The 479,447-nt window shown below is 39.3% G+C and overlaps 8 protein-coding genes across 19 annotated transcripts; 7 read left to right on the top strand and 1 right to left on the bottom strand.

Moving 5' to 3' along the window:
• Positions 1–3,187: 3,187 nt before the first annotated feature.
• dbx1a (developing brain homeobox 1a) lies at positions 3,188–7,290 on the bottom strand. Its single transcript, XM_042341538.1, has 4 exons — positions 6,913–7,290; positions 6,284–6,385; positions 4,036–4,238; positions 3,188–3,581 (listed from the first exon to the last, which is right to left on the bottom strand). The coding sequence occupies exons 1-4, from the start codon at positions 7,283–7,285 to the stop codon at positions 3,240–3,242; spliced, it is 1,020 nt and encodes a 339-aa protein (XP_042197472.1). The 5' UTR covers positions 7,286–7,290; the 3' UTR covers positions 3,188–3,239.
• Positions 7,291–65,618: 58,328 nt separating this feature from the next.
• On the top strand, positions 65,619–72,524 carry htatip2 (HIV-1 Tat interactive protein 2). Of its 3 annotated transcripts, XM_007887696.2 has the most exons (7): positions 65,620–65,722; positions 65,876–65,943; positions 66,622–66,811; positions 67,649–67,756; positions 70,060–70,197; positions 70,705–70,766; positions 71,445–72,524. In XM_007887696.2, exons 3-7 carry the CDS (start codon positions 66,623–66,625, stop codon positions 71,662–71,664), a joined length of 717 nt encoding a protein of 238 aa, XP_007885887.2. In that variant the 5' UTR covers positions 65,620–65,722; positions 65,876–65,943; position 66,622; the 3' UTR covers positions 71,665–72,524. The 3 variants fall into 3 exon arrangements, with proteins under 3 accessions (XP_007885883.2, XP_007885887.2, XP_007885886.2); XM_007887692.2 differs by lacking the exon at positions 65,876–65,943 and having other exon boundaries at positions 65,619–65,875; XM_007887695.2 differs by lacking the exon at positions 65,876–65,943.
• Positions 72,525–74,207: 1,683 nt separating this feature from the next.
• Positions 74,208–109,908, top strand: prmt3 (protein arginine methyltransferase 3). Of its 2 annotated transcripts, none has more exons than XM_042341525.1 (16): positions 74,208–74,278; positions 76,167–76,293; positions 76,636–76,718; positions 76,886–76,935; positions 77,644–77,746; positions 78,969–79,146; positions 80,109–80,253; positions 82,199–82,264; positions 83,986–84,107; positions 85,296–85,395; positions 93,078–93,156; positions 95,793–95,980; positions 97,408–97,494; positions 102,018–102,068; positions 102,290–102,377; positions 109,729–109,908. In XM_042341525.1, the coding sequence occupies exons 1-16, from the start codon at positions 74,251–74,253 to the stop codon at positions 109,836–109,838; spliced, it is 1,605 nt and encodes a 534-aa protein (XP_042197459.1). In that variant the 5' UTR covers positions 74,208–74,250; the 3' UTR covers positions 109,839–109,908. The 2 variants fall into 2 exon arrangements, with proteins under 2 accessions (XP_042197459.1, XP_007885890.1); XM_007887699.1 differs by lacking the exon at positions 74,208–74,278 and adding an exon at positions 74,609–74,657.
• A 12,442-nt stretch (positions 109,909–122,350) lies between these two features.
• On the top strand, positions 122,351–144,585 carry slc6a5 (solute carrier family 6 member 5). The gene is made up of 16 exons (XM_007887691.2): positions 122,351–122,399; positions 123,478–123,999; positions 124,609–124,744; positions 131,927–132,058; positions 132,154–132,327; positions 133,048–133,192; positions 133,762–133,894; positions 134,011–134,145; positions 135,842–135,945; positions 136,064–136,188; positions 138,082–138,194; positions 139,301–139,432; positions 140,699–140,798; positions 142,317–142,417; positions 143,899–144,066; positions 144,184–144,585. The coding sequence occupies exons 1-16, from the start codon at positions 122,397–122,399 to the stop codon at positions 144,337–144,339; spliced, it is 2,379 nt and encodes a 792-aa protein (XP_007885882.2). The 5' UTR covers positions 122,351–122,396; the 3' UTR covers positions 144,340–144,585.
• A 2,980-nt stretch (positions 144,586–147,565) lies between these two features.
• On the top strand, positions 147,566–311,677 carry LOC103174998 (protein kinase C-binding protein NELL1). Of its 3 annotated transcripts, XM_042341380.1 has the most exons (20): positions 147,566–147,719; positions 149,464–149,592; positions 152,461–152,611; positions 156,627–156,797; positions 160,068–160,164; positions 163,349–163,421; positions 172,022–172,104; positions 175,387–175,515; positions 175,957–176,059; positions 182,510–182,583; positions 183,757–183,856; positions 188,471–188,599; positions 241,090–241,215; positions 250,854–250,976; positions 272,384–272,479; positions 295,260–295,400; positions 307,087–307,280; positions 307,871–308,047; positions 309,508–309,732; positions 311,400–311,677. In XM_042341380.1, the coding sequence occupies exons 1-20, from the start codon at positions 147,656–147,658 to the stop codon at positions 311,448–311,450; spliced, it is 2,436 nt and encodes an 811-aa protein (XP_042197314.1). In that variant the 5' UTR covers positions 147,566–147,655; the 3' UTR covers positions 311,451–311,677. The 3 variants fall into 3 exon arrangements, with proteins under 3 accessions (XP_042197314.1, XP_042197316.1, XP_042197315.1); XM_042341382.1 differs by lacking the exon at positions 152,461–152,611 and having other exon boundaries at positions 149,464–149,549; XM_042341381.1 differs by lacking the exon at positions 241,090–241,215.
• A 66,819-nt stretch (positions 311,678–378,496) lies between these two features.
• ano5a (anoctamin 5a) lies at positions 378,497–421,879 on the top strand. Of its 7 annotated transcripts, XM_042341317.1 has the most exons (23): positions 378,497–378,971; positions 391,468–391,506; positions 392,388–392,443; positions 395,235–395,288; positions 398,413–398,454; positions 407,225–407,338; positions 409,331–409,399; positions 409,987–410,271; positions 411,059–411,172; positions 412,222–412,337; positions 412,883–413,017; positions 413,853–413,955; positions 414,117–414,177; positions 414,416–414,567; positions 414,942–415,016; positions 415,245–415,467; positions 415,597–415,766; positions 416,297–416,394; positions 416,931–417,061; positions 417,568–417,773; positions 418,282–418,457; positions 419,211–419,316; positions 419,945–421,879. In XM_042341317.1, exons 1-23 carry the CDS (start codon positions 378,902–378,904, stop codon positions 420,167–420,169), a joined length of 2,820 nt encoding a protein of 939 aa, XP_042197251.1. In that variant the 5' UTR covers positions 378,497–378,901; the 3' UTR covers positions 420,170–421,879. The 7 variants fall into 7 exon arrangements, with proteins under 7 accessions (XP_042197251.1, XP_042197252.1, XP_042197254.1 ...); XM_042341318.1 differs by lacking the exon at positions 391,468–391,506; XM_042341320.1 differs by lacking the exon at positions 395,235–395,288.
• Positions 421,880–424,958: 3,079 nt separating this feature from the next.
• On the top strand, positions 424,959–435,636 carry LOC103174996 (transmembrane 7 superfamily member 3). Its single transcript, XM_007887682.2, has 12 exons — positions 424,959–425,138; positions 426,807–426,961; positions 428,363–428,510; positions 428,937–429,057; positions 429,487–429,658; positions 430,324–430,501; positions 430,948–431,040; positions 431,729–431,809; positions 432,378–432,530; positions 433,045–433,142; positions 434,209–434,374; positions 434,796–435,636. The coding sequence occupies exons 1-12, from the start codon at positions 425,015–425,017 to the stop codon at positions 434,963–434,965; spliced, it is 1,659 nt and encodes a 552-aa protein (XP_007885873.2). The 5' UTR covers positions 424,959–425,014; the 3' UTR covers positions 434,966–435,636.
• A 3,354-nt stretch (positions 435,637–438,990) lies between these two features.
• On the top strand, positions 438,991–459,221 carry slc17a6a (solute carrier family 17 member 6a). The gene is made up of 12 exons (XM_042341483.1): positions 438,991–439,214; positions 441,562–441,814; positions 442,386–442,504; positions 451,080–451,194; positions 451,589–451,676; positions 451,799–451,885; positions 452,489–452,631; positions 454,227–454,376; positions 454,740–454,872; positions 455,179–455,289; positions 456,291–456,418; positions 457,235–459,221. The coding sequence occupies exons 1-12, from the start codon at positions 439,129–439,131 to the stop codon at positions 457,574–457,576; spliced, it is 1,755 nt and encodes a 584-aa protein (XP_042197417.1). The 5' UTR covers positions 438,991–439,128; the 3' UTR covers positions 457,577–459,221.
• The last annotated feature ends 20,226 nt before the right edge of the window (positions 459,222–479,447 follow it).

The following is a 479,447-nucleotide window of genomic DNA, read 5'->3' as shown; positions in this document are numbered from 1 at the left end:
GGTGGGTGGGCGACACACCAATGCTGGCTCGAAGGGCCTGGAGATCTGTTAAAAANCAGACACTCAGAACCAGTGTCCTGAGTGGGAGGGCTACAGTAGCTCACCACCTCCTGCCTCTTAGGGCTTAGCACTGCACACAGACATAGAGACACAGAGAGAGACACATACAGAGAGAGACATACACACTCAGAGACACAAAGAGAGACGCACAGACTCTAAGAGACACAGAGAGACACACACACTCACAGACACAGAGACACACATTCTCAGAGAGAGAGTGAGACACAGCATTGGTGGGTCGCCCACCGCACCGCCCACCACCCCCCCACAGCGCACCCCCCACACACTCAGACACAAAGAGACATATAAACACATACAGAGGAGAGAAAGACACATCCACAATCACTCAGTGACGTTCATAAACACACACTCACAAACACATATATACAGAGGAGAGAGAGATACAGACGCACTCACACAGAGACACTCCCAAACAGACACATACCAGAGGAGAGAGACACCCACATAGACACTCACAAACAGAGAGAGATACACACACATAGACACTCACAAACAGAGAGAGATACACACACATAGAGATACACAGACAATTACAACAGCGAGGTCTCCAACTGGAGCAAAGCTGTCCAGCCCACAGTGACGATATGATGGACGGACTGATCAGCTTTGCCTTTCTGATAAACTAATTCAATGGAGATGAGCTGAATTGTGATCAGATTTTGTACAGAAATGAATTCTGTCGTACATGTCTCCTTCCACCAGATGTCAGTAAATTCACACAGAACACAATGAAAGGAGCAACTGCTTTGCTTTGCTCACACCCTTTGGGAATACTTCATGCTTCGGGAAGATAAAGTCATCCACCGGTGGCTGTAGTTCATTAACGGTGATTTCTTCAGTGGCCCCATTAAACCAAATGTCAGCCCCATAATAATAATACCTGCATTTGATATAGCGCCTTATCACATCTTCGAGACGTCGCAACACAATATACTGTAAAGTGAATTGTGTGTATATTTTGTTGGTGAAACAACTTATTTTACTGGTCCAATGTAACTGGTCCATCATCTTCCAGGCGCCATCAGAATTAGAAACACTCTTCAAACCATAACAGAGGGAATAGAGACCTGGAGTGTGTCCTTTGGGGATGATGAATAGGAATCCCAACATTTAAAACCATGTGTTGTCACAACACTGAAGTCCCATCACTAGGGGACAAATTCGAACCGCCTCACAGTAGTTGTGCTCTCTATGCCCACGAGAGGGCAAATAACTTCACAGACTCCCAATACTTTCGACCAAAAAACTAAAGGTACATTTTTTCTTTGGGCAAAGATTAATTGTCATTAGCCACATTATATTCCAGAGTTGAAAGAGAAATATTGGCGTGCACTGTGTGGTTACAGTTAGAATTGCATGTTTAAAGGGTACAGATGAAATGTCAAATAAGTGAAATGTTACTGCCTCAACACAGGGTTTTATAGTAAAACTATAATGTTTTCCCGCAAAGACGTTTCTGCTGTGTAGATGAGGAAAAAACAAACTCCCTCTAAATGTGCACCTGGTATTATCTGGCTCCAGATGTTGCTGTTACGTGTGCAGCGTTTAGACACAGATTAATAAGTTCACTGCAATGAAATACCCATAAGCAGCTCATTAATTCCTTGCAGTATTGCTTTGAAGGTTCTGGACAATAAACTTTGTTAAATGCCATCAGAAAGACAGTCAGAAATCTTCCTTACCTTCAATCCATTTGGACTACTTAGGTGAAGGGCCTTAATGAGATGCAGGTGATTGTGATTTTGAGTTGTCCTCCAGCTCAGCCCAGGAGAGATTTCAAATAATGTGCTTTTTTGATCCATAAAATCAATGTTCTTCCTCACCCACACGTGTCTGGATGAGGTGGTGAAGCTGTTTGGGGAGCCTGGGGCTTTGGTGGCTCAACACTGGTGCCAGATCTTGGCAAATGAGCCACAAAAATATAATTCGCTGCCTTGAAACTGTACCGAGTTGACCCAGTCTGGTATCAAGCCAGAATTTGGAGGTAATGATGTGTAATTCTCCTCTGTCACCTGTTGCAGGTTGCATCTAATTCACCTGCTGTTTGTAATGCTAAATGTTAAAAAAAAATGCTGTTTGTTTGCAAAAACTCATAAAAAATGAGGTATCTTTTTGACAAAACGCACATAGGACCACTTGCCTAACAGTGGAACCTTCATCCATTGAGGTCAGGTGTGGGATCAGGTCTCGGTATGATTCAAGATATTAAAAGAATATTAATTGTTATCTTTAGCCAGTGAGGTGTTGTTATGAATCTAGTGCTCGTGTGGCCACTTCTGCAACGACGATTTGTGGATTCCATCATTTCTCAAATATATGAAATAGCCCAAAACGTAAGTAGTAATAATAATAATAAGTCAATGCAATGTCAATGTGCAATAAGTATCAGCTACTTGATGGAGATCTGACTGGAGCCACTGTACTGCGAATTGCACAAAAGGGATATTCCACTTTTCGCAAAATTGTAACTACTTTTTTCTAAAAGTGTTGTTTATTGTTGGAGGAACTTTGTCCCCCCTCCCCCCCACCCAACCGGACCCCCCCAAAACCCCACCTTATCTTCTTGTAAATAAATTTTAAGAATTTATATCAATCTGATTTTATATCAATGTGGGTAAGTAATTTGTTTTATTTACTTACTCCCAGACGATCTCAGAAAAGTTTTCCGTCACAAACAAACGAAAAAAAATAAATCTCTTTGACAACAGTAATTTATAAGTTTCTTTTCAACGTATCTGATAATCTCTACTTATTTTTTTTATTATTTGGTATGGTACAAACCGTTTGATATAAACATTATCCACCTATACACCTCGTGGGACACAAAATAAAACATTTCTTTTTTTATATAAGTTATGACCTCAAAAGCCTACATTTTTTTTCAAGTTAAGTCATTAAAAAAACGTTTCCAAACATTGTTTTTCTTATTAAAATCTAAACTCTATGTATGTATAAATCGTTCATAATAATCTTAGTATAAAATATTCGTACAACTCACAGAATCTGTACAAAAATTCGGTAACAATAAAACCGACGCATCTCAAACAAATAAAAGTTAATTCTCTCTCTCTCTCTCTCTCTGTGTGTGTGTCTCTCTGTCTCTCTCCACTTGGCGGATATAAACAATGTCCAATCGGAAAAGTGAACCGAAGATTATATTATGAAACGGTTATTTCTTCATCTTCATCCTCCTCTTCGGAAAAGTAAGTGTGTTTGTCGCTGTGCTGGTGTGATGTCAGCCTGAGGTGCGAGTCCAGGCTGTCCATGTGCTTGTACTCTGGTGAGTGACAGATGGAAGACTTGGGGCTGTCTCTGCAACCTGTTTCCTCCTCGTCTCCTGAGTGCAATCTACAAGGTGACTTCTTCCCCACGTCGCTCAGGTCAGGGTGAGGGTTTAACTTGGTCGGGAGGGTCTGTTCCCTGCAGCCCCCAGCCGACAGGAGTTCTCTTTCTTTAGAATTTCTCCATTTCATCCTTCTGTTCTGAAACCAGATCTTCACCTGTTGGTTTAAAAAAACACACACACGCACACACACACACAGAGAAATGTGAGTAAAACCTCAATTAATTCGAATAAGAATAATCCTCGCATTTGACACAGCGCCTTATCACGTCTTCGAGACGTCTCCAAGCGCTTCATGGAATATACTGCATACATGTTGTGGGCCAAACACTGGAGATTTAACAGATACAGAACGCATCTTGGCTAACTTGTCAAGATTGCACACACAACAAAATCCCCCCCCCCCCCCCCCACCACCACCACCACTTCTTTCTATGAGGCAAACTATCCAATTACTAGAAATCACCTTCAAGCCATTTGGTGCATCCACCACTGCCACAAGGCACCACCCCCCCACCCCCCACCCCCAAAATTAATCATTTGCTCAGTAATAAGTTAACTGGTAAAGGTTTATTAATGTGTGTGTGTGTATATATTAAAAAAAAACTAACCTGTGAATCTTTGAGTCCCAGTTTGGCTGCCAACTTGCGTCTGTCTGGTTTGCTGATGTATTTTTGTTTCTGAAACATCTTCTCCAAAGCTTTGCGCTGCACATCTGAGAAAACAGCCCGACGGAGCATTCCTCTTCTGGGCTTTCCCCGGGCAGCCAGTGGCCAAGAGAAGGTCCCAGGGATGGGGACAACAGAGGAGGAAGCTGTGAGGGAAGAGGGAAATACAATTAATTAAACGGAACGGTAAAGATAGGGAAGATGCAGAATATTTCAGAATACTGTGTAGCCATATAGACTAAACCAAAGATTAGACAAAGGAGTTATTTACATTGATTAATAATAATAATAATAATAATTGCATTTGATATAGCGCCTTATCACGTTGTCTTAAAGTGCTTCACAGGACATATTGTAAAATGAATTGTGTGCTTTGCAGGTACGCAATACACAATACACGTTTCGATTCACTTTACAATTATGCCTGAAAATAAAAAAAGTTAAGCATTTATATATAATATAAAATATATAAAATGAGTTACTTTAACTTCAAGACTGCTACCTTTTAAAACAAAATTCACACTTTTAAGCTTGAATATAGTAATCATAAGCCCTTTCGCCGACCACTTTCTTTTTGTTGGAGAAAAAAGTTTGGAAATGATGAAGTTACTGACACGCGTTTTGTGTGAAACCAGTGAGGGGCGATTATTAAGGACATTTTCATTGGTATCAAATGGTTCTTCTGCAATAAAAAGGGAAAGACTTTCTCCTTCTCAAAGTGCTAATAGCAGACAGAAATTCTAATGAAGCGTGAATGGTAATTGTGTAGTAATGAACTAACAGAAAAAGACTGAGGACAGGCTGCTAAAGCCATATATTATTGGAACAAAAGAAATCTACACATTGGATCTTAGCAGAACTGTGTGCTCAGATCATTGTGCGAATGCTGATGGCTGGCTGCTTTTTCTCCTCTCCAAACGTTTTCGTCAAATGAACACGAAAAGCCATCTAAAAAGGCTCAAAACACTCTCCCAAGTTGTTTTTGTGCGATGAAAACAAGGCAGCAAAAGTCCCAATTGTCAGCAGTTCAGAGGAACCTTCATTTCATAACGTTAAGCCGTTCGAGACGTGTCAATTAAAAGGCTCAGGTTGGGCACGTTTTGATGAATTGCACGACTATTGAAACAGCAAAGGTTTTATCAGTAAAAAGAAACCTCGAATGTGCCACGAATCCAGTGGGTTTCAAGGATCAATATTTGTTTCTAAATATTTCCAGTGTGATGAATGAAATGAGCCATTTGAAGCAGAAGGGCTTCAAGTCAAAGCATATACTGCAGCACTAAATTAATGTACATTTTTTTGAAGGCAGGTTGTTGACACATCTAAGACGGAATGTTTGAGAATACGCACTTCTGTACCAAACTTTAATACGCGCGATAAAAGTGTGTCAGATAAGCTCTCGGGTGTTTAAAAAGAGGGGGTGGTGGGGGCGGGGGGGTGTATTGGTCACTTGCATTGATACCAAGTTTCCTTTAAGGCTCTATTTTATTAGCTGGTCCGTCGATCTGAACATAAATTAATTCAAGAGCATCGAGACCTTGTTTGCATTCAGATCGTAAAGGTTGACTGTGTGTGTGTGTGGGGGGGGGGGGGGGGGGGGGGAGGGGGGGGCAATGGGACTGAAACTTTGGGCAATTTGCTGATGGGAAGATTCCTGCATATATATATATATATATACCATATAATCAGGTACTGGCAAAGGACTGGGACTGGAGGAGAGGTGAGGTTGGATGGGTGGGTGGGTGGGTGGTGGGGTGGATGGGGGGGGGGAGGGAAGACTTGAGACTGCGTGTGGCTTCTCCCAACTGAACCAGCAATTGGTCATGGTCCTCAAGGCTTTTGTTAGGAGTCATTGGTGAGCTGCGGGGCTCTGTGGGAAAAGCGCAGCCGTGAAGGGAAGCCAACAGCCCCTCTGAGGGTGGACCCGCCTCGAACTTAGTGCGTGACAATTCCTGCTAATTTGCAGATCACGGAATCAGAGCAGAAATGTCAGCCGTCACTGCCTGTGCTAAATAGGGCATCAAATTACCGCGACTGATTCCGAACTGGTGTACTCCTAACAACCTCTGAACCTCAGTCTAACCCCCAAGATGAGCTGCGAAATATTGATTAAGTGCGCGTGAAACACGGGGGGATCGCGCCCCCTTCCTCCCCCGGGGGTTGGGTTGGGTTGGGGGGTGGGGGGTTGTACCTGGGAAATACGAGGAGCGAAGGAAGGGCTGGAAGGAGCCCTCAAAGTAAGGGAAGGAGAACGCCTTTGGGGAGAGTCCTTGGATCAAGTGATGGGATGTTTCTGCAAGAACAGCAAAAGAAAGGGAAACGTCAGATTCGGACAACAACCCCCACACACCCACACACACATTTTTTTTTTAAAAAAATGATGATTAATATAATTGGTAGTCAACGAGGAACACGGAGTTAAATTACAATTCGAATAAATAGCCGATTAATGTCATTACATGAAGCACTTTGGGGTTCGAGTCCACGCGAGTTATAGGATCACACAGTAGTGCCAATGTCGCAATAAATTGGACGGTACCGAAACTGCTTTGGTTATATATTCTCATCTGCTCTTGAGAGCTACAGTTTTATTATCCGGCGTTGTTTTTTTTTAAGAGAGATAACGGCAATGCAAAAGGTTAAAAGCTGAGGTCCCCGCACCAAAGTCAATCAGATGGTGGCATTTTGGTGCATCATCAACAAAAGTCAAGATTATTAGCCACGTTCCCCCCCCACCCCCCCTCCATCCCCTCCCCATTCCTCCCCTCCCCATTCCTCCTCCTGGAACTTTCTAAGCGTTGAAGAAAACCAGACACTCACCAGTTCTGGGTGTGGATGACAAAATCGCGTGGACACCGAACTTCAGGTAACTGGAATCGCTGTGGCCAGAGCCGGAGTTGTGTGGGGAACACATCCGACTGGTCACAGAGGCTGAGCTGCTGACTGAGTCGGTTGTCACCGAGCTGGGGAGGCTGGTGGAAACGGATACCGATGGAGACAGGGCGGCTGACACCGACCGGGGCAGGTAGCTTGTCGGTCGGCTGATCCTCAGCAGATCTTCCACCAGGAAGCTGGCCCCCATTGCATGGGAGGAGAAGGCTGACTGCAAGGACTGGGGCAAAGTCAGAGTCGGGGTGGGTCGCAAGAGGTTTGGGTACATGGCTGAAGGAGCGATCACACTTGGGAACATCATGTTTGCAGCGCTTTGGTGCGGGGGGAGAGAGGGGGGATGGGGGGTGGGTGGGGGGAGAATGCTCCAAATCTGTCCTGTTTGAGCAAAGAGTTCTTTTCTTTCCACCCTTCCTCTCAGTAAGATCCAACTAACAGCTCTGGCACTTTTCTACCATGGCTTCCTTCTGCCTGATGGGTTTTATAGTGGACAGTTTGGGTAAATCCTTTCAGATGTGACAGGTCTTACAATGAAGTTCAACAAAGTTCTCCACAGGACTTTCTTTTACTCCGGGTTTCTGGTCCTCGGATTGGACCATTAGAGCAATTTATGATTGGATTAGACTTCATAACCGAGCAATCACTATGGAGCTTCAACAAAGAAGGTGTAGCCATTAATTCTGAACACTGACCGCCTCTTTTGAATACATTGCTCCCAGGATTTGAGCGGGTTTTGTTTGAGTGCAATGCACACGGGCTAATTAAAAGACTATTTTACCAAGTTTCCAATGACGTTTTCCTCGTTTGAAAGGAATTATGAAAAGAAAGCACTAAATTTATTTGATACTCCCGCTGCGCGTACAAAACTGCTCAATAAATATTCATATCATACACTATAATCTCCCTTTGAAAGGTATCGCAGAGAGGGCAGAGTGAGACGTTTAAACTGCAGATTGTCCTTGACCAATGGATGTGAGTTTTGCGTGGGCAATTTTAAGAAAATGAGTTTGATTTATCTCGGGAAAAACTCTGATAAAAAGTGTGGTTAAATCTCCAAAGGAACCGCAAGTATGATTCACGATGCACGAACGCTATTTAGAACGGATTATTCTTTTACCCATCGGTAAACAATTTTAAGAACAACATGGGATTGCGCACAAAGAAAGTGTTTTTTTTTTGACCACAAAACACAGAGCATAAACTCTGAGAGGATACAATCCCCACAGACTGATTGTTTTGGGTAATAGGTTTTTTTTTTAAAAAAAAGTGCGGCTTAAAATCAATCCAATGATGGTTTAGTCGGAAAAGATACGGCGTAATACAAAAGGCTTTGGATAAAAAGGGCATTTGATTGCAAAGTGCTGATTTTTAACATATGGCACAGGGGGAAACAATGCTTAACGTGTCTTAAATGTTTAAAGATATTTGAATAAACAGTTGATTGGTTTTAAAAAGGGCAATGGGAGTCTTTCTAACCAGAGAACAAAAACAAGGGCTTTAAGGCGTGATCCCCAAATCGATTAAATTGGTCTTCCGCACGATAACAGATGTGTAGAATATTATATTCTGGGAGGAAAAAAAAAAGTGGCTTAATCTTTTCTTAATATCCCAGCGTTTGGCAATGAAAAAGTGGGCAACAGCCATGCATCTATTATCCTATTAAGCGCGGCCATGGCATCAACTAACTGTCACTATCAGCTGTTTTTTTATTTACTCAACACAATGCTTCAAAATCGTATTATCCGACTTTCAGCAGCTTTATTTCTGTAGAAAATGCGGAGTTTTTTTTGTTTGTTGCTGCTCAGTGTTCAGCCTCAGCTGTAGATTATCCTCCTGTGGGCTGACTGCCTTCATCCATAGATGAATCTAACGCCGTCGACCAACCTAAACGCTACTTAAAATCTCAGCCACGCAGCTCGGGTAAAGATCATAAAATGTTCTTTTAGTTTCAGAAAAAAATAAACCAAAAAAAAAAAACATCATGGAAGCAAATTAGTGCAACGCCTGTGAGCGTTACCGTATTACAGAGCGTTGTCACTGAAAGTGACTTAGCACAGGGGACTAAATGAAACTGTTATCAGATATTTGTTAGGCTATGTTTAATTCAATTCACCAGCGATGCATTGTGTAAAACTCACAAATTGTTATTGGAAATGTTTTTTTAATATATGTGTGTGTGTGTGTGTGTGTGTGGTGGAGGGGGAAATTTGGCTGCAATTCACATCATTGCAACATCCGAAACATCTTTTATTGAAAATAAACATGCACTATTTAGCCCTTCTTTAAATGTTAAAAGACGTAAACCACCTTTTTGTGGTATTCTCGCCGTTATATGGCATTGTCAGATGAAATGCAAAATGTATTGAACTTTAAACACTGAGCATTTCAGGCGAATGCATTTTTTTTTGTTTGGCAAAAATCGTCTCGGAGTTACAGTGTTTGAGAAACACTAACGGAGCTGATGACCAAACGAACACAGATAACGGCCATGTGATGTTTTATCATTGAAATGTAATACTGACCAACACAGCAGTCTTTCTAACTTGTATCCCAATAGTTTCACTTTAAATGTGTATTGGTTGACATAACTTGCACGTGCTGTACATATCGATCAATTCAGACACTCCTTAAGACGGAATTGCATCCTCACCCATCATTGAGTGAGGCTCAGCAGGTAAAACCTGCTTCACCCAATTATCAGGCTCTATATCAGCTGTCTGAGTAAACCCTTCTGTCAGAATATACCACCTCTGCTGTCAATTATTCGCCGATTAAAGGTTTTAAACCAGATAGGAGCTCCTCTGCACGGTCGCATATTCGATGGTTTTAATATTATTCCTGTCCAGTCAGAAAGATTTTAGTTTCTCCTTGAAGCCAATCAACATTGTTTTAATCTTACCCATTATATATGTTGATTTCTTTAACCTTCACTTGGATTAGTCGCGCCAATTGCGCAGTCCTGACACAGTTGGGGAGGGCAAACGCGATGGTCTGCAGATGCCTGGGCTAAAGAGATGAATTACTCAGGATCAATTTGTGAAGTTTTTTTTAAATAAAAAACACACGCACATAAACCTTTCAAAAGCTGGAGCTTGATTTACATAGGTTTAGAAAATAAACGACACCACAAAGCATTCGATGCCAAGGAAACGGAATATCTTGATCAAATGTTAGTCAGTTTCCCGAATCCCAAACAATTGTAAACCTAAATTGGGAGGGGGGGGGGAGAAAAGTGAGGAATTATGTGGTGAAATATGGGGAGCATTGGCATGCAGAAATCCAAAGATCCGAGAAAAATGTTGAATATGTATTTAAAACACACGATTAATTGAGTGTGGGAGCAATGGATACTATGGAGATGTCCTGATAATTTTGTTTACCAGTAGGTATTGGGGCTACTGGTCTGATTTACTCTGCATTATAAATAATAAATTGGAGAGTTTTGCTTGGGCATAGGCCGACTGCTGGCAGTTTCTTTGCACTAAATCAGGATAACGACATCGACTGGGAGGTTGGGTCAAACCCATGCTGAGGTACACGTGGATGTATTTCCTTTGGTAAGGGATCGGGCCACACTGTGACACAACGTTCAGATTCTGAACCACTCAGAAAAAAAAAGGGGGGGACTAAAACAAGCGTTCAAACAAAATAAAGCATAAGCAGCAATGAAATTTGACTGAGAGATTTATTTTCGACAGATTTTTTTTGAAGGTTTCCTTGGAAGTCTGCGCTCTTTGGTAAGATCTGTGACTAATGTTATTTGACCTATGTTCGTCCTTTTTGTGCGCTCTGCCATTCATTTGAGGATAGTTATCTCCATTTTTTTAAAAAAAAAGTCACCCAGCTTTTCTTTGTAAGCCTGAACAGGGTTAAAAAAAAAAAGAAGTTTAAGGAAGGAAAGTTTTTTTTTGCGCTCTCTCTCTCTCTCTCTCTCTCTCTCCCCCTCTCTCCTCACACTCTGCTTCAAAACTCCAGGCCAAGGGGACTTAATCCCCATGAAATTATCTGGCAGGCGTACGGTTCAGTCTGTAACACAGGCAGCACCTCTTTAAACACACATTAAATGTTTTTTTTTAAAAAAAGGCACATAATTCACCAAACGGAGTGAGTATTATCATTTAATAACAATACATCTATACCAAACCGTGACCGAACTGGGAAATGAACAAGTATATTAGAACTGGCGCTCTCTTGCATTTCGCAGGACGCGATGCAATACTCTCTGCCTCGTCCACTTTCGACCCAAACACGACTCAAAGACCGCAAGTGAGTATGGATCAAAGAGAGTGGAGATGTTTTGCTGGGAAGAGGGAATTTTTGCTATGATTCATACGTGGAATGTACCTATCCCTATGATGTAGGTTTAGTTCAGCAAACGAGTGATGTTTTAACTTTCACTTCCAGAAAGTGGTCGTGTATTATCACTCAAAAGGCCACCAGCAAGAATTTATCCCTTTAGCTTCTGATTCTGCACAGCGACCCTCCAGACCCTTTGAGTTTATCACTCCACTCGTTCATACTTTGGAGACTTGGGATTGGGTGGATCCTGGAGTGCGGACAGACATCAGAGCCAACAGCTTCTTAACTCAATCCTTAATTCCTCATTAATGTTGCACTCCTTTAGCAAACGTGAAAAAAAATGATTTATTGTAGGGGCGAAAATACACCTCAAGATTCAACCGTAATAAAGCTCACAGGTAATCAATCTAAAGCGACTAAGTGTAATCGAATTCAAATAAGGATACACCATTTAAGACATTGTCCTGAAGCTTTTTACAAAATGTGTTTCTTTTTTTGCAAATGATGTAAAACAATTATTCGACGCAATTATTAATATTGTCAAGTATTTTATAAAGTCGGTACTAAATAATAAACGTGAAAGAGTATTACAATGTTTTCCGATCTGCTTACCGACCCCCTAATGAGAACGTGTTTAATATTGCTAATTGAAATCAAACAGAGACCCTTATTCAGGATAGATAAAGAGGATCGATAACTGGAAACAGCAAAGCTCCTTTAAGAAATCCTTAAAGATCCCAAAGGGTGTCCATTCTCTTATTGTAAGTGACTCGGCGAAGCAATTATGTATTCAGTCAATGCACTTCATAGTAAAATTCAGTGAAGCGCTATAAGGCGTCTCAACAACATAGTAAGGCACGTTATCAAATGCAAGTATTAATATGAAGAAAAGGTGAATTCTGTACCACTGTACGTGTGTGTGAAAGCTATGGGTGAGCTCTATGGTCATAGTATCTGTGGTAATGGTGCCCAGCACAAATGGAGGGAATCATGTCCTTTCCTTTTAAACCAAAACGTATCCCGCAAGTAAGACATTTTTACCTTAATAATTAATCTCAACTGCATCCCTCTCCCAAGAACATTTTTTAAAAAAATCTCACTCCGGGCGAGAACAGATTCTCCCTCCACCCCCCCCCCCCCCCGTCCCAATCAGTTGTTTTACTTCCTCAAACATGTTCCGACTACTAAAACTTGTATTGGATACAAATAAATAATGTATAAAAAGGTAGACTAAATGTGTCATCAAGAGTTGTTAGGTGATAATTCTCCGGTACTTTCTACAGGCTCGAAGACTTGGTACCCAGGTTAGCCAGGCGGCTGCCTCTCCAGTGCGCTCTCGCCTGGATCCCTCTTTTGCGCAAAAACAGTTAACCACCTGTCAGACTCGGGCACAATAAATACAGCCAAAAGAGCTTTTCATGCATGTGTAATATATTTGTTCACCCATTCACTTAATGAAGCTGATAAATGTGATCCAAACAATCGTCAAGTTAATCTATTTAGTAAAATGTTTTAAGACTTTCAGGCTATGTTAAGAAGGCAGTGTTGTCCACATTTTCATTCAAATACGCCATCCCCGTGCGCGCTTTTCAGTGCCAAAGGACAACATTCTTGCGAATATAATTTATTATAAATGTGCTTTTAATGGGTTTAATTCACACGGCCAGCTGTTTTGCGCTATTTGGTAAGCAGAAAACAAACGTGGATGGATGGAGAGCTAGTTAAAATTAGTTTCGGTCACTGAGGCTAAGCCACATTTCCTGCAAACCATCTGCTTGATTGACACAATAGAAGGATTTTCAGGGGGAAAGAATAAAAGCTGAAAGTCCAACAGTTAGTATTTTCTTCATTTAATTGTGAAGGTAAAAGCCGTTAGGTGTCCTCGTTGCTACCTTTACATGGGATGCTCCTGTTAGCGGGGGAACTATTCAACAAGTTATTGATGAAAGTCCTAACCTGGGGGTTAAAAGTGCGCCACTCGTGAAAGTTTCCAACAGGTCATTTCTGTTTATTATCTGGAGGCTTAACATTCAGACCCAATCCGAGCTGCAGACAGTAGGTATCAATCCAAACCGACAAACAAACATAACTTTGGCCCACACTGTGAAATAGGAGGGGAACCTAACCCACAGTGTGGGACTTGGCGATGTGTTTGTGTCAGTGTCTCTGCAGTGAGATCTGACCAGAGCGATGCAAACTAAAGGCTGATCTCGACTCGAAGTCGCCATCAAAGTGAGTTCCTAAAATATAACCCGACCAATGGATTTACATTTGAATGCTGGAGGTGTTTTGAAAAGTCCATTCTTAAGACTGTAAAATAAGGGGTTGCGAAAGACCAACAATATTTACTGAACATCTTTGCTGAAGTGGGTGAAACTCTCAGAATATGCAATGACTCCCGAATCGCACCAGGGCTCTTAAACCCCTACATACGTATTGTTTTTAATGCGTGGCATTTCTTCAGCCACGTTAAGTATTCTCGAGACGAGGGATGGATGTAAGGCTGGTACTATAGTTTCCTTTTCGAGATGCAAAATTACCTTCACACCAGCTAATCGGCGAAGCTGAATACTTGGTCTCTCCCTAAGGGTTGCCTGTTGTATTTTTTTAATCAGCTGTTGCAAACGGCGTTATCAAGCCCTGCAATTGATTCCAGTGTTTCTAAGAAGGGACACCTGGGACGGATTTTCCACAATCCTTTCAGGTGCATTGAAATCCCCTGCTGGTGAGACGGGAGCTCCTTTCAACGTCAAAAGCGCAGAAAACACTCTCCTAATCAAAGACTGAACTTGCCATTGTAGGTTCAAATCTGTGGCAAGTATATTATTTTGGGGGGGCACACACGAGGAGGAGGAGGAGGAGGAAGGGTAACCTGTTTTCACAGTGTGGGATTCGGCGAAGGTGTCTGTGAGTGGCAAAATTTCAAGACTTATATAAAAAAAAACTAAACGAATTATATATATAAAAAGTGCTTATTGTTCCATGTGACGCAGCCGCTAGATTGCGACCCCCCCCCCTTCCCCCCCAAAAAAAAACCCACCCACCCACACACAGTCACAGAGTGCTACTTGGCAGTTCCCTGGATGCTCGCCTTGCTTTCTCGGAGGGAATAGAAGTAGGATTTGTTTAATAGAGCTGGACGGGTGTCAAGCCAGCAGCACACAGACAGGACTCCTTAAACCGTTGTGCTTTTGTGATCACTTTCAACAGAAGCTCATCATTTTCTCCACTCCTGAAATAAATGGCTAAAATCTCCACTAATCATTTTCTGCACCAGAGCTGTCAACGTTAACTCGCTCAGTTGCATTTACTTCTCCACCTCTCCCCACCCCATCACCATCACCACCCCCAACTCTCTCCACTATTCATTAACCCCACGTTTGATTTTTTTTTTCTGTGTGTCAAGTTCATAGCTTCCGAACGTGATTTTTTCCACAATTTGTCAAAGCACAGAATGCTTTGTTTTATTTACTTTTATGGTGCGTAATTGGAGGAGAAGTCGCACTGTACCTTTTTAGCACTTTCCACGTAATACATATTATTTCCCCCTAATTTCTCTGCCGTAAAGTGGGGGGGGGGGGGATTGGAGAAACCAATGTTGCTATAGGGACAATAATGCAGACTACGGTTAAGGAGCCTGAATAATTTCCGAAGTGGGGAGGGGAGCAGCACTTTTGTCTCTGTGGCGGTATGGGGAGTCTATTCTCTTCTCTTTAACTCAGAGTTCATGTCTCCGACCAGCTGCAAATGTTTTAGAGTGTGAGTGCGTGTGTTAATTCCCAAGCTTATATTGAGGAGCCCGAGTGTCCTGATCAAGGATTAACAGTCCAGCAAAGCCAACAAGGGAGGGGGGGGGGGGAGACTCCAGAATATATCATTGTAATCTAGAGCCACTACTATTGTAGTTTTTAATTGAACTTAAGCATCCTCAACTTGTCTCCCAATGCCTAGAATTTCCACGTGTGTGTCAACTCTTGTAGGTTTTGCTGCGAGGATGCACATGGTGGGGGATTGTGTTTTGATGTGCGAATCCTACTGGTAACGTTTTCTCGATTTTATTGGTGTGATTGGTGGGAAAATGTCCTAATGGATGTGAGGAGCTATCTTTTCGTTCGGTAAATGGATCGCATCGCAGAATGTTACAAGTTTGCGCGACAATTGAATGCGATGGATATCTATTTATTTCATGGTAGATGATCTGTGTATTGTATCAGTTGCTTCTAGAATTTCAAAGGGGACAAGTTGTATGCTTATTTCCTTAATATTTCCTTGGTAATTGGGAAGTTATATATACATAATAGTCTTCTCGTTTTGATGTGGGAAAAATGGCACAGGTGTAATACACAATCATCTGTGACAATGAGTTGTAACTAAGATGCAGATGTTCTGATTTATCTTCTTCTGTTCATTCACATTTTCTCTTACGGATGACAATGAGATCTCGAATTTGCGGAAATACGATATTGGACTGATAGTCAAGTAATGCAATACATATAAGGTTTTTGTTTAAGGCATTCCCTACAAGTAACCGGGGAGAGGGGGATGAGGGAATGACCTGGACAGAGGGAAAGTGTAAATCTTAAGTCTGTATAAAGTCCACGGGGATTGGAACAAGGAGTGTTCCTAGTTGCTGGGGACCAGAAGGCTATTTCAATGAGGAACATGAGATGATCGATAAATAAACTCAAGGGTCCTCATTTCAATTCTCCAAAATAAAAAATCCACAACTTTATCGTTTATAAAATCTAAATAGCAATGTACTTCTTGCCCGTTCGAATTAATGCTCCGGTTTAATTCTCCAGCAAATCTGGTTTGTGCGGAGGCACTATTTAAAACATCGTTAATTGTCTTAATTTAATTGAAATCCTATTTTAAGACGAATTGGAATAATTGCCATGTGCAATACCAATAAGTGTTCCTTTGCGCTGGACTTTCTATATACCGTTTATACGAAGGAAGTCTGCACTAAAGTAAAAATTCTCAGATGGCAGTTATTGCCTACGTTGTATTATATACCTGAGATAAATACTGCATTATTTAAGAAGAAATTAGATTAGTAAAATCTAGGTATGTGTGTTTTTTTTAAAAGAGAGAGAGAGAGAGAGAGAGAGAAATCACCCGTTAAATCATGCCTCCGGCATGTGTAATTAAACTGACACTAAACCATTTTCCAACTGTCCTTTTGTCAATTTTTGGTCAGTTTGGTCCATTCAAATCAGCCAACCACCATCCTCTGTGCTCAAGCTGTACTTCCCGGGAAACGTTTCCTTGGAATAACACTTGCTGAACTTTTTCCAACAAAAATCTAATAGCTGTAAAGTACTTTTATTTCATTTAAAATTTACAAAGAAAAGGCCAAGAGAGAAAGGAAGAGAAGGGGAGAAACGTGAGACACGTTCACAGCTCATCCACCAGAGTTTGGAAGAGAAAGTCAGGTTAACGTTCAGAGAAGCGACCGTCTACTTAATAATAATAATAATAATAACCACTTAACCATCATCTGATTCACACTCTTATCCCAGAGGTTGTCCTATCTCTTTCAAATGCTGACCACCTGGATTCCCATCGGTTCTGTCACATATTTACTTTGGGTTTCAGATATCTATCTGTGCATGTCCTGGTCATGAAGACGGTTTGACCTAATGTGTCCTTGTTTTGGTTGGTTGGTTGTTTGGTTATTAATATGCCTTCTTCCCCTTTCCCAAGCTTTGAAATGTACAGTAATCTTGAAGTTACAACGACGTTATTGCGATGTACCTCGGAATTTATGGTGGATTTCTTAAACGCCGTTTTGTGTTCGTGTTATATTTCAGTGCCAGTGTCTGTTAATAAGGCACTTTAATTCGTGAACAATGACGAGATCAAGCCTCGGTCAGGCTATCCTACCTCTCAATAGTCCCTGGGCTAGAAATTTGAAATACTATCACCACATTGAAAGGAAGACAAGTACGTGTATCTACTTGTGCAAACACCTGATTGGGTTTTTTACCTAAAGATTTATCACTGTTGTAAAATAAGGTGGAGACTCTAGTCCTAAACATAATAGACGTTTAGATTTTATTTATGTCACTTGCAAATAATAAATATTATATATCTATATATATATATATATATACACACACATACAAATAAGGCATCCTGCATGTCTCAATGTGTCTCAGGTCAACCAGTTGGATTTCTGTTTGGATACCAATCCCATATCTGATTTCCATGATGTCAGATTGCAATCAAAGGAAACACTTGCCAACCTGGCAGGAGATCAGGTAGTCAATTGGCTTCCGAATTGAGTTCCAGAAAGACCAGTCTTGAGTACCTGCAGGATGGGCTGTTTTACAAATTCTTTTGTCAATCCCAGAAATTAAAACCCATTATCATGTAAAATGATTGCTCTAAATCGCCCTGGTGGAGCAGCAAATGGTCTTAAAATCCGAGGAGAGTGCAACCACTGCATACCACATGGTATTGAAGGGAGATGATAATTTGGCAGATGTTGAGGCTGCGTTCATGTCTTTGTCACATAAACGCAACAGAAATGAAGCAAATTATCCTGTTTGCGGTTTGAAGATTGGCTGCATTCAAGAACTATTATGAAGTTAGCAACCTGACAGAGAGAGAAAGAGAAGGGGGGTAAGGTGATGTTATAAGTTGCAAGAGGTCGCTTTCAGTTACATGTTGCTGAACTCTATATAATCAATCTATTACTCTTTGAACTCGACCATAGACTTGCACAATGTAATGTAAGTTAACGTTACGCATGGCATCCCTTGTGCATTTCAGTCGAATTACATTTGTGACGACAAAACTTTTTTTAAAAAATGTGCCTAATATATTGGCAAAGCAGCTAACAGTTTTGATAATGTTTTTCACTGCAAGATTTGCACTTGACTGTAAAGTTTCCTATACTTTGCTTCTTGTTTTCTTCCCTCAATGTTATGTGATTTACACATAACTTTAAGATCATGTATCAGCTCTGGGAAAAGTACTGCTATGTGAAGGACTCTATATTTGAAAGTTGTAATAGCGGTGAAGCAACTGTTTTCTAAGCAAATGAACTCGTTATGAAGTGAAGAAAACCAAAGGCTTAGTTTTTAAAAAAAATGAAATGGCTCCCTCCCATCCACTCAAGATTAAGAATCTCCTTTTGCAAATGTCTCATACAATAACATTGTATGGCTAATTAATTGCTTTTCATTCTATTTTCTTATCTATGATAATCACAAGAAAAGGATGGAGCCAACACAAAGTTATGGAAATTTCCTTGCACAATATTATATTACTATCCATGCAGTATTACTCCATTCTGAGTACCTTGGCAATGTCAATATTACTCCATTCTACATGCTTTATTACTGTCAGTAATACTCCATTCTCGATTGACTGCATTCACACCACACTAAGTTATAGTGGTCAAGTGCCTTTGATCCAGCTATCTACATTTAAAAACAATTCATGGTTCATTACATATATGTATTGTCATTAAGTATTAGCAATGGTGCATTTAGAAATGAAAAATGGAAGATTTGTTGGGCTGTGAGTCTGAGTGTTTACTGCTGCAATAGCCTTAACAACCATTAACGTATTCTGATCCTGCTGTTGTTTTGCTGTTATTTAAAAGAAGCCAAAAGAAAGAATAACAATGGAACACAGTATCTGACACGAGTGGCAGTGATTGAGGAAGTCTGGGAACAACCATCATTATTTCACCGGCTCTATTCAGTTTTACAAATGAATTCATTTTTACAATCCCAATAACAATTTTACAAAGCAAATTTGTCAAAATTGTTTACTTATAAAAGAAAGCTGACTGTTTTATTGGCCTCAGTGGAAAGGTTTCAATAACCATATTTTGGGATTCATGTAATCAGCCAATTAGCACTTCAATAGCTGAGTTAAAAGGATTATAAAACACAGATTACCTAACTCTGCAGTGTGAAATACTGCCACATTTTGTATGCGTCCTGTTTCCAAACAACAGGGGCCAGTTTGCAAATTGAACAAGGTCAAAATGATTCAGAACTACGGAACAAATAATCTTTCTCTTAATTAGTTTAAGATTGGTCACGGGGCTTAATGCAAAACAATACAGTCAAACTTATATTCATCTCTGCTCATTTGATCTAAGTACACAGTCATGACTGCACAGATATGGTGAAGTTTACAAACGGCTTCCTTTGCACCTGGCAGATTGTTTTGCAGGGCTTTGTAAATGCTGGGTTCAAAATATGTCTGTCCAAACGACCGTCTGAGGTGTGAGAGCTGAAAGGAATCTGTGTGGCTGTCACTATTGGTTTAGGTTGAGATTGGTGGCACAACAAACTGAGGCCTCGTCTGGAATTGACCTTTTGGACGTACTAACCTGAAGCTTTGTTTTACTGATGGCATGAGGAGGCACAAAAGAAAAACAGATTTCAACAACCACCCCCCCCAAAAAAAAAAGCTGAGCTGCTTTTCCATCAATAAGGCCCTTTAAACCCTAACGCTTGTCTGTTTCTAAGGGAACACAATGCTGTATTTGGTAAGCCGTTTCGCAATTTAGATCCACAAACACAATATTTTGCTTTGTGTGGAGCAGATCCATCAGAGGGGGGGAAAAAAAAAGTGGCAAAGCATTCTTGTCAACTGGAGCCCATTGAGAGGGGATGATGGTTGAGCGTGGGTGTATGAGCTGGTGGCGTGGGCACTTGTTTATAAGGGAGGAGTTGTCACTTGTTAGTAGCTGTTCTGAATAAGGGGCTCCAGCGTCTGTTGACTGGGATGGCATTGATGTGATTTAGCTGCGTGGTCGAACTGAAAGTGAGCCCAGTATTTATGTCGGTTTACATTTCGTCAAAAGCCTATTATGGATGAGCCACCGCACAGGAGCCTCACATACCACCTTGTCCCGAAGCTGCATTCCACTCGAAAATTCTCCACCCAAACAACCCTTCCTATTTGCAGTGTGGTTATATTTTTAATAAGAAAAAGATTGGGGCTGACTTAAGTGCTTTTCCTTTTTTAAAAACACACACACGCACAATCACACACACAATGAAAGGCTTTGGAAGCATCAGGCTCAAAACAGTGATGGGAAGTTGCTCATACTCCATTTACTACAACAACAACAACAAGATTCCATTTATAGAGCGCTGTTCACGTCGGGAAGACGTCCCAAGGCGCTAAGGACCTACTAAGGGGGGAAAGCACAATTGTGCGATTGCCTCATAATTTTCTTCCATCAGCTTAGTCCTGCATCCATTGCAAGTTTCCTCAGTTTTATGGTGGCCCAAATCACAATGGATGGCATCTCTGCTGCTCAGCTGCCAAACCACTAGGAGGTGCTTCTGAGCACTGTTTATTTAAATAATTTGCCTGTCTCTTTAGATTTCTCCCTGTGCTGCTGACAATTTTCCCGGCTTAAACAAATGGGTAAGCACCTGTTCCTCAGCCTGTACAAAAGTCGGTCTGTGGCTGCCCACTAGGAGGTGTGAGAGTGTAGTATGGTCTAACTTGTCCTCCCATTTTTCCTCTCCTGTTAGCTGAACTGAGATTAGAACCTGTCGAGTGTAAAACTACACCAGAGAAAGGAGATGCCCCTTTGGTCTAATATTTAGTACATTTCATTTATAAGAAGAAAAGGAATACTTTTTTTTTTAGCAATCGACTCAATAAATAACAATCTTTGCATTTAATGTAACTCCTTATCATGTCGAAAGGTCTCAAAGCTTTGTTTTGTGTGTATTCGTAAGCTAAACATGTCAACCAATTTGCGCACAGCAATGTTCCACAAACAGCCATGACCATTTTTTAAATCAGGGCTATTGTTATGCATCACTCCTCCACCACTGCACTGGAGTGTCTGTCTGCCTATGACCTCAAAGTCCTGATGTGGGGATTGCACTCACAATGTTCTGACCAGGAGGTGAAAACTCTACTAACTTTGGCAGGCTGTCACTCCCAAAAAAAATCTGTTTATTCTCTATTCTAATGCAGCATGAGTAAACATCATATCAATTTGTTCCATCAAATGCACGTATTATTATTGTGATTTGGGAAAACAGAATTATACTCTCTATTCCAAATCCATTTTTCACAGAGATAAATTCAGGAGAAGGATGCTGCTCATGGAAAAAGAAGAAATTGTGCTTCATTGGTACAAATACTGGCTGGTTTTAAAAGTTATTAAACAACCAGGTTTCTGACTGGCTCTCTAATACAACTAAAATCCTCAGAGTGATCCAATGAACCATTCAAAGCTCAAGTTTGTAATAGCTGTGGTAAATTCAGAGGTGTATTATAGCTATTGCTATCCCCATCATTTTCAACCTGTAGTCAACTCTAGACTAAACCACTTCTTGGATCAAATCAACACTGAAAGGGTGGTTAATTGGAGGAGGTTCAACTGAAGTTCAGACTAAAACAGGTGGAGGATGATATTCCAGCTATTATATTCTACTTAAAGATAATGCTTAATTGAAGCTTCTTAGGTTGAATTGGGTGTCTCATGAACTCTATCACCTTCTACTTGCGGTAGATTTAATACAACAAATGCTATGGTTCATATCAGGTTATGTTTGTTATTGTTCCTAGGATTTAATCATTGTTTTGACAACGTTGATGTCAGATCCTCTTGAACCTATGTTTTCTTATCTCTTATTTTTTTCATGTTTAGGACAGTTAAGCAATTATCATGTATTTCTCAATCCTGTGGATAATGCAATCCTAAGACTAAAGCCAATGGTATCATTGTTTGTATCCTTCTAGATAGAGAAGCCTTGTTATTGGTTAAACCAATTGATCAGAGGTTTGTCTTACAGTGTCTTAGGTGTGTCTCCTTGGGCTGGTCAGGAATTGCTGAATTGCTTTCACAGAAAGAAGAGAAAACTATCTTCAGAATGTTATCTTATTCCTTTAGATTCCTTTAGATCTACATCAGTCTTAACTATTCACTTCAAAGACATCAGCAAACTAGAGGATTTTAGCAATGACGTTGGCTCAAGAATCATGAGCTCAAAGAGTCCATTTGTGACACAATGATAAGCAGTCTTTTATACTTGCAATGAAACATTGATCTGGTGCTGAGAGCTGTGTGGTTTACGTCAACGCATTTTAAGTAAATATCATGAAATTATTCCAAATAATTTTAAGAGTTCTGAAAACTAATACGTTTACTGTGATATATTTTATTGTCCCAGGCTTAGCAAGAGGAAGATAAAGAAGGATGTACTGGGGAAAGAGATCTGTGCAAGTGTGAAGCCTCTGAGAAATGATTATTTACAGCTCAGAGTCAAAACTGTTTTGAAACGTGACCATCCGATGGAATGCTAGTCTTGCTAACAATATCAGGTTGGTCACTCATAGTGAACGAGGCAGACTACTTTGGGGCAATGGCAGTTGAAAAAAGGAATAAAGTTCACAAAGAAGTAATTTCTATTCTTATGTTTCTATCCTATGTTTCCATTCCAGTAACTGAATAGCCAGCAGAGGTGTTTTTGTTGTTGTTGCGTGATGACGTATATGATGTAATTTGGTCTACAACAGAATACCATTATGAGCTCATTGTGCAAGAGGCTCAATCAGTACAGAGCATAAGAAAAATGTACGAGAGGGAATAGGAATCCACGCTGAGTTCAGAGAAGCAAGACAATATATTCCCGTATCATATTGAGGGAAAACATGTACAAATTACCGACAAAGTGTTTCATTAAAATGCAATGTTTGATGGGCAGAATGTGGGTGAGAAGACGTTCAATCTTTTTACTAGCTACCTAAACTGGAGTATTTCCTAATCCTCCTAATCTTCTGAAAAAGATGTTGGTGAGGAGCTTGTACATGGAGAGTGGAGGGGTAGCTAGTTTGTTTAGTTCTTGTTGATTTTTAGGACTAACCCATTAAGTCTATTGCTGAGATGACAATTGAGGTTTAGTCTTCTGATTGCTGTAAACAAAGGGTTGGCCCATCCTCCCCAATCACTGCACTCGCGCTGGGAAAGACACAGAGCAGGATCTGCAAGATTAGTACTGTATATGCATATTGTTCAGCAACTCTGCAAAACTGATGCAGTGACATATTTCATTGCTGAACCTCGGTTTCATGGGCAGTTCAGTTTGAGTTGTGGGTACTGTGTTGAATCCACTCCAGATTCTGCAAAAAGAAAAACAGGCGTACAGTTTAGCAGTTATCTTTGTTTCAAGCTCAATTCTGAAAGAATGAAAGAACTTACACTTTTATCGCATGAACACGCTTTGTAGCACCTCACATGTAATCGCTATCAAGTGTAGTAACTGTTTTTGTAGTTAAACACATCAGCGATTTGTTCCAGCAAACTCCCACAAGTTTGAGATGAATGGACAATTAATCTAGAGGCTAGTTGGACAGGACACTGGAAGAATTCCCCTTCTCTAACCCTAATTTGAATATTATTGTGGGACAATTACCCAAAGAACAACAGCAAATGGCATTTATATAATGCCTTTCCCGTCAGGAGGATGTGTCAAAGCACCTACACCAGACCCGAGGGTTGCATTCGGAAGGTGGGAGGGGGGAAGGAAAGATGACCAAAAGTGCAATCAAAGAGGAAGGTGTTGAGACAGATCTTGAAGGAGGCGAGGGAAAGGCCGAGGTAAAGAGACTCCAATGGAGGCAGGAGCCTCTAGTTAATATTTTGTCAAAAAAATGCTCCCCTCTCACAATACCATTTTCCTCAGGTACTGCACTGGAATGATACATATGTGCTCAAGAACTGTCATGAGGCTTGAACCCAGAAACTTCTGTCTCAGAATCGAGAGTGCTACCAACTGAGCCAAGATGACACAGAGTGAAGAAACCCAATGCAATTGGAAGAAGGCCATATTTATTTGGCAGAAAAGGTAACATATATTGCATTATATGACTAGTTTTAACAGTAAAACAGTAATTTTGCTTACCACACAGATTTAAAACTGCTAAGTTCAATGGGCTTGGTTTGGTTTCAGACTGAATTGGGGAGGACAGGTTTGCAGGGCTATGGGGAGAGAGTGGGGGAATGGGATTGATTTGGAAGCTCTTTTCAAAGAGCTGGCAAAGACACGATGGGCCAAATGGCCTCCTTCTGTGCTATACAATTCTACGATTCTATGAACGGGTTTCAGGCCAGTTTGCCTAACCTTTACATTGTTGGGTAGAGAATGGATTTGTTTACGCAGGTCGAATTTAGGTCAAGTCCAACATAAATACCAATACAGTTGTATATTTCAGTTGATCCAAACCATTTACAATACGTTTTATCAAATCTGCATTGCAAATGCCACAGTCGATGGAATCGTTTCCACTTGGTACATTCCTCTGGCACAGGTTGCTCACTCACTGTGTGCAAACAGAAATGGATTGTTGAATGTTTATGCCCTGTGGGAGGAAACTGAGTGGTATTAACAGCAATGTCAATGAGCTTCTAAGTACCCGTTTGTGTGGTGCTCACTCTAGATTCGCTCCTGAATCAAACCACCAGCAGGAGAGGTGGTTGGTAACTTTGGTAATGCTAATATGGAACCCTATCCTTTAGTGTTGGATTTGTTCCAGAGCAAAAGAAATCTCCATGCAAACTGGGTTAAAGATTTATGACCCTAATCCAAATGGAACTGGCTGCTGAGGGAGCCAAGTTGGTCTAAAGTGGAAGAATTGATAAACGCTGTTTAGGGAAATCGACTTGAATGGAACAGCTGTTGGAAAAGAGATGTAAAATAACCTCTAAACAAGTAGTCAGTGGAAAGCTTTGATCCATCCTTAATGCCAAGCCAACAGAAACCAGTTCTTTCACAGATAATACATGATGCAATACTCTTTTAGACAGATTGTTCACATTTTGTATGAAGGTCAATATGAATTAGTCAAAGGGCAAACACTGGAGTCTGTGCTTTCATGACATGTGAACTTTTGGCACTGCAAACATATCTTTCATTGTGGATACCAGTAAAAAGGACAAGAGGAGAAAATAAGCAGGAAGCAGGGGTTCTGGTACAATGTCAAAATGGAAATGGATAAAAAGCATACAGCAAACCAGAGGTTAAATTTGCAAATGAAAATTATGCTTTAAGTGGAGACTTCCCTACAAGGACTGTACTGTGCCAACTACATGCCTAAACTATGCTAACCTATTCACACACCTGTCACCACAAGTATTAAACCCAACATGCTTAGATTACCATTATGCTAATTTTTTAAAATAATATCTCAAATAATTAATATATATATATATATATTTAAAACATGCATTAAAAAAATCCACCTTTACTTTAATTGGGTTCAAATCAAACTATCCAATATTTTAACCTACTTGAAAAAATCGTACCTTGCCTCCAGCATTTTCATGCTAGAAAATAAATATTTTATTTAACGCACACACATTTGCCAAAAAAAATGCAGCTGCATGCTTAACTTTTAGCAGGATTCAACAATATATAGACATGTCGTACATAAGGCACATGCAAATTATTTTGACTGAGTGCTCACAGGGATACAGGGATAATTAAGTATAATTATTTACAGAGATGCTCCTTGTATGAACTGTGGATAATAATAACCCTTGCATTTGATAAGTTGCAATCCACCTAACAGTTGCTGTGAGTGATTGAGATATCATATGATAATAGCACAAGGTTCCCTTGATAACTCAATTGCGGAAGTCGTTCCCTAGAATTAAACCGACCTAAACAGACCCAGAAGTTACAGGTTCCTATCCCAGTTCTATGTTAGCTGATCTCGGTAAGGGCGTTACAAGTGGTCCCACTGGCTCAGGGAAAGGGAGTCAAAATCAGGCCAAGTTACTGCTCCTGATCACAATCTGCTCATTTTCTCTCAGGTTACATATGTGTGGATGTTGTGAGAATAAAATGACTTGGCAATGATGTCTCAACCCATGGCTGAGGCATCAATCTCTAAAGCTTGCACACGATGAGGAATAATCCTTGCGTTTGATTTAGCACCTTTGAAACATTTCAAAGTGCCTTAAAATAATTTCTATTAAATGCAGTGACACTGTATTTGTGAACATGGTGGCCAATTTGTCCACAGCAATGTCTCGCAAACAGTCAAGAGGTGAATGGCCAATTTAACTGGTGGATTTGTTGGCCAGGACAAATTTCCTTCTCTTTTCAAATTGTGTCATACGTTCTTTAACTTACACCTAAACAGGCAGACAGGACCTTAGTTTAATATCTTATCTGTGGATGGCACATCTGACAATGCAGGATGCCCTGTAGCTGCACTGGATCATCAACTTAGACAATGAGCGCAACGTCCTTGATACAGCCTTGAACCTAAAAATGACAGTGACAATTGAGCCAAGCTAACAATGGTTATTTTAACAAGATGCTAAGGAATGCCAGTGTCTGGGGTACCATTCCCCAGAAAGAGTCGGCGTCTTGAGGGGAGGAAAGGGAGAACGAACACAGCGTAGATGTGATCGCTAAAGTTTCTTTCTAAGCACATTACAATCTCAAATTGATCAATTGTAATTCTCACTGTGGAATGGTCTTGTTGAGGCACAACATGAAAGATACAAGTTTTCCTGCTTATGAGATGAAGCCGGCAGCTGCATTTGCTCTCACTGTGATGAAGCTTGCTCTGTAACCATGGCAACCCTTTTGAGTTGACAACCCCAAAACATTCAGGAGCTTCAACGGTCCCAAAAAAAATTAAATCCCCTGCGTTACATGGCTGACCCACAAAAATAACTATACAAACCGCAGAAAGTTGCATAAACATCAAACATAAACACCTTCAATAAAAGAGAACTTAGCAAACCTCTCACCAAGGTCAAGTCCTGACAACCAACACGCACACACTGAGCATCACTACATGCTCTTCGCTGACCAGATGATGACTGATCAGATCACGAACACACTGGCGAGGGCTGTTTCCTGGAGTGTTCTGGGTGCAGTTTTTCGAATGGCACTTTGCTGCACAATCAAAGAAAAAGACCATTGTTGCAGATGACATTGATAACTCTCCAACCTGCTGCAGAATTGTGTTTTCCTAGAATGGAACCCAATTTCAGTCTTTTGATCCATTCGGTGAGGATGGAGACATTTGCCACTTAAAGTGTACCAATTGATTTTGTACCTCTGGTTCCTTTTTGTGTAGTATTCTTTTTCCAAAATGATGCTTTTTTTAAACAAAAACTGGTGCCGATAAGTTTGTGCTTGTAGTTTCCTCTTGTTATTTTATTCAGCAAGCTACAAATATAATTTTCCACACACTTACTATATATAATGCAAATAATCTAGTTTCTTCAATATACTTTGGCCTGGTGTACCAAGACCAATGACATGTGCTTAGTAGTGGAAAAACCTGTGTTGGTATAATATAAGAGCACGTGCGTTATACAGTAATGGCCTAAGCATGTTTCAAATGGCACACAATAATCACCCCCATGACATAACACATTCGAATCCTCCCAACTGTTTACATCCCTAATCCCAATAAAATGGTTTTACTGATTTGTAAAAATCGTCAAAGATCAAAACAGCTGCCCCCAAATCCAGAATTCTAAGGGTTACTATTAACATGTTTGGTTTGAGATCAAACCAGTAATCTGCTTTCATCTTTTTTTTCTGCTCTCTCAGAAGCCACATCAGGGAGCAGCAGTTTGAGGTTTTTCTGCATGTGGCTGATTGACATTAAGTATTATATGGGCCAAGAAGCCTGCTGATTTTAGGGGGTGTGAAAAGCCATGTGTGCCCTTTGGTTTTCATGTTTTTGTTTGTCTAGGAATAATCACAAAAGTTAATCCCACTTTCTGATCGAGTTCAATGCTCTTCATATCTTGGTGAGGTTGGGAACAGCTTTGGTCAAGGTGGAATCCAGCTGCCTCTGTTTGTAACCATGGCAAAACTTGATTTTTTAAATGGAATATAAATATAAAAGGTCATTTATATTTAAACTTTCATCATAAAAAATTGCATTGTCAGAAGTGCCTGGCAGTTTAAGACCATGAGGGCCAAATGTTGACTTATCACCTTTGGTATGCTTCTACGGACTTGAATTGAAGTCGACATAAATAGAAATGCATTGCTGTTTTTTCTGCAACAATTTATCATAAGCATTTTATTGAATCCCTTTCCAAAGTTATTGTGGTAATTTGTTGATTAACAGCTTTACCTTAACTTTGGGGGACAGAATTACTGATGTGATTATGACTGATTGAAACACATTTGCAAATGACAGGAAGATGATTTGGTCATGTAACACTGTATGCTTAGCAATTCTGCAGTGATATTTCCCAAGATGTAACTGATCCCTTGCTGATTTTAAGACCTCATTCTCACAAAGGTGCAGGTATCAGGTACACAATGCTGGTGAAAATAAATGAAAAAACACTACAAAGGAAATTTGTACAATTGGCAGTTACCTTGTCTCATTGTTGAAGCATCTTTTGCCAACAATAATAATCCTTGCATTTTATATTGGTCCTTTCACGTCAGGGGAACATCTCAAAGATCCACAAGATTTACTGAAATATGTAGCACCTGTACGTTTTGTTGGCAAATGCTGCAGCCGATTTGCCCACAGTAATGTCACACAAACAGCCAAATGGGATATTGGCAGCCTCACCTTATTTGTGCTGCGATTATTTGCCAATGATGGTCAATAAAATCCCCTTCCAAAATGACGGAATCAATTTTGTTTTCCTTATCGTGCCAATGTTGTCAATTAAAACTGGCCAAAACAGCTCCAATTCAAATTCAGTAGGTGTTTGTCCCTCATTGGAGATAACTTGAGGTATTCATTTGCATTTCAATGGTCTATTAAAAGAAAAGTGTAACCTTAAAAAAATGACTTTTTACCAATTTAGTTGCCACCTGCAGTGTCTGAAAGAGTTTCCTGGGAGGACGTTTAGTACTGTTCCAGGAGACAAAGATAACCATGACATGTTCAGCAGGTGCTCATGGGTGAATACTCTATAATTAGTCCGAAAAGTGCTAGTAAATAAAATGACATTGTATTTCAAACTGTACCTCATGTACGGACGATGCTTTTTCCAAGATTTTTGTTTCTTTCGGAAGTGGGATAACTTTTCAAAATTGTTTCACTTAAATCATTTGCAAACAGAGAGTTATATAAGGTCGATTAAATAAAATAATCAAGTCATCTTCATTAACTAAGTGAACTTCAGGGGAGAGATTAAGGTAGCTCATTGTTCCCATTTATTTATCCTCTGAAGCCAATAAGATCTAATGTGTGGCGATTTCCAATGGGATTTCATACTAAGGAAACAGGAAGAACATCCCATTGACTTGTGGTTGATTCAAAGTTGACTGATCTATGTTCAGTGTGGAGATTCTGTCAATGATGCACTTCAAGAAGTCTACCTGGTTTCCTTATTGTGAAATCCTGTTAGAAAATGACGGATTTCGGACCCCGAACATTGAGTAATTGGAGGGTAGCAATGTTTATGAATATAATTGTGTGGATATAATAAATATGATTTCATTCATATTTGCTTTGCATTTCCAAAAGGATTTAAAAAAAGATAGATGCAGATTAAATTGAAGTTCAGAAAAGTAAAGCAACTCGCTTATTAAAATATGCTGAATAAGATTTTTTTTTAAAAATTACAAAGTGATCTCTTAAGATAATTAGGATAATTCACCAAGTAATCACTAGTAAATAAAAAGAACAATAGTGGAGAAGGTACAGCTATAACAAGGATTTAAGAAAAGATAGATGAGGTGAAAGGCTTCAGATCATCTTTTTAGACTTCATGAAGGGAACAGCCACATTGCTTTCTGTGGCATTTGCTCCCGCTCTCAATTGGTCAAGTCCGGGGGCAGAAAGGTCTCAAACATTCAGTCAAGACCTTTTGAACTCTGACCACTCTATAAAGATCTCCTTTGAAACAGGCAGTTCATTCACCAGTCCCTTAGACAGGACTGATACTAAATTAAGGCTGTAAAACCAAGTGGCCACTGTCTTTGTCCATCTCTCTCTGTTGTCTCACTATAAACAAGAGGCCCAGTGGCATCTTCCCCATTTCAAACAGCAATAAAATGGAGTGGAGACCAGATAAAATATCTGCTTGTTTTTCAAGTGAATTCAGCGGGTGCACTTTCTCTGTGTCAGAATCTAGGGAGGGAAAGCCTCCAAGGATGGCTTTGCACAAAACCCATCCATGAGTGAAGGGGGAGCTGAACACTTGGCCTCTCCAGCTGTCTGTCAGTGAATGGCTTTCCGAAGCACTGAATGGTCTCTGTCTTCCTGCATACAATGTAGGTGTTACTGCACTGGGAGAAAATAACAAAAAATACTCACTTGAAGGGTAGAGCTCAATCTTTTAAGTGTTTTTCATTTTCAGTCAGTCATGAAATCTTGCCTCCTTCAGATAAAGAGAGGAACTATATTGACAAAAAAAAGGGTTTTCTAGAATGGAGCTTTTAGACATTTAATGTGCTCTTTTGAGATTTTTTTTATTTCACATTTAATTCTGAGTAAAATGTGCATTTTATACTTTTTTTAAAAATATGTGAATCCCTGGCGAGTGGTTCACTTGAGTTTCACTTCCAGCGTTTGCAGCAAAGAACAGAGTGTATTGAATGGCCAAGACAATTTATCGTGCTGGCAGTTAGAGGCAAAGGACGTTGTGCTGCTTGTTACTGGAGTAATTAAGCAGATTAGGGCAAGGTTTGGAAAGTTTACACAGTGTTATAATATTCTGTAGGCGATTTTGATAGTTGGCTTTCAGATCCCATTTGCATAACTTACTTGTGGCTTGGGGGGCTAGTAGGTGGCTTTGGACAAAAGGGTTAGTTGCAGGGCCTTCTGTGGCAATAAACCCTTGCTGGGTCACAGTAAAATCTGAGCTTTATAGGACTGCAGCCACACAAAGGGTTTGTGGGGGGAAATTGTAAAAAGGAAGCCTTTTTTTTCTTTGGGCTGAATGCAATGTGCAGATTAAAAGTTTCATTTGAGATTTTGCTGTATTCATAATACCACGGCTCTGAATGGGCTCAAGTAAAAGCCCACAGTGGTAGTGTGCCCTTTTATTCTTTGGCACATTTTCAGACACAGGTTGTTTTGCACTTGAAAGAGGTGAATGGGGGAAACGTGGGATTTTGACAGCTGATATTGGCCTCCAAGCTCTTGATAGGGATTTTCTAATTAACCCTGAGGGCCCATCAGGTGGCCAGATTTCAGCGATTTTTGTCAAAGAGGCCAAGAGTTGGATTTTTTTCCCTCTCTGTTTCAATTGTTGCAAACTCCCAAATGAGAAAATAAGTGCAAAAGTATCGCACAACAGCAAAATGTGCATGAAAGCAGACATATATATACAATATATATAATTTGTAATCGTAACCTTAATATCTGTATAATCCAACTTTAACTTTTTTTTAAAATTATACTTACTATTTTGGTTTCCTGCAGCTCCTTCTAGCAGTTATTTTTTTATTCTACAGCACATTTTTCAAAGTAGACTTGCTGACGTTTTGTGCCTCATTGTATTGAGTCACATTTAGAACTCTTTTTAAACATGTTGGGGAAATAAGAATTGTTTCTGACAGGTGAGACTTTTAACGCAGAGTCTGCTTAAAAAAATAAATCGATACAACTGTGTTAGCAAAGACTCTGTGTTAATCATTGGAAACCGTTGCATGTAAATCCTGTTTTACAACATGTTGCTGGTGGCTGAGGACAGTGTTCGTGCAATCTCAACTCTTCTCATTGAATTTTTGCTGGGGTCACCCTGCTTTATTCATCTGACAGTCTCGCAATGAAGAATTTCACCTGTTGAAAACTGCCACCAGAATCCTTACAGATGCAGACTAAAAACCAATTTGTTTTTGTTTCCCCCTCTTTACTCCATGAACAGACTGTAATTTTATCAATTTTTCATGCCTTTAGTTTTCATGAATGCTTGACATTTCCACATCTAAGCATTGACAATAAGAAATTTCATGGCTGAGTGTTTCATGAATAATGCCAACTGGTTAAAGAAGGCGCCATAACAAGTCACATGAAATGTTAACTTTTACAGTATTTGTTGCACGAGAATTAAAATGGGAATTGGAGTTGTTTTATAAAAAGATCAGACCTCAACTCAACAAGTTATTTGAAAGGATTGTCCTTAAACCTTTGTGCATGATAAAATAAAAGAAATGTGTATGTTTTGTTTATCAGGGGACAGTTCCAAATCAAACCATTTGGGGGTGGGTGGAGGGGTTGTGAGTGGAGTTACTCTTCCTCCCTTTCCATATTATAACTTTTCAGCATTAGAGGGTGAGGAATTTCAAGCTTGTAGTTGTATGAAGCTGAACGTAGAAATAAAAATTTAGCAAGCAGTCTGTGTTAGCTTTTTGTTTAGCAAACACTAGAATGATGCTAAAGTATGTGCTAAAGTATTACAGAAAATTGCTGTGGAGCTTTAACATTTTGTCAATGAATATATATATGCATCCAAATTCATAAGACATTTATTGAAATCTTGGGCTAGGTTTTAACGTAACTCTGCACCTGTAACAAAGCTGGGGAAGCATCAAACACTCCCTCAATTCCCCTTTCAGCAACACTGAACCCCCAAATAAATAAGAGGACTGGGGAGTCCTTAATTCCTCATACAAAAGCACCCCAGAAACACTGCACTGTGTGAACCAATCTATATTGAGCGCTCTACACCCCACCAATCTTTTTGATTGAGCAACCCTCAATATGCTCAGACCTTCATTGGCACATGAGTGCAAATATCATGAGAGAAGAGCTGTAAGGTTAAAATTGACTGCATTCTTTAGTAAGATAAAAGATTGGAAGAATGGTGCCCATCTCCATTTACATTCACCAATATATACTGGTACTGGTTGGGTAGTGGGTTGGGAAGGTTAAAAATAATGCTCAGTAATATCAGTCTGGCTCTGTAGCATGCTTGCTTCTGAGCGGGTTCAAGCCTCACACGAGGATTTTGAGCTCATACACTCGGCTGATATTCCAATGCAGTGTTGGGAGAGTTCTGCATTGTGGGAGGTACCGTCTTTCAGATTAGATGTTCAGGTTAGAGTCAAAAGATCTCCTTTATGATTTGTGCTGGATAACCATGAATGATTCCTGCTTCTGATCCTTAATATAAATATTCAATAAACATGTTTATTTTCAATGTGTGATTATTCCCACCTCCTGATCGGAGGCTGAAGAAATCACATGAACACATCAGAACATGTTCTGCGTGAGTTTCTGTTACACAAAGTAAACCTCAGATTAATTTGAGCTGTTCTAAGACTAGGGTAAAAACTTAGCACCCAATACAGCATATTGTCTGCAACTATTAAATCATATCTAAAGCCCTGTTTAACAAACTCTTGTTCTTAAACACATAATGCATTTTAAATACACGAAAGTGCAATTTGCAGAATACGTTGTGGGTAGCTGTTTTCATTGGCGGTGACAGTATTGCTTAATCATTCCCTGCTTGCTTTTAATTAGAAGCATCTGTTTAACCATGTAATTCAAAGAAAGAAACCACAGTGTCTACATTGGAACATACATTATGGAAAACCATGGCACGGTCTTGTGTGAATGTTGGTTACTGCATAATTTTAGTGCTTTTCAAAATGCATTTAAGAATCTTAATGCAAACTCAGTTAAAGCTATTACATGAAACCTTTTGAATGTGATTTTAAAAAAGAAGTGAATTGTGTACTATCCTGCCTTTTTTGTCTGTGAATGTAAAACTTGCCATCTGTGCAGTGCAGGGAGCTGCTTCAGATTAATTTCTGAATCAACTTTACATAGATGAGCATTTAAACACAGCCCTGCTGAATCCAAAGGCCATGCATTATTAACTTGAAAATATTTACATTTCAATTCCAGGTTTCTATTTTGCTGCGCTTTCGAATACGGAAATTTTCAGTGACAGAAAGGTATTCTCGTTGATTGCTTGATGGATGATGGTTAGCCGAGATCAAGGATACTTTGGTTACATCACAATGAACCGAACATATCCAGTAAGGAAAGAGCTGTTTAAATAAATCAAAGATAAAGTAGACAAATTTTAAAACCGAATAGATAATTCTTAGCAACCCATATGAAACTTTTGTTCCTTTAGCTTCAAAAGCCTCACTTAATCTGCACTGTGCTTGCCGTGTGTGATGCGTGGAAAGATGTTGGTATTATTCACTCTTTCTGGAACAAATATGTTAAATGCATAATTAAAACAATAACTGGATAAACTTTAAAAGTCTGCAGAGAAATTAAATAGGAGGATTGAGTTAGGCAAAGGGGTTGCTGTATTGATACTGCTGTTGAATGGTTTTGGAAATGACAGATATACCCGAATATTCACCAACAAATAGAAAACCACTTCTTTAAATTTTCTTTTGATGTTCAGTAAATTAGTCAAGATGCACAGACTATAATCGTGGTTCTCTGGTATGCTCACTGGATTGTACATGCCGGGCCTGGAAGGAATTGATATGTATTTTTAATGACTTGCACTGAGTGCCGCAGTCAGCAAAGAGGCTTATCAATTCTATGAGGCAGGCATATCTGTTGTAATTATTTTTACACCAGTAGAGACGCATTTCATCTATACAGCACGCTTTTGTTTGCTGCTTTACATTTGGAAACAGATTTAGGTATTAAGTGTCTAATGTCTGGGCCAGGGAATCCTTTCCAGAATTTGTAATACTGACCAGAACAGACTGCATTACACTCTCCAAATGGTGCGGTTTTGCATTTGAATGTCCGAATTATCCTGGTTTCTTGGAGACAGGCACAACACCAACATCTTAAATCCTTGAAATATTGTCAGCTTCATTGAATGCTTGTGATCTAAGCATATGTGTAATTATTCTGTAATTCTCCCTCAAAATGTGATTTCTTGAGTTTGCCCAATGGATTTTCATCATTGTAACACAGAGGATTGTTTCTTTGTGACAGTTCTTTAAAAAGGTAACAAACGAGACTGTGTTCACCACGTACATATTGACAATTTACATATTGACAATTTTTCCCTCTTCTCCCTCTGAAAGTGCTGGATTTGTTTCGAGGGGACGCAGCACGGTCATGAAAGACAACTTAAGATAGGATGCATTGAACGGCACCCCTCACAAAATGGACCTAATGTCATGTATAATAGACTTCTAGCAAGTCATGTATAAGTAATTAGAATCTGCAGTTGTTGTGAGGCCTGTTATTGGCAACGGATGCATAGAACTGGCTGTTACAAAGAACTCAGTGTGGTCAAACAGAGCTAGTTCCAAGCCCAGGAGCGAGTTGACACGGCATTGGTATTAAGTCATTATTATCCCCGCAGTTTTCCAGATGAAATTATTACATCACCTCAGTTAAACTTGGAATCCCTCAGTAATTGTAATTCATAGATAATGAGCAAAGAGGGAACCGGTCAAGGATAGCATTGAGACAGTCATAGAAAATATGGATTTTTTTTAATAGTGATATGAAGGCTTTTGGTGTACTGCAAAGAAATATGGGAGAGAGACAGATTTTCCTTTCTTTTGTTATTGACCTTGACCCAAGGGTCCTTGGGCTTCAGTGAGAACTTAAGCAAGCTTAGATCAAGGAAGGATTTTAAAATTGAATTTATTCGGTTCAACAAAACCTCCATGAGAGGATTTACTCTCTACAAGCTGTTGCCAAGTTGGAACCTTCTTAACTCCTTCAAGACTGGTGATGTTGCGTGGACTTTATGGTTCTTCACTGAATCAAATTGTGGTGCTTGCATCCATTGCCTTGTTCCAATACAATGCTATTCTAAGTTGAGAATGTGCTGTTAAAACGTAGTACCCAACACTTTTGTAATGTACAGAGCATAAAGTACCAAAACAGTGTTTTTGACAAATGTGTGTTCAAATAACATTCCTCTCCTGGAAGGGTTAACAAAGAAGCAAAGCCTTCTCGATTTATAATGCATGGCTCTGCAAATGTATCAACTTCATATCCTAACAAACTCTTATTTTTGTAAGCAAACGTTGTCTAAAGTCCTGAGTGTGTTTCAAAAAAAATTGTCTTCACTCGTGAACCTCTCCACTATCAAGATCACCCATCACCTGTCTTTATATCGATAACATTTCTAATTCATACACGTCCACCGAAGCGCTCAGTCTGAAAACCCCAAATCAGCTGAATGTGCACCAGATGCAAATGAGCAATAGTCTTTAATCAGCAATGGGAATTTATTGTACGAAGGAACATCACTTCTGTACTGTACTGTACAAGGAGAGTTTCACATTGTGTTCTCTCTCTGGTCTGGAGTGTTTAGACTTTGCGTGCTCATAGCTATTGCTGTGTTCCATCATTCTCACTGTGGGCTATTTCAGACATTGTAAGCATTTTAATCAGCTGGGATTTCAACTCCATACATCTGGAATGTGATTCTGCAGAAATGTACCAAGATGTGCTTTTTCGAACTCTTATTGATGAGATTTTTAAAAGTTTTTAATGAAAAATATCCATTTATTTTCGACATATAAAGCTGTAAAATGAATCATTGGTGTAGTCAATTAACATTGAATGGATAATTACACAGAACCATGTGTGGTATTTCAGTATTCATAGTCTTTTTGTAAAATTCAAAATAAAAAACAGCACAGTTTTGATTTACTTTGCAATAAACATGTATGTATTACGGAGCCCATGGGACTTTTTGAAAGAATGCTGCAAGAAAAAAGTTAAGGCAGTAACTTGTTTTACAGATTCTTAAGTAATAATTTCAGTAGATTTATGGAAAATTAAAGAAACATTTCTCAATATTCCAAAATATGTATTGCATTTTTTCTGAACCTTAATACTCGTCATCAAATTTCTGGATTATTTTAACACAAATAATTGACTATTATCAGTAATGTGAAGTTTTCTACGTTAAGAATATGTTCACTTCAGTTACAATTCTGGTGTTTGAGAAGCCAACTCCTTCAGTTACTAGATACCCAACTGTTCAAAGCTTCATTAATTAGTGCCAATTATATTCACTTATTTAAGATAATGATTCCTAACGTGCTTTCAGTAATCCATTTGCCAGATTAGCTTGCTGGCTTCAGCATCAGAGCGAACAAATTAACTAGCTTCTTGCCAAGTGAACACTGAGCCAAAATACCTGATTGAGTAGTTAAATGAGAAGTGTGTCCGTCCGGGTAATTGCCACATAATATGTTATAAAGGGAGATATTTGTATACATTACCAGTGAGTCCTGAAGAGTTGTTGTGTCTGTCGTAAAGGCATCCTTGGCACAGTTACTCTACACAGAGTTCCCTTGTTTCTTGTTATGTCATAAATTAATTTTCCCACCTGACAGAAGCAGATCATTCAAAAAGGGGCTAATTTTGTAGCGATAATTGTTCTTTGCAGACATTTTATTTTTGTCCAGCTATAGTATATGATGTGAAACTGTGCTACTAAAATCTGAGTATTCAAATTCTGCAAATAAACAATCCAGAAGGACTTCCAGTACCAAGTAGGTGTCTGTCAGAACAAAATAGCTTTAGCCTACATAATGAGACAATTGGTGATAAAGAAGCTAGATTCCTGCTTGCATTAATTGCATTAACTCAGTCTTATTCCATGTGGTACGATGAATAAACTTGATTATGCTAGTACCTTGCTTCAGAGAATTCTCCCAAAACTATTTGACCTGATATAATATGCATAAGGTTAAGATGCAGTTATCTAAACCTACTGTATTGCTCAAACATTAACGATCCTGAATGCGTAACTTTTTTCATTGTGAAATGGATGTTGTTTACCATGTTCTTGATGTCCCATTAGTATGGGCTGAATTCTCAGTCACCACCTTTATATAACCTTTACAGTTAATAATACATTTGGTGAAAAAAAAAGAAAGGAGCAATATTTAGGTGAATATGTGGTCCTGACACCATTCATCCCATTATTGGTCCTTTGTGAATGTGCCGTTGCAAGTGTACATTTTAGGATTCAATTTGGCTTTGATGATAGATTTATTATCTATTAACACAGAAAAACATGGTGTTAAATCAGGAACTAATTAAAAGGAATAAAGCAGAATTATAGAAAATGTAATAAATGTGTAAAATGTTAAGTATTCAGCTCTTCTTATTGGTTTTTATTCCTAATATCTGGCCATTAATCCCCAGCTGCCTCCTTTTCTCTTCCCATTTGAAACTCAATCTGTTAATGAAGATTTCTTATGTTAACTGGAGAATAGAGATCAGCACATCTGACGGGGAATGCAATTAGTTCAGTGGTATTGGAGGCAGACGAGAAATGATTTTAAATTAAGTGTATTTACATTTCCAAAGCTAGAGTAATTCTCTCCGAATACAGGACTCCCTTGAGTGTTCTGTAACAAGGCGCTATGTGAATGGAAATTATGGTATTGTATATATTGTTTTCAGATGAGAGGTCACTTTTATTTTAGTAACATTTAACTTTTTTTTCACTTAGCTTGTGCTGCTGGGTGAAAGAGGAGCTCAAAGGAGATAATCGCTTTCATCTCCCCCCACCACCACTCCAAGCCACTCTGTTTTCACTTCTGTCATGTTGTCTGCATGTGCTCAGTTTAGTTTTGAGCATTTTTAACATGGGCGATATAACATGCAAGTTGCTGGATAGTTAGTTATCAGAAACCCATCTCGATTCATAACTTAAATGGTAAAACTATAGCTAGCCATTTTTGCCCATGTGATGGAGATGATGAAAGCAGGGATACAGCGTGTGACATTAACACCATTGTTAATTATCATATTGACCAAAAATGTGGTCAACAACAGTTGATGTTTATCAGTGGGCTGGGGGCTGGAGTTTTTGGGGGGGCTCGTGTGATAATTAGCACTGGTGATAATTCCCCTCCCCTCTTACATCCCAAATAGGAGCAGCGAGGTTTCAATTACTTTTTGTTGCATCATATTCACTGATCAACGTTGCCCTGATTGCTAGAAGCGACTAATGTTCGTGCAGAAGTTAGCATAATCCTGTGTAACATAAGCTAAAACACTCTAGGTTTCATTTATCACGGATAATGCCACACATAAGTTTCATATATAAGGGAAATTCCTTTAAAACACTTTTTTTTAATGACCTACCTAAAATAAAATAGAAATTGAAGGATTTAGAAGACTTCCAGTGTATTTTTTTTTCAACTTTAAAATTACATTTCTATTGTTGGAAATGTTTAATATTTTGAACAAACATAAGAACAAACGTTGGTTTGTCTGGGAATACCACCAACATTTGGGGTATTTTTTGATGTGTATTTTAAAAATAAATTGTGTCCGTCAGTCAAAAATAGTTAAGAACTGCTCTGAAGCAGAGCTGCTGTCATTGATGGGATTTTTTTTGTTTTTTACTTCAGAAAGGTTTAAATTGTTGACAGACTGCTATCTTTACACGAGTGTTAATGGAGAGTGGGTTTGGTTTGGGATGAATGAGGAAGCAGGCCAAAATGACTTTCAGATTAGCTGTAACAGATGGAGGGGTCACAGTTGAACAACTTTACACAGCAGCATAAAGACCATGTTCAAGTGGAGTTCATTGCCTGTAACAGATAGTGCCAATCAAATGTAGTTCAGTTCCTCAGTTAACAGTCAGCCAGGCCTCAGACATAGTGCCTTTCAAAGATTTTTTAAAAAGCATTGTCAGACAAAGTCTGAAGTCTATCTGGTCTCTGTCAAAGCATAAATTATACAAAGTGACTCCAGTGGGTGGGTGAACAGGGCGCAGTGTGACCATTTGCAGGTAAACTGTAGCCAGATATTCTTTCTGACTTTGTGTATAGAGTAGGGTTTTCAAGACTGGTGGAATATTTTAAGACCAAAATAAATGTCAGACCACCTTTTGTTTTTTTGAAAAAAGGCTCAGGGGGTAAAAATTAAAGAGAAGTTTGTTTGGTCAAAATTCATGGCTCCACATCCCTGGGCTTAATTTCCGGTGCATTTTTATAGTGTTTGCTTTCATTGGAACAATCTATGAAGAAAATTGTTATTCACTTAGGAAAGATAATTTAGTTTCTCGATACAGATCTTCTAAACTTTTGAATTCTTCCTCCATTCTCACCTAAATTATTAATAGAATAGTTAAATGGGTGTGTTTTTTCAGAAACTGGACTTGCCCTAATGATTTGATCAGGTATTCCCTGAGTGAAGTATTTTAATCAACAATCCAATTCAAAAAAATTATGTTTAACATCACATGAATTAAGACATTTAACCCAATTCTCCTTTATCTTATTTGTAGATGTTATAAATATATATATATATAAGAACATTTGATGCCAAAAGAGTGAATCCGCTGTTGGACAATGTTTATAAATAAACAAACAATCCTTGCATTTAATACAGCTCCTTATTATGTCATCAAAATGTCTCGAGGTTCTTCACATGATTTACTGCTAGGCGTAGCGACTGTGTATTCTTGGGCAAAACATCACTCTAACTTCAATTAAAATCGGAATCAAGCATCAATTGTTACTCCTATTCTCTCAGTGACACGCTGCGTGGTGGGAGACCATGTCCAAGCAGGTCCAAGCCCTGGTCTTTGCTGAGTTTTCTGATTTAATCCAGGGTGACAGTGGCATTGCTACAATTGGCCTCAACATTCCTGAGCCAGGAAAGTGGGGGTGGAAATCAACAGGAGTTCCATTTCCTTAATTGCTAGTGACCACTTTGTGTGTATGTGGATCCTGAACAAGAAGTGACTTTGCTGTGACTTTCCTTCTCCTCACTGTTGAATAGCTAACTGAGATTGCTGCCCAGGAGAGGTGAGGCTGTCATTGCTAGTGGATTTATATCTCTTCCTTCCTCCTATTTCTGCTGTTTTTCTTTGTTACTTGTTATGGACATAACAGGTAAGTATCATAGCTTGTTCAAACTAGATATTAGGCAAGTTCATAACTTGTTTAACCTTAACTTTTAGATGATCTTCTTTACATGTTATAGACATAACAGGTAAGGAACGGGTAAGGGGTGGGGGAAGAGGGAAGGAGCTTGGATCAGTCACTCCTCTCCTAGTATCTTATATTGAGATGTATTGGTAGCCTTGGTAGCAATTGATTTGCCAGTCTCAGCTATAGCTGATATGTGGAGAGTCTGGAAACAAAGAAAGATCTTGCGGGGGAAAAAAAAGTTTAATTTAAGACTTAAATTTGTGTACGATTATGAGGATGATTTGATATAATGAGAGGGAGGGGCTGCAATGAATGAATGTTGGAATAAATATTAATTTAACTTGATGAACATAAACACAAGGAACTCAAACTCTTAAATAATAAACTGATCAAGATGCGAACATAAAGAGCAACCTTTACAAAGCAAGAGACTAGCTGATGCCCGTACAAAGCAATTTACAGGTATTGTGAGCAAGGTACATAGCACTGCAAGGTACCCTTAGAATCATCTAATCCTGACCGACCCCTCAGAAAAGCCCTGCTGCTCTGTCACATTAGATTTTTATGCTGTGTAGTCTGGCCCTTTCATTTTAACCTCCCATATTAGGGAGAGTTTGCCCTATGGACCTATGTCCACTGAGGATCACAGTGAGACAGCGAGCAATTCATTTCAATCGTGACCCTTAACAGACACTCCAGGAGGGGACACAGGCATTCTGTTATTCATCAGTTTGGCTTTCAGGACTAATTTAGACAATCACGACGTGAGTCCTATGTATTAAACTGGACATTGTTTAATTTATAACTCGCTCGCCACGAAGAGGCAGAAACATCGGGTGCATTATTTTCATCGCAAAATGTGGGCAGATGTCAGTCGATTTTCTTACAAAGAGCACAGTCCATTTTAGTCACTGGTGGGATATGATAATAGTTACAAGATCAAACCACAAGAAAAATAGTATACGTATTTTAAGAAGAAAACTAACATTAACAAGGTTATTTTTTGTTATTGTATAATACTAAAGATCTAAAGAGTTTATTCAAAGCTTAATTAAAGTGATTGTTTAATTTGTGTTATCATTGGCTCGGATACATCAACAACCTCTGTACATAACAAATCATTTTGCAACCTTAAACAACTTGAAACAAACCTGATTCCTGATCCTGACAGAAATTGTACAACAGATTTATAACTTCTCATCAGATCACTCATAATCTGACATTATCATTGTTGCTGGTCTTAAACAACCAATCTGAACAAAAGTCACTGCAGTAAACTTATTGCATATTTGCAATGTTTTAGTCACTGGCTTTTAATACCATAAACTTTACAAGCGTTCTTGCCTTTGAATTTGTCCTGCTTTTTGAATTGCTGTCAGGGTTTCCTGAATCTAAATATTATAAAGACTTTAAGACTTTACTCTGCAGGGGTTTCAATTGCAGCAATTGAATGAAAACGTATTTAAATTGTTCGTGCACCGTTCCCTTCATTGTGTGTAAATAATATTACAGTATGAAGTGGTTTGTATTGCTAACAGTATCCAGAATTACCATAATTAGAAGTACTACAAGTTATAACTTGCTTTTGCAAGCACTGGTAGGTCGCTGTGCTGTTCCCCACTTCAGTCACAAGTTTATTTGAATTTATTTCAAACACTGGAATGAAAGCCATCAACTGAATTTCTCTACTGTATTAGCAAATAAATAGTACTTTCAGAAAAAAAAGTATAAAGCAGCATTTTTGGAAGTGTGATGCAAATCTGTACAATTCCTTAAATTTCCCATAAAATTAAAAGTTAGAGTTTTAATAATAATTAAAATAATTATAATAATTGTAAATATGCTCTAATAATTTCATCCACCAGATTCTTGCATGTGTTTCAAGAGCTCGTCTGGTTAACATTAATAAATTTGCCTTTTTTCTTTGGTTCCTACACAAAAGGTCATTAAAATATTTGGCTTATGCCACAACCAAGTCAGGATAAACTAGCACTGATGTGACTTCCTAATCCAGCAGCCATCTCGCTTTGTGACAATTTAGTATCTGTCAAAACTGATCAAGTTAATGAGGTGTGACTGGCAGGATTCTGGCAAATGGAGTCATATAAGATCCAAAATAAGAACGGTGCATTCATTTGAATGCAGCAAATTAAAGCCATCAGCCTTGTGTTGTGTGCTCTCTCATTGTTACACTCTGTAACCTCCACTACTGTTCATTTGTGCTTTTAAAGAATGCTATTTGTTGGCATATTTGCCTAGAAATTCACAGTCACAACACTGCACATTGAATCCTTGAAGCACTTTGAGATGTCTCAATGATGTGAGAAGGTGTTGCATGAGATGCAAGGATTATTGTACTATTGTATGTTTTCATATTGCGATAGGTTTTTATCGACCAAGTATTTTCTCTGGAAAAATATATCTTAGTGCACGGACAATGAAAAAAAATGATCACCTGATGTGATCCCAGATCAAACGTTTTAACTAAGTACTCTGTGTGGCTTAGTGCCTCACCATAAGGCTAACCCACTGAGCTATAGAGGGAGCATTTCTGCACATATCCATTTTGTCCGAGGTACAGTCTAAAACTGTGGATTTTCACACGAGCATTGCTGAGGGAAATGTTTCTTCCTCTGTGTGTGGAAGGAGGCAGCTTGCATAGTTGTCTGAAGAAAGCGACTGTCAGATCCAAACAGTACAAATCAGTGTAACAAGGGCAATGACCTGATATTTCTCCTGATCACAGGCAACTCTGTTTTTACAGAACTAGACGTAAACTACTAGCAGGTGTCATTCTGCTACCACTAGAGTTTGGATTGAATGAAAGCACTTAATCAAATTCAGTTGAGATGCAGTTCACTAATAAGGATTGTTGGGCATCTATCTACAGCCATGACATCCCCTTTACACAGTCGCACACTGTGTTGCCTACAAGGTGCAGCTCGAACTTACTTACCGACATGTGGGAAGCAACAGATTTTTGTTTGAGGAATGCATCCAATTTCTTGTCGGAGATGTGAACTCATTCTCAGCACCACAGAGGAAACATTTGCTCACAGTGATCAAGCTGTGAAAATTCGATTAAACCAAGAAGTGTAGTTTGTGAAGCAAGGCTAATGTTTAGCTTTGCTGTTCTTTTTGTTCCTTTTTATTTATGCTATGTAACTGCATGAGTTAGTCAATCATTATCTCATTAAGCACAGCCTTCCACTAAAGTTTACGAGTCGTGCTATACTGAAATGATGTATATTCGCACAAATGCTTTCTTCTAAGCAAACAAACAAACAGTTAGTCTTAGAGATTTAAGACATGTTATACTGGCCTTACTGGGCTAACAGCGAGGAAGTACTTGAAACAATATGCTGTATATTTTGTAAATCTAATTAGTTTTTAAAGATAACAAATATTGCAAATGAAGAACCAGTGAATTTAACCATTTGCAAATTAAAAGCAGTTCTATTCAAGTTGCTGAACTGCTAAAATTTGCTTGTGTTTGCTCTGATGCATCTGCACTCAGTTAAGACAAACTTTTGTATGATTTATGCTGAAATAGAGACATTTGAGTTAATTACAGCTGAGCTCTCGGACTCTTAGTCCATTCCCTAGAATGAACATTCAATATAATGCATCATAATATTATTATTATTCAGTGAACAGCATTGTGAGGCAAATTCAACTATCCAGACAACACACGAAGACGGGTTGAGCCCGAAGTATTCCTTTCAGCAAGCAGACAGTGCATACATTGTTTGTATGTACAAACTGCTTGTTTAAAGACGTGCTAAAGTAATGTACAAGTTTTTAACCTTTTTTTAGGAGCACAGCAGCGGGTCATAAAACAAATGAAACATTTTTCTCTTAGAATCCTTACTTTTTCTAAAGTTTCAGATATTTTTATGGGGTCTTCTCCCCCCCCCCACCCATCCAATTAATTTCCCAGCAGACGCGAAGGTTGGTACCGAAGCTCTAGTAGTTAGTGCGGATAGGGTTTTGAATGATTTAGATCTGATCTGTTCATATTCAGATGAGTTGAATCTGAAGCCCATTCAAAACAAGTGTGCTGATGTGGGTTTAAATTCAGCCCAGGCTGATGGGCCAAAACCTTCTGCTCTGAAAGTGTGTGGGATCCTTTGCTCGATGAGTTAAACACGCTCAGTCCAGATTGTTCTCTTGGTGGTAAACACCAGGTATTTCCCATTAACTTAGAATGAAGGAAAAGTCCACCCGTGGAAGCCCACAGTGGAAAAAGATCCATTCTGCAGAATCCCACATCACTTATTCCTTGATGAAATTCAACACAATATAAAGAAAATAAAACACTGATGTCCAAGTTGATGCATCTCAGGACACTGGGAGGCTGAGGTGAACAGCACTCACTAAATTGTCAGAGCGCTCCAATAATAGGCCTAGAGGTGGATGGACATTCAATCCATTTAACCACCAGGGATTTGAGCACTTTGGACGGAGAACCTCTTTAGCCAGGAGAGGACTGAACACCTCAGAGCAACAGCATAACAAGGCATCCCAAATTTCTTCGAGATCACCACCATATATGATATGATAGCAAAAATAAAGCCCTGTTGATTTTCTTAATCGTTTCGTTTAAAACCATTCCACATTCTGTCCCAATGAATTCTGCAGGGACTGAAAGAAAGATATAGGTGTCTCAAATGGAGAAATAATTGGCTTCAAAAAAATGTGAGATTCTCAGGATTTCATTCTTTACAAGCACGAAGCATTCAAGAAAATAGATAAGTGAATACATCCTGCTGGCATACAGGCACACCCAACTCCTAGGTATGGATTTGTACTGTGCTTTCTCCGTACACTTGAGTTAGACCGTAACAACAACAATTTACATAGGGAGGACGTCTCAAAACACTTCACAGAACTGACGGGGAGCTCGAGCTTCTGAGAGGGAGAGGTGATTGAATGAGCAGTCGAAAAGATAAATTAGGCTTTAAAGGTGGGGAGGGAGTGGTCGATGTGGAGAGACTCTGGGATGGAAACCGGGAGCAGAATGGTTGAAAGCTCGTCCATTGATGGTGGGATGGATTGGGTGTGGGATGTGAAGCAGGCTAGTATTTGCTGAGCAGAGGGAACGATTTGTGTGGTGACTGAGCTGACCAGAAGCCAGATGCATTCTTCAGGAGGAAGAGTAAATCAGAGGGCAACGTATATATCCGACTCAACTGTGACCAGGCATGGGATAGTCACCTGCCCATACTCTCTCTTGGACCAAGGACAAACATGTGCTGTATGCTAAGGAGTGGGGAAGAGAACAAATGATATTAAAAATGGAGAAAAAAAACAAGCCGTTCGACCAGTTGATCCAAAAGGCAGGGATCGGTTTTATTTTAGGAATTACTGCCAGTTCGGGAGAAAGCCATCTTTTACAGCATGGAAGCTGGACAATCTTAAAACTGCTTAATTTGAATTGAATAGAATTAGCTACTAATCTGAATTGAAACGCATCACCTATGTGATCCAGATTATTTGGATTAAGATCATTAAAAGCTTATTCGCTTCTGACAGCTGCCCTCGTTTCCTCCCAATCTGACTTGAGATCAACTGAACACTCCAGTTTGCCGTTGTGATGCAGGCCAAGTTGCTACCCCGTGTGAAGGGCACAATTGTTTTGTTTGCAGATCAGCAGCAGAGATTTGCGATTCATCAGTGGTGCCACATTAGTTACTCAGATTCGAGTTTAGGGTTTAAACTCTCCCACCTTTCAACCTTCGAAGTTTTGAGGCACTGAAAACGACTCCTCTTGTTGCCAATTGGATTCTGATTTTTCTGGTGATTTTTGACTTGAAATCAAGGCTTGGTGCATTGACATTGGTCAGATCGTTCTACACCTAGTGGCTAAATAAATCTGTGTGACACCTGCACGCTGTTCATTTTGGTTCCAGTAAGAATGACCCAAACTAAAAATGTAACCTATATGGACTTTTAAGTATTTCCCAACACGTTTTGTTGAACGATTCATCTGGGATGCATATGCATGGATGAGCTAATCATCAGTCACACTGTGCATATGTCAGCTGCTGCTGGGGGGGGTAGGTGGAGAGGAAGCCAGTGTAAATGCACGTCTTGTGTAAACAGAGAAGGCGAGTGAAGTGAAGTTAATTAATTTGAATCAGACGATCTGATCCATAATTTGACACCCTTTGTAAATAGGGCTGAGGAGCACGAGAAGTTTGAAGTGCCTTATAGGTTGGTACTGCCTTTTTTTGTAAGTGGCAAATTAGCATCTTTTACAATTCTTAAAAGCCCCATTATTTTCACCTGAAAGAAGCAAGCAGAGTGAGGAAGCCTTGGCACAAACAGTGCATTTTTTAAAAAAAAGATTCATGGTATGATCAAAAACTGCTGAAGCCGGGCCTTCCCTTCACCTGCTGGAAAAAGTACGTTCATCTGAGGATGGGTCTTTCGCTCTGGTTTTGTCTGTGTGTTGTAAGGAGGGGTGGGGTTGTCAGGCTCTGATTCAGAACAGGGATGCATTCAACAGCATCCTCTCGCCAGGCTGAGAGCTGTTCACATCCCCGTAAAATTCAGTGGGAGAAAAAGTTTATGGAAGCGAGTAGGAGTTTATTCACGAGTGTCTACTGCCTTTCAGAGTCATGACTGAGTGTCTATAAGGGGGCAATCAAGCATAGGGTGGGAATTATCTCTACTGGTTGCTTACCTGTGACAGCTCTTCAAGTGCAGCTAAGAGGCTCATTCACAGCAATAGAACAATAGCTGAAGGGGACAAACAATTCTGAGGAGTCTATCATTCTGTATGGTGTTATCTTTAGCACTGAATAAACCGGAGTTCCCCCTTTCTGCCTCATAGTCAGCAGCATTTTCAGAACCAATGGCACTTTCAACTTTCTTTCAGCACTTTTTAACAGGTTCACAAGGCCACGAAGTGCAGTATATAAAAAAAGGATAATAACATTAGTGGGCTGTGGGCAATGGACCAATGGAACTGAGCAGCAGGGCTTGTGAAGGGAAAAATAGGCTAAGCATTTTTGTTGAGAGAAAATCAAAAATGTTTATTGCATCCCAACAGAGAGGGTGAGAAAACTAAAACATATGAACAAGCTTCTTGTCTTAAAAGCCAGATTTTTTTTTGCTGAGCAATTAATTGATAAATCTGAAGTTAGAATGCTAAATGTACACAGAATTTCTTTTTACATACCCGCAATCTTTTTGGAGTCCTTGAAAATGGAACACATCAGATGTTGTGTATTTATTTTGAATCCCCTCTTTATCTGTTTTATTTTAATGTTTTTGTTAGATGAAATGTAAAATAAAACTTTTGTTAGTGCAAACTCTGGCTGAAAACCACCTGCTAACAAACCCTTTTTTTTTGCTGGCTGCTTCAGAATTGTCAGGAGCTGAAACATGGATGAAATGAAAACTCTTCGAGCCACTCTGTGGGTTTGTGAGTGTGACATTCGCCTGTAGAAGAAAGATTCTGCTGCATTCCTCTTACCATTAAGTACAGTGAGTTTGTAGAGGCATCATAATCTTTGAGATGTCTCAACAACGCGATATGGCGCTATATCAAATGCAAGGATTATTATTATAATTTTCCCATTATATAGATGCATATTCTCATTATAAATGTGCATTCTTATTATTTACTATATATTATATGTACCATTATATATATTTAAAACATATGTGAACAATCTCTTTATAGAACCATACATTCTGTCAGCCTTCCTGCACTCAGTGGTAAGAGGAATTTTTTACCATTTGTTACTTTAAATACTAGGAAAAGTACAAATATACTAATGACAAACTATTCAGTGTAAATAACATTGACTACGGAGGTACAATAAAATGGAATAACGTTGTTGCTAGATAGCCTATTTTCTGTGGGTAGCTTTTTTTAAAAAAAATGTATTTGCAAATTATCTATTGGTGCAACAGATTTATAAGGAGGAGTGGGGTGAGTTGAAGTTCTGATCTAAGCGGTATGAAGTTAAGTTTCTTTAATCATCCATGTATTTTCCATCTAAGGGAACGATGACACGACACAGAGAATACACTAACTAACCCATAGAAATGCTAACCAGTGATGTATACTTCAATAGTAATGCCCAGTGATTTAAAGGACAGTTTAAACAGTCCTTCCTCTCTCTCCCTCTCTCTCCCACTCTCTCTCTCGGCCACCAGAGTTTACCTCACAGATGCAGGACTCTGCCTGTGGGAAAGAGAAAAGCATGACTTATTTGAACATATGGTTTCTTAATTCAAGTTAAAATGTCTGAACCCTGTTGCATCTGGTGCCATTTTAGTTTGTTAAAAATGCCACACAAGGCTGTGACTAAAGGCAAAGAGACCGAGAAAAATACAGTTATTACACACTCAAGAGCAGTTTTGCGGCTCATTAAACAGTGGCCTCCGTGACTAATTCGGTTTTGTCATCAATGCTGGGTCATTATACCTTAATTTTTTTGCATAGTTATTCAGCCGTCACAGAGGAAAAATGAAGAAGAGGAATAACTCCCTGAATCAGTCAGGCTAAAACTTTAGGCAAAAGCCAGCACCCTAAACTGATGAAATGATCATTTCCTACAAAAGGACTACAGACCGTTAGTGGATTAAAGCAATGCTCCTTTTATACAGGAGCAAAGAGCTTATTGACCAGTAGAAGGCACAATTCTGGGTGGAAGATAATTAACTTTGAAGTCACTCATCCAAAGATAATGTTGTTCCTTGCTTATTGTTCGTTGTCTGGCCTTCTCAACCCTACTTTAACTCATCCTTGAAAAGCGCAGAGAAATGCGTCATAAAAACAGTCCTTGGCTCTGCCTCTTGCTTTTCGCCCCCTTAGGTCTTCAGTCCTGGTTAATTTTCCAAAAAAGACAGAAAATTGGGAACAACATGTAGAACTATAGCCCGAGCTCAGTGGTTCCTGTGTAACTTAATGGACCCATGGGGTGAGGGAAACACTGGTGTCAATCACAGCCACAGTCTCCACAAAGGCCAGTAATTGGCGTTGGTCCACCTTTCACTTCTATCCCACTGAGACTGTAGCCCAAGGCCCACTCTTTAGCTCCATCACTAACAAGTAAACAATTTATCAGGGGAAGAACTCCTGCAGGTTCCCCCATCATACGCTCCATTCAAGGCCACGCTACCCCCCTCCCCTGCCTGCACCACCACACACAAAATTTACGTATACCGTGCAATTTGTGGCAGACGCACCATGTAACAACAAATTTACAACAGGCAAACCATGAAAATGGCTGTGTCAATATAACGACAAACTGCAGCAACACAGCAGCTGACACAACCACAGGGAACCTATCAGCAGGTCATTATGTTAGCTGATATACCAACACAGCCATTACGGATACCTCAAACTGCGAAAAGTTTTTTTTAAATGACAAACTATATATTTTTTAAACCAGTTCCTCCTTTTTGTACTCCCTGAATGCACCTTTTATCCTGCAAGGGAACTCTGATCAATAGAAAATGGTTGTGTTACAAATTCGTCGAATGACATGATTTTTTTTTCGCTTGTTAACTGTGAAGTGCCCTTCTCTTTCTTTTTAAGCCATTTTAAAGCGTCAGAAACACATTTTTACAATACCCTTGCACTTTAGCAGAATCATAACCTTTTTCTCCTGCTGCTGTCAAGGGAAATCGTAGCTAAAAGAATCAGCTAACATAGTTTAACATAGTCTGGTCTCCAAATGTTGTCAAAATTTGTAAGTTGATTACTCTATAATTGAACTGTTGAACTGCGGAATATAATGAAAAGGTTTGTAATGTAGTTTTAGGGTGCTGTGTACTTTTATTTTTCCTTTTTTAACAAGACGACCTGACTTAATTTGTAACTGGGGAAAGGGGGATGAATATGATTTTGTGCGTTTCTTTTTTGTTCTCAAAGTGATTCGCTTTTTGTTTTTATTTTGCCAGCTTGAACATTTTGGCACCTTGCACTCGTTGCTGCACAATTAATTGCCTCTCAAATGACCAGCTTAGAACCACAACTTAGGGTGGATTTTTTTTTGCAGCTTCTGCTTTGTGTGAAGTGACAAAAGTATTCGCCCACAAATATACGGTCAATTCACATTACAGTCTATTCTGTGAAGCGCTTTGAGACGTCGAGAAGACGTGAAAAGCGCTATATCAAAGGCAATTATTATTATTATTCGCCCAATTATAAACAAAGTAGCAATTTGTGAATTTGGTTGTGACTGGCAGTGCTTGTGAGACAATATCAAGCATTTGAAACTCCAAACCCATCAATTGTCAAACAGATGAAATGCTGCGGGTTTTCCTTTCCAAACACCTTTTTTTGACTTACAATTTTTTGAGACTGAACGTAACAGACAGAAGCGGTCTAAATTTACTGAGCAATTCAGGATTTTATCCCTTTTTTTTCTTTTAAAAAAAAGAATGGCTATTGGAAGCTACAATTTTTAAAATGTGGTCGGCTGTGTGCGTTGAACACAAGATTGTATTGACTGTCTCGCATTAGAAAATAATTGCAAATGACAGTAGTAATAAAAAATATTCTTCTCCTGAAGAATAACTCCTGTTGTGTTTGGATCCAACGTTAGCAGCATTATGACCATGACCACGAGTCCAAATTTATTTGTATTTGAGGTTTAATTGTTAGTGTTGATGTGCTATGACGTCACAGCCAAGCCTAACCATGTTCCCATCCAATATCCATGTGTATACTTCTATCTTTGGCTAGGTATTGGGGAGCTGTGTGCTCCTGTGATAAGTCCTGGAAGTTTCGTCCACAAAATATACTGTCAATTCACTTTACAGCGCATTCTGTGAAGCACTTTGGGGACACGATAAGGCGGTATTATATCAAATGCAAGGATTATTATTATTATTATTAAGTCACTAACTTCAGTAAAGTAACAGAGAAAAGAGTGAAAACCCTAAAAGTCTTCATGACAAGAGCACATGATGAGACACATTGGGAAAATATAGAGAGACAATTTCCGCTGTTTGGTGAAATGCAAATTGTCACTGGAAAAATAAGGAAGAGTTCAGAAGAAGTTTATACAGAAGGTAGTTAGAATGTAGAATACCTTACCATAATTTGGTGTAGAGTCCAAAACAGCATTTCAAAGGGAATTAGATTATTAAAGGGTACAATATTATTAATATTATAAGGAAAGAGCCAGGAAATGAGATTCGGGCAGTGGAGGAGCTCTCACCAGTAACAGTATAGATCTGATAGTTTGAATGGCCCTCTTTTTTGCTGTAAACTTGCTTCAATTTGATAATTCAAATGTATCTATAGAATGTTTAAAACCCACAGAATGACTGTTAATGCAGACTATGCCTAGCCCAGTCAGAGGTAAATGAAGAACTGATGTTTTGAGCCAGTGATTTGCTTGGATGAAGAAGGCCCTTCGGCCAATTTGATCTCATCATTCTTGAGTGGAGACTGGTTGGGCTGAGTAGCCTGTTTCCGTGCTGTACGTTCTTTGCAAATATATTTGAATGCCCAACCGACCATTTTCCCATCACAGAATCGAACTGAACATAATTTATATTTTGCACCATGCTTATGCAGCAGCAAGAATGGGACTTGTAAAAAAAAACTGTGTATGAAGAATAGTTGAAACATTCGCGTGGCACTTCACAGGCTTTTTTGTGTGTCTGGCCCTGTGGTTTCTAATGGGGTCTGACACTAATAGGGTTAATGTAAAATATGCTATTCAGTGCGCGAAAAAAAAAGATATTTGCAATGGCTTTAATCTCATTTGTCAAGTTGAAGAAGTGACAGTCAAGAGTCAGTGATCTTTTTATAGATCTGCTGTGCACCAGAGAGTTTATGATCCAATCAATACTCTGGATAAGTTTAACTAACACTCATCATTATCTAAGGCAGCTTTGCGCCAGAAGGTAGTAGCATAAAAGAGATCAGAAAGAGTCACTGAGAGAATAGCAGCTTCATTAACAAGTGATTTATCATAATGAAAAGCTCTGTTTAACAGCCAACCCCCACCCCACACCCCCCTCCCCAACCCATCACAAAAAAAAATGAATGAATAGACTGCGGGCTGCAGGAAAGAATCATTCTGCAAACGGAATTTCTGCTACTTTGTGACCACAAAATGTAGAGTAAATTGGAACATAGATGAAAGGTCAGCTGCCTTAAAGTAGAACAGTTGTGAGGGAGGAGAGCAGTGGCAGGTTGGGACAGGATAGAGCAGTGGTGCCCCTTTCTGTCAGAGCCCTGCTTAGACACACCACCTGCTCCTCCATTCTTCCAGGACCAACTGGTCATGACAGTGCGAGCAGACAGACATTAACTTCAATACTCCTGACACATGGCAACAGACGGTGCCGGACGAGTTAAGAAAAGAGAAATTAAGTGGTCAATAATGAGGAAGGTCAAAAGGAGCTCTTTACCAGTAAATGATGGCAATAGAGCAGAAAATTCTATCAAAGCGGATGAATTGCGCTCTCCTGCCTTTGTGTGGAAAAACTGAAATGGAAACAAATTATTGCAACTACTACTACTACTATCTGTAGAATTTTACCCCCAAAAATGCCATGTGGTCATTTTAAACAGATTTAAATACGCAGAAGACATAAATAATTGCAACACTATTGCTGGTAGGAATGTTTTTACTTCAAGCTTGAGGCACAACATTTCTTCTGGCTGCATCTCGGCAAACACTTGCTCCTTATTTTGTAAGAGGTGGTTTTATTCCAGAAGATACTTGAGACAAAGTCTGTTGAAGTGCGATATAAAGCCAGGAGACTGGGAATCAACCAATGAAACCACTCGATACCGATAACAATATATTTTGTGTTTTATATAAGATGTATTTTATAAGCAAATTTCTCTATAATGGGAGCTCTTTGTTTTGTTGTCTGCTGTAGAAATATTATTACTGTTTGATGGAATCAATACTGGGTGAGGTCATTTTCGTATGCTAGTATCTTTTATTTGGGAATCCTATTCCAGTTACATGAACACAATATTCACACGTCTGCAGTTCAGTGCCCATTTCAAATGCAAACAACAACAAATTTGTATAGCGCATTTAACGCCGGGAGGACGTCTCAAGGTGCTATACAATTCTTGTCAAGACATTCTTGTCGTTCTTCAGTATTCACCCTGTTTGCGCACCCAAATTGCACCACATCAGGTGAGTGCTAACCCTGACAAACAGCTGGAAGTCCATTGCCCCTTCAGCTATCAGCATGAAACACAAACATTAGTGGAGCAACTTTATTAAGTTACTGCTGAGAACTAGAACATTACAAAGGTTTCTTTTTGGGTGGCATTAGGATAACTGTAGCCTCATACTAAACTGTGTTGTACTGCTCATAGTTCTTGTATTCCTTGCATTATAGCAGCCATGTTCAGAAGCAAATCCTGTGAAGCGCTTTGAGACATCCTTCCGATGTGATAAGCCGCTATATCAAATGCAAGGATTATTATTACTAAGTGCATAATACAAATAGAAAGGAATGGAAACAGGTGTAGAAAGGAAATTTAAGTCTGTTCCATTTAGGAAGTCAAACAAAGATTTGAGATAGAAAAGGTTGTAAAATGTTGCAGAACAGGTGTGAAAGGATTAAAAGATTAAGTTTAATGATAAGAGCTATTCAGATGCTGATGTATTCATGAGGATAATGACAAAATTCAAGGCTAGGCCAGGTGAAAAGATTGTTTACATTGTCAGGTTATTCGTGGTTAGATGTTGCAGTTGGTTCTCTCTTGTCCTGATTCCTATTAGTATAGTGGCTAGACTATAGTCTTTCTTCATTAACTGGTAGAGTACAGCAATCACGTTGAGTGAGTATATGTTGCTGGATTCGTCGTACATACAGGACATCCTCCTGATGTGAAAGATGCTATACAAATGTAATTTGGTATTATATTTTACATCTCCACTTCTGTCACCATTCTCGCTTTGAAAGCTAGAAAATAGTACCTCCAGAACACAGCTTTATAGGCTAAAAGCAGTGATATTTATTTAATTTATTTAACAGAATGCAACAACAATTACATACATGTAATTTTAGAACAAATCTAAACTATTATAGCTTGGAGAGTACACAAGAGTTATATTATAGAGTGCAAAAGACAAGTGACGTCGGTAAAAGCTGATAAGTGTTAGGTCAACACATTTTTACATTTTTTGCAGATACCATGAAGTTCTTTTGTTTCTATGACAGTGGCATGATGGTATGTTGACCCATTTTGCCATGGGTTTATAGGATATGGATTAATTCCCACTTTGTCCAAAAGGCTGAAATTCTAATGCCTCTTTGCCCATGCGTTCAGGAACAGATGTTAAATATAGGTGCGGCAGAGAATGGGAAGAAGATTGGCAGGATGTCTACACACCTCCTATCCCATATCAGGATGATAGAGAGGCAGATCTTGGCATCCTGAAGCATTTCAAGGTTGAATAATAATCATTGCATTTGATATAGCAACTTATCACTTCTTTGAGATGTTACAAAGCGCTTCTTATGCCGTAAAGTGAATTGGCTATATCTTGTGGGCGAAATGTTTGTATTGTGAATGGGGCAAGTATCTGCATGGAGAGCAGTAATGGCCAACCTTTGGTCTGCCAAATATTCGCACTAGTCTAGATAAGTCTTATGTTAAATCAATATTTTGTTTTCAGTACCTACTGAGTAACGATAATTATGGCTTGGACATCAAGCAAGAAATACTCAATCAAGAAAAAATGTACTTGGTTGGCCACTGCTGGTATCAAGGCATCATGAACAGATAAAAAGCTATCCATAGCTTTGCAAGGTAGGAAGCAAAACCAGAGTGAGTAAATATTTAGCCAAAGTGTCCCTGGGCTATAGAGGAGGGAAATCAGCCAGTGTTCCCATTCCTATTTATTATCTCGTGACTTGCTGGTAAATGTGTCTGTTGGGTGAAGCCCAGCACCTTTTGCTAGGCTGATGCATTAATCTTGTTCACTGGTGCAAGCCTGCCGGTACCTGTGGAAACGGAACCTTGGCTAATCACCGCAGAAAAAGAGAGACAATATATGAAATGTACAGCAAGATGAGAAATTTAGTGTTAATGTAACGAAGGAGGGTAAATGACAGTGCCCCATGAACTCTGTGTGACTATTTGCTCTGTCAGACTGTCGACTAGAAAAGGAAAGATGACGCAAATGTGATTCTGTATTAAGCGAGCTAAAAATCCAAGCGCAATGGAAGAGTGTCCTCGAGTCTACACCAATATTGTTCGCCATGCATTGGATTTCTACTTAGCTGCCCTATGCAGATATCCTTTAGTTTGAGCAAACTCTACAAATTTTAGCGAATAACCTCAACTTTAACACAAGTAGAGCACAAGTTTAAAGGTGTCACTGTATAGATTTGCAGTAATTCTTCTTGATGCAGAGATTTTAATCATTCTTCAGAATGTTTTGCTGTGTGATTTACAGACTTTGGCATAAATGTTTATGTTTCTGTTGCCATGAATGCAGAGGATGCATTAGTTTTCCAGTTAAGCATTTCACTGAGATAATAAAATGTTTAATGTACCTGATGAAAAGTAGAAATCCAATGCATGGTGTAATTATATTTCACGCCTGGTTTGAAGATGCTTATAACGGAAGGAGGACAGTTACCATGGAGTCTGACATTTATATCCTTCTCGCTTTGTCTGAAATGTGTGACCAACTTACAGCTGTTATACTGCAATGATTAGTTTCAGGAAGTTTGGTATAAATGTGGAAATGTAGTAGACCCGGGGACTTGGACCAGCTGTGCAAATAATAAAGGAAAAAGAGTTTCTAAGATTGGGGCAAAATTATTCAGCTTTACTCAATCCGATGCGATTTCTAAAGAATTATAAATCTTTCAATTTTCCTGAAAGTAGCTGGCGGTATTTTTGATGCCAGGCTTGTCGGCCTCAAGATAAAGAACTGGGGAAAAAGACTCCAGAGGTGTTTATGGTTTTCAATTATCTCTTGCTTTCTATCCCAGGATTGAGATAGGTCTGATTGAGTTGCCCTCGAGAAGCCCTTGAGACAGGACTGCATTTTTACCCACTGTCTTCCAGTGGGTAAGTAGTCTTCTGTCAGTACAATCTCCCATAGTTTGGTCAGTGTACAGAGGTGCTAAGGGCTGGCTCAGACAAAGCAGGCTTATTTTACAAAAGTAAGGAGCCAAATGGAAGCAAAATTGGAAATCCAGTGCCCAACTCCAGAGCAAACAGAAAAACTAATGGATCTGCTATTTCTCCTCCCATCCAATTACTGTGATCTAGTAGAGAGAATATGCTAGAAATGGTTCACACAAATTCTAATGTCCTTAATCCCTTCCATACATATAAACCTCACATTCACTCACATTACTTCATTACTGAGCCACCCAGGCAGCAGGAGTGAAGGAATGGACCCACCAGCTGCGGAACCTGTCTCCTTCAGGTTTAATCAGCTAATGAGGGATATGTAAATGAAAAGCTTATCGGATTACTGCTTGTCCAACAGCAGTCCACCCCACAATCATACAGCACTAATACAGGTGTCGGCAAACGGGCATTAGCCACCGACTAATTTAGTTCTATTCATGCTGTGATTGTGTACTCAGCTCTTCCATTTGTAGCAATGTTTTGCCCCAGCAGGAGACTAGTTTAGTGCTGTGGTGGGTCTCACATAGCCTCTTTACAGTAAGCACGTCCTGATATCCTGCCCCTCCCTCCCCCCCCGCCCCCACCCCGAGTCCATGACTGACCTGTCTCTTGAGTTAAGTAGTTCCCACAGAAATAACTAAAAATAAGGCACCTGTTGATTGAAATCTTGAAATGTGTAGGTCTGTTAATAATAATCCTTGCGTTTGATATAGTGCTTTATCACGTCATTGAGACGTCTCAAAACGCTTCACAGAATATGCTGTAAAGTGGATTGACTGTGGATCAATGGTGCCCAGATTCCATTGTCTTTCGTTTTTCCTGTACATTGGAAAAATCTGTAACTAGCTTTGATGATTTAAATGCAAGAGCAATGTTCAGAGCTCTGCTGTTTTTCTGCATCATTTGTGCAACCAGTATCATGCAATTATTGTGTTGTTTGCCACCGAAAGCCAGGAATGAAATTGACGTATGGTTCTAGGAAGCCTTCAGCAGAATTGCAGTGTAATTTCAGGTATTCGTTAAGCAAAGAATTGGCCAGGGGAAAATGTTCGTGGACATTAGGCGAGAACAGAATCAGGCTTAGCTGTGATGATACCCCATTGTTTATTAGCCTGATAACACACTCTGTCTCAGCGCACATATGAAGACGGTGTACTTGGTTAAGATATTGAGGGTTGTCAGCACTCAGAAAGATAGGTGTCAGCTGTGCTCAGGTGATGGTGCCTTTGTGTCTGAGTCAGAAGGTTGTGGGTTCAAATCCCACGTCAGGTTAGGCTGAATTTATTGCGAAAGGGATTAAGGGATATGGGGATAAGGCAGGGTCAGGTTATTAGCTGGAGTTAGATTAGAAGATCAGCCACGATTGAATGGCGGGGCAGGCTCGAATGGCCGAATGGCCTACTCCTGCTCCTACATGTTATGTTATGAACTTAAATACAGTGCTGAGGGAGCACTCCTTTATCAGAGGCTGCGTCCTTCAGCTGAGATGTTAAGACAAGGCCTGTTGAGGTGGATGTAAAATATCCTCTGGTACTATTCAAAAAGAGAAGGGAATTTCTCCTGGTGTCCTGGGCAACAATCTCCCAGATAAAATTGATCGTTCACTTAATTTCTGTTTGTGGGATATTGTGATGTGCAAATTGGCAGAAAACTCTACTTTCGGATGTGATAAGGGGCTATTCGGAAGCAAGGAACATTCTTATGGTTATTCTAACCCAAAAAGAATCAGGGGAAGAAAATTGGAGAGAAAAAAACCTTGAAGGAGCCTCGCATAGAGGTGTCTTAACAGAGTTTGGGGGAATGAAAAAGTGTCTCATGAAACTCGAATTTGTCTTCTATTGTGCCCTTCATTCTTGTGAACTAAAGAACGCAAGTAGCTAAACTGAATGGTACACACAGCATCTAGGAGGCTTAGGCCCAGTAAATGTTTCTGAGCGTATTGGATGGCGATTCAGACTATTCTCCTTTCAGTGGGCTTTTCGAGCAGAAGCTGTTGCTAAGTGTAGTGCTGACAGATAACAACAAACACATTTATGGGAACAAGTGAATAGCTTCCTGTCAAATCAAATCCGAACCTCTAAAATAAACCCCTTATGCCACAGTCCAGTTCAGAGGCAAAGTAAAAGTTAAAACTCTTGAGCCAAGTTCTTATTTGTTTGCTTTGACAAAAAACACCCAGGTTTGGATCAGCCTCACTTGGAGGTAATTTGAGAAAAAAAAGCTGGCAAGGATATTGAATGGGAGAAGATTGTTTAAAAATAGATATAGGCGATCGCTGATAATGAGGAGTTACCCTGTCTTTAATAGCCATGACTGCAAGCATTGGTTTGAGAGAGAAAGGCTGAAAGGGCTTTACAATAAGACCTAGCAGTGGAATATAAAGGTCAGAGGTTAATTGCAAACAAATTTGCCAAGCAGAGATGTAACTTATTTTTCAGGTCAGAAAGGGTATTTATTGAAGGATATTAGCAACACAAAGAAATAAGCACTCCTCCGATAGGAGAATACAAGCTTTTAAGTTGCAAGCAGTATTCCGAGTCATAAATAAATACCCATAGATTTGATTTCTTTGCACAAATGCAGTGTTAACTTCTGTTTTTCTCCTGAAGTTGGACTGTTTGCTATTCGATTGCCACCAAAGGGAATATTTACTGTTTCAATACTAACTACACCCACAAGGAATACAGATATTTATTGCATTTGGTATCTCTGCACTGAACTGAAGTCAGACAATAATGGAGAAGTAAGGAAGTGAGGGTAATTGATTTCCAAATAAGCATATGCTAAATAAAAGTCAGAAAATTTTCAAAATGAGTGTTGCGTGTTCTAAATCACTCCATTCGAATCATAAGTGAAGGTTTGCAACAGATATGACCAATCCAAATAATTTAAATACTGAGCTCACAGCACGGCCACTATCCGTCCTATCTATTTGGCCTTTGGCTTGTGCTTTGGGCTCCTCCAAGTCTCAATAGAGCTCAAGACATAATGGTCAACCATCAATAGGGCTTTGAGTTACAGTGGACTTGTCTAGTCTTACCTGATGTAACTCCTCAGTTCCTGCTTACCTTCCCCTCCACTCCCCAGATATAAGCACCTTGGGATCCCGATCTGAAAGATGCAAACTTAAATGTAAATTTGTGTACTTTCATTGACAAAACTCCTTTCATAAATCTTGGATAAGGTCAAATCCAGGATCCACTCAAGTGGAAACGTCTCAGCCTAAGTCTGCTGCTTAACCACCTGAGATACCCGGATCTATTCAACCTTGATGGGACGTTTCAATTGTTTCCTCATATCTTTTTGGAAAGCGCACACATCTCATGCAATTTTAATTCTGCTGTGCAAGAACAAGACACGGATATTGAGGAAGGCCTGTGCTTCACCCATCCACCTCTGTTTATTTTAAAGGAATATTGATGACAATGGTTACTCAATACTAGGATGAACTTGCCTTTCAAAGACATCTATTACTACACTAATGTTTTTTTGCCCATTGGATGAACTTATTTTTCTTGAACTGAAGAATTGTAGCCCATATTCAGAGATCAGGTGAGTGCTCAGTATCTAACACTGTCTGCATCAGGAACAGATTTGCCAAAGCTGCTTGAATTTAAAGCTTAGCATGTGTGTATTGCCCTTTTTCTTCTAGATCAGGCTTTCACCCCAGGCTTCCCCGATGATCCTTGTCCACTGTGGACATTCACTGACCACTGGGACTTGCCAGACCTCGTGGATTAAAGGACAATAAAAAAAACTGGTTGCCATAAGGTATGCTGAGATCAAACTGAATGCAATGAACATCTGCAAATGGACCCCATACGGTTTTCCTTGTCATCCCCAATTATCCTTCATTAGAAGGCATTGAAAAGGACAATATCCTTGTTATTATCCTTAGTTTTATATCCCCAAAAATTACGCTGCAGTCATTTCAAGCTGACAAAGAAAATGGCAGAAAAATCTGCTGCAATTTGAATTTATAAACGTGTTTCAGACAGATCTGTTACAGAAAAAAATGGTCCAAAAGTCCTTGTAACTGATCCTCCTGTTCTGAAGGTTGATTTTGCTATTAGATAGCAAACCTTTAGCAATGGTCACAATTTCTTCACTGGAGGCTAAGTTGGCGTATAACAGCTGCAAATTGTTAATGATCTCAGGGTGTTTACAATCTGATATTGATGTTTCGTCGCTCATTATTTCAGTGATGAGAATACTTCTGACACAGATATCTAAGGAGGTGATGTGAATTTTTCTCCAGAATTTTCATTTTCAGAGGCTTTTCACAGGTTGAATCTCAATCATGTTTGACATGTGTACGGTTCAGATGACAAATGAAGAGCTGCATTATCTTCCAGCCAAGGAAGAGTACAGGTGACTCTCCAATAGAAAAATCTCCTCTCCTCTTCATCATCAATAAATATTGACTCAGGACAGGATCTGGCTGTTCATTTGCTGCCCTCTGGTATCTCAACAATCCCAACAACAGTAAAATCTCAAGGAAACATCACTATTGAGTGTTTGGAAGAATTTGTATGTTAGTAAGGCAAACACTAACATGCGATTGTTGGCATATATATTGATAGATCAATATGGATAAATGTAGGTTGAATCATTTACTTTCTCTTTTGCTTCATACTTTCATGGTGGAATTGAAACATATACACAAGTGACTGTGATTTTTCCCAACCTTTGAATTGCAATGTAGAATAGCAACATTTTCATTAAGCATTGAATCACGTAATTTGTTTCACTCATCACATTCTCTGAATGAAGTCTAGGAACCTGCAGGATTTTTCTGATTTTGCCATTTTTTTAAAAAAAAGTCCTCAAATTAATTAATACATTTGTTAAGCAGTTTAATTTTACATTTTTTTAAAAAAAAGAAAGATCGAGGACTGTAAATTCACTAGGAACTCCTCCGATAAGAAGAACAACTGAAAAAGAAGTGAAGTGATCAATTGAAAGAAACGCCTTAAAATTTCATACCTAGTTGAAAAGCCCGCTGACCAAAACAGCACTCATATTTACGAAATCCTCTGCAATATAATAAATCCTTTGTCCTTTCCCTTTGAAGACAAAGAATCACGCTAATTAATCTAATCCCTGCTGTTTGAGTGAGAGGATCATCTGTACACAGACCACCTCGCAGCAGGATAGATTTGCATCAATCTGTCTCCCATCACCTAAAGCCAGTGAATGTGATCAGTAGCTTGCACTTACAGAACAATGTGAAGCAGATTGTTCTGTCAGCCCCCATTAATAACTGTCATTAGTATTCCAGCATGGAAGCACCAAGACCCTCCTAACTCCTCATCCAGGCTTCTACATTAAAGGTTACGTCCAGCTGGCGAAACTTGCAGCTCGAGCAGGTCGCAGTGGAGGTCATGTTCACAATTTAAAGTGTTGTGCTGAATACTTCAAGCAAAATATTTAATACAGAGATGCAGAAACCTTCTCTCGCACGAAACAAGCTGTGCATACTATTAAGTATATATGTCGCCTCTCAGCTTTCAGTCATGCAGGGCGAAACCTTGGGCAGGTTTCCTTACTCCACACGCCTAATAATAATCCCTCCAAAACCAAAAACAATAATAAATTGGTCATTTTCAATCTACGACTTTTGTGGGACATTGCTGTGCGCAATTGGCTGCCGCGTTCGCCCACAAATATACAATCAATTCGCTTTACAGTGTGTTCTGTGAAGCGCTTTGGGACGTCCTCCCGACGTGAAAAGCGCTATATCAAATGCAAGGATTATTATTATTATTATTATCATGTATATTTCCTATTAACTTTCTTGTAGCTGTAAAATTGCTCCAGTAAAATATTATACACATTCGGAGTACTATCGTTGTAGGATATGTGGACTGTGCTGTGTTTTTCCAAGGGAATTACCATTTGAAATCTGCTATCTGACTCGATGGTTGCTGTATAAACTCAAGTTGTTGTTGTTGTAAGAGATCAACAAAATATCATGCATTTGATACAGCACCTTATCATGTCATCTCAAAGCACTCAATAGGATTTTACTCCAAAGTACAGTGATTGTTTATTTGTAGGCAAATGCAACAGTCGAGTTATGCACGTCAGTGCCACAAATGGTGCACAAATAGTGATGAAATGAATTGTCAATTTTATCTGGGAGATTATCGATCAGGACACCAGGAGAAACATCCTTCACTTTTGAATTGTACCATAGGATCCCTAGCATCCAGCTGGTTTCACATCTCGTTCGAAGAACTGCACCTCAACAAGGTATTGCTCCCCCAGCACTCCATTGGTGTGTCAGCTGAGACTGCTATTAAATAAATGCTATCTTGCATGAAAGGAAACATTGATTACCTCTGTGTAAAAGGGAGCAAAATAGTGAAGAGGGCATAAAAGAACACAATAATTGGAATAGTTTTAAAAATGATATAGAATTTTACAGCATTTAAACATCACATAACACGATAAGTTCTTAAAAAAAAGCAATACAGTACATTGTCAAATCGGATCGATTGCATTAATTGTGCAATTTTGCATTCATGAACTGGAAGTTGTGATAAAGCAACTAATTTGGTACAGTATATGAGTATTACTTTTTAGATTACGGTCTGGAAACAATGGGGATGTGTCTGGGGAAGAATGCATTGAATATTCTGGAGTTTTTGATTGATTACTTTTGGGAATCTGGGAGTATCTATCCCAAATCTTTGCCACATGACAAGGAGTGGCTGGAGTCCATGATGGCATTGGTTTTGAGTGGTCTGTGGATGGAATTAGCCCAACGGCCCAAATTACCATTATTTTCTTGTTCTGCGCTTTCTTGTGCTTTAAATTCAATTGAAAGACTTTTGATGGCTGGAACCGTGACTGAATAGTAAAAATGACTAAATCTGTCCTCACTGTACCGCAGAGTTGAGGATAAGATACTCATTTTAAGTTTCAACATGCAGACAGTATTCTCAGCTTCATAGCACATCACATGCAGAATGCATCACTGCTTAAATTAAAGCGAAACCCAGTATTTTAAAGGAAAATAAGTGGTGACTTTGATGACTATAGTCAGGGGAATAGTTGGGAATAGCAGTGGGCAGCTGCCGGGTGTAATCTATTGCACTGTGAAATTCAAAATCTTATTTTAAACAGATGTCAAATTTGCTTCAGTCACAACCGAAGAAATAGATTTAACAGTATTGTGGTTAAAAGCATACAAGATGCTGATGAGAAAACTGAAACCTTGTCACATGTTTTCTTTAAAAATGATCTGTTTTCAAACGGTCTTGATTACATGATTTTTTGCAAGTAGAGACAACAGACATGGAAATCATAAGAGTTTAAATATACAGTGATTTATGTGGAAATAATTTATTTAGTTTGATATGGTGAAATATTCCCAAACAACTGTCTATTAATTGGCCAAAACAATAAATTGAATTATGAGTTAAAGTAACTTGCTTTGCACTACAAAAGTTTTATGAGTCAGGTTACTCAACAGAAACAGCAAGAACCCGATTAATATCTTGTTTCCTGGTTCAATAATTTAAAAACTGTCTTCATTTTTATGTAAGTTTTTTAAAAAAAATGTACACAATGAACAAACACACTTTGCTCAAACAGGTAATCCTGATATCTTCCACCCGCACTGCTTCATTGCACTTTTATTTGGTGTGGTTCTATATTGTACATCTATCTCGCTTTTCACAGGCCTGAGTTTGCAGTTTACTGATACGTCATCTTCTTACTTTGAAGAATTTACACTATGAGTGTGTTGTCTGTTCTGCCCTCTACCGGGTGAAAATAGCTAATGCAACAGCAGAAAACAGATCATTTTATGTTGAAGTTTGAACTGAATAGCATTACAAGGTTTGCATTCTGTTTGGAAAGTGACTAGTGGGTCTGTAAGGCAACAACTACTTTCATTTATATAGAGCCCTTTACACGGGATAATATAGGATTCAGACTTGCAACCTTCCAATCTGAATGGTTATTCCTGCACTGCATGTTTCGCCCACAAAAAACACAGTCAATCCATTTCACAATATATTCTGTTAAGCGCTTTGAGATGTCTGAACGATGCGCTAAGGCTCTATATCAAATGCAAGGATTATTATCATTATTATTTACCATCAACACCCTCGGGGAGTCAGGTATAAACCCATTTTTGCCCACAAAATATACCGTCAATTCACTTTACAGTGTATTCTGTGAAGTGCTTTGAGACATCTCAAAGACGTGATAAGGCCCCAGATCAAATGCAAGGATTATCATTGTTATGGTTTAGCGAAGTAAACCTTTCCAAACAGCGGTGGGTTGAAGTGACCGAATTATTATTTTTATCATGATGATTATTATTATTGCCTCTTTTCCCCCCCCACCCCCACATCATGCTGTACTTTCACTGGCTGTGCAGTCCTCTAAAGCAGAGGGCAGCAAAGAGTTGGCCACCACATCAGGAAGATGTGGTGCAAAGTGCTCATTCCACACAGACAGACCGCGTTTGGTGACAGAAAGGAGGAAGCGAAAAAAGGGTGAAAAGGTTTGAGAATCCCAGCTCCCTGAGCCGGAGTATGACAATTCTCGTGTGCAGTTGGTTTAATGCAGCAGCTTTATTGAGCCTGTTGGTGCTTTCAGCAGCCTATCTGCTCTATCAGCTGGAAAACCCAGATCCACAAACTCTTCCTTGTTTCAGGTACAAAGACTCCCAGTTCCGGACCAAGCCAAGTCAGGCAGATGTTTCAGGCAGAGCACAGGCTATAGGTGAAGCGATAAAAATCATTTGTTTAGATATATATAATATATAAATATAAATATATATATTATATATAGGATTTCCTATTTTGAATTCCTGACGTTTTGTTTGCTTGAAAATTCCAAGGTGAAAAAATGCAATGTCATTCTACTCTGTGAGTACCATTGGGGGAGAGACAGAGTACCATTGGGGGAGAGACAGTCTTTTTGAAAGGTGACTCTTTGGGGGAGTGGGGGCCGGGGGGGTAAGTTGAGTAAGTTGGAGTCACTGTAGTCGGCATCGGTGTCCCTTGGGGCATGGTAAGGGGGTGGTGGGGGTGGGGGGCGCGCGGGGGAGTGGTGGAGATTAACTGTCCTAGGTTTCCAACCCTGTGTTAGAGTGCATGACTGGAGAGAGAAGGCCTTGGATTGTAAAACGGGCCGTGCCACACCCTTGCACGGTTATTTCAGTAGGTTGCTGAGATCCACATTTGTATCTGGAGAGGTGGCTGGCAAGACCGTCTCCGCTGTGTGCCTGCCCGCAGCTGTTGACCTGCAGCTCAGCATGTGTTATATCTTCAGAAGCGGCAAGGGATTGTTTTCGGTGCTTCATTTTCCCCGGTCATTTACATCTGATTAAAAATGACAAAGATAATTGGAAGTGTACCATTCACTATTCACCGAGTTTATTGCTTTCTTTCGTTACAGAATGTCACACGATATGGATGCCCTCCGTCAAAGCTTTAAGATGCTAAATAAGTCTTGCTTTGTCCTTGGAGCGTCCGGGGAAACGGGGAAAGAGTTGCTCGAGGAGATTATTAAGAGCCAGCTCTTTTCCAAAATTGTCATCATCGGCCGTAGAACACTTACCTTCGAGGATGAAATGTATAAGAACGTGGTAAGTACACAGTCGTTCAAAGGAGTGTGCAGTCAAACCTGTTAAAGGAACCACCTGTTGTCAACAACTATTGTGGAACATTCCCGACTGATTTTCCACAATAAACCATCTCTATGCAGCAATCGCCTGTCTTAACGCAGCCAGTGGCCACTCTTTTGTAGCCATGTCAGCGTACAGACACGCTTTGCAGCGACCAGCAGTTGCTGAAAACAATTTTGACAGGACTGTATTAAGATAATTACCTTTGCAGTAAACATGACTTCACCAGACTTTAGACGATGCCAGGCATTAGCTGAGCAATGTTGGCATGTGTGCTAGAAGCTGGAGAAACCTTTGTTGTGTGTTTAATTGACTTGTGGCACATTGCCATCCAAGTGCTTCGAGTAATTGACTTCTCATTTGAAATATCAAAACAAATTTGATGCAATGGTAACAATTAAATTTTCGAGTGAACATTATCACAAATTTCTGTCTTATAATTCTATTTTCACACTCTTCCTCCCCCCCACCCCCACCCCCATGCCCTATTGTTATTTATGTTCACTGTTTCTAAAGCTGTTAATTTAGGCTTTTGTTTGGATATTTGTCAAATTTACTACCTCTGGGTGAACCAGTACCAAGTCTGTTTATAATGATAATCCTTATATTTGGTCCAGCGCCAATCACTTCCGGCTGGTGCTAAAGGAATCCAGGAATTGCATTTATTTATTTTTTGGTGTTACAAAATTAGACTGTCTTTACCTCCTCACGAGGCTAATAACCCTCTGTGTTTTTTGTGGCTTGAATTGGAACCAAAAGACAGCAGCAGAATTAATTTGTCTTCTTTTCATCCAACAGATCCAGGAAGTTGTAGATTTTGAGAAACTGGATGAACATGCATCTGCTTTCCAAGGTCATGACTTGGGATTCTGTTGCCTGGGGACGACCAGATCGAAGGCTGGTTCGGTAAGGAGAAGCACTTCGAAAACACGGGGATATCGGGATTCCCGAGGTATTGGGAAAATAAATCTGCTTTTGTTTTTGTCGCATTATCTGAGTCAACCACGTGAGCAGGTGTTGTTGGTTAGCGATCAGTCAAGGGAACCACCTTGACTGGTAATGGGTAATGGCATAGACCACATTCCTATCTGCTTGTTTAGGTCGATGTTAAAAATCCCATAGCGCTATTTGAAAATGGAAGGGAGTTTCTCCCTGTGTCCTGGCCAACAATCCTCTGAATAAAATTGGTTGTTCACCTCATGGCTGTTTGTGGGATATTGCAGTGCGCGAATTGGCGCTTGTGTTTGTCCACAAATGCACAGTGACTACACACTTGATAGTAAATCCTGTGAAGTGCTTTGAGACGTTTTGTTGATGTGATAAGGCACTATATAAAATGCAACGATTAATTTATGTTATTTTACATTCAAAACCCGATGAGTTTTTTTTCCTTGTCTTTTATGCAGCACAGAACGTGGCGGATTTTCCCAAGTTTAAAAATACTTAAGAACTAACTGAATGCTGCATGACATGAGCCTGAAAGTGGCCCTTGAAACATCCTGCCATTCAGGAAACACATCTCAATTTTTACGTACGAGTTATCCCCTTTATTGAAATTCTCCCCGATGAAGTTCAATGTTTTCAATCACCTAGGGAACCTAACGGTTGCTTTTTTTGAAAATGTTCAGGATTAACAGTCCATTGGCTGCTAATAAGACAATATTTTGCTTTGTTTGGGGCAAGTTCATAAAGAGCAGCAAGGCACCTTGTCAACTGGAACCTATTGAGAGGGGATGATGGTTGAGCGTGGGTGTTTGAGGTGGTGGCGTGGGCTCTTGTTTAGAAGGAAGGGCTTGTTCCTTGTTAGTAGCTGTTCTGAATAAGGGACGCCAGCGTCTGTTGGCTGGCTGGTATTGATGTGATTTAGCTGCGTAATCGGATTTAAAGTGAGCTCCAGAATTTATGTCAGTTTACATTTCGTCAAGTGACCATTGTGCATCCCTGTCAACTGACCTCTGTTTTAGGACGCTGACCAAGAACTAAGGGCAGAGAAATTGGGCTTCATTTTAATTCAGTTAAACTCCTACCAGCATAGCAGTTATTGAATAATTAACTTGTATTTAGCACTTTGAAGCTGTAAAGTTCTGTTATGTGTGTGGCTCCGTTTGTGTTCTTCAACATAAACTAGTGGGCGATGGGTGGGGTGGGGGAGGAGAGCTGAAATGAATTCAGCTGAAATCAATGTGGCATCAAACACCATTCAGTATTTCCATAGTGGCACAGAGTTTAAAATGTGTTTGAAAAATCAATGTGGGAGGTCACTTATTATTTTATTAGAACTTTTACTTTAAAATAAAATTTTAAAAATTGCAGAAGAATGGTTATAGGTCTAGTTGTTTAGCAGGTATTTTGTGGCAATGGTTTGAAAGATTTTTCTTATATGCCTCCGCTTTTTAAAAAAAAACATTTTCCCCTCATTCACTTAGCTTGAAACACTAATGCTTTGTGAGCAAATGGTTGGTGAGTGCAGATGGTGAATCTTATGTAAGTAACTTGTGAAATCTATGAAATATTAGTTTCCACATTTTTTGGATCTGTAGCAAATGTAGCAAAGCACATGATTTAAACTGAGTAATATTGGGAATAAGCTTTAATCCACACTCTGTGAGCATTAAAGTCAATATCTATAATTTTGAGAGTAGCGTTGACGTGTGGTTCAGAAATCTGTAACTTTGGTAAGGAAAGTGACTGGGAGATGGACCTGTTGCACATGTTAAGAGCTTCAAATCGGAAATGTACATGTTTTGCCCACAAAATATAGTCAATTCACTTCACAGTATATTCTGTGAAGCGCTTTACGACGTCTCGAAGATATAAGGCACTATATCAAATGCAAGAATTATTATTATTACATGCGTCTTCTGATACAGGCCCATTTGATTACTGTAGTTATCTAAAGAATCAGTTTGCAAATAAGAGTACGGATCAAGGTGGGGGGAATAGTGAATCCCGTGAGGAAAGTGGCCTGGAGGTGACCAGCCAGAACATGGGTGCTTTGGTTTTCAAAACTGCCTTTGACCAGATCACCGGAAGTAAGATCAGCAGCTGAAGTGAACTGTGACTCAAACACAAGGATGATTATTTTAACAGCGCTAAACTATTGCCCTTGTTTTCACATGAGTCACGGCTCTGCCTATGTTGCAATGTTCGATTTTGATCTCCTTTGTGCTGTGTGTGGGAATGACATCTTTGTTTACCTTGTTTTGCAGGAAGGTTTTGTTCGAGTGGATTATGATTACGTGTTAAAGTCAGCGAAGCTGGCAAAAGCTGGTGGATGCACTCACTTTACCTTGCAGTCCTCCAAAGGAGCAGATAAGAACAGTTCGGTACTGTACACAAGAATTAAGGTACACAAATCCGTGTTTATCAACAGAGTGGCCCCCTCTCAAAAAGTCCAAGTTGTCGTCGTCGTTGTTGAGTGACTTGCAACACGCTGTCTGTCCGACAGGACATTCCACAGCAATCAGCTGGTTAGCACTATATTGGCCACGTTCAAATTTTGTTTGCGTCAGGCCAATATCCTGCTCACTGGCACAACAATGCTACAAACCACAGGCTGGCCTTGGGCCCAGCATTCGTGACCGAGTCGGGGCCTCAGCCCACTGTACGTCTTTCATTATTGACACTGTGGAATTTTCCTGTACACGTCCAGCATTTAACAAAACGCTTTTCACGGTAACGTCATCTTCAGCGCAGCAATTTGAGAGAAAAGTTTCAATTCAGGTGGATTCGTAATTGTACGTGCTCTGAGATGCTACTCTGCGGGGAGGGCGCTAAATAAGTGCGAGTTGTTGTTGTTAATTTACTTTATATTTTTTAAAAAAAAATGTATTTGTGTTTATTGTTTTTACCAGGGTCAAATAGAAGCAGCTGTTGAGGAGTTGGGCTTTGATCGATACAGCATCTTTCGACCTGGGTACGTATGATTTTTCTGAGGTCTTATTGTATTTCTGTGGATGTGTTCGTTTTTACTGTGAATAAAAGGACAGGGTCGTTTGTCTTTTTTTTGGTAGACACTCATTCTCGCTACATTTGCCAAATAAATATGTAGGCTGCTGAACTCTGACCTTATGCGTGAATGAGTGTCAAAGCTATGTAAGGAATGTGTGGTCTTAACAAGTCCTTTCCGAAGCAGTGCGCAGTTCAACGGGCTGTCGTGTTTCGCCCACAAAATGCAGTCATTTCCACTTTACAGTATATCCTTTCAAGCACGTTTGAGACGTCTCAACGTGTTAAGGTGCTACAGATCAAATGCAAGGATTATTATTATTATTATTTTCGGCTAAAGGTCTAGCCGATTTGACCAACCTGAACCCACTCCTATTCCAAGAAGATTTTGGGGGGAGGCGGGGGGGGGGGTCGAATATGCAATGAGTGAAGTCGAGTGGGGTGCATGTTATTTGGGCTGTTGTCTGAAAGAAAATGATTGAGGGTTATAAAAAGCCAGCGGTGAAACAGGAAAAACAGGGTAACCAGGGTTGCTGCTTCTGATCAATATTCAGTGACTCCTGGTTGAACCTGTGTGTGTGTGTGTGCGTGTGTTATGTGTTTATGTATTTATGTATTTATGTATTTATGTATTTATTTAAAACAGAATACTGATGTGCGACAGACAAGAATCGCGGCCAATGGAATGGGCGGCAAGAAAAGTCCTCGGCCCCATATCTTACGTATTTCCTACTGCGATATCCATCCCCACCTCATTAGTAGGGAAGGCCATGGTGAACAATGTTGTGTTACCACTCGACAAAAAAGTGGAATTATTTGAGAATAAGGTTGTTCACACGCTTGGCAAACTTGGGGAACAAAAGTGAAGCGGCAAGTAGTTATTTTTTTGATAATTCTCCAAAGAGATTTATTCTTCATCTCTAACCACCCCCCACCCCCCCACACCAACAAAATCCTTGCAGGGAACTTGGTTCTATTTGACATATCGCAGATGAATTGGCTAAGATCAAGAACTCATTGTGTTTGAAATATCACCTTCGAGCCTGTACGCACAGTGCCTTAGTTCTGGTAACATTTTCTCATTTTTATAATATAGTGATAACTTTTTTCAAAAGTCATTGCGCATCTTCTCTTTTAATTAAGTTTTAAAAACACAACATTTCTTGCAATTATTTTGAGGAAAGTGAGGTATTTATGATTTCAAGTATACTGTACTTTCATAAAATAGATTAGGTATTAGGGGTACATACACGGTCACTACACTACACTTTAGGGTTAGGGTTAGATCTTAAATCTTGTTAAGATTTACTGGAGTAAAGATGGACGTGGAGACCTGTAGCTCAGTGATTAGAGCACTCACTTTGCAAGCGAGAGACCTGGGTTCAATTCCAGGCAGAGGGCGAAACCTTGGGCAAGTTTCCTTACTCCACACACCTAATAATAATCCCTCCAAAACAATAATAAATTGGTCATTTTCAATCCACGACTGTACATAGGCAATTGGCTGCCGAGTTTCACCCACAAATATACATTCGATTTACTTTACAGTGTATTCTGTGAAGCGCTTTGAGACTTCTCGAAGACGTGATAAGGCGCTATATCAACTGCAAGGATTATTATTAATGATTATTTAGCCCTTTTAGTCACGTCTCTGATATGAATGGGGCGCTATGTGATTTGCACCGTATCAAATGTTAAAAACAATAAATATTTACTTGCTGTGAAATGCAGAAGGGTAGTGACTAATTATTATCATGGATGCTCTAAAATGCTCCATCGTTAAGACACCGGTTGAATTTTTGTGTAACTGAATGATTCAGCAGTCATTCATTCATTTACATTTTTCAATATGCTGAAAATGCACATTCGCAGATGTCGCATTTCCAGTTTTAAATTGTTCAACGACGAGGGGAAAAATCAAACCGTTTGCCCCTCACCATCCTTTTGTGCTGTTTGATTGCGTGGACAGCACACTCTACTGTTCAATGGCAGAAGTACACAGAACACAACACGATATTCTTGCCTATCCCGCGGTGAAACTTTCTTCTTCGCTCTGAATCTGTGAGGTCGCTTTAGTTCTTGGGTCACTTTTACCTTCGGAGAGTTTCTGTTTGCCCAGTGTAGTGCTTTCAAACCCCCTGCTAAATCTCCGCCCGCACCGTCATTCGATCACTGCATCTCTACGTGTATTGCATTTTACGCGTGCGATCTTTAACTAGAATTTCGAAGTTTCGGTTATCTTGAAACGCCACGTATTTGAAGCTTAATGCGTCGTCACTGGCAAAGCTTTAACCCGAGAACTTATTGATTCTCTCTTGGACGGTGTTTGATGTCTGCTAAACAAATACGGTGTATTTTCTACACACAGCTTAAACATAAAGCCTACGCCCACTATAGGACCAAGCAATGTCCTAGTTTGGTAATATCATACCATTAACCCTTTTAGGCCCGTATCCTTCATATTCTGTGAAGCGCTTTGAGACGTCTCAATGATATAAATGCTGCGTCAAATGCAAGGATGATTATTATACCTGTCTACTTGCCCTCTTGAAACCCGCATGGGACTCTGCCTCGACCACCCTCCTTGGCAGGGCATCGGTTTAACACGAAGGCAGCGTTCACGGGGCAACTTAGATCGTCAACGAATGCATCGCTGGGTTAAACGTACCCGGGTGGAGAGGACAACGCTTTTTACCCTGAGATACAGCGTCTCGGAACTCTTACAGCAGCCAACGTGAACGTGGCCGGAACTTTCCGGAATTAGATAAGCAGAGATGGCTCCGCCCAGGGAAGAGCGTTCTCCATCCCCGACACGCCATCTCGAATTTCCACGCGGAGGTGGGAAAGTCTGGAATTCTCAGTTCGGTTTGGAGACTCTCAAGCAAAGGTGAGGGGTTTCTGCAGGTGTCAAGACACCCGGCTCCCCACCCGGCCCCCCCCCCACAAACCCCCCCCCCCCATCCCAAACCCCAAACCCTCCCCACAAACACCCCACAGCCGGCGATCTCAAGAACTCAACAAAAACTAACCGATACGTTGCGTAAAAAAAAACACAGATCCCTCCCGTGTAAGATCTACACAACACTGTGAAATTTACCCCCCCTCCCCCTTACCCTCTCCCCTCCCCCCCACTCTTACCCTCTCCCCTCCCCCCCACTCTTACCCTCTCCCCTCCCCCCCCACTCTTACCCTCTCCCCCCCACTCTTACCCCCTCCCCCCCCACTCTTACCCTCTAAACCCCCTTACCCTCCCCCCTCTTACCCTCCCCCCACTCTTACCCTCTCTCCTCCCCCCTCCCCCACTCTTACCCTCCCCCCTCCCCCACTCTTACCCTCTCCCCTCCCCCCATTCCACCCAATCACCTTTTCCTTCCTGTTTTCCCAGTCAAAACAAGCGCACGATGGCATTTCTCGGGGGGGGGGGATGGATGGAGCTGTGAGCGGGACAGGCAATGAACAGGCAATACAATAAGTCTGGTGGTGAGTGTGTGAGTGAGTGAGTGAGTGTGTGAGAGCTTTTGCAAAAGTAACACTGTGCATTTCGGGGCTTCCACTGGAAAAGGAGAATGTGCAGAAATATGTACCCGCAGCCGAATTACTAACCCCATAACCCCCCCCCGACCCCCCCCCATAGAGATAAAGAAAACCCCAAGTACTTCCTTCTGCAGTGAATTAAAAATCTGCAGTGACCTGGAAGTGGAAAGGATAGTGAGTGATTTCTCTCCCCCCCTCTCTCTCTCTCTCTCTCTCCCCCTTCCCCCCTCTCTCTCTCTCTCCCCCTTCCCCCCCTCTCTCTCTCCCCCCCCCCCCCCCGTGTGGCTGACAACAACTGGTCGCTGGAAGATGGCGGAAGAGAGAGGTAAACGCACGTGTGGTCGGAACCCACTGGTCAACGAAGCCCTTAAACGTGCGGCGGCGGCAGTGAGGAGGAGCCGGCGACATTGTATCCACAGAGACTCCCCGAGAGCAACAGTGTCGCCGCTCTCGGGGTTCACTGGTAACAATGTCGCCGCGCGGCCTCCGCGGCTCTCAGGGAAACACTGCATTTCGCTATGATTTGGATCATTTTTTTTACACTCACACACACCCACACCCCCCACACACACCCACACCCCCCACACACACACCCCCACACACCCCCACACACACCCACACACACCCCCCCACACACACCACACCCCCCCACACACACACACACCCACACCCCCCCCACACACACCCACACCCCCCACACACCCACACACACACACCCACACACCCCCCACACACACACCCACACCCCCCACACACACACACCCATACACCCCCCCCCCACACACACACACACCCCCACACACCCCCCCACACACACACACCCATACACCCCCCCCACACACACACACACCCACACACCCCACACACACACCACACACACCCCCCACACGCACACCCTCCCCCACACTCACCCACACACACCCATACACACACTTTCACACACACACCCACACACACAGTCAATTACACGGCCGTCTCTCTCAGTGAGTGAGTGTGTGTGTGAGTGTGTGTGTGTGTGAGAGTGAGTGCCTGTGTGTGAGTGAGAGTGAGTGTGTGTGTGTGAGAGTGAGTGCGTGTGTGTGTGTGTGTGTGTGAGTGAGTGTGAGTGTGTGCGTGTGTGAGTGAGTGTCCGGAGAGAGGCTGAGGTGCTGTCAGCTCAGCAGTCGTACCCTTTTGTTTAAAAAAAAGGTTGACGTGGTTCAGTTTGCAGTCACACATCAGCTATGGTGAGACGAGCTCTGTCTCTCCCCCACTCACCCACTCACTCTCTCCCGATAGAGCTTTAATTAAAATAAAGTGACTTTTAGATCCTTGGTGTAAATGTCCAGTCTAGGCGGTAAGGTGGAAGGAGCTACATTGCTTGCTTACAGCCCCCACCCCCCCTTATGCCCCACCTGTACCCCCTCATGATGCTCTCCTCACCAATGCACTGCTCACCAGTTTCGTATCTAACGGGGATAATCTTCGGCAAAAAAAAACCTTTGGTCGCTCAATCCGCAACTGTCCCTGGGCCACTGCTCTGGGCAATTGACTGCCGCGTTTCGCCCACAAAATACACTTTACAAATATATTCCACGAAGCTCTTTGAGACGTGATAAGGCGCTTACTGAATACATGTTATTCTTGACTGGGATCCGCTTATATTTCACCTTATGAAGCCAAAGGAAGTCTTTATTATGCCAGAACCATCTTTGGGGGGAGGGGGAAGCTGTGCACCTCACCTGCAATGAATCCGATAACGTGATGGGGAGAATTTCAGCAATTTCAGATGTTTTATGCTTTTCTTTACAAAAAATGTCCTGACTTCTCCCTTGTTTTTGTTTCTTGCCTTTAGACAGAGGGGACGTTGCTGAGGAAATGCCTGAACTGTTAGAGAGTGACGACGAGGTGTGGTGTGATTGGGAAGATGCTGAAAGTCAGACCCCTGGGGAGCCTCAGGTTCGGTGCTTGTTCTGTGAGAGGTACGTTAGCCTTTGTTGTTTCACAATTGTATCTTGTAACTCGCACAACATTTTATTCGTAGGAATAATTCACGTTGCTGCGTTGCAAATACTTTCTACTGACGGTCACTGCATTGTGGTCAGGAATGACGACTATTTCTCTGCCCTGGGCCACTGAGGAACAAATTGTCATGTGTTGACCACAGACAACTCAATTCACATCAGCTACGTTTGCCCTGACCAGGGATTTATCAGTGCTGCGGGTGGGTCTGTCTGGCTCTGTTCTGGTCCAGGTGTTGCATTTACCCACCGAGTTACTGGGGAAAATTATTTTTATTTTAAATCTTGTTTTTCTACATGCAGACTCTTTGCTTCAGCTCAAGATACTTTTTCTCACTGTGAAGCAGAGCATCAGTTTGATATCAAACAAGTCATCGAAAAGCACGGTAAGTTAGCCATTATTCATCAAGGCCCAGGAAGAAATGTTGGCTCATGTCAGTCGTGTATTCTGTGTTTGAAAGACCCATTTCTGAATGTAAGTGGGTGCAAGATGTGTAAACATCAATATAACAGAAACTAAAAAGAATGTAACAACTTTCTGTTTTCTTTTCAGGCCTTGATTTCTATGGGTACATCAAGCTTATTAATTTCATTAGAAACACGGTACGTTTCTGGTGTTTGTTTAGAGAAAATTGTCTGCTTTTTATTTTAACTCGTCTCGGATATTCTAACTATGTTTTCAACATTTCTTGAAATCCTTTGCAGGGCTGTTGTACAATCCAGGAAAAATACATCTTTGGAGGTCTTTATGCCTATAGGTTATCAAAGATCTATTATGACAACTTATACACATTGAAAAGCAAATTTGGCTTGTATCAATTGTTTCGTTTGCCTTGTCCATTTGAGAGTGTGTGTTCTTATAGTCTGATCTAATTTATGGCCAATAAAGTCCCTAAATAAAATGGGTCACTCTCTCCATGATTGTTTGTGGGATATTGCTGTGCGCAAGTAGCTGCCAGTGTGCCCACAAAATGTGCAGTCAACTGACTTTGTAGCATATCTTTTGAGGTGTCTTGATGACCCGGTAACGTGCTGTAACAAATGCAAAGATTATTATTATTTTTCGTTATTTTTATCCATCTTTAAATCCTGCCTAAAAACTTGCCTCCTCCATTGCACCTCTGATAACTTCTTCCAACCATCCTCTACCCTCTTCCCTTGCTCGGCATCCAACTCCGTCAGATGTCCTACGTGAAGGCCAGTCTATAAATGCAAATTCTTGTAGGGCAGTTTTGATATACTTAGAATTTATATTATAGTATTGTATTGGTCAATGCAGTAAAGAGAACAACAGTTTTATTTCTTATGCAGAATCCAGTCGCGGAATCTTTTAAATCCATTTCTGGTCGAGTCCCCTGGGATGAAGAAGAATATATGAAACCTACCTCTAAGGAGGATCCTTTACTCCAGTTTGGTATGCCAGATTTCTTCTCTTTTTATTTTTGTAGTGCAATGATATGGAGAATGATATTGTGGTCTACAGTTACTGAATCATTGGGTTTCAAAGAGGGATTCTCACCACCAGCCTACATAATATATTTGAAAGAATTGGCATAACTTTATTGGTGACAATTTGATGCACTGAGAGATCACAATATTATTAACATAAGATAAATTGAGGTATTTGTGGGAAATCACAATTTGAGTCTGGGCAGAATCACTATAACGCCTTCCTACAGTTTATCTTTTTTCTAAAACAAACCAATTTGGTTGACTTTTTGGATCCTTTGTTTGTCATCGCTTCCAATACAGTGTTTTGAAGGTGGTGCTGATTCAAGGGTATTTTCGACGCCATCACAAAGCCACCTTCAAGTTTATCATGGTTGAGTCTCAATCTGGTAGTCTATCCTGGAGACCAAAAGTATCATCTGCTCAGGAATGAGGAAAGCCATGTTGGTGCACCACAAATACTCGATCGAGTATTTGGGGTTTCAAGTGCATTGTGCAGACTTGTTGAGGAAGGTGTGAATCGCATTCTCACCTGTTGTACAAGTGCTTACACCTGCGGCTTGGAGCAATTCTGGACGGTTATGTCCCCTCACAGCCTCGTGTCATTTTGAGTACGAATGCACAGGGAATTGAGCTGAAGTACAGTATCTCAATTTCAAGTGCTTGAAAGCAGTAAGTGATTAAGTGTGAGGAAGTGCAGCAATATGTTTTTTAAAAAAATGAAGCAAAATAAATCTCAAAGCAATAGCTGGAACGTGATGGCTGTTGTGTAATTTATTCCGCACAGCCTCGCACCAATGTTATGGAATTTCTAGTTATTACAATTAAATAATCAAAGCAGCTAGCAGTGGCGGCACACATCTTTTCTCTGCATAATTCATGTTAAGCATTTTATGCTGATAACTGACAAAACTGTAATGGATTTTCAGTGCTGTCTTTTGGGAGCCCTCAAAAATGGAGCATTGTGTGTTTACATAAAATTACAGACAAATCTATGCAGAAATGGGTAGAAAAAAGAAGGGTTTTAATCATAATGACTTTTAAGAGTCACTGTTGGTTGCTATGTCTCCCTATTTCCCCCCAGACTATTTCATGTCCATGAGTGAGGTCCTTAGAACCTGTTATAGAGCATTAGCATGGACCCCTGGTTGTTGTTAGAGAGACTACATTTGTGTTTTTCTTTTCAGATGTAGATGAAATCTGCGAGTCGAAGTGTTCGGAGGAACAGCCCTCTTCGTCCGAGCGGATAGATGGAGAAAATCAAGTCGAGGAAGCTCTTCTTCAACGTTTACAAAAGGCTGAGAAGAGGGCAGAGGAATCTGAAGCGGAGTTTATTAGAGTAATGGAAGACTTCGAGAAAATGAGGTACGACGGCAACACAGTGACACAATGAATATGTTTTTCCGGCGGTAGAACGTTTCGCGTTAAGTGGAGAGGAAAAAAAGGTAGTTAGGTCTGGTCCCCTCAAAGCTTTGCTGGAGCTTAGAAAGGTTTTGTGTAGGTACCAGTTAGCAGTCCGATTTCCCACAGCATGGTGCGTGCTCCAGCAGCTTTGCTTTAGAATTAGCGCTTAATTCTGAATTATATAGTCTGTTAATATAGACTCCACTGTGGCTAGGTGTGCAGCAAGTATACAGCCACCACAGTGCAGTCCTTAACCCACAGAATATGAAGGTTCCCAGCTTTTATTGTGGCTGAATAATAATAATCCTTGCATTTGATATAGCGCCTCATCACATCTTTGAGACGTCTCAAAGCGCTTCACAGAATATACTGTAAAGCGAATCGACTGTAATATTTTGTGGGTGAAACGTGGCAGTCAGTTGCGCACAGCAGCGTCCCACGACTGAAGTGGGTAGCAATTGAGGATGCTTTTGAGCCAGGGAGGTAACATGAATTCAGCCTAGTGACGGGGTGCACGCGAGTACGTGTATGAAGTTAGCAGTGTGTTATAGTATTGGCCGTGGTGAACAAATTTAACAGAAAATTCTGATCTCCGTATTAAGCTTTGCTCGGAATATCCACCGTTGTTTTGGCAATGATACCTCGCTTTCATTTGTGGAGTGATTGGGATTGAGGGCTCAACAGCCTTTTCTTGGTAATCTTTTTTGCTATCTGCCGAGCCGAACTGGAAATTAGCCTGTAACTATAACCGGTGCTTTTATTTGTGTAGAACGATGTCTCAAGGCTGTTTGTACTGTAGTTTGAGCACCAGCAGAGGGAGTCAGAGGATGGCACTGTTTGTATTGGAAAATTCCATTGTTGCAGAATTCTTCCTTCACAGTTCGCTAAGCGTGCCTCAAGGGTGTGTTTTAAATTGATTACAGACAATATGTGCGGGATTTCGTGATAAATGCAGATGTCAGGACTGGTAAATCAACCACAAATGCTATTGCAGACCTGCAGGAGGAAGAGGACAATGTCTACTTCAGTTCCTATGGGCATTATGGTATACATGAGGAAATGCTAAAGGTGAGATTGCAGTACAGCACAACTCTCGGGTTTGTTTATCAAATAGAAACCGTGCACAGGACTCACCTATCTATTAGCCCCTAACATAAACACACCTCCGATGCTGCATTTTTAACCCTCTTGTGGCTGCAGTTTTTTTTTCCATTTTCCCAAATGCCTCATATGCATCTCCCTTTAGAATCGGCTCTCAAAACACGGCAGGAACTGTTTGGATCAGCTAAGAGCTTGTTGGTAATCAGCTAATCTCTTTTTTTAAATATTTTTATATATACACACACACACGCACACAAAGCTTTAAACTGTTCCGGCGATTGTTATCTCTGAATCTTTTTATCAATCTGCTTTCGTCAGGTAGTGGTTTCCTTTTAAAATTATTTTCCTCGTTTCCGATCATCTCGATGTTTCAGTGACCCAGACAGAATATTTCACCGACGCTCGACAAAGAGCTGCAATAAAAATGATAATGTTGTTGTTGCAATTTTAAAAAGGATCAAGTTCAGGGGATGGAAACATTCCTTTTTTTAAAAAAAATTCTTCCTCGATGTGTTTTTTTTCTGTTCGTCGTAAAGTGAAAAACAAACGACTGCAATGGAACACTGGTGGCTGAAATCACATCAAAGCAGTTGGAACATAATTGATTAAGTTCAGTCAGAGCCGAAGGGTGAGGACTGTTGCCTGCGCAAGTCTGATCACTTTCCAACCCAGTGCTTTGACGAGTGACACTGAGCCCTCTGTTTTGGATGTCTGAGCAGATTCAGCTGCCAAATGACACTCCGGTGGGACTGTTCTAAAAATTGCTGTGCATGTTCTATTCCTGAATTCGTTCCCCACCAACCTATTTGTAATTTACCTGTTAAATCCAATTTAATTTACTGAGTGAATGATCCATTTTATATTTAATTGCTAAATTTTATCCAGTTCTTCACACAGAACATTAGAAGGAGTAGGGTTTTTAAAACTTTGTCCCCCCCCACCCCACATCGTACAGTTTTACACACAAAAAAAACACACGGATGTGGGGGTTTTCAAAGTACAGTACCTAAAATTGCATCAAATAGTGCCTTCAAACGGATCAGGTAGTAGCTTGTGAAGAAAATGATTCGGATAACGATTTGACGTAACTGGATAGATGAAAGATTAAAGCTCCTAGGTGTCTTTTGTAGATATGGGTATGATTAAAATATTCTCATCAACAAGGCTGTGCGGTAAACTATTATGTCACCTTAATGAACTGAGTGGTAGGGCGTTAAGCAGAGATGGATGGGAATAGCTTGCACCTAAGAAGTCGGGAGTTCTTCAGTGGCACGCTGGCATCCTTCTTCAATTGAACACTTAAACTGGAACACTGACAGACATCATAATGGCTTTTTATTTCATGTTTTTATTGGGATGCGGAGGAAACCTGATATTCTATTAACCTTGTAAGGATTCCAGTGTACTTTGTGGTACCATTATACTATAAATCTAGGTAAATCAATGAAAGCATCTGATCATATTTTATTAGTTCCAGCTCTTTCTCCCTCCTATTTTCTCCTCTTGAGATGTTGCCTTTTTTGGGTTATAGGTTCCAGCCGCCCATTAATACTGAAATGGCCGTAATTCACATTGTGGCCTAGAGTGTTGATGGCAGCTTTTTCAATACTGTAGACCTCAGAGCTGCATCTGAACCATCCCTCGCCTCACGTTTGCCAATGTAGACTTTCCTGTAGAACAAACCAGAGACCTAGCATGGGAGTCTCACTCATAGCCAATGTGATCAACGGACAGGAGATCTAGGTCTTTCAGTCAGCAACAAACTTCACTTAAATGTTTTAAAATTTCTTTTAGGTTTAGAATAAGGAGAACATGAAGATTTATATGATTATTTTGGTGCAGATGCCATTGTTTGCGTTGTAGTTAAGAGTTACGAATGCAATTGATTCACTGTTTGGTTGTCACTTGGCAGGACAAAGTGCGAACTGAGAGCTACAGGGACTTCATGTTCCTCAACCCACATATTTTCAAGGACAAGGTAGGTGATAAGGAAACTGTAGTGCTTATTGCAGCCGCAAAGTTAGGATCCTCCAGAGGTAGATGATCGCTGGCAGTATATTTGTTGAGGAATTGATTTAAAAGTCCTTCAGTTTATTACGCATGAGTGGTTTTTCATTGAATGGAGACCGGAGTGCCCTAATAACACAAGTACAGATCATTCTTGTCGTTGTACATTACAGTATTCCATAACTGTTATGTGCTACATATAATCAGCCAACTGGGTGCAATGTTCCGAGCCGTGCGTTGTTTCAGAACCTGCAACAGACTCATTGAATTCTTCCACTGGGGATTTTAAGGGACGCAAAATATAATTTGCTTGAATTAAGTAATTGTCATGTTTGTAGATGTATCCCTGCAGTCCAGTTTCAAATTCTCCAGTTCCTGGATATTTTAAGGTTTTTTTCAGTTAATTTGGAAATAGTTCCAAAAGACAGTGTGTGGTGGCTGAAGTCTTGGCCTCTCATTTCAATCCAGATAAAGGCCTTTTTGAAATTCTGACCATCAAATACACCTCTCTCAGTATCCTCCAATTTAGAACAATTTATCAGAAGAAAACTCATGACGTATGTCCAAGCAGTGATAATTCTTTTTAACATACCAATATGTATGTGAAATTGATTATTCCTGTCTGCTGTTTGAGACTAAGGTAAAAATCAATAAATGTATTGCCAAACAATGTCTATGGCTGTTACACAGATGAGAATTGCTTTTAATTAAAGTCTGGTTGTTACGCTTCAGTGGAATGATGGTAAATGTGATCCTTGTCAACGTCTATTAGTTTTGTCAGTCGCCTCTTTAATAGCATCAGGGACCTCATAGGAAGTTTAGCAGAAATGTATGAAATTATATCACATTAAAAATACAAACTAACTGGAACATACTGCTAAACATGAGTTGAGTGATTCAATTCAGCAATTTCAAGTAGTTAAATCTAGCAATGTATTAATTTATCCATAATAAGCAATTAAAATTTAGTTTTAAGCAATGGAGATTGAAATGATGGAGTAATCGAACTTGTCACAAAGCCAGTTGGTAGAATTCTGTGCAGACAGCTGACGTGTGCGTGAAAAGAACCTAACGTGGAATTATATTGATTGAGGTATGAGCTGAGCGTTGTGTATACACAGTATTGAATAGAAAACAAGTTAGCTGAGTTTACATCAATGCAGTGTCACTACTACTTTGTATTGAGCAAAATTTCAGCAAGTTATTAAGGAATAGGAGGTCATTCTGCCCATCAAGATATTAAATGGTTGAGATTATCTGTTCAATTAATCATTTAGAATATGATTTCAGACCTTTTGGGGGGGTGGGGGGAAGAGGAACTGAGGAATGTAATACATGTTGTGCTCCAATACTGAAACTATATGCTAAACAAAAACAAATGGCCGTTTTAAAATACTGTATAACTTGGTTACAGTGTGTGCCCCAAAACACCAGGACATCATAGGAGCCCCAAATTAAAATATAATGCGGAATTGTGTCATCAAACTGGGGCCAACCTGGTCACTCGGGTGCAATATGAACCCATTTGGGCTTTCAATTGAATGAATTAATTGTTATTCAAATATTTAGATCAAACAATCAAGCAGATTCCAATGCAGAAATAGTGCATGATTCCTACTTTGAGGTAAAATGCTGTTCTATTAATTTGCTCTTCCATTGAAATTAAAGTCCTTATTTCTGAATCCTCGCCAGGTTGTTTTAGATGTTGGTTGTGGGACTGGGATCCTCTCCATGTTTGCAGCAAAAGCCGGAGCCAAGCAAGTGATTGGTGTTGACCAATCTGAGATCATTTACCAGACCATGGATATTGTAAGGTAAAGAGAATTTCACTCCCTGCCTCTGGATTTTACCGCTATTGTTTCAGGCTTTGTACTTTAAACGACTGTTATAATGAGATTATTCCGTCGTCTTGAAAGTCAAGCGAGAGACTGATTGTGGATGCTGGGAGAATGAGATAGCAGAAAAGGACAGTGATAAGGATCATGCATAGGAAATAAATTTTGCCAGCTTGAGTAATTATTCTGTCCAGTGTAACATTAGCTGTCATGATAATGGCATATTTAGGAAGATGGATATGGTGCACAGTGGCCCAAAGAATCGTTAAAACTTAAGAATAGGTTTGTTCATTGGATTTTATATTTGCAGCTAAAGATCCACAACAAACCTGCCTTCAGGGACAAATGTGCCATAAGCCCCCGGCAATGCCAATGCTCGTTTACTACTCGCTGCTATATTAATACAATTTGTGGCAAAGTCAGATTAATTGACACAGAGGATGTATTTGCAAATGTACTGAATTGTCAGGTTCAACAGAAGATCACATTTTTTCACAGGTTTAATGGTCGTTCATATAGATATAATAATGATGGTCCTTGCATTTTATATAGTGCCTTATCATGTCTTCGAGAAGGCTCAAGGCGCTTTACAGAATATACTATAAAGTGTAGTGACTGTATTTTGTGTGGTGACTGTATAAAACACGGTAGCTAATTGTGCACAGAAGTGTCCCACAAACAGTCGTGGATTGAGTGACCAAATTATTTTTTTTTTAGATTTTTTTTTGAATGGATTATTAACCCCCAGAAAAGCGATCTGCCAATTAACTAACAACCAGGTTCGTATTTACTGCTAGGTAAACAGAGAAGTGTGAAATAAGGAAACCTGCCCAAAAATATGTAGATGGCCTGCAAAACAGTCACTACACTCAGCAGTAAATCCTGTGATGCACTTTGAGATGTTTTAATTACATGATAAGGTGCAATATCATATGCAAGGGTTACGATTATTAAGATTATTTTCCTGTAGATTATAAACTTGCATTAATTTTTGTTGGCAGAGCAGATTTAGCAGTACTCACTGTTCAGTGACGTTGTTAAAGATTCAGCAATAATATAGACAGCAAACAGGTTTGCGTAGTCATTTGAGACTGGAAGGTGGTACTTTCTAGTAATTAGTTATAAGTTGTATCGGATCATGTAAATCATATTCTTTTGTGTTACTAGACAAAATGAGCTGGATGGTGCCATCACGCTGATCAAAGGAAGGATCGAGGATGTTGATCTTCCCGTTGATAAAGTGGACATCATTATTTCTGAGTGGATGGTGAGCTTTTTTTATCCACACTATGAAATTGTTATACCCCTGATTATTTAAATATCGTCGGAATATTTTTGAATATGCAGCAACCTTTTCAGTTGCATTCTTCCCTGCTTCCTGAGTCACATTGTGCTGCATCCGAAAGAGAAGTTGGTTGGTCAAATTTTCCGCTCGGCCTCTTTCACTTCCCGCTCTTCCTGTGGGTAAACGTTGACCTCTGGACGTGATGATCCGGCCAGGGTTAGGATTAGGAACGCTGTATGCGGTGAATGGCAAAAATGGCAAACTTACTCCATGGCGCACATTTTTGGGTAACTGCTTGATATTCCTTTCTGTTGTTTCATTATGTTTAACAGCCTGTTTCATAACGCCTTGTATGCATGCTTTCATCCTTTCTTTAATGTTTGCCTGCAATAATACAGTCGCCATACTTCACAGTAAATCCTGTTGTGCACTTTGAGATGTCCTTTTGTGAAAGACACTATATCAAATGCAAGGTTTATTATATAATGTTGCTGGTCTGTGCCACTTTAGCACAAGGACATTTGGTGGGAGGCTGTGGTTCATGTTTCTCTGACAGAGATTGGCTCTGCTCCCAATTTCCTTCATAATTCCAGATTTTGGACCCTCTTCCTATTTTGTGTCCTGAGGATGTGCAATATGAAGAAAATTAATTAACGTGAAGGGGAATCATCATGAAAAGAGGGGCCAGGGTTGGATGATAAACGGAGGAGGTTATTTATGTGGGCAATGAGCACAGTGGATTACAAAACAGGAACAGGCAGTCCCTGAATTAATTTGTTCATCCCAACAGAAAGTACATATTCTGTATGCAAATTATGGAAACAATTAATTTCTCGAGTTGGAGAATAGCCACGCAAAAAATGTAATATTAGCGATGCTCTAGATTGTTCAAGATGTTTAGAAGGTAGCAGATATTGTGCGGTTGATTTCAAAGGCATTGCAGTAAAAGGGTCTTTCCTTGGAGCGGAAAAATTATAGATTGGTAATGTAAAAAATAACCTTCCTCATGACATTAAAGCGAGCAACTCGGAAGCAAAATTGTAAGAAATTAAAATTCAGCTCTCATAATACTTAGCGGGACGAGTTGCAGAGAATAAAATTTAGAGAGATCATTGAGAATAATAAATCACCAATGTATATTTGATATAATAAGGGAACCGATGAGCGTTTTTGAGAGAGCTGTTTAAAAAACCAAAACTGTTCTACCTTTTCACAAGGGTAGCTTTGATTTATGGAGTTGTACTGTGTATGTACTGGCAATGTAAATGGAAAGACTGAACTTCAGTTTCGAAGTTATGTTATCACTGAAATACTGATGTCTTTTAACTTCAATCTGGTGTTTGTAGTGGTACTAGACAATCCACAATTAATGCAGTCAGCGAAGGACTCCACAATCTATTATCTTCCAGTAAATTTCAGCAGCTTCTCAATGTGAACTATTGATGTTGAGGCTAATAAACAGACAGTTCTTCCTCAGTCGTATAGCAGAGAGAATACTTCATTAGGTTTGAACAATTAATCATCTTGAAACTGGCCTTTTTCTTGAATGTGATTTCTAAACTTAGGAAAACAGCTTTGCATAAAAATGGATATACTGTATTTATAATGTCATAGCAAATTGATCCAATTGTTGTTTTAACATCCCTCTTGTTAACTCTTGGGAAATTATTGAGAAGGTGAAGGTTCAACAGATTGAAAATAGAAGTGGATTTTGAAATTGGGATTCTTTTACATAAACACTAACGCACAGGCTATACTTCAACATTCACAGTGTTTGCCTCTAGACTTGAGAGTTTAGCATAATTAATGGGAAGCAGTTTGGGAGATTTGGAAAAAAAATCCATCTGGAAATGCTAAATCGCTCAACTAGCTTCTGAAAGGTAGATGACAGGTTAACATTTGAGGTGAGAACTTCACCAGTACCATTCTGATGGAGTCATAGTTGCCACGTAAATCTGTTCATCACATCTTCTGGGAACTTAGTTACTACGACAACAACAAATTCCATTAGTACGTTACAATTACAAATTACATTACATTAGTATAATGCCTTTCACGTCGGGAAGACGTCCAAAGGTGCTGGACAGTCAGGGATTTAGAACTGGGGGTTGGGATTGGGAGAGGGGGAGGGAGGGTGGGGTAGGAGTGTGACTGAAGGCGCGGTCGACAAGGAGGTTCTTGAGGTAGACTTTGAAGGAGGCGAGGGTGGGAGCGAGGTGAAGGGACTGTGGGATGGAGTTCAAATATCTTGGTTTGATTTGTCAAACTTTGGTTTGACAATATTCCCTCTTTCCCCCCCTTAAGTGTTGAACTCTTGATGGGTTGCAGTTTCATGAGTACCTGTGGTCAAGTGAAGCATTTTTTTCTGTCTAAACTGAGACTGGACTGGAGGCTACGAGGAGAGATGAGCAAAGCAGTGGAACTAAAGTTTTAGTATAAGCAGGAACTGTATCTGATTTTTAATATATTTATTTGATATATTTTTAAATATTTTAATATTATTTAATATATTTTAAGATATAAATGTATACCCTTCTATATATATATGTATGTATGTTGAAGGCAACAGAGCATCTGCAGGGCAGATTGTCAGAACTAGAAGCAATTCTGGTTGTTATATCTACTGAATCACGACTTCTGTCACCTTGCCAATATACGTCCTTCCACCTTCAATAATAAGTTGCAGCCAATTATTTTCCTTCAGTTTTATGTCGCTTAACAATTTTGTTTGAAGGATATACATTTGCATAAAAGAGCAACTAAAATGAATCTTGTAATAGATCATGGTAAACATTCTGAAATTGCACTGATCATCACTTTTTGTTGCACAGTATATGATGAATTTGCCTTTTGTATCGAGAGAAATGCTTTCTCATTCAAATTTCTTCTCCTGACTAATCTAGTTTTAATTAAACAAATGCATGTGCCATGCTACATTACTCAAGTTTGTATTCATTTTAGCCTTTTCTGTAATTTTTTCTTGAATAAAAATACTTTGTTTTTGCTGAATAGCAAAAAATTTTGCTATTGCTGAAGAGCAAAAAAAAAAAGTCCCATGTGAAGTCACTTTAGGTAAATTTTTCTATTTGTTAATGTTATTGTTGAAGTGGGTTTTCACATAAGCAGAACCACAATCATTTCCTTCCCTTTAGCACATTGTAATGATGTTTTACAATAATTACAGCATGTAAAAATACTTTGAAAAGGAATTTATGGCGTTGAAATTCCATGTAGTACATTAGTAATGTGGGTGTCGTGAAATTGGAAAAAAAACTTGGCATTTAAAATTCCAAACCCTTTGTTAAAATAAAAGGTAACCCCCATAAAAACTGTTATTTACACCATGTTAAGCTGTTCAATAGTGATGTGCTTGCAGTGTTCCGTACTTTAGAACAATGTTTCCCACCAGTGCTTATATCTCTTGAGTGCCGTAAATATGCTTATAAGGTCACTTAAAGGTGCCAAATATGTCGGGTTATGGGGGAAAAAACATACAGTTGCCAATATCTGCTTTTATCTGAACAATTGTGCATTCTAAATGCATTAATTGGTCTGTCTGTATCTTTTGGCAAATATCCTCCTGGATAATGTTATTTATAACTGGGTTCAAGCTTGACCTTTTGTAGATTATGACTAATCCATGAGTTTTTACAAAAGAGAGTCATAATGACGAAGAAACAGTAAAAATAGGAAACTATTCATTTCTTCCTGTTTTGAAAAACAAGTCATCAAATGTAATATTTCTGGGTTTCTATTGTTCAGACTTCATCTTATTCCAGTTCAGGAATTCCGCATGAGCAATAATACAAAAAAAAAGCTTGGTGAAAACCATGATCTTTTATTTAAAGCCACCCATGGCTCATCCTACTGTGTCTGCAGAATTGCTTGCGCTGGCCTGATGACCTGTTAGCCCAGAATGTTTTGGAATTGCTTATTAACCTTCAGCGTTTCACTGTTAAATTGTCCATTCATTCTTCCTCCAGCCCATGTTACCAGTCCATATCCTGTACTCCTCCGCTTATCGGGATTGTCTTGTCAGGGCCCGGTCACTGTTCAGATATCTTGTACTTCTTTTGTCCTGTAAATGATCAGCACTGATGCATCACATTCTGCTCAGGTGAGGCTTCTGTGAAGGTCCTCAAAGCTAAGACCAGCGAGTGGCTTGTTAGACTCTTTCCCAACCCCCCCCTCCCCGCCCACAAACTCACACCTCGGTCAATATTATAATACTATTAAAATCAAGCCCTACTCTGATTCTGGGGTCAGTTCTTTGACTGATCGATGGAGCAAGAGGCAGTTGTTCGGTGGTGCACATTTTCTTCCAGAGGGCTTCAAAAGTTTGTTGAAGAAGTTAACTAGCATGAAATGTATTTGTGATTCTGGCAAGCAAGGGTCTAGAAATTGCCACCAAGGTGAATGCATTTTGTCTGCACCCTCTGTAAAACACAGGCTAATGCAGAGACTGCAGTCAGGGCAGTAACACATCAGCGTTTTAAATTATGTAAATCGGTCCGATAAGATGTGTTACTGCTGAGGTACTCGCTCCAGGATGTATTATTCATAATAGATTCACATAAAGATTTCTTATGTTTTTCTGTTGTCTGTGAGTCCATAATATATACTTGTATTTCAAGCCATTTGCTATACTTGTATTTCAAACCATTTGCTATCAGAATTTATTTAACTGAATGATAGGGGCAAATGTCACATTACCTTATGGAATCAGTCTGTTTGATCTGTGCATAGAATCTTGGTGATTCTGCCCTCGCTGGCAAATTTAGTCTTTTTCCTGCTTTTTCACTACTTGCCACAGTACCAAACCATGAATGCAAACTCGATAAAGAAGGGTTTATCCAACCGTCTTGAAACAAAAAATATGGCTTCCAGCTTATTCATTTGGGAGATTCAGTATTTCACCATAATTTATATTAACAAGTAGCTATCGTATTCAGGAATGCACTGTGTCCTAAAAAAATTAATCCTATATGTTTCTGGAGTAATTTGAATTATTGAGTATTTAACTTCTCTGCTGTATAATAATAATAATAATCCTTGCATTTGATATAGCACCTTATCACATTGTTGAGATATTGCAAAGCGCTTCACAGAATATACTGTAAAATGAATTGACTGTACACTTTGTGGCCAAACTATGGCATCCAAGAGCAGATGGTTGTTGGTTATTGTTGTGGTTGTTCTCTGCGGGTACAGCGTGAGTTGCAGAGAGTGCAGAAGCTGCCAAGTGGTTCGAAGAGTGTTTTATTTTTTTTAAAAAGACTCGTCCTCTCCAGTCCTGAGACAATATACTCGGGTGATTTTTTTTTGACAGATTTAGCGTATGACCTATGAAATGTTGAGCAAGTAATCAACACATTTATTACCGCTGACAAGTTTGCTCCAGTACATCAGCTTTCATCAGATTTCATCGCCTTGCTCATACATCAGGACTCAGAAGCCATGATGCTTTTTCAGCATGAGCTGAATTTCTTAATTTCAGATATTCTGATGCAGAGTTTAGGTTTTTACTTTCATTAGATCAGAATATGCTTTTTTTTTGTTTCTTTTTGCCTTTCACTGTTCTGTTTTAAACTTTAGCTAAAAACATTTCATGGTGTGTTAAATTCACTTTGAGAGCCATCCTAAAGCTTCAGTGCCCTATATTGATTCTTCTGCAGCTAGGACAGGAATAAATGTGTTTTTTTATCCTTCCTCAGGGCGAAAATTGCCCTGCTTTGTAATGTGGTCCATTTTGAAGGTATTTGTGTTTGCAGTAGTGGAGATAAATAACCAACAACATCCATTTTCTTAACATATACTCCTGATCTTCGCCCTTGAATTTCAATTGATGCTTGCTTTTAAGTCTGTTATCTTGGAGTAAAATCATGCGGAGAACGTGTTTTTGTATTGTACTGGGAAGAAGATTGCACGAATTCCAACGTTTAAAATGCGTAATAAGGGACGCATGCTACTTTGACGCAAGCTAGGTTTTTTTTCCCTAGGAAGGGAACAAAATGCTGATGCATAACTTGCTTAAAATTCCACAGCACACAATATAATAGAGATGTAACATTTCCCAAGGAAGATGAGTTGTGTCTTCTTTCAACTGGTATTTTGCTTTGATGAGAAATATGGAAATGAGATCTGTTCTGGACAATAAAGTTTCTGTCGTTCCCCCCCCCCACCCCTTTTCCCCTCCACCCACAATCTCACATTAAATTCTCTGTTAATGGTTTTAATCTGTCCCGACTATAAAATTAAAATGGGTTTTTCTCCAAGCGTAAAGCTGGAGTGTCTTATTCATTCTGTATTGCAAGATGGTGAATGAATCTCTTCACTAATTCTGAAGATGGTAATTCAAAGGAATGTAAATACGCCCAGTGCAAAGGGGAAAAGAAAAGCGTTGTGAGAGGAAACGAAAGAGCAAGGGGTGTAATTCTCCAGCCAGATGGCACCCCTACAGGTGAGGCAGTAGCCTGTGAAATTACATTCTAAATTACTCTGCAGATGAGTGCAACACACAAGTGCATAGAGCTGATTGTTCAGATATCAGTTATAAATTACACGATTCAGCACCAAGGACAGCGCTCACTCGCTGTCGTAAATTGAGTGTCGGGTCGAGGGGATTGGTTCGATCAGTGTGAGGAGCGTCAGCGTGGAAAAACGTCAGCTGAAGTGCAATAACCAGTTGGAAATATTGAACCGTTGCCAAAATTCCTAGGTAAAAAGAATGCTGACACCAAACTTGCGGTAGACCGTTAAAAACGCCAGCAAATTACGTGATACTATTACGTCAGAAAGCTTCCAGCTGAGTGCAGTTTGTAATCTCGATCTCCTCCTACGGACTTAAAGAACTGTAAGCTTGGACGCTGAGAACAACTCATATTTGTATTCTTGTCATCGTCCATCTGAGATATTAAACCAAGCTCCTGTCTGTCTGTCTGCCTGCTCAGATAGACGTTTAAGATTCCGTGCCATTCTTCGAAAAGGGCAGGGAGTTTCTCCCACTGACCTCACCAACAAACTCCCAAATAAAATTGGTTACTTCATGGCTGTTGTAGGATATTGTGTGCAAATTGGCGGCTGTGTTCGTCTACAAAATGCATGGTACGACACTTCACATTATATCCTGTAAAATGTTTTGAGATGCCCTCCTGATGTGAATGGTGCTGTATCAAATGCAAGGATTACTATTATTAAGATGCTTTACATTATATCCTGTAAAGTGTCTTTGAGATACAATGAGACACTTTGAAATCAATATGTGCGTCTTAATTCAGAACACCAAAAGCATTTATATAAAAGAGTGTTTATCGTGTGAGCAACAGTTTGATAACATCCTGTCGTGTTTAACAATAACACTGAGTGAAACTGCAGAAGCTGATATTCAGAACAGGAATTGCTTAACTTATTGTTCTCTTCCAGTATCCAGAATGATTTGTGGCTTGCCAGCCTTTTCTAGATTTTGTTTCCAAATATGTTGATCGGAATAGTTATGTGCAATAGATGTGAAAAGAATGCCTAATTTCACACTTCATTGTATTCATTTGTTGTGAATGCTTTCAGGTTCTGTGCGCTGACATGAATAGATGGATTTTAATTAGGATAAATTGCCGTCTCATCATTTTAAACGTCGTTTGTTAAGTCGTTTTATTTCTCACCAACAGGGTTATTTTTTGTTGTTTGAATCCATGCTGGACTCGGTCATATATGCACGGAACAAGTACCTGACAGAAGATGGCTCAGGTTTGTGTTTGGAGTGGGGAGGGAGCTGGGGGATGGAGAATCGCACGTTGCTGTAGTCAGTTCCTAGCAACCACATGTACACATCTCCAGTAATGTGCTATGCATCACTGAGAAAGTTCCCACCACAAATGAAATATGCCTCCATTACTGGTAGCTTGCAGGCATTCATTCACTTTATAGCTTTCAAGAAGAAGGGGCTATGAGGTGTCGTTATCAGGGATCTTGTAGGGTTACTTCTCTGTATCCTTTTGTTTTCCCTAAAGGCCTGTGAAGCTTACAGAGGCTAATTAATAGCGGTTATTTTTCTACTTATGGAATGCAAAAACTGCGTTGGATTTTGCCACTCAGAAACATAGAATAACAGATGGCTGGTTGTGAGTTCATAGGCAGTAATTCAGCCAAGCGTAAAATGCACGAACGTAGCTGGAATATTTTGTGCACGTCAGCAGAATCCTTTCATTGAATTACTGCTAGCTGATTGTAGCATTATAAAAATACCTTGATTTCCCTCTCCCCTCCATACTTAGCACGGAAGAATTGAAGAAAGGGTAACAAAGGTTATGGTGATGCATAACATAAAGATAAACCACGTCATGATGATGGCTTACCAATCAGTAAACTCCTAAATACATGTTTACAATGGGGGTGGCATTTGCTGGCAAGGAGTACATTGCAAGAGAAGCCAATAATGATGGACTTACTTTGCGGCGGAACAGCACTATTTTATAGAGCTACATCACGTAGGCAGCAGGAAGGATCAAGAACAACAAGGCACGGGGAGGATGGATATCTACACAACAGCCCCAACAACAACAACAAGATTGCATTTATAGAGTGCCTTTCACATCGGGAGGACGTCCCAAGTCGCTGGACAGTAGGGTCGGGACCTGAGCAGGGGGGAACTGGTCAGGGTGAGGGAAGGGAGGGAGCGAGGAGGGTGTAGAGAGTCGAGAGGGGAGGTGAAGGCACGATATATAACAGCCCCAAAGCATAAACATAACAAAAGATTGGCTTTGAAGCCTGGAATTCAAGTTTCTCAAAAATAGTTTTTTTTTTAGTTTTTTTTAATTATAAAAAAAGTTGAGCAATTTAAATTATAGTAATGTAAAGAATGATTTAAAAGAAACAGTCATTCAGTGTTGTGGGTATGGGTTAACTAAGTGTGACTTATTCGATTCAGATGCATTAGTGGTTAGGTAATTGACAAGCCACCTAATCTCAAGTCATTGTAAATTTATTTTGTTTCAGTAGTAGTTTTGGAGTGCAATAGTTGGATTTAAGGTAGTTAATGTTCCTAGATAGGTAATAATCTCATCTTAATAAACATGAACTGTATTTGCTTATTACTGATTACTGTAGAGTCCTGTAGCTCAGTGGTTAGAGCACTCGCCTCGCAAGCGAGAGACTTTGGTTCGATTCCCAGCAGGGAAAAACCTTGGGCAAGTTTCCTTACTCCACACGCCTGATAATAATCCCGCAAGAAAGAAACAATAATAAAATTGGTCATTTCCAATCCATGACTGTTTATCGGACACTGCTGTGCACAATTGACTGCTGCATTTCGCCCAGAAATATAGTCAATTCACTTTACAGTATATTCTGTGAAGCGCTTTGAGATGTCTAGAAGACATGAAAAGCGCTATATCAAATGCAAAGATTAATATTATCTTAAATATTCTTCTCTAAGGGCTTCAACCATTGCCAACTGAACTTGTTTTTCTTTTAAAATTCAACCTTGATTCAAAGCTACAACTTATAGACTACGTAGCTGTTCAGATAATACCAAGATTTACCTGCGGAAGGCATGCAGCAAATTTTAAAACCAAAAAAATTAGATTTATGATATGCCGATCGTAAGAATGATGTGAAGGCACATAATTATGAATTCTAGCTCGTTCCTCAGATTTAATGCTCTGGAATTTGTGAGCAATTTCAAGGATGTAAAGTATGTCCCATTTTTACCAACTGGGCACGTGAGCTATTGTGAAAGACAGAGTGGCTTGGGCAGTGAGTCGAGAAGGACACAGATGTCATTGCTATGAATCTTCATAAGCAGCCAAGAGGGTTTTACTCCCTGTCCAATCAGCGCTTTGTTAATTTCACCCATGTGCAGTAATAATTATTCAATTACTGCACTAATCAGAAAAGAATGAAGTGACAAATATGTCATGTTGGAAAGTTTAAAGGTCATTGAAGCAGAAGCAGTTGGGCAAAGAGAATTGGCTGCCCGCGGTTTCATCACGTCTTCAGAGTGTTAAAAAATATTTACTTAGCCAGTTGTAAGGAAAAGCTACCTGTGCAACACACAGCCGGCAGAACGTTTTAGTACCTGGCAAGATTTCATTTTTAACCCTTGGTAGCCATTCTCAACATCACGTGGCTGGCACAGCAAGGCTAATCATAGGCAAAAACCTATAGGTTTGGGTTTGAACCAAATTCTCTCATGTTCATATTAACACAAACTTATTTTTTTAAAACTATTTATTACTTTGTGCAAGAATAATTCAATTCTTTTTGTAGAATTACTTGCCAATTACTTGCCACCCATCTCCTCTTCACCATCTTTATTAGAAGAGGTAAATTTAAATGCGGTGATCAAATGTAAAATCAATACATTTCACTCGTTTGTTTTTCAGTATACCCTGATAAGTGCACAATTAGCCTCGTAGCTGTGGGAGATGAAAAAAAGCACAATGACCAATTAGGTTTCTGGGATGATGTGTACGGGTTTAAGATGTCCTGCATGAAGAAAGTGATTGTTCCAGAAGTTGGGGTGGAAGTGCTGGATCCAAAGACCCTCATCTCAGAGCCCTGCATCATAAAGGTACGTGTCTCGGACAGCAGCAACATTTGTGTGACATGATGAGCTGAAGGTGCCCAAACCGCATGTGTTTATCCACAAAGCAGGAGAAACAGTGAGGGCTGAATTCACAAAAATGCGCCACTCGATGAATCAGTGGGCGGTTGGAGCCCTCTGATATCAGATCAGCTGTCAGGCACGGCAAAGATCTGCTAATCCGTGTGTTGTGCGATGATGTGTCATCTTTTAGTGTGTCAAGAGAACAATCGGCCACAGAAACGCTGCAGTATAAACAGAGCTTTGCACAGGTGTCAATGAAGCATAAAAATGGAAATTGATTTCTGCTTACTGCAGCATTTCACATTGTTGAGCGCAGATGAGATTCCGAAGGGTGTTTGGTGACTGTTGCAGTGCTGTAAGCTTGGATGCTAGGAATTTTTGTTTTTTTAAAAAAAGGAACTACCGTCATTAATAACATGGAACAAATTGTACTTATTTTTCAAATGACCCCTTTGTCATTTGAACCTGCCAACCAACCCACAAATGAAAATCGCCGTGTTTTATGTGACGAGCAAGTCAGACCCTCATAACAGTTACTTTGATTGATAAGCAGAGGAACCAGTATTCCTACCCAACATTTTGTAGTTATGAAGTTGGTTTCAGTTCTGTTCTTTGAGTTCCTCTGTACCAGACACAAGTCTTCAACCAAGACGACAGGCACAGTACAAAGGGGTGGGGGGAGAGCTTGTCTTGTTCAAAATATCAAGAAATGTACATACTAGAATTTCTGTAATTTTTATTACCTGCCGAAGGTCTTTGAACCGATCGTGTAAGGTTACTGACTGGGGTCATCCCTGTTCTGTGGAGCCCATGCTCCAGAATGACTCAATTTAGAAGAGGCAGGTAACTGGAGGGAGTGGTGGTAAATCATGTGCTGCATTTTCTAAGGACTTCCTTTTTGGTGTGGGAGGCTTTCCTGATGAGCAGAACACCATTCTCCAATTGCAAAATCACCTGTCCCCGATTATTATGATGACTTTTATTAGTAGCTAATTGTAACCGACGCTGCTACAGAACTTTTATTGTATCAGTTCTTTCAGAAATAATCATGCACACAGCGGGACATTAGGCAAAGAATCAGCAGTTTTGTGAAAATCCAATTTCATTAGGTGAAAACCTAAATGTAGGCAAGAAAATTCCCATTTAATATGTAAACTAAAGTACATCCAAAATAACACATTTCTAAATGACAAGTTCATCCCCACAAATATTCTTTCGTACACCTTTATCTGTATAGTTTTCTATCATTGTTTGTTGTGCTAGTACGAGAGGTTTGATTTCTGGTCTTTTGCTTCTGAAGCATGTGCTTGGCCAAACATTATGCTTTTGTTCTGATGTATTATCATGTAAACGGATATATCGAAAAAGCTTATTTTCCCATTGCCTTTCAGATCATAGACTGCAATACTGTACGAATTTCTGATTTAGATTTCACCTCTGAATTCTCTCTGACGATAACTGAAAAAACCCTGTTTACAGTAAGTTGGTTAAATTTTACTTCTTGAGTTTGGCTACATCTTATGTATAAAATACACTTGATTTTATACAAGCTGCTGAATTAATTAGAAATCAATTGATCCGTGAAGTGTTGCATTACAGTTATGTATTGGCTGTATTCATCAGGCAATAATGCTCATGTTTCAGTATAGCGGTGCTGTTGTTTTATAAACTCAGAAAAGCCATTTACTTTCATTACCGTCTTTGGTGGAAGTGGAATTTCACCTTTGTTTTAAACTCTTTGCTCATTGATTCACTGATTATACTCCACTTTTAATAGAACTATCAACTAAACTAGCAAGTTACCGTGCTTTATTATTGACACAAATTTAAGAGCTGTTTAGGCATGTCTACGTAAAACTGTGGTGATAATGTTTATGAAATGCTTCTCCAATATCAAGGGCTCCTCCGAGACCATTCAATTAGAAAATAATCAAACATTCTGTTGTAAGGAATTGTGTCTTAGATATAGTAGTTGGCAGTACATCTTGTGTGACATCTGAGCAGCTAAAATCTGCTGTTGTGAAAGGAAAGGAAGACAATTTGAGAAATTAATAATGCTTCCATGCATGAGGTTGACATGAACACAGTACATAGAATAATGTTAGCTGAAAGCCAGTTGGATTAGGTTGCTTTTGGCTGAAATTGTGGTGAATATTCTGTAGTTCATAAAACAGGCCTTTTTACTTCTCGAAACATGGGCTGCCTTTGCTTTGTCAGATGTGCTTGTGAATTAGATTGCCTCCAATCAATTTTTGTTACTTCTATTGCTTATCCAGCTAGCTGCAGTCTTAGTTTAGTCAAGACAGAAACCCGAACAATATAGCTTGACTCGCTGTGTTACCGCCAAGCAGAATATTGTGTAAAATTTAAGGATAGATAATAATAATAAAAATAATAATCCTTGCATTTGATATATAGCGCCTTATCACGTCTCCGAGACGTTTTAAAGCGCTTCACAGAATATACTGTGAAGTGAATTGACTGTCTGTTCTGTGGGCGAAAGATGTGCTGTGTTTTGTTCAGAGGATCACTGGAAAGCCTCCTGCACAGATCGCAAGTGTTTAATCTCCACGCTCGGGTAAACTCCATCAAAAACACATTACCCTCCCACTCTGGTGGCCAGCTGCCTAATTGTATCGGGTCCAAACATGCACTGCTGAAGCATGATAGGAATGGCAGTGGTTGGTTGTAGGGAGGTGGGGGATGGTAGGGAGAGAAGATAAATTACACTGTACTGATGATAGTGATGATGATAATTATTAATGTTTTCACAGCATAGAAAACTGGCTGCCATTTCCTTGGCTGGTTTCTCAGTATTAATGAATCTTGTCTATTGCTTATCCATTTCACATGATGTATGCGATTCTCTGCTTTGCCTTTCCTGAGTGCTATATTGCTGACCGCTCCCAGTATTTTATCTGACAGGGTGGAGGCTAAAAATGCTAATTAAATGAGCATTACTTAATGACTCGGCCTTCCTTTCAAAGAAATGTTGTTCGGTTTTTTTCAGGTGTTCAGCTCCCACTGGTTTTAACTGTTCTTCATTTCATCTAATTAGATTTACTAAGATCACACAGCACCAGTTCTTGTAGACGAGCTATCAAATGCAATGTAACACCACACCTAGTGAACGAAGCAGAATCATTTTTATATCAATTATAATTTTTTAAATTTAAATAATTTGAGATGACTCTATCTGAAACATATCTTCCGGGCCCGAGATTCTACCTGGTCTAATAATAATAATTACAGATAATAATATATAACCCGTTAGAACGTTTTGTCTCAAAGCTAAAGATCACATCGAATTGTGGGATAATAAATCCAGGCTTCATTTGGAAGCTTGTAAAATAACCAGCTTTAAATTAATACTGAATTTAAGGATTTTCCACAATTCAGGACACTGTTAGATTTTTAAGAAAAAACAGACTTGTAAGCTGCGATTAGGCATTTTTGACTCATCCCTTAGGTGAAGGAAACATTTTTCAGGTGTTGGAAGGCTAGAGACATAGTGCATGGAGGCTCATGCCTTCCAACTCCTAAAAACACTCCCACCAAACCATTTCCTTTAATATCGGTTTAACGGTGCGTCGAAAGATTGATTGAATATTTTTTGACAAATCTTTTTTTTTTGGGTGGGGTGGGGTAGGGTAGGGATTTATTTTCAATTGTTTTGCGTTGAGAGGTTCCACTGTCGAGCACAGTCGATTGATACGGGAAGCCGTTTGCACAGAGCTAAAGCCTGCGTGGGTTGAAATTATCGTGTCACCCGTGTAGGCACAAGTGTGCTTTTGTGGTGGCACTAACGTCACCGAAAACGCAGCAGGAGTTCTTAGCTGCCAGTTGCTATGGTTACATCTGAGGATGCCAAGGATGAGTGCACAGCCATTTTTAATGGCTCATGGCTTGTGTGAGGGAGTAGTTTGTGGGTAGGATATTGCCTTGTTGCGGTATAAATTCCGTCTCTCACATGCCTGTAAGATGACATATATTATCACACAGCGTTTGGCTGAATAAAGTTGCATCAGGCTGTAATTCGCAGGAGTTAACCGGCATTTTGCTTTACTGATTTGTCGGTATCTAGATCGTTACATTAAGCCACAGGCATTTATGAGTTTTAAAATTATACATTCACTGCACTTAACCCACGAGTGGGACTTTTATGGTTGCATGCATTTAAATCTACAAATTATAATTTCAATTGCGCAAACAATTACTTTGTCAGATATTGCACGATACAAAATGGGCATTTATGGTTGAAAATTAAACTGAATATCGAAAAAGCCAAAAAGACAAACGGCAACTAAAATAATAATGCTGAACTTTTTTTAAAAAAATAAGTAGTTCTGAAGTTGCCATGTTTTATGCGATTTGTTTTTTTGTGTGTTGGATCTGTCGGTAGCAGGCTGTCTGTTTTTTTCCCCCCTGAATGGAATTCATTTATTTTCATTTTTGGAGAGGATTAACAGTCTTTAGTAACTGCAGCTGTTGGCACTTTATGGCACTCAATTTATTTATCCCTGACCCATGCTGTTTTCTTCTGCAAGGTGTTTATTGAGACTCAAAGAATGGATTGCACTGAACACAAGCAATGCCACCGCCCCCCAATTGTGTTTTGTTAAAGCTTCTGCCTGGGTTGCTCTACTGCTGTTTACCTGGCAGTCACCATTTGCTATTTTTGTAGCTTTGTGCTGTTTGAGAGACTGGATGAAAAATGACCAACGCTCGAGTCCATCAGCCTCGCTCTCTTGGGAGCTGTGGAAGTGAAAGTGGCGCAGACGGTAGTCACTTGTCTCTCATCTTCCCCCGCTTAACATTTACTGTGAGGGATTGTCAGTGTAAGAGCAGACTGCACTTCATAGACTGGTTCTTACTTTAGACAAGCCCAAAGAGCATGATCTGTGTGCGGATGGGGTGTGGGGGAAGGGAGGGCAGGGTATTGATTCTTCCAGTTCTGTAACTGAGAATAATAACGTGCTTTTTCAGACACGATTCAAATTCATCAACTCCTGTCACAGAATTTCATCCCATTGTGTTGCACAAGCCTTGTCCAATCTGACTTGTCCATGTCAATATAGCCTGATTTGCATTAATCTCTTCTGTTGGTGGATTAAAAAGTGCCACGGTGATTAAAAGCAACAAACCCCAGGAGATGACTGTAAATTTATAACAATTATATCAACTCTTTCTATTTTCTCAACTCATTTCCTTGATAATTCATCTTGCATTCGATGTACTTATCCAGCATCTAGATAGCATTTTCTCAACCTTACTAATGCACTGTTTTGTCATGCTGTAATATACTTTCTGTAGTTTCTGTAGCATTTGGACCTGTTTTATTCTGTATGAGTGAATTATTTTTGGATAAATATGATCTTAAATTCACTAACTAACTATAAATGAAACTAGAAACTGCAAGATTGTGTTATGGACCGGCCTTAAATTTCTTCCATACTGTGACAGTAAACTGCTCTTTCCACTTTAACCACATTCACCTGTCAAAGGTGATTTGTACATTAGCAGCCATGCTGATGAAATTATTATTTGCATTATGTAACCTGATTTCATTCTGACAAACAGCCTGAAGGGTGGGGCAGAACTGCATGAGATGGTTCCCATCAGTCAGAGCGGGGGAAATTAATTTATATTGTACGTAGGGTAGTGATGTGTTTTGTATTATATAATTATAATTGTATAATGTATTCATATAATATAATTGAATGATATAATTCAAGCTATCCTTCGAGTCTCTGTGTTGGGAAACTGATCTGCTCTGATGTCATGTTACTTTTAAAAAGTTAAGTTTTTAATCATGATGGGAGAGGAGTTTAAAAATGGACATTTCGCCAAAATACACACAACTTGAAATGCTAAGTATTTTACATCTAGTCGAGAGTTTTTAGAAAGAATTTCAAATAAAAATTTGTTTGTCATTTGCCCTGCTGCTTGCCTGAGGGTATACATGATCTGCTTCTTGACTTCTTAATAATTTTATTTTCAGGCAATTGCCGGCTACTTTGATATTTTATTTGAGAAGAATTGCGAAAATAAGGTAAGGGCTATGGTTCTGCTTGTGATAGAACTAACTGTTGGAAAAGTGCCGTTTGCTTTTTTTAGTTGCCTGTAAGTGTTTTGATGAAGGAATATCTGTCCCCTTGCTGTTGTAAAACGGCCATGTAATTTTCTCTGAGTGGGATTTTGTGTAGAAGCGTAGAGCACCATGCTGTTAGAAATCTTGTTTTTCATCAGATGACTTTGAACTCTGGATTTCAGGTCATGTTCTCCACTGATCCAAGAAGCACCAAAACACACTGGAAACAAACTGTGTTTCTTCTGGAGCAGCCAGTCTCAGTAAATAAAGGTAATTTAATTATCCGGCACGCACGATATATAGAGGCAATATACTTGCAAAAGTGCACGGCTCTGGAATGAGAGCAAATGCTCCTATCTGAAGTGCCGAGGGGTGAGTTACTTAGCTAAAATTAAACCCTCGTATCTATTGAATTTCCTATTACAATGTGAAGTTCTCTTGTTCTTTTCTTTTCAATTTAGCTTTTTTTGTCCTTGTAATTACCATTAAAAACTGTTTAAGGTGACTTGAATTTATGAAATATAAAACAGATGCTCTATGCCAACATCTGTTTTTAAAAGAAAACAGATTAAGAGCAAAGAAATGACAGTAGGACAAACTAAGACTTTGGCAGTGAACCCCAGAGTGCATTTGAAGCTTTATATAGTAAGATTTGTGTCTGTGAATGGGTTAAACCACATTGTTTTAATGTGACCTCGGTAGCTTGAGAAGTCTTTACGAGGCACATAAAATGCAGCAAAATTAATTGATTAATTGAATAGTCCGATGAAATGTAGTCAGATTTCCTTTTGTTAATGCAATGACTTGAGGGAGAAACATTGACGTTTTCACTGTCAACAAATTTCATCGATTTAAAAGTCTTAAAATCTGGAAATGAAGGCTGGCTGCGTGATAACAATTGGAAATAAAATCATCCTAGTGCTACGCACATAGACAAACACAGACAACTTTCTCAGATGCCTGCATTCAAGAAACATGTCAATGACAAGACCTTTTTATTTTCTATGGGAGAGTTTCTCTAACTGAAGCCTTCCACTGCTGTTTCATGAGACATCAAATTAGCACTTCAAAAGAGCATCCAAGTAAAATAAACTCCTGTGGCTCAATGAGTATCGGGTCCAAAATAATTGAAATGATTGCACCAAGTAGGCAATTTGCGGAAGATCAGCTACACTGATGCACGAGCCACGCAGTCGAGTTTGCAAGGACATTAATACCTGCAATTTGCGCCTCAGATGATGCTGAGCTTTGTGGGTCAGCAACATGAAGTTACACTACTGGCAGCACCCACATCCACCCGACTCTGCTCCACTTTGCCTAAAGCCCAGTTACATTTTAATATTTTATAATCTACTTTGAATATGTTTTAGTTGATAGCTACCATTTGGAGTGCCCCATAGTTCTGCCTCTAATAAAGTGCAATGTATCTTTAGTCCTGAGAGATTGCACAGTATACTGCGGTTTGAATATTTACTATCAATAAAGCAGTAAAACAAACTTGTCAGGTTACTTTCACAAGTCAAGCTTTTTCGTTGTAGTGATTTGGTTTTAGTTTTCACATTCACTGCCTGTGAATTAGGATTTTTGTTTCAGTTTGACGTCTGGGGTTGTATTGATTAACATGTACTCAATGGGGAACGAAGGATGAGATGGCTTATTGATAGTTCTGGCATGTCTAATGTTTTTTTCTTTTTTGGGCCATTTTCAAATGATAATTGCTATAATGTTCAAGTACGCTTCCCATGATCTAATTATAGAAGTGGATTTTGAATTGAACATGCATCCTGAATAGAGTATATTTTTCCACTCTGAAGCACAGCTTTGATCTGAATATCTCTCTCGTGGCATTAGTCATTTAATTGAGATTTTACATCCTTCATTGGCTTTGTGCCTGCCCACTGTTTCACTTAAATCCCAGCTTGCCACAAGATCGCAATACCCCTTGTTGCTTAGTGATGCATATGTAGTGCTGCCTATAATGTTTGATGCCTCTGCAGTGTACTCTCTTGTGAAGGTCTCGATCAGTGTTCTTCACACCGGGAGAACAAGTTGTGGTCGCTGTCTCTTTAGTATGGATTTCAACAGCTTTCTAGTCTTTTTAATAATTTCCATTTCCACGTTAATTTGAATGCAGCAATACTGTGCGATGTACTTACAGCCGCAGGGGTGCGATAAGACAAGAGTGACGAAACTAAGCCCCATTGAGACCCTGCACTCTGTGTACAGAAGCAGCAGAGATGCGAAAAGCATCAGTCATTTTATATCAAGATGACATTGACAAATTGCTCTGATCAACCCCTGTGTTATGCAGGTCCTGTTAAATCCAGCGAGGAGAATATCTTCTGAAAATGTGCTACGCACACCCACCCATCCAGGGAGCAGATGAGGTTGCCTTGTAGCCTGTGAATTAGCCCATGATTGTTTTTTATCTAGTCGTTTTCCGCTAATTTAAGTTGAAGGGTCGAACTCTGCGGAAGATAGATGTGCTTTTCTTTCTTGGATCACTCTTCCCACAGTCACACTGATGCGTTTTAAAAGTGGAGAATTTATATTTTTTAATTGCAGGCATCGATCTTAATTTAATGTTTTACTCTTAATCAAAACCTTGGCATAGATTTTCTCTTGTGTTTTAAAACACACACACACATGCAGTGTCTGTAATTTCACATTATCCTTCGCATGTCAGCAGACCTGCCTTGAGCAGTGTTTGAAAGTCAGTGCTTTCTCTTTTGAAGGAATGGTCACTCTGGAAGGTGGAAAAACCAGGATCCATTGAGGATTTTGACGATTGATGATTTGTTCCAAAGCAGCCACATTTAGTCTGCAAAACCTGATGACCATGTCAATATTACACATTTCAGGCACTTGCTGTGTGAAATTGATAAACTCCCAGCCGCCCTTTGTTTATCTTCTTTCCTTCTCCACTTCTCTGCTGAAGACACTGACTCTTGTTGAGTTAAGGTTCCACTGGCGCCAGCAGCCCATGCTTTGCCCCTGTGGCCGTTCTTCATGTATGAGCTCAGACAGTGATTATCAGCAGGCAATTTTAACGGGACATTGCAGCCAATTTTCTTACTCTACATCCCCATGTGCACACTTTCCAGCAGGAATTACTTAATAGCATTCGGCAGCAGGGATGCTGCCTGATGCTCTGGGCTGCTACCTGCATGAGGGGCGCTATTTAAATGCAAGTTGTTGTTGATGTTCTCTCCCTTCCTCGGTCCTTGCTCCAGGATCAGGGCCCCAAGTCCAATGATGTTTCCCCCTTACAAAGGAATATCAAATGCCTTCACCCATGAAACTCAGTAAATTTGCCAAAGATACAATATCTGTTTGGTGATGTAATTTGCAGTCACTGGGATAGGTGTAGAATGAAGTGATCACAAACTTAAAGGCCGTGATTATTCAGCCGGAGGAGCGGGTAAGGAGAAGGACCAAGGTTCAGTTTCTGTCGAGTTTGGTGTCGAGGGAGGGGAACAGAATTAGCCAACTTTTGTGCTTTTGATTGCTATATCTGTAGGCGAAAAGTGTGAACTTGGATGACCTATTGGATGAGGATGCCATTTGGTAAATTGGTTGAAATGTGAAATCTGACAATTGATTCTTGCATTCTCTCATTCCACAACAGTTAAACAAAGCTGATCCATAAGTCACTTTACAATCTTACCTGCTTACCCTTCAACCAACACCAAAAGCATTATTGAACAGCTTAGAGAGAGTAGCACACACAGTCTAGGGGTGACAATGCCAGATAATTGATGCACTACAACCTTTATTTTATTGGGTGACCTAGTATTGAAGGGCAGGTAATAAAGATGCTATTTGTCACTCAAAGTGGCACTGTTGGCGCTTGTAGCTGAGAGATTACCTTCGTCCTCACTGTCAGTAATGTCCTCTTACATTATAATTACAACAAGATGCAAAATAAGTAATCTCTATCAACACCTTTTATTTTTTTTATCGCTTTCTCTGAGCGAGGAAAGCCACTGCTTTCCTTTTTAATTCTCGGTAATTTGCTCTATTTATTGAGTGGATCTTGCTTACTTTCACTTTGGAATTGGATTTATGTAATTGAAATTGATCCAAACACGTTCACATTCATGATTTTGCTTAATGTAGTGAAACGACCTGCTTCCATCCTTGGCAAATTGGCTTTTGGCCATTTTTAGAAGCTAAATGACTGAATTATTTTAACATTCTGGTGGTCACCTATACAAGTCTCTGCTCAGCAAATATGTTGGTTAATCTTGGAATTTCAGCCATGACTGCATTTTAAATAAGTACAGAATTTTTTTTTGGGGGGGAACAATAAAATCAATTGGAACAATTTGGGGAAACATCTGCCCACTTCAGAAACCTGGCTGTATTAAATGAGGAAATCAAGCTGCAAGGTTATTTTCAAATCCAAGCTGGGATTTTGGCTGCATGGATTCCGATCATAGATTTCTAACCTTGGACGGTTATGCACAAGGAGAGGACATTTGGCTCATCGATCCAGTGCAGGTGCTCACTCTTCCATTGGAGCTACCTCTCCAACATCCTGCTTTTCTTTTAATATTCTTCCTCTTACAATGTTAAATCTAATTCTCTCATGGGTTTGGCCTTTGAATGCCATTTCTAAATAGATTATTTGGGTAAACCAGACCTAATCCAACCACTTGTTCTTGTTCCAGAAAATTATTTGTTGCTCCTTTCTCCTTCCCCATGTATTTACTTTCACTGTTTTAGCATTTAGCTATATAATGGTGAATCGCATTGAAGTACATCAAGAATCGGATTCAGTGTACACATCAAGGCCTGTATTTCAGTAGGGTTCCCATCATCATCCATCTGATCATTTGCTTGTTTAGAAGGTTGGAATTTGACTTCTTTGCTCCACCAGAATGTTACGCAATTAGTTAGTGAAGGACTACCACTATACTAGAAGCACAGTTTGTAATTCCCGCATTGAGAAACTGGGGAATTTGAGTGCGCAATGAAACATGTAGCATCTTATAGTTTACACTCGGTGCGTGTGTGATGTTTAAACCGTTGCTCCCAATATGTCGATTCAAGGCAGTCGGGTCTGCTACAGTTGTTCTGTGAGTTGAGTAAAATTGGAGATAGAAACACAGATGGAAGGTGTCGTGAGCGAGATGGAAATCACAAGAGAGGAAAAGATCCCAAAGAGCAGAGAGACGTGTGTGTGTGTGTACACACAAAAAGCCTGCCACTGCCTAATTGACACAGAAGCGCAGAGAAACACACCAGTTATTTGTTGCCTTACATTCTTTCCACTGCAATGCTTTGGTTTGACAAAACTATAAACCTGAAGATATCATATTTCTCTAAAAGAAAATCTCAGAACCTTGTGCTGCAGAAGCCACTTTTCTATAAACCATCTGAACTCCATGGGGAACCAGTTAAGATGAAGCCTGTTCAGACCCACAAAAAAAGTACATTACAATCTTTGGTGCACTGCACCAGCTGAGAGTTCTCAGACTTTTCTTCTGGACTGAGAATCAGGATCTTTCTGAAACAAACCATGATTTTTCTCGGGCAAAAGAAAAATAATGACTACAACAACAACAACAAGATTCCATTTATAAAGCGCCTTTCACGTCAGGAGGACGTCCCAAGGCGCTGCACAGTTGGGTCATGACCCGAGCAGGGGGGAAATGGTCAGGGTGAGGGGAGGGAAGGGAGGGAGCGAGGAGGGGGAAGAGAGTCGAGAGGGGAGCTGAAGGCACGGTCAAAGAGACTAAAATTGCTCCTGCATTTTAAAACAATTTCTAATGCTTCACAAATGTCAGGATTTGTGCATTATAATGAAATAACATTTCCATTAATAGTGTTGTCATTTCTGTCCAATTTGCTATATGATGAGCTTTGATGTTGTTTAGCCACTGCCAAACTTGTAATATTGTTTTCTCAAAGCAATTTTCATATGTCAAGAACTGCATGTAATCCCTAGTGGCAAGTGTTGACTCATACATGGCCTTACTGAGTTGTTGCAGTTTATTAATTCTCCACAAAATTGATTTCCTTAACGGAACCTAAAGGCGTTTATATAAAGATGCAATCATTGCTAGAACAAAACAATTCACCTTTTAAAACTTTTGGGGGAGTCATTGCATTTTGTGCTCATCAGGACGTGGGATTTTTTTAGTGCTGTAAAATGTTATCATTTCAGCCATAAGTGACAAATTAGTATCGTTTAAAACTACTCCTTAAAATTAGAGAAGACTTTCACCTCATTTGTCTTGGGCTTGATTCGAACTTGGGTCGAGAAGTGAAAGTTCAGTTTGCTAATCCAGTGTGCTGCCAATCCTGTATTCCTGGCAGGGTCTTTATTTGTCCTGAAGCTGAATTTAATGACCCCAGTGCTGCACCAGTGCAGATAAAGCTTAATTTGGTACAGACTGGGGATGGAACCTAGGACCTTCTGTTGTGCATGGCATACCAACACACTGTATGATGTATTATCTCTGTGCTCTCAGGCGACACTCAGATCCACCCACTAACTATTCAGTTACGTTTGTATAACAGACATTTACAGCAAATCCATTTTATTGCAAAGTTGTAATGGTCAGAGCTCTTCCCTTACAGCCGATCCAGCAAAGAAATGTCTCTGTAATCTCTCGCTAACCAGCTTGTAAAAATCATGGCATGTTTACCACACAGAGCCATATTGGCCCATGTTTCAAATATGCAAATCATTGTGTTTCTTTTTGCACTATTTCGGGAAAAAAACAGTTTCTCTTTAAAGGCTTGGAAGTGATTTAAAGCAGTGCCTTGGTATGTCAGCTGTTACTGAACTGGAAGGGATAAACAAAACTGTGAAGAAGCACTTCTATTATAAAGAACAAACAGTAGTTCATCATTCTGGCGATGCTTGCATAATTAAGTAATTATCTCAGTAGACTTTTGCTTGCTGATATGTGTTTTATTGTCACCATATGATTTTGATAGCCATCTGTTTATGAACAGTAACAGCACATATGATTTACTTTCTCAAAGAACTTATACATTCTGCTTCTCACTTCAGAGTTTAAATGATCCATTTAATCAAAAATGTTAATAGTGGTAAATAGTGATCTTACGCAATAAATAGGCTTGCAGAATGTTAGAGTAGCAGAATTTGTATGTTTATAGTATGGATCAAACTATGTTTGTGTGTGACTGTCCTATCATTTGTCATAGAGATGTCTCAAAGAGGTTCACAGAATATATTGTAAAGTGGAGTGACTGTGTATTTTGTGAGTGAAACAAAATACACAATCATTATGTCTAATGTTTAATAAAGAGACTGCTTTGAAACAAATAACATTTTCCACATGAGGCTCTTGGCAATAATACTTAAGAAATATTTAATAATTATTCATCTTTTAATCCGTTTGTCTACAAAATACACAGGCACTACATTTTGCAATGTATCTTGTGGAGATCTTTGAGACATCCTCCCAGCATGAACGGTGCTGCATTAAATGTATTATTGTTATTATTAAATGTAAAGATTGTTTAATCCTGCCCATTGGCTTTTGGCATTCTCACCAACACATCCTACTCTTTGCATATTGATTTGTTTCCCCTTTGGGTTTGTTTCCATCAATGTACAGTAATATATTTCTGTTTTCCTTAGGTGACATCATTCGAGGGAAGGTTACCTGTGCCAAGAATAAAAAAGATCCTCGGGCCCTGGTTATAACAATATCGTTTAACAACACGAAGCAGACTTATAGTATACAGTAAAGATTCTGTGCTCAGATGTTGCAGGTCTGCATACACCTACTTGCTATGTTTGAATAAATGTTTGTCAATATGTTTGCATTCATGGTACCAGTTGTCCTCACAATGCATCAGAATGGAGAATGGTATTTGGGGACCATGATTTATTTTGTTTATGAATGAATAGATATGGTAACACACAAATACTGAAGGTGCCCGTAAATCCAGATCTTTTATGGATTATGAAGAAAAGTATATATGGGTCCTCATTGATAGTTCTATGAATATCAAGTATGTAGACTGTTCAATTTGGTGGGACTTTTTATTTTGATTTAATACCAATAACTGTTACAAACAAAAAAAGTTGTTTTCCTATTATCTATGATTTCATGGAGTTTCATCTCCTCTCTCTGAGAAGCCATCTCTATTAGTTTTAGAATATTCCCTAAAAACAGTTAAAATTAGTGAATCTATCTCAACCCCGCCCCCCCCCCCCCTTCCACTGCTGTTGATCGAATGACAGATTGACGGACAAATGCTTTTGTTACGCACAAATAAATACATGTGTTCAATTTTTTTTATCAATGTGCAAAATATTAAATTCATTCAAAAGGGCAGGGAGGGGGGAGACAGTTGGTACTAAATGGGAGCATTAACATTGGAAGCATGAAATTAGTAAATGTAAAATTACATTTGGAATCCACTGAGTTTTTTCACGGCAGGAGTTTCCCCCAAATTATTTGCCCTACCTGAGGTATGTTTTGATTTCACACCCATTTCGTAACAGTATTGACAAAAATAACATAGCAACAGCCTTTCGGACCTAATAATTTATTTAATTCAAGTAAAAGAGCCAACATTACCTTTTTTTTTAATAGGGAGGGGGAAAGAAAGAAGGCGAAAGGAGCAAAGTGATTGCAACTGCAGTGACATTTGTCCTTTTTAGACTGATAATTTATACAGATGCAACCTGGTCCAAATATTGTCATACCTCAGCGCATATAAGCAGACAGATGGAAATTTGTGCATTGCCATTCATCACCATATGGAATTCAGAAAGGATGTTCCATCTATGTAAAATATTAGCTTCTTCCTTGGACTGAAAGTTGATGAGTCAACAGAAACTGTGCGAAAATACATTTTTAATGGCTGGATGATATTTGGGCAGCATCTCCTACAAGGAATCAAAATGGTTTAATAATTGCAGTGACTGAAATAAAGCTCAAGGGATAAGTTGTTTGTTTAGCAAACATTCCTGCAAATAATCTAGACCGGTGTATACAAACAGTAGATAACTATATGAAAATACATCTAACTGTGATGTATGATTACGGATAATACTATAACAGATTATCTTCATGGGTTCATTAAATACAATGTTAAGTGAGGGATTGCAATTCTGTTTGGACTTTTGAAATTTGTAAACAGAATTTTTTTTGACTAATTTCACTGGCACGCCAGTGCAGTGTTACAGAGTGTTTGCTGACAGTTTTCGCAGAGAAGCCAAATGGAATTGGGTAATTGCCTGAAAAGAAGGCTGTTCGGAGCATATGTCATAGCCTGGGAATTAGTGAGAGGCAGATGGAGCAGGGTGGTGCATAACGTCTTGAGAGATTTTACATCCAATGCATGTTATTTAAGCTATATCCTCAAGCTCCTTCAATGAATTAGCTGGGAAAGCCTCTGCATGAAGTGAAACTAAACCATACAGATAGCAAAGCGCCCTTTTCTTTTTCGAGTTAGCTGAACATCACGGCTGCCCAGTTGACCTGAATATCAATGGGCTAATGTGGAAAAGGTCAGAGAGGATTCCCCTGTTTGTGCTTCTGTGCTGGAAACGGTGTGTCTGATTGTCAAGTGAAAAAACACAAGATCAGGCTCGGTTGTGATGGCTGCCATGGTTCAATAGTCTCCTAGCACTCAATGTCTAGGCTCAAGCATGAAGAATATCTACTGGGTGAAGTACCAGTGGATAACCAGCACCTTTGAACCATACTGCAGCAAAGTCTGTGTCTTCAGGAGGAGAGAAAATCGGAGGGTAATAAATCTCCTCAGCTGAGTTGGGTGTTAAAATAATTTGATTCAGCATCATTATTTTCCTTTTTAAACCACGTGGTAATTTACAAAAGTGTTGACCAGTATTTCTTTGTTACCGTGATCTTAATATTTCGCAGCTGCTGCTTTTGTGAAAGAAATGAGTACAGTTCGGTATGAATGTTAGAGAATTAAAGAGGTCAAAACTAGCATGCACCTTCACTGCGTCAAGAGCTTAGTATCCTTCTCAAGAGCATCTATATTATCAAAACTAAAGGGTGAAAGAGTTAACGATAAACCTGTTCTTAATCTTTACTCTTATAGTTGAACATTCACTAACTACAATTTCGTAGAGTTTTAAGGGAGTGTTTCAGAAAAGTTTCAAACTATATTTTATTCTGTAGTCTTGAACAATGGTGTTTGAGATATTGCTCACTGGACCTATTGATGAAATAGTGGAAATGCTTTTTTTTACCACAAAACCATTTTTTATTTCCTTTGAATTGAAAGTACGTGGTTTATATATTTCCCCTGTTTTTTATGTAGTATTTTGTTAATTGAATTTACAAATGGCCAACTGCATTATTGATCTGACTGCAAATATTTACTTGTCTACATGAAACTTTGATAGCTTTTCATAGTTTGGTCATAAATCACTGATGTCATTTGTATTGGAAAAAGTAGATGCAATCTGGCATGGCAAACAGTAAGAATGACCGGTTGTCAAGTTTCCTTTGTATTTGACGTCCGTTATCCTGTCAGTTTCAAGTCCGCTTGTGATAATCCTTCGTGCAACAGTATATTAGACATCATACTTCACTGAACTTAACGCCTGATTCACTGTTACTATTTTGTTTCCTGTAGGATAAACCAGTATGTTCAGATAGATTGTCAGGGAAATATGACATTGATGTATACAGTTCCAAGTTAGTTTAGATCTATTAAGCGCATGAGTGATTCAGCCACAATTCCACATAAGTGCCTTGATGAACAAGAAACCAGTTCCATTTTAAGGATTTATGCTTGCAACTGTTATTTTGATGCATGCAACCCACTCATTTAACCCAACATTGATGATCTTGGATATTTCATATGAACTAATTGGAAGAATACACAGCGGTGAGTGGATAATGATGATGTTTTAATGACGGATAAATGCATGGGTAAAAATTATTTTGTTTTGGTTTAAACCAANTGAGCGAGGCTTTACCTAACTTGTCAATATGCCAGCCATTCCATTCCAGCACTGTGTTTCAATGTACTGAACCATTTCCGAATGCTTGACTGCACCTTACTTTTTTAGCCTTGGAGTGCTTTTTTGCTTTCTTCGTGTCAGGCTTATGAAAAGGAGCCAAGGGGGAGAAATTCCGCTGGGTTTTCTGCTGAACATGATTCTTAGCATTTCAGGGGTATTATTTTTTTGAAGAAAAAGAATTTACAGGCAAAGGCTTCAGGATTAAGACGAAATTTCCTTACGAATTGTCCAAAATGTGCACAAACTGAAATGTTAAGAGTAAAATCAAGCCCAGACCAAGAAGGAATTTCTCCTATCGTGTTTGAAAGTCCTTGTGAAAATCTGAGCCCTCTGCCAGGATCCCAAAGATTACCTTGGGGGTGGGAGAGGTTCTTTCAGTATTTCTCGTTAAAATGGAGTTAGTGATGTGTATCATTCTCCGCATCTCACTAAAGAGAGAATGAGAAAATGATCAGAGCAGAATGGAAAAGACGTGGGTGGAATTTTTTTAATATAAGAAAAACTCCAAGATATTCCCAACTTGTTAATAAATAGGAAAATGAATCGGAGGATAACTGGGGAAAAAAAAGTTTTTGAAACAAATAGGTTGAATCATCAAAGAGCAACTATTGGAAGTAAAAAAAAGAAGAAAATGTGAAGTGCAATGCAGGCAGCAATGCAATGGCAGGTGATCTCTAGTACCTTTTATTCCTATAATTTAATTGTCATTCTTATTGTGCCTTAGGCTTGAATTTTGTTTCGCTTTTTGAAAACAAAAAGATGAGTAAAAGTACAACTGAATAATTGCAAACTGATCACATAGATGATAAATTTCTATTTTCTCTTTCCTCTGGCTGAATTTAGTGTTTTCAAGCCGACATTGCAGTTTGCACGGCTCATCAACAATTCAAACATGAAAGTTGAATTGCTAACTTAACCGTTTTACAGAATCAATTGCAATGCAAAGTTGTCTCTCCCTATTTCCAGAAACTTTGAAAAACATAGCTCTTCTGGCCAAGATCTTTTAAGTCTTCCATTTTCTTCCTGGTGTGCACCTCTGTATTTTGTCAAGTCCATTGAGATGTTTTATAGGAATGGTTTTAGACAAATATAAGTTGTTGATGGAAATGTTTTAGAAATTATGCCTGTGAGAACATGTGACAAAAGTTGCTTACAGGTTACGAATAGTGGACATAACCACATTATAAATGAGTGTGCTGCTCATCAAAAAGGAAGAACTGATGAATAACAGAAGGCTCTGCAATTCATCTTACACAATAATGGGATATTGAACACACCACTGCAGACAGTCAGTCCATAAGGATTTCCTTGTCTTATTTACTCTTGCTTTATCACAATCTCTCTCTCTCTCTCTCTCTCTCCCCTCGCTCGCAGGCTGGCTCACGAGTTGTTTAAAGTAAAATGAACCTGCTAGTGTTCCTATAATTTCCTTTTATTTATTTTTTTCCTTGGGCCTAGGTCCCGTATGTGTGTTGTACTTGATAAGATTCATTGGCACATGACTAGACCATGGGATTTTGTACTTTGAGCCAATGATCCTTTGCAGTGACCAATTCTCATGACCTCTGTCTTTGCTGTCTTCCATTATTACATGGAATAATACCTGGGCTGCTGTGGGAGACAAGTTGCTAACTCTGTCTTTTCATGCAGGAAAATTACATTTACATTTTAATCCCCAATTACATTTTAGAACAAAATGCAAAGTGTGTTCTCACACACCTATCTGGCAGGTTTGCACGTTCTATCTTGTGAACACAACCCGCAAAGCAGCCTGTGTGATTGTGTGTGCCAGTGTCAGTGTGTGAGAGGGTGGGTGCGTATGAATCTATCCACCTGGAAGTCTCCTTGCTGCTCACTTTAGAAAACAAAAAGGATCACAAGGGATCACTGGAAGTCTCTTTGCTGCTCACTTTAGAAAACGAAAAGGATCACAAGGGACACACACACACACAAGCGAGCCAAGCAGTGTCTATTAACCAGCAGCTCTTGGTATGTTGAACAAGTCCCAGGGGGCTGAGGAGCTACTGGCCTCACAGCTGGGCCTGAAAACTCCCCAGTTTCAGCCTGAGACCCTTGTGAATTTAAACCAACTTAAAAACCCTCTTACATTCAATAATTGAGATAGGGCTCCAACGTTCACTGCAGGCTGCTTCCTCACACACAGCTCAGTGCGCAGTTACTCTATATAGTCCTGATAGATGCCTCTATATAGTCTGATATTAACAGTGACATCACTATATATAGTCTGATATTAGCAGTGAAGCCAAAGCCCTAAAGGGTAGGGTGGTCCTAACTGGACAAGCAGTGGGAAAGCTTGCCTGAAAATAGAGTTGGGATGATAACAGTACACTTTACTTCAGGGGAAATGGCCTTACTAGATAAATCTTCCATCCTATTACATGTGGAGCTGAACTTCAATCAAATTATAAAGAAGACTATACCAAAAATAGGCAATCTAACATTTGGAAGGATATAAGTTGTCTAATGGTGTATGACGATAAGAACATTTTACCACTGGGATTTAAATGTCACAGATTTGAATATAGTTTTAAGGTGCTCACAGGAGTATTACATACAAATCATTTTAACGAGGAGAGGTTCATGGAGTAAAACCAAGGACAGTGCATATGCATTAATTTGAGAAAGTTAACTTTTCTTCAGTGTTATAATGCCTGGAGAAGTTTCTTTGATTTTTAAAAATGTTAACTGCTCAGATAATACCCAGTGATAAAAATTATAAGCTATCAGAATTAATTGTTTATCAAGTAACAGCCTCAAAATATATCGCGTATTATTAAAAAAATAATTGATGGGGAAAAGAAAAGTGTGCTAAATGAATTAGTTATATAATTGCATTATGACCAATATAATGAATGGAATCTAGTCTCTGAACACTGGGGAGTAATTGCTGTAAAGTGAAACTCCTTTAAGGGTCACTCCTTACCTATCTCAATGGGGTGAACTTAATTTTTCTCCTAAAATAAGATTGATTTTGCCTGTAGATATTCAAGTCGTAGAAACCCGACTCCCAACTCAAAGGTGCAGCAAGAGTGTAAGCGACTTGAAGGTAACTTGGATGTCAATGTACTTGCCTTGCTCGGCACCTCAGCTGCATGCAGTATCAGTGGCGTGCAATCATTCATTAACCATATGCTGCAAATAACCATGTGTTGTACATTCTGCATTCAGTTGGTAAAAATGCAAATGTTTTAAGAAGAAGCCTACACAATTTATTCCAAAAATGCAACTAGAATTTATAACTTTGTGTATATATCCGTATCTCTTTCTTATATTATATTATATATACATATATTGACCAATTTGCAAGCTATTTGCCACAAGAATCCAGTTACACAGAGAACGTAGTTTTTTTTGTTGTTGCTATTTTTGACATCTGATTCTGTTCAGCACCATCTGCCCTGGAAGCTGAAGAGAGTGTCAGTACGTATTTAGGAAATGAATGGCATTTCAGAAAGTAACTGCTTGGGTAGCGATGGAGTGAGTGTCAAAGTCTCATCAACTGAACGCCCAGTGTCTGTCCAGATGATGCTTTCCCAGTGCTATTCTCTGCAGTCAGGCACCAATCTCATCAACTCTCCCAGCGGAAACTATGGAGGAGAGCAAAGTTAGACCACGCTAAAATGCAGATATGCAAGTGGGTTAAACAGTGCCGGGTCACAATGCAATGATAAATCAATATTGCAATTTTTAGAAAGTATTTCAGGCAAAAATACGTTGAATCGCATTGTGCAGATTTTGAGCAGTCGCCCCCCAACCGAAAAAAGCAATTCGCCTTAGTATTTTTATTGGTGGTCCACGTGGTCTTACGCAAAGACCAAACAGTCAACTCAACTTGCTCGTTTATCGAATGAAAAGTTAGATTCCTTATCACATACGCCTTTGCATTTTTAAATGTCTGCAATTGCTGTGTTGTCTGCAGTGTTGGGTCACAGTGTTATCGACGAGAAGATAAGGTATCAATACGCATTCGAAAGCGGCGGTGTCTCTGAACCAGTTCATGTGCATCGATTGGGGTTAAAACATATATGGGATTATTGTGAAGTGATGTCCCATAAAGATCTGGTTGGACGGAATCTAAGGCAATGTGTGACCTCAAAGTCAAACGGGTACCGATTACACTGGAACACTTGTCCGTGGTGAAGAACATGTTTATGGGGGGGATCGTAATGGAGCTTGAAGTATATAAATCTATTGATCTATTTGAAACAAGACATGAATTTGGAAATACCTGATCAAAATTCCGTTTCGGCGCTGTAATTTTCTGTGGATTATTCCGAAGATTTGGTGCACCGAACTTGAGGCCAATTGCTTTTTTTCTTTTTTTTAAAAAAAAAGCTGGTTTCAATATTTTGAAATGAGGAACATCACGAGAGATAATTTGTGGGGAACGTATTTTCCCATCAGTGTCGAGGGCGATGGTACTTGGATTGATGAATCTTAAAGCGCAGCCTTGTGCGAAATTTTCTTGTTCTGACATGCAATTCTGGCTTTCTCAGTTGATCATATATTGCTATGAAAAACAATCATATTCAACCCATTTGGCAGCTGCAATCCAGTCTTTGAAGTTTGGATTAATAAACCTGAGTGGAAAGTGATGAATAACCAATAACGTGTTAAATATGGTGGATCCATAGAGGCAGGAATTGTTGAATTCTATGTTTTATGCATTTAGGATCTTTTCAATCGTATTCCTCTGCCTTTACGCTTAAAACCACCGTACGATACGAAATGTTTTAATTCTCGTAGACAAAAGAAAATCTAATGACAGTGGAGTTCAATAATACTGAGGAGGGTCATTCTGATTTCACGTATTGCAATTAATTTCAGTCCTCTTGACGACACAACGGACCATATTTCGAATCAGTCTGTATTTCATAACATGTTTTTCAAAATGTAATGCAAAGTGGTACTTATCCGTAAATTAACTTCGAGGAAAAACTATGCAGATAAACGTGAATGTAGATGCATTCAGCATACAGTTGCACCTTAACTTACCCTGAATGCACCCACACGAAGTACTATTTGGAAAGCATTTGTTTTATGGTGGAGCGGGGGCGAGAGAGTGGGAGTCTAATGTCTAGTTTTGCAATAACATTGGGAAAATCCTCAACTTTATTGGGTACCTTTACAATGGCAAATGATTGAGCTCTCCATCGACACGTGCGAGGCTGTGTTAGTTCGGTGATAGACAGGTGAATGGTACACTGTTACTTAATTAATACACATCTCATCATCGAAGAAAACATTTTCTCGAAGCAAATAGGTATTATAAATGAGGTTGAATTGTCCCCACATCATTTAGGATAACGGATGTATCATAAGGACCTGAACATACTGACTTTAGTGTTGTCACGTGTACTAATAATTTATGTGCAGTTGTGTAATTAACTTACTACCCCCCCACCCAAAGAAGGTTCGTAACCACAAACCTTACGAAGCGAATAGACCTGTGTTTATCTCACCAGATTGAGTGTGCAGTGAAATCGCAAAGCACAACTGTACAATCAAAAATAAAGAAAGATAATTGCTTATGCCTCAAATATAATTCACAGATAAATATAGGGTTTTAAATACTTATTTGAAATTCAAACGACGTGTTTTGGGACAAAGGAAGCTTCATTGCAATCCCATCTTCATCATTTCCCTTATTTTGAACAAAAAGGTAGGTTGGGTATTGATGAAATCAAATGTGCTGAAGGGCCTCTATCTAATCCTCTTTTGTCATCTATCATTTACATCCTTGAATGAATGGAGGGAGGTTCAAGTACTTAACATCAGAAATAAACAGAGCGTATGATAATTCCTTGTTTCGTGAAACATTGGGACTTAATACAGAATACAATTCAGCTCGTCAATAATTGACCTTACCAGCTAGCAACCCGGAATGTTATTTTTNGTTCATGGATATCATCCCTTTTCACAAGACAAAATATTCGTATCTCAACATCAGTCTCCTGTTTTGTATGAACTGCAATTAAAATTTGAGGGAAATTGTGAATTTAGTTTGCGAGCAGCAGAGACATATTGAGTTGGGTTTAAGCATTTTTGAATATCTGACTCTTGATAATAAAGTACTAAGTTCACGAGATTTTGCTTGAAATGCCAGGTTCTGTTTAATAATAATCCTTACGTTTGATAACATGGTGACGTTGATGAAATTGTTCGGTTGTATTGTGACCGGATCCAAGTATGTGGTGGAACATTCATTTAACTGCGAGCAAGAAATCATAGGAAACATTTTTGCGGTAAAGCATATTTGTCCAACGTTTTCGATATTTGTTATTGCTTAAACCCACTTTCAGTAAAGATAGAGTAAAGGGAAGTTTACCCACAGAAAACCTCTAGGATTTCAGTCCCTTTTTAGACTCTCTGGCCTGGACAGGGTCTGATTTTTAAGTAGCTCAACGGACAAAGCGACTCCCGACAAAATCAATTGCCGTTATTCATCTTTGACAAAGTAATTAAGACCGTAAGGGTTGTTAATTCACTCTGGAGCGGCGAGTTAGTGATGGGTTCAGATCTGAAGTCCGTTCCGCTTCACTGTGGAGAGGTGATTAGCACAACTGCTCAACGTGGGGCGATCGTTGCGACAGAATGATCTCTCAGTTTCGGTTCCCAGCTTTCATTCTCCCGTCTTGGGAAGTCGCACACCTGCCCGCAAAATGCCGGTTGGTTTCGCTCAGCCTCACGCTGGACGCTGATGTCAGTTGGTGAAAATGCCTTCTCTGCAACCATTGGTTTCCCAAAATAGTTTGCTGCAAGTGTACATGCTTCTGAGTCAACGCAATTAAGTGCGTGGGGCGTGTGAGCTTGGACTGATCACTGGGTACCAATTGCAAAACGAAGCGTTTGAATATATTTGGTGCAGCCGAACGCAATTCCAAATCGTGGTTGCAGCCACAAATAGGACGTGGGAGGAGGAGGGGGGGGTAGAAATATTCGAGAAGTATCTCCAAACGTGCTGTGTGTGTCCGCTAGGTCACTGCGTTATTTGTGATCTGATGGCATTTCATTGTAATGACAGTATACGCACTGCAGCAAATGGAAAGAGGATGTCCTTTAATTCTTCTTTTTTTTTTTTTGGAGGGTGGGGGTGGGTAGGCTGGGAGAGGGGGGGGGGCGACTTGTCCTTGCAAATCGAAATGCAACTTCTTAAGATTACGTTCAAATCTTGAGCGAGGGGAGTGAGTGGCCATTCCTAATAATCACATGGAGAATTGCGAGGAAATAGTATTAGTAACATTGGGATTCTGCATCTGCAAATGCTGATGTTTTGCGGGCATCGAATCGAAGGCCTGAATTTGTATGTATTGCACACAGTACTGCATAGCTCTGCCTTTTTTGTGTGTGTACGTGTGTAGGGGGGGGAGGGGGGGGGGGGGGGTGCGTTCAAAGCATTTTTTAAAGCATGAGACCAACTTTACATGAACTCTGTTGTTAGGTAAAGGTATTCGGGGATATGGGGCAAGGACGGGTAATTGGAGCTGAGGTACAGATCAATCATGATCTTATAGCATTGGCTCGAGGGTCTGAATGGCCTCCTCCTGTTCCTATGATTCCATGTTTACAGTTGGTCCCCCCTAGTGGGCCATACTGTGAGACTGAAAGGCGCTTTACCCGAGATAACTGCGGGCAGTTTAACACAATATTGTGCAAACACAATATCCACAGCAAACCGATCGGCGCCCACAAACGTAACCGAGCTACAGGGAATTGCATGTCGCCGTTGGGCTCAGGTGAACGGAGAAGATGGTTTCAAGCTGAAACACAAGCTCACAGGGTCGTTTGGGATTTTGATGGAGGGCTCCGACGGCCTTGTGAATGTTGGGTAGATGCAGAAGTTCAAAACCCTTGGAACATATCCTTTAACCCGTGCTCCTCCCTCCAGTCAAAATGAAATATTCCATGCTGGCCAAACCCTGGGAGAGAGGCACTGGGGTTATTCAATTAATGGCCGCGCTATATAATGAACACATTAAGCTCATAATTTCACAGTTCAAAATGTGACCTTCTCAGCTGTCAACCATTAACGTTTGATGTTTGCCCTATAATGTGTGTGTGTAGCGGTGATGGTGGTGGTGGGGGGCGAGGGGTATGGATTCGAGGACAAGAGGGCACGAATTCACGGATTGGGACGAGAGGAGTGAAAGCAGAGGTTGGGGAAGAACTCCCAAGAAGGTGGTCAGGTTATGCAATGATCTGCCACTCTGATCACTGGAGCAGAGGTGATTGGGTGCATTTAGGAAAGGACTGGACAGGCACATGCAGCTGGAGGTTATTGGATGGCATGGAAACCAGCAGGGATTGGGGGTTAGGATGGGTGGTTTACTTGAGGAACAAAACAGCTCCACAAATATGAGGCGAATGGCTTACAGTCCAAGAGTTAACTTGGCTGTGAATGGTCGAAGTGTAAGTGTAATTGGCTTTCATTTTTTTTTCTATACAATGCCAAGTGTCAGTGGGAAGCTCGCATTAACGAGGTGGGAATCATCAAACGGTAGAAGCTGACCGATTTAGGCAGAGAATCAATCTGGCCTTTAAAAATAACCTTCCAAATTTTGGGTGACAAGCTATTATCCCTGATTCCGAGCTACGAAAGTAGTTATTTTTAACTGGAAGCTGAGATAATGCCCGAACTATTTTTACACCTGACACCTACCGGCAATCCTGGCGTAAATCGCTTGCACCTCCAGTTTTGCTTTATTGAAATAAACTAAACTTATCCAAATTCCCCCACTCCCCTCCACCCCCCCCCCCGTTCCCCCGCCCCGTTGACACTCTCTTTAACTTTAAAGTTTCATATTTCGAATGGAAAATTACAGACACGATATATCGCAATAAACCGATATTGGTAAAATGCGCTGTGAGCAGCTGTTTCGTAAGGCGTTATCGGTAACGTGCTCAATTGCGAGTCACGAATTCGTATACTCGGGACCCTTCGGGTCGCTGTATTAATCGACTAATATGAATCATTCCAAACACGCAACCCCTTTGGGTGAGGATTGGGGGCGTCTGTGAGTGACAGATCGCTAACGTTTGCTCCTTTTGTTGTATGTTTAGAATCAGAATCCGGGCGGTAATGATTTATCAAACGCTTATTATCAAGAAAATGTCAGGCGAAGGGCACCTTGGTATTCACTGACGCAAACCCAATCTGCACAGGAACGTATAGAAAGCGTTGGCTCTGAGCTGCGCTGAAGCCAGTCCTCAGTGGCGTTTCCTTCACAGTATTTTTTTTTCCCCCCTTCTCCAAATCTGTTGCACTGCGAAACATGGTGAGTGATTTCTCTCTCTCTCTCTCTCTCTCTCTCTCTTGTTTTTTTGTGATTGCGGGTATCCAAAGGATTCTGATTTTTTAAAAATTTTGGGGGGTGTAGGGGTGGGGGTGGGGGGTGAAAAAAAGGCTTTAAAGTTTTTAATTACAAATTTTTAGTGAAAATGTCAGGGTTCAATCGTATATTATTAGTCTTTTCGGACGGAACTGTCCGCGGTGCTGAACCCGAAATCCAATACTGTTGGAAGCCACAGCGCCCATATTTCTCGCAGGTATCATCAATAGGCAGCGCTCAAAGAGAATTGGGTTTTTCTTAAATATATCTATCTATTTTTTTTAAAGAAATACACACAACGATTATTGATTTGGAGATTTTAACGTGGTTTCGTGATTCAGATAATTATTTCAACCCAACCCTAATTTGGACAACGTAAGGCGCTGTATCAAATGCAATGCTGATGATGATGATGATTATTATTATTGTAAACCCGACTCGTATTGTCAAAAAGTATAAAATCATGGCTGAGTCGACTCATAGTGTGGGAAACACCAATGATCATTCCTTCGTAATGCTACGAGCATTTACATTCTCAACTTTAAAAAAAATATGTAGAAGTTGGGTATTGGCGCCCTGGGCAGTGGAGAGCAGAGCAGAGCGCACAGAGTGCATTCCCAAAGAAATATCGCGGGCAGGAGGCTGAGTGACAGCGAGCAAATGGGGCGTTAAATTAAAGAATCGTATCGTAATTGTGGAAGAGAGGAACGAGCTTCCCTCAATCCGTGAGCGGAAAGCCAACATGGTATGTTTGTAGCCCTGCAGATGGCAAAGCGCTTCACATTATACAACCCGGCGCCTGCAATTCATTCGGTGGGAGATTTTTAGTTGTGACCCAAATGTACCTACAAAGCACTCCAAATTGAGAATGTCGCATCCAAACAGTATATATTTATATGTATTATTTTACCCTTAAATCAGTTTAAAAATATATAAGTTGCGTGTCATTTGTTTGAAAAAAATATCTAATTTTTCTCAAAAAGAGAGAGGAACGGTTTTTAAATTCTATTTTGACACTTCACAGGATTTCACCGATCAGAAAGGTAGGACCAAGCAAATTGTCAACAGTCCCGAGGTTGTTACCCCGGCGCAGACGATGGTTAGAGCAGAAGGTGTTGGTGTAACCAGAAGTAATGTTGCCACCGAATCGCATCCACCCTCAGAAGCACAGCAGTCCCCAATGTCCAAGCCCCCGACCACAGAGGAGAAAGGCCTCGCTCTCAAAGAAGCCAAATGTATTGACTTTGAGGCAGGCAAAGCTGGGATCTGTAGGAATGTCTCTGCACAGCCCAATTCCGCCGTGCGCCAGGATTCTATAGAGATTTTGCCTCACAAGGATACTTCGGCTGAGAGCAATGATCACGCCAACGCGGTTTATTGCAAAGTGATGTCCCCCTCCGGCGCAGAGGCGGACTCAAATCAGGACTTTGGGAAAAGCACAGCCGAGCAAAACAACGCTAAAAGCAGCTGGATCACAAAAAGCCAGAGCAGTGTCGTACTGGGAACAGATGGCAATGCTGCTGTACTGCCTGTCGGGGCCAGTGGGGTAAGTGTTTCCAGAAGGCAGTCCTGTAATGAAATTAACCAAAGTTAAGTGTGTGTGTGCATGCATGTGTGTGTGTGTGTGTGTGCGTGCATGTGTGTGTGTGTGTGTGCATGCATGTGTGTGTGTGCATGCATGTGTGTGTGTGTGCATGCATGTGTGTGTGTGTGTGTGTGCATGTGTGTGTGTGCATGCATGAGTGTGTCATGGTGTGTGTGCGTGTGCATGTGTGTATGTATGCACGCATGTGTGTAGGGTGGTGGGGTTATGAAAACTTAACATAGAGACTTATTCGCGTGTTGAATTTCTGTGGAAACTCGTGCTTAAAAGCGGGAGTGAGTATTTGAATGTCACGATTGTTGATTCCACATGAAATCCGAAACTCATTGTGGAAAATTTCGTTTTCGGAAGCGTCTTCCCGCCCTGGAAGAGCGTTAGCGATTTTTCATTGATTAATTTATGAAATATATTTGGCGTTTTTTTTCTAAACAAAAATAAATAAATACACAAGTAAATAAATACATAAATAAATAAAGAGCACAATACTAATCATTCTAATTTCTGGACAGGGAGGTAACATTGTTAACGTTTTGTCTTCTTTGCCAACTTTAGGAAGATCAAGGAGATGAGAATAAGGCCAGAGGAAACTGGTCGAGGAAGATGGACTTTATTTTGTCCATGGTGGGTTATGCAGTGGGACTGGGGAATGTTTGGAGGTTTCCATACTTGGCATTTCAGAACGGTGGAGGTAAGACCTCAAAATGCTGCATTGACATTAAGCTGAATTAAACTGGGGCCAAGTAAGGAATTCAATGATAAACTTAACACAACCAGAAAGGTGGATAGACCCGGGATAGAGAGTACAGAGACTGTAAAGAGTGGGATAAAGCGGTAAACCGATAATAATGGAGCGATTCCCCCCAAACCTTGGAAAGTAAGGCAGAACTTATCCTCAAGTGCGTAAGAGAGAAGCGAAATTAACAGCTTTAAAAGGCGAAAATAAATGTAATTCTGTGACAACCTGTTTTTTCTGCCGTTCTCCCCCCCACACACCTCCAGCCCCCCCCCCCCCCCCCCCCCCCCCACACACACACACACACACACACTTTTTTTGAGTTTTAAATGGAGAATAAAATTGATAGAATTCAGGAAGAAAATGTGAAAGGAAAAACCCTGATACTAAAAGATAGACTTGGTGGGAGATTCAGTTAAACTCAGAGACGGAGACCGTGAGAACAGACTACGGTTTCACGGTTCATTGAGCAGCCAACCCCGAGGAGGGTGAAACTCGACAATCCCTGATCTCTCATAGTCTCCGCTGCATTGACCGAGTAACAGCAGCTATCAGTGAAAGTTCCCCCGGTAGATACCCTCTGGCAGGTCTGCCAGACCGGTCATGAAAGAAGGAAGCATTTGGAGTTAAGCGAGTGAAATTAGACCACACCGAGGTTGATTTGCTGAACAGAGATTACTTATGTGCGTACCAGAGCGCTTTACAAAGTGTTTGTGAAGTGTGTGGGTGTATCTGCAGGTAAGCAACATTCCCTCTTATTGCAGGCAGACCGTTTTTTTTGGTATTGTGGTGAGATTTTGGCGAACAGGTGCAATCGCTCTTAAATTGCGTAAAGCCAATTTAGGGAACTTGTACTTCAATAAACGTATATATCCTCCTGGTCTTCGGGAAGTGATGGGAAATATGAGCGGAGTGAATGTTTGAGGGATTCCTTGTGCACGGAAACCGGCTGAAATAATTGAGAACTATACAGAGCTCATTTAAGTGACTTCTGCCGATCAGGTTATCGATGCTTAAAGGGAACATTTGAAGTATAAGAAGTAGCAGGAATTGCCTGCACCAAACTGGATGCACTAAGTGCATGTATGTATGATTTTCTACAGATTTATCTACGTGCCTTTTCCCATTAATGCACGTACATTCATCTCTGTATATACAATTCGGAAAAAAAAGACACTGAGCCATAAATCAAATTTTAAACAAAGACAAAATAAAGTCAACGTATTTCACCTAAAGGAATGGTTATGAAGTACTCCATTGACATGTTAAGTACATGTCTCGAGGAATACTTTATACTAAATTTATTTTTCAACTTTTTTTTGTGGCAAAGTTAACCAAAACATATATAGAAATAACTCCGTGCGAAATCGGTGTCCGGTAAACCTAATACACGCGTTTCTTTACACTTTAGGCGATGAAGTTCTTAACAGTGGAGCATAAGAATTTCATTCGTTCGACTTAATCATGAACAAACTTACACGATAGCGTGTCTGGTATCGAGTTAGAATTAATTATATGTTGGATGAAACAGTACAACCTGGTGTTCATCAATGCATTCAGTGATTGTCCTTTTGAGAAACCATCGGGATACTACTATCAGGACACATGTAAGCAAGAGTGGGTGTGAGAGACCTAAACCAATGTGCACAACTTCGGGATCAATATGCGTTTTATACAGCGTCAAAATACGCCTAAACTTTCTCTGTGACTTGGGCACTGCTGTTCTATTGATTTCGGCGGCGTGTGGAATTGCATAGTAATGTGTACACCTGCAGTGAGCCGCACACACACACACACACACGCGGACTGTTGAAAAAAAAATACGCACTGTAAACTGAAGCGTGAGAATGAAACCACAACACGGGACCCAAATGCGCTGGAACCGAAGGAATTCCATCACGAGCAAACTTGGCGCAGTTTGGAGATCATTGTCTCTTCCCTCTCCAAAGTCAGGTCGTAGAAATAGTCACGTTCTGCCTATTCAAGGCCACCCAAGGCCATTTTGCGTTACATTATCAAACTGCGGATTATTAGTCACCGGCTCCATCAGTAAAATGGACTATTGCGGTGAAAAGATATCCTAAGGGAGAGGGGGGGGGGGGGGGGGGGCGGTAAAGTTCGCAATCATAAGCATATTTGCATTTCTGGAAAAGTTGCAAGTCTGCAGTCTGGGTATGGAAAAGAAATGCACAACACACAGAAAGCGAGAACACGGCATAATTCAGCACAGTGTGACATTTTTCACTTCCACATTTGTTTTTCTTCTGCGCAATATCAGTTGTCCTACAGCAAACAGAAAGCAGTCTTGATAGCGTAGTGGCACTGTGCATTCAATAAGCAACCGTCCCAGACCCCATAGAGATATAAATATATTATATATGCATCAAATGTCTGAAAAATATATTAAATTGATTTTACAGTTAATGTCATGAATTTAAACCTACGTTTCTTCACAAAAAGTCGTGGTTAATTAAATTACTTTGTTGTTTCAGGTTTTTTTTTTTACCGGTAGCGTTTTGTTTCGGGGTTTGGGACGCGTGATTTCTCTATTTTAATCGATTTTAAGAAACACGGTGCTTTATGGGAGGATTGTGTTAAACATTTAGACGCATAGCCTTTCTAAAGAGAGCCTTCCACACAGCATTCATACAGTGTATGATTTACTATTCTCGTCCAATTCCCTTTAATGCGGTATATTCGAATTATTGTCCGATCGTGTTCCAATTGGGAGAATAATCCGATTTTCGATATGTTCATCATCCGTTCTGTTGTCCAACTAGTAACAATGTATACATTTGTGTTTATATTGTATTGATTTGACTTTCTGCTAATTTTCCTACATTTTACTTAAGAAAATGGCATTTCAGTCAGCAACTTTAGATTCAGTACCGTTTATGTCATCAATTAAGGGGATCTTTGCTGTCGTTATATGTCCTCATTGTTATTAGTCACCGGTTAATAATGGAGCCTTGAGTATCTCATAGGGAATAGATTCCTGTCCCGCTTTCTACATCAAAAAGACACATATTAAAAATTGTTCAGTATTACATTAGCCACATGTTTCTTTTTTTTTAAAAAAACACTCCCATCAGTTTTGTGCCATGATTTTGTTTAATTTGATGCAAATTCACAGACTGAAAGAATGAAAGTGTTGGGGGAATTGCAAATGACTGACGAGCTTTGTCGATGGACACACATGTAACTGCGAGCGCTGCTCTGGGTGTCTCAGTTTGAGCTGTTGACTTGTGCCACGATTCACACACAGTAGGTGTTGGGAACAAAGTCGCGCAGTCTGACACTGTGGTAATCACATCCATCAACGATTAATCCATTTTCCATCACACACAACGCACGCTGACCGAGACCAACAATCCTCACTGAAATGAAATAGTAACTGACCATTTCGTGTTCAGCACCAACTATGCGTAACAGGGCAAGGTTTTACCCTTCCCCAAGGCAACGCGTTGCAACCTTTCAACAAGACCCTGTTCCAAGTCCACATCTACTGACTTGGTTCCAGTTGCAGTCTTGATCATTTGCTGAGGTTGCCTGGTGTCGATTGGCTTCACTGCAGACATAGAAGTGAGTTCGATGAAGCCAAGACAAGATCCATTGGGTGTCCCCAATGTGTACAAAACGGCCTTGAGGCAGTGCAGTTGTAATCGGCTATACTTTCCTGGCGATTTCTGTGCTTTTTTTCCCTCTTCTTTCACATGCGCCGTCGGTAAACCACACCGCATCTTTGGGAGCGCTCATTTGTCGGTACGAGCGATGCTGTGAACTATTTTTCCCTTCTCACGATTCCGCAACTTTCAGCCGTGAACGCGCAATGCTGACACGACTGGGAGGCACTCATTTGGTGCAGAGTGAGATTATTATTATGTAACACAAGGAGGCAGCAATGAAAAGGGTTCAATGTCCTTCAATACTGAACCAGGCTGCAACCAGAACCAGCTCAGTATTGGATCAGTTATCTTGTACATAAAGTCGTACGTTCCGGCTATCATAACACATTTCCTCCTCTTTTTTTATTAAAAAAGAAACACGCCAAAAAAAAAAAAATCTATACCGACACGCGTTGTTTGTATTTAATGCTTTTTCCCCTGAATTCCATGCAAATGAATTCATCTTTAAGCATTTTTATACATAACTTTTTTTGTGCATAATGTGTGTGTGTGTGTGTGTATGTGGTGGTAGGGGATTGGGCTGTGGTGGAGGAGGAGAAAGGGTCTCCGTCTTTTTTTATTTCAGATACCTGTACGAGGTTTGAAATAGAATTAATGAGATGCAATGTCTCAGAACATGTAGTGTTTTAGCTCATTGGTTGGGGGCAACGTCGTTTGTTATCCGGCAGTAGGGAGCTGTACACCGACACAGCAAACATGTTGATCCATATTGAGTGCATTTACCCATTGCGTTTTGGTCATGGGTAAGACATATTTCAAAACAAATTAGAATCACTTCTTCCGCCAGCAATCTGGCAAATGTTTTAAATGGAAACAAGTGCAATGTAATACGCAATTCGTGGAGCTAATATGTAACCAGTGCAGCCCATTCTAAATCCAATATGTACAATTTTCATACTCCACCTGCACTCAATGATAAGATCGTTTTAAATTCACAATTTAAATTCATAAGTATTTATTTTTGTGAGAAATGTCCTCATATCCTAACGTATCGGATTACAATGCAACATAAACATCAAATGGCAAACGCAACGTTCGGTTCGCAGTATTCACAGGTTGACAGGTTGTATTTTTTTGTGTGTAAAGGAAACGTGTGACCGATTTCCACGCGCATTCCTTTACTCGGAGGACGGATTATATTTGCCCAGAAAATACACCGAAATGACGCGGGCGGTTTAAATTGTTTGCACATTTTCTATCAGTTTCCTCTCTTTATATGCTTCGTGATGCGTGGCTTCGCACAGGTCCTATTATACAACTTACCGCAGGTTAAGAGAATTAAGGTCACATCACTGCAATCTAATTATGCGGTACTCAACACGAGGTTACGAATCTCTGAGAGTATCTGCGGATTTTGACGGCCAAATTTTTTTGAAACTGGCGATTATTCTGATCACTCGAGTGTGGAATAGTGCTGATATATTCCATTGGTGAACACGCGGACGCATTTATTGCCCAATACATGGGGTTTGTGATCTTTAGCGATTGCTGCTAATCTGTTAACCCTCTGCGCATCATTAGCAGCTCCTGTTTACCACCAAATAATAATCCGGCATCAGTTACAAATCCGATCACCCGGAGGTTATTCTCATTGCTGTGTTTTGTATTCTGCTAAAGCCGCATTTAGGAAGGGATTTTTGTGTAGGCTTTCCTAGCGATCTCTGGTTTTTCTATCCTCTGCAAATGTGTGTGTCTGATCACCGTGCGGGTGATGGAAGAGATCCTGGAACTGTAACCCCCCCCCCCCCCCCCACACACACACACACACACACACACACACAGAGACACTGGTCATGTATGATTATCAAAATTCAAATAAAAACAAATCGAAACGAAAGAGCAACATATAAAATAGAGCCGAATTTGCCCTGTGTTTGCAGTGCTTACTCGGGTCAGGGCAGAACCCCCCCCGAGTTCATCTCCAAAAGAGTAACAATTTTTGAGTGTCCCAATGTGAGTTTTTTTCCCCCCCACAGCCACGCACAGCTCAGCCCCAGGAGTTGGTTACAGCATCAATGCCAACAACAGAGGGCGTCAAGTTAGGACATCCGATGGCACTGCCATTTCCTCTCTGATGCTTTAATTTTTTACGCCCATGAAGGGTGACCATCGCTGACCACCTCCCCCACCCACCCACCACTTGGACAGCAGTTCTCCATCCCATCTCTGCACAACTCACACTCACACACACACACACACACACACACACACACACGCGGGTGGAGAGCTCCCCTCACCGGTGTGTCGGTGCCAGTGGCGTTTTCTTTCAATGCTTCTCCTGCTGTCCTTCTCCATCATTAACACTCCCAGAGAAGTCCGCTCGCTTCCTCCCTTTCAAATTATGGTCTAAGATGTTCACGGCGCACCGAAGCCTTCGAGGTGGCCCTCGAGGGATGTGGATTCCTCTTAAGATCACGAATAACGCGTTTTTCTCCAAAAAAAAATACGGACATAGTTATACCAGTTACGTTTCCAGTTCGCGAGATGCTGTGATTTGTCTGAAGTACCATTTCTATAACCATGTTTTTTTTTTTAAAAAAATGGATACGAAAACCACAGCTCAGTTTCACAGTCTGGAACATCCAAACAAAGCAATAGCTTGATCCCAGGAAGGGAGTTCCTTGGTATCCCATCACTTTACAAATAGTGGCAATCGTGGGAGATTTGAACGAGAGCATCTTTTTCTCCTCGTTTGAATTCCGTTTGAATCTCCTGTCGTGTCGTGTGCCCGACACCGGTGATGGGGAACATTTTAGATGTCAGTTGGCAGTGTGAGTGCAATGAATTGCATAAAAAAACCACTTCAAGTGGAACAGAATTCTGGATCACTAGACTTCACGAGTCAGAGCCAACGCAACTGCTGGGCTGCAGTGAGTCAATAAAGAAGATCATTAACTATTTTTAGGGGTCAGCCTGTTGACAGGAAGGCTGACATGACGGATGTGTTGAAGATATTGACTGGGGTCAGGCGATCGACTGGTGTTTCGAGGGATTTTCTTTCAATTGGCAACGACGGAAGGAATTTGTTTGACTTTGGTGGTGAAGTCTGGAGAGTTCCCCGAGTGACTGTCGTGCCCTCCAGTGCCTGTTCCTGGATCTACAGGAATGCACCAACACTGTTCCTGCTCAGATTTTTTTTTGTTGCACCTCAAGTCTTATCGAGTTCACGCCCCCGACTCACTTTCAGCACTTTCAGTTGTATATATATAGATATATATTTGTTAAAAAAATCTAATTTAACTTTCGGAGCTGGCGATCCTCACAACTCTCGAAATCATCCTTTTTTTTTTGCCACGTGAAGCAGAATATTGCAATTTATTGGTGAAATCACCTTTTGTATTATTTCGTGACCTTTCTATAGAATAGTCTGACATTCCCGTGACTGTGGTATAATGTATTATATGTAATATCCTGTAATAACCGCTCCATGTACTCATTGTTTATTTCTTAGGTGCCTTTTTGATCCCCTACCTGATGATGTTGGCTCTTGCCGGAGTCCCAATATTTTTGCTTGAAACAGCTCTTGGTCAATTTGCCAGCCAGGGACCAATATCAGTGTGGAAAGCTATCCCAGCCCTGCAAGGTACAACATTAAGACTAATCGATTGGACTCTGGTTTTAAACAAAAATGTTATGTTGCACTTTTTTAAACTGATCCATTTCTTACTCTGTCGACAGGATGTGGCATTGCCATGTTAATCATCTCGGTCCTGATTGCTGTTTACTACAACATCATAATCTGCTACACTCTTTTCTACCTTTTTGCTTCCTGTGTGTCCACACTTCCCTGGTCTTCGTGTGGAAACCCCTGGAACACTCCAGATTGCAGAGACAAGTACATGCTTGCAAAGGGTAACTAACCATTGCCTGAACCTACTCTTCAGTGCACTGGGATATTTTATTTTTTCATATAAAAGACACAACTGTCCAGATTACTGCCCTGTGGAGTCCCCTGGTGTCTATAAAGTTGGGCAGCTGTGCCTTTTATTGGAATAACTAACTGACACAGTGCCTTAAACTAGCATTTTGCGTCCTGGGTATAAGCCTGAAGGGTTCCAGAAAAAGCACAACATAATACATCTTATTTGTCTTATTGTGAACCTTGAGACGTTGAGGCATTGTCAGGGTAACCTGGGATGCAGTTACTGCTGGCCACTGAACTGTTTGGCTCATTTTTAAGTCGTGCTAGTCTGTTGTTGCCTTTCAAAGCTGGTTGTAAATAAACAATAGATAATGAGAATGATTTGAGGCACCTTGACTCACAATTACTTTATATTTCTGTCAGCGTACTTAAGACAAGAAAACAAAAGTGAGATTAAATTGGACAAGTCTTGTATTAAATATAAACTGTTAGCTTTCACTCAATCGCTTTCTATTTAATATCTCTTCTTGGGTATTATGCATTGTTTTCTCTTCAATTTCAAACCTTTCTTGCATACCATGTCAGAGTTTCACCAACCTGACTGAAAGTTTGAAGTACAGATTGGAAACATGTGCAAGATTCAATCATGTTGTTGGCAAAAAAGGTTCACAGTCATTTAATTGTTAATTGGATTTTTCTTGTCCCAACAGAATCTTGCATAATTGGAGAGACTAACCATCATTTGCAGATTAAAAACTCAACGTTTTGTGTGTCTTCCTTTCCTAACCTTACCATGGTCAATTACACCAAGCCCGTAAACAAAACCCTCGTCAGTGGCAGTGAAGAATATTTCAAGTAAGACCATTAATTGACACGTAAATTGTTAACTTGCTGTAAGATTCACTATATGTAGAATTGTAGAATGTTTCAGCACAGAACAACGCTCTTTGGCCATTGTGATGGCTCCACGTAAGAGCTATCTGTTCAGCCGAAGATGGTCGGAGTGATCAGAACCGAAGTATTGATGCTGAATGGGCTGAATGTCCTATCTTTACCCAATGTTCCCACCTGTTTGCCTTATTCCATTCTGATAACTGAATTGATTCTCAATCTCTGAAATGTATAGAACCTACGAATTACAGTATATCAGAGGAACTTTTAAACTTGCCTTTATAAAAACTGTGATAATTTCTAGTTTTGAAGGTAAAATGGCATAAATAGGTGAACATGATCAACATTGTTACACTTAGCCAGAGAAATTTTGCCCTTAATGACATAACTGTAAAGTGTTTATTGCAACCATATTTTTGTAGTTTAAACATTTCCAAAGTACAGCTTTATTCTGAAAAATATAAAAGATATAAATTGCAGCCTTAATTTTTAAACAATACAGTGTCTTCACAAATTTTATTGTGTCTTCACAGATACCATGTGTTGAAGATTTCTGCAGGGATTGAACATCCAGGGGAAATCAGGTGGCAGTTGGCGTTCACTCTGTTACTGGCCTGGATAATTGTTTACTTATGTCTGGCCAAAGGAATCAAATCATCGGGGAAAGTGGGTCTTACTGTGTTTTCATTAATGCTTTAATGTTCTATTAATTTTTAAAAAAAAGTTTACAGATGCAGCCAATGGTAAATAACTGAATGTAATTTCCTCCTTTTTATTTGCAGGTTGTCTACTTTACAGCCACTTTTCCTTACGTTGTCCTGGTCATTCTCCTGATCCGAGGGGTCACTCTGCCAGGAGCTGGAGATGGGATGTGGTACTTCATTACGCCAAACTGGGAAAAGCTTAAGGATGCCAAGGTGGGCCAGTTAGTTGAGACTATAAAGTATTGTACTGTGGTTAATTATCTAGAATCTGGGAGGTAGGAATGCATGTTTTAACCAAAGTTTGATCCTAAATGATATGTTGCAGATTGAGGTTTGGACAAGGAGACTTTACACCACTGTTACCACCACACGCCATTTCCTTTGGAGCAGTTTATCTGCAGTTTTTTTTACTGCAAAAATCTGTGCAATGTTTCAAATATGTCAATCATTCTTTCTGTTTGGAAAGAAGTGGCTGTAAATTCCCCCTTTGAATGAAAATTTTGTGTATTCCCTGTCAAAAGGGCTTAACATGAGCAATTCATCATTGGAATGAACAAGCTGAATGTTTAGTACAATTATTATGTGTGCTTATTAGTGCTGATATGACCATCACTTCAGATCGTGTGGCCTCATCTCATTTCAGCCTGTGGTGCTTCTGTCCGAATGCATTGGATGTTTCACTTTTCTGGACCTTCTTTCTGTACTGATTCACACTGACATACAATTCTGTGGGCAATAATAACCCTCCATGTCTTACCCCAATTCTTCATCTTTTTAATTGAGAAAGAATAAAATCTTTAATTTTTCAGTTGTTTCACGATTTACTTGTAAATGTTTTGTAGATGTTGCTCTAATTTGTAGGTTGTAAAACCATGTGTAAAGAAGGAATTGCAGGTTGTAATTCTGATGTGAGGAGAACTGCATTCCCCTTTATTCCCCTTTAAACATGTGTTAACACACGCCATAAATTAGACCCAATGAAGTTAAATAGTAATCTTTTAATGGATTGGGTATAATATTATTACTTGATTATAATGGGATTTTCCATTGTAAAAATGAACAAAAAGGTAATTAATTTTAATAATAATTTTATTACATACATACATACATTCCATGTCCACAATTAAACTCAATAGAGATTTAAAGAGGGTCATTCACATAATTTCTAAACAAATTGCATCAATCCCCATAAGAGTTATCTTTAACATTGATTTTCAAGTGATAAAGATGCATTCATTGTTTGCAAAAGTTTCTGTGGAAACATTGCGAGAGGTCTAAACGCTGTAGTTTCATGTGTCTTTGAGAATGCTTACAAAGAAGGTAGAATTGACAGTGGATGTAACAATGTGGATAACAGAAGCAATGTTTATCAAGGGTTTTATTTAATTGTGGGCGCTAGTCAACGTGTATTTGTGTCTGCATCCAGCAGCCAGAGGGTCTTCATAACCATCACATTAATAGGGCACTGGAAGTATTTTGTTTCAGTAGGTGTTGAAAAATACTTAGCATATGTATGATTGGTTAGCTAACAGGGCAACAGTGCCATCTATTGGAATACAATTCACAATCTTTTGGATGCTGCTCTGACCCATTCTATAACAACTGGGTGTACATATAATTGAAACAGTCACTACAATTGACAGTAATTGCCTGTAAAGTGCTTTGAGACGTTTTGACGTTAAAGGTACTCTATCAAATACAAGGATTATGCATTATGAATATCGATATCTTAATGAAGATTATTGTGAGGGTGTTCTAATAGTGGCAGAACACGTGGCAGAACAGTTGTGCTTAATCAGGATCACATTTTATTTATATCCCAGTGATGTACTCCAGAAACTTTTATTTAAATTTTTTTTTAGAATTATTAGAAAAATCACACAGTTTTGTCTATATATGTTACCATTAGGTGTGGAAGGACGCTGCAACTCAGATTTTCTTTTCGCTGTCGGCAGCCTGGGGAGGATTGATAACACTCTCCTCATACAACAAATTCCACAATAATATATACAGGTAAAGCAGGAACTGATCCCTTTCTCCTCACTCTGTAGGTTGCGGCTTCCAGTAACGCCGTATTGCCTGCAGGTAGCTCCCTCTTGCTGACTGCTGCTTGTCTCTGCCTCCCTCTTAGGGACACGCTAATTGTGTCATGCGCTAACAGTGCCACCAGCATCTTCGCAGGCTTCGTCATCTTCTCTGTCATCGGATTCATGGCGAAGGAACTCAAAGTTCCCATCACTGAGGTTGCGGATGAAGGTAACTTTAAAGCCGACTGAGTGTGCTTCATGGCGTATTGTTTTGCAGAGTCACAGTAAGGTACACAATAATGGCAGATTTTGCCCATAAAGTACACACGTTCCAAACCACCTTCACAATATATTCTGTGAAGCGCTTTGAGACGTCTCAACGACGTAATAAGGCACTACATCGAATACTAGGCTTATTATTACTATTTATTATAGATTATTTAACACATGTCATTGTTCATCTTTTTGCCTCAGTACCCTTTCAGATTGTTTCAAACGCACGTACCACGCTCTGTGATTTTCAAAGTACAAATCGGGAACTAATTGACTAATCTCTGGAATTTGCTAATTCTGTCAATACCTAAGGATTATTATTAATATGATTACCGGTGATATTTACAGATAAACAATTCCTTAAGTTAATTTCTTCGGGCAATCAAGCAAGCTAGAGCGAGTTCAGCACAAAGCCACATTTCAAAGCGAGTTCTGATATTAAAATGCCCACTTGCTTTCCTTCAATAGGTGATTTGTGCTTGACAAAATTGCACAATCAGCAAATCCATTGCCTGGAGTCAAACTGAGCTTTACAAACAAGATCCCAGATTCAATACTTGACCAATGCTGAACCTAATCTCGTCCTCCCCAAAAGAATTCCACATTAAAATACTTTTCAGCAGAGATCAAGTCTCACTGAACTTTCCCTCTCTAAAGCCCGGAGACTAGACATCTCAATTATTGAGATGAAATAATCAACACAAACCCGGGATTGCACCTATTATCTTCCTAGTGTACATGGCCCACTCTTGTTCACATGGAGAATTCACAACCGAGCCATCAAGATACAATGGAACCCATTTTCTTTAAATGCTTCACCCAGATTAAACACATTATTTCATTTGAAGCTTGTTGATGATGAGAAAGGTACTGTAAACTATTTGCGCACCTAAATATCAATAATCCATTCATTCTGTGAGTATTCTGGTTTACAAAGCTTGTTAAGACTTATCAGATAACTAGGAAGCCCGTTGACTGAATTTGCTGTGTTTGTATTCGGGTACGTTCCACTCAATTAGGTTCTTCATTTGAACAGTTTAGAAATGGTTAGCCATCATCTTTTGTTCTGTTACAGGTTATCCACTGACAATTGATTTGAAAAATATATGCAGATATAGCCTGAATTTATCAAACACCCTGACCTGCAAATCTTCATCAGTAAACCTTGTGTTAGATTTGAATTTTTAACGTTAGGACTGCCATTCAAGCTTAATGAGCAGGTGGATTTCAGTTGATAACAAACACGTCAGCACTGATCAATTGAGGCATGTGTGATTTGCTCAATGATTAGTCAGTAAAACTAATGCTGCTAACCAGATGGATGCCCCAATATAACGTTCACAGAGCAAATGAGGCCCTAGTTACTGCTTCATGTAACTACGATAATAATTTAATAGCAGCCTATTTTCTGTGGCTGAGTTATACCCCGATTAACTGCGCAGAAAACACAGAAATACACAGAAAATACATTTTAATGGCCTGAGTATTATTGCAGATCAACTGTGAAAAAAGGCAATTTCATTTTGAACTGTCCCAAATTGCCACTTTCTAAATATTTAAATTAAATTAAGACAAAGTTCAGCAATTATTTCCATGTAGGTGAGATTTTACTATTTTAGGTGTCAGTTCTCTCATCTATAATGAGAGAAGATAATAAAGTTCTCTCATTTTAGATGATTGTTGACATGCAATTTGTAATATGAAACAGCAGGTTTCAATATCCAGGAACAGGACATTAATGGCATTGATTTCTTTTCATCCTTTGCTTTTTTAAACCTTCTAATCGTGTTTGTTTTAATTGCAAGTTGCTGTTGTATGTTATAGATGTATGATTACTCATATATTCCAGGTCCTGGCATTGCATTTGTGGTGTATCCTGAAGCATTGACTAGGCTTCCTTTATCTCCATTTTGGGCTATAATTTTCTTCCTGATGCTACTAACCCTGGGATTAGACACAATGGTACGTTCAGCAGTCACATTGCACCCACACCTGAATTGCAGCCATTTCAGTTACACAGGACACTGCTTAAAGTTGGTGAATTAATGATGTTTTGCTAGTCTAAGTCTAAGGCCAGCAATAATGTAGAAAGCTAATTTTGACTGAATATGAACTGAATGTGCAGTTTGTTTATTGGTACATGGCTTCATCTTTACAACAAATTGAAAACAGTTGCCAGCTCTGGAGCCAGATTAGATTTTAAAACAGCTCCTCCATATAATTAATAATATTTTATCATTGTAACTTGTTGGATATCACGGGCCCTAATGTAAAGTTAAAAAAAGTGGCGTAGAATGTCAAGATTGAAGATTTAATACACACATTTACTCTGTGCTTTACAGTCAATTGCAAGATTTCAAGTGTTGTCAACAACTGTAAATTTCCCTGATATCTGACAATCATTTTTGATTCTTATTCATGAAAAAGCCTCTTTGTATTTTTCTTTAAAATGAATAAGTCTGACAGATGTGTTGTCCACAGATTGCTCTATCATCGGATTATCCTCAATGTGCATTCCAATATTCCCACATGATTTAACAGGTTTACACCTCACTCACACTGTGAGGTGTGAACATCTTTCTCTCAGGGAAATGAACACATTTGCAATCAAGGTCAAAATTGGCATGAGTCACATTACAAACTACTTGGACAGAATTTTTACGTGGGACTTGCAGATGTTAGAAAATGTCACCTTAGGTTATGAAGGTACATTGCCTTGCAATGTAATTTCAGTAGATATATTAAGCGTAATACAAGGCATCGCTGTTAGAGTGGGTGGTCTCAGTCTAAGAAGTGACATTAATGGCTTGGCCAGTGTTTACGAAGTGATGTCAGCAGCAACCTGACAACCTGGAAGTTAGTCATTTTTTAATGTGGGAAGGGAGTCTGTCTGCAGCAGTAGCTGGATATCAAACTTGGAATCAAACTTGGGCTCCAGGTGGGGCATTCAATGATTCTGACCTCCAAGTCTTAAATGGCTTCAAACAGGAAGTTAGTTGTTGACATTGAATGAATGCTGATTCCCCATTAAATATAATACGTATCTATTCTTTCCAATTGAACCGAAGTTTGCAACCATTGAGACTATAGTGACTTCTGTAGTGGATGAATTCCCTGGCTACCTGCGTGCAAAGAAACCACTGTTCACATTAGGCTGCTGTGTGTTTTTCTTCTTCCTGGGAATTCCTATGGTAACCAGGGTAAGACTTTGCTCTATTTCAATGGACAATATTTGATCACATCGTATCACATCATATCATATCATATCCCTACAGACAAACAGAAACCATACATATGTAGAACTTTCAGCCTGCAGTTTGGTTTGGAGACTTATAGGCCTGGTGATAGGTTTCCATGTGCGAGACTGACTACACCAAATTGCTCATTATCGAAACTCGGGTTCCTGGATTGCCCAAGATTACTTTGATAGTATGTTATTCCTTTGTATGAGTGTGTAAGCGCGAGGCAAGTTTTAGCCGACTCATTATTACTACATCTGAAGAACAATGTGTTGCACAGAGCACTTTCTTTCTTGCCATAACAATGAAAATCTGTGGGAATGGTACGACCGGGAGTTGTATTTCAAGACTGTTCCCGCCCCCCACCCCAACCCCCTTTTCAGTTGCAGTTCCGGGTCAGACGTTTATATGTTAAGAACTGTTGGAACAATACATTGAGAGTAGAGTAAAATTAACCATAGAAGTAATCTCCAGTTTGAAAATATTATAAATAAATTAGATTGTTCGGAAATTATCCATGTGGTTGGATAAAGGCTCCTTCTTGGTCACAGGCATGCCATCGGGGAGCAACAGTGCACATGCATGTGAGCCGGGCACATACCCACACATATACATATATAATATGCACACATTTATGTCTGTGTATACAGAGACTGAAAGAAAGGGGCCAATACATTAAAATACATCAAAATAGAAATCAATAACAACAATTTTAACTCTTTGCTGCCTCTCTTGATGTAGCACTAAACCATGTAGACAAGAAAGTGGCAAGTTTTAATTCCTTGTGTGTCCTGAGGTAGGTGGGCCCTACAATTGAGAAAGGACTGTATATGTTAGGATGGATGCAACCTCAAATGCTTATTTTAAATGTTCTCAAAGATCCCATCTCATGATGGTATTTTACAACTGAGCAATATTTTGGGTGTCTGAAATTAAAATGAAAGCTACAATGAAGAGATGAGATCTAATCCCTGAAATAGGCCAGTGTATTGTACTGAGAAACTGAAGCTTGACTGCTTTGGTTCAACCTATGGTCCCATTTTCAATCCTGTTGCCTACCCTAAATCCACCAGTGCAGAAAATGGCCCTTATTACTTCATCTTCTCATCCAACATTTATTATTTTTGATATGAACTTTTATTTTTGGTGTGTAGATTAATTTTAACACGAGTAAAACATTTGCTTATTTTGAAATATTTGCTCTTTGTTGACGTTTCGTTCCTTTAGAGTGGGATTTACACGTTGCAGCTTGTGGACACATATGCTGCCTCCTATTCTCTTGTCATCATAGCGATATTTGAGCTAGTTGGAATTTCATACCTATATGGTAAGGCTCATTTACTTAATTGAGTTTTAATTTTGACACAATTAATGCAAAATCATTAAGAACTTGGGATAAACATTTTCTGACAGCCATGATGATGTTGCTATAGAGATATTGATATTGCAATGATTAAATTAAGCATAATTCCACAACGCAATGCAAAGAGTTGATTGAAGCTCTGTTTAGAGTTCTCCTTTGCTGGCATGAGTAGTAGTGTGTTCCGTGCTAGCTAACTAGTGAATTTGATCACTTTTTTAGTGTTATCATGTCTAACAACTACATTTAAATGGCAGATAGTGGCACATTGCCCCAAATGACGACTTCTTCGCTGTTTAACATTGTGATTATAATGAACCAACCCACATATTTTCACATAATCCTGTAGCGCAGACAGAGTTGTTTCGCCATCTGACAGCTTATTACTGGAGATATGCTTTGCATAATTTAGTAGAACATGGCAGATCATTAAACTGTAACTCTCATGTTCTTAGAATACTGGTTTAAACATAAGTTTCCGTGTGTTATGTAGGCACATACGCTACAATTTATTTAGAATGAATGCTTCAAGATAGAATTGTTTGTTTTTTAAGAAAAACAATGCTTTGAAATTTAAATGTATTTAGACCAAAGTATATGAAAAAAGGAAATCCTATTTTATACAGTGTATATAATTTCTAGCAGAAATCGTGTTTAACAAAATGTGTTCAAAATTGCAAGTCAATGTGACACAGGGTCGATCGCCACAAGGTGGCAATATTTCTGCAAACATCTTTAATGTGAAAGCTGAATGCCAGGAACTTGCTGAATTTATAGAAAGTATAGCACCTACTGATATTTAGGACCAAGTCTGAGATATATAAATAGGTTATTACAACGGGTAATGAAAGTAGTCATCTATTTACTTTTGTGTTTTTTCTCCTTAGACCCTCTCACTTATTTTTCGCTGCAATGAAAATAAAAATATTGCCCGCATGTGAAAAAAAATTGAATTGGTGTAAAAGATTGGATTGCTGTTTTTACATTCTAACGCATTGCACTGCTGCGGTGAAAGAAGCCAAGCCATAGCCAACATTTTGTGACTTATGTAATATTTTGCTCAACAATCTCTTAGAGCAGGAAAGCAATTAGCCTATAGGATGAGTATCAAATAGACAGAGCACTGGAGTACTGTGGACCTATCTGGCTCAAGCATGGGATTAACGAGACCACCACAGAAGATTGACTCGATTTCAATCTTCCATTGCCAGGCCAGGCCACCTTACAGCTAACTCAACTCCACATAGACACCGCTTATTCCTCCCCTCCACTAGGATACTAATTTGTCAAACATGTGTTGCTTAAGTACACATAGACTAGTGTACTTTAGAATACATGCAAATAATCTTGATTTTGCATAGCTATGTTCAAGATTTTAGGCACCTGGTAAGGGTATAACCTGCAAATATGTGATAACTTGTAACCACTGTATCCAAAAATAGTGACTTGACATTCACTTTATCATTGTTTTTTCTCTGCCTGCAGGATTGAAACGGTTTTGTGAAGATATTGAGATGATGATTGGGTTTCAACCCAGCTATTTCTGGAGAGTTTGCTGGGCATTTGTCACCCCTACAATTCTCACAGTAAGGACATTATTTTCTGATACCTGCTCTTCTGCCTCGACAGTTAATGTCAATACTAGGAACAAAACTAGTAAGAAACCAAAGCACAAAACTTTATTATAGAAATGATAGCATACAGAGGAAGGCCATTCAGCCCATCAAACTTAAGATGGCGCCAACTTTTCCAGTGGAGCTAAATACCCTAAACCCAATTTCCCTGCTCTTTCCTTGTATTTATTTATATTGTTCATTTTCAATTCCCTTCCAATTACATTGTGCCCTTTGCGTAGTGGAAAGATGTGCATATAGTGGAGTCCTGTAGCTCAGTGGTTAGAGCACTCGCTTTGCAAGTGAGAGACCTGAGTTCAATTCCAGGCAGGTGGCGAAACCTTGGGCAAGTTTCCTTACTCCACACAGAGCCTAATAATAATCCCTCCAAAAAACCAAAAACAATAATTAAATTGGTCATTTTCAATCTACGACTGTTTGTGGGACATTGCTGTGCGCAATTGGCTGCCGCGTTCGCCCACAAATATACAGTCAATTCACTTTACAGTGTGTTCTGTGAAGCGCTTTGGGACGTCCTCCTGACGTGAAAAGCGCTATATCAAATGCAAGGATTATTAAGGATTATTATTATTATATAATTCTGGATGGTGATAAAGGTAAGATGTGTCATTCTTTTTTTTACTATTTTGACTCTGGAGACATTCCCTGTAGATCTTTACTGCTGCTGAATTCTATCCTGCTTCCCTCTCGATTACATCCCATTTTTATAGGCAACACGGTGTGAAAGATGAACTTATACTGCATTATAAAGCTACAACATAATCAAAGCATTTCAGTGTTGGCACAAATCAACACGAATTGTAACTGCATAGCATGGTACTTATCTAACTAGGAACACCCTACCCATTTGGGCTTTGACTTGCAGACTTATCTACACCTCAATTACTGCAGACACATCTCCTATGAACTAGTTCAACCCCGATAGACCTCCCTTACTTTCCTCTCAGGAGGACTTCTTAAAGCAGAGTTTTATCAAATTCAGAAGGTGAAGATGTAAATGGACCCACAGGCATTCAAACTAATAACGTTATGGTCCCGAGTCGGTTGCACAACAGACTGCGCTGCCTAGGGTGTTACAAATACAAAATTATCATCTATCATATGTTTTTTTCTGGCATTTCACCCTTCCAAGTTACATACACTTTCAACTTCTCTCTCTGCAAAAATAAAACAATCATGAGCGGGTGGTGGGGGGGTGAGGTGTCTGTGTCAGGTGATTCCAGCCAGGGGAAAAGAGAAAATCTAAAAAGTTGTTCAAGCTGTTCTGATTTTGAGAACTGTTATACTACTATTTACAGTTGGCTGTATTGCAATGTGTTTGATATCAACATGAACATGGAAGGGAGAATCAAATCCACAATTACAATGTCCCGTTTCTGTTCTGATCCATGTATTTGTCTAATCACAATTATGTATTGTTTTTTCTTTTCCAGTTCATCCTCTGCTTTAGTTTTTACCAATGGGAACCCTTGACCTATGAGAATTACCGGTACCCCACTTGGTCCATGGTGCTCGGATGGTTAATGCTGGCTTGCTCTGTCATATGGATTCCTATTATGTTCGTGGTTAAGATGCATTTGGCACCTGGCAGTTTTATAGAGGTATAATCCATTACCTGTTGTTTGAACATTGTGCATTTAAGTGAATAATTTTATTCAACCGCTGTAATGAACAATTGTTGCATTTTTAAATTAAATTGTGCTCTGTTTTTTTTTCAGAGGCTGAAACTCGTGTGCACACCTCAGCCCGACTGGGGACCTTTTTTATCTCAGCACCGTGGAGAGCGCTACAAAAACATGACAGACCCACTCGGGACCTCCTCCCTCGGACTGAAACTGCCACCCAAAGACATGGAACTGGGAACTCAATTCTAGTTTTACTTGTTTCTTTTTACCTAACACATATGGACTTAGCGTTTATCCATCATCCGTTATTACACTCCTCGTGTTCTATACATGTTTGATTTGCATGTCCTTCCCACATTATCATCTCGCTCTCTGATTTTGATCTCGTTTTGATACTTTGTTTTCCCATTTCATCTTCCCCATCACGCTCATCGATTCTCTATCTGCCAATGCTTTTTTTTTCTTTTTCGCAGGTATTGACTCGTTTTTTTTTCTCATTTTCCAACTCGCTCTACGTTCTCGCATTCTGTCCCTCTCGCTCTTCCTTCCCTTCAGTTACACTCCCTTGCTGCATGGTTCTTATTCTCTGTTTGACTATCCCCATCTATCACATGCTCCACTCCTTGCCCTCTTTCTTGATCTCCCAACCGACCTCTTGCAGCCACTTTTGCTCCTTTGTGCAATATCTTTCTGCTTCCTTCCCCCTTGCTATTCACTCGCACGCGTGCTTCTTCCTAAAAAATCTGTCCTGTGATTTCCTGTCTCAAATGTCCTCACGTATAGTCTAAGAATGAATGTTCCTATTTCATTATCAATTATTTTACCTAAAAAAAAAGTAGCTTCAAAATAATGTGCAATCCTATTTAGTACATCCCCAGATACTGGAAGATCTTGTAAAAGTGATGCATTGTATAGTCTCGCCTGTTCTGTTTCTTTCCAACAATGAATGGACCGTTGGGGTTAGGAAGGCCACTCCAACCAGTGCACAGAGCAAGATTTTGTATTGGTTGTTCCAGCTCCTAATAATTGGCCAGGTTGTATTTTTCATTCTATGCTGTAGCCTCTAGGTATTCCCGCTTTTTAAAAAAAAGTGATCAGTGTTCATATTGCGTAGTAGTGGTGTCAAGTCCCTCTAAGTATCTTATGAAAAACGTAGAGATGGTGAGTGTAGCGTAGTTTAGAAAAGACTTTCTTGAAACAGTGTAGTCTGAAATTTACGGTAGTTGACTTCCGGGGATTCTTTTTCCGTCAATACCTTTGTCTGTCTGTCTGTCTTCGTGTTAACAGGGTCTCAGGTAATTTTTCTGTTCCAATATGTTTGTCTTTCGATATGACTAATCCTCGTCATAAATGATTTCATGTATTGCCACACGGTGTGCCTCAGCGCTGAACCCCATCAACGTCAATTATTTTACCCCCCCTTGGGTTTGCTGTGGAAATGTTAATTGTATCTTACCAAATCAATGCATCCCGTTGTTTTCCTTCCAAAAAACAAAAACAAAAAAAAATCATCTTAGCACCTTAAGGTTAATTGCAATATTTTTCTCAATTTTATCATCCACCTACATGCCATCTCCAGGCAGTGGGTACCAAAGAAAGGTATTTATAATGATAGTGGAATGAAGGTTGCCGAAAGCTGTTGAGTGACATTTTATTAAGTTTGCACATTGTCTTTAAACACATCAGGTTGACCATTGGCCTTATTGATGTGTTCTTCCAATGTAGGAAATACAAAATGTATGTAGATTAACCTTGTACTTTGCCGTATGTAATATGTCACTTGTATGTAGCGTATGTGATGCCTTCGAGGCACTTTAGTAGACCTATCTCTGCATAGGTTAATTCCTAATTACTTAGGTAATGTCATAAATATGTGCATTCTATAAGGGGTGCTGCTGCCTATGGATATAGATATGTACCCCCAAATCAGGTCATCAAATCATCTACTGACCACACACACATATACAGTATATCTAAGTTGATGTGAATGTTGCATCATCTATGCTTGATGGATATCTTGCATATGTAATGTACACGGTTCATTTAAAAGCTCATTATTCTTGAGGCCCTACCTCAATACTTTTGTATTTATGTGTACAAACACAATTTAATGTATTATATATTTGCCTAATACGGTGTTCGAATTAGAGAGTTTATCCTATACGATGTAACTTAAAACACAAAAATAAATGTTCATGTTTTAAACGTCATACGTTTTGGGGAGAGGGGTGGGGTGGGTGGGGAGGGGGGGGTAGGGGTGGAGGAGTGGGGTGGGGGTGAGGGAGTGGGGGTAAGGGGTGGGGTGGAGAAGTGGGGGGTGGGGGGTAGGGTGGGGGGGTGTAGGGGGTGGGGGTAAGGGTAGGGTGGAGGAGTGGGGGTGTTGGGTAGGGTGGAGTGGGGTGAGGGGGTGGGGTGGAGGGGTGGGGGTGGTGTTGAGGGGGTAGGGTGGAGGGGTGGGGAGGGGTGGGGGGGGTGTTGAGGGGGTAGGGTGGAGGGGTGGGGAGGGGTGGAGGGGTGGGGGTGGTGTTGAGGGGGGTAGGGTGGAGGGGTGGGGAGGGTGGAGGGGTGGGGGTGGTGTTGAGGGGGGTAGGGTGGAGGGGTGGGGGGGTGGGGGTTGCTGGTGTTGATTGTGTCTGACACCCACCCCCTCCCCTCTTCCCTTTGCTCAGCACTGATGGGGATGAAACGCACCCGAGTATCCCGAGCTCAGGCGGGTGCGGCTCTGGGAGGAGAGTCGAGAGCCATCCACAGGGCGGCTGCAACAAAGCGTAGTCCTTATCCCCCCCCCCACCGGCCCCCACCCCCCACCCCCCACCCGCTGTCACCGGGAGAGCCGACAGTAACGCACACCGGTCCACCTGCGCTGATCGGAAAGGCGTTCGGTTTCCAACCCCCAAAACGCGGCGACTCCATCCTTTTTCGCGTGACGCCGCCGAGGATGGATGCGTTATTTTGCGCGTCAGCGAACAGCCACTCAACCCCAGGACTGCTCTATTGAGAGAGAGAGAGAGAGGGAGAGAGAGGGAGTGGAGGAGGAAGGAGGAGGGAGAGAGAGAGAGAGAGAGAGAAAGAAAGAAAGGGAAGGAAGAAGCAGCAGCATCTCAGGAGGATAACGTTACGAACGAGAAAGCGCAACTGTTTCGCTGTCCCACTCAAACGCGCGTTAAACCCGGACTGACATCTCACACAGACGAGAGAGAGCCCTGAAAGGACACTATCGTGACAGTGAGAGAGGGGTCGAAACCCGCAACACACCCAAGGAGGGAGGGGGTGGGGGTGGGGGGAGTGTGTGTGGGTGTGTGTGTGGGTGTGTGTGTGTGGGGGTGGGGGTGGTGGGTGGGGGTTTGTTTGGTGGTTCACACACTCACTCGCAGCCCGACGCCGAGTGCTAAGTCTTAAGGACGTTTCTTAGAACACAACACAACACAACACACACAACACGAAAAAAAAGTATATAAGGTCGAGTTTTGCGCGGAAAGGTTTTTTTTTTTATTTTTAAAAAAAAAAATTCAATCCAAAGAACTGCGGAAAAGAAACCCGATCTCTTTACCAAAAAAAAGAAAAAATGCTGCAAAGGCAAATGGATATAATTTCGGTGATTTTAGCTTTGATGGTCTCAGCAAAATCAGGTAAGGAGACTTTTTGTTGTGTTGTGTTGTGTGTTGTGTGTTTTTTTTCTCTCTCTCTCTCTCTCTCTCCCTCTCTCTCTCTCTCTATCTCTCTCTCCACTCCTCCTCCTCCTCCTCCTCCTCATCAGGGTTTTGCCAAAGGGAAAGGAGAAAGCGTTGGGGGCTCAGGTTTTGGGGAACAGACCAGAGAGATACCTCGCGAACAGTTTTAAAAGATTTGCTGATTTTATTTTATTTAGGGGTTTTTTTTGGGGGGGGATGGGGGTGGGGGGGGGGGAATGGGGGTGGGGGGGGGGGGGGATGGGGGGAGAGATGGGCGTTTAAAGTTGTCCATATCGTGGAGGTGTAACATAGCAGTGCTGGTGAAGCCAAAGAGAGGTGCTGGACACCTGCAGTTATTTATGAGCCCCCCCCCCCCTCCCCTCACTCTGGTTTTAATGAAGGCTGTTGCATTATTCTATTAGAACATTATTAGAACATTTCAACTGAATGGGATTTTTGTTTTCAAGTAGATTGGGGGGGAGAGAGATTTTTGCATGACTTTTATTGCTTGCACTGTGTTTGGTGGGTGGGTGGGGGGGGGGGAGATATTTTTGCATGACTCTCATCATTCCTTGCACTGTGTTTGGTGGGGTGTGTGTGTGTGTGGGGGGGGTTCTTGCAAACTAAATGGTGTTTGACTCGATTCCTGGACTGTTTGAAAACACTCCCAATAACAATCTGGCAACAGACGTGTTAAATGCAACCTGGTGGGGGGGGGGACTGGTCCACACGTTTCTTTTCCCTGGAGACCTCTTATTACTTCATCTATTAGTTTTAGCCACACTCACTTGTGTTTTTTTGTGTGTGTGTGTGTGTGTGTGGGAAAAAACCACAGAAACCTCTATTTTCTCGTCTGTGCGCATGGGCGTTCGTAAACGCAGCGCATTTTTACACCGTAATAAGATCGAATGCTTGACATAAGATTTCATGGAATAGCGTTGTATTTTTTTTTGGACTGGGAATTTGCAGCGACTTTCACATTATAAGCAAAAGCTGGGAGTTCATTGAATTACTCGCAATCCACCCCCACCCTCACCCCCCACCCCCACCCCTCACCCCAAACCAGATCTTGGAACCTTATTTTTTTAAACTTTTTATTTAACGCACACGTGCACTCTCCAGTTTTATGGACATTCGGTGCAAAAGATATCTAAAAACCTCCCTTTTAACATCCCTGAACCCGCGCTGCTCAAAACGTAGCTCGTTTTGCAAAAAAAAACGTATTGATCCATAATTTATGAGGGAGGTACGGTATTGATTGGCGTTGGAGCGTCTCATCGGGTTTATCCTGTGAAAGGGCAGGTGTGGGGAGGAGGTCGGTTATATAAGGGGTATAACTTGATGACTGGTAGAATTTTGCACCCCGAGTGGAATGCAATCCCACAACATTTCGGTTCGAGTTGAAAGGGGGGAGTGCAAAAGGCAACGCCTGGATGTGTGGGGTTTGGGTACCAGTGGTTCAGTTTCCAACACCGCGTTCACATTCATACCCCAAATCGACCCTCTGGTGGGTTTGGGGAGGTCCGTGTAGTGCAAAGCGGTTCAGCCGCAACCACAACAAAACGGGAGCAATGGTTAAAAAAAAAAGTGGATTTTATCGGTCGAAAACACTTTTTGCTTCATGTTAAAAACTTTCCTCCCGTTTATTGTGCTCGAGAGTACAGTTATTGCGGCCGTTTACTGAAGACTGTTATTTCTATAGTCTTAGGGTTTGGAATGGACCCAGACTTACAAATTGATGTCATCACAGAACTGGACCTTGATAATACAACGACTGGAGTTGCTCAGGTACCAGGATTATATAATAACAGCAAAGCATATTTGTTTCAAGGTAAATAGGACAACTAAATCAATCATTTTTCTTCACTTCCTAGCCTTCTCACTACCATCCACATACAGCTGCTGGCTCTTTCTTCTCAATCCAACCAAATGATACCTTTACTGATGGTCATGCTTCTTGCTGAAGGTTAAGCAAAGGGAAGGGACACATGTGTCATGGATGTGAATGTGTTTTTTTTTTGGAAAAAAAATCGCATATTGGAAACGCACACGAAAAAAAAGGGTTGGGGGTGGGGGGGGATAGGGAGTAATGGGGAGATTAGCTTCCAAAGCACGTTAATGGTCACGAATGAAAACTCCGTAATGAATGCTATCAAATTTGTCATATTTTATTCATGAGGTTTGTGATGTTCTGCTGAAGCAAAGCACAAGGCAGCCCCCCCCCCCCCCCCCTCTCCAAAAAAAAATCACCATTTTGTAAAGGGGTAAGAATTACCATGGGTCTGCATTTTCTCTGGCTGTGTGTGATTTTTTTTTGAAAAAAAGATTGCTCAGACTGGATGTTAACCAAAAGTTATTGGAACAGTTTAACAACTCTGCCTTTATTCTCCTCTCCGGGCGTGTAATTTATTTCTTAGCTTGGCGTTATATTACTGTCAATTCTTGCAGCAGCACGATAAAGTCGTAGCTCGTTACTTTTTTGCGTGTCCTGCCTTAAAATTAGGTAATTTTCCAGTTTGACAGCAGCTGAACCTTAACTTGTAAGACGGTCTCGTAAAGCTTCACGACTTTTTATTGTGAAAAAAAATGTGCAGGTTGGGTTGAAAATGTGTAAAATATGTGTACTTGTGGATTATACACCGTTGCTGTATCAAATATGCCAAATCACGTCAAAAGGCTGCAACTTAAGTCAGAGGATTCCACCCCCCCCACCAAAAAAAACCTATACACACACACACTGCCCCCAATACAGATAGATTCCAGACAGCCCCTACCCCCATCCTTACATACAGTTCTGCAGACTTTGGATGGATGCTGTTTCTATAATGCACAGGATGACCCAAAAGGTACCCTATTATCTTTTGTAAAATATCATCATTGCTTTAAGACTTATTAGACACTGTAATGGGGCATCACGACTTATTGGTCACCCTGTATATGCATACAACCCCCCCCCCCCCCCCCACCACCACCCCAATACTGTAACAGTGCATAGAAACAACACTTGGCTGGACTTACTCCTTATCCCAAGTATAGCGAGGACCAGTTCCTTTTCTTATTGCTAATAAATGGATGATAAACGGAACGGAACACGAGGCGTGTAATTACAGTAAACTCACAACCTCAGAGATATCACGTCCATTCAAACAAGCTGCTGGTGCGATTCAAAGAGACATCTTCCCTTCTGTTGCGGCTTTCGAAGCAATAATTACCCTTAGCTGCATTCATTCGTTGGGTGTTCTCCCCTCACCCCCCCCCACCCCCTTCCTCCTTATCTTCTCAAGTTCACGGAATTCTAAGCAGTTTAATTGAATACGTTGACCAGAAGGTCTTTTTTTCTTTCTCTGCTATCTCTCAGCATCATTTGCCACGATTAAACAACACACAACCTTGCGTTAAAAGCATGGAGAAAGGGATATGACGGTGCGGTGTCCAGTTTGGGAAGGGTTTGATTTATTCACTCGAGCAAAAGAAACAGGGAAGAGATGCGCTATGAACCCAAAGCACTCGATCTTTTTTTTTTGCATTGACTGCTCTTCCCCAGGGAAGGAGATTGAAGAGAACATGTGGCTCATCAGCCAATTACAAGTGTCACCCTTCAAAGTTTATGAATAAAATAAATGTAAAGATCTGGAATGCAAATCCCGAGGTCAACACAGCTTTATGATTCATTAATAATCTAGAAGGAGTGACATTGTTATTAAGTCACTTTGCACCGACATCTTGCTTTCTTCCCAGATTTCCCCCCCAGCCCCCTTCTCCCCCTTCTCCCCCGTGTTGTTGATTTCACGGTGTGATAAATGTCAAAGTGAACCAAGCAAGCATGACAGAAAGACGTCGCAAAACCACTTGTGACTTCCACAGCTCAGGTGCTGAATGTCTGAAAGGTAATTGGCGATGCATTGCAAGCGACATCAGGTCTTCAAGGCATGCATTCCAGTCCTTTCAAGTTTAGCAATCTGATTTGATGATACAATAAACAGTCAGCGAGTGAGGTGTAAGGATTACAATTGTCTCTCTGCATCCTGATACTTGCACACACTGGGATTATGGCCACACCATCTTTAAACAGTGATAGATAAGAACGAGATTTTGCAAAACAGGTAAAAGTTCACTAGTACAGATATTTACCAAAGGAAGGGTACGGATTTTGGGGTGGAAACTAACCGTTTTTGGATGTGGAATAGAGATGAAACCTGATTTTTTTTCCAAAAAAAGGGTTCAAGTGAAGTCAGAACTTTAACCAGTTAGACATGAGCCTTGTTGACTTGACTTCAGTTGAACACGTGGAACAAAAGCTAAAATGAATTATTCTTAAATTACCATCGAGCAAATGTTTCGATAAATATTGCTCCATCATTCGTACTGTGCTGGCCTGAATTTTGCTGTGAGATTTGATTCATCCATCCATTTCATTCTGTGCACATTGTCTGTAAGATATATGCAAACGTTTTAAGTTGTTTGAAATCGAAGCAGCTATGCATATTTTCGCAAAAGAGTTACATGATGTTGCCTGAGATATATGTACGCATGTTTGCGCTTTTCGAATGGATGTTGCAAAACAACCAAACAAACACGGTAAACTTTGTCGAGTGATGTAGTGTATTGAGAAATGGCCCGTGGGGGATATCAAGGGATTGCTGGTAGCAAAATGTTTCAGACAGGTTTCGCTGTGACTGATTGTGCTTGTTTTCCTCAGATGTGGAGAGACAGATCCAAGTGGCTCCACAAGTGGTCGAGAAAGTGATCCAACTATTTAGAAATAAAACTGAGTTCACGATCTTAGCCACGATTCAACAAAAGACTTTAACGTCTGGGGTCATCTTATCCATTCATGAGTCAGATCTCAGGTAGAGTAAACTCACAGCACCTGCTGAGTGAGTGAGAGAATGTGCTGAAAATTGGGCTGGTAAAGTCGTTAACATAATTCGGGAAAAGTTTGCAATAGCTTATTTTGCAAGGCTGGGCTCAAATGAGCTATCTGAATGTCTCGACATTTTACATCTCACATTTAAGAGCTTGGCGTAGTCTTGATCATACAAATGCAGCCTTTTAATATGTAGGTGCAATTGACTAGATTTTAGCGATTTGCTTTTCTCTAACAATTTGTATTTGCCATTTGGAGACTAATGGATATCTAGGAACAATTGGCAGTAAGCTAAAATGTGTGGAGTCCTGTAGTTCAGTGGTTAGAGCACTCGCCTTGCAAGTGAGACACCTGGGTTCAATTCCAGGTCAGGGCGAAACGTTGGGCAAGTTTCCTTACTCCACACACCTAATAATAATCCCTCCAAAAAAAACACAATAATAAATTGGTCATTTCCAATCCACGACTGTTTGTGGGACACTGCTGTGCGCAATTGGCTGACGAGTTTCGCGCACGAATATACAGTCAATTCACTTTACAGCATATTTTGTGAAGAGCTTTGAGACGTCTAGAAGACGCGAAAAGCGCTATATCAAATGCAAGGATTATTATAATGTAAGGGTCCAGGTAAGATCATGCTTTATTTAAACCATAAAGCGTGAGACAATGCGTAATTTTCAACCGCATCTAAAGATTGTAACACAGCCTTGAAGCGTGTGTTTTTGTTATATATACACATTCGTCTCTGAGGGTTGTCCATTTGTTTGTAGATAGAAGATGTTAGAATAACTGCTGATAGGTTTGGTGGTCCCTGCAGCTGTTGTGTGGTATTGTGCAGTCTTAAAAGAATGGTGGTGCGTGCAGCCTTGTGCACCTTTTATCAAATGATTAATTGCAGTTGATTATTGAGGTGTAAGAGAAGTTAGCAATATACTCAATGCACTGAGTATGTAAATTTGCAAGCAAATAGTTATACCAGGCACGTTAAGAACAACAGTGGAGATATCTTTTTGTGCAAAAAATTGTTACTTAAATATAAGGACTCTTATATTACTTTCTTGTACAAGACTCCCCTGGGACAATGGGCAGTCACAAATAATAATTGGTGGGTCCAGTTATTTGAGTGCAGTTTTGTTGATTATTTGATGGTGTCTGGTAAATGCTGATTCTTCAGTTTTATATGCAATGTTTACACCTCCCCCATTCTAGGATTTTGACTGTTCTGACATTAATACGTATGTAGGTTGATGCACGTGTATGAATAATGGATGCTAAGAAAACTGGAGGTCAGCCTGAGACTTACCAAGGACCATCTCAATTTCCATTTCTAGAAAGTGAACAGGAGTTTATTAGAATTTTATTTTTCCTTCAATTGGGTTAAAGTTCTGATCAGGCATCTCATTTTTGAGATAACAATCATTTATTACCTGGGTAAATGGGATTCATGTAAAGTTTCTGTGTGTGTTATATATATATATATAATATACATAAGGCTCTGACTCTGGTCACTTAAGCAACCACTACAATAATAATAATATCAAAGGGAAGGGGAAGTGAACATTTTAGTTAAACATCTGGAGTCTACATTTTCAATCTCTACATAGGGATGAATATTATTATTAATAGAGTTTCAATTTTAGTTGAGATTTGCTCTTGTAATGAATATATATTGTTATGTATATTATGAGTATATTATTTGAACTAGTGACTTTGCTGAGACCTAATAAAACTTGTTAGCTCTTGACTAATAGCTTCTGTTAAGACTCAATGTGAAATTTATCTGGTACACCACCAGGCAACTAATGATGCATTATTTATTTTACAAGTGTTGTTATTACGTTATTCTACAGATAATTACAACTCAGAAATGACAATATTTGTGCACAATACTTTATTTTCAAACTGTGGGGAAAAAATCAATCACTGGCCTGTCTGCTCCTTCAAGAAATTTCTGTCCAGAAAGTGAATATTTATCCCTTGCTAGTTATGGATTTTGTGCTATGACCAGGGCATTAATATGTTAAAACTGGAAACATTATCCCTGCCTAAAGCAATACTCCAGAAACTCCCCGAGATAGAAAAATGCCTTGCCAGAAGTTTTCATTTTCTGCCTGTAGTGAAACAGGTCTGTACACCGTACTATTTGTGAAGGGAATCAAATTGGAATCTAAACAGCAGAACAGAAGGAACAATAAAGAATTAACATCTCCGCCACACACCATGAGACTATGAGAAAGCTTCTGGAGAATGTCCAGAGTGACGTGCAAAGCATATCGCTGGATTTGTTTTGGAGCCTTTGTGAAGTGAAGGAAACAAATGGTAGAAAACAGAGTGATTTGAGGCAGAGAATTAACTAGTTGCACTGACAAAAAGGGAAGCTAATGGATCTAGTTGATTAAAATTGTATCTGCCTAGTTGATTAAAATTCTAATTGGGAAGGGAGTGGTATTATGATCGAGTACACTGTCCTCTCACCTTTGGGATGAGGGTTTAAATCAGGCCTTGACTGATGAAATGAAAGTTAGCTTTCTTTGCTGGCTGAAGGGCTTTATGTGAAATGATTTTTGATCTATTTCTTGGTGGTCGTAATCCCGCAGGACAAAAACAGCTTAAATTGACAGTAAATTGGTAATGCCACTTAAGATAGTGAGGATGATTTTTTTTGGTAGCAGCTGGGTAATTCCCATTGGGAAGTTAGGGATTTTTGGCATTGAACAGAGTAGAGAGAGCTTTCCTTTATATAGACTATGCTTATGATTGAGAGTACTTGTGCTCATGCTGGCTGCCCAAACTGGATAGTTTTTTCTTCACTCCCTGTCTCTGAGATTGTTCATCTCAACGAATTAAGGGAGGATATATAACTCTAACATTTGTTTTCAGATTACTTGCGTATTTGCCAAGTTTCAGGTTGTGGAAGTAACCATGTTTTCTGGTTCAGGTAGTGCTTTCCTTTCAATGTGATATTGCTCTATCAGGTCATTTCAAGCTTCCAGCTGAGAGAACAGCACCAAAAGAAGCGGTGTGATGGCTTTAGCTCTTTTTTTCTATATTAAAGGCAGAAATATCACATGCAGAAATGTTAGAGTGACAAAACCAAAAAATCATCTTTTACTAAAAAGGTTACACACATCGAGTTCCAGCATTCTATTCCTGCTTCAATGTCCCTGATTAAGATGCTGAAAACAAAATCCCATCGCATCTTTTTTGGGGCCACATAGAAGCCAGCACAAGGCAGGTAGGCTACTATTTAAGGGAGAATGTATTTTCAGCATATGAGGTGGAAAACATTTTTACCAAATTTAAACGATCTCAGGAATTCACAAGAATTATTGTTTGTCGTTAAATCTTTGACCCAAAGGTTACCATTGGATGAGTTTTAAATGCCCTTATTCTAAGCTACATGTTCTTGGAAAAGGATATGGTCTGAATGGGATAAATTGACCTTTTCTAATTGTTTGGATTCTTTCTCCTTAGAAATGGCAAGAGGTTGCACAGAACAATAACCAGACCATTCATCAAACCAGTCACTGAGACTGTCCTTTGATCTAAGTTACCATTGGAAGTGGCGTAGAATGAATGGATTTGAAAAATCTATTTCTAACTCCTAGCTATAAGTTGTTCTTGTCTCGGGTATGTAGGTGTACGGTATGCTATACGTCTGCCCTCATACTCTTTGGTCTTTGAGTCTCAATCACTGAATCCTACGATGACATGACTTTACAATTTGTTTTATTGAAAAATGGTCAGTCATTCAGATAGTTCTGACTTGAGTTTCCTCAAATGGGCAAACATGTCCGTGGTTTATCTGGTTGGAAATAAAACTTGGATAAGCAATTAGCAAAGAAAATTAAATTTTTCCAAAGTCGGTTAATAGAATATGTGCAGAATGATGCGTTTAACACCATGTGTCTAAACAATGCTACATCATATCATTTGCATGAATTATTATTAGGTACTGCAGAATAGCTTTATCCCATTATTTGTTGTTCTGAATCTAGGTACTTTGAACTGGAAAGCAGTGGACAAAGGGATGAGATTAGATATCACTACCGTTTTGATGGGAAATCTCGAACAGAAGTATTTCCATATCGACTGGCTGATGGTCAGTGGCACAGGATTGCACTTTCGGTCAGCGCTTCCCACCTCTTGTTACATGTGGATTGCAGCAGGTAAGAGAAACTGAACACAGCAGACGATTCTTTCATTCCTATAACTACACAACTGAACTTTGGTCTCGGTCCCTCCACAGATAACATTTTCTTTCCTTCCTTTATCTCCCTCTTCTGGGACCCAGTAGTACAGAATTTATTACTTCCCATGGAGGATTAGTTCGTCTCATTCTGTACCTGTTCCATATGTTATTGCCAAGCAGTCACTTACCCAGTTATTTCTTTAAGGGAATTAATCAATGCAGCATCAACTGCTTTTCTTGCATTGACAGCTCTTAATGATGTGGGTGAGTTCCCAATATTAGGAAATGAAAATTCCAGCATCCAGAAATCTCTCTAATGATGCATTGTTATACAGCTGAATAAAATTCTAGCTGTTGCAAGTGTTTTGACCAGAGATGTGGAATGGGGGCAATGACCTAAATGGTACACAAATTACACCTGCATTTATTATGTACGTTTAGAGATTTAGCTATTATTCTGTATAAATTCTAAGTTATGATGATTATTGTTCTGTTTGCTTTGTCAATGGTTAATCTGGTAGCTATGAAACTCTTTACAGATCGCTTCTGATGTTGTAAAGATTATGTCTAAAGAAAATCTGAAGAGTATTGAATCTTATATTTAAAATGTAATAAAGAGCCAGTGGAATATTAACTTGGAATGAGGGAAAAAGGCAATCTTTCTGCACTGCAGATTGAAATATGTGAACCTCAGCATTTAATGGTTAAATCTACATGACTGGCTTTTCATGGGTTTCGAAACTTCATATTTCCTGTGGAGTTTCACTGAATGTCAACGTGATGCTCTCTTCTGAACTGTGTAGGAGTGCACTCATGTATTCGGTGTTGCTTTGGCAACGCGCTGTTTCTCAAGAAAGTACAAGTGCACGATCTCCACACAAGGTGCTGGTTGAGTGACTTGTTGATTTACGCATTACTTTTGAATGAGAAAGGGATGACTCTGTGCGTGGTATAGTAATTTTTTTTGTTAATTTATGAGGAGAAACACTGCATGAATGCAGTCAAATACCTGGTCTGCCAGGACCACTCTAACTAGGATTCATTTGAAGCTGATGTCCCATTCACCTTGGGCATGATGTAGTATGACAGTGTTTAATTTGAAATGGAGACCTCTGCAGTCTGTAGGTTAGAAACTTGTTTTTGCATCAGATTGTTTTGTGCAAAAGGGACAGCATTCATCACTGCCTTGCGTGACGCACTGAGTTGAGGTTTCATTTTGAAACACCTCCTGTGTATTGTAAATTTACTTGCTTGACCTGGCTAAATACAAATATAATGTTATGAGCTACAAATAATTTAGACAATATTAGATAGAGTCAAGCATTGAGTGTGTGAGCTTTCAATCTTCCAGTGATTTCATCACAAAGCAATGGATGTGCGTTGCAACCAATACTGTCCTCTGCACTTTATATTTCACATAGGAGTCTAACCCACGGTGCTCAATTCATTTCACAAAAAGCAGTTAATCAACAGTAGCTGAAGGTAGAACAATGTGTTTAAATAGTTTCCCTGAATAATTACGAATGGTATATAATTTTCGTAATGAGGGAAGTAAAAGCTATAATCCAGTGCATGGGTTAAGACAATGAGTGGAAATTATTTGAGCTTGACTCGTGTTTATTGTGTGATTTCTTGTTGAAAGCTTTGGCTTAGTTCCAAAATTGGTATCTCCTTCATTGCTATTTTCTCAATTCCCATTATTTTCATCCAAACAAATTGGCACTTGTGCAGTAAGGACTACTCTATCAAATACAGCTCAGGTATAAAAGTTGAAGACATGTCCACATCTCCACCTTTTCCCTCGATTATTGAGAAATGGCTTCTTTTTGCCCGGTGTGTCGTCTCGGAGCCAGTTAATCTCCAGCAAGATGTAGAACCTTAACCTTCTTCATGCATGCAGAGGGTTAAATTAAACTTCTACAGTATTCTAGTTGCAATTATCAAAACAGAAACTCAGACCGTAATTGACATTAAATACTGGTCTCATCTGAACCCTCCTTTTGATTGAAATGATACATTCTAAAATATTATCAGTGCATTAACTGGAAGACCCTCAGTAGGGAGAGTGGAACTGTCTCCATTGTGATGGCTTGTCTGCTTTGAGGAGCTGAAAAGTACAAGACTTATCCGTCTGAAGGTTATAATATAAGCATGATTTCTTGACAGTTTATGCTAATTGCTAATGGAACTGGTACACTGAAACGTTGGCCTTAATGGAATTGAAACTTGTGACTACAAGACCTGACGGGAGAGATTTAGGGCTACTACCCAACTGGAGATTACAGTGAGGATTTGATTTAATGCTACACTAAACCAAATTGAAATGTTTCCTTTTAATGAACTGTTTGCACATGTGTCTATTTAATTACCCTGACCCTCTGCTGTTTCTCATCTGAACTCTTACCCTAAGGATTCTGAGTTCCTATTGACATTTCTACTTACTCAGAATGAGATACGCACCTCTGAGGAATCTATAAAACCTCAAAAACCTGCGTTGTGGTATTTTGCATGACATGATAATGAAAATGGTGAATGTCAAACAGTGAATAAGTCCTCAGTAAAATCATTTCCACAAAACTATTTCCGGATGGAAATGTCTCAGCAGAAACATTTGAAATTAATTCATCTGGAATATTATTATACTGTTCAAAGTTTCTGATTTCATAGTTTCCTCCAACTCATTATAAGTAGATGATGCATAATTTAATTTCCAAACAAGTCAGACAACTACTGTAAATTGGGGGAGGGAAACTGTATAATGTCTATCGTGACCTAAGCAGATGGTAGGAATCAAATACTTCCATTGAATGATCAAAAGAGTGGCATTGTCACTCAAAGGTTAGCCTCTTTCCTTTTTGATTTTAGGTCCTGAAGTAACTGCACCAGACACATCCGCAGCCGTGTACATATTTGAGCTAGTTTACTTCACCAAAACCCATGTACATTTCTTGAAGTTTAAAGTAAATGAAAAGCTTGAAGATGTGGTAGCTGCTCATTCACTAGATGAAATTAAGGAGGCGAGGATTTTGGGGTTGAAAGTTGATTATTTTTTTTAAAAAAAGACTCAGGAGTCTTTAAATAGCGGATCAATTATTATAATTATTATGACCAGTGGAGGTGGGGCACTCACCATACCTTTGTTCATGTGGAATATGAACAAGCCACACATTGTTACTGAATAGTTGTCATTATCATCGTTGTCAATACACAGATTTTCAATTTACAGTTGAATATTTTTTTCCCACAGAATTTATGAACGTGTTATTGATTCACCTCAGACCAGTCTTACTCCAAGTATCAGCTTGTGGCTTGGCCAACGCAACAGTAAACATGGACTCTTTAAGGTAAGTTGTACTGATGGCAATGGTTTAAACTGTTGCAATCTTTCAGTCCATTCTGTGGTCAGTTTACACCCATTGGTTGCATTAAAGCAGCAGAGATGCAACTTAATATTCTGATATGAACATAGTGGTGGAAGTAATATATTTATTTCAGAATGTGTTTATTTCACACGTAGCAATAATTCAAAGCACATATTTTAAATATTCATGCAGTTGGGCCTGCCAGTTGAAAAGTATTTTTAGCGTTTGTATAAACAACAGAAGTATTTTCATCCAAAATAATGTGATTGGCAGCAAAGAAATGAGCTCTGGAATATAAAATTTCTTCAGTGTCATTTTCTTTCCTTACTGTTTTATTGCAACAGTTGGCATATTATTTTTCTTTGGTTTTGCTCTATTGGTTTTCTATGTTACTTTGTGATTAAAATGCCTTCAAAAATATAAGATTTTTTGAATGCTGTTGGCTGTTGTTTTGTGTGTGGGACAGGAGAGAGGAACAACATCAAAAGAATATTAGCGCTATATTTAAATTAATTGCATTGCTCAATGCATAAACATTCAAGACTGTAGAGATGCTGGAGAAGTGTTACTTTGTCAGAAGTGTTGTCCTTCAGGTGAGACTTTAAACCGAGTGCCCATCTGCTTGTTTAGGTTAGACGTTAAAAATTGCATGCTATTATTTGAAAAAAAATGAAGGCATTTCTCCCAGTTTCCTGGCCAGATAAAAATGGGTCATTTACTTTATAGCTGTTTGTGGGAAAACTCTCTGTGCAAATTTAAGCCTACAAAATGCGCAGTGACTACATTCTACGGTAAATCCAGTCAAGCACTTTGAGATGTCTTCCTGATGTGACAGGAGTTATTTGAAATGTAAAGGTTATTATTTAAAAGTTTTAAAATGATATTATTGGCTAAAGTTGTGGAAAAAGTAATTTTGAAAATGTTTATGAATTAGGCAGTGACTCCCAAATGGTTTAAACATTGTCACAAATAGAGAACTGATGTGTGCAGTTTTGATGTTATATAATTGAAGTTATTGAAAGGAGTGCAGTAAAACCTTTGCCTTTTTTTAAAAAAAATGTTAAGATGGCAGTGGAAGTAGTGGTTGAAACATCAATTGAAGCCCATTACAAGACCTTATTCCATTTGACTTTCCATCATCTTCAATTTGAAAGGCTACTATAATTGAAGTTGCAATCTGAATGCATTGTCATTCTGCATTTCTATGTTACCTTGTTCCTTGATCCATATCCCTGCATATTAAAATTCATTAAAAAATAAAGTACTTACTCTTATCTCAGTTTGGGTTTTCATACATTCTTGGAAAATGTTTTTTTTTCAAAGGCAATATTTTTTCTCCAGTCTTGCTGTGAGAGCTTTTTATTTGTGTTAGGAGATGGTCCTTGCTCAGAAAGATGTGCATTTGCTTACAGGCCTCTGGGTACCAGTACCTATGCCTAACATGGGTGATCACTGTTGCTGGTCAGTTATATAACTGAGGGTACATATCTGCAAATAAAGCTGCCATGTGCCTTTAAGATTTTAGAATGACAAATTAATAGTTTTCCATTGAATTAAACTTAATTTGAGTCTCTGCAGCACGTGAACCCAATTAGATTGATTGTTTAACCTCAGTCTGAATGGCATCTAAAAACAGAATTGTGAAAACGTGTCACTTTACCATTTGTTGCTAAATGATAGTATTGTAATGAATGAACAGCGTCTAAATTTCACGGCCTCAAAATATTGCTATGCAGTTGGCCACTTGAAATTTATCTGACTTAACTTTTAGCTGGAAGGAAAGTTGCTGATGTTCGTAGCTTGGCTGGCTCCAGTATTTATGTATTTATATTATGCATGTTTAAAGTCACCATTGAACTCAATATTAAGTATTCAGTTCTGGTAGTTATTGCACATATTTGCAACAAGATTCATCAGTATCCCATAAATATCAAACCATTGTTGCATTATTTTAGTATTGGCTGGGCACCTGATTAGAATAGACCCATTTGTTAATGCTAATGTTTAAAGATGACTCTGTGTTTACTTTAAAAAAACATTCCTGTGCTTTGTCCCCCATCATAAGCCTGCATAATTCAAAACCCTGCATAATGAAGCGAGATAGTTTCTAATTAACTGTTTTGGATTTACATGCTGTCTCTGTACCTATCTCTTCAGTAATATGTGCGGGGGGGGGTGCTATTTGCTGTTTTCAAGGAGCTCAACTAAAAGCCGAGACTGTTTTGTTTCCTTCAGCAGCAATAGTGCAGTGCATGGTTGGTTATAATCCCCCAATTCCATTTGAAATGAATAGGAAGTGCAAATAAGCACATCAAATTTGAGAGCAAACTCCAGGTATAGATTCCATAACTAGTCTGCCCGTAGAATATCAAATCCCTTCAGTCAACATACCTGACCTTCACACCTTTTCCCTGCGCAGTGCAATTTGTTCTAAGAGATGCACATTACCCATGTTCCAGTGAATTCAGATCTAGGCCAAAATATAGATGCATCTGAGAGTTCCAGGGTGATCCAGGTGCAAGATACCTTTGATGAAATACTATACTGCATAAATTTGTACCTTTCGTCACTGAGCAATTACACAGAAAACCAGCATACAACATTGTCTAATTGAAATTTGCTGTAATCAAGGCCATTTGATTTGCAAACAAATCTTTATGTTGAATCTGACTTAATTGATGGCAATGATATTTTTTAGCAGTTTTGATTTTGTTATGAATGGAGTGTGGAAGTGTTTGAATTGAGTCATTTAACAAACTAACAATAAAGGGTCCATCATATTGTTTGACCCAAGTGCTATTGCATTTTGCCCTTGTCACGAAGGTGCTTTTGGCAGTTAAACATTTTATCTGTTTGAATGTCCCATAACCTAAATATAATGTGAAAGGACGTCTGTGTTTAATTGTCCTATAAATTAAAGAGAACATAATTTTGTAGAACCGTACAATGATAGACCAGATCGGGTGTGGGTAAGCGCTGCTGCAAGATACAACTAAGCTTTATACCCTACTGTCATCAAGTATATTTCAGCAAATATCTGCTTTTCCCTGTAAGAAATTGTTCAAGCCATTTGCAAGCAATTCCATCCACCTGAATAGTGATATTTGACATTTGTGTCATAATGTGGTTTATGTAAATTTTCTTTCCCATTTCTCAATTTTTTTAGGGCATTATGCAAGATGTCAAGATCATTCTAATGCCTAATGGATATATAATACAGTGCCCAAATCTTAATCGCAGTAAGTATCAAGTCCATTCCTCCCATAATAATACCTGTCAAGCACAATATATTACTGAAAAAAACGAATTTATGGAACATGTGAGCCAAGTGCAGGAAAAACCAATTTAAAGGCACTTGTCTCAGGTCCGTAACAAAAGAGAATATATTAAAGCAAGGAAATATTTTGCATCTCTCCTCGAAGTACTTTAATTGCACTTTTCCAGTGACATTCCCTGTTGCACTGAGGGTATTTTTATATTTAGTTGAAGTGGCAAATGAGTACCCTTGGTTTCACGTTCTCTACGTCTCTTGGCGTTTTTGTTTTATTTCGAAGCACACATAAAATAAGCAACAAGATTGTTCAATCCTAAATGTCAATAAAATGTGCCCCATTTAGTCTCCTATAGAGTACGTGTTCAGGATGTCTAAAACCCGAAATCCTTTTGCTTTCCTGTTACCTTTGTAAATCAGTTGTGCAAGTTGGAAGCCTATTCCTGCTGGCATCCAAATTTAGCTTGAAACTTTCTGGTTGTGAATAACCCCTCGTGCATTGCAATGGCGACAATAATGGGTACGAAGCAGGTGAAATCTGAAGTGGAAGTTAAGGATATTTTCTGACTGGGGAAAATATGAGATAGTGATTTGGCCCAATTTTAAAAAACAATATAAGACTATGATGAGGTATTTTGTATTGGATATAGAACCAGAATAGGGGAATCAACAGATAAGGTTTGGATGAAGAAGGAGGACCATTTGACCCATTTGATCTCATCCTTCCAGAATACCCATCCTACTGTCCTGCCATCAAGATGATTTGTTTAAACAATAAGTCATGACCTGGCCTCATCTGTGCTAATCAAGCCACAAGGACTTGCTGAGTGACTTTGCTCTTGGACATCCTATTTTGTAGGGCACCATTTGAAAAGAGAAGGGAGTTTCTCCGGGTCTTCTGGCCAACATTTGCCGCGTTTGCCCATAAAATATAAAATAAATAAAATATAATAATAATAAAATTCACAGTCACACCACTTTGCTGTATATGCTGCGAATCTCTTTGAGACACCATAAGGCGCTGTATCAAATGCAAGGATTATTATTACCTTGCAGATTTTAAGCCTCGTTTTTTTTCCTTCCTGCGGTAAACGAGCAGCTCTGACTTGCATGGTTAAATTGAGCATCACATTACACAGTCATCATGATTTGTCAAGGTAGCCTCAGTGAGGCTCATCTATTCTTTTTGGCTGCTATTTGTGCTTAAAAGTACCTTTCAATCAGACTGTTTTCAGGAGTCAAATGAGTTATGATTGATTGATGTCTTCTGAGTGCTCACAGGCATATGAAGGAGATCTGCCAATCATAATTTCACTGCCTTCTAACCTTTGCCAAGTGCATATAGGCTGCTATTTTATATTTGTTAAAATACAGAATTCTCTTTGCTCTCTCTTCTGTGCTCACTCCTGCCGCCACCTCCTCTCGTATCCCCGCCCAGTTATCCTCCTGCATTGCATCTTGTCGTTGATAATGAGGATGGTCTGATCAGCCCATTGCCCTCTCTTAAGGGCAATGTCAATGCTATCTGTGATTCAGCTTCAAAGGTGCTTGCTAAAAGGATTTCTTTCTCTCTCTCTGCCTCCCCTCTCAATCAATGACCCTGCAAGATTACGGGCTGCTAGAAGTTGAGCATAGGTCACTACACAATTATCAGGAGTGGTCATCCTGTTTAATTTTTTTTTGCTCCTGTTAACGCTATGAGAAGTTCAGTCAAACTGTTTTGAGAGATTTTATTTTCTTTCCTCCGAATCAATGGGGAAACATAGCAGCAGCACATTTGAATTACTCTAGCATCTTGCAAAGCTTGCAGTTGAACACACAGTGAAATCTTGTGCCTGCACAGGAGAACCGATTCCTGTTGGTATTTGAAGGAAGCCTCCTGCTTTTATGCACTATCTGCACAACTGAACTGTAGAGTTATTTTGTAGATGACCTTCTTTTCCCCATGTGTGTGTTTGACTTTGACAGGCTTTCTTCTGTGGCCTGTAGTGCTCAACATTGTGCTCAACATTAATTCACATTGTGCTGCCACACCATGTTGGGGAAAAATGGGAAATAAATACTTTAAGCTTGATTTTCGTTTAGTAGTATATGTTCAGTCTAATTTGAGATTCAACGCATGTTGATGTTTATTCAGGAGTTCAAGGGTTAATCCTCCTCTAATTCACTGGTGAAGGGGGAATAAAGACTGCTGGTTGAGGCTCAGTGGGGCTGGGCTTTTTTTAGGTTTTAAATTGGTTTCTGCTGTTGGGTGCACTTCAATAGTGGATAAAAGGGCTGCACTTCTTCAACCGCATCCTCAAGTGGCAACTGGCAGTGTACTCTGGGACCTAATTAGTACCAACTGCAGCACATAGCAGTGAGCAGGTTTCATTTCTGTTTGTTTTCTTAAATTCCGACCACTGTTAGGCTATCGCGTGGGCATTTTCTTTTTGGTTCGTCTCGGACGTTGTATCTAAATAGGTCTCTAAAAGCATCATTGCAGCAATCTGTCAGGTCACATTTACCCGTATTAGCTTCCTTGATGTTCCTTGGTTTTGCATTGTTTATACATTTGTGATACATTTGGAAACCTGGATTTTTTTAAGTAGGATTCAGTTGGGAGTGAGAAGGGAAGACGTGTTAGTTTTCATCCTCCCTGGAAAGGGATGAGCCAAGATGCGACGGATTGCTGGCTAAGACCATCTGACTCAGTCCAGAACAATACTGTTATCAGGTCACTTAGCCACAATTTACATCTTAGCCAACTGTTTCAAGTTGCATAAAGATAATTGAACGTATTATTTATGACTTCCAGACAGGTTCACATAGCTAGTGATTTAGTATTAGCTTTTGAGAGAATAATTTATGCCTAATGTTGTTTTTGACATTTCTATTACAGTTTTAACACACAACCTCACAGCATATAATTGAAAGGAAGATGACCAATCTTTCCTTCAAACAGAAAATTAATACAAATTGCATATTACAAAAAGGGACTTGTCAATTCAAGTGCATACGTGACATTCTATTCAGAAATATATTTCCATAATTATGGTCTTGAATGTCTATTTGGAGTCCTGGCTGTTTGTTGGGTATGTTCCTTTTAAAAAAAATTATTATTTGCTAAAAACAGAATGTAAGAAAATTATTATTTTCAATTTCCTGACGATCCATAAAATTATCTGAAAGTTGAAGTTAATTTTGTTTGGAAAGGCAAGCCACTGAAATGAGCTCACATGAATGATGACGCACCTACCACATCTTACTCTCCTGTGAATTATTGGTTAAAGGCTGAAATCTCCAATGTGGCTTCATTCCTCTAAACTTCAATCCAAAGAGAGTCCTTTTTATTCAGTGCACTCTCATTAAAAATACAGAATATCTTGAGCTAATGCATACAGTGGCAACTCCTTTCTGAAATACACCAACTGGTCAGCCTCAATTAATGGAACTCTGAGTAAATGAACTTTTTGGTACCCTTCCGTGATTTAAAACGTTCTTTGTTCTTTGCCTTCAAAATTAACTATAACTTATCACCAGGATTCATCTCTGCGACTTGCTGTATGACAGGGAGACTTACTTCAAGATGCAATCAACAATAATCTTTGCAATGATAATAAAATAATAATAGATTGGCTATTCCAATGATTCCAAAGATTGAAGACAATGACCAAACATGAAATACCATTTAATGAGGAAAACTGAATCCTGTATTTCATTGTTCCATTTGTAAATCATAGGTACTCTTTATATATTGGGAAGTACTAGCCAAACAGCTGAGATTAAACACAATAATTCCTTACCTACACATTATTTTCCTGTTACAGTAAATCTTAAACATAGAATTGTTTGCAGCTTTCTTGGCTGTCAACAGGAAACAGACTTAGACAAGCGTATCCTGTCTACAGCAATTACTAAAATAATTGAAGCTGGGGATCTTTTGAGTTGTTGGTCCACCAATGAGGAATGTCACTTGTTTGCAGATTGTTTCTAAAATCAGAGCTGCAGTCACTTTGTGATCCCGAAGTATTACAATGCAGAGTGTTATCTGCGTAAAGAGATTAATCTCTGACATGATAAATCAACTTGGTCATAAATGGAGATTAAGGAAAAGATCCAGCTAACTACTATGCCTTGGGGATCAAGCATTACTTTGCTTCTTAATTGTTCACAGATTACCATCTGGTGCTGTCAATCTGAGCTGAAAGCCAACTGTCACTCAAATGTGCCTTTGATTCTGCATCTCTACTTTTGCCAGTAAAATAAAATCTGTGTGTGTGGCCATCTTAAAGTTTGGAAAATGCCAAGCCTTGCTATTCTAATGTGTTTGCCAGCTTTTCTTTGATAGACTCTTTCTGTTTATCTGGGCTAAGTTCAAAGAACTAAGTGAGGAATGCCATTGGTTCACGTTGCACATCTTGAAGTTGGACACTGATATGTTGCTGTGTATTGTCTTGGAAGCTAAAGGGCACTGCAAGCTATGGCATTCAGATGGCTGCCTTAAGAACATTAGGAACACTTTCTTTCTCTCTTCGTGCTGCTGGGATTTGGAAGTACAGAGACTGTTTTAAATTGCTGCTGTTGCCTTTGCTGTGGCATAATATTTAATATTCTCAGGCAAGACAGCAACAAGCATTGATTGAAATCAAGTGAGATAACTCCTGCAGTGCTTTTGAGGTTCACCTGCAGACTGATTTCATCAGTCAATAATCGCTAATAACCCCTTCTTGCTTAATTTCAAAATGGATCAATAACTAGAATGAATAATGCATTCAGAGTTGCTTAGTCTCTTCAAATGATTTCTGTTGCCAAGTGAACAATTTATGGTCTCTGGCAAACATTCAGGTCTTCAGGCTGGGGTTTGTGTTTTTCGTAATTCTTAACTGCTTTAGGCACAGATCTCCACGTGGCTGAATGAACTCCCTAAGTTAGTGGACACAACAACTGATGGAGAACCAGTCCCAAATATTATTGCAATGTATTGTTAAGTTTTCTACCAGTGGTTAGGGTTGTCAACTAGCAACCTCATGCCACAATTCTCTGTTGAAAATATCAACCTAGTCCTGGCATTGTGGTGCATTTAGGACAAAAATCCACATTCCAACATTAATGAGAGTTTGGAGAATCTTCTATCCTGTTGTAGCAACACATTATGGTTGGGGTTTGAAAAGACAACCAATTTGCTTAATAGTTGGCAGCAAGATTCTTCCCTCCTCCTCACCATAGAAATAGGAATGATCAAAGGCAAGCTATCTTGGGGCATCAGAGGAGGTGTGTGTCTGTTATTTCTGGTGCCATTCAGGTACCTTGTCAGCCAAAATGTTATTTTGCCACATTAGATCCCAATATCTTCCCAATAAGAAGATATCTCGCCATCTGGTGGAGAGAAGAGAGTGAGAGAGTGGGGGGGGAGAATGAGAGAGTGGCGTGGTGGTGGGGGTGTTTGGTTGTTACGAGTTTACTTTTCTGTGCCTCAAAGGAGCACTTTTGCAAAACTTATTGAACACTATTCTTGTAGCATTTAGCAGCCACTGCAGTTTTGTCACATGAATTATTACTTAGGAGTTAGGCAGGAAGTTGAATTTCCTTCTGAAAGGGTCACATTTGTGGAAGGAATACATAATTGCAGACTGTAGGAATCGCGATAAGCCTTTTACAGGTTGCTTGCTACAGCGTTCAGTCTAGGTTCCATAGCAGACAGTCGCACGGACAACATCCATTGAAAGCAGTATATTCATCAAACGCCTTAGCACACGGTTTACCAAGTTTAATTCCTTTTTGACCTTCCATACTGTTATCTTAAGCTTGGCCACGGTATATACAAAATGTGGAAGGTTACCTCTGGCCAAGTGCATTATGTGGAGAGCCTCTCTCCATGTCCCCAAGAAGGTCCTTTCCAACGCTTCACCACAGGCCTTCCTAAAGGTCTTGATCTACTATAGATTATTTTTTTCTCTCTCTCTGGTTTGATGCTGTGCTCGGCATGAAAAAAAAAGCACACACCTGGTATTCACTCTTGTTACAATTGTATGAATGTGACGCAATTGCAAGTTGATTGATCTCGGCTGTAGCAAGTTTGCGCTTGGGCCTAGGGGTGGGGGAGGCTGGACTTAGACCTGTATGTTAAGGTTGACAATGACCTACAAATGTGAATGCATTGATGAATGCATAATTGTGAGTGAGCCTCAAGATTTCTGCCTCCTAAATAATCTACCCTTAATGTACGCCTGGGATGAGGTGTCCTTCAAAATAGTTAGAGTGAAACCACTGAGACCAGACTTTGATAAATTACCTAAGATTTTAAAATATGTTAGTGCGTACTTAACCAAAATTCTTTCTGATGAAAGTCCACTTAGCCTCTTAATGCTACCGGGTGATGCTGTATCTCTTTGAGGTCTGGAAGTAGTTTTTTTTAGCCGAATATAAGTATGTCAGTGTTTCCAATTTAAATATTAATGTTGTACCAATTTCATTGTTAATGTATTTTTAAGAATGTATAATATATTCAAATGCAGCATGCAATTTGCCAGATAATAAAGATGAAATCTGGAAGATTTTTCAGAAATCTGAACAGCTCAATGTTGATAAACACTAGGTTGCCAAAAATTGCCGCACTTGAATTAGTTCTATGAATTGCAGCTAGGACTATCCAATTTCAGTGCCTTCTGTTGTGGTCTGATGAATCATTGAGGGAATCATTAAATTGATGCAAACACTGTAAAACATTCTAAACCAGTCATTCACCATCTAAAATGTACTATTCTACGTGACTTTTCACGGTGCAGTGGGAAAATTTTAAATGAAATAATTGAATGTGAGGACCTGATCAATTCTATGTTCGGATCAGGAATGCTTTTCGAGCGCAAGTAGAAAGCTGTTTGCTATGTGGGAATCTTATGCATTGCTTTTTATGCATTTATTTAGAACCTACTTTTATTTACTCTGACTTTAATAGTTTGAGGTTGAATTCTGAAGCATAAGGTGCTTGTGAAATGGTTTGCATTTTTAAATTTATTTTTAAAAATGCAAACCATTTCAAATATAGTGAATGCTGTAAATTTTTGTTGAAGACCTGTCGGTGTAGTTTGTTTTTCCATTTGTGGTTTTGAATAATGAACTGTTTGAATTCTCAATTCCTCCTGGCATAATGGATTTCTGCCCATTTTAAACATCTATAAAATGGGCATATTGTAGAGCAAAAGCATCTCATCAATGTTGCTGGATGGAAAATGCAAAATTCTGATACGGAACCGAACAAATTTATGTAATTGTAAATCCGTTGCAGAAATACAGGCATTATTAGTTAATTAAGTTAACCAACATTTAACATTCTATAATTCACAAAATGAAATGAATGATAATGACCCTAAAGGTATAGACAGAGAATTAAATTCTCTACCTCCATCTCAATTTGATTGCTTTCTCAGATATTAGGCATAGTTTTACAATCTCAAAATAACACATTTTACATTTGGTTTAAAAATAGCAATTCAGGATATATCCATCATAGATTGGTGGGGAACAAGCTGCAACCTTTAAAGTAAACGTATACGTTGTAAAATGAAAGTTAACCATCTATTAATTTAAAAAATACACATTGAAAACTTGGTTTCACAGTACAATTGTCACTTTTGTCCACCACCCAATATTTTCTCTTGTAGGTGCTCACCAATGCTAGATTATCGTTCACAAATGCTGGAAACTATTTTGTACCTGGATGATGAATATTGGCTGGCTATGTATTGTGCATCACAAATGAATTCAATCTTGTTCGTATTCGCCCATACTGTTTCCCGCAAGAATCATTGGTTGCGATCAGGAGTGGGCATCCTGATTTATTTCTCTGCTTTTATATTTGATTTTTTTTTGTTGCTAAAAATTAGCATTTTCAGAAGTCAATATTGAGAACATTTAAAATTAACTGGACTTGGGTGGGTGGCTGGCCTGAATATAAAATGCACAAACGTGTGCTTATCTCTTTAAATATGTTTCTCACATACATTTTCTTGCAATGTTGTCCTTATTACTGTACACATCATTAACTGTGACCTGTTAGATTATGTAAAACCCACTTATTTAATGCTATGTTACAAAACAGGACTTGTTGAAGTTAATTTGATAAACTGTTAATAAGTAATTAATACTGGGTTAAACCTGTGCTATTATTACGCATTAATTCTATTGCTGCTTCAGTCATCTCAGGAATTATCAGCAGCCATGATTTCTGCCTGAATTGTGTTCCGAGATGATGCTACCAACTGAAACATTGCTGCATTGCCAAATGCCAGCCAGCACTCTGGCTCTTTGTGCAGTTAATACACAGATATTTCAATGCAAATTATTGCCATGAAAATCACAAATCACCCAGTTTGCAAGAGTGGCACGTTTAGTGTTTTTTTTTTGCTGTTGTCACTTTTCTCTGACTTCTATAAAACAACCAGCAAAAGCAAACCTTGTGATTATCCCCATGGAAACTGTTAGATAATCTGAATACGCATATCTTGTGAATCTGCATGATCAGACATAAGCATTGTATTTGATCGATTCTTACCCTTTCAATCCCTTCTTTATTTTTGCCTTTTCGAGCATGCCCAACGTGCAGTGACTTTCTGAATCTGGTACAAGGGATTATGGATCTGCAGGAGCTCCTTGCCAAAATGACTACAAAAGTGAGTTTGAGATACAATCTCCCCTTTTTAATGTATTTTAATCGTTAACGCAGATTGCATTAGGTGTCTTTTCCTTTCGTATAATACCCGTAGGTTGAAAATGCATTTGTAAAGGTCAAGAATGATAAAGGAGCAGTGTAATTATACTTATTGTATCATGCAATAATGAATCGCCGTATTAGCCCTGTAATTTATCATGTTGATTAGCAGAAATTGTAAAAATTGCATTTGAGAATGACTTTCATGAGTTATATAAGTGACACGTTCATAAAGCCACAATTTTGTAAGATAAGAAAATGGATCCTTTTTGATTCCTGGAATTCAAAGGCGGGGAACTTGTAATGTGTCTCTTGGGCCCTAGTGCATCTATGGTTAAGTAACTTCACACAGTGAAGATGAACCAGAGGCGAAGCATTATGCGTACTGTGAATAGTGGGTGTTTTTAAAATTGAATTAACTTTGGCTTCCTGAACTATTAGCTCATGAAATTGCCTTCCCGTTGAATAAGCCAGTTTACGTAGTTCTATGAATGCAGTAACATGTAATTGCCATTAAAACATAATTCAAATGCCACATTCTGCAATATTTGAACATCAAGAAGGAATCTTACTTTGTGTTTAAGCAAGAACAAATGCTGGATAGATATTAAGCAGCCAATATTTTGAAGTAATTCATTCCAATGATGGAGGAATATTGCTTGCAAAATTAAACTTGAGTAAAATTGAGAAAGCGAGTCTGTCCATTTTATTTTGTTTACATGATGCAATAAAGTAAATCAGAAGTCAACATAAATGGCTTAAGTGTTTTTCAATGGGCTTGCTAATGTATTTCAGATTTTATTATTACCACAACTTAGTTTTCAATATGAAAGGTATAATGAAGCCTATGGTTGAATACCAACCTTTTATTCTGGAAAGCAACATTGAGGTTAGATTAGTTTTGAGGGTAGATTAAGTCAATGATAATACAATACAACATAACATTTGTATAGCGCCTTTCACGTCAGGAGGACGTCCCAAGGCACAAATCAAATCTCTGTAAATAAATGCAACTTTCTCGGATAGCAAATGCAATTGTGAATTGTTATGAAATACAGTGAACTTTTTAGCTGTGCAGTAATAAATTTAGAAACAGGACTCGGGGTTCTTGTTTTTTTTCAATACAATGTTTACAATGATGCAGTTCATGGTGAAGATTAAATAATGTAATCACTGCTGAAAAATGTAAAATTAACATTCTTGTCGTGCTCCATATAGCTTAACATTACAGATGGCCAATGCAGCCTCAAGAAATATGTCTTATTGCTGCCTTTATGTTGTGTATTTATCACAATCCAAAATAAGTTACTTTTACATGGGAAAATATCACAATTCATAGAATTATATATAATTACAGAGTGTTGCAGCACATAAATAGGCCTTTCAATCCAACTAGTCTGTGCTGGTGTTCATACTCCACATAAGCCTCCGCCCTTCCTATTCCCCTTTGTTTGGAGTTACCATCATGAGGAAACAATCGCATAATGGTTTAATTCCATTGAATCCTTTCATAAAATGCAAGAACTTCTCTATTACCTTTTTGTATCAAAGAGTATTGGTAAGAAACCTCCCTGAAGCAATCCACATGCTCCAGTCTTCACATAGGTAGTGTGGTCTAAATACAACCCTCCCCACATGGCTTTCCACTTTCTGTAACTAATCCTGTTTTAATTCAGATTCTATTATTATCCCAAAACGGGATGAAAAATTAACAGTACTCGTCATGAAAAAATCATCACAGCTAATGGTAATTTCAAACCTATAACCTGACATTAGAGCTTCAGTCGTGTTTACTACTCATGCATAGCCTTTCACATTAGAGAAAGTGGCTTTCCCACCTCACATGAAATAATAATTGAGTGAAAGTTTAGGGAAATGAGTCTAGATTACTCATGCTTTACTTTGTTCTAGAAACGTTAAGACATATACATTTAAATTTCAAAACAAATGCTCAGAAAGGGTGCTGCAACTCTATGTATAGTTAAATGTTTTATTTAGCCTTTTCAACAAACAATCTCTCTCTCTCTGGTTGAAGCTCTGAATCATGATCATAAGATCTTACTACAGTAAATCCCTAATGTGTTAAATTGAGATCCAATAAGCCCTTTAAATCAGCCAGCTCTGTGTATGATGCTTCCAGTTCTGATTTTGAGAATCCTGAACTTTCAACTGAGCATCTTTTCAAGGGGATAAATAAAAATGAAAATTTCAGGGTATTTTTAGTGGTGGATAGAACAATGTTTTACTTTGCCAAGCAAGTTCAAATCTCCATGTGGGCTTCTTGTATTTTTTGCTTTGACACTTTGAATAACTGGCTTGATGGGCATTCTGTTGGACAGCAACAGTTCAGATTGAACATCTCAATCCAGAGTGCCTTGTTGCTGTTCAAAGGTCATTTGTGACTTTTATTCTTGTCACAAATTAGCTTTAAATCAATTTGTCAGGTTACTTGGTTCATCGTACAAGCTCTGCAACAGGCTAGCCAGTCCCTCTTCAGTATTTGAAGAGGGCTTTCCTTCTCAATCATTTCAAACTTTCTCATGTCTTGGAACAGTTTGTGGCAGTCTACTTGCTGACAACAATGGAGTCCTGTAGCTCAGTGGTTAGAGCACTCGCTTTGCAAGCGAGAGACCTGAGTTCAATTCCAGACAGGGCGAAACCTTGGGCAAGTTTCCTTACTCCACACGCCTAATAATAATCCCTCCAAAACCAAAAACAATAATAAATTGGTCATTTTCAATCAACGACTGTTTGTGGGACATTGCTGTGCGCAATTGGCTGCCGCGTTCGCCCACAAATATACAGTCAATTCACTTTACAGTGTGTTCTGTGAAGCGCTTTGGGACATCCTCCCGACGTGAAAAGCGCTATATCAAATGCAAGGATTATTATTAAGGATTATTATTATTATAACAATAAGCTTCGGCGCTGTACATGGCAAACACAAAGGTTGCGGTTCCTGTTGATAAGTTGCTGGTTGGAGGATATCCTTTAGCAGGACTTCCTGGAGGAGCTTTGTACTTTGCCTAAGGTGCCTCTGGGGCTTGTATTTTTTCCCACAATTGCCACGTAATTGGTGTGGTTTTGTCCAATTTACCTGTGCCTGATGCAAGCGGGCAATTTTTTTTTCTTGGGGTGGGTGCGGGGCAGTGGGGCAGCGTGGAGATTGTGAAATTTAGCAGAGGCATTTTAAAAGTGGATGGATATTCCGACAGATATTTCATTACCAATGTTTCTGTTGCAGCTAAACTATGCAGAAAATCGTCTGAGTGAGCTGGAGAATTGTTACTGTGAGAGAACATGTCAGGTGAACACTTTGGTGCGCCACAATATGGAATCGTGGGTTGAAAATTGCAAACAATGTACCTGCAAGGTAATTGTTGATGTTGGATGCTCTCCAAAGCACTCAATCACCCGGGAACTCGCTTGACCACTTCTACCTTTCCTTCTGTTTTTCCTGCGAATACAGGATACTCAGTTTGTACCCATTTATGTTGCTAGGGCATGATAATTTCTGGGTTATTTTGATATATAGTGTGGACATGCAATTTCTTTTTCTTAACTCTATCAATTTGAGAACGCATCATACATTGAAACACTTCACACATTCCAATTCCTTGTTAGTTTCTGAAAGATTGTTTTGCTTCTGTTCAATAAGCTACGTGAGTTTTTATGGTGGAAACTAATTCCACAATCGTTCATTCGGTGAGCACAGAGGGTGTGCAGATACAATGCAAGATAAATGGAGTTCAAGAAAATCATCTTTTCAAAAAAAATGGAATCAGTCGTTAATTCCTCTCTTTTTCTTCTCCAGAATGGAGTTGTTGAGTGCAAACGCCTTGCGTGTCCTCCTCAATCCTGCCCGACAGATTTCCGACCAGTGTTTACAGAAGGCAAATGCTGCAAAGAATGTAGGCGTAAGTAAACAAGTGTGCATTCTGATCCCAATTTGTAATTTCAAGGTGCTTTAACAGATGGTTCTTCATTACAATACCTGGAAAGATTTTCATGATTACACTTTTTTAAAAAAGAAAACTGTGATTGATTTCTCTTTGCTCTCTTCTTATCTCTCTCTCAATAAACTTGCTTTCCTTGTTCCCTATTGCCCTGTTCTCTCTCCTTCTCACTCTTTGTTCTGAGTCTCTCATCCTAACCAAGCACAGTCCTGACAAAATGCAATACAATAGTTGCACAGGCTTTGATTTTTGCCCTCTGTGAGACACTGTGTCTTCACGTTATCAAAAGGATTGCATCTTTAGAAAAACATAAGAAGAATTAGGAGCAGGAATAGGCCATTCGGCCCCTCGAGCCTGCCCCGCCATTCGATAAGATAATGTCTGATCTTCAGACCTAACTCTAATTACCTGCCCTATCCCCATAGCCCCTAATCCCTCTATTTTTTAAAAATCTATCAGTCTCAGCCTTGAAGATGTTCAAGGACTGAGCATCTACAGCCTTCTGGGGTAGTGAATTCCATAAATTCACTGCCCTCTGAGTGAAGAAATGTTTCCTCAACTCTGTTCTAAAAGGCTGACCCTTAATTTTAAGACTGTGACCCCTGGTTATAGATTCTCCTACCAGGGGAAACAGACCCTCAGTGTTGACTTTATCCAGCCCTTTAAGAATCTTATGTTTCAATAAAATCTCCCCTAATTCTTCTGTACTCTAGATAATACAGCCCTAGTTTATTCAGCCTATCCTCACAGGTCAGTCCCATCATCCCAGGAACTAACCGAGTGAATCTACGCTGCACCCCCTCTAGGGCAAGTATGTCCTTTTTTAAATAAGGAGACCAAAACTGCACACAATACTGTAGGTGCGGTCTCACCAAGGCCCTGTCCAGTTGCAGCAAGACTTCCCTACTCTTGTACTTTCTGCTCGTCTCTCTCACTGTTTTGATCCACGTATGAAGAATGGTTACATGAACAATGAACTGCAAGGCTGCCAGACCCGTTTCTGATTTGCGTTAAGATAAATCACCTGAGTCTTCCCTACTTTGAATGTTCATATCCAGATGCTGCTTCTTGGCTTTTCTCCACGTGGCAACATTGAGTAATGTTCTGTCCCAGCTCTGTGCATGAGAAACACTTGTTGCTTCTCTCCTTTTTTTGAGCTGCATTGTCCTGATTTTTCGACACTGTTCCAGTTGTACAATATACCAGCTGAGAGGAACAAGCAGGCAGAATCTATTGAGTTTTTTTTAATATAACTGAGACAGATACTTGGGATGCAAGAGTATTTGGGAAATGGGATTTAAAGATCTATCATCATCTAATAAAGTGGTGAATAAACTTTGAGGGCTGAATGGCCTATTCGTATGTTCTAAGTTGTCGTTTTCCAGTACAGTCCAACTCCAGGCTCCGTGGCTTCGTGCTAGTACTGTAGGTAACACTTGAGGACTGTATGATTAATGACGAGAGTGAATGCTGCTGAGAAAGTTAAGGTGATCTTTTGAGCTTTTCCTGTATCCACAAAGCATAATTACAATATTTACGAAAGGATTTGTCCAGATTGAACACATGATTCTATTTGTGCCATCTTTGGTGTGATTTCTGGGCACAAAAATAACTTTCGCTGGACATTGTTGCACAGCAACACATCAGTTTTTCATTAGGTAGCGTGAAGAATGAAAGAGACTGAACAAATAGAGAGACTTTCACGCGAAAGTCACTATTAACCTTGTGTCGATTGACTGGAGTGTACGACATCAACAGCAGCTGTATCAACTGAGGTATTGCTGTGAAATTTCAGTGAAGAAAATGGAGGGGAGCTATTGTCTTCTGCTCCCCGCTAAATGTATGACCATGTAGTTTCTGAGCTGTAATGGATGTAAATACAATCCAACACATAATTAACAGATGTTTTGAAGGTGGAGCTGCAAAACGAAACCAGTAAATTTAAATAGATGAATGAGATTTGATGGGTGAAATGTACAAAAAGTTATCTTCTACTGTGATATCAATGCACACAATGCAAGCTTATTTTATGATTTAAAGTGAAGGGCATTCAGTGGGCTGTGTGTTGTCAAGTCTGCGCACTGAAAAAGAATAATCATCTGTCCCTATTTTCTCATTTCCAGTCCTGTGAGTCCAAATGATTGCATTCCCAATGCAGTCACTAGTTTTGGCTAGAGTCCATAAAACTCACATTTAATAAAAGCAGTGCCTCTCTGAACAGTCACATCACTATCCAACACATCGAACGCAGAGGCAACATATTCTTTCAGAGAAATACAGCAGAAGATAGCTTTCCCCTTCTCCCCAAGGGCAAGTGTCTTGCCTCCACTAACACTTTCCAGAAATAGAGTTGGTGAGTTTGGGAACTTGTGATGTTAGGTTCCTGTGCCTGAAATCTATCGTCATCATGTTGATGTACCAATAAGATGCCATTTTCAAGGGATTTTATCAATCTTGTTTTTAAACCGAAGTGCTTTGTGTTTGTTAGAGTCTGGGATATAATGCATTATTATGGAAAGCTTGTTTGAAGCCTAAAGTGCTTTACTTGAATGGAATTTCAATGTGATTTTAGATTAGGGCTAGATTTTTCATTCCTATTCCTCAGATTGCATTTTTAATCAATGGTGAAGAGTCTACAACTTGCGTAGATGGTAATTCCAAGAATTAAACTCATAAGCATATGAATAGATTTGACCCACATATGGATGTGAAGAAAATACAGCCAGGAACTGTGTTTCGACTTTACCACTGTACAGCTTTGCCTTAAGAACATCCAGATTTTTGGTAGTGAATAATGTTAGATGCGGGTGGTATACGATGAACAGAGAACATATTAATTTTGGTTGAATAAGGACTAAAGACATTCATTGAGAAAGCTGGCTAAATGCTCCAGACACGGATTTATTATCCAAGGTAATAGCAGACTTTGAGACGGTTATGAGCATTGAACATCCTTGTTTCAGATGTTAAAATGTACTTTACATGTCATTATAAATTCACACAATGCTGATTTTTTTTCTCTGCCTTTGTACCTGAAGGGCTACATTTTGTACAACTTCATGCATTTAATACAAGCAGGTTTTGAGAACATCTCAATTTGTTATGCTTTCTCAGTTAGTCGAGTATAATGTAAATCGTTCAGCACCACAACCACCGTTGTTTTAATCCTTCCTCACATTTGACGCAAGGTTATTTTACCAGGCCCTTGACCAATAATATTGTACTGTAGTGAAGTGCTGGACTGGAGACCGAGACATGACAAGAACCCTCGTAAATATAATTACCTTCCCCTTAGTGAGCTGTCCTGGTAACTTTCAAGAAACGCATTGAGGGGCGAGATTATGTATACCATGGGTCCTGTCCTATATTCTTTCAACTACACACAGGAACAGCTCTTTCAGTGTTGGATTTCATGATTTCTGTGTAAAGTGGGTGGCTCTCTTCTGTGCACAGCATTGGCCCATAGTAGCTTGCAATCCCAGAGGTGTCAATACCCTGATAAAATAAATGGCTCATTGTATTCTGCATCACAGCACACGATAGGCCTTGCAGAATTGTACATCAATATAAAGCAGTTCACAGCTCATGGCCGTAGCCTACACGAGTGGATCTAACATTCATAAAGTAGCTAATAAGAGTTGATTCGTGTGTTTAAATTTATCAACACTTTAATACAGTCACTACACTTTACAGTAAATCCTGTGAAATGGTTGAAATATTTATATTGCAGCTGTATTTGTCTTGCAGTGTTGTCACCTGGTTAGTCTTGCTAGCCGGACTATTCAATAAATGCACCATAAAACTCAGTGGAATGTTACATGTTCTCGAGAAAACTTTTATCCTTGTTTCCACTAAACCTTTTATAAAATATATAAAGTTCTGCAAAAAAACACAAAATACTGCAGATGCTGGAATCTGAAACCAAAACAGTGAGAGCTGGGAAAACTCAGCAGGTCAGGCAGCATCTATGGAGAAAGGAAAGTGAGTCAATGTTTAGGGTCCACGACCCTTCGTCAGAACTGCAATTAGCTGGTTAATTTAAGACTTTAGGTCTTGATATTCCATGCGTGTCCTATTTATAAAATGTGACCACAACTGTGACAACCTGCATTTACTAACATACTTCTAAACCTCAGAATCTACAGGAAATTGTACCATTGAATCCCATGACTTCAGAAATGACATCATTGGTTTTCTGTAACCAGAGTAGAACATGGTGTCTGTAGCTCAGTGGATAGAGCACTCACCTCACAAGTGAGAGACCTGGGTTCGATTCCTGAGAGGGCGAAATGTTGGGCAAGTTTCCTTACTCCACACGCCTCTGTTTACCAAGCAGTAAGTAGGAACCCAGTTGTTAATCGATTGGTGGATCAATTTTCCGTGGTTAATATTTTCTTCAAAAAAATAATAATAAATTGGTCATTTCAATCCATGACTGTTTGTGGGACACTGCTTTGCGCAATTGGCTGCCGCGTTTCGCCCACAAAATATGCAGTCAATTCACTTTACAGTATATTCTGTGAAGCCCTTTGAGACGTCTCAAAGACATGATAAAGCAGTGTATTAAATGCAAGGATTATTATTATTATCATATTATAACACTACAGTGCTACAAGTTTGCTTCACGTATTCCAATATCTAAAGTTAAATATACTGTGGACAGCCCTGTTCCTGCGCCTTAAATTGCTAGGTTTAGAAAAATTATTTGCAGAATCTAAACCAAAGGAATATTAGTTGGTGATTGTTTTATGTGAGGTTTTTTTATGTTTTTGTTTTGTTGTGCATTTTCCCCCCTTTCCATTTGTATGCAACCTGGTGTGTGTGTGTGTACATAGAATCTTATACATGCAAATGTTTATATGCAAATAAAGAGCTAATGCATAAGTGCTGATTTCTCACTTATGTCTTTCTCTAATTCTAAGTGCAAAATTATTGCAAACATCTGTCCGTTTCCGTGCTCCAGGTTGAGGTGTGAATGGGACAGTAATCGTAACTGTATTAGGACTCCCTGTTGTGTAATTGTAATGATGTGTGAGACTCATTAAAGTGTTTGCCCAGCTGTAGCTGCAAAGATGTTTGAATTCCTACCTCTTAGAGCATATCTTGGATATGTTGCTAAATTAGATATGAATTATAGCCAAATTTATATTGTGGATTCACTTCAAGAAGTGGACCTGAGTTCTGGCTCCCCGTGTCTCAGAGTTGGGGAATACACTGCAGGGTGGCTTGTAAAGTTTCAGTTTGCATTTGTTCACCCTTGTGGACACGAGGTGTAGCCTTCCTTCCTCAGAATCAGGGAAGAGGTGGTAGAGGTGTCCAGGATGGCGTTGCTGCTCTGTAGGCGCAGGTTAAGCTGCTCAGTCTACTGGTGGCTGGTCTCGGCCAGGGGAGTGGTAAAGAATAATAATAATCCTTGCATTTTGATATAGCGCCTTATCCCATTTTTGAGATGTCTCAAGCGCTTCACAGAATATACTGTAAAGTGAATTGACTGTATATTTTGTAGATGAAACGCTGCAGTCAATTGTGCACAGCAGTGCCCCACAAACAGTCGTCGATTGAAGTAACCAATTTTTTTTAATATATACCTGAGAATGAATAGATACGTTTCTCAGGTGTAGCTGCTTAATGGTGGGTGGGGGGTGGGGTGCGGTGGAAGGAGGCAATGGTGCTGTTTGAGGTACCCATACCTTTGACTTTCCTGAGGAGCCACTTGTTTAGGTGGTATGTGTTGCTCTCACAGGTGCTACTGACACCTTGTTAACTTTGCTGCTTCTGGAGTTGCTGTCACCAGCCACCTTTTAGATGTTATACTCCAACCTGTGCAGTCATTCTTAAATTGACCATTTTCAGATACCAGCTGAGAGTTCAAGGCCTAGCCTCCACATAACGGGAATGTACTGTTATTGACTGTGACTTGTTTGTGGTCTCAAGTGATGGAATCTTTTGAACATCCACTGGGCAGTGCTGAAGAAATGACTAGAGAATCAGAAATCTTTCCACTTTCCTTCTTCCTGTCAACTAAGGACCTCTCTGTGCTGTGGTTGCTAGTGTATCTGAGCTTGGCATGTTAGACATGCCAGCTTTCCAATATGATTTTAAGCCTAAGTTTGCCAGTGAACAGCACGGGTCAATGAATTGTGCCAGTAAAGTGCTCGGGTTGCATTGAAATTTAAACGGGAGCCATTGTTTCCTAAATGAAGTCCTACAAGAATACTCTCGAATATTATGATTTTCTTTGTATTGCAGTCTCATATTGCACTATCTTGTAACTGCAGTTACACTGCTACAGTTGACTGTGTATTCGGGATCTGTGAATCCATTCTTGTTTGTAAGATGGTAATGTCGACAACTTCTTCCACCCTGACTTATTCTACGTATAATTGGAATCTATTGCATTTGTTCCTGCAGCTATATGTCTCTATGGGGGGCAGAAGCTTGCTGAAGGGCAGCGTGCATTGAAATCAAACTGCCGGGAGTGCAGAGTAAGTATAAAATGGCTCCTTTTATTTCTCAACATTCCGTGTTGCTTCCATCATCAATTTAGGCAATGCATTAATTGAAACGGAGAACAGTTTTAAAAATCTAAATGCAATAGTTTTTAGCAGGATGCAACTGCTGGAGACCATTGTGGGAAGCTGATTGATCACAATTGGAAAACAGCTTAAGCCAGACAAATTCAACTTGGAAATGCTGTAAATTGCTTTCAACCTTTCTCAAGGTTTTTGTGTTTCCATACGCACTGTTGCTGATGGTTGGCACTGGTACAAATGTTTTGTGTGTCTGTATAATCTATATATTCATAAAGCGTGTGGCATTTCATAAACTTATTGTGATAAACACCTGTGGTAATTAAATTGCATATTATATTGATAAGTGTTTCGATATCCCTCAGAAGTGTCTGAATAGCTATAGCTCATAAGGTATTTCTGGAAAATTATCGAATTACAATTTAAACTTTCTTTCTCCGGTTCTCAAATTGAGCAGCAGCAGAGTGGAAAGTTTGAGTTTCATTGTTTGCTGCTCCTGCTCTTTGTGCATGGTGATCTATGACTCCAACATTGATCAAAGCATCTGAATTGTCCATTGCAGATTTGACACCATTACCAATAGCCTTGTGAAAGCTAAACGTTAAAGTGACTACATTTATCAGCACAGGAATGGATCGTTATTAGATGCTCACTGTGTTTAACAAGATCCTGAAGTAACATCTACAACCTCACCAGTCTTCAGCACTAATGTTTCTGACCATTGGTTGTCTCAAGTGCTGATGCTGTTGGTTTCTAGCGCTGAGACTGTGGAGCTGGCCAGTTCACAGTAATTTTTCACCGTGAGCTGAGAGTCTGGATTAATCCACCTTCTCAGGTGACAGGGAACCAGTTGAAGAAGGTGAGCAGGACCTTCAAGGGTTTCAGTTGAGATTGGTTTACTTTTGCAGCAAGCTCCAGTTTAGCAGTTAATTGTATTGCAAGGGTTTAGTTTGAGATACTAGAACTTTTTTTATATTTGTATTCGGGTACTTAGAATTTCTTACTTTAAATTCAGCGAGGATTTTTATTTAATGTGGCATATTGCAGATTTCAAAATGCATGATATTCTTGTTTTCTTGACACGAGAGGGTATTTGGTTTTAATGATGACTGAATTGATGCTCGACAGAACCGTACGATGGTCATTGTTCACGAGGCCTGCCCGGCTCTGAACTGCCCGCCGAGCCAACAGCTTCAGCCCGAGAGCCGCTGCTGCAATGTGTGCCGGGGTAAGGAAATGTTCGCACTTCACAGTCCAGTCACTCGTTCGGAACTGTTTAAAAATGTAAATATATTGCAAACCAGCTATTTTGACGAGATTTGAAATGTCTCCAGCTGCAGCAGTATGCCGACAGCATAATAACTTTTCTCTGTGTAGCTCCCGACGAATACTGTTCGGTATTGTCCATTTCACTTGGAAATAAGTTCTGCTTATAAGGAAGTTTGTGTTGCACGCGTTACTTCCCACTCCTCCACCACCCCCACTGCACGCACCAATCATTTGAATACTTTCATAGCACCTGCAACGCAGGAACAAGCCATTCGCCGCAACATGTTATAATGAAAGCAATGGGAGTTTGGATAAATATGAGCTGTTTTGCTTGTAAATAAATATTTCAATATCTTTCTTTCGGATTTTCCAAGTGATCTGCACTTGGACCCTTTAATCCTGTACTCTGTATACTTCCAGCAATGACTACTGGAAAGATAAAGTAGTTCTTGCTTATTAGAAACAGGAGTCTTAAAAGGCACAGAATAATTTTGTTAATCTTTCTCCTTCCAGAACACCCCCCTCCCACCCCCCGTTTTAAAAAAATACTGGAATAAGAGACGGCTATTTGATCCACAGAGCATGTACTACTGTTCTTCACCAGATATTTGTTTTATTTATGGAGTGAATTGACTGGTAATTGCACTGTGCATATATCTGCTCCTTTGTTGAGCGGAAGGTCTTCTCTCCCACCTTGTTTTGAGGCATGTAAACTTGAAGTCTGTGCTCTCTATTTTTGCACACAGTCTAAGTCAAACCGTGTGCTTAAACATATATCATTTATGCTTCTCAGCATTCTGATAAGCAAATCCTATCTCCTTTCCCAGTCAACTCTCCAATACAAATTAGTTCAATTCTCCTGTTGGTCCCAGAATCATCCTTGTCACTCTCTGTGCATGTTCACCAATATTTTGTAAAATTTTGAATGCAGAATGCCCAAGGTTGCTTATACTATTCCAAATGTAGCCTCACCAGTGTTTCCACATAATAATAATATTAATAATCCTTGCATTTGATATAGCGCCTTATCACGTCTTCGAGACGTCTCAAAGCGCTTCACAGAATATACTGCAAAGTGAATTGACTGTATATTTTATGGGCGAAACGCGGCAGCCAATTGCGCACAGCAGTGTCCCACACACAGTCGTGACATAACAGTTGAATAATTGTTTTCAGCTTCTACTGAATTGGCTGGATATGCATCCTGATATACGATGTGGTTTGCTGAAGACAGTTTTACAATAATTGTGTTGTTTGCTATATGAACATTTGTTTATGTAAATTCACAACATGAGATTTGCACCAATTGCAAAGTGTACTTTATACTGACAGTGCTAATGAATTCTGTATGACTTTAAATGCAAAGAGATGCCAGATTTTGTAGATCAGTAGTCAATTACAATCCAGTATGCTACCCTCCTTCTCCCTCTATGCTTTCCAATTAAAATAGCTATAGCGTTCTTTATGCATTGGTCAGTGTGCCACTTTTTGTCTGCCCTATTTTTTTCCCCCAGATATTTAGCTTGCTTTCTATACATGGAAGCACTTGAGTCTCGCTTTAAAGTCAAATGATTCACTTCCAGATCATTACGCTTGTTTATTTGCTAGAATCTTGTCTGTATACTAAAGCTGCCACCACACCAAACCTGGAAAATGGCATTTTATATGTTGCTTTGCCAACGTTTGTTAGAGGTATATAAGTATTTGTATGTTACAAAAAAAATCACGACTATTCAAAGATAAATTTAGCACTCATTTTGTTATTTGTGTATTTGCATAAATTAGTACATTTGTCACAGATTATCCTAATCCCACAGAATAGGTTCCAAATCCCTTGTTTGCTGTAACCATTGTTCACTCCACTCCACAGTGGAGTACAGAATGAGGCAAAGCATGAAGTAACTGACAGAATGGATTTTTTTTCTAGTGGATTACTAATAAAACTATACAACTGCAATTCAGGAAAATACACCCCTCAGGATTTACAGATTATTAGTTTTATTGATTGATTTGATAAAATGCTGGTCTTGGAGAATTAGTTTTGAAATAGAAATGCTAGACGATGAGTTAAGAGGGTTTGAGAGACTCTCACCAATTGTGGCTTGTTGGTGCCTTATATTCCCAGGTCATTCAATCACAGATAGATAAAGTTAGTTCTCAATCACTGCTTTTTGTGTGCAGGATACAATGTCCTTGCAACTGCAAACCAAAGAGTGACTGCTTCCCTACCTCAATGTCTTGCTTTGCTAGACTGTACTTGCGTATCTAACCATCTATGCTGAGAATATCAATAACATGAAAGGGCTCTATTCTGTGAATGTACAAGTGATGTATAATGCCAAGAATATTGTGGCAGATGTCCGTGCCAGTTATCTTTGTCGTGTCCCCAATTCATTTAGCCTTGACAATTGTGTACTGGATGGAAATGTTTTTTGGACTGGAGGCTGGCTGTTAGCTGATTCTCTGCATATGTGTTTTGGATTTAAGTAACTTTAAATACTAATATCTTTAAATGGTGCACATTGGGGGGAAAAAATCCTTGAAAAATGAATTCTCTTGCAAACCAAGTCAGCACTATGGGATCAGACACAAAGAGATGATGGAACTCGTTTGATGGTTCGAGTCTTAGGGTACATGTTTGAGATGCAGCTACTTGCGTTTTTATTCAGGATACAGTGAATTTGGTCAGCATGCTGAAGAGTTAGTCCAGTGTTTCTCAATGACGATATTGAACCATTACGTCACTCTGCAGTCGAGTGAGAATATTGCGTTTGGATAAAACACCAAGAAAATCCTGGTTTAAGGAATTTCAAGCTCCGTGTCTCAAGATTTACCTCTTTGACAGTGCTTTCACCTCCCACTCCCTTCACCACTCAACTCGGGTATCAGGCCAGCAGTGTCTAGCGTTCTGGGAAGACGTCTTGATGTGAAAGGCGCAATATAAATGTAAATTTGTATTGTAAGACGTTACAAAGTCATACAAACGAGGCGAGACAATCTGAATTACGTTCTCTCCTTCCACGGCTGGTACCAATTGTTATTTTCACAAGAAGGCGTTCAATGACTCTAAGCTTCTATGTGCTCTCAATGCTCATTAGCACATCTCTGTCTGTTTCCGGACCTTGCCCTCTGTTGGATAACACAAACTTTATTATTAGTAAACCTTCTCCCTGTGGAAACTCCTGTGTGAATAATAGGTAGAGAGAGCCGCCTACATTTTGAATAGCTTCCTGTTGCAGTTCACCGAGGTAACTGGGATGATTAATCTGCATTTACATGGGATTTCTGAATGTGTGTGAATTTAATGCTGAACTGTGAAAAGTTAAATTTGAGATGATACTTCGCAAAATTTCAACATTTGAATTCTGCAATTTCAAGCATCTTTTCACAGGCAACATATAATCAATGAATTAGCTTTGCTTTTGCTTTTGATTAAATCCAACTGGTGTTCAGAGACTTATCCATTGATTGGCATATAAAATACCTCCGCTAGCAGGATAGCTAATTTACTCACTTTCATTTAGATCATTGGAATAAATGTCTAAAATTGCAATCTTTTTGTATTTAATTCTAGTGCAGAAATGCTATTAAAATACCCAAAGGGTTATGTTTAAAATTGCTTTGCTTGCTATTATTATCTCTGAGGCTTTGAGCCAGGCCCGTTCAATCTATTTATGAACACGTAAAATGAGTTATTTGGTTTGTTTAGATCAGAGTCCTTGCATAAAGTAATATTCTCCACAGTCCATAATTGAATGTTTCCATTCTATGTTTCAACTTCCGCAAACCCATCTCCAACTTTCATTGGAATGAGAACACAAGTGGCACACAAAGCAATGCGGTTTATTTCAGAAGCAAAGTGCGGATGTACAGCAAGAGTTCCATATTGAGTTGGTGTCCATTCAGATGTACTCTGCTTCATTTAACTTAAATAATACATACAGAGCCAGCCGCCCCTTTTATCAGGCTCCACGCTAGTAAAAGTAGATTAAACTTGCTGCCGTCTTGGTTTCTACATTTTTTCTACAATGTATATTGGAACAATGCTGTGCGCAATTGGCTGCCTCATTTCGCCCACAAAATACACAGTCAGTTCACTTTACAGTGTATTTTGTGAAGCGCTTTGACATTCTAAATGACATAACTATATCAAATGCAAGGGCTATTGTTATTAAGAACTTCCTAGTAGGTGGACAAACATTGAGTATCATGATCCAAGTCAAACAGTAGAAGGAAAATTTACAATATAAAAAAAGCCTCAACCTTTACAGCCTGTTCTGGTAAATAGAAGAGCATTATCAAAAAGGATATTTCTTTGTTATGATGAACACGGTATGTATTTGGTGCATTTCATCTTCCTGATAGATTGTATTAAACCTGTAACAATAAAGTACATTGTCAGCCAGGACTTCCATTCTAAAACCTCAACTCAGTGGTAGTTTCCAATATGCAGTTTTGCCAATTGTATTCTTGCTTAGAATCTATTCATTGTGATTTGCAGTGCATACTTACTTACAGTGCTTACTGTTCTTCGGATAAATGATGCCCAGTATTAACTATGTTTACACCACAGGTCATGACTTCTGTGCGGAAGGACACCGATGCGGTGAGAACTCAGCTTGCTGGAATCTCAACACAAAAGCTATCTGCGTCTGCAAGAATGGCTTTGTTCCTGTCCAGGGCGACTCAGCATATTGTGAAGGTAGGAAATGGTTTTCAGCAGCATTTTGATTACACAGACTTTCTCGCTATGGTTTGGAAAAGAGAAACTCGTTGTTCGTGCTTTTAATTGGATATGGGGATGAAATTTGCAATATTTCAGAACTATCACAAGGAACATTGCAAATTTCACCCCATGATCTCTGCAGTTCACTACGCTGTTGGGAGAGAAATTCCACTTCGTTCTAGATTTACTCAATTTATGTAGCACTTTCCAGAAATTGACAAATTCTTAAATGCAGCCTTAATTTTGAAACTCTGGAAGTTCTTTCAAGAAAACCAGCTTCAAAGTTGACGCCGAATTCAACAATTTACCAAATTCTGGAGGTCACAACTACATAAATGGAATGAATCTAGATCCAGGCGGAACTTCTTCCCAAGCCAGGTAGGGAGTGTGTTAACAGGTGGCTGACGGATTGAGTCAGAGTTGGTGGAGAGGTGGCTATGTGCATTTCTGCTTTTGAATTTAGTTTCGAAATCGATTGTCTGGCCAGATATTTAGAAGTTTTCAGTGATATATCTTAGTTTAATAACAGTTGCTTCAGTGCATTTGTAGGTAATTCCAACAGATGTTGTATTTCTTAAAACTTTTTAAGTCTTTGTGAGTGATCACACAGTGCTGACTTGGTTGCAAGAGAATTCACTTACTAGGGACTTGTTTTTATTCCTGGTTATAAACTGACCAGTGGGTAAACTTAATTGTAACAGATAGTCCTGTTGTTTGCCTTGATCACAGCTGCTGTCCTCCATCCTTGTTTGTTTTTGGTCATTTGTCATCATTCCCAGGCCACATTGTGACTTTACTGCTTCAAAGGTGGACAAATGGTTTTGCACACTTGTGGGTCTCAAGAACATTCTGGGTTTGGTCAGTCCTGGATTCCCATGGCTCTTGTAAACATGAGTATGCCACTGGACAGAGTCGGTGACTTAATTGTCCTTGCTAATCTGATGAAGGGCTTTAGGTTTCATTTACATTCAGCGTACATGGAGGCAGCATCTTTGTGTTAATTTTCCTCGCTGGTCAGATAAAAAGCCAAATCGAAGACAATCGGCTGAACAAAATGTTAGCAGCTTGCCTGTTTGGTTCTTATAATATTGTAATGCACAACTCACAAATTCTTGGGTTTTAAATCTAGATATTTTCTCCAATTTATTTGAGACTTCTGCTTTCCTGTCTGCATTCTTAAACCTCCCACTAAAACCTGGATTTTTTTAGAGAGCAACTTTGAAGTTCTCCTGCATTTCTTGACAGCTGTTTGCACTAATGGAATGGACACCATATAGCCTGAAGATGGACTGATTTTCATCTTGAAGTGGAATTAAGTCAGTGGTTCCAAAGAAATCTACATTCTTGTTGGAGTTTCCATTCCTGGCAGGCGGGTGCCTGGCAATGTTTGGGATTATATTTTGCTTAACTTGCAGTTGCTTTATATGAAAAAGAAACTCCAGTTTCTGATATATATGTGACGGATTCCTGCGGCTGATGTATTTTCATGTTGATTGTTTGTCCCTTTGTGTTCCCTCTCGGTTGTCTTATTCATTTGTAATACATTTGCAAAAGGAAAGCTTCTTACTACCTCTAATATATTCCACTTACCAATGCTTGTGGTTTTTTTTATTCTCAATGTTTAATAAAAATGTATCGGCACAAAACATCAGGAAGTGAGGAAAACCAATTCAAAGTAAATATTCCTTCAATTAGCTAATATGTGAGCATTGATTAGTGCTATCAGACTTAGAGGACCCTTTAGCTCATTTATTCTTCTGCATCCTTCCAGAATACCCAACCTATCTATCCCATTACAGAATTGAGCTTTTCTGCTCTCCACCACTCTTCCTGGTGACCTGCTCCAGCTGTTAATTACCCTCTGTATTCAGGAATACTTCCTTGTGTCCATCCTAAACTTACCCTTCTCAGCACTGAACCTGTGTCCTCTTATTTAGAGCTGGTCTGTATGATGTTATTATGTGGACGGTAGAATAATGAACATGATTGGAGATTACTGTTAACTTGATCCCAGTCTGCGCATTTGTTACATGCACTTTGTGAAATATTAATCGCAGAAATATTTATTGCAGGGATATTTTTAATTGAGATGCTTTATGACAATTTTTGTGACCGTTTCCGAGCATTAATGGGAACTTACTGCCATTGTTTGTCGCAAACTGATGTTAGGTTAGTCCTCAGTACGTCTAGTGGAAGATAAGCCCTGTCATTTTTCAAATCATGTTCCGTAATAGACTAACTACTCAACAGGAGCGATTAGCTGCTTTTATCAATAAAATGCCACAAAAAAAGGCATTAAGCAGAGCTGAGTACAGGGTTAAATCTATCATATTTGTTGAAGCTAAAAAGAAGTTCATGATCCAAAACCAGAACATTGATCTTTGAATGCAATGTTCCATCTGAGTAACCTTTTATAATTAACTCTAATCTGCGTTCAGTTGCTGCATTTAATGTGCAGAATGACTTCTTGAAAATATTACAACATGGATTTTCTGATTTCCCATTTGAATTTGCTAACTGATAAAAGGATTGTGTAGAAATCCATTCATCTGTCTCCAACCATACTGAAGGGCAGATGAAGGCCTGACATTGCTGAAGTCGATTTTAAAATGGGATTTTTGAATTCGTGGTGCGGTTCACAGCAAGAGGTATCTGGAGCAAAATCCTATCTCCGGGTTGTTGCAGTACTGTTGCATTTAGCTTGCAAGCTACAGTAGATCCCCATTTATAACCCATTGTTTCAAGACCAAAATTCTCAACGTCGGTTTATAATGGAGTGCAAAGCGCAATGGGCTGCCGCAATGTCACTTCCCTGTGTGCTGTGTGGGCGTCTCGTGTGCACGACTTCATGTGAAATCTGGAGGTTCTTTGCCTCTTTTCCTTTGTTGCCTCCGCTCCACAGTTGGTGCTGTGTAACTGCTGTGCCTCTACCTACAGGAACTCGCTTCCTAATTCTCTCTGTCTCATTCCCTCTATCTCTCTTTAAAACCCATGTCTTCTAGAAGGGACAGTTAGATTCCCTCCTCTTCCTCCTTTTCTCTTTGCCCTCTCTTCCCTTCCTCTACCCTCTGCCCCCCCACCCGGCCATGATCGACCCCCATCTTCACAAAGTGGTTTCAGATGTTCAATGCAAGTTGATTCCTTTGTAAATTAGTTGTTGCTTGAAATATAGTGATATGCACATTTTGATTGCTGCCTGGTAACGGAATATAAATGAGCCTATTTTAACAACGGGCAACTAGTGGCGTGTAATTGAGTTTTGTAGTGTTGGTATTTTTTTCTCTCCTAATTTAATTTGCTGTGGAAAAGGGACATTGTCATCTTGAAGTGGTGTGGTTTGGCACAACTTCAAGAAGAAAATACAAACAGGATTTGCAGTTTGTTAGAAGACCGATAAACTGGCAGATTTCATGCAAGTAACACATACTGTTTTAAGTTATTTTGCTTCACTATGTGTCCTCTTTTGAACAAGGCTGACTTTTCAGCGGCTCTTTTACAATGAAAAGCCTTTTCGATCTGAATGTTTCTGTAAAGAAACCCTTTCTGACATCAGATTCCCTGGAGCAACATTAGATCTCCTGCAAAATATGCAGTCAATTCACTTTACAGTGCATTCTATGAATCGTTTTGAGGCGTCTCGAAGATGTGATAAGGCGCTATCTCAAATGCAAGGATTATTATTATTATTTGCTTTACCTCCTTAGGTTTAACTGTAGCTTAACCTCACTGAAAGCAGCATCAGATTCTGACTTCAGTAGCTCAGTGGTTAGAGCACTCGCTTTGCAAGTGAGAGACCTGAGTTCAATTCCAGGCAGAGGGCGAAACCTTGGGCAAGTTTCCTTACTCCACACAGAGCCTAATAATAATCCCTCCAAAACCAAAAACAATAATAAATTGGTCATTTTCAATCTACGACTGTTTGTGGGATACTGCTGTGTGCAATTGGCTGCCGCGTTCGCCCACAAATATACAGTCAATTCACTTTACAGTGTGTTCTGTGAAGCGCTTTGGGACGTCCTCCCGACGTGAAAAGCGCTATATCAAATGCAAGGATTATTATTATTATTATTCAGTTGCCAATGACAGCAATCTTCATGTTCCATTATTATAATAGTATTCCATTCTAATGAGATTGCTCTTCTCAGCGGTTTGTCATGTGGCAAAACCCCAGCATGAGGGAGTAGAATTAACATCAATAGATGGTCATTAAGTTTAGATGCTTCACTGATCTTGTTGTTTTAATTGTTTGTGTTAATTAATCTGTCACACTCCTGGGCTCACGCTGCCCTCCCAACCAATACTCCTGATGGTGATGGATGGACATGTGTGTGTGTGTGAATTAAAAAACGTTGTACGTCAATAAAAAATATAATTGAAAATTGAAATCGAAGCCTTTTAAAAATGCTTGGCTTAATTTTTTAAGAAAACCAATTCAGACCTTGTTTGTTGATGATGTTGCTTCGAGATCCTATTGTACTTTAAAGATTTCTGGTTGAAATAATCCAATTTTTAATCCTTGGTCAGTGTTGATTTACATGATCTCATATATAAAAAGGTTCACTAAAATGTATGTTTATGTGTCTGGAGTTATAGAGTCACAGCTGCAAGGGTTCCTCCGCCCTATCACTTTCTAGTGATTCCCCTATTGAAAAGTGTGTTGCTTGGACATTTAGTGGGGTGGTAACGAATGTTAACTGAACCACAGGGAGAAGCTTCACCGTTAAGGAGAGGAGAGAGAATGTGTGTGTTTGTGTGTTGGGGGTGGGGTGGGGGTGTGTGTGGCGGGAGGAATTGGATTGATAAGTATGTGCTGTTCATCTGACTCAATGATATTCCAGATCTCTTTATACTTTATAAATTCTCTTGGACTCTCAGTTTTTTTTCACATTTTGGTAATGTTTAAACTAATGCAATTGATGCCAAACGAGGTTAATGGGGTACTGCTTTTTTAAAAGGAGCTTATTTTCAGGCCTCAATTGGGTTTGATGGAGCCAGTCTGATAAATGGGGTGATTTATCATCTGGATTGAAAATGAATAGAAATATAAGAGAGGAGGCCATTGAACTTTTTAATGGACTGAACTGCATTATTTCACTATTACAGCTCAACTTGGTCTCTCTCTCTCTCTTGTGATAGATAAATAACCACTAATACAACTTCCTGAAAGTTAAGTGCTATCATTTTTTTCATGATTATCAGGGGTAACTCCAGTAACTCCGGGATATAAATGAGCATGTTCAAAAAGGAACAAGATCTGAATCCTAGAACATTTTCAAAAGGATTCAGGATTATTAGATGAAGAGTTTGATGTGTTGATGAAATCTTTTGGGAAGTTGGATGAGCGGGCTAGAGAGAACGATGCTACTTCTGCAATCTAAACCTTTCAACTTGGATCCGTTAGTTTTCGCTGATGGTATGTGAATGTCCATTTGTGTTTCATAACATTTGGTCTATGTAGGACGCTTAGCGGACAGAAAGATTAGTCTTTCTATTCAATGAGTCTGTGGCTGCTGTAACCGCAGGGCTTCAAAGTGAATTGATACCACATTCCTCTTACTGTCCATCTTTTAGTTGAACTGTGGTAGGATTAGTGTTGTGCGCTCTATCTTAAATTCAGCTAATACTAAAGTTTTAACCTAATTCAAAGATGTAGCGGTATAATTGATTGGTTTCTTGTAGTCCACAAATTTTGTATCCGGAGTTTAACTGTTCATATTAGAGTTGAACGATGCTTTATATTTTTTGGGCAATACTTTTTTTTACATCCAACTAAAAGACAAGAATACAACTTCGATATTCTCTACGAACTGAAAAGACTCTGAGTGAAATAAGAGTAACTTTGCTTTCATTATTTTCAGATCACAGAAAATAAGATTTATGTACTGCCAGGGAATTGCATGGAAATTATTGAGAGCTGTTGGTAAAATAAATTGAATAATGCTGGAATATTAACTTGTTCAAAATGAAGAGTCTCTTCATGAATATATGCAGTACAGCAGAATAAATACAAGCAAAGCTTAATCCTGTCAATGGCTGATTGTGGGACATTACTATGTACAAATTGCCTGCTGTGTTTGCCTACAAAATAACGACAGTTTACAGAAAAATCCTGTGAAGCGCTTTGAGACATCCTAATGTGAAAGGTGCTACATGAAGTGTAAGGATTATTATTAACAAGTTACAGATTTAACACTTGTCAATTCTAGGAGAAAAACGAGTGCGAAGACTCTGAATGCCTGCCTCTCTGATATGGTGACCCAGTCTCTTTGTCCGGATACTTTGCTGAACCAAGGTTAGGTTGCAATCATGTATGTTTCCAGATCAGTTGCATCTCTATGGCATTGTAGGGTCAATAATGGTAGAATAATCATATAGCATAGAATTGTGTGTGGTTGGGAGTTGGTGAGGCATTGAGGGAGGTGCAGGCGATTTGTGGGAGAGTGAATCAGATTTTAATCAGAGTTAAATGTTTCTAATCTCTATGCAATGCTTGATTGCTTTTGGCAGGTGCTTGTGTTATCATTGTTATCTCCCTCCACCACATAGGCGGTCAGGTCGCTGTCCTTTGTTTTCTCCTTCTATCGAAACAAAGATCTTTGGATAAAAGGCAGCTTTTGGAATTCTATTTGGAACAATGCCTGCTTTGGCTACGCTTTTTATTTTTNAAATGGCCTTCTGTAAAGTACTTTGCAATAGTGCGACTGCTGTAGATTGCTGAGTAGAACTTTTATTTACTGTAACAATGTTGAGTCTGTACAGGAATGTGGTCCATTTTCAAGCCTCAATCTTGACTTTTTGTCATGAAAAGTAGTCACAATGAATTGCAGAGAAAGTAACCTTTTACAGTGTCACACAGGTCTTGTTCCTTTGCTTGCAGCTGGCATTGGTGTTAATAACTATGGGGTTTTTGTTTACCAATTCTGTTATGTGAAGGTTAACAAAACCGAGGCCAAACAATGCCGGTGCTTGCATAGTACTTGTGCATTGCTGCTGACTGCGATTGGCTGATGAATAACCTTTCAAAACTAACTCTGCATCCTGCAAATGTGGACTTTGTTTATTTTGCTCAATTGTTCAGAGGTCGCGAGGTTGTGTGGGAAAGAAAAATCTCTTTAGGAAGGAATAAGAAGGCGGTCTTTACAAATACATAATGAAAGAAAAGTCACAACTTGCTGTAATTCCGTCTGCATACTTGGCTTACATTGGCACAAACTGGACATTGTAAATAATAAAGACGATGCCAAGTGATTTGAAAGCAATATGCAATACATTTGGAACTGCGTTATATACAGAGTTAGTATTCTGCTGCACTTACAAAGGGTTTAGGTCATATCATAGCAATACTGTAGCTTCTAATAGAGAAAGAATAAGCCTTGCATTTGATAGAGCCGTTCATGTCGGGAAGACATCTCAAAGCTCTATGCGGGATTTACGTTGCAGTCTGGTTATTGTATTTTGTAGGTGAACACCTGCAAATAATTTATACTTGATAATCAAGTAAATGACAATCTACCTAGACAGTATTCGGAATTGGTTTAGAAGCTTTTGGCAGGACATTTTAAGAGGGGTGAACGTGCTTATTGGGAACTTCCACATCCATTTGTGTAAAAAAAATCTGTTCAGTTCATTAGCCTTTTGTGGGCTGGAATATGTAATGTAAGGGGTGAACCTGAAGCACAAGATCCCCAAGGAAATAGATTAATGACCAAAATATATTCCTGCATTAACCTGGCAGTTTGCAATCAATGCACAAGCAACAGCTCTGCTGCGCCTTTTGCACATTAGTGATCTGAATGTATCTCTAGTTGCAGCGGTAGATTAATCATCCCCGAGGCCAAGAGAGGCAATCGGTCTCTCTGCTCTGTCAAATTTATGAGAGTATATATTATGCATTTTTTAAAATATAATATCATGAAATAGATCAAGGTATTCAGTTTGACGGTGCTGATGGGTAATCTCAGCTGCCTCTTGTAACAGGACCTGCCCGATACAGCTTGTGCAAACTGAATAGATCGGAATTTCACATGGTCATTAACTGATGTTAACTGAAATTGCTCCAGGCAGCCAGCATGTAATCAAGGTTTGGGAAAACCTTTATTAGGACAGTCCAAGAGTCTCTACTTTTCCACACATCCTGCTGTGTCCCCCGCAGGAAGGTAGCGGATACAACCTGCATCCTGAATTTTAACTAACGGGGAAGGATGCAGTAAAGTAATGATATGTAATTTACATGCCTTTTAAAAAATAGGATCTGCGCTTCGGTGTCAAAACCAATTTGGGACTTTTTTTTAATAAAAAAAATCAATGTTCAAGAATTGACATTGCCATTCACATCAGCGCACATGGTACTGTGTTGATGCATTCCACGCGTTTCCTATTGCAGCCAGCAGAACCTTTGCTCTTTCCAGCAACTGACCCAAGTTGACAATTGACAACTGATTGGGTGTCTCAAGATCAGATGAGCTGGGCTGGATTTGGGCCATGGTTGAGAACAAGATGACAATAACCAAGCTATGCTTACGACCATATCAATTTAATAATAATGATAATAATAATAATAATCCTTGCATTTGGTATAACGCTTTTCACGTCGGGAGGACGTCCCAAAGCGCTTCACAGAACACACTGTAAAGTGAATTGACTGTATATTTGTGGGCGAACGCGGCAGCCAATTGCGCACAGCAATGTCCCACAAACAGTCGTAGATTGAAAATGACCAATTTATTATTGTTTTTTTGTTCTGGAGGGATTATTATTAGGCTCTGTGTGGAGTAAGGAAACTTGCCCAAGGTTTCACCCTCTGCCTGGAATTGAACTCAGGTCTCTCACTTGCAAAGCGAGTGCTCTAACCACTGAGCTACAGGACTCCACAATTTAGGAAAGATATTCTGCTAAACTGTCCCAAGCCTGTGCTCGACCAACTCCCATCTGCGAGATGGTTTGGGTAATACATCTATTCGAGTTACCATCCTTGCTCCCAATTGAAATCAATATCCAGTCGATACTGTGCCATCTTCTCGGACTATTTCATTCCATGAAATATTTGTTCATTTCAGTCCCTCTTATAATTGATACTGTTCTCAAACAAAGGCTCATCCAACATCAACTGCTTCAGTTGGGAGATTATTTCACTGAGGGATCTAGATCCTGCCCTTCCTCTCAAACATTTTACAATGAGAAGTTCAGCTCTGAAATCCTCTGCACATAATTTAGGCAGTGGATTAAAAATTTGTGATCGATGTGATATTGCAGTGAATGTGCCTAAAGTGGACTTTTTCCTCCCCACTTCCCTCACTTCCATGTCACCTTTCTGACTACTGAAGTCAGAAAAGCTGCTTTGTGTTCTGTTTGTGTTACCATGGTTCCTTGTATTCAATCTCCTGAAATCAAAATTACAGTAACAAAAAAGGGCTAATTAAAACTTTAGCTTAAAAAGCTAACTTGTTTTTAAGAAACCATTATTTTTAATTGCTAAATTGCATCAATAATAGAGCGATTTAAAAAAAACTTGTATTATTGCAGCACAGTCATATTAAATAATATTTGTGACATTTGTGATATATATATGTATATGTGATATTTATAACAAGTAACAGTGTAAGAAAACTGGTGTTAATAGGGGTGATGAACGATTGGTCTCCTATGCTATAATTTCTAGCCTTTTTGTTATGTAAATGGGATCTCTTTCTACGTAAATAGAAAATAGTGAATCCTGCTTTCAATTTTTAATGCATTTTAATGCTGCCCCTTGTTTTAAAAAAAATCCTGTGCATCATCACTTTTAGTTATTTAGATTGGCAAACTGTGTCCTTTGTTTTTGTCTATATAATGGACGATAAAGCAAACTGCTAATGTGTCTTTTAGTTTATCTGTTCCTTTGTCCTAGCTCTGTTATTAGAGAGATTGAAAGGTGGATTCAAATCGTCAGTACATCAATACTTACAAGGCAAAGTAAATAAGTGCTGACAACTCAATCGCATCTGATTTCAATTCTCATGTATAACGCAGTGTTCATCTCTATACATGTTAAAGTATGCTGAGCACTGGTTAAGCCTTATGATTGTCATGAGAGACTGAGGGAGGCTAAGATTGGGGAGCAGGACAAGTTGGGATGGTGTTTGGAGTGTTGCTCTTCATTTGCATACAATATCTGATTTGTATAGATATTAATGTTCTGTGGTGTTTCTTGTAAGTGTCAGGATTTGCATGATTACAATGCATATCAGGAAATGAACTCTTAAGAGATCAAAGGATACTGAAATAGTTGCATTGTACTTCTGAGAAGCGCAGGAATAAGGTTTTAGATGGGTGACAAACTGCTGTCTCTTTTGGCTGTCAATGGTCATTGTGAAACTAGTTTGGGAAAGTCACTTTGCATAGGGCAGATCTTTGCATCAAATTGAAGTATTTACTTTGTTACAGTTCTCCTATTCACTTTTCAAGCTGTCATCTTGGTTCTCCGAATGCCATCTACCTCTCTGTTCCAAAGGGTAGTTTTTGTATCTTTCATAGTAATTCCCAAGAACTCTTCAAACAAATTTAACATTTGACTGTAAATATTGATTGTATTCTGTTGTGCACTGTGAATAATTTATGTGGATAGCAGAGTCAAAAGGTGTCATACCCCTCATACATCTTTCCATTAAAAATTAAGGAACTAGCATATGGCTGACGGGGGGCTAGTGTTTTGTCGTGTTAATCTAGAGCTGTCAGGTGTCAGCCTGGCTCTGTTGGTAAAACTCTCACCTCTGAGTCAGGAGGTCACGGATTCAAGTCAAAGTCTGGGCTTTGAACTGATATAGACACTTTCCAGATAGTGACCACAGGGATTAAGGGTTAGTACAGCGATATTTATTCATAGACTGAGCCAGAGAGAGAGTCAGGTTGAAAAATTATAGCTACTTCCTGAGCAAATGTAGGATTTACTTGCGTCAAAATTCAATATTTTTAGTAAAACTTTTTAACCTGATTTCTGAATACCTGTGTAGTCAATTAGCTTTTTCCTACAGTAGTATTCTGCTTGCTTATTCTGTATTCAATCCAATCATGATCGCTCCACTTATGGGTTTCTTACTCTTGTGACACATTGGGGACATGCTACAAAGGTTTGATTTAAAGCTGTGCTTTGACTCTGGGCTTTATTCTCATGTTGCACTTTCCTCGAATTTGGCACCATTTCCCTTTCACAGCTGTTCTAAACTTTATTTTACTTCAAATATCGCCAGCTGTGATGGAAACAAAACGCTGAGTAGAAAATAAAAAAATGCCAAATGGTTGAATGACTGGAGTTTAGAGACATTAAATCTCAAGGCAGTTGTGGTCCAAATGCCTTGTAATATGTTGCAAATCTGTTCAGGTTCCTGGCTTGGGTTCTCTGATGCTCTGCTCATTTGTTTTTCATAGTTGGTAATGGTCATCAATCATGATTTCCACCGGTCACTGAACAATGACAGTCTGACACAAAAAAGCCTCCCATTCATGCCATTAACCTTTATATAAATGGGGAAGGAGCAATTTGGTTTTTCAGAACAAGGATGGCATTTTTTAAATTTTTGTTGGAAACTGCAAAGGATAGACAGCTTTGTGCATTAGTCTCTCAGGATTAATGCTGGCTGGGAACTGAACAGGACCCAAGTTAGAAAGGGTTTGCCTGGATTCAGTGCGTTGCTTTTAATAGCTGTAATATGAAGGTGGAGTTGTAACTCAACTTGATGGGCTTCGATGATGTTCTCTGACCGTGTCCTGAATATACCTGAATTAGTAGACTCTCTGCAAGGTGGCTGCATTTGTAGATGACACCACGTTTGGGTGGGGATTACTGCAGTATCAAAGGACACAGCCAAGATTTTACAACATTAGTTAGATGGAGTATATATGGCTCTAGGCTCGTAACTAACAAATGATCTGGATTACTATATGTCTCTGGTTTTGGAAGGTAAAAATAGGATGTACATGGGATGGTGGTCTGTATCGCCAAATCAAGTTGTGTTCAAATGCCCAGAAATCCTACTTAAGCTCGGGTAATAACAGCTGGATGGGTTACCAATAAAGGAGGTCTTTAATAATAATGAAAATAATAATAATACTCTTTGCATTTGATATAGCACCTTATAACTTTGTCAGGATGTATCAAAGCTCTTCACAGGATGTACTGCAAAGTGGATTGACTGTATTTTATACAAAAATTCGATGCTCTCATGAGATAAGGATGATATTCTGGAAGGCTGAGATCTTCTGGGCCAAAGGGATCTTCTTTACCCAAACATTCCACGGGAAATGCAAACTACAAAGAGCAGTAGTCCGGTGATTGAAAGTGTTTAGCTGCAGATACCTGAAAGAAGGGGCTACTTTGCATCCTGAATTTTCTCTCTGAACATTACTTCCCTTTTTGTTTGGATTCTGATTGCCTGCTGTAAGTTACCAGCAATTTCTGCCTTCACATTTGCATTTGCAGCCTTCAATTTTTTTTAAAATCTTCTGATTATTGATGTGCTGTCAGCTTCACAGTGATGTATAAATCTGCTGCTATGTGCGTGGGATCATCTCCTACTGTTAGCTACAATGGAGAGAACCGAAGGAGTAATTATATTTCATATATATTCACAGAGATATTTCCTTCAGGGGTTTTCACTTTGTAAATACCTCCCTCTCTGTCCCCTGCTCCACCGACCCCCCCCTTTTCAATTTATGAAATGTTAGTAGCTGGCTGGAATATTAAAGAACCATCATATTTTAATGAAAGAGACAGTATTATAACCATTTTAGCAGTAAGCTTGCTATTAATGGAAGCAAGGTATTGTCATTTTTGCGTCTTCTTAAATTCAATAAGTTCAATAATTTTGTGGTGAAATATTTCTTTGAAATGCACGCACGATGATTTTAGACAGCGTGTCTCAGAACTGTAGTCAAGGTAAGGAAAAAGATTCTGTTAAGCTATTTGCCTGATGATAATAAATCCTTGCATTTGGTATAGTGCTTTTCTAGTCAGGTAGACGTCTCCAAGATTACACTGTAAAGTGTAGTATCTGTGTAGGCAAATGTAACAGCCCATTTGCAAAAAGCAATGTCGTACAAATGGCCATGAAGTGAATGATCAATTTTTATTTTGGGGGATTGTTGGCCTGGACACCGGAAGAAACTCCTTTCTCCTTTTGAATAGTGCCATGGGAATTTTAACATCCTCCTGAGCGTTCAGTCAAGGGATCTTGTTTAACATCCCATCCAAAGGATGGCACCTCCAACAATGCAATACACCCCAAGCACTGCGCTAGAGTGTCAGCCTAGACTTTATGAGTTCAAAGTCCCGATGATATGAGGTAACATTAATTTCTGGAAATTAGTAGCTCTGTAATAACGAGTTTTAAACAATGTCAAATGTAAATTAAGATAGACTTATTGGGAATGCTCAGTGAATTAGCTTTGAGGTTGATCAATGTGGAGTGATATTCCGTACAGGCTAATAATTTTCAAGCAATAAAGGATCATCGAATAAGAAAGCTTTCTGCTTTACTGGGTGTAAGCAATCTTTCTGAACTGGTAAATACTAATTGTTTTACATGATATTCTCTTATAGATATAGATCATTTGCATTAATATTCATTCTTCTCTTTATTTGCACAACTTTAATCAGCTATGAATTGGAAGTAATTTCCCACTCCATTCCTTCGCCAGTCTGATAATGATCTGAAAATAATGTAGTTTTATAACTTAGCTTTGAGCTGGTTCACGTAGTGCAAATTTAGTTTCCCAATGGCTTTTTAAAATTGCCAGTTTGGACAGAAATTTGAGCACGAAAGGGGTTAACTTGCTCACTCTAACAAAAATGATTGATGTTCTTGTAATGTTCGAAAGGTTCTGGAGCTAAATGTTTAAACTAGCCCAGTGGCAATGTATTAAAATCTGCATGTTGTGGCTGTAGCAATGTGTAATTTAAAATTTGGGATCTTACTAACATAATTTTCCACATGGGGGACGTAATCGTACTTGCAGAGTTGTAAGCTGCTTCACATAATTATAATGATAATAAATTAATGTTTATGCTGCACTCCTGGTAAAATGTTGGGCTAATGTGTAGAATGGTCACTAACGAGTTGGAATTACTGTAATTGTATTGCTTGATAATCAACAGTGGAAGAAATATGCCAGTGTGTGTATTCATAAGTGAGTGTGATCGATTGTTAACTCCCACTCAAATATGTTGCTGTTACAGAGCACAGACTAAAATCCTTTAATATTGGCATCATGATCCATTGACCAAATACCCACGAACCATTGATTTCTGGTATGACAGATGTGGGGAAACATGGAAACGGAGGAAAAAGTGCCCGCATGAAGTTCCCTGTAGATGTTATTTTAAGAAAAGGTGCCATGCAGTGATTTAGAGGCTGTCATTTCAACTTTGCATTCAGATGACAGCAGTGAGCTTTTTGAGCTTTGCTTTTGTAGTTTAGGGTGTTTTCTGAAGCTGTCAAACAGATTACTGTCTAGTAATTAGTTTAGAAACTTCCCTTATTCTATGTCTTTCATAGTTGCTTTTCAGACTTGCAAGATGATTTGAAAAAGATGCTTACAATTGAATTCGGAAATGTTGCTAAAGACACAAACAAAATGTTTTTCTAATTTCTTATCACTAAATCCGATTTGTGATTTGCTCGTTCCTCAGAACTGAGCACCAGTTTCGTGCTCGATTACGTTATGTCCCTGAGGTGATGCGAGTTTTATTTTGATAAAAATCTCATCTGTGTACAAATAGATCTGTCTTTGTAGCACTGTATTTGTAAAATCTTGAGGCTGCCACTATCCTTCCCCACCCCAACCCCCCCAAGTTCTTCTTGAGCAATGATGGATGGATTTTTGTCCTTAACGTGTCATGTCCTCTTGAAATCAACTGAGCTCAGTAATTGCAACACTGACCTCCAAACTGGATAGCCATATTGCCAATACTTCCTGCAGAAGACATTCCCAAAGTGTTTCGACTGACTGATGTTGTCAGACTTTTTCCCAGCTTATCGGTGAAGCTTACCAATTCTTGGCTGTGTTTGTATTGCAGGCAGCAGTAATGAGGTGGTGCCAAACATTTATGTCGCACATTTGGAAAGGACGAAAACAAGTTCCTAAACTAAAGCTATTTTTCACAGCAGTTTGTTTTGCAGAATTGAGGTATTAATTCTTAAAAACTGCCATTCTCGGTAGAAGAGCAACTTCAATTCTCAAATAGAATGAACCTCAAATAGAATGAAACTCTAAGCAAGGGAGTACAGTTTGTTCAATGTCTTTGAAGGTCAAACCAACCAGGAATTGTTCCTCATTCACAACACCCAAAGGAACAAAAGCTTAAAGCATGTATACTGCACATTGCACAGTACTATAGTTAGTGCTACACATTTGCTTTCAGGATCATGTGACTTTGGAGAAAATGGATGTCTCAGCACAAAGCTCGGGAACCATTTTGTTTATTTAAACTTGAAAACAATAATTGATCTCATAAGTTCGAAGCATGTGATAATTTCAGCCGGGAGCATAAAACTCTCGATGCATGTGTTTAAAGATTGAGGGTAGCCTGATCAAACCATTTAGCAGCAGAATATCTAAACAACATATGATTATCTACATGAGTTCTACATGACATTCTCAGAGTTGCCAAGGAGTTACTGTGCTTTTTAGATGTGCTTTTATTTGGTCAGCACGGTTTCTGGGATGTACGGAACATCATCTTGTAAGAATATCTAAACTGGACTGAGAGTTCCTCACAAGCGTACCATCTATGCATGGAAACTTCCCATCCCGTGCAATCACTACTGTTTTATTCAATGCATGTCTCCTTTACAAGACTTGTCTGATTGCATATGGCAGTAATAATAATAATAATAATCCTTGCATTTGATATAGCGCTTTTCACGTCTTCTAGATGTCTCAAAGCACTTCACAGAATAAACTGCAAAGTGAATTGACTGTATATTTGTAGGCGAAATACGGCAGCCAATTGTGCGCAGCAGTGTCCCACAAACAGTCGTGGATTGAAATGACCAATTTATTATTTTTTTTGAGGGATTATCATCTACTGCCTGTCCTGCACAATGATCCACGTTGGTACCTGGTGTTTCCAAACTGATGGCACTAACAATATTGAGTTTTAAGTATATTAATTTGTATCCTTTAACCATCACAACTAAATCCATCTGTGTTCACTGTTTAATGGTTGGCCTTGGGGTACCTCCGATTACATTCTTTGACTGCTCATAACATGGATCAGCACAAATTGGGCCAGAACAATTTCTGACCTTCAAGTAAGATCAATGGTGTAGAACAGGAGAATCCTGGTTCGTGCCTCTTATTTCCCACTGCCTCAGGAAGCATATCTGCGAACGTCTAAAGTTACATGATGCCTTACACCATGGGAAATATGTGGTTTCTCCTTTTTCATAATTGCTTTCAATTTTCAGGATTACTTTAAAGTTCCATCTAAACTTAAGATTTAGAAAGAATTGGCCCAATCATATAAAGCAAATTTACTATAATATAAATGAGAGAGAATTGTGGCTGTCTGATTTAGTGGATTATATTGGAGCTCTCTGGAGATAGGTCAGTGACTCTATTACATTAATTAGAAATCTGCACTTTTCTCACTTTTTCTCTCTGTCTCTCTCCTTTATTTTTGGCCTTTCATAATGAAAGCATAGAGATGTTCTCAGAGAAAATTGGATCAATGTTATGAGATAATAGACTGCTGGGTGTTCAGTTTTATTTCAGGCAGAAGGGTATTGCTTTCATCTGTCGTTGCAAATTATGTGCATTCAAAAACAAACAAAAAAGTTGGCCGGTCAAGAAGAAAAATGGGAAAGAGATGATTGCTTTGCATTGTAACCGAAATCAATTGTAGCCAAGGTCTTGCAGCATTAAACATTTTCATCCTTTCATTGAAAGCAGATTCAACAATACTTCTCACCCACTGCCTGACCCACCAGCAGTCCACATTGTTAGCTGGTGTTTCCATGGCTGATTGTAGCGACAATATTGAGATTTACTGGTTTTATATTTCATTGAGTCTGCAGAAATCCAATGTACAGAAAAATCAGCCCCAAGCAAATAAAAACAAACCTTTTAGGGATTCATAGTAACCAGAGCCTTTGTGACATTGGAGAGTTCTCGAAAGCTAGATCCAACCTACCTCTCCGCGGGTAACAGTTTTGATAAATATGAAACTTTTGATGGATGTGATGAGATGTAACAGTCTGCTTTGTGCATTCGGCTTATCTGTGGAGTTAGTATCTATGGCTTCCTTGACCCTTGATTCAATGACTGTCACCTTTCCCTTTTGAAGTCTAACCAAATCTAAACCTTCAAAGTAGCTGTAAGTGCGGCTATAATGGCCTGTTTCTGTTTGTATCCAGCCAGCTGAGTAACTGTGCTCGGACTTTAAATTGAACACAGGTCAGCAAAGGTGAGGAAGTCTGGACTCTGATTCCTTTTAAGACTGTAAAGTCCTTCTGACTCATTTTAATGGATGAAATATAGAGGTGCTATTTCCTGAAGTTCTATTGCTTTGCTTCAAGGTTTGAAGAGACAAAGGAAATAATGGAACTGGATGATCTTAATGGTCTGAGAGTAGCTCACCACTTTGCTTGCTCGCTTGTTGGTCATGCCGTTTTCAAAGTTTTGTATAATTCTTTACCTACAGAAACACGAGTGAATGATTTCATACTTAATAACATGTTTCTGCATTTACAGCCACGCTTCTCCATCAATTCCATTTATCTTAACCTAAATTCATTTTCTATACTTTGACCAAAAATGGGGGGAGGGAAGCCAGCTTAGAAATGTTTTCTGTTGTGTAATTTAAAAAAATTCAGGGCATCACTACGAATGCAAAGAATAAGGGAGTGCATGGAGGCACGTCTAGTAGTTAGGTGATGCCAAATTTGGACGGAAGGAAGGAATGTTTGTTAGGACTTGGGGAAAACAACAACAAATTACTTTGTATACTGCCTTTCAGGTTGGGAGGATGTACCAAGGCGCTGAAAAATAGGCTTTTTGCAGAAGATGCTGCAAAGTTTCTTGAACACAGTGAGGGTGCAGGGAGAGAAAGATCATAAGGCATGGCATAAATGGATCTTTTGAAAAGGATTGTTCATTGGAACAACGACTTATTAATATGGATAACATAGAAGATGAGAAAGATCTGATTAGGAGTGTAACTTTTAGTTACAAATATTTGGGGAGCAGAGAATCAATATGATGTACAGTAGTTTGACCATATGTCAGAATTTTTAATATGTCTTTGCAAAGTTGCTGCATAGCCTTGGGAGTGTTTGAAGTATTGTCATCTTGTAGTGCGTTCACTGACATAATTCACATGATTGAACAAAGTCCTGAAGAACAAGGTTTTACCCAAGCAACTCTTTGGGGATCCATTCTAGTGATTGCTCTCTTGTACGAGAATGTGCTGGATGTGAAATGTTTATTAATGAGGGAAACATAGTTAGAGATGCCCACTATTTATGGTTATTAAAATACTTCAGTTTTGCGGAACTACCCTTGCATGAAAACAAGTAAAGGAATTGCATTTTAATCATCTCAGAATGCTTACTCAAGCAAAATGACCAAATGTGAATATTACAACATTTATCACTGTCTGCATTGTATACCTTTGGTGTTTGAAAAGAACCAAAAATATTTTGTTTAATACAGTGGCGTTCATATTCTTTATTCAAAAGAAACCTGTATTTGTTGAATTCTGCTACCGACCTGGAGTGTTGCCATCGAATACAATGGCATAGAAGCAACAGAACATCTCTTCTTACCAGAATGTAGGGCGTTGCAATATAGATCCATTAACTTTCAAAGTTAGCACCAGTTTCACCATTTGCTTTTCAATATCAAGTTAAAATTGTTGAACCCGCTTTCAATGAATTTTCTCATTGCAATAAAGATAATGGAGAAGAAAAGCAATGTGAGTTTCTAAGATGCTAAACCTGAGAGGAATGGATGAGGTTATAATAATAGATATAAGCATATGCTATTCAATTCTTACTATAAGTTCAGACATGGAAGATGCTGAATTAGCAATTCTCAGGCAAATATTCCAAAGGTTTCTTTTCTCTCACACACAGAGCAATCAATGTGCAAAATAAACTTTTACTAAATCTGTAAATGTTTTATCAACCATGCCTTTAAAAGAGAGTTTGATGACTATCCGATTAGGAACAGGACCTTAGAATAATGAGGATAAATCCAGATAGGTTGAATGTTGTGTGGAACTTGGTGGTGCAGCCAGTCAGAGTAAAATATTGAAAGTAAGGTCATATATTTCGGGGTTTGCTCAGTTTACCTTTGAGAGCCAGTGTTTTCCATTCATACTTCTGTTAATTTACTTTTGATTAAGTCATTTAAATTAAACCTAATTCAAATCAATCAGGAAAGGATTATTAGTTGGAGGTTTTGGTCTGTACCTCTGTTTGCACTTTTATACAAGTTATACTTCTCAATTTTACCAAGCCTATGGAATCTGGGCAAGGAAGAGTTCTGTTTAAATTCAATCAGTGATAAATTTTGTTTTGGTTGGGGTGAGATGCTTCTGTGTGCAGAACTGGGTTCTGAATGCAAATGAAGACACAGCTCCAGTTCTTAACACAAATCAATATGTGTGGTTATTACTTCTGTTTTGGCAATTATCCTCTAATCTAACTCACTCAATGAATGACAACATCATCTTCCTCTCCTACCCCCACTCCCCTGCCCTGCTCCCCCCCCAGAACCACCCACTAACATTGAATCACATTGTATAGTCCTAAACATTATAATGAGATGTGAGACTTTGTATTTGACTGAGAAATAGACTAAATACAATTACCCTTAAACCCAGAAATGGGGAGAAATTCCACCTGGATCTAGATTTACTCTATTTCTGGAGCATCTTAGAGTTATTTAGAATTTGGTAAATTGTTGAAGTTAATCTGAATTTTGACTTTGGTTTTCTGTAATTCTTAAAAGCAGTTGCAGAACACTAACTTCAAGATGAATGCTAAAATGTAACATCAATAGAGTGAATCTCGACCCAGGTTGATTCTCCCCATAAATAGTTTGCAATTACACTTGTCAGAGACTAAACCATTCATTTGAAATATGTCCTGCCTTGTAACACTCACTCTTTTCCTCAGAACAAATTTACTCTGTGAGCAGAAAAGCTAAGAAACTTCATTTTATTGATGAATCCCAGAGCGCGTTTCCTCAAATATACATTTTTATGTTCAATGTCTTTTGATATGGACTCACTGGCACTTTCTTTGTAATTTAACTTGAATAAAACTGCTCGGCAAGAACTAACAGTATTCCCTGTAGGACATAAAGCAATATTTTGAGAAATCATTGGCTGGTGCATCAATTAACTGATTCTTGCAGCTTTTTTTTTGTGTAAGCCATTGATTTTCTTTCAGAAATTTACTTAATTTGTTTTACGTGCAGCTTCTAAAGGTTCTGTCCCAGTCATTGATTTTTGGTGGAAGCATTTTTTGTTTTTCCACAAGAAGCTTTTAAATGCAATCATGCTGCAAATGGTTTGAGCCCTATTTCATTGTAAGTTTTATTTTTTTCAATCCTTTTAAAGATGTCAGTGGTTCTCATAGTGCTTTAACCATATTTAGTTCTTACTCTGAGTGAGATGAAGGGAGCAACACTGCCATGCTCGCAACTCATTTGATCTCTGTGCATATATACTAATTTCGCTGTAAGATCACAAGAGGGGTTCGTATGAAGATGACTCCTCAGTCCCTTTAATCTCATCTTTCCAGAATCCCCATCCTTCCACTGGCCCATCTGAGCATCAAGCAGTTTACTAAATGTGTCCAGTATCTGGGCCTCAACCACCTTCCCTGGCAGCCTGTAACAGTTGTTAATTACGCTCTGGGTGAGGACTTATTTCCTGAAATCTGTTCTGAAATTGTCCTTTGGAACTCTAAACCTGTGGCTCTTAATTTGTTGTCTCAGTGCATCTGAAAGTATTGTATCCCTATCTTGTACATTTCTGCAAGGTCCCTTCTGCGATGTCTCTTTTAAAGATTGAAGAATTGTTCAATAATTGTTCAACTATTTACTCTCCAACTATTTACTGATTCAGGATCTATTCAGATGAAGTGCAGCAGATAAATATATAAAATTGATATGCAGTGTATTAAATCCCCCGTTTAAATAAATTACTGATCATTACAGCAAACCTCCACTCTTTCCTGGCTATTTTTTAAAAAAACTTGTCTGACATTCTCAACTTTGAACTTTGGGATCTTAAACATTTATTTCCAGACAGTTTCTCTTCAGTTCACTGGTTTTCACATTCCTACAGCATATTCTACTTCAGGCTGTTTTTAAGATAAGTCAATGAATTCTTCTTATAGTCAGTCATGTGTTTTCCCATTACTTGGATGCCCGATCAATGATCTGATAGGAACGATACTCTCGTTTGATAAATCGGGTTGCATTTTTTAGTCCGTATGAGGTCAGCACATCATATTTTATGGAACAAAATTCATAAACCCAAGCTGGCTTTATTTTATTACTTTATATATTTTCCATTTTGATATTTTCAAAAAAGTACAATTCTTCAGGAATAGTATTAGAAAAGCATTTAGAAAACAAGTTTGATATTTGATGTAGAATCTTAGCATGTCAAAACATCCCAAAGTGCTTCAAACAAAGAATTTGTGTGACCTGCAGTGACTTTTGGTGGGCTGGTAAATCTCCACCAGCAACATCCCACAGACTACAATGAGATGGATAACCGATTGAGCTATTCTTTTAATGGATTTGATTTGGATCAGAGATGGATATTGACCAGGTCACCAGGAGAACTCTCTTTTGTTCAAAGTAGTGCTGTTACGATCTTCAGTGTCCACTTGAATCACTGAAACGTGTAGACAGGGCCTCATTTGTGGTAAATTTATTGTCAAGCCGGATCCTTGAAGGCACCTTTTAGAAATGCCACCAGCGTTTCATTAGCACCTCTTTACTGAGATGGTCGGCAACTTGTGTTCCAAGTATCCACAAATCAGTGTTACTGAAAATTGCTCCTCTTGTCTTGGTGGTCTGTTGAGGATGAGCTCAATCTAATTGCAAGATAGCAAGGTAACATCCCGAAGATTCGAAACACCAATCTGACATTTGTGATGGTTTTCTGATATCATTTCTAAATAGCCTAAAATTGTGTTCATTTATTTGATTTACAAGAACCAGGAAAGTAGGGGGGGCGCGGGGAAAAGGTAGGGTCAGCTCTTGATTTATCAGGTTTGATGGTCTTCCGTGTTGCTTTGATTGACTTAGAATAGAAACTCAATGAAAGTGCTTCTTCTATAGTAGTTATGGCTGAATATTTGAAAAATAAGTCATCACCATTTCTTTCTTCAAACTCTCCTCTTTGTTTTGGGGAATAAAGGGTGCATCTACTACTTTTTCTGAAAGCTCTGAATACTTCCTTTTACCAGATTATAGAACAAAACCATTAAATTGTCACCCGAGCTCAGTTTAAACAAAGTAATACACGTACTGATCCCCTGGCACCCACTGCAATTGCCCCATAATTGAAAGGCTGCAATGTGAACAGTGTGTGGCAATAAAAAGTAATCGTTTTTAAATTCAATTCAGCGCCCATTTTGATATGGGAGAAATTAAATGCATTTGAATTGCAATTACTGCCGGAGCTTGTTACGTTTGCGAGTACCATTGAATTCATCCAAAAAATTGAAGTGCTGCTACTGCAAGGATCCATTCAGACAATGTAAGAGGGGCTCAGCATTTTCAATCCTCTGCAGGTTCGTGTTCAAAAGAAAAGTTATTTTCCCCTCTCTCCCCTGCCGTGTGAGTACATTTCCCCTCATTCCGTGTGCATTCACACAAACTACATTGACACTACGCCAAGTCAGGATCTAAGAACATTATTGTTCTAGTAAGCAATTAGTTTAGCAGATATCACAAAGAGCTGAACGCAAATCAAATTATACTTTAGGTTCTTTTCATATTGTCTTTAAAACACAGCTGCAATTTAATCTGAAGCCATCAAGAGCAATATCTGAAAAGTAATCTTGTTTAGAATTAACCAGCAATCAACAATGGGATAAGTACTGAGGCAATGGGTCAATTTCTGTAATATTGCTGTTTTCCGCTCTGCAGTTACTGATGAATGCCAGGGTATGTTTGTCTGAAACTCTGTCCAGCGCCTTAGGACGTCCTTCCGACATGAAAGGTGCTATACAAATATAATTTTGTTGTTGTTGAATGCTTTGTTTGCTGTTTTTCTCTTTGACCGAGCCTTCAGCTCCCCTCTCGACTCTCTACCCCCTCCTCGCTCCCTCCCTTCCCTCCCCTCACCCTGACCATTTCCCCCCTGCTCGGGTCCTGACCCAACTGTACAGCGCCTTGGGACGTCCTCCCGACGTGAAAGGCGCTCAATAAGTGGAATCTTGTTGTTGTTGTTCTTAACATCCACATCTTGGATGACACAATTTTGGATAGAGGATCTTGTTGAGATGTGAGTGAAACTATTTAGTGAACCAATTAGCCCTTTTAGATCATGGTCTACAAATGTCCATGACTCCCACAGTAAACATTAGCAGTGATATAATACCATGCCCCATTCTCTGGTGAATTGTTTAATTTGTATGAAAAGCAGTGTCCCACAATAGAACACACTAGTTTGTACAGTGCACACAGAAAAGACATATTATGCCTAGTCAGGAATTTATATTTATACATTCTCAACACTTTCATTGTACAAATAGGATTGTACATGGGACCTGGTGTGGTTCGTGCACCTAACCACTCAAATGTCAATTAAGTCACTCATGTGTCAAGCAGTTGGGTTCACTTGTATGGACATGGCATTACACGAATACCCATGAGGTGTCCCATGTGCGCAGTCCGAGCCTTTTTAAAAAAAAGAGGCTGTAAGATGAAACCGTTCACTTCACGGTTGAGATTTCCTGTATAACTGTACGTTCAGTAGCTTTGAATCGTAAGATGTTGAGAATATTATTCAGGATGTCAAATGATGATTTGGAGCAAACCGCGTTGCTTCTTCAGTTCCTGTGCAAACTTTTTAGAAGTAGCCAGAGCTGCAGCTAAGAGTAACAGTGAAGAAATCTGAAGGTCTCTGTTGCATTGAGTAGTTGAGTTTTATAGCCACTGTGCTAAGTGCCAAAGATTGGGGATCTTAAGGGGGGTTTGATGGCTCCCCTCATGCAAGAATGAATCTGTTTTTTGTACATAACCAAACTAGCTGGCACAGAAATGCATTAATGACACCGGAGTCAGTCATCTATCAATGGGTGTCAGCCACTGTGCAACTCATTCCAATGAACTCTAGCTGGGTTTTCCAGACATAATGTACGACTTTCTAGGTCACATTCAACTATTCTGTTGCCTTGTAAGCTTTTTTTTGGAAAAGCTTTTTAAAGAAGGAACTTAAAAACTGTATAACATTTACTGTTTTTGCGGTTATCAGACATACTTTACTCTTTCAATTGAATATTTCTTGTTGTCACTGATGATATTTCGATTTATTCTGATATTAGTCTGGAAATACCCGGGGGTTGAGCATTACATGTGTTAATTAGCATTGTACTTGAATACAATTTACCTTCAAATGCTTGGAACCCTGGGAGGTTCAGATTAATATAAAAAAATATTAATGATCACAGCGGGGCTATCTCTTTCAATTCAAGTAACGCTCTCAATGCCAATAATATTACATGCAGTAATCACATGAGATGCTGATGTGAATGCTTCTCCATGACCTTAAATAACACAGCCACAAACATCAAAGTAACATTCAACAAAAGTATTTTTTATTTATGAAATATATCATAGGATGTAATTGATTTGTTTTAATCCTTTGTTAATGTACCATAAATACCAATGGTACAAATGACTATCAGTACACTCCCAAGTCCAATTGAGGAAGATGTGTATAAATATATAATAGAGAGAGATTTTGTGTATTTGGTGACGGCAATGCTGTGGAAACTTGTGAAACTTTTTCCCTTTCTCTAGTCTGGGAATATGATTCAGTTCAATATTTACCTTTCATCTTTTGCCCTTAAACTGAATAACTCCAGGGTTGCCAATTAATGATGAAAATTGTCTTTTTCACTTTTGTTCAGTGGTTGTTGAGCTGTTTTGCAGTGAGGGCTCCCCACCTTGGAATGGCTTCGACATTGATTGCTCTGATGTCAGGCACTGTGGGAGTTATATGGATGGCAACATTTCTGATTTACTGCTCCACTCTCAAAAGAAATTACAGCCACAGGCATCGGTAAAGCCAAAGCAGTGAACACTGTCTTTCATAGCTATAAGCTTTGTGCTCATCTGCCCACTTTTGTGACAATACTGTAGGTGTGATCACATTCAGCAATTCTTTAATTTAAGTCAACATGTGAATGTGTATTGGATAAAACTTCCTATTTTAGAAGAAGTTAATGTAGTGCTTGGGCCTCAATTATTTACTGTCCATATCAATGATTTAGATGAGGAAATGGAACTTAATATATCTACATTCACGGACGATACGAAGATAGGTGGGAGAGTAAGCTGTGAGGATGACACACGAAGAATGCAAAGGGAAATAGACAGGCTAGGTGAGTGGGTAAGAAGTTGGCAGATGGAGTATAACATGGGGAAGTGTGAAGTTGTTCACCTAGGTAGTAAAAAGATTATTTTCTAGAGCGGGAGAGACTAGGTAGTGTTAGTATTCAGAGAGATTTGTGTGTACTTATACAGCAGTCACAAAGAATTAGTATGTAGGTACAGCAAGCAACTAGGAAGGCTAATGTCATGTTGGCATTCAATGCAAAAGGGTTAGAGTACAAGAGTAGGGAAGTCTTGCTACAGTTGTATAAGGCCTTGGTGAGACCACACCTGGAATATTGTGTGCAGTTTTGGTCTCCTTATCTAAGAAAGGACATACTTGCCTTAGAGGGGGTGCAGCATAGATTCACTAGGTTGGTTTCTGGGATGAGGGGGTTGATCCATGAGGATAGGTTGAGTAAACTAGACCTATATTCTCAAGAATATAGAAGAATTAGAGGTGATCTTATAGAAACCTATAAGATTCTTAAGGGTCTTGACAGGGTAGATGCCGCGAAACTGTTTCCTCTGGTTGGAGAATCTAAAACTAGGGGTCATAGTCTCAAGATTAAGGGTCAGTCTTTTTGAACTGAGTTGAGGAAACATTTTTTCACTCAAATAGTGAATTTGTGAAATTCTCTACCCCAAAAGGCTGTGGATGCTCAGTCCTTGAACATATTGAAGACTGAGGTTGATAGATTTCTAAAGGTTAGAGGAATTAAGGGATATGGGAATAGGGCGGGTAAATTAGGTTAGAAGATCAGCCATGATCGCGGGGCAGGCTTGAAAAGCCAAATGGCCTACTCCTGCTCCTTCATCTTATGGTCTTATGGCTTGAACCCACAAACCTCTGACCCAGAAGAGGGAGTGCTACCAACTGAGCCAGGCTGATACCTGTATAAGAATATATGCGAGTCATTGTGTGAAGCTCAAGTGATTCTCACTGTATTTCCAACTCCAACCTTGGCAACAAAAGCATTTACAGTGTCAACCCACCTACTGTTTGTCTATCTTGGAAAATGGATCTATTTATTTAAGCAGCTGTTCAAATCACATTGTTCTAACATCGATTTTTAACCAAAATACAGCTAACACACTTATGCCCAAGTTTGTGTTAGTCTAGAAAGAAGAGAGGGTCTATTTTTACACCTCGGCTAAAATGGTGACACTAAATCCTCCTCTGGTATACTATTTGTAGATTTACAGCAGTAAAAAAACTACTGGTCCAAGAGAGGAAAAAATTGGAAGAGAGAAAATAAATAAAAAGAAATGGGACAAAAACATTCAAAGGGGTGGGAGGGAAATACAAAACGACTAGTGTAAAAAAAGGGAGTCAAGAAGTAAGGCATAAATGGTGTCAATTAGCTTTGATCTAAACATCTCTCTCCCTGTGTGCAAAGATTATGCAGTTTTCACTTTTAATATTCGCACGCACATGTAATAATATGTATATAATATATATACACAGAAATCATGTGCACAATCACACCTTAATTTTTTTTGTGGTTGTGATTGAGGTTCTGCCTCAATCTCTTGCCTTTGCTCAAGGCATTCTAACCACGTGGAGAATCTGACCATGCTCTACATTTAGGTCAAGGTCTTCGATGTTGAGCACCGCAGTTTCAGGCTGCTACCAAAGTAAATCATTAATGGCAGCATCACTGGAGAGCTCTGGAGGTTTGAGTTTCCACAGTTAAAAAAANTCTTTGTTACGGTTCATTATCAACATCCTCTCCAGTGCAATTATATTCCTTGTAACAAACACAACTTGAAGAAGGAATAAATGTAGCTCCTTAAAATTTGGCTCCTATGGATTTCTGAACGAGTATGTGAGGATTGCACTGTTGAAATAACTGTTTAAATAAGGGTTTAAAATACGCCAAAGTTTTAACCTTTAACTAGTGAAACAAGTTGTTTACCTGTGCCATTGGGCACAATCTAGTATTTCTATATTACTGAGTGTTGTCAAATAATTAAATTACGCACATTGTAATTTTTAATGAAAATATTAATAGTTGGACTTTGAATTTAGATCCAGCTCTCTTTTGTGGCTATGGTGAGATTTTAATATCCACTGAGTATTGTGCATTGTTCAGTTTTCTTTCAGCGTGTTGTGCAAATGCTTCTTTAGAAGTTTTATTTTGTTGTGCTGCATGAAGTGCCATCCCATCTAGGTCACAAGAAATCTTGTTTACCAACCAAAAGAAAGTGTCATAGAATCCTAATCATTTACAACACAGAAAGAGGCCAATCGTTTTTCACTCTTGTTTAAACTTTGGGGGATTTAATGGGTGGGAGAAAGAATGAAACTGGGATTCTGAGGAAGTGGTTGTCAAACTTGCTTGCAATGTGAATGACTTGGAGGTATCTGAAAGGGTAAGTGAACCTTTTGCTTCCACAGATGGGACTGATCCTTCTCCCTATTGATCACCTATGATTGAGGCTCTGTTTTGCCCGACTGAGATAGGCCCCACACTTTTTTTCCCATGATTGCAAATTCTGTTCCCATCTGGTACCCAGAAGCATTTACTTCCGCTTCCTAACTGGTTAATGAATGTCCATTTTTGTGGTGCACTATCCTTATCTATGCTAGTCCCGTTCAGAATATACCCATCAGAAGAAATTTCTTCCATCTCTCGCTTGTCTTATCAGCCTCTCGCTTGGCTGTTATTCATTCAGCGTAGCGGAACATTCACTCTCTGCCTGATCATAAGTGGGACACTGAGAAAATTCCATTAAATATTATCAAAAATGTACAATTGTCACATTGAGAAAAGCCACATTCCAGGTGCACTGCAGAGCTCTGTGGTGACCGTTTAAATCCCAGCAGGGCCAGATGTTCCACTGCCTTGCCAAATGCACTTGATGAGTTTTATCAGTGGTTTGCCAGGCCACTGGGACAGCGGTAACACCCAGGGAGAAAGACTGACATCCTGCCTAATAGAAGTGTGTGAGTTGCCAAATGATTTCTAAAAACGTCAGCAACAGTGTGTTCGCTTTCTGATGAAGTTTTTTTTTAACTCCACTGAATTCCAAGGTGGTGGTGATCAGGAAAATATCAGCGGCGCAATTTACTTTGACTTTGAGAGAATAGTCTCAGCCCAGACCGAAGAGAGATACCGGTTTGACCTGAGGCAACCTGAACTCATCCTCTCTTAGCTATAAAAAATATATATGTTGTGATCTCATGTCTACTAAGATTAAGACTGCTTGAACCAACTTGAATTAACTTGCAGTCTGACTTAAGTTTGCCCTCTGAGATCTTGCAACAACAACCACAAAATTACACGTGTACAGCGCTTTTCACGTCGGGAGGACATCCCAATGCCGATGGACAATCAGTGTTTCGAACCCGAGCTGGAGTTCGGGGAGAGTGGAGGGTGGGGGGGTGGGTAAGGAGGGTGACCGAAGGCACGGTTGAAGAGGAAGGTCTTGAGATGGGTTTTGAAGAAGGCAAGGCAGAGGGTTTTAAATGGTCACCACAGAGCCCTGCACTGTGGGATGAAGTTTCAGAGGGTAATTTTTTTATTTAAATTTAATTTCTCGCAGATGAAAGAGTGGAATCCAATCCACTCCACTAACTAGATCTTAAGTTAAATGAGGTTCTCTTGACTTATTATGTCTTTTGGCCTTCTCTCCTCTTAGGACCCCCTTAAAAATCAGCTAGAATTTCACTGCTTCATGAATGTTCTTTGAAACTATTAAAGATCTAATGATACACAGACCAACAGAGGCACCTTTCAGGACACATTAAAAAGAATACTTCATTATTCCAAGCAGCTCCAGGCTGAAAAGTGGAATGGAATATTTTACCACCACGGAAAAACTAAACCGTGAGGATAGAGTACAAATTCATCTTGCAAGCAAACGATGGAAGGCTCAGTCGCTCAAGGAAGCCTATTCTTTCTGAACCTTAAACATATTTCCATTCTGAACATCAGTGCCTGCGAGAAAGGTATTTCTTAGCATTTATATAGCCCCAGGCAAAAATTATATATCTTAATGGTTACAATATTGTTTGTTATTTTACAGTGGAGTCTAACATGCAGTGATCTCTAAATGGGATTCCTTAATAAGGAAACTGCCAGTCATAGGAACTCTGCTCTGACACAATCCACTTCTGGAGCCGAGTTGCCATGAACTTCTCAACATTACACTTAGGTTCCACCTCAGCTCCTGAACTGATGAATCCTGTCAGAAATTGTCACATGTTAGACACCATAGAGTGAGTGTTGAATAACAGAAGAATTCTTGCCATTCTACCCCTTTTTTCTGCTGCCTTTTAGATTTTTTTTAAGCACAGTTCCACGACAACTATTATTGGTGTCGTCTTTGAAGGGTTAAACTAATTTGGTGGATACATTTAAAATGTTCAGCCCCTCATTAAATGAGAAGTGACATGTTGAAGAGACAATTACTTTCGAGTGTAAGGTATCCCACAATTAGGTCCACTTTGTCATTGTAATTAATTTAGGAAACTACGACACAACCTTCAATGACCTAGAGAAAGCAAAGCCTTGGAGAACTGCTATTTTTATTGACTGAATATTTTTATTAAATATTTTGTGTATGATTTTTAAATTTCAGCATATTTATGCTGTGAGTTTTGTTAAATGGGTAATTTAATGTAGTCCTGCAATTAGGTGTCGCATTAGTAGCATTCTCACCTATGAGAAGGGTGTGAAGGGCACTGTATCAATGCAAGAACCTGCTGCTGTTAAATTTTAATGCAAAATGGTCCTACAGGTTATGATTAGGTGAAATTTCAGATATCTGATTTTCACACAACAGCCATTTTCCAGGAATGCATTTTGCCCACAAAAAAAATACAGTCAATTCACTTTATATTCTGTGAAGCGCTTTGACACATCTCAATGATGTGATAAGGTGCTATATCAAATGAAGGATTATTATTATTACATTCCCGCTCACGGAAACACTCCAGAATCTGTAAACTGCAGCAGAGCATCGATTGATGTCACATGATGCCACAACTGGAAGAAGTAGAAACCTTACCAGGGCCAGAATCTTGCCCGTGAAGAATTTGCTCCAAATTAAATTGAAATTGTTCGGCTTCTCTCTCTCTCGAGGGGGACACTTGCTCTTTTCAGGAAGGACAAGTTATCCGACATTTTTCTCTGCATTTGTTCTCAGCAAACCTTAAAACATATTGTGCGTTTGGCCTTTCCCAGCCCTACACAACTACGTTGTACATAACCTTCAGCTTCATAACCAGCAGAGGCAGGTTATGGGGCTTTGGAGGATTCTCAGTTTAGCTTTGTAAACTGATGTCTTTCCTGTGCAATTGCAGATATTTATATATGGCACTCCCTATCTCCTGCCGTGAAGATAAATGACTAGGTTACTTCTATATCATCCATTAGAAAGATAGCTGAGCCAATCCAATGAGGAATTCTGCACCCGGTGTGCGGATCTTTCACACAAGCACCCTATTTGAATCAAAAATTAAGTTACCCTCCACCAGTTTCTTTCCTTTGGCATGGAACATAGTTTTTAGGACTTGGACATGGTGTGCATCCTCTTCATTGCACAAATCCATGGCCTTATTACACTTCAGTGGTTGTTCTGACATCGCTGGCAGAGGCTTCAAAGAGGAGAACGAAAGAAGTGTAATTGGCATCTACGATGGATTGACTTCTTAAATAAAAAGGGACATGCTGTTATTCCTACATTTCTTCAATTCCTTTTCTACCAGTTCTGGACCCCCTGCTTCCCTGGCTGAGGGATCAGGTGAACAAACTATTCACCAGAAATATTTTCCAATCCATCGGCAAGTGATGGCCCAAGAGTGTTGTGGTTAGATGAGCCCTGCGATTTACAAGGTTAACTTAATTTCCACCCAGAATGGAGGGAGGCATTGTGCGTCTCTCTCGCTCACCATCCACACAGACCTGTGTGCAGTGGGGAACATGCTGCATGCCGAATTGCCCGAATGGAATCTGCTATCTCTCAGGCTCAGCACACCTGCTGTGTATAATCCAGCCAATGTTTGTGGCCCGTGTTCCCTAGTGCCTTTTCCTCTCCTTTGTGGCTGGTTGAATGAATGAGTTAATGCAATGGCGTAGGTTGGTTTCATCGGGAAATTGGCCAACAATTGACAATACAAATTGTTACTGTTTTGACTAACCTGTCGCTTCCAAAGTTGTCACATTATAAAGGTACTCTCTGGGATGGCATTTAAACTCATCCAAAGGATGGTATCTCTGACAATGCATCCCAGCATTGCACTGAAGTGCCAACCTAGACTTTGAGCTTAAATTCCTGACGTGGTGCTTCTGACTTGGGAACGAGCGTGCTACCAACCAAGCCAGGGTTTTGACAATGTGTGATGATAATGAGCAATCCCATTAACTACACATCATCAAAGTGCACAACATGCACTAACATAGAAGGATTGCTGCTGAGTTCTTAGATGCAATTACTTAGTTGCTGTCATTTTGCCTGACAAATAGCTTTGGGTTACACAAACCTAGTTGCTGTATTAGCTTTCTACAAGGAGAGTAGATTTCTTTGCCTGAAAATGCATCTATCTACTCACTGGATCAAATTCATCAGAATGTCAAGCTGTCATTTCATGTAAATAGGGCTATTATGAAGTTGAGACAAAATTGCACACATGAAAGGAAATGAATGAAGATTGTTACAACATAGATACAGGCGTTGAGAAATTTAAATGATCATGGTATTGATGATGATGATGACTGTTTGACTGATCAGATATTTCTATGGATAATACTGATTATTCTATTAGATTCCATTACATTCTGCAGTAAGTAAATAGTAATACCATTGTAGGGATTAGATTTGGAATCCTTTGAGATGCTTCTGAACCACATAATACATAGTAAGACAAAGGATTTGTAGTGCATTTCTATAAAACTATTTTCTCATTAGTGCAGTAAGAGACCATGACTTTTATTCTGATGGAAATGGCTCATATTGGTTCCAGCAGTAAAGATTCAGAGCAGGAAATCTGCTTTAGATTTAACTAATTATAATCTTTGATTTGAATTGACCGCAGTAAAATTACAGATTTGTTTCTCAGCTGAATACGATAACTCCATTCTGAAACCACTTCCTCCAACTGGTGTCAGGAGCGAGATTTAGAATTGAATTAAATCTAACCCAATTTATGATATTATTAATAATAATAATAGTTTTTAACTTGATTTTGATCTAGCTCCTTATGTTGTTAAAATGCTGGACAAGATTTACTGTAAAGGGTAGTGATGCTGCTTTTGTAGGCAGCTGATTTATACGCGGCAGTGGCCCACAAACAGTCATGAAGTGGGTGAACAATTTTAGCTGGAAGATTGTTGGCCGGTACACAATGAAATGCCATGCAAATGACGCATGATACTGCTGTATTTATGTATCTTGCTATGATGTGCCATGCTTCCTGGATTACTTGCAACATGACGGTAACTAATTCTAAACCTTTGGGTCACTGATCTTTAGTATTTTTGTGGGGCTGGAGGAATTAGTACTTTTACCTGCTATTGAATTACACATTCTCTGCACTAAATGCAATCAGAACATGTCTCGCAGAAATTTAGATATTTTTATTACCAAATTCAGTTTGCTTCTACAAAACTGAAGAAGCAATATAGTTCATTCAGTAATAATAATAATAATAATCCTTGCATTTGATATAGCGCTTTTCATGTCTTCTAGACGTCGCAAGGCGCTTCACAGAATATACCGTAAAGTGAATTGACTGTATATTTGTGGGCGAAACGCGGCAGCCAATTGCGCACGGAAGGGTCCCACAAACAGTCATGGATTGAAAATGACCAATTTATTATTGTTTTGTTTTGGAGGGATTATTATCAGTGTGTGGAGTAAGGACACTTGTAACGTGAGTTATGAATTTTATTGGCACAAACCTGGAGTTGCAATGAACAAGCTGCTTTGGGCTGCTTAGGAATTCGACATCTGTTTATGCTACAGGCAAATTTGCTGCGTAATCATTCAATTTTTTTTAAAAGCATAATGCTTTAAATGACATGTATGAAACTATTTGTGGATTTTTTCGTTTACCTACTGCTCTGTTTGCTCCCATGTAACAACCACAACAACTTGCATTCAAACTTGTAGGTAAATGACAGTATAGCCCTCTCTTACCTCTGTTGTGCAGTACTGAATTTATTTATTGGGAGATTCATCCTTAAAGTAAAGATACATTGAGGATAGTGCAAAATAAACACCCCACATAGACTTGAAAAGGTTAGGATCAATCTCTAACTCCACTGGATTAGCTAATTTCAGATGGGATGTTTTCAGAAAGAAATGCAAATCCATTGTATAGCAGTGTTTATCAAGGATTATTTGAATGTGAGTTGATCAGAACATAGCAATCACCTCAGAAGCAACTTTGTGAGTTATTCATGTATTCAATCTTTTTAAATGGAGAACCTGGAGCTGTAAAAACTGCTGTACTTGTGATTATTTTGTCCCTCTTTTCATGTGTCTTGTTGCTTGTGTTCCTCTTTGTGTGCATCATTTTCGCAGTCAAGTTGCAAAACCTTGCAATCAACGCAAAGGTAGATTTTCAGAACCCCATAAAATGTGTGCGTGTGTGAGAGAGTGCAAGCTCTCTCCATCCATAGTAATTAACCTGATAACTTCACCAAGGTATGCTCCATAAAAGCACATTCAACTGCTTCAGTATGCCTATATATTTTTTCCCTGCTCCTGATAACCTTCCATCTCATCATTTCTAAATTAATTGATGCATTAGCTGCTTTTGCTGGACTCTGTTTACATACTCTTAAAAGGGGTGAGTGGAAAGGAGAGATTCAAATTTGTTGTGTTGCTCAAGGCTTCTTAATTTAGTATTTATGGTATCTGATTGTGTGCTAAAAGTAACCTGCTTATATCTATATTATCAATGCCCAAGCTTCCAGGCAATATTCCAATTATGCCTTCATCAGTCGTCTAAACAAAGGAACCATAACATTTTGACTTACTGACGTCCTTGAAATGAATCCTAGCACTTGATTAGCCTTATTGAAAGGCACTATGCTGGATTTCACTCTGTGTAACTGAATAATCTTTGCCCTCCGACTTGTGTTTCTATGGTTACCAAAGTGGGTGCTTTTTAATGCACCGCCCAGGCATTTTAGTTTGATACAAATTGAATGTCGTGTTGGGGACGTTATTTTAAAATTGTAGTTAAAATGTAGACGAGCCCACAATGTGAAAGCTCCATTCTATCATTTGTAATATATGACTCTAATTCTCTTCTAGATCTCCTATCTCACATTTTATGTGCCTTGTATTGATCTAACACTATCTATATGTGGATGATGACTAACAGAGGTGAATCAATGGCCCAGAGATGATATATACTCAAACAGAAGCCATTCGTTAATGCTGGAGTGCAGATGATTGCTGAACTGAATTGGGCCATTTTTGATTAATTAGTTGAATACCTAAATCTGATCCAATTTGGAACAATTTAGGTCCAGATGTGATTGTCTCAGAAACTCTGTTCCTGTGTGTGTAAGTGAGAGTGAGAGTGCCTCGGACACGTCAATGTTGGTAACCGTAGTGGGATTTATGACAACCAATGTAAGTTCGGTGGTGTTTAAGGAAAGAGCTATCTTACCAGAAGGATGTCAGTACATGGAATGCTTTGTCCCAAGTAACTATTGAGGCTGAGGACTGTAATGCCAATTTAAAAATTGTAAGAGGAGCAATATAAGAGGATATGGGAAGAGAACAGGGAATTGGGACTCAAATGATTACAGATCTAGTGGAGGAGCTAGCACAGGCGCAGGGCTCAATGAGCAGAATGACCTTCTATTATAGCATAGAAAGAGGCACAAGCACAATTCGACGGTTATGTTCCATGATTATTAATATGCTCTTTCAAGGTTATTTTTTCCCCCTGCTTTCTAGAAGGATATTAACTTCACAAAACTGTCTGACAATCGTTTGGGGGAGGGGAAGAGCCAGCAGTTTTATCACTTGTGTGATTTATGAGGTGCAATAAGGACGATGAGTGTGATTGCCTTGACTTGCGAGAACTCTGCCCAAAGTGAAGTGATGAGAGCCACAACAGCCTTGCCAAGGGTTACAAAATTCAAAATACACAGACACTGTACTTGCCAGCATATTCCTGTGAAACTGTTTGAGATGTCCTTATTCGAAAGGCGCTATATCAAATGCAAATATTATTATTCTATGAACTGTAAACAAGTGGCATATTTCATTCCCAGATGAAAATCTCAAAATGTTGCACTTTTACAAATGATTCAGGGCTTCTGAATGCTGCAGTATAAAGTTGCCTGGAGGTGCAGATCATTTGAATGCATACTCTACCAATTTATCATTTGAAGATAACATCTGTGTGTAATCGAAAGGCATAATTAGTCAATATCATTTGGAGTGCAGCGGAAGGACACAGCAAAGCCAGACATTGACACCATAAGATTAAAAATAGGCCACTGAGAGTGAAACTTCGGGGGAGGAGAGTAGATCATGCTGATAGGATAGGCTGTTTCATGTTTATCTTGTTTGTTTCTCTACTGTTTTAATGTTTATTAGGGCTAATCTATTTCTGTTAAAACAATCTAATTCCCTGAAGAGCTTCTTTGCAAAATACATGTTAAAGAGACAAGTTTGGTGTTAAGTTACAGTATTTATTCAGACTAATCTCTGTGCTGCTGATAAAATAATTGTGTAAAATATTGTGCGACTCGCATACACATACAAAGCAGACATTGTAGTGGAAGGAAGGCAATGCGATGAGAACATTACACTTTTCTGGGGCTTTTTTGGGGCTCATTTGAATATTTTTCAGTACTGAAACATTTTTGAATTAATTCTGCACGAACACAAAGTGAATGTTTTATAAGAAAGATCAAATGTAAAATATGTTTACAGTTTCGTTTATTATTAGAGGATATATTTAGAGGATGCATCCTGGTTTGTAACTGCAAATCCTTTAGTTTTGAAAGTACGCCACCGTGAACAAAATGGAAAGTATTTCACTGAAATACCATGGTCACAGGATCTCTAATCTTATTCTAGGGTGTGTGCGCATTTCTATTGTTGAAAAGGTAGTTAAATTCCTCACAGCATATATATATATATGTATATATGAAACCTTGTGCAAGTTTCCTTACTCCACACGCCTGACAATAATACCTCAAAAAAACAATAATGAATTGGTCAGTTCAATCCACGACTGTTTGTGGGACACTATTGCGCGCAATTGGCTGCCGCATTTCGCCCACAAAATATGCAGTTAATTCATTTTACAGTATATTCTGTGAAGCGCTTTGAGACGTCTAGAAGACGTGAAAAGCGCTATATCAAATGCAAGGATTATTATATATATACATCATGCCTGAAAGACTAATGTATTTTAGTACATAATATGAATTTGCTGCCTGATATATGACTCATGTAAATGGTGTCTTAAATTATTAAAGCCTCCACTACATATTTTCAATTGTCAGTGGATTTGGCGCCTTGTTTTAGGAGAGGTCAAAGCATATTCATTGCACATCTTGGATTCGGTGCAAAATAAAATGCTGGAAATAACATATGGGAGGAAAGTGCGATAACATTTGAAAGGAAGTTTTGTTCAGACGTGCAAGAAGAATTTTATTTTGTCCCAAGGAAATTCTCTCAATTTAAAGAATTGCAAATTAAAAAAAACCCTGAACTGGAAAATGGAAGAATTCAGAATATATGAATAAAAAATGTAATTTAGCATGCGGATTTGAATTTGCTCTGCAACCTTGGTGATGTATAATTACCTGAAAGCTACTGTCTGTTTGTCACAGAGCCATCTAGATGCACTTTTGTAAAAGTACAATTACAAATGTGAAAACAGTCTGGTAAATGTGCTTCAACTCACATAACTATTGAGTGCACGGGTTGGCTGCTAGAAATAAAGGAACAAGCAGGTTTAATGCTTCAGGACTATGAATACCCTTTGGAGTTTGTTTTCAGCAAACTTGGAAAAATGAAATGTTCTATCGTTCTCTCTTTCTTTCAGTCGTAATGTTTCATGTCAGATGGAATGGAAATCAATCTTGAGTATGTAGTATGATGGAAAACACGTGCACACTTTTAAAGCTACAAAGGTCATTTGCAATGGGTTTGATCAATCATGATATGTTAGTCCAGTCTCTTTCTCCACCGTCTGCTCCTCCTCCCCACTCTTACTCTCCAAGAGTAGCCTTTATCAAGCTTGTTTATTCCTAAACAAATGGACCTAGTATGTGATTTTTGCATATTAAAAGCACTGAGAAAGAATCATTGGGCGAAGATGGATGGAAAGGATTTTTAATGCTGGTGCAAATTTGTTTTTAACCTACACATTATTACAATGTAACTGTGGTGAGGACCAGTGAAAGGCGCTATACAAATATACTGTTGTTGTTGTCTATTGGTGCTTTTTTACTCCTTGCTGTCAGTGTCTGAAGAAAACACTCCAGTAATAATAATAATGATAATCCTTGCATTTGATATAGCGCTGTTCACGTCAGGAGGACGACCCAAAGCGCTTCACAGAACACACTGTAAAGTGAATTGACTGTATATTTGTGGGCGAACGCGGCAGCCAATTGCGCACAGCAATGTCCCACAAACAGTCATAGATTGAAAATGACCAATTAAAGGTCATGTACGCCAAAGTGAAGCTTTCCCTGCTTTAAATTGATCTGAAATGTTTATTAAAATGAAATCCTTTAGGTTATTGCTATGAAGTGGCAGAGATCATAAACTGCAGGCAGGTATTGCAGATTGATTGGCTGAAGGCCAGTGCTAAGAGTGGCTTTGTACTGTGGTCCTCTGGTTGTTACAAACACAAAGGGCAATAGCCTTCTAAATCTGTCTGCTGCTTGAATGGGGTTATAGTCTTACTGTTTGATAAATGGATGGTGCATGCTGTGCGGGGTACTGTGCCAAGGCACAGAACACCCCTGTAGTTTATAACTATAAATAAAACCTTAACAGCTGGTCACTGAGAGCAGAGCTGTTAAGTGAATTGTTGTGTGAGATGTTTTTTTCAGAAGCAATGCGGGAGTTTGAGAGAGTTTTATTTCTGAAAAGAAAGGTAAAATAAATAACTGTTAAAAACGCACCTTTAGTGTTTAAATTCACGTACTGGCACACACTTCGCTTTCATATAGATGATCACAAGGAAATTGTTTTCATGTAATAGATTTGAGCTTGTTGTGTTTTCTGAAATAAAAGGTCTTGCTTAATATCTTAGCTACAGAGGCATTTCATTAGCTCAGAGGGATTACTGGCTTCCTGAAGTTTGTTCAAAATGATCAGCTGTTAATTCAGTCATGTTAGCTCTAAGTGCACTTGTCCCAAGTAAATTAGTTTCCCAAAATGTATGCATATGTGCAGAGTTGCAAACACAAGTGGTAGAGTCATTATACACACCCAATAATGTGGAAACCATTATTAAAAAAAACTAGTAGCATTAATAACTGAATGCTATCTTGATGTTGTTTTATTTCATTTTAGTTTTTTTTCTAATTTCCCTCCACTATTTAATTGCTACTTTTTATTCCTTTATGTTAGACTTCTCCTTCCTTGAGATGTACTCACATTCACTTGCTCTCAGATTCCGATTAGTGCTGCTAACAGAAAAGGTTCTGGAAAGTGCATAGCTTGAGCGCAATGGAAGCTGATTTGCTCCAACTTTGCCGTGCCCGGGTGGCTTATCCGAACCTGGGAAATGTGTGGGAAATGGCCCTTATAAACCTGCATCTTAGCTTTCATTGAAAGTGTCAACCTAAACACAGTCTGCTTTACATCTTGCTAACTCTTACCTCTTATTTGCAAACTGGAATTCTATCTTACATCCCCAGGCGGTTTTGAATGATGTAGGACTTATGCACAATCGCAATGTAGTTGGAGTCTTTAAGTGATGCCCTTATTAGAAATATTTCTAAATGGTCAACACTTGTCAACCAGTGCAAATAGGACAAGTTGGGCGCAAAATTGCTTGAGCTGCCAGAGGGCTGGAATTGCACAGAGAATCATACCCTTTCTTAAATTGGAGCCTTTTTTTAAAACAATACATTTATGATCTTAATATGTGTGTTTTATGGAAACAAAGGATCCTATAGATTGTGAACTGATGTCAAAACGTACCACAATGATTATTCAGCAAGAAGCAAGCCTCTTGGGCAGACAGATTGCGGATCGAACAGCTTTAATGGGTTTGATCTCAGCGCTGGAAATACTTTCTTAAATTTTTCTGGTCATTTAGCTGAAATTTGCTTTCCCTCATCAATAACTGTCACTTGAACTTGAAAGGAAATTAATCCTAATGAGGAATCAATACACCATTGGTACGGATGAAAAGCTGGTCAGGGAGATCAAAGTGTTGCAACTGGCCACAAAGGAACAGCACGAGTAAGAAATCAGAGAGAGTAGCTGTAAAATTTTGGAGAGACTGGGTGCGAACACAGTAATATTGCTTGCAATTTGTAGAATTGCTTTGTTTTTCCGACTTACCAAGATTATGACCTGATGAATGAGTGGAATTTTCTAGTGCTGTTTGATCTCAGGAGGGTTGATCTTACATGACTGACATGGTCACCAGCATCACGCACTTCGAAGCAAGTGTTTTTTTTAAAAAAAAACAGCAACTCCAATCAGCTCCCTGCAAAGTGTGTGCTTCTGCAGTGTATAAATGACTGCATTTAATGAAGAAATAGATCAGTTTCTATCATGCTATCCCATCTTTGTTCATTTTCCCACTGAAAGCAGGCTGTTACTGCATCTGTTGTTATGGGGCCTGGAGCTACAGCCCATTGGCTTCCCATTAGGTTGAAGAACTGCAGTAACATCTCGGTGCCAACTGCAGAACAAAATGCCATAAAATGTAGTACATTTGGCAGTGCCTGTAAATTGTGTACAATTTAGGAATTTGACATATTGCTTCAATGCTCATTTCGTGTAGTGATTTTGTTTTACACACACACTTATCAGCTTACCGCTGCTGAGGACTTTCTAATGTTGTCACCCAATGTCAATGGCAATCATTCCCTCCTTTGGGTATGGCAAAAGCTCGATGCAATTTGATTTTGCATTTGGTTATTGGCTGAAGTTGAACTCAGGACAAATGGATCTCGTACCATCTCGCTATGAATCCTAGTCTTCAATTCAGCATGAGGACAACACTGCGTTAACACAGATTCAGGTTCACGATTGGGCTGATTTTCCTGCCTAAAAAACTAAAAGGGCCATCCAAATCCTGTCGCCATGAAAGAAAAATGGCCAACCTCTGGGTCATCAGTTCGTTGTTGAAATCACTTCCTGTACTCGCGCGATATACACAGGAAGTACTCCTAACTTTAATTTGTGTGTGCTGCGCGAGCAAGTGCTGCTGGCGTAAACTTCACACGGGCAGAGATATCAGCGGCGCTTCTTGAGCATAGTAATGCATGAGCTGTGAATATAACTGTAGGATGCTACAAAGGATCTCAAAGGCTGTTGCTGAACTAGTGTTGCTCTTGAAGAGGTAATTCATCATTCACTGTTTTGAATCTCTATCTGTTGATGTGCTGCCCAAGGTGATTGTGTACCACGGTTACAAAATACAATCAACCTTTTTACTTTCCAGTAACTTTGATAGATACTTCCACGACAGGGAATAGTCGGTTTTATGCGAATGTCTTTCAGTGTCCAGAAGGGCTATGGTTTATTGATAACCGCAGTGAATTCTTCAGAGTACTTCCACAAGCATTGTCATCTGCACAGTGAAGCTCCTTAAAAATAATACGTTTGCTATCCCACATAAATTTGATATGTCACATTATTTGTAAGCGAATCTTGAAACGTCAGGTTTCGTTGACATTTCAATTTATAAACATTGACAGCTTGAAGGGAAAAGCCCCAAATCATGAAATCCATCTGAATGTATGCAGCATTTAGCAATGTCATTTGAGCAATTTTTTCATATATAAACATATATATATAAGGAGATATTGTGTAGTTCTGAGAATGCTCAGTTGTACAAGTGTTGCAAGAAGCAGTTGCGGAGTCTGGTGAACAAGTGAAAATAAATTATCCATAAGGAATACAGATCCTGACTGCTTTTGTCTTCTCCCAGTAGTATTGCACACAGGCATAACATCAATCCTTCCATGCAATTCACTTTGAAGGCACTCCCTGCCTATATTCACTAGAATCGTCCGATATATTTGTGAAATGTTAAAGTTGTGGTGTTTTTATTTATGAAGCGTTTTCTCATTGCTTCCTCTTTCAAATTAGCTCTTCGACTGTTATTGCAGTGGAAACTCAAGCTGACTGCATTTGTTCAAGTAAAGGGCAAAATGAATGGTGAGATAAATGAATCTTCAGTGGCTAGAAAGTGGTACAAAATAAGCTAAATTTGGTTTTCAGCCTTGTGATTTAGCAAATCGTTCAATTATTAATTGTGCCATTCCAATTGCACTGCTGTTCCATGATTATAGCTTTGTGCATTAAGCATGCTTTTCCTTATTCCTGGAGTACAACCATGACATATCTCACACTTGTGTTTGCAGAATATTCAAGGATAATCTGTGTTGAGCAACATCGCTGGTTATTTTGTATGGAGCCAGAGATGGCTTCCCTTTCAATAATACCAATTCAGCCAACGAAACTTAAATAATATAACACCAAAGGTCCAGTCAATAATTTATCTGTCAGAGCCAATCGACTTTCTGTAACTGAAGCATTTTTTTAGAGCCATGCATAATGTGTCAGTTGAATTGTTATACAATTTAGTATCCCCAAACTAATTGGTTGAATTCACTCACGATCTTTTTAACTACTGTTGATGCAGTTTCAAAAGCTGCCAGGAAACTCTGTCATAACTCTTGTTCCTAACACTGTTTGCTAGCATTTTCTGATCCTCTTATCAATGTAGCTAGACCTGATTCCTAACTTGTGCATCCAGCACACACACACAAACCGGTACAGATGAGACCTATTGCACAAAGGGCCTTTTTCATCCAAACCAATCTTGTTCTCTTGTGATAAAATCTTCATAATAGTATCCTGCTCATTACTGCTACATTCGTTGCATTGTTACCTGCACAGGGAAGTGCTATAGTTGATTTGCCTAAATGCAGTTTTAGAGACTGAATGTGCAGAGGATGGAAGGGAGACGAGCTTTGTCTGGTGGGACACAGGATTTGCACCCATAATTCCCACCAGACCAATGGATTCCTGTTCTTCACCTTGTCATTTGGCTGGTCTATCAAACGAATGCCTGGTTCCAGCAAGACGAGAGGAACATTCAAGGCTGTACACCTCTTTATAACCAGCTTAGGCCGAGGATTGGGTCAGAAAACTTGCTGAAGTCTCTACACCTCTGTATAATTCTGTGAATATTCTGCAATTAATAATGGGGTGCTCACAGAGAATGACCTTGGTATACTTTTTAAGGTTCAATGACAAACTACAGAAAGTAAAGAGTATTTTGTATCATGGTTTATACTAAGGCCGTGCATTCTGTTACAAATGCATATTCAAAAAAAAGTCACAAATTCATGGAATGTGAAGTAATGTATTGGGGGTAAAGTTTATTTTATTTCTAGAATCCTAAACTTATAAAACGAAAAAGAAATTGAAACCATCTGCTCATAAATATGTTATGAAAGCCTAGCAATCTTGTAAATCCAAAAGGTGAAGAAAGGTACATTTTTTTATCTGTAAACAGCATCTAAAATGTATTGTATCCCTTGGCTCTGATTGATGCAGATTTGCTTATTAATATGCCTGTATATAGCTTGTCGAGCAGAATGCAAAACTTTTGTGTCATTGATTGAGGTCAAATGCCAGAAGTCAATAAAAGGTAAAAAAAANCTAGTTTGTCAGGATTAAGATGGATTAAGGTCGCTGTAAGAGATATTGTGGTTTATTTAAATATGGCTTGTTTTATTCAATCACATACATTTCTATTGATTTTTCACTGTTACTTGAATTTGCAATATTTTAATTGCATGAAGCCTTTGCATGCCTGTGATGCTATTGTATCCCTTTCTTGTAGGGAACAATGTATCTACTAAGCAGTTTAAGATTTTCAGTGGAAATGGTGGAAAAATGCTCTCTAATTTACAGTTGTATTCAATTCCCGAAATCAAAGTGTTTCGTAAATGTAATCCGTTTTTTTAAAAATATATTGTTTCAAAATAAAGCTGGGCGTGAGCAGTCTAAAGCTTTGCATGAGTTAGGCACTTGGCTTGTGGTTTTTTAACATGTTTAAATATCTGAAAGGGGAAAGCAATGCAGATTTTACAAGCGGAAAAACAATGGCAACTGCCAACTGATTTGAAGTCGACCTTATCTTGTTAAGGAGAAAGGAGGATTATTTGCATTGTTCATAAAATATTGCTGCATTTCTCCTTACCTTTTACAGCCGTGATGCTATTGATTTTCTTTGAGCCTTCCTCTCACCGCCATGAAAAGAATTGCCATTAACCTTAACCGTGGTTTCTTATTTCCGAGTGTCAATGAGCCTGCGCTGCATGGGTTGTTAAAGTGACATTGGTACAAATCGACACGGACTCCAGCATGATTCAAAGGTCTTGACGTTTGAACTGTATATTTGCTAATTCAGCTCCTTCAGACTGTCAGGCTCAGCATTGCCTTTAAGGCCAACCCTGGCCCAGTCAGAATCACAGGAATGCCACCAGTCAAACAGAAATGTTTTAAATGGACAGAAAGAGATGGGAACAGAATCAGTAACTGCAACTGGATTAGTCAGAAGGTTATAAATCTGTTTGAAAGTTGAGCAGTGTGTAAGACAGAGGTTGAATCTTGGTCTTGAATCCCTTGCCTCATGTATAGTATTAAGCAGGCTGACCTAATACCAATCGGTATTAGAAAAATGCATGAATTAGAAAAAATGCTGCTTCGTTAAGAAGACCGAAGGTGCGGTTAAAAAGGAAGGTCTTCAGATGTCTGCTTGTATTTAGGCCTCTGAATCAGAGGCCAGAGAAGGGGCAAAGCAAAGAGATTCTGGGATGGAGTATGGAACTTACAGTTACCACAGCGATAGCCGATCAGAAACAGATATAATGAGACTTTTGAATACTTTCACCTTCAATATTAAATGCGTATTATTCACGACCAGGAATTTGTTCTTATTTAAAGCCCCCACGTTTTTGCATCCAGTGAGGCCTGACTCCCGGTTTGTATCCCTTTTTGCACAGCCTGTGTGATCTCTGCCCATTTTCATTGAAGCCAAATTGAAATTGAAACATTTTTCGCAACCCATTTCATTTTGCGGAGCATGAAAATGGTGAAATGGAATGAGCTGTAAAAGTACTTGTTACACAGTGTTTCTAACGCTCAGGGTGTTTGATACGGCACCTTAGCAAGTTTGTTCTGAAAGGAGTGGACCTAATGAGCAACTCTGAAATGTAGAAACTGTTAATGTAGGGATTCACAGCAGCAAATCTGCACCACAAACAGCAGTGAAATGAAAGTCCAATTAATGTGTGCGTTTTTTCTGGTGATTTCGAACAAAGGAGGGATATCACAAGAGATTGTTCAGATGAAAAAGTCCTTCTGCTCATTTGATTGCATCCCTCCAGAACACCCACCCTACTGTGCACCCGTTCCAGCATCAAATTCAGGACACTGGGAGAACTCACTGCTCTTCTAAATCGTGTTGTGGGATCGTTTACGTCCATCTAAATCACCAGAACAGGCGGATGAGATCCTGCTTAAATGTCATCTGAAGAAAGAACCTGAACATTAACCTCCATCAATTCAGTACTCTACATGCTTAGTGCTGCACTGGAAATGTCAGCCTAGATTATAAACTTAAGGACTGGTGTGGGGCAAACACACAACCTTTTGACCCAAGGCAAGAGTCCTGTCTAACTGACATTAATAATGAAAATTTTCAATGCATTTAGAAATGAGTTGATTTGTTTTACTATATTAAATTGTAATGTCTGCTGGAGCAGGGGGTGAGGAGGAAATGTGGTCTTTTGGAAAAAAATAATACTGACTCATTTATGCTTATAGAGCAGCAAGATATGAGTGAAGACTTCCATAGCTGATGAGGCGTAGGTCTGTAGGAATGAAAGAACTTGACTCTAATTTAGATTATAAGCTTCCTGTATCCTGCAGTTCAGATGAGTGAAAATTCCCTGCTCTGTATGTATCTCTCCCTCAGTCCTTCCGTCTTGTCTCTCCTTTTTCAAGTCCTGCTTGAAAACCTTCCTCTTTGACCATGCTTACTGTCAACTCCGCCCCCCCCCCAGCTCCTCACTGTTAACCGCTCTGAGATCCTGCCCTGCGTGAAGGGTGCTATGTAAGTGCATATTGTTGTTGTTGTTGTAACTATCAATTTCCTGGTAGTACCTGCCATTTTGGCCTTGGTTGGTGGTTGAGAGTCAGCTGTAGAAAGGAAAATCTTTGTGCTGCTCTCTGACTTCGGACTGACTGATTGCACCAGAAATCATTGTTGTTCATTAGTTAGAACTGACATCGTAATCTGTTGCAGTGCCGAATTAAAAGGCAAGTCCTGTCTTGCCAATGAAATGAGTATACACAGCTGAGAAGAATCGCAAACACTCATTTGATGTATATCAAGAACATGAACAAATGTTAATTTTTGTTAAATATTTTCTGCAGTTGCCATGCATGCAGTACCAGTGTGGACGTTAGCTTAATATTGTTTGAATGATGGAACTAGGACACTGTGTGATTCAGGCTTTTTTTCATGGATTATTCAGCATCCTCTGCATGAATCCTGAAACAATCGAGGAGAGAATTATTTTTCGCTTCTTCTAAATGTGCCAGAGTTCCATCTAAATTACTTTCCAATAATAACGTCACCAACGTTGTTTTGTTCTGAACCTAAAAGCATTATTCTTCATTTTAGCACCTCGGAAAAAGCATAAAATCCTCCTTGGAAAAAGTGAGACCTTCTCTTGAGTTCTCTCAGAAGACTTGGTATAAAATTGGAGTTTTTTTCTTAAAGTGTGTCACATCTTTTAATGTGTACTGCGGCCAATAAAGTTCACTTTGCTATTAGTTCTTATCCCTAAATTCTGTAAGCACCCCCTACAAGAAAAGAAAGGAACCCCTTAGGTATAGAATAAATCATCTGTGGAACTTCTTTGACTACCTCCCAGAAGGCCAAGATGGGTCGAAACCTAATTGTTTTATTCCCCCCTGAACAAAACATTTAAACCATGTACATAAATCACTATTTTCCATCATATAAACTTCTGTGGATTTTTTTTTGTGTGTGCCTGGAGCCTATTTGATGGTGTAATGCTGAACACAAAATGAATTCATTTACAGGCATGGGAAATTCATTTGAAATTTTCTTTTCTTCCCTTTTATTATTTTGTGTATGATCCGGGTGAGAGCCTGCACCATGGGTAGATTTTGTTTCCTGAAATTGGAGGAAATTTAAAAAGGATCAGAAAGGCAGTATTTTGTTTCCTGCCTCTAACAACCCTACAAATGAGTTCTGTTTAGAAATAAAAGCGCATTCTCACTTTGTAATAGGTTCCGGTCCTACGTGTGATGGACAGATTTAAGGTGACTCCCCATTATTTGATGCTTCACTTCCAGTGGTGTGAAGCCAGGATCTTAATTTAACTCTTTGAACCTCAGAAACTATTGACCATTGTTGTACAAAATCTGCTGGGTGAGGGAGAAGGGGAGGAAACTGGGGGAAAGAGACAAACTACACAAGGTCAGCAGTAACTCTTGACAATTCACAGACCTAATTTGGTTTAGTTTGAAACCTATTGAATCTTACCAGATATGTGACTGCTGCATCTCCACACACAAAAGAAATCTGCTCACCTATGTATTGGGTATTTTGGTGTCGGTATTAATTTACAAGCCATGTGCTGATGGCACCTAGGGCTTTCAAAGGTTAAAGCTCTGCTGTCGCTCATTTGTACTAATCTTGCTCTATTCGTGAAGCTGGCATGACATTAACAATTATCAATTGGCCAGCAACCCTGTACCTTGACTCGCGAACAGCAGCAGCAAAGGTGTTAAATAAAATAAATTCAATTTCCCTCATATTTTCATACACTGATCCTTTGGATAAGTCATCTTGAAATTCCCTCCTGTTCTGGTAGATATTGGATATAGCATTTCAAAGGAGAGCAAAGAAGTTCCCACAGTGTTCTTGCTACTGTTCCTCCCTCACACAAATACACCCAGAAAACAGAAACCATATGAATTGGCCATTCATCTCATTGAAGTTTAGAACATTGCTTAGGCAGTTTAGCTGTCTCATTTTCCTACAGGAACACGGCTGAGAAGGGCTTTGAGATGTTTCGACATGAGAAAACGCAGAACCGAATGACAGTGTTATAGTATTTCAACGATTTAAATGGCAGCTGAGATAAGAAGTCGTGATGCCACATCATTTAAAAATTGTAGTTGTGCTTGAAACTCCCAAGCTTGGTAATTTTATCAGACATTGTAGCATCAAACGCAGCAGTCTTCTAACATCTTTGAATCATTTTGCAAATCTAAATTGGGACAAAATTCTTTGACTAGGATTGGGTTGCTGTGATAGAGAGCAGTGACCCATTGCTGCTGCTAAAGTACCAGTTCATGCTGTTCGAAGCTATTGCTTTAATTGTGCTATTTCTCCACTTGTTCCCTGTAGGATCCCACACAATCTGACATTGTTTGATGAGCTTGAGATTGCAGTTGACTAATTTTTAGAAGTAGATTAATGTTGTGTGACTGGATTTTTTTTCTTTTTTTACTATTTAATGGGACACCATCAGGTGAATGAAAAGATACGTAAAGTGTACTATTGATTGTATTGGCAGAGATGACACCAACAGCAACCGAGTGCCAAATTTAAGACTCTTCTAATTGGGGCTTCAAATACGTGATTGTCCTGCAGATTGCTTCAGGCTTATTCAGTTATTTAATTGCCCGTGGAAGAAGATCTCCCCGCAATCCCTCTCCGCTGCCCTGGAGTCCTCTGAACTCCTCCCCCTCTGGCCCATCTCCCGCACCAACCCATCCTCTGCGTTTACTATCTTCCACAGCACCCTCTCCACCACACTCGATGCCCTTGCCCCCCTCACTGCCTCCTATTCCCGATCCTCAACCTGGTTCACCAGCCACTTCCGCTCGCTGAAGGGCCAGGTGTTGGCTGCCGAACGCTCTTGGCTCAATTCCGGCTTAACGGTCCACCGCCACATCTGGCTGGACCTCATCAAGACCTCCCCCTCCGCTCTCGCCTCGGCCAAATCGTCCTTCTATTCCAGGTTAATCTTGGAGACGAAGGGCAACCCCAGACTCTTGTTCTCCACCGCCAACCGGCTCCTCCGCCCTCACCACCACGCCTCGCAGATTCTTTTCTCCGAGCGTGTCAAGCAGAGATGGGAGGCGGGGAGGAGGAGAGAGCAAGACAGAGCAGGAGAGTTGCAGGGAGTGGCTCGGGTCGGGGGCGGCAGCCAAGCAGCACACGCTGAGACGGCGGAATAATGGGACATTGTCAGCCTGCAGGAGGCTGTGGGGGTTAGAGGTGGCGCAGAGGGGGGGGTGGGAGCTCATTGTGGTTAGCAATGGGCAGCCCGCAGGGGAAGGAGACAGACAGAGGTTAGGAGGGAGACACACTGGTATAAACTATATTATACCTGCTACCAGGGATTGAAACCTGGCGGGAGCAAGTGACATCACGCAGAATGGAAGCAGCAGCAGCAGCATTGCACAATGCAAATAAATTATGCGTGTAGCTTGGGGAAACAGGCATGTCACTGTCCTTGCTGTGGTCTTTGTAAAATGCATCTCTTTGTAAAATGCACAAAGATGATGTGGATTCATAATTAATCATAGAATCATAGAATTGTACAGCACAAAAAGAGGCCATTCAGCCCATCGAGTTTGTGCCAGCTGTTTGAATAGAGCAATTAATGTCAATCCCACTCCCCGGCCCTTTCCCCATAACCCTGCAAACCCGTCCGCCTCAAATACCCGTCCACCGCGTTTTTAAAAGTAGTTATCGAATCGGCCTCGACCACCCTTTCAGTAATTATGAATTAGTCATTCATAATTAGTATTTGAAACCTAATATAAGATTGTTGTTGAAGTAAGACCATGCAGCTGTTTTCTGTAATGCTGTATTGGGGTGTTCATACAGGGAAATTTTGTTTTCATTCCACTGTTTTTGTTGCTTGTGGTAGAAGTTATGTCAGACAATGGTGACAAGGGCAATTGCTGCAACAAATGTTTTATTATAATCATACTGACAGATTAATGGTTGTTGTGCAACACTCAAATTTATTGAGTTATAATCTATCACCGATTACAGAGAAATAACAACCACTATGCAAGACCGTAACTTAATTAACGGGAACAGATATTAAACCACACGAGCAAAAGCTAAGCAATTTTCATGCATCATTTTAAACTTGATATTAGATTACGCCTTAAATTCACTACAAGGTATCATTTATAATCCATTCACTGACAAAACAGTCAATGTTTCTTGTAAAATACATCTTCTTGTCCTTGCAGATGGATTTAATCCCGTTGAAGGGCTATCTAAAGTAGAACCCAAAGGACTCGGAGCTTTCAGTAACAACTGGGTTATTTTCTGTAATAAACTATAGTGGATACGTCATGGCATTTTTACACTGAAAATCTTCTAGTGCTAAAATGGCATACTTATTCTTTTTACATTACCTTAACCTCCGCCCCCCCCATTGTTTGAAAGAATAAGACATTAAGCGTATGCTACACTGCATCAAATGCACTGCAGTTTGTTAAATGTTGGATGGTGGATAGCTCCCTGCGGAAATGAAGTGGATTTTTGCACAGCATTGCTGTAGTTTCTTATGACTCCCATGGTGCGCAGTACAGCAAGGAATTAGTGCGTTTTCCTTCCATTACATTTTTTTAAAATGCACCTAGTCTTAAGTGATGCTCTTGGTTTTAATATACTAATCAGCAGAAGGAAGAATAACTGTCTCTTTGATTCAGTGCTTTATTGAATGATAAGTGTTTTAAATCATTATTTTCTACTCCTTGGAGTCCCCACAAATAGAAACTAAGCTGAATGTATTTTTGATAGAAGCTGTGCTGACGGGAAATGTATATTTGGACAATACAGAGGAAATGCTTTGTTAAGAGCCAGTAACATAAATGTTTATCTGAGAAGTTTTGTTTCAACCATACTGCTAGTTTCACACAAACCCCCTCAGCAGTTTCTGCTTTATCTACCTTTTCGCTTTTGGTTGGTGAGTGAGCCAGCAGCCATTCTGCCCCTGATCTCTGGAACTCCTTCTTCAATTTCAAAGCCCAGCTTATAATCTATCTCTTTGACAAGGCTTTTGGAAACTTTTTCCTTTCCCCAGTTCAGATTCCCGGTTCAGTTGCGTGATGGCTTTGAGATGTACTTCCGATGTGAAAGGCACTACATAAATGTAAATAGTAGTCGTTTTGTCTCAAGTGGCATTAGTGAACCTCTGTTTGCCAGACAGTAGTTGGTAGAAAGTTTGTGGCTGGCAGCAGTGGTTCACTATGTCAGGAAAGCATAGAATTGGGTCAAGTAGCTCCTGATCATGGCCTTATATTGGTCTATATTTGCAGAAATATTCATAGGAAGGAGTAAACTATAGGGGTATGAGGTAAAGGCAGGTAAATGGGACTGAAAGGATTGCTCATTAAAATAGGCAGCACAGCCAAATGACCACCTTCTGTGCCCGAAATTACATGCGAGGCCGTTAATGGTTTATATTGGGATTCTTTTTTGTGAACTTTAAAGACATTGATTTGTTTCGGATTATCTGAAGGGATATCAAATAAGATTAGTTAGACCTTCGGGATAAGAATCTCCAAGGGGTGAAGCACCATTGAACCTGGTAACTTAGACAAATCTTTCACCAAGATTATTCTGGAAATGGAGCATCAGATGAATAAGCAGTAAATTATAGAAATCTGCTGAACTGTTGCATCGAACACAAAATAGAAGGGAAGCCTGCACAACGGATTGAGCATCAACCTGCTCATTGATTCTTCCGGTTGCCAACTGCAGAAGCACATGTGTTATAGAGCAGCACAGAGCACACAATATGTTGTTGTGCGTGGGTGCAACTGCCATCGGAATCCAAATCTGAATTGGATTTCTCCTCTTTCCCCCCCTAGCCCCTGCACCATTTGCTACAAAATACACAGTGTATCCCATGAAGCACTTTTAAGATGTCCTCCTGATGTGAAAAGCGATATAAAAAGCATATTATTATAATATCCATTTTTTATAGATTTGGGAATTTAATTGTAAGACCTTTACTGTTAGTATTTCACAGTTATTCAAATGCTCTTACTCTCCTGTCCTTCACAATCACCCTGGTCAGGCTCCACTAGAAGATCAACTTCCTGATCCACGCATTCGTCGCTACAAATCCCTTTGTGCTCTCACATCTCCCTGCCATTGCGATCGTCTCCGGCCTCAGTCTTCTGCTCGCCTCCTCTGCTTGGAAATTTCAGACTTGCTGCACCCCTTTCCGATTATTGGTAGCTGAGCCTCCAGTTACTATCCTCCTTCAATCCCATTCTCTCACCTTCCTCTATGTATCTTCAAAAGCCACCTTAAAAACCTACCTCTTCAACCATGCCTATGGCCACCTTCTCGGTGTCCAGCACCATCTCTGTAAAGCGTTCTGAGGCCTCGCTCTATGTGAAGAGCACTATATAAAATTGCAAGCTGCTTACACTTAAATGTAGTTATTTGCAGATGAAACAGAAATCTTCACCCTAACACCCGATCAACATTCCAGCCGCTAATAGAACAAAGTGCACATCACATCTTGCGGTTCATAATCCCTAATCTTTGTCTGCTCTCCATTTTATTACAGATAAAGATGAGTGTGCGAATGGCACACACTACTGCCATGCAAACACCGTGTGTGTGAATTTGCCTGGATCGTATCTCTGTGACTGCCTCCCAGGATACACCAGAGTTGATGACTACTCGTGCACAAGTAAGAGCAGTCTAGGAAAAGTATGGGGTAGTTTGCGGAACAGAACATTTGCAAATTAGCCCAAGGAAGTTCCTGTTGGAGAGGATCGGGAATTCTTTCCAGCTGGAACAAAAAGGAAAATGTTGAAATCTCTGGTTCTTGTTCTATTGTTAGCAGCAGATGAGTTTCTTAGTGTTTTTGACAGGATGGTGCTGGTGTATTGAGTCTTGTAGTATGGACTGAATTATATTTGCACCAATAGTGAGGGGCTGCTATCTCTGCTTTCTCCTCCACTTCGCTATCAAAAGCATGGTGGTGGTGGTTTAGATTTTGTAACAATCTGCTCTTGTAAAATTGGGTTGGTAGGGTTTATTAATAAATACGGTAGCTTTTATTAAAAACACAAACACATGCGCGCACACTACTCAGTGGTTTGTTCTGAGTGCTGTGGGAAATGGTCCTGAATTTCAAACGTTTCTCTGTTCCTGTGATGTGATCCAAATTTAGATTCTTAGTTACCTGAGGGCAAGCCAAATGGAAGAATGCCTTCCACCAGTAGGTACTCCTAACCCCTAAGGGATCCAGGGCATTAGCTTCTCGCTCTTAAACCTCTCCTTCTATCTGTTGCCATGGCAGGAGGACGGTCTTGTCTTGTATGCTCAGGTATCTACTGAAATTGTAAAATGGTGCTTTGCTATTTGCTTTCAGAATTTGAAAACTGGTGTTTTAAACATCAATTTGTTCCAAACAAATACAGCGAAGGTTCATTAGAATGTTATTTGTGAGCAGGTTGAAACCAGAGGGAAACGTCTGATGAAATGTGTAACTCTGAATGTTCTTTATAGCTTTCCCTGCATTGTAGCATTAGCAAAGCTCTACTGATTTAAATGCATAAGGTATAATGCATTCTCAGGCGAGCTAAGACCCTCTATACATATACTTTCCTCAGGCGAGGTGAGGTCTCTACAATATGTATTGAGTGGTCCTCTCCTGTTATCCAAGAAATGTGAAGGCTGGAGGATACCTTTTGTTTCAGAGAATAAATTGTATTGGTTCTATACCTGTTTAACACTGCAAGTTTATGAGCTATGTTGGCCACTACATGAGTCATTATTTCCCACAACATGGGGTTGTGCTGGATTGTTGGAGTAGCTGTTCTTTGGATGAGATGTTAAATTGAGGTCCTGTCTACGTATTCCATACAATATAACTTACTTTATATAACTCCATTCATGTCAGGAGGACATCCCAAAGCGAGAGGAGCTGGTGCTGTGAGCAGTGAATATATACGGCGCTTGTGAATGTTTATCTTGCATTGAAAGGGTTTTTAGAGCCAACAATAGTTAACTTTCCAAGTAAAGTTTTAATTAAATGTAGAAATGTTGTGTTTCTGATGCTCAGCGATGCAAGTAAGTGTTTCTCCCTTCCAGGCATGATGGTGATTTCAGAAATCCTTGTAACTCCATTTAACAGTTCAATGTGTGATTAAGAAAGTAAACCCCAGGCGACACTTTCAGTCGTACCAAAGACAGTAGGACACGAGGCAAAGGTTCAGGGTTATGAAGGGCAATTTCAGGAGGGTAATTAATGACTGGAACAGGTTACCTGGAAAGGTGGTTGACGACAGGATATGAAATGAAATAAGTTACTGCTGTCGAAATACAAGATCGTGAGCAAACAGTAACGTGACGGAAAAAGACTGTGCTTGGGTGTGCGACCGAGAGAAACACAGTACGACCAGGGTACATCCTACGATAACCTTCCCCCTCCCCCTCGCTCGGGCTTAGGCTCCACCATTGTTAAGCGCTCTGAGACACCGCCTGGCATGGAGGGTACTATATAAATGCAAGTTGTTGTTGAACCAGGGAGAAACCCTGTACAATGCCCAGGGGAACAGCTGAGAAATAGATTAACAAATAATAATAATAATCCTTGCATTTGATATAGCGCTTTTCACGTCTTCTCGACGTCTCAAAGCACTTCACAGAATAGACTGTAAAGTGAATTGGCCGTATATTTATAAGACCATATAATAAGATAGAGAAGGGAATTAGTTAAAAGAAAGAACCTGGAAATTGGATAAAATCAAATGAAAACCAGTTAGAAAACTGATTGCACTTGGGAAATTTTCAGGAGAAAAAACTGCAAGGACGAAAATGATCGGGTAAAATAAACCGTGTGGATAGCCTAGAAGAGTGTTTTGGAGTGACAGGAAGATTACAACTGGGTCCTCAAAGGATCAAATTAATTTAGATGAAACGTTTAGAGTTTCTGATTCAGATTACAAAAGCACGACTCACCTGAGGAGTGAATCTGAAAGTTTGGTTTGCTTACAACAGCGTTCTTCATCTACAAAATGAATGGATGTTAACTCAATTCAAAATTTCTAATATCATTCCTGTTCTGGAGGCGCGTCGATATTACAGATGCAGAGATTTATTTATTTTCTTGGTTATCACAATCTCTTCCCCCACCCCCCCACCACCCTTTCCCATACCACCATTATTTGGAGTTAGATTTGATGTGACAAAAGCAGCATAGGGTTAGCGCTGTCTCTTCTGATTTTATTAGATTTCTGATCTTGAGAGCTGTAAATGAGAATTGGGAGCCAATTTATTTGAGATGATTCAGCTCCTGTTTGTGACTATAAGCAAAGGAATTAATATGGTAATACTGGGAGCCTTGTGTCAACAAAACCACTCACATGCCCTCTCCCACAATGACACTTCATGCATGTCCTCTAGCGCACAGAGAAAGTGCACTTCATATAAACATGCAGTTAACTATTACTCAAACACTTGCTAATTAATTGATTTCCATTTCCTCCTGGTTCAGCATTCTGCCTGGCTGTGTGTAATTGGTGTGGGGAAGGGATGAGAATATTATTGTGTATTATGAGTGACCCAGAAGGTACCTTTTTAGGGTGGAGAGGCAGTCATCAATTACTACCCAAGAAGTGCTTCCAAGTATTAAAAAAAAAGGATTTTCGATGATTGTATTACATTTGTTGAAGAGTAATCAAATATGGATGCAATTGATTGTTTGCTCCCAGGACTTTCAGCATCACTTCTGTTATAGTGATGGGCTCTAATAAAAATGTCTGTGTACCACAAGCTCTCTGCTCACTCACTATCTAAAATGGAGCTCATCCCACTCCAACTCAGCCTTAGCAGTTAAAGCAGCCCAGCACTCCCCTTGTCCCAGTTGGTACAGTTTTCACTTATTGTGCAGGATGAATCTTTCCATCTGCAGTGGAGGTGACTTGTTGCTCTGAGATTGATTGACTTTTGAAGGGCAATCTTTTTGCACTGAGTTCATCACTTAAGGCTTTTAGATTGAATTGTGGGGTGAGCTATATTAGCACTGCTTCTGTGTCCCGGGTGTCCTGTTGAAAGCATTTCCTAAGCTAAGAGCCATAGGAAAACCTCAGATCTCAGGATGGTGCACCGCAATCTGCTGCTTACAGTCGAGGCTGTTCACAGATGAGAGAATTATTCAGCAGACTCCAAATCTAACTTCTTTGCGCCTTTTCTTATTTAACCATTACTGTATTTCTCTCTTTTTTCTCCTATCACTTCTTCTTCCTCACCTGATCTTTTGACTTCTTATTCCTTATGCTGTGGTGGGGTCCCACAGGTGTTGGTTGCGTTCTGATATCTCGTCCAACTGACGATTATTTACATGTGAGCATTGACAACGAGTATTAGCAGGGCATTTGCCATCGCAGCTGAAAATGGTTCATGAGCAACTTTATAAACCAATTTTCTAATAATGGCTTTGCAGGTGTTTGTGTACAAGGTTAGAGAAACCGAATGACATAGACATAGTGGCAGCATAAAAGGTCAGAAGTGGGTGAGTGGAAGCAGTGGGTGAATTGACAATATATTCTCTTATGAGAAATGCCTGGGTAATGTTTCATGTGAAACTCTAACTGAGGTTCTGTGAAAACAGCAACTACAAAGTGAAATACTAATTAGAGGCAGCCAGCTCCATCTGATGAGAAATATTGAGGAAAGAGAACTGTAACATAATATAATTGAGAGATTTTGTTGCGAGAATTAGAAAGGTACGAGAAACATTCTCTCCAATAGAAAATGTTTGAAAAGTGTACTTGCTTACGTCACCTTTTATATGTTTGTAGACATTCTTCTAAGTGTTTGGTTTACTGAGAAATATTTTTTTTTTAAAAAAGTATTGTTTTTCCAATTTTTGTTACTATCAGTGCATTAATTAGCAAGAATTCATGTAATTTCAGTCAGCTATTCCGTGTGTATCATCATTAAAGTGTAAAGACTAAACTATTCTTCTGTATTCTATGTGCAAACAATATATACTAATATATACAGGGTGACCAAAAAGTTGTGATACTATTGCAATGTCTAATAAGTGTTAATGAAATGATGATAATTATTAGTAATTATTAAACTAAATGGCATCACAATGTTTTGGTCATCCTGTATTTCACCATGCTGAACAATCCTGAACGATATCTATAAACCACCCATTGAACCATTGGAAGTGTTTGTCACTAAATATAAACTCTTTTTGTATTCACTCTCTCTCCACTGTTTTCCTTACATTTTAACGGTGATTGTCCTGTCAAAAATCCCATTACAATCCCACACTGCCAAAGTACTTGTCCATTTACTGATCCCGGAAACGCGAATGCTCTCAGTCACCAAAGTCTTGTTGATTTCACTCTTCTCATTGTTTAAAATGTATTCTTCTTCCATTAGTTTGTGCAGCTCTATGCTTCACACTAAACACATGGCAGCATGCATAAAAGAAGCATTCAGGGCTACTCCACATTCATCTAATAGATGGTCACGGGCAGGTTTGTGAGCATAATCTAGGTGACTTGGCTACCACTTGTCTATGAGTTAGTGTTATGGCTGGGAGTTTCGATGAGGCCTTTTGTTTCTCACTGCTTTGAATCTTGAGGAAATCACATTGAAACTACCCAGCCCATTGGTATGACTGGGAGTTAATTTCTACTGTAAATCAAATAAAAGGTTCCGAAACAGCTTCTGTTTTGGATTAACGTACCATAACGTTTGTGGGTAAAGTGGGTAATGTGACATTCATATTTGTACCTTATTTGGCTGCATTCTTTGTTCTCTTAAGAGACATTGCCCAAATTGCCCCAAACTGCTTCTGAGTGTATATATCAGTCTAGAGTTCATACACAAATCTTGTACAGTACAGTTCTGAGTTTGTTCGAGGATATTATGGGGCTAAAATTCCCTTTGTCGCTGGGTGTAGCAATCTTGACTGCATCAGCTTGAAATAGGTAAATCACATTCTAAGCACATGTTGTCCAAGTCACTCCACTTAGCAGCAAGTGAAACTTCTCACTTTGTGTCCTTACCTAATTGCAGTGACAAGATTTATATTTTCCAGGACAATAAACTGTCAAGTGTACCAGATTTAATATGATTGAAAGTGTCCAATTGTCAGCAAACTATTCTTACCAAAGGACAAAGCTATCATATGTTGGAGCCACAAATCATGAAACTGCCCAGAAAGCAAAATTTACTGAACTCAGTGGTTCTTTTTTTGTTTGAAGAATGAAGGACCGCTGATCCTCAAGGCTCAATTGCTTAATATCTACTGTCCAACATTTCCTGTAAATTAGTCCTGGTGTAACAACTATACAGTCAATTCACTTTACAGCATATTCTGGGTGAAGCGCTTTGAGATGCCAAGAAGATGTGAAAAGCACTATATCAAATGCAAGGATTATTATTTATTAACAATTTTATAGGGGAAGTGACTGACAATCTCACTGAAGCAATTACTGTTGAAATAGCATTACAACAATACGATTATTACAGCATCTGCGTATGTAGAAAACATCATCTTTCTACTTGGAGGATTGTTATTGTGCTGTTATGTTCCTTTCAAATTAAACATTGAGAATTTTCTTTGGATAGAAAGTACCTTTTCCTGGTCATGATGAAATGGTGCTACAGTGTTTCTCTGTTGCAATATAAACACCGTAGTTCTTATCCTTTGTTGGTGCTTAAAGGTCTCTTGAATCCTGGACTAATGTGTTAAACCTGGTCTGTACTCACAACCATAATGATAACTGAAAAGTCAAAGATTTGTATGGATCATGTTGTGTTGCCCCCATCAACCCATCAGTTTACCTGCAGGAAGTCTCATCCTTAACTGCTGCTGCTGTTGCTTTGCTGACGTGTGTTATTTGTCCATGGACATGGTATGGGGCAAGGATGCCTGTTGTGTATTCTGGTTCCTCCATGTGTCATGATGAACCGATTGCTGATATTAATTGTAATTAAAAGGTAAATGGTCGCTGTAATGTTGAGTAAAAAAGAGTAAATAGTGGTAATATTTTTGCAGTGAACAGTTTGTTGGATGCAAGTTATCTTTCTAGCAGCTTGAGGCCATTGGGTTGCTGTTTATATCTTTCAGGCAGGTTAGATATGCTAGGAAACTTCATATTCCTTGCTATTTGTATGAAGTGACATTACAATGCTGTCAACACGTACCCTTTTTCTAATGGTGTGAAACAGAAGCCGACAATGCTACAAGTTTATTTGTAGCACACCCTGGATCACTTGTCAAGAGATTTGCTGACTAGATTTCACTTGTGGGATATAGGTTTGAACCCTGCCAACACTGATGGGATGAAGCTTTATCCTCTCTTAACAATAAGGGTCCTAAGTGAAATTAGTTTGGAAAATGTTAGCCCAGTTACAAGTGGGAATGAGACTGCCCATAGAAGTGTTAATTGATGCTATATTTAGCAATCTGACTCAGGCAGCCAGCCCATGAGGACTTCTGGTTTGCAAAATGAAATAATGCACTTGTACTCTAGTGAGTACTTTTCTTAGCCTTGAGGCTAATGCTCATTGAGTAGTTGTATTTATTCTTCTAGTTCAGGCAGTATCTAGCCTAACCCAGATCTAACCTAAGCGTTCTTAATGCTGACACTGAATAGGAAAAGTGGAAACATTTGCTTTCCTTGCATTGATGCCCTTAACATTAATACTTGATAACTGTAAAAATCACATGAAAATAATTATGGCATTCCTAAACTCGTTCCATTCCTTATTTAAGTAATGCATTAAAATGTATTTTTTTGGGGGGAGATGCTCCCACTTCTGAATAATGGATTCCTAACCAGCCTGAAACATCCTGATTGTCACTGTTTTTAATTATTTTTTTTTACCTGAGATCATTTGAGTACCTACTTTTTTTCCCCTGAATTTATTCAGGCGAAACTGACCTATCTCAATCTATTTTGGAGCAGCATCACTTGAATAAACCAAGCAAAACTTGTATTTTTAAGTAGAATGAGATGCATATTTTAATTTGGTTTAATTTGCATAATAATTGCTTACATTGGAGCATTCTAAGAAGCCAACACAAACATGAGCATGTTGCATATATGCCTTGATAGAATCTGGATTCGAGCCAAGTGATTTTTTCCCCCCTTTCTAAACAAGACTTTAAAGATTTAAAAATAAATAATAATAATAATCCTTGCATTTGAGATAGCGCTTTTCATGTCTTCTAGACGTCTCAAAGCACTTCACACAATATACTGTAAAGTGAATTGACTATATTTGTGGGTGAAACGCGGCAGATAATTACACACAGCAGTGTCCCACAAACAGTCATGAATTGAAGTGACCAATTTTATTATTGTTTTTTTTCATGAGAGATTATTATCAGGTGTGTGGAGTAAGGAAACTTGCCCAATGTTTTGCCCTACTGGTAATCAAACCCAGGTCTCTCGCTTGAGATGCGAGTGCTCTAACCACTGAGCTACAGGTCTCCACTTAAAAAAGGAGCTGCCTCAAGGCAACTTGTGTTATACAACAATCTATAAAGGGGAAAGGCCACAAAGGGGTTTAGGTGGAAAACACGCAGACACATCCGCAGCATCTGTTTCAATAATAAGACCGTGTACTGAATGCTGAGATGAATGTATACCTAATTGGCCTAACATTATGGTTTCAGGATGCAATGGAACATCACAGTTCTTACTAATTTTCAATTGACATTGCTTTCTGGTGAATTCAGATCTTCCTTTGTATGTGAAATGTGAAGTGGTCACCGAGCCGGCATCTTGCCCTTCCAATTGGTTTTATCAATTCATTTTATTAAGAAATCTGGTAAAGAAAGGATTTGACAGATATCTTCCAGGGACCAAAATAAACTCTGAATTATTCCTTCCAAAGTTCCTTTGGACATACTGTTAAGTAGACTGAATAGATCATATGAAATATCATCCGATTCCATCCTTTATATATAGTTTTTGTTTAATGTAAAATTATCATCCTTTTTAAATTCTGGTCAGAAAATAAATCTTGTAACTCATTTTCTGGTTCATTAAAAACGTGTTTTTATGATGATATCCTGTCATCAGAGATTTTTGGCCTTGTATTTATACATATATTTACATGTGAAAAGCCATAACTTGGTACCTTATATAAACTCAAAGATATTGAGATAAAATAATTTGAGGGAAAAGTCAGATGAAAAGAAAGATGTGTACAATATTTCTCCCGTGGAATACTGCTGTAATCTTTACTCAGCACAGTTTGATGGAACAGTGTTTTATGGAACATTTGACAATGGAAACTTGCCTAATTAGTAAGATGGAAGTTATCAACAGGAACGGTCACGTTATGGGATGATTAGTACGTGTGCAGAGTGAACCTGTTTGCTGTCATAATGAGATACACAGCAGATTTTTCCACGAGGGAATCCATTTTAGGATTTGGCACCATCTCAAACCACAACAGTTCCGATATGTTAAACTCACCTGCTCCTGAGTATTTTGTTACACACTGTTCTGTTCTAACGTTGGACAGTGGAGGCAGACACTATTGTTTAAGTTCACGAGGGAGACATTTTGCAGACAAGTGATTCGTGTGGTATGAGAGATAAGAATGTTGGTACTTTTCGAAACTTTGGGACCAGCTTAACACTAATAATGATAAATAATAATCCTTCCATTTGGTATAGCTCCTTTCATGTCAGGAGGACAGCTCAAAGTGCTTCACAAGATATATTATTAAGTGGAGTGACTGTGGTTTTAGGGTAAATGTGACAATCACCCATTGCAGTTTGAAGAGTTCATGAGACTTGAAAAATATGGGCTATATATTGTACTTAATGTTTTTTTTTCAAACTGAATAGACAAAAGCAAATTTTCACAAAAAGCAATAAGAAGAAATCTTCTGTGCATTGATCACCAGTTATTATGAGACTATTTGTCAGCAGTAGTTTTACAAGCAATATCAAGAAAATTGAAGGATATTCAGTGGAAGTGTATTTCTTTTAATTTCATGCTTGTTAATTGAAGTGATGGAAATTCCATTGCAACTGGAACTATCTAAAGTTTTTTTTTAAGTTTGAGGATTGTTTCAACAGCAGTTGAAGTAAAACAACTCCAAAATAAACTGGTTACAGCACAAATAACAATTATATTAAAATTTGATGAACATCCTTTGATGCTGTGCTCTGGGAGTTTAACCCCAGGGACTAAATTTCCAGAAACTGGGTTCCATGATGAAATATATTTGTTCTGCACACCTTCCAATTGATTTTTGCTTTTTGACTGCTTTTAATGTAATCTCTAAAGCTGTCTGTCACACTTGAGCAGAATTGTCTTTCTTCTCCAGAGCATGACGAATGTGGGAATGGACAGCACAACTGCGATGAGAATGCAATCTGCACAAACACTGTTAGAGGACATCGGTGTACCTGCAAGCCTGGTTATGTGGGGAATGGAACCATCTGTCGAGGTAGGGAGTGCAGCTGGTTGGACTAACGTGCTGTTTTTATTCCGCACTCTTTAAAAAGATTGACACACATGTGCAACAACCCAGAGAACGCTCTACATTGTGTGCCATCTCAGTCTCAAGTCTAATCACTAACCTTTAGAATTCAGTCTGGAAAGTGACAGAACGTCATTGTTAATATTCTGTTCTTTTCCATATTTGCTCCCACCCTTCCCTCATTTCCTTGTTTCCTCCCTCCGCTCTTTCAAGGCCCATCTCTGACTGTATTTTCGGCTCCCACCTTCCAGCTTGGGTGCTCAGCCAGCAGTTTTGAGATACTATTCCTTTTATATAGAGGACGGTAGTATTCTGGTCACGTCCACCAATTCTGGAAGGTGTATTGGGACCATCTAAAAATGAATAATATCAGAATGAAAATTCCTGTTGCTACTTGAGATTTGGCAGTGTCCATTGTTCTGCTGTGTTGTGTTGTATTGTATCTCGGGGACTGTACAGCAGAAACTGTTCTCCAGCCAGTTTTGTATATAAATAGCAGTGTGAAAGCAGATGTTACTGCCTCACATACACTCTTTGCTGTTGGTTACAATCACGCTCTAATGAGCAGATCTTGCCGTTTCACTTCAGTTATCAAGATTTGTTGTTCACTGTTCTTTAGAGAAAACCTTCCACCATAAGTTTTACTGAAATGGGTAGAGTGCTTCATTTGTCTTAAGTGCTAAAGCTGTTATGCAATATAACTTAATGTTCTAGAGATCAATATCTTCCCGCACCCCACCATCCCACACACAAAAATCCCTTAGCAATCCCAAAGAAAATTCTGCTTGCTTCAGTTCCATACTGACAGTTATATTTATCTATAGACCGTCACAGTATCTTATCTCTGGGCGAGAATTACACACACCTTCCAGGTGCACTCTGAAAAGTGCGACTCTTCTCAAATTACTATTAGGGTATGTGCCCGGTCAGAGTGGTTTCACAAAATACACCCAACACTTGGCTTTTACTAAAATATTATTTATTTATTCAAACCCATATGCTTCAATATATATATTCCCACATTTGGAGCATTCAACGCAAGAATAACAAACTTTGATAATACTATATTAATATAACTTTAACAAGGCATAATATCTTATGCATTATAAAATATCTAACCATTGAGCCTCAACACTTGGACCACCAGGGGTAAACAAAGAGAATAACCTTAACCCAAATTCACATCTCTTATAAGTTCCTGAAATTCAGAGTTTTTATAATTAATGTTATTAAAGTCAAATGTTAGTTAAAACTCCAAAACTCAACAATTGTCATATGACTCAACTCCCTCTCTTTTATACTTCAAATGTGCACCATGTGATTTTTTACCTATTCAGTTTTCTGTACTTTGACCAATTCAACTCCTAGTTGACTAAGAATTACCTCCTTCATTAAATCCTTTATACTTTGACAGTTCAAAAACATAAACTCGTTAACTCAACTACCATTCAGACTAAAAGACTCCCAACGGACCATAAAACTCATTAACTCACAAAATCTAACAAAAGCCATAAACCGAAAGCACTTAACCAACATTTTTACACCTTAAGAGAGATAAACAGATTGATATCTTATTCTAACAAAATTCAACAGACTATGCTTGGTCACTGCAGACCATTCTCATACTATTCTTCATATGAGGAGAAGGCAGATCAAATTCTGGATTTAAAACTTCTGTCTGAGTAACGAAGGAGGTTTATGAATAATGGTACAATCTTTAATTGCAATGCGGAGTGCTGTCTGATAACTTATTGTTTCACTGGTGGATTTTATTTTAAACCTTCCCTCTTTCACTTCTTTATTAATTGTATTCATTTTTACATGTGGAATTGAATAAGTTTCTGGTTCCAAGCGATGGTAAAAACCAAAACTCAATAAGTCAAGAGGATTTTAATTTGAAACCTCCGATGTCTAAATTTTATATATTTTCTTTTTTAAAAAGAAAGCTTCTGCCAATGGTATTGTGCTGAGTTAGATCGAAGGTTTTGCATTAACCAGTTGAATTGCAGTTAATAAAACAGGAAACTAAACACTTAACTCGGCTAAGTAAATATTGTGACAAGAGCCAAAGTGGGCTCAAAGTGCTAATCCCTCAGCGAGTGGATGTGTTTGACACTGATAAGCGCTACAATGTCTAACTGATTTAAACTACATTGACCCTTCACTGTCAATATATCAATATAAAGATCAAAGCGGTTAAAAATGTAGGTTTTTTTCAGAATGCTTCAGATTTTTTTATATTTATTAGAGGTATATAACTCTTCAAATCAGAGTATATTATTTCACAAAATCTCTTTATTTCTGAACTGACCGTACCATACCTTTGGTGTAAATTGTGTGCTTGTCAACGGAGCACGCACACAACACAACAGAGATGTGCGTGAGATGTGTTCATTGCACTAACTCTCATAAGTCGACGTTGAGAAACGAAATCCATTATTCAAATCTACCTTCTTTCCCTCCACAAAACGCATTCTTCCTCTCATTCGGACAGTGTAGATAGAATTCATTAAGTCTCATCGTGTATTTTGACACCTTTGTCTATTCCTATTCTTGTTTGTCTAATACTTTTCTCAACCAGTTAATTACTCAAGAAGTTCATTAATGCAGCATCAGTTACTTTTTTTTGAAAGTCTGTTCTAAATATTCACCATATTATCGGGATTTTTTTNAACGCTAGTCCCATTGTGAGAATCTTTAATTTAAATTCAATTTTAAGTCAAACAGCCTGCTTACATCAACCTAAGTCAGGTTTGCTTCTCATTATTTTAAAGATCTGGATCACATTCCCAGCCCCCGAAACGTTAACCTACTATGAACAAATTCTTCTTTGCGAGCTTCTCCTAATAATTTAGAGCTTTAAGCCCTTGAATTATCCTTTAATTTAATAATAATTTTCTGAACATTCTCTAGCACTTCAATGACCTGAATGTAGGAATCCTAAATGCACACACCAAATTTCAAAAGTAGCCTCATCTGATCTGAAGAAGTTTAGAAAAGTCAAATGCCCTGAAGATGCAACATCGTATTTGAATAGCTTTTCTCATGGAAGCTTTGTATTGACTGGGATCCTTCAGTAAAAGATCAATATTTAACACCTAATATACATACCAGAATAACATTATGATGGGAAACTAAACACATTACAGGTGATGATGTGCGAATGGAAATATCATTTTTGTGATTTGTGATGTTGGCTAAATTCCCCAAGTATGAACCTCACCTTGTCTTGTGATTTTATGAATGTCTTAGCTAACGGTTTCTCTTCCCGCACCACCCCACCCCCCACCCCATGCATATTTTAATTCTGTATGTCATTGTCATTCTGTGTGTGTGTGTGTCTGTGTGGTGTCTTTCTCTCACACACACAATTACACACAACACAACTTTAATAACCATGTACACATTAAGTTAGAGATTTTCTGAATTTGTTGCTCTTGCAACAGGATTGATCCATCATGTTATAATTACCGTAGCAATCTCACAGGTCTCAATTCAGATTGCCATTAGACTAGTTCATTAAATTAACATTTTCTTCACTTATGACAATTTCACAGAGTACCATGTTAAATTTGTCAACATCTTCATTTCTGATGCTTCTTATTGGAATGTTGTGTGTCTTTTGGGTCCAGTGGAATAGTTTAAAGCTGATAGCACTATAGAGTATGTGATCTTATGTGGCCAATAATACTACTAATAACAATAATCCTTGCATTTGATATAGCGCTTTTCACGTCGGGAGGACGTCCCAAAGCGCTTCACAGAACACACTGTAAAGTGAATTGACTGTATATTTGTGGGCGAACGCAGCAGCCAATTGCGCACAGAAATGTCCCACAAACAGCCGTAGATTGAAAATGACCAATTTATTGTTGTTTTTTTTGTTTTTTTTGGAAGGATTATTATTAGGCTCTGTGTGGAGTAAGAAAACTTGCCCAAGGTTTCGCCCTCTGCCTGGAATTGAACTCAGGTCTCTCGCTTGCAAAGCGAGCGCTCTAACCACTGAGCTACAGGACTCCACAATGATAAAAAACTTTTAAAAAAATATTGTTGAGCGAAGGATTACCAGCCAGTGAACTGGACACTATATTCTCTGCTTCCATACAGAATCTGTTTTGTTTACCTTTGTGTGACAGCACAATAGTAATAGTAATACAGTGCCTTTCTCTTCAGGAGGTGCTTTCAAAGTGCTTCACAGGATTTACTGTAAAGTGTGACGACTGTGTATTTTGCAGACAAATGCAGCAGTAAATTTACACATGGCAACATCTTACCAGCAGCCATGATGTGAATGATCAATTTTGATTACTGGATTGATAGGACACAGGGAAAAGTTCCTTTCTGATTTTGAATCGTGTCAAGGAATCTTTCATGTCCACCTCAACAGCCAGATGAAATCTCGCTATATCATCTATCTGAAGGATGACAACTCCAACGATACAACATCCTCAGCATTGAGTTAAAATGCCGATGTGGGAGACAAGAGTGCTATCAACCAAGCTAGGCTGCCACAACTGAAATAATTTGGCAAAGTCTTGAATATTAGGCTTGAAACTTGTATTTGCTGGTGGATTTTCCTTCTTTACAGAGATGTCCTGACTCATTCCATCTGATCAGCACAAAAGAAGAGGTCACATTCAATGTTTTGTTGTGGAAAGACTTCATTCATCCATCCACAATTCGACTAAAATTATATTATTAACCAAGAATTCAATATAATACCAGTTTTATTGCGTTCAAAACCAATAAATGTGTACATTGTTATTTAAGTAGCTTTCGAAATGCAAGGAAGAGCCACAGTTGATCATTAATGTGAATTTGATTTAATTAGACATTCTAATCTTTCCCTGCACACTCTGTCCATAATGCACCATTCTATAGAGTGCATAGTTGGACGTAATTGTTAGTAGTCCAATTAGAACAGCTTATTGCTGAAAAGCAATTGAATTAGTATTCACGGGCACAAGAACCAGCAGATGGTTCCCAGTATGCCCATTTGTAAATATTAACTATGAGTAGGTTGTCGAGGTTGGGAAGAATCTCAACACAATAGTGAGACAATGATTTAGCACTTGCGAAGGCATTATTTCCAGACTGCCCATTTAAAAACAAGTAAGGCATTTTAAGAGGATGCCCCTTAGAATATATAGTGAAGTGTTGAATGTGGTGTGTACACCTTTGCTATAGAATTGTAATTCTCTTACTTGCTGAGGAGTTAGGATGGATTATGCACATTCTCTTTGTCACAATGGCACGAAGGAATAGCTTTTATCAGTGATGCCTGATTGATGAGTTGCCCACTTCTCATTCTCCCGCAAGGTTAGCAACTTCTGTTCAGCAAAATGGTATTCAGCTCGGTGATTATGTCAGCATGGCTGAGTTATGCTGGCTAGAGGAGTGCTGTACAATGCTGGAAACGTCAGCACCAGGGACATTTGTAAGAAAGGTTGAGGACATTTTTTTGAAAAACGAAGGCTTGATGCAGTGATGGAAGGACAGTGGAGTGGGTGCTATGGAAGAATGAGATCAGATAGGCCAAATGGGTCTTCTCCATCCAGACTAATTATGTTAAAGCTCGGTCCCAGTTAATGAAACATTCTAGGAGTAGCCGACCAAAGGTAAGGATCATATTTGTGGCTGGGGATGGAAAATCAGCAGTGAAGTCCTCACCTGGCGGGTTTCCTCACCTGGCGGGTGGGTCTGCATATTCGGAGGTGATGGAACAGGATAACTACACTTTTGGTATCTGAGACACTGCCTGATAGAAACAATCAGTGATGTGGAGTATGAAAATGGGATGGGTACATTTTTAAAAGGAATCCGATCATCGGAGTGGATGAGGCTTAGCTGCTGCATACCACACTCCATCCTCCAATATCAGCCCTTTACAAGATCGTGACTGAAGCTGTGCCTCCAACTGGGGTTTATTGTGTGAATACAAAAAGCTGCCGCAGATACAACTCATTGTTCTGCATCAGTACAAAGAGTCTTTTTAGAACATTTGTGATAACATTTTGCATTGCGCCAGCTGAACCTTCTTATGCTGCATAGAAATAGAGAAGCATTAAACTCGAGCTAGCCAGCAGAGCTATGCTGATTGCTTCATATGTTAACCCACAGGGAGGCTACTGAGTTGCTCTTCGGCACAACAGCACAAATTCTCAGCTACCGCTGGGGTCAGTTCAGTGAAATTGAGCTGTCCCCCCAATTGCACTCTGTTGTTACCCTGTCATCTCACATATTTAATAAAACAGAATTTTGCAGACCTAGAGAAACAGCTTGACCATACAATCCGCAGAGTGGATGTGAACTCTGACCTACATTTTGATGGCCATGGACAAAATTGTACATTGTAAAGCAGTTCAGCATTACCACATGTGGGCCTAAGTTAGCTTGCATTATTCTGGTGTCATATTAACAACCTGAACAACAATGATTTTTTTAAACAAGTGCCGTTTCCAAGACACTTTGATGTAAAGGGAACGTGAGCCTAAATTGTTCAATGAGGTTGTTAACTCACTCAATAATTTGAGGATATTATAATTGTGAATTTAACACGTAGAAAATGTAACACCTTATTCATTCAATGTCCTCCTGAATGGAGAACTCTCAATCTTGTAATAACGTGAGAGAAAGTATTAACATGCAAATAAAGAGGAAGAATATATAGGAACTATAGTTGACATGTATGCGTATTAATTTTGCATGATGTGCTAGGAGTCCTCTTTTTTAAAAACTGAAGAGAGCCATGCAGTTGCAAATTGTGCAGAATTATTCAGGAGGCACCATTTAACAGATGATAGATCATTGCTTAAATCATCACAGATTGTTGTTTTAAACTGCATTTATAAATATTCTCCACAATACAAAGTGAGGATTTGGAGGCTCGAGCTGATATTTAGCACGTTTGAGAGATTTGTATTGAACCATGGCAGACACTCATTAACCATCAACAAGCCCACTTCATGGCAGTTTGCAATCTACAGCCTGAATGAACTAAAGTGCTGCTAAAATGGATTATGGTATAATGACGTTTTCTATAAATTTTGTCCTTCGATTAATGGCAACTCTGCTTTCACGAGAGCATTTTCAATTATTATTTCTACCAATTAATGATTGTTAGAAACTCACCTAAAATAGACGTGTGACTTAATAAAATGCCAGGTTACTCTCTATAATCGACATTAAGACAATTAAAATGACTCCAGTGATATTTCCGGCATTGCTACACACATTCTTTCCCCATATCCTACTGTGGAGGGCAAGTCTAGCTCTCTGAACTCAGCAACTGCATTTTAGTTGGATCCCTCAAGGGAATCGGTTTCTATAATTATTAATCTTTTCATGCAGCAAAGTTTCAGCTTGTACTTGCATTTTCCCAGTGGATAAACAACTTTTAATGAAGGGATATGGTTGTTCCTGTTAACATCTAACTGTCAAAAGGAAGTTTGAGTGATTCCGTCTAAGTGCAGGATGTTGATTTCATTGCGTGCTGTCTCATTTGGCTGAGGTTGTCTTCCGTAAGTCATTTTTGGGATTCCTTTTGCTATTCGGCTGCATTATTTCCCGGATTTGCTCACGCCTATACGCAGCCTTTCTTTTGTCGTGATAGCTTTTATGCTCATTTCTGAACAGACTTTCCCATACCTTGCAATCATTTTTTTTTATTTGCAACACTGAACGATCCTTCTGGGGTTCCGATGCCATGTGTTACTCAATTATTTACAAACACAAGCAGCTGCAGTCGGGCTGAAGCTATTCCAACAGCGAAGAATCCTCAGCCGAACAGATCATTCTCTCGTAGGCTTAAGGTTTGGAGATATTTTATGGGAATGTGAGCATGGATGTAGAAGCTATAATATTCTGAAGGTCAAAAGGTTTTTTAATAGATATGTAATGGTTGTAATTGAATGGACTTGACTGTGATTTGATAAGACATTTTGTCCGTTCTTTTTTCTCCCTGGTAAAGTACTTCTTAGCCATATCCAGCCACTTACAGTGTTTTGCCCTTGTATTTCCTCCCCATACTTAACTCCGCAAAAGACTCAATATTAGATTTATAGTCATGCCCCTCCAACCAGGCAGTTTTCTAAATTGGAACATTAATTGTAAACCTGCCTGTAATTAGGTTAGTGTTTAAGTTTCCAATTTTCCTAATGGGTTGCCCCATAGTTTTAGAACAATTAAAGTCATCAGCTTGTTCCTATGCCAGTTTTCAGAGTGCAACAGGACTGGAATATAAGTTCTACATTATGTGCAAATGCTGGGACCATGATAAACCGTTAGCTTGGTGCAGACTGATAATATATTATTCTAACAGCAGGTATCATTCCTATACTTGTGAATAAAGTAAGATGCATAGGCTTACAAATATAAGTTCTGAGTAACTTCTTTTAAATCTTTTGTCTTAGGATTTGGTGATTTGGCTTCAATTAAGGGTCTAGACATGTGACTTGAACCCCAGGCTCTGCCTTTACTGCATTGCAACAGCCAGGAATGATCTGTCTGCCTGATTTTTCGTCTCATTCATTGCCTGTGGAGATGATTTTCCCTGGACAGACCATTTGTGAATCGCAGTTATAAAACCATGCCTTAGTGCTTCACGGTGCAATGCATTAGTACACCAATCTGGTGTTCCACATTACTCGCCAACATTTGTAATGTACCGTAATGATTGCATATATATATATACTATTTACAGCAGACAATTTACTGTTGCACAATTTGTTCAGTGCTTTCAAAGCCTTATTGCATATTTTACTGTATTGTTAATAACTTCAATATAATGAGGTTATTTGCTGGATAGCAATGCAGAATGCATATATGCAGTGAAGTAATTATTTCATTCCTGTTTGGATTGGAGTGAACCTTTGAAGAAATTGAGGTTGCTGCATCTCTTAATAGGAACCTCGCTCCATTTCAAAATTCAAATCTGAGAAATGCAGATTGTCACTTACCTAAGCCTGAGGCATCATTTGCCCACTGGAAACATGCAAAACATGGCTCCTAAATCAGCGATTCTATTCTTCCTAAGCGTTGACATCCCCAGCCACTGTAATTAATTTACATAACGAATTCCTGTTGCACATCAAATTCATTTTATTAATGAAGAATCCGAGTTCAATCCTGATATTTTGCCCAGGCATCTGTTATCCATATTCCCAGAATGCTCCTTCCACCATAGAGACATTCATCATGCATACACGAATGCTTCCTGTTCAAAGGGGCACTGTACATTTAAAAAAAATTAGACTTTAGTAGCTGGTTACCAAAAATGTATCTTCTGCCAGCTGTTATGAGCCATGACCTGTTGTTTTGCAGTGAGACCCAGTTTGTATTGCCCCATGCTACAATAAGCACTGCTTCCTAACCTTACTGCAGCTTGATGCTGTGATTACATGCAATTTCAAATCACTTCCCTCCCCTCTCCTCCCAGCGGTATATCAATGCCAAGTGGAAAACATGGTTTATCCATTGCTGCGAATGAGGACTGAATAAAAATGAACATACAAATTTTGGGATTTCTGCACATGCGACTCTCTCATATCAATATTAATTAATCGTTGCATTCTGATACAGCAACTTAGGCATTAGGAGGTTGTTTCAAAGTGCTTCACAGGATCTTACTGTAAAGTGTAGTGAGTGTGTATTTTATAGGTGAACACAGCAGACAATCTGCGATATCCCACAAACAGCATGAATTGAATGCTTCACCTGTGGATTGTTGATCAGGACACTGGGGGAAAACTCTTTTCGGATAGTGCCATGGGATCTTTAACGTCCACCTGAGCAGATAGACAGAAACTTGGTTAAATGTGTCATTTTAAGGGCATCGCATCTTTAATAACCAATAAAGAAAAGTTTACTGAAATTCTCGACCTATTTGATTTTGCTATAAAAAAGCTTTAGGTTGTCAAGTCATAATCTGCAAATGAATGTCAACGTGCAGTGATTATGCATGTTGTGGTACATATGGAATGGAAAATTAGATCATTTGTCTGCATTTCTTGCACTTGGAACTGACTGACGAGCCGAAGGGATAAAATGATAGCATTTTGTAATGAATCTTCTTTTAAAAATTGTCTAGAGCACAAAATAACATGTTTGAGTTTTCTTTCGAGCAGATCAGAATTTTACTGAGTAATCCCAAAATAAGGCATAGGCTCCTGCAGCTTTAAAATGTCAAGGAGTTCTTTTCAAATTGATGAAATTAACTCCAGATCAATGCCATCCTTATCCAAGCATTGAATACCAATGTACCAGGCTACTTTCTATTTCCTCTCATTGGATAGAAATCCTCAACCATGCAAGACGCACATGAGCAAAATATTAACCCAAGCATGAAATGCTCACCAATATCTTTAAGAAAAATTGAACACACTGCAGTCAGTTTGGTGACTGACTTTACCTCGACACCACACAGCAAGACTTTAATTCATTTTAAATAGCTCATGCTTTTAAAATTCTTATCGAATTGCAGATTGTTTTGCTGAATGAATGATTATATTGTATAGATTGAGGTAGTTATGTTGCCAAATTGACTTTGATATTTATCTACAGTTAATATAAATGAGTAGAGCCAGAAAATTTAATTTCCTGGACCTTGCCCCAATCCTTAAGAGCGCTTGGGCTTCGATTCTCTGCCACTCAGTTCAAGTTTTTCGGTGAGTTTCCGTTAGTATAGCTGCATTTTTATCTTGACCTATAGGACAAGGCCATCCACTATACATTCAGCTCTCGGAAACGGTCTGTCATTGCATTGTAACTCGTGTGACATCAAAGCAGCAAGCCCATTAGGAAATGTTTACTGAGATTTCTCATCCCTGGCAGGATTTTATTGCCTCTCTCTCACCATTTCCATTTAGCTGGTTTATTCTTCCTTGAAAGACCAACCCAGATACTTAAGGATTGCTATAATACATAATGCTGTGCTATTCTGATCTTGGATCCAACTCCGGTTGCCCTCCAATGCAGAAAGCTAATCTATTCTTTACCAATGACTACTTAGTGGCATAATTTTTTGGATTACTTATCAAGGTGAGAGATGTTAACTGGAATGTGAACACTCTCATTTCAGTCACCCAGCTCCATGATCATATACCCCCATGTCAGGTACAGCCTGTTAAAAGCATCTGCTCTGTCCTTCCTGTCTCTCAACCCCAACCTCAGAAGACTGCACTCGTTCTCAGTCAAATCACCTCCACCAGTAACATGAGAACAAAGAGAGGAGCTGCAACTTCTCATTTTCGCCAACAAAAGATCAGTCACCTGTTTCTCTCCCCTCCACATATATGTGTGTGTTTGTACGTGCCTGCGTGCACATGTGCAAATATATGCACAGGCACCCCTGTGGAATTATATTTTTATATATAATGTAGGCAAAAAAAGGGAATACTTCCCAAAAATATGTTGCATGATCTTTGAGCCTCATTCCCTTCCAAATGACAGGATCCAAGGTCAAACTAATTAAATGCTCCACATTGGATGGAAGATAATTCTTTCAGTGTCTTAATACCACTGTTCCAGTCAGCATTAATAACTTTGATAGAATCAGCTTAATCTTTCCCTTTTGGGTGCCTTATATTTTAATATTATTACATTTTAAAATGTCTGAACAAATTTCCATATTAAGTTTCCAGTATTCCATAGAGACTGAGTTTTGGTGCTATGGTGATAGAGACTAGCAAAATAAATCATATAAATGTATTTATTCTTCAGCTATTAGTGATAATTTTACTGTCGCCACATGATAATTTATTGCAGTAAATTGTCACTTAATGGGCTGCATGTGTATCACAGGCTGGAATCTAGTTAATCTAAATGGCGCCATACTTAAAAGGGCAGTGCTTACTGCAAGTAATGTGACTGGGCTGTGCAATCATATACTTCTGTACTGGAAATAAGAGACAATAACTAATTAGATCACAACCACGGTTTAGATTTGTGTAGCATCTTTCACATCAGGAGGATGTCTGAAAACATACATGAACGTCTCATACAGCTGACTGGGGGCCCGAGCTGGGGAAGGAGAATAAAAAGACAGTCAAAGAGGTGGGTTTTAAAGGCAGGGCGGGAGGAGACAATGGGGTGTGGACTCCGGAGAACATGCCAGCCAATAACCAAATCTTTTAATCTAACCAAATTCTTTTATTGCCTACAATGTCAATGTGATTCCGCATTGAAGTCATTACTGTATCATATTAATGGGTCCAAAACACTGATTGTCCAGCGCCTTGGGACATCCTAACCCTGACATGAAAGGTGCTATATGAATGTAATTTTGTTGTTGTTTTGAATTTGACCTTATAAACTATGTAACTGTTTAACGTTGGATGCATATCCAAATATTAAAATTCTGCACAGTTTCACCTTGAGCCCTACAAGTTGAGAGCAAACCTTCAAGACCCATCCCTCCAATATTGAAATCTGGCCATTTGTTTTTTTGCTCATACTTTTAATAATGGGTGATCTATAAAGTTCCACTTAATAATCCTGTCTAAATTGGATACTTATCTAGCATTGTTTAATAAGTTAATTGATGTAGGTGCTTTTTTAGGAGCTTGTTTCACAGTACAGGGTACCATTTTTTTTGGGGGGGGGGAGGAGAAAAACAAGTATGATCCAAGAGTACAAACAAAAAATGTGTTAAGGAAGTATCAATTATAGGAAATCCACCAGCATTATCTCATCATATGGATGAGATAAATGATAAATGATACAGTAGAAGTAAGTTATATCTATTCCAATGTGTGGTGAGATTTCCTATGTCCTAATATTTTCTGCCTTAGAGCCTGTGTCCAATAGTTCACAAAATTAATTACATGGTGAGCACCACTTAATTGCCATTATCCAAGTTGTCATTTCTAGGTTCTCTGAAAGGTTCAACTGTTTCTAAAGCACTGTTCTGCAGCATTGCTACTACCTCCTGGAGACCTGCTTTCTTTGCTTCATTACACATGACATTCCAGTTCACCGTGTGCGTGGGTGACTGTTGAGTTCTCAGTTAAATCTAGCAAAAGCATGTTAAGAACTTAATTGTTTTGCAGTAGTAACTCTAGTAAAGTAAATAAGAACTGCATTGAAACATGGCTTTATTATGTCCCAGAAAATGAAAAATAATTTATTTGCTAAAGTAATTAAACATATATTCACAATCGGTAATATAGTAATTAACTTGTGCACCAAAGTGTGGTCTCTTCAAAACGCTAAACTCTCTTGAGATCTCTGTCTCTATAACCCAACTGCAAGTTGTTTTGTAGTTTCACGTACGTTTGTCTCAAATATTTTCCATCCAATCATCAGGTGTTAAAGGAACGCCTTAGAGGTATTTGTGATTAGAACATCATAAAGGGCCTTTGTTTCCGGAGTAAAGGCAGCACGGTCTATTAAACTAATTGAGGGATGTCAAAATTAAATTTTTGACCTTTTGTAAATCAAAATCAGATTTTAAAAAGAAGAATGAAGTCTTTCCAGTCGACTGCTGATTGGCAGTACTTACTTATCAAATGCTAATAATTGTTCCCATCTAAATTGGTGATTTGACATTTCAGTTGTTCTTCATCTGTTGTAAAACCATCCATTATCAGTTGCTTTTCTTAATATTTTACCATGGTTAGAGCAATGAAATGGTATTTCTGTGCAAACTACTGTATAATGATGTAATAGCAACATACAGTGAGTGTATGTAGCCTTTGAAATCAATCATTATTCATCAGTGGGACAGTTTTAGCCAGATCACCCATTTATTAATAAAGAGAGTGTTGGGTTAGAACCAACTTTCTGCATTTCTCATTCTCTTGCTGAATAACTTTATGATAGTGTGATTAATACACCTGGCAACAATGAATGGAATCTGTATCATTTTAAATAAATAACGTGAATAGGGTGTGTGTAGCTAGAGGTTTCTCACAACTCGTTTCCATAAAAACTATGCTCTTTCAATACTTAAAGATAATGTTCATGCTTAACTTCATGACAATCAAGTAATTCTCGAGCATTTATCCCAACAAATATCCACTCAATTCGAATATTCCTCTTTCAAAATCAAATTATTGATTACACAATGGCCAGTCTTATTAACCTGAATGTGTTCTTAAAATACTTAAATCATCTTTCAAATGGTTTGACATTAAACTGCTCTTGATAATAAAAACATTATATTTGTACCATACAGTCAAGTGAGATGTTTAGTCAATAAGGAAGACCTACCACAATGTAAAGGGTGTTCACAGTACTTAAATACTCTCATTTGCTTTGAGTGTGAGTGGGTAAATAACTCCTGCCAGACACTCATAAAGCAATGTAGGAATGGCTGGTCTTTCAATCGATAGGAGAATCAGTGCGTATTGTTGGAGTATGTTGTAGCTTAAATGGAAGAATGTTCACTCAGCTGCAACCACTTAACATTTAAAATATATTGTCTAACACCATCTGTCCATTGAATTTGTTCCCTCTGTTGTTGCTGTTTTCTCTTTGTTGGCATTTGAATCGCGACAAAAGAATTTGTTGCAGAACGCCTGTGGTTCGATCCCATTTCCATGGTAATCTTGTACTTTAGAAATGCTTTAAAAGAGCACCCATTAGGCATTACTCCTTGATTTCCCACCTACATATTCGCCTTTCCACAAAGTGGATCTAATCCTTGCGTAAAGTTACTTTTCATAATTTTGTCTGTGCTTTAAATCTTCCAGAATAAAGTAGGCTTAAAATCCTGTGAGATTTTGAAAACCATTGAAAGCCTGCAATTAATTGAGAAAGCCGTGGGAGAAAATATGCAAAAAATGACCTATACTGATTCCTGCTTCAGAGTAGAGACAGTCTAATGGAGTTTGTGCACATGAGACCCAGTGAATTGAAGTCAGTGCTGTTTTTTTCCATGACATTGGCTTGATAAATAGACTATTGCCACTGGGTGCCCCAATTAATAGGACTTAGCTGTTTAATGTTGTACCCAAAAGTAGCTGTCCTATGAATTATTCTTTGCAAACTGCCACACTCGCAGTCCAATATTTTAAGAATTGCCCTGCTTTCCAATGGGAATCCAATGAATGTGGATGCTTCAATAAAAAAAGTGGCACATGCCATTTTCAATGAGAGCAGAATTATTTCTTTGAGAGAGCCTGTGAAAGTTCGAAGAAAATTGTCTAAATTCATTTTCGTATTTGTTCGGAGTTGCGAATTCAGACCATGAATGACTTCCTTTGCCTCTATAAATCATAAAAACGCTAATTAAGTCTGCCTGTGGGATTGTGCAGAGCTCTGATTTAAACAGCGAATTTAGCCACAAGAACATTTTATGTAGGTGCAAATAATGGATCATCTCACAGAAAGAGATGTCCACATTTTTCATTAAGAGAGAAAAAAGATTGAAATTCAGCCCATTAAATTGAGCATGGAATATGTTTGCTGGCAACAGTGCTTAACAGACCCAAAGGATCTGAAAATGTCTCCAGAAATAGGTTTGAACCTCTCAGCCCCTTTATAAACACCAGATGCTCTTATGAAGATTGAGCTGAAATAAGAAGACATGAGCTCTGCTAATCTTTAACATTATTAGGGCACCTCTGACATTATTTTGCTTTAATGAAATGAATGCTTCAGCAGGGCAAACTTTAAAGTGCATTAGGTTGACTGAACTGCACTGTGTATGTGTGCATGCACAGTCAGAGGATGAAATAATAATAATAATAATCCTTGCATTTGATATAGTGCTTTTCACGTCGGGAGGACGTCCCAAAGCGCTTCACAGAATAGACTAAAGTGAATTGACTGTATATTTGTGGGAGAAAGCGGCAGCCAATTGCGCACAGCAATGTCCCACAAAGAGTCATAGATTGAAAATGACCAATTTATTATTGTTTTTGGTTTTGGAGGGATTATTATTAGGTATGTGGAGTAAGGAAACTTGGCCAAGGTTTCGCCCTCTGCCTGGAATTGAACCCAGGTCTCTCACTTGCAAAGCGAGTGCTCTCACCACTGAGCTACAGGACTCCAAATCTATGGAAGCAAACCTGCAACACTAGCAAAGCAGTGCAGTGCAATTCATTGGCAAATGAGGATATGCAGTAGCCCCGTCCAATGCTTTTTATGTTAATGGTGTTGGAGAACCACAAGACCTGCTGTCAAGCACAGTGCAAATCTTTCTGACATTAGAGTTGGGCATTACCAGAGACAGAAGGGTTTTCAGTGGATGGCTATTATTATTTACTGAAAGATACAAAACTGGCATTCATCGAAAACCATTTGACTTTCATCTGCAACAATTACAGGAGAAGGTTAAATTTCGGGCAGGTAATCGTAACACCACTGAATTTTGACGGCAGCATTTGTCAACATTACAAGTGTTGGATCATTAATGCTGGGTTGTATGTCTAATACTAGGGGAATGTCAATTGGCTGAAGTCTTTGGCAGCTTTCTCCATAAATATGACAGTGTATCAAACTTGAGTCCTGCCAAGGTTTAAGCCTCTGAGCACGAAAGCATGAGACTGGTGCTTCATTGATAATTTGAGGAGCTCTTCTGTATGTATATTTCAGTATTGCCTTCATTGAACAGAATAGAGTTATTCATGCTGTCAAAACTGTTTTAACCTATGAGTTTTATATTTAGAAGTTTACCCGCTTTTAAATAAGGGAATTCATAGCATCATCCCATAGTCAGGCGCCAGGAAATGTACTTGGCTTTGCACGTGAATATAATAATAACACTCCTTGCATTTGATATAGTGCCTTAGCAGGCCGTCAAGACATCTCAAAGCGCTTCACAGGATATGAAGTGAATTGACTGTATTTTGTGGGCAAAATGCAGCAGCCAATTGCATGCAGCAGTGTCCCACAAACAGCTGTGAATTGATTTTTTTTGAGGGATTATTACTCTCGGAAAGCGATCGACCATTCAGTTCCTACTTAATGTTAAGCGCTCTGAGATGCTGCCCTGCATGGAGGGCGCTATATAAGTGCAGGTTGTTGTTGTTGTTACTGCTAGATCAACAGATGTATATAAATATGTTAACCACTCTTTGTGGACATCCTGATCAGGCAGGGATTTTTTTTTGCAGTTGAAGACTGCAGCAAAGATCGGATTCTAATCTGCGAGGTTTGCAAAAGAATGTATGAAATGACAAATCCCCGATGTGTTGAGGCCAACTTTCTTGTACTCCACTGGGACACCGACTTGACTGGGATAGGCGACCAAATGAAGTATGAGGGTTGGCATCAATACATCTGAGGTTTGCTGTATACAAATCCAAATGAGACCACTGTCACAGTCAGCATGTTAGCCTGATATTATACAGCCACAACTGCGTTATATATTGACTTGTTTGTTGACCAGCTGTCTTGTACAAGGACCAGTCCTTTGAATCGGGTAATGTGATGGCAGTGGGAAATTGTTTAATTGTGATATGTTCAACATCAGGAAATGTCTGAATCTTGAGTCAATAATCCGATAGTGAAAACGACAGATCCGATTTTCATGCTGTCAAAAAATCCCAGAAAGAGAATTGAACTGTGGCAGTTTATAGATATTAAGTGTGCTGCCTTCGCATATAAAACAGCTGTCAGGAAGTTCCAGAATTAGTGGGTATTCAGTATTACTTTAGCAATCTTTAAATAACAAAATTAATCAGAGAAACTTTATCTACATGTGCATGGATTTGAAAATGTCTTTGCCAAGGATATTGACCAGACTTCGTTAATTTAAAGGAAAATTACTGTCTTTGCATCAATTGGGAGCCTTCAAAACACATATTTTGATGTTTTTTCATATCGGTAGAACATGACTCGAGAAAATTTGTGTACTTGACATGTTTTTCAATGTTATTCAAGTATAGACTAATGCAAAATACCGCATTGGTCCTCAGAATATAGATAGAAATAGATTGGAGGTTCCAAACCAATTTTCTTTGGTGATGAATCATCAATATAAATATGAACATAACTGTTCAAAACTAATTTTATCATAGAGGTGGCTAAATAGGGCAGAAATTGTGTGGAGTGGAATCGTGCTGTTATACAAAGGAGCTTGGGTGAGAGAAGGGTCTTTGTTTTGGAGGTAGCTTAGCTCAGTTGGCAGCACTCTCGCCTCTGAATCAGAAGATTGTGGATTGGTACTTTGAAGTGACAGTCTAGGCTAACACTTCAATTTGGGAATGCTGCATTGTTGGAGGCGCCCATTTTTTGGATAAGACATTAAACTGAGGTCCTATCTGCCCATTCAGGTAGGCGTTAAAAGATCCTGTGGCACTATTTGAAAAGCGAAAGGAATTTCTCCTTGGCCAACAATCCCCCACAGAAAAATTGTTCATTCATTTCATGGCTGGTTGTGGGGCATTTCCGGTGTACAAATTGGCTGCCACATTCATCTACAGAATAGTAGCTACACGTAAATCATGTGAAGCACTTTGAGATGTCCAGCTGAAATGAAATGTCATATATCAAATGTGAGGATTATTATAGATTGTAAAGGTAACATAGAGTAGATCAGCATTGAATATGCTTTGTGCTTCGCTTAACCAATAGATGCTAGATGGCTTGGTTGGGAATTAGGGGGAATATTATTTATTCTTTAACACTGTGATCCCCCATATGGATAGGTAGACATGTTTGATATGTATAAAAATCTTTGAAGAGGGGAGGAAAAATGTGAATGTTGTAAACCTGAAAAAACAATAAAATGCAGGAAGTGTTCAATGAATTCTGATGAAGTTGTATCCAAAACATTAACCTTTCCCTTACAGATGCTTATTGACCTGTAGTGCATTTCCAGCATGCTTGGGTTTTGTTATAAACCCATAAATTTGTTTGGAGTGGGGTAGCAAGTTGTCTATCGTTTGCTGAGCGTGATACAGAGCCTATTAATGAGCCATGAGAAAAACTTTGAAAAAATCTGCATGATATCCGTATCCTCTGAGCCTAGGGAGAGTACTAGTATAATTTTTCCTACTACTTTTCCAGCATCAATTTCATACCTTGCTGCATTGACAAAAATTAACACATTTGATGGCAACTTGTCATTTTCCAAGCCTGTCTTGGGAAAGAAAGATGAATAATATCAGGCAGCCAAACCTGAGGTCCCTTGTCACACTATAACAGGACAGCAAGTGATTATGGTTGTAGCATGCCGGGATACTGCTAATCCATTAATTCACGAGAAAGGATGGCACGCTGTTAATGGAGTTGACAGCCCTTACTGAAAGTATTTATACAGTCATATTGCTAATTTATATCATCAGCATGACAAGCATCGCTGTGTGCTGATGAAGCAGAGTGATAAGAAAATGGAAGCAAATAAACTGGCTGGTGCCGTTATATAAAAAAAAGTAATTAATTCAAAGTGTGGAAATTCATAATGCAGAATAAATCAAGCTTTTAATTATCTCACGATAAACTTTGAATGAAGAGTATCAATTAAGTTAGAGCATGATAATTAGCTATTTTTTTTTGGAAGAAGCATTGTTTCTGATGGTGGCATTCTACTTTTAAGCTTCAAAGTTCTTTGCCCAACTTGTTCATATCTGTATCATCAGTGAGTTTAGGAAGTCAGATCACTCGCTCTTGACACCTCCCATCCCCAGATCACTCACTCTTGGCTACTCTCCTTCAGATCAATAACTTTTGGACCCAGGAGCTGACTTATAGCCAAACATACTGTACATACAAATGTTGGTAGAATTGTCCTTCAAACAAATTTTCAAAAGGAAGTCTACAAAACTAATCGAATAGCAAATACCTTAACCTCCTAATGTCCTTATTCTCCCAATTCCACGCAGGGAGCATTGCAGTGTCTGATTTAGCTCGCTATTTAGCCATTCATAAGATAGATTTAAAAGAATAGTGGCCTGTTCTATATCTTATTGTACAACCTGAGGTCAGATTAAGAATGGGTTGATTAACAATTGTGAAAGAGAAGATGGTCAATGAAAGATCCATGCATCAAGCCAGACTTCAATTATTTTAGCAAGAAATAAATGCAGCAGTGTTTAGGCAGCAAGATCCTATTAGTTTCATATAAATATATATTATATATATAAAAGTGAAGGTGACCGAATTAATGGATCAGCAACAAAGTCACAGATGTGTTGTAATGTGTGGTTAATATTTCAAAGAAGCCTGTCATGTTATTTCTTTGCACTATAGTTTTTGGCAGTTCAGGGAGAGAGCAAAGATATCCTGGGGGAGGGCTTTGTGGAGTTGTCCATCAATAAGTCAATTGCTAAAATTTATAGGGAAATAAATTCTTGGACTCCTCAGGTCATATTACCAGTTTTTAATCTTTAGTAGGAGTTCTACTGAGGAAAGTATTAAATGCATTTGTCATTTGTGTGATGCTTTCCCCTGTCTTCTTTAACTGTGTCTAGTTCGTTTTTTTAATATAACCGAAGCTCAGTCAGATGGATTTCCTCTCCTAAAATTCTATTAATAAATGCATGCTGCTGCAATCCAACAGAAATACAGAACAGAATAAAAATGAATGTTGCATAAATGCAAATGTGGTGTAGTCCTTTCTTCCTTTACAATGTAATGTGACTTACTACTGTATTGGCACAGTCTTCCTGTCGGCAACAATGGCTGTTCGCTGACTGGTGCTGTTGGAAACAGATTTCTCTTCAGTATATATTTATTCACCTGGTTCATTGGCTCGTCCTGCTCTATCTCTCAACTGAAAGCTTACACCTGTTCATTTCGTCCCCTGAATGCTTGGAATACAAAGCTTCAGCCCAACCCACTGATGTTGCATGGTCTGTTGTTGCTTTCTGGATGAGTCCACTTCCACCTGCTGCCTCCCTGCATCCAGTTTGCTGTAAGTGCTCCCCAGCGATCAGCAGCAAGCGGCATAATCAAGCAGGTGGCTTGTTAGAATTTTCAGGGGAGCGGAGCACATGTTTTAGAACATGTCTGGCAGCAACTTATTTTTCACACTCAGCAACGGCCAGATTGAACTGTATCCATTTCCCCTTTCCTAGGCCACTTTTGGCTTTTTACATGTTTTCCTCTCTATTACTAGACTGGAGTCTATTTTATTAATGCATTTGTATATATGTTGCACTCTTATTTCTGAAAGTTCACAAAATACACGGCTGCTGCACTTTTTACACTATATTCTGTGAAGCGCTTTGCGACATCTCAACGACATGGTAAGGCACTATATTAAATGCAAGGATTATTATATCCTTTGAAGCACTTTAAGATGTCCTCCCTAGTTGAAAGGCACCATTAAGTGTATGGATTATTATTAAACCATTGGAAATGGAATTTCCATACATCAGATGAAGATATCTATACCTGGATAGATTATGGTTTGGGTTAGTCTGGTTGTTTGATTTTTATTTTGTGTACGTTCCACCATAGCCTTAAAAATCTGTTTCTCTTCAAAGCATTCTGTGAGGAAGGCTGCAGGAATGGAGGAAGCTGTGTTGCACCTAACTCGTGTGCCTGCCCTCCTGGGTTTAAAGGACGTGGCTGCCAGACAGGTAAGATAATCTTTATTCAATGATTGTGTGTCCCATTAGGAAAGTAACACAAGTGTTTCAAGTCAACGTGCTATCTATTTAGTTCAGACACCATTCATTTTTAACTCCCAAGGAAAAACAACTCTGACTAAACCAATGGTACATGGGCGCTGTTTATTTTCCATGCGTTAGTGTAAAATCTATCTCTAATTGGCCTCTTGAACAGTTCAGTTAAGTAGCTTCATGTACCACAGTGTAAATTAAGAAAGAAAAGAACTGTTTCCTGGTTTGCGTTAGACTTCACCATCTTTGGTCAATTAGTAATTTGTTTCATCAAACAGGATATTACTGAGATTTACTCTCTTTTCCAGGTGTCCAGGTAAATGCAATAATAACCTTGATTCACAGACTCTGAGCATGTTGTTAAATTTGCAGATGGCATCAAATTGTGCATTTGAGGGGGGAGACTGTGGAATCAGAAAAGAGTACCCAACATCCTACAATTACTGCTCAGTCCTTGGAGTAATCAATAGCAAATTAAGTTTATTGCAAGCAAATGCAGGGCACTGTATTCAGTAAAAATACATGTACTCAGAGTTGGATGGATCTTCTAGGAGAAAAACTGGATGAAATCTAGAAGTGTTAATTAATCCATTGCTCACCCCAGTATAAAGCAACAATAAACAAGATATATGTTGGGCTACATTGCCAAGGTTGTGAAGGATACGTTCAAAACAAACACCAGGAAGATGAGAAGGTAGTGAATTGTATAAACAGGTTAACATTGAAAGATGCTTGAGGTCATGATATTGGACTCATTTAAAAAATGCTTGATGCTGTAAATGGGAAGAATTTGGTATTGATACTGTGGAAGGTGAGATCAAATAGGTATGAGAGCCTTCTCATCCAAACGTTTCTTGTGATGTTATGAATTTAGTTACCAAACACCACTGACAATGAGTTGTGTGTGAAGAGGTACATGAAATGTTAATGATAAATATGGTGTACCATTAAATACAATCAGTACCATGCCTAGGAGTTGAAACTGTTCCTTACAATTTTGGGGAAATTTATATTAATAGAAATGAGGTAGTAACCTTTAAAATATATAATTCTCGGGTATTTATTGCCTTAAGTATCATTTTCTTTTGCATCAATTGCTGCATATTTTCAGATTTTTATTGGTGAACTTTACTGGTTCGTGCATTGGCTGGAAATGTCACAATATATCAATGCACATTGTGAGGTACAAACCTCAATGAACATGTTAACTGTTTTATAAATAATAATAATCTTTCCATTTGATCTACTGTTTTGTGTACATCAGGAGGAAGTAAAGCATTCACAGAACTCACTGACTGTCAAGTGTGTGACTGCCTTTTGTGGGCAAATTCTATTATAACATTATCCTACAATGCAGCAATTTCACTGGTAGTTTTATTGAGGTAAATGTATTTCATATAAACTTTCCCACCAAAAGGTATTTTGCTTTCTTTATTGCCTCAATGAGAGATACCATAGTTAATGCCAATTATGTATCAATGGAAGTATTGTATTTTGATATTGAAAGTACATAAAGAGATAACAAAATCAGATAACCCCCACCACCCCACCACCCCGGTGGGGCTTTTAATAACTAGGATTATCCAAACTTGTTCTGGGTGGGATGTTGCAGAAAAATAATAACTAATTGAACATTATATGTAATGGGGGATGTTCAGAGCAGGCAACAAAATAAGACAGTTGAAAAACTTGAAGCTTTTTCATTATTATCAGTAATGTCACCCATGTGACACAGTCTTTCAACTAACACAACCGTTCTCTGTGAGAGGAATATTTACACACTTTATATATTGTTTTGCTGCAGAAAATATTCATTCTACCCCCAATTTACATAAAGACAGTCAAATTTCACAGATTCACAGAGATTTTATTTGTGTTGTAATTTTGTTTCTTGTTCATGTTCCAATTCTTGATTGCGTTGACTTTGTGCAGTTGTCCTTCAGCCAGTTCCACTCTGGCTGTGATTTGATGGCTGCAGCCATCCCTGATTCACACTGTCTGACAGGAACTGTGCTCAGTGGGAAACATAGGACTCTATAATGGATCCTTCCTCCCCTGAGATTGAAAACTGTGTCTGCCTTGAGCTCATTCACCTAATCGCCCAAATGCTAACAGCAAAGTAGTGCCCATGAAAAAGAGATATTCCTTCAACTTCAGTCAAGCACGTCAGTCAAAGCTTGTCGTTCACTGCTGCATTTGGCAACTAAATTTATTATCCTAAACTTGTTTTTCTTAATTAAAAATTCCTGTAATTTTCAAGAGAGTTTGCATTTCATAATGTAACAGTTTAGATAAGGTAATGAGCCATGCTATATATGACCACACGGCAAACACTGGTACACCGTATATGCTGAAGTTACATGAACAATTGCCAGGCGACTGATGCTTTTAATTGGGGAAACTGATGGCATTCTGCAAGTGAGATTATCACCCATGGCTCTTCATCATTAGACACTCTGAGATTGTGAATTGACCTTGTGAACTCCTTAACACCTTCCTCGCTTTTCCTTATCTTTTATCTTCTTTTTAAAAACGTAATGTTTAAATACTACTTGATGTAGAATAAGTAGATGTATAATAATTGCACCAATATAATGATAGGGTCATTTTCAAGGGTGTTTTAGGCTGGATCCAACTTGTGCTGTACCTGATCTGGGAGTGCTTGACGTTGGCACTGGGTGAAATATTGGAACTGTTTCACTATTCTTTATGGTACCTGAACCTTAAAGAGAATAAAATATTAATTAAAAATCTCATCTTTAAATCTCTACATGTTCTGCATCCTAAAGGTTGTATGGTGCTATAACTGGAACGGCATAAAGGCTTTGAGATGCAGATGGAGAGTGATGGGCATGTTGTCGAGTGTTTTTTTTAAATATATACAGATGTGCAATGTCTCAAATAGAGAGGGATTGTAAAGATGGCATCTTAAATCAGAGGTTATGGAAAGTCAAAGTAAATAGATAAACCTTTCTTGGAAAAGAATACTGAAATTTGGAGAGATGTGTTCGTTTGCATGGAACTTAAGTATATTGGAATAGCAATGAGGTAAAAGGGGAGAATCCCCCTACCAGAGATCGATCGTGAACATTTGTTTGAAAATCAAACTAAATTCAGAATGATAAAAATACCACCTTTGCTGCTGAAGATTCAGTGTGGTAGTATATTCAGCTTATAATGAACTAGGCAGCCTCCAGCTATGGTTGGTTTCACTTTAATATCAGGAGACAAAGGCTTTGTCACACCAAGACATTGAAAATATGCTAACATTCTCTTCCTGACATAGCTTCCATTCATGTATCAGTAAAGCTCAGGTTAGCCTTTAATGTTAGTGTATGGTACATGTTAACATTGGCCTTTGCCAACATTCATAAATTCTGTGATACATTTCTGTAATTCACCATGTCTAAAGGAGAACAAATGTATGTCCTCAATTTAATGGTGTCAGTGGTGGGGGGTGGGATTAATGTGCGAACCTGTGATTAAAGGAGGAATAGACTAAACCCCTTCACTGAGAGAATACCAATAATATTCTACCTAAATTTTGTGTGTTTCTCAGCAATTAGTCTATTATTCTTACAATGTTTGACTGCATCAGCTTAATGTGCTCCTTATTTGAAAACTTCTGTGCAAATTTTGTGGAATATGTAAGTGGGAAGATGAATAGACGGTAATGTAATTCTGTAGGTAATTGCTAGTACCTGGCTTGTTAGCCCAGCATCATACTTTACAACTGTAGAACTGTATGACACAGTATAATACAAATGGGCCATTCGGCTCATTTTTCCATGTCTGTGTTTGCTCTTTCAAGAAGGAGCTTCAGGTATCTTTACATGGACTGCATTGGAGTTTTAGCTTAAAACGTGCTCAAAGTTCTGATGTGAGATCTGAACCTACAACCTTATGATTTTGAGACATTTGGAGGGATGTAGGGAAAAATATTTTTGTGGGTTGGTCAAATAGTCAAATACAAGGGCCAAGGCTGGGTAAATACATCAGTTTTGTTCCAGTAGATGGTTCCTTCTCACAACTTATTGTGTCCAAATTGAAGGGATGTGATTTGAAACCTTGGTCTTTACCGCTGAATGGGCCGTGATTTGTCTTAGCACAGAATGCGATGAAATTAAAATGTGAGCCTAAGCATGAAAGATCTCGACAATGTATTTTGTTTGATCACCGCTGCAGTGTATTTCATTGAGACCTAAAAGGACCTCTGTGACAGGCTGGGAGGCTGCTGGCTGGTGGGTGTTCTTCAAAAGAATTGTCTTGTATATGTTTCTGTTCCCCTTTTGCTCTCTTTTCCATTTAATGAAAGTTCTTAAACCCTTTCCAATCCCTCTTGAGCTTTGACACAGTGGTGAGAAATATTCCCTTTCCTGAGTTGCTTGCTCTGTGGTCCTAACATCTCCAATCTTTCCATTGTTTCAACTGTCAGAAAAAATTATACTCTTGTCTGGTGAAGCATTTTTTTTAATTTCTCCCTGTCAATTTTCCTCCTTATCCCATTAGTTCTGTTTTCCATACATGGAAATTTTGAAATCCATTAATGTTAGATATTATGCATGGATTTAGAAAAAAACAATTCCTTTTGATCTCATCCCTAACAAATCATCTGACGGAGGCAAACAACCAAAGTAAAACCTGTATGAAAGGAAAATAAAATTGCAAAAATTCTCTTGACTCCTGAAGTTAATTGAGCAAAAATTCTAGAATATCATCTAATGCTACAATATACATTATTCAATCTTGACATTTCCGCAATCCCAACAGGACTGGCATCATAGCATTGCTTAAAGTATTTCATCATCTGTAGCCTGTTCGCATCCAACCAAACTGTGCATATGCTTTCATTTGCATACCATTATGAGATGATTTACATCTCTTATTTTGATTGGTATTGCTATGTTGGGAAGTGCAATTTGTCCATGACAAAGTACCAATACAGGAGCTGGGACCATGTATAAAATCTGCATAAGTGTGCCCAACATAGCCCACTAATCTTGGATAAACTCGGAAATGTAATTACTAAGAGAAGGGCTGGTGTAAGTTTCTAACCCTCTCTGTAGCCACAGTGACACAAGTTCAGAAACTTTTTCTTTGAAAAGCCCAAGAAAGGAGAAACTGAATGTTACTACAGATTCGATTAGGAATGAGCGGTAACATTTTCCAGTTCTACCTTCTGCTGCTATTTTGGAGTTCCATCTCTATTAAGCAGATAGTGACAAATAGACCACGCAGATTGATCGAAAGGATCTATTTGCGATGCGTCTTCTTGGATTTGGTTCCTAAATGAGTTTGGAATATAGAACAGTAATGGGTCTATCAGGCAATCCTTAAAATAGATCTGTCTGCGGATTTTGGTGATGAAGTAGTTAAGCCAAATCTAGGGTTTTGTTCAATTTAATTTGACCTGTTCCCAAATCTACTTGTATGTGCATATTCTTAACAACAACAACAAATTGCATATATATATATATATATAGCACATTTCATGTTAGTTTAGAATGCCATTATCATACATCTTTCTGGTTAGTTGCTCGTATCCATTACAACAGTATAAATCTAACACGCTAGGTGTAAAACATTACAATTCAATTTATTGATGAAGTTGGTAATGTTTTGTATTCTTCCTGCTATGCCTAGTAGAACATAAGAAACCCTTGGGTAATAATAAACCTCTCCCTGTAGTCCACGCACTAGCTCGTTCACTTGCTGTACTTATTATTTCTGTGAACAAACTGCAGCAGTACACCATGGACAGTCTACTCCATTGCTTATTTGAAGTACGGAGTAACTACTTGTTGTGTTTTTTTTTGTTTATTATCATTATTGGAAGACATTGACTTAAGATCATTAAGATAATGTTGGTTTGTCCTAGCTTCCTTTCGTTGTTGATGATCGAGCACTTCTTCCTTTGAATTGACTGATCTTCCTTACTGCTGCCTAATGGTGAAATGTAGATCCAGTTATTGCTGCTGAGTACTGGAGCCTGTGTGGAAAAGATTTCTCAAGTCTATTACTGAAAGTTGTAATTTGACTTGTTTACACCTCTTGTCTCAGAAGCTCGATTTCATTGAGTATAATTGTCCTCACGGGATGTTTTCTACCTAGAAACTTCTAATTGTAGCTGTAATGGAATTTGGTGAAATAGGGCTTATTGGGGGCAATCCAATATTAAAGATTCATTGGACTTACTCAAAGTAAGGTGTCTAAAGCTAGGATATTTATGCAGTGTTTGTGTGTTCCTGTCAGAAAGAATTTATTAGCTCTCCACAAATATTATTACAACGCCTAAAAATACAGGAACCTAACAGTTATTCAAATAAGCAATCTTGGAATGCACATTCGACCATCTGCATTGTCTCGTCACAGAACTCAAATAAATATGCCGAAGATGATCATACTCTCCAAAATGATAATATTGTCTTTGAGTTTGTAGGAGGATTGTTAATGGTGTGTTGGCAGCCAATGAGGGTTTCTCAACATCTGTGATTGATCAAATAAATTGAATATGCTGTTTAATATTCAAATTTCGAAAGCAAATTTCAGGAAATTCATCACATAAATGTTTGTCTTGCTTTAACCTCCTAACCTATCAGAATAAACATTGGTGATAATTCCACTTAACATCAGTTTTGTGCAGAATTGAATAAAACAATTTTTTACAAGATCAGCTACGCTCATCTATCTATATTAATAAAACGACAATGTGTGTGTGTGTCAGCCAAGATCTCAATAACCGATTGACGTCGAGACATGATTTATACCTCATCAGAAAGGTCTTGCATGCGTGAGTGTCTTGGGCATTTTTTTGGGTGGGGGGGTGGATCTCCTATCATTGATGAGCTATATTTAATAAATGCTTTAATTAAGGTCCCAAATATGAGGTATACATGCAACAAAGTAGTGACAGAGGAAATCACACACCCTTTAGAGAGATAAATCTTATATTCTGCAACAAAGTAGCGACAAAGGAAACCATGGTCATTTTTGGGGATGGGGGGGTCGGTAATCTCGATGTTATATAAAGTAAAATAATATAATATAAAGTATCATAAAGTATAATAACCTAATATAAAGTATAATAATATAAAATATATTAATCTAATATAAAGTATAATATAAAGTATAATAATACTGAAATCTACATTCCATATTGGATCCTGTGATTGCAAGCGTAGCTGCAACGGGTACAGCTAGTATTAAATATGTGTTTAAAAATTGAGGAGATGCTGCTGTTCAGGGAGCATCATTCCAGCTGCCTGATACGCACTGTGTTTTTTGACGAGACACAAGGAAGTATCTTTACACAGAGGCAATCACCAACTGGAACCAGTTACTAGGAAGGGTGGTTACAAAACAGCTTGATTTTGTAACCGTAAGATAGTCGAGTTGGTATTTTTAGCCTACCTTTTAGTTCTGAATGAAAGCCAAAAGACATAAGTAAATATCCTGTTTCTGATTCTGGAACCAACCTGTGTCCAAAGTCTCAAATAGCCAAAGTGGTCACAATTCAGGGGAGTTGGGTTTGAATATGCATGTCCTTTCTAAAAATAGATAATGGGGCCTTAAAATAAGGAAATCATAACCAGGCGATAATTGTTGAATCCTGCTGATAACTAGAAATCTGTTATCCTGACTTCTAGGAGCTATGCTCTGATTCTTAAGCCCTTCCTAAATCACTTCCTAAGCCCATTGATCTCACACTTACAGAATACTAACTCTACCACCTTCCCTTCATAGGGTTAAGCTATTTTACATTCATTTTTCCTGGTAATTGGTTCCAGTTGTTGATTACCTCTGTGTAAAGAAATACTTCCTGCTGTCTGTAATCAAAAGCTACAGCTCTGGATCAATTAATTAAATAAAGAACTAATGAAAGTGACGTCCAACTTGTTTGAACCGGGCTATCTCTAATATTAACCTTGATCCTTGACGGTGAATAGGTTTCAAGCTTTACATAAAAATTCGGTGTTGTGATTAACTTTGTGAGAAATGACTCAGAGGTCGAAAGCAAAGATCTGTTTTCAGTGCATTTTTTTCATCTCACTTTACCTGACTTAACATTAATAGAAATGTATCAACATACTGATTTTCTTTGGAGTCTTTGCTGATTAAACTATTTCGCAGATGGCTTACGTGATGATATATATTAAATATCAGGAAGCTTATTTAATGAAAAGCTCTAGGTGTGTTAACCTTCCCTTGATGGGGGCCTGTTCCCTATATATGGGATAAAGGAGGAGTTCCACAAGTTAGGACTGAAGAATCTGAAAGCTTGGGCTGTGATGGTTTGGGGGTGATGGGGGGGAGGGGGCAGAAGTTGTACAGCAAGCCTGAGTTAGCTGAGCATCTCGATTGCCAGTGACTGCACCCCTACTCTCTGAATCTCAATGTCATTATCCCTCCTCCTCCCCTCACCCTTTTTCTATCCTACCGTAAAACCTACCTCAATGACTGTGCTTGTGGTTAGATCCCCTTCTCAGTTTCTCTTACCTCGCCACTGTGAAGCGCTCTGAGGTGCTACCATGGTGAAGGGTGCTGTATAAATGCAATGTTGTTTTTCTGTAGAGGTAAAGGAATGTGATGGTTAATTTGGACTGAAGATATTATTTCTTTTGGTGAACTATGAAGTAAGGTATTGAGGGAAATGAGATTAAAAGATCTATCAGCATATAATAAAATGGCAGACCCGGGTTCAACAGACAAAGTGGCCTCCTCTTGTGAAATTGAACCAGAAAACTATAAAAGTTCCATCTGTAGAGTCAAGCCTGTATTGATGCTACATCACTGAACCAGCCATTAAATTAATCGCTATTAAATTAAGTTGCCAATTAATATAATCCGAAGAGATCATGTGAAATAAAGTTCAAAATAATGAACGATGACCATTCAATGTTTGAATTGGCATCATTTTGTTTTGGTAATGAATGGAGAGATCTGCTCTCAGGTTAACGTGTTCCCACACACAACCAGTTTTAGAGCCATTTGCTGAGCCTTTGTGCACTCCCGAGTACCTTCAGTGACCCCAGCATCTCCGGCGATGAAGTGAGATATGGGAATGATGTCAAATGCTTTCTTTAGTCATCAGTCGTTTAACTAACTGTTGAAATAATTTATACTTAGCTTAATTCATTTGAAATGTATTCAACAAATTTATATTAATGAGTGACCTGTAGCCTGAGACAGTATCAAAACAAATGCCCTGGGAGAAACTTTGTCCAATGATCATGCTAGATTCACTGAATTACTGTACCAGTGAGTGGGAGGGAGAGGGGGAGGGGGGTTGGAGACGGTGCGATTTTAATGCTTTTTTACATTATTAATGCTTTAGAATAATTGTTCAAACAGATTTAATGTAGGCTGAGCTTCTCAGCTGCGTGTGACCTACCTGACTGGTACGAGCAATCTTTAATTAATCTGTGTCAAGTCTTCCACATACAAAGATTTATTAATACATAAATTCTAATTTACCTCACTCTGGGTTTGTTTCACTTGTGGGTCTCCAGAGCTATGACTGCAGTTACTTTGGACTGCCAATCACCAACCCATCACAAGTATCAGAGGTAATGAATGCAGAGTTCTTCTGTAACTCCCTCCCCCCCGAATTAGCGGGTTCCCAGGGCTCAGTGGTACCTGAGCAGATTTATAATGTAACGTTTTTCTGTTTAGCTTATTGCTTATCTCTATTGCATTTTAGCAACGCTGGATATCTTACAAAACCCTGATTTGGGTTTCAGTTTGTACATTTTTAAGAAGCTTACAATGTGCATATACCCCTTTACTTATTTATCCTTGATGATATCTCAACAACTTATTTGGAATTTCTGTGTTTTACTGAATTTCTGTATATTATTGAAAAGTATTGCTATCGTTCCTATACCTTGAGTTCATTTTTGAGGGCACACGTAGAAAAGTATAACCTGCAATAAACAATCATTTTATGGATAGCCTGATTCTGAGCATTGAACTATTGTAGGTAAGTAAATTTCATGTCAGTAAGACTTCAGTGGTACCTGGGGCAGATTTGTATTGTCATTGTTTCACTGTACACCTGCAGTTCCCATATTTGCCCCCCGATGTATCTAACGGAGATCTGTTTGCACATATGGGCCTGGTCTAGATTCAGATTTGTGAACAAGCAGCATGCAGCTAGCAAGATGCTTTTACAGACGGAAGATATAAAAAGGGGCAGGTTGTTTCTTCTCTGCTCTCCCCTCCCCTGTTCCATCCACCAATGAGTGGAGGTATTGTGTACGCGGAAAAGGGGTCTTGGGTCAAAGTCATTGGTGATAAATTGGATAAATAATGTATTTTGAAACACTTTACACAGCTCAGATCCATCCACAGTGAGTGAGACAGGATCCCAGACGTTGAACTCAATGAGAGATGTAAGTAGAGTTCCAACATCTTAAAATGGAGCCAGAAAAGGATGTTCTCGTACATCCTGGGTGCATCCTCCATATCAAGTTCATGTTGCATTAATGGCTAGAGCTCCAGCCAAACTCTAAACAGTAATCATCTGAATATTTAAATTACCTCACCAATCATGCACAGTGCACACATAGCCAATATGTTGTTCATGTTGAAAGCCATTTATCAGGGAGGGACATCTACACTCATATGTGTAGTATCTGAGAAATAAAATGGAAAATTTAGGAATAGGAGAGGGATTTTAGATCTCTGGCTGTGATTATGCCAAGCCCTTTCTGTAGCTTTATCATTGTACAAAACAAAGCCATTGAGGATAAATTCTTTGGTTCAATTTCTCGTCTTAGAATTCACTTATTAGACTGTCACCTTAAAGATGATCTTCACAAAATCACAATAACATGCACCGTGTTCCACATCCAGTAATATCATAGAGCACAGCACTCATCTTTATTTATTCATTCAACCGTTTTCTCTCAATTTGATTTATTTCCTGAAATGAGAGTTGAGAATTGTGCACAGTTGTAAATGTCAGGAATTTTTGAGGCTCTACAAGTTGACGAAACTGGCTCTTTTACACCCTATTATTTTATAGCGGGGGAAACTTTTTGCTCAACTTCTGCGATTGAAGTGTTGCATTACTGATGGCTTAATGTAAGAGTAATATCGGATGCCTGATGGAAGCTGCCTCCTGCTTCATTCAATCCATCTTAACATATCAGGGTGGAAAGCAAAAGCAGAGCAGAGTTCAAGCACTTAGTGCGTTTTGCTCCGGCAATGAATTACAATTTCAAATGAGCAGAAGTGTGAAAGGGTAATGGGATCATCTCCCCTCTAAATCGAAGGGCAAATCTGAGCCTCAGGAGAGAAAATTAAAAGGTGCTTTTAACGGAGACACAAACAATATTTCTGGTTGGTCACCAACACCGTAAGGTGTCTAGCAGCCACGTAGAAATTTCCATTCAACAGAAGGGAAAACGATAGCAAGATAAGACTGTAAAAGGTTAAAAAAGAGGAATGAGGATGCATGCTGATGGGAATATGAAAGTGCCTTTTAATTACCCCCTACCCTGTTGTGACCTAGAAGTGACTGATGGCCTCACATGTGAGATCTAGTGTCAAGATAAATCCATATTAATGAACATTATTCATGCCTTTGTATAAAAGAGAGGAAAAAAGGAGCTGAACATAACGGATATGGCACTCTTCTTTCACATTGCTTCATTCCCACACACTGACCCCTGGCTCAAACCTACATCCTGTGCTAGGTGTTTTCCCCACCCCCACGCAACCTGACAGTATGTGTCATTTATTTCTGCTATTCTGAATATTCACTGATGAGCTCTTTTATTTTCACCTGCCTGACTGCTAGTTCCTGCCTAAAACCACCGGTCAATATCAATAATGTCAATGCTCGTCATTTGTTTCACTGAATGTTCCCATTTGCTTTTGTCCCTCCCCTGAATCCATCGAATGCTATCTGAGGACAAAATAAAATTGAGAAGAAATTTCAGAACAGGAAAAGGTGAATTAAGAAAGAGAATCTGACAGAAGGAACATCAAAACACTGATGGTGGGAATGCCAGTGACTTAGTAAATTGTGCTCAAATGCACACTGACGTAGTGTCGTAGGATAGAGTGAACGTGTCTGCAGTGATTAAATCTTCAAATTTGGAATTAAAAACACTTTTGAAAATGCAATGTGAAAATCTGCTGTGGCAGGAGATATATCCTTCTGTGACCCAGGCTATGAGCAACAAACAGATGAGCTAAGGCTCTTCAGTCTTGACGAAAATACATCTCAGAAAGGACCTTATATAGGTACCTACGATTTTAACTGGGATTGAGAAAGTAAACTTAGAACATTACTTTTGGATACACGGAGCTAGTAGAAAATAGAAACATGGTCGTGGGGTCAAATAGCAATTTCACGACAGATACCAGAAAGTATTTTATGTACCAGGAAGGGTGGTTGAAGCCTGGACACTGGATGCTTTTTGGGTGCTATGATGGGAGGATGGCTGGGTGGGTATTCTGCAAGAATGAGATCAAATGGACTGAAGGGCCTTTTTCATCCAAACCTTTCTTGTGATCTTATGAATGTAAACTTGCATTACAGCTAAAACAGTGGGGTTTCTGAAGATCCCTTTTAGTACGATATTCCTGGTTGTTCCAGAAATATGCCCAAATGTTCCTCTAACAATATTAACGTGATATCTTTAATGCTTTGATAGAATAAACTGATGCTAGATTATCATTGCATCAGTTCTTTTAACAAATGATTGCAAAATTCCCTCCAGTTATAACCTTCGCATTTACTACATTAATTTGTTTTAAAATATATTCTGTTAATCCATGTTTTTATCTTTGCTCCTGCTTAGATTTAATGTCACACCTATAATTTAACATTTTACTTCACTTGTTTCATAGCCTACCATAATATATTAGATTTGTTGAATAATTTATTTAATACCTTTTTTACTACATTGCATCTATTTCCATGTCATTCGTTTTCATAAATCATTTTCAAACCCCAATTTCTCTTTGTTTTGAAATCCCTTCTTCTTTTAATATTCCTTTCACCTCCCTTTTTTTAATCTGTTTAAAAAAAAATGATCATTATTCTCCTCCACTCAATTTGAATTGTTTGATTTTTAAATAGGTTTCTTTATATTTTTTGAATCAGGCAAGCAAAGTATAGATATTAGAGTTTCAGCGAATATAAGGTGCAGAGGGGTAGATATTTCTGTTGAACATCTATTAAGAGTTAGTGTACATTAGCAAGGTTTTTAACACAGAATGTTGTGTATTGAAAAATTCTGATTTTGTTGAACAGTTACATTATGGCTTCATATATTTATGTGCCACCCCTTCCCCAACATAAAACACTTCTGCCACCTGTAGCCGTGCCCTCACTGTGCACTTGGTTTCCGTGTCAGTGACGCCTTGTCTGACCCACTCCTTTGCTTTCATGCCATCTTTTTATTTGTCCACCTTTTATTCAGGCACTTCCTGAAGTCTCGTTGACGGTGACCTGACCCAATCCAGAGTCAATCGGGGCAATTTCTCTCCTACCCCCGACCAGCCCACCAACCATAGTCTGAGTACAATCTGCCTCCATGGGCAGGTGCCTTATTTGCCTATAACTAGAATGGTCTCTGAGAGCATTACTTCACAATTGATTCATATCGAATGGATTTATGTGCTTCTTTTATTCATTGTCTTTAATCAGCCTGAACCTCATTGTATAATTGAGGTTGCCAGAGTTCAGCTCAAGGTACAGAACCAAGAACAAGGCAAAAGAAATGTTTAAAAGAGCACTTCGAAAAGCAATTATGTGGAATCATCTCACAGCAGATGATACGACAACAAAGCATGATGTTTCTGTGCTTATTGAAGCATATTTTATCGTTGTTTCATGGACTACAAAGGTTAGAGGGACTAACCAAGACAAAGCACTGTCATTATAAAAGAGTAAAAATCCATTGATGTGAATTATTACATCGTTCACTTCCTCCAACAAACCCCGTGTTTGTTTCAAGCTGCTCAGCACTGCAGAGCATATCCCTTCCTTTGAAATCCCAGGAATCAAACATTGAACAATATCCTATGAATAATTAGGACTTAACTGTGTCTGACATCTAAGAAAGGAAATTTGTTCAGTGTGAAGTTTTGTCGCTGTCTTGAATATTTATCTAAACCGTACATATCCTTATGTCACTTGGAAAACATAATTCTGTTCAATATTTAGTATGAATGACTGTACAACCAAGCCTCTCTGCTAGCTTCTCCAATTGGTGGTGCAGTGGATTATCTGAGTTAAAAGTTCACTATTATTTTTGAATCTGACTGTGCATTCTTTTTAAGATAGAAACCCACTAAAATACAGCAACTTGTGTTCACGCCAAATTTATATTCATTTCGCCAATCATTTCACACTTGGTTAAACAGTGAATGAACAGTGGACTCTGAAAGTGGGTTACACACTGTTGATTGTATCTGAAAGATTTTTTTTCTCTCTTGTACACTGCTGAACCCATTTTCTAGACCTGTGGTCAGAAGGTTCCAAAGGAAGCCAAAAGGGCATTCTTTACATTTATTGATCCAGTCGAGTTAAGCGAACGCAAAGATTGAATGATGGGAAGTCAGGTATTCGAATCTCTCAAATGATCCTCTTTGAGGTCATTGGGTTTTTGACCTCCAGTAATAAGGAGAAGCCGGCAGGCACAGGCAGAACAAATGAGTAAAGAGAAATCCATTTACAAGTGACCTCCAAGTGAGATTGTACATGGACAGGGATTGAGTTTGGGCTGTCAGGCTGTGTTTCATTTTCTTTTCCTTTCCGTTGACTGGATGCAGATAATCCCATTTCCTGCTCCAAAGAATTGGTGACGCTTGTAAAAGCAGAAAACTCAAGTATAGGATTATTATTTCATCATTTTTTTTAAAAAACAAGTGACCCTATTAAGATCCAGAAAGAAAATCAAATAGCTGGCCTAGTTATATTACTCCACTGTCGCTCTGTCCTAAATCTCTTGCCTGCAGGAGATTGTTGCTTTGAGGACTGTGAAAGTCTAACACTGGTAGAGATATAATGCTGTCTGGATTTAAGGACAACTGTGAAGGAAATGAAGACTGCTGTGGTTTCTACAGTGTGAATATCTGATGGCGCTAATGCCAAGTGATATTTAGTTCTGTTGTGATGTGCACACAGATGATTCATGCTGGGACCAGTGGTTAACTGCAAGCAACTTCTGCTTAGATGGATGAGTTATGGCTTGAATCCAGAGCAGATGCAACATATTTGATTTCTAAAAATCTACTGTTTTTCATTTGCGAAGTGTATTTCTGTTTCCCGCCAAACTGGAAAGTTGGTCAGTCACCATCTGAAAAATGGGTGAACATATAAGGCAGGATTGTTCATTTGAACTGGCACGATCAGATTGAAAGATGAGGACAAGAAAACTAGCGGGGAAGGAAGATTAAAAGGCAAGGAATTCAACTCTACGATCGATTGAAGATTGGTTCTTTTAAATCGACAAATAGCTTCACAATTATTTTCCTTCCGTCGTAAAATTTGTGAAACGAAACTGGAGATTTTTGTTTAAGAGTTCAAAAGTTCTTGTATCTTTTGTTCAAAATCAAAACTTTCCTGTGGTTCAGAGAGGCAGAATAATGTGATGAACCTGTCTCCTTGATATTCTGCTTTTTGTTGCATCACAATTCTTGTATGGTAATGGATCATGTGCACCGTTACTGCTGTGTCTAAGTGTACACTTTAAATCTGCTAATAAAAATGCACTTAGCTAAAAGTGAACATGTCATTTTGTGTAATGAAACACTCCCACAGTTTGATGCCTTTAGGATCCCTTTATTGCATTAGATCTCCCTTTACACTATCTGTTGCTCTCAAAGCCTTCTTTCACTCTAGAATTGTGTAGCCTGAATGGAGAAATTATTAGGGAGGCAAATATAATTTGTTGTGCTATTCGGGGTTTTTAAATAAAATTAAGGCCAGAACTGGAATCTTGTTATATTTGCTGATAATAGCCCAGATGTCCTCTGTGCTAAAATCATTATGATTTCTGTAGTAATGAGAAAATGTCTGCCTTGTAATTGGAACAGTTTTGTAGAATCAACACCTTGTTTGTTGCTTTTTCAGTTATTATATGCCTCACAGTTGTAATAGTGATAAATCTTCTCCCTGGAATGAAATTGTGTGTTTTATGACAAGTGTTCAATTGTGAATAATAATTTCCTCCTCAATCAATCGATATCAGCTATTGGGGTTTCCATACACTTGCCATTTTTGGGGTAGTTAAGTTCAGTTCTTAAAATATGATTTGATGCTGTGAACTCTAAATTTACTGTAAGTGATGAATTAACTGTCTGAAACCCTTTCCTGAAATAAGGTCCAGCGTGTATAACAATTTATTGCGTTACTTGAAAGGGTCTTTGTTCCAATGGCCACATGATTTGCTTGAAGGAACTGGAAAATATGATGCATCTTTCCTGAAGTACCAGCTTAAGTTATGCTTTAAGTAAGTCAGGGCACAGGTAGTAAGCTGTAATATGTCTTGCTTTGTACAGTTGAAGTCAGTTTAGCATTTATAAAACCCTGTATGTCCGGTTAAAAACAGAACATCCAATTCAACTAGTTCTGGATTGATATTAATAGAGAAGAAGAAAGACACAGTTAACGTTTCACTCTTAAATGCCATTGCAATCTGAATTAAGTCTGTAATCAGAACTGTGTTGAAAACATCCCTACATTTTATAGCAGAGCTTGATTTAAGGAAAAATAAAAAGAGCAAACAGCCATTTCACAAATTCTTTGACAGACAACCATTTTCACTTTAACTAGTTGTTTAACTGGCTCCAGACTGAAATAGACTTGGCTGACAAGACAGCTGCCCAGTTCTCATACTGTTTCTTGGCTGGGGGTGTTGGCCTGTAGGTGGATATTCTTATTCAACAGTTTAGCAGAGGGAGAAAATTACTGGGAGGTTTTCGGCCAAAAAGGAAAAGGCTAGGTAGGGGCCTGTTAGTTCTCAGAAATATTAGCAAAAAAGGATTCAGTGTCTTTCAATATTTTTCACATTTTGTCAGCAACATATCTGCTCTGTAAGAATTCCACTTGAGATGGTTCAACCCAGCTTACCTTTTCTGTGATTGAGAAGTTATTATCTTAGTCAATAGCTTACATGTGTTTAGATGGATGAGTGTAATTCTCAGTTCATGATAAAACAATCATTTCTTAGGGTCAAGTTATCTGATGTAAATTGGTAAATTTCGCTTGACATCCCAATGATTGGATCAAAGGCAGGGAAGCAATCATTTTGGGAGAAATTCCAACTGGGCCCAGATTGGCACTATTTTCAGAACACACCAATTAGGTAGAATTTGGAATTTAGCCTTAATCTTGAACCCAGTTTTCTCCAAACCTTTGAAGAAAACAGATAACGTTAAGTTTGATAACCACAAAGTGCCAAATTCTGCTTTCTTTGAAATGCTGAAATAAAAACATTGAGTTAATCAAGACCTTGGTGGAATTTTTCCCTCAATGTGCCTTAGATTCCAAATCTTCAATATTTGGCCATTGCTTCAACTCAACTCTTAAGCTTGAAAGTGCAATTTGAAAAGGTCTCATTGAATTTCAATGCAGTTTGCTTGAAGCAATGTAGACATCTCTGAATAGCTAATTTGTTCCATGCTTTACCTTTGGGTTGAGTACCCTTCTTTCATCAATCGGGTTATAGGAACATCTGTTTGAGAACTTACATTGCTAATTGAATGTTCTGTCCGCTTCTTTTCTCTCACAATCATTGCACTTTCCCCATTTCACAGAAAACTCCCGCTTTTCAGTAAGTGAAGAAAAGAGTTTAAATTTCTTTCTTTTGATTTGATGAGCAGAGATGTTGCTTGCTTTCTGGCAACTTTGCTTAATCTCTGACTCTAGATTCACTTTGTTGCTCATTTTCTATTTTTGCGTTAGAATAGATTAATTTTCTCAGAAAGATCCCTATCTAATTTCCGCAGTTTGGCTGCTGGTCTCCTTATTAGAATTCATAGGTGCATGTCTGTTTCTCTGCCAGCAAATTCCTCATATTTATTATTGTGGCAAAATGAGGAATTGAATTTGAATGAGCTTTTTTTTCCTTATGTTTTGCTGTTGACTAAAGAAAGTGCAGAAATCAACTATGTGATGTGCGCACAATGCGATAGTTGCAGTGTCAGTTCAAGTCTGGATCACAGCTTGTTCTGGAGAAGAAATATATAGATCAGAGGCGAGAGTCTGTTTTTAACATTAAACTGTAAAATTCAAATGATTATCCAAGTTCTTTGTGTTGTGAGAGAGTGAATGAGAACCTGGATGTCCATTGCAGATCTATCAGATTCCTCATTAAGATCGCTTTGGAGTCTTACGCTTCTGAACTAAACTGTCACCCACACAGTCTGAGCTATGAAAGAAATGCTCAGCATTGATATGTTTTTACATTCACTTATATTAAGAAAAACATTGTCTTTGTTTGATAAGTACTGCCATCCACACAGAGAGCAGCCCTTTGGATCTGACGCTAGAACATTTTGGCTGTTATGAAGAGACAGTGTTTTATTTAACTGGTTTATCTACCTGTAATGATTTGAAGGATCAAGCATCATTGACCACGTGTCTTAGCTAGCTAAATCTGCATTTTATACCTTGCCCTATAAAAGATGGATTTGCAACAAAAGAACTATCACATTTAATTCATAACAAATGAGATGAAATTTTTTTCTTCTCATTTTCCAGGATTATTGACCTCCCTGACATTTCAGAAGTTCATGGTGATTGTAATTTTATTCAGTAACTAGAACTTTCTATTTCGAAGTGCATGTCCTCATTAAGTTGAGGGATGACATTGCTGGGAAATGAAATGGTTTTTCATTTTTCACCCAAAATAACAGTGGAGGATGGATTTCTTCAAGGTCTGTGATACAGGCTGGGTTTAGAGAAGGATACCCTTTATATTTTCCCATCAATACATCTTAACCCCAACGTGAGAATACACTGATATGCCATTATTATATGTTTCTTGTTGTGAGAGATGCATGGACTGTGGAGACCCGATATGACAAAAAAAAACACCTTCAAGCAAAGGACAAAAGGAAATCAACTATGAGACAGAAAAGAGGTATTTCTTTACATAGAGGGTAAAGAACAATTACAACAACAACTTGCACTTATATAGTGCCATCCACACAGGGTAGTGTCTCAAAGTGCTTAAAGGTGGTGGAGCCCGACTCCAAGCCGGGGTGGGGGTTGGTGGGGGGAAGTAAGTGACAGTAGGTATGGTCGAAAAGAAAGGTAGGTATGGTTGAAAAGAAAAAAAGGGAGGGGGGGTAAGGCGGAGGGATTGAGGGAGAGGGAAAGAACAGGTTACTGGGATGGATGGTTTAGATGAGGATATTGGACTCGTTTTAAATGTTTGATGTTGTAATGGAAAGATATTGGGATTGTTTTTCTGGAGGAATGAAAGGAAATGGGCTGAAGGTTTTTGTTGATCTGATCTCCTGGTGAGTGTGGCCCAGGGAATGGGGGGGGTGGGGGGTGAGGAGACAAAAGTAATTTTTGATATGAGGTTTGCATGCAGCCAGCTTCAAAACCTGTACCAAGAGTGCTCTGTAATCAGCTCTCATGACCCAGACTGTTTCGCCTATCATTTTCACTGGGGAATCCATTTCATAATAGATCCTTTTAGCCAGTGGAGAAAAGGGATTTTTATTCCATCAATCTCGGCCGCAATTGACTGGGGATGGGCAGGGCAGTGCTCTCTCTATCCCATCAAACCATCAAGTCTTTTCAGTTTTCTATATTACCCTTCAATTCCTTTTAAAATGCACAATTTTATTGTTACAGATTTACAACCCATTTCTAAGTGGCTTTTCACAACTTGCTTTTTGAAGATATCACTTTGCAGAAAATCTCAACTTTTTCATAAAACCGTGGAATTGAAATCTAAGAAAGCAGAATTTTGAAAAGCCGCCTAGCTTTACCTTATCACTTACATTTAGATTTAAGACTCACTCATAAATAAGAGTATGTGCAAGATGGTTTCAGAGTGGCATTGTGCTGAGTGAATTGGAAGTAAAGGTTAGCATTGCGCATAAATAACTTTGTCGCAAAGTGTTAATTCGAGCATTAATAGGGAATCGGTTGGGTTATTTTTAGGGTTTGAGATTTTTTCACAGCAAAAAACTGTCAAAGATAGGGTGATGTTCCTGTTTGTCCATGACAAAACCCGCTGACCAGTACGTTTCCCACATAAACCTTGAGAGAGGCTGGCGCATGGATTCGCATAGCTCAGCCTCTTACCTGCATGGGCACCAGTCTCTCTCAAGGTCAATGGAGAAAAATTAAACTATTCTCACGGATATGTTGCTTCCCACGCTCACAGGTAAAGGTGTTTTCACATCCCAGTTGAGACATTGGAAATGTTGGGAGAATGAAGACATTTGGTTGAATTTCCATACCCATGTCTTCTCCCAACATTTCCCCGTGAACCAGTGACGTTCAGTAAATTTACCGTGACTGCTGTGTGATTTTTGACTTAAAATGTTTTGATGGATGTTTGTTTCTCAACAAATGGATTTTTGACGCTGGGTCTATATCTGCAGCCCTAGCTATTATATATTCCCCCAATATATAACTTGTGGAGTCCTGTAGCTCAGTGGTTAGAGCACTCGCTTTGTAAGTGAGAGACCTGAGTTCAATTGCAGGCAGAGGGCGAAACCTTGGGCAAGTTTCCTTACTCCACACACCTAATAATAATCCCTCCAAAACAAAACAATAAGAAATTGGTCATTTTCAATCTACGGCTGTTTGTGGGACATTGCTGTGCGCAATTGGCTGCCACGTTCACCCACAAATATACAGTCAATTCACTTTACAGTGTGTTCTGTGAAGCGCTTTGGGACGTCCTCCCGACATGAAAAGCGCTGTATCAAATGCAAGGATTATTATTATTATAATATTATTGTCAAACAATTTCTCCACATGAAGCCTAGTAAAAAGCTGGATATATCTTCTTTTCCTCCAGTCATCTTCTTTCATCTTGAAGTTTAGAAAACATCCCACCAGGCTATTTTATTTCTGGACAAAACTTTTTCGGTCCTTTTTAAATCCAGGTTATTTAAAACACAGTGAATCATTGGGGATCAGATTTGTTAATAATACCATTCACATCCATCATAGGTACTAATTCCTGTTTGTAATATTGTCATTATTGTGCTAATTGAAATGCAGATTACTTGTTGGTTCCTGTATGCTTGCTCCTGCTGTGAAACAGCCAGCATGTTCCTTGTTACAATAGTTTGTTAACATCTGCTTCCCTTTCATTAGTGTAATAACATAAGCATCTCTTTGTTCAGCTGCTTTTAATGGAATAATCAAGGCTGTTAGTGTTTGTCTGTCACGTTAAAAGCCTTGCATTTGGATTTTCTGCCTTCTTGAAGAAAAATAACGCTTTCCCCATCCGTTTCCCAGAATGTTGAACCAAAATCCCTACATGAATAACCAATGGTGTCAGTGGTGGAAAAACTGCCCTCATTCCACATTTTTCAGTGAAATCTCTCACTTTAAACCAGGACTAACCTGTTTAAACCCTAATTTTCATCCAGTCTGAATGAATGGTCAGGTTTGAAATGCTTTGAACATCCAATCTGTTTCTCTGCTAACCCTTAATGCTGGGAGATGATTTTCAGTGAAGTTGGGACTATGTGGATGCTTCTGATGCCTATTTTTGTTCTACAAGTGTCTCTTGAGTTTGAATTGCCACAGTCTCGGACTCGCAGGAGTAAATTGGATCTAAACTTTGCTCGGGTCTGGAGCTTTGCAGGCATGAATCAATCACATTTCTTCCGAGTTGCTTTTTCTGACCAACAAAATAAAAGCCAGCTTTCTGTTTTTCGACCACGAGTCACAGTATTGTATCTGGTCAAAGTTTAGAACTTGTGCTCAGAAGACATGTAAACCTAAGTGTTTTAGCAAAATGCCACCTGGGGTCAAGTATCAGCTTCGATTCTGTTCCTTTAGTGCATAGTAAATAAATCCCATATCGGCAGCTCAGCAACTGAGTCTTGATACTTTTTGTATTATATTTAAAAATCACAAATTCACAATTAGCGGCGTGGAAGAAGGTTTGGTCCTCGCTGCTGATATTGGTTACTGGCTCCACTTTTATTACAGAGGAAGCACCACGGACTGAAGCAAAAGGATTGGGTCAGCCCAGGAGGAGTCTGATTCCATAAGTTTAATATTTGTCATTCATTTGTATGGGAGACAGAGTGGGTTCAATGGAGGTGAGGAGAGGTTGTGGGGAGGGTGGTTGGGGGGTTAGGAGGATTCAATGATAAAGAGCAAAAGCCCTACAGCTGGAATTCAGCTGGTAATAAAGCAAAGGCATTGGAATCAGAAATGGGAACTGGGAGGTTGAATGTCACACGGAGTTCTTTTATAGGCCATTAGCACTTTAAAATAGTTTTTGACAGATAGACTGCTCAGGCAGTTCTGCCATTATAGCATAAATCATAAGCTAATGGAAATGCTTTGTTTGTAGAATCCTCAGCACATGCCTTTAGTCAGAGCAAATGCAGCATAGAAGGAATTTGAGAAGCTTTGTTTCCATAATAAATGCATTGTTTGGTTCCCGTATTCTATGCTGCTCGGGGGGGGGGGGGGGTGGGAATCATAAGGAACATCATCAGTCTTGTGGAATCTGAAATTAACGTGGTTCCCCCTTATGTGTTGTGTTTTTCTGTGAGACAGATGTTGATGAATGTGCCGAAGGCATCATCCAGTGCCACAATCACGCCCGCTGTGTCAATTTGCCAGGGTGGTACCACTGTGAGTGCAGGGCTGGTTACCATGACAACGGTAACTACTCATTCACCGGAGAGACCTGCATTGGTAAGCAATTAAGCAAACTAGCTGTCATTGCATTAAGTTATTTGTTCTATTTATAAACAATAACTGCCGTTGCCTTCCAGCACACCCAGCTCTGTGCTTGACGGCTCTCTCTGACTCGGCGCAAGGAGCCAGAGCAAAGCAGAAAAAAGATCTAGCACTGTTTCTTGCAAGAGAAAATAATGAAAACTCGAACAGAGTTTTGCGGTTAGCTTATTTTAAAGGAGCTTCAAAGTCATTTTACGCACAGCCCGATTGCTGAGGGGCTTTCAATCTTTTCTTTTTGCAAGATTAAAACAGTATGATGAAATCAGGGCTTGTTTTCCAGGGGGTGGAAAGCCATGGAGAACTATCTCCTGGAAACTGATGTTTGGATCTCAGTGTACCAACATCCACGAATGATGCAAATGATGTGGATGTTTGTGTTGGAGCATGCCTAGTGGCCAATTATTGCATAAACCTCGACATTGGAAGACCTTCCTACAGTAAATAAGCGTTTGCCTCCATAGTATATTTACTGAGTTATTTTTAGAACAATTGCCCGACTCCTTTCCTGATTGGGCTGTTATTTTAAAGCTGGAAGCTTTACTTTTTTTTCTGGCTGAAAGTCCACACTCAGCGCACACAGTATCTGGACTTCAATGGGACATGCATTCTGCTCACAGCTGGCACCGGATTATTGTCAGTCAGCAAAATAAAGGCCCCTGAGGCACAGCTTGCTAGATATATAACGGAGATAGCAAGCCTACAGACGTGGACATTCTCTTGTGTGTGCAGCTTGTGACTGTGTCAGGCCACAATGGTAAAAATTGTTGAACTATATGTTTCATATAAAAGGCCTTTGAAATCCAGAGACTTGAGTTATAACCCAATCCAGGCTGAATCTTGATTTGGAAACCAAATTTTTGTGGAAAAGGGATTTCCGAAATGACAGTGAATTTTTAAGACGTTTCCTCCACTATGCCCAAACTTCAATCTTAAGACAAAATGGCTTTACAAGCTTAGAATTTCGTGCATTGGATCTTTCTTAAAATAATAACACTTGATGCCGCGACTTTCACATTGGGAGGACATCGCAAAGCACTTCACAGGATTTCCTGTGAAACGGAGTGACTGTGAATTTGTAGGTAAATGTGGCAGCCGATCTGTGCGCAGCCCTGCCCTATTTAATTTGGGGGTAGGTTGGCCGGGAGAAACTCCCTTCTCTTTTTGTAAAGTGTCATGGGATCTTTAATGTCCACCTGAACAGGCAGAAGAGAGCTCAGTTTATCGTCTCACCCGAAGGGCAGCACCTCGGACAATGCAAACCTCTCCCCCACTACCCCCTCACTATCACTATCACTGTGTTAGAGTATCAAATTTAGACTATGTGAGTTCATGTCCTTTCGTGGGGCTTGAACCCACAACCTCTGACTCAGGCGAGAATGCTACCACTGAGCCACACTTACACATGCTCTTCTGGGAGCAGACTGTACTGTGGTGAACTGTGAATGGAACCACAGGTCAAAAGGCAACTGAAAATAACTAACCATGTTGTGCACTGTTTTGTTATCGTTACTGTTGCTTTATTTATTTTAAATAGGTAGGTGAAGCTGTGAGTGCTGTGATCAAAACGCCATTCCACAATGAATAAACTTTAGGCGGAATTTAACTTGTGTGTGACCTAAAGGAAAACACCATTGAATGTTTTTTTCTCTTCCCTTACCTTTTTCTGATCAGGTTCAATAAATCACAAGTGGGCCTGCCTCTGCAATAACCGCATGGTGCTTGGCACCCCCTTTATTTTTGTTATTTCGCCTTGCAGGCACGAATGTAACCAAACTGCTTTGCTGAGTTTTGCTGATCCCTGCTGTTCGAGGGCTTTTAACTGAGTTAAAGAAAACAAGGCCGATTTAAATCAAACTTGAAATGTTTTAACATTATGTGTGATGTTCTGCCTGGACATGTGTTAGAATCATTGCCATAAGGACATTTGGGCACCTCCAGCTGAACTGAGTCTTGTTAAAGTCTTAAGGAGCCAGACACTCATTCCTAACTTTAGACGAGTTGGACTTTGGGCTACGTGCGCTCCTGGGATTGACTTTAACACCACAGTCTCACAGTACGTGTTACCTTCTCAGCTAATTCTGTAGTTCTGAGCCCCAGTTGTTTACAAGTTATTTGGGGGCTAGGATCATGGAGCAGTTTGTCATCTGCTACCGCTGATCTTTCATGTAACATATTTTATCCACACTGGCTTGCCACTAAAATCAAAGCTGAAATAAGACGAGATATTTTTAGTGTGTTTCAAGACCACAACAAATTAAGACATAATCTCCATTTCTCTAATTCTGTGTAAATGTAATGACTCATCTCAAAAATAATCATGAGCACCACCACCACAGTCGTTTTTGCAGATAGGAATAGCTAAATGCATCCAACAGGATATTGGTGAGAGATCAACAAAATCAGTGACTCATCTCCTGTTGCTGTCAGTGCCAACAGTGGTAACTCTCCTGAGCTTGAGTCTAACTAGCAATTCTTCTTCCGCATGAAGCCTTTTTCTCAGTAATGCAAGACTTCATCCACACATTTAACCATCAGCCAGGGGAAGGTTGTAAAGGTATTTACTGAGCTTGAAACCTGGCCTGTGCTTACTAATTCGATGCACTGTATCCTCTTTCCTTAACCAGTTTGGTCGAAACTTTGGTTAAACCCGTCACCTGGCCACTTAGACACTTCACCACACAGTATGCCAGGCACAGAGTAGGTGACTTTGCCCCTGGCAAGAAACCTTTCGGAAGATTTGCAGTGGATTTACCGTGGGCGTTGTCCCCTGGGTGAATAACGTAAGACATGTAATCTATTTGACAATACCAGCTAGTTGCTGGTTTGAAGATATTGCTGAAACTCTCAGTTCTGTCATGTAAGGTGGGGGTTGGGGAAGGGGTCAGCAGCAGGATTTGTTTGCTCACAGAAATTAATATAGCATGTGCTGTAAAATTCCCTTTGTGTAGCTTTCCGGTTAATTAAAAGAACTATTTGTTTTGGGAATTGCAGGGTATATAATGTAGTACAAGATGGCCAGCAGCATTTTGTCTCATAAATTGCAGCAAATACTATATCTACACCTCATACTGTGAATCCTGTTTATATAGCAGTAATTTTTTCATACGAGACAATATGAGGGGAATAGTATTCCACTGGGAAATATAACCCTGTGTGACTACCTTCAGAGTGCCTCAATTGCAGACATCTAATTCATGCCACAATCCAGTGGTAATAAAAAGACAGAATTTTTAAAAACATGATTTGTTTTGAATGTACAATATAACAGCCAGTCAAGTTGTTGCAGAATAATCATCTGGGCACCAAGGCTCAGTTTCTATTTGGCTTAGAGAGAAGCATAAGTTTAAGCAAATGTGGTTTGGCAAAATAAGGAAGAAAACTTATTAAAAGAAAGCTGGAGTAGGACAGAGGCACTGGCAAGATTTGATTTTGTTTTCTTATTGCTTTTTTTAAGAGAATAGATTTACAAACCATGGGAACAGAATGGACATTCGGCCACACAACACACACAGTCACTCCACTTAACAGTATACATGCTGTAAAACACTTTCAAGATGTTCTCCTAATTGTGAAAGGCGGCTATGCCAAGTGTAAGGATTATTATAATTTGTGCATTCACAGGAACCATCACCTCAGATGTGATGGACTGTTCTTGTTAAACTAGTGAAATATTCCCTCTTTTTCTGAAAACATCTCCATCCAATACACTGCAATAATAGTATAGTTTCTACAATGATTGGAATCCACAGCCATTAGGCCTCGACAGACTCGGAAGATCCATGTGTACCATACCATGAATATTTGACTATCTAATGCATAGTTATTTGGCAGCACTGTTCTTTACCTGTTCCCTGATTTGAGGCCTAATGCAAAATTCATGCAGTCTCTCGGGATTGGAAGCTTCATAAATCTTGAATTATGCTTAACAATGTTACAGATGTACACTAACCTGATCTGTTCCTAGTGTTAGAAATAAGGCTGCAGCAGACAGAATATAAGAAATGTTATCTTTGCTCATTACAAACATCTGTTTTTCATGCAAACTGCATGACTGCAATTGCATATAAACATTAATTACTTTCGGTCCAACCTATTAAACCAATTATGTGGAACATTTCAGGCTTCGGGCTATGTATGTGTGTGTGGGGGGAGTTATCCTTCAAAAACAGCATAAAATGCATTACTGCAGAAGAATTCATATATAGAGGTTTCCTTTTGGCTTCCAATTCTGGCACAAACTGTATAAAAAGAGCACACAGTGTCCCACTAACATTCAGGATTTTTCATACAAGTTTTTCTGTTTACAGTTATTGTCCATTGAAGAGCTAGTAATACTACTAATAAATATAATACTTGCATTTGATACAGTGCCTTATTGTCTTCAAAGCACATCACAGGAATTGCTGTGAAGTGTAGTGACTATGTATTTGTAGGTGAACATGGCAACAGTGAACCACAAACAAACATGAAGTAAACAAACAATTTTATTTGTGGGATTGCTGGCCAGGACACTGGGAGAAATCCTCTTCTCTTTTGAAACGAGCATGACCAGAGCTCATTTTACAATCTCATCCAAAGGACGCCACCTCTAATGATATAGCGCTCTTCCAAAACTGCATTGGAGTGTGCCAACCTAGATGGTTTGTTCAAAATCCTTGATATAAGGTTTGAAACCCACAACTTTTTGATTCAAAGGCGAGAGTGCTAGCAACTGAGGTATCAGCTGACACGTAAATCAAGGGATCGTAAAAGAATGTTTTTATTGCATCGTTTTACCTGGTGAATTATTAATGGTAGCTTCCACCATACAGTTCAGTGTTTCACTGTGTGACATGCATCACCTTCTCAAAAATGTATAGACATTTCCAGCAGATGGGATAACGGTTTGTAAGCATCTGCTCCAAGTGTTTGTGAAGTAATGTGACAACTCAGCTGTTGTGATCAGTACAGTTATACATGTTCGTATTGTTCATATGGCATCCTCTGGGCATCAAAGAGTCTAGGCAAACCTTAGGTATTAGCATTTGACAAAATGGACTTTTACAAACCTGTAATGAGCATTTGACCCCAGGTTTGATTTTCTACAAAGAGCAAAAGTAGTTCAATCCTTCGGGAAATGTTCCTGTGAATTACAGAGTTGAATAATTGGTAACAGATAAATTACAAGTTTGGAAATAGTCATAGAGTATAGGTGTTGTTATAAATTCAATCTGAACTAGATTACTGTCTTTAAATCACTTCTATCTGTTATTTTCTTGATGTGTACTTGATTACCTGATGAAACACTTCCTTCTCTTATTTACGCTGGTCATCTTTTAGTTTCTTCCAAGATGCTGTTTAGAAGCTATGGATAAGGTTGTCATTAGTGTACAACGATTGTGTTCCATTTTGTTGCAGTTCTCATTGGCGCCTTTACACTGCACGTTTGTTGCCAAAATCTCAGCCATTGGCACCAGTCATACAACACGAATTGTGCAGAGACACAAAATTCCCACTGGAGCCTCTCTCTTGACACCATCTGGAGGTGTTGCCATTTGCTGCAGTACATTCCCAGCGGCTGACAATTGCCCTGGTCTCTCTCACATTGTTTTGACCAGGCAATCATAATTATACTGAAGCTGTCCTATCTACAATATCTTTTAGAGGCAAGGAGATGCCCCTTGTAAACCGCTGTAATAACAAAGCTGAGAGACACAGGCTGGGTGCAGAGTCATGGAGCCAAATGTCCCAGACATTTTAGAAGCACTGACCAAGAAGACAGCCAGTAATAATCAGAGCTTTCTCATTAATTTCTAAGGTTTAATGAAGTATTTTTTTACATGGCTGTTATTTTCAGCCTGAAAGGTCTTGGGTAAACTTGTTGTACTTTTATCCTTTTTTTCGCTGAGCACAACAAGCAAATTAACTTTTTTTCAGGTTGACTTTTATTCACTCAAATTGTATCTGCTTGTGAATCAATATTTTCCCTTGAATATGATTTTTATTTTGTTTGTTTTTTTAAAAAAGGACGAGAGGAAATGACAGCCCATCTGAATACAACTGGGCATAAAATAGTAACAAGTTAAATAGGCTTATTATGTCTGATGTTAATGTTCCAATGGTCAATGCTGATGAGGACCTGCAGAATGGTGTACCACTGTCAGGGGTAGGGACTAATAATAGGGATTGGGCAAATTAATACTGTTCAAGAAACCTGATAGACTCTATGATGATATCCCTGCACTATTTATGTGGAGTCCTGTAGCTTAGTGGTTAGACAACTCATCTCACAAGTGAGATACCTGGGTTCAGTTCCCGTCAGGACAAAATGTTGGCCAAGTTTCCTTACTCCACGCACCTCTGTTTACCTAGCAGTAAATAGGAACCCGGTTGTTAATCGATTGGCAGATTGCTTTTCTGGGGGTAATCATTATTTCAAACAAATAATAAATTGGTCACTTAAATCCACAAATGTTTGTGGGACACTGCTGTGCACAATGAGCTGCCACGTTTCGCCCACAAAATATGCAGTCAATTCACTTTACAGTTTATTCTGTGAAGCGCTTTGAGATGTCTCAAAGACGTGATAAGGCGCTATATCAAATGCAGGGATTATTATTGTGTGTGTGTGTGTGCGCACAAGGCTGATAGCTCTTTTCTGCTTTGCAGTGCCTATCTTTTTTTATGTATGATACATTGACTTTGCTTGGAAGGAGAAAACTCTTACATATTGGGGTTGAGAGAGCATATGTAAATCTTACGATTAATAATGCATAGATAATAATGTACGGAGTGGTTGCTGCATGTACAGTCGTTGTTCTGCTGAATGTGCCAGAAATAGCATGGTTAATCTGATATAAAGTTTTAAATTGCCATGTTGTAGCACATAACTTAAAAAGGAAGATTGTATGATGAATAAGCATCAGGTTTGGGTAAACAAAGTAGCTGCTTTGTGTATGTATGTTTTATTTGCTCAGGGTGAGACTCGGGGTGTGTTTTCTGTGTAAACCTGATTTTACTGCTTCTAAACACGCGTGAATGAGCAAGGAAAGCAGACGATGATCTGACTACAGCACCAGGCTAAACCCAACATTAAAGACAAAGAGTCTAGCTTTAGGCAGGTATTAAGGCATCTTGTCAGTTAATGAGTGACTACCACACATATTTATGATCTAGCTGTAAGACTGCCATTTTCTGACTAACCACGAGGTAATTTACTGTCAATGGTAAGTTAAAGCCATTGAATGAAAAGCTAAATGACATTATGTAAATGTAGCCCTTTAATAACTCTTAATGAGTCGCTTGACCTTTGTTAATGAATATGGCTCATTGCATAAAGGTGATAAAATGCAGAAAGTAACATTTAAACCCAAGGTTACAGGAATCGATTCAATGTTTCACAAAGAAGGAATTTGCATACATTGGTCCAACAATTTCCGAAAGAATTTAGTCTCAGATCCTGTATTGCTGGAGTTGCGCACTATTATAAAAGAATGACCTTGAAATGATCACCTCTTTCATAAGGCACTGAAAAGGAATTCATGGGTGGAGTTGTGCCAACCAGGAAAAAAATGTGCCACTGAATGGAGAGCATCCCTAATTTTAAGAATCTATCTACTCTTAGCAGAGACCATAACAATCTCTTCTCAGTACTAGGATAAATGGTAAGTTTCATCATTCTCTGTATGGCTGAGAATATATCCTCAGGTATCAATTTAGCTCCATTGGGAGTACAGGTATATAATAACATATGGTCCAAATGGAAAAAGTCTATTTACTAACCTGCAATGAGTATCAGAATGATATGTGGTGTGTAAATAATCTCCATAAACATGAGCTTATTTTGACGTTTATAATGGAATCAATTGTCATGCTTCCCCTGATTATTATGAGTTTTAACATTTTGTTTTTGTGTAATTTTAGCCTGAGCAAAATATGCAGGGTGCCCCCATAGTCCTCTTACCGCCCTGTTATAAAACAGCGATATGAGACAACGGAGGAGTTGAAACAAGCTGTCAGAGAAGCCTTTCACCTTGTAATTCCATCATGTTATGGAAGATCATGATGCCCATCATGATGCTGGATCATTAATTGCCATGCAAATGACATCTAAATCCAGTTAAACCCTTGTACTGAGTCCAATGAAGTGCTTCTAAATACAATTACATTGACGAATGTGAATCATTCGTTCACATGTTCCAGTTGTTGGTCAATGCACTGTAGAGAAAATGCAGGTCTTTGTGGACATCCTGTTGTTTCGGTTGCACATGGATCCACTTAAGGATAATGTTGTTATGCAACCAGTTGGAAATTGCCTTGGACCCATTGAATGTCATAAAGCTTCAGGGCAACTTAAAGTGGGCTTGTACATGTTCCAATTTCACTGCGCTGTGACAATGTTGACTGTCACAGAATCTATCTCTGGAATTTCCATGTGTCGGTGGGACGCATGAAATTCTCAATTTGGTGCTCTTAAGCAACAGTTTCCACATGTGTCAGATACGCAGCTGACCAAAAAAAAGTGTTGACTGTCCACTGATCATCAGTACATTGATTATCAGTGTACAGAATTGAGGAGGTGGGACAGGTATATAACTTGTGGAACTCTCACATTTTCAGAATGTTATTACATTCTGGTAACATTCAGGCATATTTAACCATTTTGCAGAAAGGTTTTCTTCACCACAGGAAATCCTTCTCCCAATGTGGTCCATTGGGAACAGTATTGATACTGGAATCAGTGTCAACTTACAAACCTAGGAAATCTATTTCCCTGTGCAAGAAAAAGTGTTTTGAACATTTTCTGGCAGAAAATTGACCCCTGTTGTTTCTTTTTAAAATTCCACTCAATAAGTGTATACCATTGAAAAAATAATATGTTTTACTTGCTTCCATCATCGGGGGAGAGACTGGTAAGTAGGACGGAACTTTAAGGAATCGTTGTCATTGCCTACAAGGTGTATCTGGACTATATCAACAAAACATAATGGACACTTGAGCCCAGATGAATTCAAATCAAAGGCTAAAACTCCATCATATTGCTATGATTTGAAACCGAGTTTTCCAGAGAAACCCTGTTACAGGGAATGTGAATTTTATTTCTCTTTCAATGGGCATCTGATTACTTGTTGCTGTTGAATCACTGTCAAATGCAGACGTGTAATCGAGCGAAAAACACCAGAAAGAAAAAGCTTGCATTTCAATAACTCTTCAGGCCAAAAGTACACGGTTTGCTCATGACACATTTTAAACCCGCAGAAATGCGCCCATTGTGCTTCAAAAAATCTATTAAAATCTAATCTTTACAACTTTAAAGGTCTCAGCTGCGAAATAACCAAGTGCTGTATCAGTGTGATACATAAGAGGGTTTATTGAAAAAATAATGGCACCCGTATGTACAATCCAAAAGTAACTTAAGATCTATGAGTTTCATTCTTTAAATGAAAAGAACTCAATGTCATAGTAACATTATTTCCACTACAGTGTGTGTGTCTGCATCATTTTCTCCCTACGATTGCATCAAACAAAACAGAAGTTTACTCTCTTTACAAGTGTGAAGGAGCAAGTGGGAATCTACACTTCCCCTCATACCCTACCAAGCCTAGAATATAAAGAACACCAATAGGATCAATTTTGTTTGTATCTAATGGAAAGGGAAACAGATCTCCACAGCTGTAGTAAGTAACTCTCTGACACTAAAGTGTCTGTGCTAGCAGTTTGGAAGCACATCCTGTGCATAATTCAACATCTGTAAAAACTGCATCTGTAACAAGTACAATTGTAACTTGCTGAGCTTCTTGCTGTAAGTTGCCAAAGCTAGAGTGTTGAGTGTGCTGAACTCGTAATAAGAGTAACTTTTAATCACAATTCCTTCATTGAAAATGGCAGACACTGAGGATTGTATATCGGCCAGTTGTATAACTTGTGGTGTGCTGTGAGTATAACAAAGGAATAGAAGGTACACAGTAGCCTCGTGAATTATTGAAGAATTTGAAGAGTGCAGTGCTAAATCTGTATGCTCACATTATTTATGTTTTCATTACGTAGGTGCGGTTTTTCTTTAGGGTTACTCACAGAGATCAAGTAATGCAGGATTTATTCACGTTTACTGTATTTTTAGCACTGCGTCCTCCAACACTGCTTCAGTCCTGAAGTTTCCGAAATATCTTTTAACTCATTCAAATCTTTAAAACTTGTTGAGACGTAAAATAAGCTTAACTTTGCAACACCACATAATGGATTGTCTTAAGTCAATGGGAGTGGAGAGCTCTCTACCATTCTTCGATCAAATGCCACGTGCCCTTTTTGTTCACAAATTCATGCCCCTCATGGCTATTTGTGTGACTTTGATGCAAACAGAATAGCTGTCCTGCTTTTCGCCATGCTCAATAGCATTTGCTGAAACGTTCTTTGAGAGAATTTTTGTTGTGATAAGGTACTGCAAAAAATATGCAAGTTATTCCTATCATTTTGCTTCCCAGATAACGCAATGTATTTTAGTAGGAGGCATTCAAGCACCTATTACAGATTTGACACTGTGACCCGAGGTGTTTCACTGCTCACAAAATGCTCCAGTTCCACCCAATCAATTCCCACTCCTCACAAAAGCAACTTCCCAGTCATCCACTTCAACTCCAGCTCATTTGCACTTAATTAAGGAGAGTCACTGAGTGCACCAATTTCCAAATGTTGACCTCCCACTGTTTGTAATGTTGATTTCTTTTTGTGCCAGGACTGTGAAGTCTGTTGGGCTCTGCTACCCAATTAAAATTGATAGGCGAACATTGTATTACTTATTGAAATGCCACTTTGAATACTGAGCTATACTGAGATGTCAGAACACAACATTTTGGTTCAGGTCCATTTTTGTGCCTTGCATGATGTCATGTTACAATGATGCTGGACGAGCCCAGGTTTATTTGAATTGAATTGTATTCGTCAGCGAGCAGAATCTGGAACAATTAAAACCAGGATTGCAACATTTCAGCTGTAGGACACGATCTAAAGAATCCAATCTGATGCATGCATGGTTGTGTATTGGTTGGTGCTTTATAAAATAAAAGCATCAGTGCATGAGCTTGCAATCATTCTGGCCTCGCTCTGGAACTCCAACTGACTCAACTCTCTCTCCCCACTTTCAGACGTACCTCCCCGCCCCCCACTTTCCCGACCCTTTTTAGCTCCCAGCCACCCTACCCCTTAGCCTCCCCGAGATTCAGTACCCAGTCAGCAACTTTGAGATGTCCCAATGTGAAAGGCACAATATAAATGTAAATCGTTTGTCTTGTTTTTCATAAAAATGATAATTCTCGTGGTTGGTATGGCACCTATCACATCAAAACATCTGACAGCACTTCACAGCACTTTGACGAGACCAGTGATTCATTGTTTTAATTTACAATTTATCGCAATTTGTAATCGGCTTATTGATTGTTGGTTAATTAACAAACCCCACGATAAATGAACTTTTATACATGATGAATCTGTTGTCAATCAAGAAAATGAGAATCTGCCCACAACACGAGTGGCAGCAGATGAATGGGTTGCATAATTAGTGACCTGTTTTGAATGTCGGTGTGAAGACATTGCCATGCATTCTAAGCCCACAAAGGGGGACACAATTGCTTAAATCCAATGCCTTGATGTTTTATTTTCTTCCCAGATATTGACGAATGTGTCACTGGAATGCACAGCTGCTGGAACGACTCTGTCTGTGTGAACCTGGAAGGCGGGTTTGACTGCCGGTGCCCTTACGGGGAGCATTGCACAGGGGACTGTCCCCTTGACGGAGGACTGAAACACAATGGACAGGTCTGGACTCTGACAGATGACCGTTGCTCTGTCTGCTCATGTCAGGTAAGTGCTTGCATTTCGCGCGGCGGTGTTGTAATCCCAACAATGAGCAGTTTCATTTTGATCGAAATGTGAGCCCACCAAATTCTGCCATGCACGATTGGCAGCACTTTGGGGCATCCTCCCAATGTGAAAGGCGTTCTGTAAATGTAATTTTGTTGTTGTTGCCGCGTTTCGCCCGCAAAATATACAGACAGTTCACTTTACAATATATTCTGTGAAGCGCTTTGAGACGTCTCAAAGCCGTGATAAGGCATTATATCAAATGCAAGGATTATTTATTATTAATATTGTTTAGACAATGGCAACGCCAATGTGGCACAATTAGAATGCCTCACCAACGAAGACTCAAGTCTGGACTGAGCTTTGGTCATGCACATTTAGAAAAACAAGTTCGCAATGTTTCTCAAATTACACCTCGTCTCAGCCTAAATAAAAGCTTTTAAGATTGCTCAGAGTTGGAGAACATCTCTTCTTTCGGTCGAAGGCGGTTTCCCACAGTTCACCAAAGGATCTAGCTTACAAATGAAGATGGAATATGAGAATTGGACGGCTCATCCTCTGAATGAAAGCTTCTTGCCTTTTTCTAACAGGATGGGAAGATTTTCTGCAGAAGGACAGTATGTGACTGTCGCAACACCAATGTGGATCTCTTCTGCTGTCCAGAGTGCGACACCAGAGAGACCAGCCAATGCCTGCACCAGAATGGGCACTTGGTGTACCGCAGCGGTGACCTCTGGACCTACAGCTGCCAGCAGTGCCGATGCCTGGTAAGTCGGTGCATTCCTGATACAAACCACAAGTCGATAGTTAGGAACACTTACCATGCCATGGCATGACAGATTTAAAGGAGTAGAAGCCTTTGGGTTAGCTCAGAGAAGGATAATATAATACAATACAAAATTACATTTGTACAGTGCCTTTGACATCGGGAGGACATCCCAAGGCGCTGGACAGTCAGGGATTTGGACCCGAGCAGGGGATGGGGGGCAGAGAGGGTGGGAGGGTGGCTGAAGGCACACTTCTTAATACAATTTTTAAGTTTGATCCATTAAACCGAGTTGCCAATCTGGTGAACGTTTCATATGTACCGGGTTTCTCTCCACAGAGAGGATATGAATAAGCATTGTAACAGCCATATCCTGTATTTATCTGCACTCACTCAAACCTCTCTATCTAATTGTTAGTATTACTGAAATGAGTTTTATGTTAGACATATTTATGTAGAGTATCTAGGTTGGGTTTGAGTCTAATTGAGGAAGAAAAGTTCTAACGTGTAGTATATAAAAAAATCAATAAATTTTATTAGTTGTGATTAGCAGACATCTTATTGTTTAAGGAGGAATGAGAGCAGTGGTTCATCTGATTGTGTGCAAATGATTTCAACCCATTCATCATTGTGGAGTCCAAGCTTCGCAAACAAGGGAAAAGACCGAACACTTTTAACCCCCTTAAAAACTGCTGGTGATACACTATCTCATTATACACTTGAAATGTCACGCCCAATAGAACTAATTTGAAGGTCAAGCAGCAAAATTAGTTGGTCGAGATCCGAATACGTTTACCCTAAAAATTATCGTGACAATATTTTTACCCTATTTTGGTTATCAGTCTTGATGGTTGAAGCTAAAACAAATGCTATTGCTGTTGTTTTTTTTCATCCATCTTCTGGAAGTGTTGTTACAACTGCAAAGTCCAGTGGTCACACATAGCTACTCTACAAAGACTGGCAGCGCTGTAACCGACTTGAATGATGCGTACTGGTGGGAAACTGTATCATCAACTTTGCATTTCTCATTCGGATGATTTTAACTGGTTCTTTGCTTGGTTTGCTGGATGCTGTACCCTGCAAAATCCCTGTTCCCTGCAAAATTTTAATGTTCTAGTTTGTGGAGGGTGTGGGTGGGCAGCATACGAAAGCACATGAGCTGCTCTTTCCTTTGTTTGCCTTCTTCACGTTGTGGCAGCCTCCTGTTCACTGCCAGCAACACTCTCAAGAGCTGAGAGAGTAATCCTTTTGGTCCTGCCTTAAATTCTGTTGATCAGATTGCAAATAAGCTCTTTTACCCGTAATCCTACCCCTTTATCCTGAACATATATTTGCAATGGACGTCTCTTGGAAGAGATGTGCTTTATAGATCTGTATCGGCTTTCAGATTTGAACTGGCTTCGGGTATTCAAAATTGCACCATGTCTTAGTGCACTCACTGTCTGTGTGTTAATGGTGTAGCAGGGAGAAGTGGATTGCTGGCCTTTAACCTGTCCGACTCTCAGCTGTGAGTACACAACCATTCCAGAGGGAGAATGCTGCCCACAATGCGTCAGTGATCCCTGCTTAGCTGACAACATGGTCTATGATATCCGTCAGACTTGTATAGACAACCATGGAATAACACGGCTCAGTGGGTCTATATGGACTATGCCTGGATCCCCCTGCACTACTTGTAAATGCAAGGTACTGTATGACATGAGCAATCTTATTGTCTGAATAGCAGGATGTCTGAAGAAAGCACTCTCTTTCACGTTGTCACTTTTTTAAAAAAAACTCATCTAACCGTTTAGAAGAATAAGATGGATAAAATCTTATTAGAATGCTTGCATCATCTAGCATTTGCTGCTGTTTTACCATGTCCCCTTAAGAATGTAATCATTTTCTTATGTACACTTGAAATATAACTAAATAACATTACAAATTTAGCAGCCAGTGGTTGTCCACAGGGTGTTAAAATAACTACAACTAATGCTTTGTATATTTTTACAGAACTTAGCTTTTGTTTTCCATTTTTTTATGAATGGCAAAAAAGGTATCGAATAAAGGAAAGTCACTTTAGTTTTTCGTCTTCATTTTAAGACAAATGTTTAATAATAATAATCCTTGCATTTAATAAAGCATCTTATCACGTCTTCAAGACGTCTCAAACAGCTTCACAGAATATACCCTAAAGTTAATTGACTGTGTATTTTATGGGCAAAATGTAGCAGCCCATTGTGCACAGCAGTGTCCCACAAACAGTCATGGATTCAGTGACCAAATTATTATTATTTTTGTAGTTTTACATTTACCCCAGCAAGATCTTCTCAAACGTTTGCTGCAAAAACGCAGGCACAGATGCAATTGATCAATTGATATGTCGTCATTCTCAGTCATTGCATAACAATGATATTTGGGAGGTTGTCCGTGCAGTTTGGAATTAGAATAAGCTCCAGAATAAGCATTAGACTAAATTCTCCAATGGATCCTGCCATCTGACGTAATTACGCATATGTTTCCATTTGTTTACAGCTTGAGGCACGTGTCTTTTTGAGCCAATGCATGGTCTCTTCAGTCTTTCAGATCTTTTATGAGCCCACAGCATTCCATAGCCCACATTAACCAATGCGTGACAGTGAAAAATCAGCTTTTACGTGATTCTTCAATGTACTTTAATACCTCTTGATTCAAATCAGCTTTCCCTGTATTTGGAGTGTAGCCGCAAGCATTCATTCTGTCAGAGAATTAAAAGTTTGATTTTGATGATTGGCTATGTCTTCTTAATTGGATGGAAATCTTTTAATGAAATGCTTAATATTAGTTGGTAATGTTTGGTGACTGTTTGATGATTCTGGGTAATCATTCATCTACACCACATGAAGGGTGCTACATAAATACGAGTTGTGATTGTCGTTGTGATTTATTCCTTCAAAACCTAACATGCTCTCAAAGTGTATTGTGATCAAGCCAAGCGAGTACAGCAATCAGGAAATGATGTCTCTGGTAACCTGGAAGTCATCCTTTTATTTAGCATGGGCAATTTCCTGCACAGAACGCACATGTAAAGCACAGGAAGTGATGCGAATGTGATCTGATGACCTGGAAGTTGGCCATTTATGTCGCGCAGTCAAACCAGAGTTATAAAGGATACCTTATGATGAGGTTATGTAGCTCCAAGACACTATCCTGTGTGAAGGGCATTATATCAATGCAAGTTGATATTTTTCTATATTTGCCTTCAAGATATGAGAAGGAAAAGAGGATGATTTGGGGGATCCAGTGGGGGACGAATAACTTTTTTTAAAATCTGAATTGGAAAAGTATTGTGAAATATCAAGAGGGTTATTCATTCTGTTTTCTGTTCTCTGCAGAATGGAAATATCTGCTGTTTGGTGGATGTGGATTGCCTCCACAATAACTGAAGATCTCTATGGACTGCTTTACCTCTTGTGTGGACTGTGTAGGTAATGTCTAAAATGTACTTCGAAAGGGTCCTTGCATTATACAGTACAACTTAAAGCTGCCAAATGGAGCAAGATTTCTGGGAGTCTTGTCTTTCGATGAACTATCCTGCACTTTTGTGGCTATTCAGTTCAAAATGTTTCACTTTCAGCTCAAAGTTGGGAGCTTCCATCACCATGCCATTGGAAGATCACACTTCTATATTTTTACAGCATTTTGATAACTGTAAATGGGAAACTGGATTGTTTGCCCAAAACTTGCAGTTGAATATCTGTCAAAACGTGTTTTCTTGTCTTTATGTAAATCAGTGATGTCCAATATTACGTATTAACGCTTTAAGTACTGGAGCTTCAAAATTCATATGTTTCCATCATTTAACATCAAAATAAATCTTTGCTGAATTTCAATGCTGAACACCATGAACAAAAGCTAGGGTAATGTAAGGAACTACAGGATATTATTTTAAATTGTGTTCTGTGTTGTCCAAAATTATGTTTCTTTTAAAACAAAATGGGTGGTAAAATGCAACGTTCCCCACAAAGGTTGTGAACTATTTCAAGCGTCGGGGTAAGAAAACAAAATCTAGTGAAGAAATGCAATTTGGTAGTTGCCATTTGCTTTGTTTCGATAATTTTGTACCATATTTTCTACACAATCTGACCTTCCAAATTTGACTTCAATATAATGCAGAAGAATTCTTCTCTGAACTCACTTCACACTTGGACAAGTAATGGAGACTGGATGGTATATTAATAATAATTATCCTTGTTAGTTAGGAGTGGAGTCCTGTAGCTCAGTGGTTAGAGCACTCGCTTTGCAAGTGAGACACCGGAGTTCAATTCCAGGCAGAGGGCGAAACCTTGGGCAAGTTTCCTTGCTCCACACGCCTAATAATAATCCCTCCATAAAACCAAAAACAATAATAAATTGGTCATTTTCAATCTACGACTGTTTGTGGGACATTGCTGTGCGCAATTGGCTGCCGCGTTCGCCCACAAAAATATACAGTCAATTCACTTTACAGTGTGTTCTGTGAAGTGCTTTGGGATGTCCTCCCGACGTGAAAAGCGCTATATCAAATGCAAAGATTATTATTATTATTAGATTGGCCTTTCATGTTCAAATTACCCCCAGCAGATGGGATAGAGACAGACATAGCCTTTCTTACTGTTGGCTGTAGAGGTCCTTAGTTGAGTCAGTTTAAAACGAGTTTCTAATGGATGTGAGTCAATATCACAAACTGACCATCTCACTCAGAGAGTACATTAGGATCGTTGGTGTATGAAACCCAGAGCGTGAAGAAGCTGCCCTTTCTCAACATTTGCAAAAGCCAGAGAGTGTGTCTGCCATCATTGTGAATTTTCTCCTCCTTATACTCTGGGGGTTCAGCAGATGTCAAATAAATATGTCTCTTGTGCAGCTGGCCTAATAGCCGATGATGGAGCAAAATACATTTTGACGCTCAGCAAATAAAGAGTTTATTACAATCTGAAATCCATATTTCAGTTTCAAAGGGAGTATGTGTTCAATATACGAAAGTGTTTGTTCAACGTGCAGTAGATTGTAGTCAATGTTGAATTAAAGACTTCCAAATGATCTATTTTGTCTTTAGCGCACAAGATATCTTTTTGTTTCAGTTTTGCCACTGCATTTAGTTTTCTTTGAAAATATATTGAAATCAGAAAAATAATTGCTTTTTTGATTACGTATTGTTGAAAAAAAGTTTGTTTCTGCCTATTTAGAGTTTATCATCAGAGTCAAAGAGAGGAGTCTTGTAAGGGGATAAGGTTCCTAACCTGTCCTTAAAGGCAATGAGGGAATCAATATTCAAAGAGCAAAGAATGTGCTTTGTGTCCTCTCCTAAACTTTCCGTTACCATGTCTCTTCGCTTAATGCCTTAAAGAGCAGTTTGTAGGATTTAGGATCAAGTTGTAGTAAAATCCTGGCATGAATTGTTTGTGGTTCCTGGCTCTACCGAAGAACACATTGTCTTGAGTTTGTTTTCAAGGCAGTTGGATATCATATGGTTCAGGTGATATGAGCACAGAATGTAAAACTTAGGTTCATAAAAGGTGAGATGTTACTGTTTTTCTTACGTTTTGGCAGATACAATTATAGTTCATTTGAACATAGGGAACATGAGAAGGCTGTTCAACCCATTGAGCCTATTTCACCAGTTTATTAGATCTTGGCAGATTTTTTAACCCCCAATGTCCCTTTCATTGTACCCATTATCTTTACTACTCAAAGCATTTATCTATCTCCTTTGCATATCTCTATTGATTCTGCCTCTGGGGCAGAACACACCGTAACTACAACCCACTGTAAGAAGAAACATTTTTGATCTCAGTTCTAGCTATCTTTATTCTGATTTTAATAGACTTGTGACAGATTCCTCTACCAAAAGGGAAGTTTTGTCCACCACATAATCTGCCCATCGCTTTCCATTATTTTAAATGCATCAATCATATCACCCCTTTGTCTCTGCTCTATGAATATAATCCCAGTCTACCTAGCCTCTCGTCATACCTTAAGTTTGTAGGGTCATTTCTATTAGCAAGTAGCCAATGTAATGAGTTTAAGCCTCCTGCAAATAGATAGATGATTTGCTCGGCAGTGACCTTGCATTGCACAAGAAAACATGGTTTACCTTTGGTACATCAGAAATCTATGTTGATTGCCACATTTGACTAGAATCTGACTTATTTAATGATTGAATATATTACTAATCACATAACCATACGCTGCATTACTGTTCAGTAAATAATGATTGATTAACTTTGCATTGGTAAGCAATTATGTTTTCTGAGATTGCTGTTGTGCAGTGAATTAACACTTTGACTACTGAATTGGATTTCTTTGTAGTATTCCACCAAATAAATGGTCCGATACATTAAGTAAGATATTGCATGATAGGAATTGGAATGACAGAGAATATTGAGTCATTTACTTTAATATGTGGTCTATTTTTTTCTTTTCTTTTTGTAATGCTACTGTTCTTCTATGTGTTAACTGACTAGAGCGGGATAGATGTAAATAACATTAATTTTCTCACAGTATGTTTGCAAAGTTCAAATCCAATCCTTAGCCGTGTCTTCTCATACTTCTAAACTTAACATTAAAATCGAATTTATATCTAAAGTTATAATTTAACATAATACCCATGTTCTTTCATTGTTACTTTTTATAATGTCTCAAACCTTATGACAAAAAGGGACTTTATATAAAATTAGTTCAAGTAGTCGTGTTAAAGCTTGGCTCGAGTCCCAGAAAACGGTGTCTCTTCAAATGGTAAATAGCTTGCTGTTGTATGTGTTCATATTATATGTTGTATGCGATTAAACTTTTGTTTCATGTTAAGTGTTTTGTGTTCTTCAGTTATTGTTTCTCTACTTTTAAGCATTTTGTGCAATATGTTATTTTCTTGATAGCTCTTAAGTTCAGGTGATAGTTGAACCACTGTATAGTTTTTTTATTTCCAAGTAGTGGTATTGTACACTTTTGTCGCTAAGCAGGTCAAAATGTGATTCCTTTTTTTACACCAATGTTCCATTTAAATGAATGTAAATTATATATCATGCCAGAACTGTTTGCATCCTAACAAAAATAATGGGAATTAATTTGGAAGCGTCTTACCTTGTCTTGTGTTATTGTTAACTTAGCCCTTTTTGTGTGGACAGTTTCGAGTAATTTCTGAGTAAAAGTAAAAGATCCCAGCATGGAAATGCAAATGAGTTAATTCAGCTGTTCAGCACTCCCTATGTTTTTGTTGTGTGTGTGTGTGTGACTCATTATAGCAATAGCTGTGAACTCGCAGTTTTATTTTAAAGGTTTTTAATTCCGATCATTTGCTCACTTCAAAGGTTAAATAGTCTTAGTAGAATTGTGCCGTGATCAAGAGCATCTGTCTATACATTGAAGGAATGTTTTCATTGAATAAATATGTAAAGGTGTTTGCTTTGACTACTGCCTTTAACGTGATACTAAAGGATAATGGATTTTAATCTGCTCTGTTGAATATCTAACAATAAATGTTGTTTTTTTTAATCACTGCAATTGTGTTCACTGAAACCACACTGAATGATTGCTCCACAATTGTAATTGGCGCAGTGGTAGCACTCTCGCCTCTGAGTCAGAAAGTTGTGGGTTCAAATCCCACGTTGGGACTTGAACTCACACAATCTAAGATGACACTCCAATGAGGTGTTGCATTGTCGGAGGTGCTGTCTTTCGGATGAGATGTTAAACCGAGGTCCCGTCTGCCCATTCAGGTGGATGTTAAAGATCCAATGGCATGATTCGAAAAGAGAAGGGGAGTTTCTCCCAGTGTCCTGTCCAATAAATCCCACAAATAAAATAGGTCACCTTCTCCATTGGTTGTTTGTGGCACATTGCTGTGCACAACTGGCTGCTGCATTTTGCCCACAAAATACATTCAATCCACTTTACACCACATCCTGTGAAGTGCTTTTAGACGTCTCAACAACTTGATAAGGTGCTTTATCAAATGCAAGGATTATTATTATTATTCATGTTGATCCTCCAGGTTTTCAGGGAGAAAAAGATAGAAAAAGTATATCAAATGAAACGAGAGAAGGAAAAAACACTTAGGATCTAATTTGGAAAATTTCTTAATGGAATTTCTAATTATTGACATTGTGGTTTCTGAAAAAAGAGCTTTTCTTGAATATGATGTGTCAATTTGTGTTTAAAAATGGTATTGGTGGCGCTTCAACAAAGAATAACTTATAATGATAAAAAGGAGGAATACTGTATTAATACTCCAGAGCGATGCTCTCAAATATGTTTTATTTATATTCATAGTTGCTTTATTAATATTCATAGTAACTTTGTGTCCTGTGAAAGGAATACCATACCTCAGTACCTGGATTCTGCATTAACAAGTTTAAACTTGACTTTGCGATAGAATTTTTGCAATCTTCGTTTGACCTTACCACCTCACTGGTTTTAAAATGGTTATGATGTCGAGCAATCGGGAAGCTCGTGCAGTGAATGCTTGCATTACTAAGAGCGCACTTTAAACCTGACAGGTGCATTACTGAGAGTGCTTGTTCATCATTCTACATTATACAGTTTTACTGGAACACCTAATGTTAGATTCAAATATTAGACAAAATCTTTCATTTTTTGTGTTGCAGTCACTGATTTATTATCAATAGCTGAAAGTAATCATCTAAATTCCAATCATCTGTGATATTCTCAAAACTGTCCATAGTGTTAATTCATGCAATCTCCTCACCTTAACCTGTCCTTTCACAAATACATTTTGATGACGTGTGGGGTCATTAGTCGCTGGGGAGAGTGAGAATTCAGTATTCACAATTTGCATAGTGAAATAACTTCTAATATTCTCTTCATGTGGCTAATAAAGATCACAACCCAGACCTGATTTTTGTGCTGACTATAAATAATACAGTTAATTCTCTATGAAAGGCACACAATAGGCTGAATAGGCTTCTTCTGTGCTGCAAACTTTCTATCATTCTAGGTTAAGGAGGACTAAATGAGAATTGATTTCCATTGGAAAATGTCCGAACTAAGAATGGGGGCCAAGGCTTGAAGGTTTGACTCTTAGAAAAGATCCACCAGCCCTCCAACGCCAACAGTAAGTTTTGTTTTTTTAAATAAATGGAAGTCATCAACTAGTAAGGGAACATTTGATTTAAACACAAAATCTGTTTTGGGGAGCTATTTGTATTGTGTTTGTCATTGTTGAAAGCAGCGTGCCATCAATGACATTCAAATTTAGGAAGAACAAGTACATCCATTTGGTTTAGCATTTGAGCTGAAAATATGCTGCCACTTCAGCAATAAAGCTATCTGCAGTGACAAACCCAATAATACGAATCCCATGTGGCTGGAGATTTTGCATTCCATCAAATGCTTCCTTCAAGTACATAACTCCAACCATGTTTTATCAGAATCTATCATTTTGAGTCTGACGTCAGGCTTGGTGCTTGTAATTTGCACAGTGTCGACACTAATGTAATAAAAAGGTAATATTCCCATCATGTATAAAATATGGCTAATGTAGTCAGATAATAAAAGTATGGCTTCAACAAAGATTTTGGGTTTATTAGTCTACAAATCAGATGTGGGGGGAAAATAAGGTTTATTAGCTGCACAACACTCTTAATTAGAATACATTAGATTATACAACACAGAAACAGGCCATTCGGCCCAACTGGTCTATGTCAGTGTTTATACTCCACAAGAGCCTCCTCCTGCCCTTCCTCAACTAAGCCTTCAAGCATAACCTTCTAGAATTATTGAACATGATTCACTGAAAGTATCTCTAATTCCTGATTCAGCTTGCACCCGAAACAACACAAAGACTTCTTGTAATCAAGCAAGTTGAGAAATATTCATTAGAAGAGAAAATGTTTAAGAATATTTTAAATCGCAAATAACAGAATAAACACATGTTTCCTCAAGCAATTCCAAACTTGAAATTAAGCCAATTATAATATTGTAATGGAAGAATGCTTGATACAAGAAATATAAAGCTGTCACCAGAATTCTTTACTGAGTTAAGCAATCTTCAAATCGTGCTCCCTTGCACATTTTTTGTATCCAATTAAAATGTTAATTTCAAGCTTAATTACATTGCAATGATTTCAAAATATAACTTCAAAAATGCTTTATGTCTCTTGGTCTTGGAGCTCCTTGGAACCCCTTTCAAATTAAAACCAAAAGCACAACAGGGTCTTCTAATAGCCCAAGGTGCCAGAGAGCCTTAATCTTACAAAATATTCCAGTCTTTACAATCTCTTGAGACTGTCCTCTCACACTGCACCATTTTGCCAATAACTCATCCAAGTGATTCATTCTTAGTGGGAAAGCCCGAAGAGCAAGGTCCGCAGGTTGTTGAGTCATCCCTGTTGAGTTCAATCCTATTCATCGCCAAACATCCACGGGCATTACTTTCTATGGAAAATAGTAAGAAACAAGTCATGAACCAAATTTTCTTTGCCTCCAAATACCTGGGATCCTGAAGCCGAATGAAGCACCTAATGATCTTTGTTACTGCGATCAGCCAATTGAATTTCTAGGCTTTGTACGAGTCTGTGTGGACCTTTTATTACCTCGCCACAAGTGGGCTTTTGTCACTGAACTGTCTGTGTCACTTTACCCAGATTTCCCCTCACGCCTGTGACATCACCATCAGACTAAAAAATGAATAACGAATATGCATGTGTTGATTATACAATATCCAAAGTGCCCAAGAGAGAGTAAAGGGTTGTCTTGGTTCCTGAAATGCACACAAAATACACAAATGAATACACAGGCTCTGTATCAAATGCAAGGATTAATATATTAATCGCAGTATCGAAATTAAAACAGTGAAATTATTCGACTGTACCTACCTCCCTCCTGAAATCTTCTTTTCAAATTTGCAGGACAATGCAGTGTAAAATGTAGATTTATACCACACTTTGTGTGACACTTAACCCATTCAATCTGTTATGAAATGTTGTACTTTTCACCGCAATAGGTCAAAATGGATAGTGCAAAGGTGACATAAACGTGACTGAGATATTTTTGTAAGGACGTGAGTCTTGAGAAAGCCAGTGACATTGAGCAGCAAGTAGCAGATAAGAGTTAAGAATAGCTTGCCTGCACTGTTTTCTTTGCTGCAGTGTGATCACTCTGTACTTGCTAATGCCTGAGGCATGGATAACCAGATGAAAGTCAGGCAACAAGTTAAAGCTCTTTTTTTATATACAGAAGGTTTCAATAAATATTTCATGTAGATAAGCAATCACCCAACTAATTGACATAGTCTTTAAATAAATTATGCTTTGACAAGAGCATCTGCTTCTCCCAGACTTGATGGTAATTACAATAGGAAACTTTCTCCGTGACTCTCCAACACTGAATCTTTTGAAGTTAGGATTGTGGAATCGAAAAACATTCTTTTTGCAAAGCAGGTAAAAGTACATGCTTTATTTTCCCCAGCTGTTTGCTTTCACATTTAAATCATTGTGGAATGTGAAGTTGGTTTTGAAGAGTACAATTGTGGGGCTCCAATTGAGTATTAGGATGAGTCACGTCTACAATTCCCTGGCAAATTCACCATCTGGAGCACGTTGATATGGGGAAGGTGCCAAGCAGTGACCTAAAGCCTCCTGGGCAGTGAAGAAAAGATATTAGAACAATTAAAGCAATACTCCTTGCATCTCCTTTCAATTGGTTGCACCACTTTTGTACCTTCCTTTTAAGAGCTTGGTCAAGATAGTGATTTTGCCACGTAAAAAATTGTGAATGTGTAGCCCAGAACAACTTCAGAACCATGGAGAAGATTCAGTGTAACTTCACAACCACAATATTTGGGACGAAGTATTATAAATTGTGAGAATAGGGCTCGACAAATTGGACCTGTTTTCACTGGAACAGAGAAAGTTGAGAGGAGACTTAATTAAGCTCTTCACAAGTCTGAAAGGTTTTGAAAGAATAAATCACAAGTTTATTCGTAACTAGGGGCATAAATTTAGAATTGTTACTGTAAGAGATGAGGCAAGGTTAGAACAAATACTTTCACGCAGAGGGTTATAAAATATGAAACGTTTTGCTACCAGTGTCTATTGAAGTTACAAAATAAACGTTTTTGAAGAGGAGCAATGTAATGGGGTCCAGGGAAAGAGCAGGGAACTGAGATTAGAGTAGTTACCTCCATTGCAGGGGCTGGCACCATCATAAACTCAATAGGCCAAATGGCTTTCTTATTTGTGATTTCCATTATTCTATGGTGAATGGCTGGCAGTTTCTCAAGAGTTCAGCCTATTAGATGGAGAATGACGTGGAATTGTCTGTGGAAAGCAAACTGACTGAGGTTGAATAGTGTACAAACAATTCCCTACAGATTGAATTTACAATCGAAAGAAAAATCTTGTTCTAAATTACTGGTCAAACCTCTTCGTTCAAAGCAACCAATTTGCCTGTCAAATAGCACATCCTCTAGAGAATAATAATTTCACCCAAAAAAATCATTATAAAGAAGCTACAGGAAATGCACGCAAAGCAGTATAATACCAGCAGCTGCACTGAGCTGGCTGATGGGAAAATTAGATGCAGAGCTTCTCATTACCAGTAAGGAATGAGATCAATATTTCAACCGTGCTTCAGCATTATTGAATGATTATTTTAATTTGAAAATGCATATTTATTTCATGGAGAAAAGAAAGACTTATATACAAATAGATATCAATTTCAAAACGATTCACAAGTAAATATAGTGCAGTGATTGTTTAGTTAGCAGTTGCTATATAGGAATTGAATGATTCTTACAACAACAACAAATTGCATTTATGTAGAGTAGAGCATTTAATGTCAGGAGGACGTCCCAATGTGCTGGCCATTCGAGGGTTTGTACCAGAGCTGGGGGTTAGTTTCAAGAGGGTTGGGAGGCAAGTGGGAAGATGACCGAAGGCACATAACTTAATAGTTCAGTTTCATAACACCAAGATGTATTTAGGCTTGGTGACTGCTTGCTACAATGCAGCGTAACATTGATATCAATTCCCTTTTTTCATGCGCCAGGAGGGAGAGGATGGGGGCAATCAGGTTTAGATATTCTGAAGAGTTGTGGCAGTCTTGTTTTCTGAGTGACCATGAATGCAATACTAACTGTGACGGAATCTGTCTGCTCTGGGAGGAAATGCGGAAAGTAGCCATGAATTACAATGTTTGCTTTGCCTGTTTCAGTCTGGTCACTAATTTAATGGGCCAAAAAGAGTGCATGCATGCAAATGGAATTCTTATCCCTTGAGATCTTGAAGGCCCGCCCAAATGGTAAACACTTGTTCTGCACTAATTGTTTTTTGTACTGATTTGATATGATCACATTGCCAAGCTGCCTTTTTTTNAGAATAGTTGGAAGTCCTTATACAAAAGCAGCTTTTCGTTCAATAGTTTTGAGTCGTTTTATTCCTCTCTGACATGAGGCTTGAGCTCCCATCTGTAAGAAAGAGATTTTGTTGTTGTTGATGTCAGACAGAACAAAGCAAGACATAAGATGATTTATCTGGACAGTGAGTGAGCAGATTCGAACTTCTTATGATACAAAGCCACGTTACTCACATTGTGGTTTCTATTTGAATTTGTACTTTTTTTGATTTTTTTTAAATGAGACTTCTAAATAGATTTGCATGTATGTGGCAACTCCACTTGTCTTCGTCTATACATTTTCAATGCAGCTGAATGCTTCGATATTGCACTGCAAACTTCCACATGTCTATTTCAACTGTGAACCAAGCCTTGGTTACACTCTGCTTTTGAACACCTGCAGGACTCCAATGAAAACCCAGGAATGGGAAAAGTAACACGCGAGCACAGGAGAAGTGAACTTCAACGCATTTAAAAGTTTACAGCAGATAAATAACATAGCAAAGGAATTATATGGGTTCGGATGATCTCTTTTGATGAACTGTATTATATTACTCTATCACTCTATTCTGATCATCTCATAAAATCTGGGCATGGTGGGACTGAGAACTGATGGTGCAGCAACAGCCATCAGAAGCATTATGATATTGTAAAGCAGGGAAGAAAGATGATGATATTATATTGATGGAAAATGTCAATAAACTTTCTAAAAAAAATTAAAAGCTGCCAGGTCTGAGAATGATCATTGCCTGAGAAATGTGAGGCAGTGAGGAAGGAAAAGGATTGTACCCTCCGACACACAACAGAGAGAGTGAGAGCAGTCAGTGCAAAGTGAGTGCAATCGGCAGCTTTTGACCTCATTCTCCTGATCTGATTTTACAGTTCTATTACTTTCGCCAATTTGTAAACTGAAACATGTCTGTAGCTTCAGATTTACACTCCAATAAAAAGTCCCGATGTTGCGCTTGGCATTGTATAATTTTACATCAGTCAGCAGCTTTTACAGAGATCGCCAATTCCATGACTCCATCCAGATCTTGTTCCCATAAAATTAAGTTATTACCATTGTCAGTGATTCTATTCCTGGCGTAGCCAAACTGCTCACTTTTTGTGTAAGACTTATCTTCGCTCAGTTTTGCTCGTTCTCCATGGATGCAACCCATTTGTAAGCATGTTTTCACAGATGGAACATTTCCAACATTTTGCAGGTACAAATTAGATCCTAACAGATGCCTTTGGGACTAACTGCAAATTACAGTGTCTCTGTTTCTTACCATGTAATGAGGATTTCTGGGAAGATGACAATATTTCATCGGCATTGTCCTTTGTTTTCATTTTATTTTTCAAAAAATCCTTGAAAAGAAGTCTTAAGCATCAATCTTTTGAAAGATTTTGAAATGTGTTCAAAATAGTGCAATTAAGGTAAATCAAGTGGAAGGATTTCCTGAGCTCTATGGTCTTGAGGCCCTATTACAAACACTAATAAAAAAGTCCTAACTGGGGTCTAACATACCCTACCTGCAAAACACCAGCTTGCGATGATTACAAATTAGATAGCAATCAACAAAGGATAATATGTTCTACTGTACAATAATAATAATCATAATAATAAAAATCTTTGAATTTGGTATAATATGCTTTCATGACAAAACATCTCAAAGTATTTCACAGAATTTTCTGTAAATTGCAGAGAATTATTCTAAAGTGCATTTCTAAGTGAATGCAGAAGTCAATTTCACATGCCTGTAGCCACAAACAGCCATAAAGTGAATGATTTTTTTCTCTTTGGGTGTATTATCAGTCAGGACACCAGGCAAAACTCCCTTAATCCCTTTTGGAATAGAAATAAACTAATTTCCCTTTGCAGTTATTTTCTTTCCTGGCTAGTTAGGAGGTTGTCCAGTATTTATTGCACCTTAAAGCACAAGGACCCACTGAAAGCTACACATGAACACAATTATTTCATCCTGTTGGTTAAAGCCAGAAGCTTTATTATTATTATTATAATAATTCTTGCATTTGATATAGCATCTTATCCCGTCTTGGAGACGTCTCAAAGTGCTTAACAGAATATATTGTAAAGTAAGTTTTTATTTAAACGAAGTCTGGAGTTTACTATACAATTCAATATGAACTGCGGATGGAGCACCTACTTGGTTTTTTACTCTTATAAGCAGAGGGTTGACTTTGTGATGACTTTAACCTAGTTGCCAACTCTTTGCATGTTTTGGGTAGGAAATATTGTCCTTTCAATACTCGGGGCAGTAAATTTGCTCTGATCTGGTCATTTACTTTGATTCTAAAGGATTTATTGACCTTTATTATAAATATATAAGAACATTACATGTCACTTCTGTTGAGATTGTAAAATATCTTAAAGGTTCTGCTGACTAAGTGTACTGCCAGCTGCTATCAATCATATTTACAAGGTGTCAATATGCTTTTGGCTCAGACAGCAATGGCATCTCCATCAATTGTAGTGAAGGTGTTTGAAGAAAGGAATCTTAACACAATTTGTCACCCTCTCATCCATAGTTATTTAATAGAGATGCCAAACTCCTGAACTATTCTGGGCGATGTTTTGGACACCTCAGAGATAAGGATTGGCAGCCACTGTGGAGAAGAATCAAAACCCCGTTTGTTAAAGTACAAGTGGCGTATCCTTGACCTTCAATAGGAGAAATGAGGCAAATTGTAGCAAGCGATCAGGAGATCAACCGGGAGCAGTTTACGGTGCGCTAGATATGAGCTAATGCCTGGGTTCAGCAGCTGAAATGCATACTTTTGCCAAGGCTCTGGCTTTCTGCATTGTGCATAGTTTGGAGTTGAGTAAACTATCTATTAATTCCTGGCCTCCGAACCTCTGCCAAAAGAGGTTGAGATTCTGAAGAATAATTTTTGGTACTTGCTTCTCTCCCTTCACTATACCTTCCTGCTAGAGCTTCAATTCCAGTTAAGTACCCTGTCTACTATTACTCAAGTAAGTCGTTTTGTAATTGCTCATCGTGAAATTCCATTAGAAAATCATACCACCAAATGATGTTTACAGTATTTACAAGCCTTTGAAGAATTGTTAGCTCCCTTTCAGAGATTTCAGCACACAGGGTTGACTTTGTATTGACTTTAAATGTAATCAATAGCTCTCTGTTCATTTTCTGAAGGATGTCTTATCCTTTATTTACTTTATCCCGTATTCGTGTGTAGAAACCCTCCCTCAGAAAAGATAATATGCTAATATTTCACATTTTAAAGAAAGGTTTATGATGCATGTATTTTTCCTTCTATAACCAACACTTTGAAGGTTCCAATGAAAATAACATGTCTTTATTTAGTCTGTTTCATCATTAATATATATATATTAATATAATTGCAACATGGAAGGGACTTTGACCATTAGAATTTCTTAACTATCAAGAGTTGAAAAGAACTATAATGGCCTTTCTCCTGTTTTTGCTGCTTTGTGTTTTAAGCAACAAACGTTGTTTACACCATCTGGAGCCTTGGCTTGGAGGAGTTATTGAGCCCAACAGTATCATCGAGCTGATTTAGCCTTTGTAAATAGTATAACTAATCCTGCCCTTCAGCAATCTTTGTTATTTACGCTCCAAGAGCTCAATGTGCTTTCGCTGTCTGCATCATTATAAAGTTGGCTGTTTGGATAACGTATTCCTTTTATACTTGGGTCTGGCATACCCAGCACTGAGGTACTGGCCAATTGAGCACTCTGAGTTTTACTGTATGCCGTTGAAACAAATGAACGCAAGTCCAGAGTACAGAGGGATTTGACTTTTTCTAAAACTGAATTGATTCTGAAAATAAAATGAAGTGAATTAGGATGGAGGAAACAAAACTTACGACTAAATATCTAACATTTGCCAACTTTACATGAGACAGATTGAAGTTGACATTCAATAAAGGGGAATGACATGATTCAGAATGGCAGAGTTAAACCAGCCGCTGTGCAATAAGACTTTGCTCTGCATCTTGGCTCCCGATGCTTTTGGACACATTAACTAGACTAAGATCTATTCCCAAAAGATGCAATCTGCAATCCTGGCTTTAAACAAAAAAGGTTAAAAATAAAATCTCACTGCACCAACTCCTCAATAATTTCTCATCTGAAGTTTCTCTGGAATTCAGCTGTTCTACTTCTACTCTAGTTGTTGTTGTTCTACTTCAATTTCTGGTATTTACATGCTGTCGACTCCAGTGTTATTTGATGTACACCATTATTATTACTGGCTCTGGCCTCCTGCTTGTCCCTCATGCCCTCCATTCCACCATTGGTGGCCGGACTTCCAACCACTCTGCCCCAAAACTCTGGAGCACTCATCCTCTATCCCTCTAAGCCTAAGGTCCCCTCCCCCGGCTTGGCATTGTACTCCGCCACTGTCAAACGCTCGGGGACGATACCCTGTGCGAGGGTCACTATATAAATACAAGTTATTGTTGTTTGGTGAAGTAATGTGCACATTGCAGCATTTATACTACTGGAAATGAAGTGGTTGTGTTTGTTTTGCAGCTGTGCAGTGATATGAAGGGTGTGGAGAGCCAGTTAAATACTTTCCCTTTCTCATTTCATTGGTCATCCAACCAGCTCTTGACTAACATTAAGAACTGGTCCCTCAAAATTTTCAAGCCATTAATTTGACTGGCCAAGGAGCCATGGGAGCCATTGAATTTACAGAACAAAAGCACTCACACCGACTCAGCCCTGATTCCTACAATTGCAGTTTACAGGCAACAGATGCTGACACTACCGAATGGGGAATGTTGTTCCTTCTACATGTGCTGAGCCTTCAAGAACAGAAATAAGTCATTGACAGTGAAAAGAAAAGGAAGAATGAGATGGGAAATATAATGAAGAGATTTGAATGCATTTAGAACCAAGGTTAAAATTATCAGTTACATTTTCTTTTAATCTCTTTTTTTTCCCCCAGGCAAAAGGTACTAATTCCAAATGAAGGCAGGCTATTTCCTGGTCAACAACAACAACAAATTACATTTGTATGGAGCCTTTCACGTCAGGAGGACATCCAAAGGCATTGGTCAGGAGATTATAAAATGAACAATGAAAAAGTCTGTTTGCTACATCGAGGCAATGAAGCCAAAGTTTGTGCCCAAAATTTTCCAGCAGCTCTTCCTGTTACTTTGAAATTCCTACACACTGCATTTTATATAAATGGGCACAGGTACTTTCCAGGCGATAATTCAGATTCTATCCTCACTCCCCAATGCAAAGTCAAAGATCTCGATCCTTCCCTTCCTTTTTTTCTTCAGTCTATGTGGCTTTGAAACTCAAACCTTGCTGTCCCCAGCCACTTTTTATTGATGTGCTCCCTTCAACCTCGTTGGTAAGCTGCACTGGGGAACTGACCCTTCACCCAGCTTCTCAGCTTAAAAAATAAAGTTGTGTCAGATCTTCCCAGGTGGAGCAACGAAGAGTAGTGGTGGAAGTTAACGAAAACAATCTGAAAGTAGCAAATTCAATTTGTAGCTTCAGGAACAGGCATGCAAATCACATCAAATGTGAAACAAATGCATTTTATATATAAAAAAAAGCCTTTATTCTATATTTGACCATTTTGCATTTTCATCTTTCAATTTTGAATGGCAATGGTTTCCTTTCACAAAATCATGAGGAAGGTCTTCTGATGGAATAGTATGAAATATGAATGCATTCATGACTGACCTATTTCACATCTAATTTAAAATGTAATTGAAGTGTAGACAGTAGCAGGCATCTTGAAATAGGTGATGGTTACGGTATCAATTCAAGGGTTATATCTTTGAGGGACATTAAAAGTCGCCCTTTTCAGCACGCTCCATCTTAGAATAAAACATGAATGATGAGTCATTGCTTTAATATTCCATTTTAAGGCTCACGATTTGTGTGGAATAAAATAAATCCGGTATGGCTGTTAATAGTCAGACATTTCTAAACACATTTAGTTCCACCCAAGTGAATGTGCAAGTGCTAACTATTAATGTCAATAATGTAATAAAATAAACACTTATGTTAATGGAAATACGAAAGTTATGCCAAGTAATTTGGGAAAATATTTTTATATTCTTTTGCTAAATGCCTGTTTTACACTGGATAGTTCTGCTTCACAGGCTGCATGTCTGGATTAGGCTGCTCTTTATTATTATTTTACTTATCAAAGAAATACAGGGTGCTACATTGGGAAATAAAATTCAGCAAGTCTTTTCATTGCAGTCTAAAGTGCGTTATGAATTATGATGGAATCTGCTGACACTCCTATTTCTTCAACACAGGTTATGAGTTAACTTATAATTTGTAACAGAATGACTGCTTGCTTACTGTTCTGAGTGGGAATAAAGCACTTCAACCAACAGAACCATTCTCAAAACTCCAGCCTCTGCCACAGCCTCCGTGAGTTGAAAGGGTCTGTGTTCTCAATATTACTTTGCAATTAGTTGGCAAAAGCTACAGTAGCAGAAACGATTCCATTCCAGTCTCGCTGCAGGTTCTCAAACACTCAACCTCAGCATTGACAGGCAACCATAGAAATCCAATCCGTGACCATCTAAGTGAGATACAAACACTCTCCCACTAACAATAGTCAGGGTTTAACAGAGAAAAGGATTTGCATTTATTTATCTTTTGTAAACATATGCAAGCTTGGCAACAATGTTCTACTCTCTAAAATTGAGCTTCTTATCTAACTGGCAGCTAAAGTGAGTGGTGATATGAGAAAATGTGTTTTGACAGGAGGAAGCTTGCAATTTGAATCAGCGGATAACTGTGTCAGAATGTTGCCAAAATAACTGATATAACCCAACAGAGGGTGGCCTGATAAGAGAAAGGATCAGCAACATTGCAGCTTTTATACACTGAGGTCCTCAAGTAAAACTCTATTTGCACAGCCAGTAGAAATCAACCACGCTCATCCCAGATAGAACTATCTTCAGAGAGAGAAAACAAACACATCCTGGCCGTGTGGTCATAAGAGTGTACGATATGTTTTGCTTTTAGTACTGTAGTGATTGTAGTATTGTGAAGCTACACATTCATAGAATCATAGAAACATATAGCACATATAGCACAGAAAGAGGCCATTCGGCTCATCATATCTGTGCTGGCTCTTTGAGAGGAGCTACCCAAATCAATCCTACTCCCTCGCTCTCTCTTCATAGCCCTGCAAACTTGTACATTACGATAGTATTGTGAAGCATTCCAAGATGTTTTCCTACGTGAAGGGTGTTATAGAAACGCAAGTAGTTTTTTTTTGTTGTTATAGTAAACTGACTGAACATAAGTCATTGAGTGGGTTTTCCATGCTCCACCAATATTTCATTGCCATCAATGAAATGGCCATAGTTAACCTTTGGCTGTCATTCACCAGCAATGGCATTTATGATGTTCATCTCCAGCTGACCCAGTTCCTTCCAATAGTTGACTACTTAAAAGTATTTCAAAGCCCTTGAGGAGGGTAGATGACTGCACTATTTTTTTTTCTCATCAACTTTAATTGACTTAGTTTCTTCTAATAAACTAGAGACAAAATTCTTGCTTTTTTTTCCAATATATTTTCAAATGATTGACTGCAGTCTTTATTTTCTTTGAAACGTACCAGGATAATTAGATTACACAACTGGACCAAATAGATTGGACTATTGTTCAGAGTGTGACTGATGTTGATTTTGTGTGACATAAACTCTGTACTCCTTCATATTTGTGGCAACCTGCAGCATTGATTAAACCAACACTTAAGAAATCTCATTTGCCAGAAATGATACTTCGGTTCAAATACAGCAATGTTACTTTAGTTTGAAGGCCAGCTCAGAACCAAACGTCAAGAAAATTAGTTTGAGCCCAAAGGAAAAAAACAAGTCGGAAATCAAACCATTTGAAACCAATCAAAACAAGAAGAGCTTGACATGTATCAACTGTAACAGAGCAATAAGAAACCAGCCTCATTGCCAACCCTACTGATTTGGTTCTGAATTCAGTCACCTCACTCTGGAATTCTCTACCTTCATCCCTCCACCTCACTCCTTCTCTACCTTGTCTTTAAATCGCACTTTAGAACCAACCTCTTCGATTCTGCCTGTGGTCACCTTTCCCGCCCCTCCCCCCTTTCCCTTGCTCGGGGGTCAAACCCCAGCGCTGTGAGGGGCTCTGAAACCTTATCATACATGAAAGCATGATATAAATGAACGTGGTTGTTATTGTTCTACCTTTTCTTTAGCCACACCTGTCTTTCAGATAACACAAGGGTTCTTTTGTAATCAAGCAAGTTGGTCAGAGGAGAGATTCTGAAACATCTCTGATATAGAATATCATACCTTAGAATATTTAGGTAATTGTTTTTCATTAATTTGTGAATGTGTTCTGTTGTAGGACACAGCTGCCTTTGAGATGTGACAAATATCCCAATGCTCACAAAGACTAAAGGAACATTGGTGGCAAGTGCCAAGGGACTGGAGCAGATATGTGAGTGGCAGTTCAGCTGAGTCAGCCAGGCATTCTTGTCAAATGACTTTCCACTAGAAAGAACAAGAATTTACCATGAAGTCTCTTTTGTTTGTTAAATTGTGCTAATATCCTTTAAAGTCCTGGTGAAAGTACAGGTCTAGTGGTTTGAGCGGGAATGTCATTCATCCACAGGATAATTGCTGGCTCTCTTGCCAGACAAAACAAAGGTCTGTGCCTATTTATTGATGTTCACTGTGCTGCTCACTGACCTTTGACTGTCAGCAATGTTTCTAAAGTGAACAGAGAGCTGATGTAGTTCCATTCAATGGTTAGCTATTTAAGGTGTTTCAGCCTGAGTTGTTTTTAAACTTCAAATATCAAAGTCACCTGTGCATTAAGATATAATACCAATGGTGCAAAATCAACTCTTTCAGGGCTCTGACTGCATGTTTGCCATATGATCTTTTGCATTGCTTCAAGGCCAAATGTTTCAGCATAAATGGGCATTCAAATTACACAATTAACCCTATCAGGAGAACTGAAGGAAGTTGATTTGGCTATTAATAATAAAAATCATTGCAATTGACATGGGAATTTATCCCATCATGGATATCTCAAAGCGCTTCAATGAGGTTTACTGTAAAGTATAGTGGCTGTGTATTTGTAGGCAAAAACAGATTCATTGATGTATCTCTTTAGCTTGTCAAATTCTTTCCCTTTTTTTCCCTTCATCTATTCTATCCTTAACACATCTTGATTTTTTTACAACAGCTCTACCAGAGAAAATGTCTGCTTGTGTCTCTGAGTCTATGCTCTTGTGATAGGCCACCTGTAATCTAACTAGGTTGCTACCAAAGATTTACTTGCCTGACATGAACCAAGTTCCTCTTATTAACCGGAGCCTAAGATGATGGAGTACCTGGAAATGGTCATAATCAACTGGGGATCCAATTTCAGTAAGTGTACAAACAACAATTTAGGTTTCACGTCAGGCTGAGCATTGTTATGAAACTTTTCCTTATGAGACATATGGCTCTATAATTCAAGCAGTCATTGATGTCTAGTATTTGTCAAAAAAAATAGCAAAGTATAACAGATTGTTACAGCTGGTGTGTTGAGTAATGTAAGGATTGGACCTTGAAGGCCTGGATATAAAAAGGCTTGATGGCCTCACCACCATTTCTCAATGGAAATGACAAGGCAGCAAACTTACTGATGTACAGTTCACAAACCATGCTCTGAACTCAGCAAGTCTCTATTATGTGATCATACTTAGCAAAGGAACAGAGTATCGCAGTGAAGATAGTTCCCCTCCCAAAGCAATTTTTTCCTAAATCAAAATACCTTAAAGAATATAAGTCTTTATGATTCAAATACTAAACAGAATGTGCTATAAATTTTGCTATATATTTTAAATTCTTATAAGCAAAGATGTCCCTTGCCCCAAGTCCATACTATAATAACAATAATCCTTGCATTTTATATTTCATGTAGGGAGGATGTTTCAAAGTACTTCATGGAATTTATTGTAATATGTATTTACTGTATATTCTATAGGCAAATGTTTCAGTCAATATTGTTAAAAAGTTTAAGAAATTCTCATATAAAGAGGGAACCAGAAAGTAATATTCTTCTGTTGGAATCTTCACCCTTTCTTCTCAGTACTTTTTTCACTGGTATCATGGAGTAATGTTCTGCTTTTAGTTTAGATCTGACTTTCCTTGTGGGGTCAATGTTTTTTGTTCAGACATTTCATTTTATGGTTTTTAATTATGGTGAACTAAATATTTAATCAAAGCCCAGTGCAACAGACATGGGTAATCTAATTGAAGTATTTAAAATAATAAAGGGATTCAATAGGGTAGATACAGAGAAACTATTTCCTCTGGTGGGGGAATCCAGAACAAGGGGGCATAATCTTAAAATTAGAGCTTGGCCAATTAGGAGTGAAATCAGCAGTTTTTCACCCAAAGGATAGTGGAAATCTGGAACTCTCTCCCCCAAAAGGCTGTGGATGCTGGATCCATTCACATTTTCAAGACTGAGGTAGATATTTGTTAGGGTCAGTGTATCAAGGGATATGGGGCAAGGGCAGGTAATTGGAGTTGAAGTACAGATCAGCCATGATTTTATAGAATGGTGGAACGGGCTCGAGGGGCTGAATGGCCTACTCCTGTTTCTAGGAAGTGGGAACTGTGTCCTTAACAAAGTACATATTGAAATACTGTAGTTGGATCTTAAAGAAGGCAATGCATCATAATGTACATTTAAATATTGATTGCTGATTATTATTACAAGACGCTACAATCTGATGTTTTATTTCATTTCATTTCATTTTTTAGGATCACCAATTTCAAGTCTTCAATTTAGTCAGAGAAGCTCTGCTAAAAAGCAACTGATCCATAACCTCACACATTCAAACAGGATTTCTGTGAGATAATACAACAAGAGAGTCCATTCAGACTCCAACAATAAATCGGGTAATTTTAACAAGTTGATCTTGGGATAATTTATGGTAATGTATAATATGAAATTAAAGCAACAAAGGACTATTTCTTATCAAGATTGTGTTCTTAATGCTGAAAGCTCCTGCCTGCAGTGAAGATATTGTAATTGCCATCCAAGTGTTGCAATCAAAAAAAGCATTTGACATGTTTGGCAGAGCAGCAGGGAACAGAAACACTGTAATTCTTTCAAGGAGTTTAGAATTTAGGGATAAAAGAATTACATAAAGATTTTTGAGACTCAAAGTCAACCTGAAACTAGAGAAAGAAACTTTCTAAACTCACGTAAACAGATCTGTTTATACATTGTTTACATCTTACAATACAATACAATTTACGAGTAGGCCAAGCCGGACAGACAGAATAGCTTTACTACACACAGGAGTCTTTTGAAAAGCAGTTTATGAATTAGTGTTTCAGACGTAGTCTGAAGACATTAGTGTTGAGCATTCTTCCCCTGTGATTTAACTTCACTGCCTGTGTTGTTAAGGCAGATGGAAAAAAAATGCAAAAAGACTGACAGCTTGGATATGAGAAACCAAGCAAAAGTAGGAAAGTGGAAATACGGCTGAACTGAGGTGGGAGGAAGTCATTGTGGGCTCATTATGGTCTGAAATATTTCCATCCTGACCCCTAAAACTACAAGGCTTTGGATCTGGGGTGTAGGAGGATAAGACTACAGCTCTGCATATATTGCCTCTGTTATCCTAATGTGAACCTGCATCTTTTCATAATGATAAATAGAACGACAATGGCTGTTTTCTTTTCTCTAAAACAAATTGTATTCTTCTCATTGAATTTTTGCTGCGAAAATTAGTTTTGAAACATAGTGCGCTCTTTCTGCAAAGGCTCGTTGAAATATTATCCATTATTGGTTTGGTATTTGGATAGAATACCATCACAAAAGATGAAAAACAGACTGTGTGAGCTAGAGACACACAAAATATTTACAATGATGCTGTGTGTATAGTGATGTATCACAAGATCTCAAATGCTTATCCAAGGGTCAAAGGAGGCAGCAAAGATCTTACAAAGAGAGTTGGATAGGTTATACAAACCAGTTGTTGACTGACAAATGAAGTTTAATGCAAGGAAATACAAGGTACGACACATTATGAAGTCAGAATAGCGTGCACATGTCCTCCATGGATGGACTGAGGAGCTAAGGGAGGAGCTGAAAGCAATCTAGGGTTGTCAATTGAATCATTGCTTACTTTGTTAAAACAGTGTGATGCAGCAATAAAGGAGGCAAACAGGATGCTGGACTATATTGCCAAAGCAGTAAGGTTGAGATCCCAATGGGAATGACAAACACATAAACCTAGAACAATACTTGCATTGCAGTTGAACTCGAGGCCGATGATTTAGAGTAAGCAAAGGTGTAATTTCAGGACCAGGAAGTATTTCGAAATCAATGACTGGAACAATTGCCAGGAGGAGGGGTTGAGGCCAGAATACTGAGACTTACTTTTTTTAAAAAAACTTGGTGCTGTGATTGGGTGGGTATTCTGAGAGGATGAGATCAAATGGGCTGAACGGCTTTTTCCCATCCGAACCACTCTTGTGATCATATAAGAGAAAACATCATACTGAAAATAAGCCTTGGTCTTGCCATAGATGGTTTAGTGCTTCTTCCACTTTCATCATAACTTGTGCATTCAGTTCCTGGCACGAGGTATTTCACATGTCATGCACTCATTCTCAATCATATGTGGCTGTGCTTTTCCCTAGTTTCTTAATCATACAGACTCTGGATGTAGGATCACTCGTGACTCACACAATTGTTGCCCATATTAGAAAGTTAAATTGTGCTCACTGCACAAAGGTGTTCCCAACATAGCAGCATGGTAGTTATGTGAACAGACGCGACACATCTCATCTATCAATGCGCTTCCAATTTAATGTCTCGCTGGATTTAGAATTGTGCCTATAGAAGTGTTAACTGCTTCACAAAGAATAGTTGGGGGGAAAGAACAGCCCAATTAAATAAAAATCTATGGATCCAGTAGTCAGCTTTGCCAACAGGTGATAGCTTTCACAATTCTGTGACATTCTTTACACTTTTGTCCCAATGCTAGAATTTCAACTTGGCTTTAGTCTTGGCTTAGCACTATTGATGTGAAAAATGCGGTATGCGATGTGATAATTATCAAATCACACGTTGTATTTCAACCCCATTTTTCTTCGCCTCAATTGCTCCCATTTTATATGTTACCAGGAGTGTCGTGTGATGTAAATCCACTGGCAGGGATATTTCATGTAGATTCTATGTAGCATCAAGAGCAAACCTTTCTGAATTGGCCATTGTGTAGTTTAGGATCCAGGAAGACAATAGCTGACATTAAAGCAGTAACAATGCAATTTACATTGCTTGTTCACATACTCTGGTAAATGCAAAATGTGTGTGAATTGTAGTAGTGAGAGGAACTGTGCCCAGAACAAAGCTAATGGTAATGAGCCCTTAAAACAGAACCATCACAAGCAGTGACAGAGCTCCTCACAGAACATTACTGCTTGTTTGGAAAGTTCCATGCAAACTCTTTGTATTTTAATACTTTAATAAATCAGACAACACTTGAAATGCCATGCCGTTACATTGAAATGGCCTTTGTTATTTTCAATCCGTTGTGTCAGAATATTGGTCACATCTATTCACATAGCCTGATTCTCCAACAATCTGTTTTGCTGCAATAGGAATAACTTCTGGCTGGTAATGAATACAATAAGAAGGATTTATGACCTCTCCTGATAGTCCATTACTTACTGCCTATATGTAAATGAAGACTCTTTACAGTCAGCGAAATGGGTACATGAGTAAACAAGCTGAATGAGTTCCCCTAGGAATCATGGGAAGATAATGATCTTCCTTTGATTACAGTTAGGCAGAATTTAATACAATAACAGAGTAATTAGGGAAGAAAATGAGATGGGAGCCAATGCATGAACAGGTGTCCGTTAGATGGGAGTTTCTTGGTGAGGGTGATCTAATAAAGAGAAATGACTGAAGCTCCAAAATCAATTATCATAATAATGATGTGCGCTACAACCACCCCCTCCCATCTCCACCCCCGGGATGAATATGGAGAGCAGAACTTCACCACAGTCAGCTGACAAGCTCCATCACACACAGATGGGGAACTGTGAAACGGGAAATTAAAGAGAAACCTTAGGATTAGCTATCAGACTGTTCTTTCCTGAAGAGGTGTTGCTTTCTTTTCCATTGACGGTGCTTTCGGTCATCTTTCCCCTTCTCACCTTCATCAACTTCTTACTCTCAGTTCCATTGCCCACCCGGAATTGTCAAGTACTTTAGGACGTCCTCCCGACGTGAAATATACTAAAAAAGTGTAAATTACATTGTACTAACTTTCCGTTTTACAATAAAGCGAATGCAGTACTGGCTTCATCAGTACTCAAAGACATCATCCTGTATGAAGATTACTATAGAGTTGTTGTTCAGGTTGAGCTGAATCATAGCACTATTTGTAAGGCCTGTCTGTGGTCACAGGGAGCATGGAGTCAGGCATGTGCTTCAAGCCTTGCCACTGTGTTGGAATTTGCTATTGAATTGTAGCCAACATACAGCACTGGTGATGTGAAACCACCTCTTCCAGGTGTTCTTGCTGTTGGTAAGACATTGGTGGTTTAATAGGTACCAGCAGAGCAGAAAAGTGACATGTTTAAAAAAACTGTAATTGAGCAAATTATAGCGGAATATAAAGCATGTTGGTATCTAACTACAGAGTAGTTGGTTGTTGCATATACGCAGCTGGCTTGGTGACCTTGCAGCTCTACTGGTGTAGACTAGAATATTAATTCAGGTCCCAAGTTTGGCTTCAGCCTCAACTATGTTTTCAAAAGCTTGTCTCTGCGAGTTTGTTTTATTCATTTGGGAAGAGTTTCTTGGAGAGATGGTGGAGCAGAAGGGGAATTTTTCTTGGCCTACTAATTACACTTGCAAACCGACACAAAGGAGCATTGGCAAATGCATGGAGGGCCCAGGACTCAGACTTATGGACATTATCAGCTGAAGGAGTGTGGAAATCGTAATAATTAACTGTACTCTACAATCACATTTGATTGAAAAAATTATTTAACAGGCCTTTAAATCATCCAACTGACTGACTGTCATTTCCAGCATCTGGTATTTAGGCTCAGGAGGTTTGATGGGCAGTAAATGTTATTCATAATCTTGGAGTTTGGGAGATTGAAACATTTTGCTTTTCTCTAAAATTTCTGAAGGCTGCAGCTGTTAGTGTTTTGCAAAGGACTTTTGTGGCATTCAAATTGCTAGTTGGATCCAAATGTGGGAACATTTGAGCCATTGCGGACAGGACAAGCTGACTCCGAATGATTAGCATTTGAGTGTGTCGATGCTGAGGTGTGTTAACAGTAAATTTCAGAGGCAGGACAGAACACCTGCTTTGTGGTGCTGTGCCGGATGAAATTTAACAACTGAGATGTACCAAGTTATAAAAAAAATGTTTTTTGTCACACAGATTTCTGTTTGTTTTCTCTGAAAGACTGTCAAATAACCATTCGGCAGATGGTCAATGCAAATAAGAATTTCCACAGCCAGTAGCAATGGCTAAGAGTGTAACAGACCTACCCCTTGAGGAGCAAATGGAATCTCCTTCTCCTGTTTCACTCCAACATCACCATGTGTATTGATAAACCTTGGAACAGTGACTGAGGGAAAATTCCAGCACAGAAAAAATGGCCAAATGACCTACTTCATGCTGTAAATTTCTATAAGTTCTATGGTTCTACATCCAAAGTGGTCACCCTGCTGGAGCTTGATTTACAACAAAAAGAACAACTTTCTTAGAAATGTTTACGTGACATGAGATGTAATCTCAGGCCAGGCATATGCATGTTATTACCACATTCATCAACGGGCATCTTTTGTAAAAAGCAGTTAGTATGCATAAAGGCCTTCTGCATCTGAACCTCACTTGTGATCTTATGAAAATGTCTGAGCGAATAGGGTGAAGCCTTGTGCACGTACAGTCCATGTCCTACCACTCCACAGCAAAGAACATCATACCATCATGCAATACAATGAGCCACCAAACACTAAGCTTTTCAGTCAACTGTTAATTGAAGTATGGTTTTTTTGTACAATACCTCTGGAACTACTGTGGCTTTAAGTGATGTGTACACAAAGACAGCGGAACATTTTTTGGGAGCATAAATTAATGTGTTTGGTCAAGTGTCAGAATAAAGATAAAGCGGCTGACTAAGAAATCTATTTTCTCCTTCGTTGACTCAGAATTGGAACTTATGAGAAGCATAAAAGCTTTCTCTGCAAATCACCTGGAATGTATGATTGATTGCAGAGATGGGAAGGGTGATTCAGAGCCTGTGTTGATAAATGACAGGCAGCAGCAGTTTCTCATTGGTCTGGTACAATCAGGTTCAACACACATTCAACAATGTCTATTATATAAAGTAGAAACTTATTTGAAGATTTCAGATTCGAGATAGATGTCCAGGTATTAAATGAGGGGAGGGGGGGTTATTTTACAAAGTCAAAGCAGTTACAGTATCGGGTCCCTTTCAATACCACATAAAAGTATCAATGTACTCTTTGGAATCAATGTAGCCCTTAATAAACATTGATGCTGTTCTGTGGTATAAACCGTAAACAATGCAATGTTATTAGTACAGTATTGTGCATGGTGTGCAGTTTAACGGCAGCAGAAGCGTGTCTGACTATAGAAACTCATATGGCTAGTTCCTTCAGTGACCAACCAAGTCCCCAAACACCAGACCACGAAGAACAGTACTCTTTACAAGTCCTAATAATTTGTACAGATCTCGCAATGTATGTGTAGGTTTTCTTTGAACGTAAACTACTTTAAGTTGCCCTGAACAAAATTAGTCTCAGTTGGGTTCCTGCAGGTTGTATTCTGTGGTGTTGATTTTCTAACCTTTTCCATTCCACTGTTATTGACAGTGGTAGAATCTACTCTGGATGCAGTAGGTTTTTATTTGTTCAGCTGGGTGTCTGACCCTGAACCGCATTACCATGGATAAAAGTATCCAAACCAGACTGACAGTTTGCACTTGGATGTCACCATTGGGAATCATTAGAAATGAGGCTTGTGAGAATGATATATTGTGCTTCCCACCAATAATATCATAATACCTTCAATGGTAACTCTTCACTCCGTTGTATCAGGTTTAAATATTCAACTTCACCTTCTGAAATGAAACAGAGCAATCAATATATCATCAGGATGCAAATGTACATTATCTATTGAAGTGAAACTGGACAAAAATATTTCAAATGCAGATGCTTTTCTCTCCAACAACAAATTGAGGATTTTGAACAAGCTCTGTTGCAAAGTAGACTCCAGTAGCTGTATACATGTAAACGTTACATTTATATTCCAGGCAGGGCGAAACCTTGGGCAAGTTTCCTTACTCCACTATAATAATCCCTTCAAAACAATAATAAATTGGTCATTTTCAATCCACGACTGTTTGTGGGACATTGCTGTGCGCAATTGACTGCCGCGTTTTGCTCACAAATATAACCTTCAATTCACTTTACAGTCTATTCTGTGAAGCGCTTTGAGACGTCAAGAAGACGTGAAAAGCGCTATATCAAATGCAAGGATTATTATTATTATTATATAGCACCCTTCACGCAATGTCCCGTCTCGGAGTGCTTAATACTGCAAGAACACTAGTTGCTTGTAATCCTCTGGATGCTCTTTAAATGTAATTTTGTTGTTGTTGTTGTTACCCCCTGCAATTCAGAGGACACGGTTGAAAGAGGGTAAATTTCGAACAAATATACGGAAACAATACTTCAGTGAGTGACTAGGAAACGTATGGAACAGGCTCTTTAGGGAGATGCTGAAAGCAGAAAGTGTCAATTCCTTCAAGAACAAATTAGATAGATTTTTGTTGGTAAATAATCTCGGGTTACAGTATATAGTTTGGGACACAACATGTTATACGACTGCCAGGATAATAGAAGGAGAATTGAATGGACCTTAGGCTTCTTTCATCCAGCAAATTCTTATGTGTTTATGTTCTTATGTCTTCTAAGCGTTTTAAAAGATTTTCACTGAATTTATCCACTTTTTGTATTGAAAATTAGCTCCTGAATAAACAAAAAATATATACCCGTCCTTCGATTTGGTGGAGAAAAAAAAGGCTTTAATGGCCCTTTAACGTAAATAACAAAATTTTCAGCTGAACAGCTGAAGTTTTCCCTTTTATAAAGGTTCCAAACACATACAACCTCCTCCTGATGTATTTTGATCTCATTATTCTTCAAATTAAGACAAAGCAGCCAGTGAGTAAATTAATATGACCTACAGATAGACCATTAGCATTAGCTGCCTAATTAAGATAATACTAATGCAAAAATCTGAGTTGCACAGAGCAAAGGTCTACAAACAAGAAGGTAATAAACCACTAAATTTGGTTTCTTCCTGTCATTAATATCTGCTCAGTGCATCTAAGTGTTTTGACACTTCAAAAGATTGCACTTTCAACAAATAGGATTTATTTGAAATTAAAGGCAATGATCAGATTAAGGGCTGGCTGGGCATGCTGGAAAAATGAAATGAGCAAGACTTTGTTGATGCTCTATAAGAGTGTCTAAGGCTGTCAAGAGCTTCAGAGTATGTTAAGTCTGTAATACCACATAGAACAAAGCAGTTATTTTACAGTTTTTATTATTGGGGAGGTTTAGGGGTGGGAAACACTTGCAAAAAATGCTTCAACGTACAACAAAGCAGCTTGAGATGAAAATAATTGGAGTTGAAACAGTGAATGCAAAGCACTGAATGCACATCACTGTACTGCCAGCAGAGGCTCAGAGATTGACAATAAAGGATTTTTTTTCCACATTGCACTGAATCTGTGCATGTTGTGAGTTGGTGTGTTAGGTTTACTGTTTTATAGTTTTCATATGAAATTTGCCATACTTGTCCTTTCTCAATTAACAATGACTAGCATCCTTGGAATTTTTATAAGCAATATTATTCAATCACCAGAGTTACAGTAAACAGTTCACATGGTGACAATTCCAATTTAACACTGTTGGAATTGTAAATTGGAATTATGAAATGCGCTAGTCACTGGAAAGTATACCAACATAGCAATGCTTTTCGGTATATTAAGGTTGAAACCAAGCATGGCCAAATATACTTTTCTGGAATGTGGTGCTGCAATTTATACATAATTTGTACTTTCAAAATATCACATTGTTTTGTTATTAATAATGAAATAGCTGCTGTTTGTCTCTGTTTTTTTTCCAAATAAATTCAAAATGGTTACTGGTTATTAACATATATATTCATTTTGATCATTGGCAGGTTGGTTAAGTTTTAATAATTTAATGATAACAATTTAATGAGGAGTTTTAAATTCGATAGTTGTATTGCACTGAGTTAGAAAATTGGAGACACTATTTGAAGGTAAGATAATGGAATTTATACCTAGTTTTGCTCCATAAGATTTAAAAAAATATTGGTTGCAACTTAAGTAAATTTGTTTATTATTTATTCTATGAGTAAATGTTTTACAGTGAAAAAGGAAGGGTTGTATTCAGAATGATATTTATTTTTCTGGTTACTGGAGGAGAGGGAGCATGAATGAAAAATATAATGGCACAAAATATAATGTCCTTGAGACGACAACCCCATGTAAGACCCAATGTGTCTTTTAAGATACTAAAAATAAAATTAAAAACAAATGCTGACAATCAACAACTGATCAATCAGGTTCTGAAAGTGGAGAAAAAAGGGAAAAGTAGGTTCATGTTTCAAGAATTGAAATGTGGACTTGTTGCAAAATGTGGAAAATAATGAAATGGAGAAAAATCCCCAACAGATAATTCAGTCAAGAAAGGTCTTGTTGAGTTCCCTAAACTCTCTCCAATATACTACAATGACACCTGGGAAATAGAGCCAGGTGTATGAAATTCCCTTGCAAAAGCCTTTGTGATACTGGAGATATGTCTACCAACAGTGTGAGGATATAAACCATATTGAGGATTGCAAGAAACCCATAAGCGAACTTCACACCAGCAATCCAATCCAGGGATTCATATCCAAGAGAGCACAGTTCAAGCACTCTGTCGTCTGAGATTGGAATTGTGTATGAAACTCAGTTCCACATCGTTGCTGTCATTCACAGTGTGACAGCCAGGAAAATTGTGTTAAACTGTTTTCCTCAGCCTTGATGGGCTATTTATTTGTGTATCAGAATTTAATACCATTTGAATTGGAACGTATCACAGCGTGAAAAACATATGGTCAAGATCATGATATGGGATGTTAACCAGGTGACAGACCTCTTGTATTAACGCTTTTTTATCCCTATAATCAATGTGGTGCTAATTTCCTATTTCAACTGTAGTGCTTCACAGAATATACTGTAAAGTGAATTGACTGTATATTTTGTGGGTGATATGCGGCAGCCAATTGCACACAGCGGTGTCCCAAAAACAGTCGTGAATTGAGTGACCAAATTATTATTATTTTTTATTTTTGAAGGGATTATTACCCCTGGAAAAGCGATCCGCCAATTGACTGACAACCAAGTTCCTACTTCCTGTAGGTAAACAGAGGCATGTGGAGTAAGGAAACTTGCCCAATGTTTTGTCCTACCAGGAATCAAACCCAGGTTCTCTCGCTTTCTCTTTCAAACTGAGATAGACTGCTTAAAATGAACTGCATTTGAGAAATAATTTTAGTTTTAAGTTCCTGAAGTTCACGCATGTTATGCATATAATCTTAATTGTAGCAATGTGATTTATGTGGGACGTTGAGTGATTTTCTCTTGCAAAACTGATAGAATAGAATTCTCTGCCACGTTCTTTGGCTTTGATGGACAGTGACACATTTTAGCGCCTTCTCACTTTTACTCAGCTTCACTTGTCTTGAATCAGTGAGGCTAATCCAAGATTTTCCTACTCTTTATAGGAACATAAAGAAAAAATAAGTCCAGTCCACTGAGCTGCTCTCTCCATCATATCATGTACAACTTATGCTGTCATGAATCTTCCCAACTACACGTAATTTAATTTTACTGATGGAGATGAGTAACTACAGATGGAACTTCCAGAAAGCAGATCTCTGAAGGTTATCAAAGAAACTCCAGGACATCTATTTGACATTGCAATTTGCCTCATTCAATCCTTTCTGTCTTTCCCAATAGGCTACTTCCATTGGGGGGGCCATGCCGTGCTTCTTGAATCCATAGCACGGACCCATAGAGCTTTACAGCACAGAAGAAAACCTCTTGGCTTATCGTGTCTGTGCTGGCTCTTTAAAAGAGCGATCCATTCAGTCCCACTTACCTATCTTTTCCCCAGGTACATTGACTTCTATTTTTCCGCATTTAAATTCTATTTCCTACTGCTTTATTTATTTAAATAATGCTCCTTGTATGCATTATACCTACACTGCAGAGATAGCCGCATTACTTGATGACATCGGCAGATTTTATATCATTGCTGGAAGTACATTCCTGCGCACAATGTACGAACAAGGTTTTCAACAGGGGCTGCAGAACAAATCTCATTACAGCATTCGATGCTCACAATTCCACAGGAGCTACTTTCTATTTTAGCTATTTTATGGAAAATTGGATGTGTACATTTTTATTTTTGCAGGTTACTTTGACACATTTCCTCTGACAAAACTGATGATATCAGATGGTCTCCTCCCACCTGAAATTGCCACTGTGTTTCGATCAAACCGTCTCAAGACCCTCCTTCGAACGTGCCTTCGGTCACCCTCCTACCCCTACTCTCCCCGCCCTCCTCCCCTTCCTGATCTCAACCATGAGCTCGGGTGTAGATCCTTGACTGTCCAGCGCCTTGGGACGTTCTCCTGAGTGAAAGGCGCGAAACAAATGTAATTTGTTGCTGTTGTTGTGGCTTCCTATTGCCAGACCAATTTCCACACCAACGGACTATCAATTATACCATCTCTTTGCAATGACACCGTCCCTGTAGTATCATATAGTTCCACAGCTAACGAACTTCTACGTTTTAGATATTATTTTGTTTCCGCCAATGAAGATGTTGTTGATGTTCATGGAAACTCGGAGAGACATTTCACTCTCACTCTAGTGAAAGTTCGGTCTCTCCAGAGTAAAAGCAAGCGGCAGCATCTTCTGTTGCTGTCTTCTAAAATTAGCTGGAAATTCAGAACCACAAGACTAAATGCAGCTGGTGAGATCACATACCAGATGCCTATCAGCATTGTTAGTTGGTCACTAAATCTAATAGGTAATAACTCCTACGGACTTGCACCAAACAACAAGAAGTTGTATTTATGTAGCTAGTGCCTGTCACGTCAGGAGAACGTGTGAAAAGAAAATTAACCACAGTCCTGTAGCTTATTTTTGATATTTTGTGTTGTATTTGGGACGGTAGCTATTGCACAAACTGGGCAAATCGTTTAGGTTACTTATTTCTGCTGGCTGAACCAACATGCAAGCGCTGTAACCATATTAATTCTGTCCATTTTCAGCGCACTGATATTGTGACAGTGCAAGGCGATTTTTATTTTACTGCCACTTTTGATTTGCTACCCCAGAGCATCAAAGCGACAATAACAGGATGTCACTTTTCCTCAGGGAAGCATTGCAGATCGACCGTACAAGCAATAACATAACTCAAATAATCTGGTCATTCTTTTTTTTGCAATGACTTGCCAGTGCCGTCAAATTGAACTTATGATCTTATCGCCTATTAAAGAATGTGCAATCACTTGCATCTGTGCTGGGGCTAACTGATGTGTTTATGTGCATGAACAATTCGGTGCTGAAACAAAGTGACAGTGTGTAGGAAACAACAATAACACATGACCTTGTCAAAGGGAAATCTGTTCAAAGGAACGAGGAATTGTTTTGTAATGAAAGGATTTCATTGAAAAAAACAGCAAATGGAATTTAATGTGGAGTCCATAAATATTTATTCTACTTTTTCTCATCTTTGCTAAAATAATAAATCGTTCTAGGATTTTTTTGTGTCTTGTATTCCCGCAGGGACAAAATTATGTGTGTTTTTTTTCAAGTGAACCCTGCTTTAACTTTTGCCTATGTAGAGAGAGTTTAATTATGAGTGCTCCGAGTATAACAATAATAGCGTATTGACCTCTCCCAAAACCTCCATGCCACCTGGTGCTGTTTTGTGGCGAACTGGCTGTGATATTTATTTTAATAACTTCATAATTCTTTATTTTCCAGGAAAATGCAGAAAACACACAAAGGCAATTCTTCATCAGAGGCACCCAGTAATGATTTGGACTTGTTGGGCTCCCCCGCTTTGGAAAGACCTGAACTTTGACTGGCAGGAAACCCTGAAAATTTGAATGAACTTCACAAAAATGAATTCAAAAAAGCAGAGTGACACCACAGGAACATAACATAACATGTAGGAGCAGGAGTAGGCCATTCGGCCCTTCGAGCCTGCCCCGCCATTCAATTATGGCTGATTTTCTAATCTAACTCCAGCTAATAACCTGACCCTGCCTTATCCCCATATCCCTTAATCCCTTTTGCAATAAGAAATCTTATGGACAAGGTTGCGAAAAGCATGGGTGAAGATTGCAGGTCTTCGAGATCTCAACAGGTAGGCTGCTTTTAATCAGAGTTCTGATTCCTGACTGGGGTATAACGCATTCTGTAAGAATTTGTCTTTCAGTGAAGCTGGTGCTCAGTCGGCATGTTAGATTTTATTGCACAGGTATCTAGCAATCTTCAATGGCAAATAGGGGCATGTTGGTTGTACATGATTCTGGGATAAAATGTGTTGTGAAGTCCAAGAGAAGATAGAGATAAGACAACGCTCCAACCTATTGTGCCATCCAACCTGGAAATAATGAAGCACGAGTATCTTCAGTATGCCTAATTCATTCAGCTGTATGTTAATGCCATTGACTTAGGAATTGGGACAGCCTGACTCCACCAATTAAAGCTCCAATTTGCTTTCAACAAACTATGTTGATTTCTTAAACTCCTCATCAATTCATGGTTAATCTGTGTGTGCTCAGACTTAATATTTAAAATGTGTCTGCCAGCAAATCAATTACTGAAATTAAAAATCTTCTAAAAGAACTTTAATTAATGTAAGATGCTGCCAAATCCAGATTAATTTCCTTGAGGGCACTAGGCTGATATATAAAAAAATCTTGCATTGAACATTTGACAAAACATAATGTGTTTTTGTTCTGAACATTAATTGAATGAGTGAACAGGAAAGTTGGCACCACTGTGCAACTATGTCAATACTAATCATGTCGTCAAGTGTGGAGTTACAAAAAATAGTGATCCAACTTTCAGTTTTATTGAAGGAAAGACACACAAGAAAAATATACAGAGATTAATTCATACTTGCAATTTGAATGATAAGAGACAAAAGGTGATTTTTATTTGACAAAATTATTATCTTCTGATTGCTTTTTCAAGAAAGGATGGGAGGCATGAAGGATATTTTGGGTTTAAACTTGCTCTGAGGAATGGTGTGTCTCATGGTATGTCACAGTTGAGCTTTCTTCCAAAAAAGGCCTCAGTGCATTCGTTAAAGTTGTATTTAATGTGAAGTACATTCATTGAATAATGAATGCTGGAATTAGATTAACATGAGGTAATGTTGAATACTGAAGAACTGTACTTGATAAAACATGCAGTGAAAAAATATGTTTTCAGTGAGGAATTCTGTGTATTGAACATTAATGCTAGTACTCGCTGTTGTATTTAATGCAAGACATTTTTCTGTGTGTTGACAAATTAATTTTTTTTGTCCGTGTGTATGCATGTAATTGCTAACAAATATAGCCATAATATATCCCCTGATGAAAAAGATCAGTTAATTATAAAGAAAAATGAGTGATTGCATTTAATTTCAGAATTCATATTAAAGATTCGCCTTTTGACAACCAGTAAAGAAATGTTCAAACATGTAAGAATTGCATGTGCATTCACTGAGTGTGCCAGAGCTAATATAGAAGTATTGGTAGATACGCATCTATGCATTCTATTAACTTAGAATGAAAAATTTCAACTATTTGAAATCTCCACAAGGAAAATGTTTTCCAGAGAAACACATAATTAATCTGCGTGTGTATACAAAGCACTAGCATTGCAAATGTTACGAGAGTTTTGTGTGGCCTTATATCACCAGTGGAGCTGAAAAAGTGTTGCTCATTAAGAAATGATAATATTGCTGGTGCCTTCCAATGTAAACTAGGCATTTTGCACATACACCTGCCCCCCATGTGGCATACAAGAAACTTTATCTTTAAAGCAATCTTGGGATGGTGCTGAGGTCTCTGGTGTGTGTTCAATAGACAAGGATTTCCTTTTCTTTGATGTACAAGGAATTTACAAGGTCTCCTTGCAATTTAGGTCCCAAGATGCTTTTTCGACAAACAGATGACAGTAACACAGTATTACTGTTTACCCGAGGTGTGCTTTTTCAAGCACAGTATCTAAAACAATGTTCTGGGAGAGAAAAATAAAAAGCTGAGGACTAGAGAATCATCAGAAAGACATAAGATAGTTCCTTATGGGAAAATTATTGAAGGCCTAAGAGTAGTTCTCACTTGGAGCAGCCCAACACATTGATAGCTAGACAGAGACTAGAAGACTTTCATGTAATCTTTGTAATATTTTAGGAGAGGACAATTTTTTTGCCCCAAAGCACCTTAATTTTTTTAATTTTGCCATCTGCCTCCTTTTTCTACAATGGAGAAAGCAGGCGAGTTCAAACTGTACTCCTGCTCATTCAGCCAAACTAGTCCATGCTCTGATATTGCAGCGTGGTTAACAGGTTGGAGGTGTAGTTAGCAAAGGCTAATCTCTAACCGGCATGAGCTGGCAAAACTCTGTGCAACTGAGGTTGGGCAGACAGATGTTATCCTTGTGATACAGTAAACTCAATGGTCGCATTTTGAAACTGTCCAGTATTTTTCTATTAAGCATATTTTATAACCCAGCATTAGTTAGCTCAATGAATTTGATTGAAGAGTTGTTGCCAAAATTAAACTCAAATAAAACTCAGAAAATAACTTGGAAACTTAGAGCTGGAAAAAATTAACAATCGGCATGAGAGTTCATGATGAATTTTAATAGAGTTTGGATCAATGCCTTTTTTTTAAAAAAAGGTTATGGGTATAAATTTCAATCCTTTATAGAACTATGATGACAATCGATTATATCATGACTTTCCTACATTGTTCTTGCCTTCCAATGTAGTACCTATGTACTACATTGCAGTGGTTGTTGTTGGTGGTGTACCTATGTAGGTCAAATGGGAGACTTATACATGGAAATGTGTTTTCATTTTTGTTTATGATTGGCTTAATTAATTTGGCTATCCTGGATTTCACTGCTATCTTTGCCACCATCTCTCAGCAGGACACTTACTTACAGCTCAAACAGGCCAAAAAACAAAGAACCTCTAAAGGTTGGAACTAATAGCACATCAAGATAAAATGTGCAGAGTTTCTAAATTCCCTCCATTAATTCATGCTGTGGAATGTATTATCCCTGCAGGTGCATTTGGATCATCTCAACTCAGCTGTACTTGTTAAAGATCAAACTAATCGTCTGTTAATAATACGTTATACTTAATACATAGACGATTGCATTAATCATTGATCACAGCATTTATTATTTAGACTTTGTGCATTTTCTTTATTATTCATTACTACTTTATATGTGTTTTTGTCCTTGTTAGTTGACACCTATTAAAGTAAAGGATGAGGTGGCCGGCCCACTATGTTACAACATTGACAATTGAGATTTTAGTTCCGGGATTCAAATCCAAGCCAGACAAATGGAATGTAAGTGCCTTCACTCTGAAGTACTGCAATGATTCCAACTCGAATGCATTCTGTCTGCCTGGATCTCAATCTCATTCTCTCTCAGTACATGAATCGGGAAACACAACCACTCTTCCAGTGGTGGGCATTTAAATCGCATTCATCTTGTCCTGCTCATTCATTCTTCTGTTCAAACAAAATGGGCTTCTTACTTCCATGTCATTGAAGCCACTGCACTGGGGAAGATGCAACAAAAGGAATGGCTTGAAGGTGATGTATTCCATAGTGGTCATTTTTGAAGGATGTACTTCAGTGAAATCAGCCAGTCAATAAAGTTTGCTGGTCATGAGCCGAAATGTTTTGAAAGGTTGTTACTAGTTTGTAACTTCTGTTGGAATGTTTTTTTTTGTCATTTTCACAAAGCACAAGTATTTCATTTGAATGGAATGAACACCCGGCTCACTCAATCAAACCAGCACAAACACAATTGGCCACAAAGCTTTTTACAAACTGACAACATTTCTGCCATATATATATGTATATATTGGTGAATTTTTGAAACTCTGCTTAAGTCTGGCCAAAAGAGCTGTTTTGAATTTCATTGAGACTTATTTCATAGAATCATAGAAGGATGCCATTCAGTGTGTCTTTCTGCCAGAGTCTATGATGCACTGGAGTTATCTATCCTTATCCCAATTCTCCACTCTTTCTCTGTACGCATCCATGATGTTCCAAACCAAATTTCTGCCGGAGGTGTATCTTAATTGTATTTCATTTTGTTATAAAGGATTTCTCCAGCAAAAAATAAAACTTTTAAATCTTTTAACAGGACAAATGAACACTTTAGATTATTTGAAGTAGAAAAGCACTTTTAATAAATTGAGGCATAAAGTGACCAAAATGGATTTTTGCCAACTGTCAAAACTTGTTGCTGTAAACTCAAAAAAATGATGATGTAATCATATTGCATGTTCTTCCCATTAAGATTGAGACCGTATTCTGTAGATACAAAATCATACAAGTTACAGCACAAGGGAATAATTACAGGCCATTGAGTTTGTGATGCACTGGAGCTAACTACTCTTATCCCAACTCTCCATTCTTTCTCTGTACCCATCTATGTTGTTCCTCATCGAATGTCTGTCCATGTACATTTCTGATTATAAAACCCATTGTCTCTTTTAATAACTAACATTATTGTATGTATCATTTCCCTGTAAAGTGGACACTGTCACAGGTGATCATTGTTCACTTGTGATAAATTTCCGTAACTTCCTATTTAAGCAGCATATGAAGGAGGTTAATCTAACATTGTTCCTTTTCAGCAGCAGTGTGTAATATCTTTCATAACATACACTCATCAACTAGAATATCCTGACATTCACTTCAGGCAAAGGAGAGACTGAATTATTTCACCTACATTAATAACTTTACAATAATAACATGAAACATAGAAGGGGACAGGTATAATAAATATATTTTGCTTGGCAAGTGGAAAAGCTATAGTAGGATATTAATACACCTCTTTTACATGTTGTATATCACAGACCAAATCTTATCACATTGTTTGACTTGATATCAAAATTATACTTGAGTTGTGATGCTTGCTTGATGGTTGGGCAGGTAATTAGATAATTTATAAAATAAAATAAATAAAAATACAGTCCTATCTCATCATAAACTTATACGAACCAGCGAAAGGCTTTCCTCAGTGATTAATCTTTCTGAGCTTGAGATCCTTCACTAACTGCAGTAAAATGAAGCTTTTGCTAATACGAGCAAATATTTGCTCCAAGAAGCTGGTGTTAATAGTCAAGTGATATGACATTCAGTGCAGTAGAAGGCAACAGGGCATAAAGTGAAACAAAAAAAAAGCTAATTGAACTCGCTCCTTTCAACAGACATCTTGCTCCACCATCGATTCTTTCCAATTTATCTCATCTCCTGAGAGAGGTAAAAAATAACATACCACCAACTATGACTCTCCCTGATTGTAATAAACAATCACCCAGGATCCTCATCATCATTTCAGTCATAATCATTTCAACCTGAAGAATTGCATTCAAATGGCATTTGTATAGTCTTAACAGGTTGATTGGGACCATAAGGATTTGATCAACCCTTTTTACTTATCTCTATGAACATTAAGTTGATTCACAACTCCTATGTACTCGAGAAAGCATTTTCCTCTCATTTTAACCCCACTGACAGAGGACTTGTAACAAAGGTCAGAATGCACTATGCAAAACAAGGCTCATCTCCACCAATCTTACACGTGTACAATACAGCAAACATAGAAACAGCAAAGAAGGAAGCCAATTGGCCCTTTTTGGTCACGCCACTGTTGCTTGTTTTTTTNCCACCTAAATTACACCCTTTCTTTTATTAATTCCACTTTCCAGACATTTTATCGTATCCCTTAATGTTTTTTTCTGCTCATTTGCTTATCCAGTTTCCTTATGAGCAATTCTATTGAACCTAATACTTTGGCTGAAGGTGGGAGATGAATGTCTCTTCTGAAATAAAAAGAAACAAAATTATGGCTTGACTTTGGCGGTTTGTTTCACTCGTGGGAGATAACATCAATGCTCTGACATGAAGATCTAAAGCCCAATTTATTTCTGTTGTGCGGAGTCACAAATAAAAGAAAAGGCAAGAACAAGGGAACTGATAATAAAAAGAAAGGAGGCATGGTTAAACCTCTCCACTGTGTATTAACTGCTGTTCTTTTAGATTAGATGTGTAAGATATCTGAGTGGTGAGCAAAGGCTACGGTTGATGGGAAATAAACAAGGCGAGAACTGTTCAGGCCAACCGCTATACTAATGGCTGGAATATGTGATGGGTTCATAACTATCTGTACATCTGCAATCGTTTCAACTAAATCTGTTTCCATCAGTTGTACATACAAAATACAATCAAAATCTCATAACGTTTTGAGGCCAAGCATGGAAAAGTTGAGCAAAAAAATTAAATCACGTATTTCAATGGGGCCTGACATGTTCTTTGAAAAATCCTGCACAATGAAATGCCAAAATTTACATTTTGAATGCAAGAGGTGTTGCCAGACTGACAGGAAGTGGTTGAAACTACTAGAAAGGCTGAATACTTGAATAATTAGATGGGGAAAAAAAATCAACCTCAAGTTTTGCTGTTCATTTGCCAGGGTGGAATTGTAACTGCTGTACAATGAAACTCCTGGCAGCCAAAAACATTTTTGTTTCTTTTCAGCTTCCTGACGCACGTCTTTTATACCAAATACTGTAAATTCATAACAGTGTGGCAACCCATCCTTCCTTGTGTCAGGGGCAACACTTGAGAGCTGCCAGAAGACTATAAAGCCCTATAGCGTGAGGGAGTGTAATCAGACCGGTTTGTTGTAGCAGTGATGGGTAGTCACTTGAAATGACAAGTTGCTTTCACCCACAAAAATATACAGTCAATTCACTTTACAGTATGTTCTGTGAAGCGTTTTGAGATGTCTCAACAATGTGATAAGGTGCTATGTCAAATGTGTGGTTTATTGGTATTATTATTAATAAAAAGAAAAGAATCTGAAAACTAATCTGCAAAGGGAAACAAACAGGCTAGGTGAGTGGGCAAGAAGGTGTCAGATGGAATATAATGTGGGGAAGTGTGAAGTTATTCACCTAGGTAGTAAAAATAGAAAAGCAGATTATTTTCTAGAGAGGGAGAGACAAGATAGTGTTAGTGCTCAGAGGGATTTTGGTGTCTTTGTACATCAGTTACAAAACATTAATATGCAGGTACAGCAAGCAACTAGGAAGGCTAATGCCATGTTGGCGTTCGTTGCAAAAGGGTTAGAGTACAAGAGTAGGGAAGTCTTGCTGCAGTTGTATAAGGCCTTGGTGAGACCGCACCTAGAATATTGTGTGTAGTTTTGGTCTTCTTATTTAAGAAAGGACACACTCGCCTAAAAGGGGGAGCAGAGTAGATTCACTAGGTTGGTTCCTGGGATGAGGGGGTTGACCTATGAGGATAGGTTGAGTAAACTAGGCCTATATTCTCGAGAATATAGGAGAATTCGAGGTGATTTTATAGAAACCTATAAGATTCTTATGGGGCTTGACAGGGTAGATGCCGTGAGACTATTTCCCCTGGTTGGAGAATCTAAAACTAGGGGCCAAATATCACGAGATAGATCTTTACTGCACATTAATTTATTTCCAATTTTTCACTGTGTACACATTGAATTCATTTACACAAAATCTCAAGCCAGTATTATATTGAATGAACTTTGATGAACAATTCGTGGGAACACCAATGCCTAAAGAAAGTCGTAAAATATCAGTGGGATGGAGAATTTAATAAAGCTATGACATATTAATATGTAGACAATCTCAACTTTAATAGAAGGTTGGGTAGAAATGCTTCTCCGTCAAAGTCTAGTGAACCTGCATTTTAGCGACCAATTCTCAAAAGATCTCGAAATTCAAACTTTACTAGGAGATAAATGGAGAGCAGTGGGCATGTGCTTATAATAATTTATATTATAAGTAACATTAAGCTTAAATTGAAATCAAGTACAAATTACAACGTTTTTTCCCCCCAAATAAGTGTTTTACACATACTAAGAAGTCAAGGTTGAAAAAGAACATCTAGAAAATTGCTACTTCACTGAGCATTGAGCTCTTTATCAGCACCTTTGAAAATGGGTCAGAAAGCGGGCACATTTTAAACAGCGCTTGATGTGGGTTTACTGAACTTCAATACACTTCACAGGCAAAATAGCACAGTGAGAGGAAAAGAAACAATACATGCCATCCATCATATAAATCTCTAATGCCAAGATTATTCAGAAATCAAAACGTTTCACACCCTCCCCCCCAAAAAAATTATGCATATAAAGAGTGAAAAATGGAAAGGGAAAAGATTGTACTTAAAAAACATCAAAATGTCATTCAATGTCTCGCAGTGCCATTTGAATGGGCCTATTTCATCATTTTGCTTCACTGAGTGAAGCAACCTTCTGATGGCCACTTGATGAAGTAACTTGTCACAGCAGGGAAAAAACAGCGGGATCGTTGACTTTGAAATTGAGGCAATGATAGCAAGTATGAAATCAGACCTAGAAACATATTTTGTGACCTAGAGTTAAACCTTGCAATCGCCTATCAAGCAAGATTTTTATAGAATCTGTCACTGACACTGAAAACAAACAAATGAGTTTTGCGCTGAAGAGTGATCAAATGGAGTTATTGCTGTAATAATAGATGGTATCCTATTGCTGTTTTTTCACCAAATGCTGTAAGGCCACTTGCCACAATGAGGAACAGTTATTGAATGTATACAGTGCTAGTATAATACACCAGGTGTAAAATAATAATTAATGATTAGCTGTTTATAATAAAAATAATAATCCTTGCATTTGACACAGGACTTTTCACGTCTTCTAGACATCTCAAAGCGCTTCACAGAATATGCTGTAAAGTGAATTAACTGTATATTTGTGGATGAAAAGCGGCAGCCAATTGCGCACAGCAGTGTCCCATAAATAGTCGTGGTTTGAAGTGACCAATTTATTACTTTTTTTTCTTGAGGGATTATTATCGGGTATGTGGAGTAAGGAAACTTGTCCAAGGTTTTGCCCTGCTGGGAATTTAATCCAGGTCTCTCACTTGCGAGGTGAGTGCTTTAACCACTGTTTATTAAAACATCCAATAATTAAATTATTAGGTAATATTATTTGGTGTAACGTAATAATATTTCAGGTGCACAATTATAAAAATAAGACCAATTAGATATAGGAGGTTAAAAATCCTGTGAAAAATTCCAATGAAATTTCCTCCTCCATCCACCCTCCTCATCTCTCCCCTAACCCCATCACAGTCAACTGTGTGAAGCGGATTGAGATATCTCAGTGGTTAGAGCAGTTGCCTCACAAGCAAGAGATCTGGGTTCAATTTCGGGCAGGGCGAAATGTTGGGCAAGTTTCCTTACTGCACACACACGCCTTTGTTTACCTAGCAGCAAGTAGGAATCCGTTTGTTAGTCGATTGGCGGATCACTTTTCCGGGGGTAATAATTCCTTCAAAATAAATAAAAATTATTTGGTCACTCGATCTACGACTGTGTGTGGGACGTCGCTGTGCGCAATTGGCTGCCACGTTTCACCCACAAAATATTACAATCAATTTACTTTACAGTATATTCTGTGAAGCGCTTTGAGATGTCTCGAAGATGTGATAAGGTGCTATATCAAATGCAAGGATTATTATTATCTTGCTGATGTGAAGGCGCTACATATAAACGTAAAAGACTGAAGTATGAATCCCATCATAATTGTAAGTTACAAGCTGATGGGCAGCTGTGCTCTTGACTCCTGCTGTTCAGATCAAGAGCTTAGATCCCAATCAAGGAAATGATTTGATTGACGCCCACATTTGATTTAAATAAATCATCTGTGCACACAAAACAATTCAATTAAATAGGTTCGATTTGAATAAAAATAATGGGAGAAAAATCACTCCTTGAACAATTAAAGTGGGTTATGTGATTACATGTCGTGTAATTAAGTGATTATTTTAACTGTCTCCAAGGGAAACAGTCGTCAGGGTTTGGCTTGAAATGGATGCTGCATCCTGTGCAGAAACCAGAGGCATCTGCTTCTGATAAAAAAAACATTTTTTATTAAGGGAGTTAATACGTTCTCTTTGTTGGGATGCATTATGTAAATAGACTGATGCAGTAAGCACGTTAGGTTCCTATTTAAGTCACCAGATTACATTTATCTGCCTTCAAAAAGCCTTCAACTGACAGTTTTTCCATCAGTTTTCACTGTAATGTAAATTCACCACAGAAATGGCTGGGAATATTGTAAGTATGACTGTTATTTTCTTCCACCGATCCGAGGGTTGTCTCCTTAAGCTCCTAATTTAAACACAAACCTCCCCCTATGCTGTATAAGAGAGTGGGCTCCGGATGCATTGAATGCAGTGGTAACTGATCTTTTTTTTGAATTCACGAAAGCTGCTTTTTAAACATTGCTGAACAACAGTAGGATCGGAATCTAATTAGAGACAATGAATTGATGGACTCCAGTCTGCAAAGTGCAGCTCCACTCAACCCTCATCATTAAGGCAGCCTCTCCTATTGCAGAAACCACATAGACACACCATCCCTTACTGTAACACATCACAATGCAACACAATACAAATGTACATTTACCTGGTGACCTTTCACGCCAGGAGGACATCCCAAGGCATTGACAGCATCTAACTATAGTCAGAGCAATAGAGCCCAGGACACCTCCAGACACTGCGCCCTTCTGATTTGGGGATTTTTATATGGTATTGTGAGCTATGTATTTCAACACCAATGCAAATGCAAGGATAATGCTGTTATGGTTTATTATTGTATGATGATGATTATTATTATTTGCAAGCAAAATAGAAAGCATCTGAAGGAATCTCACCTGTGCCTCTTCTCTTTACTAATGATTCAAGTCTGTGTGACAACTGTCTGGAGAATTAACTGCTCTCCCTTTCAGAATTTTGATAGTGTAGAGGGGGATGCACGAAAATACAATTAATTTCCACAAAGCACTCCTTGAACTTTTTCCATTTTTGCAACATCCAAACCTATTTTTTTTGTGTGATATTTGTTTAACAGGACCAGAGGCGGTTTTAACATCACCCAATAAAACCAAATGCCTGGAGGCACTGCAGGTATGAAAAAAAACCTCTGCAATGTATGCGCATATGCTGCTGATTGAGAGTAAAGCAGCAATTCATAAAACCTTCATCAGATTCACTGGGTGGAGTCAAACGGTTCACAGGAGAATGGAAGGGTGATGGTCGCCAGGTGCATTGCTCCAGTTTTCCCGACATAATTGTTTGTGATGCAGTCTCAATTTTTAAAAGAATTTTTTTTTTACTGTTCATATCCGCTCAGAACAAGGAATTTCCATTTTATCCTTGACTTTTTGCACATAAACTTAAGTCAGAAACAGTAAAGAATGATTGCAATCCTATTGCCATAGCTTATTTCCATTGTTGTGAATCATTGGATCTCTTTAAACAGTGTCCTTTTGATAAATGTAATCTTTTGTTGTTATTCTTTTCGAAAACAAGTACTGAATACAGGTAGACGACACACGTTGATTGATTTCATTGGCAGCATGTAAAGCCAACTGCCTGTTGATGTACCACAATGTGTGGCGCTGTATATAATAATAATGACAATCCTTTCATTTGATATAGCCCCTTATCACAACTTCTAGACATCTCAAAGCACTTCATAGAATACATTGTAAAGTGAATTGACTGTATATTTTGTGGGCAAAACGCAGCAGCCAATTGCACACAGCAGCGTCCCACAAACAGTCGTGGATACAGTGCCCAATTTTTTTTAAGACGTTATTACCCCCAGAAAAGCGATCAACGAACGAACTACTTACTACTTACTGCTAGGTAAATAGAGGCAGGTGGAGTAAGGAAACTTGTCCAATGTTTTGCCCTGTCGGGAATTGAACCCAGGTCTCTCCCGTGCGAGGCGAGTGCTCCAACCACTGAACTACAGGACTCCATAAAATTTAATTATTCACCCACTTCCTTTTAAAATTGACCCCTGCTATCAGCGCATCAATTGCCTCAACTGTACGACAGATTCAGAATCAGTAGAAAGCTGTGAGAAGGGCGTGCTCAGTTGTATAGCCTGCCTTTTGATCTCCCTGCTTGCCCCCTGCCCTCCACCCTCCCCGACCCTGACCCCCCAGTTCGGGTCCGTACCTTGGGATGTCCTCCCGACGTGGAAGGCGCTTTACGAATGTAATTCTGTGGTTGTTGTTGCCTTTAACCGTTCTTTTTTTGGCAGCTCCTGGCTCACCTGTGTGCATGCTCCGAGCTCTCCTCAGAGATCTTCCCTGTGGTATTATCTGTGATGCTATTCAAAAGGAGAGGGAGGGGTGAAGTGACTTACTCTTCTTGTCTCCTGGCCAACAAATCCCCTAAATAAAATTAGTCGCTCACTCCATGGCTGTTTGTGGGACATTGCTGTGTGCAACTGGCTGCCCAAGATTAGTGTTGTGAACTAACCCTAAGTGTTTTGCCCACAAAACAGACCGTTACTCCACTTGAATATATATCCTGTGAAGCATTTTGAGACGTCTCAATGATATGATAGGTACTATATCAAATGCAGTGATTATTATGACTTATTATTATTATCCCCCACCTCGTTGACATTTTTACCATAAGTGAAGACTGCCAAATGTTTACTCCAATGAAACAAAAACCGGATTGGGTCCTCCAGGAGATTGACTGGTAATTTTACATGCGTTTTCCCTCAGGGAGACCCCAAGATAGGGAGCCACTTTGAATCATCAGTAAACGACTCGAATGAAAGCCTAGCTGCACTGCTGTAGTATTGAACCTAAATGACTTAATAAATATTAAAACACAATTTCAAATGCTATATCTGTACTCATCTTATTCCTTCTTTTGTTCTTTCTTACAGAACTGCAGAAACGATAGACAATGAGTTCTGGGGCTAAGACCATGAAGGAGTTTGTGCCTCGAAACGTCTTTGCTGGTGCTTTCTACCTTTGGTCTCTTCTTGTCTTGTTTGGTACAGTTAGATTTGCAAACCGTAAAATCAACCTTTCACTGTTATGTTTCGGCAAGTGTGTGTATGTGTGTGTGTATTTGTGTCTTATTTCCCCCCCTTGGACTGTACATTTTTGCAGCCAGATCTCTCTGCAGATTCTGAGCAGTGCAAATTCGACTCCCACCATCCTTTGCTAGTGATCTCTGCAGTGGATTAAAAAAACATGACCCTATCCTTACTTCCAGCACTGAGACCATCCGTCCAGCTTGGGATTCACACTTCTCCAGCTGCTTTCCTGTCTTTCTGCTTACATTTCTCCCAAGAATCCATCATCATGGCTTTCCTTAGGGTAGTTAAGTGCTCTCAGATTGATTCATACGTGATTTTTCCACTCCAGTGAGATGTTTGAGACTGATGGCATGAGCAATGTATCCTCCACTGTAATCTATAAATAAGGAGCTGGGGATTTTAGAATACCCCAACATTTAAAGTGTGTCCCTCCTGGTACATTGTTCCACCTGTAGCCTAAGGTATAACAGTTGACCTGGATTTTGAAAGCGTAGTGAGCTAAATTACCTCCAAAAATATCACAAACACTGCAAAGCTTTATTTATTTGACAGCATTAGCAGGCAGTGATGTGAGATGGTGTCATAACAGTTGAGCTTGACAACCCTACTTAATAACAATAATCCTTGCATTTGATACAGCGCCTCGTCACGTCTTCGAGACGTCTCAAAGCGCTTCACAGAATATACTGTAAAGTGAATTGACTGTATATTTTGTTGGCGAAACTCGGCAGCCAATTGCACACAGCATTGTCCCACAAACAGTCGTGACATTTGCGCCTTGGCTGGTGAATTAGCAAGGTTTAGGTGCTATCTGCGGTACAGAGCAGAGAAGGGGGTGGAACTGTTCAGAGGAACTGATAGTTGGTCAGCCAGAACTCTTATCTTCTGTACCTCGCCATATCCCAAACTAACTGGCCGTGGAGAGACTACACAGGTGGAGATGGACATGAGCACAGTTGGTCACCATTCCCTCGGTCAGTCTTATTTGAGGCCGATTTCAGTAGGTGGAATACAATGGCTATTAATACGTACAAACGTTTCATAATTGATGGTGCCTGCTATATTGTCTGTCTCAATATCATTTTATGGATTCCCCCATCTGGAAATAGAAGATAACTTGAAAGCAGACAAAAGTACAGCATTAATTAACTTTCCCCTCCCACCCTAAAACGTAAAAGGTTTATTTTTAGCTAGCGCCTGCATATGTATGTTTTGATAATGATGGCTTACTTGGCAATCTGCTCTTTATGCATTGCACATTTTGTTGGCTGACACTTCAGCTATTTTTAGTTGAATGCAGAACATCATGCAATATATGCCTAAATGAAGTGTCTTGTTATTGATGTTTGAATATAGCATTGCTGTCGGGTAAATAATTAATACACTCTACAATATTAATAGATGAGAGAACGCACAATGTTATTGCTTCTCAAAATATTACTTTAAAGGATTGATATTTCTATTTAACTATGAGTGACTGGGCTGATTCCCTTTGATTATATGACAGCTTTTGAAATATTCCTAAAATAATAGCTTGAATTTAAATACTCAAATCCAAAGATCAGCAAGTCTGATAGAAGTTAGCCCCTGACATAAGCAGATTTTTTCCCCCAATCCATGACTTTTTGTTTCCTAATTGGGTTTTACAGATGGAATTTTAGTTAAAAGTAATTTCCATGTTGACGCAGCGCAATTGTGGAGAAGGATTTCATTTAAGTACACTGTGTCCCTAGTCTCTACTCCTGTTAAAGACAATAAAATTCAATGCTAGTTAGTAAATCCCCAAGATGATTAGCTTTGAACTCGCTTACTGGCCGAAATCTTTTCTCCTGAGAGTAACTTCTTTGATGCAGCTGTTGTGAACAGTTGTTCAAGCAATTCATTGCAGGACAAACAAAAGTAACCAGATAAAAATCAACTGCATCCTTTGCAGCATTTAGGTTGAGTTTCTCTCGCAGCATAGTCTTGGTCATCAATCTAGAAGCAACATAAAATAAACGTGCCTGTATTATATAACATATTGCCTTATTATTTTGGATGTTATAGTATAAGTTATGTGAAGTTAAAAATTGACATAAGCATTCTGCTGGTATGTGGAGTGTCTTCAGCTACTACCCTTGTATCTCAATGGCAGTAATACATTATCTATGCATAAGGCATGTTGGAGAAACATAGTATTTATTCAAACCTAATTATTTCAGACTTTAGTGTTAGAAGCGACATTTATCTGGGTCGAGCCACCTATTAAAATCATTAAGGTGTATCCCTGTAGGTGAACTTTAAATGTGAATATCCCATTCACACTGAGCTGTTTTTTTTTGTTTTGTTCAAGGTTTTTTGTATCATTTGAAAATCTTCTACAGAGTATGTAAATTTCGTGCTGAAATGATGTTTCGACAGGTATGTAAAACACTGGTCCTTTGGGAAACAGAAACTAGAACACAGCAGTGTGTTACAGATCAAAGGATCAAATGTACAGCCCCTGGCCTGACGTGGCCTTTCCTGGGTTTTCATGTATCAAAGCAAAGATATAAATCCTTGTTGAGAGGACATATATTCCCCCAGGGAAGGGGTGGGGGGGAGTGGGGGTGGGGGAGACATTAGAAATAATGGGATCACACCAATTATCTTTATTGGCATTATTGCATTGCATAACAAATCCATTCTCTTTATACGGGTTATCAATCCACAAAGATGAATATTAAACATATTCATGAAATGATGAACTGAAGCTTTATTCCGTGGCACTGTTCGAAAAGAGGAGGGATTTTCTCCAAGCGTCCTGGACAACAATCCCCCAGATAAAATTATACTATAACATCCGAAATAATAAAAACCGTTCTGAAACACTCACTTCATGGCTCCTTGTGGGGCATTGCTGTGCACAAACTGGCTTTTGCATTCACCTGCAAATACACAGTCACTACACTTTACAGTATATCCTGTAATATATGTTAGATGTTTTGACTACTTGATATGGCTCTATATCAAATGCAATTATTATTGTTGTTATATTAATTTGCCAGTTGAAATAGACATTAGCACCATTTGAAAAGAGATAGGATTTCTCCCAATATCCTGACCAACAATCCCTTTAGATTAAATGGTCATTTGTTTCACGGTTGTTCATGGGACATCGCAGTGTGCAAAACCTCTTCCGTGTTTGCCTACAAAAAACAGTTGTTACATGTGTTAGGAGCTACTTTTAAGATATATCAATATTACGAGCTTTCATTCATTCTTTCATTCTTTATTTATCAGTTTGCTTCACATACCCCAGATTCTTGACCATTGTTGTGTGAAATGAACTTTGTGTGCTCTGCCTCACTCCCAGCCCAACACAATCACTTCCAAGCACTTTATTTCAACTGTGAGAAAGGCCACGGGAGAAAAATGGCCATCATCAACCACCACCCTTCTCCTTTCCTTTGACTATAGCCTGGACTCGGCCCAAGATTTAAGTGAAAGGAAATTTTGGAGGAAAGTAAAAAAAGAATTGACATTGACCGAACTTGATACAGGTTCAGCAAGCACCATCATTAACAGCAGAGTGTTATCAAAAGCATTGGGTCATGGAGCTGACTTTGTGTCCTCATTTTTCCTGCAGCTTTCTCCATCAAACACAAAACTGACGGAGTAACATTCATCAAACTTAAATTTTCCTCTCAGATGGATGCAATGTGCTTTATTCGCCCTACAATGTGACCCAATTGCATGCTGAATTCCATGCCCTTATTATAACTTTGCACGTATGTTTTGTGATTGGAGCTGAACCGTTCTGAAACTCTCACGATGGGTTTAAATTTGTAGCGTCCATGATAATAGCAGAAATGAAGTTCCCGCAAAAATAATTAAATTTACAGCGTTACTTGTGATTAAATCATATTGCAGACTCCTGTATTGAATAGACACTGGTTCCTGAAAACTACCTTCAGTAATTTATTTGCACATTGTGAATCCAAGTCATGTCTCACGCAAGTTCTGCTCAGCGGGAGGCTGGAAAATGTTATCTCACTGGATATCTCGTCAGTATTGACAGTGGGCCCGAATTCATGCAAAGTTTACTTCCAACATCATCCTTCATTTTAAATGTAATTGCTGCAACAAAGCCATGCAAAAGCGACCTATTTTGCAGGTAGAATAGTCATGAAAGCATTCTTGCATATCCTTGATATAGTGTCCTTGTGTCTGGAGAATGTCTCAAAGTACTTCATAGGATTTACTATCAAGTGTGGTGACTATTGTATTTTGTAGGTGAATGCAGAAGCCAATCTGCACACAGCAATGTCCCACAAATAGCTACGAACGACCAATTTTAAAGGTGTGTGGGGGGGTGGGGGGGGTGGGGGGGTGGATGTTGTTCAGGACGCTGAGAGAAACTCCCTGTTGAATTTACGTTGCAAAGAGTTATGGCATTACAAGTGATCCCATTACATTTACAATAATTTTTTTCCTGCTGCATTAGATGGGGGTACAGGAATTTTAATCCAAAATGATTCTTGCTCTCAACTGAAGCCTCATTTTCAGATCAATCAGCCTGACTCAAAGCTTAATGTCGATATTTGCAGCAAGCTGGTTTCAAAGGGAAAGAAGCGTTTCAAATAGCGTTTGCACCTAAATTGATAATAATAATCCTTCAAAACATCTCAAAATGCTTTGCAGAGTTTTCTGAGATGTGCAGGCACTGTGATTTTGTAGATGAACGTGGCAGTATTATGTCAATTATAAGGTTCATTATTATTATTATTATCATCCTTATTATTATTTTAGTGTCCGTGCTGGAGTAGATTGCACATAGCCTGCTGTGGGAATTGTGGTGATAGCTTTTTCTCATTCCAGGCTCGTCTTAGGATCTATAAGTTTGTTTTCATTTGAATTTGTTGATTGCCCCACTGTTCAATGAATCTATCCCCCGGGTCATGTGTACTTCGAAGAAAGTGAACTTGAAAGTATCTGAACTGTCATGGCTCAAATTTAGAATCAACTTCGGCACTCAGCCCCAATGAGCTGAAATGGACTGTTCAGGATTTTGAGAAGTAGGCAGTGGGCTGTAAGACAGAACACCAGAAATAATTTTAAACATCACCAAGTGAGGCTAAGATAGAGAGAGAGAAATATTCACCACATCAAAGGGGAAGGAATGAATCCCATGTGTGCTATGAATTGAGGCAACACTTAAAAGTCAATCTCCAAAACCGACATAAAGTGGAATATTTGAGAGGGAGAACAAGGGAACGAAGATTGAACAGAGGTTTCGCAGGGAGAATGAAAATAGGGCAAAAAATACATTTTGTTTGTTTGAGTGGAGCGAAGGGGTTGGAGAAGTGAGTTGCAGTCTTTAGAATTTGCAGACAGTTTGGAATGCATCTCTCCAGCGAATATTTGATTGGGTGCTTTGGATGTTGAACTGCACTGATTGAAGCTCCTAAGTGTACTAAGTCCTTTAATATAATGCGACACATGAGAGCTAATATTACCTGATCAGAGTGTATGTTGTTTAACCATCATGAGGTGCTTCGCTATATCCTTCACATCTCACACTGCGATCAACTCCATATGCATTTCATCTTCCAATCTATATGTCATTGATCGAGATCAAAAGAACTTCAGTAACTCTGGATTTGCAGGCATTTAAATAAGTAACCAAGAATTATGATCTGAGGATCTGCCTCCTTCCCTCCCTCAAGTTGTCTTTGCACTTGTCTCGCTTGTTTATGCATGAACCAGATATTGCTGAATCGAAAAAGATATTAATGAGAACCAGTGTTAATATATATGTTACTGTGGCTTCAGCAGGTGTCAAAATGAAGCCAATTCTGCTGCCGCCAGAAGCATGACAGACAATATCAGGGAGATGTGAAGAGGAACAACTGCGGTACGCAAGGCACTGATTGTAAAACCATTTGAACACGCTTGAGCTACGATTTTTTTTCGAAATGTATAGCGGTGCGTTGCAATATAAACTGGGCCTGTGTAACATTGGGGACAAGAACAAACCATTCCTGTAGAGACCAGAAAGTATGTTAGCAATGTGGTCGGCAGGCTTCAGTGATGTCATCTGCAGTTGATGCTTAAATAAAAATAGAAACAAGGATGTTAACAGTCGAACTTCTTTTAGCTTTACTCGACTGATGATGCACCACTCTCTTTAAAGAGGTCACTGAATGAAGCCACATTCCCTCTTTCACCAAGTCACTTCCATGTTGTATACACTTGTACGTATATGTACAGTGTAAGTGATATGTATGTGTATGTACAGAGTAACAGTGATATGTATGTGTATGTACAGTGTAACAGTGATATGTAAGTGTATGTACAGTGTAACATGATAGTTATGTGTATGTACAGTGTAACAGTGATATGTAAGTGTATGTACAGTGTAACAGTGATATGTCTGTGTATGTACAGTGCTGAAATTGCTGTGTTGCCTTTCCACTGAGAAAGCAGATTAGGTTTTCTGTTCTCGCCTGCCACCTGCTGAGAAGTAATGGATCTTCAGATGCATTCAGATCATTTGTCCTAAATGTACTGAAAAAAAGCAGCATTTGCTTTGAGTAATTGATATCATTGAGAGTTCTTTCTTTAGTTCCTGTAATACTTAGCATTAGAGCATCTGTTTAAAGCAGAATTGTACTGGACTGTCACACAATATGGAATTACGAAGAAAGAGTGGGGAGTGGGATTACAGTAAAAAGATAAGAAGTGCCATGAACTAATTAATAACACTGTAAATAGCATGCTCGATTGGCTGAATAACCTACCGCTGTTCCTGACATAAAAATGTTATAAAGGGAGTTAATGGCACTCAATGTTGTCACAGTGGTCTCTTGGTGTTTTTGTGTTTTTTTAATACGTTAGTCCTGCTGATTGCAACCATTCTGTGTAATAACTCCCTCCTGCTTGCCTCTCCCCTAACCACCCTCCACCACCACTGTAACCCACCACCCGCAATCATCAGATCATAATGTCCTCATGATCGTATCGTGGAGAATTCCACACAGAAATCTGTCCACCATCAGCTTTGAAACATAAAGCACAGGAATAGGAAATGACCGGGCAATGCTAATAAGTATACACCTGTCTCCCTTTATAACAGTTAATATCATTGGACCTGACTACCAACACTGAGGAAGCAGAACTGGATTCAATTTTCACGTAAATGATTGTTGAAACCGCTTGCGTTTTAATGCTGAAAGTGCGACACTGGATAATGAGGAGAAACGGGTGACTGTTATATTAACAATAATATTAGAATCATAAAAATAATGGCTATATTTTTACAGTGCTTATAACACTGAAAAGTTTCAGAACGTTTCAGCGGAAACTGCTGTCAAGTGTAGGAAGTGCGTGTATCAGTAAAGTCGGTAGACAAGTCAGACACAGTGAGTTCCACAAACAGGCATGAAGTGAATGATTAACCTTGACCTCGTTGAACATCTCATTTGAAGGGCATCCCTCTGACATATCACGCAGTATTGCATAGGAGTATCAGGCTAGGCTGTGACCTCAAGGTTGTCAAGCGCATTTAGAACCATAATCATTTTACCCAGAAGTGAAACAATTACCAACCGAGCCCTTTTGACTTGTAGCTTTCTTTTTTTTTAAGCAGGTGGTAAATTGGTGAATGATTGCAACGGAGTCAAATTCACAACAAATTCACAATGCAATAATTATCACATCAAAACCTGTTCTGGAAGGAAATGCTGCATGTATCACCCCATTAGGTTTTTATTTTGCTTTAAGAGGACAGCAGTGGCAGGGTAGTATTGTGACAGATGTAGCCATGTGTGAAGGAGAAGCGAGGTATGAGCTGCATGTGCAGCCTGCGAGGGCTGGCACTATTGTGACAGCTTATGCTATTTGTACTGAAGGGAGCAGGTCTTCCCCTCTGGCTGCAGTCAAGGTGGCACAGCAGGAGTGAATATGAGTTCAGCTGTAGGTCGTCATACCTGAGTACGTTTGACTAAGTCTTAATAGAATTGTCGGCTATTTTGAGGCTCTGGAGCTACTGGGTCTGGAGGATGTGCATGATAGATGTTGAAACATTTGCAAAAGTGCAGGCACAATGTGAATGAGTCATTGACAGTAACCGGCTTTGCTCAGATTTTAAACTGGTATCCTGCTAACCCCGTAATCCCACTGAACATGAATATTTGCAACTGGCGAAATAGGCTGAATTATAAACTCGCTGCAATTTTGAGATACAGTTGAAATGTCTCTCTGTTCATTTCACTGTAATTGCACTTTTTGGCACTGCATGATCAGCACTCTTAGTGAGTGCTTTGAGTATTTGCTTGATCTGGGGAAGCAATATGTTCTATATCGTCTTTTCCTGCTCCAAATCCCCAAGGCAGCAACAGCAAAACCTTGAAACTTTTGGGGTAAGAGAGGAGCTGTTTTCCGAGAGAGCATAGCAAGTTATTCCGACTCGCTCCTTAGTGGGGCGAATACTTTGTGACAAAGAAAGTTGACCCTTGTTTTTCTCTGACCGGCATTGCTGATTCTAAGCAGGTCCTTGAGATGCTTAATTCCTCTTTTCCAAATGGAGAGACAGAAAGCAGGCGGGAGAGAGATTTCTGGTGCTCTTGAAGCAACTGGTCAGGAATACAATAATTTGCTAATTAAGCTATTGGAGAGCTGAACACCTGACAATGATTTAAAGGAAGAGACTGCAAACAAGAATTTAGTTCTCTGTTTATTCCCCTAGTTTCCATTGCATTAGTTACCCACAAACTTGGGACAATGATTCAATTATTGCGAGAACAGGAGCAGGAGCGTAGTGCAGTGAATCAACTTGAACCCCTGCCTAGGTGCATCTAGGGAGGGAGGCCTATAAAGGAATGAAGGTCATGACAAATGCTGGATTCAATTTTTTGTACAGAATTGATGACTGATTTCTAAGTAACCTGAGGCACATAGTTTCCGATATTCTCTTTCTCCACTTCCCTGGGAGGATATCTAGCCACTGACAGTAAGCGTCAATGGAAAGCAATGGGCATGCAGAGAGTCACCCATGCAGAGTTGTTCAAAATTGAGACTTGTGAATATTTCTCTGAGCTGTGTACCTTCCCTTTTCTCCTGGATGGTCTGGGCAGGCTAGCAATGCTGAATTCCTCATTGCCGCCCTGTCTGGGATGGGCGAATAGCTTGCGTTGTTCCTGGCTACAATAAGGAGCAATCTGTACAGCATGTGCTGGGTGCTGTTGCCACTGGAGGTGGGTTGGTACAGACTGGTATCTGGCAGTAACAACCATTGGATTCAAAGCGGGAGTGACACAAATAATAATAATAATAATGATGATTCTCGCATTTGATTTAGTGTCTTTCGTATTGAGAGGACATCTCAAAGCACTTCACAGGATTTACTGTGAAGCCAAACGACTACATTTTTATAGGTGGGACACGGCAGCCAATTTACACCCAGCAACGTCCTATATCAGCCATGAAGTGAGTGACGGAATCGCTCAGTAGGGTGTAATGCGGGGTGATCTCTGCCGAGGTCACCTCCATAAGGAATCCAAGATATTGCGATAAACACTGACATTCTGCAGTGTCAGTTACCTATGTTGACAGAAGATCTGTGTTTAAAGTAGTCCCTGTCTAGAGCTGTCGCTTTTGGAACTAACAGCTGACACAGGAGGGTATCGATTCTGCCACTGCACCAACCCATTCTGTCAAATGGCAAATGTGGCTAGTTTATCATGGACGTTGTTGGGAGATAGATTTTGTTGCTGTTGTAACCATGATACAACCCTGGAGCTGTTTATCTGAACTGTGACATTGTGGTTAGATGGGAAATGTCATTATTTTGGCTCAGTTGGCCTGACTTTTGCCTGTGGGTCAGCAGGTTGTGAGTTTGAATCCTGCACCAGAACTTGAGCTACTATTTAGATAGTCACACGGTGCACTGCTAAGGCAATGCTAGGAACATAGTAGGAACATAGGAACAGGAGTAGGCCATTCAGCCCCTCGAGCTTGTTCCGTCATTCTATCAGATCATGGCTGATCTGTACCTCAACTCCAAATACTGTTTCTGCCAGAGTGACATCTTTTCAGAGAGACATTAAATTGAGATCCTATTTTGCATGGTTTGGGATTCAAATGGCTTGTGTTTTATCTGCATTTGTGGTATTAGAGAAAAAAAATCACTTATTTAAATCAATTTTTCCTAGAAATGTAATATTCACCAACAACACAGTTTACCCTCCCTATTTGTAGCAGCTTAAATTTTCGTCAATGGTTTTTCTAAATGAGTATAGGACTTTCACACATGGTCTAGGATTATTCCTTTAATGCTATAATATTAAATGTGCACAATGCAATCATGGGAATAGAATTCCTACAATTCTACTTGCATTTGGTATTTTGCCTTATCACAGTATTGTCAGTGACATGCGGCTTTAGTTGGGAAGTTGAGCCTGATCAGAATACAGATAAATGAGGTTTTACTGAAATATGCAAAATATGTTGTTTCTGTTAATTGGGCAAATACTGTATATAGTCAATACTTAATAGACAGTTATAGTACTGCAAATATCAATTATTTTTAGGAAGTTCTACCAGTCTCTGATTGCAGAGGTTGAGGAGAGCTCATATAACTTACACATGACTGAATTGTCTTTTCTCATTCTCCACTTTATTAAGAAACTTTTCTCAATAAATAAACTGGTTGTTGACTCAATAATGGCTTCCATAAATCCAAATTCACCACTTTGTGCTCCACAGCTCCTTCATGTGGTCTAGATGTCATGGTGTATTTTAAAAACAACTATTTTGATTTAGAACAAATAATGCACAATTAAGTCTTCTTTATTAATCCTGAAGTTGAAAACACCTTTCCAGTTAAATTATTTTGTACATTTACACCCATGCAATTTAATTGACAAATCTATACGTTTATTACACTTTAGTTTGCATTGTGAAAAAAATGCCAACTGATACAAGATCTGTTAGCTCTCCACATTATTTTGTGATTAGGTTTTGTACAACGGCAAAATTGTGGTTAGGAATCATTTTAGGATTAGGGTTATTATGCAGTCTGTGAACCACCAGTATTTATTTTACTTTTGTAAGGAAAGTTTTGTGATATCCTTAAACATATCACAAGACGTATGTAAATATTTACATTGTGAAAATATATTAAATTTGGGCATACATTTTGGCCTGTGTATTGAAATGTGAAACCTCTGTTTTATTAATGTTAACTACCTTTTCACATTCAGTGCCTTTCTGAAAAATTGTTCAGCAAACTTTCCCTGAGAGGGAGAAGTAACAGGGCATCATTTGTCATAATGATGTCAAGACCAATAATGCACTTTTGGTGAGATTTATGATATTACACCGTGTGCTCGCAGACAATCAAAAACAAGTTTGCCAAACACTCTTTCATGAAGGTGATGACTTTAATGTATTTTCTGCTTCTAAACTGACAATGTTTTTTTGTAGCCAAGTAGTTCAGCAGTTGCCCAGCTAGCTCTGACTAATCAATGGGGCGGTGAGGTCATTGACGCCCCCTCCATTTCATCTGGTCCATCTGTTCCCTCCATAACCCATATATGTTGTGTTTCTGGAAGAGAAACACAAAAATATTGCTGACGCAGCCCACGGATGTTTCTCAAATAGGGCATCCAGCCCTCAACTGATTTATATAGGATTGAGGGTAAGTGAAAACTGTTCTCTATCTTTGTCTTGGATCACTGCTGACCAGACCAGTCCATTTTATGTTTAAAAAGAGGGACTTTAAATTGGGCAAAGGTGTACAACTTTTGCATATTATACAAATCACTCCTATAAACAATGAGGTCTCCATTTATGTATATGTAAAATTCATCACTAATTTCTGAAAGCACAAACTGTTTTGTTATTTTAAAAAAAGCTAACTGAAAATAGATTATTTGCATGGCTGCTGATGGCTGATATGCTATTAATCCTTTTCTGCAAGTAAATTGTAAGAAAATTAAGATACTTGATTAACCAGCCAGCCACTTGTCAAATGATAAGAGTAATTAACTACATAATGCATAACTGTTGAAGGTTTCAAACTGTATCTGCAATTGATGCTGTATGTTCACTATGGTTAAAAGCTACCAAGTAATTGCCAATAGGTATTAGTTGTAAAGTTTTTGACTTGCATGTACTTGATTAGTATGCATTCTGTGCTCAGTGGGAGATGCATTCAGACACTGCTCTCGTTTGAGATTTGTTTCTTTTTAAAATAAATTGATCTTTCAGTGCAGCTGAATAATCCATCCAAATAGAATAGTCTGCGAGAGAAGCAGAGATAAGTATATCTTATTCAGCAGGCAACTACAATATCCCGACAGACTGTCTTGCTTAAAATAAGTTATTGTGAGCTTGTGGCAATTCAATGAAATAAGGAATTCTAATAGTGTCTTTGGAAGCTGTGCTGAAGACACGAGTTATATAAGAATTATATGTTCTATGTGCTTTCTTTATTAATGAAGGAGCCAAAAACAAATGTAAATCTGGAGATTCTGAGAGCATTATAATGCAGTGAATGTTGTATTGCAGCCAAACTACCAGAAGCAGTGGCTTACCTTGGAATATTAGTAACGGAAGTGTTATGATGTAGGGCAAGTTCTGCAAATTGTGTTGACTACTGAGTTCTGGACATTCTGGTTGCACTTACACAGAAATGTGTGGCCCTCACTTGGAATAATAATAATAATAATCCTTGCATTTGATTATTATTATTATTATTATGATTCGAGTGCCTTATTACATCTTTTTGAAGCATCTCAAAGGGCTTTACTGAGGTATCTTGCCCAGTTGGCCATTGCACATATGTGTAACTGTGAATCTGCAAGTCATTCAGCTGTCGGAAGAATCAGAGCCAAGCTTGCTACTGTCCTTTCCTGACTTACACACACAAGCACTTTTCAGAGTGGTCACTGGAGAGCAATCAGGAGAACAGGAACCCTGCTGATACTTTCTCTAATCCAGGAACACAAGCCAAATTCTATGCCCCAACCACCCTCCAGGTTGAGATGCACATGTGTTCTGCATGTAAATAGGCCTGGGATAATATTGGCTCCCAAATGAAATGGAGCCATTGCAGAAGTGGGGTGTTTATATTCGCAAGTACAGCTGCTGAATAAGGGTGGCTGGAACTGATTAATAAACCAATGAAATTGGTTTGCCGAAGGGTCATGGACCCAAAAGGTTGTCTCACTTTCCTTTCTCCATAGATGCTGCCTGACCTGCTGAGTTTTCCCAGCTCTCTCTGTTTTTGTTTCAATGAAATCATTAATTGACACGTGAAAAGATTGCTGTTTGTAACAATCGGTGTAAAACAGATTCATTTCGCCTGAGAATTGGGCATATTTTTTGACAAAGAGGGCTTGAAGACACAGAAGTCCTGCAGGAAATGATTTCAAAATTGCAGCCTGGATCATGGTAGCATCTTGTTGTTAAGAAGCAATTGTGTTATGCCTGTGGATTGGGGTGGAAATTTTAAAAAAAATGGCTTTCCTCATATCATCCTGACAGTCAGACGTTTGCAGGCTCTTTACAACCACCAGCCCTGAGCATGAAAAATTGATGTGAGGCAAAAAAAAGACATAAGAATGAGGCATTTAAAGATATGAAGTCTTAAGCAGTATTACATCCCTGAGTGATTCCCTCATCGTCAGTAAACGCAATGGCCCTGGTAGGTGAGCGTGTCTGATTCTGCGTTGACCTGTAAATTTACTGACCTTGGTGTGAGTTTATAATAGTATTCTACCTTCCTTCACGTGGATAGATTAATTTATTTGACAAGGGCAAGTACATTACCAGCGCTTGGAGAATCATTCCTTAGTCCTACCTCTGTTCCAGAGTTCCAGCATTGATTAACTGCATCATATTTACGTGGGAACCTTCCAATATCCAGATCCTAAGTGTAAATTTCCTAACAGTGCAGTTGTTTGCATAGACAGCGACAGGCAATATTATCATTAGATTTGTCACCACATGGAGCAGCAATGGGGTTAAGTGACTCGATCAATCTAAACTCGGGGCATTTGAAACACAAAAATCCAAAGAGATTCAATTTGTTCAACAAAAAAACCCACTATATTCAAAAACAACTTTGAAAGTCATTCTTAAAATTGATTGGAAAAAAAAATCAATCTCTCCTGGAGCCAGCTCTTTATTCACTCGCAGTCTTGGGGGGGGTAAGTTGGATGCCAACTGTGCTTCGATTTTCATGGAGATTTTATTTAAATTTTATAGCCTCCATTCATTTACTGACAGTCCTTCTGAACGATCCTATCTGCACAGAGAGCAGTGATGGTTGGACTGCGCCACATGAAATCACTGCAAACTTGTCTGGATGATTACTGTACAAACCACAATGAAGCTGATGCTGTGCTCCAGTGACTGTGATAACAGCAGCAGGTAGAAGAGGTTTGGGAGAGGTGCTGAATGTTTCCAAATAAACAATCGTTAATAACAAGGACAAATTTGATTGACAGCACTTAACATTTTTGCTTTGTGATTTACTAGGCGATTTAACACTTCATAGCTGATGGAAAATTGATTTAACCCTTCTCATTACATCCAATTTGCCGTGTTTGACATAAAGGCTGTTTGACATCTTGATGTGGTGCTGCTTCAATCTCGGGCTGCGCTCACTGGGATTCTACTCACGCCTTGAGTTTTTATTCTGCATGCTGTGGCACTTCATTAGCACCTGCACATTAACAGCTAAAATAGGCATTTGATGCGCACAGATTGACTGCCACCTTTCCTGCAATACACGGTTGCTCCACTTCGCAGTAAAATCTTGTGAAGCTGATTGAGAGGTCTTGAAGACTTGTTAAGGCGCTGTATCAAATACAAGCATTATTTTTACATATATATATAAAAGCTTTCTGTACGAATGGACATCAATGCAGCCATTTTGTGCCAGAGACTGGAGAGAAATGGCTTTCATACATGAACAGAATGAACAACAGCCAAGCAAGGTCAATTGTTCCACAGACCTCATACAATTTGTCTTCTCTCATGGATTCTACTTAACTAACTCAGTCTCTTGACCAGCCACTCGTAAAAGTTTTAAGATTTCCATGAGAAATCAACCCAAAGTGGGGAATTAAATGACTATTTCTAAATTGTTACACATTTCCCAGACCTCAAAGGCCTGAAATTCCATCTGATCTTCACCTCTCGGACCATTTTGTCCTCAAGACCTTCCTCTTCGACTGTACTTACCTCCTCCCTCCCCAACCGGCTCGGTGTTAGGCTCCACCAATGTTGAATGCTCCGAGACACTGCCCCACTTGATGAGCGCTATATAAACCCAAGCGGTTGCTGTTGTAAAGTTTGACATCAGGGTGAACCGTAGAAAATGTTTAAATTTGGTCTTTTTAAAGAACTACAGACAACCGGCTTCCAAATTCAGAAGGAATTGAAAGCGTTTTTCCACAACTCTACGCAATCTTAAATCTTAAGACAAAGTGGCCTTGGAGGCTAAGGCTAGGTGGAACTTCGGGGCTTTGTTCTTGATTTTTCGGCAGTGATTGTGACAGTGATTGTGCAAGTTTAATAATCTTTCAGGCAGCCTGCCTGCCGTTCTGTATGAAAAATGTGTGGCTCTTGATTTTTGACAACCGCCATTAAAAGCACGGTTGGTATGAAATCAATAGTCTCGGAAATGACTAAAAACGTCACCTGAACTTCGCAATATAAAATAAAGGAAGCAAACTCTGGGAGTAATTCCATGGCTAATCTAAGCTGGGAGTTCAGCTGACGGTTATAAAGTGTTTGTGCTTCCCTCCTGTGGTTAGGAATGTCAGCTACAACCCCCGAGGAAACTGCTGCACTGCTCAAATACACATTTCTTTTCAGGTGCTTTTGTACTTTGCGACTGCAACAAACAGTCCTCTCCTTTTGTGGGTTGGAGGCCTGTGCAAACCAGAGCTGAATGAAGTCAGGGCAAATGGAATTCTGCCACACAAATACAAGTTAAACATTTACCGCTATCTCCCAAGCTGGGCTTTCATCTTACTTCCAGAGAGAGCGAGAGAGAGAGAGAGAGTTGCGCTGGGCGAAGCGCTTCAAAATGTTTCAAATACATAAACATTGTCTTTAACTTCAGAACCTGCTGAGAGCCAAGGCCAATGGGACAGACATCTGCGATGCACTGCATTTAGGAATACAACAGTTTTGAGGCAATCAGAGGTGTATCTTCTACCCAGCTGACAAATGTTGCAAATCCACGTCCTATATGGCCCATCACCACCATTAGCCATCCCAGAGGATGAGAGGTGCTAGCAACTCTGTTCTCAAACTGCTGTCACTGAAGCTTAAGAGCTAGGACGAGATTGATCACAGGCTATGAGAAATCCTCTCATTTCTGCTCCTTGCACAGTGACTTTCTGGTAGCACTTACTTCACTATGGCAGTGACGGCTGAGATCAGATAGCTCTGGTGAGGATGCCCCTTAAATGGCTGTAAAGCAGAAGGCAGTGAATTGAGAAAACGATCTCTCATTGGAGCTGCCGTATTTTCAGATGAAATGGAATGCCTTCCACCTGTGCGCAATTGGCTGCCACGTTTCGCCTGCAAAATGCACAGTCACTACTCTTTACAATACATTCCATCAAGCGCTTTGAGACGTCTCAACGACATGATAAGGCGCTTCATCAATTGCAAGGATTATTATAACGCAAGGCAAACTCTTCTTAACAGTTCTGACTCCAGTCTGCTACGAGACGTGAGGCAAAGAAACACTAGCAAGAAGAAACCGCTTGCATACTTTTTTATGCATGAAACAAAATGTCACTCCCAAGCTGATAAAGCTGAATTTGGAAGGGGTGGTGAGAGATATAAACACTGTGGGTTCTGTTGAGCATTGTCACTTCCCCTGAAAGCAAGTACAGAGAATGTTGATCTCAACAAATGCATTGTTTGCATTAAATCCACAGAATATTTGCTTTTGTTTTACTCTCTCCATAACACATGCGCACACACACACACACACACACATACTGGCCTGGAGTGCAATTCCATTGAGAACAGCCGTATTTGACTGCACAGAGATATACAAGAGAAGCAGCTACTGTGCTCTTGCTGCATCTCAACCCTTCCAGGTTTCAAAGCTTTCCAATCGGTTTATCATCATGTCAGCAAAAGTTCTTAGTTCTTCAGCAGGTTTCTACCAACGTACGTGGTAAATACCTGAAGAAAATATGCACAGAATCTCAGAATGTTACTTCAGATTTTGAGGTTAAATGTACAAACTGTGGAATCCTATTACTTGGTGGTTGGGGCATAGTTACTCAAAGTAATAACAATAATAATCCATGCATTTGACATAGCGCCTCAGCATATCTTGTAGACGTCTCAAAGTGCCTTACAGGATATATACTGTTAAGTGAATTGACTGTCTATTTTGTGGGCAGTATGCTTTCGTAAGAAAACAATGTAGTCTGGGTTGTCAGAAGTAATTTTAGGACAGACACCAGGAAGTATCCCACTACTCTGGAGACTGAGGCTATTCATAAATGATTGGACCTTTCTCTCCTTTATGATGGCTCCTCACAGGCACAACACTATTTCTCAGCAGAAAGGGCAGCAGGTAACCTACTCTCAGGCATCTTCCATCACAATAGTGTGATGTGATTCTCTCTCCTTCCCTGCCGTCTGCTTGGCTGCAATTTGGAACTCATTGCGTGGAGAGATTTGCACACTTTGTATTGCATGCTGCAAAAGGCCAGCAAACCGTGCACTGTGCCACCAGGCTGCTATTAACTGGAACAGTTTATTAACCTGGAATATTAACCCATCGCTTGAGGATTGTACATCTAAAGTTAACTGGAGCGTGCTAAAAAAATCTTCAGACAAGACCCAATCCCCTTTTCGGGGTCACAAGACCACTGTTTTTCTTGGTGTTTAAGTTTAGCTAGATTTTTCACGCCTGTGTGTGTGTCCTTCAGGTTTTATCCACTTGCAAAAGGAAAAACTAAGTGATTTTTACCTGTACAGAGTGAATCATTCCTGAACCATTATCCATCAGACCTTTTAAATAAAGTTAAATAAAATCTCCCAGTTTTTGACCAGCTCCTAATTACAGTATTTTAAGCAGCTGCATATATGTATGTATCAGAAATCCAGATTCAAACAGATCTTTGCTGGACAGTATGGATTTGGACTGATATTTAGATATTCAGCATCAGGTACAGTTAAACACTGACTAAAGTACACTGTACTAATACTGCGTTCAGTGTCTGAAAGCAAGTGGTCATTTACAATGGCCTGTTATAAATATTTCAGGCAGCAGAGGGAGCAAGTCAACACTCATTACAACCTTTATTGCCTTGTTGAGGTTTTACACTAAAGTTTAAGAAAACCTGTTCTTTATTACATAGGAGGTGAAGTTGCAATGAGTAGAGAAAAGTTGTGGCCAGCTCAATAAAGTTCTGATAAAGTGGAGGCCTGTAGCTCAGTGGTTAGAGCACTCGCTTTGCAAGTGAGAGACCTGAGTTCAATTCCAGGCAGAGGGCGAAACCTTGGGCAAGTTTCCTTACTCCACACAGAGCCTAATAATAATCCCTCCAAAACCAAAACAATAATAAATTGGTCATTTTCAATCTACGACTGTTTGTGGGACATTGCTGTGCGCAATTGGCTGCCGCGTTCGCCCACAAATATACAGTCAATTCACTTTACAGTGTGTTAGTTACATGACTAACTATGGGCAAAGTTTTCTGGGATTGGTGTTGCGGATGCAGGTGTAGTGAGTGAGGCAATGGATTTACATTACATTTACATTACATGACTTCTTCAAAATTCTCAAAACACTGAATTTAAGATAATGATCTTGAGGCCAAGACCATGAGAAATTTTGTATTTCTGCGTTCGTAAGAATAATAGGCTGATTCTTAGCTTGATTCTTTTCTACCCTGTGTGACACAGTGATAAGACATATTCACCACTTTCACCAACGCCAAGTTGCTGCTTAGTCTGGGGGAGTTTGGACTGAACATTTCCACATAGGAAGGGAAGGAGAGGCAGAGAAATTCCCCGGTGTCTTCAATATAAAATGTTTATGAAGTCAATTCCTGAGAACAATAAGAAGTGGAACAGGAAGCTCAACCAGCTAATGATGTGTAACATTGAAAGAGACAAGGAGACAGTAAGGAAAATGAGTATAAAATCAATGACACAAAAGATGAGGATGTGTAATAATCTGAGCTGATGGAGTCAGTAAGAGTTTTAAACTTTGCATTTTTGTCCAGCTTCATGGTACAAATCAAATTGATGCTTCTCACCGAGTACCACGAACACAGCAGGAGTACCTGAGGGAAGAGTTCATTTTAAATATACAGTAGCTTTAGTTTTGTTTGAAAAGAAACATTAAAAAAGGTAGCTATGGTGCAGGACAAGACAAAGTCTTGCCTTTGTGTCTAAGATCTTCAGTTTTCATTGGCTTTATCTCACTGTGTCCCTACGCTTTTTAAAAATAAAAGTTTAAAATAGTTGGTAAAATGTTTCAGTTATCATTCCTCTAGGATTAAAAATAGCCAAGAGGAGCGTGGTATACATAGAGCTTGCTCTATTTGTGAGCTACTAAGGGAGTGTCTCAAAAGTTTCACAAGCGTTTCCAAAGCTCGCACTTCACTTCATTCTCAGCTACAACAACATATTACATTTGTGTAGCGCCTTTCACGTCAGGAGGATGTCCCAAGGTGCTGGCCGGTCAGGGATCCACACGCTTCTGGAGAAAAGCTCCACAGGGTAAACTGTAAAACCTAAAACCAATAGAGGAAACCTTCCAGAATATTTTTCTACATTCGTGAGTGTCTCCATTATTCAAATGCTCCGTTATTTGTTATTCAAACCACCTTCCCTCCACAGACAAGTTTCCCTGTTCCCTCCACCCCCATCTGTCCCATGAGGCAGAATGTTTGTGTGTCACTGGCATTGACTGCAGAAGTGCATGACTGATTGGTACGACCAGAAGGCATTGTTAATTTTCTAACGTTTTCAATGCAACTCAGGAAGTGTGTGTCAGCACAGCGGTAGGGTGCTCAGCTCTGAGTCAGAAGGTTCTGCTATCAAGTTCCACGTCAGGACTTGGAATTACGTAGGTCTGAACTGACACACCAATGCAGTGCTGGGGGGGGTGTTGTTGCATTGTCAGAGCTGTTGTCCTTCGGATATTATGTAAAACTGAGATCCCATTTGCCTGTTCAGGTGGATGTTAAAGATCCCACTGTTCAAAAAGAGCAGGGAGTTTCTCCCAGTGTGCTGGCCAACGATCACTCAACTTGCTCCATGGCTGTTTGTGGGACACTGCTGTGCGCAACTGGCTGCCATGGTTCATCACAAAATATACAGCCAATTGCACTTCACAGAATATCCTGCCTTGCATTTGATATAGCGCCTTATCACGCCTTTGAGACGCCTCAAAGCGCTTCACAGACTATACTGTAAAGCGGATTGTCTGTGCATCCTGTAGGCAAAATTGGAATCGAAATTTGAATGAGGAACAAATTTGAATGAGGAGGAACAGAAACCAAGACATTCCTTAGAAAAGGAAATCTGAGCAGGACCAGAGAGTTGTGGTTTTTAATGAGAAGAGAGAAAGAGCAAGGAGGAACAGTCATCTCGTCAGTGAAGAACTTTCTCCCCACTAAACACCCCCACCCCCACCCACACACACACCTCCTCTCTCTCTCTCTCTCTCTCTCTCTCACACACACACAGACAGACTGAGGCTGCAGTGAGGTCCAACAGGATGGATGTGAATGATCTTCTAGAAAGAGGACAGCCTTGATGCACCGGATACTATTTTCTCTTTCTATGCTTTGAAGATATTATTGTCGAGAAGCTGAGATCATTGCAGACACGTGAGTAATATCTGCAGAGAGGGAGAAAGAGAAAGAGAGAGAGAGAGAGAGAGAAAAAACAACCCAAGCTCACAGTGCCTTGAAGGCAACAACACACGTCAGGACAATTTCAATGCTGAGCAGAGGACTGGAACCCAGAGACTGGTAGAGGCTCAGCTTACAGTGATACTTTTTTTTTTGGGGGGGGGGGGGGGATAAAAGTGGGGGGTGAGAGAGAGAGAAAAAAAAAGCAATAGAAAACAAGACAAAGGGGGGAAAAGGAGAATGAACCGTTTCAACAACAAACTGGAGGAAACCCTGATCGAAATGCACTCAGGAGCTGAAGACGTTGGAGGTAAAAACATTTTTTTTTGACTGTGATTTTTCATCCTCTGGAGACACACGGGGTAAAAGGGAGAGAGAGAGAGAGAGAGGGTGGGGGGGGGGGGAGGAGGAGGAAGGGGGAATTTTCTCCAGTTGCAATTGTGGATCTTCCTGGGAAAATGTTGAGACCAGGGAATGGGAGCTCTCTCTCTCTCTCTCTCTGTGCTGTGGGGTTGGGCACAGATACAGACTCTCCCTTTCCCCCCTCTCTCTCTCCCCCCCCCCTCTCTCTCCCCCCCTCTCTCTCTCCCCCCTCTCTCTCCCCCCTCTCTCTCCCCCCCCCTCTCTCTCCCTCCCCCTCTCTCTCCCCCCTCTCTCTCCCCCCTCTCTCTCTCCCCCCCCTCTCTCTCTCTCCCCCCCTCTCTCTCTCCCCCCCCCCCCCCCTCTCTCTCTCTCTCCCCCCCTCCCTGTTGCAGATTAGGATCTAAGTAACGGTTCTGGGTTGGAACATTGTCAGGGAGATGTGTCTGCACCACATATTACAGCCAATTCCCCTCCCCTGAGAGCCTGATTGCTGCTGCACAAGGGGGCACTGGGAGAGCACCCTCTCCCCCCCCACCTCCCTGGGTTTCATCACTGATCAGATTCTGCCTGACACTCACTGTCTGAATATTCAGTGGTTTTTCCATCATTTTTTTTTAAAAAAGGTGGTGGGGGGGGGGAGAGGAGGCTGTGTTTTTTCTGGTCTCTGCTGACTTTGAGCATGATGTGCCATTGAGCCAGAGGTGTTTTTCTCTGTGTATGTGTGTGTGTGTGTGGTGGTGGGGGGAGAATTTTCCCTGAATTGCAATGAAATCTCACGTTTATCTCATTCATCCATCTGGGCGTTACCTGTGCAAATAACGGATGGGGGAGAAAAAATACACCCCATCCCTTCCTTCCAGCTCTCTCACTCTTTCCTTTACCAAATGCACAACTTCAGCCCACCACACAGCAGCCCATGCACGTTGATAAAAGCTCTGGAGGGGAAAGTTGTTTGAGAGGCCCCCAGAACTGCTCTGAATGCTCAGAACTTCAGATTCTTCAACTTATGTATTATTCCACTCAGCTCCTGCTACCCCCCACCCCACCACAAGTCATAGTCCTCATGGTTAGGGTGGTCCTAGCTGGACAAGCAGCCAGAAAACTCCCCAGACTCCAATATCAATGACAAAACTAAGCGGTTCGAGTTGGTTAGACTCCAGCAGTACCCTAATACACTCCGGGGTTCCCAAGCCTCGGCTCTTGCCAACCTACGCCTGATACTCAAGCGTGATGATGGATTTCCGCAGGTGTCAGACACCCGTCTGACCAAGATTTCTTTTCACAAATCCACACCAAGGTGTCATTATCAGAACAGAATGATTCACAGAGCTTTTATCAACGTGCATGGGCTGTTGTGTGGTGGGCTGAAGAGAGCCCATATACCCCTCCCTCACCACCCCTTCCCCCACCACACACATACACTATTACCAATGTTATACTCTTATTCATAAAATCCGTATTCTTCACATTTGAGTTTCTTGTTGACCACAGAGATAAAATTGGTCACTCACTTCATGGCTATCTGTGAGACGTTGCTGCGTGCAAATCGGTTGTGGTGTTTGCCTACGAATACGCAGTCACTACATTTCACAGTAAAACCATGTGAAGCGCTTTGAGGTGACCAGGCGCTATATCAAATCTAAGGATTAATATGATATAATGTTTCTCTGTCTCCTACCCTTTCCTCCTCTTCCCCGATGCTGACTGTTTGCTAGAGATATGTACCTACGGTTGTCACATTCTCACCAGGAATTATCCATAGTGACCAATTTTTGAGTGTGAGCCACTACTACGGTACTACGTATTTATACTACGGTATAAAATAAGAAAGTAAAACTTGCGGGAATGGGGGGTATGGGATGGGGTGGTGTCGGACGTGGAGGGGCAGAACGTAATAGAGCATTTCTTTCAAACTCATGTGAGTCACAATTTTTGTTTCAGTGTCGAATCAATGTCACAAAAAGCACAGTTCGCAGCTGTGGGTGTGACTGCAATATTACAGTCAGCACTGGGCATATGTAATATTAACAATCTGTTGGTTGGATGACTGTTGAGTTCAGCAAGTTGAGCCTGCTTATTGAGAAGAGGCTGGGTCTTAACTGAAAATAGCCCCCAAGTGCTATATAATGCAGTCATGTTGCGGGACAAATTAGCCTGTTATCAATGAGTGAGTGGGTTGAGGTGAACAATTGAAAGTTGTCATAAAGGTATGAGTTGAACATAAGTCGGCTCTCTGCGGAAGGTGGTTGCAATTCTACCCCTCTCTCCTGTGACATAAGCTTATTAAATTTTTAAAAAGCATTGTACTCGCTTTATAATAATTATAATAATTATTAATTATGCGCTGTTGAGTATTAAATACCAGTAAATTATGAGTGTGATCTCTGTTAGAAAGAAGGAAGTGGAAACCAGCCCCGAAGAAACATCAACACTGTTTACTGGCAACATTCTACTAATATAAACACTTGAAAAATTTGGCTGCAAATTTATTCTAAAACTTTTTGGATGCATAGTTTTTGAATCTGGTTTGAAGCGAAACGTCAAAGCTGTGGTGCTCTAACTCCAAAAGGCGAGGAACGAATAGATCATTTGAAACTTTGCTGAACATTGTAAAAGTTGCGTTAAGAAAGTGGGAGAAATTCTGGCTTTAGAATGGGACCCAACAAACAATTGGATTTTTGTTTTACATAAGGAACTCTCTCATTATATAAAAAAAAGTTAACATGTGATTTTGTGGGTCAGGAAAAATATCTGTAAGCTCTCCGCAAAATTGCACAGTGGGTGCAGTTTCCATGCCGAGAGATTATAAATCAACATAACTGTGAACAGCAGCCAAGATTTGTTTCTTGGTTGTATCTGTGTTGCTGTTAATCTTTCATATTTGCAACTTTGAAACTGTTCCAGGAATGAAAACAACTCTTAACATTGAGACCATCACTGTTTTTGTGATTGAGGAGAAAAAAAGCATATCAATGATTCTGCACAGTCAGTGTTCTTTGACCATGGTTGTGGGGGAGAGGGAAGGGGTTATTGTACCACTTTAATCTAACTCTATACTCATCTGATGTGCACTTTCCATTGAGGAAGGGGTCCCTGGATAGAAAAGTAGTGTGGTACCCGACTGTTTGACCCTCTTCACTATCCAACGTTTTACATTCTCACTGTAAGTTTTGTTCATATTCTGATGCTCAATATGTGAAGTGGAAAGATATTTGTTTGGGGATGTAATTCTTAATAAGAGCGTAAATGAACCATTAACCTAGCTTTCATTTTCAGATGGTAATTGACGTACTGGAGGTTACTAGGAAAGGGATCTAAAACATATTACACACATGTATACAGTGCATTGAAATAAATTAGGTAAAGAGGGAATAACATTAGTTTATCGATGCCCGGTGTCCTTTGTAATTTGCTCCATTGCAGCTAGAAATCATATTAGTAATCTTTCAGATGAGGGCCTATTTGGAGGCAGAGCCATTTAGAAAAGATTAGGGTGAATGAAATCAGGCAGGGAAATAGTGCATATTTACCATTGTGTGTCATTTCTCCCAATAAAGTAAATCTTAATAAGCAATGAGTCCTGCGAGCAAGCACAGAGCTGTATGCGCATGCTAATTGTATTAAAAATTGGAAGCAGTTCCTTTGTTCTCACTTGGCTTCGATCCAGACTGTATGTGCACGCTGTGGACGTTGGCAAAATATTCAAAAAAATATGGAAATAAGATGGACCAGCTGACCCTTATCCCGTATTTGCAAAACTCCGATCCTTCATTTGCCTGGCAAGCGAGTAGGGAAATATGTGATCATTTAACACATGGAGTAAAGCATGTCTAATGCTAGAGGGGAATATTAGCTCGGGATCCCACTTCTCCAATCAGCGGGCTCCGGCCTGCTTCATGTCCCCCTCCCCGCCTGCCCCACTATTGGTGGTCGCGCTATCAGCCTTTCTGCCCCCATCCCTTCGAATTGCATCACACAGTCCCTTCGCCTCCTGACATGAAAGGCACTATAGAAACGTAATTTATTGTTGTTATTCTAATCACCTATTTGGTGATTCCTGGAGGAAAGTGCATGTGTGAGAACAGAACTGTGCTTTTATGTGATGGCAATCGCATTAGTTTTCCTAGCAACTGGGACATATTCCAACTCACAAATAAGCATAGATTCTGTATTTATTTCTCTATAATGAATGGCCACTTAGGTGAGTGTTGGAGGGTGACCAATGCCTATAGGAGCATATCCCTGGAGGATTTAGAAACTGAGCAGAGGAGGGGAGAGGAAATCTAAATAAGAAACTACTATATGCTTCTCCTACCCACTTGAATGGGCAACATTATTTGGCCTTTATCATGTGCAAATATCCATAGGTGCTGATGATTTCAGGAAGTTTTATCCGTGTCTGTATTTGGTGCTGCAGTGGTGTATAATAGAGCAATCTCCATGGAGACAGAAAAACTGCGACAGGTACCTGGGAATATTATATCATTACAAATTCATAGTTGCTGGAAGCAAGGAGAAGGTTTAGAGCAGAAGGCGAGCAAGAACGAATAAGGGGAGAGAGGAGGAGGGAGTGCATTGGCCTTGAATCATCTTGTTAGGTTGTTAACTATCTTTTAGCTGTTTTATGACTGGCATCACATGACAGATAGACTTATCTTTGTTTTGTGTTCACATGTTTAAAACTGGCGGTTGAACAAACTCATTCTATAATCACTAAATGATTTCAAAGATGACCTTTATATTTGAGCCATAGAGTTAAAAATGACACTCCACTATTGTGCTCCTCAAATTACAGTTCTGTCTCCAGACTGTGTAAAGCATTTTAAATTGTTTCCGTGTTGAAGATATTAAGCTCATCTTATTGCGGTGCAACATAAAGAGACTCTTGTGTAATTTGCTGGGTGTTTTTTTGCAACTATCCATTTCTTCTTAATCTGTTTGAATAACATGACTCAAGCCATTTCTGTGGGTTGTTCTTTCACATTTTAATGCCTCAAAATGGAATGTATGACAAGTTAACTCTAAATGGTAATGTGTCTTTATTCTCAGCAATAATAAATGTACAAGATAAGTTACCTAGTTTCAAAATAATCTAAAAGTACCTCTTTGTTTTGTTGATGAAGGATCAGTATCTGTGGTTCAAATGAATACACTGAAATAATTGAGGATAATCTCCTTCCTATGCTTGTAAAACAAACTTTGAAATGCTTTATGATTTAAATGTTGGTTTATTTCTGATTATAGGATATGTTGGTTGTTACTTCAAAGTGGTTTCAATTTGTGGCAATAAAAACATTTTGAGACCAATTTGTATGGCTAAACACTCACTTTACAAAGTGGCTTTTTATCAATAAATATTGTGGCAATGTAACATTTTCTCATCTGTACAACCGAAGCTTATTATGAAAGCGACATTTAGTAAAAGCAAATTCTCTTCCAAACTTAAACAAATCTATGTTGCCTTTTCCTCCAAACTGCAGAACTCCAGTCCGTCCGAATTCTGAACCTTTTTAAGAACTGAAGAAAAACGGGTTTAAGAACTTGATCTTAAATTTTATGACTAAGATTATGAAGGGATTTCATCCCCGTGGAGCTGACTGATTTTAAGTGGTGCTTCCAGTATTTTGTTCAGTGCGCAATACGTTATCTAAAGGTACTGGGTGAGTTTCAGGTCCCACTGAGTAAGTTGCAAAGTGAACGGCAAACAGAGTGATGGCCTTGTGCCTTAAACCTCCACTTCTCCAGCAACTGAAGTGCATTGACTTCCATCCACTGACCAGGAAAGCTGCCACGTCAATATTATTACTGTTACTCCTTCCACTTCCATTCACACTGCCCAAAAATGGTGATTGAGAATTGCGAAACACAAGGAGAGGCTTCCACCAGTTACATGAGTTGGATGTGATTTACTATCAAAAGTGAACGTGGGTCCATTGCAGGCAGAGACGGGGGAAATTATAATGGGGAATAAAGAAATGTCATTAAACAATTATTTTGCTTCTGTCTTCACGTTAGAGGACACTGAAAACTTACCAAAAATAGAGGGGAACCTGGAGGCTAATGTTAGTGAGGAACTTAAAGAAATGAACATCAGTAAAGCAATAGTACTAGAGAAATTGGTAGGATTAAAAATTGATAAATCCCCTGGACCTGATGGCCTGCATCCTAGGGTATTAAAATGAGTGGTTGCACAGATAGTGGATGCTTTGGTTTTGATCCTTCAAAATTCCCTGGATTCTGGAATGGTTCCCAGTGATTGGAAGGTTGCAAACGTTACGCCGATATTTAAGAAGGGTGGGAGACTAAAAATGGGGAACTATAGACTAGTTAGTCTGACATCGGTGGTGGGGAAAATTCTCGAGTCCTTAATTAGGGACGTCGTTGTGGGGTACTTAGAAAATCATAACATGATAAGGCAGAGTCAACATGGCTTTACCAAAGGGAAATCATGTTTAACAAATCTTATAGAGATTTTTGAAGATGTAACCAGCAGGTTAGACAGGGGGGATCCAGTAGATAGATGTAGTTGGATTTGCAGAAGGCATTTGACAAGGTGCCACACTGTTAAGATTAGGGCCCATCGTTAGCATGGATTGGAGAGTGGCTATCAGGAAGAAAACAGAGAGTAGGGATAAACGGGTCCTTCTCAGATTGGCAGGATGTGACTAGTGGAGTGCCACAAGGATCAGTGCTTGGGCCTCAATTATCAATGATTTAGATGAGGAAATAGAACTTAATATATTTACACTCGCGGACGATACGACGATAGGTGGGAGAGTAAGCTGTGAGGATGACACATGAAGAATGCAAAGGGAAATAGACAGGCTAGGTGAGTGGGTAAGAAGGTGTCAGATGGAGTATAATTTGGGGAAGTGTGAAGTTATTCACCTTGGTAGTAAAAATAGAAAAGCAGATTATTTTCTAGAGGGGGAGAGATGAGATAGTGTTAGTGCTCAGAAGGATTTGTGTGTCTTTATACACCAGTCACAAAAAGTTAGCATGCAGGTACAGCAAGCAACTAGGAAGGCTAATGCCATGTTGGCATTTGTTGCAAAAGGGTTAGAGTACAAGAGTAGGGAAGTCTTGCTACAGTTGTATAAGGCCTTGGTGAGACCGCACCTAGAATATTGTGTGCAGTTTTGGTCTCCTTATTTAAGAAAGGACATACTCGCCTTAGAGGGGGAGCAGAGTAGATTCACTAGGTTGGTTCCTGAGATGAGGGGTGTGACCTATGAGGATAGGTTGAAGAATCTAAAACTAGGGGTCATAGTCTCAAGATTAAGGATCAGCTTTTTTGAACTGAGTTGAGGAAACATTTCTTCACTCAGAGGGTAGTGAATTTGTGGAACTCTCTACCTCAAAAGTCTGTGGATGCTCAGTCCTTGAACATATTCAAGACTGAGGTTGATAGATTTCTGAAGGATAGAGGGATTAAGGGATATGGGGATTGGGCGGGTAAATGGAATTAGGTTAGAAGATCAGCCATGATTTTATTAAATGGTGGGGCAGGCTCGAGGAACCGAATGGCCTACTCCTGCTCAGATGTCTTACGGCTTTATGGTCTTATTTTTATATCCTCTTAATTAACATGGCAATTTCCCAAGGCAAACACTTGGCAGAACCTACAAATAGAATGCTGCCCAGAAAGAACTGTGTAATTATTTTCTTTAAAGAGCCACCCGCAAACCACATAGACCCAATCTCAACAATTTTCGGGAGTTATGAGAGTTATTTTATTGTTGAGAAACCAAAAGTAAAGGAAAGGTCTGTCAGTACCAGGGCAAAACAGATTGGGAGAGAAAATCAAGGAATAGTGGTTAAGTTTTCAAGCTTAAGTTTTCAAAACCAGTAGATCAACTGAGGAAAGGAATACTGTGAAACAACAGGTTTCATCATCTTCAGATCTAGAATCAGATGAATTAGAGTCACTGACTGTGTGATGAGTTTTGCTTTCAACAAAACTAGAAGGAAAATCTTAAGAGGAAGAGTTTTTTTTAATCAAAATATATACACATATATATATTTGTAGATATATATTTGTGCTTGTCCCAGACAGTATCAAACCCGCTAGAGGAAAGAAGACGCAACATGTTATTATCCCGTTACAGGACACAACAGACCCGGCCCCCTGTGGTGGGTGGGTGTGGGGATTCGGGGTGAGGTGTGGGGGTGGCCTCTGCACACTCCAGTTCGTTGAATGGACCAAGGCTTTCCCGCCTCAGGGTTCTGCTGCCCTTTGCTGGGTGCAGTTACCAATGGGGTCTTGTCCCCCGCCCTCCCTCCCTTCTTAGTGGGGAGTGTGGACAGGTTCACAGCACACAGGGTGTGCACACAGTTTTTTGGGATGCTCCTTTAAGACAGTTGGGAAATGCCCCTGTTTGCACTATCTCCATGTGCACGCCTGCATACGCCCTGATAAGGTATTTCGAGCGCGCCCTGATGTGCACCGCACATACACGTTTCCCCAAATACACGCCCCTAAACATCGCAAATACAAACCCACACACACACTATACACCCAACCAGCAGTGTGTGTTAGAGGAGGGGATCCTCACAGTTATTTCAGGGCATTTCCTGGTCGATATTGTTCAGCTGGTCTTCTAACTTTGACCACGCGGAACATGGGTATTGTTATCTCTTTCCCGTTTCATTCGAGGCCGGGAAATATTCCAGCTGTTGGCTTAGTTAAACTGTTCCAGATGCTTTTCAGAGAATTCCCCCTTTGCGTCAGTTGTATGTGCAGTATTATTCCAGGATGCTCGAGGGGTTAAGTAAAGTGCATTGCTGGATTTGCCTTCACTGTAAGCTACATCTGTTCAGAGTGTGAAACTAATGAGCTTTTTTATAAAAAATATCAGTCAGAGCCTTGTTCACTTTGTGTAACAATTTTGTTGATCACCCCTCCCCAACTCGTGGTCCTCACTGTGTGAGCCTATTGGCATTGCAGTAATTACAGAATTCGCATATGAATTGGTCGATGCTTCATTTCCTGCAGGTGATGACTGTTTTGACGTTGATTTGTTTGGTTCTTCCTATGGACAGAAATGTTTAAATGGGTAAATGAGATCCACACAATGCTTGGATACGTTTATTTCATCTCCTTCTCTGGTCTTCTCTACAGTGACATGTTCTTCCTGTTCGCCCTTTAATTTCCTCTACTTTACCTTCCTAAGGGCTGCAGATCATCCCAGCGATCTGCCAAAGCAGTCTGCTCCCAGGCCACTACTCTTGCCACACCAATTACTGAGAGATGGGTGAGAGAAGCCATTCCATCTTGAGTAACGTTAAAGTGTGTTGAAAAATAAATGCACTGAGTGTAGCTGTGTAATATCTCCAATGAGCTGTTAACCTCCTAATAAGGTGCAACAGGCCACAGTAGGAAGAGGTGTTCAACCCTCAATCAGACAGCTCGGAACAGGGTGTGTTCAGCCAGTGAAACTACTGACACAGCAGCTCACTGTAATAATTCTTACAAACAGCCATTACTGGTCAGAGATTTAATTACTCGTCCCTAATGTCTAGTTTGCTTCAGTATTTTTACCATTTAGGAAGTTGTACGAAATGTTTTCTGCCTGGTTGTAAGTGTAAAATAATAGAACCATAAGAATTTACAGCAAAGAAGAAGCCCATTCAGTCCACAGTGTCTCTGCCGGCCCCCTCAATACCAATCTTTTCAGTCCCATTTACCTGCCCTTTCCTTCATACCCCTGTAAAACCATTATTATTCTAATCCATCAAAACACATCGTTGTATAATATGACCTAAAAACATTTTAACAGCCTACCTCGGGTCTCTTTGCTCTCGCTAGGTGGTTAAAGCCTTCATGTTGACTCACTTTCCATATTATAAGATCTTAGGCTTTACAGATGAAAAGTTCATTGGCAGAATTGTTCCCTTTATTGCTTAAGATGCGTGTTTGAGTTGGAAATGCCATGGATACCAAATAAAATAAATATTTTTTTTAACATTGGTCTGTCAAAGGGAGATTTTCCAGAACTATGTGTCTGCCAGAAAGTGCTCACTGATCTCTGGGAAATGTGGTCAGGTTGTTCTTTTGATAACTGTGTGTCTGAAGAAGTGCTACCAAAGAGTTGAGAAGATGGAACCAATTGACAGTCTCGGGACTTTCTTAAGTGGGGAACACAGACTGTGGAAGCAGACGTATTGAACCCCCAGATTGCTGTACACACTGCAGGAAATAGTGACGGAATTCACCACTTTTATCCCTTCAAGAATAAGCATCTGGACTTGTCATTCTTTCCCTCTCAAAATCATTGCAAAATGTATTTGCTTTCAATAATTTGTGTGGTCCAGGAGATTCCTGGGAATATATATATTATTTCCTAAATTGTATACAAATATCAGGAAAACTTTGAGCAGAAATTATTTGCAACCATTTGATTTCTGTTTACTGGATTCCTGTTTATATTTTCCTGGCCGACTACACCCATGCTGTGTTTTGAAAGTATTTAAAATAAACTTTGTGGGTCAGCCCAGGAATTGGATTACTAGAATCAACATTTCAGCCTACCTCAGGTTAAGTATTCTTCTGTTTTTAGAAACGTGTGTTTCTTCTTCAAATTAAAATGGTCATATTTCATCCAAAAACAACAACAACTTGCACTCATATAGCGCCGTCCACGTAGGGTAGTGTCTCAGAGCACTTAATAGTGGCTGAGCCTGACTCCGAGCTGGGGGGATGCGGAGTTGGCCTTAAGCACGGTCAAAGGTGGGATGTGAAAGAAAGGGGAGCGAGGGGGCAAGGCGAAGGGATTGGGGGAGAGTGTTCCAGAGTTTCAGAAGTTTAATGCAGATAATACAATATGAGGCTTAATCCAGTTAAGAGCACATAATAATGTGCAGCAATTATGATTTTTGGAACAACTTAAGTCAGAGAATGAAGTTTGTTATAAGACATATGAACATCGTAACATGAAGCAAAACTTATCCATCTGTGAAAGTCAATTAACTTATTGAGAAGTGTTTATTCTTTTTGGAGTCTATATTTGAATGTTCTGCTTTTTAGATTCTGTCTTGTGCTGTGTATTCTATTGTAATTTGGAATAGTGTATAAATTAAGTTCGCGCTTGCTTTGCTCTACTATTGCTAGTTTGTGTTGTAATATTTGATATGAATGATTCACTGGCATGGAAGCAGAGCACATCGGTAATTGTATTTGGAAGTAATTGCTGGAGTTTGGTTGGCCAAGGCAGAGTACAGGAAAGGCACAGTATCCTTAATGACAAGCAAACAGGAGCAGCTGTGAGACCATTGTTGAAAATACTATAGTGTAACACACCAACGGTGTGCATCACTTGTTTGGGCCTGAATTGTATTTGAAAGGAAAAAGTTTTCAGTAACTGAAATTGAATGAACTGCGTCATTGTAACAAGACGTGAGATTTGTGACGATTAGGAGCATGTTATGAAATCCTGTATATGTTACCCACAATCAAAAATGACACAGTTCTTCTGGCTTGGACCCTCGTCACCCTCACTCCTCCCCCTAAAAAAAACCTCTCAAATACTTTTTCACAAAGACAGTGTCCCCTTTAATATTAACATTGTAAATTCCAACTTTTTAACCAGTGAGCAAGTTCCAGTGTCTCTTGTGACATTCAGATGGGGTAACGTCCTCTGTACCACTGTCACTGGGGAATGACTTTGGCTGGGTGGCAGAGAAGTTCCCTGCAGTTATATAGAGAACAACCATTAGTCAATTTAAAGCAGTGACCCAGCTGAGTCTACACAGGACATCTAGAAACAAATCTAGCTTCGCTCTCATTTGATATAATGCGTTTATAACCTTGTTATTGGATCTTAGCCTTAAACGCACAACCTTCTGAGCCAGAAGTGAGAATGCTATCAATAGCGCCAAACCGACTTATAGTTAACCTCAAAGTTAATAGTCCCAATAGAACTGGGTATGCTCAGTGTGTGGTTAGCAATCACATTAATTTCTCTTTCAGTTTAATACTGAATACCCACTTATTATACCACACAGGGATGGTTTTCTATATCAGTGTACGTAACCTTACTATGATGAGGGACTCGATCTTATTTTTATTTAAAATATTTCCAGTGCTATGCATCATAACCTGAATCATTAAATAAAGAGGAACAATGCTGGTGTGAGAAACAGATACAATGCCTTCACTTTAAAATATTCTTCTTTTAAGATCAAAACCTGCTCCCTTTAATAACATGATACATATGTAATACACAAACAGGGGAACATTTTGTGTGTAATAACAGAGTAAGTCATTGTACAACATGATTATTTATTGTATTGAAAAGCAACACCCAAACATGCATAGAGCTGTGTTTGTTTTATTATAGTAAGGGAAAGCATCCCATTTATGACTATTGGAGCAAATCCTTGCTTTGAATAAAAGGTATGGACATGACAGGATTCAAGATGTATTTGTGTTCTTTTCTTTAAAGATATTGCTGTTATCGCTGGTTTCACAATGGATTCGCCAGGTATAGAAGTGTTTGAGAATGGCTTTGTGCATCTTATGTTCCACTGTGTTTCATGTCCAACAGTTAAAACCATATCAAAAGTGATTAGAAGTCTTGCTGTATTGCTGCTGTTTTCAGTGTGTTTCTCAGTGTTGTAAATGTCATTGCATTCCATGGAGCTCCATGAGTGGAGATGCTTGATGTTCAAAGAAAAATTGGTTTATCTAAATTGTCAATGTTTAGTCCTTAATGTGAAGGCCATTTTTCCACAGACCTTGGAAAACAAGGCTTCCAAATTGACTGTAATTTTTTTTTAAAAATCCCAAATTCTTAAATTTTAAGGCAATAGTCTTGAAACTGAAACTATGTGAAATTTCAGGCATCTGAAGAGTAAAATGTACTCTGTCTGCTAGCGAAAACTTTGGCACGGGAGTAATAATAATAATAATAATTCTTGCATTTGATTTAGCGCCTTATCACGTCTTTGAGACGTCCAAAGCGCTTTACAGAATGTACTGTAAAGTGAACTGACTGTATATTTTGTGGGCGAAACAGCAGAGAATATACAATTTGACCTATTGTGCCTGAGTTGGCTCAGCAGATCAAAGAAAGCAGATTTTTAAATTATTTTCTTCTGAAGCTGGATCCTTGTAGCTTCCTCAAAATAACGAAAAAGAAGTTACTAATCGGAATCTGATTAATAAGTATTAAAATGTGCCTGATAATGCCTGAACCCTTACTAAAAAAACCCAAGGGAACCAGATACTCAGAGCTGCTTAGGATGGATATTAGCTGCACCTTAAACAGTTTTCATTGAGTTGGTGAATAGTATTTGTGGCAATGTGGAACAACTGAGTTGGAAGGGAGTTTATGTTGATAAATATATTCCCTTCATCTTCTAGGTGAAGACAACACTGGGATTAGTTCCGGAGAAGGAGAAATTCCTGGCAATTCTGAGGTACATCATTCTGCTTCTGCACCTCTAAAAGCTCCTGATCTGATGGATGTTTTCAGTTAATTCCCGAGCATTGCATGAAAACAGGTTGTATTAGATATTACCTGAGTATATGTAAATTGTGACAATACTATACAGTACTTGGCTGTAGGGAGATCTTAGGAGAAAGTGCCTTACAGCAGAGTTGTTATGATGTGGAATGTCTTATCGAGTTTGAGGATTGAGACAGATTCCATATTCGCTTTTAAGAGGAAATTAAATGAATATATGAAAAAGAGAAATATAAGAATTATGGGGAAAAGGAGAATGGAAATCAATGGATAGCTATTTCAGGGAATCAGCCCAGACACAATAGTTTGAAGTGCCCTCCTTCGCTGCTCTTCTCTTCTTGGTAATTTTCTATGCTTTTTATACTTTCTCTCTGTATATATATTTGTATATGTTCTTCTCAAAAACACTTAATTTGTTGCCATGTGCAGCCTTGGATTAAGTATAATGTAATAATGTCCAGTATTTTTAGAAACTCTGGTCATGACAATCCCTGCTAAAAGTGTGCGAGTGCCATTCGCAGCTCTTATTTGACAGACTTTTTGACCTACATGCATAAGGTTGCTGAATCCTCTCTGAATCTTTGGCCGTGCTTATCCTTGGAAGAATTCCAAGTCTCCACGATTCTCGAATTATCTTACAAGATGATTCATCACTTCCTTCCAGACTATTCTTTTTCTGAACAAATCAGTTAGGGTTAACGACAGTATATTTAGTCTGTAGAGAAATAACCCACGGAGATCACAATTATTAATTTTAAGGTAGTGGACTGTCACGGTGTGTCAGCTGAACACTTCCAGACTCACTCAATCCCCAGTGATGACATTTTCTGAAATGGGTGGTTCCCGACGTAAATACAAACACAATTAGAACTTGGATAATTTTATATCAGGTTCGGCGAGATGCAGCATGCGAGAGTTAAAGAGCAACGCGCACCGAGGAGAAAAAAGCAACGGTAGCTTCAGACGGCTACGGCAGTGCAAGTTAGAGATAGATATTTGGAAAGTGAAGTTATTAAGGGATACAGAGCCTTGGGACGTCCTCCCAATGTGAAACCCGCTACGTTAATGCGATTTGTTGTTGTTTATATATGGGGAAAAGGTGGTGAAATGGAATTAAAATAACTGCTAGGATCCAATATCTGGTAGAAGAGGCTCGATATACTGAATGGCCTCCTCCTGTTAATAAATGAATTGCCTTAGAAAGGCCTAACTGTCTGTGAGGAGAGAGTGTTTTTAGCAGCTGGTGAGAGCAGGCCTGTTTACCAGTTTAAACCCACTAATTCAGGGGCACAGCTGGCTAAACCTCAGTGATATTCACCACGCTATAAGCTAGTGTGTAGAGGATACATGCTGAAAGCGTGTATGTATATATGTAGGATATAAATTGTATACTGTCGCTCAGATTGCTATTTGTAAATTACAGCCAGGGTTTTGTATTCAGTGTTTTGTATGCCTTTTATTTGCCTCTCTATGAAATTATTTTCTCCCCTGATTGTTCGTGTTTTCATTGTCCTGGTGACTCTTGGAATAGCCACGCTTATAGAAGATAAAGGGACTGAAATGGAGCTCCGAAACTTTGTACACAAACCGTTTTTTATTTAAAGGTTGTGCGGTTACGATGTTGATGGAGTTTTCTTAAGCGTGCACACAGAGCCTCCTTTGCTGGAAAGCTATGCAGCTTCTGGCTCAGAGTGAGTAATATTGGGGTAAAGTGCCTCCCTCACTAGCGTCAGGAATGAGAAACTGTGAAATCTGCAGACGTATGCTGACTGGCTGCCAACAGGGCTGCTATATTTACAGGCAGGAATCAGACATTTTGCAGCTGTTATAGGTTTGTATGTCGGTTTAACGAGGCAGGGCGATGCAGAATCTTAGCTGAGTCGTACCAGCAGCCCCGATCACAGCCACATTCCTGAGCACCGGGGTCTCTGAACCATAGGGCTTATCAACGCATTCCAAGTAATAACACAGCTCCTTTAACAAAGGGAAATGGTCGTGTCAAGCGAGGTCTGAACAAACATGGGACTTCAGATTCCTGCCACCAAACTGTGCATTGGATACAGCTAGGGAGGTGTAACCACCCTCCAGCCATCAATTTCCATCCCACACCAGTGCAGTAAAGACTGCACACAGCAAAGGGAATTTCTCCTGGTGCCCTGGCCAATACCTCCCAGATAAAATCGGTCATTCACTCCATGGCTGTTTGTGGGAGATTGATGTGCGCAGATTGGCTGCTGTGCGCATCTAGAAAATACACAAGTCACTACACTGTACATAGAGAATCAATCAGGTTGACTGTGACATATGATAAATTATTACACTATTCTACATACAACACTTGTGTAGATCTTCAAATAAACACCTAAACTTGGGTCGTGTTTGTAGCAAAAATAAATCCATTGATAAGCTGCTTTCTGATTGCACGAGATCCATCCATCGAAATGTGATTTTTTAAATTTCTGCTGTTTCTCCTTTTCAGTCAATTATACCACAAATTGGAAACATGAATCAATGATGCAAATGCCCACTGACAACATATAACTGGCTGTGCTGCCATGCAGGTGTAACCACTGTGTGCCCTTTTATTGCCAAACTCACTTATGGGGAAGCTAGTAATTATGCCAAATGTGAAAGCCGTCTATTAACCTTGTTAACCACGCGATGGCCTGGAGTATGGGACTCTTGTCAGTTATGCTTGTTCTGTAAGTCTTAACACCGGAATCTTTCCTTAATGCACTCGGCAGGTAATGAGCACCACAACAGAGACTGCTTCTCTCATCTCTGGTCCACAAACGGTGGTAAGCCTTGATTGTCGCGGATTGTCTGTTGGCATGTGTGTATGTGTGTCTGCTGTGCAAGCATGCACAATCAGCATGTAGATAGTTTTATATGTGCAATGTTTTTTTGTGTGTTGCAGTTAATCCCTATGTCCTAACGTGATGATTGTTTAATTGCCTGTGCTCTGTGTGACGTTCCCAGCTTCTGGTGTTATTGACATATGAAAGTCCTGTTGCAGGAGAAGCATTTTGCCAAAACACTTGAGCAAGTTATTGTGGAGGCTTATGAATAATTACCACTTGGGAAAATACTGGAGGAATCATGGAAAGTACCCTGTACTGAGACCCTCTTGACCACAGATCAACTCAGGTCAAAATGGGTCAAAACAACGTTGGCAAAGAAAGGGGAGGAGGTACAGAAACATTTGTCAATCATGAGCAGTGAGGACTGAGCTTTTGCAGTGACAGGGTTCATCAAAATCCATTTCAAACTGTATCAGTATTTGTCTGCCAGCAACACCAAGCTGTTTGATTCAACTGCAGCAAATTGAGTAATGGCCAATCATCTTGGAATGGTATGGCATGTGTAAACTGATGATGTTTGCAATCTAGGAGATTGATAAACACAGTACTTGCAACCCGTTTACAATCTGTATAAAGGAACTAACATGTTCCATGTGACAACTTGTTCAAAAATCATCATGGCAACAATGTGCCTCAGTGTTTTAAGTCACAAAAATGAAAGCAACGAGTCTGATTTTGCTTTTTGGGGGATCTGAATTGTCATGGTCAGCGTTCATACTGTACGAGTTTTTCTTTGCAATAACAAATGTGTGTTTTTAAATACTGTTGTGCTGAGATGCCAACACAGAAAGGAGCCCGATTCGGATAACGCATCAAACAACAACTTGCATTTATATAACGTCCTGGAGCGCTTCATCAATCTTACCCAAATAGCGGCTGCTGTCACAGGTAAAATTAAATGCAGTGTTCCCTTGGGGATTGTTAACAATGTGCTACTGCCATCTCATCAAGGCCAAAGCTAAGTATCTTAGAACACACTAATGCTACCAGGGCACCCAGCCAGTGGACATTAAAGTAACATTTCCTTTGTAGCATTCATAATTGAAATACACCTTCGCTATTATTTTCACTTGCAATAGAATCGGAGCCAAATCATATTGACTAGCAGCCGGGAGGGAATGGGAGAGTCTTATATTGTAGAGAACTGTGTATGTATGTGTGTGTGTGTGTGTGCAAGAGAGACAGAGGAAAGGGGAAAAATTGGAGAAAGATCCAAGGTTTGTAGAAGCGACTCGGATCCCAATTGAGGTAGACTTCTGCAACTGGAGGAAAAGTGCTTTGTGTTGCTCTGCCCTGTGTTGGGGGCTGGAGGCTGCCTGGCCGGGGAGGGCAAGGGAATAAGTGAGTGTTTACCAGCGCACCAATTGGTCCGAAACCTAGTAGAGGACCCTGAAGATGGCTGAATCTGGTGATTGTAAAAAGACAATGCCATCAGCAAGCAAAGGCGAGGAGTCAGATACTTTGACGGTTGTCATAAAAAACACGGCAATATAAATCTCATAATTTCACCCCTTAATTCTACCATTGCAACAGTTGCTGTTTTATCTCATTATCTCCCTAAATCAGCGTTTAAGCAAATAAGCATTTTTGTTATTGTCAATTAATCAGGATGACAAGGTTTGTTTTAGAATTTGTTATCAAATGTGTTGCTCCTTCCTGAATGGTAGTAATTGACCATTTAGTGCTTCTTGTTAAAGCAGGTAAACCAGGCACCAGGCAAGTGATTTCCACCCAGCTTCATGCAGTATGCAGGTCAGTGCAGGAGCTTGTGATGCTTAGAATATTCACTGGACTTTGTAGAATTGCACCAGCTCTATTTGGGGAAGAACGTTTGCAAAGAATTTTGAGAGTCCATTCAATGTCTGTTGTCGAAATTTAAAAAGAATCTTATTGGAGGATATCCATTGGGGTTTTAAAGTTACAGAATTGCATATGGCTTCATACACTGGTTCCTTAAATCTTGACCAGTTTACTATGGCAAGTCAGCCACTTTGTATAGAAGGAAGGGGGTGTGGAGCTCAGATTCAACAACAATAGATTGCATTTATATAGTATCTTTCACTTCGGAAGGACGTCTCAAGGCACTGTAAGATTCAAGGCCTGGGTAGCTTTCAATTGAAGAGTAGAGGTGATGGAGGTTAGTGGACATGATTCCAGTCTTGTGTTCCACTTGGAGAGGGGAAAGGTAGGAAAGAAAATAAAATGTTTTTTTTTTAAAAAGAGTAGAATAATTTGAGTCTTAAACACTGGTGGAGTCCTGGTTTTAGTGAATTGTTTTGGTATGTCTCATAATGTGATCCTTGAGCAATGAATCACTTATTATAGGAAATTTCAAAATAATTTTCAACTCTTCCCTAGTGATTAGAACTTGGAAGATTGATAACACTGTGGTATTCAAGCCCCGTCTTGCTATTAGTATGCTCTGTGGAATTATACATGCATAATAGTCAGTTACTCTACTTTTTTAACACATATTTCAAATAACATTGTTTTTTCCAGCTGTGTGTTTAATTGTGTGCTGTGCAGTATTGTGTCTTGCTAAGAAATTAATACACTGTGTTTGCTGTCAGCATTAAGCATTCTCTATTCCCAGGTCAAATCATAGCAGCCCAAACATTTTCTTTTTGTCTGAATAGATTGGGGAGAGATGCGCTTCGTTGGGAGAGGATTGGGCAGGTTTGGACATCTGAGGGTTGAATAATATAGCTGCGAGCATGGATGAATATTCAGGAGTTTTGCATGATGTCTTTTTATGAGGCTCAGAACTCTTTTATGCTGATTTTCTTACCCCTTCGCGCCCCCAAAGTTAAATGGGTGAGAGAGTTTGTGATGGTGATCCATGCTCCTTGAAAATGGATGGCTTAAGCATTAGCCTGGGCTGCGATTCAAATATACCACCACCTTGACCCTTTGGTTGGGTACCCCACAGACACCATGGACTGTGACACCTCTGCTTTCTGATGCAGTAAGTGTTATGCAATGGGTGATGGGCTATTATACAGACATGTGACTCACTATCAGTACTGCACTATTGTTACTTTTTTTGGTGGTTACTTCACAGATGCGGAGAAAACAGAAACTTTTCTTGGAAAACCGTGTCAGGGTACCGTATGGCAAAGCTCTCTGTGTTACTATGGCTTGGAGGCTGCAGCAACTCCTAGTGCATAGCACTATTGTATCTTGTAACGCACAAACTTTGGCTTCATTTTTTAATGGGCTGATTCCCAAAAGAATTTATTAACTCATTGGCTTTCTAACCTGGAGCTCAGTTTGGTTGACACTAGTATGTTTTGGGGGAATTTTTTCCCCACAAGTCTGGGGATTTCAGAGTGTTTGTTAATTCTTTCTAGAAATTGACTTGATTTTTTTTGTTAAGTCAGAAAAGGACTCGTCTTTGCTTTAGTATCGGGACGTCCTCCTAAGGTGAAAGGCGCTATATAAATGCAATGTGTTCTTGTTGGATATTGGGGAAATGGAAAATACAGCATTAAAGAGGGGCAAATTAAAGAATAAGTTCGTTATTCAGACAGGCCTGTGTTAAACTGCTCTACTCTAATTGCAAACCTATCCTGTATTTATGTACTGACTAATTAGTGGAATGTGGGTAAACCAATATCTTTTTATTAGTAGTTCATTTGCATTGCTTTTGCTTTGGATTGATTGGAGGTTGTGCAGTGTGAAGTTTGTGTCTGTGTGTGTGAAGGGAGCTGCATTCGCAGCTGTTGCGCTACTTAATCCCAAATTACCAGTATGTCCTTCTGTCGCAAAAGTTGCCTTCACATTGTGACGTGCATTTCAGATCAGACTTTGAAATGGTGGGAGTGGTTCCTTGGATTTCAGAACTGCAGTATCCGCATGTTCAAAACTGCGATTGTTTTGCTTTATCAGGGCTTCTATTATGGCGGTGCCAAAATTGACTTATGACAGTCTTTTTAGCTTTTAATGGTCACTGTTTTCCGTAGGGAAATTGGACTGAAGTACACAGTGTGTGTTGATGAAACCCGACCTTGAAGTTATTTTTGCATACAACAGTTATTTTGGGGAATCACCAGAAAGCCAGCATGTTTGCATGTGGAGCGTTTCGAGAGTAAATGTGCTTTATTTTTGGTTTGCGAAAGTGTGTGTGTGTGCGCAAAATAACATTGCAGTAACTCAGGGTGCATGCTCAAGGATGCTCATCAATATTGTGCTGTGAGCAGGCAGCATTACAGGCAGTGAGCTTGTACAAGGTAGGAATTTAAAATCAAATCAAAGCTCCATAATTAGATGTTCTACTATGTGAAAGTTATATGGTGAGATGCATCCATTTTCAGTGGTAGCACAGTTACGTGAAGGTGGAAAACCCGTTACTTTTACTTGCCCTGACTGTGAATGGGAGCAGAATCTAAAATTTAATCTAAAAGGGCCTGGCTTCCTATGATGCACACTTTAGCTGCCTGACTGACTGGATTGGCTCAATGTATACAGTTGAGCTGAAATAACTTCAAGTCTCAGTCGGATTTTGATCCATTACGTTTTCAGAAAAGTTTAATTGGGCTCCATTAGTTGTGGCTTTGATTTCGTTTTTAAAAGATGGAAATTGCCAAATTGCCTTGGAAATGACATCAGGCCATGTGTAAAATGTCAGACAGTCTGTGGCAGCCTCACAACCAATGTCCATCTGGTTCATTTCATATGGCAGCACTCTGGCGATTCTGAACCGAGTAAAATAGATGATGTTATTCTATAGCTCCAAACTGCGGGTGGGCGTGGAATCAAGATTGTTCAAATGATTCAAATTGGAAATATTGTAGTGGTTTGGAGCGAAAGGGGAGATATAAGGGTTCAGCAAGACCTGATTTAACAACACAAGTTTGTAATTAAAATAAGTTGAGACCCTTCTCTCTATTTCTCTCCCTCCCCGCAGATTGTCCACATGCAGACTTAGCTGCTGCTCACTAGCACAGTCGAAGTGCTGTAATAGATTAATTTGGATGTACAATCCCAATAATTTAAAATTTGGTCAGCATTGGTTGAATGTACTAGGACTTTTTTTAAAAAGCTCATCTAACAAGGTCTCCCTCCTCTATCTAAATTTCTATCTGTTGTCTTCTATCACATTTATTCCAGTCAGTGGGTAATAATGAGAATGTTCCCCATTTTCTTAGAACGGGTAAATGTTCTGAGAAAGTGAGAGAGTCGTTACGCGAAAGATGTCTCTTTTATAATAATTAATAATACTTGCATTTGATATAGTGCCTTATCACATTTTTGAGACATCTCAAAGCACTTTACAGTGCTATGTACCTGTAAAGTGAATTGACTGTATATTTTGTGGGTGAAACACGGCAACCAATTGCGCACAGCAGTGTCCTACAAACAGTCATGGATTGAGTGATGAAGTCGTTTTTTTTTAACATTATTTTGTTTAGCCTAGCCTCAGTAGCCCAGGTATGTATTTACATACTGAAATATACAATTACTCTATTAATGACTCAATCAGATCACCAGGCTCAGTTGTGATTGTTTGTCCATCTGGTTGACTACTATACATGCGACGCTATAAATTTAAACATGATTGCTTTTATGTACCTTCCCCAGGGATTGCAGTCTTTTTTTCTAATGACTCCTGTCACTGTACTGTTCCAACATGAAAGGGTTTGGCTGGGAACACAGCATTATCTATCTTACTTCCCAATGATGTTGAGTGCCAGCTTTTGTATTCTTAATTTTATTTCTACACTTATATCAATACAATGGAGATTGAACAAACCTCGCTGGTTTATAATGCAGCGTATCACCTCTTTCAGTGATTCAAAGAAAATAGTCTTGCCAGACGGAGCTCTCAATGGCAAGCTATGTGGTTTAAGCTGGTTAGACTCCAACATTGCCCTAACACACACGCAGGGGGCCCTAAGCGTTGACTCTTGCCAACCTGTGCCTAATACTTTCCAGAATTAGGTAAGCAGGATACATCCCTCCAGGGTGCTTGCACATTTCCTTCCAACAATCTGTCTCTGGAATGTCAATGTAAGGTGAGATGCATGGAACTATTTGATTTGGATATTCTTAAGCACGGTGATAGGTTTCCACATGTATCAGACACCCGGCTGACCAAAAAAAAGAACACTTCGGAAACTTCTATTTATGTGGCTTTTTAGTGTGGTTAAGGCAAACAGGATACAGCTGCTGTAATATGACACTGATTAGGGGAATCTTCAAATAACCAATCCATAAATGGAATTTTTTACGCCACATTCTGTTTCCAAGTTCTTCAGCAAAAAAAAACGCTTCTCATCAAAGGAGGAAGAAGTTTAATACAGAAGTTTGCAACATATCGCAAGATCCCGAAGCTGACGTATCTCTTCAAAAAATGAGAGCAATAACTTTCCACTCAGATATCCGCAGCGGTGGTTTGGTTCTTTCAATGCTGGTTGTCATGTTCCTATCTTTTTCCCATATTGACCTCTTCTTCCTTTGATATGACAAAAGGGAACAACTCGGGCGTGGAATGTGGCGTGAAGGGTGAGGACTTTCATTATTGGAGATGTGGTTTGGAGCTTTACCTTATCACTGATGCAGTTGTGTACATTTTTGTGTAGATCCTGTTTATTATACTGAAATGGCTAACCCATGTCTCAGCACTTTCATTGTATAGTTTAATAGTTTGCATTTAGCAGCTGTGTGATACATTTTAAAACTCTTAAGGTATGATTCAACTTATAAGTGGCTTATAAACTTATGTATGCTATGTGATCCATTCCACCCATTGTGTAAGGATAGGATTTTCCCTGGTCTTAATAATAATAATAATCCTTGCATTTGACATTGCACCTTTCACGTATTCTAGATTTAATGGTTCATACTCTGTAGCAATTGCAGTCACATCGATCAGCTCCTGGTAGGGTAAGCGGTAAGTGAAATGAGGATTCCAGCGGTGCTGCGATGTTGGATATTTGGTTAATATCCTGGGATTCTGTGCAAGTATTGAAGAATTGAACAACACTCTGGTCTGTTGATGGTCAGGGAAGCCATTGACGCTTTGCCTCCTGAAGGTTGCTGGAAGGCAAATGTTCGTCCAGCAGCTGTGCGGTGTTAAGTGAGGCAAAGAAATGCATGTGTCAGTTCTATTTTAAATTCGCCACGCACATGCCACTCCCTTTTTGATTCCCTAATTCTGCTTGGTGAGGAGGAGCATATTTGTTGGTGTTTCAAAAGAGCCCTGGGCTATCACTCTTGAAAGCTAATTTGAAAAGGGTTTAAAGGTACTCGCCTCCCTTCATGCAATAGATAAACACAAAATTGTATGAGGCTTTCATCGCGCAACGACAATGATTGTTGCTTTTGTCTGTAACTCCATCGTTGCGTGAGTCACTGACGCAGTGGTAATTTGGATTTTCCATAGGATATTTGTCATGGTTAATTTACTCAGTTACAGTAAGATATTGGACACCGTGTTTATCTATCTTTACCGAAAACTGTTGAATGACTTGTTACTTATTGTCTATGCTGACACCTGCCTCTGAATTTGGAAATGTGATCAGTGGTATCTTTACAATGTAGTCTGTCATTTTTTAAATCGTGTAAAATATGAGGAGAATAAATAACAGCCTGAACTCTTATACAGTTACAATTACTGTATCTATTTCAATCTGGACATACGCCAACAACAATTTTGACTTGAATAGAACCGTGTAGAACTTAGTGTAGAACAGTGTCAGAAAGTGCTTCACAGAGTCTGAGTGGGAGCCTGAGCAAGGTTGGGGGGATAGGAGAGAGATGACCAATAATGCAGTCAATGATAGATTCTTAGCAGGGTTTTGAAAACTGGGGGAGGTTGTGAGGCAGAGAAATCTTGAGCTTAATTATTTCAGTGCCCAATTTGCTCCTCTCTATACAAGCTGCAAACCATCCAGATCTCTGCAGCCCATGTCTGCTCCAGCACCAGGCTCCATAAGCCTCTTGCCTCCCATCTTCGCTCAGCTCCACCGGCCCCCCAACCACCCCCGGATTGAATTCAAGATCCTTATTCCCATGTTCAATTCCCTCTACCTCACACTCACTCCACTCTGGAGTCCCTCCCTTCTTTCTATCTTTTCAAATGTGCTTTGTCCCACCCTATCCTTCTCAGCTATTTTCTCACCACACACTCTTCCTGAGGGCTTGAGCTTTTGTCAGCTGTGTGCAGGGCTTTCACATAAGGGTGGACATCTCAAAGATGTTTGCTTTAGAAGGCCCCTGAGCTCTATAGTGGGACAGCTACTTTGTGATTCACTCAACGATATCCATGTACAGTTATAACCAGTGGGTCAGTAAGAGTTAAATAGTTATTCAAATGGAGAGGTCAAGGAATGATAGATGGTGGTCAGGACTGTTTGCAGAATGGGTAATAAAATGGCATTCTGCTGCAGACTGTCATTTTTAACCAGGCCTGGGTTAGAGAGCAGTGACTACAGCTCAGATTACCGGTGATGATTTTTCCTGGCAGGGTAAAGTTATGGGGTGGGGAGGTTAAGGGATAAGCTGATACTTGTGAAGGGATAAACAATACTTTTTTTAAAAAATATGGGGATTTGTGTATAAATCACGTATTCGTTTACAGTGGGTGAGGATTACTCATTCCAACGGTATTTCCTAAAGACTTAGAAAATGCTATCTATGGTCAAAAAAAAACGTCTGACTCATTTTGCTTCAGGATTTGCTCTCTGTAATGGCTGTGTTGCTGACTCACTGTTTCCATGGTACCCATCTCGGGTACAGTTTCCTTCCGAGCACAGATGGCAGCAGTAACAGCAGCTCAGTGATGGTTAGGCCAAAGGCAGGGTAAAGTATTGCAGGTCAAGAGAGAGGTCGACACAGTAACTGCAGTGTATGCAATGCAACTGCTTCTGAATTGAGTTATCCGTAGGCCGTTGGAATGTGTCCAGGAATAGTATGCGTTTGTTTAAATTCCCTACTGGAACATCTGAGCAGATGAAGGCTCTGGCCAAATGCACAGAAAGTAATACAGTATTTAGCTGCAAAATTAGTGATGTTATACGTACATACGTCTATTCTGTAATATGATGATTACCTCTGTTACAATATACGGTCCAGCTTCGGTATACCTTGTGTCCATTTATAAAGACTATGACATTTTCCATATCAATAGCCCAGTACACTTCTGGTTCACAGGCACAGAAAGCCTCCCAGTGGTAGGAGCCTCCCCAGCGACTGCTAGAAATGCTCAATAGAGCACTTGCCTTTGACCACCAGCCTTCTGTGTGTATGCGCTGTAGGCCAGAAGTGAACTGGTATAATTAATAATAAGTAATAATTAATGCCATGACTGGTGGCTTTTTAAAAAATAATTTGACCTGTTCTAATGTAGGGGTCTAAATTTTATGGACCCAAACCACCGTGTTAAAATGTATTCTGACTCGGTGTTTGCATCTGATATATCTAAGGGAAAAATGATTACTGCTGCTGTTTTCTACAGAATTATAGAATTTTTCAGCACAGAAGTTCATTGTGCCTGTGCCAGCTCTCTGCAAGAGCTATTGGTTAGTCCCCTGTAATGAGGATGGTAGGCCATCTAACCATGTATGAAGGCTCAGGTAGATAAATAAATTTAAAAAAAGAGCAAGCAGTAAAGTGCTGGATCTGTCAGAGGCCATGGACATTGATAAAGAGCCGAGATGACATGTTAAAAGACGCAAATTAAAAGCATAAGGTTGAAAGCAGCAAACTAGGCCATGCTTAAATAGGAAACTTCTTAAAAAAAGAACCACTTAATCAGATAATTCTTAGGAAGACAAACTGCCAAGATAAGCAAGAAACTAGTTTTATGCTTAAGTAAATAACACCTAGAAATACTGAGTAGACGAGATGGACAGCTAGCTGAAACTGCTTCCTGTGCTGAGACTAAAGGCTAAGCAAAAGGTAAAGACAGGAGTCTTTGGTATGGAAGTCCAGAGAGTGTCGAGATCTTGTGATCGGTCTACTTTGACTCCAGCTGACAACCTGATTCTCCCGAGGTACTGCGCTGTTGCTTGCTAAAGCTCAGAACAATATGCAAGTGCGTGCATTTTAGTAGTTGTAATGCTCAAAAAGAACAACAATAATAATAATCCTTGCATTTGATATAGTGTCTTATCGCATCTTTGAGATGTCTCAAATCGCTTCACAGAATATACAGTAAAATAAATTGACGATGTTTTGTGGGCGAAACGTGGCAGTCAATTGTGCACAGCAGCGTCCAACAAACAGTCGTGGTTTGAGTGACCAATTTAATTGTGTGTGTGTATATATATAATATATTTGTGTGTGTATATATATGTTGAAATTCTGATTGTGTTTTGGGGAATTCTTATGGAGAAGAATATCAGAATCCCTTTTTATTTGCAGATATTTCTCTGATCCCTTTATAAAAGCTATCATGGACTCTGCTTCCACCACTATGGTTTTTTTTGGCAAGGCCTGTCTGATGCTTTATGCAGCACTCAGAGCACTGGGATCGAATCCAGCCTCTTTAGCTGCGTCACTGCTGTCTGGGTAGGGTCTGTGGAAAAGCATAGATTGCAGCATTTGGCAGTGTGTACAGCAAGGACAAGCTTAAAGGTGCTGCTATGTGATTGCACTTCTCTCAGGGCAACATGACGGTAGAGTTGATCATTCATTAAACATCCGTTATTTTGTTAAAAAAAAGCCAGCATGTAATGACCATACTTTGTAATAAAAAAAATCTGTTGGTGACGCTGAAGGAAAAATGTAGTCAAGTTCAAACTTTTAGTTTGGACAGAAATATCTTCTGCATTCCACACAGCAAGTAAAAATGGACGTGTGTTAATGTTTTGTATTTAATGTATTGTTTTAAGTACTGGATGGCTTTTCCAAGCTCTTTTACTGCACTAGACGTGATTCCGGCAGCAGTATTGAAATGACCTGACCTGGGCAGAAATGTACATTAAGCTGTCTGTCCACACACGCCTCTTCAATGCAGTCCTTTAGCCAGCGATCATATTTCTTGGCAAATTTGTTCTGTGTTTGTCGGGTTTAATGTGTGGCATGCGGGAGAATAAAGCGACATTATTAACCACTTGTGTTAACTACCTCTGATGTATCCTGTGAGTCTGGAGTGAATGGAATTTTGAATTTTCAGTCAAGTACTGCATATTGGGGAGTAGAAGAAGAGTATATCCAGATGGTTAGTTCCTGGTCTATCATGGGGTCAATGTTGCTCATTCCCCCAACAAAATATACAGTGAATTCACTTAACAGTATATTCAGTGAAGCGCTTTGAGACGTCTCGAAGATGTGATAAGGCGTCATATCAAATGCAAGGTTTATTATTTATTATTATTATTTCCCACCCCAATGCAATAGAGCACAATAGAAGGGTATAGGCCGAGGTATCTTGTTACCTTGACTGGGTTATAATATCTGACCTTTTAGAACAGAGCAATAAGAAGTTAAAAATTACTTTGAATACCTTAGGAGATTGTGTTCTCAATGTGGTGATTTAGAATCTTATGCTGAGAAATATCTCCGGCAACAAAGAGTACAGCATTGTAGTAGTTTTGTTAAGCAAGAAAGGCCATATTGTACTCCATGCTTCAATTTATTCATGGCAGACTGCAATTGAATGCAATGAAGAATCCAGTGTTGTGTCCGGCATGCTGTTTAGACAGGACTGAGCCCATTTACTCTGGAGCAGATCCAGATATGCACTGTTGTGTTGCTGCATAAGTATGCATGTCTGTGAGCAGTGGTTGACTCTGTATTGTTTGGCTTGTAGAAGTAAACACACATCTTGCTCTGTCCTGTGAGAATGTTTTGATACTGAATGAAAGTGCTGCAGTCCAACCCAGGACTACTCGCCAGCTTTTCCATCATAATTCTCGCTTGTTCCACAGATTAACAGAGAAATTCACAGCAAAGATTCAATCTTCTTCCGGGATGGAATCCGAAGGATTGACTTTATCCTCTCCTACGTGGATGATCTTAGTAAAGAAGCAGAAAAGAAAGTGGTAGGAATTTGCTTACTTCACGTTTTGCAAGGATTAATTATATACCAGCTATACAGTGATATGGTTATCTATCTCTGAGCGGCTATCTTGTGTGTTTGCTTAACACTGCCATTACTGTCATGTTGCTAATGGAATCTCTTGTGTCTCTTGCTCTAATAATAATATAATAATATGCTCTATGCAGGTTGAAGGATTGTTTTCATCCAGTCCCTTGTATACTGATGAGCCAGGATCAGTTTCGCTATTAGGAACTGCTCTCATCTGAGTTCAATTTGTTTTCTTTCACACGTGATTTTAAAATGAGATTTAAAATTCATGTCTTCCATCCTTGTTTCTTTAACTAACTCACTGTTTAAAGTAACAAATTAAGATGTGCTCTTGATATCATCTCTAGCTGATATGCACGGATGCAGTTAATATTAGACAACTATAAACTATTGTGGACTTTTTCATGGTGTTTGGCAAAAAAAATGTTGCTACATTATTTTGGCCGGTTTATGTTGGCCTTGTCGGATTGCTCTTTGGACACTGCCGTCTGGTGGCCTTTTGATTATGGCTGAACACGGCTGCAAGCTGCAGAGAGGTGGGGCAAGTAGGAAAGATTGAGGAGGAAAAACTGTTAAGGGAGATGGCTGGAGACTGATGCGAGAGTTCTGGTAATGTCTAGTCAGTAGAAAATGCTGCTAAGATATTCAGTACCTATTTGCCGGTTGCAGCTAAGGCTATAGTTTATATTGTAGCATAACACATAACTGAGATTTACTATAGGTTTGTTACCGTTTACAGTATCTAGCGTATGATTAATGCTTGTTTAAAATTCACTTGTGGCACATATATTAACATTCAAGTGTAGACTTCAAGCAGAAAACCTTGAGCCAGCAGCTATGTAGGTGAAGCTGGGCAATACAAGTATTTTGAGGGTGAAGCTGATCAATCTAAAGTGTAGCATTGTGTGACTGGACCATCAATATTAGATGTAGTCTGGCAGCATTTTACCAGTTTGTAATCTGCATGCGTATTACAAACATTAATGTAATGCTCCAGGTTTTTTTGGATCAACTTATTAACTAGGCTGTCACTAAATTAATAATCATGCTTGAACAAGAGTGCACTTTAATCCGCTTTGCTTCTTAAATGCCCACCTGTTACATAAATTAAATTGCATCTATGGCTTCAACAGTGGTGCTTTTACTTAGTAACGCTTTTATCTGCTGCTTTTGTCTGATTTTAGAATTGCATTACTTTTACTGAAACAATTCTCTGATCGTTCTTGGACTCCTGTTAGTGAGGGATCATCCAAGGGTTTCCTGTCCAACACAAATTTATGTTTATGTAGTGTCTTTCATGTCGGGAGGACGTCCTAAGATAATATTTGTAAAGTCCTGGCCTGGCACATGCTCACGCAACAAAGAGCTCTCTCAAAAGTATGGGAGGATTTTTTTTCTAATTAGGTGTTGAACTTTTGTGCTTTTGTTGTTGTTTTTAAAAGGGAACTCCCCCTCGAGATTAATAATTTAAAATTCCTTGTGGATTAATCATTTATGAAAGCCCTGCAGTGTGCTGTAAGCCCTGCTTTAGAACAGGAAACTGTTGTGGTCGTTTGCAGGTAACGTGAGCAACAGAGGGCCAAATTTTGCAATGTGTGGTAATGCATTTCTTGTGCTAATTAAGATAAGTAAAGTGTCTGCAATGTTGCAAATTTAGGCTCTAAAACCAATACTCTGAGGTTTCCCATTTTGCTGTCTGAAGTTGGAAGCACATTGACGTGTCCTGTATACAGTAGCTGCTCTGATGTCTTCTATATAGCTAGTTCATTCAATGGGTGGTAACCCTTTCTGTTCCGGTCAATGTTTTCATAGCCCTTTACAAGATGGGTTCAAGAGCACAGGATGATTGGCAGTAGAATGGGGAGGAGAGGTTAGGTTCAGCTTTCAGTTGCTATCAGCTTTAGATGTCAGCGACTGATGTATTCTCTAACATTCACCTCTTCAGGAAAGAAGACGAGATTTTGAAGAAAATCTGGCGAAGGCAGGACTTGATCTCGAAACTGAAAGTAAAGACGTAAGTGACACCCAAATGTCCAGGCAATCTTTCAACTATCTAAATCTTTAGCTGTGCAGCCTGATCACAGCCCCCTCTACATTTTTAATGCTTTGCACACTTTTCTCAAGTTAATCAAATAGGTTCACTGTTTTATATTCTACACGTTCTTGCCAAATGTATACAGTTGGTGATATTTCGGGTGCAAGTTACTCAATTAAGTAAAAACAAGAAACCACAGAATCCAGCTTTTAAATGCATCGGAAAGTGGTGGAAGCCTGTTGAGTACAAAGTTACAGCTGCGCTCCTGACAAGGATAGTTGAGTTTGAATCCATGTCTCCATTGGCTTTTCCTCTTTCTTCTGCGGAGATTACACCATTCCGCGTTGGGTGATCAGTGGGCTAAAGGAAAGGAGTTTTGCTGCCTGGTTGCTCCTGCGCACAATACTGGAAGATGCCTTTAGTAAAAACAGAACAAGGAGCAGTTGCACTATCACTATTCTCCAGGCAAAATAGTGTCGGTTCCACTTTCACTCTCGGCCAAAGAGGATTGCGCGAGAGGTTGCCTGAAATCTGACAGTCCAGATTGATAGAACTATATTTTCTAGGAATCGGAGGATGGCAAGACGTACTTTGTCAAGATCCACGCTCCGTGGGACGTGCTTGCTACCTACGCGGAGGTTCTGCATATCAAGGTGCCAATTAGGGCAAATGACATATCACCAGCCGGAGATAATCCGTTCGATTGGTTCCTGAAACCATTTCAACTGGAAATGGATATCATGAACCCTGAACCGGATTATTTCACGGCCCCTTTCAGTAAACAGCGGCAGGAGCTCTTCTTAATCGGCGATCGGGAGACTTTTTTCTCTCCCTCCACACGCAACCGAATCGTAAGTACAGCCCTTTTTTTTTGTTGTATAATATATATATATATCTCACATTGCAATTTTTCGTCAAGGTGAGGTGAGAGCATACACTTAATTTCCTGTACATTTGCATTCTGCTGCCTCTGGTGTTTTGGAATGCAAGGTTTTTTTCGCAATTGCACATTATCTTGTCAAAACACACTCTCAGAATGATCTGTGTTTTATCTTGTACGTCTGTAGCCAGCCTATACAGGCTGATACAGACCGTTTTGTTGTCCGCTTACCTATCTGCTTATCTGGACTCCCAATCAATCTGACCCTTACTGATAAGATAGTCAATCATACACAAAACAATCTCTGGCGTTTCAGTCTATGATTGGTTTTACACTTGTATGCAGTCTCCAAGGGATGCAACTCATACAGATCCCATCTGAAAGTTGACTTTGGCTATTATGCAAATTATATTTGCTCCCTATCCCAAATAACAGTAGAAGTATTAGACTTTTGGCAAGTAAAGGATAACCTCATCCACAGTATCTTCTGCGATTGGAAAGCGCTTACAAAACCTGTTGTACGCAAGTAGCTTCCTTTTTGACAGTTGAGTGACCCATGGCTTTCGTCCACAACAGCTTGCACCTATGGAGTGCCTCTAATTTCTAAAAGTGCAACACTTTACTTTTATTTACTAAATCCCCTTGCTGTATAAGAGATCAAGTTGTTTCCTTATATGATCATTGGCACAGTAATTGTGTGAAACATTGATCAATGCTCGTATTTATGCAGTGCTGCTCTTCTGTGCTGATTGTTCCAGGTGTATTACATTCTTTCTCGGTGTAAATATGCAACAGAAGAAGGGAAGCAGAAATTTGGGATCAAGAGGCTGCAGAACAATAACACGTACACTTCTGCATTTCCTCTCCATGACGTACGTACCCTACTTGCTGAACCCTCCCATATTTAGTGTACTTCATTCTGAGTCCATGTTAAGTACATACAGTATGCTGCATATTGTCTGTGTTTCTGTTGCCAAACCCAACATTGTACTAATACCACACCGTCGCATGGTTATTTAACCTAGCTGCTCTGAGTTCATTACTTAGCACAGATATCACTTGTACCAGTTCCATAAAAGGTTTGGACATTGCAAGGCATCCTGAGCTAGTTTCATCCATTTCTACGCAAGTGGGGATATTCATCATATTCAATGTGAGTGTTTGTTGCTCTTGTGGTTAAGTAAGACACAAATATCACTGCCGGAAACCCAACTGATCACATGACAGAGTGGTTGGCAATGTTTGTTATTACAGTGGTTCAGCAAGAATAGTATTTCAGTTTTGGAAAATGGAAAGGCCCTTTTTATATCATTTTAATATATTGTGCCTTGTATGTACTCATAGAAAATCTTTTATTGTTCATCTTGGAGTCATTGGTTTAGATGAGATTACCCTGTCCTAAATTTGCTTAGTGTTACTGAATGTTGTATTTCTATGAGTACAGTCCAGCACCATCATTACAGAGATGAATAACAGCCGGATTGTGACCCCTAATATATAGCTGTAATGCTCTCTCTTAAGAGGAAACTTCATTACTGAATAAAAATTTGGTACATTATGAAAGCAATTTCACAGTAACCATCTCTGCCACTGAAATGTACAGCCTTTAGCCGCCTACTCTAATTGCAAATATAGCCAATATAATTTAAATGACCATTTTTCCTTTGTACTGTATTACATTTCAGAACACATGCAAACCAGTGTATATATATCATGTTATGATATCCTGTGTTGTCCACTTATCTCCACCAATAATGCTTTTGTCTGAAGTGAAAGAGCTTTAGACTGCATTTGTTGCACTGCAATCTCCTTCAAGGCATGGGATACATTCAGGATTTGCTCTTTCACTGACTTTGTGTAATTGCAGCACTTTTGTTTGCTGTGTTTACATCATTTTATGTTCGCTGTCCCTTCTCTGCAGTGCAGATACTGGAAGAAAGCTCGAGACCCAAAAAGTGAGAACGAACGATACACGCTATACAAACAGTGGGCTCGTTTTGGCCGCTTCTACAAAGAGCAGCCATTGAACCTCATCAGGTGAGAGCGTTTGGATCGGTTGTCATGCGCAAGCGTCCAGATGGAGTCCAAGTAAGACGCTAAAAATTTTTTTTTAAAAATCCGAAGCTGTTCTGGTCATGCTGACGACATACCCTCTAAAAACACTCTTATTCAATGCTTCCCTTTGCTCTGGGCCAGTTTGCCTTCGACTTTAGATTTCATCCATTTATTCACTTGTCTAGTGAACCACCATTTCCTGCTGAAAATCTGCTTCTACCAGTACTGTTCAACCCACCACATTAAAGTTCTTCCCACAACATTATCCTGCTGTCTCTCTCTGGCTTTGTCTATTCGATTACACTTGTTTTTATTTGGTTGCCTTTCTCCCGTTCTATTTTTGTCCTCTTTGATTTACAAACCAGATCAAATTGTTATTTGGAAATTGAATCGAGTGGAATGCCTGGTGACTGTCGACACTGAAATATTAAGAGCTTCCTGGATTGTTCTGCTCAAGGAATTTGAGTCTGTGTATGTTCTACTTGTCTTGTAAAGAAACTGCTCCTCACTCTTTAATTTTGTTTCAGGAAGTATTATGGGGAGAAGATTGGAATTTACTTTGCCTGGCTTGGCTTCTACACAGAAATGTTGGGGATTGCAGGTGCTGTAGGCTTCATCTGCTTTTTGTTTGGCTGCATCACCAAAGATTGGAATGTCTGGAGGTAAGCTTTCTGATGAAGGTTGAATAATCACTAAAACTAATAATGCCTCCATTTGATACAGCGACTTACCGTTTGGACACAACTCAAAATTAATTTTACGCAGTGAGTTACCTTGAAGTGCAATGACTTCTGAAGGCTAACTTTGCAGCCACTTTGGTAAGAATAACCATTTAGTCTTGTGTTTTTAGTAAGAGGCTCTCTGGAACTCCATCCCAGATCCCCTCCACCTCCACTTTGCTCCCTTACTCTGCGCTTTCAAAACCCACCACAGAGCTCATTTCTTTGACTTTTCTTTCTTTCATTTGCTTTCCCCACCATCCCACCCCCAAACTCAGGCTTCCAATCAATAGGTTGTGAGAAGCACTTTGAGATGTTCTGTGTTGTGGAAGATGCTATCTAAATAAATTGTTACAATTCACTCAATCTTTTAAAATTGTGCCTTAAACCATGTGACATTTGATTTATTGTTATTGAAAAGTGTTTTATCACAATAACAATCCTATTCAACTGTACCCCAAAGTGAATCACTGCCTTCAGGAGAAGCGGAGAGAAAATTAGAAGAAAAAGTGAAAGCCTTAACCGGTTGCAAGCACAGAATGAAATTGATGCAATTAATCAGTTGTGTTCTTAGAAGAATAGTATTGTTTCATTTAGCCACATGATTGATTGACTTGCTCTGGAGTTGAGATACGTTTTTTAAATTACTCTTTCCTCCTTAATTATGTTAAACTTGAGAGCCTGCTGATTTTCAGCTGAAAATATTTTTAAAATATCTTAAAAAAATAGTGTAAAATGTAAGTTCACTTGTTAATTTATTACACATTTTCCCCTGCAGTGATGAAATCTGTAATGCAACAATTGGAGGGAATATTATCATGTGCCCACTGTGCGATGAATGTAACTTTTGGAGGCTCAATTCTACCTGTGGATCAACCAAGGTTAGTAGATTTGAACCTGCAATAATGCATTGCTTACACACCCTCTCTTAACAGGTCTTTTGTGTTGAACATTGGGGTGGGTGGGGGAGGTGTTTGTCTTTGACACCTGATAATTTGCTAAACAAAATATCCTTTACACCCCTTGCTCTTTGTGCCTGCAGAATTCTTACTTGTTCGACAATGGTGCCACCCTGTTCTTTGCTATTTTTATGGGTATCTGGGGTGAGTATTTTTCAAAATTGTATTTGGAAAGTGTTAACTTTAAACATTGCCTCCACTTGACCTACATTCTCGAAACAGCCACAGCGAGAGGATGAGTGCTGGTATCAGCAATTCAATTCTGTTCAGTTGGTAGGGTTAGTCTTGAGCACTTGTGGTTCTGCAGGGCAGGAGAGAAACTCTCTTAGAGACCGCTTTGCGTAGAAGGTATACAGACTATTTGTTACTTACTTGTGACCAGTGACTCTCTTCCTGGAGCTGTGGAAGCGACGGCAGGCCAGGCTGGAGTATGAGTGGGACCTGGTAGACTTTGAAGAAGAACAGCAGCAGCTCCAACTACGACCGGAATACGAAGCCAGGTGTACACATCGCAGGAGAAACCCCGTCACTCAGGTAAAGGCTCGGACTACATGCACAGGCAGCTTTAACTTTAACCTGTCTATTCTGAATCTATAGCTATGTTTCAAATGCCTGAGAGACGTAAATCCAATGTATGCGTCGAACATGATTGGAATCACGATGCAACTGAATCGCTTATAGTCACTTACTATTTTGTGATCTCGTCCCATGTCTGTTCCAAAGGCTTTCCCTGCTGAACCTTGTCACCTTAATCAGAGGCTTATTGTATCTTGTGTGTGCGTGTGTGTGTGTGTGTGTGTGAGAGAGAGAGAGTGACAAAGGTTCTACTTTTTGATTGCGGTCTGAGTTCAGGTTAAAGAGGCTGATTTTTGTGCCCTGTGTGATGTGATGTATTTCAACTATTTCAGGAAATGGAGCCTTACATCCCCTTCAAAACCCAAGCCATACGTTGCTGTATGTCAGTGGCAACAGTTTTGTTCTGGGTGAGTAAGTTTCAAAATTCAGTTCTTAAATCATTAAAAGGGTGAATAGTATTTGTTTAGCTTTACTTCTTGAGAAACCAGCGTTTTTCTCTCCTATAAACTTTGTATCACAATGACTCTGACCTCTGAATTGCTCAGTTGTTCAGCAGGGAGGACAGGTTCACGAGTTTGGAGCTATAACTTTCAAAACTCTGACCTAACTCCAAAGGATATTTTTTTGTTCTTCAGATTTCTTTAATCCTGATCTGCATTATTGCGGTAATTGTCTATCGTCTGTCGGTCTACGCCTCCTTTGCCAAGATCACTGGCGATATGAAGAAGGTGAAGTACATTGGCACATTCTTTACACCCCAGATGGCAACGTCCATCACGGCTTCGAGTCTCAACTTTGTCATCATTATGATTCTCAACTACTTTTACGAGAAGGTGGCAGTTTGGATCACTGACCTTGGTAAAGCATTGATATTTTTTCTGCTTTTATTTTCTCTCTTTTACTGCATTTGACTTCAATATCTACAGAGCCGAACAATTAACTACATCAAACATCTTAGCTCACTTGTCTCTGCTCTTGATTTAACAGAAATCCCAAGGACTCACTTGGAGTACGAGAACCGGCTGACCATGAAAATGTTCCTCTTCCAGTTTGTCAACTACTATTCCTCCTGCTTCTATGTGGCCTTCTTTAAGGGCAAGTTTGTGGGATACCCCAGCAACTACACTTATATGTTTGGGAGGTGGAGAAATGAAGAGGTAGGAATTACGACAAAAAATATTTTCTTGACCACTGTCTTTGCTCCCAAATTCCTTCTTAAGATCGATTCTGTTTTTCATTGAAATAAATCGCTCCAGAAAATATTGCTACTTTTCAGTCTTTTACTTTTGCGGAATTAGATTCAGGGCCCAAACATGACGGTTCCTGAGGGGATGCCTTTATAAGGATATCTTATCTCCACACACTTTCCAACGTGATCTGATTTTAGATTGTTGTGCTTTGGTTTTATTTAGCTGAGCGTGACCTCAAGTGGTTGTGATGTGCTATTACAGCAGTGAATTGTACGACTCGGGAAAGATGATGACTGATTACGATACTGAAATATTCCAAAATACATCTTGGCAAATGGGCCATTCACAATTGCACCCATTTTAGTGATTTATTGGTTAATAAAAAGTTTATTTCACATAGGCAGAGAGGAAGTCCCAAACTATCTCAAAGGTTAGGAGATGAAAAAGCAATTTAAGTTTATCTTTGCGCCATTTGATCTCTGTTCCATTTCCTCCAGTGTGACTCGGGTGGTTGTCTCATTGAACTGACTACTCAGCTCACCATCGTTATGGCTGGCAAACAGATCTGGGGCAATATCCAGGAAGCTCTTTTGCCGTAAGTAAATGGTTCCGGTGTTGTTGTCGTTATAAATGTCTGACGGGTGGGGGTTAATGAATGACTGCACTCAGAGGAACATGTAGCTTTCCTCTGTGTAAGAAAATTCATAAATTGAGGACTGAACAAAAACTTCTGCCAGGGCAGCAATGATTCTCTGTACCTCAGTTTCATCAAAGGGATTCTCATGTAACACGCTCCCAAGAAACACATTATTTCTTCATGAACTAATTTGGGGAAGAATTCAAATTCAGTCCCCAAAATTTGGATTTTAGAAAAATCAAAGTGAGAAAGGATCCAAATAATAATGCAGATTAATGCAATGTGCAGCTGCAGCAATACAATTGTTTTGTAAGAGAAATTGATGGACCTAAAGTATTTCTTTAGATCTCCCTCTGTCTCATTTTCAGCCCGGCCTCTGTTGAATATTTTGTATCCTGAATGGTCCATTTGTCATTATTAATGATATGACTTATTTATAAGAAATGTCATGTGGTGGCCTGTGGCACTTCTTCATTTGTTTTTCCCCTCTCCAGGTGGCTGAAGAATTGGTGGGTGAGTCGGAAAGCCAGAAACCACCCAGAGAGGCTGTACAGCCGCTGGGAACAAGACCATGACTTGCAGGACATGGGGCAGCTTGGTCTGTTCTATGAATATCTGGAAATGGGTGAGTCATGGTGCAGTCACGGGTCAACTTGAAGAGAGTCACATATTGCTCTCAGCTGTAGGCTTCAGTCAAACCTCTCGTTACAAAGCATTAAAGGGTATGATTGATGGGTAAATGGGCCAGGTATCTATGTTATTAAACTCTATCTTTAAAATGCAGAGTCTTATAACACTTTGGAAAGATGTTCTCTTCTTCCCACCCCACCCCCGTCTTTTCTGGTTTACCGAGAAAATGATACTCTGAATGAGAACAAGTTACATCCTGTTCTCCTAATACAGCTTCGCAATGTTCAGCATTTGATCTTATTTCGAAGAACCGAAAGGATTTCAGTTGCAAGATTGTGCTTCTTTCTGTTGCGTGCGTTGCAATGCTGTTCGCAAATGGGCTGCCCCGTTGGCCTACAAAGATAGAGTCCCAAGACTTTGCATTATATTCTGTGAGGTGCTTTGAGATACTCTTCTTGACATGAAAGCGCTAATACCTAACGCAGGTATTATTATTTGCAGTCATCCAGTTCGGATTTGTCACCCTCTTCGTGGCCTCGTTCCCTCTGGCTCCTGTCCTTGCTTTGCTCAACAACATCATTGAGATCCGAGTGGATGCCTGGAAGTTCATCACACAGTTCAGGAGACCTACGGCAGCAAAGGCCCACAGCATAGGCGTCTGGCAGCAGATCCTCAACAGTGTGGCCATATTATCCGTGGTTACTAATGTAAGTGTCCTGCTATGTTTGAGCCTATGCCACCACGTGTTTAGAATAAAACAATTACACCGGGAATGTTTCGGTGTGCTGCGTACCTTGGTCCCCTCATCCATTTCAGGTTTTTTTTGCCAGCAATGCGACCACATCATTGGTTTATGAGAGCTCTTCACTTCATGAGCAGGCAGATGGTTAAAGATGTCAGCAATGATTATTTCCATTGTCTGCCCGTTGTATATACAAGAGAATTGAATGTAAAAACAATCATCTTCCATGGTGAATAAGAAAATATGTATCTATGGGTAAAGCACTGATCTTGGGACTGACTGGATTTGAGAAAAAAAATCCTTTAAGCTCAAGTTTTGAAAATTGTTGCATTTTGGGTGTGCAAACATTAACAATTGCATAATGGATTCTGTAATTGTCATAGTAACTGGTTTAGTTTCCACTCTTACCGATAACTTGAATGTGTGGTATTAGTATTGTTAATGATTTCTCTTTTGTTTAAAAATCCTTTTAGGCTTTTATTGTGGCGTTTACCTCGGATATGATCCCACGCTTGGTGTACAAATATGCATATTCCCAAGATGATCTGAAGCCAATGAAAGGCTACATAAACAACAGTTTGTCCATCTTCAACACTTCCTATTTTGACCGCAATCTGGCGTATAGCTTTAATGAAACATCTTATTGTAGGTAAGAACGTTCAGTATCTATGTGCCTCAACCCCACACCACAACATTTACAACATTGTTTTACTCATTTTCTGCAACTTGGAGTGGAGGGTTGAGTGAAGTTAGCAGGAGTCAAACCCAGAGCCTGCTGTTCTAAACCCAGTTTTGAAAAGATGTTAAATAACCAGGGATGTTAACCAAATGGAGAGAACAAAGAGTGGATGAAAGCGAAGAATCATAGTAATGCCTTGTGCTCTTTTCTCAATGCAGTTTCCCATCTAAGACCGGAACTACCTTTTATAAAGTACTTGATAGTCTTTATGTTATAGCGCCCTTCATGTAGAGAAGGCATCGCAATGTGCTTTACGGGCTTTAGTGTAAAGTGTAGTAACTGCTTTTTGTAGTGAACACAACAGCCATTTGGTTTTTTTTAAAAAAATGATTAAAACGTAGTTATGAATGCAACTGAGCGCGCTGTCTTGCAAACCACGGTTAAGTCGGAAATGGGACCACTATTTTTCTCATTGCCCCAACCTTGGGACCTCCTCCCAACGTGAAAGGCACTATACAATGCAAGGATTATTTTTTATTACAAAAACAATTTGTTGCTATTTGAAACATCGGAAACTGGAGAATATTACTGGGTTAGGAGATGTATCCTTTTTGAAAGTCAGCTGATATTTGTACTTGCTTCCATTAATGTATTTGAAAGATGCTCAACTTTCAGTTCATGAAACTAAATGTAGAAGTGTTAACTGTGGCTTGAATTTTACAGGTATAAAGATTACCGTTACCCATCAGGGCACAGTATGGAACACCAGCACAACATGCAATTCTGGCATATTTTGGCTGCAAAAATGGCATTCATTATCATCTTAGAGGTATTGAGAACCTGCTCTTTGAAGGAATGCTTTGATCTGAGATTCTTATGGGGAGGCCTTTCCCATGGTATGCAGCCTAAGTGTTGCCCATAATCTAGATGTCAAAAACCTCATGTAAAAGGCACCTGTTTGCAGGAAGGACTGACAAATTCACAGCTCATTCCTCCTCTTACTTGTGTTAGTCATTATTAACAGATGTAAGATTCTTTAGCAAGCTAGAACCAACATAAAAACAAAGCGCGCTGATGAATGTTAATTGACAAATGTTACATTATTACAATAGCCAGATTTGTTTTTATGTCTACAAAATAACAGATGATAAATGGGAAGGGGTGAGCCAGAGAGAATATGATGGGATTAAAGGATATTCTGTTAAATTTCAAAGGGGTCTCAGCAGCAATGGGTCACCTATTCCCCTGGTATTCAGGGCTTAAAAATGTGTCTTCCAGAAACTTATTGGTGATCTAGAATGCATCAGATTATGATATGTATTTTATATAGTAAAAGTTTACAAGCAAATAGTGTCCTGAATGCCTTTCCTACCAGCTAGGATGGTTATCATCTATTTGTTCTATTCTGCAGAAGACTTGTGATGGTGAGTAACGGATGATTTTCTTTTGGGTTCCAGCATGTTGTATTCGTAGTGAAGTTCACGATTGCTGCCCTAATCCCTGATGTTCCAGAGGAGGTGAAAGCCCGGATAAAACGGGAGAAGTATTTAACGCAAAAGATTCTGCACGAATATGAACTCGACCGATTGAGGCAGCTGCTCTCTGAGAAGGGGAACTCGCTTCCAAATAAAGAAGTCGCGGTTGAAACTGAGAAAGTGGAGATGATGAGAGAAGACTTGTAACCCTACTAAATGGCAGATACATGGTCTCGTTAACCTCCCCATGCTGTTCAGCCTCTATCAAAGCAATCTTCTAATCCAGTCATGAATAATTCTGCCCTGATTTACCTTGTGGTAAAATAAATCTGTATTGTTAACATCTGTATCACAGCAGTTTACCAAACCCTGTAAGATGGGGAAAAAAGTATTACCATATATTGTGGAAGAGTTGTACCTGCATTAAGGAAGCATATTAACATGCTTGGTTTTTAAAAACTTTAAAGGGAATGAACATGGCCTAAGCCATATTTTAAAACTATCACAGTATTTTAGATGGAATGAGAAATGTCATGGAATGCAAACCAGTTTGGGTTCAGTCGCTTTCATTCTCTTAGTCTTTCTTCTTTTCTTCTGTCACTCACAGCTTCTTTCTTCTGTCTAGTTTGTGAATTTGCTTACCTGCAAAACACTTGTAGAACTGAAGTGAGCACATGCAAAAGTTTTGCTAAAAAAAGTCTTTAGAATCACCCTCTCCTGAGCTGAGTTAAGCCTATTGCTGTTCTGGATGGCAGAGTACAATTGCAACTCCAGGTGCCCCTAATGAAGGTTGTGCACTCGTAGGCTCTGAGGAAAAAGGACTGCACAAGAGCCAAATGAGCAAAGACTTTCCACTAAACCCTTGAACATTTTCCTACACAGACAGAGTGGTGCGCACCCTAGATAGAAAAGCTCTGAATTCACCACAACATTAACTTCTTGTCAAGTCTGCATAGAAAGAGAAGAAAATGATTTGTTTTATTGCACATGTCCTCCCCATCATCATGGCAACCTCTTGACAACCTCAGCCAATATATAGGAAATTTTAAAATGTATACAAGCAAAAATGTTCCAATCGATTATAATCCCTGCTTTAAGCAGACGGAAACCTATGAATAACTGGGCAGAGATGCCAGTATGTGAGAATTAAATAAAGTATAGTCAAGTCCTGCTGATTTTTTTTAATATGAAGGTTAGGCTAGTGCATCCTTTATAATTGTTGGTGCCAGTTAAACTAGCATGAGTTTATAACTTGTAAGAAAATGTCATATCGAAATGCTTGTAAATAAGTTTGTAAAGGGTGTAGAAACTGTGACCGTTTACCATGATGTAATCAAACTGAAATTTTTATTTTACCGTACTCTACTCTAGTCTAGTTCATTTCATTTCACTTTGAAACCTTTAAAGCCAAATGGATGGAGCAGAATTGGAATTTACAATATTCCAAGCGCCAAAATTCACAGCAGCCATAGACTTGCGATGTTCGGAACTTTTAAAAGTTGAGAATTTGTCAGAATATTTTAACTTGCAATGGCCCGGAGCCAGGTTATACCACAACTCAATCTGAATGTGGCTGGGTAGACATTGCTATACAGTACTTAGAGACACAGTTTCTATGAGGGGAAGAGCTCTTTTCAGTTGTAAAATTGCAATTCAGGATGTGTTTCACTGATGTGCACTGTGGGGCAGATGCCATTGAAACGAGCATTTCAGACTGGCATCGTCTGAGGTTAGACTCGTGCTGGCACTGTCCTGGCACATTTAAAGCTGCTCAATCTAGACCAAACATCAGCGATTTTCTCTGTAAAACAATTGGTGCTGCCTTCATTGTATGTCGCAATTTATTACTTACCTGACCTTTGAGGCAAGTCAACAGAACACTGAAGGTGAGAGTTTGGTCATTGACTGGCTTCTAATGGGATGGGAGGAAGGGGGAATGTACTTCGCTTCCAAACAGTATCATAATTGTTAAATGTACAAGTGACACTGCTTCTGGAGCTGCTTTACCATTTATCTCTGCTTTGTGAGGTTAAAGGCAAATCTGTTCAGATAGCGTAATAGTCAAATGTTCCCTACATACACTGCCTAAGTACTTACACTACATAAAAATCAAGTAGACACACATTCAGGCCTAGAGGATGAGAAATTAAGTGATCTTATAACCACTAGAATTGCAAGGTGATTGCTGCAGATGGGCACCTTTCTAATAAAGAGAAATGCATGCATTGCAAACACAGATTGTTTTTGTAACTGCTGTAAATATGTGATCCTGTTAGAAACAACTTTGTCCAACCTGGATCTAAGCTTAAAAAAACACTGGTGCCTTTAAAAGGAAAAGTCAAGGAGCATAAGTCATGAAGGAAATTACTACATTTTTCCTCTATTGAGCACTGTTTTTTTTTACTGGATGCTTGTTTTCTCAGATTCTTCCAATTTAAGAAGCCATACATGCACAGTATATGTACAGAGCAGTATTAGTTTGGGCAGTGACATCCATTGGGATTTAAAACATTTAAGATCAATTTCAACAACACTGCAGATTTTGCATCTTTGATAGCTAAATGATTGCCTTAATAAAATAGGCCAGGAACAGGCTGTGCATTCAGTGGGTGTTGGGAAACTTGTAATTGTTTTCATTAAAAAAAATGAAGAAAAATGCAACGTGATGTTAATAGCTTTTTTAAAAATTATTTGTATAATATTTTCACAAACGCGTTTTGCATTCACGCTGGTTTGCACACTTCTGCTCCAAACGATGGCTTGGATGCAGGTATTGAACTTGCTACTGTTCAATTCCGCTGGTTTACAATTTCAGTAAATTATTTTCGTGCAAACGACAGTTGCCTTTGAAATAACCTCAGCTATGTTTATTCAGAATAAATGTATAACGTACTCATTTTGTACCTGACTTGAATCTATTAAAAAAAATTGAATTCATATCTAATGTGTCAGTGTGTGCCTCTTTATTTCTGTTAGAGCTGTTGATTTGGAAATGTACATGGCTGTATATGCTTAAATATAACCAGGTTTAAGAAGAACGTTTGTGTCAATGAATGGACATTTGCAGTAAACTCAATTCGCTGTTCATTGAACATATATGGTCTTCAGTCTCTTTCCTCCTTATTTGTAGTTGAGTTTCATTTACCTACTACCCTCTTGTGGCCACTTTTGAGATCCTTTTGCCTTGCAAGGCACAACAGATACAACGTTAATTTATTTGCTTCAGGTTAGAGTAGCGTTTCAATATTGTATTTGAAAAAGATCATTTCGACTCGTATTACAAAAAAAGACCCCAAAGTTCTTGCGCCTGGACCCGCAGAAAACAATTGGCTGCTGTGTTTTGCCCACAAATATACAGTAAATTCACTTTACAATATGTTCTGTGAAGCGCTTTGAGGAGTCTAGAAGACATGGAAAACGCTCTATCAAATGCAAGGATTATTATTAAGGTAGGGAGGCAATGACTTATTATGTACAGCATTAGTAATTGACTTGTTTAGGTTTTAGTTTTTAAAAGAAACATAGATTACTTAGCAAAGATAAGGACAAATGGAAGTTGGTGTCTCGTGTCGGTGCCAACATCAACTTTGTTTTCTCCTAAACCCAGTCTTTGGTTTGCAACCACAACTATGATTTCCTTGGATAAGTGACCATTTTGTCCTGAATGCACCAGCACTTAATGGTGGGCTGAGAATAAATCCATCCCAAGTATATATTATGTGAATCTTAGCTGTGTAGAATTACATGTTCTGCTCTCAAATACAATACTATTTTTTGTCAACGTTGGCACATGAGATCACTGTGAGTACTCCTGAAGTGAGGGAAGAACATAGGGGAAAAAAATGAAATTTCCTCTTGAATCGGTTTCCACAGCAGCATTTTCCTTGAGCTTAAATTTGTAAAATGTTTACTTAAAATTAGAACAGATTTTCCCCTTCCTCTTGGGGGTGCTGCAGAGGTATGTGTGTATGTAGCTGCTCTGTCTTGCTTGACAGTGACTATGTTGGTTTTGGTTCTCTTTTAACCCGTCTTACAAGCTGTGTGCCTGTCGAATTGGGCTGTGTTTCATGCAATTCTCGTGAAACCAGATCAGGCTCCAGGAATTTGAACAGGAATATTGCACCCAATGTGATGGCTCAGCCAGAGTAATGTAGGTGCTGCAGAAAAAAAACTATGTTTTAAAATGTACTGTTAATGACAGACTTTGGGCGGTAGATTTGCAATATCAGTGGATTCACCGCCAACAATATTTCATATAAGATGTTGAACAAAGTTCTTGTCTACCTGTTTGTATGGATTTTGAGTATCCCATGAGAGCTACAGTGTTAGAAAGGAGAGGGGGAGTTTCTTTCACCTTGTGTCCTGGCCCCCCAAAAAAAATTCCCTCCAGTTTAATTTGTTGTGCACACTGTTTGTTTGCCTACAAATCCAGTCACTACACATTAGTTCTACAAGTTCTACCTGACCAGTCTCGACCATAGTCAGTCAATCACTTTGCTTGAAAGACATTTTACTTTTTCAAGCAAATCTAAACTTGCACTAAACAGAGCTTTTTTTTTCTTTCGCGATGCGTGGAGATGGGGATGGCTTTGTGCTTTTGTCATTCTTACTGATCAAGAGGTGCTAATTCTCTTGGGTAACCCTTGCGGGGCTATTTTACTACCTTTTCGCCCACAAATATACGGTCAATTCACTTTACAGTCTATTCTAAGAAGTGCTTTGAGACGTCTAGAAGACTTGAAAAGCGCTGTATCAAGTGCAAGGGTTATTATTATTTATTATTTGCACATTTATTTTTTTTCCCCCGCTGTCTGACCAGCCCTCACCACAGCTTAAAGAAAGCGAGATAGAGAGAGAGAGAACAAAAAAATGCTAGGGGAAGGATTTAACATAAAACAATTCAGATGGGTTGAATTGCCAAGCTGGAGCAGGGCTGGTGATGTAACATTGCGAAGGGGTGGAAATTGACACAGGATGTGAGGCAGAGTTTGGCCAATGGATAAGCCGATGGTGGGTGTGATCTGACAGTCGAGGCCGGGTGCAGAGCTCGCTATGCCTGGGCTCTGGGTGTTTGCTTTGCTGCTCAGTAGCCACCACCTCCTCCTCCTCTTCCTCAGTCAGGCTGTGGCCACAGAGAGCAGCCAGGACCGAGTGTCGTCGCTTTCTGCAGCTGTAGGTGAGGCTGGTCTGTCTGTCTGATTAGTGCTTCCACTTAGCCTCTGTGTGTGTGTGTCTCTGTGTCTCTCCCCTCCTCCCCCTAGTTCCTCAGCTCAGCTCAGCTCTGCTCCTACTTTAGTTTTGCAAAAAAAAAGGACCCAAGCGTGAGCAGAGCAGTCCGCATCCACTGAAAGGCTGGGGTTGCAAATGTGTTGGGGAGCCTGAGCTTTTGAGTTCGCAGGGAGATAGATGGCAGAGTGTTTTAAGTTTTGGTGAACTTTAGCTTCAGTTTTTTTTTCTTCCTCAGGAGTTTCGGTGAACTTTGGTTTAACCCCCGCCCCCCCCCCCCCCACCCCTTCACTCTGGCTATCTGCAGTTCTTTGACTGTAACTGTCAACGTTATCTTTTTTTGGAAAGTAGGGGTGGGTGTGTTAACTGGATGTCTTATCACATGCAACAACACATCACCACGCTTAATGGTATATCTGAAGCAGACTGAGAGTTCCACTGTGGGGATGTTTCACTGCGTTTGTAACTCTGTACCTAACCTCAATTGACATTGACCTATAAAAAGCTATAAAATAATTATAAAATAAAATGAAATTGACATTTGCCTATAAAATACCAGTCACTACGCTTTACAGTAAATCCTGTGAGTCATTCTCCCAACGTGAAAGGTGCTATATCAAAATGCTAGGATTGTTTTTTTATTATGAGGTATTTGCTACAGATGTAAAATAAAACAACCCGTAACAAACTATATTTGTTTGTTTTCTTCGAATGGCTACTATTGTCTCTGCGGGAACTCTTCCTTGGTCATTGAACGTACATAAAAATGTCAGAGAAATGACAATAACTTTGTTTACCCCGCTGAAATATCCTACGATGAAATTGAGCGATACAATCGCTTTACTCATTGCAACATCAAATACTGCTACACATGAAAGAACAACATAATAATGTGCTTGTTCTACTTGTGCAGTGATACATTTCAGACTGGGAAGTAAAATGTTACCTATCTTAGTTTGATGTCTTGAACAACAAGCTGATTAAATCAGACATTGGGGCCCATCCCAAATGCAAAACAGGAGACTGACATTTACAGGCGGGTGATTTTCACAAAGGCTAATAATAATAATCATCCTTGCATTTGATATAGCGCTTTTCAAAGCGTCTCAAAACGCTTCACAGAATAGACTGTAAAGTGAATTCACTGTATATATTTGTGGTCGAAATGCGCAGCCAATGGCGCACAGCAGCGTCCCACAAACAGTCGTGGATTGAAAATGAGCAATTTATTATTTTTTTTGAGGGATTATTATCAGGCGTGTGGACTAAGGAAACTTGTCCAAGGTTTCACCCTGCCGGGAATCGAACCCAGGTCTCTCGCTTGCAAAGCTTGTAAAGTTAATCAATCTAGCTCAGTTATTGCACAAATAACTTCACATGCTCTCTTGTGTTTACATTGATAAGGTTTTGCCAACGCACCAGCCAGTGGAGACACACACTACTCATTGTAGAAAGAAACCTAATCTTATGTCATCAATGAAATTCCAAATAATAAATCATGTATTTGATTCCGCACCTGTAATGTCAAGAATGTCTCAACGTACTTCCCAAAGTCTCCATAAAGAACTGTGTATTTTTCAAATGATAATACTGCTGTTTAAATTGTCTCTCACTATAGGGAGAATTGAAATACCTCTTTTGGAGGATGTGTCTGTCCTTTTGCTCGCTCATGAGCGGAAACAAGTTGTCGTTAGAAACATCAACCAAGAGATCGTCTCTGTGGTTACTCACGTATATACCAGGGAACAAAATGTCACCGTATCACCATCAAAGGTATATATTTTGTTTTTTTTAATAAAGGAAACAGTATTGCATGGCTGATATGTGTTGGTCGATATAACAATTCACAAAAGAAGCCCAATGCTTTCTTCAGTCACAGGATTGGGAAAACATGGAATACATTGCCACCGAAGACTGTAGAAACAGATTAATTGAGATGTTTAAGAGGAAGATCGACAGAAGGGGTTGGAGAAAAGGCAGGAAAATGGGATTCATATCTATTAATCTGCCTTATCTATTAATAATAATAATAATCCTTGCATTTGATATAGCGCTTTTCACGTCGGGAGGACGTCCCAAAGCGCTTCACAGAACACACTGTAAAGTGAATTGACTGTATATTTGTGGGCGAACGCGGCAGCCAATTGCGCACAGCAATGTCCCACAAACAGTCGTAGATTGAAAATGATCAATTTATTATTGTTTTTGATTTTGGAGGGATTATTATTAGGCTCTGTGTGGAGTAAGGAAACTTGCCCAAGGTTTTGCCCTCTGCCTGGAATTGAACTCAGGTCTCTCGCTTGCAAAGCGAGTGCTCTAACCACTGAGCTACAGGACTCCGGATTAAACCGGATCAGACTCAATGGGCTGAAACAAATGGAAATTGAATTATCTGCTGCATTTGAGACTCTAGAAGATCTTGGGAATTGGAACATTATCAAGAGTTTCCAAAGTGGGCGCCTACAGATAACTGCAGCAAGATGGTACCTGCACATTGTTTTTGAACTGTAGTTATAAAGGTGTGCAGGTCATGATATTTGAAATCATAATCATCTGTGGTGTTCAAAAGTAGTCTGTGACATGAGCCTCTTGGCTGTTTTATGTTCTCTCGGGCATTAACAATGTTACTCAGGTGAAACAGTTTAATTGTACTAAAGCATAGCATTTCCAAAGATGCTCTGTTCAGTCTAATATGACGAATTTCTCGCACCAGTTGGAGTGCTTGTGAACTAATTGAGATTGATCAGTTGCAGACCCCGTCACCGGAAAATAGATCTAATGAGGTGTGAAATACTCCGCCTAATCCCTTTGGGGAAGGGGAAGAGTCGGACTATTTTAAAACTCAAAAGTGCAGTACAACTTCCTGGAAACATTACAGTGGATTGATTGTGAGACGAGAATAATTGAGTTTCTGCTGTATCGCTGTGCCCAGAAATTGAAATGTATTAACCATTGCTCGGGATCAACAAACTATTTCCATAGGTTGGAGAATAGATATGGATTATAGTCCCATTTTTATATTGAAAATCTGTTCTTGATGATCACGTTTTAATGGCTGCAGCCGTCAGCTTTTCTTTACATGCCATTGGTCATAATGTTTAGGGAAACCGTTTTGACATTTAAGGGAAGCTTGAAATGTAAGTACTGTAATATATATTTGGGGATTTCTTTCAGACTTTCCCTGCAGACTCGTCGTATACAAGCTCCAGTGCTGGTGTAGTCACACTGCTGAGACCAGCTGCTACCAAGGTATCATTCTACCTGCGAGGAGGAGATAAGACTTTGTCAGCACGTCTATTTGCGGTTCCCTACACCGCTGAAGGTACAACAATTTGGTTATAGCTTTCCTATTTGTTTTTTAAACAAAATTAATTGCCCGCTTTCCTGAAGGATCTGAATTTATTTTCCCCCTCTGCTTGGGATAAAGTTTCATGGGCACTGGACTCCCTCTGGTTGGCCAAGTAGCTCTATAAAATGCATATCCTTAGATGAGAAATTATGCAAAGTTGTAACTAAATTTCATGTGTAAGTGTTGGCAGGTTATATAACTTGGGTAGAATCACAAACTTGCATCGCACTGTCTGACATCCCTACAGGTGCTTGCAGTAAGTTTCTATGAATAGTTAAGTGGGGGCTCCTTGGAGCTGAACTGGCTGGCTGGTGTTCGAGGAAAGTGATGGGATATTTGTTTATTTCTACTGACGGTCGTCTTGTTGGATAATGCTGATTCGTTGATTTTTATCCTCAGATCCCGTACCTGGTACCTGCAACACTGAGTTCATCTTAGAAAATGATCCCAATGTACATTTGACATACAATGTCTTTGAAACCATTGTAATGTTTGCACCAGCGAACCTGGGGGCACCAAGGTAAGTTCGTAAATATTGAGGAACACCTGCAGATGCCATGGACTCAATTTGAAGTGTGACCGAAAGCCTAGCCTCTGTGCATTCCTTCTTTATTTTTTTTACTGTACCATAATAGTTTTCAATTTGCCGAGAGGTTAATGGAATGAGTTTTGTTTATGTAACTGAGCAAGTTGTCCAGAATTGAATTCAAATGCCTTTCACCTACAGTTTAACCTTGAAGTACCACTGTTTGTCCCATTTGACTTGTGGTTTGCAAGTTTAAGGCAGCAAACCTGTTGTTAAGTACAATTACTTGTCTATTAATTTGAAATCGACGGGGCAAAAGATGCAGGCGATTTTGCTTTATATATCTTTATCTGAAATTTTGATGAAATAAACTGTAACTTTAAGGAACCAATAAATAATGGTGCTGCTTTGTCTGTTGTATAGAGGGGTATCTCCCCCTGCCTGCGATGTTGCTATGAACTCTCACACGAGATGGAGGCTGAGCTATGACATTTACCAGTACTTTTTACCCGAGAATGACATGACCAATAAAAGCTTTCTGGAAGGAATGAGCAAAATGTCGTCAGTGCAGAAGGTGGAACAGAATGGGCTCAAGGTAAAGCAATGATGCAACACCCAAGTCGAGGAAAGGATAACATCGAATCCCAGTTCCTATCGGTGAAAGCATTATTTTTCTGACCTTCACTTTGGCAACCGTTGAATCAGGAAGGGGACTGCTTTCGGATAATCTACACCAATTAACGCTAGCTTTCATCGAGAAGCTATTTGCAGAGGAAGGCAGATGTTCCTGTATATATGCACAAGTTGCCACATTTCTGAACAGCCCAAAGGCATGTAAAGGCTTGTGATTGTAAATTTGTTCACCTTCACAGTCAGCTCTTTACACTGTTGTACTTCACAGTTCTTTCCGTATGACGCCCTCCATCAGCCAAAAGATCTGTATCCATTGGTTTTAATTGTTTTAAATTTGCCTTCTAAATGAGAAAACATCTATGTTTCATAATAGGAAAAACATGTTCAAAATTAGCAGGATTAAATACAGCAACCTACATCCTACCCGATCAAACAATTGAGTTTGTCCATTTTGAACAGATGGGTTACAGAAATCACTGAAAACATTAGTGATAGATGCTCTTTGTGTGGTTATTTTTATCTTAGGGTTTGTGAAATTAACATCCACTCATCTCTTTTCAGACCATCAATCTTTTAGTTGTGTGATGCATTTTGCTATTCATTTGTTATTTTCTCTGACCACTATAGATCACTACAATAACTTCGTCCCAGCAGACGATACTCTTTGCTAACTCGTATATTGGTATCGGAGTGATATACGGTGTCATTGTCAGGGACCCTCTGCTGAACACCTCTGCAAATTACCTTCCTGTTCCCACATACGCCTGTAGGCTGACCTCAGAAGGACACACGTGCCAGCATTCAGGTAACAGAGGAACAAGATACAGTTTGCAGCAAAGCGTTTATACAAATCATCATTTGCAAAGTTGAACTTATTTTCTGATACCCGATTGAACTTTCAGGACTATGATTATTGTGTTGGATAGCACATTGTCTACACTGTGGGCTGAGGGTAGAGAACCTGGTTTCAATTGCCATACGGCACTGAATTTGTGATAGGAGCTGCACTTTATATCAAGGAAAATCCAAATGTGTCCCATCCCATTGTACGAGCATGGCCTGGGGGCTGTAACAACGCGAGTGTGTTTGTTATTTGCGAAATGTGTTGATAATATACTTAATTTGAATTATTTTGAATACGTTGACAGCAATGTAATCAATGAGTAGTTGCCAATTGAAGTGTGAGGATATGTACTGAATGAAAACTTTGGGTATCGCTAATGGTTTTAAAATATTTTCCCTGTTTTCCAGGCTCCTCTTTCATCTGTATGCAGGTTATCTGCACAGCAATTGGTCTCTATGGGTTAATTCTGTGCTTTTTTGGGCACAGAATCTTTGAAGCAGGTAAAGTGGTTGATTATAATGTCCTCAAAAAATGTGTCGTACGTTGTCCACTAGTTTTAAAAAAATTGTATCGGAAAACCTATATCTAATGTGAAGATTCCTGGTTACCCAGTGTCCAGTTAAATACAGGCTGTTTTCAAGATTATTTCCTCAGTTTTTTAAAAAAAATACAATCTCAGAATTGGGAGTGGGCCCATATCATAATGCCTTTTTCCCCTGGGTTACATTATCCTTAACCTAAGTCAAGATATCTAAGCATTCATTCTATCCCTGATGGCATTTGTTGCACATCATCTTGAGGACAATGCACAGCTCTTAACTTTTTAGGACTATTAACTGAATGTATTGTATGTATTCTGAGCCATTTCTTATGCAAGTGTTTTTGTTATTTGCAAAAATGTGTTGGTAATATACTAAATATACTAAAATGCGTCTCTCAGAGATGGGGTTGAACTTTGAAGCACATTGTGGGCAGGGGAAGGAGGGAGTGTTTTTCTCTAATTGGAGCACCCCAAATTCACTCTGTATGATTGACTTTCCGGGCAATACCAGGGTGATGTCTTATTAAATAGCCTCTCACTTAACAATGATGCCAAATGATGATCTCAGTGAATAAGCAAAAAATAATGTTGAGTTTTTGTGCGACTGATGGTTAATGAGCTTTTTTTTTAAAAAAATCTTATTCTAGAATTTTTCTTCTTTGGATTCCTGATTTTCGGGTTCGTGCTATTTGTGTTGCTAACACGACTCTCCACACTCAACATTGTCAGTAAGTGCCGAATATAAATTGCGAATAGTGTATTCCTGTCACTTTCAATTTCTCTACCGAACCCTTGGCTGCAGACACACCTCTTCAGTGTAATGGAGTTTTGACAATATTAAAGATGAGATTTTGGAACATCGCACTGTTGAGAGTTTATTAAGGGATTCTCAGCTTTCCATTTAAAAACGTGCTTCAATAAGTTCAATCTGGGCATGACAAGAAACTTATATCAGGGACTTACTGGTAATAGAATTGGAAATGCTAGATATTAGTGGTTTATTTTATGGATGGGCTTTTTGTTTCTTTTCATTACTTCAGTGAGAATACGAACAAGTGCCTTTCTCTCAACACCTGATCTCTACTCCCGTTCCCCTTCAAGGAAGCTGTTTTCACTCAAATGAAATTGTAATCTGGGTATGCGCGAAAGGAGAAATACACTTCCATCATTTACAGATATGTTTTTTAAGGGCTCCAATGACAGCTCTAGAAAACTAGAAAATGCACCCTCGTTCCCCAGGCTCTCACAGCATCAATGACTGGGGTATTTTATGAATGAACTGCTTTGTCTTTCCAGGTCGGCTGATTATCACAGTAGCAGCTGGTGTAATGGGCGGCTTTGCCCTGTCCCTGGTGAGATGGAGGTTTGGTGTTCCTGTGCTCTGTGTGCTGCTTGTGGGATTGGCGCTGGGCTTTTTGGTGGCAGCAATCGTTGCCTTTACTCCACTTGGTAAGCCGGAAGAGAAAACTTGTAACCATTACCTCAACAGCTTGCATTTATAATAGTACCTTTTGCTTTACAAAATATAATTGGATCAAAAGCGAAGCAAATATTGTCATATAGACAATTGTAGAAACTCATATTTGCCAGTAAGAGGTATTCAGTAGTTGCATTGTTATTATTAATGCTTCAATTTATGGGAATAGAAAACACTGGGCTCTTAGCACATCTTCTTAAGTGTTATTTATTGTTTCCTTCTATATGTTTGCATTTGCAAGTTAGTACCTCTATTCTAACCCTTTATTCTTTCTTTTATTGTGGAGTCCTGTAGCTCAGTGGTTAGAGCACTCGCAAGCAATAAAAAAAGGAAGATTAGATGCAAAAAGCAAATAGTGCGTACACAATATCTTTGGAAGGATGTTTCAAAATAAAGTATTTCTCCCTGACTTGGAGTGTATTGTAATTTCTATGTCTGTGTTGAATTGCTCTTGGATACCAACTTTTATTTTTTTTACCCCAACAGCAAATTTTACTTTATTCCGCAATGATTTCAACTTCTGGATGTCCTATGTCTGTGTGATGCTGGTGGTTCCTACAGTTCTGCTTCCTATTTCAAAAGCAGTAAGTAACAATGTTAAAAATACTGATGTGCTCATATCAGTTCAAAATGTTCCCTTAACAGTGGTGCAATAAACTACTGTTCTTTGTAAAGTTGATAATAATCCTTGCATTTGATATAGTGCTCTATCACGTCTTCGAGATGTCTGAAAGCGCTTCACAGAACACACTGTAAAGTGAATTGACTGTGGGCGAAAATTTTAAGTTCCATTTTTAGTTAGATTGAACACCTGTGCTGACTTGCTATATTACGACATCTATCCCCATGAACTGTCTTACTCACAGAAGTATAATTGGCACAAACAGAGGAGAGAACCCCTGGGCAAAACACATAACAATAAACATTTACATTAGAAGCAAGTAAAATTTTAACCTCTGCAAATGTTTCCAATTACATCTGATGTAGTGTAAACAGGGTTCGCTGTAACATGTCGTGTCATGTTTTGTACACGTTTATCAGGTAATTGATTTTTAGTAACTTATTTGCTCATCTTGAAGCAAGTGTGAGCAAAGATGAACCTGTTGATTTAGTTGAAGACCAAATGTGCACGACCAAAAATTTGCTTTCCTCGCGTTATAGATCTTGTGCTGGACTGTATCATTGAAATGTCAAATTCAAAGTGTTTTTGACTTGAAGCAGCTTTAACATGCTTGCTACAGAGATTTTATTTTCCTCCACAATACACTGAACCTCATTTAAACTTGAGAATAGCTGAATATTCATTCTTGCTCCAAGTGTTAGGACTATATCTACAGCCAGCAATGTTGAAAATAACGGCAACACTTCAGCTTCGAGTTTGTGGGTTTTGGTGCCTCTGGAGTTTCCTTGACCACCCCCCCTTACAGCTCTCGGTAATAAAAATGACTAAACCTGTTTAATTGGCAGTTAACACTTTTAAAATCACCAGCCTTCACACAGGATAGAATGTGGTACGTGTCAAATAATCGCAGTATTTAATTCTCTTTCACCAATGAATAATTGTTCTTTTTTAAATGTGTAATGTTTGTCATTGTACTTTTTTTTAAAAAAGCTAACTATTATATTTTTTATATTTTATTTTCTAAACAGCTCAACATTATCACGTGTGCACTGGTTGGGTCTTACGCTGTAATTGTTGCAGTGGGGGTTTATATCTACACTAGCCTGACTTACATCATTCTGAATATCATCAAGAGAGCAATTTACCCCGACTTTGCCAAAGTGTCCAGTGGTTCTGTACCCTTTCAGTTGACAGGTACGGTAGTTGGATCATTGTGGATTGAATTGTTGATGGTGGGGCTGAAGACCGAGTCTTTAATTTGGAGGGCCGGAAACTCGTGCTCACTTAGTCTTCATGCATCATCCATTATCATTTACTTTTCTTTAAAAAAAATCTAACCTCTGATCAAATGAAATCTAGATCAAATGGCCAAACCACTTTCTCCTTGTCAGCCTTGGTCTGTTTCCGAGATTGGTTTGTTGAGAGTGAACAGGATTGACTGGTTCGTGATCCATCTATATGCAGCAATCTGCCTCAGTACCTTAACTGTTCACTTGACTTTCATGAAAATGGGGCCTTTAGAGATTGGCGTCAGCCTTATAAGGTCTGTGTTGCCTTTATTCTATATTTGAGCGTGACAAAACCAAACTTTTTTTCTCTCTCTCTCTCTCCTTAGATTATGTCCTGACAGGTGTATGGGCATTGCTGTTTCTCTGTGGTTTAACACTGCAGTTTATTTTGGAGAGAAATAAGCCATATTTCCCCCCTTGTCCATACGATAAATGGAAAAAGAGGAGAAATCCAACAACATGTGGAGAAAGAACACCTCTCCTACACGCATCGTAGATAAAGACTTTTCCTGTGTGGTTGAATTCACCTTTCATGCTTTTGCTCTTTCATACTGAATATCCATTGCACAATAACAGTGGCTCGCAGAATTATTCTCAAAACATTTCAGGTTCACATCCTATACAATCTATTTTGGGATGGTTGAAACTTTTTAGAAATAATTCCAGAAGTATATCAATTTGTTAATTTTTGTACCTTCTTTATCGTACGTTACAAGCCTTGCTGAAATAGTGGATTTGTACTTAAAACAGCAAATTAATTTAGGGTATGGATAATTTCTTATGATTTTATTCAGTCGATCTCCTGCCTAATCTTCCCAGTGTGGAGTCATTGTTTTTCAGTGCCAATCCTTCCAATGGTGTGAGTGGGGAAATGTTGGGTGGGTCGGAGCTACATGACACCATCTGAGCAGCAAAATCACAAGTGTTACCTACCTCATGAATGGGGGAAATCTGAATTGAGTTTCACTTCTACAATACAGAAGTGAACAAATGTGTAGAACATAAAAGTATGTATCCACAATGCTTGAAGATATGTTGAAATATTTTATACATTTGATTCATTTTCATTGTTAGATAAATTAGATTGCACACATTTGTTCTCTTATTTTGTCATATGTGATTATGTTTATAGAAGAGATAACGCTGAATAAACCGAGGAATAAAATTGGCCAGCTATGTGCTTAATATGTGTTAACACATTTACATGGATATTGATTGGAACAGATTGCTAATACTTCAATAAATGTTTACTCACGTTAAGCCATGAACATTGAATATAATACTAAAGTCTGCTTACCTCTAAGATTATTTTATAATAATATCCTAATACTTAAATTAATAATGATTGCATTGATCTAGAATGCAACCCTTTCATGGGTCACAGAATCAAATATACAGCATTATGCATAAGCCATTTCTTGGCCCGTGAATTATTTACGTTTATATTCTACCAAATAAGTTGGCCATAAAATGAAGCCTTTCAAACATTACTATTGTAACCACTAATATTCTTGTAAAACCACATAATACATTGGGTAACTGCGCACGTTTGGGCAAATTGGCATATTTCAATGCAGGGTATTAATTTGCACACTTTTGAACTTTCACTGTTTAAGATGCAATTAGTTTATTAAATTAGAAGATAATTGAGCTTTTTATTAATTATGTTATTAGCGACTCTGTGGTGTAGATTGCTGCCACCCTACCTCTGTCAGCTGATGTACAAAATCATATCCAGCAGAAATTGAAGCAAAGTTATTTCTTCTTCCATTTCTATTGCTCACCTATAAGAGGTTAAAAAAAAGACCTGGAAACTGCTGAACGGAGAGCTTTGGAAGGAAAACCAAATGGTGATTGGTACTTATTCCAGAGGGTGCTAATTTGCACTGTTGCTCATATGGTATCTGTCGAGATCATACTGATGGCATTTTGAATGGAGTTGAGTGCTTTTAAAAGTTCAGAATTGTGCAAAAGAATCCATTTAGCTGAAAATAGTAAGCCCACTTTTCCATGTTTTTTATCATAGAACCTGTGAGAAAAGTGCTGATTAGTAAATTTTGCAGAAATTCTGCACCTATAGATTTCTATCAAATTTGTAATTACTTCTGCATATATTGTATACATCACCTGCAAATCTCAATGTTGCTCCTTGTACCATTTTTACCACAGTTTACAAAAAAATATAACATTACCATAAGTTTTTTGGGGTCAGGTGCCCTTCATTCATTTTGTTTTTCACTGCATAAAATTCACATTCACGACACTACTGTTAAGATTACTTTAAAGAAGTTGATTGCACGTTTTCTCATTATGATGAATATTAACTCTTGCTGCCCACCACCATTTCAGACGTTTAACATTTTAAAATTATCTTTATGCAACCATCTCACAGAAAGCGCCCCAGGAAAGGAATGAACTGCATTGTTACGAAATGATACCTATGTACTTATATTGCAAAAATATGCTAACAGTGAGTCACATGAGGGATAGATATTTGGCAGTGATTAATTTTCCTCCCCGCCTGTAAAAATAGCCATGCGTACACCGGAATCTGTTCCATACCAGTTATAGCCCAGGTGAAATATAAATGGGTTGATGGAATTCATAGTATGTGTGAGAGCGGAGACGAACGTCACTCAAACGATTTAGACGAAGTGGTGAAATATTTTCCTTGCAGAAGAACAAGGAGGTACAGTACTCCAATAGCTCGGTTTGTAACCAGCACTGTACTTTGTTTGGAAATCTGAACCTGGCCAGAGAATGATATTGTCTGCCGGCGACCCAATGGATCATTGACTTTATGTAGGTCAATGTTGGAGCTGGAGGGAATCCCATCCTAATGTAGCCTTTTTGTGTTCACTGCAATTCTGGGCCAACTTTCACTGATGGTCCTTCCAACCCATTGGAAACTGAAACCCAAGTGCTGTGGTGAATTGGTGACCCGAAGCAGTACTGGTTTGCGACCACCAGGCGGAGTGGTGGACCAAACAAAAAGCTTCCTTCATGGCAACAAATACACAATGTTGAGCCTTTTTTTACACACCCACTTTCAGCAATGACATGTTTAAACGCTGTAGGATTTCGAGTCTAAAGTTTTATTCAAATGAATCTTATGTGGGGAAACGGTTTGCAATGTTCAGTCAACTTTTGGGTTCCCAAAGAACTGACCCTGACTCAAGCCAATATTTATTTTGTGTGATCCATCCATCCATCCATCCATCCATACACACACACACACACACACACACACACACATACATACATACATACAGACATAGTCCCCCAAATAAAAAAAAATCCGAGTCGCTATATTTGCATATGAGCCTTTGGGAAATAGAGAAAAAGAATTTGCGTCAGTTACAGTTATGTAATGTGCTCCAACTGTGTGAGATCAGTTTGGCGGATGGCACGTTATCATGAATCTTTTATAGTGCTAAAACGGGCAAAAGGACATGTGCTCTCTTTTTTTTGTGGGTCTCCGCACGTCTTCAATAAATCAGGAAACTTGATATAAAAAGCACAAATGTCAGTGATGAGAACACCAGGGTTTGGCTTTCACGTCACCAGAGGTCAACGTGGGAATTGGTGGTGATGTGGGGTGTGTGTGTGGGGGGGGTTGGTGGAGAGGAGGGGGTGGGATGGTGTGGAGAGGGTGGGGGGGGGAACTTGTTAATTTTTTAATAAACTCCAGCTCTGTGTTGAGGCTGAGTCGCAGCCCAGAAACCTGTGGTGAGATGATCGAATCTCTGATGTGGTTTCCATAGCATCCGCAGCCCAGAGCACAGCCTTGCGGTGGGGAGGGATTTGCTGAAATCCGATCAAATCGCCAAGAAAGTTGGTCAGAACCATCACCCAACCTCCTCCACCCCGACCCTCCCCCACCCCGACCCTCCTCCACCCCAACAAGGACCGCACCTTCACCGCACATTGACTCTGTCCTTGGTGCTGAAAGTGCTCCTCCCTCCCTCCCTCCTCCCCTCCTCTCCCTCCCTCCCCTCCTCCCCTCCTCTCCCCCCCTCCCCTCCTCTCCCCTCCCCTCCCCACCCCTCCCCTCCCCATGAAACTCCTCCAACAAGCGATTGCGTTTGGGTAGTTTTGTTCTGCCTCTAACCACGACTTGCAACTCGTGCGTATTTATGGACCTCTTTTCGTGGGTGTGTGCGTGCGTGTGTGTGTGTGTGTGTGTTATTGGCTGCAATCTATAGGCAGCGTTCAGAGGGATTTTTTTTTTTCCTCCTTCTTCTTTTAACAGCAACGTGTGAAGTCAGGCACCATGGCTCTCCCTGAATCTTCTGTGGCTCCATCCAGACAGACGACCTAAAAGACCTCCTCGCAGAATCCCCTTCTTTTTTTTTTCTCCCTCTCTCTCTCTCTCTCTCTCTCTCTGTGTCTGTCTCTCTCTCAACTTGGGAATCTCGACGTCTTGAGAACCCCTTATGTAGGCGTCTCAACATCCTGTGTATCTTGGGGAGGAGGAGGAGGAGGAGGAGGAGGGTGAGGGGCTGGTGGGGGTCTGGTGGTGGAGGGGGGTTGGGGGGTGGGTGAAGCGTTTGATAATTCTACCAAATTCATTCCGAGCCCGTGATGAACATTTATTATCTGTGGGGTATGACCACTTTGGTGAGCAGTGAGTCGACTTGAACGCCGTCCTGCGAGGGGATGGATACTATAAAGGAACGAGTCTTTGCCCCCAGCAAAGAGGGCATCAAAAATTTTGCTGGAAAATCGCTCGGACACCTGTACAAGTAAGGCTGCTGACATTTTTTAAGTGATTTTCTCGTGATTGAATGTGTTTTTTTTTAAAGAAAAAGAATTCGCACGCATACAGTCGAACGAAAAGGGCTCTGTTTAGCAATTGCGAACTTGAACACAAAAGGCTTTTGGGGGGAGACGTGTATTTAATTATTGCGACTCTCAAGTCCTGGAGTGACCAGGTTTGCAAATAGGAATATGTACGTACGTGGTGTCCTTTCATTTCCAACCCCCCCCCCCCCCCCCCTCTCTCTCTCTCTCTCTCTCTCTCCTTCTCTCTCCCTTTCTCGTTTTCTCTTTTCCTTCTGACACATCTCTCCAAGAAGACTTCATGAGAAGGGAATAAGTTAAATGTGGCTGATTGCAATGTTATTTTAAATCACAAATGCTGCCATATTTGTTGCGACACTTTTCTCTCTCCCCCCCCCCCCCCCCCCCCCCCATTATTATATTCTAAATGGACAAAAACACCAGGTTGTTTGAATGTTTTTTTGTTGCAGTGTTTGGGAGAGGAGGGGGTGGGGGGGATAGGAGGAGTGAGGAGACACGTTATGGTTGTTCATATTCCTTTCCAGCAGTTCCCTTGTGCAATCTCTTCCACGGAAATCTTGCACCAAACATATAAATATTTAATATGTGGAGTGATGACTGCGTCTGCATTTGGGCTCTTAACTGTACGTGAATGGTGAGAGGACTGTGTGCCCATCGATTTGTTTGATCAGATGCCCACAGTTGTATATCTTTCGATCAAAGCAACACTTGCAACTTGATCTCTTCTTTAAGTTCAATATTTTGGTGTGGAGTTTTGCGATTAAATTACTCGTTGATTAAAAATCAACGTGAGGTTAGTCTCTTGACACGACTGTGAGACTTCCAATACTGGATACTTAGCAGTGGTGGTAAGGAGGGGGGGGGTTACATTTTATTAATTGGTCTGTTAAATTCCGATGCTCATGCATCTGAAATATTTCTGTCCCTTGCCTTTTGGTTATCATGTTAACCGGTATAGTTTTGCAAATCAAGATGATATCCATTCATTTACATCCACATACACGCAAACATTATATATATATATTATATATATTATATATAACAGGTTGACCAAAAAGTCTTATTTTTCAGCTACCTTATTATCTAAAAAAAATCATCATTTATTTGAGATTTATCAGACATTGTAATGGTATCAGGATTTTTTGGTCACTATATATATATAGAGAGAGAGAGAGATAGAGAGAGACGCGTCAATAAAATGTGTCGTCGATTAACTTATTTGTTGGCCAGAAAATGACAAAACATAACAAAAAGCAATGTTTTTTGTGTGAAACCGTTATTTTCTGGCCAACCAATGAGTTAATCGCCACAACACAACTCATCGAAGCGCTGAACTGCGACTATTTCAGGTACATTTTCAAAGTCATTTTGTTGTGTTTGCACTGAAGTTTTGACGAGCAATTATTACATGAATTAATTATTACAACTGAAGAAACCCGTCGTCCTTCTCTGAAAGGGGATCGAGGCTCTCTCATTCGTTAAAATTCCGTGCATTACATTGCGATTTAATTAGGTTATCCTTTCCTCTGACCAAAATGTGTGGCCAAAACTAACTCCAATCACACCTCCTTGCGGTTATTCCAACTGGACCAGACGTGTGCCTCGTTAGCTCTTTAATTGAACAGATATTTGCTCTTCAGCATTCGCACCCGCGGGCACTGTTTATGTCACTTTGACCGAGGGCATATTTCGTTTGTATTTTGGTGAAGTTATATCCACTCACAAGAAGGTCACTTTGATGAAAATGCGACATTTGCATTTTCAGCTAAAACGTCCCTCGCGTAAAATCATTTGTCTCCATTCCTAGTCCACGCCTAAACAGTTCCAAACGTGAAATAACCCGTCAATGCACCTTTTTATTTTGTGTTAAAATAATGATTAATTATAATAATAATAATAAAGACAATTTTAGCTCTTTTCCGCTAAAGAGTTGTATGTAATTTAGACTTTGGGATGCTGATCTGCGCTTATAATGTCAGGTGTATAATCCATTCCATGTGTGTGCGCGGATGAAGTGTATTTTATGACTGTTTTGGCAATAGAAATAAAATAACAAGGCGTTAGTGCATACATCCCTCTATCAATGTACACTGACTTCCAGTTTCTAATTAAACAACAACAACAAAATGTCACATCAGAGATGCACACAATTGTGGGTTCACACAGAGAATATTTTTTTTTTGCACCAAATAGGTGAAGAGGAGGGAGAAAACAAAAAACAAAAACAAAACAAAACAAAAAAAATGGGCGCTTCTCTGGGCTGAATGGGAATCTTTTCTTCTGCTTCAGGGTTTTGGAGAAAAAGCAGGGGACAGGGGAGAACATCGAGCTGACAGAGGATGGCAGGGTCCGGGAAGCCAGGCCGAAGAAACCGGTGCTGTGTGACTGTACCTGCTTCGGATTGCCTCGCAGGTACATCATTGCCATCATGAGCGGCCTCGGCTTCTGCATCTCCTTTGGCATCAGGTGTAACCTCGGTGTGGCCATAGTGGACATGGTCAACAACAGCACCATTCACCAAGGGAATAAAATCATCAAGCAGGTGAGCAAAAAGCCCACACACCTCCCCCCCCCCCCCCCCCCCCCCCCCTCCCCACCTCCACCACCAAAACACACACACACACACACACGTTGCAATTCACAAAGCTCTCTCAAAATCTCCCATTTGGATCGGTCTAATTTAATTTCTGTCGTTTTAAACGAGTGTCTTCGAGGTTGAGCTGAATGAAGGAGCTGAAGGAATGAAGTGAGGATTGGTGGATTGCGTTGGCAATCATTCATTGCCTCTCCTCCTTCGGTTTGTCGCCAGATTTCCCTTGTAATAAAAACATCTTTCACATAAACGCACGGCTGTCCACAATAATGCACAGCCGCCCAGATCCATTTTATTTTTTTTCCCTTTCCCATCTGCCATTTTAAACAGCAAATGTGCAAGACGATTCCGAAATAATCTTTTATTAAATTCAGCCCTAAGGATTCCGCTTTGCAAAGCGTTCGCATTTTATTTATTTATTCTTTTCGTTTTAAAAGACGCCCGAAAAGGGCTCATATTCGCGCAATTGTGTTCGGGCTAATTTGAGTGTATCCCTTTTGCTCTCCTTTTATCCCCGAAGAAAGCGAAGTTCAACTGGGATCCCGAAACTGTGGGAATGATCCACGGATCTTTTTTCTGGGGATATATCGTTACTCAGATCCCTGGAGGTTACATTGCGTCCAGATTGGCAGCCAACAGGTAAAATTGCTGGTGTTAAAAGAGAAATTAAGCGTCTTATTAAGCAGTGTTTGGGGAATTCAAGCCTCGCCTGTCATGTTTGGACCTCACTCCTTTCATTCAAAGACTCAAAAGGGCCATTTCAATTTATTCTTGTTTTTTTTTCACAATTTCTTGGCAATTTTATTTTGGGTGATACGCACCCAATTTTAAAATCTGCAAGTTTTGAACAACCGTCAACTTATTTGTTGCTGTGTGGGGTTTTTTTTTTTACACACACACACCACACACACACATACAACGATACTGGTTTTAAAAAAAAAATCCCCCCAAATCAATCGAAATAAATCCTAGAATCATAGAATTATACAGCACACAAGGAGGCCATTCGGCCCATCGGGTCTGGGCTGACTCTTTGAAAAGAGTTATCCAAAGCAATCCCACTCTCCCCATAGCTCTGCAAACTTGTCCTCCCCGAATAATGATCTGCTTCTCTCTTAAAAGTTGGTATTGAATGAGCTTCCATTAGCCTTTCAGGCGATGCATTCCAGAGCCCAACAACTCCCTGTGTGTGTGTGTAAAAAAAAGTCTCCTCTCCTCTATTTCTTTTAACAACTATGGAATCCCCTCATCGCTTTGAAAACTTCGATTAAGTTTCCTCTTAACCTTCTCTGCTCCAAGGAGAATAATCCTCGCTAATGATGTGAGAAAATAATCCTAAATGAGGCGAGAAATTTACTACCCGTCCAACAGCATCTTCAACATAAATGATAGGACAGTGCAGCACACGTTTGTACAAATTCCAGCGTTCAAACTTGAATCCTTATTTAATTCAACCATTCTGTCCTGAAGCTGATATTCCAAACTGCTGTACATACATTTTACTTATACTCCCCCGAAAATCTCATGAGCCACACAATCCAATGCTTGTTTGATGTGAATGAATGTCTCTCTCGGTCTCGGCGAATCGTGTACATTTATGGCACATTCGAACGCAAAATACGGCAAATTCCTTTTAAAGAATAAAAAGGCAAAAAACAGGGGATCGGGTTATTGCCATATAAAAAAAATACAACGCAGAGGCGTCCGAACCGATTCGACCTTCGTTTGTTCCGTCTGATCTCATTTTTTAAAATAGATTTTTTTTAAAAAAATGTTGATAAGCTATGAAAGGTTGATTTTCGTGAAAACGTTGAGAAGGATGAAATAAAAATAGTATTGCGACTTGACAACCTCAGTTTACGCACGTAGATTGGAGGCAATGTGGTGGGGGGGTGGGGTGGGGGGGGGGGGGGGGGAGGCTGATTACAATTGCAATGCCGTACAGATGTAGAGATGACTTGAGGGACAGTGCACGACCCGTTTCTATGGTGTTTGATGATATTTCAGTACACAGGGGTGTCAGCCAACCTGTTAATTGGATCTCCTGAGACTCCCAAACCAGTTCATCTTTAATCCCAGTCACGCACGCTGCCAACTGGATCCTAGTGCCCGTCTATTCATTCACCCTCATCAGAATGAGCAAACAAAAAATGCTGTCGAGCAACAAAAAAAAAACTGTAGCCACTTCCAGAAAGCTGGGAAGGAAAGTACATTACTCTCAGCTTTTAACTAAGGAGTGCTATGTGGGCTATTGGCATTGCACTGGATTTCTATTTGAACAGCGTTTGGAATAACGTGGGAGGAGGGGGGTGGTGGGGGGGGGGGGGGGGGAGGTTAAATCATTTTTAAAATACTATATTTTGCATAGCCAGGTGTGTGATACACGGAGGAAATGCATCACCACGTTTCAGAGTTTGGAGTAATGCAAACCAGACCCGAGTTGGACACCTCCCCACGGGAATGTCCGTGCCTGCAGCCATGTTAAAATAAATGCACGAACTGCTGAAAGTTCAGCACTGTTTAGCTGGGGCCCAATGGCCTATTTTCCTTCCTCGAGATGCGATGCAATCCCACGTATAAACGACCTACGTTAAATCCTTTGAACGGGCGTGAAACATTCTCAACCATCGCAATCCACGCGCCAAATGATCTCGAGTTGAATCCTAAGTGAAATGTGCAAATCACTACCTATTTCGAAGCACTTACTTTAACCCGTTGGCTATTCAAATCAATATCTATGGGGTTTTTTTTTTGCAAGAGGTGAATGGCATTGCCTAATCCTAGACTCAGCGGATTGAACCATAAACAGTGCCCTAACGTTATTCTTGTTATTATTATTATTATTATTATTATTATTATTATTATTACTCTGCATTTCGTTTGCGTCGGTGATGCTGTCTCACCGAAACCGACGAAGGATCAAAGAAAATTGGTTGACGTGTTATTTGAGCGATTTTTCTTGCAAACGTGATGACAAACAATTTCGCTGTGGAAATTCGTTTGAGTCATTCAGTCCATAATAGCATAAGCCCCAAAGAAAGTGCATTGTCAAACATCGAGTTTGCAAGTTTCTGTTATTCCTGAGGCATCGACAGCTGTAAATACTCGACGTTTCCTTCCCCCCCCCCTCAAAGAATCCATAACTTCCTCATTATTTTATTTGATGTTTGCACCTGCATCTTTTCCATGAAGCATTTCATGGCAAGAAAAAATAGCTTGATATCAAGCACGAAAACAATAATGTTATATATAACCTGAGCATTTTTTTTTTACGCGGAGGGAATCCGTTTGCCCCACAAACTCAATGAGATTCCTTTTTTTTTAAAAAAAAAGAGAGAGTCAGCGAGATTTTATTTGGATTTCCAGAACAATCTCTGCGACACACTAACAGTGCTGTAAACCACTCCATGTGTTCTCGGTGTGAAATAGGGTTTAACTGCAAACTTAATTAAACAGCGTCCAGTTCAGGAGATGCGAAGGTTGGGGGTGTTTTTTTATATAAAAAAGAGGCACAGGTACACATCAAATGCGAGCAAACAAATGGTGATCAATGGTGTGCAGCCTATAAACTTGTTGTGGTGATAGTTGAGGTGAGAGTTTGTAGCAAATCATTTAGAGCAGCAGCGAATTTTCTCACAATTTCGTGCCTTCCTCCAATTAAGCGGTTCAAGGCATTGCATTACTATTATTTTTGTGTGTGTGTGTGTGTGTGTGGGTGGGTGGATGGGTGGGGGTGTCATTTGGTTTGTTAAGCAACAAGTTGCAATGACTTCACGTCGATTTCTGCCGCACACTTTTGCATCGGTTTATCACTGCGACATCGCAAGTTCGCATTTGCCAATTTAAATCCCCCCCCCCCACCCCCCCCCCCCCCCCCAAAAAAAAACGCCGGCGTTTCTGATGTCTGTGTGTGAGGTTTACCTCGAGTTCCTCTCTTGGGTCTGGGATGGTTTCTTGCGTGTTTGCTGGAATCGACGTGGATCTCGATGATCCGACTCAATCTGTAGTGCAGTGTGAGCTCAAAGGCACTGTAACCTTTGATTCTGACGCATATCTATATATATATATTTTTTTGCAGCCTCCACACCTCGGGGAAAAATTCTGTAACAGCGCTATTTCATGCAAAAAACACCCTCTCTTAAGAGATTTGCAAACCGGTGCACGTACCCTAATCCGTCGCGATTTTTTGAACTTTCTGCGATTTCACCCGGATTTCGGTTCGATTTTTTTTCCCTAAAAGCTGCAGCGAAATTCCAATGCAAACCCACACTCTTTCAGGGGACGCTCTCAATTCTTGTCCTCGGTTAACGGCCCGAAGATCGTCACTGTGTCATTGCGAGTGGACCTGAATTTGTCGTTAAGATTCAGCATAGATACAGCATTGATACATGTGACAGTTTGGGTAATAATAATCCCTCCAAAATAAAACAATAATAAATTGGGTCATTTTCAATCTACGACTGTTTGTGGGACATTGCTGTGCGCAATTGGCTGCCGCGTTCGCCCACAAATATACAGTCAATTCACTTTACAGTGTGTTCTGTGAAGCGCTTTGGGACGTCCTCCCGACGTGAAAAGCGCTATATTAAATGCAAGGATTATTATTATTATTATTATAAGATTAATCGACCGCACACACACGGGGTTGCGCGTGTGTGCGGTGTTATTTAAAATAAATATGTGTGTTTTCGGGCATAAGGTGAAGACTTCACAACCGTAAATTCGCCTTTTTTGTTTAATCATTCTAGTCATGTGGTATAAAGGAGAATTAAATATTACCTGCACACGGTATTATCGTTGAAAACAAAGCTTGAAATTGTACAGTGCAAACAAAGGAACGTCAGATGTGACTGTTTAAGTACATAACATGGACTGCTCTCAGTTAGATAACAGCCTCGTCACCCCCCCCCCCCCCCCCACCCCCCCAATGGATCTGGAGCACAAATCTGGCTCATAATGAACGTTTCTTTGGCTCTCTGGTCGTGTTCTTCGCCAGGGGCTGACTAAAACCACCCTCCTGCAATTTCCAATCCCGTGAATATTACAGACAAGGCTTTTGAGTTTCCCTAAGGTTTGTCGTTGGCCTCGATCCCCATCCCCTGGTTGCGCAACACGAAGCGCAAGAGTTGGCCACTCCCAGTGATGTTTCGCTGCAAATCGGTTTTCCCAACAGCAAGCTCCCAACTCGCTGTCTCTGCTCGTTAGTAACTGAGACTGGAGGAGCATCCAACGCCTGGCCCTTGACACCGTGGCACAAGTCAGCCCTGCAACCCCCCAGTCAACTTCACTGCAGCTATTTGAAGGATCCTTTGGACCCTACGTGCCCGGGAGCTGCTCAGTGCTGCGCGGTAATAAGTGGCGTTCTGCAGTTGCTCGGCAGGAAAATAACACAGCAGTCAGCAGGGATTGAAACGTAGGCGAGCACACCTCCCACTGCAAGAGGTTAAGATAACTTCATAGCCAGGCGAGCAAAGGCTTGAGCAGTCTCTTGCCACACTGCACCAATGTAAATGCGTCGCGTCCCCTTGCAAACCAACGCCATGTGCACACTCTGGTGCAGGTGGAATGCGGAGCTCGGTTCAGCAGATCTTTTTATTTTGATATATGTGTATTTTTAAAAGAAAAGGTATTGCGCAGTGTCATAAGTGGACAATGATAGATGGCGAGTTTCTGCTATTAAATTTGGATTGACACCGACGTCAGGTTTATTCAACTGCACTAACGGGAGTAGAATGCGAATATCTGTAACACTGAAGCAGCACAAACCCAGTTGAATTAATTAAAATCAGCGAAGGACCAAATATAAAATAATTTCTACGAGTCATTGTCATCTCTGAGCTAACACGTTTAGTGTCAAAGTATACCATTTCTTCTTCGGTGTAGAATTTGAACGACAAAATGCTGCACGTAAACCACGAATTAATTTGACACGTATCAAACTGCGAATCAGTTTTTGCACCATTTCTTGAATTGTCTTTAAAAGTGACGAGACTCTTCCCTGTACCTGTGAGGAGATCTTCACACGCGTTACCGACATGGTCTTCGAGCATCGTTTTACTGTGTGTCTTTCCTTAGAACCAGAGCCTAAGAGTTTATGAATGGATCAAAACAGCAATGGCCAAAATAAGTGTGTCAGTGGCTTAGATATGTGACTGTAGGATATAGCAGTCGTTCAAAAGGGGCTAAGAATGCGGTGAAAACCACAGAGAAACAGTTCTCTGGGGCAGTTGAGTAATTAATAAATAGCTTCCTGGCGGGTTTGATGTCAGACTGTTTCTTGTTCCATCGCTGGATCCGATGGGTCTGAGAGGCTTCAGAATGAAGTGATATCATGAAAGGTGCGGGAGCTCACAGGGTGGAGCTCTCTGTACCATCAGAGGTGCGGCCAATCCATTTTTGCAAACCTGATTTCATCTGCTGTGCATCCATTGCGGTTGAATACACGGCGAGATGATCCGATAATATTCCCAATAATATTATGTTAAACCCGCGTTCGTTCCCCAGTAACGACTTATTTTGCACCGAATAGTCCACAGGTAATGATCCAACTGCAATGAAACACACAGGTCCGTTTGCAAAATAATGTGGATAAATCTTCATCTTGGTCGACCGTACAAAGCAATATTACACTGTATGTTTGGGAAAGGGTATTTATTTCACGTGCTTTTTTAAATATATATATATACACATATATATATATCAATTTTTTTCCAGAATAGTTTTCTCTCCATGGATTAGAGTTGTAAGAGCTTTGAATGCTGAAAACAATGGAACAATTGATAGCAGAATGGGATTAATGTCAGCCATCCTCCACCAAGGAATACTTTCGACCATAGCTCTCGCTGCCCTTTGGGTTGTACTGTACTAACGACTTGAGGTTCGAGGTCAGACTGAGAGAATGCGATGTGTCTGTAAAAGATCAAACATTCCGGTGTCAGAGGGCGCGGGTGTCGCAAGACAACATTTGTACTTTGTTGTTTATCCACACAACTCCACGCAGTCATATCCCGGGTTCAAATCGCAGCACAGATTTATTTAGCTGCTGATGGATAGACTGTCCCACTGTCGGCAACAGATAATGTAGATTTTTATATAATATTTTTATATATATATATATATCAGAAAGAGATAGATTTAGAAGAGAACACAAAGACTTTCGAAATTGAATTTAAAGTAATGAATGGTTTCATACATTTCGGGATGCCATGAGAGAAATGTAATTCTCCTTTGCTGAATTTCCGTCTAATTTGTTCTTGAAAAGAGAGAAAGAGAGATCGAAATGGTTGGGGTGGGGGGAGGAGGGGGGAGGAGGGTGGGGGGGGGGGGGGGGGGGAGGGAGTCATCATTTTCAGCCTTAATAACTTCGAGTGCAGTCGAGTAATAACTTGGGTTTCACTTAATGTGGAGTGCGTTACTGTTCAATCCCTGTGGTGACATTACTGGGAATATTACCACCTATTCCGCTTCAAGCAAATTCCCCTTCAAAAATGAAAGAAGAAGTTCGTGTGTATGTGTATGTGTGTGTGTGTGTGTGTGTAGTGTTTTTTTTTAGCTATTTAACCTCTCTAGGTTTAATGTTAATAATGCGCTTATTTCTTAAGCTCCTTATTTCACCACAACTACTTTTCCGGGAACAGCAGCCACAATAGTCTCTAATTATTCTATAATATAATTATATAATTATTATTATATATCACGAAAATCTCGGTGTGTGCATTTGAACACACAGCAATAGGCCAATGTGACAAAGCACCGTAAGGAATACTGTGCCAGTTCAGGTATAATTATACACCTATTCGATTCTCCTTCGTTAATATTAACACGTTACAAACCAAACTGCTGATGTCTGACCACTCAAGCACATTGAACATAGCTCTGGACTGAGGCACACACACACACACACACACACACACAAAGGAGAGAATGGTTAAAAGCAACAACTCTGAGAGATTTTTTTGGGGCTATTTCCTTAAGGAATGCCTGTGATTGATTCGGGGCTGCGTTTTGTGTCGGAATTTAGTGAAGGAGAGTGTGTGGCAACTCGGGGATGTCTTGATCTCAGCTAGAAAGGAGATTTATTTTCTCTGCACCCAGGATTTTTTTTAATATACATGACTCTTAATGTACTCCGCACCATATGCCCGGCGCTCATTTCATTTACATTTAAGCTAATGTGAAGCGATTTAGAAGTTTAATGACGATCACTGATTAATGAACCCCCCCCCTCACCCTCCTCTCCACCCCCACACACAAAAAAATATATTAAATCGTCCCCCAGTGACCGCAGATGTTCAAACAGAGCAAATTTGTCTAAATTGAAATGTTCCAAGTGTCAATTTGCGACGAATCCACGTTCTGAGGCTTTGTGCCCAACGAATAGCAATATCTGATGGTGACACAAACACAGCCCTCACTCTCCTTTAGTGTTGAACCAAATAACATGTGCAATACTATACTCGGGTCTTACAGCATTCATCCACTAATGAGCTGAACTGTAGTGCAAGTGGCACAACTAACAGAATCACTGGTCTTTGGGATACTTATTTATTTACGCCTTCAGTGTCATTATTGTGGCATTTCGTGAAACTTTGGATGAAAGGAACCGTATTCCTCGGGACAAGATTTGCACCATCTTTGAGCTAAAGTTGCTCCGAATCCGTTTGGTTGCACTCATGGGGAGAAAGCTTCACAGCTAAACCCTGGGTTTGGATAGCTGTGGCCTCCCCCACTCCCTCCCCCACTCCCTCCCCTTTCGCTGGAGATAAATAAAATTCAGGTCGTGCAAAAGGTGACGCCTTTGGAGACCCCACATTGTGTCTCTGGCACTTTGCTCCTGCTAAAGCGCCGCAGGGTCTGCTTCAGAGTTAATTAAGCAGATATTACATATTAATCACTTGATATTGAATCATTTCCCATTATTCTCTCTTCCAATGATCTCATTTCAATAAACCCCAGTCCCTTAATGTTATTGTCTGGCGGAAAAATCCCGTTGCATTGATGCAAATCGCATCTGACAGGCAGACAGGACCCCCCACACCCCCCCAAAAAAAAAATCATTTGCCCCCAAAAAACCAATGCATCTGTTAAAGTATATTGCAATCGTCGCTGCAAGATCCTAACCTTGGAAAGCATGAGCCTGAGAGGAAAGACTGAGCATCTGAGGCGAGGCTGTGTGTGTTTGTGCTGATCTTATTTGTGTGTCTCCCTGTTTCAGAGTGTTTGGTGCTGCTATCTTTCTCACCTCCACTCTCAATATGATCATCCCATCTGCAGCTAAAACCCATTTTGGCTGTGTAATCTTTGTCAGGATCCTTCAGGGACTGGTGGAGGTAAGTAGGAACTCTCCCGCAATAAAAAGATTACACCCCCAAAGAGAGAGGTGGAAAAACTCATCCACTCTCTCATAACTCACCAATGTAGTAGCCACCGACCAATACGGTGAGTTCTATATATTTTTTTGAACCGACGTCTAAGTTTAAAGATATATGGTGTTTGTTTTGCGTTAATTGAGTTAAATGCGGAATTGATTCAAATGCACCGCTTCACTTTGGCTTTCCCACCTCCCCAGCAAAATAAAAATAAAAGTGTCCACCGACTGGATATCTTTCTTCTGAATCAGCCATTTGTGAGAGGCGTGTATCGATTCTTACTGAAATCACTGCTTGCTAATTGCAGACCAGACTTGCGTATTATTGTCAAACCATAAATCATGTATGTTTGCAGGGAGTCACGTATCCAGCCTGCCATGGCATATGGAGTAAATGGGCTCCACCACTAGAGAGGAGCAGGCTGGCAACCACCTCGTTTTGTGGTAATTAGTATTTTGTTTCTCCAGTAAAGCTTTCCTTTGCAAAAAAAAAAAAACCCAAGGCATGACATGTTGTTGGAGTGTAACGTTGCAACGGAATCTAATTGTACACGATCACCTTACAGGTTCGTACGCAGGCGCTGTAATTGCCATGCCTTTAGCTGGGATTCTGGTGCAATACACAGGATGGCCATCTGTGTTTTATGTCTACGGTGAGTCATGTGAAACAAGCATGAAAATGCAATGCACTAAATATGTTATCGTTGTTAGGCAACGCCCTGAGTTCGCGTTGCTCTTAAAAAGCTATTTCAATTCCCCTTTTGTATTCTAGAGTCGTTCGGTTATTTTTAAAAGAAGATTTCAAATTTTGTTTTTTGACACTATACACACAACGCACACACGCACGTGCATCACTTAAAACCAGTTATCATAACAAATACACGTACGTCACAGTTGTCTCATCATTCTCTGACCCCCCCCAAAAATTGGATATTAAGTATATATCAAAATGTTGTATGGTGACTCAAGTTATCAAACTATTGATAGTTGTATAGTGGAATAAAGACTGAGATAGATATATTTCTTATTGTAAAAGGGATTAAGGGATATGGGGATAAAGCAGGGTTATGGTATTAGCTGGAGTTAGATTAGAAGATCAGCCATGATTGAATGGCGGGGCAGGCTCGAAGGGCCGAATGGCCTACTCCTGCTCTTACATGTTATGTTATGTTAAAACCTTGTTTATGACACACCTGCCATCTGATTCTGCATCTGATCTTTTAAGTTATTGCTTTTCTTCTCAATTTGTGGCCTAGGGTCTTTCGGAATAGTGTGGTACATGTTCTGGATTCTGGTGTCTTATGAAAGTCCAGCTGCACACCCCACGATCACAGAGGAGGAGCGCACCTACATTGAAGAAAGCATTGGTGAAAGCGCCAATCTTTTCGGAGGAATCGATGTATGGAAGTTTCTTTTTGTACCTCAGTTTTTNCTTGTGTCTGTGTGTGTGGTTCTTTTTATTGAAGATCAGGTTGGCAGCATTTAGTTATCTGGAACTTAAAGAAACCTCTGTAGTTAGGCATCTAGACAATGCGCTAAAGATGCCTCCTGTGTTTTTTAGTTCTTAGAGAACGATCCACTTTCATCCTTTTACGCACACATTTCAGGGTAGAGCATTGCACTGTGCTGATACCAGCTTCCAAAGGGAATTAATCTCCAAACATCAGTAAATTACTCACCTTGGTTGGTAAATGTAACTGACCTTGGTGTGATATTGGGTTAGGGTCATATTGAGACATTTCCTCACTGGAGAAATTGCTCTTTGGATGTGGGGGGGTTGTGGGGGTGTCTCTCAATTTCTATTCTACACCAATGAGAGATGTATCCAACTGAAAGATCTGATGCTGTTAACATTCCAGCTATTTAGTCCTGTAGCTCAGTGGTTAGAGCACTCGGCTCGCAAGCGAGAGACCTGGGTTCTATTCCCGGCAGCGTGAAATGTTTGCCAAGTTTCCTCACTCTACATGCCTCTGTTTACCTAACAGTAAGTAGGAACCCAGTTGTTAGTCAATTGGCTGATCGCTTTTCTGGTGATAATAATCCTTAAAAAAATAATAATTTGGTCACTCAATCCAAGACTGTTTGTGGGACACTGCTGTGTGCAATTGGCTGTTTTTTTCACCCAAAGTATATAGTCAATTAATTTTACAGTATATTCTGTGACGCTATATCAAATGCAAGGATTATTATTTAGATTAATATTATTTAATTGTGCTGTGTTACTGATCTAATCTAGTAATAAGACATAATGCAAACTTAACATGTCGATTTTGCCCTCTGTTTTAAAGAGCAAAATGAGCATTGATCTCTTACTCGTACTAATTGCCTTGAACCTCAAATGAAACCTTAAAATATCAGCACCTTCAGAACAACTGGGACCTATTCTGATTTTTTTAAAAAAAACTCCAATAACAATGAGAACAGCTTTCACATTTAACAGTTTATTTGTTTGATAAGAAATGATAATGTGGAAAATAGGTGAAAGTTGAAGCATCGCAATAGAATAATCAAAAGTTATTGGTGAAAATATGTTTTTGTAAAAACATAATTTCATCAAAACTGAGCTATTTAGGATCTCATAATGAAATGCAAGTGTATAATAATAAAAAAAGTAGGCCAGAATCTCTCTCACCTTTTACTATCATTTTCCTGTTAAAGGTGAAACTACAAAGTATCTTGTAAAGCAGGTCAATCTAGTGAATGAATGGTACTTTGACAAACTACTAACCAGCATGTCTCTAACACTTGATTTTGAAATATTGACTGGCTAAAATATTAATAAATTAACCTGCGCTCAATAAATATATTTTTTTATAGGAGGGCAAAACAATTTATCCTGTGGATTTCAGTTTTGGTGCAATAATTGTGATCAGTCTATTTTGAAATGAGCAAATATTGATTGTGTATGGATTTGGTTCAAGGAAATTGGTTGAAATATAACATGGGTAATAATAATTACAATAAACCCAGTTCTGTTTTATCTTTTTTTTATAGAAATTTAAGACACCATGGAGAAAATTCTTTACCTCTATGCCAGTCTATGCAATAATTGTGGCAAATTTCTGTAGAAGCTGGACTTTCTACTTGCTGCTCATTAGTCAACCTGCCTATTTCGAAGAGGTGTTTGGATTTGAAATCAGCAAGGTATTTGTATTCACAGAGCTTAAGTAGCTTTCAATTCCAAAGTATCAATGTTCATAAAAAGATAAATCGCACGTTTCACCAATTCCTGTTAGTTGATTGATTCTGCTGTATATACTAGAGATGGAGCAGTCAGGTAGCCAGAATGTTTTCCCTGTGTTGCCTTGTTAGCCTGTTGGAGCTATCTCTCTGGATTAATTTATTTAGTGCTCTAGAACGCTACCCTATGTGAGAAGCGCTATATAAATGCAAGTTGTTGTTGTTGTAGTGCTTCCGACTCAAAATATTTCTGTATAGTCATGTTTGCTGTCACCCTTATCTGTTGCGTATTATTATCGTTGAATACATTATTAATTATTATTATAGGTGGGAATGGTATCAGCTTTGCCCCATCTTGTCATGACAATTATAGTGCCGATTGGTGGCCAGATTGCAGACTTCCTCAGAGCTAAGAGGATACTGTCCACCACGAATGTCAGAAAGATTATGAACTGCGGCGGTATGTTTATTATTAACATTACAAAAATTCTTTGCATGCGACAATCATTGTTAAGACCAAGACATAGATTTTCTCTATGGTCCTCCAAGCATGCTGCAATACTGCAGTGTTACTAATTACCACTGCCTTTGTGTTTAGATAGTGGTGTTGTAATAGTAAAATGAATTTGAGTTGTACAGTCATAGTTAATAACTTTATTTGGATGCCTCATTATTGAATATATAATTACACACATGGTGCAAAGCCATTGCTATTAATCATTCAATTGAAGGATAATGTATCCAACTGTATTTCTTTGCCTTCAAGGCTTTGGTATGGAAGCAACCTTTCTCCTTGTAGTGGGCTACTCACATAGCAAAGGCGTTGCCATTTCATTTCTCGTTCTGGCTGTTGGCTTTAGTGGATTTGCTATATCAGGTAAGATTTTGCTTTCATAAATTTGCTGCAATATATCAAGGAGAATACAGTTTGCAAATTATCTCAATGTGGCGTTGCTAAGAACGCACCTCATTTTCAATATCTTAAACAAATGAAATACTTTTGTCTTTCACAGATTATTCTATAATTTTCTACATTTTAATAGATCAATACAGTTAATTGAAACAGAAACCAGAAATTGCCTTTTTGTGCCTCTACTTACAAAAATATTTCTCAGTGTGCCTTTTTAAAAAGGTTTAATGCAGCAACATATCAATATAGTACTTTGTGTACAGAGGACCTTAATTGGTGAATTATGCTTTTGCATTAGTTAAGGCTTTTGAGTGGTTGATTGAATTATTAATGACATATTGACAAGAAAATAATTTTCTTGTGCATATTACTGAAGGCTGTACATGACCTGAAATCTATTCATGGTCGATGTGTTTAATGAGCAAACTCCACTAAAAGTTGTCAATCAAATATGATTGATTGCAAAGTTAAGGGGTCTATGAGGTCCAACATATAAATATAGTTTCGTGCTTCTATTTGGTTTACTACTGGAAATGATCCAAAAATATTTTTTGACTCTATAAATTGGACAAAATGTGGGAACGAAATTGAGGCTATCATTTCACTTTTAGGACTCTTGAAATTGGCATACTGAGATGTCCTTTTCTTTTATTTTGACTCCAAATCCTTTAATTTAATTGTATGTTGGAGTTATATTTTTTTTATTCTGACACTAACTGTACCAGCAATAAATGTGTTCTATTTGATTGATGCATCATTATATCTGCATAAAATGCGTTATGGTTGTGCGAAATGACTGAAATTCTCATCACAGGAAATATTATCTGCTCAAGTTTTTCTCTTTGTGAGATAGTGGACTTGTTTGATAACAGTGCACTGAATTGAAAATGTATTCAGTGCCTGAGCTGTCACAGTTTATTTGGTCTGAATACTATAGTTTTCTTAATCTGCTTTTGTTCTCACTTTAGGATTTAATGTGAACCATTTGGATATAGCACCAAGATATGCCAGTATTCTCATGGGAATTTCCAATGGTGTGGGAACACTATCCGGAATGGTTTGCCCATTGATCGTTGGAGCAATGACCAAACACAAGGTACATAGATATGCTCAGAGCAATAGCTGGGGAACGCTATGAATCTTAAATATTTGTCATATTGCTGTGAAATGGCAATTGCGTTGTTTACTATTGTTTTGTGCTTCATCTCAAAAAGATTTTTATAATGATTATCTAGCAAACAACTACTGGAAACAACTGTGTAGACATTAGGGATGACAGGATGAAATGTTCATGTTGCTCAGAATTGATACTCAGTTGACAGACTTCACATAAAGAATGTCCACTTGGATAAGGTACCACAGGAGCCCCCAGAACCACACTTCAGTACAGTCTTCAGACAACCGGCCGGCGGAGAAAAATTGAAGGAAAAGAGTAGTTATAAAATGAGCTAAACACGCAGGATATTACCTATTCTGTTGAATGAAACATTGAAATACTTTAGTTCAACCCAATTTTGAAAATCTAGTATACAAAAATGTTTACAAAGTACTGCAATTGTTCATTAATATAAATAAATGCAAGATGATGTCTGTTACACAAAACTGAAATGTTTAAGTTATGATAGTATCAGCATTTACAAATAAGCTGGAGAATAGCACTCAAGTAACACACAGAGATGATTATTCTCGCTGGAAACTAAATACAATTAATGCACTGTTTGAGTACAGACAGTATCATTTGTATGAAAACTGACAATTTTAAATAAAGACCTTCCCAACTCAGCATTAAGATGGTTAGCTACAAAACATCAGTTAAATTGGCCTGCATGGATTACGAAGGCCAATTGTCGTCAAAGAGATACATTTAACTTCACTTTCTTTCATTTCTTCTGTCACTATCTTTGTTTCGCAGAGCCGTGAGGAGTGGCAGTATGTGTTCCTGATTGCTTCCCTGGTCCACTATGCAGGAGTCATATTTTATGGATTATTTGCATCCGGTGAAAAGCAGCCATGGGCAGACCCTGAACAAACGAGTGACGAAAAGTGTGGTTTTATACATGAAGATGAACTGGCAGAAGAAACTGAGGACATTACTCAGAATTATGGCACCCAAGGCACTGCAAAGTCTTACGGGGCCACCACTTATAGCAATGGTGGCTGGCCCACTGGATGGGAGAAGAGGGAAGAGTTTGTGCAGGAAGAAGTTAAAGATTCTTACCACTATAAAGAACATGAAGAAGGGGACTATTCATAACAGAAAAAAAAAGTCTATTAGATATTTTGTAGTGTTTGTGTCCAGACTCATTGTGATTGTTTGCACAGAAATTTGTGGTGTAAGTGTCCACACATATCAGAATGGCAAGGTGTTAAAATGTACAAAAAATTAACCATGCAGCGTTCGAGTGCAATCTGTACAAAATGGTGGTGTGTCTCATCTCAATTCAAGCTTTGCCATTTCAGAAAGATGAAGGCTTTTGAGCTTTGCTGGCTGACCAGTGGAAACGTTAGTGAGAGGTGCTGGTGGGGAAAAAAATACAGGTCAGATTGACTGGTTGGTTGTTGGGAAGCAGGACAATTGAATACCTTGGAGAGGGGACTGGTCAGTCAATCAAATAGAAGATAAATCCTTACGTAATAATTACTTGAAGTAAGCGTTAGTTTTGGTTTGATTTGGTGTCAGATGTTATAATAATTTTTTAAAAAGAACTTTAGTAGATCTCAGCCAAAGTTTTATGCATATGATATAGAACGTTCAGACACCAGGGACGCAAAGGTACCTGTAATTGATTGGAAACAAGGAAATCCTCACTATCTGACACAAACCCATGCTATATATTCTTAGTAAAATACTTTCAACTATAAAGTTCCAAAACTAGAAAATGGTTAGGCATTTTACTCACTTTATAGTTAAATTGCATGCTGGTGTCTACCTTGTAATTCCATCTTAGATACATACAATCTTCAATTTTCCACCAAAACCAAACAAACAGTTTAGATATTGCAAACCTAAGTATTGCAATAAAACGTTTGCAACAAGGTTTTGCTGTAGAGCACTTATATTAATAATTTCATGTGAACTATGAATATTCTAGATCAGTAAATAGCTTTTTTAAAAAAAGAAAAACATTTAATGCTGCTAACATCTTAGAAGTTATTCATCAATTGCACAAACCAAACCTGTGCAAAATTGTTAACTTACCTTAAAGTACTGAGTAGATATTCACGTAATCCCAGAGTTAGGATTTTCATCAAATCATTTGACTGCAAACAGCAAAGGAGTTTTGAGTAACAATCCCCAGTAGAAACCAAAGGTGGCATGCCTTATCATCTTTTGGAATAGCATCATTCCTTACTGGAAAAAAACATTTCCTTCCTAGTTATTGGATTCAGCAAGGACTGCAGCATTTGTGTACAAAGCAATAAATCCACGTAGTAGACTGCATTGTCCCGTACTCTTATATGTGTTCCACTAATGTAGTTTGATGTAGATGCTTTTGGTCGTAGGTAACAATGCTGAATTCAGCATCACCACAAACTGGCTTGAGAGAAAACCACACGTTGGATTGGAATTATGGTCCACAGATGACTGCAGTTCCCAAAACATGTCAAACATTTGTTGCTATACTGTGCATCTCAGGTGGTGTATGGAAGGGGGTTGTTATGTGTTGGCTATACCTGTACTATGGGTGGAGACTGTTTTAGTGTCTGTTGTCCCAGTATACAAGTCAAGAATGGCTTCTATCACTAATGGAGAAAATTATTTGACCTGAAGGTCATACCCTTGCTTTGTGCCTCAAAGTGATGTGAAATGTGGTCATGCCATGCTGTGTACTTTGGAAAGATGTGGACTGTGTCACTTTCGTTGCTGCCAAAAGTGTTAATAAAAAGCTCTATCTATACTTTTATACAAAATTCTGTTTTTAAAGCAAATAGCTGAAATCCATACACTTGAATTCACAAATATCTACTGTAGGCCATTATCTAGATAGGTATGTGACATTTTTAAGTTTCCAGCAGATAGGTTGGCCGTTACTGTAGTATTGTCAAATATTTACATGATCAACTTTCATTCCTTTGCATGGAAAACAGAATCCTTTTAGCCAAGGAAGAGATCATTCCTGTAGTGAAGATATTTTCAGCTGGTGGACACGATTTTGAGATATACTATGGAAGCAATCTTTTTTTCTTGCTGTGCCCCATCTCTGTAAAAAAATACTATACCTTTATATTCCTCCCCTCTTTAAGGGTTATCACATGGATCTGGATACCTCTCAAACAAAACAAATTGTATTAGAAGAGCTTTTCCAACACAATGTCACAGTGGGATGATGTTATACCATGGATTGAAAATAATAATCATAATCCTTGCATTTTATATAGCGGTTTTCAAGTCTTCTCGATGTGCACATTAAGGAGAAAGGAACAAAGGGACATAGGAGCTGGCAATAGAAAGAGTAGAGGAGTAATGTGGAGTACAAATACCAGCATTTTTTATCAAATAAATATTTATTGGTAGATATATATTTACACTTATCTCATAGACCGATTAAGATGAATGACCTGTTTCTGTGCTGAATCAGTCTACAGTCTATGTAATTCTAACATAACTGTTGGTCCCCACACCTCATTTCCAACTGATAATCTATTGTAACTAACTTCACAACAGATGTAAATAAACCATATTTAGCATACCTTAAAAAGGAAAGTTACTGCATTGGGTACTTTCAAATGACAACATTGTTTATTTCATCCAAGTGGCATCACAGGTGTGGTAAGTTTTGGCACCCAAACCTGCCTCGTAATGCAGATTTGCAAGGTTGAGGAATCCAAATCTGAATATTGGATTTCAAGACATGGAATTCAGAACGTATCTGAAATCCATGTGCCGATTCAGATTCTCCTCCACCATCAAGTCTTGCTACAGTATTAATGCGCAAATTGGTTAGCAAAATGTAGCAATCCATTACGCCATTACTTATTTACTGGTTAATGTAAGGTGCAAACAGCAGCAATGATTAACATAGGATCACATCAACGAGTGTACAGGTCTCGCTACAAATTAGTTTTGGGTCAGCCTGCAGTAATTGGATTTTCCTCACCAATATAATTCTTAATAGGGTGAATGGTCCAGCACATTTTACGGTGCACCAGAAGACCTTGAGCTAATTCTAAATACCTAAGATATAAATAAATAAATAATAAATAAATAGTTAGTTAATTAGTTAATTAGTTAATACCCACTAAAAAAAATCCAAATGGCTAACTGGCAACAGCCCACGAATGTGTCTTATTATGCATGTTGTTCAGGGTAGCAATGCGGACAATGTGCGTTGAGGAATTTCACCCACTACAAGAGCAATGGACACTCCTGAGACACTGAGTGGAATACCAAAGCTTCAATTGCACAAGCACATCTGCATTGGAAAAGTTGCTGTGATGCTTGCTGGTCGATAAGGTAGGACGTGTGCAGGGATATCAACCAGATGTTGCATAATTAGCATCATTTTTGGGGTTAAAACCGATTTGTCCCGTTCATTTGCATTGGTCATATTTTATTTACCACTTAAATAAAAGGGACATCAACGAATGTGTGGCTTTCAATCAGATGATCCGGCAAACAGCCATTATAAGAAGCTGAATTTAAAACAGCGAATGATGGTCCGTCAATACCAGAACGAGAAAGATGAAGGATGCTACTGGAAGTGTTCATCTCATTTCTCAGGAACACCACTGTTGCTGTAGATTTTCCAGCAGCTGCAATCTTTTGTTGTTGTTTGAACTGTATGTGACCAAGGTGCTTTATCTGGTGACCTTTCCATCCATTCAAGATATCAGTCTGGGCTGTGAAATGTGTGTGCTTTTTTTAAAAAAAGAACAGTCACAGAGGTGGAAAATTTCCATCTGATGACCAGCCCGAGGCAAGCAAAGTAATTTTCACCTGAAGGCTCAAAGGAGCTCAACAGTTTACAAGTATGTAGTATATCAATTTCTTTCGCACAGTCTCTGGAATCGTTCATTTCTTTGGTGTTCTTTGGCCTGGTGTGGTTCTTTTTTAATCCACTGACTGTCTGCACATATTTTTTGTGTAAAACCCCCCCCAGTAAATGTGAAATCTGTGCTCGTGCAGATGAGGAGAAAGTACTATTCAGTGGAGATACTCCCACATGCTGCTGTGGGAGCTACAACTGATCTGAGAGAGCCATCTGAGAGATGTCCCTTTTGGAGTCCTGTAGCTCAGTGGTTGAGCACTCGCTTTGCAAGCGAGAGACCTGAGTTCAATTCCAGGCAGGGCGAAACCTTGGGCAAGTTTCCTTACTCCACACGCCTAATAATAATCCCTCCAAAACCAAAAACAATAATAAATTGGTCATTTTCAACCCATGACTGTTTGTGGGACATTGCTGTGCGCAATTGGCTGCCGCGTTCGCCCACAAATATACAGTCAATTCACTTTACAGTGTGTTCTGTGAAGCGCTTTGGGACGTCCTCCCGACGTGAAAAGCGCTATATCAAATGCAAGGATTATTATTATTATTATTATTATTATTATTATTAAGTGATGTGGGTTTATTTTTGTATCGGTCGGTAAGCTGAGCTGGAACAATGAATTCACAATGCCGCTTCATCTTGTAGCCTTCCGAAGACCTAGTAAAGTTAAGACTATTAATCACGATAGTAATAATAATCCCTACATTTCACAAAGAGCCTAGTGAAAAGGTTCTGTTTCACAGAACCAGTGTCGTTGGGACGTTTCAAAGCCTGGAAATTTGGAGTTACTTTTGTGCTGTTTTTTGTGAGGAACTATTTGTTTCCTTGGAAGTTTTCTATTTCTGTTACTCTTATTGCTACTGATCCGTATGCACAACACTGGGGATGTGTGTCGCTCAGAAAAATATGATTATAGGATGAACAGCTCCCTTGTCCTCTTCTGGCTACTTAAATATCATGGCCAAATGCAATAAATAAAGCAAATCATATGCAAGCTAAACTCCGACAAGCAGCAGGTTTGGCAATATTATTTAAGAGTTGGTTGTACAACATTAATAATTTGAAGCTGATTCAGTGATATATCCCCTCAGCCTCTATTAGTGTCTTCAAATTGGCTAAATCATGAATGTCCCTCTCAGACAGGTGTACTTTATGCCAGGAACATGACCAAGCAGAGGCATCAGACCATCTGCATGATCAGCTGGTGATTCTGCTCAGCAGATGTCTAGTTTGCTACCAGCTTTCATTCCCAGTACTGTGGAATCAGTCATAAAAGGGGCAATTTAATTAAAATAACTCACCTGTCTTTATAGGCCAATCGTACCTGCAGAGATGGTGTATTTTGACTGTCTGAAACTCAAGATGGATATCACATATGCTACAGTTACAGATCCCTAGAGCAGAGCAGGAGCACAGACAGTGCCAGTGGTATACCTTACAATTCCAATTGGCTTCTCTGGAACAAAGAGACAGACAGTGTGTAAAGCAAAATCATGTGACAATGTTGACAAGTAGGCCTTATTATTTCATAAAGTGACCCCCCACATCCTGTGGATTCTGTGTAGCGGAAGAGGATTCGTATTACCCCCTTCTGAAGGATGGAAAAAAAACAGTCCTGACCACAAAGGAGCAATATTACAGAGAGAGCTTTCCCCAAACACTTCGGGCTAGAAATTGCACCTGAGTCTAGATTCACTCTAATTATTTAGATCGTACAGAAATGGTCAAATTCTTAAATACCAGTCTTTAATTTCTGAAGCCAGCTTTTTTTTTTGTAAGTCCTTCTAAGAACTACAGAAAACGGGCTTGCGAGCTAAAAATGAATTTGACAATTTGCCAAATTCTGCGCACTCTGAAACGTTCACATCGAGCTATTCTAAGGTCAGGTGCAATTACTGCCCACTCAAAAGGTAGCCCAAATAGTTTATCGTCTTTTTCTGTTCTGTACCAGGCAACTGGGAATACTGTACTTCAAATGCAACTTTGTCCTTGAATTGATCAGCCCATCCTCAACCCCATGATATAGTAGAGCTGCTTCATCTTTATAATTTTTATTTAATTTCTCACATAAATGTAATAGTAATCTTAATCAAATGCCAGAGGACAAATTTAAGAAGAAATGTGATTTTACATTCGGAGAAATAGGAATGAGATTTGTAGGGATTGTCTTTTTTCAGCTGGCTCTGTCGTTGCTAATAATGATGCGATTATAATGTATAATTTTCCTGTGATCATGTGCAATTGTTTCTCTATAAGACTGTAATGATGATGCCTTCAACACCATTAATTCCCTCTTATCATACTGCCCTCCTCTCAAGTGTCAGTTTGCCACACAAAAAAATCAATACCTAAAAAAAAAGATTGATTGAAAGTAATGGCCTTAGCTTCTGGCAGCCCTCTTATTGTTGTAACAGCAATGGACTGTAGTTCTTCTGCACCAACAAGCGAAGCTCACAGAAAAAAACAAAGCTGCTGATCGACGTTACAAAATATATACCTGTTTCCTTACCTGTTGTAATTTACAGACAGGGACATGGTGAAAGCGAGAGACCCACAATCTTAAAGAATAAACCTGCATCATTTATTATTTAAGGCAATAATCTGTAACTCATTTCAAAGCTCCAATCCCAAATGAGATTCGGTTTTAACAGTTTATGGCATTAGCTAAACGATAATTAGATTGCAGGCCTGTTCTGATTCCCTGCTATCCATTAATCCGTCCACAGAGAAAAAAAATACTAGCAGCAGCAACATACCTATTCGTATCTGTAATACCCTATCAGCAGCCATCCTTCAAACCCGTTACAATGCTTGTAACATAAGCTCACTGGCTTTGCTCCCAATGGATCTGAGTGGGATCACTGGGCATATACTGATGGCAAAGAATGAGAAGTTAAACCGAGGTCCCAGCTGTACTGTTCTGCTATCGTTCTGGCCAACAATCCCCCAGCTAAAATTGGTCATTCGCTTCGGGGAGTCCTGCAGCTCAGTGGTTAGAGCACTCACCTCACAAGCGAGAGAATTGGCTTCGATTCCCAGCAGGCGAAATGTTGGGCAGGTTTCCTTACTCCGCACGCCTTTGTTTACCTAGCAGTAAGTAGGCAGCTGGTTGTTAGTTGATTGGCGGATCGTTTTTCTGGGGTAATAATTCCTTCAAATATAATAATAATAATAAATTGCTCACTTCAATCCACGACTGTTTGTAGGACACTGCTGTGTGTAATTGGCTGCCGCGTTTCGCCCACAAATTATACAGTCAATTCACTGTATAGTATATTCTGTGAAGCGTTTGAGACGTCTCAAAGACGTGATAAGGCGCTACATCAAATGCAAGGATTATTATTATTGTGAGAGATTGCTTTGTATGCAAAATGTCTGTTGGATTTACTACAAAATACAGATCGCTTATATTGTAATTCCTTCACAATCATGTGCTGCTGGGATTTTTCTTTTCAACTTTGACAAAGAAGAGGCTTCACAGATTTCTATGAGTGGGTGCAAGGATTATTATTACTTTATTACAGTGTTGCATCAATCACTCCGCTATGAATTTCCCAAGCTGCCGTTCATAGCTCTTTTGTATTCCAATGCCGTAGCAAACTGTGTCTTACAATGACTAATACCAGAAGATACTCATTGCTTGTCAAATCTTGTGGATAGTAGCTGATTTTTAATGATATGCAGCAAATGTCCAAATGCACCTATTTTAAAGGCTAAGCAATACTTTTACATTTTGGGTTATTTATTGCTTTTGATCACTGTCTGAATTTAGAAAACTGGTGATGTGTTTTTATTGGACAAATTAAAATCATCTGTCTGTAAATTTGGAATAAACCTCACACAAATAAATTTTAATTAATTCACTTAATTCCGGCAATTAACACAACTGTGAAGAAGACCATTCCTGAATAGCATCTTGTTGTGGTATTGTAAAACAGTTAACTAGATGGCTTGTCAGAAGTTTAACTAATTCCAGCTTTGGAAATTCACAGCAAGTTAAAAGTAACACGTTTCTGATACTAACAGGAAATCAGGTTCAAACCTGAGGCAATGAATGTGAGTCATATGTTCCTCTGTATGCACCCACTCATAGAAATCTGTGAAGTCTCCTCTGTGTGTGTTGCAGTTGAATAGAAAAATCTTAGTAGAACATCTTGGCTTTATAGAAAGTAATACATTATAAGCAGTTGCTAATATTCTGCCTCTACTTACGGTACCATGTGTTGGTAATTACTAAGAGCCTAAGATGACACGTCAATTCAGTACTCTGGCATGTAATAAAAACATTACGAGATCAGAAGGTCATGGTAAAACACAAGGCTTAACATAAATGTATTCTGATCAAGATCAGACTGTGTTTGTGAGTACTTTTTTTCAAAGATGAGGAATGCAGACTATTTTGAAAAGTCTAGAATAATTATTAATGAGATATTAATGAGCACAAAGGTAAATATTACCAAAAGGTTGAATGGAAAAGTAAATTGTGTATCAGAGCTGGTTTTCTGCAGTGCTTGAGATGGCACTTACAATGTACACAAACAGAGATCTGTCTTGTCCTGTCTGCTCCCTAGGTTTTGCTTCTTGCTGTTATTAAATGCAAAAATAAGGCAAGCAGGCAACTTGACGCTCAAATGCAGCTAAATAGACACCACAAATGAATGAGGGTTAAACACTTCTTGCGCCCAGAATGTTTCAGCAATCTTAATGAGTGGCAGTAACAGTCTCGTGGAAGTGTCATATTTTTCTTGGCAGCAAACGAAGAAACAGATGAGAAGGGAGAAAATCTGGAGGCCGTGGATGATATTCACAGGCAGGAACTAACTATTTGCCATTAACAGAACAACAAGAGTCCTTGCTATTTTCACCTCAGTCGAGATGAGCTCACTGACATATGCCATGAGTTACACAAAGTATCTGAAATCACCTTTGTTCATTACCACTGTGATTGCTGAAGCTGTGGGAATCATGAACCTTTGGTCCATTGGCTTCCCTCAGGTTTGTACATGTTTGTGATTGTTCAGGGTTTTCAGTCCCCTTCAATGAATTGCATGTAGAAGGTCATAGATTAATTCTGAATGAAGGCTTCTCAGTATTCATATGTATTTTCTAAATAAAAAGGGGACAACAATAACCATTCAACTTCTGTGCCATTTCCAAGCTTACACTATGGTGTGCTCTCCATATTCTGTCTTGTGTGCATCTACCTAGAGTAGCTTTAGCCACATGAAAAGCACAGATTTTATTGATATTCTATTATCCACTATCAATAAGCGGGTATTTTGTAACATGCACAATGTTATGACTCAGATGTAATTCAACTAACCAGGAGCAACACTTGACCCAATTTCAGTCTCGTCTCAAATGTATTGCTCATAGTATATAAGCGATAAAACATATTTCTGTGATGATCAGAGATATGGCATTAAAGCACGCTGCTGCTTTAGGGGCACCTTTAAGATCGGGTGGGATTTTAAGATTTAAGATGACGCATCGTAACCTCCTCCTTTGTACCATTCAGTTGGTTCCTTATTGCAAATATCTGTTTGTGGGACATTTCCAGCACAAATTAGCTGCTGCATTTGATTGCAGAGAAAACCATCAAGGTATTTAAAAGTAACGCATTGCATGAAAACTTCTAAGACATTTCAATGTGATAAAATGCTCTATCAAACCCAAGTGTTATTCGTTATTATTATTTGTTGTCCAGGAATTAATATGTCTATAGTCTATGGTGAATGGTGTTGAAGAGTGATCTATCCTTGTAAGGTTGCACCCAAATTCTGACCATCAGCACCCAGTATTAGACTGATCTGCAGCATCTTTGTGTTACAGCAGAGACTGAATATGACAGGCAATCAAAAGTTTGTTTCCTATCACTATGTGACAGAACGGTCGAAGAGGAGGGTCTAGAGGTGGGTCTTGAAGGTGGCAAGGGAGGGGTTGAGACGAAGGCACTGATGGATGGAGTTCCAGGGGGTGGGTGCAGAGTGGCGGAAGGCCCATCCGCCGATAGTGAGGCGAGCAAGGCGGGGGACGTGAAGCAGGCCGGAACCTGCTGAGCGGAGGGAGCGAGCAAGGAGGGAAATAACTTACAAATAAATCATTTTAAATAACTTTTGTCTGTTCCACAGATGTTTTGTGCCCACCCCAGAAACATGAAACCCGGTTAATTAGGTTTCAGGGTTGCCTGCATATTGCAATTCTCAAAAGAAAATCTATGAAAAGCAAAAGGTAATTTATTATTCTGAAGGTTTGGCAGTTTTGAAGGTACATTTCTTTATTGGGTTTTTCAAACGAAGAAGTCTCGGCACAGAGAACAACAAGCAGAAAAGCAGAACACAATACAGTACAGCGTTTGTGAATCCTAATAGTGTTTACCACAATCATGCTGTTGGAACCCTACGCAAGATAACTAATAATGCATTCAACAGTGAACATTTCAGATCAAGGCCACACTGTTCAAAAGAACTGCATTATATTGGAATCTTTTCATTACCAGGAAGGACAAGGACACTATGTATTGAGAATCCTTTTAGAAACAGTGTAGGTGGTGAAGTACCACTCTTTAATCATAGACCATAGAAACTACAGAGAGAAATGAAGGTATTAACCCTGTAAAGTCCATAGCAAAATGGTTACGCCATTTAACTAAAATGATACAGTTGAAGCAGAAATTACAGTTCGAAGTTTATCATTCAAAGAATTCGCTGATGTTTACCTCACTGTAATAACATATGTTTGCATTTTGACAGCTGTAAACAAACTAGGCTAGAACCATTCAAAAGGTAGCCAATAGCTTCTACGTTGAGTTTTCTATGGTTTTTGCATTTCTTATTTTTCTGTGGAATAATCTTCACTTTCTTGCTTAATGAGGCCTTTCTGAGTTTACTCAGAGGATGCTGGCCCAGCTCAATCTTAAATTAGGGCAGTATCCCAGGAATATGTCTGGAGAGAAGATATCTGTGCTCGCAAACAGCATTGGAAACCTGTGGAAATCAAGCAAGAAAGCTCACAGTTAATACACATTTTCTGCCTGTAATGATTTATGAAACTGCAGTAGGTAAGAGATCTTCATACCAAGATTTCATGTGAGCTCCATTATACTGTGGTGAATTTTGGCTGATTGCTTGTGGAAATCATTAAAGGAATAACTTCCACTAAAATCATCTGGTCATTTCTAGTTAAATATTAACAATGGAAAGAAAAATTGTTGACATATTGTGCTTTATTTTAAAATAAATGAGTATCTCAAACCATTATAAATTGCAATGGTAAATCCTTTCTTTCTGTAGATTCAGACCATTATATTTTCAAATTTCTCATCCATACCATTTGGTTTCTTCACGTCTTGTGTTGAAATGTGGCTTCCCTCCTGGGGGAATAGATCCAACTCTTTGCTTTGATTTAAGATTGATAGCAAAGCAGTGGAACATACATCATAATGAATTATTGATTTGAACTGTATTTATTGGAAGCCTTTGCAATTCATTGTAACCCTCTTTCTACTTCACATGAATACCAAACTTCCCTGCAACATTTTTAAATCCAAGGAAACCTTGCTTTTGCCCCAACTCCTGTTAATGATGGTAATAATAAATTACTGTAGGACCCGTAACACAAATAAAATAGTAATCCTCACGTTTGATACTGTACATTACATGTCAGGAGAATGTCTCAGTGCTTAACGTGATTTATTGTAAAATGCAATGACTGTGTATTTTGTCGGTGAATTTAGCAGTTAATTTGGCCACAGCAATGTCCCACAACTAGACTTGAATCGAATGACCAATTGTATCTGGATTGTTGGCCAGGACACCAGGAGAATCTCCCTTTTCTTTTCGAGTAGTACCATGGGATCTTTAACATCCACCCGAACAAGCAAATAGGACCTTGGTTTAATGTCTCGTTGAAGGATGGCACCTCTGATAATACAGCAAACCCAGCACTGAAATGGAGTGTTAGGCAAGTCTGTGAGTTCAAAATCCTTGAAGTGCTAATGCAGTCAAAATCTACGTATTATTTATATGATAAATTGCAGAGTACAAATAACACATAATAAAACAAATAGAAGGGTGGATTTTTGAAAAAAAATACAGATATAAACTAAATGAAAAGTTTTGATATTTGTCGCCTTTATATATTCTATGTGTTTGTAACGAATGACGGTGAAATAATTACAGTGACATTGCACTCTGTAGGATCTTACTCTGGCAAAGGTGTGGGAAAACCTTTCATCTGATTGGTAGTTTGGGTATTTCGTGAATCAATGAAAGGGTTAGAAACAGCCCCATGGTGTTGCATTAGTGCACTGTATGAGTGCCATGGCTTTAGCAAAAGATTTGTTCAAATCGCAGTCTTGGCTTCTTTTGCATTCGAATTTCCCATCTTGGAAAATGCCAATCACAGCAGGATTAACAGAAGATTCACGTCACTGTGTTAGTGAAATTAGGCCGTTCAGCTCGTACTATACCTTGAGCGTTGCAGAACGGCATGTAACTTCACACAGGTTTATGCATTAATAATTACAAATCATTTTAATGGTTCAGGAATCCTTGCCCTTGAGAATCACACGTGTTGCTTTCGTACGTAGTATTCCTCCAAATATGACGTAAGAGTTTCAATGCACTAACAGCAGTCACCCTCTTGCCAAATCTTTGCCTGACTGAATGTAGAGGTGGACCTTGAGATAAAAGTGGGGATTAAAGTGCTTCAAAGCTTGGAGAGCTGACTGGAGGATTATGTTTGTCAAACTAGGCACTTTACTTTAAAAAATCTCACACTTGTTGTTCAGGTTAGGAACCCTCCCACCATTTCATCTGCTAGTGCAAGTAATAACCCATAATAAAAGCAGGCCAATGATACATTGATTTTGTGAGAGTGCTTCTGTGTTCATAAAATCTGCATTTTAACCTAGCAATTAAAAAAATTGTAACAATGCTAGAATTTGATATAGTACCTAGAATGTCAATAAGTCTTAAAGTGCTTCATGGGTAATTGCTATTAAGCATAGTGACTGTATTGGTAAATGAAGGCAGCAGCTTGTTTAGTGCTCTGAGACACTACCCGGCATGGAGGGTGCTATATAAATGCAAATGATTGTTGTTGTTGTTGTTGTTCCCCTGTGCTGTACTGGCATTTCAGCCTAGAGTGTAGGCTCAAGTTCTGAGGTGGAGCTTGAACTCTTCTGATTGAACCAGAGGTGAGAATTCGATACAAATTTCAATCAAGTTGACATCCATTTAAAAATATTATTTAAGGTTTTTTTGAACAAATTATTATCCCCGGAAAAGTGATCGACCAATCGACTAACATCTGGGTTCCTACTTACCGCTAGATAAACAGAGGCGTGTGGAATAAGGAATAAGGAATAAGGAATAAGGAAACTTGCTCAACATTTCCGCCTGCTGGGAATAAAAACCCAGGTCTCTTGCTTGTGAGGCGAGTGCTCTAACCACTGAGCTACAAGATCTCCTGGAGTACATTGGGTCCTGTGATGCTGATCCTTCAATCATAACTGCAGTGAGAAATCATTTGATTTTCACTGCAGTTAATCATCGAGTGTTGATGCAGTTATAATCATAGGTACCCATCACCCTCTCATCATATTTTTCAGACAACATCTTCCATAAAAATTATCTTTTTTTTAAAAAAATTCCACAAACAAATTGCAATAGACTAATGTTTGTTAAAATGCATGTGTGTGTGTGTTTTTTTTACCTTTTCACCTTAAATCAAAATATTGTTTTGAAGCATCTCAAGCGGGATTCTAACTTGCAGGATATAAATTGCTGAGCCACTGCCAGAATTGGGCAAAGAGTGAGCTTGTGAGCTTTCTGAAGATTTATGCAGCAAAGCAAAGCTCTGTAATTGCTTTTCTTGAATGCAGAGCTTAGAGATCATGCTTCTTACTTATGACAGACATCATAGCTTTCTAGCTATAGCCACCAAAGGAAATGTACAGCCAAGAGAAACAGAGTGACTTCAGGGCATGGTGGTCAAGGAACAAAGGGATGGAAACATCTCGAAGGGACTGCACAGTAATTATACAGCCGTCAAGTCCCTGCAGCAAATAAAATGGAGCTGGTCTCAGATTAGTTTCACAATGTGATGAATAGTTACCTCACCATTAACTGAACTGTCAGATTCCTCCTTATTTAGGCTTGTACCGTAATGTTTTACATGCACAAGACTCTGGATTTTATTACTTATAGCGTAGTACAATTGTACTGTGGCTGTTGACATAGATTGACTCTGATTTGACAGCCTGTTCAAATGAACAATTTGCAAGTAATTAAGAGATCCCACAGTCACATTGGGAGGGGGAAGTGGTGAGAGCAGGAAGAAAGAAACATATGGAAGTCAGATTCTGAATGTAGTATTTAGTCCTTATTGTAGGTAGAGGGGGTGGATTCTAGGTATAGGAAGAGTTGACAACCATGTGCCTATCTTTGCTCAGGCTGCACTATTCATCAGCCAGCATTTTTGGCTTAGATCAAAGCACTTCTCAACTTTTTGTATTGCAGAAATGATACCTAAAATGATAGTCTTGCTTTCCATTCCTTTTCTTGATGCCTTACTGACACCCAACTCAAAGAGGAAATGCAAGAATCCCAAGCCTTTAAGGCTATTATTCCATGGGGAAAGCTGTTGGTCCCCTTCATCAGTGAAGCCAGACACTAAGGTATGCATCATGTTTTATAGTGGTAAAATCCCATCTTATTCAATTGCTACTTTTCTAACCTAAAGTATTGCTGCATAAAAGAATTGCTTGAATTTGGTGACAAGCCACAACAGGAAACAACACAGACGCAAATTATTCCTGCAATGTTATGAGAGGCAGAGACACACTTTTTTTTCTGATACAGGAAACCCATGTTTGGATTTAATGATGGAAAAAAGAATTAAAAGGCTCTGTGTTACCACAGCAGCACAGCCCAAAATATAGTAGTTGGGAAGTAGCTTCAGAGAGCACTCAGTCAGTCGCTAATGGATTCCTGGGCAGAATGTTCTATTTCTTCCATCTAATTTCATTCCATTGTGCATTTTTGAAAGCCTTGGCTCCAAAACAGAGCGTACAACATGTGGGTTTGAGAACCCACTCCAAAGATGCCTAACATCCTGGTCTATAGAGAGAAGAGAATGGCTTTGCAGTCTGCAAAGGCTGCAGGTTCTTTTATTTTGATGACGTTCATAGCAATCCACAGAATTTTATTAGCAGGAAGGTTTCTGAGTTTAGCTATCCCACTGAGACCGATGGCTAGGTAGCAATTTTGATCTAAGTGAAACGTAACCAAGATTCTTTTTTAAATATTTGTCTTGAAGCCTTTTTTTTCTTTCGCACTCGCCTGCTGCAATTTTCGTGCCTCTGAAGGCATTTGACTTCTTATTTCTTCCGGACTATTGAAAGCTCTTGTGCCATATGTTTTATAAAGATATTAAGAAGCGAATCATGCCACCAGCTTGCTTAATGTTAGCACTTACACTCAACGTCCAAATAAGGCTGCTTTTTTTTTATGACCCCAATTCAATGCAATGTAGAGAAAGACGTATGAGCCAAGGATCCAGCACTACATTGTTACACAGAGAAGGTAACCCAATTTTGTTTCCTGTAATAAGAAGTCAGGATCAATTATTCAGAAGCACGGATGGTGGGTGATCTTTGCCTTTGAAGGTAAGCATAAAATTGTAAATTAAGCACGTTTAAGCACATGACTTTCCATCAATGCAACGTTGGGGTTCTCCTGCTTCTTGCACATAGTGCTGAAAGTTCATTGTGAAGGTTTGGGATGTCCTCCCAACGTAAAAGGCACTCTATAAATGTAATTTTGTTGTTGTAGTTGTTCAGCACTATCCTGCTCCAGTGGCTAAATGTAGCACATTCACATCATACCAGATCATAAATAAGTGACGTTTTCCAGCCATGAGATTATTTTTTATTTATCATTGAAAAATAGCATCCCAAGTATTTATAAAAGCACAGGCATGAATTTTTTAAGCATAAAGATATCTAATAGAGTAGTGTACAGCTTATTTCACCTCAACAAATTAGCTACCTGGATGCCCGGGAGTCTGCAACTACTCAGCCTGTGGATGGGAGATGGTTTGGAATAGTAGCAGCTTGCAATTTGGTTTTGACTCTTTTTGAAGAACCCATAATTTGATTTTCTCTGACATCATTTCCTATGTACACCCTATGAGTAAGTCTGACTGGCATCTGGTTACATTGGGTCTTGTAGTAATTGAAGCAATACTGTTACCAAGTTCTCAGATAATTTCCACAACATATCTTATTATTATTGGGTTTTTAAAAAAAACAATTGTGCTCATAAAGGTGAAGGGTGTTTAGTGATAAAAATGTAGAATGTTTTCCACATTTTGCATCAAGTGCCTGTTTATCTCATGCATATTCCATGCGTTATAGTCATCTTTTCTCTGCACTGTTGCAACACTGAACTTCAACCCCAACCACAGAAGAGCATCCTCACTAAACCAGTGTGACATTTCCATTTCTCAGCCGTCCAATTAGCATTGTATTATAAGCAGTTTTGTGGCGTGTGCTCTGATCATTAGGAGCTGCCACAACTCATTTTATATGGGACCTTCGAGATAGTGAGGAGGGAGAGGGAGGAAACTTTTGGTTTGTCAATGTCATGCTTCCAGTGTTGAAGGATATCGAGCTGACACACTGAAGCCCAGCTCATTACAGGTAAACATAGAAACTGAAATCATGTTCCCAGCTCGACTATAAATTCAGGACAATTATTCGATTGCTTTTTTTAAAAATGGCCACAGTTTTATTTGTTAGTTGTGATAAAACCCTAAGCATAAGGCATCCTTAAAAGCCAACCAAGAAATCAATTAAAACATTACTGTGATATTTAGCCTTTATTTTAACCAAAACCATAATTATAGACATAGGCAAGTGAGTTACACAGGTACAATATGTAACCCTGGACTTCATGGGTAGTTTGTATTCTAGCAATATGTGCTATAATCGCTGGGATTCTCCTTTTAGAATCATGACAGTGACCCAACTGTGCAGCGCCTTGGGACGTCCTCCTGACGTGAAAGGCGCTCTATAAATGGAATCTTGTTGTTGTTGTTGTTGTTGTTCAGAATTATTAGGATGGCAGGTAGATGCTTTTATTCCCTTCCTTGTTTATATATGTAACAATGTCAAATGTAAGGATAAAAATATCAGTTCTGCATCATTAACATACCAGCATTGTCCCGAGTTACTTTCAGGTCTGTAGATTGAACCCTAGCATGTGCTTCTTATTCATCAACCTGCCTCTTGTTGTATTTAGGTATTACATTAGCCCTGACAGCAGACTCAACAGCCTGATTCGGTGCGAGTTTCAGTGAATAAAAGAGGAAAAACCATAGGAGCTTTGATGGCAGTTCCTGCCATTCCCATCTGGATCTTACCGTCAGAAAAAAGCTTCAATTCACAATTCACCGCAGGGGCTGTGTACTGAAATCCAGGAGGGGCTGGCTACAGATCATTAAGCCACCATCTGATTGAAAACTGCCAATTTTCAGAGCTGGTACACGGTCCCGGGAGCCTTGTGGGTCATACAAGGTTCTCTCCATTTGTGTCCATCAGATTCTCCGGAGGGCGGCATGAAAATTGCCTTTTCCAGACTTGCCACCAGCTTCGCAGTGTGACGTTTCAATAATTCATGTGGTAATTATAGTTCAATTCCGTCGCTTTCTTGCAGATTTTTTCCCCTTCAAATGATAATCTGTGAACTGCGGTAATCGATACGGTCATAATTTTTCCCGTATAATAAGATGAAACAAGTTGGACAAAACATATAATATTCCTTATGTTGGCCAGTGTGTAATGTGCCTTGCTCAGGAAAGTCAGTCAGAATTTCCTAAATTAGCAGAGAACAGGCTCAGGACTTTGTTGTTGTATCCTGGAACCCTTCCGCCTTGTCCCCTCTCTCGCCTCCTTCAAGGCTCATCTCAAGATCTTCCTCTTTGACTGCGCCTTTGGTCATCTTCCGACCACCACCACCCTTGTCTTCCACCCCTCTTGACTTCAGCTCCCAGCTCGGGTTAGTGGCAAAACTTTGATTGTCTAGTGCCTTGAGACGTACTCAATAATACAACAACAATTTGCTGTTGTTGTATTCATGAATGTTGTATCACCTAATATATGCACAAAAGTTGGATACCTTAGATTTAATTTCAGTGGTGAAAAAAGTAGGTTTTGTTTGTATTTGCTATCATTGAAGAATCTTCAGTTCACAGAAGAAGGAAAATTTTTAAAAGGAAACAATTGTCTGGCGTAAAATGAGTGCACACTGAATTGTGTAACCTGTCTGAATGGCGATGGTTTCATCAAGCTAGCTCCCAGCTAGACTCTAATTGGCACGGTTCAGATTTCTTGTAAAGTGGCAATTCTCCTTGTTTTTCTGGAAATTTCAATTTAGCTGTCAAAAATCTGGAGCCGAACCAAACCTTCTCTTGTTACGATTGACGTTGATGCAGCTTAGTGAGTAGTCTCCACTGATTTGCCTTTGGGTTTGTTGGGATGGGGTCAGCTTGGTCTGAATCTAACCAACAGTCCAAAATGCTCACTCGTCCTGCGATAGATAAAATATTGTATCTGGTCATTGAGCCTCTGTGTACCTATCTTTGTGCCAAATGCACTTTGTCCTTGTTAATTCAACAGGCCTGAGGGTACAATTGCAGCACTTAAAACTCATTACACATTCTGATACCTGCTTGATAGATTTCACTTTTGTTTTAGCATCAGTTATTGCTCAGGGGGAAATCAGACATAGGAGGAACCACAGCACATTGCTGAATGGACTGAGTGAATTTAAGGAAACCGTGAACTTGGTTATAATTGTACTTAGCTCACGAGGGCTTGCAATTGTCAAAAGGTTTAAAGCTCTTAGACAGCATAGCAATACTCATGTGTAAAGGTATACTATAAAGTTAAAAATAATATATAATAATAATCTTGCATTTGATACAGTGCCTTATCACACCTTTGAGATGTAATAAAGCTGATAATCCTATAGGTGTGCAAAGTTCAATTAGTGGAGGAGCTGCAATAAACTTATTGTGGAGCTTTGACTCTTCTCTAATGCACTTTCTTCATTTAGATCTAGTTACAGTGGGCATCAAGTCTTACCCACAGGTGATTATATGTTGAGGTCTGATATGACAAAGGCAATACATTTAAAATCATGTCACTGCTGTAGAAAGCAAAATCTAATATACACTAAACCTGCTCAAAGACATCTGGTATTGAAAACTGGGCAAGTATTTAAAGTGCATTTTCTGCTTGATTCAGTGTCTAGACATCTTTCAGTGTGTATTATTTCAAGAGCATTTTAGCTGAAGTAATGTCTTTCTCCATTATCAGTGCCTTCCTGCAGGTTATTAACAACAACAAAATACAACAAAATTACATTTGTATAGTACCTTTCACACTATTAAAGAGATCATTTATAAGGACATAAGAAAGTGTGGAACAAAAAAAGAGCCCATTCACTCCCATCAAATTTACTACTTCCCAACACTGCATGTAATCTGATTATGGATTCAATTTTACTCATAAATGCTGCCTCTCCTCAAGAGTACCTAAGCATAAATCCGGATTATTCACCCATCTCTAAATCTCTGGTATTCAACCGGTCTGCTAATACAGTATACCCAGATCTTTTTTTGAAGGTATTAACAAAAAAAAAAACTACTTTTGTTGAGGTGTCCATATATTCACAACTTTATGGGGAACAGCATATTTTCCTTGATGCTTGTTCAGTTTGTCCTAACCCTAGTCTAAGACTTTGACCTCTCAATCTAAGCTGTTGCTCCACTTCAGCACTGGGGGAGTGCTGCATTATTGAGGTGTCCTCCTCTGGCTGAGATGTTACTTTGAGGCTTTGTCTGCCTGTTCAACTGGATGTTAAAGATTTTGTAACTCTGCTCAAAAAGGGAGAGGGTTTCTCTGGGTATCATAGCTGACTGTGGGCCATTTTCCGTGTACAAATTGGCTATGATGTTTGCTTATCAATACACAATTATTGCACTGTACAGCAGGATTTTGTGAAGCATTTTAGTACATTTTAATCTGATGGGCACCGTAACAAACGCAGGGATTATTATTTGTATAAATCAAAATTGCTTGCTTACATCATCCACACTTTTCTGCAACAACACAAAAAAACACTTTAGTAACTTGGAAATAATTCACAGAGGAATGGAAATAGTATGCTTAGAACTGAACACGGATATGTATCATCTAATTCCAAGCAGAAGCCAATGTGATCTACCTATTCCTGTATTCAGATATGCTCTCCTGCTCCCATTGTGCCTAATTTCTTCTTCTGCCAAATATCATCCAACTACCTTTCATGAATGATTCATTTTATTCTTGTCCTTGCGCTGCCAATAGTGTTTTTCATCTGCGCTACCAATCTTCTGGTTCCGGGCAGCCTCAGCTGGTGCTAAGTATCAAAATGTGTTGTTGGGACTGATTATATACATCGAGCAATTTATGTTTCACCCACCCACCCACACACCCACATAGAGGCTCAGAGAAGCGCCAAAGCAGCCAATTCTGTGCTTTCACCGACTCTCGGCAGGTCACGCTGGGTGACTGCTTGCAATCAATATCCAGTTGTTAGAGTAAGAGCCGTGTCTGTTCAGGATGGTTGAGCAGGTGAAAACATTTTTGTTCGGCTTAATGTGACACTGCTCTGCCAAATTAACAGCCGAGATGGCAGGGGCTGGGCTGTTTAATAGTGTGATGCCACAATGACAGTGATTTATTGCCAGCGCTCTCAACGGCCATCAGACAAGCATGTATCACTTTAGGTATTGACCTTGTTTAATCCTAAACTACCTGGGCAGTTTGAAGCCAACGCTTTACAATATGACATACCTATACATTTTTACTAGCGCTATTTGTTATAAGTTCGCGATAAATATCAGTTTTATAAGGCACTTTATAACATGACGTGCCTTTAAAAATATTTTTTTCACACTAAGTTCTTCATGATGGCTATGGTTTACAGGGCAGGTGCGGGTAATACTACTAAAAATGCAAAACGTGCAAAATTGTTAATCATTGCCAGTCTGCAACTGAACTGCCCCTCACCCTGCACTGACCTCACTACAGAATTCCATATCACTGTATATCCTGCTGTTGTGCTGTTGTGTGAAGAGCTATAAACTCGTGGTGATGACTCCTAGTTGCTGATTGTTCATGTGAATACTACCGGGTATCAATGACACAGGATGTACTGCGAGCGAATACTGGTCACAGTGCTTGTCTCTGATCAGTGCAGCAGCTTGATGCCTTCACATAGGAACGTGAGAACAGGACTTGGTTCATAGAATCATAGAATTATACAGCACAGAAGGAGACCATTCGGCCCATAGTGTCTGTGCCGGCTGTTTGAAAAGAGCTACCCAATTCAATCCCACGCTCCCCATAGTCCTGCAAGCTTGTCTTCCACAAATAATTATCTATTTGGTTCAGGTTCTTTGAGCCTGGTCTGTTGCTTTATTACATCACGTCAGCTCTTTATATTTTTCATTCCCATTTCCTCGTCTGACACTGAAGCCACTGACTGCAGCCACAATGGTTGCCTCCATTGCAGTGCAGCTATCTGATCTTGCTCTTACCCCAGACTCCAATGCCACCTCTAACAGTTGCGATTTCAATTCCTTTAAGACAGGCACAGGCATGTTTGCCCTCATACTGAGACATTTTGGTTTCATCTCTGTCTTCCGGAGCTGCTTTTAAACAAAATACTCAATGTTTGTATTGAAAGCATTGTCTTACCAGCACAAACAAAAAGCACTGTAATGTGGCAGACTTTCACAGTGCTGCATGGATCCCGCTGGAGAGCAAATGTCAGTCGATTTCATATTCCCTATCGTGCATTAACTTGCTAATGTCACTGGCCATTCATTAAAAATATATTTATTAATATTATTCAGCTGGGTACCAAATATTTCATCGTTGAAATTCCTCACCTATCTGAAGCTGATGAATTTCACCAGTGCATTCCCGTAACCCAGGCAGCCTTTGATGTGAAAATTTTCTTTTGGAATTATTGATGATAGCAGATACATTAAATCACCTTTGGTACCTCTCAGGCAAAATT

The sequence above is a fragment of the Callorhinchus milii genome, unplaced genomic scaffold (assembly GCF_018977255.1).
Source record: "Callorhinchus milii isolate IMCB2004 unplaced genomic scaffold, IMCB_Cmil_1.0 Scaffold17, whole genome shotgun sequence".
Classification (NCBI taxonomy): domain Eukaryota; kingdom Metazoa; phylum Chordata; class Chondrichthyes; order Chimaeriformes; family Callorhinchidae; genus Callorhinchus; species Callorhinchus milii.
This window is presented reverse-complemented; position numbering and strand designations above follow the sequence as displayed.

Coding starts and splice junctions, on each gene's coding strand:
- dbx1a (XM_042341538.1), bottom strand. CDS start 7,285: ATGATGTTCCCAAGTGTGATCGCTCCTTCAGCCATGTACCCAAACCTC. Junction 6,386..6,912: donor GTCATCCACACCCAGAACTG/GTGAGTGTCTGG, acceptor CTGTTCTTGCAG/AAACATCCCATCACTTGATC. Junction 3,582..4,035: donor TGGGACTCAAAGATTCACAG/GTTAGTTTTTTT, acceptor TTAAACCAACAG/GTGAAGATCTGGTTTCAGAA.
- htatip2 (XM_007887692.2), top strand. CDS start 65,754: ATGACAATTCTCGTGTGCAGTTGGTTTAATGCAGCAGCTTTATTGAGC. Junction 66,812..67,648: donor ATGAAATGTATAAGAACGTG/GTAAGTACACAG, acceptor TTCATCCAACAG/ATCCAGGAAGTTGTAGATTT. Junction 70,198..70,704: donor TACTGTACACAAGAATTAAG/GTACACAAATCC, acceptor TGTTTTTACCAG/GGTCAAATAGAAGCAGCTGT.
- prmt3 (XM_042341525.1), top strand. CDS start 74,251: ATGAACAGGCAATACAATAAGTCTGGTG. Junction 97,495..102,017: donor CTGAAAAAACCCTGTTTACA/GTAAGTTGGTTA, acceptor TTTTATTTTCAG/GCAATTGCCGGCTACTTTGA. Junction 102,069..102,289: donor AGAAGAATTGCGAAAATAAG/GTAAGGGCTATG, acceptor TCTGGATTTCAG/GTCATGTTCTCCACTGATCC.
- slc6a5 (XM_007887691.2), top strand. Junction 133,895..134,010: donor GAATCAAATCATCGGGGAAA/GTGGGTCTTACT, acceptor TTTTATTTGCAG/GTTGTCTACTTTACAGCCAC. Junction 135,946..136,063: donor TTCCACAATAATATATACAG/GTAAAGCAGGAA, acceptor CCTCCCTCTTAG/GGACACGCTAATTGTGTCAT.
- LOC103174998 (XM_042341380.1), top strand. CDS start 147,656: ATGCTGCAAAGGCAAATGGATATAATTTCGGTGATTTTAGCTTTGATG. Junction 147,720..149,463: donor GATGGTCTCAGCAAAATCAG/GTAAGGAGACTT, acceptor TTATTTCTATAG/TCTTAGGGTTTGGAATGGAC. Junction 188,600..241,089: donor CGACTCAGCATATTGTGAAG/GTAGGAAATGGT, acceptor ATTTTATTACAG/ATAAAGATGAGTGTGCGAAT.
- ano5a (XM_042341317.1), top strand. CDS start 378,902: ATGAACCGTTTCAACAACAAACTGGAGGAAACCCTGATCGAAATGCAC. Junction 395,289..398,412: donor TCTCTGGTCCACAAACGGTG/GTAAGCCTTGAT, acceptor GTTACTTCACAG/ATGCGGAGAAAACAGAAACT. Junction 415,017..415,244: donor TGGCAACAGTTTTGTTCTGG/GTGAGTAAGTTT, acceptor TTTGTTCTTCAG/ATTTCTTTAATCCTGATCTG.
- LOC103174996 (XM_007887682.2), top strand. CDS start 425,015: ATGCCTGGGCTCTGGGTGTTTGCTTTGCTGCTCAGTAGCCACCACCTC. Junction 425,139..426,806: donor GTCGCTTTCTGCAGCTGTAG/GTGAGGCTGGTC, acceptor CTCTCACTATAG/GGAGAATTGAAATACCTCTT. Junction 429,058..429,486: donor GCGAACCTGGGGGCACCAAG/GTAAGTTCGTAA, acceptor TCTGTTGTATAG/AGGGGTATCTCCCCCTGCCT.
- slc17a6a (XM_042341483.1), top strand. CDS start 439,129: ATGGATACTATAAAGGAACGAGTCTTTGCCCCCAGCAAAGAGGGCATC. Junction 454,873..455,178: donor AAAGATTATGAACTGCGGCG/GTATGTTTATTA, acceptor TTTGCCTTCAAG/GCTTTGGTATGGAAGCAACC. Junction 456,419..457,234: donor GAGCAATGACCAAACACAAG/GTACATAGATAT, acceptor TTTGTTTCGCAG/AGCCGTGAGGAGTGGCAGTA.